This window comes from Marmota monax, unplaced genomic scaffold, assembly GCF_021218885.2.
Source record: "Marmota monax isolate L192 unplaced genomic scaffold, Marmota_monax_Labrador192_F-V1.1 WCK01_AAM20220418_F8-fsc00235, whole genome shotgun sequence".
In the NCBI taxonomy this organism is placed as follows: Eukaryota; Metazoa; Chordata; class Mammalia; order Rodentia; family Sciuridae; genus Marmota; species Marmota monax.
In genome coordinates, this window is record NW_026693185.1 from 1,760,193 (window position 1) to 2,308,129 (window position 547,937).

The window sequence follows — 547,937 nt, forward strand, 5'->3', positions numbered from 1 at the left end:
CAAATGCTAATGTCGGGAGGAATTTGGCAAATGAATCCCAAGAGGAAGATGCCATTAGCTCCAGTATCTGCAAAGTCTTCTTGACGCTGGCCTCTGTTCCCAGCCAGGAGACCGTGCCCAGTCTCACCATATGCTCCGGGGCAGCTGATTTCCCCCTTGTCAATCATTTCCCTTCAAAACTCCTCCACACAAGGGGCCCCTCCCCAGCTGCTGCTCACCTGCTGCTTCTTGGTGACACTGAACTGTCATCTGAACAGATCTGGTGGCCCTTCGGGGCCACAGGAACAACTCTCATGACCCATTTGCAAATCCAAGCACAGATAAAGAACTGAATCGCTCATCAAAAGAAAAAAAAAACTTTTATTTGTTTTTTTTTCTATTGCATAAATAATGGTAAATTAGACTCTTTTTATACAGATTATATATTTACAGACAAGTTTGGTTAGAGAAAACATCTGGTAAATATGGCAGTCAGTTTTCCTTTATACACTAATTAGATAACATATTAATAATATATACTTCATTTGATCCGTAAGTTGCATGCCAAGTTAATTTATATTAATATTTACATTTTATATAAAGATCTTCTTTTGACTAATCTGCTGACTCATCACTCGATAGCAGAAACCATCGACTAACACTGAATAAAAAAAGAAACAAAGGACTGTGGTGAGGTAATGGGGAGGCTGCGATCCCAGCGTCGGTCTCAGAGGCCCTTTGGACACGGAGCTCCGGGCTCCCGCACCTGGTCCTTCTGTGCTCCTCTTGTGCCCAGTGTGCTGGTGGCTAGGGCGCCAGCCATCTCTACTGTGCTTTGATAAAGGACTAGTGTCTCAAGTCTAATGACCTTGGGATCCTGTGGCCCCACCCCCACCCACAGAGGAGCATTTGCCTGCTCTCTGCCCCACCAGACCCTCAGGGTGGGGTCCCCTCCCAGGGCACTGTCTGTGAGTCCTTGGAGAAAGCATTTCTGCACTCAGAATCCGGGAAGGAATCCAACCCCGCCAAGAAGCCACTGCAGAACCCCTAAATCCTTATCTTCATACAAAAAAAGAGACCATTTCTGGGTTCTCCATGGAGAGCTGAGACTCTGGCTCTGCACATTTCTGCCTGCAGCTAGGAGGATCCCTCCTGGGCCAGTCTGGGCTCTCAGGGGAAGGACAGCAGGGCTTGGCATGAGGACAATGCTGGGACCTCCTCCTGCTTCTGGAAGTGGAACGTGGGATCTTGGGAGGAGACCCTTGGCCCAGGGCAGAAGGGCCAGAGACCCTCGGGTCTGCTCTCCTGGGGCCCACCACACCTCCCCGTGATGGTCACAGCCACAGCAGGCTCCCAGCTCAGTGCACGGCTACCTACCGCCACAGGACCACCGCAGGCATGGACCCCAGAACTACTTCCCAACAACCCCCAGGGCTTGTGACACTGCCTTCCACAATGCTACAGGTAACTACAAGCCACCATCACGTGCTCCAGTGGCCAGAAGGACGGGAAAGGACAATGGCTGGAGATCTTGCCCCGTGTCCACAACCTCAGTGAGGCAGCCTCCGATGCAGAGCTGAGCGCCCTTTCCTGGAATCTGGTTTTGTTCGCCCCCCCACTGCTCACGAGTCACCAGGCTCACCTGGCTGGGGTGGGGAGACGGAACCATGCTAAGGGCAGGACTAGAGCATGCCCTTAGGGGACACTCAGCACCTCTCGCCTGTGCGGCACCCACCAGGGGTGCTGCTTCCTTTACAGACAGTGGACACGGCACGGGAGGCTCTGTCACAGCGGCCTTATGGACTCGGGAAGACCCTCACAGCAGCAGCCACTCACCTGCCTTTCACATCAAGTAGAATGTCCCCAGGGAGGACTTTTCAGGGTGGCCTGTCTTCTAGCTTCAGAGATGAGGGACCTGAGGCCAAGGACAGCAGCCACTCAAATCACCTGGCTATTGGGGGAAGGGCGGTCTCCTTGGTCTCCCACCTGCCAGCACTGGCTCCGCTCCAGGGCTTCTGCTTTCCTGGCCACCGTCCAGTGGGTCCAGAGCCCAGGCAGACATGTTCTGAGCTTGGCAGGTGCCTGCGACCTCCCCGGCAAGGTGAACCACCAGCCTCCTCTTGAACGCACAGGGCATGTCATTTGGATCAGGCTGATGGGCAGCCGCACGGCACTCTATCCCCCATATGTTCTCAAAGTAGGCCAGGAACTCAGGAACAATGCTCAGAGCATCTGAGCCCTCAAAACCCTTCTCTCAGGCCCGGGGAGGGGGTGGCACCGCAACTGAATTTCACATTCCCAGAATGTTCCTTCCTCAGCCTGCTTTTCCCACCCCTGGACAATACCAGTCTCAACCCCCTTTGCACCTGAACAACTGTGGAGAGTGTCAGAAGCCTGGTTTGAAAGCCAGCCTGTCACCCAGCATAGGGGCAGGTGCAGGGGACCACACAGGTGTCCAGGAACGGAGGACGGTCTTCCTGAGACTGCATACACCTGATTCTTGGTGGCATAATGAACCACGACAATTTTGCCTCAAAGACTTTTTTCCACGTCCCTTGAGACCATGCAAAGAGGAACCTAAACCAATATCGAGGCGAAACCATCCCTGTTAAAATGACTATGTGCATCAGCAAAGAGCACAGGACATTAGGGAAAGTGCTTAGCTGGCTGGTACACTGGCCTTGCTCCTCCAAACCAACTGTCGTGGCAAGGCCATGTGGCCGAGGACAGTCCCCTGAGTGACTTGGTCAAAGTAAATATGGAGTGACGCTGAGCAGTTCTGACACCTAAATTATCCTGGGGACAGGCTGTGAAGGGCACCAGGTCCACCGCTCTTTTGCCATCACTATAAATAATTGAAATTGAAACCCCGGCTGCGGGATCATGATTCTCCTCTATTTCTGACAGACTCTTCCCTGGCGGTGAGCTGAGCCCTCGGTGGAGAGGGAGATGGCTATGGCAAGGCTCAGCCCTGTGGGCATCGCCGAAGAGGCCCATGAAACCTTCTGATCTGGGGTTGTTTCAGAAGATGTTCTCCAGGGAAGGCGGATCACGCAGCCCGAGTCTAGAAGCATAATCTCAGTTCGTCTGCCACACCTTGGCCTCGTACTAAAAGGACTCCCCTGGCAGGAGGGTCCGACCCTCTCAGGGGGCATCTCAGGGGGCAGGGCAATGGCAACACGAGTACCAGAGCCTGCACAGCAACCCTGCAGTAGGGGGACCCAGTGTGGTTGGAGGGCTGTGGTCGGGAGGAGCGGTGCTCAGCAGCCTCTGAGGTTGGTGAGCCAGACATCAGCCCAAGAGGAGCCCTCCCAGGCAAGCAGCCGCACAGTGCCAGGCCAGCCCAGCCCAGGGAGTGCCCTCAAGGGCCTCATGGCCACCCTCTGGCTGTGTCCTCATATGACCCCAGGGAGGCCTCTAGCTCAGGTTAAGAACAATGTGCAAAATTCTCCTTGACTTATGACCTGAGTCTGCCTTGTGCCCAGCAGGAGGCATTTGGAATAAGAGGACCTTCTCCTCTCCGGGCTCTCAGGGGAAGCATACCACACCGTGATCCAGGGGAGGGGCACTGGGAGGAGTGCGCCTGTCAAAATGAGCTGCCCATCTTCCATGAGGTGCTTTGGACAAGGAGATAGCATTCGCCATGGGACATTGGAGACAGGAGCAGGTAAAGAGGAAGACAACCCCTCGCACACCACTTGGTCTCTGCCATGCAATACCCAGGAACCTCTGCGGCCCCTGGGCGTGCCTGAGACCACATCTCCACCTCAGCTCACTCAAGTTCACATGTTCTGCCAGGAGAACTTCTCACCAGGCAAACAGATGCTTTTCAAGATTGGAGGCTTAAAATATTTTTTTTTTCCTTCCAGATGATATTTTTGCCTTTTTGCCTGGATTTAGGGATTCTTGCTCTGGGAGGCAGGGTGCAGGGGAGAGGTGGGGGAAGGGATGCTGCCACCAGCTTCCGGGTGGCTCCGTTTCTCCTGAGTAAATGGAAGAACAAGTCCAAACACAAGAGGAAAAGGCAGAGGAACCACCCAGATTCTTGGAGGGCAGTGTCCCCTCCCGGCAGGATAGGGGACACAAGGAGCCAGGCTGCCATCAGGTGGAACATGAGTTCTTTAAGAAAACAGTCCCTATTTTTGTGTGCCATGGCAAACTCTGGGCTGAATGCAAGGGTTGCCATGGCGACACCCCTTTCCTTCTCCTTACGGATGGTCACGTGGGACCCACACACATTCTGGAAGCCACTGCTAGCAGCTCCAATGCTGAGTCCTGTTGGGGGCTCTGTCTGCACCTGGAATGGTGAGAGATAGTTTCTTTGGGGGCTAGGGGGCCAGGTCCACTTTTCTCTCTCTCATAGGTAAAAAGCCTTCCTGATGGTCATCTGCATAGTGAGGGTGGGCGAGGACGGTCACCTGTTCTTGTAGCCAGCATGAGTCAAACTGGGTTTGCCGAGCGTTCAGCCACCCATGGCTACCAGCCCTGGTCCCTGAGTCCTACATCTCGTCTCCTACAGGATAGTGGCTCTTTCCTCTAGAGGAAGTTCCTGTAGAGGTCACCTCCAGTGGAGGCCCACAGGGCCCTCCTGGGGCATAGGGGACAGCACCTTCTGGAACCTTCAGCTGTGAACCCCATGGCCGCTGTGATGAGGAGGCTGACTAGCAGAGCCCTGGCACAGCCACTGTGTGAGCAGGGCTGGGAGTGGGGCCGCCTGGTAGCCCAGGTCTACCTAAGACAGACCGTCCAGGCAAAGCAGCGAGGGCTCAAGTCCTGGTGACAAACTCAGAGCCCCCAGAGTCTAAGGAATGCCTACTAGCTCAGGAGGCTTCCATACACAGCAGCCCTCAGCCCCGGTGCCGCGTGCTAGGGTGACCTCCAGGCGGTCAGGAGAACGCTGGCTTCCCTCCCTCCCCTCCCCATAGCAACACCCAGCAGGACACATGCTCCTGGATTCTCTCTGGCTGGATTCCAGACCCCTGAGAGTGAGCAAGGGGTCCTTTAAGGGAAAGGTTGCTCGGGCTCTGCAGGGAACAGGCGCTGGTGCCCCCCAGAGCAGCTCTAGATCCCCGTCCTGTATCGCAGCTCACCTCCTGCCAAAAAATCAAACCTGGCCTCCCTTGAGGTCGACGCTGTCCAGGGGAGTCAGGACCTGCTGCATGCCACCTAGCCACCCAGCCTCAGAGGTCGCCATGCAACCCCTTCTCACGGGGTAGGGTCCTCAGAGGACCATCCTGGGTTCCTACCTAGTCTAGCCTCTGTTCCCAGAAGGGTGTGGTTTAGGGCTTCAAGATCAGCAAAAGATAGGGAAAGGTGTCCCTACCAGACCTGCAGTGCCCTCCTGTCCATGCCCAGCTGGGGAGGGGAGTGCCCTGGGAAGGAGCTATGGAGGAAGTTGGATCAGCTTCAGCATTTGGACCTGTGGTATCCTAAGGGGACTGCAGTCCTCAGCCAAGGGGAGAGACAGAAAGGCAGGGGTGCTGTGGGCATGGGGCGGGGCTTGGCAGGGCAGTGGCAAGCAGGCTGCTGCCCTTAGCCCGGCCTGGATGTGCCAGATGCCAGGGAGTTTGACGAGGATGTCACCCCCTGGGCTCCTGGGAGCTTAGATCTGCTCCGTCTTTCTATGGCTCAAACCCTAGTGTGACTTGTGCTCATTGTGAATGTGCAGCTCTCCGCGGTGCGAGGGTTTCTACAGCCGCCCCACGGTGCAGAGCTGAGTCGGACAAAGACCCTAGTGGAGACCGTGGGTGCTCCACATCTAAGAAGGCAGCAGGGAGAAAGCAGAGGGAAGGCCCGGGGGACATGGGCGGCACCACAGCACCCACCCCTGCCTTGGGAGAGGAGACACCCCGCCCCAGTCCTGGAGGGAAGGGGACCGGAGCTGGTGCCCTGGAGCCAGACAATTGCATTACAGAAATACAGACCTGAGCCAGAAACATACACAGGGACAGCACGTCCAGGGCCACTGGCCACTCTGACTGCAAGCTGGAGCTGACAGAGGCAGCTGGGAGGGTGCCCACCTGACCATTGGGATCAGGTCCCTTCCCAGCAGAAGTGCTCTGCAGGCAGGAGTGAATGCCTGCTGCAGTGGCCAAGCGCACCGATGTGTTCGTGTGAATCAGTTGCGAGTCTGAAAGCCAGGATGTCGGTGGCTCCCTCTGCCCATCATCCTGCTTAGGATCAGATTTCTCTTCTTTAGCTGGGGAAGACTTAATGAAGCAAGTTGAAGATGAGGACGGGAAAGATGCAGGTGACCTGAACCTACAGAGGGGTCTAGCCTGGGAACCTGGAGGGGCTGCTAGGCCAGACATCGAGGGTGGGGGCTGCGAGACCTCTGCACCAGTCTCGTCTCTCCCCTCCCGCTGTTGGCCTTGCCCCTGCCAAGAAGCAGGGGTGAGTGTGGGAGGGGAGGACGCGATTACGTGGACAAGGGGCCAGGAGAGTCTTGCACGGGAAGCAGCCGTCCCTGTCCACACGTCCGGGTGTTGAGACGCCCGTGATTCGTGGTTCTTTTTCTCTAAGGACAGCACAGGCGGCAAAGCTGGGATCAGGGCTCTCTGCAGATTCCAAAATGCTGGTGCGGGGTGGGCTCTAGGAACAGAAGGCCAAGTGCCACGGAAACCGAGGAGAGCGCCCAGCTCTCCTCACGTCCTGTAGGAAAGGCAGTAGGAACGGAAGCAGGGGGTGCAGCGGCGGCAGCCAGGGCTGCACCCTGTCAATGGCTTTCCCCTCACGCCTTGGGGGGTCTCCACGGGTGGAGAGAGGAACCAGGGCAAGGTGGAAAGTCCCCTCTTCTGTAGCAACCCAGAAGGCAGCCTCCTGGGGCTGAGGGTCCACCTCAGCCCGAGGCTCTGGGCCCTGGGTTGGAAGAAGGGGGTGTGGATGGAGGTGACCGCGGCTCGCGCCTCTCTCCTCTAGCTCTCGCCGCCCCCGTTACACCTGGATGGCCACTGGAATTCCGAGATGGGGATGAAGTTTATCTCCAGAGTCACTACTGGCGGTTGAAGCAATAACTCGGAACTCCTGGCTATTTATTGCATTAGGAAACAAAACCATTAAAGCGTTGAAGACAGCCCTTGTGTGTCCCTGCCAAGGAGATGGAGTGGGTTTGCAATCCCGGTTGCCCTGCAACCTGGGGCTCTTTCCTGAAGGGTACCATCAATGCATCGGCCACAGGTCCAGATCTGCGGAGCGCAGGAAGAGTCCGCCCGCGGGCATGCACATGCGCGGTGAACTGGCGGCAGGAAGGCTGGCGGGAGGCTACTCCATGCCGCTCCGGAGAATCTGATTGGCTGCGATCAGCATGACGCTGATGATGAAGGCCATGGCGAAGGCGCAGATGAGGCTCTTCCGGACGCAGGTCTGCCGGTTCTGTTTCTGGGAGTGCACTGTTTGGGGTGGGGGTGGGGTGAAGGTAGGGGTGGGGGTGGAGGTAAAGGACGTGGAAGGAGGGGTGGGAAGAGAGAGGGACACAGTGAGATCACAGCCCAGCCTGCTGCAGGGTGAGACTGCTCAGGCCGAGTGGGCACTGCTCATGGCCCCTGTCGGGACTGCTCACCTGGCAAAGGTGGGGAAAGGTGAACCTCTCCAACAGGAGCCCTGACTGACGTTTTCGGAGCAAGGGACAAGCACAGATAAATGCAGCTGGAGTGACTTTGTAAGTGGCACTACCAGCCACCTGCATTTCTATGGCTGACAGGAGGGGTGAGGTGGCAATGCCTCACTGTACCTGTGTCCTGGCTGGGAGCAACTCACCTTCCTGGAATTGCCCCAGGGTGGTCCCTGGTCAAAATGACGCCCAGCCATTCTGAGATTACTTTAGATGTCTCTCGAACGAGGCTCCTGGGCCAGCAGCAGCCCGCCCCAGCAGAAGCTTATTTAAAAAGCAGATCCCTGGCCAGGCCCACTCCAGATCTGCTGACCCACGCTCCGGGGGTGGATCCCAGTGATCTGTATGACAAGCCTGGGTCCTGCCCAGGCCTGAGCAGTGGTGACAACACTCTCTTCTCCAGTGTGAAGACAGGGAGGCACAAGCCCTCTCAATTTTTGGAAGCAAGGAGTCCACCATAGCCTGTGGCCCCAGGTCTGACCAGGCCTGAGCTTGGCCTGAGCTTGGCCTGACCTTGATTTGCTCTCTTCTGCTTCATCTTTCTGACAGGCTGGGCCTTGTACCACCATTTATTTTTACAAGGCTCTTGTGAAATCATTTGTAGGTCTCATCAAAGCAATCATTACAGTGGGTGACTAATGTGGGCCAGAAACAGGGCCATGGAAATAACCAGGAGGCACAGTGGCTGTGGGAGGAGGAGGGCTCTGCCAGGTGCCATGCTACCCCAGAAGGGCTTCTGGTCCCTCCACGTCCCCCCACTCCTGTCCCTAGCTCTGCTCTCCAGTGGTGTCCTACGTGATTGACACCCCACGCCCCGGGGCAGGCAGGAAGCCCTCTCCACCAAGCTGCCCCTGGCCCAGCGAACAGCACCACTGGGCCCAAAGTCAGTGGGATTCTCAGTCGGTGGCAGAATGGCCTCCCCAGGTCTCAGGGACGGAGGCGGGGAGTAGGTGTTTTAAAGAGCTCTCTGGGTGATCAGGCAACTTCTGCAGTCTCGCTTCAGTGGGCCTGGGTGGACCTTGAGCTGCTGGGGAAAAGAGTGTGTGTGGGTGGGTGTCGGTGCACCCGCGTGTGTGGTTCTTAGGGAGGACGGGTCTCCCATCCAGCTGTTGAAGACTGGCAAAGAAACGCCAAGTGGCTCCACGTGCCTTTCAAGAGCACACAGAGCCTTCCATCCCAGGTCCCTCTTCTCCCTGCCCACAAGTGGCCCCTCCAAATGCTGGAAATAACATGCAGGAGGGAGGAAGATGGCCAGGCTTCTAAGGGCAGGCAGAGATTTCCCTGGGAGAAGAGGTCAGGGCTGTCAACGGGTCTCCAAACACCACCTCAGCGGAGAAGGCTCCTCCTGGCCTCACGGAGAGCCAGGCCCAGCTGAGCTCTGGCACCCCCGCCACGTCGGCTACGTCCCTGCTGGTGTCTCTAGCCCTCCTGGACCCTCTGATCCACTGGACTGTGCTTCCCTGGGTGATTTCAAGTATTTTGAGGCTCAGTGCTCGACTCGCTAATGGATCCTGGATCTTACATTCTTAGCTGAAGGAAGAACATTTCCTTGGCTTGGAGAAGGCCTCTCCCAGGATCAGGAAAGTACAAAAAAGACACCCGCTCTTAGGACGCAGAGGGGAGATGGTGTTTCAGAAGGAAAGGATGAAGCGGAAAGCGAGATGAGGGTGTGGAGGTGGCGCATCTCAACGCTTTCCAAGGACTGGCTGAGTATCCTGGGCACTCGCCTGCACGAAAACGCTTCCGTGCTACCCGGTCCGTCCCCAGGGCTGGCGGAAAGCTCTCAGAAGAGAGGACCATGTGCTGGGCTGAGGGAGAAAGTCTTTGCTGAAGGCCTTCTTTGTGAAGGACACTCAGGAAACAAGGTCACAGGCAACAGGATTAGACCCAGGAGAGTGGCTCCGACTTTGATCTGAAAATCCTTCAAAGCAGCCGGAGAGCCCAGATAAAGGAGGGAGGAGGAGCTGGAGAGTCTGCAGCAGTCCAGTGGGCAGAGGGGGCTCTGGCTCATCCCTGGCCACGGGGGCTCTGAGGCAGACCCTAGGGTGAGCCTGTAGTTCAGACACCGCCTCAAGGAGAATCCTTTTATGCTGAATTCTGGCATCTCCCAAAAGGACCTCAGAGCTGGGAGGAAACCCCATTCATGCTGCCCGCCCCAGCATGGTGCTCCCCCATGATGGTGTTCCCCCATGGTGGTGCTCCCCCTTAATGGTGCTCCCCTCATCATGATGCTCCCCTCATCATGATGCTCCCCCGTGGTGGTGCTCCCCCGTGGTGGTGCTCTCCTGTGGTGGTGCTCTCCCGTGGTGGTGCTCCCCCCGTCATGGTGCTTCCCCATCATGATGCTCCCACCCCCTGTGTGACCTCGAGCCACTCCTCTCCCTAGGTCTCGGTTTCCTCCTCCGTGACATGGGGTTCAAAAACCCACCCTGCTGTGAAGTACGCGAGGTGGCTCTGAGGCACGCCAGGCCGGATGCAGGCTCACTCCCCCCTGCAAACCCATGAGCCTCCTGTTTCCTACAGAACGCCCACCTCTGTGGGCTGGGTGCTATGTTCTCTGCTTTTTGTTTGTTTTATGTGCAGTCGTGCTTAGAGGCAGAGGTCATGTACACTGGGCGTGTTGTCCCCAGCTGACAGATGAGGAGCCTAGAGCTCCCAGAAGTGGCGGCCAAGGTCGCTCAGCAAATGATGAGGTGGTGAGAGCCCAGGTCTGCTCCTATTATTCCAATAGCCTCACGTCTTGATATGCTGCTTAGTAACAGAAAGTTCCAAGGAAGACACACTCCAGCCCCCGGTGTGGTTGGCAGTAGTAAGACCGTGGTGTCCGTGTTCCTTGGTGATAACAAAGGCCCACTGCCTGCCATCCGGTACGTGCATTGCACTGTATTGTGGCTTATTTATTTACTTTTAGTGTCTGTTCTTTATTTCCCCAAGGAAGCCACAGGTCAGCCCGGGATGAGCTGTGAGTCCAAGACCTGGCTTCTTTGGCAAGGGCCACTTGGGAGCCCTGAGCAAGAGCCCGAGCTTCTCTGAACCTCAGTCTCTCTCTCTCTCTCTGTAAAAGGAGCTAATGATAACTGTTCTGGCCATCAAAAGATTTATTTCAAATATTTAATCCACACAAAAGCTGTGTGTTACCTTAGCTTGCTGGAGAAACGCTGGGCTTGGTCTTACACCTGAGGGCTCGTGTTCTTCTCCTACTTAATCCATCCTGAGCTGCAGCTGGATGCAGCTTTCCAGAGCCCTGATCCGCACCACCCTGCGCTCTACGTGGAGGGACACAGCTCCCTCCTGCCAGGGTCTCTGCTCTACTCCCAGCCCATCCAGTGCCCTCCCCGGCCATCCCTGTGCCAGAGGAGCAGGTCTCCTCCCTGTCCCCCACAGGGGAGCCAGACACTGTTCCCAAGCTCTGTCCCCTTCCTCTCTGCTAGAGGCGCCCTTTGACCCCTTCTCTCCTCATGGTGGCACCCGGCTCTCTTAGGTCTTCTCCTTTCACTTTGTTTTACTGGGTGCTGGGAAGGGAAGCCAGGGCTTCGCGCGTGCTGGGCACTCACTCACCACTGACCTACACTGCCGGCTTCTCCGTTTATTATCTGAATGGTATAGCTCTGATTTATCCCTTAAGCTGAGACACAGCTCACATACCCTGAGTTCACCCTTCAGGTGGACATGACCCAGGGCCGCTTTACACACTGCCAAGTCTGTATGCCCACAGCAGTGCCCAACCAAGGACATCTGGTCACCCTAAAGAGAAAACCCTCCACACCAGCATCCATTCCCCTCTCCCTGCCCTGCCTCAGCAACAGGTAACCCAGGCTCTGCCTCTGTGTCCCCACTGTCCCCCTGAGCCAGGTGACATGGGAGACTGGCCTCTGTCCCTCAGCTGAGGCTGCAGGTTGTCTCTTGTCACTTTTCCCTTCCTCCTTTCCTATTTGCAGGGCTGGACCTGAACCCAGGCCTGGCGCAGGCTGGGCAGCGCTCCGCCCTGACCCATGGCCTGCCCTGGTGTTTCTGATTGCTGACAGACGATGCCCCACAGTGCCACAGACCACGTCCCATCCAGTCCTTAGCTCACTGGCATTTGGGCAGATCCATTTGTTCTATCATGAGTGAGGCTGAGGCTGCTGTGAATATTGTGTTTTCACGTGGGTACGGGCTTTGGATTCTCGGGGGGACAAGCCTGGGTCACTTGGTAACTTGAGGCCTAGGCTTTGGAGGGAGGCTCCTTTCCAGAGCCTGCTGCAGCTTCCCACTGCTGGAGACCCGCTCTGCACCTCTCCTCCCAGGAGGTACTGAGCGCTCCTTCCAGCACAGAATCGACATCGTGGAGCCTGGGAGGTATCTGGGGAGTAAATGGGAATGGGGAGGCTAAGGCAGGAGGACAGAGAGGTGGGTGTCCTGTTTTCCAACGACTCCTGAGAACTTGCTAACGAGCTCCTTGCACCTACAGTCAGGGGCTGCGTTGGCAGGACCAAGGTTGCAAGCTCACGACAGACTGTCTTTCCCCTTCGTGTTGTAACAGCAGTTCACACTGTTCCATTCGGCAAATGACAGGCAGAGGCTCTGGCTCTTCTCCTGGAGACTGTGGTCTGCACACCCTACCCCTGACCCACCAAGCCATCCCGGGTGCAATGGGGTTGTGATCCCTCCCGCCTCAGTCTCTGTGTTTGGAAACGGGGCTGCGTGTCTTCAGAGGTGCTGGCTCCCAAGTGAGGCAGATTCGAATGTCAGCAGCTGGTTCCAAGTCCTGCTGCAGATCCACCGAAGGCTCGGGAATGAAAGAACCAAACAGCAGCAGCTCGGGGGATTCTTACAGTGAGCCAGAGCCACTAGGCTGGGGACTGGGTTGCTGTCATCCCTCCAGGGCTAGCATTGGATGAGTCCAGGCAGCCGGCCGTTTCCATGGACTGAAGCAGAACTTACAAAGAAATAAGGTGGAAAAGGAATTTTTTGTATCCTGAGGATATCAGAAGTGTTCAGGTGCCAGTGTCCAGCAAAAGCCTGAGGGTGGCCATGGAGGGTGTGGCCCGGGAGGGAGCAGGTGAAGGTGCATGGAGGGTGTGGCCTGGGAGAGAGCAGTGAGAGTGGCCATGGAGGGTGTGGCCCAGGAGGGAGCAGGCAAAGGTGGCCATGGAGGGTGTGGCCCGTGAGGGAGGCCACAGGTGAGGTCCTGCGCTGTGCTGCCTCACTAAGAGGAAAGGGTCCTCGTCTGCGGGCAGGAGCGGCTCCTGCCTCCTCCCCTCCTCTCCGGCTGCACATCCACAGCTCCAAGGAGGCTGCGTCCCCACACTCCTGAACTCAGGGCAGCATTACCTGGCCTAGCTGGAGCCCTTCCCCAGCCGTGTTTTCATTCCACCAGTGACGAGAGCGAGGCTGTCAGCACTTATTCTGGTGCCTGACTCTGGGAAGGGAGGGTGCGGGGATCCGCCAGGCCAGTCCTCCATGCAGGGCCAGAGTGGGCCAGCTCTGCTTTTGCACCTTTATTAAACACACGCCCAGCCTCTCCCCAGGGTCTTGGAATTGCTTTATTCCACAGAAAATGCCTGCAAGGTGCTGGTCAGTGTCCCCCAGGGAGGAAAGTTCCCCTTTGTCTGAAGTCCCAGACCCTTCGGAAACTGTCCCCTGTCTCTGCGGCCACTGGCCTCAGCTGGGCATCAAGCTCCTCCGTCCCCCAGGGAGACGGGCCTTGTTTCAGGAACATCACAGCCTGGCAGGCTGAGGGCATACAGTGAGGGTGACACATGGTGCCCTTTTCCTTTGGCTGGACGTGAGATCCCTGCCATTCCTGGCCAGGTGACAGGAGGTCTTGCCACCCAGGAGTGTGACTGAGCTGAAGACCTTGATCCGGGAGCCTCATTCTTTCTGACCTTCCAGGGAGTCTGGATGCTTTGGTGTCTGGATCGTCACTGCTTTCCAGGCTTTGCATGAGAGGTGAAGTGACATTCCAGGGCCCCAGGGTGGTGGCGCTGAGCGGGAAGGGCCCACGGCTGGAGCTCTCCTGGGCCAGTCTTCTCATGCATCGTGGGGGTGCTGGATGGTGCGGGCAGCTCGGCCTGTCTCCCTCTCACAGAAACTATTTATTCCTGGTTGATGGCTTTGTTTTCAGAATGTCTAGAAGAATCTGACAGCTGGTATTCCATTTAGGGACGGCACCAAGAGGGCTCACATGCACACGCACGGGTGGCACTTCAGCCCAACTGCCAGACGTAACCCCATTCACTGGCTGTGAAACCCAAACTGAGCGGCATGAGGACCTGCCACCTGCATGGGGACGCCAAGGGGCTTGAGCCCCAGAAAATGACCTGTGACTATGACCGAGCCAGGGGGCTGTGCCGGGGACCTGCTTCATATCCCCGACCTGTCTGACTCTGAGGAAAGGCTCCACCCTCAGCCACCTGCTCCCTGTCTGTAGCCCTGGGGGCAGAGCCCACACCACAGCAGCTGACGGTGTGAGTGAGGGTGCGGCTGAGGTGGTGGCACAAGACTCCCAGCTGGGCAGGGGCAAGAGAGGGCGGGATGATTGACAGCCTGGGAGGTCCCAGGGGACGAGGGAAGCGCAGAACAGACCTGGATAGGAGCATGGGAGGGTGCACATGCCCAGGAGCCTGCTGTGGACACAGGCGTGGAAGCAGGATAGAGGCAGGGAGGCCCAGGCTAGCCACGAGGCCCCCCACAGCTTCCTCTGTCCTAAGGTGTGAGGGGCCACAGGACTGGGCTCATCCCTTGTAGACACCTCTGCCTAAAGGACAGATGTAAGGGCCTTGCGTGTGGAGAGGCCCTCGGGCACTAACTGGGCACCCGTGATTCCAGCCATGCCTGTGACTAGGAAATTCTGTTGTACTTGGTGGGGGGTGGGCTCTGGGCAGGGGACCCCGGGCCTCACACGCACTAGGCAAGCTCACCACTGACCCCTGCCCACTCCAGAAGGTTCCGACTCCTAAACACAAACCAGGAGGTGTGTGTTGAGGCCCGGCAGTGCTGACATCATATTTTTAAAACGTTTCTTGAATGTGAAGACACGCAACTGTGGCCCTGGAGGTCAGGTGGGAAGCTACTAGCATAATGGGGTCTTTCACTGAATGAGATGAAGGCGTTCAGCCAGTGCGTGCCTGGCACTGCATGCGCCCCTCCAAGGGTAGCTCTAGCCGGTGCCGTGTGTGCTAGACACTGACTAGACCGCAGGGCTGCCGTAGGAAGCCCCCACTGCTGGGCACTTAGTCCACATGCGTGGTAAGAAGGCACTGCTTGGAGTGTAGGTGGCTCTCCGTGTGGTCTGGCCTTCCCCAGGTCACCATGGCCGCGGCGTCTCCCAGAGCCAAACACTGACCCACAAACAAAGTTCTGTGGAAAAGAGACGCCCAGAAATGCCCCCTTCTGCCCACCTGGAGAGTGTCCCTCACAGTGGGGACTGGGGCCCCAGATGCTCCCATCCTGGGAACCCAGAGTCCGTTGGGAGCCAGGTGGACGGGGGGCCAAAGTCTAACCCTGTGCTCCCCATGGTCCCGCCCTCCGTCCTCCCTGAAGGTCTGCCCGGGTGGTGTTGGCAGTGGTAGCCCCGTGACCTACAAGGCAGTGCCCCGTAGGATATGTGTGGCCCCAACCCCAAACATCATGGCTGCTGCAGCCCAGCTGTCACAGAAGGGAAACCAAGGCAGCCGCTGGGCCTCAGCTGGACTTAGATCATAGATCTTAGGAGAGGTGTTGCTCCCCACTGGGCCGGCCCAGCCTAAACTGCCAGCCACAGTGCTTGGCCGTCTCTATGGCAGCATCAAGTCCAGATGGCCAATCTCACTCTGGTGTCCACGGGACAGCTGACCAGCTGTGAACACTGACGTGTTTAAGCGTTCAGTCGTCTGTTAAGGGATTTGAATCTAATTAATTTTTCTCCCTGTCCCTTGAGGCTGTGGCACAGGTGGGATTGTCAGAGTTGGGGAGAGAGGAAGTGCTCAGCTGATTGGAGATAAGGGAGGCTTTTTCTTTCCCCTTAAGTTTTCTTTCATGAGCCCAAGAAAAACAGCCCATGGGAGCCTGGGCCTCTTTTTGGACTTCCATAGAGGCCCATTTCTCCCGTGGTCAGTTGGCTGAGCTCATGAAACACTGTGTCCTTGGGCTCTTGTTTGGTCCGTGCTCTGGGGAAGCAGGTTTCCATCCCCAGGGATCCCATGAAGTAGCTGTCACTATCCTGAGTCACAGACTAGGACACAGAGGGGGCACGCCCCTCACCAAGGTCACACCATTAGCTAACGCCTTGGTCCTCCGTTGCCGACCTCCTTAGTGAGCTCTTGCTGCCGCCCCATGCAAAGGCCACAGAGCCACCGGGCCTTGCTGACTCGGCCGGACAAGGGCAGACAGGGTCAAGGGGACTTCTGCAAAAGCACAGAGTTTGGGGAAAACGAACAGAATGTCCTAAGGCCCCTGAATCTTTGCAAAGACCTTTAGCACAGTCCTGGGCCTCCAGCTGTAGTGCCCACTGGCCTCGGCCCCCGGAGGCTGCGGCACCGAGGAGCGCCTGCGGGCGCTGGCCCACCCAGGGGGACGGGGCAAAGGCGGGCACCTACCTCCCTCGAACTCCGTCTGGCAGTTCCCCGAGGTCTCGTTGAGGCTCTCCTCCTCGTTGATGATGATGCTCTCGATGTCCTTCATGGTCAGGTGGTCCCGGAAGGCGTGGTAGAGAATGTGCTTCAGCTCCTCCAGCGTGACCCTCTGCATGTCGAACTGCGGGAAGAGAGAGCGTGAGGTCCGGGCCGGCGGGACAGGCTGGGCACGGCGGGCGAGCCCTGGGCTCCCTGGGGAAGACCCGGCCGGCTCCTCAGGACATCAGCTGGGCAGCGTCCCATCCTGCTCGGCTCGAAGCATAAGTGACCTTACAGGGCCTTACTGAGCTGCAGGGAGTGGACACGTCCATCCTCTCAAGCTAGACTCCTGGAGTGAAGCGCCCCCTGTGGCTGGCTCCCTGCCCGCCAGCCACCTGCTGCCAGTCCCGCGTCTCTGTGCTTTAGAACTGTCACACTCCAGACAAGGCGTGTGCCTCCCAAACCTACTGTCTTCCAAGAAAGCAGCACGTCCCGCCTTGCTTGAGTCTGCTGACTGTCCCCCAGGGTCACGTGTGGCAGGGTAGAGGTGGGGGAGCCTGAGCAGAGGGTCTAGCGGGAGGTCCTTAGGTCACTGCGGTGCTGCCTTGGAAGGGCCGGTGGTGTGTGGGACCAGCCAGTTCTTACAGGGCCATGGCATGGACACAAGGTGTATCCCCAGAGAACCTGAGGTGAAATGGCTGGATAGCAAGAGCATGACCTCAGCAGTCCGTCTCAGGGTGGACTGACCACTAGTAACTGTGGGCAGGGCATGGCTGGAGAGGGGGGTCCCTGGGGGTTTGCTCTGCAAGGGTGCATTTCCCTGTGGTCCCTGCCTCTTTCCTGGCCACCACGGGCTGAGCTGTTTCCCTCCACAGTGCCCTTCCGCCATGACAAGCTACCTCCCCTGGGGCCCAGAGCAGCGGAGTCGCCCACCATGGTCTAAATCTCTGGAACTGTGACCCAAAATAGCCGTTTCCCCCTCTGAGCTGCTCCTGCCAGGTATTTTGGTTGCAGTGATGAAAACCTGATGGACACAATAAGATGTCAAAGAAGAGTCGAACTGACCCCTGTCACCCCAACTTCCTGTCTCTGCATGTGATCTCTCTGCGCACCCTGGCCATCGTGATGACATCTGCCAGGAGGCGTTTGCCATAGTGGAGTAGACACTGGCACCATCCATTCCCAGCCCCAGAACCATAAGCCAAATAAACCTCTTTTCTTTACAAATTACCCAGCCTCAGGTATTTTGTTATAGCAATGGAAAATGGACTATTATAGTACCTAAGTATGGACCTTGTTGCAACATCCTTATCAGATAAAACGCAAGTTCACAGCCGAGTTCATGAGGAAGGACCTCCCCTAAAAGGGGAGGTGTAGAATTCCCTGTCAGGTCCTGTGCCTCTCAGTGAGAGAATCATGCTTTCCCTCCCCATTGATTTCAAGTTTGTCATGTCACTTTATCAGCCAACAAAGTGTGAGTAGAAGTCCTATAAGTCACTTGTAATTAAAAGGTTTAAGGCCATTGTGTGGTTCTATTATTTGTTCTCTCTCTGATATGAGAACAACAGGCCCAGACAGGGCTGTTCCTTCTTTTGGGGTCTCAAAATGGGGCTAAAGACCTGCAGCTTTCCCATAAAGAAGTCCCAACATGAAGAAGAAGTGCCCTTGGGGGCTGTTTTCTAGTTCAGCACCCCTTGGCCCTTTGTTGATCTACATCAACCATCCAGAACCCGGCGTCCAGAAAGGACAGGTGTCCACATCAAAAACACTACACTGGTCCTGGCCGGGCAGCTGGAAGGGAGGGGACGTGCTGTCCCGGCCACCCACAGCCATAGCCACTAAACATGCATGCAGGTATGCCTGGATGACTTCAAGGGTCATGAAATGAGATGTGAAATGAGCTGTGCTCCAGATGAGCAGCTTGGGGGAACAGCATGCTTTACACGCAGTTAGACTAGCTGCAACCTGGGCTTCTGACTGCACGCACTATGAGAAAGAGTGGCTGGTGTGTGAACCAGGAGTCAGAGCCCCGGGCGTCTTGGTCTTGCAGGATTGGAAGAAGCTAGTGCTTTTCATCTTTAGCTAGTAAGAGAGAGAACTGAGAGATTCTTTAATAACAAAACAGGCTGATTTAACAAATCAAAGTGTTTTCTGTCCAAGCCTCGGAATGTGTTAAGTGGCTCCTGAGTTTGGAGAGAGGTCTTCAGATAATCGAGGATGCGGCTCTCAGCCTCAGCTGATAGGAGCTGTCAGAAACCCAGCATGGATCTCGGAACAGCTGTGGGTGGGGCACCCATGTGATCTTCGCCTTCCAAACCTGCAGCCCAGCCCCGTCATGAGCAGGCCCCAGGAGGGCACCTTCAGATGAGCACGAGGAGGTGGGCGGAAAGTTTGGCCTCACAGAGGACGAGGCGGGGACCCTGGGGCAGGACAAGGGCACCCCAGACCTCAGGGAGGCAGGGGTGGGATCTACGAGGGAAACTCCTCCCCCAGGTGCTCGGCTGCCAGTGCCCCCCACTCTGTGCTTGCTGGAGGGGAACGGGCTTGTGGTCACCTGGGCTCTGCCCCCAGCCACATGTGGACAGGGTGGGGCCACCTGTCCTTCCAGTGCACCTGTCTCCGGGTGGGGAGGAGCCACGGCTGCTCGGGTGTCCACCATGACCCTCTGGGCCCTGGTCCTGAAATCTGGGCTTGGACGGGGCTCAGTGTCATCTCCTGAGAGAGGACGGTGTGTCTGTGCCTGCAGGGGGCTGCGGGGACGTGCTATGGTTTGACTTGCTCTGTCCCCTGGAGGTTCATGTGGTGGAAGCTTGGTCCCCAGTGTGGTGACGTGGAGAGGTGGGGCCTCGTGCAGGTACCCAGGACAGGTGAGCAGAGCAGGTGGGTCTGAAGCAAGACCCCCAGTGCCCGCCCTCTACTGCGTCAGCCAAGTCCCCTTCCATCTCTCCGCCGTGTGGTGATCCAGCCAAGGGAGCCCTCACCAGAGGCTGAGCAGACAAGGCGTCCTGGTGTTGGACTTCCAGCCTACAAAACCATGAGCTGAATAGGCCTCTTTTCCTAATAAGAAGCCAGACTCAGGTATTTTGTTATAGCAATAGAAAATGGACTAACCGAGGGAACAGACATGAGCAGGAGTGTGGACTGCAGCAGGCTGTATCTCTCCAATGGCCACCTCCTGCCCTGTGAGAGGACTTGCTCTCCCTGCCCACTGTCATGAGGCTTCAGCCATGAGGTGTGACAGCAAGAGATCTGTGGACGAGGGAAGTCCCCGTGCATCCTGCCATTTCCTTTTCTTCTGCCACATAATAGTTAAACCAAACAGAGAATGTCCCTTCCTCCTAAGTCCTAGTGCGCAGGACAGGAGAGGACCACAGCCACTCCACAGGGCATTGATCTGAGTGAGAACAAGCCCTGGCTCTCAGCTGCTAAGACGGGGATGACTGAAGGGAGACGTGGCCAAGGGCGAATGCAGACTCAATGTTCCAAGTCAGTCTGGACCATGATGATGGAAGGATCTAGATGTTTTTCTTTCCTCTCTTTAAGCAATGCCTGCCTTGCTTTTCTTTTTTGTACCAGGGATTGAACTCAGGGGCACTGGACCACTGAGCCCCATCCCCAGCCCAGTTTTGTATTTTACTTAGAGACAGGGTCTCACTGAGCTGCTTAGTGCCTTGCCATTGCTGAGGCTGGCTTTGAACTCTATCCTCCTGCCTCAGCCTCCGCAGCTGCTGGGATCACAGGTGTGCGCCACCGTGCCCGGCTGGTAATGCTGTTTTAATTTGGGGGCATGAAGCCTGTTTTGTCTTTTGGGTGAAAGAGGGACCCCCACAGGATCTTCAGCAGAGAACTCACTTGGTTCAGTCTGGGAAAACTTGCCCTTGGCTGATAGAAAGATAAAGATGTCCAGAGAGGAGCGACTGAAGGGACTGGGTACAGCCCACGGTGCGCTCTGGGCTTCGAGAGCCCTGGGGAGAGGTGGCTCGCTCCGAGTGGAGGGTGAGGAGCGGGCATCCTGCATGGCCCCTGGGCTTTGGGAACAGGATTGGAAGGAAGGAGGCGGCTTGGTCTCAAGGTGCTCATGGCAGACTGCCCAGGACACAGAAGAAGGCTCTGAGTGGGCTGGTGACTTGGGCCTTCAAGCTCTCTGCATACAGATGACCATAAAGGTCACCAGGAAGGACGATGGCCCCAGATTGTGGAGCGTAAAAACCCCAAGGGAAGCTTCAGAGGACATCAAGACACGTGGGCAGCACGGACGGCGGGCAGGACTCCACCTGGGCACGGCCAGCCACTGAGGACCTGTGAATGCTTCCTTAAGGCCTGTCTTTGCACCGCGTGGCTCGTCTTTTTCTGGGGACTCTCTGCTAATGCCCGTCTCTGTGTGCGTCAGAGCTTGTCTCTTACTGAGGAAGAGTGGGGTGTCTGAAGACCTGATTTTCACGTACCATCAGACATGTGCCGGGCTGGGTTCTTGCTTTTTGTTGGGTCCGTGACGCCATCGACGTCAGGTTCCTGGGATTCTCTGGCGCGGTGTCCGCCTCCGCGTCCACCTTCGCGGCTCTCAGGCCCCGTCCTCCCCGTCCCCCTTTGTTCTGGACTTTCCAGGGTCCCCTCCTGGAAGGAAACACGTGACTCTGGCCCTCGTTGGCTTGTTTTGCTTCACGAGACGCCTCCTTCCCCCGTGTTCCTGTGGACGCTGTGACCGTTCTTGCTGGTGGGCGAATGGGCTTGTTCCTGCTGTCCGCTCTTCGAATTTCCCTGGCCTTTGTGTGATGGGAAGTTCTGCACTGTGACCCCCCACCTCTCACCCCACGCTCTTCCCTTTGCAAGTTTAGGTTGAGATTTTTCATGACACCGTTTCTGCTCCCTATATCTCTTTCTAGAACAGCACTTGGCTGCTGCATTCCGTTTGTTTTGTCCCCACTTGGCCACCACGGCGGCTGCGTCATTAGATTTCATTGATTTCTATGCTCACTTCCATTCCCCATGATGTCCCCGCGCTGTGTGCCTACCTGTCATCGGCTTCTCTGCTGGGGATCTTTAGACAGAGGAGATGGTGATGCACTCGTGAACGTGACATCTTCAGGGTTCTTGTGACCTTAATGACGCCTCTTCTGCCTTCTCCCACGGCTGACAACTCGGCTTGACACAGAATTCTAGAAATCACCCCTGGAACCTGCAGAGGGTTTCTCTGGCCCCTTCTGGGCTGGTCAGTCCCTTCTTCAGCACTCGCAGGGTGATTTCCCTACTCCTGGGGTCTTAAAGAAGTCCCCTGTGCTACGTCCCGGCTGGGGTGTAGGGTGGGCCTTCAGTTCTACGCCGCGTCCCTCTCTGCAGCCAAGGCCTCCTGGAGATGGCCATGTCTGGCTCCTTCTCTACCCTGGGACTCTCCATGTCACTGTCACAGACTGAAACATGAAGGGTGCTCGCGGCGCCCTCCCCAGCGGTCACTCTCTGGACCCCCACCTGTCCCCTGCTCCTGTCCCTCAGGCTGTGCCGGCTTCTGATGAGCCCAGTGCTGTCAGTGGGTCTCTGCTTTCTCAGACATGGAGGGGGGACAGCGAATGGAAAGGGGCCAAGGGAGGGTGGTGGCCAGCGTGGGCTCCTGGCTGTCGGCTGCTGAAGGTCACCGGCCTGTTCCTCTTCTGAGCGGCTGTGTCTGGAGAGCAGGTGGAGCCGTGGAGGGGAGCAGGAGGACACCCCGCTGTCCCGGCCCCTCTGTCCTAGTCTGACCCCGGAGGGGGAGAGCCTGTGTCCACTGCAGGCTGGTCCCTCCCGGCTCACCTCCCTCCGCCAGGTCAGGGGACTTTCTGGGGACAACATTGGTGCCCTGATCTCCTGGTGTCTGCTGCTAGGATCCTCCGCTGCTCTTCCTGCTGTGAGTGCCCCCCTACCTACTGTGTGGGTTGACCCTGCTCACAGGGGAGCAGCCCCCAGCAGGGCAGCTCTCACCTTACCCAGGCCCGGCCCCGGGGACACGGACAGTGCCTGCTGAGAGAACAGGCCCCTCTGTTCCCGGCACAGTGTCCCCCACTGCCCTGCCCCTGCCCCAGCCCTTCAGGAAGCCAGGAAGGGCCCTCTGCCAGCAGGCTCCCGAGCAGCTTCTCCAACTTGGAAGGGGGTAACTGACCTTGTTTCCCACTTTGGCAGGAACCTTGGGGACAGAGTCCCCAGGGAAGTCCTGATAGGGCTGAACACCACCCACCGAAGCAGATCTCTCCGCTGGCTTCTGGTGGCCCCGCAAGGCCACGGTCCCTCCCCTGACTCACAGGGAGACCTGCATGGCGTCAGGGCAGCAGCTCCCCTGACCAGGTTCTAGGTGGACCCAAACTCATGCCAGCCTTCCCAGAAGGTGTGCACTTAACAGCTGTCCCCGGGGGAAAGGGGGCCTAACAGCGCTGGAACCTTACGGCCCTGCTCTTCCTCTGCCCATCTACAGAAGGCACCGACCACGAGAGTGGGTACTGTCAGGGAGATCATCGGGCGGAACCTCTCACCTGGGAGCAGAAGTGGGCACAGCTCACCCCACAGCAAGCCCTGCATGGGGCGGCCAGGCAGGGTCCCTTACAGGGCCAAGTGACCCTCTGCGGGTCTTTGTAGCCTAGAAGACAGACTGTAAGTGTGTCCCCAAGGGCTGAGCCAGGTCACAGGGTCTCCTTCCAGAGCCTTCCCTCCATCCTTGGCCCCCCTCACACGCAGTGCGGCCTCTTCCATATAATAAGAAGCCCCCTCCCCAAATGGCGTGTCCAGCGTCAGCCTGCCAGGGGGTGAAGAGCAGGAAGCCCCAGTGTACCCAGAGGGACTTCCAGAGTCTTCATTTCCCCCCAAAGGGGAGGAAACGTGAGGTTGAAATGCAAGGCATTGGGAGACCCCTCCCCGCTTGGAACAGAGACAGAGGCCCCTGAGCCTATGGACACTGCTGGCCAGGTGAGTGGGACAAAGGAGTGGGAGGCTGGGGCAGAGCAGGAACAGTGGGTTAGGAGGTGGAGGGTCCACCTGGACCCACGCGTCCCTCCCCATAGGCGGGGGGTCCTGGGGACAGGCAGAGAAGGGGCGTGCACCCCTTTACCCCTGCGAGGGAGGCTCCTCGCCCCAGCCCTGGGCTGCAGCCGCTGGAGTGCAGCAGCCGCGGCCGAGAGGGAGACCTGCCGTCACTCCCAGACCAAGATTGAGCACCTGTTTACTGCCACCGTCTGGGAGAAATTTTCCACTAGCTGCAAGACCCATGGAGCACACGCGTGACTCCAGATCTGCGGCTGACGGGGAGGGCTCGGCCCTCTGGAGGGGACACGCCATCCAAGGGGAGGCACCTGCCCACCAAGGCCCCAGCAGGGAGACCCCAGGGTCTGCTCCTGGGACCTGGCCCAGCCTCTCCTGGCCAGCTGTCCTCTCCAAAGGCAGTCAGTGACAGGCCTGTGGGAGGGGACACAAGTGGCCTCACTTTACCTGGCCCCAAGGCGCAGGTGCATCCTCCACCTCTGCTCTCATTCTCTGAAGGCTTGCTGGCCTCCTGCAGCCAGGGGGAGGCAGCCAGGGTGCTTGCTCCCCCGGGTGCAGCCAGAGTCCAAGGCAGCTTGACTACAGTCCCCACAGGCCACTTCACGTAGCGTTCACACTCCGGCAGTGGAAGTAGCCTAGAAGTGACTTAAAGCACAAGGGGGAGGGGCTTACATGCCATTTTGCATGAGGGACTTGAACAGCGGCAGATTTGGGTGTCCATGAGGGATCCTGGGACCAAACCCAAGGACCCTAGGGGACAGCCGTGTGTACTGAGTGCCAGGCTCTGTTCTAGGCACTAGGGGTCCATGAGGGAATGAAACTGAAAAATCCTGTCTTCATGAGGGCCACCGTGTGGCTGGAGCAGTCAGAAGGCGCGGAGGGAGCGTCAGGCAGTGAGGCGTGGGGGTCAGGAAGCAGGAAGCGGGATGGGTGGGAGTTGTAAATGAGGGTATGTGGGGGGGGTCTAAGGGAGGTGGTGAGGAGGCACATCAGGGAGGTGGACCCGTGCGGACCCCCGGGGACAGATTCCAGGCACAGGGACTATCAAGGCCAAGGCCACGAGGCAGAGTCGGCTTGGTGCCCTGGCTGGAGGGGTCGGGGAGCCAAGCGCAGGAGGGCACAGCGGACCCGCAGCCCAGCAGGACGGAGAGGCCTCTCCTTATAGACCAGCTGGTGGCCATGCCGACATGCAGGCCTCGGTGAGGTCCCAGGTGTGGTTTGAAGTGAGGTCAAAGGAGGCACCGTTAGCAGCCTCCAGCCATGAAGGCCACAAGAACCCTTCCTCCTGTCTTGGCCTCCACCCTGGGCAAGGCTCCCGGGGCCAGGTCGGCAGGGTCACCAGAGCGCTCCTGAGAGCAATTTCCGCCCCTCTAGAGGTGGGTGTTGTGGTAGGCGGAGTTTTGGCCCCAAAGACATCTGCACCCTGATCCCGGGAGCCTGCAAACAGACCTGGCCTGGTTGGGGGGAAGGGAGCCCTGAGCCCTGGTGGGCTCACAGGGAAGGCTCACAGGGTGGGCTCACAGGGTGGGTTCACAGGGTCCTAGGTGGGCTCACAGGGTGGGCTCACAGGGTCCTTCTCCGATGGACGCCGAGGGAGATGAGATTAAAGACTAGCGGCAGAGCTGCAGGGACAGGGAGGGGCACGGCCAGGGACCTGGGCAGCCGGCAGAAGCTGTCCAAGGTCCGGGGGAGGCTTCTCCCTTGGAGCCTCCAGGAAGGACACCCAACGTCCAGCACCTACAGTGGCTTATGGGCTCTGACCTCCAGAAATCAGGAGGCCAGATTCAGGTTGCCTGGTGGCAGGCAGTGACGGCGGGTGGTGGGGCGGGCAGCAGCAGGAGCCACGGGAGGCCGCCTGTCTGTTTATCTAACAAGCACAGGCCGCTGCCACGCTGGCCGCCTGGGAAGAGCCCAGCTCCTCCTCCGGAGTCTGGACACGGGGACTCCTGGCTTTGGGGTGGATGGCATGGTCACTGGAGGCCCACTGGGAGCCTGAGCGTGGGCTGTGAACGCCTGCGGAGGAACAGGCCGTGAGCACAGGCAGAGGGTCCCACAGGAAGGCCCCCCACTCCCCGGAGTGCCTGGGAAGATGGCCTGGAGACCGGGAAGCTCCGCCCACCCAGCAACCCGCAGCCCTGAGCAGCACCAGCACTGAGGTCCCTCCTCATATCTAGAAGGACTGCAGGGGCCTCGAGTGGCCATGTGGGGTGAAAGGGTTAAGATAAGTGGCGCAATGGAGCCTAAGGAAGGTGGGGGTTAAATGGAGACTCAGGGTCCCTCTCCCTCCTTCACCCACCCTCTGAATAAACTCTTAGGCACAATTAGAGAAAAAGTGCATGACTTTAGTTCCTGTTCAGAACTATCACACGGTGGCTGTGTGACTGACTGAAAGCCATTAAACCTCTCTGTTCCTTGGTTTTCTCCTGAGAAGTTACACCTGTGCATATATCTCAAGGGGTTGCTCTACAGCAGAAACTTCTTACTCTGAAATGCAGTTTCTGGGACTCCACATGCTTTGGTCCCTGCCCGTCATTGTGTGTGGCCCACACAGAGAAGTTAAGGGCACAGACCCACTCGGTTACCACAGAGGCCAGAACCGACTGCGGTCCCCGTCTGGAGGTCCTTCACAACACCTCGTGGGCAACCGTGGCGCTTCCGGAAGTGACAAGGACCTGCAGAGAGCTGTGCAGAAGCCCCATGAGCACGGGGGCAGTGGGTGGTGGGAGTTTCCAGGCTCAGGGCTGATGGACTGGTCATCTAGGACGAGCTGTCCCTGACTGGCTGGGTGTCCTGGGGCAGGTCACTGACTTGCCTCACCCCCTACACAGCCGCCTAATGAAAGGACAGCAGGAACTGGGAGTCAGACAGCAACAACCACAACAAGAGGACTGCCTGCCCTGTCCACCCCACGGCCACTCTATGGGGGCGAATGGAACGGGCATGCGGGGTTCCCTCAATAAACATTCAAGCATCCCAGCCGCGAGGTGCCAAGGGGCTCCTTAGTGCTCGGCCAGTTTTACCTGCCTCAGGCTCGGGGGCCCTTGGCGGCTCCCAGCTGGAGGCCGAAGGTGCCCAACGAGTCATTCTGTCAGACAGCAGTGACTTCAGCTCCTCTTCTCATTTAGGGCCTGTCACTCAGACTTTCCTGCTGCCCTTGACGGCCTCCAGCTGGCCTTGACAGAGCCGCAGGATCCTGTCACTGTGCTGCCTGCTCATTCTGGAGAGTCCCTTTCCCACCCCCTTGACCTTGGAAAGGCGAATCCTGACAGTAGGGGAGGAGGCGGCCTCAGGCAGAACCCACCGCAGGGTTCCCCCAAGTGAGCCCGGTCTGTCATGTCCTGGTTCTGTCTAGAGGACCATGGACTTCCTGAGGTGAGGTCTCCAGAGCGAAGGTGACCTGCCGACTTCCCGTCCTCCCCCAGGGAGCGAGGAAACCCAGACACAGCCTCTGTGTACTTCTGTCATCCCGAGTGGCCATTTCATCCTGAGCTCACCGCCCACATTTGGGTCCTCCGTGAGCCACCCTGACTAGGTGGTGGCCACCATCCACACCGGGGCTCCCAACACCAGGCTCTGGCCTGCGTCCTCCTCGCCCTTTCCTAGGGCCTCCACTTCCCTGACTGCCCTCTGGCCAGCCCCCTGGAGTTCCCAAGGGTGGCTATGTGTCCCTGCACCTGGGAAACCCGTGACTCCACGCCTCACCCTCTCACAGACCCAGAAAGTGTGCAGAAGGAGCCTGGTGATCATCCCCTCTGCCCAGGAGACTGCAGGGGCCTTAGAACAGTGACCACGTGACAGCTCTGTCTCCACGGCGCCCAGCCAAAGTCAGCCCTCGGTCCATGGTTGTTGGCACAGAGAAGAAACACACATTGTTTTTTCTTTTAGAAATGAGTGAAGACCCAGTGTGCTGAGGAAGACCCAGTGTCCTGAGGAAGACCCCACTTAGTCCAAGAAACGAGCATCTAGTTCTGATCGCGTGGGAAGGCGGGAGCCGGAGAGCCCCTGAACACAGCTAGGAACGATCAGGAGACAACGGAAACTTCAGGAAAATGTGGTCAGCACAACAAGAACCAAAGGAGGAGGTGACCAAGGACGGGACGGAGAATCGGAAGGCCAGCATCACGGGGTCTGGGCTGAACGGAGAGAGGAAGAGGGGCCGGTGCCCAGTGGATCAGGGGGCAGGTCGCCGTCCTGCTGCGGTACTGCTCAGTATTTAGCCCACTGTTCAAACTGGAAATGAGGAACATGGCCGGGCGAATCGAACAGTGAGACCGAGTTGGCCCTTTCTACCCTAGACCCCAAATTAGAAGCCCTCCCCCCGGTTGTGGCTCCCAGGGAACCCCCACAGCTCAGTGCCCTCCTCCATCTCCCAGGACACCAGCAGACCGGGGTCCTCCATGGCCTGCTGTTTATGAACCTGTCATGCACAGACCGGCAAAGCCCTGGCCCCTCGGTGCAGTAACCGGGCGGGTGGCCCGGCTCTGTTCTAGGAGCCAGACCACAGGCTTGGCATGTGGGCAAGCCCCACTTTCTGCCTCAGGATGGTCAGAAATGCAGGGCGAGGCTGAGCCCCAGGGCTTGTGCCTCGGGATGGGTTATATGTGCAGCCCAGGCGTGTCCACCTTCTTGTTTTCCTTCCCAGATCAACAAGACGCGCCCCGGAATCAAGACCCCACTTCAGGAACCAGCTCACAAGTCCTGGGGTATGTGGCAGAACTTCCCACCTCTGGCTCAGGCTGGGGCGGGCCAGAGACGCTTCTCTTAATAAAGGATCATAAGCACTGCAGGGGCCCCCCATAGCTCAGCCTGGGGCACAGCTATGCCCTGCGGCTGAGGTTGTTGATTCAATCATCCTTTCTGGCCTCATCTTTATGAATCTTATTTATTGCCCATGAAATTTTAATTAGCTAAAGAAAACAAACACATGATCAAGGCAAAGCCAGCAGAGGCGTGAAGTCACCAGCCCTGTAAGCATTGGAAGAAGACGAGAGCGTCCAGGGGTAGGGAGGCGGGGTGAGGGGCTCTGGGGAAGCACATCGCCTCCACCCCGTGTGCCACCATGTGGGCATCAGGGCAGCCTCAGGGCAGTGGAGGACAGACCGAGGCCTTTCATCCAAAGCTCCTCCGCCACCTGCGCCATCAGACTTGGGAACCGCAGGTGCTCTGATTTGAGGTCCTGTCCCCAGTGTTGGGTGTGGCCAGTGACTTGCCTGGGCAGTGCTGGTACAGAGGCAGCATCCATGCCCTCCTATACGCAGGACATCTCCTAAGAAGCCCTTCCCAGGGTTTGTGCTGCTTGTGCCCAGAATGCAGGCACTGGCCTGACCCTGACCTGACCCTGTGGACAGAGCCCCTGGTGGAGCTCAGCCTCTTCTGACTTGCAGATCCAGGAACCTCCGCGAGATGCCTCTAGGGATGCGTCCCTGGTTTGGGGTGAGATGCTGACTGACACCCCTGGAACTTCAGGGGTGAGAGCAAGGGCACTGCGGCACCAGAAGCAGCTCACGGAGGTGGCCATGTGGCTGGAGTGGGTCTGGAGTCCAGGTGACGTCCAGCACAGGGCCAAGGAGGGACAGCAGCCCAGGCCACCGGCTCTACCTGAGAAGCAGCCGCAGACACAGCGGCCGTATTTTTGGCCCTCCCCACACTCGGGAAGCACTGGCTCCGAGATTCGTCCTATTTCACGGGAAATGCTGGTCTGTTGGTTATTTATCTCCCTTTATGCAGAGCACGGGGAAAAAAGGGACGCACAGTTTGGAATCTGTGAAAGGGATTTGAGGCAAAAAATGGCGGGAGGCCAAGCACATCAGAGGTGGAAGAAAACCTGCTGTGGAAAGAGGATTCTAAGGAGTCAAGTGGGCCTAGCCGTTGCCTGTGCTTCCCTGGGCTCACGTCTGCACCCACTGTCCATCCGCAGAACGCTTGTCAACAGGGAACAATGGTCCCAAAGTCCAATAATGACGTCCCAGACCAAGAGGAGCAGTAAGGAACCATGTTTACAGTTGGAAAAGTTACTCGGTGACGCAGATGACAAAATATACATCAGTTCTGCCACACAGAGAAAGGGTTTAGGGATAAAAGACACGAGAAGATAAATCTGAAAGACACAGGGCAGAGACGCAGGGAGAACTGCCATTTCTAAGGAAGAGCCACAACAGGTGGGCCAGAGGCAGGGACCCAAACGCAACAGAGGAAAGGAAAAGAGTCACTGAGGATGTGACCTCATTTCTTCGAGGCCACTGTGAGGCGGGCAGCGTGAGCTAGGAGACGTCCACTTGGGACCCATCCTGATGACTGCTGCATTTGCAAGGCCAGGAGAGGAAGGGCCTGGGCAGGCAGGGAGGCCGGACACCTGAGCTGACCACAGGGCGAGGAATCCCTCCTGGACCTGCTCCTGGCACCGCATTCTAGGGTCACCGTGGGGCCGACACAGGGCCTCGGGGAGGGCTTTCCCCGGGAGTGGAACCTGGTGGCAGTGGGGCAGAGCCCAGAGGGCATAAAGCCAACTCCACTTCCAGAATGAATCACTTGAGGTGAATGAGACCCCCGGGAGAGGGACCCCATCGGCAGCTCAAGGACGGGCCTGGGGAGGCAGGGCCAGCAGGCCATCTCTGAGAACTGAAGCACCCACAGCTAGAATCTGATTTGAAGGTGACGATGTCGGCACAACCAAGGCACAACTTGCAAACAGGAGGGGGAGACGGATGAAAACCCAGAGATTCACCCCATGGATCACCTACATCCTCCGCAGGGACAAAGACCAGACAGTAGGGACCAGATGATAGGCGTGACGGGGAGGATGCTGAGCAGCGTCTCTCCACTTCCTGGCCCAACGAGGGTGGTGGCAGCAAGCTCACCTGGCTTCTGGTTTTAGTGGCGGTGCCCTCGGTGGCTGTAGGCAATGGCGTTGTCTCATCCAGATTCTATTCTGTGGAAAACAGTTCCAGGAAGTAGGGTGCTCTTCACAAACAGCAGCCGTGTCCCCGAAAGATGTGTTGGTGGGAAGGTTTCGAGCCGTCTGGTGGATAGGACATCAGGTTGGGTTTAGCTGGTGTTGGCTGGTAATCAAAGCAGGGAACCTGTTTTGTGCACTGTCATGGTGGGCACTGAGGTGACCCTCACATCCATCCGGTGCCAGAGGGCCACGTGATCGACTTTGACTGCAAGCGCAGCCTCAGTGCCTGCCGAGGGTCCCAGGAAGGCTTTGTGAAGAGGGCAAGGACACCATGGCATCTCAGCTGGACCGTGGAGTTCTGATACCAAGGACGCGTCCTGCTGCCTCGCTGGGGCCACCCGGGTGCTGTGCAGGAGGGTGCCAGCGGGACCCCACACAGACACCAGCTGACTGAAATCCACGGGGTTCCCTCTCGAGTCCTGACATGGTTGCTGCCATTTTGGTGGGTTCCCAGACACCCAGAATTCATCCCTAAGGTGGGAGAGGGCCAACAGCACTTCTCACAAAATCAGGGGTGAGTCAGAGCTGCCAGGAGTGGGCCCCCCAGCTCAGCTGGTCAGGGCGTGGGCAGCAGGGTCAGCAGCACAAGGCAAGACATCCAGCTTTACCCCAATTCTGAATTAAGAGACCCTCTGAGCAGCCTGGAGCCCGGCCAGAGAAAGGCACAGCCCATTAGCTTCTGGGCTTGGGCTGGCAGGGTCGCGGGTCTGCAGGCTGCGCTCCTCGGAGAACTTGGCAGCACATCCGTGCACTTAGAGAGGAAGATAAATAATAGAGCCCTTGGAGCTCCTGGCTTTGAACCTGTAACATTCTGCGAGTACTTCTGTAAGTAATTATCCCAGAGCCTGCGGGTCCCTCCCTGCACCCCAACACTGGACCTCCCAGTTCCACCTCCTCCTCTAATTACACTTAGATGGCAACGTAATTACATGAGGTGGCAACATTGTGTTTTATCCTATGTCCTGAATGTTTCTTGGAAAATCCAGTGGGGAGAATCCTAGACACTCAGGATTCTAGGGGTGGGAGGCTACTGTTTTCTTTCTTTCTCTGTTTTGCATTAACTAATGAGGGGAGAGATGTGAGGCTGGGGTTTGGACGCCCCCAATGTAAGGAATGTGGGTAAAAACACGGCTGATTGATCCACCACGATTTCCCAGTCTTCTCCTTCACCCTTGGTGAATGAGAGACAGTTCACCTTCCCCACGTGAAGCACTTCTTTTCTGTGGTCCCCGAAGTCCTCCTAGAACTTGGGCAAGCTCACAGAGGGACTGGACCACCATCCTGACTCACAGATACAGAAGGTGGTAGCACCAACACCAGGGACACATCACAAGAAAGAGGAGTTTTTAAAATTAGTACTTTATTCACTTGAAAACTCGTGTTGTGGAAATGTGGGTATTCGCCACGTTGGTCTGCCGTGGTTGAAGCAGTATGGGCCCTCCCAGTCCTAGAACGTTGGTCCCCCGCAGGGAGGAGGGAGAAGCAGCCCAGTGGATACTCTAGGGTAGAAACAGACCTGGCAGCCCTGAGATGTTGGAGTCGATCCCCATCCTTGAGGCACTGAGACACGTTACAGAAGCTGCTTGTTACCCACTTCCCCTCCCACCTGTACTCTTGAGGATGGCTGCGTGCCCAGACGCTTTCCAAATGTATGCAAAAGTAGTGTGTAGGGTTTTAGGGGAAGCTCTTGAGCAGGAGGAGTTTGTTTATGCAGCAGGTACCATTTTTCTTCCCTCTTTTTTTTTTCTTGATGCCTACTCTTGATGGTCAGAGCTGCAGGAGCCATCTTGAGACAGTGAAGGAAAGACCAAGAGAACCAGAGACCTGACTCCAGCGCCCTCTGTGGACACCACGGGTGCTGAGGTCACTTGCGTAAAAGGGCAGGGTGTTCACCTAGAGCCACAATCTCAAATCTCCCCACCAACAGCAGAACTGGCACCTCTGTCGCGTTGTCAGGTGGGAAAAACGAACAGTGTGTGTTTAGGTCATAATTAGTCCTCGTTATAGGCGGCTGAATGCCGTTTCTCTTATCTACCATCTGCCTTCTTCTCACGGGGCACACAGTGGGCAGAAGGAGCCCAGCCCCTTCTCTGGCACCAGAGTCACGATCTGGTCATGACCCTCTCGATCCTTAGCGCTGTTTCTCAGGTGACAGTCGTGATCAGTGATGACCATTTAGTCCTGGAAAACCTGGAGTGGACAGGGGAGAGATGTGGACATGACCCCGGGAGGCTCATCCAGATGACCGGAGTGCTCTCAATCTCGGAACCACTGGGGATCTGGCATCTCCACATCCAAAGACGGGGTCCTCCTTAACCAGTCCTGTCAATCACCACTAGCTAAACCCAATGGCAGGTCTGGGAGCGGGGAGCCCTCAGCCCTGGGGCTGCCCGTGGGGAGCCCCTGTTGGAGAGGCCAGGGCTTGCTGGACGCCTGCTTTGCCAACTCTTGATTATTCTGCGTGGTAGGAAGACCCCGCTGAGATGAGTCTGGCTCTGGTGCTCACCGTTTTCTGAGCGTCATTTAACCACACTTGTAACTCAGTGTGGTGTGAGAGGTAAGAGCGCAGGTCCTTCAGCCAGATTCCCGGGCTCCACTCTTCATCTGGGGTGGGTTCCTTGGTTTCCCTTCCTCAGCGGCCCAGTGTGGACATCACGGTAAGGAAGTGAGATCCCCGGAGGACTGCGGGAACAGCGCCTGAGGCTCACAGACCCTAGGCACCTGTGGGGCTTGGTTCCCGGCCCCCTGTGCACGCGGGAGCTGCCTGTATAAAAGGACCAGTCCTTGCACACAGCCTCCTCCCGGCCGTAGGTGACCTCTCTGCCTAGGATACCAACACCAGGTCAATGCCAGGCACGTGGCTGTACCATGGGGGGTAATGGCAAGGAGAGAAGGAAGCCCGCACGTGTTCAGCAAGGACAAAACCACAGTTCCGAACGTGTCCCACGCATCTTGGGGGAGTCCTCGGTGGATGGCACAATGTGATCGGTACCTGCAGTGGGGGCTGGGCTAAGTTCCTGGCGGTGAGGCTGAGCCTCCGTATCCTTGTGGGTACAATGGGGCTCACGTGGTGCTAATGCCCTGAGCCTTCGGGTCACAGCTGTGGCCTGCTGGGACATGCCGCATGTTAAACCAGCCCAGCGCCTTGCCCGGCAGGCCCCCGAGTCATTCATGTCCTCCCCGCCGTCCCCCACCCTCTCACACAGAGACTGGGACCAGATACAGGTGGCTCCCATGACCATGTGGTGTTTCAAGGGGTGAGGAGCGGGCATCTGGAAGGCATGCTGCCCAGGGCCGGGCCTGGCCACTGACAACAGGGCCCGTGGGGAGCACAGGGGCCTCTCTGTCCTCCCTGCCCTTCTCCCTTCTCCCTTTGCAGCAGAATGGCTGTGGGGACATCGGCTGTGCTGGGGCTGTGTTCCCAAGCCTCACTCCTGGGGATCCCGGCACGACAGACCCCTCCCAGGTCACGCCACCGCCCAGCCACGCCACCGCCCCCCCCACAGCTGGCCCTTGGTCCTCCCAGGGAAGGGTTTCCAGCCAGGCCTTGTCTCCAGCTGTCACCTGTCCTGCCTTCCTCGTGATGACTCACACACGTGCTGCCCCACAGGGTTCGCCAGGCCGGAGCCCCTGCTCCACCCCCCGGGGAAGCCGGCCCAGGACGCACACCCTGCCTGGCGGGGGGGGGCGGGGGGGACTGGTGTCCGGCACTGGGACCCATAAACAGGGGGAAAACAAACGGGGGACAGTTCAGTCATTTAAATTGGAATAAACTCCCCAAATATATCTCACTTTCAGTTCGATGAACCAGACTCCAGAGTTGTTGGGAATTCAGCAAAATGGCTCCTATCAAGGCCTTTAGGACACTGGAGGGAATCATGGTTAAATGAGCTGGAGTGACGGGGCCCTCATTGGAAGGGCAGAGAGAGGGAAGGAAGCGCTGCAAGGGGGGCAGCGGGAAGAGAGCCGTGAATGCCGCAGCCGGCCGCAGCCTGAGGGTCCATCATTCCCTGGACACAGCACGTGCTGAGACCTTTACAAGATGGGGTAAAACTCACAAGAAACCATAAAACACTCTGGAAATCATAGTCTACAGCAAAGGCAGAGAGCAGACAGACTTGATGCTCAGTCATCCCTGAGTGTCTGCAGGGGCCTGACTCCAGCGCCCTCTGTGGACACCACGGGTGCTGAGGTCACTTGCGTAAAAGGGCAGGGTGTTCGCCTAGAGCCACGCACACCCCCCTGTATGCTCAAGTCAGCCCTAGGTCACTCTACCTGATGCATCATCGAGACAGTCACGTTGGTCTAGACCACACCTGTCCCTGTTCCCTGCAGATGCACCTTCACAGGGCTGAGTGCCCGGCACAAGAAGCAACGTGAACAGGACCCTCCCCGCACGCAGAGCAGCCGAACACCCTGGAGCCCTGGAGACAGCTGCTCAGCTCCAGTGCACTCGGGGTAGTTAGTGCTCAGCATCTCACAAACTCAAGTCCTGCCTTTTGGAACTTTCTAGAATTTTTTTTCCCAAAATATTTTTGTTCCAAAGTTGTTTGAAGCCACGATGTGGAACCCTAGGATAAGGAAGGCTAATTGTAAATGCATTAAAAACCAAATGAGTAATTCAATTTGAGCCTGCACAGAATCTAACAGGAGTTTTATGGAATCGCTAAATTGGTCCTAAAATTCACATTGCAAAAACTAAAATAATAAAGGGCAGGAAATCCAAGATTTAAAAAAAAAAAAAAGAAACAAGGTGCAGAGACTTGTGCTATCAGATATGGAGGCCCACGTACACCTGTGTGTCATTGTCCACAAGTAGAATAACAGAGTCTGGATCAATGCAACAGCCTGCTCCATCCATACACCCACGGGGCCCTCCAATTCAGCACACGTCTCCCACCGCTGGGGCTGAGAGCAGAGTGTTCAGTGGAGTTGGGCAACTGCCTGTTTATGGGGACTGTAAAACGTTATGTGCTTACCTGACAATTCTGACAGAAATAAGTTACAGATAATTAAACACACATTAAAACTACAAAACAGCCAGATGCAAATGGAGTAGGGTCTGTATGTATACTGTTGGGTTTAAATACCCAAAGGCAAAACAATAGAAGGGAAAAAAGAAATCGCTTTGACTAAAGGAAAACCACCATAAAAATTTAAAGCCAAGCTACAGACCAGGAGGAATGGCCACGGCATTTATGATGAATCAAAGAGCAACACTGGAACATGAAAGAGGAGTGGACACTTAAAAAGAGTGGCCAACAAAGACAGGAAAGCACCAGGCATACAAGACCATTATCCTAACGCAGCAGGAAGTGCAAGTTAAATCTTGAAGACGCTATTTTTAATCTCTCATGTTGGAAAAAAAAATCAAGCACTTGGCAGTGGCAGGAGTTGGAGAGAATGTGGTAAAAAGGCCTCTCGATTGTCACAGCAGCTCCGGATGCCGTGGCTTAAGATACGCGTGCAAAGCACACAGGCATGTCACCGAGCAGTGTGCCAGGTGCAGATGGCGTTATTATGGCAAAGGGGAAAAACACTCAACAGAACAGTATTTTTCTCTGATATTATGCACCGAAGAGATTCTGGAAGGTTCCACAGTAATGTAACGACGTGGTTAGTCATCTCGGAGAGTCCCAGGGCGGCAGGCAGGTGGCAGCCATGAGGCGGATACATGGGTAGCTCTGCTCATTGCTGAGACCGTAGGTCAGTAAATAAAGCAGACAGAATGAAATGTATTTTGTCGATTTTGTTCCCTGCTGGATTCCTGCATCTTGGAACTATGCTGGGCACAGGTGGGCGCTTGGCACATGTTTGATAAATGAATTAAATAACCTAAGACCATGTATGTACATTAAAAGCACATGCACTCAAAACACAAATGCAACCTCCCTACAAACAGACGCATATTCCAGTAGTCCTCAGGGACAGAGGTGGAACGGAGTGGGGAAGGAGGAGGGATAAGGAATAGGTTCCTAAGGGGCTTTCTCCACGGGGAGCTAAGATGGCGCCATGACAGAGGAATGGGAGTGATTCCGCCTCCTGCAGCTGACGCAGGGAGCAACCCAGCCAGGGAAGTAAGTGCTCCTCCGTGGGCAAAGGGCAGGCGAAGCCAGAGGACCCTGGGCACTCCGAGTCCTCACTCCTGGGGCATCTGCTCCAGCCTGACACCAGAAGTTGTGATTCTGGGGACCCTGCAGAACACCAGCACCTGGAGGCAAAGCGGGGGATCAAGCAAGAGGGGCGGCTCGAGGTCTGCGTGGAAGTAGACCCCCGAGGGCACGTGCTGAGGGCAGGTGGTGAGAGCCTCCTGCTCCATCCTCTAGGCACACTGTGCACACACGCTGACCACCACCGTCCTTCCCATCTCGTGAGGATGGACCCTGGGCTGTCTTCAGTTGGTAGCCATCATGATCATGACCCGTCTGGAGCACATCCTGTTTAGGACTTTTTTAATTTCTCATTTGTGCATCACAGTGACAGACATGCAGTTTTATTTCTCCTGGTAAAATACCAGGAGGGAAATGCCTGGGTGGCCAGCCAGGGCATCCTTAGCACTAGATGCTGCTGCCAGTTTTCCAAAGTGATCCTGGGTTTTCCACTCCCACCAGCATGCGTGAGAATCCTGTCACCCCTCATCCTTTGGGAGGTCAATCTTGAACTCAGGGAGTGGGTGACTCCTGGGTGGCTCTTTTGGTCTGTGATTTCTCCGAGACACGTGATGTTGGACGACTTGTATTCACTGTGTTTATGAGTCATTTGATATTTTGTGAAACACACAAACGCTGTGCACGGTCTTTATTGATTCTAATATTGAGTTGCAGGATTTTTAAAACAGACATTTCTACACACGCGTCTTTCCTGGAGAGATGAACTGAAAACAGTTTTCTGTGGCTTGCTTTTTTGTATCTTTCAGACTTCCTGTTAAAGAGCTGAAGGCTTAAATTTTTTTCTTAAGTCAAATCCCTTCTTAATCCAGTTTAATCTTATGCTTCTTAGTTTTTAAATTTATACATTCATTCGACAAGCAAAAATTACACGTTTGCGGTGTCCAACATGTTTTAATATAGGTGAGCACTGTCTGATGACTAAATTGAGCTTTTATCGTGTTCTTTGCCTCACATACTTTAACCACTTTTTTTGTGACAAGAATACTCAAAACAAAATGGTGAAATGAGATGGACATCGTCTAGGTACATGTGTGAAGACACGAATGGTGTCACTCTACTTTGCATACAACCAGAGAAATGAAAAATTGTTGCCTATATTCTTGGAAGATTCCTCAGGAAATTGGGAATGCAACCATCATTTGACCCAGCTATCCCACTCCTTGGTCTATACCCGAAGGACTTAAAATCAGTATACCATAGTGACAGAGCCACATCAATGTTTATAGCAGCTCAATTTACAATAGCTAAACTATGGAACCAGCCTAGGTGTCCCTCAATAGATGAATGGATAAAGAAAATGTGATATATATATATATACTCAATGGAATATTACTCAGCTTTAAAGAAAAATGAAATTCTGGCATTTGCCAGTATATGGTTGGAGCTGGAGAATACCATGCTAAGCCAAATAAGCCTCCATAGTCAGGGGCAGGAGCCCGAGTGTCAGGGTGTGAGTGTGGGATCTGAGTTGCTCCAGTGTTCAGTGGCCTGGTCTTCAAAAAAACCCATGAATTTGTGTGTCATCCTTGTACAAGGGCCATGCTAATCTTCTCTGTATCATTCCGATTTTAGTATGAGAAGAAGATGTACAATCAATCAACAAATATAAGGAAAAATGCTCATCATCTGTAGAAATCAGAGAAATGCAAATTAAAACCACTCTAAGATATCATCTCACTCCAGTCAGAGTGGCAGCTATCATGAAGACAAACAACAACAAGTGTTGTCGAGGATGTGGGGAAAAGGGTACACCCATACACTGCTGGTGGGACTGCAAAGTGGTGCAGCCAATATGGAAAGCAGTATGGAGATTCCTTGGAAATCTGGGAATGGAACCACCATTTGACCCAGCTGTCCGTCTCCTGGGTCTATAACCATGGACTTAAAAACAGCATACTACAGGGACACAGCCACATCAATGTTTATAGCAGCACAATTCACAGTAGCTAAACTGTGGAGCCAACCTAGATGCCCTTCAGTGGATGAATGGAAAAAAAAATGTGGCATGTATACACAATGGAATATTACTCAGCAATAAAAGAGAATAAAATCATGGCATTTGCAGGTAAATGGATGGAGTTGGAGAAGACAATGCTAACTGAAGTCAGCCAATCCCAAATAAACAAATGCCAAATGTTTTCTCTGATATGAGGATGCTGATCCATAATGGGGGGGGTAGCATGGGAGGAATGGAGGGGCTTTAGAGAGGGCAGAGGGGTGGGAGGGGAAGGAGGGAGAATGGGGGTAGGAAAGATGGTGGAATGAGATGGACATCACTACCCTAAGTACATTTACGAAGACATGAACGGTGTGACTCTATTCTGGGTACCACCAAAGACATAACAAATTGTGCTCTATACGTGTACTATGAATCAAAAATGCATCCTGCTGTCATGTACAACAAATTAGAATAAATAATAAATTTTAAAAAACATGAATTCAAGAAAGATTCAGGTCACAACTGTGTGTAGTTATTTGTAATTTGTACAAAGCAGGTTCGTGAAGTAATCTCAGGCACAGGGACAGCTAGGTGGAGGGGAGCGGCTCTGTGCCCTGGACTCTCCCACGACTACGCGGCATGAGACTCCTGAGAACGGGAGCCTTGTGCTCTCCCGTCTCTGGCAACCATCAAAGCAGATGCCATGTGCTCAGAGCTCAAGAACCTACACAGAGAACAGGGAAAATGCTTGTGAAAGGGGAGAGTTCAGCTCGGGAGGGGCCGGAAGTGCTGCTGGGGCTGTGGTCACCCTTGCTGGTGCAGAGCTGCTGCCCAGAGCATTTCAAAGCAGCGGTCTTCCTGCCAGCCATCAGGGAGGTCTGCCCGTCTGCTCTTTCCCCTCTAGCCCCCTGGTGCCTCTCCAGCTCCTTTCCCCTCCCTGGCCTGCTCTCTCACCCAGGCCAGAGGCTGAGGAAGCCACGGCTGGTGGCCTGAGGGGAGCACTGTGCAAACCTTCCTTAATGTTGCACAGTGCATTCCCCGGGAACATGTGCATTCTGTGTTCCTGTCAGGGAGGGAGCAGGCATGAGTCACAGGATCCTGGCACATGGAGATCAGGCGTGATGAAAAGACAGACAGACTTCAGATCCACGGTGAGCAAGTTCCCTGAGTTTCAGGCTATGCTCCCTCTGCCCCAGTGCCCATCTCGCCCTCTGTGGACACCCTGACCCCTCCCGGGGAGGGGCCCCCAGCCCTGCTGCTGTCCTTGAAAGGAGGGTGGGTGAGCTGTCCCTGGCAGGGGCTGCGAGGAACTCTGATCCCTCCTCCAACCTGGGGCTCCCCCTCCCTCCCTCCTGCGGCCGTCTTAATTGGAGACTCTGAGCCTGACTCCTGTTTCCAGGCCTGTACCAAATTCATCCCACCTCCCGGCCCCGCTCACTCCAAGCCTGACAGCGCCTGCGTCCGTGAAGGTCACCCACCAGGAGCCCAACAAAGCCCTCGCCTTTCCTGTGGCAGCCCCTGCCCACGGCGCCTGTGGGTGAGCGAGCCCGGGAGGAACAGCCATCGCTGACAGTTTGTCCCAACGGGGCCCATGGTGACATGGCACTGATGGTTGTGACACAGCCCACGAAAAACGGCACCACCTTGGTAAACAGCAGTGCATGGAGGCCAACCTCATGCTGGCCTCTCCCCCTGCAGGGGAGGCAGCCTAGGGGAGGCTAGGAAACAGGAGTGTGGCAGAGGCTGCAGAGCAGTTCCCGGGGGGACCCTGGGGGTGACACTGGAGCCCTCCACAGCAGGGAAGATTCCCCAGGGACCCTGCCCAGCGGTGACAAAGGAAACCTCTAGCCCAAGCAACCTCGTTGTCAGACGAACACGCGGCCCCATGTGGATCTCCAGAGAGGAACACTGGGGTCAGCCAGAGAATAGGGAAGGACGAGCAGTCAGCCCCCGCAGACGCCCCTGCCCAGTCCTCCAGGAGGGCCTCTCTAGTGCCTGTCCTATAGGTGTGCGCTTCACGCTGACCCAGAGCGCCATTGGACGTGTGTCTGTACCATGTCACGCATACACAGGGACACCATCACCACTGGACGTCCACTTGTGGGGGGCACCGATGAGAATGTAGAGGAGGAACCCCTCTCTGCCCCCAGAAGTCCATTCCTCTGCCCATGACGGGAGTTAGAGCCCACTATCCAATCTCCTCGTCTTACAACACCTCTGTTGAACCCCTTTGGTATGGTCCACTCTCTCAGAGGACAGTCAAATGTGGGTCCCTCTCAGAAAAACGACGTGGTTATCAAATCTGTGCTCAAGAATAACGTCCAATCAGGTTGACTGGGCTCCCTGCCTCCTGAACTTTGACCTGGTTTGGGGCCTTTTGGGGTCCCTACTGGCACCAATGGAAGTGTCCTTAGAGGCTTCTGGAGCTGCTGTTTGCCCTGGTAAACACCCTGACCATCCAAGATGAGCAGAATCAGGCCACGGGCAGCCTCACCCTGGCCTGTGGTGAGACAGGCGTGGCTTCTCAAGAGCCAGCACCCTGTGGCCACCTGATGTTTCCTGGCCCTTGTGGGCTGGACAGGGATCCTGAGCCTGATCTCCAAAGCAGCAAATCTACCTGGCACCCGTGGTTTGCTCCCCCCTGGAGCAGTCTAGCTGGAGGCTCTCATGCTGGAGACCCTGTTCTACCCTGTTAAGGCCCGAGCATCCTGACAAGTCTCCCTGGATTCTGCATCTGAAATTGCTAGAAAGATTCCATAATCTTGACACACTAACCTCTTTAGATACACTTTCTTGACAGAGTTACCAGATTTTGCTCAGTGTTTCTTCTAAGTGAGGCCCTGTGGGGACTCACGATCCCACTGGTTTAACACCAAGGTGAGATCTATGGGGTGGAAAGTCCAGGGGGAGCTGAGTGGCCTCCAGTTCAATCAAATGGACAGAGAAGAGAAAACCCTCTCTCATAACAAGAACTCAGAAGGTAGAACGTATTTAAAAACAAACCAACAGCTCAAGGCTCTTCAAGGCACATTTACAACCACGTAGTCACTTCTGGCAAAATCCTGGCAGGAGTCTGCCCACGCGATCTGCTGTAAGCCTGAGGAAGGCCAGGCAAGCTCGGGGCGTCTGCAGGACCCAGCACCCTGCCTAATCTGCCCAGAGGCCTCTCGCGGCCGAGGAGCCCAGGCTCAGGTCTGCATGCCCGGCTCTCCTAGCCTCCGGGCCCCAGGGCGGCCACCTCGCTCTGACTCTCCCTGATGCCTGACCAGAACAGGAGTCCAAACCTGAGCCTGTCTCGCGCGCTCTTCTCTGATCACAGCAAACGGTCCATCCTCCTCCTCCTCCTTACTGAAGCCCGTCCTCCTCCGCTTTCCACAGGACACCCAGCCTGTCTTCTTCTCCACACATCCCCCCGGTTGTTAGTTTTATTTAATGTTTAAATCAGATCCTCCCTTGGTGATTATGACCCTTCGAAGAGTTTCTCATTGCAAACAGAAAAAAAAGTAAACATTTTCCCTATGAAATAGGTGGAAATCTAAGTTCTAAGATGACCCCAAGGGCCCACACCCTCTTACAGTGCCCTCCCCACGATCAGGTTATGAATCCAGTGACTCTGGGCTAACCAAAATGGGGGGTACCGTCACCCCTGTCATCTGCGGGAGGCACATTCCAAGACCTCCCGTGGATGCCTGAGGTTGTGCACAGTACTGGGCCACGTACAGACTGGGTTTCCCTGTACACCCAGACCTGGGATCTTGTAAACTAGGAACAGTGAGATTAACAACGGCAACCAGTGATAAAATAGAACCATGGCAATGATTTGCTGTAATAAAAACCATGTGAAAACATTCTCTCCCTCAAAACACCTCACTGTACCCGAGATCTTAGCAAACTCGGCCTACGATTCTTTCCTTCCCTACTAAGTGGAAAACATTCATCTCGGTGTGTGAAGGAAACTCTTTCCAGCTCCTCTCCAGTCCAAGTGGCCAGCGTGGCTACCCTTGTGCTTTGGGGCTGCCACTGAGCAGCACGGGGGTGAGTTGAACCCAGCACTGTAACACTGTGACAGTTGATTTGATAATGCAGAACGGGCACCAAGGGACTAATGGGCAGGTGCTGCATATGGCATGGAAACGCTGGACAAAGGAATGATTTGTGCCCAGGATGGATAGTGCGAGGTTCCACCATACCACTCAGAATGCCACTTAAAACTTGTGAACCATTTATTTCTGGGATTTTCCAAAATATTGGATATCTTCATTGAAACATGGCATTGTCACAGTGACTGACCTTGGAGGGAGTCACGGACAGGCACGGAGTATTAGGAGTACTGGCATTCCTGATCTGAGTACTGCTTCAGGCAAGTGCACTGAGTTGGTGAACACTCACTGAGCTATCCCTTAGGACTCAGGCACATTTTCAAATGCAGTTTTGCATTCGAAACCTTTTGGGCAAGCGAATAATGAAATGAATAGAATCCTTCACGTGATCAAGAACGTCTTATCTGAAGCCACAGGCAGCAGCCCCTGGGGTGTTCAAGCCTAGAAATGGTCCAGTTTTTAAAAAAAGGGCGGGGGTGGGGAATGCAGGGTGTTTTTCAACTTTGAAGCATTGACTATTAATTCCTCTGGGATCTCAAACCCATACAATATAGACCTAAAGTAGGAGGAGGTTTGTTATCTGAACAAATGAGAAAGAACTATGTTATCTGCAAATAATTTGTCGGCTAGAAAATTTAAGGGCACTTGCTACTTGAACTAATAGAGTAAGATCTGAAATGAAAATAAACATGCAAAATCAATAGCTGTCTTGCACATCAGAAAGAGTCTATTAGAAAACATGGTGGGGAAGAGCTCGAGTACAACAGCAGAAAACTACAAAACACATTAAAGTATCCTTAGGAGCTCAAAGCACCTGAGCCCACTAGAACTGGGCCACGCGTGGACTTGGTCTATTTGGTGGGTTGTGGGAAGGCAGGGGTCACTGTCCAGGGCTCCTATTCTTCGTTGGTGGAGAGCTGGTTTCGTTGGTGGAGAGCCATGCCAGGGCTCTGAGAGCACACGGTCACGTCAACAGAAGGCCCACAGGTAGGGGACCTCCTCCATGAGCCAGCTCTTATTGATTCACGAGAACCATTTACATATTAAAACTAGCATACTTCTGTTTCATACGTATACTATAGACATTCTTCTTCATCATTAATTTATGGTCTTTTATGGTTAATTGTTTTATTCTTTATTTTCAAATCGAGCACTATATATGCTTTCCAAGTCTTTCTGCTGAGATCTTCATCCCAGAATCAGAATAAGTGGGAAGTTGGGGGCTGGTTGGCCCCATCAGGCCTACCCCGACTCCAGAAAGGAGGTGAGGAGGGGTCAGCTTGGCTGACCACTGGAAGACAAGCCGGAAACAGGAGCTACCTTCACTCCAGCAACCTCAGTGAGGGTCACTCCACAACAGGGCGAGGGCGTCCTCCTTTCTCCTGTAGTGGGAGGGACAGGTCTCCCCAGGGGCCTCCACATGAATCAGAGCTGACAGACTGTGCAGCAGGAGTTGATCACAACACGTCAGGACCTGGGGAAAAGGCTCTCTTACATACTGCTCATGCTCACCTTCTGGCCTTGGCTGCTCTAATATTGGTGTGTTTTTCCCTTGGGTATTTCTTCAAAATATTGTACTCCATGTTATTTTAATATAAATTAGCCAAGAGAGAGCAAATTGAATTACTCTGCCACCTTCTTAACCGGGGAGTGATTTCATTCTTGTAACCTACTGCGTATATTTGAATATTTGTAAGGAGTACTTAGTTGTGAACCCCACACTTTGGATTATCATAAGTTAATTGAAGGAGAAAGTGGAATCAGACTACATAACCAGAAGCAGCCCTGGAGGGGCCTGTGAGGCCGTGGCTATGCCGACGTGGGCTTGGGGCAGGGAGTTGGGGGCTTCATCTCCACACTGGGCCTTGTTTGCAAACCAACTCCTGAGGCTCTTCACGTTGCCACAGGCAGGTCCCCAAACCAGAGGGCAGTGTACCATAGGACATGTCCAATGGCAAGAGTCACCTTTGGGGAGAAGAGGAAGAATGAGGAGTGGGCATGAGCCTCACCTGGATCTATTATAGTCTATTTCTTTAAAAACAGGTGCCAATATCTATACACAATGGAATATTACTCAGCCTTAAAGAAGAATGAAGTTATGGCATTTGCCTGTAAATGGATGATGGAGCTAGAGGATATCATGCTAAGTGAAATAAGCCAATCCCAAAAAACCAAAGGCTGAATGTTTTCTCTGATATACAGATGCTAATTTACTATAAGGGAGTGGGGAGGCTAGGGGACAATAGAGGTACTTTGGATTAGACAGAGTGGAGTGAAGGGAGGGAAGGAGGTATGAGGGTAGGAAAGATAGTAGAATGAATCTGCATTATTGAATCTGCACCAGTGTGATTCTACATCATGTGCAACAAGAAAGAGAACTTATACTCCATGTATGTATGATGTGTCAAAATGCATTCTACTGTCATGTATAACTAATTAGAACAAATAAATAAATCTTAAAACAAAAACAGGTGCCAAAGTGCAGTTAGAGAGGAGGAATAGGTCCTAAGGGGTCTATGGCACGGCAGGGTGACGAGAGTGCACAAGAATTCGTGAGATATTTTGTAAAGAAATAGCAGGGACTTCAAAGTTGCCCCATAAAAAGACAAGATAAATGTTTAAGAAATGACAATTAGCCTGGTATTTTCATTAGATGCATATATATGTATGCTCACACTGTACCTTGTAAATACCTACAGCTGCATGGATCACAGTGAAAATTAAGGAAAATAAAGAGAACTCTAAAGGAAATATAGCAAAATGTTAACATCTATTAATCTGAGTCTTTGTTAATTTTTTAATATTTGTATGTTTGAAATGATTCATAAAGATTAATCTTTTAGAAAAAGGCCAAACAGAAAAAAATCAATAGTGGCTGTCTTTGGATAGTAGGATTTTTTTTCCCCTCCTTCCTAATTTTCGATATTTTCCAAAATTGTTATATCGAGTCTTTGTTACTCTTGTGATTAGGAAAAAAAAAAAAAAACTATGTTTCAAAAGTCACAGTCCGCACCTCCCGAGAGGAACAGGGATGTGCTGAGGAGGACGGTGATCAGGAGGTCGGGAAACGGTGAGGCCTCCTTGGTCTGCAGTGGACTCCTCCTGGTCTGCACCGGACTCCTCTCAGTTACTGAGGAGCCGAGGCCCTGGGTGGCGCTGCCCTGGGTCCAGCCCCTCCTCCCGGGGGGGCGGGCTGTCCCACACCTGCCATCCCCTGGCCTCCCACCTGGCCCGCTGACCGCACCTGCGAGGGAAGCGCATGCGCAGGGAGGTTTCCAGCCCCTTGCGGACACCCCCGGTGGCTGCCAGCTCATTACGCACGAGGTGAACACAGGAGCTAATTAAATACGGCTTTATTTATTCACTTAGCAAAACCCAGCAGAACATCAATTACGGAATAAATTGTTAATGAATAAAAGAGCTTAAACCCTCTGCGCAGCGCGCACAGACGCACGGCTCTTTCCTGCGCGCGGGAATCGCGGGGAGGCCTCGAGTCCCCGGGCACATCCAGCTGCCGCCTGCCCGGGCCCACTCCATATGGCTGGACATGACCAGAAAGAACCCCCAGCAGCTGGAGTGGGTCACTGCAAAGTTCCCGCTAGCCCCTTCCTGGGTCTCCTGCTGCCCTGGAAGATGCCTGCCCGCGGCCCCCCTGCCCAGCTGCCCTCGCAGCCCCTCTCTTGCTCTGCAAACCGGTTTCCTGCTCTACTGGGAAGCACCAGCACAGGTGGAAGAGGACCGTGCGCCCCTCGCCTGCACCCTGGCCAGCGTCCTGCTGGCTTGGAGGTGGCTTGACCCGGGTGCTCACGACGGTGGCCTGCTGGGAGGTGGTGGGGCTACTGCACCACTCTCAGCAGGGCCAAACACTGGTCTGGAGGCATGGGTGTTCATGAGGTGAGTGGACAGCAAGAGCAAGACTGGCCCCTCTCCCTGCTGAGGCTCCTGTCCCCCGTGTGACCTCTCCCCTTCACACATTCCTGCCCCCAGGCCACCTGCTGTATTGCAGTCAGCAAGGCTGGCTTCACCAGGGCCATCTTGGACTTGCAGCCTCCAACAACAGGCCAAGCGACCCTCTTCTTTGTGGACAGCCCTTGTCCTTCCTTCCCAGCCCGCAGCCCCCTTCTTCCTCCCGCAGTCCCCCTTCGCACTCCATCAATTTTCCTCTCCACTGGATCCTCCCCATCAGCCTGCAGATGAGCCGTCATTTTTCTTCCATTACAAGAACAAAAACGGAAACGCGACCCCCTCTTCACCCCATTTGTCTTCCAGCTGCCACCTCCTTCTGTCTCCCCTTCCCAGGGAGGTTGTCCCAGACGCTCCTTGTGCTCATTGTCCTTGAGGTCTCCCCACCCCCACACCCATCCCGCCGGACGCCCAGCGCTGTCACGGGTCACCATGGCCTCCCCTGCCAGGCGCTGCTGGATCCCTCCCTGGCCCTGTCAGTAGGTGACCCGTGGGCGGGGGAATGAAAGGGCAGTGCTGGTAACTGTGCAGGGATAACCCCGCATGGGAGCTGTCCTTCCCGCAGACCAGGGGTTGGTTGGGAGGACCCTCAGGAACTCCGCACCCCAAGTCCTTCCTTGTCCACTCTTGAGGACACAGCCTCCTGGGCCTCCTCCTCTGCCGCCTCCTTTGGTGGTAACTTCCGACCGTTCAGATTTCTTGATGTTAGGGTGCCCAGGTGGGTGCTTGGAAAGCTTCTGTCCTCAACCCACCTCTACTTGCGGAGCCCCCCGCCCAGCCTCAGGGCTGCAGTTGAGTTGATGGTCATGCTACATCTCCAGGATGCACATTTCCCCTCAACCCCAGACTCCATACCTCTGGGTCTCCTGGACTTGTCCACTCTCACGTCTCGCACACCCTACACTGCACTTCTGACTTTTCTCACCCGATCTTGTTTGAGTCGTGTCCATCCCAGTGCAAGGCGAGTCCATCCGTCCAGGTGCTCAGTCCCAAGTCCTTACTGAGCTTGGCTCAGCCTGGTCTCCTCTCTTATACCTGGGGTCCAGCGATTCCTCCTGTCTTTGAAACATCCCCAGGACCTGAGCCTGCCTCCTACCTCCTGCTGCCAGGACCGGTCAGACACCCTCACTGCCTACGTACTGTCCTAAAGGTCTTCTAACTGACGCCTGCTGCAGCCCTGATGCCACCCAACAGCTAGAAATCCTATCAAGGTAAGTGCCAATCACGTCACTGAGACCCGGCCCCCCCCCCCCCAGGCTTTCTGCCATCTCTGATCGGGAGTAGAAGTCCTTCCCATGGCAAGCAGGTCCTCACTGTGTACTCCCCTCCTCAGGTCTTGCTACGGTGTGGATATGAGGTGTCCCCAGTGCTCCTGTGTGAGACAACGCAGGAAGGCTCAGAGGAGAAGTGACTGGGTTGTGAGCGTCTTAGCCCAGTCAGTGATTTAATCCCTGATGGGATCATCTGAGTGGCAACTGCAGGCCGCTGGGGGAGGGGCATAGCTGTGGGGTAGATATTTTGTACCTGGACCTGGAGTTTTCTCTGTGCTCCATGACATGAGCTACTTCCCTCCGCCATGATGTCCTGCCTCCCTTCGAGCCCTCAGGAATGGAGCTGGCCTTCTGTGGACCAAGACCTCTGACGCCTTGAGCCCTCAAACAAACTCTTCCTCCTCCATAGCTGCTCTGGTCAGGTCCTTTAGTCCCAGCATCGAAATAGCTGATTAAAACGGGTCTCCTCCTGGGACGTCCTGCTGCGACTGGACCACTCCTGTCCCTGCTCAAAGCACTTGCTCTCTGTCCCCTCTCCTGGAGAGTGCCTCCTTCTGATTGCCCGTGGGCCCTCCCCTTGTTGATGTCTGCTCAGACGTTACCTGCTCAGGCAGCTCTTGGAGGTGTTTGAGTGACAGCTCTCTAGTTGGCCACACACCCTGGTGCATCCCATCTCCTTCCACCGTCCAGATGAGCCCTGCCCAATGCAGCTTCCTGTAACGAGCTGTGGGCTCTGTGCTGCCCAGCATGGCGGCCCAGCTACACGCGCTAACCCGCAGGCAAAAGTGGCTGGCCCAGAGGAAGAACTGACTTCTAGTGTCCCTCGGTCTCATTCATCTAAGTCCAGCTTAGCCACGTGGCTTGTGTTGTGGAATGCACAAGTCTGTGGCTTATTGACCCTCTACAGGTTTGCTCAGAGGTTGGCTTCCTGTGAGTCAGTATCCATGACTGACTGGTCCCCTTCACCAGAGTGGAAAGTCCAGGGCACCTGTGTCTGGCACAGAGGGAAGGAGGCACCACACTTCTCTTCACAAAGGGAACTTAGTACAATGGGTCACCAATTCTCCTGCACGTTAAAACTAAGGATTTGTGGACCCTGACCTTTAAAATTCTGACCTTGGAGGCCTGATGGGGAACCCAGGGATACTCATTTTAAACACATACTATGCATTTTTTAGGATATATTTTTTCCAGAAGAAAGATTTTTTTCTGTGCCAGACACATAATAGGTGCTCAACAAACATTGTAAGAGCCAGTTTGTTTTCAGTTTAAACATTTCCAGATCTTGTTCTAAGTTCCAAGTAACACACCCTTATCTTACTTTAGTCCCAGAATGCACTGTTTTCTTGGAACTTCAACATCACTGTTCTGTGCATAAACTGTCTTGTAGCTATAAATTGTGTCCTCAGAGACTGCGATGTCATCGCTTCATTAACTGTACAGGCTGCTGGTGTTCTGCAAGCCATGTACTAACTGCTTGTCATTAACTTATTTTCTTCCACATCTGTGTGCCTTGATTAGTCTTCAACAGAAATGACTAATGGGACAGGAGGATACTTCTGTTCCCCCAAAGAGTTAAGCAAATGAGGTCGAGACACTCATTGACAGTGTGTTCAGAGGTTGGCTGCCCATACACACAACTGTCACAAAAAGAATATCTGCAGTTGCAAAGAGGGCGGTGTTATTCCTTTATACATCAGCACGGGAAAAATCAAGTTTCAACCCTATGCCAAGGCGCTGGGATGAAAAACCAAGTGTTTCCCTCTGAACCCAGTGTTCCCACATCTAAATCGTGCTCAAAACTGTGGTTGACAAACCATCTACTAAAAATTACGTGCAGTTCTTGTCTAACGTGTGTGTCCCTGGGCCCCACCAGACCTCCTGGGTGAGAATGTGAAGCGCAGGGCCCAGGAGTCCTGAGTGGGAGACTCCCCATGCTGAGACAGCTCCATAGCGGGAAGCATGGCGCCCTCCTCCCTGTGAGCCAGGAACCCCTGCTGACACCAGAGCTGCAGATGCTTAATCAGTGCCTCACGTGAGACGGTGCGGTGTCCAAGAACACCCGTGCAGAGGCTGCCCACGCTTTAAATCCCCCTAGATGACTCACCTCGCCCAACACAAAGTAAGCTAAGCAAATAATTGTCATGCTGTGTTCTCTAGGGAAGAGTGGCAGGGAAAGGCCCGTCTGCGCTCCTACAGGCACGATCTTCTCTTCTGAGCACGTCGTCTACGGGTGGTTGGATCCGTGAGTACAGAACCCATGGTATCAAGGGCAACTGTACCCCGAGCTCTTACTCTCTAGGGGGAAGGTGACTCCTCATGAGCTCCCACCTTGTGAGCTTGTGACTGTGCAAACCAAAGAGAACGGGGAACATGATGTGGACACTCATCTGAGCTATGCTGTACGCAGAGAGGTGATGGATGGTGAAGAGTTCCAGCGGCAGATTAGAGCTCAAGAAATATCCCTAGGTTCTTCCGCTGCCTCCTGGGAGCGGAGAAATTCATCCATCAAGTCGTGAGACCTGAGAGGTCCCACTGCCATCAGGACTAACAAGAGCGAACCTGAAAGGGGATTATTCTGAGATGAACGAGGCCACCTGCTGCAGGAGCAAAGCACACCCGCACGGCCACGGTCAGCCTCCAGCATGGGCTCCGGAGGATGGGAGGCTGTGGTTCCAGTCCCAGCTGATGGCAGGCTGGGTGGCCGTGAGCGCCAGTCCTGGGTTAGCAATCGCCGTGTCATCAGCTCCAGAGCACAAGAGAACAGCGGCCTGTTCTCTGCAGCTCCCCAGGGCCAATTCTGGCAAGAGCAGGTCTTTTTGCTTCTGCTGTGACTTCTGTGACTTTCGGTGCCAACAGGCAGGTGGAGGGAAATAAGGGCACCGTGGAAAGTCCAAGGACAGAGAGGTTCAGAGTAGGGGCGCCATCAGAGCCCCACCGAGCAAGCCTCGAGTGTGGTCAGGAGACCTGTGTGCATTGGGGGAGGGTGGGAGCTGGAAATATGAGCTGCCTGAGGACCTGCAGCACCCACTGTGTCAGCAGATGGGCACATGTGGGGAACAGTGTGGGAGTCTGGACTCTAGCCCAGGCTGGGACAAACTACCCCCATGTGGGCCACCTCGCCGTCTGCCCCGGAGCCCCAGGGATCGCTTCTCCTGGAGACTTGGATTCCAGGCAGAAGGTGCCGCCAAGCAAGGGCCTGGGGTGCAGAACAGGCAGTCGTTTTGTGGCCAGGGGGATGGGGTAGGAAGCCAGCGCAAGGCGGGCTGATCTGTGGTACCCGGAGCCAGTAACTGAAGGCCTGGGTCACAAGTCACGGACTCAGACACAAGTCTGCAGTGGGAGCCCATGGAAGAGGCCAAACTCCGGGCCCTGATGCCAGAAGGAGAGCCTTGCCCGCCTCAACCCCCTGCTCAGCCCCCAGGGAGCTACCACCATCAGGCTGGTCCTATGGAGAGCAGGTCAGCAAGGAGCCAGCTCCCACCCTCTAAGCTGAGAAAGACAGGAACTAAGGGACCCCAGGTAGATCCCAATGCCACACATTCCAGCAACTCCCTGTGTCTGTCCCCGGGAGACTCCCTGGGGACAATGGGGTCTCCTGGTACTTCTGCTATTTCCTGCTCAGGCCACCCTCTCAGGGCCAAGACAGTGTCCAGGACCATGGTCAGCTGCAAAGGTGTGCCTGACCATAAGCACAGGCTCATGTTCAGAAGTCCCAGGAACGTCCTCCCCTGCCTCCACGGGAACCTACTCAGGAGATGGGGTTTGAGGCTCTTGGCTGAGAAATCACTTCTACTTCATGGTAGGTTATGTTTTGACAGTTGAGAAGAGAAAAGAAGAGTCTTTTTATGAAAAAAAGCATTCATACGTAAGATCAGAGGGCTATTTGTGTTTTAAACCCCTCCCCAGACCTATTTCAGCAGGTGAAGTGGATGCGGTTTAGTAAGGGGAGAGCGTGCGTGGTTCAGAGGGGCCGGCGGCCTGTGCAGAGAAGCCCAGCAGTCCAGTACAGGTCAGCGGGGTTTATTTCCCAAAGTCGTCCAGTTTGCAAGTGGCAGAACCGTCCCCTGGACCCGGACGGCCCTGACATGGAAACTAAGGCTGGCCTCCCACCATCGTGGTCCACATTACTTCTTATTTGTCATTTTGCTGGTCAAACATGAAACAGCTCAGGGATCAGCTGTTTGTGCATTTGTGTGTTAGCCTCTCAGACATCTCCTCCCCTATCTTCAGATAAGTCACCCAAGCAAACAGAATCCTTGTTTTTTGTTTTTTTGTTTTTTTGTTTTTTAAGTAAGACTGATGTGATGGGAAAATCGATTGAGATCGCAATTTGTTTCATTCTTGCTCTGGAATGAGAACCACAGTAAAGGGGAAAAAATATATGAACATATCAACACATGCTCAAAAGGCATCTGATAAAAACCAACATGTCATTTGTTATGGTTTAGATGTGAGGCAGCCCCCAAAAGCCATGTGTGAGACAATGCAAGAATGTCAGAGGTAAACGATTAGACGCTAAGAGCTGTGACCTAATCAATGGATTAATCCACTTGAAGGGTTTTACTGGGCAATAACTGTGGGCAGGAAGGATGTGGCTGGAGGAAATAGGTACTGGGGTGCACCTTTGGGGTTCACATTCTGTCTCTGGTGAGCAGACTTGCTCTCTGCTTCCTGGTATCATGAGCTGAAGCCTCCCTCCAGCACACCCTTCCGCCATGATGGGCGGTCTCACCTTGAGCCCAGAGCAATGGAGTCAGTAGACCTTGGACTGAACCTCTGACACCGTGAGCCAAATGAACTTCTCCTGAGTTGTTCTCGTCAGGTCTTTTGGTCCCAGTGATGAAGAGCCAACTAAGACACCAATCTCAATACGAAGTCTTAGTTAAAAGTACTGGAAGGAAACCACTTGGGTGTGAAGATCATCAAAGCACAGGAGGAAATTTTGCTCTAAATGTTACAGCTGTAAAGTCATCTCACACTGAATCAGAAGCCCGACAGGTGAATTTGCTTTTGCTATTATTTTTTTAGCATTATCTGCAGGTTCTGATAAATGCAGCAAAACAGAAGACTAGGAACACACACACAAATTGCATTTTCATTTAAACTATAAGATAAACTAAGAATTTGTTTTATTCTTTGCCACTTTACTTATTTTTTTACTCAAGTGCTTTATAATTTTTAGATCAAACCAATTGAATAAAAAAAGATAATTTAATAAAGCAGCAAAATAGAAGACAAATATCTTTTTACTCATTTAGTTGATTTTATGGTTTTCTCTCTACTGTAGAAATGAAAACCTAGAAACAGAATGGGTAAAGTACTTACTATAATGATCTCAAATTATAAATCATGAATAAATCTGACAAGAAAGCCAGGGGACCCTTACGAAAAAAAAACAATAATAAAAATCTAATTGGTGGTGAGATGAAACGACACTTCATCGCCTCAGAAAGAAACCCTTCATGTCAGAAGGCTGCCAATTATCCCAGTGTTAGTACGCAGTCCCTCGCCACTTCCCCACGGAAACACAGATTTGCTTCTTAATTGGATGTAATTTCCTTAATGTTCATTTGAAAGCAGAGATGCCCAAGAGTGGACGAGACATCACGAAACAAAGTGGTAATTAAGGCGTGGTTGTTTATGAGACGCGTCCAGCACAGCAGGCTCAAGGCAGTTCTGCAGTGGACCCATGTCACGACTCCTGCAGGGCCACTGAGTTCCCGAGGCGGGGCCCGCAGTGGGGCCTGAGTTGGCTTTTCTGACAAGTTCCCCTGGGGGCTGCTGGGTGGGGGAATCCCAAGAAACAAATCAACAAATCAACAGAATGTGGGCAAATAAATAAATAGATACCTGACGAGGGTACCCATAGGGGTGACTGAGTAAGAGAAAGGGACAGGAGGGAGACCAATGGCAGAGGAAGGAGACAGAGAGGGAGCAAGGAGGGGGGCATGGGAAGTTCTGAGGGACAGAGGGGACCAAACCGCGCTATGTCCATGTATGAGTGTACCACAGTGGCTCCCACCTTTATATGTCATTATAACAGAAGGGAGACCAGGGGAGCAGAGGAAGGGACCAGGGGAGCAGAGGAAGGGACCAGGGAGCAGAGGAGGGGACCAGGGGAGCAGAGGAGGGGACCAGGGGAGCAGAGGAGGGGACCAGGGAGCAGAGGAGGGGACCAGGGGAGCAGAGGAGGGGACCAGGGGAGCAGAGGAGGGGACCAGGGAGCAGAGGAGGGGACCAGGGAGCAGAGGAGCGGAGCAGGGAGCAGAGGAGGGGACCAGGGGAGCAGAGGAGGGGACCAGGGAGCAGAGGAGGGGACCAGGGGAGCAGAGGAGGGGACCAGGGGAGCAGAGGAGGGGACCAGGGAGCAGAGGAGGGGAGCAGGGGAGCAGGGGAGCAGAGGAGGGGAGCAGGGGAGCAGAGGAGGGACCAGGGAGCAGAGGAGGGACCAGGGAGCAGAGGAGGGGACCAGGGGAGGGAGGAAGGGACCAGGGGAGCAGAGGAGGGGAGCAGGGGAGCAGAGGAGGGGACCAGGGGAGCAGAGGAGGGGACCAGGGAGCAGAGGAGGGGAGCAGGGGAGCAGGGGAGCAGAGGAGGGGAGCAGGGGAGCAGAGGAGGGACCAGGGAGCAGAGGAGGGACCAGGGAGCAGAGGAGGGGACCAGGGGAGGGAGGAAGGGACCAGGGGAGCAGAGGAGGGGAGCAGGGGAGCAGAGGAGGGGAGCAGGGAGCAGAGGAAGGGACCAGGGGAGCAGAGGAGGGGACCAGGGGAGCAGAGGAGGGGACCAGGGAGCAGAGGAGGGGACCAGGGAGCAGAGGAGCGGAGCAGGGAGCAGAGGAGGGGACCAGGGGAGCAGAGGAGGGGACCAGGGAGCAGAGGAGGGGACCAGGGGAGCAGAGGAGGGGACCAGGGGAGCAGAGGAGGGGACCAGGGAGCAGAGGAGGGGAGCAGGGGAGCAGGGGAGCAGAGGAGGGGAGCAGGGGAGCAGAGGAGGGACCAGGGGAGCAGAGGAGGGGACCAGGGAGCAGAGGAGGGGACCAGGGGAGGGAGGAAGGGACCAGGGGAGCAGAGGAGGGGAGCAGGGGAGCAGAGGAGGGACCAGGGAGCAGAGGAGGGACCAGGGAGCAGAGGAGGGGACCAGGGGAGGGAGGAAGGGACCAGGGGAGCAGAGGAGGGGAGCAGGGGAGCAGAGGAGGGGAGCAGGGAGCAGAGGAAGGGACCAGGGGAGCAGAGGAGGGGACCAGGGGAGCAGAGGAGGGGACCAGGGAGCAGAGGAGGGGAGCAGGGGAGCAGGGGAGCAGAGGAGGGGAGCAGGGGAGCAGAGGAGGGACCAGGGAGCAGAGGAGGGACCAGGGAGCAGAGGAGGGGACCAGGGGGCAGAGGAGGGGAGCAGGGGAGCAGGGGAGCAGAGGAGGGGAGCAGGGGAGCAGAGGAGGGACCAGGGAGCAGAGGAGGGACCAGGGAGCAGAGGAGGGGACCAGGGGAGGGAGGAAGGGACCAGGGGAGCAGAGGAGGGGAGCAGGGGAGCAGAGGAGGGGACCAGGGGAGCAGAGGAGGGGACCAGGGGAGCAGAGGAGGGGACCAGGGAGCAGAGGAGGGGACCAGGGGAGCAGGGGAGCAGAGGAGGGGAGCAGGGGAGCAGAGGAGGGACCAGGGAGCAGAGGAGGGACCAGGGAGCAGAGGAGGGGACCAGGGGAGGGAGGAAGGGACCAGGGGAGCAGAGGAGGGGAGCAGGGGAGCAGAGGAGGGGAGCAGGGAGCAGAGGAAGGGACCAGGGGAGCAGAGGAAGGGACCAGGGGAGCAGAGGAGGGGACCAGGGGAGCAGAGGAGGGGACCAGGGAGCAGAGGAGGGGAGCAGGGGAGCAGGGGAGCAGAGGAGGGGAGCAGGGGAGCAGAGGAGGGACCAGGGAGCAGAGGAGGGACCAGGGAGCAGAGGAGGGGACCAGGGGAGCAGAGGAGGGACCAGGGGAGCAGAGGAGGGGACCAGGGGAGCAGAGGAGGGGACCAGGGAGCAGAGGAGGGGACCAGGGGAGCAGAGGAGGGGACCAGGGAGCAGAGGAGGGGACCAGGGGAGCAGAGGAGGGGACCAGGGGAGCAGAGGAGGGGACCAGGGAGCAGAGGAGGGGACCAGGGGAGCAGAGGAGGGGACCAGGGAGCAGAGGAGGGGACCAGGGAGCAGAGGAGCGGAGCAGGGAGCAGAGGAGGGGACCAGGGGAGCAGAGGAGGGGACCAGGGAGCAGAGGAGGGGACCAGGGGAGCAGAGGAGGGGACCAGGGGAGCAGAGGAGGGGACCAGGGAGCAGAGGAGGGGACCAGGGAGCAGAGGAGGGGAGCAGGGGAGCAGGGGAGCAGAGGAGGGGAGCAGGGGAGCAGAGGAGGGACCAGGGAGCAGAGGAGGGACCAGGGAGCAGAGGAGGGGACCAGGGGAGGGAGGAAGGGACCAGGGGAGCAGAGGAGGGGAGCAGGGGAGCAGAGGAGGGGACCAGGGGAGCAGAGGAGGGACCAGGGAGCAGAGGAGGGACCAGGGAGCAGAGGAGGGGACCAGGGAGCAGAGGAGGGGAGCAGGGGAGCAGGGGAGCAGAGGAGGGGAGCAGGGGAGCAGAGGAGGGACCAGGGAGCAGAGGAGGGACCAGGGAGCAGAGGAGGGGACCAGGGGAGGGAGGAAGGGACCAGGGGAGCAGAGGAGGGGAGCAGGGGAGCAGAGGAGGGGACCAGGGGAGCAGAGGAGGGGACCAGGGGAGCAGAGGAGGGGACCAGGGAGCAGAGGAGGGGACCAGGGGAGCAGGGGAGCAGAGGAGGGGAGCAGGGGAGCAGAGGAGGGACCAGGGAGCAGAGGAGGGACCAGGGAGCAGAGGAGGGGACCAGGGGAGGGAGGAAGGGACCAGGGGAGCAGAGGAGGGGAGCAGGGGAGCAGAGGAGGGGAGCAGGGAGCAGAGGAAGGGACCAGGGGAGCAGAGGAAGGGACCAGGGGAGCAGAGGAGGGGACCAGGGGAGCAGAGGAGGGGACCAGGGAGCAGAGGAGGGGAGCAGGGGAGCAGGGGAGCAGAGGAGGGGAGCAGGGGAGCAGAGGAGGGACCAGGGAGCAGAGGAGGGACCAGGGAGCAGAGGAGGGACCAGGGGAGCAGAGGAGGGACCAGGGAGCAGAGGAGGGGACCAGGGGAGCAGAGGAGGGGACCAGGGGAGCAGAGGAGGGGACCAGGGGAGCAGAGGAGGGGACCAGGGAGCAGAGGAGGGGACCAGGGGAGCAGGGGAGCAGAGGAGGGGAGCAGGGGAGCAGAGGAGGGACCAGGGAGCAGAGGAGGGACCAGGGAGCAGAGGAGGGGACCAGGGGAGGGAGGAAGGGACCAGGGGAGCAGAGGAGGGGAGCAGGGGAGCAGAGGAGGGGAGCAGGGAGCAGAGGAAGGGACCAGGGGAGCAGAGGAAGGGACCAGGGGAGCAGAGGAGGGGACCAGGGGAGCAGAGGAGGGGACCAGGGAGCAGAGGAGGGGACCAGGGGAGCAGAGGAGGGGACCAGGGAGCAGAGGAGGGGAGCAGGGGAGCAGAGGAGGGGAGCAGGGGAGCAGAGGAGGGGAGCAGGGGAGCAGAGGAGGGACCAGGGAGCAGAGGAGGGACCAGGGAGCAGAGGAGGGGACCAGGGGAGGGAGGAAGGGACCAGGGGAGCAGAGGAGGGGAGCAGGGGAGCAGAGGAGGGGAGCAGGGAGCAGAGGAAGGGACCAGGGGAGCAGAGGAAGGGACCAGGGGAGCAGAGGAGGGGACCAGGGAGCAGAGGAGGGGACCAGGGGAGCAGAGGAGGGGACCAGGGAGCAGAGGAGGGGAGCAGGGGAGCAGAGGAGGGGAGCAGGGGAGCAGAGGAGGGGAGCAGGGGAGCAGAGGAGGGACCAGGGAGCAGAGGAGGGACCACGGAGCAGAGGAGGGGACCAGGGGAGGGAGGAAGGGATGGGGGAGAGAGGAGGAAAGAGAGGTGCTGGGAATGAAAGTGACCAAACTATGCTGTGTGCATGTGTAAATATGTCACGATGACTCCAACCACCCACAAAAACCACGAGAAAAGAAAAGAGAAAAAAAGTTTGTATAACGTGTCTCCAGGAAAATGCAGTGCTCTCTGTGCATGAGCACCTGTGGGCGTACCCACACTCGTGTGGATTCAGGGAGAGGAAGATGGGACAGAAGCAGGAGAGCCAGAAGCTTAGCGAGAGAAAAAGGAGGATAATGGCACTGGAAAGTCCCCAGTAAGAATAATGTGACCACATCTCTGCTGTCACACAGAATTCCACGTGGTCGAGATTAATGGTACGTGGAAACAGAGTTTGCACTGGGGCCCAACCACAAGAGAAACTACATTCCAAAGTGAGATGCCGGGCACTCCCTTCTATCCCTCATTCCACAAATAAATACAGTGGTTCCCCCTCATCCTTGGTTTTGACTTCCATGGTTTTGTTTATCTGAGGTCTCAATCATGGCCCAAAAATACCAAAAGAAAAATTTCAGAAACAATTCAAAAAATTTAAAATATGTGCCCTTCTGAGTGGTGTGATGAAATCTCACTCTCTTCTGCTCTGCCCTGCCTGGGATGCGACTCATCCCTTTGTCCAGTGTATCCAGGCTGTATATGCTACCCACCTGTTAGTTACTTAGTATCCCTCTGGGTTATCAGAACAGCCGTGGCAGTGCCACAGTGCTTGTGTTCAAGGAACCCTAATTGCACTTAAGAATGGCCCCTAACCACAAGGTTAGTAATGCGGACAATTTGGATATGACAAAGAGCAGCTGTAAGTGCTTTCTTCACGTGAAAAGATGAGTTCTTGACTTAACGAGGAAGAAGCATAGTACATCCATAGGGTTCTGAACCAACACTGGACCAGGCATCCCTGAGGTGTCCTGGACGGCATCCCTGGCAGGTAAGAGGGAAGTCCTGTTTCCAATGAGGTGCTGATCTAGGCAGTAAATAAAATTAAGCACCACCACCTCCAATTTTGGCTCCCATTCTAGTGACTGTGCACTAGGAAGTATTTACAGAGAAGAACATGGTCAGGGGAGGGGGCGCTAAAAGACCCACTGCTAAGTGTTCACGAGAGAAGAAAAGAGGGGTGGTCACGTAGGTTACTCTTCACTCCCCAAAACTGTGGAAAAGAGGTAGAGTGACCTCATAGGTTTTCACCCCAAATAGGATGCTTTGGAGCATGAGGAGTTCTGCTAGGATAGAGACCCACACAGGCTGGTTCTGGGGAAACTGGACACAGGGTCCTCACAGGGACAGGAGGAGCTTCCCATGATCAACGGGCCTGACAGGGTGGCTGGGATGGGGGATCACTGAGAGGGGACAGCAGCCTCTAGTGCCCGCTGGGTGGGTTCCCTCGCTTGCAGGGGCTGAGAAGGGGAGGGCTCCAGGGTTTTCTCAGTCATTTGCTCCCTCCATAGCTATGTCCCCAGGAAGGCTGAGGGCAGGATAGCTGCTGGGTGGGCAAGTCTTCCCCATGTGCAGAGACCGGATGGAAAGGGGACTCTCCAGGGCAGCAGCTTCCTGTAACAGAGGGCAAGAGGGTGACCATGGTGACCTCCGTAGAAGAGTCAGGGGGCCGTCCTGGTTCTGGGTACCACTCTGAGGCTCACCTTCCTCTAGGGCACAGAGGAGGTCCTCCCACACCACCGAGATGGGACTTCCTGCCGCTGTGGAGAGGGAGCAACCGCTAGGTTGAATCTGAGTGAATTAAGAGCTACCCTGGAACACACGGGTTTTCTTCTGTGCTCTGGGCACAAACTGTGAGTCAGACCATGAGAAGCAGAGGTTAGAGATGTTCATTTTCCAACAATGGCTTGAGGTCGATTAGTCTGACCCTTAAATTGAGCTCATCAACTCGGTGAGGCTGGGAAAGAAATTAACCTGATGTGGTCGAAAGTCAAATTCTGCATCCAACAGCCTTCTCCAGGGACGATGGATGCTCCTTCCCCTACCAGCCTGTATTCTGGCTCCGGAGGAATGTGATTACTTCGCCGCTACCCTGGGGTGCGCGGAGCTCTGCTGGCCGTGACGCTGTCTCTGGCTGTCCTCCCAGTGCAGGATTGGCCCAGGCTGCTCTGCTAGCCCCTGCCGTGCCCCTGCCCCCTCTTTTGCTCTACGCTGAGGGCCTCCTACCTGGTTCTCTGCTTATTTCTCCAGGCCAATCTCTTCCCCGAATTCTACGCTTGAACGTAAACCTGGTGACACTTCTCCATTTGGGCACTGGATGACCACCTCAAACTCAGGTCTCCCTGATTCTTAAACCACCCCCCCAAAACTAGAAACAAAGTTAGGCTACAGGAAGGACAACCCACCCCCTCCTACCCGCCCGGCGGCCCTCCAGGTTTCAGTCACCCCACAGGTTGCTCCAGTGGCCGCTCCAGGAGCTAGCCACCCTGCCACCCTGTCCTTCTGATCACGCCAGTTGCCCCTGGAGAACCGGGCGACTGCGTCTCCAGTCCTGAACACGATCCCCTCTCACCCTGGAGAGCAACGCAGTCCCGGTTCCCGGGTTGGGATGGGAACATCTTTAGGGCCATTATTCTGCCCACCCCACCTGGCCGACTCTAGCTTCACCTCTGACTGCCTATAACCGCACTGGCCGTCTTGCCCACACTGGACACTGTAAGCTTGTTCCAGGTGAGGTCTTCCAGAGGGGCCTTCTGCTTCCCACCGGATTCCGTACTCTGTCCCTCCGTCCTGCTTTGTCCCTTCAGCCTCACTCCTGGCCTCTCTGTGTGTTCATTGGTTGTTTTCTTTCTCCCTGACTCACTAATACCCACGACCAGGGGAAGATCTGTCCTTCCATCCACACCTATTTGAGTGCTCACTGTTGAACCTTCAATGTCTCAAGTAGAAAACTGTGTGACATAAAATGGGTACTTAAGAGGACCCAACGCCGTCTGGGCCACTGAACGCAGCTCCTGAGCCGGGGAGGGGACAATGGGAATGAGAAGCTGCATAAGGGACTCAGAACAGGCGTATTAAGTGGCCATGTTGTAAAGAGCGCTCTCCCCTTCCTCCTGCTCCTGTGGGGATACAGTGAGAAAAGGAGACACCGAGCCTCTTCCCATGCAGCTGAGCCCTGGACCCTGGGTACAGCAGAATAACCGGGGGGGGGGGGGGGGGGGGGGGGTGACGAACAACTTGTGTAGATTGATACAGCAGGAGAGGGAACCGTTTATTGTAGGACAGGAGCAGTATTTATACATTCCACACAGCTTATCTAATTAGCATAAACTAGATACATCAGTCAACCAATAAGGAATCTCCACACTTAATGGCTCGCTTTTGTTACTTCTCAAACCACTCCCTCTGGCATTTTGCCAGGCACCATCCAGACTTGTTTACACTCTAACATTCCCCTGGCTAAATGCCAGGTGTTATTTTGACTTGTTTACAGACTCTAACATTTCCTTTTTTTTTTTCAAAAGAAACTAACTTTATTTTTAGAACCACACACGCCAAACAAAACAGCCTCTCAGGAAAAACCCTCAGAGCCTCAACTGCCACCACCGGCTTCCCACAAGCCTCTCTCTCCCACACAAGCTTCTCTCCACCTCCCACAATCCTCCTGCTCTTGAGGCCGATTGGCTGGGTCACGTGGGCGGAGCCAAAAAAGTCCCCCAATGAGCAGCTCCGTGGTCTGAAAGGGCAGGGAAACAGCCCAATGAGCATCACCGCAGAGGAGCCAATCAGCTAGATGTTGCTGGGGCCGCTGTGAGCCAATCATCAGCCGGCAGCTGGAAGTTTGCTGGCAGCTGGAAGTTTGCTGGGGCCCCTTCGGCTGTGGCTCTCAACATCTCCCCCTCTCTGTTTAAACAACAAGCATGTGGCTTAGGGACCGTGCCTGCCTTAGGTTGTCCAATAGTACATATGGTCCTTAGGTTGGTACCATTGCAATTGGATCTTACCCGTCACTGACTACCGGTCCAGTATACAGCCACACCTGTGGAGAGGTCTTTGTACCAGCGGGGGGGTGAGGTTCTTTGCCTCACCTCTGTTGGCCCCCAAATTTTAGCTGGACGATCATGACAAGCAGAAAGGAGGAAGATACACCTATCCTCAGGATGAATTGGAATTGAAAAAAAACAATCTTTAATATCTATAACTAAAACATACCAGGTTTTTGGCAAAGCAGACAACTGAGGAATCCCTGATTGAGCAGGTCCCATAATAACCATCTCATTATTAATGGCTCTTAAATCTTGCAATAATCTCCATTTACCAGATTTCTTTTTGATGACAAAAATGGGAGTATTATGGGGAGATACAGAAGGTTGTATATGTCCTTCTGCTAATTGTTGTTTGACCAGGTCATGGGCTGCTTGTATCTTTTCTTTAGTCAGGGGCCACTGAGGAACCCATACTGGTCTTTCTGATTTCCAAGTAATTTTTATTGTCTCAGTGGCCCTTTCTGAAAATCCAACCCATGTCTGTCTGTTCCTTGATCTATTTGTATTGGTGCTGCTATACCTTGTTCTTGTTTTTCTAATCTTTTTCCTTTCCTAAAACCTTGTCTAGTCATAATAGTGGGTGCATTTTGGTTGATGTTATTTGTTAATGTCAAACCTAATTGATCTAGGACATCTCGTCCCCATAAATTTACGGGAAGATGATCCAATACATATGGCTGTATAGTTCCTTCACATCCTTCAGGATCCTTCCAATCTAATACCATTGCACTTCTATGGGGATTAGTTGCCACTCCTAGGCCTCGAAGCGTTTGAGTGGCTTGTTGTAATGGCCAATGTTTTGGCCATTCTTGACGAGAGATGATGCTGGGCGGGGCGAGCCCCCGTTTCCTTCCCCTCACAGGCTCTGGGACCTTACACAGGGCTGAAGCAGCCCCTGGCCAAGCCCCTGAAGGCCCTGAAAATTCAAGGTGTGCAGAACTGGACCAAGGCCGCAGGCCCTGGGATGGGGGACAGTGGTCCTGGGGCCCAAGGTCGCCACACTCCCAGCGGGGGCCAGATGGGTCTCCTGCTGGTGGTGGTCATTTGCACGAGGCAAAGTCACTTTCTGAAAAGAATATTGTCCTTCCCTTAGGAAGGGAGTTCTGTTGAGATGACATGAGCGGCCCGGGGAGGCGCTGAGCCTCGCCCAGGAACCCCAGCAGGCGAGAGTGAGGAGCGCTGGCCTGCGGGGGAGATGGCCAAATGCCTCCACGGTCGCACTTCTCTGGCTCTCTGTCCCTGTGATTGATTTTCCTCCTCTCCTCTCTGGGGAGAAAGTCACAGGAGTCTTATAAATGCTGCCTACAGCCTGGGAATCAGGAGCCACCGCAACACATTTGCATCGTGACTGGCCCAGGCCCCTTCCTGGCCAGTAGTGTGAGTCAATTTGATTCATTCCCAGCAAACACGCCCACGACTTTCAAAAGTAAATGACCCAAAGGACTCAAACCAAGGGTCCAGAGAAATGGCCAGCTCTGAAAAGATCCAGGTGGGTCCCCCACTGTCACCAGCAGCCCCACACAATTTCATTGTCTGAAGGAAACCAGTGGCTCTCTGCTTTGAAGGCAGCGATCCATCATCTCACAGAGGCCTACAAAGCCCTGGCCCCTGGGGCACTGTCCCCTTTGAAACTTCATTACTAAACCCAGCTGAGTCCACATGACAACTGAAAGTCACGGTGGCCCACGAGGAGCGTGGCCTGACGTGCCCTGGAAGGGATGCTGGTGGGTTTCCTCTCCGGGGCCTGAGGTTTCGGCCTCTTCTGCTCCACCCAGTATGCCCTGTGCCCAGGTGGCAGGGGTCGGGACCTGTGCTGAGGGGTCGCTGGTTGGGAAGGAGGTTGCAAGCAGCCTCAGGGTTCTTGAGATTGTGGGCACAGCATTTGGCATGAGGACCCCAGGGCACTGAGAAAGGGCATTTGCCCTCCAGGAAACCACGTTCTACTGGGGCACAGAGACGGTAACAGGATCACAGACCAAGGACAGCACAGTACAGGATGGGGCACCAAGCTCTGGGGGAACTTAGCGGGTAGCATCCACCTCCGCGAAGTGGCTCTGAGCCACCGGTTGGAGGATGAGAGGCTTTGCCAAGGACAAGTCTTAACTGGGGATCCCTAAACAGTGTGTCTGGGTGTGGGGTGTAGAAAGGACCGTGTGTTGGGGGCATCCAGGGATTTGTGGAGGTGCAGGAGGGGAACAGGAGGCCGTAAGTTGGCATGGCTCTGCAGGACTTTGAACTTCCACCAGGTGGTGGGACCCCCTGGGCCCAGGGCAGGTTCCATCATCCAGGACCAGGCCTGAAGCACAGGAAGAGTGACCTTTAGTGCATCCAGAGGAGGAGGCCAGAACAGGGGGCAGAACCAAAGCAGCCCTGGGCAGTGAGGAGGGGAGGGAGCAGGGGAGGGGAGGAGGAGGGGAGTAGAAGAGGAGGAGGAGGAAGGGAGGGGAGCAAGAGGGGAGGAGGAGGAGAGGAGGAGGAGGAGGAGGGAAGGGGAGGGGAGAAGGGAGGGAGGGGAGTAAGCAGGGGAGGAGGAGGAGGAGGAGGGGAGGGAGCAAGGGAGAGGAGGTGGAGGAGAGTGAAGGGGAGGGGAGAGACAGGGCAGGGGAGGAGAGGAATAGGGGAGGGGAGAGGAGGAGAGGGGAGAGAAGGGGAGAGGAGGAGGAGGACGAGGAGGGGAGGGGAGTAGAAGAGGAGGAGGAGGAGGAGGGGAGGGAGCAGGGGAGGGGAAGGGAGGGGAGGAGGAGGAGAGGAGGAGGAGGAGGAGGGAAGGGGAGGAAGCAGGGAAGGGAGGTGGAGGGGAAGGGAGGGGAGTAGGCAGGGCAGGGGAGGAGCCTCGCCTCAGCTGGTGAGGACCGGGGTGGAGGGCCATGGCAGGGAGCAGCAAGATGTCCCCTGCGTGAGACCTGCATTGGGATGTGGTGTGTTGCCTGAGAGACACGTGAGTGGCAGGCAGGAGGGTGGGTGGCCCCAGGGCAAGCTCAGCTTAGGACCCAGGAGTTTGGGGAGGCCTGAGGACAACCGCATGGGGGTGTGCTTTAGGGAGGTGCGACCAGAGGGCAGCTAGGGCCGAGGTCTGGGTCTCTGAGGTCACAGGAGACCTGGTGGAAGCCACAGCCCAAGTGACACCTCCCTGAGACAGGGATGTGAGTCAAGGCCTGGGTGGGGTCTAGGGACAGAGATGGTCAAGGGAACAGAGATGGTCTAGGGACAGAGATGGTCTAGGGACTGAGATGGTCTAGGGAACAGAGATGGTCTAGGGACCGAGATGGTCAAGGGAACAGAGATGATCTAGGGACCGAGATGGTCAAGGGAACAGAGGTGGTCTAGGGACCGAGATGGCTAGGGACAGAGATGGCCTAGGGACCGAGATGGTCAAGGGAACAGAGATGGTCTAGGGACAGAGATGATCTAGGGACAGAGATGGTCAAGGGAACAGAGGTGGTCTAGGGAACAGAGATGGTCTAGGGACAGAGATGGTCAAGGGAACAGAGATGGTCTAGGGACAGAGATGATCTAGGGACAGAGATGGTCAAGGGAGATGGTCTAGAGACAGAGATGGTCTAGGGACAGAGATGGTCAAGGGAACAGACATGATCTAGGGACAGAGATGGTCTAGGGAACAGAGATGGTCTAGGGACAGAGATGGTCTAGGGAACAGAGATGGTCTAGGGGACAGAGATGGTCAAGGGAACAGACATGGTCTAGGGACAGAGGTGGTCTAGGGAACAGAGATGGTCTAGGGACAGAGATGGTCTAGGGACAGAGATGGTCAAGGGAACAGAGATGGTCTAGGGGACAGAGATGGTCAAGGGAACAGAGATGGTCTAGGGACAGAGATGGTCTAGGGACAGAGATGGTCAAGGGGACAGAGATGGTCTAGGGACAGAGATGGTCTAGGGACAGAGATGGTCCAGGGAACAGACATGGTCTAGGGACAGAGGTGGTCTAGGGAACAGAGATGGTCTAGGGACAGAGATGGTCAAGGGAACAGAGATGGTCTAGGGACAGAGATGATCTAGGGACAGAGATGGTCTAGGGACAGAGATGGTCAAGGGAACAGAGATGGTCTAGGGACAGAGATGGTCTAGGGACAGAGATGGTCAAGGGAACAGAGATGGTCAAAGGAACAGAGATGGTCTAGGGACAGAGATGGTCAAGGGAACAGAGATGGTCTAGGGACAGAGATGGTCTAGGGACAGAGATGGTCAAGGGAACAGAGATGGTCAAGGGAACAGAGATGGTCTAGGGACAGAGATGGTCTAGGGACAGAGGTGGTCAAGGGAACAGAGATGGTCAAGGGAACAGAGATGGTCTAGGGAACAGAGATGGTCTAGGGACAGAGATGGTCAAGGGACAGAGATGGTCTAGGGACAGAGATGGTCTAGGGGACAGAGATGGTCTAGGGAACAGAGATGGTCAAGGGAACAGAGATGGTCAAGGGACAGAGATGGTCAAGGGAACAGAGATGGTCTAGGGATAGAGATGGTCTAGGGACAGAGGTGGTCAAGGGAACAGAGATGGTCAAGGGAACAGAGATGGTCTAGGGAACAGAGATGGTCTAGGGACAGAGATGGTCAAGGGACAGAGATGGTCTAGGGACAGAGATGGTCTAGGGACAGAGATGGTCTAGGGAACAGAGATGGTCTAGGGATAGAGATGGTCAAGGGACAGAGATGGTCTAGGGAACAGAGATGGTCTAGGGACAGAGATGGTCTAGGGAACAGAGATGGTCTAGGGACAGAGATGGTCTAGGGAACAGAGATGATCTAGGGACAGAGATGGTCCAGGGAACAGACATGGTCTAGGGACAGAGGTGGTCTAGGGAACAGAGATGATCTAGGGACAGAGATGGTCTAGGGACAGAGTTGGTCAAGGGAACAGAGATGGTCTAGGGACTGAGATGGTCAAGGGAACAGAGGTGGTCTAGGGAACAGAGATGGTCTAGGGACAGAGATGGTCTAGGGACAGAGATGGTCAAGGGAACAGAGATGGTCTAGGGACAGAGATGGTCAAGGGAACAGAGATGGTGTAAGGACAGAGATGGTCTAGGGACAGAGATGGTCAAGGGAACAGATGTGGTCAAGGGCTGGGAGAAGAAAAGAAGACTAAGACTGAGAGTTCAGCTTAGGATGACCAGGAGTGAAGGGCATTTAGAACCCAAACCTGCCAATGAATGGGAGGTTTTATTTCGGGGGGAAGGCTGGTGAAAATATTCTAAAATCGGCTGTGGCGATGGTGGCACAGCTCTGTGAACACACTAGAAGCCACGGAGTTGTGCTCCTTAAATGGGCATCTGTATGGTCCACATATTGCACCTCAATAAAACTGGTTTTTAATTATTAGTTTTTAGGTAGGAAGGACTGAACCAGGGGCACTAACCACTGAGTCACATCCCTAGTCCTATTTATATTTTTGAGACAGGGCCTTGCTAAGCTACTTAGGGTTTTGCTAAGGTGCTGAGGCTGGCCTTGGGATCCTCCCGCCTCAGCCTCCGGAGTCGCTGGGATTACAGGTGTGTGCCACCACATCAGCTAAAACTGTTATTTTTTAAAAGTAGGCAAGAAATTCAAAAACACAGTGGCCACCTGTGTCTGATACAGTCAAAGGCGAAGGAAGGAGCTGGCTGCCGATGAGGAGGGTGGTGCTGGTTCACAGCAGAGGAGGTGCCAGGAGGAGCCATGTGGCACTGGCTTGGAGGAGTGGAGTTAACAGGATGTGACAGCCTCAGCAGGTTGACAGACAGAGCCAGGATCCTGGCAGCTCAGGGGGGTGGCAGGGGGTGGAAGGAGGGGCCAGAGCATCAGCGTCCTGAGAGGCCTGCCCTATGTGTCTCAGGGGCTGCCCAGGCATTCGCTAAACGAGACCCACTGGGTGGACGGGCATCCCGAGGGCGGGCATCCTGAGGGCCTGGTGTCCAGAGCCCTTGCTTGGTGACTGGCGAGGCTCGGTCTCTACAAGACTGCCTCCTGAGGGCACTGGGCCGTGGCCACACGGGCGCTTTCACCTTGCTATGTGGCCATTGCTGATGTGACAATGTGACTTATGTTTCTTCTATTATCAGTGAGGTTTGGCGGGGTCTTCTCAGGTGCCGACAAAACTGCTATTTTCTTGCTTTCATTCACCTTCTGTCTCTGCTCTTTGCTTTGTTCTCACTGAAGTATGGAGGTCCCAACATTGCCCTTGTGGTGACCGCGCAGATGTTTCCCCAGCATGTCTGACCCCGGTTCCACTGCGTGGCTGCCGCAGGCCTCGGGGCCCTCCTGGTGCAGAGCTGGGGAACACTTGGCCCTGTTCTTCTCACTTGGTTTCAGGGGCATAATAGTGAATTCTCTGATCCACCTGGAATCTCTTCTTCTGTGTGGAAATTAGGTCAGGACCACAATTATTTCCTGTCCCCACATTCCCAGGTCTTAGGAGGCTTAAAATGGTAATTGGGGTGTGTGGGGAGCTGGATCCTATGCATCTCAGCTTGAAGGACTGCGACACTGTCTCCTAAACCCGGGGAGCTCTGTTCACTTTCTTCTTTCTCTTCCTCGTTCATCACTTTAGAATACCATGGTTGGGGTCCACATTTTCTCCAGCAATGATTTTAACCCAGGGGTCCTCAATTCGGGGGATCTTACATCCCCCGGGGACTTAACAATGTTCAGAAACACTGTGGGCTGTGGCATCTGGAGGGAGGGGTGCTACTGGCATCGAGTGGGAGAGCCCAGGGTGCTGGTGAATACCTGACCATGGGCAGACACGCTGCACTGCCCAAGATGGCGCAGAGGCTCACCTGAGGAGCTGTGCAGCCTGGAGGAGCGGTCAGTAGGAAGCAGTGGTTTCTAGAAGTCTGGGGCTTTCAGATGCCAAAATAAAACACTGTGAGGTGAACCCTTAGGGCTCCCTCTGAGCCTCTTTTGAGGATTTGGGTCTTTGTGGGAACAGAAGGGCAGGGAAATCTGAGGAAATATTTAATTGGCTCATGCAGTGTTTTTCTGGTGAACCGAGCATGGCCGGCTTCCCTGGAGGCCCCCCAGCAAGACATCCGGAAGTCGATAAAACCTCTATGGTTTATCAAGCTTGCAAAATTGCTCTCCTGCATTGGTCAAGATGCAAATTTCCATAGTTCCTGAGACAGGGTTCTGGACAGCACTGGTCCCTGACTTCCTAACTGCTACCAAGGCCTGCTGGTAGAGTCCCTGCTGACGTGGGCGGCCTTCCTGGTGCACCTGCTGGGCTCATTCAGATGGGGCTAATTCCTGACTGCTCTGCTCTGCTGTTTTAAGTACTAGAGCTTCATGGCATGTTTCAATATCCCCTTGGCCAAGTCTTAGTTATTCTTTCCCTATAATTCTTCTCCCTCCCCACCAACATTTCTCCTCTTCTTATGCTCAATTTTCATTCTTGTATTCCAGAGGAATCGGAATACACCTGTCATTCCAATAAGTATTCCACTGGAATTTGGATTCACAACACATTGACCTATGCGTTAATTTGAAGAAAAGAGAAAAACACTGTGTCTAGATCTATCCTGCTTTCTGAGAGCATAATAGGCTTCTTCATTAACTCGGCTTTTATTTCAGTTTTCTATAGTTTAATCTGTATCAGTCTTGTGTGTGCCTATGTTTTTGTTGTTGTTGTTGTTGTTTGTGGTGCTGGGAGTCAACCCCTGGCCTTGTGCATGCCACGCACGTGCTCTACCACTGAGCTGCACCCCCAGTCTTGTATATTTTCATTAAGGGGATCCTGTGTGCTTTAAATGTCTTGCTGTTATTTCTGCCTGATGTCTGCAATATAATAAAAACTCACCGTACCATCGCATCGTGTTTGGCTACCCTGACTTCTGTTTTTCCTTCCTGTGTTGAGTGGTTCTCTTGACGATCTCATCTCACTCTAGTTGTTCCTCTTGTCTGGATCCCATTGAATCGCCTACAACTTTTAGGAAATGTTAACAAGCAGTATGTGATTTTTCCATCCATTTAACGAACGACTTGTTCTGCCTCGAGTTGGGGTTGGAACGCTTCCCGTGTTATCGGTTTGGACTTGGCTGCTTTCCCCACTTCCTGGTGAAGTTTCTAATCCTCGGTGATGGAGTCTAAGTTTTGTACTCGTGCCAGGTGGCCAACTAAAATTCCAAGAGTCATGGGGTAATGGCAAAATAACCTGAAGGAGAACCAGATGCCCTCGAAAGAAAGAGACCTGGGGAGAACAACTGGACCTTGCCCAGGTCACCGATGGGAGCCCAGTTTCCATCCAGCAGAGCAACTGCCAGAGCTCGCGCTGGACTCCAGGCGAGAAGGCAGAGTATGTACGGGCTCCCCGCACCCTCACCTCAGGGTCTAATAGCTGGGGAGATGCTACAAATTTCAGCTATTAATAAACCTGGCCCCTCACTGACCGTAAAATACCCGAAAGTGCTTATTTCCTGAAAATAATGACCTCGGTAAGCTGTCTAAAATAGGAACGGGCTGCCCTACATAGGCCTGCAGCGCCTCGGAGGCCAGCTGAGCTCTACAAAGGGCCCCAATTATTCTGAAAGTGAAGCACAATTATCTCTCAATTTCAGTCATACATACTTTAATTTCTTAGCAGTCCCTCCATCTGGACTCACTGCCCAGATGTGAGCCCAGATGTGACCTGACTGATAATGTCACTTTCCTCTGCAGGAAACCAAGCCTCGCCTGCAACACGGCTCTCTGAGAATCTGACTCCAGGAGTTCAACAACCGAGGGCTGATCTGTCACAGAAACGTCATCTTGCTTTATTAATTCAGCGTGTGCCTGGAGAACTTCTTCCTCTCTTGCAAGTTCAGCACATCCTGATGTTTAATAAAAGATTCGATTTCCAAAAAAAAAAAAAAAAACAGCTGAGCAGGTTAAAACGGAAGCACGCTTCCAAGCCCCGATGCAACAGTTCCAGAATTCTCACTAAAATACTTGGGAAAGAAGAGAAAACAAGAAACGCTGAAATCAGACTGCAGCTTAAAGGAATTTCCAACCAAAGGCTGAAGAGCTGGGTGAGTGAGCACCGTGCATCGGCTTCCTCCTCTGGAACGTGCAAGGAAGGAAGAAGGGGAGGGCTTTGGGAGACTCGGCACCTCTGCAGGCCCCAGAGCCACAGATGGAAGCTACTCCACAGCTGGGCACTCACCTCTGGAGGCAACGGCAGCTGTGAGCACCTCCTCAGCTCCGGGCAACCCAGCCCCTCTCTCCATCCCAGGAGGCTGCCACTCCCAGGTGGGTTCTGCTCCCAGGTAGAGGACTGTGGGGCCCGCTCTGTCCCCCTGCAGGCACCGCATCCCTTGTCCTGTCTGGGACAACACCAGCACTGCGGACGTCCACCCTGCACCTCGAGGCTGCTTCTCTGACCCAGGCAATGGGAACAGGACCAGGAACACTCTCAGGGAATGTCTCTGAAGTCTGTTTATTAACAGGGAAGTTGAGTGTAGGCTTCTCATCATCAGTAGGATGCAAGAAGACCCTGATCCAGGAGCCGAGGAGGGGAGCTCCAGGAGGAAGCCATCACCCAGGCCCCAAACCGCTCCTGTGAGTGGCTGCTGTGATGTGGACACAGCTGGACCCGCAGAGGTTCTGCTGGGAGCTTGGTCCACAACACAGTGTGTGTGGCAGGTGACGGCCCTTGGAGAGGCGGGGTCTAGTGGGAGGTGGTTTCACCAGGGGTCACTGTCCTTAGGAGTGGATTGGAACTGAGTCAGTTCTCAGGTCATGCAGGAGTGAGGTCAGTCTGGAGCCACCAGATCACATTCCCAGAGTGGGGTGTTCCAGTGGCCCAGCCCTGCTCTGCCTCTCTCTTGCACACATCCCTCTCTCCACATACACCTCTCCCCTGTTTTTCCACCACACAAGGAACAATGGAAAGCCCTCATCAGAAGCCGAGCAAACACTGGCACCATGCTTTTGGCCTTTCAGAACCATAAGTTAAATAAGGTTTTCTCCTTTACAAATTCCCAGCCTCTGGTATTCTGTTATAGCAACAGGAAATGAACTAAGTGTTCCATCAAAAATTAGTGTGGAACATGAAGAGAACACATACTATTAGGCAGAACCACAGGATCCAACAGGAAACCCAAACAGACCTGGAAGGACTTCTGACTGACATTGAGGCTACCACAGACTGCCAGACAAAGCAGCTAAATAGTGTTCGGGGAGTAAAAAAACCAAGCTTGAAAATTTTTACAACTGGAAATTATTTTAAAAAAATGACATTTCAAATTAAACAAAAAGAAATGATAGAACTGAAAAATAAATAACTAAAGCTAAAAAGTACAATAGGTGGATTTAACAGAAGATTAGACACAGCTAAAGGAAGGACAGAGGAACTGAAAGGCAAGTCAGGAGGAATGTTCTTGAATAAAGAGGTAGAAGTGAGAGTATGAGAGATGTCAAGTAAGGAGACCTGGAGTCCCAGGAGGAGAGGAGGGAGAGAAAGGGGCAGAGGCCAGCGGCTAAGGTGCAAAGCCCACAGTGGGAAGAAGCCCAGCGAAGCCCAAGGAAGATACGTGAAAACAAACCCAAAACTAGACACAGCACAGGGAAACAGAAACGTGGACAGAGCAAAACCCCCAAACATCCAAAAGGAAAACCAGAGGCCATCCCCAAGGAGGCAACAGATGGACAGCTGGGAGGGGACAAGGAGCCTGTGGCCTCACCGTGACTGGGGTAAGGTTTGCTGGGCAAGGCATCCCAGACACACGGCACAACTCCCAGAAACCAGAAGGCCAAACGTCATCATCAAGCTCTTCAGAGTCACAGGCCTAGGACATGACTAGGTGCAGCAGGGCTGGAGACACTAAGCCAAGCGCGGTGGCTTCTAATATGTCAAGAGAAGCTCCGCTCCACAGACGGCTCCTCCCAGCCTCCCCCACCTCTATCAGAAGGTCAAGGAATGAGGCCAACAGGAATCACAGGCCACTACGGAAACAGTGAAAGGAGCTACTGAAATTTATCAAGAGGAAAATCAATATTTAGACAGCCGCCATTCCATGTTCCTGAGTCGCAGGAGCCTATATCTTAAAGGTCCTCAAGGCAATTTAATAAACACCTCAATGATATTTATTTGGGGATTAGATAGAAATTCTGAAGGTCGTATGAATAAATAAATGGGGGAGGATAAGGCGGGGGGTCTGGATATCCAGATGGTGTGGCGTTTGATGGACAGGTGCCCACTCTGGGCAGGGATCCACTGCCCCCCCACCCCCATGGGCATCTGAAGCCACAAGGGGCACTGACCGGCACACACTATGCTTTTCCTCACACGCATGCCCCTGGCAAAATTTAATATGTAAATGAGGCAGCAACCCCTGTAACCAAAGGTAAAAGGAACAATTACCAACTTCACTGCAAGGAAAGCAAGGTGAGCCGGTCTCCCTCCCTCTTCAAAGACTTAAGGCAAGTAGCGTTTTCAGACCCCGGCTGGCCACACCGTGACCCTGTGGAGGGGGGACCCCAGGCAAGGGGCTGAATCGACGCATGTGGAATCTGCGTGTCGACTCCCAGGCTCGGGCATGTCCAGACGCACAGGAGGCACACGGAGACGCGCTTCTCTGGGGGAAAAACCAAGTGAAATTCTCATCCCATAGATAAAGATAAGTTCCGGAAGGACTGAAGAACTCAGTGTTCCTTAATCAACTCTGAACCATACAAATCAGAAGGACAAGTAACCAATCACTAGATGGGGACACACTTTATAATCATAAAAGGAATCAAGCAAATACAATTAAAAATGCTAGACTTGCCTACGTAGTTTTTTTTTTTTTAAAGCGACCACGTCAAAAGCATGAGGAATAAAGCAAAAAGACTAAGGAAAACTTGCCGAATGTTTTCCACGACTGTGACAGACCAGTGTTTAACATCCTGAGTGTCACAGCTCAGCAAGGACGCCAGTGAAGGTCACGGAAGAGGAAAATGCAAATGTCCATGGTTATTTTTTTAAATGATGATTTTAAATGAGAAAGTCTTTTAGAAAAATCGACTTGGCAAAACTTGCTGGGAGCTATGAAATGGCCACTCTCAACCCTGCAGGGCGGCAGAGTAGGTGAGCAGATTCTCCCATGGGGTCCAGCCACCCTTCAGGTCCACACTTCATGCTGTGGAATGTGGAAGCCGCTGAGCATAGCTTTGCATTTGCAGGGCAAAGTTCAGACGTGGATAAGGTTTGGGGGCCATGAGCCAGCAGGTGATGAGCAGGAGCTCAGACTGACCCAGGGACTCGGAGTGACACTTATGGGATTCAGAATGCAGGCAGGGGTGGAGGGCTCTCCAGACAGGAGCGCAGGGCAAGGTTAAGCCAGCTGGGCGCATCCACCAGGAGCCAACAGACTATGCCTGATGTAGTGGGAAGGCCAGAAGGACATGCTCTGTCACTAACAGGAGCAGGAGGGAGAGCCAGGCCTGGTGTGTGCCAGGGACCCACGGTATAGGGAACTGAAAAACCAGAAACCCAGGCACAGGAGCTGAGATCGGGAGACCCACTCACAGAGCAAGACCCCAAGCAAAGGGGCGGCGGGCAGAAGCCCAGGCCAAGGTGGGCGGGTGGTCGGCTGGCCTAAAGGTTTCCATGTTTCTTCCTGTAGGGGCAGGGCAGGGCTGGTGCGCCCTGACCTCTGCAGCCTGTGCCTCGAATCCTGGGCTGGCATTGGGGGCACCCTGGGCTGGCCGTGGCTTGTGCGCTAGCGACGACCTGGACTCCAGCTTGTCCTTCCACCGTGTGATTTGGGGGCAGTTACATAACTTCTGGGCCTCTGTCTTCTCATGCATCAGGGCCCCGACACCGACCCTTCAGGCCTTGCTGAGAGCCAAACAGCCTGGTAAGACAGCAGTGGCCACCGTGCGGAACAGGGAGGGCCAGTGCTCGGCCTGCACCTCAGGTATCAAGCATCCCTGGGTGAGGCCGTGGCTCCCGCTGGAGAGCTGGCGTGTGCAGGGTCAGAGGACACACAGCTGCCCCCTCCCAGCTCATCAGACGACCCGCTGGCTCTCGTGATGCCCGCAGCGGAGCTGGATTTGATGGGACTCTGACTCCGGAGACAAAGGATGAACAAAGCATGTGTGTGTGTGTGTGTGGGGGGGTGCTGCCTGCCTGCCACGGGGCCACCAGACACTCTGCTCTCTTGACCAGGTCACTGTGGGCTTTAGCTCTCGGCCCCAGACGTTGCGCTGGTCATGTGGTCTTGGTTCTGCTGCCCTTCAGACAGACACCTGGCTGTTTTCCGGCTGCTCACCTGGTATTTGCAGTCCCCTAGGGTCACACCCTGCTGTCTCCGACTCACGGACCCCCTCCCCCGTGCCTCCCTGGCCCCAGCCTCCACCCAAAGCTGTCCAAGTTCTGACTGCACCTCCCACACACTGAGCTTCAGGTGTTGCAAAACGTGACTTTTCTCCTATGCTTACATAATTAAAGAAAAAACAATCATGTTTTATTTGGGAATTATCTTTCTTCCCATTTAGACCCAATCACGGAGCCGAGAGTTTGGTCAAGGGTAGCTGCTTTCAATGCCAAGTGGAGACAGAACATAAATCAAAAAGTTAACATCGGAAGGCTTCTGTGGATCCTGGAGAAAGACCAAACCTAAAGGTGACCCCGCACTTTGGGCTGGAAGAGGAAGATAAAGATGGCTCTGCTTAATTTTCAGAGTTCACTGATTCAGGAGAAAAGCAGACGTGTTGAAAGGACAGCGTGAGACGCAGGGAGACATCAGCAGCAGTGCAGGACGAGGCCGCCCAGAACCTCTCCTGCTGCTGCCTCGGGGCAGGAAGGCAACACAGTCATGCCCTCCTCACTGTGAAGGACGCGGGGCAGAGGCTCTTACAAGGTCCACCCACCCGAGCTGGATAAAGGCAGGTGCGTCCCCACAGTGTGCAGAGGCATTACATGGGTTTTTGATTTGGGCCAATCAGGGAGCTTGACCTTATGTCCAGGGACATCTTTGAGGGGCCTGCTGGACCCTCTCTCCAGGGCATCCAGCTCCCCTCAGTGCCTGACCAGACAATCCCCAACAGCCTTTACTTAGCCTGTGATACAGGGGATCCAGGTTGCTATGGAGACCGCTGCCCTTGGGTGGAGTAGGGAAGAAGAGAAAGGGGCTCACTTGTCCCACAGCCTCACCCTGGGAGGCTGGGCTATTCCTGCTGCCCCCTGACCCCAAACTACCCTTCTCTTGTGCCTTTTTCTCTGGGCCTATTTCTTTAGCTTTTCATGAACCATGAGGGCTGCGCATACCCTCCTGATAGAGCCCTTTACGGCCTGGCAAGAGGCGGCTTCTGGTACCAGAAATTTCCCTAAACAGAAAACAAAGTGCATAACCAGAGGTGCAGCTGATAGGCCCTCCTGGGGCCACGAGACAGGCACAGGTGCACGCCGACAGGGGGATGGCCAAGAGACACCAAGTCCAAAGCCAGGGGCCAGGTTCCAGGCTGGCTCTGCTGTCTATCTGGGGGCATGAACTTGAACAAGCCCCAAAGCTCATTTGTAAAATGAGGGTCCCAGGTGATTTGACCGTTGAAGTCCTTGCTGGGTCAGGGGACCATGACTGGGCCATTCAGGGGTTGCTGTATTTGGACTTCATTGAAACCAAAACCAGGCCCAGACTTTGACGAAGAACCTGCCAACTGGACCTGGTAACTGGGGGCCACAAGAGCCCAGGACATCCTGGATCCCTGGCAATTTATATTCCAAATGCTCTGAGATCCCGGTGTCTGCCTGAGGACCTGCCATTGCCCAGGAACTGGTCTCAGTGGCAGGAGGGCCGTTCCATGCAAGTGGCCGTGCTGGCTGCTCACGTGGTCCCCATTTCTTGTGCAGTATATCCGTCAATTTTGGGGGACTAGATGGGGTCCTCTACTTCTAGGGCAGCTTCACACCCAGGAGGCAGAAGGACCCAACGGTCCCAGAACATTGCGGTCCACTGACACAGATGATGAAGCTCGGCCGTCTGTTGCTGGCGGGGACGGCTGCAGGAGCTGCCCAGAGAGAGTCCTACGTGTTTCCAGCAGGCGTGCTCAGGGATGAAAAATGAGATGACTTTCCCTGTGAGTAAGTCTCACCGCTGATTAAAATTCTGCCTCGGACAGAAGAATGATCTACCGCGATGGGAATGACTCAACTAAATCAGGGGGCCTTCTCCACACACGATGTCTTCCTGCCTTCAGACGCGACAGACTTGCTCTTGAATTTATGAGAACGGAATTGTAAAGGAATTTCACCTCCTGCCCTGGTGAAGGGTGGGTAAGGTCTGGGCTCTGTGTGTGTCTTGGGCACACATGAAGGGCCTCGCCCAACCTCGGGGCATGGTCAGCGGAGCCTCAGGGGCCTGGGTTCCAGGCTGCGGTCAGAGAGCAGCCTCTGGCTGTGATCCCTCTCCCATCTGCTAACTGGGTGGAAAGACTCCATCCTAAGGCTGTGGCTCCTTCACCCAGTAGTGGGCAAAAGAGGCCCGTGTTTTAACCCGAGTCTGGCACATGCCAGTCCTCCAGCTGAGCTGGGAAGGAAAGGCTCCTGTGGCCGGCATAGAGGAAAGAGGTCTGGTTTCCCAGGGGTCCTAGAGGATCCGACTCGTGAGGCCCCTCGAGGGGAATCAGGCTGTGCTGGGTGGAAGTCCTGTGCCAAGGCCTCAGCCGAAGCTCCCACCAACAGGTCCCAGCTGAGACGATGGACAGCAGGCCCCGTGAAGGAACCGAGTGCCCAGCCATCGGAGGGTGCAGCTCGGCTCTGGCCTTGGTGTTGAGTGCAAATCTAGAAATTTGGCAAAAATGGAAAAAAAATAATAATACTAATGTGTCTGCTCAGCTTAAGAAGCCGCTGGAGTTGGGATTGTCCTCTGGACCCCGGGATTGGTGATCTGTGATCCTCTTATGGCCTTGACTGTGGACCTGGCCCCTCTGAGCCTGATTTTGGTGATCAGTTCCAGGACATCAGCTGTGAAGACCATCTTAGGTCTACAGGCTCAGCCCGACTGAGTGGGCGAGCTGGGCCAAGGCTGCAGTGTGGCCAGAGACCCTCAGAGCGACAGCTGGGTGCTGAGCTGGTGGCGAGCCAGCACCCACATGGCAGGGGCCTGAGGGAGGGTCCAGTACAGACACTCACAGTGATTCCTGCTTACTGACTACCCAAACCTCCGCACAGAGGAGTTCATGAAATGTTGGAATGATAGAAATGAGAGCAGATGAGGAAGAAAACTATCCTTAATTGGGGGAGGGTTTTGGGTTCTCCCTGTGTTAGAGAGTGCACTTGCAAATATGTAAATATGAGATTACATGTGCACACACCTAACGAGTGTGTCTACCTACATTACAGGGGTGGGCATCCGGGCATTTGTGTAGATACACGTGTATACCTACATGTTCAGGGAAAGATGATCACACTCGTTATACAACAGCACCCCCAAAACACTTTGTCCACTTAATTTCCAGCCCTATGAAATGGGGGACTGTTGGTAGCCTTCCCCTTGGCCACTCCTGCCTGCTGTTTCCCAGGGGAAACAGCAAGTGGCTCTGTGGCAGGACAGAATGGGATGTTGGCAGCCTCAGAGCCGACAGGGGGGTCTGCGGGCCGACCCACAGCAGCTCTGCTGACCGGCGTGTCACACAGAGGCCTGCAGTGGCTGCAGGTGCCTGTGACAGATGACCTCGGCAGCAGAAGCAGGAGTTCAGGAGCAGGGACAGAACAGGCCCCTCTAGGCCCAGTGCAGTAGGAGTCCCCAGGCTGTGTGAGCTCCGTCCCCAGGCTGTTGACAAGCTCGTACCCATGTAAGGATGTGGAATGCACCTCCCATAGAGTCCCACCAACCCCCGGCCTCGATGTGCCCAAAACTTGCTTGTGTTTAACAGTAAAAGCCCTGCTGTGCTCCGGGCTCCAACTTTGGGGATTATCCCTCTGGGCCGTGGCGCCATTAATACAGTGTCACTCTCAGATCTCTGGGTCCTGACCCTCATTTCCTGCTACATTTCCCCAGTGGACGTCCCACCTCACCATGTAGATACGACCCCATCTACACTTGCCGGCTCTCCCTGCCGTCCACGTCTGCACCCAAGCTCAGACGGCCACTGTGATCTTCCGCAGAGGCTCAGCTTCATCTTGCTGCTGGGCCGCTCAGGCCCCTGAGCACACATGCTCAGAGGAAGGAGGCATGACGGGGAAACAGAGGCTCCCCCATGCGGTGGTGATTAGAGGAGGAAGAAAACGTTTGCGTCTCAGCCAGGTGATCTCAAGGGTCTGTCACCCAGGCATGGCAGGACAGAAGCACCATTGCATGGCTCCGCACCCACACCCTGCCAGGTCCACCTGCGGCCATATGGCACTGCCCTCCCCGGCCGCCCATCCTCACCTGGGTGGAGTCAGGAGCTCACTCAATGTTTCCCCAGGGCCAAGCAGCCCTTTGGATGCTCTGCCCCCAGGAGCACACAGCGTGAGACTGGGAAGGTTGGTATTTTTGCAGCAGCTTAACGAATCCTCCCCCCAACACCTGCTGTTACAGATGTGACTTGTATTTTTTTGGCAGAGGCATGCAATCAAATCATCTCAAAACTTTAATATTTAATTTCAATCTTAAAATTTAACAGATGCAAAGCATTTTATGTATCATCTGCAAACTATGAGGCATAATTAAGGATGCACGAACCCATTACCCATCTAACAACCAGCCCACGCACAGTTCCCTGAACTGACCTGTGAGGTCTTCCTGTCCACACCCTAATCTGGTACTCAGGTAGAGCAGGTACTTGAGGTCTGCATTTCTAATTTTTTGCTTCTAAATAGCTCTGCCTTGCTTTATGGACATTTCTTCTCCTTCCTGTCTGCATGCAGGGTTTCTCTTTCCTGTCTGCATGCAGGGTTTCTCTTACCGTTGGGCTTTTGGCAGTTTGACCAGGACATGTCTGCCATACAGCAAGAGACGGGAGGCGTCCCCTCGTCCTTTCCTCCCATCTCTTGTCCTTATCTGCACTAGATGAAGAGGCTCGTGGGGCCCAGGCCAAGGCGATGCAGGGGACTCCCCGGGGAAGGACTGGGCAGAGGGCTGTGGCAGCTGGTCCTCCGCTGGCCGGGAGTCTGCCAGGGCTTGGACTTGGCTGGTCCCCTGAGGGCTCATGTCTTGGAAGCTTGGTCCCCAGCTGTGGTGGGCCTAGTGGGAGATGACCCGGTCACTGAGGGTGCTGCCCTTGGAAGGGACTAAGCCAGGCTGGAGGAGAGTTCCCAGGAGAGCACTGTCACAAGAGCGAGCCTGACCCCGAGCTCCTTGGCTCCTGTCTCCCAGGGATGACTCTCACGTGTGCTCCCAGCTTGTGAGGGCATCCTCCAGGAGGCCCTCTGGGGCAGTCGGGGAGGTCTCACAACTGGGCACACTGAGTCGTGGCCTGCAGGACGACACAGCTGACCAGACAGCGTGGGTCACACTCCCCACAGGGAGAATCCAGGTGTCCCAGAGGTGGGTGTGCTCCTCCCTGGGGTGGGGGCTGGGTGGGTTTCCTTGGGACCCTCCACCAAGAACGCTGAGCCTTGTCTAAGTCCAGAACCCTGGGGTCCACGCCCTGCCTGGGAAGAGGGGGTACCATGTGACCGGAGGCAGGCCCAGTGAAGGGCCAAGCAGCAGAGCTTCCAGGAGGCTCTGCTAGGAGGACCAGCCAGGCCATGTGCCCCTGGGAGAAGGGGATACAGAGGCCTGAGGGGAGCACCCTGGGGAGGAGCTCTCTGAGGACAGAGGGGCAGGGGACCGCAGAAGGCGACAGGCTGCAGCAGCAAGATGCAGCCCACGTCAGCATGTAGCCATGCTTTCAGGATAAGGGGACCCGGGATGGACACATCTCATGTGGGAGGAAAGAAAGGAGTATGGCAGGCCACCTAGACCTCCCACAGAGTCCTAGTAAAAGATATAACGACAGAGTAAAGGCCGGGGTGAGAGAGCAAGGTGAAGGCCGGATGTTACCTTTCTTTCTACACAATGACAGACGATGTGAGTCAGTCAGGAGTTAATGACACTGGTGATGTCCTGTGGATACCAGATACCATGTACTCCTGGCTCCATGCATGCCAGGCGTGATCTGGATGCCCAGGATAGGTGACATCAAGAATTAGTGGATGCTCATAGATGGTCGCCACCACATCTCCTTACAGATTGGAGAAGCAGCCCAGGGGAGAATGTGGCTTGCCTGAGCCTCACGGTACAGAGTAGGGGCCTGGACGGGGCCCACGTCCAGGCGTCTGGCTCCCCTCCCACCACCTCGCCCACTAGCTACCTGCTCCAGGCCGGGTCTGGCTGCAGGAAGGCGGCCACCAGCCTGGGCTGCTGGCTCCATGCCTCCCCTGGAGCTCATCAGCCACAAGATGCACCAGAGTCCTAGGAGCAGGACTGGATTCCCAGCTACGAAGGTTCATATCCTAGGACCCGGAAATGCCCCCTAGGGGAAGCCCTCTGTCCACCAGGTGAGTGGCGACAAAGTGCTAGGCCTACTATTTCAAAGGGCTTGTGATGGAGGAAGCCTGGAGACCCCTTTAATGTCCATCAACAGAGGAAGGGTAACGAGACTAGAGAGAGCCTTCAGGAGAAGAGAAAGCGGAACATGGAGCCCACACCTCACCCTCACCCCAGCGTCTGTCCCCAGGGGAAGCTCATTCAAATGTCCAAAGGAGAACAAGCAAAGGCCCCAGGAGACCGTGGTGTGAGCAGCATCTAACCAGGGCACAGCACCCCCAACCTGCAAAGGCCCACTTACAAACTTGATGATGAGATAATTTTTAATAAATACTTTTGGCATGATTTTAAGAAGTCCTAAACCAACTGATAATAACAGAAAAAAAATTCTTTGCAACATAAATTACACCAAAAGAGCTGATTTACTTGATATCTTAAAAGCTCTTACTGATTCGTGAGAGCAACAGCCAATGGAAAGATACACGCTCTCCATAGTTTACAGGGGAAGACGTGCATGTGTCTTCTCAGCACACACATTCATGGGCTTTGATGCTCTAATTTTATTTTCCTTCAGCTCCAGATATTTTTAATGCTATCATAGCTTCTTTTTGATCCTTGGCTTATTGGGGTCTGTTGGGGGTTCATAAACTCATTCTTTGTTTTTGTCTTTTTTTCCCAGCTTGATCCATTGTGACCAGAGCACAGACTTCATCCCCTCACTTCTGAGGTCTGAAGAGCCTGGCTGCGGCATCCTGTGCGAGCTCTGTGCTGGGGAACGGTGCGTGGCCTCCAGGGCTCAGGTGCAGGGGCCTCTGTGTCAATTAAGTCAGACTTGTGTCTCAGGATGCTCAAAACCCTCATGTTCTCATTTGCCTGCTTATTCTACTTGTTACTGAAAAATGAGCTAATGTTTAGAAATGTGACTGTGGATTGGCTTATTTCTCCTTTAGACTGAATCCCGTTTTTATTTTACGCATTTTGAAACCCTGCTATTCGGTGCATGTGGGCTCAAGATTGCAACCCTTCTCCTCAGTTACCCTTCTCATCTCTAGCAGTGCCACCTGCCTTAAACGCCACTTTGATACGGTTATATTTACACCAATTTTCTTTTAGTCCATGTTTCTGCTGGATATCTAAATGTGCATTTTATAATGTTTCGGCATCTTTACATTTAATGCATATCTTTTGTAAGCAACATATTGTTGTATTTTAAATTTTTTACTTGCAAAATCTATATACTAGAACAAAATACTTAGTCCATTTAAGCTGGCATCGTCACTTGATATATCTGGGCTTAAACATGCGTCATCAATTACATCCTGAATGAGGCACCCTGCTCTCCTGAAGTACTCTGGGCCTTCATAACACTCACCCGACCAAGGGCCTTCCTTCCCTCTTCCTGTTCAGTGTTGGCACACTCAGGTTAAACCCCGCATTAGGCCATCATATGCTTCCGCCAGGGTGCCTGGCCACCGGCCCACCCCATCCGACTCTTCTTAGGTCTCTGAACGACATTTGCATCTGGGGGCATTTTTCACCTGCCCCAAAATCTCTCTCCAGTGTTTCTTTTAATTCAGGTCTGCTAGCAACCAACTCTGCTGTTGTTTGGCTGAAAATGTCTTTATTTTACCTTCATTTCTGAAGAATATTTTTTATGGGTATTGATTTTTATAATGGCACCGTTTTCCCTTGAGTGCTTTAAATAGTCCAAGAATAAGTGATGTCTACCATTCTCCACGGCAAAGTCAGCTGCTGGTCACTGTGAGTTCTTCACATCGAATGTGTCTCCTTGTCTCTGGTTTTGTCTTAAAACAATACATATATGTATATATGTATGTATATATGTATGTATGTATATGTGTGTATATATGTAGTTATGTATTGTCATACATATTCATACACTGCCTGTACATACATATTCTGGGTCTCTGGTTTTCATCCGTCTTACATGATGGACTTGGTGTGATTTTCTTGCAGGTGCTGCGATTAAGTTTCACAGAGTTTTCAGTCAATACTTCTTCAGATCCTGCTCTGCTCACTCTTGCCAAGTCTTGGTTCTCCAAGTTACAGGTCATAGACTTTTTTTTCTAACTAGGTCCTTCTGTGTTTCCCATCATTTTTCTCTTGTTTTAATCTATTTGCTGGGTTTTCTTCCAATCCATTTATCCTGTCCTCTGCGGCGTCTGACTCACTGTTAAACCTACTGCATTATTTATTTCGGTGATCCTATTTTTCATTTTCAGGACGTCAACTTGAATCTGTCTTTTAAAGGAAGATCTCAGGCCTGGAGTACATTTTTCTATTTTTTTTTCATTGATTTTCCTGGACATACTGATCGTTGTTACTTTGAAGCCCGAGTCTGATAACTCGGTCCTCGTCCACTGTGGGGTCTGCTTCCTGCTCCATCCTTGTTATTTGTTTTGGTCTCTCGACCCGGCTTTCGGCTCGGGGAGTGGGTTCCGCTTCACAGAGCTTGTCTTCTGTAGGGCTGATGGAGCGGAGCTGATGTCTTAGTCCCACCAAACGCTCATTTCATGCTTATCTGCAGCCTTTCTTTCCTTCGAATGCCCACCCCTCCTAGGGCCTCGACATTCAGGTCTGCTAGCAACAAACATTCACCAGGATCAACCTCTGCGCTTGTCCCCAGCTCCACTTCTGTCTCCCCAGAGCTGTGAGACTAACCAAAATGTCTTCTTGCTTCTTTAAATTCCCTTAGCACCTAGAAACATGGGGCCCTGAGCAGGCGTCCTGACTTACAGGTGTGGCTGACGGACGTCTGGGGTGGACGTCGAGTGCTCTCTTCCAGGAGAAAGGCCTGCAAGTGCGCACTTCCCCCCTGGCCATCGGGCCCAGTGTTAATCTCACAGCAGTGAATGCCACGGTCTCAGTGGCCGTGCTCCCTCCTCCGCCTCTGTGCGCAGACTCCCTGGAGTGAAATGTTCTGGAAGCTCTGAGGCCGCCTTCAATGCACCACTGTCCTCTCAGTGTCTGGAGCATGGCTCTGGGGTTTTTCTCGGTCACTCTCTGACATCTTCAGGCTGCTGTTCTGTTGCTGTCACTCAGCGTCACAGGGTCAGTCGCACACAAATCACACTGCATCCTACAGTGGAGGACGCTGCTTCTCACACCTCCAGAGGGCAAATGTCAAGAGCAAACCAACATCAGTGGATTTAATTATCACATGGATGTTGGGAGTTTCCATTCACGGAGGATGCCACAGGCGAAGTCGCCGAGCTTCGGAAAGCGGGAGGCAGAGCTGGACTCTCCACGACGGCACGTGATGGGTGATGTCCAGACGGTGCTGGGTTAGATGTGGTGCGTCCCACGCCCGAGGTTCGTGGGCGGGAAGTGTGCTCCCCAGGGTGGGGTGCTGGGGGGGGGCCGTGGAGGTAACCAGGTCACCTTCTCTCAGGGGTGGGTCAGGTCCTCTGGCTTGAGGCCATTTCCCATAGAGAGTGAGCTTGGCCTCCCATCACGGGCCTCCCGCCCTCCTGCCCTGTCCTTGTGGCCATTCCCTTTCTCTTCTCCGCTGTGTTGTGAAACAGCCCCATGGTGACACCAGGTGATGGACTTCCCAGGCCACTAGAGTCGTGAGCCCAACTGAGCTCTTCTCTTTATAGGTCACCCACACCAGGCCTGGCTGCAGCATCACAGAAGGGACCAAGCCAGCAGCAGCCTCAGGAGTCGAGAAGTGGGCAAGTGTCAGGGACAGACAGCAGGAGGGCAGGCCCACCGACTGCCCAAGAGGGCGGGTTTCACGAGCGAATCAAAAAATGCAGCCGAGGACAGCACTGGACACTGCAGGTGGGCGGGATCGGAACGCCAGGTGAATGCAGATTGAGTGCAGGGGAAAGACTTCCACACCGGTGCTGGAGACTGGCCTGGCCACTCCAGAAATCCACGATGGGTCATCTGTGCTGTATAACCAGCAGTCGGGCCCCCTCCCGCCAACGGCCCCAGAGAGAGTGATGGGACTGAAAGGGCTGCGAGTGAGCGTGTCCACAGGGCAAACCAAGTGGGTGTCATGGGGAAAGAAGACCTGGCCACGGTGACTAAAGACGCTCTTAGCCAAAGGTCTTAGGAGATAAAGGAGGCACAGGCCCTCCTGGCCCAAAATGCCTGGAATCAGAGGTCTGTTCTGGATTCCAGATTCTGGAATATTTGCGTATTCCTAATGCGGTATCTCAGGAATGGCCCTGGGTCTGAACATGGAGTCCGTTTATGTTTCAGGGAGACCTCAGACACACACCCTGCAGGGGAGCTGGCACCATATTGTCAGTGCACCTGTGTTTTGATGGACATGAGGTCTGGTGTGGGTCTCTGGACACATCCACAGGAGTGACTCTGACTGCAGAGTCCCAAAGATTGTCACCCAACCCGTACAGTGCTGTGGAGTGGTTCAGGTCCTCTGCAGAGGGTTCCTGAGTCCTCACTCTCAGGTACCAAATGGACATTTGATCTACCACGCCTCAGTCTCCTCACCTGTTAAATGGGAGTGACCGAAGAAGGTCACCATAGAGCTACTGGGAGGATGAAAGGAGACACCTACGCAGGACGGCTTGGAAGGGGCCCTGGAACCCTGGATCAGCGTCAGCCATAGTAGCTCTGCTCAAGCACGTGTACTAAACCTTGCTGAGTGGGCACGGGAGGATGGAAACGGACAGCGAGGATCCAGGGAAGAACAGTGCAGTCCATCGACAGGGTCCCGCGTGGCTGGCAGCCAGGGTGGGAGCTGCACAGACTGGGAGGATCTCCTCCACGTTCTGAACCCCAGATGCCCCGGGTCAAAGCCGAAGACCAAAGCCAACAGAGCAAAGTGGGGACAGGTCAGAGGGCGGACCTCTGCCATCTCCCAGCAGGCGCTCAGTGCTCCAGGGCAGAGATTGCCTTAGATGGTCCTGCTGAGTAAATTCACGCCATCATCTGCCCATTGTGTCTGATTAGGTTCTTTTAAAAACTTACTTCTGTTCAGTTAGTGAATTACTAATGATGAATTAACTACTGGGTCAGCCCCAAGTGGAGGATCTGCCGTATCCACAGACGACTGTTCCCCTCACCGATCTCTGAACAGTGCTCATGCAGAAGCCATGTGGCACCTGCCGCCCAGCATCCATGGAAGAGGTGGAGACAGGGGACCACAGGACGTCCTTCTGGAGGTGACCGCCCTGAAACCCAGCTGAGCCAACGCAGAGGACAGGAGGCAGGGGACGGTGGGGTGGAAACCAGCAGCACAGACCCAGAGTTCAGAGCGGAGGCAAGGAGCCGGGCAGCCTCCTGGGACGGGCAGGGTGGAGGCTGCCTGCCCGGGGGCCGCCCCTGGCAGAAGCCTCCTGCCAGCCCTGGAGGTGAGTTAGCAGCCCAGGCTCCATGGCCTCTTCAGAGCTAGCAGACTCCAGGGAAATGGCTCGTTGCCTTTTAATTAGCTGAGCAACCTCACAAGAAAAATCTCCTCCAAAGGCGGGAGTCAGGGTCCCTTTACATTTCTATTTCTGTTTCCAAAGACCTTGAACAATAAAATCCAACTCAAATGAAAACAGCCATGATGGTGGGGGGAGCCTGAACCCGGGGCTCCAGCCACCTTTGACACCAACACCTCTGCGCACACCTGTCTTGAGCACGTGCGTGCAGTCCAGGCCCAGGGGATCCCAACCCACACCAAACCCAGCGCACCTGGGGGCCAGGGCAGCTTGGCCTTCCCAGCTTCAGCAGGAGCGGCCCCTGCCCAGCGTCCTGGGCACCAGTTCTCTGCCGGTGGCTTTACGTACATTACCTCTGCCAACGTGACCATATCATGACTGAAAGCAAGCTTATCAGAAAGCCACCGTTAAGCCACAGGAGGAGGTTCAGTCGTGACGCTGACCTAAGAATCACACAAGGAATTTACCCCCAAGACCCTCAACACACTCTGCCTGCTGAGGTTGGCTGTGGGATTTCTGAAAATGTATTTGGACTTCAAAACGAAGAATCTTGGACCAGAGATGTTTTTTTCTTCTAAAAATTCTCCATACAGAGAGAAAAAGGGTGGGGAAAGGTGGGGAACCCCATGAACATGGAAGGGAAAGTAAAAGAGTAGAGAAAGGGGAAGGGGAGAGAAGTGGGGTTCTAAAATAGAAACCTCCATGTGAACTGGGGTGCCTGGTCCCACGGTCCTCACACTGCGGTCAGATCAGGATCACGGCCAGGTGTGAACGGCCTGCCCATCACGGTTCGCTCTGCTACAGCTCTTGGTGCCCATGACCCATGCGTCTTTAGTTCATGACCCAGTCCTGCAGAAACGTCGCTTGTTCAAGACCAGATGCAGACAGACCCAGCGGGCCTTCTCCAGGGACAGGGGCAGCCTCTAGAACCCACCTGAGCACCCCTGCGCCCACCATCCCTGGGTCTGGGGTGGGCAGCCCCCTGCCAGGGAAACACACTGGACACCCACAGAATTCTGCCCTCCTCCGCGGGCCAGTGTGCAAGGAGGAGAGAGGGGCAGGGGGCTCCTCATCAAAGCCGAGCAGAGCTAAGGGGGCTGTGTACTGATAGCTCAGCCCCCCATGGTGGAGTGGGGGCACTGGGACCTCCAGGGCCAGCCCCTGGTGCCCCTAGTGCCAGGTGAGGAGGTCGTGGGCACTGCCCTTGGGCAGGGTCAGTGCTGGTCTCGTGGACTGAGTGATTCCTCAAGAGGGCAGGTTGTCACAGAGGGAGGCCACCCACATGCTTGGCCCTTCTGCACGAGGCCAGTTCTCCGGATGCTTCCCCGCCAGGCTGTGACACAGCCTGGACCCTCACCACAGCAGCGTGCCAAGCCGCTTGGACCTCCCGCCACCATAAGTGGAGCCAAGGGAGCGTCTTTAGTTCACGGAGTCCCCAGCGCAGCCTCCTGTACGCAAGGCACATGGCTGAATCAAGTCCTCAAGCAAAAAGACCTCAGAGGATAGGCCGAGGGGGGCGGACGGAGCACAGCACCGAGGCCCTTTTGCAGCTGGCCCCTCAGGAAGGCTGGGCTGCTGGCAGAGCCAGCGGGGCTACTCCCACTGGGGAGCTGGCACCCCGGCTGTGTTCAGGTGGGGATATTCCCGACCCCTACAGGGCGGGGAATGCAGGCCAGGAAGGGGCCACTGAGCTGGCACAACACAGGGTCAGCAGCAGGTCTAGGGACACTATGAATGTCACGGTCCTCTCACAGGACTGTGCTCTGGGTGGGGGGCAGGTGCTGGGTCCCTTGCTGTTCCTTCTGCTCAGATGCCATCCTGCTTGATCAGGGGCAAGGTCTCTAGGTGGCTCTGGTGGCAAATGAAAGCCGAGTACACAGGCCTTCCAAATGCTGCGTCTCCGCATTGCTCCTGTCTGGCGGGGAGCGGCGGTAGACCGGGGAGCTGTCATGCCCACGAGTGTCATTATGACAGCGGCTTGGACTGAAGGACAGGCCATAAATACCACAGACAGTCAGAGGACAGAGGCCTCCCTGGTCACCTGGAAAGCAAGCCCCACAGGGAGATCTGCTCATCTGCCACCCCACAGGTGACCCAGGCAGGGTGGGAGGGGACTTTGGACGTGACATGCCCGACTCCATCATGTGACAGATAAAAAAACAAGGACAAGGGCCTCGTCCAGGGTCACACTGGCTATGTAGAGGGTGGAGAACAAGATCCAGGTGTCCAGGTGCCACCCCCCCCCCCAGTGATTTCCTTGATATTACAGACTAATTCCTGCTAAAAACCTAGATGTCACCTTGGATTCCTCTCCTTTCCCCAACGCCCCTCCCCCACATCCTATAGTCACCAGGGTCTCCTTAGGGACTTGCAAGCACACCCCCAACTGGGCTGCTCCTCCCCACACCCTCCTGCCTCTCAGGCCCACCTCAGCTCCCACCAGGCTGACCTCCAACCCGGAAGAGTTGAGTCCAGACCTTCACTTGCCCCCAGAACCTCCAGTCCACAGAGCCACCAAGTGAGCTCTGACTGCCCGAGCAGCAGGGGACGCCCCCATCCACAGGGACACTCATGCCCAGACTCCTAGCCCAGGCCACCCGACCGCACTGCCTGCCGTCCACCTCCCCACTGTCCACAGGCTCACAACGCTCCCGTCAGATCAGCTTTCTTGCTTCGGGGACCTGGCCTCATCCACCCGCCCGTGTACCAGACGCTGGCAGGTCCTGCATACGGATTCCATTCCGGTGGATCCCCACATAGCGCCCCCACGGCTCCTGTCCCAGCGGCACCCTCTCCCCCAAGGAGCCGGCCTGGCCTGCCATTCCCAAGCAGCCGCTGTCCCCACTTGTGGCCTTGCTAACCCCACGGTGGCAGTGCTAAGCCACGGCATGTGTCCCCTCCCTGTCCTCACAGCCTCTGCCTGGAATCCGCCTGGTGCACAGGAGCTCTCAGCAGACACCAGTTCAGTTACCTGGGGAGGACGGCGAGGGCGCTGCTCTCTGTCCCCACACACGTTCTTTTTAATTCACGTGGAATGTGACAGAGAGCCCCGCTCCATGCTCGGGAGAAGAGTTCACTTCTGATAACGAGAGAGAAGCAGGGACAAGGCCCTCAGCTCCTGCAGGATCTCGGTGAGGACTCTGATGCGGCCTCTCCAGTGTCACGGCCGCACTAACACCAAACAGATGACAACCGGGAGAGCCAGCAGCTTCCTGCTCTGTGCTCGCCCTGAGCCCGCCTGGAAACCAAAGCCCTGGGCGCAGGTGCTAAGGAAGCCTGATCATCTGCGAGGGTCTCCCCTGCTGGGAGCCACGACTCTCACATCCACAGGGAAACGAGGCGGAAGAGGAATGGGAGCCTGTGGCTCTGCACCCTGGACGCACCCCCGTCCCTCTGGGGAGACCCCATGGGACCCACAGGTCCCGTCCCAGCTTACCAGGGTGACCTGAGCAGCCCCCATCCTCTATCACCTGACATTCCTGAAGCCTTCTGACTTCTGTCAGATTGTCCTGAGACAGTTGTCAAAGGACCAAAGAATTCTGACAGACGGGGAGAAGTCTTTGTGTGAGTCAGGCTTTGATCACTAGTTAAATCCTGTTCGAATGCTCTCAGCGGGCAGCCAGGGTCAGCTCCCCATTTTCTCCCTGCTCTGCAAGGCTTGGGTTGAACAGGGCACCGTGACAATGTGACAACAACGGCCGGGTGTGCAGGGGCGGGGCTCTTGCGGGTACCAGGAGCAACGTGATGGCGATGAAGATGAGCAATATCTACTGGGATGGCCAGACGCGGCTCGGGGCTCTCTGCAGTTAATCTGCACTGCACCCTAAGAGAGGACCGTCACCCCGTGTGGCACCAGAGGAAACAGCACAGAGCAGAGGCTATGGCACACATCCCCCCTCTGTCCTGCTGCTGGATCTCATGCAGGCCCAGACCCGGCTGGTCTGCTGCTCCCATGGTGTTGCCACCTGCCCGGGCCGAGGGGTGGTGTCACTACACGATGTCCGCGTGGGAATCAAGGCTCTGAAAGCCTGTCCATGGCCCCTCCCCGGACCTTGACCTGTATGGCCCTCGGCAAGGCTGTCTGTTGGCTGCAAGGAGAGGTTTGGGCATAAGGAGGTAGGGCCTGGGACACCTGGGACCTTCCTCATTAAGATGACAAGGACAGAAATGGTGCTGGCACCTGGGGGCACTTCTCACTTCTGATAAAGTCTGTGAGGGTGGTTGGAAGATGGGCTGTGACTCCTTCCATTAGCTGAGGCGACCGCGATACAGGTGTCCTGACCCGCTGATGGGCTCCCCTTTCAGTGAGGGGACACGGCCACCTACTAATGAAAGCTACGGAAGGTGCCTGGGAGGAGAGGAGCCCGGGCTCTCGGGTTGTCGGGGCCTCAGCAGTGGAGGCAGGAGGAGCTGGCGGAGCACATGTGGCCCAGGGTAGAAAGGAGAACGTGAGGGACCCCGAGGGCCACCGAGATCTTAGGAAGACATGCGCCGCGCCTTAGTCCACGTTCTTCACTGTGGCCAAAAGACCTGAGAGGACAACTCAGAGGAGGCAGGACAGAACGCCTTTGGCGATGGGCGGGGTGGTGGGCCCTGCGTGCCTGGGCAGGGCCTGGAGCGAGGGAGAGACGGCAGGCAGGGTGGGCAGAGCGGGCAGCGTGGGCAGGGCTGCAGTCTCTGACCTGAAACGCTACCCCAGTGACACTGGGCGAGGGACACACAGCCGGCCAGGGGCGTGCCTGCATTTGTGACAGTCCCTTCATCACCCTTCACGGAGCTTTCTGAATTGGTGGAGAACAGCAGGAGCGAAATGAGACACCGAGAGAGACTCTGAAATTAATCATCTTGTTTTTATCCGGCGAAGGCCGTGGTCTGGAAACGGGGCCTGGCAGCCGCTCCTGGCTCTGACGGACGATTCTCTTTCATTTTCTGTGAAAGAATTTTGATTTACTTCTCTCTGTAAGGTTGAGAGGAGGTGGGAGGGACCGTGCCTCTTGGATTCGTGGTTAGACCTAATATTTTTCTTGACTGTAAGAATCTATCATTATTGGCTCTGGAAAGGTAAAAACATGAAGAAATATGGCACAGGAGCATCCAAAGGGAAGCGAGAAGGTTTAGAAAACAAAGCAAGGACATCCTTTTTGTACTTGGAAACAAATGCTGAAACATTTCACACTCCAAAAATTCAAACCCCAGAAAGATGGCTCCAACCTTCACGACCTCCACGGTCCATCCCTGGGCTGACCCCAGTACCCAGGAGGCCTTTCTCAGCTTCCAAGCCACAAGTCACTTCATCTCTCAGATTTATGCGTACAATTTTCAGGGTTAGAAATAAGCTATTTGATACTCTGCATTTTTGGCTGGTGGTGACTTTTCAAACAAGGAGAAAAAACACCGACGCATTCTCATTTTCAGAGCAGGAATTTTATCCAATGGGCTACACTGGAGTTTGCTAAGGTTACATCAACTTCTGTTTGTGCCACTGTACATGGGGCCCTGATGTAGTTTGCCCCTTTTCATTGCTATATAATATTTCAGAGCATGAATGCACCACGATTTATCTCTTCACTCTGTTTCTGATGGCTCTCTGGGTTGTTTCCAATTTAGGCCTCCTACCCGGCGGCTCTCCTACCTGGCTCTAGGCCAGTCTCCTCCCTTCCACCACTCTGCTATCTCTTTCCTAAAAACTCAGTTAAGAATTCATAGTCCCTGTGACCTCGAAATGGGGTTGGCTCCCTGCAGGCCACCGATGGCTTCTCCTGGAGGTGACACATCTCCCCTGACGTGGGGGGGGGCCCCTCCAGTCCCTCCCCTTGCTTCGGAGCTGCTGTTTTAGAGTCTGTGGCTTCTGAGGCTGGGATCCTGGGACTGAGGCAGACTCTTATCTGGCCATTGGTTGGGCGCAGGGCGAGACCACACACAGAGGGGCCCCACACCTCGGTGGGCGCCAGTCCAGCCCCACCACCTGTTCTGCAGGGCGCAGTGAAGGGGGCTCGCTGTCAGTGTGGCCCACACCCCACCTCGAGGGGCTCCGATGCCTTTTCCATGCCACAGAGACCTGGCAAGCAGCTCAGCGGCCTTTCGGGCAGGTGCCCTGCCTACATGTCAGTACCGGGGACACACGGGCTCTGGAGGAGGGGGCTGGACTGCCCCTCTCCCACCCTCCTGGGAAAGTCCTAACCTATGCAGATGTTCTGAGCTTCCCAAGAGTGGATGGGACACACAGCCCCCTCAACCTTGGGAGCTGACCACAGTGCAAGGTCCACCCTGGGTAAAGCCTCCCCTCGGCCTCCCGTTGCCTACCCTCCAAGCCCCACACAGAGCCCCTCCTTCCCCACCAGAAGGCCAGACCCGTCGCCTACAGCCACCGGCTGATGCCAGGACCTCACCATGGACACTACCCTGGTGCCTTCTGGTCAGGAGTACTGCAGCCTCTGATGTTCATCCATCCCCGGCCAACTCCCCAGTTGGCTCCTGGTGACGGGTGACATGCAGTATCAAGCCCTTGGGGGGCCGGTAGTTGTGGGGCCAAGCCCTGACTGGAAGCAAGCGCACACAGAGGCTGTGGCCTCATCAGTCAGAAGAGAGTAGGCGGGGCCTTGTCCCTCTTGTCTGTGAGGTCTATCGACAGCTTCAGAGTGTCCCCCTGACTGCCCAGGAGTCCCCAGAGCACATAGAACAGGAGCAGGGCTTTTTCTGGTGGGTTCAGTATCACGGATGGGCAGAGGCTTGGCACTGAGGACTCTCTGCACAACCCAGGGTGTGGCTTTTCACCTGCCCAGGCCTTTCAGAGAGCACGGGCCTGGCAGAGACCTTGGGCAAAGGAAGCAGGACTGCGTCCCCCTCCATCAGCACAAGTGTGCCAGCCAGGCCCAGGGCTCGGGGATAGCACCCATCCTGGTCCTGGTTTTTTCCACTCCTTGGTGAGCCGAAAGCTCAGCCTCTGAGTTACATTCCTCCACTGTCCCTCCTTCCAGGTGCTCGTCCCCACACCTCAACATGTCATGATATTAAGGCCTTCTGTTTTAAATGAATGTCACATTGTCATCAAGGTCACTGTCATCATCCCAAGACTGGATGTCGGCCCCTTGTGTCTGTGGCTGGACTCCTGAAGGCACCTCAAAGACAGCATCTGTCCATTACTCCCCAGGGCCAGGGACGGGCCAGAAGCTGGGTCTAGAGTGGTGAGCGGGACACCCGGCATTCGGAAACGGAGCTTGTGTTCCCTCTTGAAAGGACAGATACGCCTGCACTCCCGGGCCGCGGGAGGCTGAAGCAGGAGGACCGCGAGTTCAAAACCAGCCTCAGCAAGGCCCTAAGCAACTCAGTGAGACGCTGTCTCTAAATAAAATACAGGGCTGGGGATGTGGCTCAGTAGTCGAGTGCCCCCGAGTTCAGTCCCCAGTACCAGGAAAAAAAAAACAAGGATGGACGGATATTTAGATCTTAGTAGAAATCTGCCTCCCGAAAGCGTCTTAGATAGGACCCAGGTGTGCTCAGTGTTCGCGCCTGAGGAAACTTCGCTGTAGGAACAGCCCGGAAGCCTTGCCTGCACTCAAACGCTAATGTCAGAGAAGCAGGTGGCCCGAGGCACAGCTCAGGAGCAACACCGACTCCCCGCTGGGAACCGCGTGCAAAACCTGGGTCCTCTTGGGCCCTCTGTGCTTGCCACCAGTGTCTGGATGGGCACTCTGGGCATGCACAGAAACGATGTCCCTTTACTTCAACCTGCCGCACTGGTGAGTGAGGTTAGGGACTCGGAGACTGAGGCTGGCGGGGAGATTTCAGGTTCCACCAGAAACAGGTCATTACCCGATGACCTTTAAAATTCTACTTTGGGTGTCCTGGGGAAAAGCTTTCCTTTCCACATCTTATCTAAGATTTAAAAAATAATAAAACAAACAACAAAAGACCCCCAAACTCCGATGAGGCCAGCTAAGTGGGAAGAGTGAGCCACAAGAAGCTGTGGGCAGCTCACCCGTCGGACGCCGACTCAACCTTGGGGACAAAGTATTCTCCCCTGAGGTGCAGGTTTGGCTCTCCTCAGCTCTCAGAGGACAGATCTAAGCACAGGCATCCAGGGTTCGAAACTGGGGGGCCAGGGGTGGTGGGTTCTTCCAGGCTCCAGGTGTGCTGGAGGTGTGGGGTGTCCCCAGGCGCTTCCTGGGAGGTGTGCAGGAGGGTTCTGGGGGCAGGTGATTGGGTTAGGAGGGCCTTGAGGTCACTCCCTGGCAGGGACCAGCTGGGTGTGGCTGCAGGTGGGTGGCTGTGGCTGGAGAAGGCAGGTCCCTGGGGTCTGCCTGGAGGAGGCAGGTCCCTGGGGTCTGCCTGGAAGAGGAGGGTCCCTGGGGCGTGGCTGGGGGAGGCAGGTCCCTGGGGCCTGCCTGGAGGAGGCAGTCCCTGGGGCCTGCCTGCGGGGTGACATTTTGTCCCTGCTGAGCAGAAGCCCCTCTGCTTCCTGTGGCCCTGCACTGAGCTGCCTTCTTCCTCCACTCCTGTCCACCATGATGCTCTGCCCCACTAGCGCCAGCTGTGGCGTCGCCATCCATAGACTGAGACCTCGGAAGCCGCGAGCCCCAAACAAACTCTCCCTTCTCTGCGCTGTCCTCGTGGGGTCTTTTGGTCACAGTGGCGAAGAACTGTCTAAACCCCAGGTAAACCTGGAGAGCTAATTGTTCCAGGGTCACAGATCAGGTCTCCTGAGTCACCTCCCTCTGTCCTGTCCTCCCCATGGTCCCCCTCCTTGCCCCTCATGCCACGCCCTTGTCCCCCAGGCTCGCTGCCCACTTGAAGGAGCTCGTGGTGTCTTTCAATGTGCACTTTGTAGGAACGACACCAGATGATCCACGGAGGATGTCTGTGTCCTAACGCTTCACACGTGTCCACCCAAGTGAAAGAGATCATGTCATGCTAGGCCAGGGAGGGGGCTCAGCTGTGGGGAAATTAGGAGTCTCACCTGAAACACGAGGTCAGCACTGGAACCAGGCTGGATCCAAGAGGCAGGTTCGGATCCCCACTTGTGTGTTGTCTGGAAGTGCCTGGACCTTGCAGGGTTGTGCCAGGCCATTCAGCTCATCATTCTTCTTCTTCTGTTTTTTAAACTAAACCCCCGTATTATAAAGACTTCTCTGCGTTGCCACCTATGTACATATGGACTGCTGGGAAGTAGTCCACAGATTGCCTCCAACGCACAGGACACGGGACGGATCAGCATCTCCCTGCATGCCCTTGTTCAGTTCTGTGCAGGAAAGTCTCCAAGAATACCCACTGGCACGCAGGCTCATGCCAACCCGGGCACCATTCAGCACCGGCAGACGCCTAGGCAACTTTGTAATACTGTCTGGGAAACACACACACATTCACTCACTCACTCACTCATGCACTCACTCATATACTCACTCATACACTCACGCACTCACGCACACACTCATGCACTCACACACGCACTCACACACACACTCACTCACTTACTCTTGCACTCACTCGCACGCACTCATTGCCCACATGTGACAGGCTCGGTGTTAGGACCTGGGATGTGGATAAGAATCATGGAGATGCGGAGCCTCATCACTCACTGCTCAGCCCCTGCCGGCTTGGTAGTGCCCCATCAGCTCCGTGGGGAAGGAAGGTCCCATCTCATTTTATTTCCCCTGTGATTGTTCACCTCATTTTCAAAATCACAACCCTTTATTCTATTCTGAAATATAAACACATTTAACTGAATGAAAACGTCACTAAAATCCTGTTTTCCTCTATATAACTGTGAGCCGGGGCTTCTCAGGCAGTATTCTCAGTGAGGTAGACCACGAGCATCTTTTCAACAGTGGCCGATGAGTGTTCCATGCCCTGCAGAGGAGTCTGCAGAGACTGGTTTTGTTGAGTTGGGCTCAAAGGCAGAGGCACTGGCCTAAGTGGAAACCATGTTTGGGGATTCAGGGGAAACGGAGTGCTTTCTGACTTGCATTTTCCAAAGAGCATGCTTTTAATTGCTTGGATGCTATTTTTGAAAAAGCTCAGTCCTTTGTGTTCTTTGGGCCAACGTTCTGTAACAAAACTTCAGACTTCCTCTGGTTTGCAGATGAAAGGTTTTTGCCATCAGAGGTCAGGAGTAGCTTTAATTCATTCTAGAAAGAAGGGCTTCAGAATGCCACTATTAAAAACCAATAACCACAAACAAACATCAATGGCTTATAGTTAACTTTCTACGTAGAGGGTCCCCTCATTCACTCCCCAGAGACTGACTTTTAAACAATATCTACAACCTGAACACGCTGTTCAACCCTGGGTAGGGTAATGGCCACTTAAAATACTTCCTGATTGAAAATGAGTGCAGGGGTGTTCTGGGACATGAAGAGGCATGTCAGGATCATTCTATGGAGTGACCACTAGTTTGTGAAGATACTTTAGTATTTACAAGGCTAGACGATCTTTACTCCATAATGTACTGAGCCAACAGCTCAAAACGGACAAAAATCAAACTTAACCCTACAACTACATCAGGCATAGAAGAAAACCTAGGAGGCCTGGTGTTAGACAAAGATTTCTTAGGACCCAAACTGTGAATTGCAAAGGGGGAGAAAAAAAAACTGGACTGCATAAAAATGAAAAACATTTGCAAAAGACAATTAAAACACAAGACAGACACTAGCCCAAAACACTTGCAAATTATTATTATTAAAGAGTTTTCCCCCAGACCATACAAAGAAATCTCAAACTCAATCAGAAAGCAATCAGTACAATAAAATAGGAACACGCCTATCGCTAAAGAATACTAAGCAAATTCCAAAAACAGCAACCTCAATGGGATGCCACTGCATACCTATTAGAGTAGAAAAATTTTAAAAGAAAATGAAAAGTTGAGGATAACAAGTGCTGGCGAGGACACAGCACCTGGACGGCTCACGTGGCATGCATGGGAGTTGAGAAGGGCACAGCCACTTTGGAAAATGTCTTTGCAATCTTTTTTTTTAATAAAGTGAAACATACGGTCCAGCAATCCCGCACACCCAAGTGTTTGCTCAAGAGAAATGGAGGTTAGTGTCCATGCACACACCTGAACTGTCCACGGTGCCTTTTTGCATCACCAGTCCAACCTGGGAGTAATTGAAACACCTTCACTAGAGAGAAGCTGGGTGTAGGCTCAAGAGGCCCTGGGGAGCTCCGAGGAGGAGCAGTGCACCAGCCACCCACTGCAGGGAGGAGCCCAGACATGGCTCTGGGGGAAGCAGCCAGACCAGGGGCGCCACACGCCTGCTTCTCCTCACAGGGCACCGCGGAGAAGGCAGAGCCACAAGAAGGGACCAGCGCAGCGGTGGCTCGGGCTGGGGCTTGGGGTGTCAATTCCCGAGGGGCACGGGGAACTGGATGATGCAGGTATTTGTCTTTGTCACAGTGGAGGTTTCATGAGCAGATAAGTTATCAAAACTCACAGAACGGCACGAGTACAAAGGGCACGTTGGAAAAGCTCTAATTAACATGGCAATTGTACATTATTTATGAGAAACAGTGAATCTCAATATAGGCTCACAATGGGTGCGGATCAGATCAGGGAATTAGCATCTCCGTCTCTTATCTTTCCATTATGTTCAAAGCCCTGGAGTGCCTCTCCTTCCCCCTAGAATGTGACAGTCACAGTGAACAACTGTCCCCTGCCATGCCACACAACACTGGGACTTGTTCCTCCTCTCTGGCCATGTTTGGTGCCTGGTACCCACCTTCTGTCTCCCCTTCCCACCGGCCAGCCTTCCAGCAGGGACAATCCTACTCTCTTGCAATTTGAGATGGACCTTCTTTAGCCTCCACAGAAGAGAGAGGACCGTGTGCTGTTCTGTGACTGGCTCGTTTCACATCACACAATGTCCTCCAGCTCCATTGATGTTGCTGCAAACCACAGAATGTCATTCTTTGTAATGGCCGAAGAGCATTCGTCATGTGCACACACGTCCCATTCATCCGTCCATCTGTGATGGGCCCTGAGGTTGAGCCCGCGTCTTAGCTGCTGCGAGTGCCATGGCTATGAACTTGGTGGGAGGGATCTGAGGTGCCCATTCCACCTCCTCTGGCTGTGCAGCCACTGGTGGGATCGCGAGGTCATGGGTGGATCTAATCTCAGTTTTCTGGGGGACTGCACAGTGTTCCCTGTGAGGGCTACACTGTGGCATATGCTCCCACTCACGGTGTGCAAGAGTCCCCTTTGCTCCCCGTCCACCAGCACTTGCTATGGACTTACTCATTATTTTTCACAGCCATCTGGCTGGGCTGAGGCAGTACCTCGTTGTGGCTTAGATTGCCATTTCCCTGATGCCCCAGATTTCTTCTTCTTCTTTTAAGATGTGTCTATTCAGATCATTTGCTCATCCCAATTTTTCCATTGCAGTTGAGCTTTCTGAGTTCCTACCAGTGGACACACAGACAGAGAAAATCAGGGATCCCAGCCCTGGTCGGACAGTTTGCAGACACTTTCTCCCATTCAGAAGGAGGCTTGCCTCTCCGCTGTACTGACGGGTCCTTTTTCTGTGCAGAAGCGTCCTAGTTTGTTATGATCCTTTTATTTATTTGTGTTTCTGTTTCTTGTTTCCAAAACTCCATGGCCTCTGCCGGGTCCTGAAGCATTTCCCGGGATTTTCTTGCCGTGGTTCTTTGGCTTCAGGGTTTGCATTTGTTGGCGACCCATTTGGGGCTGATTCTTGTGCGTGGAGAGGGGGCCAAACCTCATCCTCCTGCACACAGACCCTGGTCCCCCAGCACCACTCCTGGGGAGCTGTCCTTCTGGTGCCCCTGGCAAAGTCGGGTGGCTGCAGGTGCATGGTTTGTCCCGGGTTTCTGGCCTGCCTTTGGTCTCCCTGGTCTCCAGGTCTCTACCAGGCTGCCCGGGTCACTGCCCCTGCCCTCGTCGTCACTGCTCTAGAAGGGACAGCTTTAGCGACCTCTGTTTTAGCAAGTCTGTTCTTGACATATGAAGGTGCTGCTCTGTTGGCATGTGGACTCTGCACCCATGACTTTCCTGAGGTTATTAGTCAGCTCTTAACCTCCTGGTGGGGTCGGGTAGATGGGAAGTACGCTAATCCCGCCTTCTCCCTGGGTCAGGATGGGCAGCGGGTGCAGCTGCTGTGGAATCCCTGAGTCCTGTGTGCAAGGAGCGTGTCCACGCAGCACGGCCCGGACACACAGCACCACTGCAGCCAGACGGGGCTCGGGGCAGCGGAGGTGATGATCGAGCGCATAGTGCGGAGGTCTTTGATAAGGGTCTCACATACGGATTCATTCAGACACGCGGTTGGTTTCTTCTCATCCCAAGATTCGAGGGTGCTTTACCCCTAGGAGGAGGCAGTAGGTGCCCTCCCAACAGGAGCTGGTTCGCCTGAGCCCCGCCACCATCTTCCTCTGCACCCACAGGTTTGTCCCAATCTCAGCATGTTAGGGGCAGAGGCCAGAGCTGGGAGACACTCTGACACCTACCTTAGAACCAGGCCCTTAAGAAATGAAATGGAAAACTGCAACTAGAGATTTAAGGCCTCGTGTTTGCAAAACGCACGCTGCTCTCGTGCAGCAGCTGCCCTTGGGTGCCCTCCAGGAGCGGGCAGGCGGCAGATGCTCTGAATGGAAGGTGCAGTGATCGCCCACCTTGCCCCTGGGCCTGAACACCTGGGCAGTCAGCCCGTGGCCTTCTCAACAGCCAGAGAGAAAGGGAGTGCTCCTATCTGTGAAGGGCTCCAGCCAGCACCACCCGGGCGCCCTCCTGTGTGACAAAGCCCAGTTACTACCCAGCAGCTAGACCCACGATCGGAAAACCACTTCCATCAGCGCCAGGGGCCTGCGGTTGGCTGGTCCTGCAAAACCGAAAGCCCACTTCAGGCTGCGCGGAGGCCCAGATGCCCGGGCTGAGTGGCTTGGCTCACGAGTGGCTTGGCAGACGCGAGGGAGACCCCGATGACAGCGTCGGTCAAACTAGGAGCTGAGCAGAGGAAGGGATAAAGCAACACTGATGGACGGCTGAGCACCGCCGCAGGGCACTGCCCAACAGGAAAAGACCAGCAAGCAGGATGGCAGGGCGGCCGCTCGAAGGCACCGAACAAACAGGCCGGGAAGAGGAGATAACTGAAGGCATTGGGAGGCACCTGCCTGACCCACCGACTGCTGGCACCCTCCCCGACCCCGAGGAACACCTTCTGTAGCAAAAATATTGTTTGCCTCGGTCTCAGGGACGCCCAGGGCTCCTGGGGGAGACGGGCAGGAGGGCTGGGGTGAATGATCGGTGAGGAGTGTGCGGATCCCTAGGTAGGGAGTCCCCAGGTGGTGACCGTGGGCAGGTGGCTCCCTGGGGGCGTGCCCTGTGATTCACTTTGTCCCTGTGGAGCTCGCTGACTGCTTCCTGGTGCCAGGTCCCCAGCTGCTCTCCTCCTTCACGCCCTTCGGCCATGAAGTTCTGCCAGCCCAGAGCTACGGAGTCGGCCGTCTGTGGACTGAGACCTCTGAAACTGTGAGCCCCCAAATGAAGTTTTCCTCCTTAAAACTGTTCTTGTCAGGACTTTTGGTCATAGCAGCAAAAAAATCTGACTGAAACACGTATTTACATCCGTAATTTCTAAACATTAAGTCAGGCCTAGGAATTTAGAGTGGAAATGAGGACAACTCAAAACCAATGAATATTTCCTGGGCACCTACTATGTGCTAAGTACCAAACCAGAGAGTTCACACACATTGTCTCCCTGGACCCTCTTGGCAAACCCAAGGAGCAGGGTGGTATCGTCATCTCCACGTAGAGTGCAGGATGGCGGTCCTGAGAATTCAGTCAGTCCACCTTCAACCCAAGTGAAAAGCAGGGAAACGGCTCAATGTCACAAATGGACCCAACAAAGGACACCCAAGGCCTCCAGACATCTGGACCTGGATGTGCCTGGATTTTCATATCCTTCAAAACCCGCAGCCCAGGGGTCCTCAGGCCCAGAGCTTAAAGCTGACGTTCACCGGCTCTGGACGCCCACAGGTGTTGAGTTGTTCGTTTTGATGCTTAGAGAAGAAACCGCACAGCTGACTGGAATGTTGTTCTGCCACAAAGACCTCAAGTTATCACGGGTCTGATTTATCTTTTTGTTTTAGTTTATACCCGAAAGAGAACAATTTTACCTTCTCTTCTGTTTTCATCTGTGAGGAAAGAGTCCAGCTCTTGCACACACCCAGAAGAGGAGCCGTAAAGTGTGATGATTCGGCCAAAGGTGCGTCCACTTCTCCAAGAGTATTCTGCCAGGAGTGACCATGTCAGGCAAAGCTGAGGGACCTCACCAAGAGGGTTTTCAGGACGAGAGCAGTGATTCCCACTTAGGGAGCCACTGGGTCTGAATGCTCCTCTCTGTGGACAACCATGCGGCTCTGACCTGGTGCCTCGCCTGCATGGGTGCCTGGCAGTGATCGATGGGTGTTTAGCTTCCCAGATTTGATCCCTGTCCAGCAGCCAAGCACCGGCAGGCTCAGCTGATGGGCAGACCTGTGTGCACAGAGCCATCTCTTCAGACCTCTGTTTGTTCCCCAGATTCTGCAGCTCGTAGCAGTCACATGGTAGAAAGGGGAAAAGGGGATAGAGGGTCAGGACCACCGCACTGAGCCCCAGGGGTTGTCCAGCAAGTCAGGAGAGGCTTCTGCAAATCCCCCACCCCCAGCCGGTGAGCAGAGGCTGACGTATTCCAATCGATGGTCTCTGAGCACCCAGCACAAGAAGGTGCTCGGTATACTTCACAAAAAGCGCCCGCCCCGCTTGGCCAGTGCATCTCCTAAAAACAGAGCCCTGCTTCCAGTGTTCCTGACTTTCATTGCTGACGACATAGAAACAACAGATAAGGCAGCAAAGGACCCAGGGCCGTGAGCCAATGTCCACGGCACCCACTACACAGTTACAACAGGAATAGTGTGTCCCCTGCTTGCTGGAGACGTGGGCCTTTGAAACCAGAGCTGCATTTACAAACTACACATTCTCATTAAGAATTTTGGCAAAGTTAAAATTTATGATAATTTCATGCGACGAGGGCCCAAGACTTCATCTTCATTATCACTGGGGGAAAAAAAAAGAGCTGGCTGGGTAAACAAATAGGGTAAACAGAATTACACAGCTATGTTTAAGTAACTCCAGGAAAAAGAAAACTGCAAGGGACTTTGGCAGCTTAATTGAGGGTATAAAAGGATGCTAATTACCCATGTGTCTCAGAGCTTCCATTTAAAAACACTTTGCAAAAGTAGCAGTTAGTTCCAATTACCTTAGACACGCGAGAACGGGGGACCATGTGCTCAGACCCCACTTCTTGAAAATGCCTGAATCATGCCACGTTCCTAACCAGCCCAGGCTGGCCTGGCTTACGGGGTCTGAATCCATGTGGTTCTGTGAAAGACGCAGCGAATAGGAAGCTGATCCTGGTCAACGTGGCTCAGGCTGGGGTGAGCCTTGTGGAACAGACAGAGCCACCCTGGGTCTCACTCCCCTGGGGACAGAGCATGTGGTCAGGTCTCCCTGGCTCCCACAGCCCTGGGAGCTTGTTCTGCTACAGTGCTAACTGACCCTCTGTCCCGAGCGGCTCTAGATGGAACAGTGGGTGGGACAGGTCTTTGTGGTTCTCTGTGACCTGGGGGCCTGAGAATAGAGGGGCAGGCACGTGCGGGGACAGCTGTTGAGCTGTGGACAGAGCAGATGGTCCTCCTCCCCAGCCTGCTCTCAGCTGGAAGGAGTGTCCTGGTGCTGTGGGAGAAGGGACGGTCACAACCTGGTCCAAAGCTCTGCTCGGGCTGGGCACCCGCCCCCGCTGGACGGCAGCAGTGATTGCTCAGGCCAGCACTGGGCTGGAGGCCCACAGGGCTGCACTGGGCAGCGACTCAGCAGGTGGGACGGATGTTCCTGTGCAGCCTGCTCGCTGCTCATTAACCTTCTGTCTGGGAGGAAGGCCCTGTCCTGGAGCTGGAGCCACAGCGGGCCTCCCCTGGCTGCCAAAGCCACCCCACCAGCTGTGGCTTCTACCAGATCCAACGCGCCCGGGCTCGAGTCCCCAGCAGAAAGGAAGGTGCCTGGGCACACAGGTGCCAGCCTCTGAGCAAACCCACCCCAGCTCTGTCCCCCGGGGAGTGAGACCCAGGGTGGCTCTGTCTGTTCCACAAGGCTCACCCCAGCCTGAGCCACGTTGACCAGGATCAGCTGCCCAGAGGGAGGCCGAGGACATTCGAGGAAGGATGCACACAGCTTCCTGCCTCGGCCTCCTGTGCGTCAATGGGACACTGGCTGTTCTGGTTGGTGGCATCTCTGCTCTCAGAGTTAAAAAGAATGAAGTCTAAATCCAACGCCAGCTTCGACCGGAGCGTCCCTGCTCCCATTCGCCACCCTCACCAGTTCTCCTGTCGGGATCCACAGCCAACGTCTCCCCTGGGCCTCTGAGGCACCCGTGTATTCCGAAAGGTTCCGGGCCTGGCCCTCTGCCATGCTGACTCTTACCCTCTTGCTCCGTTGCCCTCTCTGTGGCACCTGCTGCAGACACAGGAAGGGTCCCCTGCGAGTGCAGCCTAATTGCCCCGGACTCCAGGCTCATGGACATCATTCCCAACCGCACCATGGAGTCAGAGCGTCCTCAGGACAAACTCCTGCTTTTTCCTGGTAACTGGGCCTGGGTCAGCCTCTGACTTTGTTTGGTTGATGTTTTCAGTTAAGAACGAAAGTGCTTTGCAGGGTAAACCACTGAGGAATGTGAGGACAGGGTCATGGACACCACAAAGTCCCTGAGCAGGCGGACTGAGGACTAGAGGGAAGGCCACTTTTCCAGGTCAGGTAAGTTATGAGGGTGGTTTGGGCCACACTGTTCAGGGCTGGGCTCTGTAGTTCTCCCAGAGGCAGCAGAGGCCTCCATCCCTGGGTGAGGGCTGCCTCCACAGCCTCCCGCAGGAGGTTCTGTGCAGAGGAGGGAGGGCTGTGGGAAGGGCCGAGTCGATCCCCAGAGGGCAGGAGAACCGGGACTGGACGGGCACTTGACCCATCTGAACGCACGTGAGCTTGATAAGGACGACCCCCAGGGGTGGGACCCCTGCTTCCTCCCCAGACTCGACAGTCAGACGGCTGGCACATGGCATTCAGCCTGACCTGTCCGCCCCACAGGTGGTGGGACACACATTGCCACAGTGCTGCCAAAGCAAAGCAAGGAAAAGCCACACCACCGTCCTCATGTCCTCATGCCACCAGCTCCTGAGCCGGAGCCAGCAAACATCTGCGTGAGCTACTGCCAAAGAAGCGCCCAGCGATCAGCGTTCCCTCTGCACGGCTGAGACTGGCCTGAGTCTCGGGGACCTGAGCCACTAATACACCCTCATGAGGCAGTGCCTCAGCGGGGGTCACCCTCCACGGGCATCCCTGGTGCTGAGGTCACCCTCCATGGATACTCCAGGTGCTGAGGTCACCCTCCACGGGCATCCCTGGTGCTGAGGTCACCCTCCGTGGACATCCCAGGTGCTGAGGTTACCCTCCACAACCATCCCCCGGTGCTGAGATAACCATCCACAAGCATCCCTGGTGCTGAGATCACCCTTCATGGATACTCCAGGTGCTGAGGTCACCCTCCACGGGCATCCCTGGTGCTGAGGTCACCCTCCATGGACATCCCAGGTGCTGAGGTCACCCTCCCGGGCATCCCTGTGGAGCTGCCCTGGGGGAGGGCGGGCCGAACAGGCTCAGGGTCCCCACACACAGAGAAGGCCACACAGTTCTCTCCACCCCTGTGGGGGACACAGAGCCGGCAGGAGGGAGGCCAAAGGAAGCAGGCGAAGCTCCAGCAGGCCCTGGCCCAGCTGCCCGGCCATCTCACTGCACCCCTGGTCCTGTCAGGGTCACCAAGACTCTGGACACCAGTACCCAAGAACACAAGGGTGGCTGCTGGTGGTCACAGACACGCTGAAGGATTCTGAACTGCACAGAAGAGTTAAAACAAGTGTATTCAACAGAAACGTGATTTATAGCTTGCAACCCCAGAAAGAGAAAGGGTCTGGGGACAGCTCATCTGTTCAGTGGATAAGAGCATCCACCCAGTGGAAACCGGACACACAACATGAGGAGAGTACAGGTGCGTCTCCAGTGTCTGCAGCCCCCACACAGAGGGGGATGCGGGTTAAACTTCACCTCATCTATTCTAAGACAAAGCCTGTTGGGTTGGATATCTTAAAATACAGCTATAGGCTGCTTATCAAGAAAATCCAGGTGAAAATACACAGAAAGGTAGAAAATAGAAATGTGAAAGAGAAAGCATTAATAAAATGGTCTAAAAATAGTGGGATGATAACCAAACCAGAAGATTTAAAAAGCAGATTAATCTCTAGCTAACCTAAGAAAAGCCTATAAGTTATTAAGTATAAAAAATCACTCAAAGGAACCGTTTCTTGCAAAGAATTTAAAAAGCACCATGGCTGCCTCACTAGAGAAGGGAATTCAGGCAAAACGCCCCGGGAGGGCGCGGGGCTCAGCCTGGGCCGCAGGAGAGCAGAGAACCCGCAGAGTGTGACCCCAGGGGCATTTCTAGACCCTGTGAAGGAGAAGGCTGAGGAAATCCTGGGAATCCAGCCCAGAAGAGTTAAAGGCTTGGTCAGGGTCCAAGGGTGCTGTGGCTTAGGACCCACTCACCCAGGAATAAACAGTAATCCAAAGGGAGATTCAGTGAGAGCTCTGTAGGGTCCCAGTGCAAAAGAGCAGAAATCAAGTGTGAGGGTGTGTTCCTCTGCCTCTCCCCACAGAGGGCCTGAGGCAGGCCCCCCAGGAAGAAAGAAAAGGGAGCTGTTAGCTTACGGTTTGGGGGAGCCCAAGAATGGGTGGCCCAATGGTTTGGCCCCTGTGAGGGCCACAGCAGGTGGTATAGATGGGAAGCACCGGGAGAGGTGGGAGAGGGAGGGACCCCTCCCCAGAGAGGGACCCACCCAGAGAGGAAGCCAGAGAGAGGGAGGAACCCATCCCCAGGGAGGGAGCCGGGGTGGGAGGTCATTCCTTTAGGACACTGTCTGGAGAAAACTAACTCTGGGGTCCCAGAGAAATCACCTTAACTCTACCCAAGGACAGGGCCTCAGGAGTTAAGGACACCCCCCCAGGCCCCACTCATTAAGGGTCCACCACCTCCCTGCACTGCCAAGGGATGGACTTCCTGATACTTGAGCCCTCAGGGACACATTCAACCCACATCTGACCACCAGCACTGGAGAAGTATCTGGGATCTGTGTAGAGGGTTAATTTGACTCTTGTATTAGGGACATCATCAGGATGGTGCTGACCAACCCCAGGGACACTGGCTAAGCCAGTGCCGGGTATCGGCCACAGGTTTACGTGGCCACGCGGCTGCCGTCCTTGCTCTCTGGGCTTCTCTGCCCCTTCCCTCACTGCCAGGTCTTCCACTGGGGACATGCGGGAGGCCTCTCTCTCCTGGGGATGCCATGATTGGCTGTGTCTCTGGCCATCTAGGCCGACTTCGGCTGGAACCTTCTCCCTACCTTTGCTGCTGCCCAGGACACCGAGTCACCAGAGGTAGGACACTAAGTCAGAACAGATCAACAAGAGGCAGGCGCAGCACCGAGCCACAAGTTGACAAAGGTCATGGCAGGGGTCAGGAGCCAGAAAGCCCTGCCGGTCAATAAGCAGGACAGGCAGAGCGCCCTGAGACCAGCCTCAGGGCAGAGGTGCGGCCACCACAGAGGTGGGCAAATGGGAGCTCTTGGAAGGCACAGGGGAGACTGTGGTGGCAGCAAAGCTCTGGGAAATAAGTCGGCTGTCCTTTCTGGAGCTGGAGCTGGGAGGGGCCTACAGGGGTTGCCCCACCTGCCACAGGGCCTGGGAGTCACAGGGCAGCACGGTGGTCAGACCAGAGCCTGGAAACAGAACCAGATGGAGGATATGGAAACCCCAACACAGAGTGGCCTGGGAGGAGGAGGAGGGAGGAGGAAGGAGGAGGGGGGAGGAGAAGGGAGGGAGGAGGAGGAGGGAGAGAGGGAGGGAGGGAGGGAGGGAGGAGGAGGGAGAGAGGGAGGGGGTTAGGGAAGGAGGGAAGGAGGGATGGAGGGGGGAGGGAAGGAGGGAGGGATGGGTGTAGGGAGGGAGGGAGGGGGGTAAGGAGGGAGGGAGGGGGCAACACACTGGTAGCACTGGTCCTTTCCCAGCACGTCCCTCCCCAGGGCAGGACAGTCCCTGGGAAGGAGATATCCATCCAGCCTAGAATGGCAGTCTCTGGGAAGGACCCGAAACATTGATTCCCCCAAGTAAATCCTTTCCCAGGGACAGTGCAGCGGGCCCTGGAGGGAAAAAGATAAGCACTGAATGCTGAGCGCTGGACCCGCCATCCTTGCCCAGGAAAAACACATTTCAAATGCTCGCAACACTTTCCTGAGTGCCCCGACTGATGTGTTCTGTCCAGGTCTTGCATGGTCCAGTGGTCCCCCTGTGTGACCTACATAAGCACAGATTCCTCCTGTAATTGGGGCCATTTTCTACCCAGAAAGTGACCCTCTGACTGACTGAGCTGCTGAATACAAGGCAGAGCTGGTCTGCGGAGGCTGCCTCCGTCCGGGTTGCTTTCCTCCATGATGATGCTGAGAGGCTTTGGTTCTTTTTGCTTGCACAAGTGACCAGTGATGCAAGACTGGACACATCAATGAAGGTGCACTGGAGCACTGCTGGCCCTGTGGGTCTGTGGGGTCTGGCGCGAGGCCAGAGGTAGACTGCCTCTGGGCTGATGGAGACGGGACCTTGCAGAGTGGACCCTACCTCCCCAGGTCAAGAGCCTGGGCTAGAGCCTGTTTTCTGTGTCTGACTGCCTGATCGGAGGCCCACACATTCTGTGCCACCCCAGGCGTCATCAAATACCCTGACATCAGTCACCCACAGAGTTGTTCTGACCCAAGCAGTTCTTTTGTTTTAAGGACAAGTACAGGACAGACGTGGACAGTACACTAAGTCATCCCCATTCAGGAAGAATAAATTAAAATACCCTTTCAGCGGAGTCAGAGTCAGGGAGCCGTCAGGGGCGCTCCAGGGAAAGGTGGCTCTTCCCTGGAGCAGCACGGTTCCCTGGACAGAGACCCCCAGAGCTGCCCTCCTGGGGCCACGCCCTGCTGGGAAGCCGGCCTCACTGTTGGGACAACCTGCTGCTGAATTCTCACCCTCTGCACTCATTCTTGGGGTGCGTGAGACCAGAACCCTCAGCACTCACACGGCCCTGGGCCACAGTCATGGAATCAACCAACTTTTATTTTATGCAGAGAAATGTATTTATAGAAATAGATAAATACTAATAAATGGAAATTCATATTTCATAAACAAATATAAAGACGATATTTTTAATTGTGCCAATTCTCAACTCATAGATTCTCCGGCTGACGACTTCCTCTACAGAGCAGCAGAGCACATTTACTCGGCACTCGTGGTGCTCCGGCCTCTGGAGGTGACTCAGAGGACACGCAAGATGGGGCAGGGTGCACGCAGCACCACGCCACCCGAGGTGAGCCACCGTAAGTCCATGGGTTGGTGTCCTTGTGGGGTCCTGGAGCTGTGCTCTGTGGAGACCAAGTCACCAGACATATGCACGGCCACGAGGACGGGTCTTACCCATGTCTTTGGGGAAACCAAAGCAGCCAGCTGCAGTCTGCTACCACCTGAGTGGGTTTTGGTGTCAGACCCACACAGCGTGGGGATCCCCTGCGGGGAGGGAGGGCTCTCACGGGGCTGCCGGCCACCTCCAGCCGCTGCCTGCTGTGCAGTCGTGAGCCCGCTATTGTCTGCCATGCACACACCTGCAGCAGAAGCACAACCCGCGAACAACAGTCAGACCCAAGGCCGGCGCCCCCCGACGGGGCGGGAAACCTGGGCCACCGGCCTAGAAGGGCAAGGGCCGAGGCCAAGGCCGCAGCTCCAGGCCCTTGCTGCACACGGATGTGACGTCAAGCCCAGCTCCTCCGGTTTGCTCAGGACTCCTCTGTGATGAGTAAAATAGTTAATTTGTAAAATTCTTATGGACCAAAAGTTGTAGGCCTGCCAGCTCTGCCATCCAGGGGCAGAATGACGTCACTTGGCTGGACACACTTCAGAGGGATGGCCGAGGACAGAGGGGAAGCGGTGCGTCGATGACCTCTTCAGCTGCGCCTACGCAGCGTCCTGGGAGCCCACGAGGCTGCTGGCTTCAGGACGTGGCCCAGTGTTGTTACACAGGCCTGCAAGGGACCCCGGGGTCAGGAGTAGCCCAGGGGTGGCCGGGCGCCTGCTTCCCTGAGCAGCCCAGGAGCAGGGGTGGGTGCTTGCCCTGAGGGGAGGCCCTGGGAGTACAGGTGCAAGCCTGGGCAAGGCCGGGACCATGGGCACCCTGGAGATTAGTGGGGTGCCTATGAGGTGCTGCTGGGGGCAGGACAAAGCGGCAGATCATAAGGGTCTGGATCTGGACTCAGTCCTGCAGGAGTGAGGAACCCTGAAGGATGGCCAGTGGAGGCTGGAGCTGGAGGACACAGCCACTCCTTGCCTGTGGGCAGATGACTCCTGCTCTTCCCAGATGGCAGCTTGTGTTTCCCTCCCCTCCAAGGACACTGTGTCTGTCCTCTACCTCTTCAGTGCTGGGCATCTGCAGTGCAGAGTGCAGAAGGTGACTCCTCAGGGCAAGATGAAGGGAGATGAACGGGGCCTCGCCCTGGGGCCGGGCACAGGCTACAGGCTCAGGGAGGCTGGCGGGCAGACGAGGCCACGGGGAGGGCAGCCCTGACAGGCAGGCAGAACTCAGCGTCCTGCTGGGACAGCAGATGACCACCATGGTCTGCAGCAGGAGGGCTGGCGATGGTGACGGTGACGGCTGCTGTTCTCGTCACCAGGTCCTCATCCTGCAGCAGACACCAGCAGTGCTCACCGTGGGTCAGGAAGTAGTCCAACGCCTCCTGCAGGCCCCCGACCCCTGGGGCAGGTGGATCACATCCCCATCTCAGAAATGGTGGCAGAGGAGTCTGAAGGCGCCCAGGAGGCAGACCTAGAGCTAGAGGCCTGGAGCCGGTGACCCTAGCCTTGGCCCCACCTCTCAAAGAGGAGTGGGTCTGTCCTGTTTCAGGGAACATGTGGAGGAGCTCCTGGCTTCGCTGGCTCTCCACCCTGTGTCCACAATCCCAGGGTGAGGCCCCACCCTTTCCCTTTCTGCCTTCCCCAGGGAGTCCTCTGCACTCTGAGATATAGGTGCCCAGCACTGAAGAAGTGGAGGACCGACTCTGTGGCGCCTCTGCCTTTGGAGGCCATGGAAACAAGACAAGCCACCATCAGTGAAGAGTGGACCTCTATCTGCCCACAGGCAAAGAACTGCCCACGTGATCCCTCCAGCCCTGCCTCTGCTGGAACTCGGACTTGGAGTCCATGGCTGTGAAGAGGGGCTCAGACAGGGCCCCTGGTCTGGGCCAGGACATCAGCATGTGAGGAGGGGCTCAGATGCAGCCCTGGTCTGGGCCAGGACATCAGCACTGGTTAAGAAGTTCAACGTCCGCTGCTTCTGTGCAGCACATTGGGTAAAGAAGGAGGAGAAATGGGCACAGTGTGACAGTGTGCCAAGCCCCTCTCCTGGGACACCCTGTCCCTGCTCACAAGGACCCCATCATGTGGACTTCTTTATCAGACCAGGAGAATCCGAGGCTCAGAGGGGCCCAGCAGGGCTCACGGTCACACAGCCCAAAGGAGGCAGCACTGGGGTGAAGCCATCTCTCCTGAAAGCCCTGCTCTTCTCTGGAGCCCCACGCAGCCTCCCCTGGGATGGGTGCTGGCCACCGTCAGAGGAGAGTCCTTGGTTATTTCCCAGAATGCACACAGAAACAGTCTTAAGCACAGCACCATCTGTGAGCAGAAGATAAGAGGGAACCACAGGCCAAACTCTGGGAAGAGTTTCCACTGAGGGCCCCGTTCCTGGGGACGGAGATAGTTGCAGCCACCAAGTGGGACCTCTAAACCACAGGAAGGAAACCCAGCCCCTGAGAAGCAGGCCCAACGGCAGCCTCTGTGCCTTGTCGAGTCCCGGGCTGCTGGGAGAAGGGATGCGTCAGCATGGCCCTCCGACGTGATAAGGAAGAGGGTGGAGAGTCTACCTCTCCCTGATGGAGGAGGAAGGGCTCTGATAAGCCCCAGCCCAGCTGCCTGCGGTCACCACGCAGCATGTCCCCACCAGGGGACAGTGCTCTGATTAGGTCAGGGATCTCCCAATGCCCCCAGGTCATTCCAGGATGTTCTCCTACCATCGCACACACCAGCTTCTGGGGACAGTGAACACCTCAACCACAACACGCACTGAAGGCCAGGTGAGTGGAGCGCACACCCCGCGAGCCGACCATGATGCAGAGGACGTGAGCTTGGACTCCCCAGGACTGGTGGAGGGGTGTTGAAAGGAGGGAGAAAACGGGACAAGACCTGAAGGAAAAGAAAGAAGCGCAGCCTGGAAGTCGTCCCTGTCACACGGGAGGCGAACCGAGCGAAATAAGAGAAGTCTGAAGCAGGAAGACACCTGCAAAGGAAAATGACAGACAGTTCCCGAGGGCGGTGGGGACTGGAGCTGAGCAGTGAAGGGCTGCTCCAGGCAGGGCAATGGGGTGGGGTGGGGGGGATGTGTGCCCTGCGTCTGACCTAAGTGCACAGGAAGCCCCAGTGCCAGGCTCCGGGCAGGAAGTGAGTGCTCCACGCGGCAGGAAGTGAGTGCTCCACGTGGCCGGAAGTGAGTGCTCCACGCGGCAGGAAGTGAGTGCTCCACGGGAAACAGAGCAGAGCTGCGCTCCAACCTGTTCCTAGGGAGGAGGACAGGATGCCGCCACTCACCCGAAAGCCTCCCCAGGGGCATCTCTGCTCCCTCCTTCGCGGGGAGAAAGGCGGTGGCTGGGGCCATCTGTCCTGTCCGTTTAAAGAACTGGTGTGGCGGCTCCACAGAGGACCCACAGACCTGGGCCCAGCGAGCTGCTGGTTCCACTCGTCCCCTCTCCCAGCCTCCCTTGCAGCGAGGGGCAGGCGCATGGCTCTGCCCTGGCCAGTGAGAGGCTGTGGAGGCCTCTCCTGTGGTGTGAGAAGAGGAGCACCCACCATATGAACCCCACCCCTGGGTACCCACAGAGAAGGGTTCCACACTGCTGCGCCCGCCCCCCTGCTCTGGTGTCTACCCTGCAGCAGCCTTGGTGTGGCCGGCAGGTAACGGAGATGCGGAGAGCTAACCACAGACTAAGGATGGCAAGATGGGAAGTGACCGGAGGGGCCTGGGAAGATGTCTCCAAGCCTTTGTCTCTGCCCTGAGCGCCTGCTCGTGAAGTCAGATCTACAGCTTTATTACTGAAGCCACCGTTAGGCTGTCCTTTATGCGTAACTGGAAGCAGAAGGGACACAGTCACCAGCAGTCTCCCCGGGGTCAGCTCCAAGAGGCCCTGGATGCCCAGCCATGATGCTCAGGCCCCGCACACGCAGAGGACGTGGTCCCTGCATATGATGGACACAAATGCTCCTGTTGTCTGAACCCTCTCTAAATGAGGTATATGCGGTGCAGTCACCGTATGCAGGGAGCTGCTGCGGTGTGTCGTTAGGGGGTAAGGACAAGACAATCTGCACGTCTGGTTTGCTGTTGGCTGACTCCACGGATCCGAGGCTGTGGCTACAGAGGGCCAACTGCAGTAATGGGAAAAGCACAGCGAGGATGCCCGTCATCATCCCATCATCACGGGGAGAAATGGCATTCTAAACAGAACAAAGCAAGTTTTAAAGTGAAGGCTTTCACTAAAGTGCACTGTGAACATCTAGAAGATGAATTAAGATGAAGCATTTCTACCGTGGAGAACGTGGGATCCAACATGTGAATCGGCTACCCCATTCCTGGGTACCCTTCCAAAGGAAATGAAGTGGGCGTGCGAGAAGCACACACGGGCCTGGTATGCACCACTCACAAGAGCTGGGATGAAGAAGGTGGCCAACGCACAGGGAGCAGGACTCAGCCAGGAAGAAAGCATGCAATCCTGCCCTGGCAGCCCGGTGACGGAACTGGACATCAGGGTAAGTGGCCCAAGCGACGCTGAAGGAAAAGTCCATGCTCTTTTCACATGTGGAAGCTAAAAATGTTCTCCTGAAAGCAGGATAGTACTTACTAAGTAATGGAAAGGGGCTGGGGAGGGAGAGTGGAAAGAGAGTCTGGGTTTGATCAGTGCACGCTGACATATGTATGCAAACACCACACGGAGCCCCAGTAATATGCACAATTACTGTGTGTTAATAAAAATGAAAAAAGAACATTGGATCGTGCGGTACTTAAGTTAAAATTCTCTGACCCCAAAACTCTGTATTCAACCACACTTTAATGTTATTAGCAAAGTTAACAGAATCATATTTTCAAATTTGCAAAGGACTTTGTATCATTTTGTTTTCCAGCCAAATAATAGCAAAATACCTGAGGGTAGTTTCTTTGTAAAGAAAAAAAGGTTTACTTAGGTCACCATTTTGGAGGGTAGATGTCCAAGATCAAGTGTCCTCTTCAGCCTGGCCTCTGGTGAAAGCACCATTAGCTGCCCTCACAACCTGAAGGAGGATCCCACAGGGGGATGGCCAGTGCAGAAGGCGACATTGGAGGGTAGAGAGGTTCAGGGGCAGGCCTGCTCTTCCCTGACAAAGAGCACCAGGCTCCGAAAGCCCAGCGTGGATCCCTTGTGAGGGCCATGCCCTTGGTGACGTCATCACCCCCTGCTCAGTTCTGAAAGGCCCCGCCCTCTAGCAACGTCACCACACTGGGCGGAGCTTCCAGCAGGTGGTGCTTTGAGGGACAGATGTACCCAGGCCAGCTCCAGACCCGGGTGGTGTGTAAAAAGAAACCCCAATCCACCACGAAAAAGTAAAAAGCTCTGCCGCTCCCTGGGAGATGGACAGAGTTCCAGTATAAGAGTGTGCAGAAACAACAACGTGGACAAACATAGGCTGGGGACAAGCACGTGGAACTGGCTTGAGTGTGGACCTAAAACTAAACACAAAGACCAAACTATCCTGGAAACCGTGCGGTCAGCTTCGGGCCCAGGACAAGGCGGCGAGATCAACCTCCTCCGCCTGCTCCCCCTCCATCCTGAGAGCTGGAAGTGATGAAGCAACACTGGAGGATCTCAAGGGGAGCGGGGAGCAGGCTTGGGACCCAGCCCTGGGGGACACAGGGGCAGGCTGTCTTCCGCCCACCACCCAGCAAAAGGGGACAGGCACTGTCCGGCATCCCCTGTCCTCCAAAACCCTGCAACAGGAGGCTCATCTTCCCCCAGATGGGACGGGGAGCCCTCAGGAAACACCAGGCGTGCCCGCCGATGGGCCAGGGCTCCAATGCACCCCACTCTCCCTCCCTGGCAGGCCAGAAAACCTGACCCACCAGGTGAAACACAAGGACCCAGCAGGATGGACCCCCTCTGGGCACACAGCCTGGCTGGAAGCCTCCGTCCCCACTGATGGAAGGTGCTCCACCCAGAGACCACTCAGTGGTCCTCACAGTGTCTGGCCGGGAAGCTCGCTCTGGACCTGCGAGCAGAAGAGCCCTGAGCCAGGAGCCTCTTCATTTCTGCCAAGAGTCCCCTCTCAAGGGACATGCCTGGCACCTTGACCTAAGGAAACCCTTTCTGCTCCTTGAGGCAGCATCAGGAGGACCAGCAGGGCCCCAGAGGCACCAGGTAAACCAAGCTGACTCCAGTGTCACCACAGAGGCTCTGCGATGACACTGTCATTGAAACCAGGGTGCCCAAGCCCCAGCCCAGGACCAGCACTCTGAGCCTGAACAGGGCAGCTGTCTACCAGGGGAAGCACTGATGCAGAGACTCCCAGCCAGCACCACCATGGGGGAGTCACCATCAGGGGTCACCATGGGGGGATCGGGCTGCAGTCACCCAATGGGACTTGAAAGAAGCCATCGTAAAAGTGCTTCCACAGTCACCAATTCTTCTGAGCCAAATGAAAGATAAGGGACATCTCAACAAATAACATAAGCCATGAAAAAGAACCAGACGGAAGTTAGGGAGCTGAAGAATGCAACAGCAGAAATGAGAAACTGGCCGGATAGGACAGCAGAGATGACAGAGGTTGGACTCGATCACTGTGGCGATGGATCAGTTTCAACAGAATTCACTCCATACGAGTGACGAAGGAAAACAGAGAACAAGAAAATGGCACTTCAGGGGCCTATGACACACACACACACACACACACACCCACACCCACATTCACTGCAATCCCAGAAGGACAGGCAGCACAAGGCTAAGGCAGGAGGATCTCGATTTCAAGGCCAGCCTCAGCAACTTAGTGAAGCCCTAGGTAACTTAGTAAGACCCTGTCTCAAAATAAAACCAAGAGGGCTGGGGATGTGGTTCGGTGATTAAGCGCCCCTGGGTTCAATCCCCGGTACCAGAATACACAATAAGTAAAGTATATTAAAGGAGCACTCAAAGACGTAATGGCTGAAAATTTCCAAATTTGTTGAAAAGCACAAACCTGTAGATTCAAGAAAAAGCGTTGTTCCAACGCTCAAACAGGAAAAATTCAAATGAACCCATCCTAAGACACAGCATGATTAAACTTCTGAAGACTAAAAACTCAGAGAAACTCTGGAAAGCCGCCAGAGTGAAGTGATGCGTCCCTCAGAGTGGAAAGGAATTCAAATGACAGCCGAGTCCTCATTTAGAAATCACAGAGGCCAGAAGTAGTACAAAAGTTCTCAAGTTCTGGAGGATAAAAGAACTGTCAACTGTGGGTTTATATCTGGCAAAATTATCCTCTAGGAATGAGGGGAAATCAAAACGTCCTCGGAGGAGAAAAGCAAAAGGCATTTGTCACCCTCAGACTCCCCACTAAGGGCTGCCTGAAGGACACGCTTCCAACAGAAAGCAAGGCCCCAGCTCCGTGGAAATGCAGGCGCGGGCACCAACTAGCCCTTTCCTGGGCTTCATGAGTCACGGAAAGCCATCGAGGCAGAAGTTACATCCCTGCCTGAGGCTCAAGACGGTGCTGCTGAGGAGGAGGCCTCTGGGTCCATTTCCTGCTGCCATCCCTGGATGCCTGAGATGCTAATTTATAAAGAATGAAGGATTATTTCTTACAGTTCTGAGGCTACAAGTCCAAGAGCACAGCTGGAATGTGACCAAGACCTCTTGCTGCGCCGCAAGGGCAGCCACATGGTGGGGAGTGCTGGGAGTAGCGAGAAGAAGCTGGCCAACCTCGCCCTTTCACCATTAGCCCACTCCTGCCATCGACAGCCCACTCAAGATGGTGGCCTGTGTCTACCCATGACCTTGGTCTCCTAGAGGCCACCTCTAGCCCTGCTGCAATGGCAACTGAACGTCACAAGGGCCTGGGAGGGGAGGTCCAGACCACAGAGGGATGGCAAATGGACCAGGAGGATGTGTCCTGAGGTCAAGAGCTGCTGTCACAGAGCAGCCACTCCATAAACTGCCCACAGACAGACCTGTGCACCCCCGATCCTGATGCCCGCTCAGGTCACAAGGAAACAAGAGAACAGGACCCAGAGGGACCAAGCTGAAAGCCGGCAGGAAAACTGCCCCAAAGAATTAGCATAAACACAAATGAACTAAGTAGACAGGTATCGGCAGAAAGCAGCAAGTACACGCTGTTGAGAGGAGATTCACGTCAAATTCCACAGCACCGGTAGGATAGGGGATGACATGCCCTCCAGGTAGCATTTTGGTTTGGGGGTAGGGGTGCTTGGGAGGGCAGGGAGGTACCAGGGATTGAACCCAGGGACGCTTAGCCACTGAGCCACATCCCCAGCCCTTTGGGTATATGTTTTATTTTGAGACAGGGCCTCTTTCAGTGTTGAGACTGGTGTTGAACTCATGATCCTCCTGCCTCAGCCTCCTGAGCTGCTGGGATTACAGGTGTGGCCACCGCGCCCAGCACAGATATCAACTTTAAAAAGCGGCAGTGGACATATTAATAACCAATAAAGTAGACTTTGGAACAAAGAAAATTATTAGACGTGAAGAGAGAAATTATGCAATGGTAAAAAGGATCCATCCACCAGAAAGACCACCTTAAGTGTGGACTGGCCAAAAAAAATACGTGAAACCACAAAGGACAGAGTTAGCAGGACAGCAGAGGAACTCTCAGTTATGGTTGAGAACTTTAACCCCCTCCATCCAGCAAAGGACAGGACTAGCAGAGAGTCAGCGAGGCCGAGGACCCCAAAGCCCAGCCCACAGGCTCCCGACACACGCACCCCCTCCCAGCAGCCATGGAATGTGCGTGATTTAGACGCCTGTGGGAAACTCACCAAGACAGGCCACCCTGGAAAACCAGCTGCCGATGTCCTTTGAAATGGCAGAGTGTGTCCTCTGATCACAGTGGAGTCCCCTGAGAAGCCACAGCAGGAGATACCCGGGAGGTGGCTGGGTACAGGGAGACAACCTGCCCTTTGAACCCATGGTTCACAGGAAAAACCTCAGTCCACAGAGAATAGAACCAAAGTGGAAATACAGCACCAACTGATATCCAAGTCTCCACGGTGAGAACCAGGAACTAGAGGAGGGCGGGAAATGAGAAGCCCTAAGCCGGCAGGGGGAGAAACCAACAGAGAGCAGGAAACAAGGAGACAGGAGGCAGGAGATGGCAGGGAAAGGCAATGAGAGAAAACCAGCTCCTATGGAAAAAGGAAACCAACAGACATCTAATAACAGCATCAGCAGTCAGGAGAGGACAGATCTCCAAGGCCAGGAGGGGAACAGGGAGGTCCCCGTGGACTCCAGCCACCAGGAAGGTAATAAGGGGAAGCTGCAGAGGATCCTACACTCAGAAGTCCAGCGACTCGGCAGAACTCGTTCCTGGGCCATCAAAGCTAGTTCCTGGGAGGGGCTGCAGATGCCAAAACAGACAAAAGGCACAATTGGAATACTCCCATAATCTCTAAAGAATTAAATTAATCATTTAAAGGCTCCCAAAACCTAAAGGACATCTCCAGGCCCAGATAGTTGACAGGGGAATTCTACCACTTAAATATGAATTAACACCAGCTTGGTATAATTTCTCTGATGCACAATTTTAGACAATCTTTCTCATAAAATAGGAGAAATAGGAATCCCTCCTAATTTATTTTGTGAGACCCGATAACAAAAACAGACAGGTAATGTCAAAAAGAAAAGAAAAAGAAATTAGAGACCACATCTCTTATGAATTTGGATGTAAGAATCCTGACAAAATACTCACAGAATGAATCCATCAATAAACAAAAAGAATCAGACACCATGACCAAGCCATGCTCGATTCAGTAAGCAGGGCTGGTTAAGCCACAGGCAGTGAGGGGCTGGGGACAGTTCGGGGGGATGCTCACACAGCAAGACCCAGGCCCGGGTTCCACCTCCAGCACTGCACAAAAGAAACACAGGAAAGTCCAAAACAAACCCCCAAACAATCAGTCAACAGATGCAATCTACCATATCCACAAATCAAAGACAAAAAATCATATGATCCTATCAACTGGCTCAGAAAAAGCATTTGACAAGATCTAACACTCATTAGCAATTAAAAAAAAAAAAAAACTCTCAGAAAAGTAAGAAGAGAGGGAGTGGGCTGGACGTGGTGAAGAGCAACTCACATTGGCTGAGAAGAGATCCCAGAGGTGGACCCATGTAATCACAGGGGGAAACAAGAGCCCAGACCCCGACCTCACAGCTCAGCGAACTGGTAACTCCATGCCGATCACGGATTTCAACATCAAGTGTAAAACTATACAATCTTTAGAAAAGAAAAAAAGAAAGGAGAAAACCTTTGGGATCTAGGGCTTCAGACTTGACACCAAAACTACAATCCATAGTAGGAAAATTTAATAAATTGAACCCAATCAAAATGAAAAACCTTCTCTGCCAAAACCCAAGGGAAGAGGATGGGAAGGGAAGCCACCCTGGAGGTGGGCACGAGCACCTTCCAAGCAGGAGGCGGAATCCAGAGCAGGCAGGAGGCCTCCCACATCAACAGCACTCAAACACGTCTCAAGGGCATTATGATGTGGTGACCCCCGTGTGAGTTCATTTATGTGAAACGTTGGAAATGGCAAAGTTTGAGAAATGGAAGACAGACCAGTGGTTGGCAGATGTGGGGCTGGGGTGGGAGGGAGGGGATCCGTAAAGGGTGACCGGCAGAACTTGGGGTGATGGTGACAGAGGTCCACACATGGGACAAAACGTGCAGAGGAAACACACAGGTGTGTACACACAAGTCAGGGGACATCAGGAGAGGACTGGTGGCGTGCGTCAGCCAGGCGCAGTGGCGCACACCGTTGATGAGGGCCACAACTAAGTTAAGATGGCGCCTGGCAGTATGCTAGGAGGAGTGGTTTGTGAGCCAACGCCAGTGAGCCATTAAGATGATGAGGATTCGTTAATGACTGACTGCTGTGTCTAGATGATGTCCATTAAGTTAAGCTGTGTGTAATTAGTTGGGTATATGCACCTCTGCGGTCTGGCAGAGAAGCAGCTCCTGCTACCTTGGGTGCCCGCTACTTTGAGTTCTCAGTTCCTACTGAGTTCACTCACAATAAAGTAGTTCCTGCTTCAGCCTTCAAGTTGCTTATCACCTCTCAGTTATTTTGCCCAGCCGGACTACAGCTCACCGTGATCTCAGCGGTTTGGGAGGCTGAGGCAGGAGGCTCGAAAGCTCCAGGGCAGCCTGGGCAACTTGACCCCATCTCAAGATAAAATAGGAAGTGGGGCTGGGGGTGCAGATCAGTGGGACAGCCTCACACCTGTGAGGCCTGGGGTTGACACCTAGTGCCCCAAACAAAATAAAATAATCCCTGTTAAGGTTTTATACAAATCAAGTATGCTAATCTCAAGACCCAAAATCCAAAAGCCCCAACATCTGAAATTTTCAAGCTCCCTCAGGATGCCACAAGCAGGAAAGTGAACGAGGCAGGCGGTAAACGGCTGGCGGAAGGGGAATACTGCAGGAGCTCACCTTTGGCCTGATGGGGAAGGTGTGCACTTAGCACAGGTGAGCTTGGTGTGCAGAGTTGGTCTGTCCCCAAGGTATCGAGTATGTATTTGTAAATATTCTAAAATCTGGAAAAAAAAAACTCTGAAATCCAACACATGTCTGGTCCCAAGCATTTCAGAGATGGGATACCTAATCTAAACTGGGGGTTTGCAAAAGGCAAAGGAGAGGAAAGTGGGTGATGGGTATGTGGGGTCTCCCCAGATGGTTGCTTATGTCTGCAAGTGAATCTGCAGCCATTCCAATACATTCATAAAAACAAACAGAACACATGCCTGACGCTGGGAAATGAACAGAGACAGTATGGAAAAGCTAAAATTTCTTTTAGGAAGATATTGATTCCTTGGATTTGATATTTAGACAAATATAATTTTAAATACATATTTCATAAAGGTGAAGGCAATCAGTAGCAAAATGGTTTAGAATAAGAAAGGCTATCTTTCTAATAAATTTAAAGGATAAATATAAGAAACAATTAATATAGCAAAAGACAGAAAACAAAAGAAAATGGCTTTAAACCAGAAATACTAATATAGGACCCATGGAGTGTGGATAAGCAGATATAAAATGATTAGCAACAGATTAAACTACTCTATTAAAGGGCAGATTCTCTCAGAGTGGCTTATAAGATGAATCTGATGCTATGATTCTTATAAAGAGAGAGAGAGAGACCTAAAAAAGCAGACTATTATAAAGGAAAAGGATGGATAAGGACCCACTAGTAGAAACAAATGCCTTGCACAACTAGAACATTCTCATGATTTAGGGGTGTCCTGGTCTCTTTGTGATGCTATAACAAAATACTGCAGGCTGGGTAGCTTTTAAACAACAGAAACTTATTCTTACAGTCTGGGGGCCGTGAATCCATGATTAAAGTGCCAGCACAAGCCGTGGCCAGGAAGGTCTGCTTCCTAGAGGATAGTCCTTCTCGCTGTATTGTCACATGGCAGAAGGGCACTCGGTACCTCACTCTTCCACAAGAGCCCTGAGTCCCCTCAGGAGGGTCCACTCCAGGACCTAACCACCTCCTTCCATTTCTGAACTGCACGTAGCATTCAGACCACAGCCAGGGGTGGTGCCGCGTCACCTCCTCAGAGAGCCCTGCTAGTCACAGCTGTTCCAAGCTGTGTGGTTCCCATGGGGACTGCCCTCTATTGATTATCCTGCTGGATGAACTCATGGAATTCACATGATCTGAAGTTATTTATTATCTGTTAGTTTAAGGCCTCCCCTCTTTCTCCCACCCCTCACACCAGAATACAAATCCCCAAGAGCAAGGTCCCTGTCACCTGGCCACCGTGATACCACACTCCATCCAACCCAGAGACCTGAGTAGGCTTCTGCGGAAGGGGTTGGTCACTCCCTCAAAGATGGAGTGACAGTGTCGCATACACACAGACACACAAAGAGGAAGGAGGAGCAACTGAGGCCGGTTTCACACCACCTGTCTCAGAGAGTGTGAGCAGACGCAGAATAAAGAGGGACACACAGGGTTCCCACAGCATCATTCCTGAAGAGGGCACATCACTCATTCTGCTTCCTGAACTGGGAGGCCAGTCATCCAACCCCAGCATCATTCTGCTGCAGCTGAACATGAATGGACACAATCAGCACAAAGACATCACCCGCCAGCATCCTCGGATCACAACGCAAAGGCGAGAAATTAACAGCACGTTGAACAAAAATGTTCAGTGACGTTCTCCCGAGTAGCTACGAAAAAGAGAGAGACTAAGCACAATCATAGGCCATGTGACGAGTGACAACAGCAGTCACCAAGACCTCAGGACAGGGAAAGGCTGCACTGAGAAGAGGGTTCACATCCGAATCCCTTAGCTAATAAAGACCAAAGAGCCAGTGTAACAGAAATGTCCCTCATCACAAGAGGAGGGGAAGTGCAGCGCAGACCAAGGGAAAATACTAGAGCAGAGAACAGGAAATAAGAAGAACTTTTCATTCAATAGAAGAGTATATTTTCTCCAAAATGTTACTAAAATAGAGCACCATCTGGCCGGTCAGATTAATAGAAATGAGAAAAACAACAGTTACAATGGGAGACGCTATAATGAAAAGAGAATGCTTGCCAACTAGTTTCCAAGCCACATATGTGCAAGTAACTGCTAATAAAGAGGTGATTCTGAGGACCCGGGAACTTCCTGAGGGTAAGGTAAATTTTCAAAATAGACTGAAGCACAATTAACTTTTAATGTTTATCAATCAATTACCCCAAAAAACAAGAACCGCTCCACCACTGGACTGATAGGTTATGAACTGGCTCACTCAAATTCAAAGTCTCGAGTACATTCTATACTAAATAGAGATTACTGCAGGTCACAGAAGATGACAGTCAGTAAATTAATTTTCTCACACTGGTATAACGATGTTTCCAGACCTAGCAATGACACTCATAGAGTTTCTATAAACTATAGTCTCCTTTTATTTATAAATATGGATTAAAAAATCAAAATTAATCATAAATCAAATTTTTAAATTGCATTATAAATTCAAATTACATTAAGAAAATGACCTTCCACACAACAAATATTAGTCTTAGGAACAGAAGTTATTTAATATTAGGAAATTCATTAAATACCACATCGTATCAGTAATTCAAAGCAGGAATCACCATAATCCTAGTATTACAGTCAAAAGACACTTGACAGATATTCATGATGTTAAAAATCTTTGGGTTAGAGGTTAATGTCCTGAAACACCATCACCTCTAGAGGTTTTAGGATGACTCTGTTCCCAGTGAGTACAAATGGATCTGAGAGATACATTGCCACAAAGTCGCTACTATTTGTAGACAAAGTCTTGCAGACAAGATAAGGTAAGAAAATTAATGGAAAAATCTAGCACTTCTGTTCTGTTCCCCGAAATTCATATACTGAAGGGTTCAAGCACCAATGTGATTGTGCCTGGAGCAGGGAGTCTTTCAGAGGTAAAGAGGTCACAGGCTGGGCCCACAGGAATGACATTAGTGGCCCACGAGGGACCCCAGACTTCCCTCTCGCTCTTCCCACCACGCGAGGTTACACGGGGAAGCTGGTTGCCTACCACCCAGGAGGCCCTCCCCAGAACCCGGTCATGCATCCAGCTTCCGGAACCTTGAAGAAAAAATGTTTTTTGTTTCCATGACGTCTAGTCCTGGGGTTATTATAGCAGCTGAACAGACAAGACGCTGCTAATGAGAGAATTCAGTAACCGCCAGACCTGCCTTCAGCTGGACTGGCAGGAGGAGACGGAAATACACCTTGAAAAATCAAATCCTATTCACAACAGCAAAAGTAGAAAAAGTAGACCCGCATGGCCCCTAAGGACAGTGTGGGCCGCAGCCTGGCACCTTGCTGAGACAGGGCAGGGACATGGCTGTGGTACCTCCCTGTGTCTCCCTGGCTGAGCCTGGGAACCTCAGAACTGTCTTATGGCATCAAGATCCCCAGAGCCGTGGTCAAGGGTGCACCAGGAGCACCACCCTGAAGCACAGCAGGCCCCGTTTACCTGAGAAGCTGGTCAGCCTGCCCAGAGGTCCCCACCAGCGCCACGCCAGCCTCCTGCTCCTGCTGGGACCTCTAGACCCCCTCCGCCGCTTCAGGGCCAAGACGCAGGCCCTGAGGGAAGGGTTCCTTTCCCACTCTCCTCTCCACGAGTGTGTACAGTGTCCTCGTTAACCCTACACACTGGACGCCCGAGGACAAGTAGACTGAGTAAAAGAAAATAGCTTTAAATAACCCCCAGGAGGCTCCTGTTGGCCGTGAGAACTCATCTCCGCTGGGGCTGTAGGGCCACGGGAGAACCTTGGGCATCACAGGCAGGGCCCTGGTCCATTCCCCAGCACCACAAAAATAAGTGATCAAATAAATTTAATAAGAAGGATTGAGCCCCTAGTTCTGGACCCTTCTGCCAGCCCCGTGGGGATTCTTTTTGTCTCTCTGCCTGAGGCTGCTGGTCAGCTCCGCCTAGCTGTGGGTTTTGAATTTACTTCAGAGAGATTTTCAACATTACCTTTGCCTTAGTTTCTACTGTAATGTGGGTTACCTGGACGTGGGGAGGAGTGCCTGGTCTCCCCAGGAGAAGGTGACAGGAAGCCCCAGGTGCCAGCTTCCTTCTGGCTGCTGCTGGCTGCACTTGACCTTGACACCCTGCTTTCACACCCTCACATGGACTTTGTGCCTGTTTGTGGCAGTGGGTACCGGTTTTAGAGACCCTTTGGCTCCAATCACTCTTTCATTCCGCTCTTGAAAACAGATGTATTTTAATGAGATTTGTTAACTTGAGATTTTGTTGATTTTATTGAATGATAACAGGACCCACCCTACAGCCTATGTGGAGAACATTCAGAAAGTCCCAAGTATGTAAAGAAACAATGACAGTGACCTTGATTCCAGTCAATAACAGTTGCTGTCTACTCCATCTCGTTTTCCTCTTGGTGAACATAACAGGTACAGGATAGGTGAAGACAAGTGCATGTAAAGTGAAGTACAACAGATGGACACACGGGAACAGTGACAGACACGGAGCCGCAGGCCCAGAATGCCACAGCCAGGCCCCTGGCCCAGGCTTCCAGTGGGCTACGTTGTGTGTTTTAGGGTTTGTTTTTAGGGTGTAGCCAGGGCTGTGAGTCCTAGGTAGTGTGTAATCAAGGTCACACACACTGGGATTCTAGGTAGGAACCTGAGGTCCTGAATGGTGCCTGTAAACAAGCGTCCACTGATGACCCTGGGGGTAGGGTGCCTTCTGGTTCAGACTGTATGTAAAAAGAGGCTAAATGAACTTTGGAGGCTGGAGCTGAGGCTCGAGCCTCCTCAGCTTGTCTGCTACCCTAACTGCATCTTCATCTTCCTTTACCTGCGGGGACCTGAGTCTGCTTCCTGGTCCAAGTCCCCCCACCACAAATGGCCAGGCAATTACACTACAAATCCAACCTCTATTTTGGCCTCTTCCACCGACTATAACATGAGAATGTTATTTTAAATAATCATACAGTATCCCACCTTTAGAGCTGTGTTTTTCTGGATCTCTCAGATTCCTGGACACGGCATTGATTTTAACTGTAGGATTTAAACAGGCAACAGGTGTGGCTAAGTATCACCAAGTAGCTTTCAGAACATTGTATAATTTTCAGTGAAGAGTTTTATTTATGATCCTCTCTCGGCTTTCGTGCTCAGGAAGTCATCTCTGCTAGTTAATTCCTTGGATCAATCAAACGTAGCACAGTTTATTGGAGCAAAGATTTATGAACTCATGAATCAGGATCTTAAGCCTCCAGCCAATGGAGGCAGCTGCTGATCCGACGGTGCTGACAGAGGTGACCCGAAGACAGCGACACCATTGGTGGTGGCCTGGTCACCCAGCCAGCCATGGCTGTCTGGGTTAACTGGCCGCAGGGCCTCCTGCAACCACCAAAGCTTGGCTGCCATGCGTGGCCTGGAGGGCAGGGCCCAGTGAAGGGGCCAGTTCTCATCCCCATCCTAGCCCTTCCTGCTTAGAAATTAACCACCTGCTGATACAAAACCTCTTTACCTTAAAAAAACCGTTTGAAACTGCAGTGTCACATGGAGTAAAACCAGTTATACTCATGGCTATGGACAACAGAAAACCCCAAATACCAAACCCAGAGGGAAACCGACGTCTGCGTCACAGAGGGCAACTGAGGTCCCCGTCACGGCTGTGAACCTGGCTTGCTGCCCTCCCCACACCTCAGGCTCCTTCAAGTCTGGTAACTCAGGGGTTCTCACCCTAGTGTGAGTGGCAGTCACCTGGGGGTCATGGAAACCAGCTGGCAGGGCGCCTGGCGCTGTGGGTCTGAGGACAGTCCAGGAAAGCACTGGGGAGCTGCTCCTGACCGGACGCCTCCCCTTCTCCATCGCACACTCAGTACAATCACTCGGGGATTCGGAGTGTGGTCCGCCTAGCAGACCCATGACAGGCATCACCGCTGAACACGGTTTAGGTCCCCCCAGGATGGCGCCAGGGAAAGTAGCAGCTGGGATCCACTACTCCAGAGAGTGGCACACTGACAATACTGGGGGAGCCACCCTGCGGGTGCCAGGGGAGACATGTGCAGAGACCTGCCACCAGCCTGCCAGCTGTCCTGACACTGACAAAGGCATTTCCTAGGTCTGGGCCCTGGCTCCAGGGCGTCACATGAGCTAGTGATCAAACACTTCCGTTGGCTTTTCCCTGCGAGGTTTGCCAGCGTTGGGTGGTCCATCTCACAGGTGAAGGGATTCTCAGACACCTGGCTCACCAGCGACTCCCTTCTCTTCCCAATCAAGGAGGGACATATGCCCACTGTTGGTATTTAGAAAATACGGGGATCCTCTGCCCGTCTTCCTACCATGGAGTCGCCCCGCATCTCGCTGTCTTTCCTCCCAGTCTTTAAAGGCACCACAGATCTGGGATCCCCTGGGCCTGCCGCGACGTGGGTACCCTCTCCCATGTCACGACCATGGGGCACAAAGCACCGTGAGCTGCCGAGTCACAAGGCCACGATGCTCTCTGCCCACCTCAGCACAACAGCAGAGCCAGCTTGCCAGCGCCCCAGGTGGACGATGGCCCTGGGCTGGGGAGGACTCAGTCAGGACCAAACCAGAGGAGGACGGCCAGGGAGGCGGGAGGCAGGCAAGGGCGAGACTTGGGTGGGGAGGAGGCCAAGTGGGGGGATCACGGGCAGGTGTTTGCCTCACCTGTGCATCTCCCACAGAGGAGGTTGCAGAGCTTGAGGGAGGACCACCAGGGCCATAGCAAGGTGGTGGGCAAACGGCCTAGACCTGGACCAGGGCTGGGTGGTGACCGCGCACATCACTCTGTGGCAACGACCGGCTTGCATGCCGCTCCCTGACCCCGGGAGCTCTGCAGAACATCGCCTGAGCACATCAGGCACCCTGGACATCCTGTCCCCCTACAGCTAAGCAGCAGGCACCCGGGACATCCTGTCCCCCTCACGCATTCCCACCCCCTGGGCAGTACAGAGGCAGCTCTGTCTGCTGACAGACTGCATGTGTTTCATTTCTCAAAACAGAAACCCGACACCAGCAAACGCTGGTGAGGTGGCTGACTGGGGCCTTGAGAGTGGGAGCCCGGCCCACACTCCCACAGAGTCTCCCTTGCCTGGGCCTCAGGGCAGCCCCTGCCTGGGCCCCAGGGCAGCCCCAGCCAGGGCACACACACAGGCCGGCCGGGGCCCACTCCCCTGCCCCGGGAGGGAGAGGAGTTTACCAGGAGCACCAGGCCCTGTGGGCAGCACGCCTCACCTCCCAGGCTGCTCAGCTTGTCCTGGCCAAGGGAGAAGGAAGGCTCCTCGCAGGCTGTGTATGACACGGTGGGGCCTCGCTCCTGGGCCTCTCGGGCCTCCACCATCCCCTCAGACTCATTCTGGGACCTAACTGGGCTCTGGAGTGTGGCTCAGAGGGATGGCAGAGCAGCACTTAGCCACCACCGTGGACCTGCAGCACCAAGCCGAAGGCCAGACCCACCCGAGTGGGCCCCCAGCTCTTCCTTCCCTCCTCTCCGTCATTGCCACACACCAGGACCCAGCCAACTTCAAACAGTTCACACCTCCCTTCCAAGAGGACCGCTGGCAGAACCAGCAGACATGGAGACCCGACGAGAGGCTAGCGCAAACACAGAGTCACAGAGGCTCTCCAGCTGGGTGTGGGAACTCGGTGAGCCTCCCCCAGGGGGCTGCATGCCGGATGCTCAGGGCCACATCACGGGGGCCTCTTCCTTGGGAAGCAGCTGTATTTGTAGCCAGTTAAATTCCACCTTCACGGACACCAATTTCCTGCAGAGAGCCGGGAGCTCATAATTTCGGGACTAGCGCTAAGCGATAAATAGTTGTTTTAGCAGATTCCATTTGATTTGATTTTACCCCTGACAGTGAAAGCTAGAATGCTGTAAGGAAAGAGCACAGAACAGATTTGATTAGGAAGATGAGCCTCTGCCTGGGAGAGCCACTCCACAGTGACCCAGAGAACAGCCCTGACCTCAGGCTTCCTCAAAGCCTGGGGCAAACCAAGGTTCAAGGCAGCAACACCAGGTTGAAGAAGCCCAGTTACGGGAGCTGAGCCCTCTCTGGTAGAGTCTCCACAAGGCCCCAATGTTCCTGCCTCCAGGCCCTTCACCCTGGACGGGCAGGGCCTGTGTACCAAAGGACACTGCAGAAATGACGGAGTTAACTTCCAAAGTCAGGTCATAAAAGTTGCTGCAGCTTCTGCTTCGGGGGAAGCTGCCAGGTCAGGGGGATGGGCAGGCAGCACTGTGGAGGGGCCCCTGCGGGTACCGGAAGCCTCTGTCAAGAGCTGGCACCCCTTTGCCAGCCATGCCAGCGAGCCAGCTCCAAGTGCATCCTCCAGGAGCAGCCAAACCTTCCAATGGCTGCAGCACCAGCCCATACCTGGACAGCACCCTCTGAGGAGCCCCTGAGCCAGAGCCACCCAGCGACGGCGCCTTCCAGTTCCCGGCCCACAGACTCCACGTGGCACAGTAAGTCTTTACGGTTGTCTCTGTCTCTAGATTTTGGTGTGATACATTATTAACGCACCCATAAACCACAGATATTCCCTTCCAGGTAAGCAACGTGTATCTGTTTCCATGGCAACCTGTCTCTGGCGGGAAGCCTGGTGGAGCCTCCTACGCAGGATGGACCTTTTAGAGCACCAGCTCCTCCTGATCAGCATCCCTGCCTGGGCACCATGGGCACAAAGCTGACCATCTGCTCCTCTCCCTGCACCCCTTACCTTCAGCCACTGTGGCAAAGCAGGCGCACACGTGTAGGCGCACACACATGTGCAGACGCACACCCGTGCAGGTGCACACACGTGCAGACATGCACACACACACAGCTTTGGTTTAAACCAGGAAACCCCCCAAGCCCCAGGGGCGTGAGCCTCTCCCAGGAAGACTGGGGGCTCAGGATGTTCTGCAAACTGCTTCCTGCCTCTGCGTGGGCAGGCGGCAGGGGAGGCAGGGGAGGCTGAGCACTGAGGACTGAGAGCCGCTCCTGCTCCTGCTTGCTGAGCCATAAGCTCTGAGCCTGTGAGCACAGCGGGAGAGAGCAGCTCTGTGCAGCCTCTCTGGCCTCACTGTCGTGTTCAGAGTGGAATGTCTTCCTCTGCTCTTTCCTATGCCCCATCTTGCCACCCTGGGCCAGGACAAGGGTCTTTGGTAAAATGGATACACAGAGTGTCTGTGAGCACGATAATGTGTCCCAGTCATGCCAGAGGCCATCAGCACAGTGTGAGAGGGACGCTTGCCCTGGGGGCACTCTGTGGAGACCCTGGAAGAAATGAGCAAGAAGTGAGCCGTGTGAGGGAGAAGGTTAGGGCTCCTTCCTCTCAGTGTGCGGCCAGGACGAGCACTCAGGGCCTTGGAGCATTCTTGTGGATCAGAGTGGCCCTGGGGGTGGCCACGGTAGGAAGCACTGGGGGCGAACAGAGAGGGACGTCAGGAAGGGAAGGTGCCCTTGAGGAGTGGACCCGCCTGGGCTGGGAGACGGCCAGGGGAGCGAGGTCTCCATCATCTCTCTGTGCTCCCTTCCAGTACTGTCTGTCCTTCCAACTGTCACGGCATAACTGGAGGGCTATGAGAGCAGAGGAATACTCTTGTCACATGGAGTGGGGTCCCAGGGAGATTCCTGACCCCAGTGAGAACCTAACATCAGTGTGCACCAGCGCTATGCCCCTGCTGCCGCAGGACCTCCCCTGGGACCTGGCCTTGTCTCTGCTTGTCCCCTGCCACATGGCTTCCCTTGGAGAGCTCATCCAGTGGCTCTCAGGAATCCCACCTCTGGGTCTCCAGCGCAGCCTCCTGATGCTCCAGACCCTAAGGGCTGTCCACCCCTCCCACTCTGCATGTCCAATCTAAAATCCTCCTCTGCGAAGGCGTGTCTGTGGCCCTGTTTGTAAGAGTGAGTTGGGAGATTTGTGGCAGCGTCCCCCCTTGGCTCCCCTCAGGCCCCTGTCCATTCTGCCCACAGGGCCTAAATCACCCCATCCTCACTGCACCCCCCTTCTGACACTCAGGGAGCAGGCCTGCAACCGTACCTGCCGTCATCCATGCTTCTCGCCATCTGGCAAGTGGGGTTCCCGAGAGCTTCCTGGTACTTCAAGGAACAAAGCAAGTGCCGCCATTTTGCAAAGCCTCCTCTGTGCCCCCAAGACCATGCCTCCCTGCCTTCTGGAACCTCTGTTCACTCCACCACCGAGGGCCCCTGTGGGCCATGGGCCAGGCCAAGGGGTTCTGACGTGAAGTCCTGGCTTCAAGGACGGTACAGTCTGGTGACCACCACACCCATTCACTACTCCCTTGTTTTCTCTCTGAATTGCATTCCTTCCGCCAAACTCTTAAATGGCCAGGACTTGGTCTTGAATGCTTTTTGTAAAACTCACAATGACTGATGAGCCTTCAGGGTTTACAACAAGCTCTTAGTCAATACTTGTTGGTTAAATGCAAGTTGAGTGACAGAATAAGACAAGAGAGACTTGTCACCTGGAACCCTTACTAGGTCACAGAAATAGCCCTGGTGCAGAGGAAAAGTCATATCAAGAAATTAAAGAAACCGTACTGTGTTTGAACAGTGTTTTACGTGCCTAACCAGTAATTCAATTTAACTTGACAATTTATTTGACTCAAATTATTAAAATAATGATTACAAACCATTTCCCAAATTTCACACAATAATATTTACATTTCAGAATTAGAGAACTAATGTGAAAATCATTTCGTAGAACTCTAATTAGAATGTAGATATGAGGAGTCTCCTAAGCGATTTTACAAGATAGAAATAAGCAAATTGAGAAGCATCAGAGACAAAATTGTCAATGAAACTGTTCTGTCATATTAAGAGTGAGAGTGTGATAGGGTCCAGATGCACAAGGCCACCACGCCAGGCCCTCAGCAAGGACCTCCTGGAACCAGGGTCAAGGACAGAACTGGGTCAGAGATCAAGGTATCTTTTTAAATGTCTCCAGGAAAAAGAATCAGAAGTGGAGGAATCTCCTTTCTCCCCAAGGCAAAAGTCTTGCTATCAAGAGGGGAGATGTCCTACCCCTCTGAACCTCAAATGAGTGGAGTTCCCATTCCTCGATCAGAGGACGCAGCATGGACCTTAACTGAGGCACGTCGCCCGTTCTCAGAAGAGAGCTCATGTGCTGCACAGAAGCTCAAGATCTCAGACTAAGTCAGTTCCAGACACACATTCCTGTCAAATTTAACCTTTAAAAAAATGTTCTTACCTGCCAGAATATGCTATCTATTGTGTTTCCAAGAAAACCATCACGACCTTCTGAAGACACCAGTTTGGGCCCAAGAATTGTCATGAATTCATCAAAATCCACCTGGCCATCTCCTGAAAGAAAGAGACACGGCTGTAAGTGGAAAAGTGGCTGAACTTGACCTCCCGCACCCAGCAGTAAACACCTCCACCCTCTTCACTTTGGCCTGACCTCAGGAAGTGAACAAGAGCTGGGGGCACTGCTGGAAATTGTCCAACGTCCTTACAACACCCCAGTACCAGGAGAAACCAGCATTGCTGGCATATCTACTACCCACATTCCTAACCCTAGTACAGCCACATGCCCCCGAACATTGCGTTGGTCAGCGAGGCACACACAAGGGATTATCAAGGAAGTGAAAAGTTCCTATCGCCTGGTGACACAGCCATCCTTGCAGTGTCCCAGCCCAATGCACCATCAGCACATCTGTGCAGACGCTGGTGCAGACACACCGTGCACTGCGCTGCCGGTCATGCCCATGTCCAGTACAGACTGCTTGACAGCGGTAACAGGTGAGTGCTCTGGTGCGTGTGGGCTGCCCACCCCTTTCCTTTACTTGAAAGTGAAGAGCAGGGGGCCGCTTGTGCAGAAGCAGCCTCACACCTCGTGTTCACACCTCCTGCTTGCATCGTTTTTCTCTCGTGATTGGATTAATTTCAAGTTGTTTTTTTGTGTCGTGGCCTTAGAAGCAGCAGGCTGTAATTCACACATGCCCACGCATACACACACACACACACACACACACACACCCTATAGCCTATTGTACAGTAGCCGATAGTTGTTGTTTGGCTCTTTCGTGTCCTGCCAAAGCACTGCGTTAGGCAATGCAGGAATGTTCCAAGGTGAGAGGATGGGATTATGAGAGCTGTAGCCTTGCTGGTGGATAGACTGACACTTGATGGGTTAACAACTGGTACAGACAACCAGCTGGAACCTGTAGGTGGGTGGGGCGTGGCTGGAGCAGGTGAGTCTCTGGAGCAGTGTCCTCAGAGACAGCATCTCATCCCTGGCTCCTCTCTGTCACTCTGCTTCCCAGCTGCCATGAGCTGAGCTGCTTCCCTCCACCTCACCCCTCCACCATGATGTTCTGCCCACCTAAGGCCCACCTCACCCCTCCACCATGATGTTCTGCCCACCTAAGGCCCAAAGCAATGGAGTTGGAGGACCATGGACCAAACCTTTGAAACTGTGAGCCCAAAAGAAATGTTTCCTCCTCTGAGTTGGTCTTGTCAGGTCTTTTGATCACGGCCATGTGAAGCCGACTAATAAGACAGAAATAAGCAAATTGAGAAGCATTAGTGACAAATTTGTCAATGAAACTGTTCTATCGTACTAAGAGTGAGAGTTTAATCGGGTCCAGATGCACAAGGCCACCATGTCAGGCTCTCAGCTATACCTTCTAGGTTTGCATAAGTACACTCTACAGGGTACTGATATCTATCTCAGAGTGTATTCCTGGCATTAACCAATGCACAACTGTATTTCCACCAAAAAGCCCACCCAGAACCAGTACCTCCTAGTTAACATGGCCACACCTCACACATGCTCCTCCCCGGACCTCAAGTTCCACAGCTGTACCTGATAGAAGTGTCATCTTCACCTTGTCACCCAACATAAGTTTAACCACCAAGTCTCACCTCTTGACTACCTGTGGCTGCCCCATCTGCCTCATATTCCAATGGCTGGTTCCCTTTCTGACAACCATGGAGGGACAACAAGTCTAAGGGTCAATACCGCGAGTTATGAATGTCACATGACCAGTGGAATGGCCTTCTCCACACACTCTCACCTCAAGCTCTCTTCCATACAGTGCTGAGATCACCTCCCCACAAAGCAAATCCGATCATGCTCTATAAACTTCAGTGGCATCTGTTTTACTTAGTTTTTGTGTCACTGTGACTAAAATTCCCAACAAGAACAACTTAGAGGAGAGAAAGTATATTTGGGGCTCCACAGTTTCAGAGGTCTCAGGCCGACTCCATTGCCCGAGGTAAGGTAGAATATCATGGCAGAAGGGCCCAGCAGAGGACAGCTGCTCAGTTCATGGTGGGATCAGAAAGCAGAGGGGGGGCGGGGAGAAAGGGACACTGGGAAGACACACCTTCCAGGACCCACCCAGTGACCCTCTCTCCTCTGGCCTCACCCCACCTGCCTACAGTTACCACACTGTAAGTCCATTCAAACTAGGATGGATCCACACAGCCCTCATAATCCAGTCATTTCCAAGTCCTGAATTAATACAGGAGCTCCTGGGTACACCTCACATCCAAGCCATAAGAGCATGTCTGCCAATACCCAGAGGCCCCACCATGTTCCCACCTCCCTCCCTCTTCGGCACCCTTTCTTTCCCCCTGGGTGCCCTCCCCCATCTGGGGAGCACCATCTGTGCTCGAGGACAGAGATGACACGTTGTGTTCTCCTTTTTTTTATTTCTGACCTTTCCTGGTCTTTTGGCAGAGTTGGTCAAACATTCTTCTGCACCTCCTACTAACTACATGCACCTTACATCCCATCCCCTGACCTGCACACCTGTCTCCCACCTGGACTGGGAGTTCTGCAAGGTCAGGGACCGGGTCTGCAGCGTCTCTGTATAGTCCACTCTGTACCCAGCACTCGGGATGTACTTGTGCAGTGCAGAGAGGATGTGCTGTCTCTTGCTGGGTTTCCCTTTGCAATTCAGCATTTCTTGGATCCTTCATGGTATGTCTGGTACTACCCAAAAGGTGGAATTAATTGACTTCACAGACAAAACTGAGCTTTCAGGGCACTGTTGGTGCCTTGGTAAATCGTCAGGGTGGCATTCTGCACCCTTGGAACTGCTAGAGAGGGCACCTCCTCCAGGAGCCCATCACAACATTTTCTTGGCCAGCAGAGACAGCCCGGGTGTCTGCACACAGGAGTCTGCCACAATGCAGGCCCATCAGTCAATCCGCTCTCAGAGTGCGTCTGCCTCCGAGGACAGTCATTCAAACCCTATCTCCAAAATCCAGGCAGACGTCATCACCGAGATGTCAATAATTCAGAACAAATAGTCCAGAAACAGATCCCAGTGCGGATACAACTTTGGAGTGAATCAGGGAGGCGTGGCAAGTGAGTGGGTAAGGAAAGATTAAGCTACCAAATGGGGCGGGACAGTCGATGAACTACTGTGAGGAAATCAATTTCTCCCTCACACTCAGCAGGAGGCAGGGATCCAGAATTTCACCCTCCCTGGTAAGCATCAGAGCGAAGTCAAGCAGCCAAGAGCGGTCGTCTTGCCATTCAGATGAGCAAATCCTCACTAAACGGAGCCCTACTGGCCACCTGCAGAGGCAGAGAGGGCACCATGTGTCCTGGCCGCCTGTTCTGGTTAGCAACAGGCCGTCCTACCCATGGCTGTAAATCGCTGTGCCTCTGAATCTAATAACCGCCCTCCTTAAGGAGGAAGTGAAGATTACCTTGAATGCAGAACAGGATGTTTGTCCAAAGAGTCACCCGTACTTTAAAAAGGGAAGACAGGGAAGGATTGGGCCACTTTCTAGGCATTCGACATCTTCCAGGTGATCCAGGTGACTCCAAGCCTCAGACAGGCACAGTCACATATGGACACCAGCCCTCTGCTCACCCCAAGTCACCTCCATTAGGCACAGCTGGGGTTGGATGGCCAAAGGTCTCTGACCAGAGTGTGCACACTCAACAGAGAACATAGCAGCCCCGATATGGGCAAAGCGGATTCTTAAGGGGCAAATATTCTTGTATTGCAATGGCCTGTGGCTCTTCGGGGGCCACAGTACACAAGCAGAAATACAGTGTCTCTGTGCCATTACCATTCCCCGTGAGTAGGGCGCCCGGAGAGACACGAGATCTAAAAGCTCTTGTGGGTTGGCTGCTAGGAGGAGGATCAGGAGGAGAAGGGACTGAGAAGCTCTGGATTGGAAGCTGCCTCAAGCACATGCCGTGGGTCTTCTCTGGATGGCACGTTGGTCTGGGAAATTAGGGGAGAAGGCCTTCAGGAATTTTAATGCGAATGACGACTGCTAAAAGCCACACACTGCCCCAACTGCCACTTGCAGGGTCTCAGCATTCTCCACAGACGGCCCATTCCCACGGGGCCCAGTCCCCACAGAAGACCTGTCTGATAAGGGAGGCCTGCGCAAGCCCAGCGGGTCAGAGGACACCATCCTCACCAAATCCTGTGCTCCCAAAGACAACCTGAGCCTCTCCCAGATCCGCTACCTTCCATGGAAAGCAGAGGAGTCCTAAATGCAAAAAAAAAAAAAAAAAAATATTGGGTTAAATTGTTTTATGCACCTGAACAAGAAGGTCACTGCAGAAAACAGGGAACTCACTCCTACCCAGCCTCCTTCTCCCTCCCCAGCTTGCAAATGTCATGATCCACTTAGCAAGAAGTGCAGGGAGCTGCTGCTTCCCACTGCTCCCCGAGTCACAGGGACGAACTTGAACTAGGGCAGGAAGCCGCAGGAGGGCCGGGACTGCACAGCGCTCATTAAGACCAGCCAGCTGCAACGTCTTACCAGGAGGTAGAACCATCATAAAACCACTGCAAAATACAAGGAAGGAAAGAATACACGGAAAAAGGGGGGACAGAAAGGGGCAGCCAGGGCGTGTGCGGTGAGGAAAATGCATGTGAGCCTCCGTCCCAATCACCAAGCCCCAGCCACGCCTGCAAAGGGCCGCTGAGCGGGTGACTCCCTGGGGCAACAGAGGGGCAGAAGGCACAGCTCGGCCGGCCTTTACCAGGACAGAACCAGGCCGTGGCTTGATGACCTAGAGGCTCTGAGCTCAGGCAGGACGAGGCAAAGGGATGGGCTTCCAAGGTCATTCTCACAGCTCTGCAGTGAGTCTTCAAAGGAAGGAAAGACACTACCAAGCCATAAAGGGACAAGGAGAGTGGCCTGAGCAAGGACAGGACACCAAGAGGGACAGAGAGGGCCTGGGAGCAGGACCAGGAGTCCTGTGAAGAAGGGAGGAGGAGACAGGCCCAGAGTCAGGGCAGGCTGAGGGCTTGGCCCTCCACAGACAGTGCAAGCGCCCAGGCTCAGTGCCCTGTGTGCCCAAGACCTGATGACCTTGCACGGGCTGGACTGGAAGGACGGAACTGCCCCAGGAAGGGCAGAGGTAAGACAGTAGGAAGGGAAGGACAGGGCAGAGGAGGGGAGGCAGAGCTCAGCCAGGCAAGGGTGCTGCACGGACAGACCAGATGCGGGGACTGAGAGGACCAGAGGGAAGGCACGGCGTGGCTGCCATGTTGAGTCTGGGATCTTGCAAGACCGTGGGGCTGGCTGGGAACCCTGGAGAGGACGGAGGAAGACGCATTCAGGAAGGCTGGTGGTGACCTGCTGGCAGAATGGGGGGCACCGGGAGTACCCAACAGCTAACGCCAAGTAAGAGGTCTTGGGATCTACGGGAAGGTGTGGAAGGTCTTCAAGACCGACTCTCACGGTGTGCAAAAGCAAGGTACAGAGGTGCGTTACAGTGTGCCACAATCTGGCCAGAAAACAATCAAGGAGAATATCCATATCATTTCTCAAATAAATATTTTAATCAAAATATCTGGAAGTGTGTCCTCCCCCAAACAACTAATAACAGGGGTTTATTCATGGCACAGTCTGGGCAGGAGGGCAAAGGACTAGGGTGCGGAGATTCTCACAGAATTCTTTTGTTTTTTTAAAAATTGTGGTAAGACTGTATGACGTGAAATTGACCATGTGGGCCATTTCAACGTGCAACTTAACAGGGTTAGAGATACCCATAATGCTGTGCTGCACAACGGTGGCTACCTGTGATCTCCAGGACTCTCTCCTGCTACAAAACATCCAAAGTGATGGCAGAGCTCCTCCCCTCCTCCCAGCCCCAGCCACCACCTCCCCATCTGTGGGAAGCCATCCTGACACGTGACTGGGCGGCTCCCGTTAAGGGTCTGAGGCGTTCTGGCTGTGTCGGAACTTTCCCGGCCCTTTCCTGATGAGAGAACCCGTCCGTGTGGGGGTGTGACTGACCACTGACCCCGGGGGCCCAATCACTGACCCTGACCTTGGAGTGCAGTCCCCCCTCAACCTTCATTGGATGGAATTCTCCCCTGAATCTCTTGTTCTCCAATAAAAAGCTACTCCCAGGCGTGTTCACTCTCTCTCTCTCCTGCTAGTCCTGAGTAATCCTTGCTGCCCTGCTGGGCGGTTAGAGGAGAGGGGAGCCGTCTCGGACCTGGCAATAGAAATAAGGTAACTGAGTCTGTGTGTTTTATTTCAATCTCTTTTAGCTAACTTTTATGCCAAGAACCTCATTAATGAAACCATTGCGCTGGCCGCATGGTGGACCCATCGAATCCGATGCTCTCAGTGCCTCCCGGGTGGAATCCGCAACCACTGTCCTTGTGACTGGCTTGTTCACTTAGCATCACACCCACTCTCCATCCTGTTGTAGCCCCCGACAGGAAGAGCCTAGAGATCTGGAATATCACCTGGAGCTATCAATAATACAGCTGTGCTATATGTGGGACCCTCACCACACAGGGACATTTCAGCTGCTCTACAACAAAGGGTAACTGAGATGATGGGTCTGTCATTTTCCTTTCCTTATAGTAACCTTTCTATATTGCAATGGCCTGTGGCTCTTCTGGGGCCACAGTACACAAGCAGAAATACAGTGTCTCTGTGCTATTACCATTTCTACTATCTGTCTGTATCCCATATTGTCATGTTGTACAGCTTAAGTATACAAAAAAATAATTATTCTACAAATAAAATAAATACAACATGAAACAGATACTTAAAGAATGTCTTTTCTGCTGGGTGAGGTGGTGAAGCCTGTCATCCCAGCGGCTCTGGAGGCTGAGGCAGGAGGATGGCAAGTTCAAAGCCAGCTTCAAAAAGTGAAGCCCTAAGCAGCTTAGTGAGACCCTGCCTCTTAATAAAGTACAAAACAGGGCTGGGGATGTGGCTCAGTGGTCGAATGCACCTGAGTTCAATCCCCGGTACCCCTCCCTGCAAAAAAAGAATGCCCTTCCTTTCTAGGGTGAATTACAGTTCGTGGTATGTGCAGACCACAGTGGGTCACCCACGGGCACAATCGACCATCGGATCCTGCCCCAGGAAGCTGCAAGCCCCCAGTAACCTGGAGCTCTGAGATCTGATCAGACAGATTCTGCTGTCCTGCGGAGAGACAGCCCGCTGGCACTTTCCCCTCTGCCTTATTCACAGAATCTCCCCTAAATATATTTATATATGTGTGTATCTATGTATATACATATTTTTTATTATTTTGGAAGCACATCATATCACCTGTTTAAATACATTTAAAATGTGAAACAAAGAATGTGGTTGTCTGTGACCCTCTGGGTGACTCCTAGAAGGCAGAGGACAGGGGAGGGAGGGCAGGACCGGGCACAGGCTGCTGGGACACCTAGGCAGCTGGTGTCCCAGGCGAGCAGGGTTCCATGGGGCACAGCAGCTCCCTCTCACAGCTCCCTGTTCAAGGTGCCCCATCCTTGGTCTTCCCTGGGGTGAGCAGGGTGTGGTGTCCTCCCTCCACAGGTGCAATATCACCCCCTCAGTGATCCTCGAGACCGCCCAGAAACGGCTCCTGCCTTGCCCCACACGTCCCTGAGAAGGCAGCTCTCCCAGGCAGCCCTGCCATTCTGCCTGGCTGCAGCCCCCAGCCCACACCGCAGTCACCAGCCACCTCCCAGGAGCTGACAGGAGCACAGGGTTTTTACGTGTATTATAAATAAAGAACAATGAGCTTGGGAAGTGCTTGACTCTTACTCCACGTCAGAGTGGGAAACATCAGTGGCCAAAGCAGAGCAAGGAAATCAACAGGTAGTGACATCACCTCCCTGACTCGTGACTGCCCTCTGTCCCCACTCACTCCAAAGAGGAGCAGGAGCTCATCACCAGAGTTGGCTCCCAGGAAATGTGACAAGTTCATGCTCACAGGCGAAACCATTTCAGGCTGTGCTGCTCACCCCTGCAACAGGAGCATCCAGGGCCGATGTCCTCTTTCTGCGCCCAAGGCAGAAAGAGCCCTGTGTTTCTCTCAAGGCTCCACGTGGAGGAGGGCTGTCAGGGAACGCCACAACCAGGCGTCAAACCCAGCTCCTCCAACAAGGGCAAGGCACTTTCCAGCCTTTACCGAGTAGCTTTGGCTTAAGAGCCGGATCTGGAAGACATCAGGGAGCGAGCACCCTGAGGGCTCCAGTGCCATGGGCCTGGAATAATCCTGACTTCAAGGTGAAGAAGGACGAAGATAATCTCCTTTTGTTCAATTTCCCATTGAAGTATCATGAACCTAGAGACAGACCAAAGTCCACAGTCTTCTAAAGGACAAGGATGGCTATGATCCACCAGGACATACCTAGACAGCAGTGTGGTGACCACAGCCCCAGGAAGGGGGATGAAGAAGCAGAGCTGTGGCCACGCAGGCTGCACTCCTGGGGAGCTCCTGCCAGGGAAGGCAGAAGAGCTGTAGCTGCACACAACACTGCACACCGTCCACCCCAAGCCAGAGACCAGGGTCTGCACACAGCACTGTACACCGTCCACCTAGAGCCAGAGACCGGGGTCTGCACACAGCACTGCACACCATCCACCCCGAGCGAGAGGCTGCACACTAGAAACCCTTCTCATCAGATCGAGAGCTTTGGCAAAAGGAAGGAGGGGAGAAAAGCTTCGTCCCGCAGCACCCTTCTCTAACGGCTTCCTAGAAACCAGACGTGGCTGCCCCACACTTCACCCGACAACTGACCATCCTAAGACCCAGGTGGGAAGAGAAGGCCCCCGGGACACCACACCTGCTGGTGCCTGGCCAGCGCTGGGACCCGCAGTCTCCATGATAAGAAGTGAAAACTGGGGAAAGACAGGGCTTAGTACAACAGAGGATGCACCTGAACACCTGGAGGAAAACCATCCCCAGAACAGGACTGACCACCAGAGAAAAGAGCTCCAGGGGCGCCTATTGGTGCAAGATGTGGATGAACACTGCCCTCAGGGAGCTTCCACGTGCTGTGGGCAGAACGGCCACCTATTCCAATTTGTCCTTTTAATTCGTATTTTGGGGGTGGGTGCTGTGAAGCCCAAACCTACCAGCAGCATTTATAGGCTAAATAAATAGATCAAAGGAGGGAGGGTGACGTGGGACGGCAGAGCGGCATCGCTGTGTGTCAGGGAAGCTGAAATCTGCACACGGGACCTGTCACATTGTCACGTGTACACCTCTGCTGGGCATGGCGCTCCACTCTGCTGCTTAGAACGGGGTGGTGGTAAGTGACGCTGTGTGGTGAGCACAGTGACCCTGGGAACACAGGCTGCCTCAGGGAGCAGGCACTGAGGCACTGTCAAATAGCAACACATGAATGACCTGGAGCCCCAACGAGCCCCAACTGCAGAGGAAAGGAAATCAGGGACAAGGACGATGGTGACCAAGGGCACAAACTGGAAGCCTGGATTCCATAAGGAAGGAAAACACAAGCACTTGAGGACACCCACGTACAGTCACAGACACTTAGAGCCAAGAGGGACAGGGTGACGAGTGAAGCCACCACTCACTGTGACGTGCTGCAGGCCAGGCAGGGGCACCACGGCCGATCTGGACTCCGAGCCTTTGCTTTTTCCATTAGGCAGGACTGTGTTCCAAGATGAAAATTTAAACAACACAACTGCAATTACTAGATTATCAGCCCTATGCTGGGTGCTGTCTCAGACCAATATACAGCCTCGGGGTATTCACGAAGCAGTCGTAAATATAAACCACGCTAGATCTCACACACACACATGCACACACCCATTAACTGATTCACCAAAGCTGAAATTGGTAGGTCCCATGTTCCCATGCAAACTCCAAGAAAACAGTACCTAATAGCACCCTGAAGCAGAGTGCCCTAGATCACTCCTGAGCCAAAGCCACTCTCCTGGAGAATGCAAGTGTGAAATAATAAATTTAAAGAAAATGACAGTGAGAACATTGTATATCTCAATTACGTAGGAATTAATTAATCAAAGTTGTCCTCGGGGATAAATTCCAAAGCACTATAAATAATTTCATTACTTCAACAGACTGGGGAAAAAGGGAAAGGAAAAAAACTGAAAAACTTAGAAAAGTTAGGCATTAAAGTAAGAGAGATAATGGGTCAGGGTGAGGCAGGGGAAATGCACACTGGCCTGGTGACCCCCACCACAGAGGGGGGCACTCTGCAAACCATGAAATCCATGAGCGACCGGCAACTCTAGTCCAGAAAGATCCAAGTAAAATCACAGCATGAAAAGTTACACAGCAACAAATATGAGAGAGGAAAAATCATGAAATACGTGGTAAAGCCAAAAGCTAATGCAGTTTTGACACTTTTGTGAAACTAGGGGCTTACTGGGCTCATCAGTGTTGATTCAAGAACAGGTAGAAAGTGGTAGAATTACATTTGAAAACTGGAAAATTTTTTAAATATTCAAAGAGCTTCTTAAACCAGGAAAAACTGCACAAGCTCTTTCATTGAGAAATAGACGCCCCATGTTAAATCAACTGTTCCAGGAGCAAGAAGAACAGGAAAATCAATATAATTTTGATACCAAAATACACAAAAAGAAAACAGCTGACACATCTCACATGCTAAAGCTGTAGCTGGAAAATCTAATTTAAAATACACTAAAAGCAAGACCTACCCGGGCCCAGGGCAGATCAGTGTGGGGCCTGAGTCCAACTTAATATTAAAGAAATTAAGATAACAGTTATCAAATCAATAGACACAATAAAAATGCAGTGATATCTCTCTCCCCCGCCACCCCCCTCAATGTTGCAAAAGATCTGGGGAAAGTACACGATTCCTAAAGGATGCTCTTTACATTAGGAAAAGTATGATCTTTCCCTAGCAGGCGAAGAGTCACCACACGGGGAGAGCACAAGTCCAAGGAATCTGGTGGGCACTGGGCACTCGGCTGACGTCCACAGGACCATTTAGAAAATCCGACAGATGAGAGTAAGGGACTGTGAGCAACAGCAGGGGCTCCAACTGCTGTCCCTGCCAACCTGGGGAAGTCCCCTCCAGGGAGCACAGGACCCTGGCAGCCTGGAGACCTTTGCTCTGTGGCTGGTGACTTCCTGCTCCTTGGTGGGGAGCCCAGGATGAGGGAGGGGCTGCTTCGCCTTGGCAGGGAATGCACACTTACTCCAGGTACCCCCCCCCACAGGGGGACCCCAGCTGCTCTCTCCTGCTCCCCCCTGCTCCCCTGCCTTTGCCCTGAGGCCCTCTGACCTGGCAGAGGAGGAGAGAGCCCTGGGAAGGCAAGGAAAGGACAGCTCCTTAGGATGCAGACACAAGAAGGGACGACCAAACAGCCTCTGGAGCGCTTGACTCCACGGCCTGCAGCAGGAGAGGACCCAGCCAGGAACAGGGCGGGAGCAAAAGGAAAAGGGAAAAACGTGCGCTCTGTCCCGTCCCTAGCACTGTCATCAGAGTGCTCCCAAGATCTGACCAGTGCAAGGTTTTCAGACCTGCAGGAGTGGGGTCAAAGAGCTGGGGACACAGCCAGCGCAGGAGCCACCACCCAGAACAAACCAGCAGAGATGGGGGTGTGTGTATGCGGAACAAGCAGAAGGCCTGGCATCTAGAGCCCCCAGATCCAGCCTGCGAGGGACAGGGGTTCTAAAGGAAGAACCAAAGAGCAGATTTATCCTGGCAGCTTATGTTTCTCCAGCACTTTCTGCCTGCAGGCGCCACACCCAGAGTTACGCCCTGGTGAGGGAAGCCACTGGGGACCAGGAGAGACTTGGTTTCTTTGCTCTGGCCAGTGTCAGAGATCTGACTCCAGTATCCTGATTTCAGCCACGAAGCCAGTAATCATCAGCTGTGGTGACTAAACAAATAGTAGGAAAAATTTCTTAAGTAAAGAAAAAAATTCTGGGGCTGGGATTGTGGCTCAGTGGTAGAGCACTCACCTAGCACAGGCAGGACCCGGGTTCGATCCTCAGCACCACATAAAAAAAATAAAGGCATTGTGTTGTATCCATCTACACATAAAATAAAAATTAAAAAAAATTCTGATTTATAATCGCAAAGAAGCAACAAAATAAACAAGAATAAGCTAAAATTTGGTCTTTAGAACCCATATGAATAAACCTACACAACTTTAGTGAGATATAAAGAGGACTCTAAAGAAAACAACCCTTCTGTTGTAAAGATATAGATTCTTTCCCAATTAACTGCTACATCTAAAGCAATTCCAACAAAAACCATCATGGAATTTCTATTTTGAAGATTTTCCATAATTTTTAAGGTCATTTGGAAGACCAAAGAGGCAAGAAACCTTTAAAAAGTATCAAGAAGAGTGATGCTGTTTTGTAACACAATAAAATGTATCACAAAATCACCATAATGAAAGACCTATGGATGTGGGAATGGATAGGAGCTGGCACAGCCTAGAAAATAAGACCTTAGAAAATAAGGCCCAGTAGATATCGATGATAAACAGGGATCCCTGAGTAGAAGAAAAAGAAGCTCCCTTGGCAAACAATGCTAGAAAGATAGGTTAAGAATTCAGGAATAAAAAAATCAATTTCACTCCTCATTTTATATTTGACTCTAAAATATTAAAGACATAAAGTAGAGGAATATGTAGGTAAAAGAGAGAAATTTTTTTTCTGAGCTAAAAATCAATTTAAACATGCATAAGAGTTAAACTTCCTAGACTTTTGAACACGTTCTTCATGTTAAAAATGCTGGAGACGGCATTAGATATTCAGCCATAAACTAGGAAAACTACGCAATGAACACGGCAGTGGAATAACGTTCTTTAACTACAAAGAACTTCATTAAAAGATAAACACGAGAGGATATGGGCAGATAATTCACAAAGGGAAAGTATAAATGTGATCCACACGGGAAATGTTCAACTAACTTCAATAAAATGAAAATAAATGCAAATTAAGGCAATAATGAGATAGCGTTTTCCACGTTCCTGGTCTGCAAAGATTTTATTTTTATGTGAAAAGACTGGATGTGCAGTTAGCTAAGCCTCCTCCCTGGGAGTGACAGGAGCAGACCCGGCCCGGCCTTTCTGGATGTTAATTTGGCAAAGCTGCAGAGATCAAAAGTTCTCCTTTAATGTTCATTTCCTTTGATTCAGTAATTCCTTCGCTGGCGTCTGTCCCAAGGAAGTGATCAGAAATGTGGACCAAGATTCGTGCGCTGTGTTGTTTACTGTTGAATTATGTAGAATAGCGAATGATGGAAAAGCACAGAAATATTTTAAAAGAAATTAAAAATCAACCCACCACCCAGAGATGATGTTTTCCTATTTTCTTTCCACCTTCTTCTAAGCCAATAAGTTAAAAAAATCAAAACCATACTTCCCAGCCCATTTTTCCTGACACTCTATTAAAACCCTTCACAGCAACACGGGTCACATAGCTGAGCCTGACAGAGAGGCGGTTCTCATCAGTGGCCCTCTGGTTTTGGATGTCCTGGGTGCTTCTATGAAGGCAAGCGATGTGTGTGATAAACAGCAAGCTATTTCTCGTTAATGCTCTCAGTGTCCCATGAAGCAACTCACAATGGGTAATGGTTCTCCTGAGGCAGGAAGGCAGCTGAATCCTGATGGCTTCTTGTCTGGGCCACGGACCACGACGTCCCAAGTAGTCCAGAAGGAAGATGTCTCTTGGCACCAGCCCACACTGCATAGAAGGTTATGCAACCGCCAGCCAGATCATCTCATGCAAAATTAGAACTGGGTGGAAAAATGCTCTTCGGGGCTCTACCATTACTTTTTTAAAAAGTAGATATATATATTAAAGAAAAAATCACAGCCCACTAATCTATATGCCTCACAAACCCCATCCAGCTGAGACCTGGATGATAACAGGTACATCTGTGCTATCTCCAGCCATGATCAGCTTGTGGGGCTGCTGGGGCTGGAACCGCCTGGACACGTTAGAGGACACCTCTGGCCCCTCCCTAACTCTGTGTCCACACACTGGACAGACGGCCAAGGATGCAGGACTTTGGGAAATGGTAATTCTGAACTGAAATGGTGGGGGATGAGGACGTGAGGATACTCCCCAGGACAAGGGTGCTTGGCTCGGCACAGGTCCTGGGCAAGGGGCACACGGAGGCGCAGCCAGCAGAAAGGTGCAGTGTGTGCCCAGGAAGCCATGGCTTCCGCATCCGAGACCCAGAGCTGAAAATCAGCAACTCCCGAGACTGTCAGCTTTGAGACCCTGCTGTCAAGAGGGGAAGGGTAATCATTTTGACATGTTTCCATTTCACTGAAGACGCAACGTTTTAAATTTGGACTTAAATCTAAATGTTATGCTTCCCGGATTGCGAATATCCAATTTCACTTATATTTTTAAACTAAAACTTCAGAATTGGATTAAACAGTTCAAAAAGTTTAGGACACATTAAGAGATATGCAGAATGCGTTACTTTTAAATGGTCTCTTTAAAGAATTTTTGTCGAGAGAAATTAAAAAAACACCCTCTAGGAGCACAACCCAGCCTGGGGTGCCCGTCTTTCTCTGTTCATCTCTGTCCAGATCTGGACCTCCTGACCTCAGAGGTCAGAGGTCAGAGGGCAGGGGAGTGCTTCCTCTTGACGCGGGCCTGCTTCTCCTCCAGCAGTGCCATTGTGAGGATGGTGTGTAAATGCCATGCTCAAGTGACAACGTTGGGGACAAAGACTTCAATAACAAGTGCCACAGAAACATGGATGACTGAACTCTCCCGGCTGCCCCCAGTCCTTAGGGAGCCCCACCCTGATTCCTGTCTCGGCAAAAGCTTCCTGAAAGGAGAAGTCTGTGCACAGGTTCCTCAAACTAAACTTAACTGAAACTACTGGGGAATTAATTTGCTTTGAAATCTTACTGCAGACACAAGAGTTCCCCAAAGAAACTGAACCACAATAATTGTCAGAGCTTAGCGATTGAGGTTGAGAATGATTGTCAGCTGTGGGCCCAGATGTTCATAATGTACCAACCAGTGACAGCTGATGTCCCTGTCACTGGTGAGTCCTTGTGGCACTCACTCAGTGTGTCAGTGACTCCCCTGCAGCCCTCTGCAGCCCAGATACAGTGACCTCACTGGTGATATAATGGCCAATTAACCACTTAGGCTGAAGAAAACTGCTGCGAATGTTTCCAAACACTTCTGGAATCGGGTAGCTGGAGGGACAGTCCACCCTGGGTCCTCCGCTGGAAGCCACCATGAAGGCTGCCGAGTGCAGGGCAGCTGTTAAACGCGCGCAGGTAGCAGGTGGTTTGGGGGGAAAGGATTGATCGGAAGTTGAAGACACCAAACTAGCAACGAGCTGTGAGCCCCCCCCCACACCTGAAGCAAGGCACTGACCCCTGGTGGCGGGCATGTGTGGGTGGGATCTCCAGGAGGGCCTGGGGCTCAGCTGGGGAGGAGGGAGGAGGACGCTTTCCACGCCTCCACTGCTCACATTCAGCCCACAGTCACCTATGGCGCCAAAGCCCTGAGGGAGAAGGACCACCCCATCACAGAAGCTCTGTCTTCAGCAGGGACAGCACTTGGATGCCTTCTCTCTGCACAGGCAGAGAGGATCTGAACACACTGTAAGGTATTTGAAAGCTAAAAGGACATTGAAACCACAACCTACAGAAAGCTGGTCAGGATTTGCAGACTAAACCAAACCCTGCCAATGAATGACCTGCTTAAGCAAAAATATCAGCATTCACCACGGCATGCACAGAAGGCCCAGAGTCCCACAACACAATATTCCAAGGGTGTAGATTATAATAAAAAGCATGCAGTATATGAAGAACCAGAGAAATTTCAACCCGCATAGGAAAATACAATGACAGATGCCAATCACACACGTTAGGATTAACTTTCAGCAATACCATGAGAGCAATAAGGCAGTAAATGTGGGCAAATGGTCTTGAGAGGAATGGAAAGGCAGAATGTCTCAATGAAGAAATATAAAGCAATGTAAATTCAGAACTGGAAAAGAAAGTAACAAACAATGATAAAAATTCTATAAATTGGTTCAATTACAAAATAGTGATTTTAGAAGAGTCGGTGACCTTGAAGATAAATTGATGGGATCATTAGTCTTTCTCCTCTCTTTCTGTGATTCATAAACTCTAATGTTCATATCGGTAGAGTTACAAAAGGAGATAAGAAAAGAGAAGAAATTCTTTAAAGAAATAATGACCCAAAAATCTCCAATGTGCTAATAGTGAGCCCCAACAGGATAAACTTTAAGAAATACTTGCTCAGACAAAACATGATCAGGTTGCTGAAAGGCAAAGACAAAGAAAGAATTCAAACAGCAGACAGAAAATGATGTATTACCAACAGGGACGCAAAGATTCAAATGATTACAGATTTTTCATCATTAATATAGAGGACAGAAGGAAGTGGAACCACATTTTTTAAATGCCAAGAGAAAAGAACTGTCAACCCAGAATTCTATCTCCAGTGAAAATGACCTTCCAAGATAGAGACATTCTCAGCCGAAGAAAAGCACAGAAAATCATCGTGAACAGACTCACTCCAAAAGAATTTTTAAAGGATGTTTTTCAGAGAGAAAGACAATGACATCAGAAAGGAACTTAGAACATCAGGACTGGACAAGATCCAGATAAATAAATAGATGAGTCTTATCTCATTCTGTTCTTTAAAAAATATTTGACGGATGAAAACAAAAATCGTAACATTGTCTGGTGGGGTTTTTAGTGTAGATGGATAGAACGTCTACACCCCTAGCAGGAATGACGAAGCAAGTGGATTATTGACTCCTAAGGCAGCAGAGACTCACCAAGATGAAAGAACCCAGACAGCTCTCCTGGAGAAATTCAGACAAGCTTAAAACGTCCCAGAGATAAATCTTGAGTCCCAGATGGCTTCACTGGCGAATTCTACCAACCATTTCAAACAATCTTTCTGTCTTTGTTGGTAAATAACGCTAATTCTACACAATTTCATGCAGAAAACAGAAGCAGAATACCCACTTCTACACATAGCTGATAAGGCTAATATCATCCTGATACCCAAAACAAGGACATTAGGAGAAAAGAAATGTAGCTCAATATCTCTCATCAACTTAGAAACCATGGCAAAAGGGGAGGCTTTGGGGATTTTGCTGTTTGCATGGCCAAAGCGCTCTGTGTGCTGAACATGTTGCCTTTCATTGCACCATATGTTATTTTTTAAATCAAAATTTCAAGAAATCAAATCTTCTAGGTCCATGCCTTTCATACTCTCAGATGGCACGGAAGGGGCCAGGTTCGACTTTGTAAAACCACAGAAGAGCCTTTCAAAATGCCCGGGCACACCAGGCAATGCAGGAGCACGGCCTGGGGGCCCAGTAAAGAGGGACACATTTGGCTTTGGACACATCCTATAAGGACACAGTATCTGACCTCTTGACCCATGAGGCCGCCCAGGGATCGAGGAGCTGTTGACTCAGAGTCCTGATGTCTCTGAGTGGCCACAGTCTCCAGCTGGGAGCTCGCCCTCCTTCCAGACTCATAGTGAGAGTTCACGAAACCAGGTCACTTCCCAGACTGGCAGTCAAAAGTCTTACTGGCACAGTCACCTGAATGTGCCTTCCAGCTGCTTTGTAAAGCTTTTAGGGTGATTGGATATTTGTGGTCTTGTAATGGCAAAGAAGAAAAAAATGCTTTGCTCTGAGGAGTCTATGGCCCCTCCAGGTACAGCTGACCCTTTAGAGAAAATTACCCAAAATCCATTAAGGCAATACAGAACTGATGGTCCTGGCAGGCCCTCTTTGGTGGCCAGATGGACAACTCTAAACGACTCAACTGGACACTGGCAATGGGTTGGGTGGGCAGCCAGTTAATTCTGGCAAGCTATGGTTATACAATCCCATTGAAAACCGTGTCTTTGTCAATACTGTTTTGAACAGTTAGGGGAGCTTGCTAAGTCTCAGTCATCTTCCAGCCCAAGGCCATCTGTGGTGCTCCTCGGTGCCTGACTTCCAGCTTCCAGAGGGGACTTGCTCAGGCGTTAAATGGATCTCAAATTCTTCCTTGAAAAGTTAAAAACCTGGGCCCTGTTTCTTTGTGGTTCTGGGACCACTTCTGGGCAGAAGGACGGAAGCTTCTGAGTCTGGGCCCAGGTGCCAGGTGAGGAGCTGTGGTCATCTTCCTCACGGGGCCTCTGAAGTCTGACAGAACGCTGGCCACCTTTCACTCAGCATCCTTCCTGCGGATCTCAGCCACTGGTTCTGCTGCCGGTCCCCAGTGCAGTCCAGCCATGTGCTGACGGCTAGAAGCACCAGCAGAGACAGAACTCCTTCCTTCCTGTCAAACTCTGCCTTCGCAGCAGGGCGGCCACCCATGGACCTTGAGGGCCACCCCAGAAACAATGCACCCACCACAGACATGCACTTAGGGAAAAAAAAGTCATCGTATTTTTTGTACCTTTATTTTTTTATTTGTATGAGGTGCTGAGGATGGAACCCAGTGCCTCACACGTGCCAGGCAAGCGCTCTGCCCCTGAGCCCCAGCCCCAGCCCCGGAACATTCACTCTTAACACGTCAAATGTTAGGAAGCTCAACTGTTGGCTAAGAGTAGATTCCAAGAAGCTCTAGCACCTTCTCCCCACCCCTCAGTGGGTCCGTCCTGTACACAGCACTGTAGATCCCAGAGGCACAGACCATGAGGAAGCTGAAGACACCCTGGAGGGTGACATGGCTTACCGATCTGGCTGACCTGGCCTCCTTCTTGGTCCTCTCTTTACATATCTGTGTGTGAGATTATGATACTCTCCCGGCCACATCACACAAGATAGGGGGGGAAAGAGGAGGAGGAGCAAGAGGAGGAGGAGGAGGAGGAGGAACAGCTCCAAAAAGGCTGACCCATAATGTAGATGCAAAATATTTATTTATTTATTTATTTTGCAACCCTGGGATTGAACCCAGGAATGCTTTACCATTGAGCCACATATCCCCATACTTCTTTAATTTTTATTTTGAGACAGAGTTGTTCAGTTGCCCAGGCTGACCTTGAACTTGCAATCCTCCTGCTTCAGCCTCCCAAGTTGCTGGGATTACTGCTATTCTCATTCATTAAAATAATATAATTAGTGATTATTGGATTGATCTGTGGCTGTGGAAAAGCTAGAGGAAACAGCACACGGAGATTCTCACAGGTGAAGTGGCCGACTTTAGGTCGCAGTGAAGCTCAGAATCGCTCTGAACAGCATAGAAACCACTCGGCCCTCCAGGAGAGTCTGGGGAGCCACGGGAGCAGGGGGACGGGATGTGTAGGGAGGCAGGGGCCAAGCAGGGGCTGAGCCCGTGGGAATCGCAGACCCCAGACAGCCGCTCCGGCCCCGGGAGGGGCTGCCACGGGAAGCAGCAGGTTCAAGCTAGGCTCATCTGTGGGGTGGACGGCTGTGTGACTGAGACCCCTGTGGCCTTCTGGGTCAGGTGCAAAAGGTACGGAACTGCATGATGCGAAAGAGCAGCACTGACTGTCTCACTGCAGACCAAACGTGAGAAATGGGGTCGAGAGCATTGCCCCGAGGGCTCTCGGGGAAGCGGTCCTGGCCTTCCTCCTCTGGAGCTGCCGTGTTCCTGGTTGGAGCACTCCCACCTCTGCCTCCATCTCCTGTGGCTTCTCTTCTGTCCAATCATCCTCTGCCTCCTTCTCATGAGCACAGAGCCACCGTATTCGGGGGCCACCCTGATTCCCAGGATAATCTCCCGACTCAGATCCTTTTGTCTCATCTGCAAAGACTTTTTTCCAAACAAGGCCACGTGACAAGATGAGGTGGAACCCCAGGCCTCTGGGAGGCCACTGCTGAGCCCTCTGTACCCTCCCCAGTTCTCTGACCCCGAGGGCCTCTGATCCCATGGCTTATGGATGAGTGACAGCCACAGTAACAGGAATGAGAGCCCAGCCAGGACTGCCGGAGGACACCCCCGCGGGAGTCCCCGGGAGTGCTGGCACCAGAGCTAAATACACCCCCTGCTCCTCACGTTCTCGTGTGACTCATGGGTCTGCTCAGACCCCTGGGAATCTCTTCTTCTCTTCCACTTCTGCCCTCTTGGAACGGTGAAGGTCCCTGTTGTCCTTTGGACCCAAGAGCAAAGCCCCGACTCCCAACTACGGCTCCATTTTTTTTTTTTTATGCAAAACCTCTTAGTTGAGACCCGAGGGGCCATGACATATCAACGTCCAGGTCTGACATATGTCATAGGTCCTCCTCTGGTCCTAGCACCCTTGCAACTCCTGTCGAGGGGACCAAGCTCTGTTGCAAGGCCTCGTGGGCCTTCTCCCCTGCGCACGACTCTGGTATCAAAGGTTTGGCTCAGGAAACCCGTTGTGAGATCAAACAGGAGCTGCCAAGGCCCAGGATGCTCGGGCCCACCCAGAAGGTCAGGATAGAACTAGTGAGAGACCGCGGCAGAGCAGGGCACTCGGAGTCCAGCTCCCACCTGGACAGCAAGGACACCTCAGAAGCCAGCCATCTGCAACTTGTAACTCAGGCTATTGGACAGGGGAAGGACTGGGTGGTCAATTGTGGTCAATTTTATCTTAGCACAGTATCAGCTCCCTACTCCCAACCCCATGGCAGACCCTGGCCTCACATCCTGGAGCAGCATGTGGCCTGCAGGAACCAGGGTGCCTCCCGACTGTTGCCAGTTCTCTTCCTTCAGCTGACGGGACTTCCCAGGGACTTAGAGGGCCAACACCTTTTCACCCACCCCTTCCATTTTTCTCTTTTACCATTTTGGAAGCCAATCATTAAGGACCAGGACATTCAACAGCAACCGCACATACAGGAGAAATTAGGAAGTGATCACATATATAAGAAAAAAAAAAGGTGCCCTCGGAATGATCATCGGCCCAGACAACCTTCCTATGACAATATAAAGAAAACAGATAATGGCAGCAAACCCCGGGGAAGGGAGAGATCACAACTTCCACAGGGACCACTTTATTTTTTTTTAATTGTACAAATTTTTTTTAAGAGAGAGAGAGACAGAGAGAATTTTTTTAATATTTATTTTTCAGTTTTCGGTGGACACAACATCTTTATTTTATTTTTATGTGGTGCTGAGAATTGAACCAGGCGAGCCAGGCGAGCGTGTTACCGCTTGAGCCACATCCTCAGCCCCAGGGACCACATTATTAAAATCAGATTTCCAACAACAACAAGAAAAAAATCACAAGGCATATGAAGAAACAGGAAAGTCTGACCCATAAAGTGTCAGACACTGTCCTTCTAAAAGACCTGACGGCGGCTCTAAGGACAAACATTTTAAAACCACTGTCTTCCACAGGCCCAGAGAACTACGAGAAGACGGGGAGACAGTCAGGAAAACAGATCTGTGAAGAGATGGGGCAGCAGCTCACTAGAGACGTCCAGAGTCAGAGGTGGGCAGGCAGAAGACTTGGAAGAGGACAAGGAAAATCATTAGGTCTCCGTAACAGAAAGAAGAAGAGACTAAAGAGCACCTCGGAGGGACACCTGAGGGACACCACATGGTAGGCACCCTGGAGGAGAGAGACAGTGGGGGAGGACGTCGGGAGAAAGGACGGCTGGAAAGTCCCAAGTGTGATAACAGATGCTACTAATTTCCACGAAGCCGAGTGAACTGCAGCTCACACCAAGTTACATGTCAACGCCACAGACAGGAAGAGGGTCTTCAGAACATCCAGAAAAAAGGGACTGTCACATACACGGGATCCTGAGTGAGAGAATCAGCAGATTTCTCACCAGAAACTTCCCAGGCCGGAAGGCAGTGGGCCCCCACGATCAAAGAAGCACAAGAAACCCCTGTCCACTGAGAACCCAATACTCACAAACGTGTCCTTCAAGGCAGGGGAGAAACGAAACACTTCTCCCCGAAGCCTCATCACCACTCTCCCTGCCCTGTGAGAAATGCCACAGGAAATCCTTCAGGTTTGAGAGAAAGCAGTATGACAGCATTTGGAAGTCACAAAAAGAAACCTTTCAGGTAAATAAATACATGGACAATTATGAAGCCAGGATTATCGTAATGTTGGCTTGCAACTCTGCATTTTGTCTTCTCTGTGATCTGAGAGTCTGGTCATGGTTTGGATATGAGGTGGCCCTGGAAAGACCACTAGGCAATGCAGGAATATTCAGAGGTGAAATGACTGGGTCATGACAGCTGTGACCAAATCCGTGGGTTAATCCATTGATGAATTAATAATATGAATGGAGGGCTGGGTGGTGACTGACGGTGGGGGTGTGGCTGAAGTACTCACTGTGGGAGGGTCACTGATCCTTGGGGACTATATCTTGTCCCTGGCTCCTCACTCTCTGCTTCCTGGTTGCCGAGAGCTGAGCAGCTGTCCTCCACCAAGCTCTTCCACCATAATGTTCTGCCTGACCTCGGGCCCAGAGCTACGGGGTCAGCTGACCGTGGACTCAGACCTCTGAAACCATGAGCCGAAGTAAACTTCCCCCTGAGTTGTTCTTGCAGGTATTTTTGTCACGGGGAGGAAAAGCTGACTGACATAAGACAAAGAGCTTTTTAAAAATGCATGAGACTGTCCATTCCTCCTGGGCATGAAACAGAAAGCAGTGACCACACTGTCTTCCCGGATGGGACCCTCAGGACCAGGCTCCGGTTGCCTAATTGAAAAGGAAAACCAGGGAGGGAGTGGAAAAGACCAATGCTTCCGGTTCAGAGAAAGAAATTAACATTTGGACTCACGAGCAAAATGTTTTCAGAGAGAAGATGCAGTCCAAGCTAGGTCCCAGGGAGGCAGGCCCCCGTCATGGGGCCAGAACCCTGCAGGGCCACCTCAACCACCTTCCAAGGCCCACTCACCCCTGCCCAAATGGACCCGCAAAGCCACTCACTTTATAGGAATTCTGGCATCAGATCTGGTGCCAGGAAACTTACTGACCAAGTTCAGAGACACTGGTTTATTCCACCAATCAACCAACGTTTACAGGACCTCCACCATGTGTGGACACTGTCCTTGGAGCTGAGGAAGCCAAGGGCAGGTGGGAGGAGCTCGTCCCTGGAAGGAGGTTCAGAGTCCTATGAGACAAGCCCTATGAATAAACAGATGCACAACAGCTGTCCATTAAATGCCACGGACATGGAGAAGGAGGCAAGTCTTCCAGCCGTGTGAGAAAGGAGGAGGTGCCTCTGAGAGCCGGGAGAGGGAGGCGCCGCAGGTTGAGATGACAGTGTGCTGTTAGAGGGACCTCCTGAGGATCAGAACAGAGCCAAATGAGATGGACAGATGATAGAGATACGATAGAGTCACCCCATGGTGTCCATGAGACGGTGGACAGATGATAGAAGAGGGAGTCGCCCCTTGGTGACCATGAGACAGTGGACAGATGATAGATGACAAAGTCACCCCTTGGTGTCCATGAGACAGTGGACAGATGATAGATGACAGAGTCACCCCTAGGTGTCCATGAGACGGTGGACAGATGATAGATGACAGAGTCACCCCTTGGTGTCCATGAGACAGTGGACAGGTGATAGAGAGACGACAGAGTCACCCCTTGGTGTCCATGAGACGGTGGACAGATGACAGAAAACAGAGCTGTCCCTTGGTGTCCATAAGGCGTTGGTTGCAGAACCCTCCACCAACAAATGTCACATCCTTACACAGAACAACATGACATCTCAGGTAACCTACACACACCCTCCCTACACCGTGCGCCGCCTCTCGGTGACTTACAGTACCAACAGGACGTCACTGCTGTGGAAGGAGTGGCCGTACCACGTGGCTTAGGAAATCATTAAAGAAAAATGTCTGCACGTGTTCAGCTCAGATGCAATTTTTCCTGAATATTTCTATGCACAGCTGATTGAATCTTTAGATGTGCAGCTCACAGACAGGAAGGGCTGCCTGTGTCTACAGTCTGACATAGTGAAACACATCACAGATACGTATTATCTACAAATCATCAGGTAATATGTATGATCTCCTGTATTTCTTTCCACTGTCATCTTTCTTTTCCATAATATACAATAATAAGTAGATAACATATGCTTAATCCATTTATTTTTTATTTTTTTAAGAGAGAGAGAGAATTTTTTAATATTTATTTTTTAGTTTTCGGCGGACACAACATCTTTGTTTGTATGTGGTGCTGAGGATCGAACCCGGGCCGCACGCATGCCAGGCGAGCGCGCTACCGCTTGAGCCACATCCCCAGCCCCTTAATCCATTTATGTACGTAGGAAACCGCCGTCCCACGTTACAGGACCGCTTCAGAGGAAGCAGCTTGTGGCGCTCACTGTCACGTCCAAACTCAGCCTGGGCTCAGTGTCCTGCCGCAGGCCCCAGCTGTGGGAGAGGAGGCTTCAGCCGCAGGGACACGCCTCTGTGGAGGGAGCCAAGCCCAGCAGGGGGAATGAACCTGAGGGTGTGGAAGACGCCTGCTCCAGGACCAGTGTCCACACATCCCTCGGAACCCACAGAGAGAGGCGTGATGGGCAAGAGAGGTCCCCTGGGGTAGGGCGTCTGAAGAAAGAAGCAAAGGCCAGTGTGGGAAGGCCACACGTCCTCCCATAAACCCTGGCAGCCATCGGCTGCCCGTAAGTGAGCTGGTGAAAGCCCTCATGGGTGAATGGCTCAGGGTGGCTGGTGGCCTCTCCAGGAGCCAAAGCCATGGGGCACTGGTGCTGAGCCAAGCCGTGTCTGTTCTGAGCTGCCTCCGTCCAGCTGCCCAGGAGGGCAGGAGAACAGCCTCAGACAGCTGCTCCTCAGAGGCTGCTTGCAATCCTGGGAAGCCATCATCTGCAGAGCTGGGGTAACTGCCACGTGGGTGAGAGACTTGGAGGGGATCACTGGACTGGGCTGGGCAAGTTCAGGACCTACCCCAAGTTCGCCTGTCCTCTGTCTCTGTCTCACCTTCTCCCTGTGCCCAACTCCGTCCTTCCCCCAGAGGAGTCTTATCTTCCCTGAACAAACCTGTAGGGGTGTGTGTGTGTGTGTTTGCACACCAAGATCTACACAGATGTGTCGAAGGGACGTGACACTGGAGGAACACTCCCACCACCCTCTGCACTTGACTCCCTAGCTCCAGGGACAGGCAGGAGGAACTGAGCCACAGTCCTGCAGACTCTTCCTGTAAAGTGCTTCCCGTGGCCTGGCCTGGGCCTGGTAGATGTCACTCACAGGCTACGGAGAACCCTAGGGCTCCTGCCCCCTGAAACACCCCTCACCTGTCAAGCCCTGGTGGAGCAGCACGAGGCACCTAGACATTTTCCCACGTGAAGATGCTCGGCCCCCAGGTCTCTGTCTGGAAGGTGCAGTCGCCATGGCAACCCAGCTAATGAATAAGTATGTAAATGTGCCCATTGTTCTAAGTTCCCTGCCCTTTCTGAGGCTTGAACAAACGAGGGGCAGGGGACTAGGAAAGCATGCATTTGGTAAAATTTTGGTCCAATGTTTGTTTTCAGAGCTCACCATGAAAAAATGATTATTTTCACAGCATCTGCATAAAGTGGTTTCTCTGCAGTTACCCCTAGAACTGGAATTAGACAAACACACAAGGAACAAGCCGCCTGCACTTGAGGTCCCTCAGGGAAGATTGCAGCAAGCGCTCATTTTGCAAGCAATGAGCCCAAATGCTGGCTCATTGGGTAGTTAGAGCCTTAAGTGAGGCCTGAGAGACTCCCCAGCTGTTCCAGCTGAGGCCTGGAATACGGGATCGCTCTTCCCCTGATTCCTAATTAAAATGCCATGAAAACCCAGGACCAGGCAGGAAACTAGCAGCAAATGACAGCGAGGATGAGAGAGAGCCTGAGCCCAGGCTCATGATTGAGGAAGGCCCCCTGATCCTCCAGGGCTGAGGTTTCACAGAGCACCTGCACCTGTGCTTCCAGGACTAAAAAGAGGTGGCAGAAGGGACAGAGGGCTCCTAAAGGCCTGGAGGCCATGGTGGGCCCAGGGAGCAGACATCCCGCCAGGGCTGCCGTCACAGGCCCCAGAGAGCACAGTGTCCTGAAAGCACCTCGACGTCTTTCTCATGATCACTTCAATTCTCCACACATCTAGGGCACGGTATGATCGTCCACCACAGGCACATAGTATATAACCATCCAGTCGATCTTCGTCTTTCCACCTCCTGAACGGCTCTTAGAATCTTTAACTGGCATGTGGCAATCATATAATCTATGAGAGACAACATGCTACTTCAATACATATTGTGCGATGACCAAAGACAGGTAACTTCCGTGTCCCTGTCCACATGGCTACTCTGTGTTGGATACACGATGCAATACTACTCAGCCATAAAAAGAATGGTTGCCCACCATTTCCACCCAGATGGATGGAGCCAGAGGCTCTCAGGTTCAGGGAAACAGGCCAGACTTGAAAGACAAGTACCGCATGTTCTCTCTGTCACGGGGGCACTCCGAGGTCACTCTGCATGTGGGGTGGTGACTGCTGGAGCCTGGGAAGGGGAGTGGGGAGAAGGAGGATGGAAGGCAGGTACCAGAGCACAATAGAGAAGCCAATGTCCCTGTTCGACAGCACGGTGAGGTGACTGCGAGTCCCCATGACCTACCACACTTTAGGAATAAGAGGAACCTCAAGGTGAGCTCACTTTGCGGAGCCAAAGCCAACCAAAGAGTAAGAGTGGCAGCCCAGCGGCTAGAACCTGCACACGGTGGTCTCCTCAACACTCACGCTGAATTCAATCCCCGTCGTGAGCCATTAGGCTGTGGGACCTCTAGGATATGATGGGGCCCTGTCCTCACATGGGCTAATTCGCTCCCGTGATCGGTGGCAGAATGGGCCGTCACAAGAGGGACTGCCATCACGGCTGGCTGCCCATGCGCCCCTCCCTCCACCTGAGGCCCTGCAGCCCCTCAGGCTCCCACAGCAGGAAGGCCTGTCCACGTGTGGCCCCTGGACCTTGGACTGGAAGGGTAGGTCCAAATGGACCTCCTGGGCCTGTGGCATTGTGTTATTAGCAACAGGAGGTGCATTAAGACTCCAGAGCCCCAGCTGGTCAGCCTGCTGCTGGCCCTGGAGGGGGCTGCCTCTGTCCCGGGACACTCTGTGATTTCAGCAGCTTGGACTTTTATTTACATCCACGACATCTAGCGTTTGATCAGAAATTGCAAGAGGCAGAAAAAGAGTGTGGTCAACACTTTCCAGAAGCAGACTTAAGAAATGTCCCGTGTGATGTGATCATCAGACCTTAAGATGACCATAGTCAACATGCTTCCAGTCACAACGACAGGAAACGGGAAGAGATACGGAAATTACAAAGAAGGAATTAATGAAAGGCTAGGAACGAAAATACAGTGTAGAGCTGAAGAATCACTAGACGAACTAAAAACCAGAACGGGTGCAGAAAATAGAGAACCAGCCCAATAAACCCGCCCACGGACCCGGTGAGCAGGAGCCGGTGAGCAGAGGACAGAGGAAAGGAGCGACATCAAATCATGGGGCAGAAGAGCAGAGGGGGACAGGAGGGAGAAGCATGGAGGGGGACCGCCCAGGACTAGCCACCCGACCCTCCTCAGGGGGCCGACCTCACAGCCACAGGCAAGCAGAACCGCAGCAGCCCCTAAGATCCATAAAAGGAGCACCATCAGAAAGCAGCCCTCAGTACACCTGTGGTGGCCTCCAGGGACAACGGGGACCAGAGGACAAAATCACACCTCTCAGTCCCCGGGGGAAAGGCTGTGAACCCGGAACCTTCCCTCCCCACACAGCCTCCAACATGAAGGCAAAATAGAGACATTTCTCCAGTGAGGTCACCGTCCTCCCTGCAGCCACTCAGGACAGACAAGGGGGGGGAACAGCCCAAGGTCCTCAAGGGACAAACATCGGACAGAGTGTGGTGGGTCCTACCACAGAGACCCGGGGCAGCCTCGAGAACACAGACAGGGAATAAGCTGCTCACCAAGGGCAGACGCTGCGACTGCACCTCTGTTACGTGTCGGGCATGGGGGTTGGCGGGAGGGACAGGGAGTGGCACTGCTGCTCCACTGTTCTTGAGAACTGCTCAGGATAGGAAGCTGCAGAAACAGGGGCGATATCCGCCCAGTGCTGAGTGCAAGTCATGCTGCTGAACTGGGAGGGAATATAGAGTGACATGTGCTGAACCACAATTAAAAAGTGAAAAGGAAAAAAGGATATCTCCTGTGAGGGCAAGCTCTCAGCAGCCCAGCCCTCCCCAGCAGCAGTGGGATGAAAGCAAAGCCGTAAGACCTCAAGGGTGAAGGGGATAAAACCAGATGCAAGAGCCCAGTCGTGCAAAAAAGGATGAAGAAAAGGCTCAGAAAGGGCAAAACGGACAGAAATACAAAATTCCACTCTTCTTATCATCTAATAAATGACAACAAATATGTGCGTGCTTCTGAACTGTTTTAAAGGACTATCAACTGTTCAAAGCAGAGATAATCACACTAAATTGCAAGGTTTATACTACAACAGGGAGGTGAGGTTTAGTACACGGCAATGGATGTTTATTTAAAATTATTTTCATTATCACTTTTCTGGTACTGGGTATTGAACCTGGGGTTCTTCACCACTGGGTCACATCTGCAGCCATTTTCTAATATTTTTATCTTGAGACAGAGCCTCGTTAAGTGGCTGAGGCTGGCTTTGAACTGGCACTCCTCCTGCCTCAGCCTCCCGAGCCACTGGGACTACCGAGGTGAGCCACCGTGTTCAGCTCAGCATTACAAAATCAATACGAAGAGTAGCTGCCTATTCGCCATATAATCCAGTCAACATTTCTTGCATGATTCAAAAATTTTATGATATAATTCTATGGAAAAAGAATCCTTTTAACAAAGACAATTCCAGACTGGATGGCTTGAAGTAAATATAGGAACAAAGAATAAAACACACTGTGGTGAGGGAAAGTGCAGCCTGAGCTCTCCAGACCTGCAGGAGAAGCAGCACCTCTCAGCTCACTGGGTGGGGCCACCTTGAACTGGAAAGGGCACTACGAGAAAAAATTATAGACCAGCGTGCCTCCTGAACACGGGTGCCAAGTCCTTGTCAAAATATTCGCAGATCAAACCCAGCCATATCTGAAAAGGAAGCCCATCCTGACCGGGCACGGGGTGGTGGGGAGCGAAGGGCCGGCCTAACACTGAGCATCCATCAACATAAGTCACCATTTTTACAGAAAATATGGGAAAAAACATGATCACTGCAGGAAATGCAAAGCACCCGACAAATCTCAGCACCTGCTCAAGACAGATACCCTCAGGACCAGGGAGAGCGGGGACGTCCTCTGAGAGAGATAGAAGCAGAATGTGACAGCTTCATACCAAATGGTAGTTTCCCTCGACACAGAAATGAAACTGTGTCCTCTCATCAATCCAACCAACCCCGGCTGGTGTGATAATAAAACACCAAAAGATTAAAAAAAAAAAAAAAGTAGGAAGAATGTTGAATCTTATTTACAGACATCGTTGAGTGCATGGAGCACCCAGGGGAGGCTGTTAGATGCTGCTGGAACCAGCAAGGCCAGAAACACAGAAGCAATTTAAAAGGCAACTGTGTGACTACATAGCAATACAAAGAACTTGAAGGGGAAGTCTTAAAACAAAAAAAAAATTAGGATGTCACAAAAGCCATCAAGTTCCTAAGAAGTCTAGATATGCAGAGCAGCAGTGATTGAAAATCCAAGACGTGGCCGAGAGAAGATGGCTGAGAAAAGAGGAGGCCGCGCCTTTAACAGACTGGAAGGTTTACTACTGGACATGCCCATTCTGTAAAATCCACACAGACTGAATGAACCTCCAGAGGGATTCACTGATGAGATTCTCAGGCTGACTTTGAGTCTACGCGGAAACACAAAGGATCCAGAGCAACTGCAAGGATTGTTAAAAAGACACCCGGTGCTGCCTGATCTCAGGCCTTAGCCTAGAAAGCCGGTTCCCATCAGGAGACGACGGTGCTGCCTTGCAAACAGACCGTCCCCCACGGGAAAAGAGACTCAAACGGGGATCCAGAAACTCTGCGTCCCACCCAAGGTTCTGAGTCAATTTGACGAGGGAAAAAAGTCTTGCAGCAAACTGTGTTTTCCCAGGGCCACAAGCACACACGAAAGTTGGCTTCAAACGATCACTGACTACGTGCAAAAGCCAGAGCCACCAATCTCCTAGAAGAGCACCTGGCAAAATGTTCCACAGGATGGAGGTGGGTGAAGGTACATTCAGACGGGAATCCAAAAGCTCTGGATGCAGAAGGAGAAAAGCCACAGAGTGATTCCATCAAAGCTCCAATGCCTGCTGATCAGAAGATGCCCTCAAGAATCGTGCGTGTGAGCCTCGGCGTGGGGAGAATCCCTGTTGGGGAGCAGTTTCCGTGACATAAATGCTCTATGTTTTATTTTGAGGTATGAGTTACGATGCTGTAGTTAATTGTCAAACTCATCGACCAGAACATGGGAGAATTGTACATTTTAAGGTACTAGCATTACATTGCAATTAAAAATTAAAAACCAGGGATAAACAGCTGAGATAAAAAAGAATCTAGAAAGAATATTGGAAATACATGACTAATTTAAAAAACTAAAAGCAGAATAAAATCCACAAGGCAAAAATCCTTCCCTCTAAAACCTGAACTGATACAACTGAAAATCAAGACAGTTGACATAATTCTCTTAGTAAAAATATCTTTAATAAGGAAAATCAGCTAGAAATCAAATTAAGAAGAGACAAAAATATACAAAATAGGAATCCTGAAGATGATAGGTGACAGAATTAAAGGACATTAAAGTATGAAGATAAAAGGTCTGCACCTATGTGAGGACGTTGGGCACCCAGGAGCAGCGCGTGGTTCCCGGGACACAGCGACCACTGGCCTCGCGCACAGAGGTTAGCAGATGGCATGAACAAGGGTGCCCGAGGCCACCCCAGGGCCCCTTAGGTGTGCATGATTTCACAGGCATATGTGTTCAAATGTTTTTAAATGATGATTACATAACCTCTCCCAGCATGTAAAAAGGTGGAAAAGTCCAAGTGCCCCATAAACCTAGCGCACTCTGAGTAGGAGAAACCTTCAAATGGAAAGAAAAAGCCATGGATCGATTGTTTCTATGGAAATTTTTTCGAACACCCACCTACCACAATAGCCACTCAAACACAATGGCACTTCAGGGAGGCTCATCTTGACCACAGAGCAAGCAGCCCTGCCGGAGAGAGGTCTTTTCCTCTTTTTTTAAAATTTGAATAAATCCAATGAAATAATACATACCATTAAGGGGCAAAATAATAAAAACTACATGACTATCTTAGGAAGTGCTGAAAAATTACTCAATAGTCTCAACTGATTTAGAAGTTAAAAAAGTAAACCAAGAATAGAATACTACTTCACCATAATACACAATAACCTATTCAAATAATAATCGATGCTATTTGCAAGTTTAAATGCAAACTCGGGGGCCGTTTCTATTAAACTCAGAAACAAAAAGAAATGTCTGAAATGATCCTTATCATAGAATTCTTATCTAAAAGCTCTGCTCACTAAAATAGGATAGAAATTTTTTAAAAAGAGCACAGGCCCAGAGACTTCAGGGAGCACTTTGCGTGTGGCCCAGGTACACAGGGTGACAGCAGACCCCTCCCCTCCCGCCTCATGACCTCCAGGCTGCTGAACTGACCTGCTAACCTCACCCACCCACTGGCTTCTGGATGGGAGGGGCTCTGACGAGTCCTGCCTCCCTCTCTGCTGGGACCTGGTCTCACCTGACCTCGAGCCAGCCTCCAGGAGGAAATTCCCTGTGAGAAGAACTGCTGTTGCAAAGCCACTACCTGCCGTCTAAGGACTCGGGAACTGCCCGTCTCTGCACCAAGCTACCAAAGGAGTCTGCGAAGCTCCCCATCTCTGTCCAGAGCTTGAGACCACGTCACATCAACCACGAGTAGAGCACCAGGGACCAGAGACACTGCCACAGAAAGAAAACAGTGACTGCAGCCTGCTCCCTAGGAAGCCTCAAAGTGGGGAGAGAAAATACAAGTGGAGGTGGAGAAGGACGACGGAAAGAGGGAAAAGGGTAGCCGGGGGGAAAGGCAGGGCCTGGGCACAAGATCCCCACGGGTAAGAAGGAAGAGTCGTTCTCCAGGAGGCCAGCCCTGCAGAGCCGGGGAGAGGGCATCCCAGTCCAAGGAGCCCAGCACCAGCCACCGAACCAGCTCTAGCAATACACAGAACAGACCAGGGACCTCAGACCTCCTGGTGGCCATCACGCCCCCAAAGGGTCACATCATTCACGGGAATAAAAATCACACTGTCATGAGCTCCCCTGCTCGTTGACAACCAGAACAATGGGCCACCTTTAGGGACGCGGTGAAGGGGAAGAGCGCAGCCCGCCTGGCATCGAGTCGTCTATGTGGAGTGTTGAGAAGGACCTTCTCAGAGTGGCCACTGAGAAGACTGAGGCACCCGTCCCGAATGGAAAAGTAACAACGAAAGTTTAGAAAATATAAGCCAGAAACGTATATATTGATTAAAAATCTACAGAAAATGAGTTATGTAGGGCTGGGGGTAAGCATCGAAGACCCTTAAACGTACAGGCAAAATTAGTATTTTAAACATGATCACAGAACTGATAATATCCTTAAAACTGAAAATAATACAAATTGTTAAAGAGAGAGAGAGAGAGACAGACAGAGAGAGAAGGGAGCATATTTATAGTAACCACATATTAAAATCAGCAAGGAACACTGAAGCCCCTCTCTTGCGTGAAGGTCGGTATTAATTTGTAACTGAGGTTGGCTGTCAGAGGAAAGTTCATGGAAACTCCGCAGGCATCACTTTAGAGAGTGGAAGTGAGACACTTAACTTCCACACAACCGGAAGAACAAAGCAGCTCCACCGTCAAAGGAGGAGGACAATCTGAGAGGAACGGGAACCAGGGTCATGGTAGGATCTGGAAGGTCCCCAAAGGGCCACGTGTTCAAGGCCGGGTCCCCAGTGTGGCATGATTGGGAAGGAGGGACCAAGCGGGAGGCCATCAGGCTGCGGGGGCCCTGGAAGGGACTCGGGTCCCACCTCCCTCCCTCGTGCTCTGGCCACAGGGAGCAGGGCTCTGTCCTCCACGAACCTCCATGCCAAGGGGCCTAAGCAAGGAGGCCGACCACTCACCAGGGAAACCTCAGCTCTGAGCCAAAATGACCCTTCCATTTAGAACCTAGTTATCTCAAGTGCCTGGAATAGGGCAGAAAAGCCATCATACAAGCAGCGTGAAACAAAAGGGCAGCATGAAGGCGGCGTGTCCTGGAGTCTGCACCCACCCAGGGGCCAGTGAGCTTCCCTGTGAAGAGGCTCTGAACTGCTGGCTCCACCTGAAGCCCAGTGGGCTCAGGCACAAGATTTAAAATCACAGGCAAGGGCGGGTGCAGTGGGCTGTGCTCCGGGGAGGGGGAGCCCTGGAGTAGCTGCAGAGGCCCCAGGGACCACAAACATCACGCCAACGGCACCAGGGTCAGCCTCCCAACACAGGGCGCCAGAGCACCACTGTCAGGGGGCCAGGGCTCTGGAGGCTAAAACACTGAGGAAGAGCCTACAGCCCTGGGAGAGGCCAGCACAGCCTGCACCTCACCTCAGTCAACTGGGCTCACCCAGGGCCACAGGGACAAGGGACTCGCCCCTAGGACGCAGAGCCCAGAAGCAATACTTCCACAGAAATGCACCTCCCTCTCGGTTGCAAAGAAAATCTCAGCAGGTAGCATGTTGTGTTTGTTTTGAACAATGCAATGAAGACAGAAAACTAAAAGGCATAATAGGAATTGAAAAAACCTGGTATCTCAGAAATCATGCTCTCCTGAGCAGCTGGTAAAGGAGCAGAGGGCCCAACAGGACACTCAAAAGAGGACAAGCAGACAATCAGGACCATCAGAATCCGGGGGATAATCCTGAAGGTCTGCTCAGTGGCAAAGTCCAGATCTAGTTGCCTTAATTATTAGATAAGGGAGAATTAAAATTAAACAAAATAGTCTGTTGAAGTGGCTGGAGATGGCACCATGTCCACAAGACACTCAGGAAAAAAAAATGAAGCAAACACGAAAACATCAATTCCCTACGATGGAAGGAAATGAAGGAAGCAAACACACAGTAAACGATGTCCTCATCGCTGTCCACCTGAGCCAGGGCCCAGCTCCGAAGCCCTGAAGGACGGGCGGGACCAGCGCAGGGATCCGGCCAGGTGAGGTGACAGAGAGCAGAGGAGACTGCGGCGTCTGCCCTGCCACCAAGTCACCACGCAAGGAAGCCGCTCTCGTCTCGCCCAGCCTTCCAGGACTTGAGGAAGAGAGAGAAACAGATATCAATGTGCGCTGTCTTTGCGTTATGGAGCGGCCCACGGGCCAAGTAAAGCGCCCCTCAGCTGTCTGGCACGCGACTTCTGATCTTGCTGCAGCTTGAACCAATTTCAAATTTTACATTTTTTTCTAGAAAAATCCCCATTTCATGCAGAAACTCAAAGGCATTGACATGAAACTGTGTGAACTACTCTGTTTAAGAGGCTCCCACGCCCACCTTTCCTACCTAGTTCATGTGCTGCCGACGTCCGTGTTTTGCTTCTTTTCCAAAGACGTAGCATGTGGATTGTGCTGGACGCTGAAAGGCTTTAGTGTGTGTGACTTTGGAAGTTTCCGGTGGGTGAGGTTCTGGATCCGACCCTGGTTGTCAGTGTCTGGTTACTGCACTTACTGCACTAGAGTTAAACAAGGCACCCAGATGCTCTGTCCTTCATCCTTGCTGCCTAGTGTGCAGACATGTTTATGTGCTCATCCCGGAACTGCTGAAAAAGGAGGCTGTTCTCTTTTAAGGGTTCAAAATCCACATGGCACTCACACGCTCTCACACACACGTGACCAGTACCACTCAGGCCCTTTCCCTTGGCTTTGTCTACTTGGTCCGTCTGAAAGGAGGTCGTAAAATCCCCCATGATCATTGTGGCCTTGGTCCTCTTCATGAACTTTCTAAGAAGGTTTTGTGAGACAGAAATTTTTGCAATGAGTGTGATGCTCTAATTTTTTTTTAAAAAGTCTAAGATCCTTAAGTCTTCCTTGACAGTGTCATATCTGTTACCATAGGACCCTAGTTCATTCCCTTCTGGGCACGCGGTCAGATCGCACTTCCCCTTACCCTCCGGCAGCAGACACAGCCACAGAACTTGCTTTGGCTGATGAAATGGGAGAAGTAGTGACAGACCCCTCCAGGCTCACCATGTGGCTCTCCTAATCTCTCTCCCTTGCTATAGCTATCACGGAAGCACAAACAGGCAGAGACGCTTGCCCCAGGACCCCTGAGTGAGGACAAGATGGGAAAGATCCAGCCACCCACAAAGGACATAGAGAAAGTCTTGCTCATGTGAACTACTCTGTTTAAGAGGCTCTTAAACAAGACTCTGAGTTTGTGGTTCGAAGCCAATGATGTTCGAGGATGCTGTTTATTACTGCAGCATGACTTAGCCTATCCTCACTGAAACAGATCTGGGAAGAAAGCAGACAATATGCAAGGGGAAGAGAAGACAGGATTACTGACTAGTACATGAAATCTACTTCATTTCTCTTCAAAGTTAACACAAAGTGAGCCCCATTTTTCACCAATCATCTCAGTGATGATCTTTTCAATGGTGACACTCAGTAGTGGGCAGGCTATGCAAAGACAGGTATTCCCATGCATTATTTTGTTAAACTTTTCCAGAGTGAAATGTTATGATTTTTAAGAAGTGCATCAAAACCTCACCCCCAGGTGAATCCAATGTGCACTCAGAGCTGGGGCCTCTCTTCAGACCAAGGGCCACAGCCTCGCCTTAGTGGCCCTACATGGAGCCACCGTGGGCAGGAAGAGCACATCCCATCTTACAACCAGATCGTCACTGTCTGCTCTCGATCTGAACGGCACGGACTGGGTAATTCAGGAAGAAGAGGGTTTATGTGGCTCGGGGTCCAGAGGCTGGGAGCCCAGCAGCAGGTGCAGGATCTGCTCAGCATCTGGTCAAGTCTTGGTGCATTAAGCATGGAGGAGGGCGTCACACGTGGAGACAGGGGAAGCGCCTCCCCAAGAGGTCCCTGCTCCAACAGAACTGCTGCCAACTGCCCAACTACTCGCTGCATCCCCTGGAGGGCAGTGCTCTGGTGACCCAGTCATCCCAAGGGTCCCTCCTCTACAGACCATCCACACCTGGATTTGCAGATGAAGCTTCAACACGTGACCTTGGGACATGCTGGAGCCACACCACGCAGCTCCAGGGCAAGCCCAGGATACCCTTATCGACAGTTGCGACCATGACTGGGCGTCAGCACCTACCACCGTCTTCCAGGAGGTCACAAAGGAAGACAGAGGTTATGTGGACACTCATCAGTAAAGGTGAGCGGGTCACTGAAGGGCGACGGTGGGCTCCAGCCATCTTTCCCTCTGCCCAGCCCTGACTCTCACCCAACACAGCTCCGTGGTTTGTCTCAAAACGAACCCAAACTGAACCTGACAACCACAGGCAGGTTCACAGAAGGTGGACCCCGGGAAAATCCGCCTCGCCTGAACGGAACTGAGTCAGATGCACCACGAGGTGGTGGAGAACCTAAAAAAAAAAAAATCTTCAAATGTGTTGAGAGATGAGAACAAATTTCAAAATGCCACCATCGAGGGCTGAATGACATGCGGCTCCTCTGAGGAGTGGGAGGCAAGTCGGGGAGGAGGAGGGCCAGGCCTACACCTGTTCCAAGAGGCACCTGGGTCACTGGGTGCAGGAGAGAGAGAGCTGCTCGCAAGGAGAGGACTGCACCAGGGAATGCGAAGGTGATGGGTGCAAAGGCCCCGGGGGCGGGGGGAGAGGTCTCCTGGGTCACAGGCTAGCTGGACTCACCCTAGGTGACCAAGGTGGTGCTGTCATCAAAATCCCTGAGCATGCAGCAAGCAGTCAGAAGGACCAGCTCTGCTCCCCAGAGAACGATGCAGGAGGCTGGGGCCCAGCAGCAGCTTGGGGACGTGGAGCTGAGGGGAGTGGAGGGGCAGGTGCGATGCCCACAGCGCCCCCAGGCTCAGTGTTCAACCTGCTTCTACCGAAGAATTCAGAGATAATGTTCTGACCAACCATTTTCCAGTTCTGCCAAGGATGGCACTGGACGACTGTCAGGGTGCGAGGGTGAGACGCCCGGTCCTCACACGCAGAGGAAGCCCCGGTGCTTCACCGTCTCCTGCCTGGAGGAGAAGGGCTGGGGCTTCCAGAATCAGGGCTATTGGGAGACCCTGGGAAAAGCCTTCGGGAAAGGCGACTCCTGGTCCTGATGGAAGATGACCGGAGCAGGCAGCACCAGGAAGCACAGAATCCCAAGTCCCAAGAAAGAACTTCTGTAGTACTGGGCCAAGGGATGCCTGGGCACCAGGCAGGTCCAGCCATCTTTCGGGTTTGGGGTTTCTGCATATTTGACCCTGAGTGGCTCTGCCCATAACACCCACGTCATTCACGTGAGTGTGCACACACACACACACACACACTCAGGCCCACTGCTGAGGGCAACCTGGCTGCAGGCCAGGAGGAGGCAATCCCAGACCCCAGCCTCCTTCCACAGCACCCTTGGGAACCGTCTGGCCCAGCCTGTCTGGGAGACCCAGGCGAGCTCCTCGCCCAAGGAGTGGCTGTTCCGTGTGCAGCCAGCACAGCACCCGCTCCCCAGAAGCCACCTAATGAAAACCTCCTGTGTAGACCTGGCGGGCGCACGCAGACTCAGGCTGATTTCAGCTGGGCCTCGCGCCCAAGGTATGACCTCACCGTCCGCCAAGCCGTATGGACGCCAGAAAGAGAAGGCTGGTGTGTGGGCCAGACCTGCCCTAATCAGGGCCAGCTGGGATGGAGGGAGGCACGGGGCCACCTCCCCTGCTGTCCCGGATGGCGGGGTCTGTGGTTGGGGGCGGGGTCATCTCACACTAAGAATCCTGAGTCCTGCCCCCCCCAAACACGCCTTTCCTCCTTCTTCCTCTCACCCTTTCTTTTCTTCTCTTTCTTTTTTTGGCATTATTCCCATAAAAATATCTGCCATTCCATATGTTCCATCCCCGAAAGAAACTTGATAGGCAGGACTGAGGCTCTGCACAGGACCCCAGTTACAGGAGGGAGAGGGAGGATATAATTAGATTCTAATATATATATATATTTTTTAAACAGAACAGCTCAAAAGGACCCATTAAGAGAAGGACACTGTGAAACAGTCAGTCCCTTCACGCCAGTGCCAGGCTCCCAGAAGTGCCCCTTGCAGGCATCGCTCACAGAACACTCAAGCGTCACGCAGCAGCACGACGCCTCAGCCACCACGTTCAGCGGACTCTGCTTCCACATGCACCAATGAGCCGCCAGCAGCTCCTGCTTCCTAATCCTGCATGATTTTCATAATCTGGTACTAAGTCTCTTGTAGGCACCAAAACAAAATGTGGAGGAAGCTGTGCTTTAAAAATAAATAAATGAGCTTTGGGTCACTGTGAAACAGCAGAAGACTTGGGATTTTTCTCTACAAGGCTTGCAAGTTCTGCCTTCAGCATTATCGATAAATTGGTGAAACTTGAAATCTCTCAGATGGCATCCCAGACAGAGCCTGAGCCTGTGACCTGAGGAGCTCCTAAGATAGGCATCACAGGAGGTCCCATGGGACTGTAGAGGATTTGCAATGATGAAGAGATTCCCGGTGAACTCACCGGGAATCTCTGCATCATTGCAAATCCTATAAAAAACTATACTTTCTATATTTTCAGGTACCCAAGTACAATCAGGGTCAAATAATATAAATGGAAAATTAAAGAAATAAAAAATGCATAAGTTTTAAACTGTACTATTCTGAGTAGTGAGATAACACCTCACACTATCCCATCTGCCTTGCCCAGGACATGAATTGCCCTTTGGTCCAAGGTATCCACAGTGTATATGCTACCCTCCCATCACTTGGGGGACATCTTAGTTATCAGATGGACTTTCATGGCACTGCAGGGCATTAATCTCTCACTGTACCTAATTTATGAACTAAACTTTATTGTGGGTATGCATGTAGAGGGAAACTCACGGCATTCATAGGGTCAGTATCATGCACAGTCCCAGGCATCCCATATGGGTCTTGGGACATATCCCCAGAGGATGAGGGGGGACAAGTGCTGCATACAGCACAAAGAACAAGAGGGACTTGGCTGGAGACCCTTAAATCTCAGAGAACTGATTTTCCCACAGTAGCCCCGCTCATTGTTACGGAAATTGCTTATCAGTTCCATTTGCATGTAGCCCATTGGGTGAGGAAAATGAAAAGCACCCAATCTTCTTAGCTCCATAAACAGAGGCACAGGTTAAGATCTCTACTGTTTTAAGGAGGAAAGTTTTTCTGCAGACGTATCCCTGAAATGATGAAAGTCAGTGGGAGATTTCACTATAAAATATGGGCTTCTTTCCAGCCCTTCAGAGCCATCTCTAAAGCACAAAGCAAGGCCACTTCAGGCCTGCAAAGAGAGAGAGTCACAATCACTCAGAGCCGGGAGGGCCAGCTGGGAGGGCCAGCCGGGCCTGCGTATTGATGGACACCCTGACACAGCATCTCCGTGGCTTTGTCAGAGAAGGAATGGCCACAGGGCACCTGCAGGTTGGCCCTGGGCTGCACTCAGTCACCGTCCAGTAGGCCTCGTTGTCTCTTCCCCACTAGTCCAGCAAGAAACCAGGAGGAAGCCACGCTCTTCGGCTAGTCTGCAGGCCAAGCTGACGTCTCTACCTTGGCCCCGATCTGGTCCCCCAAGAGACACGCTGGCCCTCTCCTTGGGTCCCCGTCATCTGGCCCACAAGTCACACTCTGCCCCAGGGCACCGAAGGGCCACTGCTCTGGACCCTCTGTGTGGATCCAGGCTGGTCTTTGGAGGAGGAGGTTGTGTCAGCTGACTCAACAGAGGGCCCTGTCCTGGACCTTCTGCAGAGGCCGGGGTACCCGCCAGGAGGCTGGTTCAGGACCAGTCCCACAACTTCAGGGCAAGAAAGAATCTTTTTTTTTTCCTGGTGGCTTTTATTTTAATAACTTTTTCTATCATAAAATCAATAAATGTTTGTTATTAAGAAATAGGAATAGAGAAAAACAAAAACATAAGTAGGTCCACAATTTTATATGGAGACATAACTGGATACATCCAAATCATTTTTCTTGTGTATATAGTTATTTTTAAACACAGGGTATGAGCCCTGGCACACCCATATCTAACAACTTACTAATGATAAGTTTCAGTAGCATTAAATATTATAAAATAACTATAGAGAGATGTACATAAGTGACTTAATTACCAATTGTTTTCATTACCTTAAATGTAACTCATACATCACTATGAGGAACAAAGTTGCTATAAACACACACATAATCTTGATCCACATTTCTGACTACTTCTTTGATATAAATTCTCAAAATAGAAAGGCTGAGGCACAGTTTTTATATCTACATGTCTATTTTTTTTTCTCCTTTTTGCTTGTTCTTTTAGTTAGCATGACGGTGGAGTGTATCTTGCACACTGCACACACGTGGAGCAGAACGTCCCCTTTCTGTGGTCTTACGTCATGGGCAGCTACAATGGTCGTGTATGCAAGATGGATGATGCAGTCACCTCTTGGACATTTTATTCCATCACTTTATTGTTTAAATTTGTGTTGATTCTTTGATAGGGATTTGACACACCAGCCCCAGAATGTGGATGGCCAGTGGGGCTGGTTCACAAGGACACTGCCCAAGGAACCAGGCTGGGCGCACCCTGAGGAAGCTGGTGCCTGACCAAGGACAGGCTGCACAAGTCTTAGGGCCGTGTTGCCTGCCACACAGCCACACACGCTCCAACTCACAACCCTGTGAGGTGTTGAGAGGGATGGGACTCTCCCCGTTCAGCAGAAGGAAAACCGAGTCAGAGCCAAAACCCTGCAGCCTGGGTCTCAGAGGCCTCCTGCTGATTCCCCTTCCTCCAGGAAGCCTCCCTGATTCTCCCCAGATGACCACAGCATTTTGCAGCTAGACCCTTCCCCAGTGATGTCCTAAATAGAGACCCCACACATCAGACGGACATAAAAGAGGTTTCCATTACCATACGATGGACCGTGCTTTGGCTGTAAAAGGAAGCGCAGCATCTGTGCCTGGTCAGGGATGAGTCAGGAAGCCCCGGGCCAGGGGAGAGGAGCCGGGCTCAGCGGCCACGGCCGTGTTTCCCGCTCAAACGGAAGGTCTGGCCCCGGCAGACCCAGAGGCAGGACAGAGACTCGGGGCGCTGGGCTTGTGGGTGGAGGGCTTGGGAGGTCGTGGCTAGGAGAGGCGGGGTTTCTCTCAGGAGTGACAGCAAGGCCCTGAACTTGACCGAGCACCAGCTGCACAAATCCCTGAGTTGACTAAGAGCCACAGGGTCCTGTGCTTTACATGGGAAAATTTCATGGGATGCAAATCCTCTTTCCATAGAGCTGTTTTTGCAGAGAGGGAAAGGAAAGGGGGTGGAATGGCCATGGCCAGGCTCCCTCCTCCCACCTCCTGCAGCAGCCAGAACCACCTCTGCAGGTCCCAGGCCCCTGGGGTTGGTGGAAGCCATGACCTCGTCCGAGCCCCCACTCTTCGGTTAGGAGCCCAGATGGGACCCTGAGTCCCTGGCTGCAAGCTGCAAGCCCCGCGGGAGCCTTGGCCGGTTGAGGAGCAGGAGCTGCCCGTGGTCTTACCGTCCATGTCCAGGCGCTGCATGATGATGGCCAGCTCCACCTCGCTCGGCATGTACCCCAGGGAGCGCATGGCCATGCCCAGCTCCTGCTTGGAGATGAAGCCGTTGCCATCTCGGTCCAGCACTCGGAAGGCCTCTCGGATTTCTGAAAGGAAAAGCAAGAGTCCTGTGGTCACACGGCGGGGTTCACGGCAGGGGGACCAGAAATGGCTGTCCCTGGGGGTGATCCATAGCCACCCCTCAACAAATAAAGAGCACCAAGAGGAAAAGGAAACGAGGGGAAGGAGGGAGAAAGAAAAGGAAGGAAAGAGAATGGAGGGAAAAGAAGAAAGAAAGAGGGAGGCCCTGCGTTTCCTAAAACCCTGGGCGGCACAACCGGGCTGCGGTTGGCAATCAGGCCACCCGGGGTGCTTCTGAGCATGCAGAGGGTCACGTTCCAGCAGCCTGAGAAGACTTAGTCCTCAGCCCCAGGAGGAAGGAGATTGAGTTTCCCTCTGCAGACATATTTCAGGTCCCTGCTGCTTCAGGAGCCATGCAGAAGCTTTCCCACCTCCGAGGAGGGCTGGAGTTAAGAACCCTGCTGCTTTTATTTCACTCGCTAATTTACAGTTGTTTTATGGCTATAAACAACCTCAGATCAATAAGAGTGTCAGGAAAGCTCAGAAAGCATCTTTAATCACTTTCCCCTGGGGCTGGCAGAGAACTTGACTCTGCTATCAGCAAGGCCCTTGCACTCAGCCGGCGATCCCCCCGACCCTTTAACCCCAACCAGAGCTGCTCTGAATTCCACCCGCACCGTCCTCCAGCGTCCACGGCGGTGGGTTCAGGGTTGGCCGAGCATTTCCAGCACAGAGCAGCCCTGCGAGGCCGGCCTGGGGAATCTGAGATCTCAGAAGACCAGTGCGTCTTCCATTGCTGCTGGGTCCACCAGACCTAGCACAGGCTGGATGTGAACCCCCTGCCAGCCCAGGAGTGGCAGCTGCCCACATCGGTTGGGCCATGTCAAGCTGTCACATGAGGAGCATGGTTCTAAGTGCCACAGAGAAATAAAAACAATCCACGGGTCATCACGGCTCTCCCGCTCGGTCTAGCCAGGGTGGCAAGAGGCACAGGGAACTCACTGTCACACCTGAGGTCACACGGACACTCGGCCCTAAACCGCTGGCTGACTATCCAGCAGATACCCTCCCCTGGACAGCCTTCCCCAAACAGGCTCAGGCTTGTCTTTGTAACTACTATCCCGTGGCTTCAGTGACAAATTAAAACCACAGAAGTCTGTTCCCTAGCAGTCACACTAGACCACAATCAAGGTGTCGGCCAAGGTGGGCTCTGCAGAGGCTCTGGGGAGATCACTCTGTTCTCCAGCTCCAGCGACCACCAGTGGTCCTTGGCTTGCGGTCACTGCACTGTCACCTCCGTCTTCCTCTGCCTCCCTCTTATAGGAACGTGCACATCTAGGGACCGTAATGGCTTGGATCTGAGGTGTCTCCAAAAGCTCGCGTGAGACAACTCAGGAGTGTTCAGAGGTGAAATGTTTCCATCGTGAGACCTGTGACCTGGTCAGGGCATTAGTCCACCTGAATGGTGACCTGGGCAGTAACTCCAGCAGGGAGGGTGTGGCTGGGGGAAGCAGGTCTGGGGGCTGCCCTGGGTTTGCAGCTTGTCCCTGGCACCTTGCTCCCCCTCCCCCTCTCTTCTTCCCTCCACCACACGCTCCCTCCAGGAGTTTCTGCCTCACCTCGGGCCAAGAGCACTGGAGTCAGTCGACCACAGACTGAACCTCTGAAACCGCGGACCCAAACTAACTTCCTTCTGTCAGTCGTTCTGTCGGGTATTGCGGTCACAGCAATGCACAGCGGACACGGGGACCACCGGATACCCCAGGCTACTCTCCCCATCCTAGATCCTTAACTTAACCATGTCTTGAGAGACCTCTTTCCAAGAGACCATTTACAGATTCCAGGGACAGGACCTGCTGCCCTTGAGACCGCTGTGCGATCTCTCCCTGCTGTCCCACGGGATACAACTGTCCTCCCTCTTTCTTTGCCAAAATAATATCCACTCTTCAAGGCCAAGTGAAGGGCCAGGTCTCCATAGAATACCTTTGCTCAGGACAGCCACCCTCTCTCCGGCTCACTCCGTCCCCATGGTCCTTCTGAAGACACGGTGACTGTGCGATGTGTTATCAACTACCAATACTAATTCAGCTCAATGAATGCTTTCTGTGAAGACCCGGGCTCCAGGGGAGAGACCAGCCTGGAGCTGGGACCCTCGGCTTCTGGCCCGGCCCAGTGGCTAATTAAGTCTGCAGCCAAACCCGGAGGCCCCAGCTGCTCCTGTGTAAAGTGAGCCGGGCTGGCTGCAAGGATCCTTTAAGTCCTACCAGCCCTCCCTGCTGTGGATCTGTGGACACTGTTACAGTGTTCAAAAGAAGAACAGGAAACTGTTCTCCAACATATGCTGTTAATCTGCTTGTCAAAACATCACCCCTTCCTTTCATTGACAGAATAAAATTATTTCCTACAGCCCAAAGTCTGAAGGGAGAAGTCTGTCTGCACCTGTCAGCCTCCTCCATCAACCGTCCTGCTCAAGAGGACCTAGGGCAGCCTGTCTTCTCCACCCAGTCCCAGGAGTCCTCAGGAAAGCAGGCACACGCACTCAAGGACACAGGACCCCACAGTCTCATGCAGCCGGAGGCCAGAGCCAGACACCCAGGATGGCGGTGTGCAGAGGAGAGTCTCCCAAAGGGCCACAAGAATGCTGGTCCCTGCTCTGCCCAGCGACCAGGGCAGCTTCCCTCAACCTCAATCTCCCCATCTGAAGAATGGGTGAGGGTTGAGCTCCCCAAGATGGGCCATGCCACAGGCGAAAACGACAGTTATGAGTCACAGCGAGGGTCATGGGTGGCCAGCTACAGGCTGGGCCCTGCCCTTCCTTCTCTGGACAGCTCCTCCCGGGACATCATCTCCACATCCCTCCTACACTCTCTGGGCTGCTGATGTCACCATACGGGATGGTTCCCTGGTGTTGACACTGCCCCGTCTTGTTCCCAAGGTCTCCCTGCACATCCCAGACCTTCCCGTGAACTTACACTGGACACCCCAGAGGGCTGGGGGTGGGGTGAAAGCATGAATGGAAATGAGGATGCCAGCAGCTGTGCCTCCTGTCCCCCACTGAGCTGTCCTGGCTGCCACCAGACCTTCCCTTGGGCTACAGGATTGGGCCATCAAGCAAGGATGGGGTATGGGTGGGGGTCACTCTGGGACTGCCCACTGGGAAGGGCCTGTTCCCTCAGGGCCTTGAATTCCCAGTTGGCTCAGTCTGCAGGAAGTGCCCAGCCAGCCCTGCAGCCCAGCATGGCCAGAGCAGCCAGCTATCAGCCCAGGTGCTCTCCCCCGTGGTCTGCAGGTAAGTAGGTCACAGCTGTCCTCCATGTACATAGAATATCTGCTGCTGGCCCCCAGGTAGAGAGGGAGCAGGCAGAGAAGGGGGAAACAGGGTAAGAAACTGGAAATCCAGAGTGGATGCCCTGGAGATTCCATCTTTCTGGGTAAGGGAAACCCAGATCGACCAAGGGCTTTATTGGAAGGAAATGAGTCTCGCAGTCTGTGAGAGGCGTGGGATTCGTGCCTCGTTTTATTTTTAATAGCAGAACAGGGTGTGAGAACGACGCCATAAAACCAGCGGAGATGGTGGGGCAGGCGGGATGTCTGCTGGGCTGCAGGCGGGATGTCTGCTGGGCTGCAGGCGGGATGTCTGCTGGGCTGCAGGCGCGGCTGGCAGTACCGGCGGGCCCTGGCCACCTTCCATCCTTGGAAAGAGGGGCCCACAGATCCTGCGAGCAGAAATGGGCTAGCCATGCTGCGAGGTGTTCACGGGATTCATCTCCTGGGGGCTGAGGACCCTGGAGGGCAAGCCGTGCTCTGGGTCTTCAGTTCCACTTTGCTTCTCAACCTCACACAACACGAGGGGCACCAGGAGCACACTCTTGCCACCACCCCCAAGACACCCGTGAACCAGAGGAGGCCTGTCTTAGACAGCAGCCATCCCGACTGTCCCTGTACGGAGTGCGGGAGACACATGGGAAGATGCATCTCCAGAAGGAAGAATCCAGTCACTGCTTATGGAACCTTCCAGAATCAAAGTCTGCTTTCCCATGGGGACCTGGGCCTCTCCTCCTGGAGCCATGTGCACGGCCCTGAGGCCAGCAAGGCCGCAGAGAGCAAAGGTCCTGTTCCGGAGCCCAGGGGGTTTACTTCTCATTTTGCTGGTTACCCCTTTTCTCTTAAAACACATGCATGTCAGCCACGCATACTATTTGCCTTCTGAGACTCCAGCCTCGGCCGCACGAGCCTTCCTAAGGACACAGCTGATTCAGGCAGGGACAATGACAAGGACACCTGCCTTGGAGAGCAAGACCCATTTTTCAGATATCAGAGGAGGTCCAGACGCGAGCCAGTCAATGTTAGTCGACCAACGTTTTGGCTTTGAAGAACCAGCCGACATTTACAGCACTAATTCCCAGCCTCAACTCAGTAACAGCAGTTTTTCTGAGCTCTACCCCATAGATACAAACCCATTATTCTCCATGGAAGTGTGTCTGCAGGAAGAAGGGGGGCTCCGAGCATGTTAACTGATAGCTCTGTTAACAGACGCCTGGCTCTGCGGACACACATCACGGAGGACTTGTGGACGTGGACATGGCTGCAGTTTGGTGAGGCTGGGAGGGTAATTACTAAACCACAGAGTGTGGGACACCAACCCCAAGGCCTGCACTCAGGAGACAGTACATTAGGTGGGACTGAGCCAACAACAAGAGAAACGGGGAAGGTTTCCACCTCCTTTAAGAAAGGCAAAGAAAGAAGAATATTTGAAGATGATTAATACAACTGCTCATCCAGCCAACATTTACAGCACTAATTCCCAGCCTCAACTCAGTAACGAAGAACAGCAGTTTTTCTGAGCTCTACCCCGTAGATGCAAAACCCATCTAATAAGCTGCTGTTTGCTTATTATCATAGGCCAGATGCTACGCTAGAAAGCTCACAGAAGCACTTCCCAGGCTGCAAGAACCCAGTATCCTGGTTGGAGAGACGGAGAGGTGACCAGATGTTCATGAGCGAGGAAGACAGGTGCAATGATACACGTCTGTGCAAAGTGGAGAGAGACAAGGCTGCTGGAGGTCACCCTTGGACCTTCTGAATCTTAAGACCAAGGGGCGGAGTGAGCAGAGAGGGCCCAGACAAGGGCATGGCCACAAAGCTGTCCAAGGTGGGCGCAGAAACAAGAAGGCTGACCTGGGCTGGAGACAAGGGCTGCAGACATGGGATGGAGACACGGGTGAGAACGGGACTGCAGGGGGCCTCTGGGCTCCCCCCTGCATGCCCAGTGCCCCAGGTGTGTCTGTGCCCAGGTCCACCCACCACCTTCCCTTCTGAATACAACGTCACTGGAACTCGGATCCGCTCACTCACCTGCACCCCATTCTCCAAGGCTTTGTGTCACACATAGGTAGACAGGAACACAGGTGACATACGCTCTGACCCACAGAGACTGAAATATTTGCACTGTGGCCTTTCATGGTTGAGGTTCGTGACCCTTGATATAGGCCACAGGGATTCCTCAGTGATCTTAATAATAATAGGGAGAAGAAAAAGAGTAGGAGGGGGAGGGGGAGAGGCAGAGCAGAGGAGGGGGAGAGGGGATGGGAGAGAAGAGGGGGAGGGGGAGGAGGGGCAGGGGCAGGGGGATCAGATTTTTAAACCAAGAGCTCCACACCAAGAGTGCAGACTGTGGTGACAGGAGTCCCAGGGGAGGTGGCTGAGCTTGGAGCTAAGTCCTCGCCCTATGCTCTGCAGGAAGGAAGGTCTTCAAAGACTGGGTGGCTGGGGCTCAGGGCAGGCCCGGGTGTCCAGGTTTGGAAGGGAGGGGGTCTGAAGAAGACCCTGGAGTCTCTGGCTCCTGAGGTGGGTAAGCAGTGGTAACATGAACTGGGAATTCAGAAGGAAGCGCAGGCTTTGGGGAGGGAAGGGAAAGGGGTTAGGGCCACGCTGAAGACGGGCCTGCGGACACCCAGGTGGTCACTCCCCGCGAGCAGCTGGTTGGTAACACTTGGCTAGAGTCCAGAGGCAGGTGATGCTAAGATGCCATGCGAGGGTTATCCAGGATGCAATGGTGCAGGACACTCAGAGAGCAGAGGGCTCAGTGTCACTCTGCTTCAGTAGGGAAATGCAGCCAAGGGTGTAGTCACCAGGCAGCAGGGAGAGTGCAGGGCAGGGCCAGGGAGGGAAGAGTGGGAGGAAGGGGGCGGAGCTCCCGCCTGGCCCACAGTCCCACCAGCCAGGGTGGCTTTACACACCCTTCTTTGACCTTGCTCTGTTTTCCCGGGGACACTAATTCCTGGGCTCCTGTCCCCTGGGGTTGGAGGCCCCCTGTGCTGGTGCCTCTGCCAAAGGCTGCCCCCAGGCAGGAGGAACCTGTCCCCAGGCACTTCCTGCATCTGTGCTGTTTGTTTAAGAGGAATCTTGTTCCACAGAGGATCTTAGGAGGCTTAAAGGACTTAAAGTGTCCCCTGAGGGGACAAGATACACTGGAGTTGAGGGAGAGGAAAATGAGGCAGAGAACAGAGCCTGGAGAGGACAGCGACAAGGAGCAGGAGGGGACTGGGGGCGCTCTGGGGCCTTGCCGGAGGACCCTGCAGGAGACAGGCTGGCCACAGTGCTGTCCCTCCCTGGGATCCCTACTGCAGTATTAACCTGTGACCAGTCACCATGCTTAAGCTAAGGTTAAAACCAAGATGGGGCAAATCCTGTACCCAAGGCTCACCTTGGCCAACCACCCTCTTGCCAAAGGGCAAGTCAAGTTGACCTTGGGAGCAGCCAAGAGGCAGAGGCACTGGAAAGAGGCTTCCAGGCTGGGGACTTGAGGAGGGTGGGCAGTAACAGGAGGCCCCTATTGTGTACGCCAGGGGTGCCCAGGCTCCCAGCCTGTCCCATGATCTCACGGCCCAGATCACACCTCTATGTCTGAAAAACCAGGTCCCTCCCTACTAACATTCTGAAAGATGAGCACTTCCAGTAACTTATTAGGTGGTAAAACTACACCAGCAAAGAAAAATAAGCATTTCTAAAAGCTGGAGCAGCCTAGACATTGGGGGAGCTACTGGCACTCCTAAGGGTTTAGAGGTGGAGCGTCCATCTGTCCCCAGGTTCTACGCCTGACAGATAAAGCTGGATTGATTTTTGCACGCTGGGTAGGTTGAAGCTATTGGAAAATTCCCCAGCAGTAAAAGAACAAGGCAAATTAGAACAGAAACAGACAATGGCCGCCCACCCTGCCCAGAGACAGGCTGAAGGTCCCTGCAAGCTGACGGGGAGGTGTTAGGGTGGACCTGAATATGAGAGTGAGCACTGGGGAGACACACCCTCAGGGCCACCCTCTAGGTGATGCTGGAGCAGATAGAGGAGGCCTCCAGGGACATCAGGGGGCTCTAACAGGGCGGCCCTGGACCCCTCTGCCAGGACAGAGACATCTGCACCCTGCAAGGCAAGCCAGGTGTCTGCCTCCCAGACAATCTGCCCAGGGCTTCTTGGTTTTCCAAGTTATGCATTATCTGATGCTTCTTTATATATATTTATATATATATATATATATATATATATATATATGCATATGGCTGGGGATGTGGCTCTATATGTGGCTGGGGATGTGGCTACCGGAGCGGCTCTTGTCCAGCAAGCACGAGGCCCTGGGTTCAACCCCAGCACCACACACCAAAAACAAAGCCCCCAAACATACAAAGAAAATAATCACCTACAATTCACCAGTCAGCCATAACCATCATTAACATATTAGAGAGCACTGATTCTGAACTTACTGATCTACATCTTAATTAAATTAGGATTCATGCTATTGATATCACTTTATATTGTTTTCCACTTTCATTTCAATCTTCCATACAATTGATATTCCAAAGTTCCAACTGGCTATATCGAAATCTATTTCTCCAAACTCCTAGTGGGGGGCATTGGGATCGCTTCCAGTTTTTGATAATGCTGCAGTGGAGATCGCTGATGGGGAACCGCCAGTGGGCTGGGGAGGGCCCGTGGAAGAGCGCCTGCTCAGCATGTGTAAGGACTGGTTCCACCAGCACCACACTAAATACAAAGCTAAATAGCTACCCGACTATTTCGACATCCATTTCCCTGGGATGATTCCCTGATAATGGGTCACTGCATCAGGCACGTGACACACGGCGCCAGGGTTCCTCCCAAAGGCAGCATCCTTCACGCTCTCCTCCAGGTCCCATCTCTTTTCAGCATGAAGGCCCTCACACAGGAGACACACCAGTCAACCAGCTACCCCTCGAGTTTAGTGGCTGAAGTTCAAGGTCTAGAAACTACGGAAGCAACTTCAAGGAAAGATGGACAGTTCAGACTACAGCAGTGCCCCTCATCCACAGGCTCAGTTACCCACGGTCAACCAGGGTCCAAAGCATCACGGGAAAAATTCCAGAAATGAACAATTCACAAGTTTTAAATGACTTTGATCCTGGAACTCTGTTGTTACTGCTCTGCTCTGTGGTGGTTGTGGATCTCCTGCCTGTGTGTGGTTCTCCTGCTTGTGTGTCGATCTCCTGCCTGTGCTTGGATCCCCTGCCTGTGCGCGGATCCCCTGCCTGTGCGCGGATCTCCTGCCTGTGCGTGGACCTCCTGCCTGTGCGCGGATCTCCTGCCTGTGCGTGGACCTCCTGCCTATGGGCGGACCTCCTGCCTGTGCGTGGACCTCCTGCCTGTGCGTGGACCTCCTGCCTGTGTGTGGATCTCCTGCCTGTGTGTGGATCTCCTGCTGTGCCTGTGTGTGGATCTCCTGCCTGTGTGTGGATCTCCTGCTGTGCCTGTGTGTGGATCCCCTGCCTGTGTGTGGATCCCCTGCCTGTGTGTGGACCTCCTGCCTGTGCGTGGACCTCCTGCCTGTGCATGGATCTCCTGCCTGTGCGTGGATCTCCAGCCTGTGTGTGGATCCCCTGCCTGTGGGTGGATCTCCTACCTGTGTGTGGATCTTCTGCGATGCCTGTGTGTGGATTCAACTGTATCGTGTGGGTGGGAAGAAACAGTGTGCACAGGGCTTGGTACTATCCATGCTTGCAGGCGTCTGTTGGAGGTCTTGGGACATATCCCCTGAGGGTAGGGGCACTGCCCTACACCTGGGAAAGATCTGCAGAGTGGTCAAGATCTGCAGGGTGGCCCTGAGGAAGACCCAAGCCCATGGCTGCTGCTGCAAGCTGGGAACCCAGGTGAGTGTGTGGGGACACCCACCCTCCAGGCAGAACCTGTGAGCACACTACGCGGTTGGCCCTCAGAGGGGAGAGTCCAGAGTCCCCTGCAGCCGAGGGAAGCCTGGGCTCCTCACCAGAGTAGCCACTTCCCAAGCAGCTACAAGCACCTTCTGGGGGACACTGAGGCCAGCGCCCAGACAGGAAGTGAGGCCCCGAGGACTAGAATGCCTGCAAGCGGCAGGAGAGGGAGCTTCTGTGAACACCGTGGTCACAATCAATACAGCTAATTGTTCATTAAACCGCTTTGCTTCTGCACCGTGGAAGTTAACATCCAGAGATCAGAGAACGATCGGCATCTGCGAAAACAAAACTGTTCTGGATCTGCACCCATACTGAGCGGAAACAGCCCAGAGACAAAGGGACCAGAGGGGAGAGGGTGCTCGGCCCGGCCAGCTGCCGCGGGCTCCAGCCCACCCTGGGTCTTGTGGTCACACAAAGGCCAGCATCCAGTCCCTGAACCTCAGCTGGCTGACTCTCTCCCTGACTGGACCTGGTCCTCTGTCCTCTCCTCCACGGCCACTCCCAGACCAGCAACCTCTGAGCTAGCAGGAGGGTGCAGAGCCGGTCTGGAAACCCAGCCTCAGAGGTGCAGGGGCTCCTGCTCTCTGTCCCCCAGAGGACACTGGTCAGTTAGCAGGAACCCCGCGAGCCTGGAAAGACCAGTCTTTCCTCACCTGCGGCCCCCTTAGGGTTGCCACCTGCCCTTGGCTGCAGCCCCCCTGCCCACAGTGGCACCGAGCCCCTCCCCCACCACAGAACTGCAGCGTGGATGGCGGGGGCGGGGGCGGGGGGACAAACACTCCCGAAACAGCAGGCGTCCTTGTGGACAGGACACCATGGTGTCTTCTTTCTTCTATTAATTAATAGAAGGTACAGCCCAGTTCCTAAACCAATGTCCCCACCCAGGACAAGTCAGGGCCCAACACTCTGGGGAGCCTGGCTTCAGCCATTTCCTGACACACATTGGGGACACAGCTGGGTCTCGTGGGGACATGTGCTGGGGCACACATCCTTTCCTGGCCACCTGGCCTCTCCCAGCCCCCACCCCCCACACCCAGGGCTCCCCTGAAGCAGTGTGCTCCTACGTGGCTGCTCCCAGGGGCCGTCCTCTGCCTCCACGCACTGCTGTCAGAATGGCACACGCCACCCACGTCTGCAGCATGGTCTCCTGAATGGCCAGCTTGCGTCCCAGGAGGACGTCACATCCTCGAGGACAGAGAGAGTCAGCTGATTCTGCAGCCCCAGGCCTGTCCCTTTGACTGCTGGTCCCTGCAGGTCTCTGCCCTCCAGCCCACAGCTTCTGACCACTGCCCTCTGTCTGTGTCAACCTCAGCCACGGAGGAGCAAGGGGACAGGGTGGGCTGTGTCTTTTCGCCACAGTGGCTGCTGGTGTTCCATAGTGACCTCCATAGGGTGTGGGGACAGTGACGGTCACACATGTCGAGGAGTCTTTCATTTATCCACTTGGTAGCATCTGAGATGGAAGCAACTCAAGTGCCCACTACGGGCCCAGAGGACCCCTGGCTGTCCATGAAGGGCAAAGGACTGCAGGGCACCTGGGCCCTGAAGGAGCCCAGCACTCGCCTAGTCACCTGTCACTTCCTCCCGCACAGGCGGGAGGGGATGGCCAGCGTGGGGTCAGAGGAGGCGCGTTCTGATCCAGAGAAGGATCCGCACCCCACCTGAGCACCCTTCACCTTGAACACACCCAGCCTGCCCTCCTCCTCTCACATCAAGGACACGTCAACACGGCCCATTTCTAGTGCTGTCAAGCAGATGGGCGTGTAGGGTGCTGCCCATAAGGGGCGGCCACTGAAGCTTAGTGATGTGGGGGCGGGGCCTGTGAAGGAGGAGGCGCAGAGGGGACCCAGGGTAGCCTGGGCAGCCGCAGCCGCTCCCTCTGCCAGCTCACACACATGGCCTCCCTCTGCTCCCCGACTCGTAATTTCCGGTCCATTTTGCCTCCCTGATAATTGATACAGGGCTGCAGATGAAGGAGACGCTCTCAACCGCAGGCTGCAGATATATCCCATTATCCACGGGAAGCAATTTATTGGCTTCAAATTGCCAGCTCCCTCATTTTGTTTTAAAGTGCTGGTTCTCTATTGAAAATAAGTCTGCACCTTTGAAAAGAGCATTCAAAGTCTCACACTGGCTCCAGCTCAGGAAGGGAGTCTGAAATCAGCCCACGTGGGCTGACCTCAGCCCAGCCCTCTGTATCCCAGGGCAGCTCAGAGGAGGGAGATCCTGCTCAGAAACCTGATCTTAAGCAAGTCCCAGGAGCATGAGCGAGGGTTCCCGCACACACGCGGGCACACACATGCATACGCACGCACACACACAAGCACATACACATGCACGCACACACATGCACTCACACACACGCATGCACGCGCACACATGTGCACACACAAGCGCGCGCGCGCGCGCGCGCACACACACACACACACACATCGTCCCCAACCTCTCTGGCAGAGAGGCGACAGGTGGGCAGGCAGAGAGCAACCCAAGGCACCCAGTCCCTGTGGACCTGGGGTCAGAGACCAGCCACGTGAGGAAGGCCACATTGCAACCCAGTGAGTCAAAATCCCTCAGTAAGCGGCTGCACAGTCAATCAGGAACTGGGAAATATGAGGTCACAACTACACTCTAGAAAATTCAAAGGTAGATGGAATTCAAACACAAATAGACAGTAAAAGATCTTTCTAAAACAAGCATTCAAGGCAGGTGGATATCTCTAAAGTTTAAGAAAATCACTAAGATACAGACACGAGTTGGAAAAGCAGACGAGCCCACAGGACGGGGATGTGGCTTGACCTGTGGAACTGGTGTGCAATGTCCCAGCAGAGGGGCCCAAAGACAGGTGGACCTTCCCACAGGGAAGAGGGGCTTGGCCAGAAGGGAGATGCCAAGACCCTCCCTCTTGCTTCTTCTCACTCCTGGTGTTTTCTGTCAATTTCTGGTGCAAACGCAGACAGTTAGGCACTAAAGGATGCTTCGAGACTGGGTAGCCACAGTCCTGCTCCCTCCCTGGCCCTGCCTTCACCCCAGGAAAATGTCCAGGGCCCTTAGCTAACGGCCCCTCTCCAGGGACCCCACATGTGGCCCCTGGTCCTTGGCCCACCGCGCAGGTCCCACTCTGAAATCGGAAAGTTGCACCTCAGCCTCGCACTTCTCCAGCCAGCTCATGTGCTCATTGTCCTCGTCACCCCCAAGACCTGGGCTCCTCAGCGCTGATCCAGTCCATCGGCCCCCGTGACTACCCTTCTGACTCAGGTCACTGGGAGCCACCCGCCCCAAGGCCCTTGCTCCGTCCCTGCTCTCTGCCTGTGCACCGTGGGCACCCTGTGGCCAGACACAGTCCTCCTCCCGCCCCCCATGACTGCTACCCAGGTCTCCTTGGTTCTCCTGCGACCCCCAAGGACATTTCCCAAACTCCTCCCGAAACTCTCCTCCGTTAAGTGAAGGTTGGAAGAAGAACAAGCGCTCCCACTGGTGTCGGAGTTTGAAGGGATCTCAGGGAAGCAGGGAGCAGGGTGGTCTGCACTGACTGGGGAGGGCCTGGGGCAGGGGTTGCAGAGAGGGTGGCCATCAGGCTGGGAGGGCAGCTGGACAGGGGGATGGCCTCTAACACTCTGGCGCACAGCAGGGTACCCAGAGGTGAGGGCAGTCAGCCATGTCTCTAACGGCCAGTGGAGAGGGCGCCACCTGTCCCAGACAGCAGCCATCAGGGAGGAGATGGCCATGCCTGGGACCTGGACCCGCTCATCCACACTGGACACAAGCACTGGGCGTCACACGGCACTCCACAAACACACACACTACATGTCCATCAAAAAAAATGAAATGCTTGTTTTGGGAAAGGGAAGGACAGGCCTCCACTGCCCTGCAGGAAAGAAAGAGGCCACTGACCAGGGGTCCATGTCCCACCCTCTTCTCTGCACACTCACCCATGACAGAAGTCCTCTCCTCCCCCTGTTTCCACACAGAAGAGAGGACCCCCTGTTTGTGTCAGGCTCCCAGCCCACGGCCATCGGCTTTGCCATAGCCATTGTCACTGCAGGGGCTCGGATGAGACTCCTTCAGGGCCCTGGAGCTCAGGGCTTGTGGTCAGTACAGGGGCCTTGTTCTGCATGGCTCCTGAGCTGAGTGGACCGGCTGTCCTCCCCAGCGGTGGCCACGTGGGCAACATGGCACACCCCAGAAGCACAGGGCACCGAGTCCTCGAGAACGAATTCTGACCAATCGGAAAGGGAAAAAGAGACAGCCAGGAAACAAGTCCCCTCCCCATTCCTCTCCCCAGGAGTGACTCCATCTGGGGATATCCTGCCTAGGGGACATTCAGCACCTGCCCTCCACCCTTCCCTCTCGCTTTCCTTGCCCCTCCTTCTTGCCACCCTGGGTCTGTGTCTCCTCCGAGGTGGCCCTTGGTGTGACTCAGTCCGTGCCTCCCGAGTGACAAGTTGTGGGTGCATGACTCACGACTGTCCAGAGGCGAGGGTTTGCTCCTGTGCCTTTGGTAAACACAGAGGAGGCGGGATTTGTCATAAGCACACAGTGAGCCCCGTGAGCCCTCAGTCAACCATGTCAAATCTGATATTTTGTCATTTTGCTTCAATTAAAAGATGGACAGAAGTGGACATCAGAACACAGGGAAGCCCTGCACCCCGCTCCGCAGCTCCGCTCCCCTCAATACCCAGGCATAACCACCACCCTGAATTGGGATCTTTCATCCTGTCCATGCTTCTAGAAGTCTCTATTTCTGCTGGGGATGGTGGCGAGGCTGGGGCAGGGCTTCCAAGTTCAAGGCCAGCCTCAGCAGCTCAGCAAGGCCCCAAGTTGTAAGGCCCCGTCTCTCAATAAGATACTAAGAAGGGCTGGGGATGTGGCTCAGTGGCTGAGCACCCCTGGGTTCAGTCCCCAGCACACGCACGCGTGCACACACACACACACACACACACAGAACGTGGCTTCTGGGCTGGAGACACACCTCAGTGGTATATTTTGCCTGACACAGTCAACACCCTATTTCTTATCATAAAATATTTTGAACATTCAAGTTAAGAAAAATAGTAGCATAATAATGTTTATCTGACCCAGTTTTATCAAATCTATGACGGTACCATATTCCTTCAGGTCTCTTGCGATGACGTTAGGGAGGGACGATCCCAGGGTGACGCCCTGTGGGTCCTGTCACGACTACTCCTCTCCTTCCCACCTGAGTGATGACCACTACCATGGCTGCAGGCCTTGCTGCCGCCTGGGACCGCTACACCTTCACTCTGAATGCCGACGTGCTCACCCCCTGTGTGCCCCGCACGTGGCTCACGTATACCTGCACAAATGCACAGATCCGCCGCACATACAGAGAGAGTGACCCGCGGACTCCAGCCAACTACTATAGAACGATGTCCATCTCCCGCCGATGGACACAGAGGTTGCCGACAATGAAGATTACTCCCCACCCCGTGAACATCCTGGCGACCAGTGCAGACAACGTCTCTCCAGCAGCTGCACAGCAGTTACCAGACGGGACCAGGCATCGCCCTGGTTGTGGAGTCAGGAAAAAACACACCCAAGTAAGCCCCCAGGATTGTCCCGGCTTTGTGGGTTGATTCTATTCCCAGGAGCTCGCTGTGTCCCTGCCATGGACCTTTCGAGGCCTCTCCAGGCAGGCCTGCCCACCAGCAAACCCAAAGCACTAAGCCGCACAGAGAAGGCCGAGCTGCTAAAGATCATGCCGCAGCAGCTGAGTGGTGTGGACGTCGCCCACGGCGCCCTGTGAGCTGAGAAACGAACCCCACCGTCGTCATCCTGAGTGACGGGCCCAGCGAGAGGACCCAGGAACTGCGGAGGAGCTGCAGAGCGGATCCTGAGACAAGGAGATTACAGTGCATCCCAACCCCGCAACGGAGGGTCCCCACAGACGCTGAGGACCAGAGGAGGGAGTCGGAAAGGGCTCCGGCTGAGGGACCAGCCCGCAGGCCAGCAGGGAAAGCTGACCTTGGAAACTGCCCCCGGGCTGTGAAGCTGTCACAGAGGGTGACCGCGAGTCAGACAGGAATCCTGGGCACTGCAGGCCGACGCCCAGGGCGCCATGGCAATCAGATATTCACTGGTTCGCGGTACTGCAGAGCAGAGGCCAGCGCCAGGAGGAAAGGTCTCGCGCAGTGCGGAGGCTGGCAGCCTCCACCTGACTCAGTGACGGCAGCGAACAGGACCAGCAAGGGGACAAAGCACCTGACGTGTCTCTGGTCCGAGGCGACAGGACAGCTTGCCATGGTGGCTGTGACACTTCTCCAAAGCTGCATGTTTTCTCTAACCATGAGGACACAGCAGACAAACAGACCGAGGGACACGCTACAAAATAATGGCCCTGGCTCCAGGTGCTGGGTGCTCCACACAAAGCCCAAGGAACCTCAGATCCGGGAGAGACAAAGAGCATCACTGGTGAAGCCACAAGTGACACCGCAGTGGCTGAGCCGACCAGAGGGCACATCACTGTGCAGCGGGTGAAACCTGACACAGCCTGTGAGAAGACGGTGGTGACGCAGTGCCCGACCCTGGGGACTGTACTATAGCTGTACGGCAGAGCGTCCTGTGGAAAAGACGCTCTAGAGGGGACGCCACGCCCGCTGCTTACACTATAAGGGGTTGGAAGAAAACCCTCTCCCAATGTGGGAGGGAGGGAGGGAGAGAGAGAGAGAGAGAGAGAGAGAGAGAGAGAGAGAAAGGAGAAAAAAAGAGTCATGAAACAAAGGTGGGGAAATGTCAACTAACAGGAAAAATCTGGACGTTTTAAATCATTTAAAATAAAGTAGTAAAAACACAACAGAAAAAACTCTTGACGGCAACTTCACTACTCCTGTATGGTGGAGTATTAGGACAATCAAAAACTGTACTTGATAAGTGACATGAAAAATCTATTTTCTTAGGAAATCAGGACATGAAGTTTCCTATACAATATGATTTTAACCAGGACAACCCACAAAGCAGGGTCTCAGTCTGCTCTTGTGACTATGACAGAACACCTGAGGCTGGGAACTTAATGGAGAAAAGAGCTGAGTTTAGTTGATAGTTCTGGGGGCTCAAGAGCGTCTGGTCAGCTCTGCTGGGGGTCTTGTGTTGGACGGCACACCACGACTGTAGCTCATGCACATCAGGGAGCGGTGAGCGGAAGGGTCAAGGGACAAGCCAGGCCCTGCAACAACCCATTCTCACAGAACAAATCCAGTCTCAAGCAACCCACGTCCACCTCTCTGAGGATGGCACCTCCAGGACCCGTTACCTCCCAAGACCACACCTCCGGGGATCCCACCCCTCAACACTGTCACTCGCGGACACTGGGAGGACAGACCACCTCGAACCTCCAGGAGACAGAGATGGCTCTCGGAGTGGTGGGCACCTGGACTGCCAGGCGGGGAGCTGGGATGTCTCTGGGCTGGGGACGGCCAACGCATCTGACGCTCCCAAGGAGACAAAGCCATGCGCCACAGGCCTGCCCCCAGCGGCCCTTCCACCACAGGCTCCTCCTCCTGCGACCTGGGACCTCAGAGGGAAGACCTCCTGTTTGCACCGTGAGGCTTCTGTGTCCAGCGGATCCCTCCAGAAACTCTTCCCCGGGTGGGCACTGACCAGTTCCACTGGAGAAGACCCTCGCAGAGCTTGCCCTGCGGGGCCATCGGCGTGCGCTTCAGCACTGGCCAAGAAGTGAGGTGGCTCACCTCCACCGCGGGCGCTGCCCTCCCATTCAGAGACGTGAAAAGCCATTTGCTTAGGGGAGAAAAGCCATCTCACCATGGAAATTGGTTTTGTGACAATATGCTGATAAAACGCCACAAAAGGAACCGTTGGCAGGCCTGTCCCCCGGCCTCCCTCATTACCAGCTCTCAGGCGTGGCCCCTGTGGGAGATGAGGTCCTCCAGTGGACTCGTCTTTCAAGACTGGACTGTGTCACTGCTTGGATATGCACCCCGCCCCCCGTCCCTCTTCTGCAAGGACCAACATGAATCTGTTCCTTAAGAGGAGCGCGAAGCCAGGTCCCCGCCCCGCCCCATGGCCCTTGGGAAGAGACAAGAGCCCTCCCCTACTCCTGTCAGTACTCCTCCAGAATGGGGGAGAAGTCAGGGAGGCGTGGCCAGCACCGGCCCCTCCCGCCCTCTCCTGCCCACGGAACTGCCCAGGCAGTTCTGGCACCTGCGGTCCTACCAGGAGGACATCTGGGTGAGAGTGTGCCCCTCCCGTGTCGAAGGACAATGCAAAGGGAAGGACCCCTCAGGGACTGCAGCCACCCCGAGGGTGGGCCGCGGTCACTCTGGTGGAGGGTCAGGGCTGAGGGTTCCGAAGCCAACACCCCTTGCTGGGCAGCATGTGTCCCAGTGACTCACGCCCAGCCACTCACACAGCTGTCGGCCCCCTGCCCCTCCCCTGCACGGTGGCACTCGGGGGATGGCTACGGAGAGGAGGGGCAGCGCAGGAGGCCCCTGAGTGGCCGAGCCGGCCCTGCAGTGCTGCTGGGGAGGCCACAGGGTGGCATGATCGAGAGGCAGGTCTGAAGCAGAGTCAGTCACAGGTCCATGCAGAATGTGACTCTGCCTCTCTCCATGCATGGTTCTGGGGACAGGGGGAGGGTGCCAGGACCCTGCACGGTCACCCGTCCAGGGCCTTGATGGAGGCTGTGGCCTCTGGTCCTCAGCTGGGGGAAGGCAGCCTCTTTCTGAGTCTCCCCAGAAGGAAGGTCGAGAACAGGGGCTTCCCAGCGTAGACCACGGCAGACGCAGGCCACAGCAGCCCAAGGCCAGCCGTGACCCACGGCCACAACACAGTCCTGGCCCTGGCCCTGCCTCCTGGGAAGAGTGTCAGCAGTCAAGCAACGAAAGTCACCCTTCCTGGGGGGACCCCATAAAGCCTCCTCTGCCTCAGGAACTGCCTGGAGGTGGGCAGACGGACGGACGGTGGCTCCGTCTGCTCAGCAAGGCCTGAGCGACTCTCCTCCTGGGCAAGACGCGGCCCAAGCTCCAGTGAGGCCCCAAGGGCCTGAGTTGGCTGAAGGACAGGACCCTGGGGACACTGCCTGCACTCCTGGGACCCACCCCGTGGCTGGACCAGAGGGCTAAAGGAGCCACAGGGGCCCCAAGTGGGCAAGAAGAGCACCTCATGGTGACGGGCACGGCAGACATGACGGAAAACACCGCAGACGGCCTGCCCGCTGGCTGGAAGGCCGCCCGAGAGCCACCAGCAGGGCCAAGGACAGGGTAGAAAAGGAGCCGGAAACACAGAGGCAGGGCACAGTCACAGCGAGGCTCCTGGGGACAAGCCAGTGCATGCAGGAGAGGCCCAGGGGGCTGCGTTCACACCACCACCCTCCTGGCCACGTCCACAGGTCACTCCCGGGGCCTCGGTGTCCCGTCTGCAAAACGGGAACATCACCAACATCCCTGCACCGCAGGGTGGCAAGTCACACGCAGAGGGTGAGAGTCAGGCACACAGCAGAGGCTCGGTGAATGTCAGCTGTGCTGACAACGATGACACGATGACGGGGGGGAGGGTGACGACGAAGACAGCAATGACACGATAATAGTGAGGTTGATGGGGAGGGTGATGGGGAGGGTAATGACGATGACAATGACCTGATGGTGATGGTGATGGTGATGGTGATGATCATGGCAATGGCAATGGTGACAATGGCAATGATGGTGACAATGATGACATAATAATGATGGTGACAATGACAATGGTGACAATGATGATGACAGTAATGATGATAATGATGGTGACATTGACACTGACAATAACAATGACAATGACCATGATGATGACCGTGACCATGATGTCACTGTCATGGGCCTGCACAAGGCTGGCCTCCTCAGTGACAGGCTCAGGTGCTATCACCAGGCAGATGACGATCCCCTGACCCACACTGCCCTCTGTCCTTGGCCTCTTCCTGGTGACCCTGCCAGCTCCCCTCCCCTGTGATCCTGCCATCATTTGCCAGGGCAGCGTCCACTACGGAAGCCGAGCCCACGGTCCCAGGCCGGGTTCTGTGGCCAGGCGTTGGCAACCTGGTGCCCTCTGTGGCTGCTAAGGGACCCTCCCCGCCCCTGCCAGGCGCCTCTGTACTGCTGTTGGAAGAGGCACTGCAGACCCCGAGTCCCCATCACTTGGTGCTCTCAGCATGCGTGTCTTCCTCCAAATGCCCCTTTTCCCACGAGGACACACTGGACCAGTGACCTCCCACGACTCCCTCTGGAAGGACCCCACCTCCAACAAGCCACCTCCTGAAGTTCTGGGGGTGAGGACCCACATCATGGGGGCATCACTCAACCCTAAGAGACCCACACCTCGCAGGCAGGGCTCTGTCCTCAGTGCTGTGTCACAGCCACAGTCCTGTCTAGTGCCGTCCCTACTGCCGCGTCCTGTGCCCACACATGGATTTCAGAACCTCCGGGGAGCATTCCGAGCCCGAATGCAAACCAACCAGAACCCGGGACCCACGTCCGCCCAGCAGGTGTCCATCCCACCCCACAGAGCTGTGGCAGGACCCCAGGAGTCTGCCCCAGGAGCCCAGGGTCCTCTGCTCATACCGAGGTGACTGAGGCTCCAGGAAGCCACCTCACACCTGCTGCCCCCTTCAGTGGTACCCGGTGTCCCACGGGAGCCCCCGAGAGCCGGCCTCGGCTGGTCCAAGAAAGCCTTGTGGAAGGCGCCCCCCAGGGGTGTCAGCCACCAACATCCATCAGCAGGATCTGACGTGACCGGGCACCTGCCCGGAACCTAAGGAACCCGCGTCTCAGCCGTCCAGCAGCCCAGTCACTGGACAATACTGCAGAATCCACACGTGCCACCCTAGAAACAGAAACCCACGGTGCTGCCCAGCTAAGGTGAGCACGAATCACCCTCCAACAAGCAGAGACCTCGGAAAATCCCTCCAGCCTCAGCCCCCCACAACCATCTAAGGGCCAGGGAGGAACCCCGATAGCATAGGAGCCTTCGCTAGTTCTTCTTAAGGTACTAGATTGACAGGAAGCATCCCCCAGCTACAGACAGTGTCCCTGAGGCTGGATCCAGGCTGATTCAGGTCTTCCTCACCGGGGAAGGTTATATGAGGTCACCCCGTGGAGGAGAGGCACAGAAAGAATAAACAACTCCAAATAAAGCACTGTTTGTCCCCAAACTGTCCCTGGGCACTTGGACAAATAAACCCCCAAACAGCTGATTTCCTCAGTGCCTGGAGCTACGTCCCTGCGTATGGAGTACAAATCAGGACGCCCTCCGGAGCCCGAATCCCAGCGCTCACACAGGACTCAGGTCAGTGGGATCCAGTCACTGGCCCTTGGACATCAGCCTCCACCGTGAACGTGAAGACCGACCCTTCTCCTTACCGAGCCGAAGGGTACATTTAAGGGTCTGTCTCTAACACCGCTGGGCTGCAGTGGGCAGCACTGCAGGGACACCACACCTGGCGGGGGCTCCCCCACCTGGAAATACGCCCCCTGTTCCCAAAGGAGCGTCCTGTCTCACTGTGCCTCAGGCACCTCTGGGGCAGGATCTGGACGCGGTCAGGAGTGGTCTGCTGGCTACGCGGCCTGGACTTCTAAAAGTCAGACAGAGACTCTCTCTGGTGCCCAGGTCTCTGCAGTGTCCTGGCTCTGTGCCCACCATCTCGGGACAGCACTTGGCAGCCAGCACGGGAAGGAAGCCTCCCAGCGCTCTGCCTGGTGGCGGCCTGGGGGCTGGTCCTCGCTGACCCAGGCTTTGGGGTCCAGAATGCCCTTTCACAGAGTGCCCGGCTCCCTTGGGACGTGATTTCATATTTCCAAGGCAACATGAGCCATCAGCAGCCCACGTTCCTGGGCCATGGAGTGGATGGACACTAGGATGGAGGTTGCTGGGCCCATGAGGGGCTGCTCCTGATCAGGCAGGAGTGTCCTCTGCCCAGTAAACAACACGCTGCACCCCAAGACACTGGGCTCGGGCAACACACGGCCGGCTTTAGCCCCTAGGACGAAAAGCCTGTCTGGGTGCTGGACAAGCTGCCTCCTATGAAGGAGGGCATCAGGGGACAGGAGAGCCACACCACAGAGGGCATTGTGTGAAAGGCTTGGCCAACACAGCTTCACCCGTGAACGTGTGTCTCATCCCCAGTGTCCTTATTGCACACATGTGACAACAGGCCCAGAGGTCACAGTCTCCGTGCAGCATCGTCCAGGTGAGCTCCTGAGAAGTCCTCGAATGCGCCAAAGCAGCCTGGGTCACAGAGCAGGTCAAGGACACCAGGTCTCCATCGCGGAGGCCACACGCTGCTCTCATTTGCAGGGCACTGAGCATCTGGGACACACAGCACTGAGGTGACCACCGAGGGCCTCTGTCACAGACGGAAGTGGACCCTCCAACTCAGGGGTGGAGCCCCAACCCCCCAAGTGGCTGTGTCTGGCGATGAGGCCACAGGAAGTCACCAGGTTTAAATGAGGTCACAGAGTGAGGGCCTGATACAACAGCTGGCGTCCTTGCAAGAGGAGCAGGAGACACCGGAGCACCCAGGTGCAGAGGAAAAGCCCATGTGGGGAGACAGTCCGATGCTGGCATCTTGAGGAGCAGCAGAGCATCAGTCTTAAGAGATGCTGTCTACGTAATTACCAAATTGTGCATTTTACTCCAAACACGGTATCCAAACACTAAATGAACTGCTCAGGAAATCACACTGCTCAGCTCAGAAAATAGGTAGGAATCCAGCTCGAAACCTTTCAATTTCATTTTGAAGACGGTGCATGACCCCTAAAAGGGTATTTGTTATTACAACAAGTAATAGAAAATTATAATGAGCTCTTTAAAATTAAAAACAGCGGCAGCAAAAGTAGAGACAGAAGGGACCCGAGAGCCTCTCCTACTCCCCCGCACACTCAGAGGCGGGACCTCTACAGGCAGGGACGTCACCGCAAGACAGAGAGACGCTGACCCAAGACCAGGCTCCAGAATGAACCTGGACTCCAGCCTCCGCACAGTGGAGAAATAGGCGGCCACTCATCAGGCCCCGCCGTGAGCTCCATGTCACACAACCTGAGCCCACCAGGATAGCTTCACCGTGGGTCCAGCAAATGAATGTCCCTTTGTGCTGGGGACAGCTGTCCTACCTCGGGAGGTAGCTGTGGAGGACCAACACCAGCCTGGGCCTCACACGTTCAAACCCATCCTCTTACACTCTCGAAGATCAGAGGCCCTAATGAGTCTCGTGGGACACACATCAGATGCTGGCCGGGATGGTGTCTTTTGGGGTCCCCAGGAGTCACCCCGAGGCTCTCACAGACCTGGAGGCTGCCCGCGGCCCCTTCCTGGACCTTCAAAGGCAGCAGCACGGCTTCTCTCTGACTTCCTGGCTCCCTCGTGAGGGCTCCTCTGATTCCATGGGGGCCACCCAGAGAGTCCCCGAGAATCTCAAAACCACACAGGCAAAATCCCTTTTGCCGTGGAAGGTGACATATTCATGGTTTCAGGGTTAGGTCCCAATCCCACCACAGGCCTGAGGTCAGGAACCCACCCCATCCCGGAGCTGGAAGACAGAGGAGAGCCAGGACCACAGGGCTCCTGCCCTGGGGATCTACAAGGAGAGTCTAGCGGCACTCAAGGCATGAGTCTCAACACATTAAGACATGCCCACCACCATCTGGACACGGGTGCTCCACCCAGAGCGAAGCCTTCCCTTGTGTCATGATCTGGTCACTTGAGGGATAGACTCCCATGGTGGGAACCCTCTGGGCGGTGGAGGCTCAGAAGCCACCACTAGTTCTGATGTCACTTCAAGATAATCCTCTTCGGCCATTTTCTGATGCTATAACAGAATTCCTGGTGCTAGGTAATGTATAAAGAAAAGAGGTTTATTTGGCTCATGATTCAGGTGGTTAGAATGGCCAAAGAGCAAGGCACCAGCACCAGGCAAGAGTCACCACCTGGCAGACAGGTGGGAAGGGCCACAGCCACGTGCAGAAAGGCCCAGGCATAGGACAACCCTGCTTTACAGTAACCCATTCTCAGAAGAACCCCCCCAGTCCTGTAAGCTGCACGAAGCCCCTTGGAGGGCGGCGCCCTGAGGACCCAGTGGCCTTGCACTAGGCCCCACCTCTCAGACCTGCCACCTCAGCACAGCCTCCTGGGGACCGCGGCACACAACCTACAAGGATACACACGAACCCGAGCCTCGGGGAGCTCGAGGTCACGGCTCCCTGCCCCCAGCCCTGCCCCGACCTGGGGACCTGGAGCTCCGAGGCTCACACTCCAATCACAGGGCATGTAATGAGCCCCAGGTCCACGTGGAGGCCGTGCTGGGCACAGAGGGGAGACCAGGGTCAAAGCGGGTGGTGCCAACAGTGGAGCGCGGACATACAGGTGTGAGCACCCGGACGGGCGATGGCTCCCGGGTCCCAGGCTTACTGACTCAGTGAGCTGGTGACAACACATATCTGTCTCTGAGCGCCAACCGCAGGCCAGGCTCTGCAGCACCCTGGGGTACAGCGGTGACAGCATGGGTACAAGGTGGAGCCCCACTGGGTGAGATGTCCAGGTGCGTCCGCAGAGACGGGCTGACTCACAGGGCCTGCACTGGGGCTGGGGAGCCGGGAAGCAGCTGCCGAGGGGGGGCAGACGGCTTGGAGGTGGGTGGCCAAGGGTGGAGCCCTGTAAAGTATGCGGGTTCGCGATCGTACAGCTCCGTGGGTATCAGTTAGACTGCGCACCTTCGGCACTGCACCGCGTGGCGTGCGGATTATAGGTCAACGAAGTCGGGCTGTCAGAACGTCACAAGAGGACCGGTGGAAGGCCAGGATGGGACAGTCCCGGGTGCCCAGGGAGGTGCCCAGGGAGAAAGAGCTGGAAGCTCGCCCAGAGGAGGTGGTATTTCAGCTGAAATGTGCTTCCCAAAGAAGGAGTCAGTCAGAGGAAGTGAGAAGCTAAAACGGCCCTAGGAAGAGAGAGGGAAGAAAACACCCTGCATCCAAAAGACCAAGGAAAGTTCCGGAAAGCTGGGGGAGAGCAAGTGGAGATGTGGGCACCGACCCGCTGAAGGCCTCCCCTTGGGACACCTGCCTTACACCCCAGGTCATCCCAGCCCAGGAACCGTCTTCCACGGCGCCAGGTGCAGACGCCAGGAGCCCCCATCCCCAGTCTTCCTTGGCTAGAGCACCACAGAGGCGTGGAGGTTTGGACACCAGGTGTCCCTGGAAGCTGGTGCATTGGGACAGGATCCCCAGTGCAGCAGTGTTCAGAGGGGACGTGGCTGTATTATGGAGCCGTGATCTCATTCGTGGATTAATCCACTGGAAAGACTGATAACTGAATTGGGCTACTGGGTGGGGAGAGGCTGGAGGACTCAGGGCACTGGGGGCCCTTGGGGGCTAGAGTCACCCCATCCCCTTCCTGGATGCCCCGAGCTGAGCGCCCTCCTCGCGGTGCCACCTTCCGCCATGAAGTTCTGCCTCACCCAGGGCTCAGAGCAATGCAGTCCATGGGCCAGGGACTGAGACCTTGGAAACTGTGAGCCTCCTGGGGACCAGGCGCACAGCCTCTCCTCAGAGATGTCCCCGCCAGGCGTTCTGACCACTGTGATGCCAAGCCAGCTGACACATGTGACGCTAAGGCTTGGCAGCTGCACAAGGTGACCACTTCCAGATGTTTCCATGCACAGTGACCAGGAGAGCACACTTCCTGCCTCCCCTCTGCCTGAGACCGGAGGCCCGGGAGGGATGCCGACTGGGAGAGTCCCGTGGGGCTGGTCCCAACGCCACCTTCCGCAGCCCTGGCCTGGAACCCGGAGAGCATGGGAGCCCACTCTCCTGGCTCCTCGGGACCCAGGAAACCGTGAAACTCTCCACGGGTGAAACCCAAGCCGTTGGAGCAGAAGCTTCCACCAGTTAGCGTTTGCGTTTCGGCTGGGCGTCTCGATTCCCTTCTCCCTCCCTGTGCAGAGCAGGTGGTGATGTTGGAGCTTCAGTGGCCACATTGTGACCACAGGAGGAAAGAAAAAGAGGGAAAAGGTGACCTAAGAGGGAGGAGGGTGGAGAGGCACAGAGAGGCCTGAGTGGACCAGCAAGCCACTTGTGCCCCAGGTTCCCACACAAGACAGAAGCGTCCTACTTCAGGGTCCGGTCTGTGCTTGCCTCCTGCTGGCTACACGTATCACAAACTACCCAGAATTCCACACTTGAAACAGTGGCTGGAGGTGACAGATCAAAATCATGGAGCCGGGTGGACAAAGGACTCTGGGCAGGAGGATCCAACTAGGCTGAACTCTAGGCTGGTGATGTGAAGCCACAGGCCACCATGGGCCACAAACTCACACTCTGGCCAGCAATGGACCACACTGCAGTGGTCCCATAGGGAAGACAACAACGGGCTGGAAGTCTCCCATCACCTGGTGACACCAGGGCTGGGCCACTCCTGTGCTGACACGCACAATTAGGAAATGCTTGGTGTAGGCAGCCACGCTCTCGACCTGCCCCATCCACTGCTCGGGCACACCCCACCTGAAAGCCTCATGCAGTGAAACCTGCAAGACACGGGGAGAAGACAGGTTTTCGGGCGCTGAGCCGGACAGACAGGAGGGACGGCTACAGTGAGACTGTCCACGCTGCCCGACTTGACCCGGGACTCAACACAATCCCAACCAAACCTCAACAGAATGTGTACAGAAAAACAAAACCCAAAGTTTATACAGAAGCACAAAACGGCCGAGCAGCCAGGGCAGCCAGGGCACTTTCGGTCCACCAAGTAGCCGGGGCTGCTGCCCTAACCATGCAACAGAGAAGAGACCGAGGGTCTCTGCTGGACTGAGGGTCCACAGGCGGGCCTTCCCGTTCCGACACCCGTGGCCGTGGGCAGTGAACCTGGAGGACTGCTGCGCACTTCTGGGTTGTCTTTCCCTCCCTTAGAGGCAGCTGTTGGAAAACCACCCACGGGGTCCACTCCATGGCCCACCTGCAGCCTGGGTCAGGACTTCTGGCTCAGGTTGGCTGTCTTTGTGGGAATTCATGGAATATTCGTGAAACATCACGGTCAGATCAGGGAGCGGTGGCATCGACCATCCCAGGCTCCTAGACCAGGGCAGGGTCTAGGAGACGGGACTCTGCCAGCGCAGACAGGAACCGCTCAATGTTCTGCACACACCAGCACAGAGGCCAGGACTCTGAGGCAGACATCGCCCGCCAGGAGAGATGGGGGCTTGCTCTCCCGTCCACAGGACCTCTACAGCCGGATGCGCTGCTCTCCGTCCACAGGACCTACACTAACAGCCAGGGATGGCGGCTTGCTCTCCCGTCCACAGGACCTACACTAACGGTCAGGGATGGGGGCTTGCTCTCCCATCCACAGGACATACACTAGCGGCCAGGCGAGATGGGGGCTTGCTCTCCCGTCCACAGAACCTGCACTAACAGCCAGGCACCATGTCTACTTGATTTTAGAATGCAGGGGGTGGGGGGGTCTCTGTAACAGCCACATTTTCCTTCAAACTTTTTTCTCTCCTGAAGTTAGCATTAAATTTAATTCATGTTTTCTCCAGACTTTTTTTTTTTTTTTTTGCAAACAAACAGTAACTTGGATCACGAATTGAAAGGAGGGACTCGGATGAAATATTCACAAAAGAAAATCTGAAATCCACAAAGTCGATAATCTTCAGGGCAAAGAAGCAAAAGTTGATTATTTGTGAAGCCGACGGTGAATAATTTTTTAAAAAGTTATTCAAGCTGCAGAAAATTACATGGATTCATATTTATGTTTAGCACCAGTAGTAAAATTACTTTTTCTTGTGAATCCACAGCTCAGGGTTTTAAAATATACATCTTTTAAAATGCACCAAGCAACATTCCAAGGATTACAAGAAATGTTTTATTTATAATGTTTGCATGAGGCTAGACGTGGGCCCATCTGTCTTGTCCAATACGGTTTCAGAACCAAATGTGCAGATATTACTAGGAGACCCAGAGACGGCGCTCACTCTCCCCCGCCTGGTTCCGGCGGTCACCATGAGTTTGCTTGCTGGGCACCATTACACTCTGCCACACCGCCCTTCACTTGACGTCCCCACTGCCAGATCTTCTGTCCCTTTTCTGGTAAGTTCCTGTAGGGTGCACACAGCGGTGACTACTTATTCTACCGCCCTCTGCTTTACACTGGAACATGTCCCATGGGCAGGGGATGCGGAAGCCATAAAGGACAAGAAGGCGATCACAGTCATTCTGCATCTCTCCCTTAGGGAAAGGGCTCAGGGACAGGAGTGCTCCCCCAAAGCAGGCTTTCTCTGCACTGCACGGCTTCTCCCATGCCCCCGTTCACCCCTGACCTCCCCTTTCTCCTGTGGCCACTCATCTGCTCTCTGATCCACTAAAGGCCTAACGACTCAACCTGGTTGGGAAAGTGTCTCACGTTCTTTCCTCCATCGTGAAGAGCCCCACCAGAGCCGGGGAGCAGCTCCTGCAGCCGTGACCCACCTGCCCAAGGACTCCAGGTCTTAGGAGCGCTGGGCTGAACTCTGGGCCAGGGACACCGTCCTGCCGTCTCCCCAGGAACTGGAAACAGCAGGCTGAGGAAGAGCCCTCCATCCTCAAAGTGGGGCCTGGGGTGATCCCCAGTTGGCAGCAGGTCACCTGTCCATGCCACGCCCCCATCAAGGACTGAAGAGGAGAGGACGCCAGGTTCCCTGAGGGAGATCTTTCGGGGAGAGGGAGACTATTGGCTGGATTTTACCACAGATGGCGATGGCTGAGTAAGTAACCCGAGGAGAACAAATGCCGGACACTCCTGCCTCTTGGGACTTTCAGATAAACGGTGAGCAATGGGGACAGGACTTCGGAGTCAAGATGCAGTGCTGGCTGTTTAAACTTGGCGCCCAAGCCCCCCAAACACGAGCCCACCTCCAGTCAAATCCAAATGGAGAGGCGAGCCCTGGGCTCCGGCCCCCACTGGCCAGAGACCTCCAAACAGGTCAGAGTCTCCTGACGTACATTCCCTAAGTCCACGGTGATGGACATCATGTTTAGTAAGTGGCCAATAAGTGAACGAATAAATCAATGAATGAAAACCCATGAAGGCTGATATTTAACCCACAGGTTCCCAGGACCGATCATCAACCTGGAGAAGGAGGCCCACGGCCAGGCCAAGAGGTCAAGGAGGCAGCGAGGAGGAGCCTCTGCAGCTCCACTGTCACCCCTGCTACTGTCACCTTAGGCTCTGAATCCCACTGTGCGGTCACCTCATTGGACACATTCTGCTTCAGGAACCCGCTAAGGGTTGGAGAGTGGAGCGGGGACATACAGGTTATACCTTCCTGCCCAAATGCTTGGGACAAGAAATGCTTCAGGTTTTGAATGTTTTCGGATTTTGGAAAATCTGCAGACTCTTAATGAGATGCCCTGGGGAAGGGTTCCACTTCCAGAGTTGACACTCACAGATGTCTCACCTGCTCACAGAAGTCTCACCTGCTCACAGAAGTCTCACCTGAACTTGTGATTCGCAGCCTAAAGGCCATTTTATACAAAAGTTTTAATCATGTGCAGGAAACAGCGTCACAGTGTGGAACCTTACCCCAGTGACACTATGTTGCCCCTTCAGAAGATTTGGATTGTGGATCTTTTCAGATTTTGTACTTTTGGGTCACCGATGCTCAGCCCGTGGTCATGATGCTCACTATTTGCACACCAGGCGTGCACACACACACACACACACGCACACACACACATTACCTTCAATTCTTACAATCTTCCAAGGAAGGTGTCCCATTTTAAATGTAAAAAAACTGAGACCAAGAGGATCAAGAAATCCACGTGGATGAAGCAGCCCTGCCAACACCCTGGGGCCTTGCTCCTAGGCCGCCTTCTGCTACTGCCCATGGCCACTGTGCCATCACCAGCAGGGCACAACACTCTGGCAGACCCAGAGTTCAGCCAAACTGGGATCAGCAAGGGGCAAGGGACCTGGGGAAATTCCACGCTATTCCTATCAACAGTCCATCCGGCCTTCACACCGACATTAACAAGATGGAATCTAAGTTTATATGGAAACTCAAAATAAATAGGAAAAGCCAAGGTGGTTTCTCAAAAAGAACAAATTAGAGAACTCACTTTAGCTGATTTCAAGACTTATCTCAAAGACAGGGTAATCAAAAAGGAAAGACTTACCAATGAACGGAACAGAATAGAGTCAAAGACGACCCACGCGTACGGGGTCCACTGATACCGTACAGAGGTGCTAAGTGATCAGTAGAACAAGTCAAGTCTGTGTGTCTGTCCACCTGTAACAAACAGTGCCAGGACTGCTGAACATCGACCCGGGAAAGGAAGGAACATTCTACCCTCAGCTCATCCCATACATAAGAGTAGACTCCAAATCGATCACAGAACTAAATATAAAAGCTAAAAACTATGAAACGTTAGAAAAATAGAAGAAATCCTTGTGACTCTGGAACACTTCCTACTTAGACTGGACACCAACAAGCATGAATCACACAGAAAATAATGAGACATTTCTACAAAAAATAAAATCATTTGCTCTTTTGAGGGCCACGGTTAAAAAGAAAATGAAAAGAGAAGCCACAGACTCAGAAGAAATCCTTGGGATATGTTTCGCAACAGAGAACTTACATCTTGAAGGTATTTTAAAAACTCACACAGTTAAGTAGGAAATCAAGCATGAAATATCTGAACAGGGCACTTCACAAGTGAAGAAATACCATGTTAGTAAACACACGAAGGCAGGCACATCACTGGCCATCAGGAAATGGGAATAAATTGACAGTTATTTGCCCGTACACACCAGAAGCGTGGCTAAAATCCAAGGCTGGTGACAGCAGGGTTGGCAGGGACGTGAAGCAACTGGAACTCTCGCACACTGGTGGCAAGAACGGAAAATGAGACCACCACCTGGGAACACTGTTGGGCAATTTCCTTAAAAAGTTAAATACACCTACACCCAACCATACAACCCATCCACGCCATTTTTACGTGTCTACAGAAGGTGTGTTCGAGGATGTTCACAGGAATTTTATTTATAATTCGTCAAAATCTTGCCCCAAAACTCACAAATGTCCATTGACGGGTGAATGAATAAGCTGTGGTATATCCATAAAGTGGAACACTACCCAGCAATGAAAAGGAATGGACTTTGGATCATAACCACACGAGGAATCTCGCAATAGGCTGAGAAAGGAACCAGACACGCGAGTACGTGCTGCATCATTCCACGGTGTGCACGGCTGGAGGAGAACCCCACCCTGTAGCTCCAGATGCAGACTGGCTGGAGCGGGGCAGGGCCGGGAGGAAGAGGCATGTGCAGGAGGGAGGGGATGTTTGGGGCGTGAGGCGTGGTTCCACAGCACGGAACTCTGCCCTGCATTGGATCCGTGGACATGGAACCCAGACATGGAGGGCCAGCTGTATGTTCCTAACAGAAATAAGGCAGAGCACATTCAGAACAGGGGAGGAGAGAGACAGCACAGCTGTCCACGCCGCAGCGGAGACTCAGGGACTGCAGTCACTGCCCTCGGGCGTCTGGAGGGCCGACAGATGCAAGAGAAGCTTCTGGGCAGTCTCACTGCCCACACCAGGATGAGCTGGTGGAATCCAAAGACGGCCAACTTCATCTGAGAACAGAAAATCATTCCCTAACCCAGAAAAGAGCCAAAGACAAACCCAGCTGTGCTGCAGGAGGGCTCTTGGTGCCGGAGGTGGTGCTGGGGGGGGGGGGGGGCGGGCCCCATGAGAGCGTGGCAGAGGGACAGAGACCAAGGCCTGATGACACCTCTTCAAACTGCGGAGTCCAGGATTCTGCAGGACAGAGCCCTCTGTCATCCGTCGTTGGTCCAGGAAAGCCCAGAGCCAGGATCTCCTTCTTTCCCAGACCTCGATCCCTACCAAAGCCAAGGTCGCTCCCTACCAAAGCCAAGGTCACGGGCACTGAGGGGCCGTGCTGCCTCTGCCTGGAGCCCGTCCTCCTGGGTCTGGCCCAGGAGCATCTGCGCTGAAGCTGGGGGCCCTGGGGCTCTGGACCTGAGCAAGGCACAGGCTGTGGCAAGAAGCTGGTCTGCAGTCGGCAGGGACAAGAGTGGCTGGGTGGAGACACCGGTCGTGACCTGTGGGGTGCTGTCCCACAGCCTCGATGGCATCGACCCACGTCCCTCACCTCCTGTGCGAATGCTGAGGGGGGCACAGTGACCAGCACAGGGGCTCATGCCCTCATCCCTGCATCCACTCATTCAGCAACGGGAGCCACGGGGGCGCCAGGAACGCTCGTCCTGCGTTGACCCCGCTGCCCGGTGCTAGTTCACGTGCTTTCCCTGACTTAGGGGGCAGGACGCTCAGAGATGGGGACGCATTTGATGAAGGAAAACAGAAGCAAGGCCTCCGGGCCCCCGGGATTCTCACACAGGGTCAAGGTTGGACTGACAACCAGCTGCACCTTCAGTTACTAACTTCTGACTGCTCGAGGGTTCGGGTGCCAGACTTTCTACTAAAACGAGACACCGGCTGGAGATGGGCCCTGCACAGGAAGGAGCGTCCCCCCAGGGCTCCAGCAACCCTGGCGGCCAAGCAATTTGCTGCATCCTCTCTCCATCTGAGCTCTCCTCTGCGGACATCTCAGGGGTCCTTGGCACCTCCACCCCGTGCCCAGCTGAGCCAGCTGTGGCCCCTCGCCCTGCTCTCCAAGCACGCTGGCTCAGGGGGCAGAGACACAGTGCATCTCCCACTCACCGCGTCGAGGGCTCTCGCCAGCTCTGACCTCACCGGGCCTCGGTGCGAGGGGACAACAGGAGGCCATGCTGCCCTCGCTCCAGCCCCAGTGTGCAGTGGAGAGACCAAGCAGCCACCCAGGCGGGCAGGCCCCAGGCGTCCTGGATGGCAGAACAGACTCCTTGACAAGTGACATCATCAGAAACAAAGGGTCGAGCCCCTGCCCAACAAACCACGTCGGACCCCGTGCAGCACCAAGAACGACTTAGCCCCACGTCCAGGGGCGCTCTGCTCAGGGGCAGCACTGGGCAGTGGCCACTGTACAGGCCCCCGAGGTGTGACTGGAGGAGTCCAGCCGTGGTCACTGCCCCCAGTGTCCTCCTCTGGTCCTCACGCGGTTGGTCTCTGTACACATATTACAGGTGCCTGTTTCAACTAGGAATTGCAGAACTAGTCTTGTGAAGTGTTTTCTTCTTATATTTTATATCAAATTCATTTAATAAAACCTCAAGTCCAGGCTTTTCTATTTTAAATTTCTTTTAGTCTTTAGCTATTGTGCCTAACTTTAAAATATGGACCCCAAAATAACATGACTTCCTTTGCAACAAGCCAGATATTAAAAGAAGACCAATTTTTTTTTTAGATTAACAAAAGGTAAAATTTAGGTATTTTCTCAAATGCAAGTAATTTCATAGTTGAACTCATAACTCAGTTGGACCATCTGAATTAGAGTTGATCTGAATTAGATAGCATTCCTTTTAAAATAAATTCAGTATCATGACTTTCAAGGGTATTCAATAACAAAAGGAAGTAGATAAGAAAAATTCCCTATCTGTATTTCTAACCAAGACGGCTCTGAAGACTAAATAAGTTTCACGGATAATTAATATCTGCATGAAGACTAATGTGCCTGAGAGTAAAAACTCTGTTTAAAGTGGCACACAGTCTTCCTGAACGTCCCTACTTGAGCCCAGAGTAGTGGCTGGCCCAGCCAACATACCTGTCCCAGAAAACCACACAGGTGAAGGTGGCTGTTATAGGACACTCTGGCGTCTGCCCCAAGTTTCCTTCAACAAAAACCAGCCCGTTTTCTCTCATGGAGAGTCTTGTCTTTTATATGATTATTATTTACTGTCTCATGATGAAAATTATAAATAAAGTAGAAAATAAATACCATATAAATGTACGAAAGACGATTCTCAAGATGAGAAATTCTCAACTGAGAGTGGCCGTGATCCCATCTGCCTGGCTGTCCCCAAGGGTCCTTTTACGTGCCGTGTTCACATTGGGACACAAGCAACATGGGTGCTCTTCTTAACCCAGACTGGGCCGCTCTCCCCCTGGCTCGTGGCAATCAGGCTGGGGGCCGGGGTCCTGCAGGCTACCTGGGGTCCCAGGAGCCCTGGGAGGTGGCTCGGCTGGGCTCCACGCTCACGCGGGCTGTCTCCAGAGGCTCAACGAGGTTCACTTGCCTTTGGATGGAGAGCTCTCGCCTCGTGTAGTGAGCTTCCGGTTGCTTCCCGTCAGGACCCCACGACGCCTGGACGTCCCAGCCCTGGCGAGGACCAGCAGGCTCAGTAGATGGATTGGATTTCCACTCGCAGTTTCCCATCAACATCTCATCAGTACTTTCTTCCACGGAGAGCCCTGCTCCACATAAAACTCGCCTCTTAGTGGCAAAGTAGCAATTTCTCAAATTCAACGATTGCTTCTGGGTACCACCTGAATCTTCATGAAGACTTCTTCCTTATCAACTTGGCCCACTTGGCTGGCATTTACATGGTTGTAGGTAGACACGATACCTCTATTTTTTATCTTTATGGGGTGCTGAGGATCTAACTCAGTGCCTCACGTGTGCTAGGTGAGTGCTCTGCCCCTGAGCCACCGCTCTGCCCCTGAGCCACCGCTCTGCCCCTGAGCCACCGCCCATCCTGGCTTTGTGCTCCATCCGTGCCAACCTGCAGAGTCAGGACTGGTGACCTAGGAGCTCTGTCCCACCGTGTTGGAGACTGGGAAATAAGTACATCCATGTGTATGTTGGTAGAAACTCCCTGCAAATACATATGTAAACAATCACATGTTTGCAACTAGGTGCTCCACACCCCTTTCCGGCTGTTCCCAGCATCCACATCCATGCACTCTGCCCACTGCAGACCAAAAACACTCAGAGAAAACCTTGCGTCTGTTCTGAGCATGAGGACTTCTCCTCCTGTCACCTTTCCTAAATGACACAGCATAACAACCGTTTACACAGCGTGCTCATTGCCTTAGGCACAAGTCATTCAGAGATGACCAAGCACGGGGTGGGTGTGCCTAGGCTACCTACAAACAGCTCGCCTCTCACCTAAGGAACTGAGCGTGTGCAGGTCTGGCCTGGTGGGGGGCCTGCAGCCAGTCCCTCATGGACACCAAGGGAGGATGCCTATTTTCTGATATGTTTCTACCAATTGTACGTATTGGTCCTTTTGATGCTCACATTGCCCAGATTCAGGTGGCAGAGCTCCTCGTCACAGCCCCTAGTCCTTCGACTGCCCAGTCGTGTCTGCAGTCAGCAAACCGCCCAGCAGTCCCATGACTGTTGTCTGTGGCTGCACAAGAGCTCAGCTTATTCCCTCATAAAGATGATTGATAATACACAGGCATTCCAGATTTTAAACATTTCTATATCACAAAAATCGGTGAGGTCCGTGCTGTATCAGGTGGCTGGATTGCAAAGACGGTTACGGCACATCGCCTGTCCTCACAGGGCTGTGGATTAGAGCAGCCGTTTGTCAACACAGCATCAGGAGCCACCTATCACCTGCCTAGAGCAGGGAAGCTTGCAGAACACCAGGATTTTTCAAGAAGCCAATGGGAATGAGTTCAAGGTGAGCCCCACCATGCCGCCAGCATCACTGTACCCTGCGGTCAGCAGGCCCAGAGCAGCTGGAGCGCTCAGCACCGCACAGGGAGGTGTGCGCCATATGTATACATCACGGTCCAAAAGCATGCTGTCCAGAAGGGAAACGCGTCGTCAGAGAGCTGTGAGGAGATGCGTTCTCACAGCACGTCAGGACCGGAGACGAGAGTGTGGCCAAGAAGTTCTCAGCGAGGAGGGAAATGTCAGCTGGCTCCAAACAATGACGGAAATTCACCAGTGTCGCGAAGAAGGAGCGAGAGAGGAGAGAGAGAGAAAAGGAGGGAGGGAGGGAGGGAGGCCGGCTGGACAGGCATCCTAGACAGGGAGACCATCTTCAGCCAAAGCATGGAGAGGGGACCATTTCCTGAGCACAGTGACAGGTTGTGTGGTGTGCTTGGAAGTAGCCGGGAAAGCTGGACGGGGCCAGGTGCTGATGCCAGGACAAGAAGTCCAAGTCACTTGTCACTGGGCTCCAGGGAACCCCCAGGTGCCCAAGCATAGATCCAGAGAAGGAGACGGTCAGATGGCCAAAGGGGAGAGGAAGTCAGGAGGGAAAGATGGTCAACATCTACCAGGTCCAGACGAAAATCACACCCCCAGGGCGGCCCCTGAGCCTGCCAGGGAGAGGAGGCAAGCAGAAGGTGCTTCCAGAAGCTCTTCAGGTGACACTGGGGTGACTTAGTGAGTGACAAACCGTGAGAGGCAGAGAGGAGGAGGTGCCAGTCATAAACAGGAAGTGGTTGCGACGCCGTCCCATTTGCCAACCAGCCAGGTCAGAGTGCAAGATGATCGAGAATTAATACTGAGCGTATTTACAAAAAGGCCTGTTGCAAAAAACCGTCTCGGTGAAGTGAACTCCTCAGGATCCCATATTAGAAATATGCTCAGGACAGCCGACATGTGCAGCCTCCGCATTTCAGATTTTTAATGTCCCATTGATAATAAATTATGGATGTCCAGGACGCCTGCAGGCAGTCCCTAAAGACGACTCCCACGCCCTATGCACATACTGAAACCTCACCCGAACCCGCCATCATGTATAATTAATACGTGCTAATCAAAAAAATTTTAAAGTTTAAAAAAAAATAAGAGTCTCAAATCTGAGGTCTAGGTTTCCTAGCAACCAGAGTTCCCTTGAGCAGAGAAAAACTGACATTTTTTTTCCTTCAGTAAAAACACTATGGGTGGCTCTGCCGCAGGGGAAATGGCCACTACAGGCTGTACCTCAAAGACAGTGAGGGAGTCCTGCCAGCAGGGGGCGTCCCACCACCTCCTTCCACAGCCATCTCTGCGACCCTCCCAGCCCTGACCATTCATTCCTCCTTCCTCCCTCTCAGGGCACTGGGGAAACTCCAGCAGCTCCTGCAGGTGGCTTCCCCAGAGGGCCAGGGAGGAGGGCGGAGCGCTGCCAGCTGGAAGGGTCAGTGGGAAGGCGGAAGCGGGACCCCAGGGCGGCTGAGCCTGATGAGGTCGGGAAGCGTGTGGTTGCTTTGGACGGCTGGGACCTGCAGGAAGGGCATCGTCACCCCTGTTAGGACTGCCCTGCGTTTGTGGGAAACGGGGAGGTTCTGGAGGATGAGGAGCACCCTGGGGAGTCTCAGCCTGCATGACATCCGATCACCTCGGCCTTTCACGCCACTCTCCAGCCTGTACGTCATAGAACAGGGACAGCAAGGGATCCTGCCCACAGAGACGCAGGGATGACACCCAGGACGAGACCGTGGCCCGAGGCCTCCATCTGCAGGTCCAGCCTGCTTCCTGGCTGACACGGTGCTTGTTGGACTTGTCCTTGGAACAAGGCGCTGGCTGGCTCGATGGATGGCTGGCATCAAACCTCTGACAGCGCTCACTCTGCCTCTCTGTGAGAGTCCCGATAGCACATTTTATAAGTTCACCCTGTAATATTTTATTAGGATCGAGCTACAGCAGAACTAATAAACCCAGGGCCGACTCCCACGGCAGGGCCAGATGCCACCAGTATCAAGGGCACTTGCAAAGCCAGGGGCCTGGGATCCCCTCTGCTTCCCAGAGGACAGACCACCAAGGGGGCCACACAGGCGAGCAGGGAGGGCACTTGGCAGAAAGCTCGTAAAAGTTCCTCCTCCAGCCCCCCTGAGCTGACCCCACACGGGCAGGTCCTGCCCTCGTACTCGCTCTTCCTGCTGTCCGGACTGTGGAGCATGGCCCTCGGATGCTGCCCTATACGATGAGCACTGAGATAAGAAAGATTTGACCACCCAGGGTTCAAGTGCAGTACTACCCTAGCCTCCAAAGTGCATGTGCATCACCCAACACCGTGGACAAGAGCCAGCAGGCATCATCATGAAGACATCAGCGAGGGACCAGCATCCCGTCCACGGAGACAATGCTGGGGGCCAAGTGGCTGCACCATTTCTGCTGGGTTCCAGAATTTCCAAAATTATATTCATAATATAGGACGGTTTTGCTTCACTCTCAGTTTTATCAGAAAATGGTTTTGTTTCTCTGGGAGCTGAACATGTGGTCTCTGGTTTCCAAGAGGATTTGTATATTAGATTTATAAGGCTTTATTTAAGAATGAGGGCTGAACTTTACCAACCCATCACTGGGTACTGAGATTGTTCTCATTCTTCGTCTTGTTCTTACACTAATGAGACGAGCTATATTAATGAGTCACCGCGCCCACCTCCTGCCAGAGCATGGGATGCGGGACTCTGAACACACAGAGCAAATACGTCCACGAGCAAATTCTTTTGGACTTTTGTGCCTATGTCAGCATGTTTTAAACTGCTCAGAGAGATGTTATTAAATGTGCAATGATTTTTAAAAAGGGTTTATTCTCCACTTTGAGGAATAAATGGTGGGTTAAGGAAACCTCAGCAGGTCTCTGCTGCATGCACCCCCAGACGCTGCCTGTGTGTGCGCGGGGAATCTTAAGAAGCTGGAGAGCGCTGCAGTGCCCAAACTAGGCGACTGTGGAATTTTCCCCACAGCACTGCTCTGCAGAATGCCAGTCTCCAAAATGCTGCTTAGTTAAAAAGGGAGACTTGTTTATTTGTAAAACACATTCATTAATATTTGGATGGAAAATCATGTTTGCCTAATAGTGCAAATTTAAAACACTAATTTGCCCATGTTTCAGAAGTTTTTTTTAAATACAGGATTCCTCTAGACCTTAAACATCTGGAGGCTTCCTGCCACCCTGCTGTCTGTCTCGTCGGAGAAAGCTTCACTCGAGGTATAGGATAAATTCGTCCTCGGTCCTTACCTGTCCTGCTCTGTCAAGAACCTACTTCTGTAAACTCCAAGTGTGTTTAGTTAAAATATATATATATTTTCTTAATTTAAAGATTCAAGCTTGACCAGCACCCACTGCATGTTCCCTGTCTGCGTCCTTTACGGTGATCGCCATGTGCGCGTCCTCACTCCCACCGTTTTGCTTCATTCACTGAACAAAGAACTCAGTGGCTCTCACCCAGCAGGAACCAGGCCCAAGAAATGGCCAAGAAACAGCCACTGCTTTGGCCAAGGTCATGGTCCAGTGTGAGAGAAGACGCGTAAACAGATAATAAGGCCCCAGTTAAGTCCTTAGAACAGGCTGCGTAGGTTAATGGCCCAGAGGACTTGGTGCCTCACCAAAGCTCCAGGGCGTGAGAGGTGAACAGAGTCAAACAGACTCTGCAAGAGAAGAGGAAGAGTGGGGCACAGAGGACATGGGGCAGAGGAAGGCCGGGCATGAGCTTTGTTGAGTGTGAGCCACAAACTTCAGTCTGTATGAGTTTCTTGTTGCTGCTAAAAAACAAAAAACAAACAAAAATCATAAGCTCAGTGGCTTAAAATGAGCCAGAATAATTTCTGCATGGAGTTTGGACATGCGTCACGTGAACTGACCTAGCTTTGTTTCATGTACCTAATTTGTTTTCCTGTATTTGTTCTTTTCTACTTGTTTCTTTAGACTTGTGTTACATTAGATCACAGCCGGCACTGTTTCTGAGTTAAGAGGTTGGTGTCTTTTGCTTTGTGGTCTCGTGTAGAATCAAGTTTTGTGAGTGCTGAATGAACTCCTAACCCTCTTTACAGAGGAGGGGCCTAGTCCTCTCCCTGATAAAGTAAATACATTGTGTTGTTTATAGCCTTCCAAAGAGGGAAATTCCAATTTCTTCTTAAATTATTTTTCAATAGCAATGTCCTTCTCAGTAATGCATTCTTAATGCCCGCAGCCCCCACTCGGAGGCTAACAGAGGAAGAGGGAGCCTAGTGATCTGAAGGCCAGGGGAGCCCAGCCTCCGTAATCAGATCTTCCAGTGCGGCCAGCCTTTTCCTCCGGGTGATGAATGGCCGTGAGAAGATACAAACCTTCATGTAAAAGGCTTGGCTTCCTCTGCTTTTTACATAATCAATTTGACATTTGAATTTTGGCAAAGGATCGCAGGTAGCTTGCTTTATTTATTACCTGAGATTAGATAAAAACATCACTGTTATCAAACTGTACCAGGCTTTTTCCTAAAATAACATGCAATTTCTAAAGCAAGGATCACTTCGTCCCGACATCAAAGTCTCCTGAACAGGATTTCCAAGTGCACTAAACGCACAAGTCAGCTCCTCCCACCCGCGTCCCCTGCCTGCCACCAACCCTGAAATGAACCCACGGGCCACGCTTCCGGCACGCAGCCTACCCGAAAACAGACAGGATCACAGAGGAAATCATCATCGGAACCCGGCCAGAGAGAGAAGGGCTCTCAGGCACCAAGTGCCACTTTGGCCTCTGCAGGGACAACACCAGCTGGCAGAAGTGCCCTGTGGCCTCTGGCCTGCTGTGTCCAGCAGGCAGCGGGGTGTCCTGGGACAGTGTAAGAGGGCTGGAGAAGGACATCCAGGCCTCCAGCCTCCCTCAGGCCCTCGATGACCTGTGTGCCCTCCAAGGCGTCCCACAGAGGGATCTGTCCAGAGCCATCTGAAGAACAAGCAGCAGAGGCTTCAAAGGGCAGGTCCTAGCCACTGTCCATCACCCCATAAAGGGTCAAGTTCAAGGAGGGGACTTGGAAACTAAGCCAACAGTCAAACCACGCCTCAGCTAGCTAGAGCCCCGCACCCTCCAACTAGAAGGCACACACCCTGCACCCTGGCTCTGGCCAGTGGAGCTACGCTGCCAGCCAGGAAGGCTGTAGAGGCCCCTGCTGGCCTCTGCCGTCTCCACCACCGCGGGCTCCCTCCCCCAGTGGCCTCCCTGCCCGGCTCCTTGTCTTTCTGGTAATTGTGAAGGAGTGGCAGTGACTCCTGTTGGAGCGGAATGCTTGGTGACATGGTGATTAGGAGTCCGGCCCTGAGGCAGGACAGCCCCGGGTGAGCTCTGGGGTTGCCACCTTGCCCTCTGGTGCAGCCTGGGCACCACCTTGCCCTCTCAGAGCCTCGTTCCTCTCCGAGAACGTTCCTCCCTCATCTTCTAAAACACGAGAATCCCCCGGAGGAGCGCTTGGCCATGGGGGCTCTCGGGAGACGTGCTTTCTAATTCCCGACATGTCCAGGAGCAGCCCACACCATCCCCTTTAATCCTTACGAAAATGCTTTGTTCTGTGTGGACAACTGAACCCAGGCTCAGAGAAATGAGCCTCTGCCACATCCTTCGTCCAAGGTCAGGGAGCCAGCGGGGCAGAGCCCGGCCTGAGCGAGGTCCGACCTCCACACTGAGCGGGGTTCTGCCCACTCACCTCACTGAGGCCGGGTCTCCGGGAGCGAAGGAGTGCAGCTGGGGCTAGGGAACCCGCCCAGCAGCCGGGCACGGTGCCCACGACTGTCTTGAGGTGCTTCTCTGGCCTGAGACAGGAGAGGGGCAGGCCGCAGGCCAGGACGAGCGCCCAAGGAGGCAGCAGAGGCAGGAGTGGGAGCCAGTGCCACCCTGCAGACGCTGAATCTCCCTGTAGCTCCAAGGGAGACCTGCTCCAAGACACCCAAGGCACAAGGGGGGAGAGGGAGAGTCTACAGCCAGAGAACAGAGGTGACCTGAGAGGCCAGATGGGTTTGAGCGGAGGGGAGGGAAGACGGGAAGACAGCCGGAGAGACACGGTCAGTGCTGCTGTGGACACATTGAGGCGCTCCCCGGCAACGGGGGAACAGCAGAGAGGCCAGGAGCAAAGAGGCCAGGAGCAGGGGGACGTGGAAAACCAAGACTCCAACATAAAGATCATCGATTTTTCAGAAGAATTGAGCCAAACCAAAACGACAAACTAATGAAAAAAAGGAAGAGATCTTCAGAAAAGTCATGGTCAACAAAAAGACATCCTCGAGGAAAAAGTCCCAGCAAAATGTCTATGGAGATGTTGAACCTTTCAAAGAGAACACAAAGACCTATGTGCCGAGGGTAAAAAATCAGACCGACCCCGACCTGTCCTCTACCATAGAAAGTTCCAGAACACACAGAAGGCCATCCACCCAGGTGAGGGAGTTTAGGAGTCCCAAGGAGGGCCCCCGAGTTTGCCTGGGTTTGGATGTGCAGTCCGACAGCATCTCGGCTGTCCCCACCTCTAGACACACACTCCACAGAGAACTTGAGGAAGAGTCACCTCCCGTCCATGCCAAACAAGGAGGTCGTGTGACATGTGGGCTTGTGGACTTTCCTGATGACCTGGTCCCTGCACGCCAGCACCCAGGGGGCAAGGGTCGCTGTGGATCTGAGGACCCAAGCAACCTCGCCCAGGCCCCCACTTCCGCCCACTCCCAGGTCCAGGAGCTGGGCTCCTCCGAGGATGCATCCCACGCCCTGCAGGCCACACCCAGGTTTCCCAACATCCCGGAGGATCCCAGGTGTCTCTGTTCCACACCAATTGCAAGAGCCAAGTCTTCACGCGGCTGTGTGAGAATTAATACAAAGAGCTTCACTTTCCCTTCCTCAGCAGCACAAGCTGAAGGGCTCTTTAAAAGCTGCCAAGCAACCTGAAGTCTGATTTTGTTTCTTTGTTTCTTAATGACTTTTTTCTATAAAGCAGAATTCATGCATAGCACAATCCAGAAAATCCAGAAGCCAGCCCAGGGAGAAAGCCCTTGCAATCACAGAGCGGCAAGAACAGGGAGCTCCCCGTGGCTCCTGCAAGGCTCCCATCCTCGACCCGACCCCCAACCCCCGACCCCCAACCCCCAGGTGGGCTGTCTTCCTGCTGCTGGTGTTGTGCAAGCTCGGCTCCCAGGGTCCCCATAGCAGAACTCCTTCAGCGCGGTGATTCTGAATGCATTCCACCCATGAACAACCAGCTGATGATCAGCTCAATAATCCTTGATCAGGGACAGTCATTTGGGGCACTATGGGAATCATGCATTAAACACTAACACTACGAGATGTTGTGATTGAAAAGGTAGCTCGGGAAGGGAAATTTCCCAAGATCAACTCCCCGAACCACCGTGAATTTAGCCACACAGTGTTGGGCAAACTAATCACACAATCTGTGCCCGTTTCTTCAAATGCAGTGAGGGATTAAATGACCAAGTGTGTGGAATTGCTAACATGTGCAGGCACTGGAGAACGCCCCCCCCAACGTGGTGGACGGCATGTCCTTAGTCTGCTTCCGCCCTTACCCCAGCGTAAAGTGAGCATCCTTCTACACGCATCTTTTTAACTAGTATAATTCATCTTAAGATAAAATTTCTTAGAAATGGGGCTGAGATTGTGGCTCAGTGGTAGAGCGCTTGCCCCACACATATGAGGCTCTGGATTCGATCCTCAGCACCACATCAAAATAACTAAATAAAATAAAGGTTATTGTGTCCATCTACAACTAAAAAAAAATCTTAGAAATGAAATTGCTGTGTGCGGTGGTAATTCACCGTTTTAAACTGCTACATGTACCACCCAAGTTCACAACAAGTTCTACCATTTCATAATCTCACCAATTAAAACCAACCACGACTATTTGCACACACCCCGCCAACACTGGATTATCTACTTTTTTCCTCCAACTCTGCCAATGTGGTGGATGAAAACTGGCATTCTGTTGCTTTATTTTGAATTCTACTACTAACAAAGCTGGTCATTCTTTTCTGAAGCTTATTGATCACTTTGATTTTTTTTCCTCCGTTTGTACAAAACCTGTTCAGCATTCATTGTCCAGTTTATGTTAGGAGTATTTTTTTCACCAACTGTCAAAAGACATTATTGATTAGGAGGAGTAAACATGTATAATTATTGAAAATACTTTTATTTCAGTTTGTCATTAAGCTTTTGGGTTCATTGGCAATGTTTTGATTTTCAGTGCTTTAAATATTATGACATCAATCCTACCAAAATTTTCCTTTGTAAGTTATAGCTTTGGCGTTAAAGAATCCAAGTCTTTTTTTTTTAATGTATTTCAACTACATTTCAATATCTCATAGTTCTTGGTGATTTACATCTCATTTTCAACTTTTTAATTTAAATCCAATTTATTTTTTCTAGCATGAGTAAAGAAACTGAGAATGCTCTTCCTGAACATGAGCAAGTCTTCGCAGCCATAGGTACCGACTCCCTCTGACTTGAGCACCTCGCTGCTGGCCCAGGTCCACTCCTGTGTTCCACTGCTTTCCCGGTGGCAGGAGCCCTGGCCTCCCCTGCCAAGGTCCTGCAGAGCCCCGGCCTCCCCTGCCAAGGTCCTGCAGGGACTTCACATCTGAGACACAGACGGTCACTCGCCATCCTGTTCTTGCGGTAATGACTTAATTGGCTCTTCTTGGCCATTGATTCTCCAAATGAACTTCAGAACAATTTTGTCACATTCCCAAAAATACGCAGTGGGAATCCTGCTGTCATGGTGGGGTGTGAACAGCAGCCGTCTGCTCTGCTCCAGACTCTTCTTCAAAAGCGAAATTGCACGTGTGCTGGACGTTTGCTGCTGCCCTCCACGCTGACCGCCTTTCGAGCACCTGTCCTCTGTGGTCCAGGTTCCTCTCACACGGTCCCCCCTGCCGTGGAGAGACTCGCTATGGCACTGATTCTGTCTCTGGCTGTTTCCAACCCACACGTCTTCGCCGCGCGGTTTGCTTCCCGCCCTGTCCCTGTCTTCCTGGCGCACTGCCTCTGCGGAGAAGCTCCCCTCGCCCGTATTCTGCTCTCTTCTCTTGGAAGCCCCAGGTTCCTTAGGTTTCCTTAGGACCACAGCGGATGCCGACAACAACTTGTTTTTTGTTTTTGAAGAAGAATCTTTTTTTAAACATGCCCTTTCTTTACTTCTCGTGGAATGTGTCTGTCTCCCTTCCTGCTGCAGATTTGTCTTGTGTTCCAAAGGGAGGGTCTGGCTCCCCCTGCTTCTTCCACCTCCAACAGGAACCGACTTATCCCTGGGCGAGCCCTGGGCCACCTGGGCACGGGGAGGCTGGAGTCGGCATCCCTGGAACCATGTCAAGGGAACTCAGGCCCCACATTCCTGGAAAAAATGAAGACCAGCCACCAACCCAAGGCACAACCCTCTGGCCTTAGTTCGCGCTTTGTGTCACCAGTGAAAAGCTTTTGGACAGCCTTTTCAATAAGTGGTGCTTCGAAAACTCGTTACAAAACCAGATCCCCATCTCTCCCCCTGCACAAAACCCAAACTGACGTGGACTGGAGATTTAGGAATTAGACCAGAAAGCCCGAAACCGCCCGGAGAAAACCCAGGGTCACCTAGGGTCATCTAGAGACTGGGGCCGACTTCCTCAACAAGACACCAAAAGCTGGAGAAATGAAACTAAGACTCAGTAGGTGGGAGGGCATCACACCAAAGAGCTTCTGCACTGCAAAAGGACGTGCTTAAGAGAATGCGAAGAGAGCCTACGGGATGGGAGAAAATGGCCAGCTACGGGGGTTAATACCCAGAATATACAAAGAACTCAAAAAACTCAACACCAAAAAAAAAACAAAAAACAAAAAAACCCCCAAATAACCCAATCAATAAATAGGCAAAAGAACTAATCAGAAACTTCTCAAATACGTGAAAAAATGTTCATCACCTCTAGCCATCAGGGAAACGCAAATCAAAAACACACTAAGATTTCATCTCACTCCAGTTGGACTGACAATGATCACAACAGTCAACACAGGTCAGGTGGCGGGGAAAGGCACACTCGTCCCCGAGTGGTGGACAGCACATTAGCACAACCACACTGGAAAGCAGGATGGAGGCGCCTCGACAACAGGGACGGAACCACCATCTGACCCAGCTGCCCCACTCCTGGGTTTCTTCCCAAGAGATCTAGAATTGGCACCTCCGGGGACCCAGCCACATCCATGTTTACAGCAGCACAATTCACAATAGCTGAATTAGGAAACCAACCCAGGTGCCCATCAATAAATAACAGATGAGTGGATTGAGAAATTATGGTATGTATGAATATACACACGCAACGGAGTTCCACTCAGCCACGGAAAAAGAATGAAATCATGGTGTTTGCCAGTAAATGGGTGGAAATGCAGAATATCCTGCTCAGCGAAATCAGCCAAACTCAGAAACTCCAAGGTTGAGTGTTTTCTCTCATCTGCAGAAACTAGAGTAAAATACAGGAAAGGGGGAGGGAAGGATAAGATTAATAAAGAACCAATCAATGGGCAAGCAAAGGGAGATCTAACAGAGTAGAGGAGGGAGAGGGAGGATGGAGAAAGGGGGTATCATCCACAGAAACCGATTTCCATGAGCATATGATTGTCCAGGATGAACCCAACGACTGTGTGTAACTATAAAGCTCTAGTTAAAATCATAATGACCAGAACAGCTCTTGAGACGGTTCCTGCATCATCTCCATCTAACACCAACATACAGGTTAAAACATCAAAATACACAGGACAGACTCTAAGGAACCACCCAACTCGCACTCGAGCCTGAGCATGGCATCATGCCCAGCTGGCCCCTCTCCAGCTCCCTCCCCACTGCTCGGCCACGCTGGCCTCAGCCTCTCCAGTCTGGGGTTGGGGCTGCTCCCCTGACCCCTGGATGTGCGGGCAGCAGGTGACTCCTGTCCAGCCTCCCTCGGCTGTCCTCTGCTGCACCCTGACATCCAACTCCTGTCCCCCTCCTGCCTCACCAGCAGGCTCTGGGTTTTTAAAGTATTTGCAGGTAGCTCAAACAATCCAGGTTGTTTTCTCATCTTCAAGTCTCCCCCTGTCAAAAACAGAGACCTGGCCAGAGGCCCCTCCGTACTTCCAAAACCTCGAAATCCAGCATCTGCTGGGGGAAGCTCAAGGACAACAGGTGGGACCCTGGGCGATTTTCATCTCTGTCTTCTTTTCCTTCATTTTTCATATTTTATAACAAACACATATATACATATTACCTTATGGTAAAAAAAAAGTCGTTTTTCTTAAGTCCATGTGATTGTAGATGGACTATCGGTTTCAAAGATTTTAGACACAAATCTTTCTTATAAAATCTTTGTGCAACTCCAGTATTTCATTATTATCCACTTGTTTTTAAGTTCTGTTTATAAAACTTGCTTCTTGCAAAATCAATCAATAAAACAATGAGGGTTTTTAAACAGAAATTTTGATCTTAAATGGAGAAGTATAGATAAAATTTCCCATTTAATAAAAATCTCAGATGACATTCTTTTATTTCAATTTGGTGGGGGGGGGGTACTGGGGGCTGAAACCTAGAGCTCATTACCACTGTGCTACATTCCCATCCCCATCCCCTTTTCTTTTCTTTTCTTTTTTTTTTTTTTTGAGACAAAGTCTCATTATATTGCTGAGGCTGGCCTTGAATTTGTGATCCTCCTGCCCCAGCCTCCCAAGTCAGTGGGATTACAGGTGTGGGACACTGGACCTAGCCTCATTTTAATTTTTATTGAAAAAAAATTGTGACTCACCTTGATAAAAATGGTAACCAAATTTAAAAGTCACATATTCTTATAACATTCTTAAATTAATCAGAGATTATAGGAGGAAAGTTATCTTTAAGCTTATGTAATTACAAATTAACCGAGCTATGTGAATTTTTACACTGGTGGCTTCTAATAAATGTGGTTCATAATCCATCTGTGTGTTATTTTTAACCATAATTCTAAATAGATCAGAATATATTTTTAAAACTAAATATGAATAAAATAGCACTGAAGCCCGCCTGAGAGGGGACCGCAGCGCCAAGGGACCACCGCACCACAGAGACTGTGAAAACCAGAGACCCGTCTTCTACCAGCAACTGGGCACAAGTTCACACACGGAGTAAAAAGAGTGTTAAAACCACACCTGTGTTAACGGGGGCTCCACCTGGGTGGTGGAATGCTGGGTGACCTTTCTTCCTTCTTTTTACTTATCTGAACTTTATGGGTGCGAATTAATTTGAAATGGGGAAAAAAACAATTCTTAAAAAAGCCAAATGAGGCGTATAATACAGATGAAAATCGCAATTATAACTCTGAGCTAAATAAGCCAGACACAATAGGCCATTGGGCTCCTTTTACATAAAATGCAAAACCAGAAGGGAAAGCACACAGTGGGGAGGGACCAGGGACCAGGGACCGGAAGGTGTCACATCCAGGCTCTGGCCCTGTTCTCCCCTCCCTCCCTCCCTCCCTCCTAGGCTTCACGACCTTGGTCAATGTCAGAACATTCCCACCACCTTAAAAACAACAGGTAACCATCAGTCATCTGCAGCAGAAACGGGCCGAAAGGGAAATTCTGAAGCCCAAGCCCTCCCATGCTGACCCCAGAGCCCTCTTCTGAAGGGCAATTTGCTGCATTCTTCAGCAAACCTGCTACCTGTAGGAGAAATGAAGACCCAAAGGCTCTTCCAGGCCAATAAGACAGCACAAATTACCCCAAAAGGGGCTTTTGTGACCTTTACAGAGAGCAGACTGCAGGGCTCGGGGAGACAGGATGATCAAAAGCAAAGCCCCACCCCGACCCTACAGTCTGTAAGAACAAGTCTCAACTGAAAGCAGTCAGCCCCGAGCTGCTTGGATCCTGCTCTTCCTAAAAGTGAAATCTCCCCTCCAGGTGTGAGACCAGGCCAGGGGGGACTTGAACTCTGATGCAATCCTGCTGTCCGTCCAAAGTCACGAGGGGGACCTGGGTGGGACTCTCTGGGACCTTCCCCAGGATCCCATTAAGACGGAGGGGGGGACACGCCCTCCTCTGCTCTCCGAGAGGACCCACTGGCCCTCTCCCCAGAGCGTCCTCTCTACCCTTTCCCTAACTCTTCTAACAAACCCGTGCCTGCTGCTCAGTGAGACTGAAATCCTTCTGTGAGGTTCCAAGAATATCCACGCTGCTTCGCTCCAGGAACAGCCTGGCTCTACAGCAGGAAAGGCCCTACCCTGGCAATTACTCCCCCACCCCAAGAACTTGACCTCTGCGGGTTTGTCCATCTTGCCCCTGTGGCTTTTCGAAGCCTGGGTTCTCTGATCCAGCAGTGTCTCGAGGCCCAGGTTCTGATCCCAAGCCAGCTGCTGGTCGGGAGCCACTTTGTAAAAACTCTCTCTGTGCATTAATATAATTAATATTATATTAATAGCTCCAGGTACCTTTCTTCAGTAAGACATTCTAAACAACAAAATTAAAACCAAAGTCAAAGGAGGGTGTCCCCGTAGAGCCCACCTGAGCCCCTCACCTCCGAGGACACCTGCCCTCCCCAGCCACCTCCTTCCAGCCCAGCACCAGCTCCCCTTTGGCCCACTGAGAACACCGCAGGCCCGTGAGGTTCCCAGCACCTGCCCTCTCCCCACGCCCGGCAGCCAGCCCTCCCTCACCCTGAGTGCTGGGTGCACCCGCACTGCTCCTGCCGCCGTCCCCACAATAGTAAGACTCCCCTCTGTGCACCCTGTCCCCGGGGAGTCCTGCCGAATGCGAGGAATAAATCACCATGTTAAGAGGTTTTAGCTGTCCGAGTAACCTTTCTAAAATGAAAATTTAATCATGATATCTCTGATGAGATCTTCCCAAAGGCTCCTGGCCCCAGCTAGAGCTGTCCCTGGCCCTGGCTCCAGCCGTCCCTGGCCCCCTCGCCCCTCCAGACCTCGGGTGCCCACTCCCAACACGCCCTGCCCGGGACGCTCCCCAGATCCACACGCTGACGGCACACCCCTGCCTTGCTGTAGCACCTCCTTCTGCCTGAGGCGCCCCTCCAGTGGCCCTGCCAATCACAACTGCACCCAACTCCACATCACCTGCACCCTGCAGAGCCCCACGTCCCCTTCCACCTCAGCACCCAGGAGGGACTGGACAAGAGCCTCTCCTGTGTGTCCTGACCCGAGCAAGCTGACCGACCCCTGCACCTCAGTGCGCCCCAGGGTAGCACGCGGACAGCAAAGGTGAGCCCGGGAGTCCACGGCAGGGCTGGACTGAGCAGCAGAAGAACTGACACTCTAACGTTAGCACCTGTCTGAACGCTCTGCAGAGGGAGGCCCTCTGTGCCTTCGGTGGCCTACACTGCCGGGCACCCAGGGTCAGGCCTGGGCTTGAAGTAACCTTCTGCCACCCAGTTGCTGCGCCACTTTCTACATCTCAAAAACAAAGACACGATGGTGTGGTTGAGGGGCGGCCAGGAGGGGACGATGGAAAGCACCCCCGGTCGTTTTCTGGCCCCCGTCAAAGGCTCATGGGCTGCTCTACCTGTGATCTCACACCTGACCCAACAGAGGCCTGGACCAACAACTCTCTGTAATGGCTCCCAGGCGTCTGGCTGTGGACACTTCAGATGCCCTTTTCTCCTTAAAGACCACAGAGGGGCGGAGCTGCCCGACAGAAAGGGCCCAGGAGGGTGCCCACGGACTACTCCAGGATCCCTCATCTCTCCAGTCCCACGCAGGGGTCAGCACACTGAGCATGCGGCTATAAGACCCTACCAGAGAGGGTGGCATGGAGCCAGCCCGATGCAGAGCCTTCAGCCCAACTGCCCATGGGTGGCCCTGAGCATGGACAGCATCCGCAGGGGACCTTCCAACTGGGAAGCCAGGAAAATAAAACGTCATGACAGGACCCCAAGAAAGCCTTGCCCTGGGGACCTCCTTGCTGCCGGCCCTGCCTCCCGTCACCAGGCCTGTGATCAAACGTTAACAGATTTCTGCCCGGAGTGAAAACCGCTCGCAGGAAGTGGGGGTCCTTCCAGAAGAAGTCACTCAGCCAGGAGGACAGGTTCCATCCCGCCTGGTTATCACAACTGTTAATTCATGTCACTTCCTGATTAAAAATAGCCAGAAGCTGCGAACACACTGTCCTTGACCTCGGTGCCCAGCCAGCTCCTGGGACGGTGGATCTTGCCTCACAGAGAGGCCCTGTGGCAGCCCTTGGAGATCAAGGAATTTTCCAGATCATTTGCTGAGTATCTCAGCCTCCTTCCCTAAACGGCAAAGCCTGCGGCAAAAGCTTATGGGCCAGAAGAGGCAAATTCATAGAGGCAGAAAGATTAGCGCTTGCCTGGGGCTGGGAGGGCGCGGGAAGGGCTACAGATGGGCCCAAGGGGTGTTTTGGGGGTGATGGAAATGTTCTAAACTTGGGTTTGGGTGATGGTGGCACAAATGCTGCGAATTTTATGACATGAAATTACTTTAATAGGTTGCACTACAATAAAGTTGTTTGGGGAAAGAAAAAATAAAGCTTATGTGCTAAGACATTTGGAGAACAGAATCCTAGGGAAAGAGGAGGTGGGGGACAGAGACAGCCACTCAGAGAGGACGCACTGCCATGCTAGCCACAGCTCTGTGGCCGCTGAGCCTGCCTGCTCACCCGCCTCCTGCCTGGGCTTGGTCCTTCCAGACCGGGTGGCAGGACAGGAGGAGAAGAGCTAGCACACCCCAGCTCTTCCTGCACTGCTGGGTCACAGGGAGGCCAGCCTTCCTGCACCTGAGGGCCCAGTGAGGTCAGAGGCCAGGGCTCACCTGATCTCAAATCTGCCTCCAGAAAGGCCCAGCTGACAAACTCAGAGATCCCAATAGTCACCTCCCAAATCAGAACTAGCCGTGGGTCACTCCCCAGCCTCTGAGGCTCTCTTGTGTCCATGATCCCCAGGGAGACAGTCCCCCAGGGACGCAGCATGAGGGTCCAGGGCCTCTGAGGGGAAATCTTTCAGAAGGGCTCAGGGCAGATATTGATTTCCTGCTGCTGCTGCTGCTAAGAAATCCATGACAAACTGGTTCACTGAACGCTAGAAAATCACTCGTAGGTTCTGGAACTCAGGTGATGAAATGGACCTCGCTGAGCTACAGCCAAGGTGCTGGCTGGGCCGGGTCCACTGGAGGTGCCAAAGAGTCCTCCTCACCTCTCCAGCTTCCAGAAGCTGCCTGCGCCCCTCGGCTCCTGGCCCCTTCTGTCTTCAAAGCCACATGACGCTGGAGTCTTTCTCAGCCTTTGTCCCCTGGGTCCTGGTTCTCCCCACCCTCCCCGTCTTGCTTCTAAGGACACCTGTGATTATACTGAGCCCACTGGACAGTCCAGGATAACTTCCTCGTCCTGAAGCCAGGGACTTCGGCCTCAATTCCACCTGCAACCTGATGCCCCTTGCCACATAACGTAATGTGCGCACAGTGCCCGGGGACTGGGACGTGGGCATCTTCAGGGTGGTTGCCATCTTGCCCATCCCAACCCAGCACAAGTCCCAAGTGGGTAGGACCCTGGCTCGGGAGTGGTGGAGAGAGTCAGTGAGCAGGGTGGCAGGAGTCACGGGCGGTACTCTGCACCCAGCCCGGGTCTGCCCACTCTGGGCTCGGAGGGAGTGTGCCTCTGCTGAGTATGAATTCACCCCATGAGCTCCGGACCTTCCGTCTCTTGATCAACTTCAGTCATTCTACCGTCTGACCGCGAGCAGAACATGACAAACCCCTCCCAGATGACAGCCAGTGGCTACCGGCAGTTAAACCTAATGCCTTTCATTTAAGAGTCCCCTGAACGTCTGAGTCCAGTGGAATTCAGAGGGGCAATGTGTGGTACACCCTGGCCTAACTCTCCCGTAAAAGGAGACTACACATAAGAGAGGGTCTTGTGTGGGGTGGAGAAATCTCCATGGGGAACTGTCCATCAAAATCCTGGCCCTGGTGAGCCACCTTCTAAACCAGACCACACAGATGACATCCAAGAACGCAGGGAGACCCTGGACCAAACCCATAAAGAAAGAACTCATTCAGCCCCACTAGTGATAACTGTAAAGCAAAAAACCAGTGCTTTTTCCAACTAGCAGTTGGCCACCATCCCTAACACCATCCACCAGTACTGGTGAGAGAGTGTGAAATGGGGATTTTCACACGCGTTTCATTCTGTGGGTTGGTGGAGGGGAAATGAAGATGACCCCTCAGGGAAGCGGGCTGGCAATCTGTGATGAGAGCCCTAAAAGATGCTTCCACGTGTACAAGTTCTAGGTTTTAAAAAATAACCACAGACACAGGCAGAATGTTCTCCTCGGGCAGCTCACCACAGCACTGCTTAGGATCAGGGACACTGAGAAGGAAATGGGACAGCCGGCAAGAGAAGGGGACATAAATGAAACCCGACGGATGGCGGGTGCTTTCTGCTGAACCCTGATCCCTCAGACCCCCCATTAACCTGTGGGTGCAGAATGGGACCCGAGTCAGCTCCCTGCCCCCCGCTCAGCACTGTAGTGAGTCCGACCAAGACAAGGAGTTTATTTTCTGAATGTAAAATGAATTATGTAACCTGGAGCAGGACATCCAAGGGGAAGTGAGTGCAGGAAGGAGCAGGAGCATGTCGGAGGCGGAACGGGCCAGAAAATCTCATACGGCTTCTACCCTCCGGCTCCTCCCAAAGGCTTCAAAGACTTGCCTCCCCGTCAAACTAAACCCACCCAAAGGAGAATAATTAGAAATGAGAGGAGAGCAAGGGAGCAGGGGGCAGAGAAGCAGCTGCTGCCAGACTCTGGGGAGTGGTTTAATCGTGACAACTGGAACTGGATTTCACACTGGGACTCCTGATAGCTCTGGCAGGAAGGGGACACTCGGGCAGCTGAGTTCTTACCATCCGCCTCACAAACAATGAAAAGCAGCCGCAGTTCCACTGGAGAGACCAACTTCCACTAGGTATGGGAAGAGGATGGGGATTTCATGCTTCCTTGGTTGTGGGTATTTTTTGGTATGTGTGCATGTGCACGCGTGTGTGCACACGCCTGCTGGGAGGGAACCCAGGCTCTCAGGGAGAGGCGAGTTCTCCAGCCCCAATCCATCTTTTTCTCCCCTATGGGTCTTCCTCCTACTCACAGATGCTCCTAAGGTGAAATTCCCTAGGGCGTGTTAGTTTGTGCCCAGCGTGATTCTGCCACTTCCACCCTGCACTTCCTCCATCCTCCTGTCCCTCCCCCCAGCCTCCTTCACCCACCCCACTGACCTCCCTCTGTTCGATGCGACCTGACCCCACCCCTTCTCCTTTCCCTGCTCTGGCTTCCAGCTGTGAGGGGAAACCTTTGGCCTTGACCTTCTAGGACTAGTCATCTCCCTTAGCACAACGTTCCCGTTCCATCCATTCTCCAGCAAATGCCACGGCCTCATTCCTCTTCACCGCTGAGCAGAAGGCCGGTGCATGCGTATGCACCAGGTTTTCCTAATCCATTTGTCTGTCCCCAGGACACAGGGGCGGAACAGGGTGTCGCTCAGTGGGTGAGCACTCGCCTAGCACACAAGAGGCCCTGGGTTCCAGCCCCAGGACCACAAAACAATAAAACATTTTAAAAAAGAAAGACCCAGTCCTTTGTATTTTTTACCCCGAGACAAGGTCTCACTAAGTGGCCGCAGGTCTCACTACATTCCCAGGCTGGCTTTGAGCTTGCGATCCCCTGCCTCAGCCTCCCCAGCAGCTGGGATTGCAGCTGTGGCCACGGCTGGCACCCGGCTCACTCAGGGCTCGTGAGTGAGCCTGAGCAGGGCGATGGGCCACGCTGCCCACTGCCCCTGTGGACGTGGGGACTCACGCCTTCCCAGTCTTCCTGTCCTTCCCTGGACAGCAGGTCCTCAGAGGCAGCAGCTGAGGGCTCACTTCCCATTCCTGTGCCTTCTCGTTCGTACCTTCACCCCTTCCTGCAGCAGAGCTGAGGGGAGCCGGGCACGCGGTGGACACCCCATCAAAGCTGGTTCCAAGGGGAAGGGCACCGGCCACTGCTGCCTCTGGGAGGCATCTCTACTTCCCACCAGACGCCAGCAGAAAAACCAAGACCACGACTCCCAACACACAGGAATTCCTCCTCCCTGCAAGTCAGGGGCACAAGGACTAGAAAGCCCAGCTGGTGGCACATTCGTGCCGGCCCTGACAAAGGAAGCCCCAGCTAGGGCCACCCCTCCACTCTCCCCCAGTGTCCCACCCACCCCACCCTCCCACAGGACGAAGCACTAGCACTGTGGCCACCGAATGCCAAGCACGTCTTTCTGACGACTCTGCCAATGGCAAGATGCACCCACCAGGCTGCAGTTCACCCGGGCGGCAGGTCGGCCAAGGGGGAGGCATCACACCCTCTGCTGGGTCAGGCTCCATTGAGCCCTCTGAACAGGAAAGCCCAGCACGCAGCCAGCCCATGAAGGAGATGCCCCTGTGGGTCTGGGTGCCCTTCTCGGAACAGCCTCTGCTCCCCCACGTGGAGGCCCAGTCTGGAGGAGCCAGTGCTGACCTCCCACGCTCCCTCGGGACCTGGCTTGGCATGGCCACTCGCAGGCCGCAAGGCCGGGAAGCACGGGGGGAACCCAGGAGGCTCTGCTGGGGTGAGCCCCAGGCTCCCAGCAGAGAGTCAGCAGTGGACATGGGCAGGGAGGACGGGGGCAGCAAGGCACAAGGAGACGGGCGGCTTTCCAGGAAGGAGGAGTCAGGCACCCACTGGACACCATATGGTGGGCTGCGGTCAGGCCGAGGGGAGGGAGAGGGCCACCCCAGGCAGCAGAGCTGAGCTGGATCGGAAACTGGCAGAGATGTGCACGCTGACCCCAGACGAGAGCGTGGGGGATGGCCTTGCACGTCCACAGAGGAGGCAAAAAGAGGAAGGGACCTCAGCTGTGAGTCCAGAACCAGGGGCCCAGCCAGAGGAGCAGAGCTGCGGGCTCTGCGTGGTCCCGAGGGACAGTTCTCTGATGGACATGTCAGCCCACAGCCACTGCTCATGCTTAGGGTGGACCCAGAGAGCAGGAGGAAGACCTGGTTCTGCTGCTCAACAACAGGAGGACGTCCCCATCCTCATCTGAACTCGGCCTCTCCCAGGCCCCACATGGTGCCTCGCGGGAAGGGAACAAAGTTGTGACCAGAAGCAGCCGTCCACTCTGATGTGCCTGTCCTATCAGGGGACGCCTCTGTCACTTGGCCCTGGGCTCTTAGCTGAGCCGGCAGGACACACCCGAGGTCCAGGGGATGTCCAGTGGGCCTATGTCCACCCACCTGCTGCCTGGGCTGTTCCTCCGACATGACCCTCAAGTGGCACTTACTAGGCCCTGGGATGGGGGAAAGGGCACCCCAAAAAGGGCCACTTCCAAAGAAGCCAGCGGGCATTTTGGCCCTGTGGACCATGATCCCTCTGCAAAAGCAGCAGCCAGTCGGTGAAACAGGCCACTTTCCATTTTCTGTGCCAAAGACAAGCGGCTGGACAGGAAGATCACTCAGAGCTCCGTCTGGACGTCACTCGGCGTGCGTTCTATTTTAGAGCGAGGCCCTCGGTGCTGCCCCGGTGGTTTGCAGACCTACTCTGAAAGGGCGTAGAATGCCACCCACCCTGGTGCTCCCCACCTCCACGCGTCCTTTGAAGAAAACCAAGCTCAGCTGCTGTACTCGGCAAGCACCCACGGCGTCACGGGCACACTTGACACTGTGACCAGGGCTGTGCGGGAAGAAAGAGCCGCGCGGACCGTCCACGCAGCCGAGAGTCTTCACAGAGCCACAGTGTCCTCTCTGCAAAAAGAGGGCACCGCCGGCCTCCACGTGGACACATTCGGTGCCCGGAGTCCTGGGGCAGCCCCTAACACAGGCCGGGGCCCCTTCTCTTCCCTCCTCTGGCCTCAGTGTCCTCCCCTCTGAAGTGCAGAAAGGGGCAGGAGGGAGACAAGCCATATGAGGTGGCCCTGCTCAGCAGTCACCTCGCAGCTCAGGTCACCTCAACAGCAAGCTCTTTCCAGGCTTACGTGGCTGGGACAGAGGTCACATCGTCACCCACGTTTTCCCACCACATAGAGAAAAGGAAGAGGTCAACGTTCTGCACCACTAGGAAGACGTGTCAGTGGGTGTTCTGTCACTGTGACAAATGCCTGAGAAAGTCACCTGTGAGGAGGAGGCCTCGCTCTGGTCACAGCTTCAGAGGCCCATGATCAGCTGGCCCCGCTGCTCTGGCCCAAGGTGAGCAGAGCTTCCCAGTAGAAGGGTGTAGAGGAGGACACTGTTGACCTCATGGCAGCCAGGAAGCAGAGGGGGCGGAGGGGACAAGACTGAGTCCCCAGGGTCACACACCCAAGGACCCACTCCCTTTAACTAGGCCCCACGTGCCAGCGTCCACCACTCCCACTAGTCCTTGCAGCTGCAAACCCATCATGGATTGATCCACTGAGGGGGTCAGGGCCTCGTGTCCCCCTCACCTCCCCAAAGCCTCTCCTCTGGGCACTGCTGCCCTGGAGCCTGACCCTCAGACCAGGAGCCTTTGGAAGGTTCTAGATCAAAACCGTAAGAGCAGTGGCAGCATGACCACTCCCCTTGGCCAGTCCCCCAGCTAGGCCCGGGTGCCATGTTGATGGTTTTGCTCAGCCTGGCGAATGCTCTGTGCAGGGCCCGGGTCCTCTCCTGAGTGACTTCACCCTCACAGTCCCTGCTGTCATTTCCACTACGGTCCTCCCAGGACCAGTTTCAGCTCACACAGGCTGGAACAGTTCCAAACAGGTTCTGGAACACTGGACAGAGCCCATAGCCAGCATCCTCAATGCTGTGTTGCAGCCCCTCATATGGGAAGGTCCAGCACTGTGGTGACTGGTGCAGGGTGGTCCTGCCCACGAGCTGACCATGATCTCTGTGTCTGTTTTCTGCATCTAATTAGACTGGTCAAAGAGGCAAAGTGGGGCTCCCAGGGGACAAAAGACCTCCTGAGTCTTTCCTTCCCCGACATTCCTGCCCTCCTCTAATGGACATTAGTCACCACCAGAGCTTCGCACATTGTATGACGGTTTCTTTAAGGGCCTGGTTTCCCACTGGGCTGGAATTCCCTCTAGGGACCTTTTTGGGGTCACAGATAACTTCTAAAACTGAACTGTGGTGACAAGCATGCAACTTGACACTTTCAAAAAACTCCCTGAGCTGGGCACTCATGGCGTACACATTATGCCTCAATAAAACTACTTCTTAAAAACTCGAGTCTCCATGAACGCATGGCCTTAGGGAGCACCTCCCAGAACCCGCTTCCTCATCTGTGACCTGGGACTGTGATAACTGATGCCAACCGCGTGAGTGTACCGAGGTCACACGCGGCGGCCAGCAGGCCCTCATGAACGCCGGCTGCCGCTCCCACTGCCCAATGTTATTATTTGTCCAGCACAAAAGATATTATTGAGAGAAAGGGAAAAGGACCCTGGGGAGGCTGCGTGCTGTGTCCACAGAAACACAACCCCTCCAGGGTATCTGTGTCCTGTCCCCAGACCTCAAATATGTCACCTCATGTGGCCAAGGGACTCTGCAGAGACTCTCACAGGTGACAGTGCTCTGCCTGCATTATCCAGGCAGCCAGTGCAATCCCCAGGCTCTTAGAAGATGGAAGAGGAGCAGGAGGGTCAGAGGGCAAGTTGGAGGTGCCCGAGCTGGAGGAAGGGGGGCAGCCCCTCCAGGAGGTGAGGGACGGGTCCCCCCAGCACCTGCCCCTGCAGGAGGCGGCACCCGCCCATCTGGATTCACCCAGGCAGACCCTCCTCCCACCGCACCTCAGAACGTGGGCACTGCGCCTGCACCGTCTGTGGCCACTCAGTGTGCAGCATCTGGCCCAGGCAGCAATAGGGGACCAACACGGTGCCACACTGTGGGTGGCCTGGACAGGGGACCAACACTGTGGGCGGCCTGGACAGGGGACCAACATGGTGCCATGCTGTGGGTGGCCTGGATAGGGGACCAACGTAGTGACACGCTATGGGTGGCCTGGTTAGGGGACCAACACTGTGGGTGGCCTGGAGAGGGGACCAACACTGTGGGCAGCCTGGAGAGGGGACCTACACAGTGCCACGCTGTGGGTGGCCTGGACTGTGGGCTGAAGGGGTTAAGGGGAAGAGGGACAAACCAGAGTGATACTTGTGTAAACCCACGTTTTTCACACCTGTGAGATGCGCTGGGGAGGCAGGAGGGAGGAGGCGGGACAATAGCCGATTGGTGAGGGCCAGGCGGGTGAAGGGTGTGAAAGGGGACATCTGTGGGGAAGACACCACACGGGGACTTGGCGACCAGCTGCACGGCGGGTCCAGGAAGAACAGTCAAGGGGGACACAGAGGCCACCTTGGGTTACAGGGAGATCACTGATGGGGTTAGGAGACGCTGGCCACTGCAGGAGAGCAGGTACCCAGAAGCGGCAGGAACACCAAGGCTCAAGGGCTTGGTTTTGGTACGGGGGGTGGTGCAGCCATCACTGGCTACACCCCAGCCCTTTTTTATGTTGAGACAGGGTCTCCCAAGTTGCTGGGGCTGGCCTCCAGCTAGAGGTCCTCCTGCCCCAGCCTCCCAAGTGGCTAGGATCATAGGCGTGAACATCCAACCCAGCCACTAGCAAGGGGTTCCAACTTGGGGCCAAAATCTTAGGATTGAGGTCAGAGCTGAGACACCATTTGGGGACACCAGGAGTGCAGAGTCAATGCCACAGGTGACGGAGGTCTGGAAAGGGCTGGCACATGGAGAAGAGCAGAGAGGACAGAACTTGAGCAGCGAGCTCAGGGGTCAGAAGAGGGGAGGAAACAACCCTGGATGGAGCAAGGACCAGAGAAGGGGGCCCGAGGAGACCCGTGACTCCGAGGGCTGGTTCAACACCGTGTGGCAGCAACGAGGGATGGAGCAGAGGGAGGCGTGGACGGATTCTCAGAAGCACCAAGTGGGGAAGAGCCCTCAGGGGGAGCGCCAGACAGCGGGGTGGGGAGATGCCTCGTGAGTCAGGAGACCCCGGGCACCATCCCAGGTGTGAGGGGAGCCCGTGACAGCACAGGGGACAGGGAGAGGAATGGACCGCTGGGCCGGCTGGGGTGCAGAGGGAAGGTTCTGGAGGGGCGGGGACCTGTTCCCAGGGGAAGAGGAACCTCCCTGTCATGACACCGAAGTGAAGAGCAGGAGTGTGACAATGACGGGGACCAGAGAGGTTCACGGGGAAGATGGGATCAGGGACCTCACCTTGGCCAGCCTCCATCCTTAATGGAGTGGGGGGGGGGTCACTTAATGACAGCAACACAGCCAAGCCAGCATCTTGATGCTGAATGTCCTGTGAGCTTCCTCATCACTGTGACCCAAACACCCAAGAAGGATGTGGGGGAGGGAAAGTGTAGACGGCGCCCAAGGCCTCAGAGGTCTCCTGCACAGACGGCCAGCTCCATGCTCAGCCCAGGGTGAGGCCGCAGGTCCTGGGGGATGATGTGGAGGAGGAAAGCAGCTCAGGACAAAGCCACCAGGGAGCGGGTGGGGTGGGAGGGGCAGCAGGGGCGATGTCCCCCCATCCAGGAAGCCCTTGGGGCCACCCCTCCAGCCAGTCCCCTCCTGCCCGCAGTGACCACCAGTGCGTTCACACCAAGATGGATGACAGGTCACGGCTCCCTTCTTTCACCTCTGAGTACTGCTGCACTGATGAGCTTGGGGACACCTGATATCCACACTGAAGCAGACAGCAAGAGAGCCCAGCTGAGATCAGCTCAGCCCAGAGGCCTCCAGCAGCCACGGAGCTGCCTCCTGTGGCCAGCACCCAGGAAGCCAGGGGTCGGGTGGCTGTGACACCGGTCCACTTGTCTTGTCTCCCCACTTCTTGAGGACAGAGACCAGCCCTGACTTCATGTTCACTACCCCAAGTCCTGGACCTCACAGCTGCCCAGCGAGGGCCCCAGGGAGGAGAAGTGACAGCCCCGGAGGCTATGGCTCATTCCCGACACCCGGTAAGGCCAGCTCCACGGAGCACCATGGATAAGAGCTTAAAAGGTAGGAAAAGCCACGTGTGCCCACACCCTGCAGAATTTCTTTAAATACCCAGCTCTCCAAGTGCATTTTTAAAAGAATCTGCAATAAAGAAATGGCTCCGCGGTGCTGACTCAGCACCAGCACCAACAGGCTGCGGAGGAAACACTTCAGGTGCTGTGGGACGAGCCCCACATGTGCCGTGAACTGGGAAGGACTACAGAGGCCCTCATCAACTGGACCTACAGGGACCCTCATCAACTGGACCTACAGAGGCCCTCATCAACTGGACCTATAGGCCCTCATCGACATGGACCTATAGGCCCTCATCGACATGGACCTACAGAGGCCCTCATCAACTGAACCTACAGAGGCCCTCATCAACATGGACCTACAGAGGCCCTCATGGACATGGACCTACAGAGGCCCTCATCAACATGGACCTACAGAGGCCCTCATCGACATGGACCTACAGAGGCCCTCATGGACATGGACCTACAGAGGCCCTCATGGACATGGACCTACAGAGGCCCTCATCGACATGGACCTACAGAGGCCCTCATCGACATGGACCTACAGAGGCCCTCATCAACATGGACCTACAGAGGCCCTCATCGCCTCGGCCTGAAAGGCTGGAGCCCCCACGTCACTGGGCCGGCACATTTCTGGATGTGTGGAAAAGCTCTCCAGGTCCCGTTAAGTCTGGGCCCGGGACATCATCCTTTTGCCGTCTGACGCTGCCCTGCCTCCCTGACTCAGCCTCACGACCCTCGAAAGCCAAGTTACCACCATCTCCCCTTTCACTCTGGCCACCCCCTGCCCACGCTTACACACCCTCACTTGTCCCACCTGGAACATGGATGACAAGCCGGCCAGTAGGGCGGTGTCCTCATGAGGGCCAAGCCCCAGACCCACAGGACCTGCCTTTGCCTATGGTCACCCCCACACTTCCACAGCATCAAAAAACCAGCTGATGTTCACAAGGGGAAGGGGTCATCCCAACCCAAATGGTGGCCAGGCCCACAGCTTCTGCCATGTACGTAAGGCCTCAGTGCTCTCCACATGTTCTCATCACTAACGTGACCACGTGCGTGTAATTAACACAGCCAGGTATTACTGTAAGCAAGGGCGTGGCCCTGTCCCTTGGACAAAGGCTATGAGCACTGCTTACAAAGACCATGAGGCAGCTAACGTCTAATGGCCTTTCCCAGCGTAGACAGTCACAGTAGCCACCTGTGTAACACTCAAGGTGACAACCAGCGGCACCCCCACTCCCTCCTCCCCACAGCAGGTGTGTGTTTTCTCCAAACGGCAGAGGCTGTGACCCAGCCAGGCTGCTGGAACAGAGGAAGCACGTGGTCCTGAATGTCCAGGCCACGGTGATCAGGTCCACACGGTCGGGGCGTACGCCATCCTGACCAGGCTTAGGCGTGCAGCTCCAGGCGTCACTCTGGGCCCAAGGCCTCTCCGCTATCCCAAACTGACATCCAACCCATCACAGTGGCCAGGTCTCTTTCCCTTACAACCCCATTCCCACTCCCTGCACCTCCCGTGGCTGTGCTGAGTGACCCTCTGAGCCTGTAGCCCTCAGGATCCCGAGTTTGGGCAGCACACTGGACCACGGGAAAGACCTCTTCCTGTCTGTGTTGGTCAGTGTTTCACTTCTGTGACAAGAACAACCTAGAAAAGGACAGGTTTACTGGACTCTCCATTTGAGTCCACAATCAGCCAATGGCCTTGTGCAGACCATGGTGGAAGAGTGTGGCGGGGAAAGACGCCCAGCTGGGAAGCAGAGGAGAGGGGAAAGGGGCCAGGGACGGCCTCATCCCCAGGGACTGACTTCCTCCAGCCACACCCACAGCTCCCTACAGCTGCCGGCAGTGACCCATCATCAATCCATCATGTAGATTAATCCACTGACATGGTCACCCCTGGGGACCCCATCGACTCACCTCTGGACACTCCCAAAGTGACTAACAGGAGCTTTGGGGCAGATGCGCCAGGGAGAGCCAGGACACCAGCTAAGTGGGTCTTCACCCACCTAAGGACCAGACGCCATTGCTGTCCAGTACGTTTGAATGGGAATATTTCCAGACGTGTTACACACCTCCCTTCCTCCTCTTCAACCTTCATTTGCTGGCTCAAGGTCACCATGAGTGTCTGCTGCTGTCCAGACACCACGTTCTTGTCCAGAGCCACTCAAGAGCGTATCCTGAACCCCCACCTCGGTGGATTAAGAAGGCCGTTCTGAGGGTTAAACCTCCTCGCTGAAGACCACAGACAGAGAGGGCAGGAGAGACAGGCCACCCTGTACGCCAGTTCAGAAAGGAAGCTGCTACCATGACGAAACCTCTGATTCTAGTGACAGGGACCTTGACGTTTCATGGCTGCCTTCCCAGGGCCCAGCACAGAGTAGGACTTCATAAATCTTCGCTGGGTTCTAACCAGTGATAGGGTCAAGAGCTTCCAAATTCTAACTATCACAGAATTCTAAAAATTTAGTTTCAATTCTTTCAAATCAAAGCTCGTCAACTCCACGATTATTCACTCAGCCCCTAGAGTGAAGGTTCTGTCGCAAACACTACAAAGGATTCAGAAGGAAGTGGGTTCTGCCCTCCAGGACGGGACCATGTGGGAGAATCAAGATACGCAAGAGGGAGAATTACCCAACACAGGAGAAGCGTGACCGAGTCAGAGGACAGAGTGAGGCTTCCCTACCTGGGGGGGTTGCAGAAGCTTCCACAGAAGTAAAAGGGGCAGCGCAGTATCTCAGCAGATGGACACTGGGCGGAAAGGGCTAAGAGATAAAACATGGGGTTTCACCCTGTTACCAGTTAGTAAAGTGACCGTCCCTTCTCACCTCCAGATCTCACTACGACATATGACCCAGCACTCGGCTTTGCAGAGAGGAACTCAAACCCCAGCCCACTGAAGCCATCTGAGGTGCAGGGGGCACAGACTCTCTCCCATTCTGTAGGCTCTCTTCGTGGTCTGGATCACTTCCTGTGCTGTGAAGAAGCTTGTTAGTTTGATCCCATCCATTACTGACTCTTGATTTTACTTCTTGTGCTTCAGGCGTCTTGTTGAGGAAGTTGGTTCCTTAGCCAACAGGGTGGACAGCTGGGCCTACTTTTTCTTCTAGCAGGTGCAGCATCTCTGGTCTAAGGCGTGGGTCCTTGATCCACCTTGAGTGGAGTTTTGTGCAGAGTGAGAGACTCGGGTCTAATTCATGGGTTTCCAGTTTTCCAGCACCGTTTGTTGAAGAGGCCACCTTTTCTCCACTGTACCTTGATGGCACCGCTGTCTGGTATGAGATGACTGAATTCATGTGGGTCTGTCTCTGGATTCTGTTCTGTTCGGCTGGGCTTGGGTCTCTTTGGTGCCAATGCCATGCTGTTTGTCACTACAGCTCTGTGGTGTGGTTCAGGGCCTGGTGCTACGAGGCCTCCTGCTTCACTCTTCTGGCTAAGGGTCACTCTGGCTATTCTTGGCCTCTTGTTTTTTCACCCCCAAAGGCATTGCTAAGAGATCACACAGACCATCTAAGGGGTACCATAGAAGTGAAGCATTACGGAATTCCCAGGCTGGGTTCCGGGATCCCTTCCCTGCCTCCCCGACCCGAGCACCAGAGGGCAGAGAGCCGAGCTCTTATGATCTACAAAAGACACAGGGCACAGGGCCATCAGACCAAGAATTCTACCCTGGACCCTGCCTGTGGTGCTCCTAAGCTCAGAAAAGTTGAATTGTCATTGCATGGCTGAGCAGAGTGACAGCAGCAAGTGCACAGCCTGGTGCCCACCCAAGAGCCTCCTTCAAACCTGAGCAGGCAAATGGCAGCGCTGCCCAGGAGAGTGCTGCCCTGGCCTCTTTCCCTCTGCTTTCCTTGGCAATTTACACTCTTACCTCCCAAGCCACGCAGGAGAGGGGCAGGGAGATGTCCGAGCAGGGCCGGGCCGGGAGGTGTCCGCACAGGGGCGGGGAAGGGAGGTGTCCGCGCAGGCCTGGAGCTGAGACCCTGAACGTGCTGGTAAGCTCTCCACTCAGGGCCCTGACACCATGCAGGGGCCTGCCCCGAAGGGATGCTGGCCAGGGTTCCCTTGTGTCCTCTAAAGAGCTACTCACCCCAACGTGGGAGGGATAATTCCTGCCAGGTGTCCTGTCCTGAGGACGATGTAATTAACAGTCACGATGATCACAGTGGCCATTCCCGTGTGGGGTGCCAGTACGCACCAACGTCACAGCTGGAACGCACTCTGCTGCTCTAGGAGTCGGTCCCCTGCCCACGTGGCAGAGGTGAGGAAGCCAACACTCCCGAGCCCTGAAGGAGGTCGCCTGGCGCCGGGTGCCACGCACGTCAGCGGCTCTGCTGCCCACGCCCTTCCCAGAGGCATCGTTAGGGGTGACTCACCAGGAGCAGACAGCCTCACACCAGAGGGCCTGGTGTTCACCTCTCAACTGCCCTGAGCCTGGGGACAAGATGGACCATGCCCCGAGCCATGTCCTCTGGATTCCTCTGGGGACCACGCTGTCTGGCCTTCCCTGCCGCTCTGCTCCTCAGCTGTGCCAGGCTGTTTCCTCTCATAGTCAGTGGTCGAGTTCAAAACTGTGCATGCACGTGTGTGCATGTGCATGTATATGCGTGTGTGCGTGTGTGTGCATGTGTGTGCATGTGTGCGTGCGAGTGTGTGTAAAGGCAATTGGTGAAGCTTCAAAATCCTAGACCCTAAGCTCCCTCCTAGACCCTAAGCCACACTCCTTCCCCTCCAGTGCACACACAGGATGTCCCTGAAGGAAGCGTGACCTGTGAGCCACTGGAAACCAGGCTCAGAGGTGGGGAGTCACACAGCTGCCATGCCATGGCCTCCGGTCAGCTCGAGTGACAGGCAGGCTAGCAGAGGGTGTAGGGGCTCTGTGGTTGGGACTGGGGTCTCTGATAAACTTTGTGACTGTGGCATGCGTGGTGTGGGACGTTTCGGTGCAGACACAGGACGCCTGGCTGCTGTGCAGCGGTCCTCGCGAGGCAGCTCTGTGTTCGCGTCGTGTCAGCTTCGACTTTGACCTGAGGCACATCACTCCTGGGAACAGAGGGACTTGCTTACTAGATGACTACAGCGTCTCACCAGCCCCTGGGGCTGCCCACCTGACAGTGACTTCAGACAGTGGGCCCTCTTGCGAGCTGCACCAAGCTCCTGACGTTGCACACTGTGACGGTGGAATGTGACTGCAGAACAAGCCACCGACTGACACTCTGAGTGATAATGTGATTATGGTACTAACACCCGGATGGGACCTGCTGGTATAAATAAGGTGGCCGCTGGGACAAGGAGCCACTTTCCCGCCTCTGCACTTCCTCCGTGTCTCCTTTATGATTTCCTTACAGAGGGAATCTGGCTTCTCTCTGTTCCAAGCTCCACGGGTCCCCGCCATCGCCTGAGCACGGCCGTCTTCCCCAAGCTCGGGGGAGGACGGGGAGGAAGCGGTGATCAAGCGGTGATCGGCAGGGTTGTGCTTGGCCCCGACCGACAGGAGCACCACGCTCTCGAGGAAACCAAAAGCAGCCACCACGCTAGACACCGATTTGCCAAGGAGGAGAGGTTACTGGAGGGAACGCCAGCCACCTGCAACTGCCAAGAACCCAGGTGAGGGATCCAAGGTCCTTCTGTCCTTAAGATCACACAGGCTTTGACTTCAGGCTTGACAACTGGTCTTCACTAAATAAAGGAAGGCCACGTGCAATTTTAGGGTTTTTTATGCCATCAGCCTTAACTGGAGGGCTTGAAGTCATCGCCAAGCTAGTTTGCATGGTCTCTGGTGGCTTTAACACAGGCCCACTGATTCTTTGACGCTTCTGTCTTTCAAAGACACTCATTCCCAGTGTGGGCTGTGCTCAGTGACTTACTTCTAATGAAGAGACATGCAGAGGTGACAATGTGTGACATCTGAGACATGGTACTCAAGCACCGTCTTTCCTAAGGGTAAGTCAAGTCCCATGCCAGGAAGCCACCCAAGCAGCCTATGGAGAGGCCCTAGTGAGGGGACTGAGGGCGCCGGCCGACTGGGTGTGGAACCCACTGGCTCAGGCCTACAGTACGGCCTGGCGGAGACCTCTGAGAGCCTGCTCCACAGAACCTTCCCGGGGGGGGGGGAGGGGAGATGCCAGCTGCCGCCAACCAGCAAGCTTTAGAGCGATTGCTTCAGCAGCCACAGCGTCCGGCAGGTCCCGGTGTAAACCCGGGACTCTTCCTGCTTGGGAAGCACAGAAGGAGACGTGGCATCCTGACAGAGAAGGGCTGTCCTCTAGTAGTGTCCTTTAGGATCCTAATCTCTGCCTTGCTTTCAAATGAGCTGCAGCAGTAGTGTCCGGGGACCCTGGACAGCAGTGTGATGGGGCAGGACCAGCGGCCAGCCTGCAAGAACACTTTGCTGATATTGCACCCTTGAGTCATCCCAGGAACTCGCTGGGCCAGCTGCTGCCCATCACCTGCAGGAGCATCAGCTCGGCACCAGCAGAGCCAACACTGCTATGATGGGTTCTGGCAAAGCCTCCGCAGCATCCAGACGGCTAATGCCCACTGGCCACTCCAGGTGGACCCGTTCTGTCCACTGGAGAGGCACCAGGGCCTCATCACCTGCAGCCCGGGCAGGAAGCACTTTGTTTCCCAGGAACAATGTCAAGGTCATTCTGTGACAACAGCGGGTACCTCCTGCTCTCTGATGCCTCATGTCCAGGCCAAGCCTCATCTCAGGTGCCTGAGTGCTCGTACCAGATGCTGCGGTTGGACCTGGGGTGCTTGTACCAAGTGCTGCGGTTGGAGTGCTCGCACAGTCCAGGTGGGGAAGCCTGGGTTCTCAGCTTGGCGCTATGGGAAGGCGGCCGAGAGAGGAAAGAGGTGGGCCAGCAGAAGGCTGCAGGTCCTGCGGACAACACTCAGAGGGGCTTGTGGGATGTCAGCCTCTTCCTCTCTCCCTGGAGCTTCTCAGGCACCAGGAGGTGAGCTGCTCACTGCACTACACAGTCCCGCCATGATGTGCTGTCTCACTGCAAGTCCAAAGCCAGGGCCAGAGGTAGACCTCTGCAACCATGAGCCAAAACAGACCTTTTTTCTTTTAAAGTTGATTATCTCGGCTATTTCATTGCAGTAACAGAAAACTGACTAACACACCAAGATATCATCTCTGCCTGCTATCTGATGCAGGTTCTTGGAAATAAGAACCGAAAAAAAAAAAATAGGAGATACTTAGAATCATGTGACAACAAGGATCTCTATAAACTACTCTCATCTGTCTGCATCCAGATGTTCTGATATGAACATTTTTTCTCTCGTTGAGATTCACCTCTATCAAGCCACTTTTAGGAAGAAATATCTTTTTAAAAAGTCCTCAGAAATTTGAGAGTAAGATGGGGTGAATGCTAACGGTATATTTCAAGTAACAATATAAAATACTTACATAGGAGGCATTTTGATTATGGGTCAAAGGGTAAACACCTCTGAGAAAATCATTCTTCCTAGGACCCTTTAAGGCTATCTTTAGAATCAGGTAATCCCTATTTACCTTTTCACCTCAACCAAGGGGAAGCTCGGAGCTCAATTCACTGCTCATTCAGTGGCCATATCAGTGTAGGAGAATCACCCCCGTCTTCCTGGTGTGAGGATTTCTGTTTCCACCCTGACATCTCTGTTCTTTTCTTTGATCACAGGTGTCTCCGCCACTTTGGATGCAGGCAGAATATCAATCACAAAGGAACAAAGTGGGCTGGGAGGGACGACACGCAGGTTCCATTCCTGGACACAGCTCCCAAAACACATGCTCAGAACCGGACGTAGGGAAGCCCCAGAGTCTCGGCAGTGGCCCTGGGAGCAGGGGCCCTGGGAGCAGCGGCCCTGGGTGCAGGGGCCCTGGGACCAGGGGCCCTGGAAGGCAGACACCACGGGGAGATCCCTCCCATGCCTCTCCAAGGCCAGAGGGCAGGCCACAGCAGGAGGACTCCCAGACAGAGAGGCCGATGCCCAGCTCCGGGCTCTGTGGCAATGCAGAGGCTCCCGGGGGAGGTCACTGCCTCCTCTGGAAGCGAGAACTGGAGCATTGCCCTCCTCCAGAGCTGTGAGCTTCTCTCCTGGTGAAGAACGTTCTGCCTGCCTCCCTGAAACCCTCTGTTGAGGAGCCACCAGAGGAAGTGTCCCCAGAGGGGCAAGTGGGCAAGCCTCTGGGGTCCCTCTCCAACCTGCAAAGGTGGAGAGAAACAGAAAACGCTGGAGGCCCAGACGGACAGGGAAGGTGGGAGGACCCCTGGCACTGGCCAGCAGGAGCAACCCCCCAGGATGGCCCCTCAGACTGCCCCTCCAGGTTTGCCCCCCAGGCTGACCCTCCAGGATTGGCCCCCCCAGGCTGGCCCCCAGGTTGGGGCCAGGTTGGCCCCCCAGAGTACCACCATGGGCTGACCTCCTGGTGTTGGACCCCCAGGCTGACCCCTAGCTGGCCTCCAGGCTCACTCCCAGGCTGGCCCCCCCAGGCTCACCCCCAGCTGGCCCCTTAGTCTGGCCCCCAGGCTAAACCCCCACTGGCCCCCAGGCTAGCCCTCCAGACTGGCCCTTCCTCCCCTGCAGGCACCTGGGCTACAGGAGGAACAGGTCAGGCCAGTGGAGCTTTGAGAATGTCTGCCCACCCCTGAGAGCTGGCTCTGTCAGCGGTTCTCACCCATGTGTCACAGTGGCAGCATGACAGGGGCGGGACAGGTGCAAGGGCCTGTCCAGCACAAGGAGGAGCCAGATCACCAGAGAAGAAAGCCCTGGGCTCAGAAACCAGGGCAAACGTCGAGTCCCAGATCCAGAAGCTGCTGGTGACCTTGGCCAAGGTCGCTGGACCTCTCCAGGTCCCACCTTGGTGGACAAGGGCTAATAACAGTAGTACCTGCGACGGGGCTGCCAGCTCTGGGGGGCACTGTGCAGTGTGTGTGTGTGCATGCATATGTGCGCACACATGTGTGTGAACGTATGTGTGCACATGTGTGTGCACATGTGTGTGCGTGCATGTGTGTGCATGTGTATGTGTGTGTGCACGTGTGTGCATGTTCTGAGAGGACAGGAGAAGGAGAAGGCAAGGGCTGAAAAATCTAGACTGAGGAACAGGTGGTCACAGGTACGCACAGACACCACATGCTGTCCCACTCTGGCTGGGAGATACGAGAACCAGACTGTCTCAAGGTGATGGACAATGGATTTGGGCCTGGGAACAGGGGAGAAGGACAGTGGGACAACACATATAATGTCCACATAGGGTCTGTAACAGACCTTGTAGGCCCATGACCGCGGAGTGAGGGGCGTGTTTCCCAGGTACGGATAGAGAGAGGAGGGTCCTAGGCACCAGCCCTCGAGTGATGTGGGCCTCGCTTACCCAGGACCAGCTCCGAGGGACGCGGCGGCATTGGAGCAGAGGAGAGGTCGGGTGGGCAGGCACCTTCAAGGTCGCACACGGGAGTTGGGGAAAGGAAGGGCCGGTCAGGGAACTTCCCTGAGTGGCTGCAGAGGAGAGGCCCCTGCAGACAGCCAGGAAAGCCCGTCCACAGCAGCCCCTGGCGTCCCCGAGCCTGCAGTACATCACACAGGGACGCACACCAGCCCCAACCCAGGAGGGAGGATGGGAGGCCATCTGCACGCGATGCCCCTGGGGACGACGCGACAGCAGGCAGGAGCAGGCTGAGGAAGAGAGTCCACAGCGAATGTGGACGACAGGGTGGGGCCTGAGGGGCCAGTGGCTGGCACGGATGCCAGGAGGGCTGACCACACCAGGGCTCGGGAAGACGGGGGTCAATTCTGAGCAGAGCCCAGGAACAGGCGCGGGGAGGACCACGGAGGGACGGGGCCCTAGGATGGAAAGGCCACTCCCAACTCAAGCTAAAGCTCCCCACCCTGTGGGCAGGAGCCGCTTGGAAACGCTGGCCTGAGACAGGCCCCCACGTCAGAGGCGAAGGCGCGTTCCACGGGCCACTCCAGAGAAACCGGAGAAGATACCATGTCCACCCCCCGGGAATCACAGAGCCCAGACAGGGGACCGTGACTCTGCCACTGTTTGCCCACCAGGAACTGCCAGCCAGCTCATCACAGAGACTGTCCGCAGGGCAACCCACTGCCCAATTCAAGCCATCTGAGCAGCACACGGGGAAAAAGGCCCAGGCCAATGGCACCACAGTGGGCTGTCCCATCCTGGCCATCCCGGGAGGAGACAAAGACCAGATTCTGGCCTGGGAACAGGAGAGAAGGGCATAGGGAGAACAAAGGAGCTGAGGATCCCTGGCACAGGAGCCCAGGGCCCTCGAGACCCACCTCTGCCCAGCGGCCAGGCATGAGGTGGACATCTCCAGATGGTGAGATGCCACTGCACGCCAACCCCCGCAGCCCAGGGCCCAAAGGAGAGCTTCTCCCCAGGTCCGGGAGGACGCGAGGGGTAAAGGCCACCCTGTGGGGCCCACACCTGTGGGGCCACCACTCAGCTGGCTGATGGCCCAGGGGCCTCTTCTCACGCAGGGTGAAGGTGCCAACCTGGGCCGCTTGGGGGCTGAGCCACTTGTCACATACAACACACTCACGTGTGATTTGTGACAAGAGGAGGTTTTCACAGGCCCAGGTTGTCCTCAGTGTGGCAAAGGGATCAGAGACTGTCACACAGGGCCTCGGCAAAACAGCAGGAAGGGGCCAAGGGGGCTGCCTGAGACCCGGTCACACTGGGGCCCGCCCAGGCATCCACCAGAGCAAAGCAGGCACGTGGCACACAAGGGTCACCGCCCAAGGGTCACCGCCCCAGAGAGACGGACTCCAGACAGGCGCGTTCACAACACCAGTCAGTCTTTAAAACACCACAACCCACACATCATACAGAATCCCACGCGCTACACTTCCAGACGCACAGAAGCCACTGTGGCCTCGCACCATGCAGACTCCCAGGATGGATGGTGGGCTCCTGGGCACAGGCATGAGGAGCCCACTTCCTTGATGTCCCTGTAATGACTGAATGTGACCCACCTTGTGGTTCTCCCCAGCCGTCCTGCGAGGGAGGCTGGGGTCCGGCATGGGACCTGTAGGAGGCAGAGCCTAGTGATTAGGTCACTGAGGCCACCGCCCTTGGAAGGCACTGAAGTCACTCTCCAGGGACCATGGTTAGTTCTTAAGAGCACACTTACAAAACAGCAGGCACGGTGCCTTTCCCACCTGATCCCATTCCGTCTCATCATGATCTCTCCTCCTCCCACGCTCTGCCTCTGTGACACCACTCTCCATGTGACACCACTCTCCACGAGGGCCTCCCTGGGAATGAACTGTGCCCAGCACTACGTTCTGGGAACCTCCAGGACCAACAGCTAAATAAACCTCTTTTCTTTATAAAGTCCTCAGCTCGAGTATTTCATCATAGTTACAGAAAATGGACTGATAAATAGGAGTGAACGAAGGAATGTCTCCATCCATCCGTCCTTGGGGGGTTTGTTTGGATGGATGATTTCCAACTCTACTCTGACCAATTTTGCTCAGCTTTGCATGATTCTCCCCTGAGCTTTGTTTAAAGAGAAGAAACAGAAATTGGCAGGAGTGAATTGCAGCAAGAGATGCCCTGTGTGATGGTGCTATTTCCACGCCTGTATCTAGGGTCAGCACTCATCCACGGGACCTCCGTCCCTGCACCCATCCCTGATGAGGAACCAGGTGGGAAGCCGACCCTGGGCCATCTTCAAGCAGGAGGCTATAGCTGCCGCAGCATGGGAGGTGGCCAGTGTATGAGCACAGCACGGTGTCAACGACATCAGTGCCCGGGGAGCAGGCCAGAAGACCACTGCCAGGTCCACTGGCGTCCAGCTCCTCAGCTCTGAGCCACACCACCTGTCCTCTGAGGATGCACGGGTGGCCGGAATGCAGGAGACCTTGAGGCAGCTGGACTGTAACCTTGGAAACTGGCTTCCCTAGCTCCCATCACAGATGGCCGTCTGACCGCCTGGGCCAGCTGGAGTCGGACCCTGCCTGCTCTGAACTCGATCTCACTGTCCTGCCCAGAGCCCAAGATGCTTGTAAAAAAGGCAGGAGGAGCCGTGACTCAGTGTCCACCTTGCAACATGATAAACAGTGAGGGGACAGTCTCCCACAGAAAACAGACGCCCTGCTCCAGGCTGCGAGCTGGGCCGCCCTCCAGAAGGACAAGCACAGTGGCTTCACCACTGGCCTCAAGCCACAGAGCACAGGCCTCCTTCGATCAGAGACCCCGGCTGAACCTGCAGGGCTGTTAGACCCCCAGGCCCCACTGTGCACCTGATGAAAAGGTGGCACCAACTGTCCCTGCCCCTTGGAAAAGGTAAACCTGCATGCTCTGCCCACCCCAGGACCTGGGGGCACTTTGCCGAGAGTCCACACCCGTGGAGAAGGCCAAAGTCCAGCCCCAGTGTGGCCTGTCACCCCAGCAGAGCCTGGCTTTACGCTGAGGAAGTTCTGCTCCGAGAAGTCTGAGAAATCAGCTCCCGAGCACTCAGAGCAGAGTTGGGAGAGGGGAGGCCGCACGTGGACAGATGTGGGCCATCACCAAACGCAATCATCTCGACCTCTTCAAGAGTCACCCAGGGTACAGGCGGCTCTGCCCGGTTCTCACGGCCAAGGCTGCTCACCAGATCCTGCAGGGAAGGGTCGGGTCCTCCTGCTAGCAAGTGACCAGCAGGATCTACTCAAATCAAAACACATAAAAATCCCCCAGAGCCACGCGGCCCTGATGTCCATTCTCAGCTGACTCCAAGGGTGAGGAGGCCTCTCACCTCCCGCCTGCCAACACTGCGAGGGTCTGAGGGTCCACATCCCCATTCCCATGGGAAACCCAGTCACTGGTGTGATAACACTAGGGGCCTCCAGAGGTTGATCAGGAAGGTGGAGTCCCGAGGGCGGAGTCCCTGTGGGAGAGGGCGGAGCCTCCTCGGCAGAGGGCGGAGCCCTTACAGACAAGGCCCAAGAGCTCCCTGTCCTTCCACCAGTCAAAACACAGCCCCCTGTGGACCAGGAAGAGCTCTTGTCAGACATCAGATCTCTTGATCTTGAGCGTCCAGCGCCCAGAACCGTGGACAATGACTCCTGTTGTCCACAAGCCACCAGCCTCTGGCGTTTTGCCATAACTGCCCAGAGGGAGTCCGACGCCATCCAAGCACCACTCCAGCCAGCTCTGGGGTCACCGGGAGGACCCGCTCGGGAGGAGGGCAGGGCCCTGCTCTCTGCTTGTGTCCTGGATCTGCACATCCTTGGGCCAACCAAGGCCGGGCAGCCCGAGGTGACCCCACGTCAACAGACGGCCATGGACAGGGCTCAGCCTCCCCTGCGGCTGGAGTCCACAGTGATGAGGCCCGTGTGAGGCGATTCCGACAGTGATGAAGAAGCAGGCTGGACGGCACCCCTCCCCAGCAGGAGCAGGGAAACCAGAGCCTTCCCCACAGGTGTCCAGGCTCCAACGTCCCCCACACAAGGGTCATTCAGGCGAAAGCTGGCCTGAGCTCCTCCACTGCACCATGGCCGGCCTTGGCCACTATGGCCAGGGCCCAAAGCCCTCCCACTATGGCCTCCAGGTGGCCGTGGGCCTCCCTGGGCTGCCCAAGCACCCAGCAGGGCTGGCTCTTACCGTCAAGCTCCTCCACAGAGATGTTGGCCAGCTGCTCACTGTCACTGCCCGCCGAGAGGGACCGGTTGAGGTAATTGCCCTTGTACAGCAGGCCGGCCGTCACGTGGTGGAACGGCATCTTCTCCCTGCTTGCCAGAGACGGGGAGAAGAGAGGCACAGGGTCACTCACTCGGTCCTCCTGTCCTTCCCTGGAGAACCCCCCAACCCCCAGATGTCCAGCGTTGTCACTAAAATAACAATGACACCCTTAGAGGGACAGCCAGAGTGTCACAGGGTCCCCAGGCCTGAGCATCGCAGGGAGCCTGGGTTCTCTGGTTCCCTCCTCTGAGGTCTTCCCTCACCTTCCCCAGGGCTTGCAAAGGTGGGCCACAGGGTCTTTCCAAACCTCACCCCATCGTCCACCTGCCGTCCCCCCACAGGCGCCTAAGACACTAAGGAAGCTCCTGCCCTTGCCTCAGAGGCCGTGTCCACTGCTCCTGAGGAAGCACGGCTGGACCCCGGGCTGTGGTCCTGTGGGGGTCCGGAAGCCAGTTTCCCTGGGAAGACAGGTGTCCATCACACCGCACTCCCCACAGGGAGGAAATAGGGGCCGCGGTCTGCACCTCTGACGCTGCCCGCAGCCTGGCCGAGAGGCCCCTGGGCAGCTCCTGCGCACACTCTGAAGGGCCAATCACCCCGCCGCTGTGGGGGGAAGTGGGGCCACACCCCGTGAGCTTGCCACACCCACAGGAGGCCAGGCACCCTCCGGCCACTCTCAGGCCTTCCAGACACAGCTCCTGTGCCCAAGGCCACCACTGGGACCTGAAAGCTCCGGAGGGCCAGGCAGGCCTGAGGCCTCCCGCCCAGAAGAGGCCCCCAGAGGAGTGTGAGACCCCTGAGCAGGACCTGCAGGGAAGGGCCGGGAGCAGCTCTGCAGCAGAGCTCGAGGCCATCTGGGGCACCCGAGCTGGGGCACCCAGGGCTGAGCTCCCCCCGCCACACCCTGGCTCAAGCAGAGGCTCGGCTCCCTGCTGGCTCCTGAGGTGGCCCCACTGAGGCGGTCACCTGCACTGGCCCTTCTGGCACTGAAGCTTCCTCTGCAGGGAGCCACAAGCCTCTGGACCCTCCCGAGTGACTAGGTATAAACGTGACTAGGTGTAAATGCACAGGGAAAGAGAGACAAAATGCCCATCTCTGAAGGTGACCTCCAGGGCACACAGACCTTGCTGTCCCTCAACCCACACTCCTTAGAAAAATCCAGATGAGAGTCACCTTCCTCCTCAGGACGTGCTGCTGCTGGCTGATGGAGGACCGGGCTCCCGTCACCTCCTCCCTGTGCCCAGGACCCCACTTCTCCCCACTCCCTCCAGCCCTGCTAGGGCTCAGAGCTGGTCCCTGAAGGATCCCCCGTGAGAGCCCTAAACAGAAGGGCTGGACCAAGAGCACAGAGCCAGCTCCCGGGAGGACGAGTTCCAGAACCAGTGTCCCGACCATCACTGCGACCCGCGGCCTCAGCTGAGCACCCCACGCCACCCAGGTGTCCAGCCCTCGCACCAAACTCAAGGTGTCTAAAGACAAATTCAGCTTCTTCCTACAAACAGGTTGCACTTCCTGATGTCTCCACTTCCATCAAAGACACTGTTGCTCACAATGACAACTGGGACAACTGTCATACGGGCGCCAGGTTCGCTAAAGTAAAAGGCCCAGGGCTGAGGCAGGAGCCACCTGTCAGTCTCTGGGCCTTCCCCTGGCTGTCCACAGGCCAGCCATGATGCAAGATGCTGGTCACAAAGGATGAGTGGCTTTGCAGCGGTGTTGGGCAGCTCTGCGGCCCCAAACCTATCCTTGCCCGTGCACCAAGGCGCGAATCTCTTCTCTGGAAGATGCTTCACCTGCAGCTCTTCTCTCCAAGCTGACTCTCAGGCCAAACAGGACTGAAGGGAGACCTGGGTGCGTGAACTAGGGCTGTGCAGCAAGGAGGCCAATCCCTATTTCCTGGGGGTGTGAGGACGGTCGCTTGAGCAGGGGTTGATGTCCGTGGCCAGGGGTGAAGGCTACTTGGCTAATGCCTCCCCAGTGGCTTTAACTCCACCCTCATCCCTGACCCTCACCAGTTACCTGCCAGCTGTTATCCTGACCACTGTCCATCTCTTCCTGACCCCGGGCAGATGCCTGCTCTGATCTCCCATTCTACTTCTAGGCTGAGACCCTCAGGTCTGTGAGGGAGCCCACAATGTCCCTCCATCCCGCTCGGATCACAGTGTCCCTCCATCCCACATGGATCATGGTGTCCCTCTATTCCACATGAATCACAGTGTCCCTCCATCCCACACGGATCATGGTGTCCCTCCATCTGGCACGGATCACAGTGTCCCTCCATCCAGCACAGATCACGGTGTCCCTCTGTCCCGCACGGATCATGATGTCCCTCCATCCCGCACGGATCACAGTGTCCCTCCATCCCACACGGATCATGGTGTCCCTCCATCTGGCACAGATCACAGTGTCCCTGCATCCTGCACGGATCATAGTGTCCCTCCATCCCGCACGGATCATGGTGTCCCCCTATCCCGCACGGATTATGGTGTCCCTCTATTCCACATGGATCACAGTGTCCCTCCATCCCACATGGATCACGGTGTCCCTCCATCCTGCACGGATCACAGTGTCCCTCCATCCTGCACAGATCGCCCCTTCCTCCGCACGGTGACCTCCTGGAAACACCTGTTACCCACACATCTGAAGCCTCAAATCCACCAGACCCATCTTCAAAGCCAAAGTCATCAAATTTTTCTCAAGAGCACACACCCTACCCACACCCCTCGGCAGCCTCAGAAGAAAGGTCCAGCGCTTTGCTGAGGAAACTGGTCACAACTGGATCCCCACAACCAACTGCCCCACCTGCTCCTGAATCAGGTACACACTCAGCGCGAGCAGTCTCTGCACCCCAAGTGCTCGGGCCAGCGGGCAGCGCGACCAAACCACCCATGTAGATAAAGTCCTTCTCTAGAAAAGGAAGAACATCCCCACTCCAGCCACAGACTGCAGCCACAGTCAAGGACGCACCTCACCCCAAGAGCCTTGGGAAACCCAAGCTGGAAGACTCCTCCTCAGCTAAGAAAGAAAACCACAAGCCCTTGAAAAAGAACCAACCAAGTCCTGAACCAAACTCTTAAAGATGGATCCTTACGTAGAGGGCCATGAATAAAAATAACAATATTCCCAGAGCCACTATGCTCCTTGGGAAATGCTGATAGGTGCCCATCTGCCACATGAGGGACCCTCCTGAATAGTGGGCAGTGCCAAGGCTTGACTGTAACGTGCCTCCGGCCAGTTCACCTGCCAGAACCTAAGGCCAGTGTGACAGTGTTAACAGGAAGTGCATCACAGGGACAGAGCCGTCAGGAATGGGAACAGAACCCCTGTAAGAGGGTCAAGGGCACCAGCTGGGCCCTCCAGCCCTGCCCCTTCTGCCATTCGAGGTCGAAGCGGTGAGCCACCATCTTGGAAGAAGCCAACAGCCCTCACCAGACACGGACACGGCGGGCACCTTGCCTGCTGGTCAACACAGTGCCTGGTCTGAGTCCTAGCTCCACCCTGTTAGCATGAGCCTCCGTCTCTTCCTCTGTAAGACTGGGGTTCGATACATGCTGAATAGCAACAAAAAATACAGATAAGATAGAGCGTGGAATGCTCCTGAGGGCACCAGGCTCAGCCTCTTCAAATAAGTGACTGCTGAGGGTCAGACAGAGCAGGACGGGGGACAGAAGGAAGCCGCGGATGTTTTAGGTTGCAAACAAAGACACTAAGTCCTGACGATGGAGGGTCCACTGGGCCCAGCAGAGGGTGAGCCGCAGGGAGACCCGCTGGGCGCAGCAGGCTCAGGGACCAGGCCTGAGCACGGGTTCCAGGGCTGAGTGGTGTCACCCAGCACAGGCCATATGAATGGGAGGCGGCTCTGGGAATGGACAGCACCAGCCCAAGAGGAGGCCGACTCCCCGGGCACGTACAGGAAAGGGGTTGAGAGGGTCAACCAAGAGGCAGTCTCACCGTAGTGGGGGACAGACACCTGCCTTGGGAGGGCACTCACACCGACTCCCAACAGCACCCTCTTGGGTGGTGTGTTCTGGCAATTCGATCGGCCCACGGGGCGCACAAGTGTCTGGACGAGTATCACCCTGGGTATGTCCGAGCGGGTGCTTCTGGGTAGCACTGATGTCTGAATTGGCAGGCAGAGGCCCCCAGTGTGGTGGACTCCTTCCAGGCCACAGGGGCCTGAATAGGGTGGACATGCTGAGCAAAGGAGCCCATTGGTGTCTTGCCCTTTGGCATGGACTTGGGCTAGACCCTACTGTCCTGAGTCTCGGGCCTTCGGACCCAGACGGAAACTAGCCATCGGCCATCCTGCAACTTCAGCCCGCTGAGGCAGACAGCAGACGGCACTGGCTCCGTCACCACCCGCCAGCCCCTCGCGACACCCCTCACACACACTGAGAGGCAAGCCCGATGCTCCTTGGGAGGACCACACCAACAGCCGCCCGCACACTGCCCCATGGGGCCAGCGCCAAGTGGCTGAAGGGATACTGTTATTCTGTTCTGGACAGTCTGCTCTGCAAGGCCCCTAGAGCAATGCTACTCCAAGTGTGGTCCGGGGACCAGCCCAGCCGTGCCCCTTACTGAGATGAGTGAAGGAAACGTGGGGAGCCCTGGGTGCCCTGCAGCTGCCCAAAGCACCACCCAGCTTCTCACTCGTCGTCGGTGGACCTGATTTTGACATATTTCTGTTTTTAATTTTATCTTTCCCAGTGACTCTTTCTCACTGCATTTTGCCAACATATTGGTCTGCAGAGGACCGAGAGCTCAAAAAAAACCCTGGCCCAGCGAGGAAGGAAGACACCAAGAAGTGCATTCACACTTCCTCTGAGGCTTCTTCAAAGACCATGGAGTTTTCGCACAGATTAGGTGGACTTTTCAAAGGAGCATAAAGCCCTTGGGTGCCTCTTGAGCCCAGTGCAGTGCCTGGAGGCTGCGGGCATCCAGCAGACACACAGCGACCCCTGCCCCCAATTACCAGGCACACAGGGCCAAAGTCAATCTCCTACTCCAAAAGCCAAAGAGACAGCGAACCATGGCAGGGCCCTCGCCAAGTCCCCGTGACGTCCCCAGGAGCACTGTCTCAGTCAGCCTGTTGGCTGCTGGGACTCCAGGACCCGACCAGCACAACTGGATGGGGAGGAGAAGTTTATCTGGGCGCTCGTGGTTTCAGAGGTCTCAGTCCACAGGGGGCCGGCTGGAGGTGAGGCTGGACATCATGGCGGGAGAGGGTGGCAGGACTCACATGGTGATCAGGAAGCAGAGAGAGACTCGGCTCTCCAGATACAATACCTACCCCCAGCCTCGCCCCCCTTCCCACCTCCTCCAGCCACACCCCACTGCCCCCAGGTACCCCTCAGATGACCCCGGCAGGGGTGAACTCACCGACCAGGTCAAGCCTGAGACCAGTCATTTCTCCTCTGGACCTCCTTGCACTGCTCACACGTGAGCTCCGGGGACCCTCAGCTAAACCACAGAGCCAGCGTCTGGGAGGAGCTTCCACTCCGCCAGGACCATCAGCGCTAAGTCACCAACCACAGTGCTCAGCCCTGAGGTCAGACACAAGTGGCAGCCAGAGGAAAAGACCCAATTCTCCTCCGCTCAGGGACTCGGGGACCACAGCCAGGACACCAGCCAGTCGTCCTCCCAGCTCTGCCGGAGGGCCAAAGTCGCACCCCACCATCCCTCCCACCTCCGGGAAGCACACTTCCCTCCTGGGCTGCTGGAGGGACCAGCACAGGGGTGGACGGGAACGAAAGTGGGAGACAAGGCCCCTGAGGCCCGCAAGTGGCAGGCACAGGTGTCCAGGGGACGGGCCGAGAAGGGATGGCCTTGGGGACCACTGGTGCACAGACATGGCTTCTAATTCAGGGAGAGCTGAGCAGTCCTCAGATAACCCAGAATCTATGTCTTCCCCTTGGAGTCCAAGAGCCAAGTTATGGGACAAGAAGATCCCTCGTCCTCCAGCCAAGAGGCCCTCGGTGGAAGCCTGCTAGATGCTGGGCACTTGGCTCAGCACTTACAAAACAGCTTCGTCCCTTGTTAAACCCTGCAGGGGCCTGCCAACTGGCAAGCACCAGGCTGGACAGGCCTCAAGTCAGACAAGAGGGACTGAGCAGAAACCATGACCTGGGTCTGTGAGAAGCTCCACGTCAATCAGGACTCGGTTTCAAAACCCAGAGCCACAGCACACTGCCAACGGAAGCACCATGAGAGAGAGGTCATGTCTACAAAGGTTCTGTTTCATACCCTGAAAAATAAGTGCAGAAACAGGGTGTCTGTGGGAGCAGAATGCACATGCTTAGATGAACATCAGAGTCAATCAGTGCTTCAGATATAGGCTCGGCCCCATCGCATTCCCAAGAATGGCAATCGTCAAGAATATAAGCAACAATAAGTGTTGGCGAGGATGTGGGGAAAAGGCTCACTCATACACTGCTGGTGGGGCTGTAAATTGGTGCAGCCACTCTGGAAAGCAGTATGGAGATTCCTCAGAAAACTTGGAATGGAACCGATTTGACCCAGCTATCCCACTCCTCAGTTTACACCCAAGGACTGAAAATCAATACACTATAGTGATGCGGCCACATCAATGTTTATAGCAGCTCAATTCACAACAGATGAATGGATAAAGAAAATGTAGTATATATTCACAACGGAATACTACCCAGCCTTAAAGAAGAATGAAATGATGGCATTTGCCAGTAAATAGAATATCATGCTAAGTGAAATAAGCCAATCCCGAAAAACCAAAGGCTGAATGTTTTACCTGATGTGTGGGTACTAATTCACAATGGGCAGGGGGCACGGGGCGGGGGGGGGGTGGTGCTGGGGAAGCACAGAGTTACGTTACATTAGGTAGAGGGAAGGGAAGGGAGGGGAGAGGGCTGGGGGAGGAAGGACAGCAGAGTGAACCGGACATCATTACACCAGGTACGTGTGCATCTACAGGACCCGTGGGATTCCACATCATGTACAGCAGAAGAACAAGGAGTTAAACTCCATCTATGCATGATGTGTCACAGTTCACTCAGTGTCACATATAACTCATCAGAACAAACAAAACAACATCAGTGTGCGCAGAGAAGACTTCAAGACAGAGACAGGAAGGCCTGGGGTGCAGCTCGGTGGCACAGCACCTGCCTGGCACGCGGACCTGGGCACATGGACCTGGGCTCGGTCCCCAGCACCACAGAAGAAAGAAGGAAAGAAGGGAGGGAGAGAGGGAGGGAGAGAGACCAGAGGCAGAGAAGACGGACAGACAACAGACAGACAGGCAAGCTCGCCTGGGAAAGGCGGGGCCTGGGAGACTGGAGTCCAGAAGCAGCGGCAGGATGGCAGGACGAAGCTGGCCTGACGGAGAGAAAGGCTTCAGAACTAAAATCCCAGCAGCGACCACCCACTCCTGCCCCCGCAGCCTCCGCCTGCGCCTGACCGGCTTCACTGCTGATCTGAGGGAATCCCAGGTGACACTGGAGCTCTGTGCCCTCCCCACCATGCCCTCCCAGCTGTCCGCCCTTGGACGTGGCCCTGCAGGACCGCTCGGCCCTGTGGGTCTGTCTGTGACCTCAGGAGAGGACGCCACCCCTAGCTGCTCCTGCAGCCCGCAGGCCTGGCTCCGTACTGCTGGGGACCCACCCAGATCCACACAAGGACACCTAAGTGACATGCGCTCAGTGGCTCAGGTCTCCCGGGGATAAAGAGCTACCACCTGCTCATCATGCCTCCGGGGCCAGGGTGGGGCTTGTGCCCCAGAGGCTCATGTGCCAAAGCTTGGTCCCCAGTGTACTGCTAAGGGACAGTCGGGCCACAGCAGGTGTGGTCACCTGCCCTCCTGGCCAACACTGCTCTCCTCAAGGTGCTAATGCTGGCCTCCTAGTGGGTTAGTTCTTCCAGGCGACAAGTTCCTGAGATGAGCTGTTATATATGAGTCTGGCCCTTCCACTCCCCACGGAGCAGTCTTGGATGTGGCCCTGCCATATGACATCACCCACCATGTCATGACACCACCCGGGCCAAGCCTCTGAACTCGGTCCTCCAGCCTCCAAAATGACAGGCTAACTAAACTTCTTTTCTTTATGAAGTACCTAGCCTTGGGTATTTTGTTGTAGCATAAGGTATGGACAAAGACAATCACTCAACTGACACAAAGCCACGCTGCAATGAGTCACCAGACGGGCCTCCTTGTCCGCTGACAGGACCCTCTGGATGGGCACCCACGTGAAACGCCCCATGGGCTATCAAGTGTAGGACTTCCACCCTTCCTGGATTTTACCAAGTCACTCTTGCAAGTGACTGGGTGAGCCACTTCTTGCTGTGGGATGATCATCCCTGAACTTACAGCGTCTCACAGGTTTGCAGGTGGATTCAGGAGCTTTCTAGCAGGTGATTCTGGCTGAGGGAGTCTCAGATATGGCCACCGTCAAGACAGGACTATCCCCATCAGACTATGTGACCAGGGCTTCGGCCATCAGACTGTGTCACTCCAGGGCAGCTTCGGTGGCAGTGATATTCCCTGGGAGTCAACTCCAGGACGCGATCATCCAACTCTGGACCCCCTTAAATCCCCTCCATCAGCCCTTCAACAACTCTGCTCTTCAGTGGAGATCTGGGGTCTCAATCTCATCCTGGCCTTACTATGCACCATTGTCACACGGACCTGGGCTCAACTTGACGTTCTCATGGGCACAGTGAGGAGCTGGCTCTGCATTCCCACCCTCCCCCCACCTGTTCTGCCACTCACCGGCAATTCTGCGCCTGGTGCACAATGATCCACGGAGAGGTGGGTCACTGGGGGGGACATGCACACTGCGCAGGTGCCGCAGTTCTGGAGGGTCAGGGGCATGGCAACCGCACCTCCCAGCTCTGTGGGGTCTCCTGGCTGTCAGCACATGGCAGGGGGCATCACAGTGGAGGATGTGAGAGGGGAGACTGGTCACGTCGCGAGACAGGAACGAGCGGCTCTCCCGGGAAGCTGTCCCGGGAGTTCTGCAGGGACCCTGCTGATGGCTATGCCCACCAATCCAGTACCTCCATGAGGCCCAGCTCTTGAGCTCCAGGGCCCCCCACTCACCCACTGAGGACCCAGCACACGAACCCCGGAGATACCCACAAACCCGCCCACGCCACAACTCCCCAGTACCCAATTCCCCAGCGCCAGGGCGGGAACTCAACGTGGATCCCGGGACACACACACTCCGGCCTCGACCGGGCATCGAGGCCCCAGCCTCCGCCCTCCCTGCTGCCTGTGAGCTCCAGACCACACTCCTCACCCCAGGGCACTGTGCCCGCGGCTCCAGCTGCAGAGCACCCTCCCCCAGGCACTTCCCTGGGCCCAGCTCTCCTTCTCCATTTTCCAAACCACGTTTCGTTCTCCGAGTCCAGTCAGGAAACAGGGCCCACGTCAGGTGGTTTCACGGAAGGTTTAAACACTGAGCCACCCGGCAAGTTGCTGCAGTGCTGACAGCCAAATGCAGAACAGGGACAGAGGTCAGCAACGACCAGACCCTCCCGCTGTGGGTCTGAGGGCCCAGGGAGAGGGTGGTCCTCAAAGGCGGCTGCTCAGGGTGAGCTGGAGCAGGCCGGGCGCCTGGGGGCAGGCAGGAGGGCCGAGCTGCAGAGGGGCTGCCACCTTCCCCTCCCGGCTGCCGCCTCTCTTCAGCCATCAGCCAGAGGTGACGGCCAGGGAACCTGGACTTGCAATTAGCGGGGTCCCTCCCTGGGGTGCCAGCAAGCCGAGGGCGCCTGCCGAGTGTGGGGGCGAGTGGCAGATGACTGCAGAGTCACACCATGTGGCCTTACTCCACCCAGAGCCTCTACACACAGCAGGAGGAGCCTCCCCGTGAGCGTGGTGAGCACACAGGCAGAACAGGACAGACCAGGGATGCTTCTGAGGTTCAAAGATAAGGAAAGCTTCTCTGAGCATTCAGGTAGAAAACACAGGTTACCCCGAAACAAGATGAGACAGACGGCCTCCCTCAGATCACACGGCAGCCCGCCCCCCCTGCCGTCCTCCAGGGCCACCTGAACCAAAACCAGCAGAGAAGTTTATAGATAAAACAACGGGAAGAAACGTAAGGCGAACACGGAAAGAGAAAGTTAGAACTTCAAACAACTAAAAAGCTGTGAAAGTACCGCCAAGTCCACTTTATGTTTGAGAAGTGTAAAATTCAAAATAATAGCATAGAAGCCACAAACGTGTATGCATCCTATCTCATAGGATTATAGGACAAAAATACTCTGAATACAAAGAGAAAGTGATTTTTAAATTGCCGAAGAACTGACACAGACAATGTGCTACACACGTACTCACCACGGAATACTATTCAGCCATAAAAATGACGAAACCCTGTCATTTGCTATAAAGTGGAGAGAACAGAAGGTATTATGTTTAGCAATGTCAACACAGAAAAGACAAATTCTACCTGTTCTCACACACATGCAGAATCTAAAAATGTTCACCTCACTGGAGAGTGGTATGGGGGTCACCAGAGGCTAGAGAAGGGAAGGGGGTCTCAGGCAGGTGGGTCGGATCAACAGGTAAAGAGCTAGGAGCACAAAGGAAGGAGGCTGTTTTCTGCCCGATGGGGTTGAATTGCTACATTACAGCTACTATTTATTACTGTAGCAATGTGCATTCCAAGCAGCCAGAAGAGGGGCTTCTGAACACAGTGTGTTCTGGAGACGCCCATCACCCCGGCCTGTCATGACACAGCACCCACCTGTACCCAGACACCACCCAGGCCCACAGGCCAGGCGACTGCTAACTCCTTAAAGAAATGTTTAAAATGTTTCCAAAAGTTAAAAAATATATATATAAGAGAAAAATTGTTGAAGACTTTAAAGATACTCTCTAAGCCTCTGACGAAACACCTTGACAAAGGGTAAAACCCAGAGTGTATTAAAAATCAGATCTTATTCTATGGAGGCTAATTGTGTATGTGTGTGTTCTCACAGGCTGTGCGTCTATCTGTCTGTCCGTACAACCCCCACCCAGAAATCAGGGTCCAGGTGTCTACTAAACTTCTATTATAAAAGTTTCTCAAATGAAAGCCACAGAACAAACATCCATACAAGTATCTTAAAAGCAGGTTCTAACAGAGCTGAATATAAGCAGGATCGATGATGAAAGTCAATACTGTAAAAGTAAAACTGAGATTTTAATCTGCTGTTCTAGTCTTCTTCAAAGCCCAAATTAAAATCATAATCACAAGCTGTGTTTAAAGCGACAAAAAATAAAAGCATTGTTTATTTCAAAAATAGTGCAGCAAAATGGTGCTCACATAGAGCCCTGGATCACGAGGACACTGTCCCGTCCTGTAGGGGAACGAGAAAAGCAGGACAGCACAGCACCTCTCAGCGAGAGAAGGACCACAAAACACCCCAGGAACAGAGGACAGAGGGGGCACGGGGTGGAGGGGTGAGCAGAGGGCCTGGGGGCCGGGTCCCAGCCCAGAGGCGGCGGCTGACCTGTCTCTGCCCGAGCGGTGGCGTCTGAACATGGAGCCCCACCTGCGGCTCTGCGGGCTGTTCTGGACCCTGGAGCAATGAATTATTTCTCTCTCAAAATACAGAGATGGGACTTTCTATTGAGCAACGTGGGCTAATACCGCTCACACCTTCTGAGTGTCTCAACAGTACCCTGTGCAGTGACGTGGAACCGGCTGGGGTTGTCTTACCATCTGTGACAACTGAAAAGTCACCTTGGAGACAGGCCCCACCAAGGAAAGTGTCACAGTGGAGGCCCTGCAGACCTCGGCCACCTGCCTGAGCCCCAGCTGACCAGGGACCGAACACGTGGGGACATTTTCCTGTCGTTTATCCCTAAACAACACAGTGCAACAACTATTTACCTGGCATTTGCATTGAGTGGTGTTTATTAAAACCTAAAGTCGCTGGGAAGAAGTGCTTAGGTCATACGCAGCTTCTCCTCCATTTCACATAAGGATTTGAGCCCCTGCAGAACCCGGTGTCCCAAGGGGTCCTGGAACCGATCCCTGAAATCCCGGGACGACTGTCCCATTAGAATCAGCTCCACCTGACCTCTCTCTCCTGGGCAGTTTATTACTGTCTACGCCTCTCCGACCAATTTCCCAGGCTTGGTGACATATTTGTGTCTGCAGTGAACAACATTTACATAATCACAGTATTATAAACACAAATTCTTCAGTTTAGCATTTGAAATCAATAGACAAATCACAAAAATTCCAGGTCTACAGAGAGAAAAGGCTCTAAGGGTCACCCTGGGAGATGAGACTAAGGAGAAAGAAACGCAGGGCGCAGAGCCTGTCCTCTGGGGCGGAGGTCAAGGTGGGGTCACAGGAGAAGAGCAGCCAGGCCGTGCGGTGAGGGATTCGAACACATCACAGGCTGGCGGAGACTGGGAGGCAGGGTCGGCTGCAGCCACAGGCCTGGGATCAACTTCCCCACCACGGAGGCTTCGGGTCCCCTTTAACTGGAGGGTCAAAGCCGTCCGCAGCCTGCAGGTCAGCCAATCACCAGGGTTCCAGGACCAGGCGCTGGGCTGGGCGCTGGACTGGGCTTTGTACCCGTCTCCGCTGCGCAGCCTGTGCTTTCCCTCTCCCTGTGTCACTTGTACAGAGTCAGCCACAAAACTGCATGGAACATGATCATTACAATCAACCTAATCACCTGGCTATGCTGCAGACACAGATGTGTGCGCGCGCGCACACACACAGTTCCTGGAAGAAAATAAACATGCAACCCAGCAATTGCTGAGGGGGGGCGGTTACTGTCATCGTTCACCTCCCTGCTCACCTCCCTGCACTTGCAGCCATGGATCTACTTCATCTTTGCAGCTGCAGAGACATTAACATGAGCCTACCAATAACAGAGTCGACGGACCTCCCTGGGCCCAGGGAGCTGCCACCAGACCCAGCTGTCATGCGCCAGGGGCTCAGTGTGACCAGGATCAACAGCACTGGCCTGGGACAGTGCTCCTCAGTCCCAGGTCTTGAGGGTCACGCTCGGCTTTTGTCTCCTAGGCCACTTTTAAACTGTATTTTTTACTTACTTTCCTTTTTTGCCAAGCTGTGCCTCAGCACGCTGGGCTGGGTACTTGCCCACCACCAGGTCATGCCTTTAGCCTCCCCTACCCTGATTTTGATTTTGAGAGTGACCGTCTCCGGGGGAACTGCCAAGGATCGTGGGCCCACAGGTATTCAGTGAGCCACCTGCTGGAAGGAACTTGGGCCCAGGGTCTCATGTGCGGGACATCCCGCCGCAGGGATGCTTTGGACAGATGATTTGAGTTGCTCTCCCTAAAAATAATTAGACACAACGTCCGGCTGCTTTGGGAGGCGCCTCCTGAGGGCTATTTTTTTAAAATATTTTTTTTTAGGTGTAAATGGACACAACACAATGCCTTTATTTTTATGTGGTGCTGAGAATCGAACCGGGTCCCAGCCCGCGCTAGGCGAGCGCTCTACCACTGAGCCACAATCCCAGCCCTCTTAAGGCTATTTTAATCTTTTTAATTAATGAATTGAACAGAGGATTCACTTTAATTCGTTTTAAGCAACCTCCTGTAAGATCCCCACGGAAGGCTGTCCTGCTGACGCTGCCCGGCATTCCCCACTGCTTAGACATCCTGGGCCCTGTGTGGGAATGAAGAGGCCTGTCCTGCGTCGGTGGCAGGCCAGGAGTGACCAGGCCTGTGGGAAGTCGCTGTGGCCGCCCCGGCTGCTGTGGAGAGATCTCTGGTTGGCACCTCCATGTCTCCAAGGCCATCTCGCCCACTCGGGCTGCCAGGACAAAGCAGCAGGGACCTGGGGGCCTCACACCACGGGAATCTATGTTCCCACAGTTCCAGAGGTCGGTGGTCCAATACAGAGATGCCAAGTGCTGGACGGGGCTCCCTTCTGCGTCCTCAGAGGGCAGAAAGACAGAGGCAAGCTCTCGGGCGTCTTCTAAAAGGGCCCCGCCTGGGAGCCTGGCCTGGACCCCGAGACCTCCCAACAGCCTGTCTCCAGACGCTGCCCAGCCCAGGGTGAGGGCTTCTGTGTGGGAACCAGGGGAGGGGACAAGCACATCTCAGTCCCCAACCCTGAATAGGTGTAGAGCAAACACAGTTGAGAAGGCTCAGAACCAAGCAGGAGTCTAAAAACATTCCCGCTGTGTTTTGCTTTTTATAACATTTTTTAAGACCTGGATGCTCCTTATCTCACCAGAAGGAGAGTTAAAGAGATTCATGCAGAAGGTGCGCGACCCCACCAGCTTCGTTTGGGCTAATTTGCATAAAATGAACAGCATGTAAATCGGATCCCTACAGCAGCCAGGGAAAGTGGAAAGTGGCTTGAGATTCACCTATTACCGAGTGGACGGCACGAGAATGTTTGGAAGTGTGATCACAACACGGAGGAGGACCTTCCCGTCTTCTGAGGCTTCTCCTTCTGCCCAAAACCACCCGCCCAGGGAAGGCCACCGTGACCTCCACAGAGTGCTGAGGGCGCTGTCCAGTCACCAGATGGTGGGCACTTAGAACACGCCACAGCTGTGGTCCAGGAGTGTTGCAGGAGCAGCCCCTGCCTGTGTCCTCGAAAGGTCACAAAACAGCCAGAACCGGAGCCCAGAGATTGACCACCTGAGAAGGACACGCTCAGAAGAGCAGGGCACCACCTGGTTGAGCCTCCGGGGCCAGTGCCAGGGGATGGCACGCTGGGCACAGACCTCCCAACACAGCCCAGACCCAGGAGCCCTGCAGACAGCAGCCGGAATGTCACAGAGAGGGCACAAAGTCACCCCGACCGCCAGACAGAGGACAGTGGCTGCAAGCAGGCGGCCACCTCCAGACATCTGCTGCACAAGGGCAGTGCTGGCTGAAGGGGACACAGAAGCGAGAGGAAAAAGGGGCTCCGTCAGGTCCGTCCCTCAGCACCCAATCTTCACCGAGACCCGGGAATGCGGCAGAATCTGCCGGAGGGGACGCTGACCTTTCCACCCTCAGAGTACATTAAAAAACCACAAACTCACAAGACACGGCCACACTGATGGGGGTGCCACTCAGGACATCTGAGGGGTGATGGAAAGGGGATGCGTGGTCCCCAGGTGGCCTGAGACGAGATGGTGTGGAGGGGCTTGTTCCCCGAGAGCCACTGGGCAGAGCTGACCCCCACTCACTCCTCAGCAAACCTGGAACAAAACTACCCAGGGGCAGACAGACAGGGAAGTAGCCCCCGGGGCAGCACTTTCCTGGAGTCCTAAGGATAGTGACAAGTCCCCAGGGATCACACCCATCTGGCATGAAAAGACAAAGGAAATTTCCTGAGTGGTCAGGCGTGAAGGAGCGAAAACGTCCAGGAGTCTTCCTCGGAGCAGGCGACGCCAAGCACGGCCACCGTGGGCGGTGAGATCAAGACTACCCCCCATTTGCAGAAAGGGAAACAAAGCACAGGCAAATTAGATGGCTGACCACAGCCACGGTCAGCGAGAGGTGGCACAGGAGGCCCCGCCCAAGCAGTCGGTCCCAGGGCAGCCGCTCAGCAGGCCTCTGTGACCTGCCCTTCCACCTGGCCTCTGAGGGGCCTGGAGAGGCTGAGCTGGACAGGAGAGACCAGCAAAGGGGTCAATGGGCTAGATGTCCTGCCTGGCAGCCCAGACATCTCTCTGAAGTCGTAACTGAGGCAGGGCCTCTGCTCTCCAAAACACAGGCTGTCCGCAAATTAGGCCAGAAGGAATGTCCCCAGGGAATTCAAGAATGGACCTCCTCGGGGCAGGGCACAAGGCCCAGCGAAGGCACCTGGAATGGACCTGGGGGCGTGGGTGGGCAGCGGCCTCCATGACTGAGGAGGAAGCCACCTTCAGCAGCCCTTGGCTGAGGATGTCAAGGGACAGGAGGAATCAGGAGCAGCAGGAGGGAAGGGCACGGAGGAGGGAGCTGTCACCTGCTGACCAGCCGCCAGGAGAGACAGCAGGAGCCGGTCCCACTCCCTGTTTCGAGCCAAAGAGGCACAAGAGCCAAACTAATTTAGTCATCTCCCAGCTCTCTCCCGAAATGACCTTAGTGTCCAGGGCCAGGGAGATGTGATGATCTTGCATGAGAGGCTTTGCCTATGCATCCGGCTTCAGGGCCGCCCAGGGCCAGGGTATTTCAGACTGGAGGGTAAGGAAGAAGCGGAGTCCAGCCTCAGGTCTCTGACGTCCCCCAGGGCACCTGCCGGACTGTCCATTCCCGTGCTCTGCTGTCTCATGCTGGTCAGTCAGCCTCCCAGGGACACCCACACGCTCCCCTCTAAGCCATTCTGTGGCACACACGCACATGCACACACTCATGCTCGTCAATGTCCAGCTCAGACTTGCTCAGGGGGGGTTCCTCTCATCCTCGGGTCACATCTCGAACCTGCAGATTCTCAGTATGAGTTTTCCATCAAGAAAACAAGAGTTGTGAGGTGTCGAACCTCTGAGCAGCCCTGGACTTGGCGGGGATGATCCAGAAGGCGCTCAGCTCTGAGCTGGCCAGCACTCAGGGTGCTGCCCAGGACCCACCACTGTGGCCTCGGCACCGTGATAAGGTCGATGGATAAGCAAGGGGGATGGGGACAACGAAGGTGGCCTTGGTGGCCATGACATGGACACCAGCCTGCTGCCACCCTGAGCAATACCCTCGATGGTTCCAGCCTCAGCCAACCAGCTGGAATGGTGGGGGCTCCGAGGGGCTCCGTGACCAACACCAGAGGTGACACGCCGGGTAAAGGTTAGAATCAGCCAGCAAGGAGACGAGGACAGGGCACCCCAGGACTTTAAACAGTGGAGCACACACGGACATGCACACATACGGACATGCACACACACTGAGGTACATGCACACCCATGCACATGTATGCAAGTGCACACACACACATGCACACACACATGCATGCACACTTATGTACATGCACGCACATGCATACATGCACACGCACATGTATGCATGTGCACACACGCACATGCACACGTACATATGCACACACACGCACATGCACATGTGCACACACGTATTTCTTAAGAGGGGCAAGGGATTCACAAAGGATCTAGGTGTCACAGCAAGGCCCGGGCTTTGAGGAAACATCAGGACGATCCACGGACCCATGAGAGACCCAAAGACAGAGCAGAGTGGTGGGAACGGGAGCCACGAGCGAGGGGCTTTCTAGCCCAGGTGCCAGAAGTGGCCAGCCACCGGGAGCCACTATAGCCCCCAAAGCCCACCTCGTGGGGTGCGGGGGAGTCTATGGGCACCACTGGGGGCCTCGCCCAGAGGCAGGCGCACTCTGTTTCCAGTGAGCCACTTCCACATGACACTCTGGTGTTTCACCCCAGGTGGTGCCCAAAGCTGAGTCCCCACCACAGGCAGCACCGTGCCACTGTGCAGCTGAGGGATCAGGAAATGAAGGTGCAGGGCGTGCACACCAAGAAAGCCACCTGCCAGGATCCAGAGGGGGACTGGGCCTTGGGTTTCATGTGTTTTGCTTTGTTTTGTTTTGCAGATTCAAAAAAAAATACCCAGGTTTACAAAATTCACACAGGGCACGAACAAATAAAAAATTTTAAAAAAGTACAACAATGTGGAAGCTCTGGGACATCCAGAAAAATAGTGACCATAAAATAGGTAAATATCTGAGACATAACTGGTGATTTAAAAGGATAACACAAAATAGGGGGACACTTGCCTTATCACAAATTTTTAGAGTTACTGTAACTAAACTAGGTTGGCAGTGGACAGAGAGTGAACGGAAGAGCAGAACAGAAACCAGAAGTCCCCCCACACGAGCCCAGTGGACGGACAGTCAATTATCCTGGAAAACAAACCAATCAGGTCAGACCCTACATCCACATTCACATCAGAGAGACTGAAAACATAAGGGGGAGAATTCACATTCGACTCCTGTCTAAACACCGGCCCCCAGGTCTCACTGGTTTCTCTGCTCCCTCCCTGAACACTGTCATAGGAACAAGGCTGGGGCCGCTGAGATGCTCCCCACAAGCCCCAGGGACAAAGAGGAAGGAGAGGAGATTTCAAAGGAGGCTGGGAAGTCACAATTCAGAGGAGAGGGTGACCAGGGCTGGGACAAACCCTGAACTCACGCTGGGAGGGACCCGGCGATGGGCTGTGGCCCTGGCAATGGCCGTGTCATGGGACGCCTGGGCCAGGGACAGACAGACTGCCACGTCCTTCACCGGCAAAGCCAGCTCACGGCTTGTGTCCTGTGTCCCCAGGAGAGCCTGCAGGTGGGCCTCAGCAGAAATGAATGAGAGGACACAACAGGCCCAGTCCAGGGCTGGGGGAAGTGCCTGCTGGGGACAAGGACTGGGGGACAAAGACTGGGGGACAGTCTGTGCACAGGACAGTGGAACCCTTGGCCACCCTTTCCAGCCTGGTGGCAGAGTTCCACCAGCTGAGCAAATCCGCGACTTCTGCTTCCCAGCCCAGCTCCGGGAACAGCGAGGGACTGCCACTCTACGTTAGAGGTCACTTAACATTACTTGGTTTTTAAGTTATGTACAGTTATGTACTACACTAATAAGAAGTATTTACCTTTTTGATTTTAAAACAAAAGATAGATATTTACGTGATCTTGAGAGTGAGGAATTAATTTTTAAGCATGACTCCAAAATTTAAAGATTTTAAAGTCGAGGATTAAAACGTTTGATCAAATACATCTTTTAAAAAAAAAACTACATTCCAAATAATGTAAAAGAATAGACAGCAAGCTTGGAAAAAACTGCCACATGTAACAAAGACTATTGTTGTTTCCACTGGAGTTGAAGATCAATAGAAAAACAGACATAAAACATCAGTACAAAATTCACAAAAGAAAAAATCAAATGGCCAATACCTACATGGGAAAAAATGTATGTGTTCTTGCTTACAATCCTGGAAATCCAAGATAAAACAGTGCAAAACCACTTTGGCTACCCAATTTCAAAAAAAAAAAAAAACCCTAATGCTAATAATAACACGTGTCCTCGGAAGAGGGGTTGGAAAGAACCTTCAGGAAAAGTGTCCAAGCGCCTGACCTGATGACTCTGCTCCTAAGAAGGAATCCTGAGGTGCAGAAAAGTCAAACACAACACCTGGCCCCTGGGGAAGCATCAAGGGGGCCCGTGCAGCGGCACTGACCACCCCCACCACACAGTGGGTTCACCCCGCAGTCCTCCCATCACAGAGAACGGCAGAACAAAGGACACGCACACAAATCCAAGCTCCCGAGCCTTTATCCCCAGGGTGTTGTTGATGGTGACCTCTGTGTCCCTGGGACTCGGAGTAAACTGTGTTTTCTTGTATTTACTCATTTTAACCATTTTGACCAAAACTCTTGCACTCAGGCACCTAAAGGAACATGTCAACATCTGAAAGCCAAGAGCAGAGTAGCAGGGCTCTCCCAGGAAGCCCCTGGAGGGGGCCGAGTCTCAGCCACGGTCCCAGGGGTGGGCTGATCCCTGGTGTCGCCACGTCAACCACGTGCCTTCGGTAGCTTGCCCAGCAACTCCACGGCGCTGGAGAGACAGCTCTGCCCAGAACTGACAGCAGCAGGCGCCCGTGAGGACAGGCCGGTGAGTGGCAGATCCTGGGCAGAGCATGGCCACAGAGGGGGACAGCCCCACTCAAGGAGCTCTGAGCTTCGAGGACAGGAGGGGAGAGGCTGAGGGACGGCTCCTGGGATAAGGACTCAGTGCTCCTCCAAGAGATGCCAGCTCTGATGGGTACCAGGGCTGGCGGTGCCATCCCTGGCCAGCAGAGGGGATCCAGAGAACTTCTCTGAGAAGGGTAAAAAGTGAAGGCATGCGTCATCGGAGAGGCAGGGAAGGGACATTGAACTGCCACACCCTTCTGGAAAGCATCCCACCTCTGTGACAGCTAGCGCTCTCTACTCCCCGGGATCTGCATGGCCCTGTACTACCCTTTGGCTGCGGTTTCTGACACAGCTTCCGTGGCTGCTTACAGAGACCCTCTTCCCAGCCCTCGCCGGCCTCTGTTAGTGACCTGTGATCTGAAACCTCACTGGATTCATGAGGGGAGTTCCCATCTCAAAGGACCCCATAGTGACGGACTGGTGTCAATGCTAACGATCACTGCCTTACTCATGTGCTCGGAGTGTCTTAACCGGGCCCTTCAGGAAACGCGTTGACTCCATTTTGTCTTCTCTCCAGCTTCTTTTCCAGTGAATTCAAGGAACTGAAAGAAGTCGTCCACCTGACTCACTCCCAGTCCTCCCTACCACCCAGGTGCCCGGTGGGAGCAGCGCCTGACCTGTAGCCACCACCTCACACTGGAGCAGATAAACCACAGCAAGTGATGCTCCTCCAGGGTCACTTGTCCTGAGAGCCACCATGAGATCTGCCCTGTTCTTCCCACGCCAACGACCGAGTGTCACCACCCAGAGGGCCATGTGTACAGCTGGATCCCCACAGGACTGTCCTCCGACTGAATTTAAGGAACGTCTCTAAACACATCTTCCAGACAGAGCATGGACCACCAACTGCAGAGAATACACACAGCGCACACCCACACACACGCCCCTTCCCAAAGGCCAGGAGAGGAAGAAGACTCCCCGTTCAGGCTGGCCCCACTCACGGAGGGCCTGTACCCTCAACTGGAGATCAGCTCGCACTCCCAGGACTCACCTGACGCCCAGCACCAAGGTCACTGTCCTGTGAAGCTCAGTCCTGTGCAAACCCAGGGTAAGGAGATGCTGACCTGAACCGCGGGGTCCAGGACCCTTCCTGCGGAAGGTCAGATTCAGCCTGGCCTTTGAATGACAAGGGGCTTCAGTTGCACCAGCAAAGACAAAGGTCTGTCATCCTGCGGGGACCTGAAGGTGGCAGAGGCGAAAGCACACAGCCACAAAAAGGCCAGACCAAAGCCACTAAAGAGCCCAGCGCTGCTCCCCACACGTCTCGGGGAGGCCCGAGGGGCCCGTTCATCTCTGGGCAGAGGCTGCCAGCAGCGGGAGGTGGGGAGGGCCCAAGTCTGCTGAGATCCGACGGCAGGAGGGACACTCAAAGCCTGGAGGACCAGAAGAGCAGGAGCAGCAAGCAGCCAAGGCTGAACTTGAGGGACAACCGTGAGAAGCGGCGTCGGGACAACGGGACAGAGAAGTCAAGACCAACTGTGCCCCACCCCCACTCACGCACTGACGTCTCAGAGGGCACCAGAACAGGACATGCTTGGACTGCGGTCAGGAAGAGGAATCAGAGAAAACGAGGCCGTCAGGGCAGCGCTGGCCTAGCGTACCGCATCCTCACACGCAGATGGGCAGGGGAAGGGACACCCCGTGGGCACTCGGAGCACACCTGTGGCTGCCTTTGCACAAGGCAGCAGCGTCGAGCGGTCACCGCATGGACCCGATAAGCCAAAAGCCTGCGACATTTACTGCAGGTTGAGCGTCCCTGATCCAAAATGCCCAAATGCTCCAAAATCCAACACTTTCTGAGAGTAGACGTGACATCACAGGTAGAAAGTCCCACATGGGCCTCACATGATGGGCTGAGGTCAAAACACCACCCCCCCAATAATACTGTCAATGCACCTTCAAGCTCAGGGAGACACAAACTGAGATGGAGGCCACCTTGAGACTCAGGTCCCTATCCCACCTTGCATCAGTCCTTCTGCAGCCTGCCAACCTCTAAACAAACAGACCGCACCCTAAAACCCAAGGGGCAACACCAGGCAAACAGGAAGGCAGGGGACGTCACGGCCAGGCCCAGCTGGGCACCGTGGCAGTGAGCAGGAGCTGGGCCCCAGCCACAGCTGCAAAGGGCAGGGCCATCAAAGCACAGCCAAGTCCAATTGCAGCGCAGTCCAGCCCAGGAAATCCAGTCCAGGCAGCCAGGCCTGGGGCAGGATCACCCGGGGCTGGCCGGTCACCCAGGTGCAGAACATCCGGCAGTAACTCAGCTTAGAGAAACACATTCTGCAAGGATGAGGCAGGCACCCTAGGGACCAGCAGAGCCCTGGTCCTAGTTTGAGGTGCGACAGTGAAACCAGGGAACCGAGAACAACACAGGAGGATTAGTGGCCAGTGCAGGAGGAGGAGGTCCAGTGGGCAGCCAACCGGGAAGGTGCGAAAGTCTGCAGGGTGGGTGGGGCCACTGATACTGCAACCCGGTGACCCACTGAGCAGCCTCTTCCCTGCCTACAATAAACGTGTCTGCAAAGAACTAGAAGGACAAAGATTGGGGAAATAAGACAAGCCCTGCTCCCAGAATGTGCAGGCTTCCATGCAGAAGCGCATGGATGCCCAAGAAGGGGTGTTAAAATGTCCTGTGGGTGTCCTCTGCAGACCCGGGTACATCCTGACCAACCAGGATTCCAGGAGCAACCTGGACTCCCAGGTTAGGAGCCTGATTTCCAAAGTCATACGTCAAACTTCACTAGGGATGAGCTGTTTTGACTTTCAGCAAAGTGAGCAGTCTGCCCTGATCCAAGGTTTTGCCTTCTGCAGTTTCAGTCTGAAAATATTGAATGGAAAGTTCCAGAACTTGGAGTGGCATAATAAAATCGACAAATGTCCTGCCCCATCCTGCCCAGGACACGACTCATTCCTTTCTTCAGTGTGTCCACACTATATATGCTACCAACCCACCTCGTCTCTTAGAAGCCTCTGGTTATCAAATCAACTGTCAGAGTATCACAGTGCTTGTGTTCAAGTACTTAATAAGGGCCCCAAAACCCAAGAGTAGTGACTCTGGCAATTCAGAGATGCCAAAGAGAAGCCATGAAATACTTCCTTTTAATAAAAAAATAAAATAAAATAAAAGTTCCCAACACAATAAGGAAATAATAAAACAGACTCTGGTTTGGGTGCTGACACATACATGAGAATGAGTCTTCTATCCATGAAATCGTGAAGAAAGAGAAATAAATGTGTGCTCTCGAGCTGCAAAGGCCATGGCCACAGTGTGTGGTAAGTTCTTAGTTAAGATGGAAAAAGCATTAAATTTGTGGGTGGAAGATAGGAACATAAAACGTGTTCCAATCATTCTGTTTTATTATTAGTTATCTTATCGTCTTCATGTGCCTAACTTATAAATTAAACGTTCTCGTGGGTGTGTGTGAACAAGAAAAAGCATGGTACGTGTAGGGCTTGGAACTGTCCACAGTTCCGAGTGTCTGCTGAGGGCCTTGAAGTGTATCCTGGAGGGACAAGGGGGTGTCCTGCCTCACGTCTCTGCAGCTGGGCAGACTAATCTACAGCAACGGGGCAACCTCACAGGGTTGTTGAACTCGCCAACCTGCGAGTTACTTAGAAATGACTGCTTACATAACCACCAGCTCTAATCCACTCCTCACCTCCGTGCTAACCTGCAGCACCCCGACTCTGCTCTACTTAAAGACTTGCTCTTCTAGGAGAAACACACACCCTGTCCTTGCGTGTCCAAAGTTCACGCCCCACTGCCCTCGTCCCCTGACGGTTCACAAAGCGTGGAAAGAGGGCCAAGAAAAAGCCCTTGTCAACGATGACAGGCTGAGAGAGGCAGCTGAGTTTAAAAGTAGGGAGAGGCTCCAGCTCAACACAATTTATTAGTCATCGCAGGCTGAGCGCGTCAAGACTGGGTGACAAACGCCAAGAACATCAATTATGCACTATTCCTGCACCAGGTCTGACATACCCACGCCGGCACCGAGACCGATATGTCATGAATGTTTTCTGTTGGTTTTGAAGACAGGGGGAATATTTGGGGCGGGAGAGGTAGCCATGATCACGCTGCACAAAGTAGGGTGGTCAGCATCAGCATCACACCTGGAGACCGGCCCTTGAACATCTGTCAAGGTGTCAACTCCGAGCCCAGGAGCAAACATCTGTCAAGGTGTCAACTCTGAGCCCAGGAGCAAACATCTGTCATGGGACACCGAGCCCATCACCCTCTGTGGTTAACCAAGGCTGGGGGAGGGGTGGCACTCACAGGTGCCCTTCATGGGACCACACCAACGTCCTTCTGGAGGTCTGGCAGTCACTGGTTCCTCTGTACCTGGGCCTTGGCACAGCTCCACCTGCCACATTTGTCCTGGCCTCCAGGCCACAGCCACCCTGACATGGTGATCTGGACTGGGGACAAATCCCTCTGGACCCCAGTTCCATGCACCACTAAACCGAGCGGCGTCGGCCGGATGATTCCTCAGGTGCTCCTGCTTTCCAACCTCAGATCTGACTCTAAATGGCAACTGGGGACAGGGGACTGTGCTGGCTCCTGAGGGCAAACAAGTGTCATCCCGACGCAAGAGTGACTCTTTAGAGAGAACCTGGAGACCACAGTGGGCACAATCCCAGGGGCAGGAAAGGCAGGTCTGAGCTGAGACTGGGCCCCTGGGAGATGACCGTGCAGCCAAGTTGGGGACCCACTGAACAGAGTCTCCGCTTCCGATTCCTGCACTCACACCCTTGGCTGGGAGGCCCGTCCCGCCTGCACCCTGGGCATCGCCACTGCCCACCCTCCATCCAGCCTTTCCCAAGAGGGCAGCAGTGGCCTCCTCCACTCCGGGGTTCTCATTCCTGGGGGGGGGTCTCTGTCCCAATCAGTACCTGCCTCTTGAATTTGCCTTCCTGTCTGTGATTATTCCCCACTGTCCTCCACTTCTGCAAGACGTGGCCACTCCTGGGGAATGTCAACTGTCACCTCCGCATGGCCACCTCACCTCTCTGCAACCATGGTATTTCAAACCAGAGGAGGGAACTGGTCTCCAGTAGCACCTCATGCAGAGATCTCCAAGCACCAGACCCTCCAGGCCAAGACAGGAACCGTCAGGAGTCAGGCAGGTCCGTGGCAAGTGCCCCTTGGCTCTAGGCCCTTTTGGGTAGAGGACTGAGTCAGCCTGCTCAGGCCAACAGGAAGGGCTGAGTGGGGACCCCTGGTGGCACCGGGAGTACCGGGATTCTTCCCTGCAGCCTGCTACCCCTCAAGGGCCCCAAAGGGCCTTCCAAACACTGGGTTTGGAAGGCCAGAGAGAGGAGTTTCCCTTTGGGAGCTGAGACTTGGAGAAGTCATCATTTACTGAGAGTCACATGGGAACCAAGTCCAAAGCCAGCAGCCCTGGGGTCCTCCGGAGCGGGCAGCAGGGTGGTGTCCACACAGCTAACCTGAGGGTGGGGTCCTGATGGGAAAGAGAACCACTGACCTGGGCTGAGGGCAGACATCTGTCCTTGACCTGCCACCACCAGCTACTCCTGAGGGAAGGACCTGGGGGCAATGGCAGACGGGGCTTCAAGGTGCAGTGCCCGTGGGGGACCCTGCAGCTCTGCCTCCCTGAGTCTGCCAGACAAAAAGTGGCTCCTAACCCTTGACACCATTGACTGGCTCGGTCCTGACCTTTCCTGCAGAGAGGCTGCTTGTCTTGAGAGGCACAGGGAAGGGGAGGATCTGCACTAGGGAGGCCCAGTGCTCTGGGGAAGGCCAGGAGGGGCTCCACCTGCCCGGCCCTGACCTGCGGCCCTGACCTGCGGCCCTGACCTGCGGCCCTGACCTGCGGCCCTGGGTCACATGCTGCGACTGGTCTTTTCCTCTTCAGGAAAGCGGGGGAAATGCTGGGAACCAGAGAGCAGGGGACAGAGCACCAGGCCCACGTGCTCCTGCCGTCGTCCCTCTGCTGGACGTGGGGGGTGTTTGTGTGTGTGTATAGTGAATCATCGCCCATAGACCAGACTTAAAAACGGAGCAACTGGTTCTCAGAACAAGCAGAAGGAGCGCTGGAGGCTGAGGCTCCACCCGCGTGCAGTACAGATGTTGGAGACTTCCTTACCAGGCTATAAAAATGTTTACACAGTGATTAGGCCTGTTATCAGTACACAGACAGACTACGCGCAGAATGAGTGAGCAGCTCAGAAACCTCCCGTCCCCAGCATAGGCAGAGTGCTTTCCTAACTCTTGAGTTTAATAAAGTAGATTCATGTGCTGGTAACAAGGAGCCACCGCTCAGTGCAGGGGAAAGAGTGCCGGGCTGGGGCTGGACCCTGTTGGACAGAACACACACCATGTCACCTATCCCACCAATAGGGGAGCAGCCAGGTCCCTGTCCCTCTTCAGGGGGAGGAGCAGCACCCCCTCTGAGCACGCCCCCTCTCTTCCCTCCACCAAGGAGGGCACACTGATCAATGGAGGGGAGGGGCTCCAGCAGGGCCAGGTTAGTGGCAGCTACTTCCTGAAGCTGGAGCCCCCCCTCATCCAGTCCATACCAGAGGACGACAAGGTCGACTTTGCTTCATGCAAATACGGCTTCTTCTAAAGCGCACCAGGGCCTCTCAGTAACACTCAAGTCGGTACTCTTCCTGCTTGTATTATATTCTGTTATAATAAATATGTCACCAAAATAATTAGCTGAGCTGCTGAATTTACACTTCTAACTTTGGTTAATGAAAGAAAAAATGCAAGTGATTTGTGATCAGGATACAAACTTTTGGGATCCAGTACTAGAGCAATAATGTCTACTGTTGAGAGATGAGTTTTTAATGAATATTTAATTGCTCTGTTCTTTATAAGTATAAATTATGCTTCCAGTAAAACACTTTGAATATTAAAAAGGCAATATTCTGTTTCTCTTAGCTAAGTTACGCATTTATGCCTCCTAATAATTAAATCAAGGGGGAAGAAAGGTCATCTAGGTTTCAAGTTCTGTGAAGGAATGCGGAGGGTCATCTGGAGGCAGGGCAACCTGTGACAGTGACCTGGATGACAACGACATCCAGACGTGTGGACTTGAAATAAACAGGACGAAACATAACAAGGGGGACACTGGGGATGAGATTCAGGAAGGGGCTTTTGCGTTCAGGTGACATTCCTATATTGCCTTAATTTCTTTTTGAAAAAGAAAGTTTACTCTCTTAATTAAAAATATTTCTCTAGCGTAAAACAAAGAGCCGCACCAGGGCAGCTGGAGGAAAACGAGCATCTTCTCTTTTGTCCCAACCAGGACTGTGGGTTGGGACATTAAAATCTCAGAAATAAAACGGCAGGACAAAGGGGGGGGGGGAGAGGCTGGACTCTCGGAGCACCCCCACTCAGGCATTTGCAATCGTCAGATTCTGTGTTTTAAATCAAACTTTCTCCATGATAAAAGAAATGTGTGCTTATTTCAAAATTTAAAAAAAAAAAATCGTGCACAATGCCAACACCTCCGGACAAGCATCGTTAACGTTTTGGGTCTATTTCTTCCCATTTTTCTTCTGTACCATCTTTTAAAACAAAACCAACATCATGCGAGAAATGTAGTTTTGCCTGGGCTCACATTTAATTGGCACACAAGAAATCACTAAATTAAGGTCAGCAAAGCGTTTTCTCTCCATCTGTTCCTTTTAAACACTGCATTTCACTCCACACTTGAAGGGATCGACACTCGCGTGCTTGTACCAAGGTAGCACGTTCACGACCAACCACAGCCGCCGGGTGATCTTCAGAGAACCCACATTCTATCCAGTCCCAAAACTGTCTGACCGTCCAGTGGCTGCCATCTGACAGCATCCAACCGCAGCTGCACGTGTGACTCAAGGAGCAGTCCTGCCCTCTGGACTCGCCTCCGCCACGCCCCCCTCCCACTGCCCAGCTTGTTCCCACAGCAGGACCTTGGCTCCGGCTGTTCCCACTGCCTGGTGGCCCCTTCTCAGGTCCTCCCCCAACTTAGTGCTCATGCCACTCTGGGGTCAGCACAAACAGAGCTCCTACACGAGGCCTTTCTTGCCCACTGATCTGAACGCACCAGGCCACTCAGCCATGTCCTGTAGTTAGTTTTATTTCCATGTTTTTCTTTGATGTCCTTCATCTCTAGAACACATAGGAACCACCTGTCCAAGTCACCACTCCCCTGGTACAAAGGCCAGAGGTGCTCAGTACACACTAGCGGGGTCAATCAAAGTGTTCACAAAGAGTCCAGCTTTGTGGGGCCCAAGACAAAGCAACCTGCTCTAACAAGCCTCTCATGAGACGCTTTAAACAGGCCACCCCTTCCTCCCACCTGGTCACCGAGAGCTGCCACGGCACCGCCCGTGAGAAAACGAGCCCGCCACTCAGCCTTGGAGACTGATCTGCTCCTCACGGTCACCCACACCAGAGGCCTCATGGTCAGGGTGCACCTCCCTGCCTGTGGCCAGCTTCCCCTTCAGGGGAGGACAAAACCATCTGTCAGCAGGATCATTCCAGAAAATGGAATCTCATCCCAATGACCTTTTGGAAAACTACCCCTAGACCTGGGAACCCCGTGCCATACAATCGAGATTCCAAACGGAGCAGAATAATCCAATAACCATTACTGTGCAAAAGGCCGGACACATTTACCTCACAGCATCACCCTGGGGACACCACAGGCAGTCCCTGACGCCAAGAGCCCATGGGCCACCTAATTCCCATCTGCTTCCTGGTGGCTGTCCAGCCGTGCCCGCGAGCCTGGGTTCCCATCAACACATCGAGGGCGCTCTCTGCTTTAGTCGTTTACCAGGGTTAGTCTCTGTTGTTTGCGACCCGGGAAACCCCAATCGGCAGTCCCTCAGGAGTCCCCAGCTGGTGTTCAGCACGTGGCCTCACCGGCATTCAGGCCTCTGGTCTTCTGGCTGCCAGAGCCATTTAGCCACATGGTCATCAGCCACCTCGGAGCATGTCACTCATCCCCAGTGGGCCAACAGGGAGGCCTGGTCCTCACAAAGACCCTCACCTCTCCTTCCAGCCTCTTCCCCCACTGCCCCTGGCCTCGGCCTCAGCTCCAGAGCTCCAACCCACAGCTGCCTCCTCAGCCCCAGATTTTGCTGCCCTCCCTCGGCACTGCAAGGCCAGCTAAGCCTGAGCACCACCACCTCCTCTAGACCCAGCTCGACGCTCCCTCCACCTCCTCCACTCACAGACGTGCATCCCAGTGCAGTCCACCTGCCCCCAACCTGTGAATTCCTGGATGACAGCCACTGGGTCATCCTCTCTCCATCCTGACCAAATAATGGGAGCCGAAAAAAATCTTTGTTAGGTGCTAAATGATTAAAAGCACCATTCACTTTGAAAACCCTGGGTTAGATGCAACAATTGTGCTTTCATTCTCCTCCTTCCACCCACTTCAGAATTGCCCTCAAATTGAGCATTCTGAGGAAGCGGTCAGTGCTCCGCCAATCTTGAAGGATGGGCTCGCTGCTTCAGAGCTGGGACTCGCGCTGCTTTAACAAGCTCGGAGGCCACCGCCGGCTGCACTGCCTGATGGCTCTCCATCACAAGGAGCCGTCTCAGACTCTCTGGCTACCTTCCTGTAAGCCTCAAGTGAAGGGCAAAGAGGCCACCCATCTAATACCAACGTGGGCACAGACAGAGAATCTGAAAAATATTAATAGCACAGGTCTAATGAACCCAGGGTGGGCTCAAGCCCACACGGGGCTCCAGTAAGGTTGGGGAGTTCGCCTGTTCCTCAGACGGGCAGCACAAGTCACAGCTGCCCAGCACCCAAGTCTCCTCCTCAGATATGAGGAGAGTGATACAGACTCAGATCACTCAATAAACACGGGTGGGGCACCCACAGTATGACTGGTTCTCAACAAGGCATGTCGGGGAAGAGCCCCACATCCCTGTGCAAATCATAGACAGGTGATGTGCAGAGTGCTCTGGGGGAGTCCGAAGCCCCAGCCCCTGGGGTGATCACCCTGACCCTCCACGGCTATTGAACTTCCCTTAGCTTCAGTTTTCAAATACAAAAAATGAGGAGTTCATGAGCTTGAATGTGTAAATGTGCCTGAAAGAGAGTTAGAGTCTCAGAATCAGGGGGCCTTCAGGGGCTTCCACGCTCAGTTCTATCAGAGCCAGAATTTTCCCCTAGATAGACTTCATGTTCCCTTCTGCCACCCAGCACGCTCTGCACAGGCCAGCAATCCCGGAAGGGGCTGGTATGGCCATCACTGCATATGTGGCCACAGACTCCAGGGCCAGCCACAACACCCCTCCAGTGCTGGTGACCCAGGGACACACAGTTCCTCCCAAGTCCTCTTGCTATGCAAACTCAGTTTATCAATTTCTACCCTGAAACCCAACCCTGCTGAGTACTTACGCACTGACCAGAGACCTCCCACTTGGAGATAAGTGTCAACCTCACCGAGGAGCAGCTGTTACTCACACGCACAGCACCTTGTCCCAATGCCACCATCGCCTCTTTCAGAGGAGAGGGAGTCCTGTGTCTCCATCCAATCTCATCACCATTTTCTCAAAGGAACCAGCTGATTTAATTATTTTCTTTCTACAAAGCCTTTGTCCTCCACCCTGACTGAAAGTCCAGAAACTAGTAATCGTTACTTTCAGAGTTCAAGGAAAGGTGACATCTTGGTGAACAATTCTAAGAGGATTTTGCTCTCCTCCAATAAAATATTCTCGGGATTGGATTTCCGAAGAGTCCTGTTTTCATTACTCCCCTTGGATACGCCCAGTAACCAGCTTCCATGTCATGAACCAGCTTCATGGTGAAAACAGCCCCTCTTTACACAGCTACTGCTTTGGAAAACCCACACCCAGGCAGCGAGCTCAGACAGAGGGGCCCTCTGCAGGGTTCCAGCAGGCCATTCAGCTCAGGGTGGCCCCAGGGCCTCCCACCCAGTGCCTGAGGAACTAGCAAAGTTATGCAGTTCCTGGATCCTGGGAATGCACCCTTAACTGGACAAAGCAATCAAGCTTCCAGCCCAGGAGAAATCTGAATTGCCACCTAGACTTCAGTCAACAACTCCTGCACACAGGTAGAAATAAAAATGGCCTCCAGGAGCTTGGTGAGTAGCTCAGAGGCAGAAGCTTGCCTTGCCTGCAAGAGGCACTGTGGGGGATAAAGATCAACCCCGCCCTACATAAGGGGAATGGAACCCACCTGCAAGCCCAGGAGAGCTGAAGTTGCATTTCTATGAAAATCATGTCCTGCTCTGGCCTCAGGATAATTTCACACCAAATGGCCTTACAACCTCTTCCAAAGCTGTGATACAGGAATTGAGGGGAATTTTTTAAAAAAAAAACCTTTGCAGCTGAAAGTCAGTAGTTAAAGAAGCAGAACATAAGTTCTTCTATGTCCCCAAATCTGCCCATTCTTTCCAGGGAAGGTCATCTCAACTCTACTGCAGAGGCTGTGCGGGCCACTGTAGAATGTAGTTATTATCACCACTAATGAGACTAAAGCGTCGCACACAGCCTGCACCCGGCTGCCATTCTCTGAAAGTGTGTGTGTGTGTGTGTGTGTGTGTGTACACGCGTGCCTGTCTCCCCCACCTACCTCCACCCCACGCCGCCCACCCCCCAAAAAACAGGCTCAGGGCCTGGGGATGGCGCCCCAGTCCTGGCACCCAAGGAACTGCAGGCATTGCTTCACCTGGGAGCCGAGGGCTGGGGCACAAATGGAAGAGAGGTGCTTTCCTCACACACTCCCAGTCCACGCAAAATAAGCAAAGGGAAGTAACACCGGGGCTGGGGGCCCAGGGCGCACGTGGCTGCCGCCTGGAGGGCTGGCCCCTGCCCTCCGTGCACCCTGCGCACCACCTGCCGATCCAGCCCCGGCCCGGGCCGGCCCAGAACTACCTGCTGCTGCCTGGGCGCCCTCAGGCCAAGTCTGAGGAAGTTCACTCCCCGTCGCGCCGGTCCGCGGAGCCCGGGCACCCGCGGAAACCCGGACCGTCCCGGAGAGCCGGCGGCCGACCCTGCCCGGGCGCTGGACTCACCAGGCTGCCGGGAGTCCGCAGCCAGCTCCCAGAGGGGCCTCCCAAAGCCTCCGGGTGACCCCGCGGGTCCCAGGGCCCACGGACCAAGGGCCGGCCGGCGCGAAGAGCGTGCGCCGGGAGGGCCAGCAGCCCGCGCTGGGGGCTGGAGATGAGGGCACCCTGCGTCCCGCCTCCCCCATCGCCATGACTCCGGCTTCCCGGAGACCTGCATGTCGCCAGAGCTCCCACCTGGGCTGCGCTGCGGCTCCCGGCCCCCTGCCCTGCCTTCCCACCGCCGGGCGCCCGCGGTCGGGGGCGCGCAGCCGGGTGGCCGCCGGCGCCGGGGACTCGGCGAGCTGTGCCCAGCCTCCAGCCTGCACGGTGCCGGGACACCCGAGTGAGCCGCAGCCCTGCCCCAGCCTCACGCCCCCGGGCGGCAGCCGGAGGCCAGCAGGGAGGGCAAGGTGGCTGCGGCGGCCCCCAGCCCGGCCGGCGGGTGCCGCGGGTGCCGAGTGTCGGTGCCAACAGGTACGGGAGGCGCTGCCAGCAGCCCGCCCGCCCACTCTGGGACAGGGGCCCGCCGCGGCCCGGTGGGGGATCGGTGGAGAGGGGCGCCGGCGGAGGGAAGAGGCAGGGGAGCCGCGAGCGGCGGCACTTACCTCTCGCTGGGCCGGGGCCCCGCAGCCCGGCTGCCGAGGCGCCTCCGCGAGGCGCGGGGCTTCCTCCGAGGCCCGCAGGCAGGGGGCGGCGCGGAACCGAGGCGCCGAGCGCAGCGCCCGCCTCTGGCTCACACCCCCAGCCGGCGGCCGCGTGCCCGCGCCGGCATCCTTGCTGCCGCCGGCTCCCACCGCGCCCCCGGGCCGCTCCCCACGCGCGCGCCGGGCCGGCGCGAGCCCCTCGTCGGCTGGGAGCACGATCCGGGCGCGCTCCTCCTGTCCTTGTCCTCTGCTCCCGTCTGGGGACGTGCGCCCCGCACCCCCTGCACCGCGCACTCCTCTACCCCTCCCGCTCCCGCTGGCCGCGCGGGCTCAGCCCATGTGCGCGGCTGCCTCGCTGCGCCCTGGAGCCCAGTGGCCGAGGCCCCGCCGGAGTTGCGCGCCCTAGAAACTCCATGCAGCTCTGGCCTCCTCCCCGGCTCCTCCCTGGCGGCCCCGAGGCCTCGCGGCCGCCCGCACCACAACCCCCGCCCTGCTCTTGCAGGAGCTGGGTTTCTGGGCCCGCTCCGCCGCCCTCCGCCCGGCTGCTCCGAGGGTCGGGGAGCCCCCACCCCAGCCCCTAGCCTCTCCAATGGCTCCCTCGGTTTCCAGGCAGCACAACCTGAGGAACGCCTTGGCGCGCGCGCACTCACACTAGCGCACACACACACACGCACTCTGCACATACAGACAGACACACGCGGGGGGCGAGCTGGAGCTTGGCAGACGGTGCTCCTTCCTTTCCTCCCCAAAGAAGCTGCCCACGTTAACTCCGGCAAACTGCTGTTTCTGGGCATTGGACAACTCACCCGAGCACCTACGACCTTAACTACTTCATCCCCAGCGCCCACGCCCTATGGCCACAATTCACCTGAGTCCGGTGCAGGGAAAGGGCAGAACGCCAGGGTGGAAAGGCTAGCCGCACAAAGTAGAGGAGGAGGTGAATGACGGTGCCACCCCTGGCATGTTCTGGGGAGGCATGCCCAGCCAGCCAACCTCTGATCCCAGCCCCCTGGAGCCCGAGCACACATGGTGTGGCCCCCACGTCCTCCAAGGTCACAGAATGAATTTTGTGAGGGAGAGAAGGCTCTTGGGTGCAGGTGAGAGCTGGACGTCTCACAGACCACAACCTGCCCTGGCGTTGACCCCCTCAAGTCTCTTCCCAGGCAGACCATTGTCTCCCCTGCCCCATGCCTCAAGGGAAAACAGCCTACAGTCACCATTTACCTCCCCTGTTCCCATCTGTCTCCCTCCCTGTGCCCAGGAACTGACAGAATACACAATGCCACCAAGGTGTGTGTTGTCAGGAGAAAAATGGAAATCCCAGGCTGTCTCAGCTCATCCACAGACAGACCCAGACACCTGCCAGTTCCTTCCTGTTCCTTGCAGGGGTGTGCTGGAGTAGGTTAGTCTTTCCTCACACCACCCCCCTTTCCAGGGTCCCAGTTTCTTGCCCCCTCTGTGAGGTAGAACGACTGCTCACCAGCTCAGATGCCTCCACTTCCCAGAATCAAAGAAAAGACACATGCAAAGCAGGCCGCGTGGCTCTAAGCCGCTCCTCCAGGCAGCTCGGCAATCGCCTCTCCACTGCCTGCTTCAGCTGCCAAGGGAGTTCGGGCATGGGCATTGCCAACCAGTGACACAAGTTAGTCAGGGTGCCCTCCTGTCTGTGCTTCTGGCTTGCAGCATGGGCAAGTTCTGACTCCCTGTAGTGCTCTTTGCAGGCACTACATGGTTGGCATTTAGTGTTTGCTACCACATCTCTTATGGTCCAGACCCTCCTTCCAAATTATCACCTTGGGCCACTGGTTGAGTTTTATGGACCTAGTTCAGAGATGTGCATAGAAGAGGTTTCCATAAATGGTTTCAGGAAGAGGAATAGAGTTCAAGTCTCCATATGATCTTTCTCTCTGAGTCCTTAGTTTGCATAACAGCTCCATCTTCCAACCATGGGCTGCCTCTGTAAGAAAGTGTTTTGTTAGGGCTGGGGATGTGGCTCAAGTAGTAGCGCGCTCTCCTGGCATGCGTGAGGCACTGGGTTTGATCCTCAGCACCACATAAAAATAAAATAAAGATATTGTGTCCACCTAAAGCTCAAAAATAAGTATTTTTTTTAAATTATTTTGTAGCTGGATTTAGCACAAGTACTCCCTCCAACCAGAGCCCTGTGGCAAGTCCATAGATATACATGGAGGTCCTGGTAAAACGAAGAGGCCACCCATGTACCCAGGATTGGGCACATCAGGCCTGCATTCTTAGTCTTCCCTCCCTTAATGCCAGTGTGAATCTGTACATCTGATTTGCTCTCTTTAAATCTCACTGTCCTCATCTGTAAAACGGGGTCCGTTATAGGACCAGTCCTACGACGTCCTTGTAAAGACTCAATGTGCTCATGTGAAATGACAGCTCACTCAGATAGCTCAGGTTCAGGCATGAAGCAAGCCTTCAACAAAGGCCACTATCAGTCAGCAGTCGACACACATCAAAGACATTACCTTGGGAGGAAAAAATCAAGGATCTCTTGCCCCAGAACACTAGGCTCAAGGACCTCAGGACCTAGAGAGGCAGGGTGAGAGAGCCCTGGATAGGCATGGCAGGTGCCGTTTCTCTGTCCTCACCAACTAGGACCACCCTGAGGTTTCCAGGTGAGGGAGCCGCGGGTTCACAGGCCCTGACACTCTGCTCCAACTCATCTCATACATATCCTTCCAATGAAAGTGCCAAATAAAATATTTTACTAATTACAGAATGGAGGCGAAAATCAACATAGAGCAAAAAGAATAGAAGGGAGTTCCCTTTATCACGCCTTTGTAGCTGGATTTAGCACAAGTACTCCCTCCAACCTAAAATAACTCAGCCCTCCAGGAAACAGCTCAGAGTAGACTTTGTAACTTAGCCCCCCCCCCGCCTGAGCTTTGAGCCCAGCGTCACACAGTCAGACATGGGCAACTGCTACCTCCCCAGGGCGGATCATTCTCTGAAGGGGCCAAAGTCATTCCCACCTCTGGTTCTCCTCCCCTATCTACCTTTTCTTTTTTGCTTTGTCATCAATCAATACATCTACTTCAAGTGCCTGAGACAGGCAATGGGAGATGGTGATGAAGGGACCCACTGCACTCTGAATAGAAATAGAAATTTTAAAAGTCCTTGAGCTGGAGGATATGTATATGCTGGAGGGTGATGATTTTCCTACACTTCATCCAAGCATGGAATATGGACCGCTTTGGGTTCTTCATAACACACATTCCTGGCTTCATGGCCAGAGGTTTAGGAGAGGTTTGTTATACAACAGCAGGTAATCACAACAAAATTTAATATCTGGGGTTAGACTGCTGCTGTGACGAAAACTCAAAGCCCTGGCTATGAAGCTGGGTGATGAGTGAAGGCTCCAGGTGCCTGAGACCAACAGTGGAGGTTGCAAGGGCCTCCGAAGACTCTTGGAGACTCAGAGGACATGGAGAAAACCTAATGGAAGCTAGAAACAGTGCCCGAGTCATGTCCTGGCAGGACAACTGGCAGGACTGTCGTCCGTGTCAATGAAGTACATAGAAAGGGTACCTGATGAACTCCTGGATCTGGAGAGGGCAGTTTCCACGCAGGAAACAGAAGATGCTAACTGAATTTTTCTAGATGCCTGTGATAAAGGCTAAGCAGAGAGAGATTAACTGAGGAAGAGGCTATTCCGTCCTTTTGTAGGAGAATCAAGAAAAAACAAAAGGGAGCCAGAAGCCACTCCCTGGAGGAGCATCTCTTCTTCATGGTCATCTATCCCCGCAGAAACCCTCACACCCAGGGCAGTGACGTCTGGTTTCTGGATAAAGACTAGGTGGGGGACGAGGCTGTGAGATTCAAGAAGGCATCAGGCATGTTCAAGGGAGGGCTGAAGAACATCTCAGAATCTTAAAACCTGCAGCCTCCCAGGGGACTAACAGCGGAGCAGTTCCTGTTCTCACAGAGATTGGAACATGTGGCTTATACAGCAAGAGGCACGAGATCTGTCCCCAAGTAGCAGGACCAGACCCCAATTAAGGTGCCGGTGACACCATCCCAAGTGATTTCCGAATGGCTGTGAACCGGTGACTGCCGCAGGACGCCTCTGCTTTCTCCCTGTCTGACCCGAGCATCTGGGCAGGTATTGCATTTCTGCCTCACCATGTATGTTGAGTGTTCAGAGAACAAAAGGGAAGAGAGCACTTGTTTCTTCAGCTAACAGATCTTCACACAGACTCTCCCCCACCTCAGCCCGCTTGGACAATGAGACCCGGGGCCCTCAACCTGGACCTGAGGCTGCAATGAGGTGAGACTCCCTGAGGCTTGGGGACCTTCCTGGGTATGTTTCATGTCGGAAGGATGCAAATAGTTTTTGGCCCAGGCTGTTTCTGACAGTGTGAATTAAAGATAGCCATAAATTCTCTGACATTTCCCTTACGGAGCGTTGAGATCTGCATCTCCTCACCCTTAAATCTGGACAAGATCCATGACTTCTTTATGGATGAAGAGAGTCTTTGCGAGCTTCTGGTGGCCGGGACTCAGGCAGCTCTGAACTTCCTCCTCCTGTTCACAGAGCACGCTTCTTCCAGCCCCAGGCCACCCTGTGGGACGTCCACGCACCCCGAGACCACCATGCTGAAGGACAGCCCAAGCTAGCTTTGTGAGAGGTCGTCTGGAGAGAGGGAGCACCAGAGGAGGGAAGGAAAGAGAGAGAGAGAGAGGCAGGGGACACGAGAGGGGTGTGTCCAGCCTGTCCCAGCTACCTAGCCCCAGCCAGCTGGCCGGGGAACCTTCTGACCTGAGGCCTCAGGGGCTATAGGGAGGGACAAGCCATGCTGCAGTGCCCTTCAGAATTCCCAAGGCACGGAGCTGGATGAGGTAGTGAGAAGTTGCTTATTAAGCCACTTAGATTTTGTGTGATTTGTCTTTCAGCCACAGACAACGAGGCAAATTTACTGAAAAACATGTCAAAAATATACTCTGAAGTGGAAAAGCTAATTGCAAAATAATACACATGGTGTTGTTTTTAAAAAAGAGAGTTTGCTCTCTGTCAACCACGTGCACGGGACGTATTTGCCCGGAATGTAATGGGAATGGTCTCCGTGAACCAGTCGTTCTGGAGAACCAGGATCATAGGGGCCTCTGCTTTTTAGATGAGCAGATATGAAGGCTCTACAATTCTGTTCTACCATAAGAACATTTTTAATACTGGCTTTACTTTTTTAATGAGGAAAAAGTTCTTCGCTAATTTTATTTCAAGGTAATAAAAGTGCCATAGAAAAAGAATAATACAGTCACTGCCTTAAAAAAAAAGCATTTACTCTGTTATAGAATTATTAATAAGAAGAAATAATACCGATGCATGTGCCGGTAATTCTTTTAACTTCTAGAATAAAAAATTCAGGAAAAAAAACAAAAACCAAGTTACCAATAAAGAAAAAAAAATCAATGTTGGCTTTAGGAATGTGTTCAACACTAAGCCCAGAAGAAAAATGGGCTAATATACATGGAGGGTGAAATTGCCCCATCCAGGGTTCATGTGTCCAGTTAGGGTGCGATGTATGGAAGTGGGGGGGAAATATTCCCCTAAAATGAAATGGGTCAGAAAATAAATGATGTTTTTACTTTCAGGGGGAAAAAGATACCCCAAAACATACATGAGCCAAAAAACAACAACAAAACCCGGAGAACTCAAGAGAGTGGCCAAGAGCCAGCAGGAGGGAGAGGCCCTGGGGGCTGGCCTTCTCTGAGCTTCCCTTGTAAACTAATTCAGCTAATTTCTAAGTGGCCTGGCAAGAAGGGCCAAGAAAGCAGTGTCTCAGAGAGGCTGGAGTGGCACAGGGACAGAGAGGAAAGCAATCACATTTCAGTGGAGCTGGGCAGCCAGGACCCGGGGCTGGCGTCCAAGGGAGAGGCCACTCCAGCCCCCAGCGGCCTGGGCCTGCGGCGGGGCTACACAAGGTGACAGGCAAAGGCACCGAGCAGAGCCAAGGGGGCGAAATGGAGATGGGTACCCACTCGTCGGGAACCCTAGGGTGCCAACAGGACAGAACCTGCATCGGGCCTGCCACCGGACGGAGGGGAGAGGCCCAGCCCACGATCGCGGGCAGCAGGGCTCAGTCAGCTCCCTGGGCGGCACAAAGCAGGGGCAGGGCCAGGAGGAGCCGCTCCGTACCTCTTGGCTGGCCCAGCACAGGACAAAGGCCTGGAGGGACACCTGTCCATCCTCAGGACCTCATACCTGATTGGCAGCAAGTGACCCCCACGTACTGCCTGCCCGTGAAAACTCAGATCCCTCCGAGGGGAGAGAACAACAGGCAGGATCACTACAACCTTTCAGGTACGACATCTGACTTTGAATCAGAATTGCCAGGCTTGCTAGAAGACAGGCCCAACCAGCGGGGAAGAAAGAGCGGGGGAAAGACAGACACCCCGACGTGGAAGTCATCGCAACAAACACTAACTGTGAAAATCGCTGGAGAGAATGAGTGACAAGATAAACTCATCAGGGCAGGACTAGGATTTATTTTTAAAACAGAATGAAATAGTGATTCTAGAACAACCCCCCCCCCAAAAAAAAAAAATAAAAAGCACTCAACAGATGTGCTTAAAGCAGATTAGACACAGAGGAAGAGAAGATCGGTGAAGTGTTAAATAGGTCAGCAGAAAGAATCTACTAGAAGGATGGAGAACAGAGGACAGTCTCGGAGACACAGGACAGGAGAATGCCCGAAATGGAATGGAAGCCTGAAAAGGAGGGAGAACGGGCTGGACCCAATGTCGGGTGGGAATTTTCCCAAACCCATGAAGTCAGGATTCAGGAACTTCTATGAATTCCAAGCAGGATAGGTTCAGAGAAGCCACACAAAAGGCAGTCACAGTGACACTCCTGAAGCCAAAGTCGGCCGCTGAAAATCAACCCAGTCCGCGCCCTCCCCTCCCCTCCTCGCCTCTGCTTTCCTCCCTCGCCCTCTCCTCTCTCACTTTCAAAGGAAAACAGGCTGACAGATGCCTTCTCATCAGAAGTGACAATCGTTAGTGAACCCTACCCTCATTAGCATAATCTTCGGTGAGCTCAGAGAAAACAACTGTGCATCTATATCTGGATGCATGGAAAATACCCATTAGAAAGAAAGCTGAGGGGTTCGCTTCTAGGTTGGTCCTAGGCTCTCTCTCGACTGCTAGCAAACAAAATCTAAATGAATACACGAATGACAGTTTTCGTACCTGGACAACAGGCAAAGTGGGACCATCATCCTTGTGGGAAGAAGACCAGGGTGAAGTGAGCCCCACAGCCGCCTGACTGTCTGCCTGGGGACCTTGTCTGTGTCGCTCTAGAGGACAGAGAAGCCAAAGCAGCACACAGAGGCCTCGCTGAGCGGAGGCTTCAGTGGCTGCAGTGTGCTGGGCAGAGGACTGGAGAGGAGCTAGATCTCCCCTCTCTGTGGAGGCAAAGACAGGGATGCCTTCCTAGGGACTCCTGGAGGTCCCTGGTTAATAGCCCCAATGTGTGCACAAGAGCAAAATTCCATGAAGCCCGGCAAGGCACGCTTAATGGAGAGCTGTAAGCTGAACATTTGTAAGACTAAGAAATAGCTAAGGTGTAATGATGTCCAGTTTGAACACCTGGGAGTAGGGTAGAGGCCCCTCAATAGTAAGAGTGAACTAGCTCTAAAGTAAAGGCACTATCCGAAGACTTTCCCTAACAAAAACAGATCAAGGTGATTCTCAAGTAACTTACATGCCTAACAAACCAACTTCAAAACTCTTCAAAGGGCAAAACAAAACCCAGAAACACAACATCATTAACGTGGGCCGTGTCCACGGAAACAGAGGCAGGAATGACAACGGCAAGGGAGTTAGCTGACGGGGATGAGTACCTGGCAGTTGTAAGTAGGCTCAGTTATTTAAAGGAAAACGTAAACGTATAAAGAAAGGAAAAGATACCACAGGAAAGGAGCAAATGGAATTCTAGAGCAAAAATTGAAAGAAGATATTAAACATGAAGAAGTTTTTTGAGGACCTAACATAAGCTTAGATGCTATAGAAAAAAGATAAGTGAACATGAAATAAAGCAACAGAGACTGAAGCAGAGACAGAAAAGTAACTGAAAAATTAAGTTTTGATTCAGGCTGGGGTGTCACTCAGTGGAGAGCACTTGCTTCCCATGTCCAAGACCCTGGGTTCAATCCCAGCACCGCAGAAACAAAAACAGAGTGTCTTTGGAACCTGAGACAATACACAGCAATCTGACGTATGTGCAATTTTAATTTCCAAAAAGAGAGAGGATGTGTTTCAAGTGAGGCATTGGGGAAAAAAAAGTCTTTGAATAAATAGTGGCTAACATTTGCCAAATTCAATAAAAGCTAATGACACATAAATCCAAGCAATGCAGTTTACCCCAAGCAAGATAATGTAAGAAAGGCCACATGGGATGCATTCTAATCACACTGCTAAAAGCAAGGAGTAAAAAGAAAAATCTTACAGCATCAGAGGAAAAGACACATTATATTTCAGGAGGACAGTGAAAAGAATTACTACTAACTTCTTTTTAGAAATAATGTCAGCCAGAAGATGATGGAAATCAGAACTCTCTGGAACTCTCTATGCAGTAAAAACATTCTGGCTGGGCAGAGTGGCACATGCCCATAATCCCCACTACTCGGGAGGATGAGGCAGGAGGCTGAAAAGTTCAAGGTCAGCCTGGGCAACTCAGCAAGACCCTGACTCAAAATTTCTAAAAATTTTAAAGGATTGGGGGTGTTGCTAAGCAGAAGAGCACTTCCCTAACATTCACAAGGCTTGGGGTTAAATTCCTAGATAGAAAGATAGATACATAGATACATAGATAGATCCTATAAATTTGAAGGTGAAAAAAAAAAGGTTTTCAGATAAACCAAAAGTAGGTGATTTATAGTCATTAGGCTGAAGTAAAGAACAATAGAAATTCAGGAATCATAAGTCCTGAGAATTGCCAGGCACGGTGACACACACCTGTAATCTCAGTGGTTTGGGAAGCTGAGGCAGGAGGATCTTTGAATTCAAAGCCAGCCTCAGCAAAAGCAAGGCACTAAGCAACTCAGTGAGACCCTGTCTCTAAATAAAATATAAAATGGGCTGGGGAATGTGGCTCGGTGGTCAAGTGCCCGTGAGTCCAATCCCTGGTACCTCCCCACCAAAAAAATTATAAGTCCTGAGAACTGTAAATATGTTAGCAAGTATGAAAAGTTTTAACAAGTTTAACCTTCTTTGAAAATCAGTCCACTAAGATGAAAATACTACCAACAAGATTTAGGGTTCATGACATAGGAACAAGTGAGCCATGATGAGAAGAACAGGAAGGGAGGCGGGAAGTGGGGTGTGCTCCCCACAGCGGCCCCCTCCACGGATGGGTGGCATTGACGTACGGCTGTGGTGTGCTGGGTGCCTGTTGCAAACCTAAGACACAAAGAGGTACAGCCAGTGAAGCCAAAGATGGGGTTAAATACACCATTTGAAAATAATACCGAGAAAGGCGTAAAGCAGGAAAACGAACCCAGAGCAGACGGGACACACAAAGGAGAGAGAGCGAGGTGGGGACTGAAACCTACATTACTGTGAATCGCACTTAATTTAAAGAGTTTAATGCTACAATTTAATGGCAGACACCATCAGGGTGAATTAGAGCACAATCACACCCAACTATAGACTGTCCACACACACACAAAAAAAAATCTTAGATATTCTAATGTGAGTCTTAAAAGCTCAAGGATGGGAAATAGGAACCATGAGAATATTAATCCCAAGAAATCTGATATTATGGTTTGGGTTTGAGTGTCCTCCCAAGACTTGGTCCCTAGCCTGTGGTGTTGTTGGGAAATGGTGAGGCCTTCCAGAGGCAGGGCCCAGTGGGAGGTCTCTAGGTCATGGGGGGGGGGGGGGTGTTGTCCCTGAGCGAAACAGGAGCCCAGACCCATCCACTTGTTCTCTTTCCCTTCCCAGCCATTCGGTGGGTGGCTGTGGTCTGTCATGCAGTGCCACAGTGATAGGCTGCCTTGACATGGGCCCAAAGCAAGAAGACTGACTAACCATGGTCTGGAACTTCCAGAGGTGTAAGCCAAAATTAACCTTTTTCTCTTTATGAGTTGATTATCTCAGGTATCTGTTATAGTAACAGAAAGCTGACCAAAATATCTGGAACAGCTAAATTAACATCAGATACATTGCCAGAGATGAGCAGTGTTCATTCATAATGACAAAGGGTCAAGTTATTGAGAACACATAGAATCCAAAATGCAGCCTTAACCGTCAAAGCCTCAGAACACAGAAGGGACCATGCATGAAGAAAACAGCTAATGCCAACACAATGGAGACCTCAGTGTGTCTCCATCAGTAGCAGATGAAATATGTGAAGACAGAGGAGACCTGTGAACTCTCCAGAGGACTTGACCAGACTTAATTCACAGGGACTGCATTAACACAGTGTGCTCAAGTATACTCGGAATGTTCACAAAAACTAGACCTCAGTTTGGGCCACAAAACAATTCTCAGTGAAATTTGAAAATAATGGAGATCATCCAGAAAATGTTCTTGGACCACAGTGAAGTTAAGTTAAACATCAATAAGAAGAATTGGAAAGTCCCCCAATAGTTTATGACCCAAAATAGTTTTACATAATTCATATATTCAAAGAATAAATCAGATCACAAGGGAAGCTTAAAAATACTTTGAACCAAATGAAAGCATAAAGCATTGAAATTTGTGGGATCAGGTAATACAGTGCTTAATGGCAAAATTATAGCTTACACAGTTATTTTAGAAAAAGATGAAAGGTTTAATACCAGTGTTCTATGATCCCAACTTAATAAACTAGAAGGATAACAAATTAAATCAAAGGAAAATAGAAGAAAGGAAATGAAGAACAGAAATTAATGAAAGAGAAAATGGAGGGAAAAAATCAATGAAAATAACCATAAAATTAGTAAATCTCTAGCTACCCTGACTTTAACTTACAGGAAAAACACACCTTAACATAATCAGACAAGAAAGACGCATCAACACACACACAAAAAAAGATTAAAAATATAAATAAAAATAAAACAAAGAAAGAAGCATCACTACAGACCCTAGAGACATGAAAGAGGATAATAAAGGAATCTTGTCAACAACTTTATGCTGAAAAATTGATAATTCAGACAAAGTAGAAAAATTCCTGGAGAAACACAAATTAGCAAAAGGGATCCACGAAGATACAGAAAATATGAAGAGTCTTATATCTGTTAACAAAATTTAACTCATAATTAATAACTTTCTGTTCCCCTATAACATAGAAAAAAATCCTTCTATGTGCAGAGGGCTTCTTTCCTGGATTCTATCAAAAGTTAATGAAGAGCAAACACCAATCTTAAGAAATTTGTTCATGAAATTCGGGTGGAACACACACATTTCAACTCTTCCTTCAAGGGCAGCATCACCCTCTTACCAAAAATCAGATAAAAACAATACAAAAAAAGAAAGTGAACATAAATGCAAAAATCCCTGACAGTACATCAGCAAACTGAACACAGTGGTATATGCAAAGGGCAGGACACACAGACAGTTGGAGTGTGTCCAAGTCACATAGACTTGGTCTAAATTTAAATTCTGAAAAAATGGATCCATGTAATTCATCACATTCACAGAAGAGAAACCAGGATCACCCTTACTACGCATGCATAAATAGAATGTGATGAACTAGAAGGAGCTTCCTCCTCTCCGAGAGGGGTACAACTAGGACTCACAGCTACCACCACACTAAGTGGCCGAAGACCAACTGCTTTCCCTGTGAACCAGGGGGAGACCTCTGTTGAACAATGGCTGGAGGCTCCACCAGCAAAGTGAGTCAAAGAAAAGAAAGAAACAGACATTGTTGGATAGGACTCCATAGCCCTTACTGAAAGTCAACATGATTGTGCACATGGAAAATCCTAAAGAATCTATGGAAAGACGCAGACTAATACAGAACCTTAGCAAGGTCACAGAGCACAAGGTCAACACCGACAATGGACAGCAGGAAACATGAAAAGCTGAAGAATAGTACCACTTACAACAGCATCCAGAGCAGGAATGTTAGGGACAAGCTTGACAAGGTCAGCGTGCGCTCTGTGGGCTCCATACTCCATAGCACTGCTAGGGGAGCTCAATGAAGGCCAGATGGGAACAGATCCATGTGCTAATAATGGGCAAGAGTTTGAGACTCTCAAAACATCAGTTCTCCCCAAATTGATCTAGAAGTCCAACACAATACCAATCAAAATCCCAGCGAATGTTTTTGCAAAATTTGACAAGCTGGTTTAAAATGTTGCATATAAATGTAAAGGACAGAGAACAGCCAAAACAATTTTTTAAAAGAAGAATATTGGAAAGAACCATCTGATCTCAAGACTTGCAAAGCTAATCAAGAGAGTATGGTTTTGGCAATGAAGACATTCATAGCTCACAGGAACAGACCTACACCTGTAGGGTCAATCAGCTGGCTTTTCAGAGGTGCCGAGCTGATCCAGTGAGGGAACGGGGGTCTTTCCCACACTGTGCTGGATGGACTGGACGTACATGTGGCGACAGGTGAACTCTAACACCTTGTACATGAAAGGAAGTCAAGGCGGATCACAGCCTGGCAATAAAAGGCAAAGCCAATGTTTGCAACTTGACTAAGCAAAAATTTCTTAAGTAGGACACGAAAAATACAAATCAGAGGAAAAAAAATCTGATACTTTTGACGTCATCAAATTTAAACTCTTGTGCTCCTTAAAAATTACCTTAGGTGAAGAGGAAAGCCTCCGACAGGGTGATATATTCACAGTACCTCTGACAAAGAACTTGTGTTGAGAGCAGATCAAGAAGTTCACAACTCAATGCCATGAAGATAAACATTTCAGTGTTTGCAATGGTAGGAAGATGGGAACAACACCCCACCTGACTCGATGGCCAAAGGCACGTGAGAACTACTCAGTGCCGCCCCCTAGTCATCAGAGTGGAAACTGCACACCGCAGTGGGTTCCCCCCGCCCAGCCAGCAGATGGGCAAAGTTAGAAGGCCCAACAGAACCAAGGGTTCGCAAGTGTCCAGCAATGAGAATTCTTATAGGATGTGTTGGGAATGGAAATAGAGCCAGGATCTTGAAAAGGTGTTGGACAGTTTCTCATGAATTTAACCACACAACTGCTCAGTCCTCCTTCTCCTTTCAAGAAATGAAGCCCACCGTGTGATTCTACATGGATAAACAGCAGCTTTACTTAGAACCTGGGAACAAACCAAAGGCCATCAGTAGGTGAATGGATAAATAAATCATGAGGTCTCACTCATCAGTTAAAAGGGATAAACCCACAGCGACACAGTGGGGTCTCAGAAACATTGTTCAGGTGAGAGACACAGAGGTGACATGTGCAGGCTCCACTATCCCATTCTCATGAAATTCTAAAGCAGGCCAGACCGTCCACAGCCACAGAATAAATCAGGGGGTGCCTGGGGCCCAGAGTGGGAGGGGGGGCCGACACACAGGGGCCCAGGGGGATTCTCCAGGGTGACACAATGTTTCCTCTTGATTACAGTCCCCGCTAGAAAGATTTATGCGCCTGTCGAAACTCATCCAACCGTACGCTTTATATGTATGTAAATTACCCTCAATAAAATTAATTTTAAAAGAAAAAATGAAATGTTAAAAATTAGGTTGGGAATTTTTTTTCAAATATTTTTAGTGGTAGATGGACACAGTAACTGTATTTTATTTATTTTTATGTGTTGCTGAGGGTCAAATCCAGAGCCACACACATGCTAGGTGAACAACTCTGCCACTGAGCCACAGCCCCAGCCCAGGAATATTTTTTTTTTAAAAGAAGGAGAGAGAGAATTTTAATATTTATTTTTTTTTTTAGTTTTCAGCGGACACAACATCTTTGTTTGTATGTGGTGCTGAGGATCGAACCCGGGCCGCACGCATGCCAGGTGAACGCACTACCGCTTGAGCCACATCCCCAGCCCCAGGAATATTTTTTAAAGTAATGTTTTTAAAACTATATTTTTAAACTCACAGATGGAGAATTAGTTACCAGTACCCATCATGAAAGAAATGCTACGGTGAGTTCTCCAGGCAGAAAATAATCTGGCGCCACGTGGAAGAACAGAGTCAGAAAGACACAGGGCACCGGCCCTGAACACCGCGCAGGCCACAGGGGCTGGTGGCACCTGGGACCCAAACACCCAGAATGCTCCACATCCGGCTTCCTGGGGGCGATGGTGCCCCGAGGGCAAAGCTCCACACCACAGAACTTCATTTTGTGCCCAAAACTATTTAAAATATTGTGTGAAATGGCTTCCTGGCTATGTGCGCAGGGTGTCTGCAAAACATAGATGAAATTTGGGTTCATTCTGGGATCCCACCCCCCAGAGCTCGCTCTTATATGCAAATATTCCAAAATCCCCAAATCCTAAACCTGAACACCTCTGGTGCAGGATTTCTGGATGTGGGATATTCCTTTCGTGTCACCTTGAATCTAATAATGTGCCTTCTAGTGCTTCCTGTTGGTTCTGGACACGAGGAAGTGACACACGACACAGCTGCTCAGAAGGTGGGGGTTACCTGCAGCACTCCAGGCCCTGCACTGCATCCCAGTGGGGCTCAGGGAGGCGCACGGCAGCCCTACCCCCACCACTGTGATCACAAAGTGGTGAGATGATGTGTGACCACCAAGGGGACCAAGGTGATGAAAACCGTGTTTGCCTCCCTGAGAAGGGAAGAGGGGAGGGGCAACCTACAGGAGAGGGAACCAAGGGGGGACAGTGAGGCTGCTGCCCATATCAGCGTCACGCTGGTGTCACCTCCCAAACAGTCGGATCTGGGGATAGACCGCCAGATGGGACACGGACCTGAAGATGTCCAGTTAGGCTTCGCTTACAGGAGGCGTGTGCTGGACACGAGGTCACGTGATCATGGAACAGACAGGACTTATGCCAACCCCAGCTGGACCAGGGCTGGACCAGGCTGGACCAGCCATGCTGCCATAAAGCAGCCAAGTGAGGTTCTGTGATTCTGCAAGTGCCAATCAGAAAGTTTAGACAGAACATCAGTAAGACTGGATAAATAACCCGTTAACCTAACTAACCCGTTACCCTAACTACATAAAGTGAGCTTCACAGGATGAAGAGCATGGCTTGGCCCAATCTGACCGATACAGAAACTAATTGAAGGACTAAATGTAGAACATGAATCACAACATAAGAGAAAAAAATAAAAAGACTATTGAAAATCGATTAGGGAAAGGTCTGTGATTAGTGTACACATGTTGAAGCAGATCTGAGTCGACACGGTTGACTCTGGGAAGGGAAAAATCCTACCGCAAGATGTTATGATTATTATGTTTTCAACATAAACATTCCTGAGCTTCTCTTTTCTCCGTTTGTAGATTCTGAGAAAGCAGTCGCGGCTTCAGCTGGCAGTGTGAGTAAACTCTCTCAGAACCGCCCTGAAATCCACAAAAATCGGTAAAGCAACTAACAAGACCACAACCACCCTACAGCTTTGGGAGAAACTTGGTCTCGCCCTGCAGATGCCTGAGAACAGTCAGACACAGCACAACAGGATCCGCACCACAACAGGGTGCTGGGCACTACCCACACTCCCGAGCTAGAGGGCCAGTGTGGCGCTTAGGCAGTGACCCAGGCCAGCAGAATGCCACCCAGACTGGAACCAGGGGCGGAGACGCTGGGTTTCAGAACCAGGAGCTCCAATCAAGAGGAGCAGGAGGGGACGCCTCACCGGGCGCTGCCAGGTTTTTTGTTCCAGCCTTTGATGGGGAACACAGGGAGCATCGGGGGAGAGATGAAGCACATTTCTCACCAAAGCCACAAGTAGAAGACTGAGAGAAGCAGCAGCCGGCACACGGCACCACGCCACCCACCAACGCCAGGGCCCCTCCATCTCGGCCATGTGGCGCCATCTCGGCAGTGAACGCGTGCACACATGTCACGTGCCACGCCTGCTGGATCAGAACCCACACCTGCTGGATCAGAACCCACGAGGGGGGTGCCAACAACCCCAGTGGGGAAATGTCTGCATGGGGAGAATCACGAGCCCCGTCAGGACGCAAAGTTTTAAAATACGCCTGCCAACCCAATGCTGGCAGAGAGAGGGAGTGGGGTGTCCATTGTGGACGGGCAGGGCAGGAACCGCCTTCTCCTGGGTCACAGTCCCCACAGGGAGCGGTCTTGGCCCCACGCACTGGGCCACTCGGCTTCCTGGCCCACTGTTCCCGTAAAGCACTAGGTTAGCACCCCCCCCACCACCTCCGTCCATCCTGTCCCGCAGAGAGCACTATTCAGCCTTGACTCTCACTTGTCCATTGTCACCTGTGGCTGGCCAGGTGGCACATGACCTGGGTGCAATGTGAGGAAGCTGACATCCCAACCCTCTTTGGGTCTAGTCAGGAGGTGTCCCCAGAAAGCTCCTGTGTGTGATGATCAGGAAAGTCCAGAGGTGAAATGACAGAGCCGACACGACTTGATAGACCAATGATTTGAACAGACTCGTGGGCGGTAACTGTGGGCAGGGAGGGTGTGGCTGGAGGGGGGCGTCACTGGGGGCCGCCCTGGGCTCACAGCATCCCCGGCTCCTTGCCCTCGAGCTCTCCCTGCCTCTGGTTGCTTCCTGTTGCCGTGTCCTGAGCACCTTCCCTCCACCATCCCTTCGGCCAAGATGTCCTGCCTCACGGTACCACCCAGAAACATGCAGTCAGCCACCTTGGACAGAGACTCTGACCCCATGTGCCAAGGTAGAATTTCCTCCTCTGAGTTTGCTCTTATCGGATGCAGAGCTAACAAAAACAACTCCCGGATGCTTGGCCCCAGACTTTTTTTAAAAAATTGAACTGTAGACAGAAGAAAAGTGCAATTCATTGATTCCCCTCAAAGTCACCATGAAGCCAGGAGTGGTGATGGCTCATGCCTATAATCCTAGCAGCTCAGGAGGCTGAGGCAGGAGGATCATGAGTTCAAAGCCAGCCTCAGCAACAGTGAGGCTGTTGCTAAGCAACTCGGTGAGACCCTGTCTCTAAGTAAAATACAAAATAGAGCTGGGGATGTGGCTCAGTGGTCGAGTGCCCCTGAGTTCAGTCCTTGGTTACCCGCCCCCTCCAAAAAAAGCCACCATGAACCAGGCCAACAAAGATACTGTAAAAAAAATAATGTTGACGGCCGTGGACATGCAAACCTCACCTGCAGCAGGCGCACACCCTGACTTCCCTCTTCCCCTTGTAAAGCCCCACGTCCCTTCCTGCCTCTGGTTGTCCCTCTCCTGTGCCTTGGGCTGCATTCTTCCCCATTTTCAAAGGCACCTGCATTAGATGAGTGACTCATCTGTAGCCCTTACTGCAAGATCGGGCAGAGGCCTCTACTCTGGAGGCCAGGGCACATCAGAGCCACAGTGGCCTTCCTCTTCCCAGCTCCATCCTGATGCGCCTGAGGGCTTTCCCGTGGCTCAGATTTTCAGAGTAAAAGGTGACATCCAGTGAGACAGCCCCTTCCTGTTCTGCCTCCCAGACTCTTCTCCCCCCTCCCCCCCATTCCCTCCCCTACCTCCTACCCCACTCCCAGAGGAACAGTGCTGCGTCCTGTTTCCCCCATGGCTATTCCAACAAGCCTGCTGCTTCCTCTGAGGAGTGGTCCCAGCCCTACGCCCTGCTCTCTGCCTTTCTAGTTACTGGACAGGACACTATTTTCCACAAGATGTGCTCACAGCCAGGTGACCTTAGAGGTGACTATTGGTAAGTGATGGTGCCCGGCAACAACCTCCCAGTCAGGATTGAAAACACTCCCCGCCTGAGGCCCACCTAAGTCACCAGCTCTCTCCTCTGGTGGCCTGCTGAGGGTCCCCTGGCTCACACCAGGCCTTGTCCTCCCAGGCCACGAGGTCTGGTATCACCTTATCCAGGCTCCTCCGTGGACCAGGACCCTGTGCCCCAGCCCTGGGGACCTCCATTCACTAGGAACCTCCATCAGACACTGTTCAGCCACCTGCTCTCGGCCCTGCCCCCCGCTGGCCTTGGTCCAGTCCTGCCCTGGCCCAGTTCCCACCACACTCAGGGGCCGCCCTGCCTTCCTCGCTCCCAGGGCCCCGGCTTCAGCCCCTTCTTCAGGGGAGTCGCAAACGCATCTTCCGGAACTCAGCCCAGTCCACTCCATGGGAAGCAGCTCATGTCCCCAGCCTGCTAAATGCTCCTTCCTGCAGAACCACGCGCATCTGAAAGTTCCATCCACGATGGTTTGATTAGCACCGGCGTCCCCACCACGAACGCAAGCTCCGTGGGGACAAGGACGGCGTCTATTCAGGCTCAACATGGCCTCCCCTGCGACTGGCAGCCTGCTCCCTATACATTTCAGATGAATGATGAATAAACACAGTCAACATTTTGCAGTTATTAAAAAAATGGGAACAGAATTCAAAACTCCACACTGATTCCAAAAACATTTTTTAAAGGAAGGAAAAACAGGATAGTTGTTTTTTTTCCCCAAAGAAATGCCAGCTGATAAATATAGAAGGAAAAATAGAAATTCAAAGTCACCATTTACAACCGTGAAACCAGCGGCTGAAGTGGGAAGCCCCGTCAGTGCTAAAGCCACAGGCCACCTGTGTGTCCAGAGCTCTCTGGGTAAGAGTGGCTTTTAGATTTTTAAATGGTTGGAACAAAAAAGAGCATGTGACAGGGATCTTATACAGCCTCAAATCTATGCGTAGGCACCATATGGCCTTCACAGAGAAAGCTGCCTTTGTCTTCAGAGGCAGCCTGAGGAACGCAGGTGGGTAGCCCTCCATCATCACAACCAGCACCTGAGCTGAATCACTGAGGGGCGAGGGGCTCATCTGGCGCCCCATCTTGAGGCTCAGTCATGGCGGGTTGGCCCCAGGTGTTGGCCCTCCAAGGCAGCGCCCCCCGGTGGGAGCCTATGGTGGAGCACCACCCTTCACCTCCTGGTCAGCTGGAAAATCAGGAAGAGACCCAGGTCCCCTGGCCATTTCAAGGGGACAGCCCCTATCACCCAAGACCCTCCACCACCTCCAACAGCTCCAAGCTAGAGTTAAGCCTTTAACCGTGGGGGACCTTCAAGATGGAAACCAGGGCAAGGACATCAGACAGCATTGCTTTAGCCAATGGGTAAACATGACCTGCCTTGTACTAGGAAATACCGGTGTCATGTCCCTAGTAAGGTGACACGCTGAGAAGGTGACAGCACACATGTGGGGTTCGTGCTAGAGCATGTACATAACCTGATTCCACCACCAGGAGACACCAGCACACGCACGCCGAGATACCTCGAAACTGACCTACCCTCTACAAAAGCCTGTCACAAAACACATGAGAAGAAACTCAGACACGTTTCCAGATGAAAGATCTGACAGTTAAGTAGGTGACAAGTGATGTGTGATTGGATCTTTACACAAAATAAAACGTAAAAGACACCCAGAGGGGTTTGGCTGCAGTCTGTATCCAACTCAGTTTTCTGGGCCTGATGATCACATTGTGGTCGGGGTAGGGTGCAGCTGGCCTCAGCACCCATGCCAAGCACGAGGGTCCACTCCTTAGTGACTCATTCTCAATCTCATTTTCAAATGCTTCAGAGAAGAGAGAAAGATCAAACAGTGAAGGTATAGGAAAGTGTTTTTGTTCTATTTTTTGCAGTTTTCTCCAGGTTTGAAATTATTAAAATGAAAAAAATCAGATAAAGACTAAAACTGTAATTCGTGCTGATATAAAACACAGGAAAAAAATGGGTCTAAAAAAGACCAAACAGGCAGCACAGGTTGCCTGGTCTCACCTCTGAGGGGTGAGATGGAGTGACACTGGATGGAGACGTAGGTAGCATAATTCTTATATTTTCTAGTTCTACCTTCTTGGCATCTGTTCTAATAAGAATGTATTTCTTTTGATCTTTTGTACAAAAAAAAGCTTGCCTTTTATCATTAAAAATAACCTGGGTGGGGGGGGGGTAGCACACTTGTCTGGCATGTGTGAGGCACTGGATTCAATTCTCAGCACCTCATATAAATAAATAAAAATAAAGGCCCATCAACAACTAAAAAAAAAAATTTAAAAACCACCTCATGGGTTCTGTAGCACGGCCTGCAACCCCAGCATTCTGAGAGATTGAGGCAGGAAGATCTCAAGTTGGAGGCCATCTTAAGCAACTCAGGGGACCCTGTCTCAAAATTTTAAAAAGGGGAAGGGATCTGGAAATGTGACTCAAAGGTAGAGGGCCGCAGGGCTCGATCCCAGTACCACAGCAGAGAACAAACCCCATTGCTGTGGTTATGCATGCACGCTCAGGATGAACAGCTAGCTCTCCTAGGGCCCCAGGTCCGCACCCTTCTACCCCTGGGCCCCTGAATTTCCCCAAATCCAGCTATCAAGGCTCACCAGTCCCTTGGGCTGGGTGCTGAGGACTTTGAATATTATTTGCCATAAACTTCATTAGTACATACAGCAGGTGTTAAATCAAAAAAATGGTCTCGCCTCTAAATCCAGAAGTTGATTTGTACATGTAAACGTTATTTCAGATTTTATCATGTAAAATACAAGACCAAATGACACACTTCCATGTGTATGATGGTGTGAGTGACCAGAGTTCACCAGGCTACGGTGCAGTGGGCTCGGGAAGACTAACCGAGGAACCAGAGGAAGAGAAGGAGAAACAGGGTTTAGGGAAGTGATGTCTCCGTGTCTTCCAGGGGGAGGTCCAATAGGAACCAGAGGAAGGTCCAATAGAAACCACTTCAAGTTGTTTAATTTTTTAAAATGTGAGTGTAAGCATGTAAAGTTACAAATTAGTGGAACCAAATATACTCATATTACATATTACAAATCACTAGAGGAAAATGATTTGAAGATCATACAGCACCTTATTTTAAAAGAGAAATACAAATAAAACTCACTTTATAAAAGAAAAAGTACCAGGCTAAGCTTTATATGTAATAGACATGAAAAGTTAAATGTAGAAGAATTGGTAGTAGGGACTCATTGGTGGGAATATGCATTTGATTTTTAAAAAAGATTTTTGTTAATCTCTTTTTTTTGAGAGATCCAGGATAGCCAAAGCCATCCTGAGCAAGAAGAGCAATGCTGGAGGCCTCACAATACCTGCTCTCAAGTTATACTGTAGAGCTACCATAACAAAACCAGCATGGCACTGACCCCAACAGACTGGAAGACCAAGGAACAGAGACACAGAGACATAGAGACAAACCCTCATAAATAGTTACCTCATACTAGACAAAGGCACCATACACATGCATTGGAGAAAAGATGGTCTTTTAACAAATGGTGCTAGGGAAACTGGAAATCCATATGTAGAAAAATGAAACTAGACCCCTACCCCTCCCCTGCACAAAGGTCAACTCCAAGCGAATCAGAGACCTAGAAATTAGACCAGAAACCCCGGAACAGCTAGAAGAAGACACAAGATCCACACTCCAGCATATTGACCGTCACCAACTTCCTTAAGACCCCTAAAGCCCAAGAAATAAAAACAAGAATCAATAAGCAGAATGGCATCAAACTAAAAAGCTTCTGTGTAGCCAAGGTTACAAGACATGAGAAGAAAGCCCACAGAACAGGAGGAGGTCTCTGCCACTGGCTCCTTAGGTAGAGGATTAACGTTAGAACTTACAAAGAACTCAAAAAACTTAACACCCAAAAAACAACCCAATCCCAACGTGGGCAAAAGAACCAACGCTTCTCAAAATAAGAAACACGAATGACTGATAAGTATATGAAAAAATGTTCAAAATCTGCAGCAATCAGGGAAATGCAAATCCACTCAGAACGACAATTACCAATAATAATACAAATAATAATAAATGCTGGTGAGAATGCGGGGGAATGGGTACATTAGATATTATTGGTAGGACTGCAAATTAGTACAAGCACTCTGGAAAGCAGTATGGAGACTCTTCAAAATGCTAGGAACGGAACCATCATATGACGCAGCTATCTGACTCCTTGGTATTTATCCAAAAGAACTGAAATCAACACATTAGAGTGACCCAGCCACATCAATGTTTATAGCAGCCCAATTCACAATAGCCAACCTATGGAATCAACCCAGACACCTGTCAGCGGAGGAATGGATAAAGAAACTGTGCTCTATACACACAATGGAGTTTCACTCAGACATAAGAAAGAATGAAATCATGTCATTTTCTGGTAAATGGATGGAACTGGGAACATCACGCTAAGGGAAATGAGCCAGACTCAAAAAGTCAAAGGTTGCATGTTTTCTCCCACAGTGGAAGCTAAGAAGAAGAAGAGGATGGGTTGGGGCAATCCCAGGAAAACAGCAGAGATCAGTCAGCGGAGGAGAGAAAGGGGAATGAGGGGCAGGGGTCGGGGTAGGAAAGGGCAGGAAGGTGGCCAGACTTCCGATGTGCACGCTTGACTGACACAGTGCATTCCCCTGTGTATACCGCTGTGCACTAATCTAGAAAGATCAGGAGGGCAAAGGAAAGGGAACGGGGTGGAGGGAGGGAAAGGAAGAGCACTGGGGACTGAATTGGAGCTAATTATATTCCATGGTTGCATAATCATGTCACCATGAACCCAATATTATGAATAACTACAATGCACTAATACAATAAATTTTTTAAAAAAGAATTGGTGACAGGTGTTCACTGGTGGGAATATTAAATCTTTTTCAGCAATATTAGGGGTTGAACTGAGGAGTGCTTCACCACAGAGCTACATTCCCAGCCCATTAACTTTTTTATTTTTTATTTTGAGACAAGGGCTTGTTAGTTTCCAAGGCTGGTCTTGAACTTGTGATCTTCCTGCCTCAGGCTTTCCGAGTCATTGGGATTACAGGCTGTGCCACCTTACCTGCCTGGCTGGGTGTTCTAAAGGACTACCTACAATGTATGGTAATGATTTAAGAAAATGCACCCTCTCATTCACATATTTATTTTACAGCAATGCCTATCTATGTGTGTTTGGACAAGGGTATAACAGTGTTCGTGGAGACACTGTGATGATTTCCAAAATGGAAAACCTGGAATCAAACTTAATTTCTACTGAAGTTTTTTAAAAATTATTTTAAGAAATAGTTCATTTAATGAAGCAATTTAAAATAATGAGGTTGAGGTTTAAAGTAACAGCTGTAAGTGAAATGGAGAGAGATTCAAAATAAATTAACTTAAAAAAGGAAGTTGTAAATGGCGTTAAAACACAGTCTCTGCAACTCACACTGTGCTTCTATTTCCAATTATCCAACTTACGATTTAAGCTTATGATGGTGTGAAAGCACAAGGCCACTCACACAACCATCCTGCTTTTCACTTTCTGTATATTATTTTTATTTATTTATTTATTCATTTATTTTGATATTGGGGATGGAATCCAGGGGATTCCATCCCCAATATCAAAATAATCACATCCTCAACTCTTTTTATTTTTTATTTAGGTTGTTGAGGTTGGTATTGAACCTGTGATCCTCCTGCCTCAGCCTCCCGAGTCACAGGGATTACTGTGCCTGGCCATCTATACAGAATGCTTAAATCAAATCACATGAGCCATTCAACTCTTCATAGGAAAATGGGCTGTTGTGAGATGGCTTTGCCCGGCTGTAGGCTAACGTGAGTGCTCCGAGCACACTGAGGTCAGCTGGGCTTAGCTGTACTATTTGGTAAACTAGGTGTATAAAACATTTTCTCCACTTGTGGAGGGTTCAGCAGATAACTGGTTTGCTGGGATGTAGTCACCACGAGTTGAAGAGACCTCTGGTCTCATTTGTAGGAAGGCAATCATATTTATAGACTTCTGTTTATTGTACAGAACACAGCTCTGGAAGAACCCAGGCTCAGCTTCAGCCGTGGCCACCTCTGGGCTAGGGACTCGTGAGTGATGTTTGTTTTCTATATAAACATTCTCTGTGCTATTAATTTTTTGCATAAGTGTTGCATAATAAAGAATCTATCTGGTCTTTGCCCTGAGTTACTGGCACAGAAATCATGGGAATTTCCTTAGTGCCGAGAGCATCCTGGTTATTCATGAGCCAGGGCTGCACCTGTTTATGCTGATGATGTGCCTCACTCTGGCTCCTAGACAGCTTCAGCATGGTACTGGTCACTAGGAGATCAGTGTGTGAGTGGAGGGCTTGCCCCCTCTGAGCTGCCTGAGCTCAAGGGCAGGGAATGGAGACTGAGTTCAGTCATGAGACAAAGGACTGAATCAACTCCAAGAAACTACAATAAAGCTCTGGATGCCAAAGCTGAGTGGCGCTTGCTGGCTGGTAGACACAGTGACGTACCTGGGAGGTGATCTGCCCTGGTTCCATAGGGAGTGGCTCCAACCTCTCTGTGCAGAACCCTCCCAGACCTCACCCTCGGACCCCTCTTAATTCAGCTATTCCTAAATTGTACTATTCGGCTACAGGCACAGTGCTTTCTTGAGTTCTGTGAGTCATTCTGGCAAATCACAGAACCTGAGTGATCATGGAAACCCCCAAATTGTAGTGAAGAAGTGCAGGTGGTCTAGGCACCCTGCAGGGTGGAACTTTTAAATCAGCAGAAACCATGAACTCCAGTGGTTAATGGAAGAACAGAACTGCAGGTCACCAGATGGGGCTCAGAGGAACTGGCAACTTAATAGCAAGCAGGTATTCCTTTTGTAATAGAATAAGGAAATTTAAGTAAAAGGGCGGATAATGTAGATCAATTCACACAATAATAAAATGGAGCCTATAATTTAAATATCAGGCCCAGTAGAATTCAAGATAAAAAAATATTAAAAGGGATAAAGAGAGTCATTCAGTCATGATTAAAAGTACAATTCACAATGAAGATACCTGTAATGCACCATCGTGCGACAAATAACCTAACAACAAATCCGTTGAAAAACTGTTAGGGGCTGGGATGTGGCTCAGTTGGTAGAGTGCTTGCCTTACATGCACAAGGCCTTGGGCTTGATCCCCAGCACCATACACATACACACACACACACCACACACACACACATACAAAAAAAAAACTGTTAGGAACAATTCACCTAAGTGTCAGATGACAAAAATATACACCAAAACCAGAAGCTTTCTCATATAAAATAATAGCAAGCTATAAATCATCATGAAAACAAAATATTTTTTCATTCATGATAGCTATAAAAATATATGGAGAAAATATATGGAGAAAATTTTGAAATCCAGCTCAGTGACATAGAAGCACCCTCAAATACAAGGGAGTTTGAATACAGAGGAGCACCTTGATTCTAGAATTTTTTTAAAAAAAGAATATCACAAAAACAACAAATATCCCTAGATTGATTTCAAAATTCAAAGCATCACAATTAAAATCCCAGTGGGATTTCTCTTAGAATTTGATCAACTGACTCTAAAATTTACCTGCAAGATTCAACATTTACAAAACAATGAAAAATACAAAAAAAAATGTTGAAAATGGAGTACCATAGACATGAAATACACAACAAACCCACAGCAATGAAGACTACAGATTTGTGTTTAATTATCTTACTAGTTCAGAGAAGAGAATGTAATGCTCAGAACTATCACCTGTCTATTCCTTTCCTTTGAAACGTAGGCTACATGGTGAGTCTCCCCACACTCCTCTCTCTCTCTCTCCCTCTCCACCCCCTCCTTTCCAGTTACAGCTCAAGTACTTAGAAAAGCTGCTAGAATCAAGTATTGGTTGGAGGAATGTATAAAGAAACAAAGCAATAGATTGAACTCGCAACAAAAATAGACACTTAAGAATTTCAAATACTGATAAAGTGTATTTCAAATTAAAAAAAATAGTAAAAGGTAAGAGAGGTGATGAATGTGTTAATTAACTTGGTGTAATCTTTCTATATTTTGTGTATATCAAAACAGCATATCATACTCCATAAGTTATTCAATTATGATCGTCAATCAAAAGTAATATGAATAAATTTTAAAGAAAAGGAAACAATAGATTGGAATGTTAGATCAAGTGACTATACAAAAAAAATAAGTCCATAATATATATAGCTATTACAATCTTGAAGGGAAAGAAGCCTTTTCAAATATGAGAAACCGTAAAGGCAAAGATTTATGAAGTTGATGCCATTAAGCAAAAAACAAAGTAACAGGAACAGCAACAATTCTTAAAAATGTAAGCCCAAGGGACAGCAATTGCAACATATGTAACCAAATTAAAAGGTAAACAAAAAACTGGAATCAATATTTGCAACATAGATGAGTCATGAATTGTATTTTCCGTTATAAAGAGCGTCTATAAATCAATGAGAAAAAATACAATAATTAGCCAAGTACATAAAATTAATAATACATCTAAAAGTACATTTAAAATCACTAATAAACAAATATCTAACGAAAGAACATGAAGTCATTCTATCAGATTGGTTAAAAATGCAGAGAAAATCCAGTGTCAGAATATATGAATATGTAGCCAGGCATGGTGGTGCACACCTGTAATCCCAGCAATTTGCTAGGCTGAGGCAGGAGGATCACAAGTTCAAGGCCAGCTTCAGCAACTTAGCAGGTCTGTTTCAAAATAAAAAGAGTTGGGGTTGCAGCTCAGTGGTTATGTACCCCTGGGTTCAATCTTTGGTACAAATAATATTTTATATATATATATATTCCTTTGGGGGGGGGGGTACAAGGGACTGAACTCAGGGGCACTTGACCACTGAGCCACATCCCAGCCCTATTTTTTGTATTTTATTTAGAGACAAGGTCTCACTGAGTTGGTTAGTGCCTCCCTTTTTTGCTGAGGCTGGCTTTTGAATTCATGATCCTCCTGCCTCAGCGTCCTGAGCTGCTGGTGAATATGTCCCCTTTTAGTCAGTGTTGGCGAGATTGTGACTGGTACCTCATCTTTTCCAGAAGGAGGCTGGACCGGTGTGTCCCAGTGTGGATGGACATGGTACATCCCAGAATCCAACAATCCCAGTTCCAAAATGATAATCAGTCCGCTGAATCCAAACGTGTCCAAAGGACGTGGAGTGTTTCTATTGCATGTGTTGCTGGAGGACCAGAAGCAAAGGAGCTGCCCACCCATCAGCAGCACCACCCTGGAGCCCAGGGCAGCTGCAGGAAGCCACTCTTGACTGTATGACTATACGGGAGGACGCCTGACAGCTCCACACTCACAGCAGGTTTCAGAACTCCACGTGTTCAGAGTGACGACCTCTAAACTGTCGACCTAAGTATACGACCAACAACAAAAGGTATCCATGTGCCCCCAAAGACGGGCGCTAGACACGTCCAGCAGCATGACTGTCCCAAACTGGAATCTGTACATGTGCCCAGGGGCAGTAAATGGATAAGCTCATCTCGACTTGTGCGCACAGAGGGGAGGACAGGCCACTCCCACACTGGACCGCTGCCGCCTCCCGCGCCCAGTGATGGACCTCATCAGTGCCTTGCAGAGGAAGAGAGGGCAGAGGCAGCAGGGAATGCGCTTGGTGCTCGCAGCTGAGGGAACCGAAGGTCGGCTGAGGTGGAGGGCAGCTGGACCTGGGCGGGAAGAGGCTGGACCGAAGGAAACGCCAAGGGGCGTTCCGCGTGCTGGTGAGGTTCTGTCACTTCTCTGCACACCCTGCGCACAGGCGTGTGCACGCACAGGGACAGCAAGAAGGGTGCTGCAGCCAGCAAGGAGTCCCCACGCTGTGCTCTGGGATGGGCTCGGGAACAGGGAAGGGGGAGGGACAAAGACCGCAACAGAGAGCTTGAGGGGGTCTGGGCCGTCCCTGCGCCTCCTCCCAGAAGACGGTCTGCGGGCTCACGGATTCAAGCCAACACCCCAGGTGGAAGACAGCCCTTGACCACTAGCAAGGGCGCCAGGGAAGTGCTGATTGAGCCTTGCAGAGCCTGATTTGAAGGCCCATCGAAGGCAGGTTTACAGGGGCGTTGCTGACATGGGGCCAGCCGCACGCCAAGCGTGCCATTTGGGGAACTTCTACACGTGCACGCAGCTCTCGACCTGGACACAGTCGGTGACCAGCACGTCCTCTACCCAAGGCCGCATACGCCCCTTGCCTCCGCCTCTCTCCGCCAGCACCATTCTCCCCAGGAGTCTTTATGGTTTGAATTTTCTACAGTTTTATGAAGATAGAACTGTACCGTACCCACCATTGTTATCTGGCTTCTGTATCTCAGCACAACCATTCTGAAATTCATCCCCGCACCATTATTGAACACGTCACCACTCATTAATCCACAACCTACTGATGGACACCCGGGTTGCTGCCAGGTTTCGACAGTGGCTAATAAAGTTGCAATTAGCAATCGTGTCTGAGTCTTTCATGAACATGTGCATTCAATTATTTTGGCAAAATATCTAGAAACAGAATGGATGTCATACAACAGATGTATGTCTAACTGTTTGGAAAACCGCCAAATTGTTATACAAATAGAGCATTTTACATTCCCAACAGCAGCATGTGAGAGTTCCAGTGGGTCCCTCTTACACCAACACTTGGTGTTGCTGTTTTAATTATAGACGTTTTAATAGGTGTGTAATGCCATTTCATTAGAGTTTCGATTTGCATTTCCCTAATGATTGATGATGGTGAATATCTTCTCAGGTGCTTATTTACCACCTATGTATCTTCTTTGGTGAATTAATTGTTCGAATCTTTGGGTTGTATGTGTCTTCATTATTGAATTTAGAAAACTCTTTATATGTTTTGGATACAAGTCCTTTATGACATGTGATTACAGATAATTTTCTCTCTGCCTGTGGCTTGTCTTTTCATTCTCTTAACAGTACCTTTCAAAGACACAGTTCTTGACTGGGATGAAGTCCAGCATATTGACTTGCTCTCGTATTGATAGCAATGTGGTGTCATACATCAGCCTAACCCAAATGTGGAAAGGTTTTCTTCCAGAAGTCTTACATTTTTATGCTTTATAGTTAAGTCTATGATGCTTTGGTATTTAGTTTTTTTGTGGCGCCGTGTATGTGTGCACTTATGTGTGGAAAGAATGCCTTGAATTACCAGCACTCAGTAGTTTCTCCAAGTTTGGTTGACAAAGCGCTGCCTCTCTGCTGGTTGACTTTTGCACTTTTGTCCAAAAATCAACCGTGATGCTTCCTCTTCAGGATAAGATATAGTCTCCCCAGCTGAACACAGCCATGAAATCAGGGCAGAATACATGGAGAAGTTATCTGAGGACTTTGAAAATAAATGCTAACAGGAAAACTGAGGGAAAGAGGGAAATCCAAAGGACCCACCAAACTGGGGTGATCTTGCCGTGTCTCCCTCTGGTGCTTCGGGTCTGGAGTCAAGGCTGAGGGAAGTGGGCAGTAGCAGAAAAGAAACGCCAGAAGACACCCTGGTTCTGCTCAGGGAATGGAAAAGTGCTTCCCTGACACTCACTCAGGACTTGGAAATGCCCCGTGAGGCGCTGTTTTCCTTTTCTCTATTCTCTTGTACCCCAGCCCCCAAAGAACCCACAGCAGCAGAAGTGGGGTGGCTGTGAGGGCCAGCAAGAGGCTAAAACCTTGAGGAAGGAGAATCTTCCTCTTCAGTCACATAACAGCAGCCCCCAATCAGCGGGGAGAACTCCCACCATTCCTTCTTCCCTCCCTCCCTCTCTCTCTGCTACCTTTTCTTGTCCCTTCGACAACTGTGACTGCAGACAGGAAGAGGAGGTTGGGGTAACTGAACTTGCATCTTTTTTAGCCGAGGGACCAAACTAGCCATTGACATGCTAGTCTATGGGGTTGTCCACTTAAAACCCACCTACACAGCGATCGGAGGAGCGCGGCAAAGGCTTTAGAACCACAATCAACATAAAATTGGCCAAAACTTAAGTTCCGATCAGGCTGATTTCCTGATAAAACAAACAAACAAAAAGTAACATTGTCCACGGTGTGTAAAGACTCTGAGCCACATATAAAAATACTCAAAGTATAACCCTAAATTCTCATGATATGAAGAACCAAGAAAATCTGAACATGCTTGGGAGGAGATACCAAGCACAGGTCAGCGCCAAACTGACATGGATGTCAGTCACCTGACAGGCATTTTCAAGTGGCCATCATAAACTCATGCTCCAGGAATGGAGGGAGAATACTTTTTAAAAGAACAAAAGTCCCAACAATGAGACTAAAAAAAAAAAAAAACATTTGAAGACATCATGACTGAAGATGCCTCAAATTATGAGAAATAAATGAATCTACAGCCTGAGGAGACTCGTACAACCCATGAGTCTGAAGAAATTCATGCTGAGACGCATCATAAACTGATGAGGAAACTAAAACAAAGAAAAACATCTCAAAAGCAGACAGAGAAAAATGGCGCGTTGCTTGCAGGAAAGAACGGTTTGCACAACTGAAATGGCAATGGCATCCATGAAAACTGTAGAAGCTCCAAAATTCCATCTCTACATAAAAGCCACGAAAAGATGGAAGAATGGTCACACTCCATCTCCTTGAAACTCTGGAAACTGCCAGGCGCTTGCAGCAACACAGGAAGCATTTATATAAGACAAATGGCTGGATCTCGGCGAGGACAAGGCGTGTGTGCCATGTTCCTTTACCCTATTTTCTGCTCCCCAGATTAGCAACCACCTTGAAAATGCCACCCTGTTTCCAGTGCTGGTACCAGAATGGCGCCATTCCCAAAGAATTGTAATTGTTTAGTCTGTTTGATTGACCCTTGGAGAACAGCATGACCAATGGGCATGACTGATAGTCACCTAACCTGGAACTCAGCAGCACGGGAGCCATGACCCTGGAGTCACTGGCTGAGAGCCTTGACCGGCAAATGTTCCCATGAGGGCGGCTTGAGCCAAGGGTAACATCTGGGGAAACTACAGACCAATCCAAAAAAGTATCTGAGGACAGCCTCAGAAATGAAATGCTCAGGGAGGAAAAGGTTTTGAAAAACCCCAACTTGTGCCCGGGGTGTTAGAAGACAATGTGGGTTCCCAGGATGGAGACCATTTCAGGAAGGACCTGAGACAGCCCTAGGTTACCTCCAACTGATACTCAGGACCCACACAGGCAGAAACAAAGCTTAAGGCAGAGCGGTTAACTTCTTGCAAAGTTTCATAAGAGTTTAAGGAACTCTCTGTCCAAACATTAGCTGACTACTAAGATAAGAGAATAGAGTTGTCAGTATGCACACATGACCGAGAACAGACTTTAGAAATGCAATTCAGAGAAGTTACTAAATACATAACTAAATAATTAGAAATGAACCTGGGGAGGAGGATCTAATTTCCAGAGTTATCCTTTTACAATAGTCCAAACATCCATTGTTCAACAAAACATGGCAAGATATGCAAAGAAATAAGAAAGTGTGACCCACATTGTCCACAGAGAAAAAAAAAACAAGCAACAGAGACTATCTTTGAGGACGTCCCAATATTGCACTCACTGTCCAAAGACTTTAATCAGCTATTTTAAAATGTTTAAAGAGCTAAAGGAAATGTCTAAAGAACAACATTTCCCAAATGGACCTACACACTCAAAGCAATCTCTATCAGATTTCTAAAGGCTTTTGCACAGAAATGGGCAGGCCAATCCCAAAATTCATATGGAAATCCAAGAGACCCCCCCCCCAATAGCCAAACAATCTTGAAAAAAGAAAAAAATGAAGTACTCACACATCCTGACTTCAAAATTTACAATAAAACAACTGTAATCAAAACAGAATGGCACTGGAATAAGGATAGAAATTACCAGTGGAATTGAATGGAGAGTCCAGAAATAAAACCCATGCATTTTGGTCAATGATTTTTGACAAGGAGGTCAAGAACTTTCAATGGGGGAAACGATAGTTCTTTCAACAACAGGTGCTGACACTGAATATCCACACCCACAAGAACAAACTTGGGCCACCCACCTCATACCACATACAAAATCTAACTCCAAGCGGATCTGACTTACATGTGAGAGCTGAAGCTATAAAACTCTTAAAAGGAAACATAGGGGTAAGTGTTCAGGACTTGGGTGAGGTACCAATTTCCTAAATATGATACAGAAAGCACAAGAAACAAGATAATAAATAGATAAATTGGATTTCAACAAAACTTAAAAATTTGTGACTCAGATAATACTACCAAGGAAGTTAAAAAAAATACAGGATGGGAGAGAATATTTGCAAGTTATATATCTGATAATGGTCTAATAGAGAGAATATAAAGAATTCTTATAAAATAAACAACAAAAAGAGACTCCAATTAAAAATGGCAAAGGATTTGAATGGATATTTCTCCAAAGAAGGTATACAAATGGTCAGTTTGCGCATAAAAGATGTGGAATGTTATTAGTCACTGGAGAAGTACCAACCAACCACCCTGAGATGGGAGCCCCGGGATGGCAATGGCAGGAGTGTTCAGGATGCAGAAACATCATGAACCTCTGCATTGCTGATGGGAAGGCAGGCTGGAAAGTCATCTGGAGAACAGTCTGACAGCTCCTCAAAAGTTAAGTGTGGAATCACCACGGGACCCAGCAGTTCCCCTCTGGTTAGATCCACAGAACTGAAAACATACATTGACACAAAATGGTGCATGAATGTTCAGAGCAGCTGGTCCATGAATGGAAAGAACCCAAATGTTCATCAATCCACGAGTGGATAAACAAAAATGGCATGTCCATAAAACAGAATATTAATCAGCCAAATAAAGGGATGGAGAATGAATACCTGATAAAACATGGATGAACCTTGAATATATCATGTGAAGTGGAAGAACCAGACAGAAAAGACCTCATGTGGCATGATTCATTCACATCCAGGATACGTAAACCCCTAGAAATAAAATGTAAACTAGTGAGTCCCCTGGGGAAGGAGGAGAAAACGGGAGCTTTGCATTTCTGTTAGGCGGAACTCACCAGAGCAATCATCTGGCCCTGGAGTTTTTCTTTATAGAGAGGTTTTAAACTAAAAATGTATTTTTTTAATAGGGTTAGGTTATGTATTTCTTTTTGAGTGGGCCTTCCTGGTTTGTGTCTTTTAAGGAATTCATTATATCCAGATTGTCAAATTTGTTGGTATAAAGCTATTCACAATATTCTATTATCATTATTCTTAATAGTTAGAATGTGTAATATCAATACTCATGACTTTATTTTTTTATGATCAATCTAGGAAGAGGTTTATCAATTTTCTAGAACTTCTCAAAGAACTAGCTCTTAGTTTCATTAAGTTCAGTATTGTTTTTTGTTTTCTATTTGGTTGATTTTTATTCTGGCCTTTATTATTTCATTACATGGTTTGGATGTATTTTCCTTTTTTTAATGACTTAAAAGTGGGTGCTTATATTATTAATTTGAAACCTTTCCCTTTTTTTCTATTTATATTCATTGCTATTAATTTTCCTCTGAGTGCTGCATTAGCTGCAACCAACAAATATTGAAATGTTCTATTTTTAATTTTCATTCCAATCAACATACTTTCCAGTGTCTCTTTTAAGTCCTTCTTTAACTTGTAATTTACATATGAGTACATTATTTATGTCTCAAATATTCATCGGTTTTTCTAAATATGTGTCTGTCAAAGAGTATACCAGGAGTGGCTCAGAGTCTTTTGAAGTTACTTTATGTATCTATAACCATAATATTATCTGCCTTATAAATGTTCCATATTTACATACAAAGAATATGTATTCTGTATTGAGTGGAATATTACATTAGTTCTGGTCATGTCGAGTTGAATGATAGTGTTGTTCAAACCATGTTTGTGAGGCCTCCGGCTGTAATTGTAGATGTGGCTCTGTCTCCTTGGAGTTCTGCCACTTTTACTTCTTGCATTTTGAAGCTCTGCATGTCTGCGCTCCCCTCCTTGAGCTGAGGCCCACGGACCCCTCTCAGGCAGCAGGTGGGCAGCACCAAGTTCTCACCGCTCTGCTTTACCTTAGCGTAATGTCTGGAAACCCAATGTTTCATACCGTGTTTCAGTTTCTATTGCTCTTGCTTCAGGTAGGAGGGCAAATCCAATTTACGTCATTCCTTCTTATCCAGAAGCAAAAATATCTGGAAAACCTAGTTTTGAATTAAATATTCTCCCTTCTATTTGAGCAGCAGAAGCAATCCCAGCGAATGCAGGAAAGGATTTGACTCATACCATCGACTTCTGACTCAATTCTTCTTTAAAATTATTTTCTTTCAGTATTGGTTGGTGTGTACTTAGCGGGGTTGTAGGATTTTGCATTTACATTTTAGAATTAAATGCTTCTTTACTTTCATACATGCTCTCTTTTATGAAATGTACTTGGTGGAACAAAATACTGAAGCCATTTTGCTTTTGAGTCATTTTTACGTGCTATGTTCTGCCACCCCACATATTGGCCAGGATTAGTACCACTCTGAAAAATGTGGAGATAATTTAAATAAAATCGATTTTGACATGTTGTCCCAAATATGTTTAAAAATTAGAATTTCCTGTTTTGGGGCCAATGGCAGAATCTGCTAGAAGTTTGATCTAAGGGCCCTTTTTATCTCCCGGCCCTAGGTGACTGGGTTGGCCAATGGAATACTGCTGAAATGATGGACACCCTCCAGAGTAGGGCAGTTAGGGGGCAGCTCCTCCTCCTCCTGGGTGACCTGGAGGCCCTGTTCTTCTCCCTGCCCCAGGGCATGGAGCAAGGAGAGGTCTCCAGGTGTATCAGACTTCACAGGTGTAAGGACCCATTCATTTTATTCATTGTGCCACTAAAATATTTAGGTTACTATGACAACCCTGGGTCATCGTCAACCCTGATGAATAAAGTTAATTCTTATTTTCTCTGATAATCTGACAATTTTCAAAGGCTATATCAGAGGGTTAAACCTTAAACAGATACATTCAGCTAATGGCAATACAAAGAGCCAACAGTTATGGGGTGCGTACCAAACGGACAACACTGGGATACATATTGTCCCTGAGTTATCTGAGTCGATGGCACAGTTCGACCAGAAAGGTCACCTGATCTGTGCAGATAGCACCACACCATCCATTCAGTTCTTTCAAAATTCCCGCTGCCAGAGGCTGCCAAACACAGGTCACAACGTGCGGCAAACCAGGTCTCACTACCAGGGGCCTTCTCCACACCCCTTGTGCCTGCAGTACCCGGGCAACAGCTGACCCTGTACAGCAACAGGTGGACGTGCACACAACTGACCCCTCGATGCTCAGCCACCTCAGTAGCTGTTTCAGCTCTCCACCCACCTCCCTGTCTGTCGAGTGTCCAGCTTGCCTGTCTCTTCAAATGACCCTAAAGCTAGGACAGGAAGCCTGCAGGGACCTGAGATGGCAGGCCCTCCCGGATGCATGACAGCGGGCGAGGCTCCCTGACCGCCTAGCTCTTCTTCCTGCCTCACTTTGCCACGAACCTTCCTCCACCGGGAGCCCCAGGCACTGCAGGACACTCACTATGGAAGCACAACGTGATTGCTCTGTGGACGGAGAGTTGGAAACGGTGATTCTCCAGCAGAGCCAGGAAGTTCAACAGTCATGGAAAGGAAATGTCCCACACAGGTCCCAAAGCCCTGTGCTAGAGGGAGTTCAACTCCACAGCCTGGCCGACACCAGCAGACATGGCGCCCAGGGGAGGACAGCCCAGCATGTAGGAAGGGAGACATGGCCTCAGGGGCTCCAAGACACACCCCTCTCCTGGGGAGGGGGCAGAAGCAAGCTGAGAAAGGGTGTCGGTGGGTGGACGAGGAGCATGCCGGGCGTGAGGCCTTCGTGAGATGGGCCGAGGGAGGACGTGCAGCAAAGCCAGGGAGGCCCCAAGGAGAGGAAAGCCCATCGGGCAGCAGAACAGGAAGGTCCAGCCAGGTGACACAGAGTGCAGCCAGTTCTCCACAGAGTGCAGAACCCCACGGGGCCGACTGTGGAGTGACAGTTAAACACCAGCAAGGAACCAAGACGCAGCCTCAGAACTACAGGACTCTCAAGAACCACGACGGTAGGAGGGAGGTCTGGATGAAAAGCCTGAGGGAAAGTTCTAATTGATTAAAGATAAATATGAACCAGAAGGTGGATCGCGACTTCCGGTAATGCCAGTGAGGGGAGACTCACAGGGACCCATGCTGGCATGACTCTCACATGCCTTGTTGGTACTGGTGTGTGATGTCACTCCCAACAGTGGGGCTCACTGTGCCTCATTTGTACATGTTGAGGGCCACAGCCGAGTCGGGATGACGCATGGCATTTTTGCCAGAAGTAGTGGTGGAGAGGTGACGCCAGCGAGCCATTAAGATGATGACTTTTGAGTTCTCACGGAGTTCCCGTTGAGTTCTCGAGGGGATTCCTGAAGAGTTCTCATTGGTTGGGGAAGTGCCGGAGGAGGGATTTCCCGTTGGTGGTTCCCGGAGGAGCCACGTGGCCTTCGGGAGAGTTCCCAGGGAGCGTGTGTGGAGTGTGCTGGTGAGTTCAGAAATAAAGTTTGTTCCTGCTTGAGTGGCTCGTGATTTGTGCCCAGCCAGACTGCGGCATGTAGAGCCACAGAAAGTGGCAGGTCCCTCCCTCCCTCCCTCCCTCCCTGGCCCCCTCGCTCTGCTCTATGGACCATCCTGCTGTTACTGTCTTACTTGGTGCATCATCGTCATACACAGAAGAGGAGGCACGGTGGTGGGACGCGCTGTCCGTGGACATGGCACAGTGGGGCTCAGCTCCTTCCCCAGCACCACCCCCCAGGCCCTTCCTCCACTTCATTGCTCTCCCTTCTATTTCTTGAGACCTTCCTTGTTCAAATTCCCTCCTCCTTCTAGTTTCCACATATGAGAGAAAGCATTTGGCCCTCGATGTCCTCGCTCTGGCTCATTCCCCTTAGCACGACGCTCCCCAGTTCCATCCACTCATCAGCAAGTGACATGACTTCATTGTTCTTTGTGGCTCAGTGAATTCCCCTGTGTACATATGCTGCATTTCCTTATCCATTTGTAGTTCCACAACTTGGCAATTGTACGGATGTAAAAATATCAGATCCATGTATCACTGGAGTATGCCAATCTGGGTTCTTTGGGATGAAGATTGAGGAGTGGGACAGCTGGGTCATGTGGTGGTTCCATTCCTGACCTTTTGATGAATCTCCATACTGCTTTCCAGGGTGGCTATTCTAATTTGCAGTTCCACCAACAATGTGTGAATGTACCTGTCCCCCCACATTCCCACCAGCATTTGTGGTGATTTATGTTCTTGATGATTTGCATTCTAAGTGGAGTGAGATGAAATCTCGATGCAGTTTTGATTTGCATTCCCTGATTGCTAAGGATGCTGAACAGTTTTTCATACATTTCTTGGCCATTTAAATTTCTTCTTTTGAGAAACGTCTCTGTTCAGTTCTTTGGCCCATTATTGAATAGGTTTTCGCTTTGTTTGGGTGTTTTTCTCTTTTGTTTTGGTGGTATTTTTTTCATTTTTTATAAATTCTGGAAGTTAATCCCCTGTCCAAAGAGTAACTGGCCAAGATCTTCTCCCATTCTGTACCCTTTCTCTTTATGCTCTTGATTGTTTTCTTCACCATAAGAAGCTTTTGAATTAAATGCTGTTCCATTTACTGATTGGTTTTATTCCTTGAGCCTCTGGGGTCTTGTTGAGGAAGTTGGTACCTGTGCCAACATTTTGAATGTTGACCCTGTGTCATTTCTTAGTGGTTGCCAAAGTTCTGGTCTAATTCCTAGTTCTTTGATGCACTTTGAGTCAATGTTTGTGCAGGGTAAGAGATAGGGACCAAATGTCCTTCTTCTACATATGGACATCCAGTTTTCCCAGTGCTTTTTGTTGAAAAGCCTGTCTCAGGATGAAGAAAAAAGTCATTGGAACTTACACACAAACAAAACAAAGAAAAAGCACAAGTCTCTAAGATTCCAAATGAATCCTAACTGTGCTGGTGATCAAGCCCATCAGCTCAGGGGCACTGTCCATGAAAGATGTCCAGCAGTGACCAGCACTGGCCACCCCTGAGGAGATCAGCAGTGTTAGGAGACAGAATCAACCGCAGACTGGGAGAGAAATCACCAGAAAACACACACCTGTTACAGGAATCATTGTCAAAATAAGAAGAAATCTTAAAACTCGGAAATAAGAAAACAGCCCATTGGGAAAATTGGGCAAAAGGTTTGAACACACACTTCACCAAAGAAAAATACACAGATGGAAGCAACAGAGACCTAAAAACACGTCACGGGGCGCCGCACACCCCATAGTGAAGCACCACCACACACGCAGCAGGAGCGCTCGCCTGCTGACGGGCATGCACAGCGTGGGACACGTCTCACGAAGCCAGCCATTGTCCTGCAGGAGAGCAGTCCTGCCCAGGTGCGCCCTGCTCACTGGGTGTCCCCACTAGCATGCCTGCAAGTGTCCACGCTCTGACCGTGGCCTCCCATGCTGGAAAACCATGATGTCCTCCCAGAAGCCAGTGGGCGGTGAGCACGCAGTGCTACAGACATGTCTACAAACGATTGTGATTCAATGACAAAAAGAAATGAGGTCTCCCAAAGACAAGGCAGAGAATGGGGGGGGGGGGGCGGTCATCAGCAAAAAAAGCCAGTCTGAGAAGAGCCCACGGCTTGCTCCCCACATGACCCCAGGGAACCCAGAACCAGAGGCACAAGACCAGTGGTCAAGAGGGGTCCAGGGGTGGGGGGTTGGGCAGGCCAAACGCAGGGGCACTCCAAGCAGGGACGCTCTCTGTATGGTGCTGTGCCTGTGGGCACGTGACGAAAGGCATCTGTCAAAACCCACTAGACTCCGGCAAAGAGTGGACCTTTATGTATGTAAATTTAAAGAGTCATTCAGAAGGTCAGTTGGACCCCAGAAGGAATGCGGAGAGTGACACATCTATCTGCACTACGGATGTGGAGTGACCTCCCTGCAGAGGACAGGAGAAAGTGCTGACTTTGGTGCTCTAGAAGTGGGTGGAGCAAAGGCGAAGGGACTCTGCCAGGCACTTAGTCAATACCACTGTCTCCAGAGAGCCTGAGAGAGCGCTGGTGGCATAACACACACATCCTGCCCTGGAGCACATGGATGGCGGGAGGGAGCCGGGTGCTCCTTGTCAGAGAGGGAGTGGGCAGAGCAGGGGAGCCGCCCAGAGGATCCGCCGTGGTAGGTCACGCTTAGCTCAATACGCCACAGGTGACCACACACAGGCACACTCACAGACACGTGTGGGGCCGGGGAGTCTCTGGCTTGTCCCCCAGGAGGCCCAGAAGCCACAGCACACCTGGCACCAGGTCTGGCTCTCTGACACGATCTCCAGGGAAGGAACCCAGGGCAGGAAACAGGTCGGACGAGCCCAGAGCAGCTCATGGTGCCAGAAAGAGAGAAGATGCTCAATACATGGGCGCCCGCAGCTCCCAGGCCACGGGCACAGAGTTCTGAGCAAGAAAGGGAATGAAATTGTATGGGATCATGGCACAGGCACGAGTCCACGCTGATGTAGATGGAAAAAGGAAGGAGGTAGGAGGGGAGGCAAGACTCACACCTGTGTCCGGACGCCCCGTGGCACTCCGCCTTACAGAAGGGGAGCAGAGCACCCATTTTTTTTTCTTTTTTGTTTAAAGCACTAGTTGCTTTTGTTTGGGGGGCTTTTAGTTGCAGATGGACACAATACCTTTATTTGATTTATTTATTTCTGTGCGTTGGAACCCAGCGCCTCCCCCGTGCTAGGCAGGCACTCTGCCTCTGAGCCACAGCCCAGCCCCACAGCTCTGCTTCTTAAGTGTGCTGTTTTAATCACCAAAGGACCCAACCAGAACAATTGTAGGGGAGGAAAACTTTATCCGAGGGCTCAGGGTTTCAGAGGTCTGCATCCATAGAAGGGCGGCTCCATTCCTCAGGGCTCGAGGTGAGGCAGGACATCATGGCGGGAGAGGGTGGCCGAGGAAAGCAGGCCACATGGTGATCAGGAAGCATAGGGACTTCACTCGCCAGATATAAAATACATACCCCAGGCCACGCCCCAGCCCACCTCCCCAGCCACACCCACCCCTCAGGGACCGCCCAGCTAAGCCCTGTTGGGGTTAGATCACTGATGGGGTAAGATCTCAGCCCGGTCCTGTCTCCCCTGAACCTTCCTGCACCGTCTCACTGTGATCTTTGGGGGACCCCTCACATCCACACCATGACATGGTCTGTGCACAATGTCTTCCGTCAAAGACTACGGCAGGAAAAGGGGAGATGGCAGCTTCGCAGTGGAGAAACCCAATGAGCACCTCTGCCGGTGACCAAGGTCAGAATCCACCCTGATGGTCTGCACCCAGGTGACAGGTGAGATTGGCACTTCACCTCTGTGGCCTTGTCCCCCAAGCCCATGCTGCAGTCACCAGGAGACAGCCATCAGACAGGTCATAACAGAGGAACACGCTGCAGGCCCTGCAGCCCGTGCTCCTCAAAACGTCAGGCAGCAACACTAAGGAAAGTCTCCTGGGGGCCTCACCAGGAGGAGCCTAAGGAGATGCAGGTCTAGCAGAGCGCCCCCTCCTGGAGGAGGTCCTGGGGACCCGAGGAGAGCTGAGCCTTAGCTTCTGCCGCATATGGACTTGGTCCCGGACGCGCATGCGCTGATTCACTTACCCACACAGAGGATTCAAGTGTTGGGTACAGGATCCTGGTCAGCCACAATCTCTCTGCAAATCCAGAGGGATTTCATACGTTTGTAAATTTTATAACTATTTTGTAAGTTTACTTATAAAATATTTAGTCTCATCTTATGTCCCCACCTATGCCTTTCCCTAAAAGGTGGCATAAAAGTCTGTAGCAGGAGAGTGATGAGTCTTGTACGTCCATCACTCTGACCCCAGGAACCTGCCGGTGGATGCGGTTCTCTCTCCTGGTCATGGGGTCCTGCTGGCCTCCACCGCTGGGGTCCAGGGCTGGTCAATCACCCTCTTTCTCGGCCGTGAAATGCTCTCAGGAGCCCAGCATCCACCGTCACTATTCCAAAGCCCTCCTGGGCACAGATTGCTAGAGATGCCCGGGCTCTGTCCAGGCCCTGCGTTCTGTCCAGGCCCTGGGCTCTGTCCAGGCCTGGTGCCGCCCTCTATGCCCGTGCTCTGTTCCGAGGGCAGAGGAGCTGCTCTTCCTCCAGGGTCTCTGCCCCAGGGACTGAGTGAGCCCCGGGGGGCACCCTGCTCTTCCACGCATAGCTGGGCCGAGGCTACTTGTGGGGCGAGTTCCCAGGGTGAAGTCAGAGCCCTTGGTACTCACCCCAGCACCCTTGGAGGCCAGGTCAGAGGAGTGGAAGCCCAGGTCCTCTCGCCTCCTTGCCATTTTGTGCTTTTTTTGTCCAACTTTTGGCCAGAAAATGCAGGCAAGCCTCCTGCGTTTCTCCCGTGTCGTGTCCTCCTCCTTCCCGGTTCCAGCCCCAGGGTTAAGCCACAGAAGTGTCAGAGCCTTTCCTCTTCACACCCGGAAAACAGCTCGATGTGGGGTCTCCCCAAGCAGAGTCTCCCCATCAGCCTGGAGTTGGCCTGGAGTTAGTTAGTCTGGAGTTAGTTAACCTGGAGTTAGTTAACCTGGAGTTAGTTAACCTGGAGTTAGTTAACCTGGAGTTAACCTGGAGTTAGTTAGCCTGGAGCCTGGCAATTTTCCTCTGCCCACAAAGCTTGGCTCATAAGCCTCGTGTCTCTAAGCAGTGGGACAGATGTCCTGCCCTGGGGCCCAAAGTCCCTTGACTTGAGCTCAGGCTGCAATCAAATACCAGCTGGGGGGAGAATTGCCACGCACCAGTGGAGTATCTCCCAGAACACCATCTCCGTGGCCTGCTGCTGGGGTGGACAGCGTTGGATGGCTTGTCCAGGTGGGGAAGAGGCCAGAGGGAATGGTTCTGGTGGTAAGGAAATAGGTTACCAAGAGGGATGGAGCTCTGTCCTGGGACGTCCTGGGGACAAGGACACTCTGGTGGTGAGAGAAGAGGGCAGGGCTGCCCTGTGCAGGCAACATGGCCGAGAACCCTTCGGAGGGAGGACCGAGGCTGAACCCAAGGGGTCTCCAGTGGAGGTGGAATGACAACCTTCCTTTCCACTGACCTCCGGGTCCAGCTGTCCCTTCCACATGGAAGAAACCAGGCGGCTCAGGGCAGGACAGCACTGGACCTCCCAGGAGGCCTTCCCGTCACGCAGAGACGATGCACTCATTCCAGAACACTGTTTACGCACCACTGCAGAACCCAAGGTGGAGGACCGTCGCCGTGCCCTCCGCCAGGGCTCACTATTTAGTGCCTCGACAAAGAAGCACACAGGTCATTATGTCACACGTTTGTTTTGTTTGATATTTGGGGACTGTTTTTCAGTACGATTGATTTCCGTTGTTGTTGCCTTCTGTTTTATACATTTGAAAACATAATTCACAGGTCTCATGAGACTGCCAAAGGGATGCATGCATAAAAAGAAAATTCTTGAAGTATTTTTTCTGGGTCTCAGAAGATTTCTTGGTACATTACAATTTTTCCCTACATTGAAATTCCCCATTTATTCCCAAGATTTTGGTAAATCTGTGATTTATACACATCTGTCGTGTGATGATGGCGGTGTGGAGGATAGAGGGGCTGCAGTGGAGGAAACTGCACACACACATGTGCACACATGCACACACATGCACACGTATAAACGCATGCACACATATAAACACAATCCTGCATGCACATGCACACACACACATGCACACACACATGCACACATACATGCATGCACAATGCATTCACATGCACACATGCACACACAGCAACACATGCATGCACATGCATGTGTACACACACATACACATGCACACACACATGCACACACACAAGGCACACATATGCATGCACACATACACACACACCCCTACATGCCCCCAGGGATGGGACCTGGGGCTGAGACGGTGCTGGGCTGGGTTAGTTCAGGAAAATGAAGAGATAAAACATTTGGGGGGCTAGGGTTGTGGCTCAGAGGTAGAGTGCTCCCTAGCATGCTTAAGGCACTGGGTTCAATCCTCAGTACCACATAAATATAAAATAAAATAAAAAAGATATTGTGTCCACCTACAACTAGAAGATGAATACTAGAAAAATTTTTTTGAACAGCATGATGCTCAGGGGCCCTTCTCTGGGGCCTCCCGTGGTGCCCGTCTAGGATGACAAGGGTCCAGGAGGAAGAGGGGCTCCTGTGATGGCCACAGGGACATGGCTGGAGGATGAGCGTGGCTCCCAAGGGTGCCCAGGACTGAGGGGCTGCTTGCGTCCTCCTAGTTCCCTTTGGACTCCATGCTGAGGGGAAGGACGAACAGCAAGGGAAGGAGCTGCTGGCCAGAGCTTTGCCAACAGCGAGACTGTGCAGAGCCCAGCCTCCACAGGCTCCCGGACCCACTGCCCACTGTCTCAGGAAGAAAAAAAGGCTCAATTAACTGTGGTACAAGTGCCAGGGATGTGTTTCCAAGGTTCTCCATGGAGAATTAGGAGGCCACAGGACAGAAACCGCCTTCAAGTCCTGGTCCTTGCCCAGCAGCCACTGTGGGCCAGGCACTGCCTGTTGCACCTGCGGAGGCCCATTCACACTGAGCAGCCTGCTCCCCGATGGTCCCGTGAGGTTGGACACGCCACACCATGGCTGGTACCCCAGGCAAGGCCACAGGACGGCACTTTAATAGTTGAATAGCAGTAAACTATGCACAGCTGGGTGTGCGGCTGGGTGTGCACGCACTTTCTGATTTGAAGTGTACTAGGAGTGCCCGTCCCCACTGGCCCCTCCAGAGACACTGGGCGCCTGGGGCCAAGTGCTTGCTCCTAGGAAGCACCTGTAGAGGACACTCACTGGCATGGAGGATGTCAAGGGAACCACAGCGAAGGGGCTTCATCAGAAGGGCCACGCAGGAGGCAAGAGGACCTTGCGAAGGAGGATTCCCGGGGGAGTGGTCAGAGAGTCTCCTGGACGTGGAGGGTGGTTGGGACTCCTCCCTAAGATGGTGGATAGCACTGTGTGCTCCTCTGTGGAGCTCAGGGTCACACCCGCTGCACGTGCAGAATAGCTTCACTGAAGACTGTTCTTGACCCTGTGTCCTCTCTCCCCCTCGCGATGTGACTTCAAATATAAGAGAGGAGGGAGAGAGATGGAGAGGGAGGGAGGGGGAAAGGGAGTGAGGGAGAGGGAGAGGGAGGGAGGGAGGGAGGGAGAGGGGAGGGAGGGAGGAAGAAAGAGGGGATGGAGGGAGAGAGAGGGAAAGGGAAGAAGGGAGGGGGAGGGAGAGGGGAAGAGAGAGGGAGAGAGGGAGGAGGGAGAGAGAGCCGTGCAACCTAAGCCGACATCAGTAGGGGCCAGAAAAAATCAGGATGCGATGGGAAGGGTGCTAGTGATGAGCCACGGAGTGCAGCCAGGGTCAGAGGTGCAATTGCATTAACAGCAGCAAACTCCCATCTGGATGTGAAGGTGCTGATTTGAGTTGCCCTCGGCACCGTCCCATCGTTTCCTAAGTGGAGGGCTGGGTCCCCCACGGCTGCACGCCTGTCTGTGTGCACCCATGCACGCGTTCATGGGTCCCTTGGTGTGTGCTGGGTGCACCCTGAACCTGCATTGATCCTAACATGTGAACTCGAGTGGGTGCTGATCCACTGTCCTCAGAAGCCTGGGAGCTGCGTGGGGAAGGGGTTTGTCCCACAGTGGGGCATGGAGCCCACACACCAAAGAATGGTCCGAGGATGTGGACCCTCACTGGGCCGAGACACACCCGCACCTGATATCTGCCTCCACCTGAGAATGAGGGGTGTCCCTGGAAGGACCCTTGGCAGGTGGTTTCCCTGCTCTCGGGCACAGGCACTCGCACACACCTGCCCACTGGCACCCCACATCCCAGGCCCAGACCGTGTTTGAGAAAGCGGAGTTAAACAAGACCAGCCATTTCCTCGCTGTGGGGCATCTCCGAGGTTCCCCATGTGGTGTGCTCTGCTGTCCGTCTCGCACAGTGGGAGCATCATCAGAATCTTACTGGCCAGGAGGCTCTGTTGGAAAGGCTGCTCATTTGTCTTGATGTTCCAAGGATCCTCGGTGTGGCTCATGGGGCCCGAGAAGAGCCACGTGGAGTAAGTGGGTCCCAGTCGAGGGAAGATCTCCAGGGACTAGGTCGGAGGACCCCAGGAGGGGAGGAGGCTGAGGTGTCTCATTGAGAGCCCTTGAGATCCAGGGGGTGGCCCCAGCCAACAAGGGAGGGCAAGGGTGTGGCTGCCGCAGAGGAGCCAAGCCTGCCTAATGCAGGGCTGGTGGCCACAGAGGCCATGCCCATAGGGCCGCCGGGAAGCTGGCCAGGGCAGCAGGAAGGAGCCTGGGGGTGTCCAGCCCTCTCTGAAGGTCTCTGACTTAGCATATGTTGTCTGCTGTGACCGAGAGCTCCATGTTTACCACCGCTCCCTGGCCCTGCTCCTCTGTCCCTCCAGAATAGGACCACGGGACAGATGGGGACAGAAGCCACATGACAGGGAGGGGAACATGAGCCAGGGGTGAAAGCTGAGAAACAGAACAAACAGCGATTTTTTTCAAAAGCTTCAAGAACATGATGCAGGTTTCAAAAAGCAGGTGACGGCAGAAGAATGATTGTGCTGGGGAAGAAAAAGACGTTGGAGGAGAGAGCGGAAGGGACACCCTTGATGGAGCAGAGCTGTGAAGAGAGGGGGGACAGCGGCCAGGCACCCACAGGTCCTGCACTGGGAGGCCCTCCTGCACTCTGCTGGGCAGGGATGATGGCAAAGGCAGGGCAGGGAGCCCAGGGAGCCTCAGCCCCGTCCAGCTTTCCTTGTGAATGAGAAGGTTCCTGGAGCAGAACAGTCCTGCTGGGGAGGGTCGGTGACCTGGCCTCCAGGACGCTGAGCCCTGCTGGGGCCAAGGCTGCGGATGTGGGGGCTGTGGGATCCCCTCGCCGTGTGGTGCAGGAATGACAACGGGAGCTGCCGGGGAAGTGCTCAGAGAGGAACCCAGTAGTCCCTGTGCACGGAGGTGTGTGCCAAGCCCCGTGGGTACACCAAACCTCAGGGGCACGGTACCCCATCAGCCTCTTCCTGCACAGAGTATGTGACGGTGGCTTCACGTTCAGCCTGGCTGAGTGGAGAGAAGCCGGAGGCTCCAGAAGCATCATCTGTAGGTTTATCTGAGGGAGCCCGGGAAGGGCGGGCAGGGGAGTCTGTGCATGGGGACAGAAGATCTGCCCTCCCTGTGCGTGGACAGCCCAATCAACTGGACCTTGAAGGAAAACATCAAGGAGGAAGGGACTCACATGCCCCACCCCTGATCTCGTTTCTTTCTCCTAGCACGGACACCCTTCTCCCCCAGCATGGACAACCTTCTCCCCCAGCATGGACACCCTCCTCCCCCAGTGTGGACACCCCTCTCCTGCCCTGGGACCTCAGAATCAGCTTCTTCAGCCTCTGGACCCCAGGACCCGCCAGGCTCTCAGGCTGCAGCCTCCCGAGTTCTGAAGCTTCTGGACTGGGCTGGACCGTGCTGCAGCCTCTCTGGTTCTCCTCATCACAGACGGCCTTCACAGTCCTCTCTGACTCCCCTCTGATGTGCCCCACAGGTTCTGGGGACCATGACTGACATGACAAGCTGTCGGCAGTGAAACTTAACTGAGAGGTCAGCATAATGAGAGATGGAACAGGGACAAGGCAGCCGTCCTGGACCTGCGTGTGTGATCAGCGGGAAGCTCCTTCCGAATTGTGCTACGGTGATGTTTTAGATCACATGTGAAATTGGACGCTGGAACTGCAGAAGGAAAAACCGCAGGCCGGGCTGAGCACGATTGTGGGGTGGGGCCTGATCCTGGGGGCCAGCAGGCCAGCCTGAGACGCACTGTGGACGGGGACACCACTGCTGCACCCTGCCACCATGCCCCAAGGTGTGCCCCCCAGGCGTGGCTCCAGGGGCCAGGGCTCAGTGACAGGCCCTGCTGGGCTGAAGAGTTCAGCAGAGTTGAGGTCCGGCAGGGCAGAGCCCAGGAAGGGAAGAGCCCGGGTCAATGGGGCCTGGAAGTCCCTGCTCCTGCCGAGGCCTGGGAGCAATCGCACCAGGAGCAGAAATGAAGGGGCCTCGTGAGGAGGCCAGCTCCATGAACGGTAGTGAGAGCCGAGCGATCTCAGCCCCTGCTGCGCAGGACCGTAACTCCCAGGAGAGTCTGGGGTCCTGCTTATGAGGGACACTCTTTTCATAAGCTATTCTGAACGGGGGTGGGAGGGACAAGCAGAGGGAGAAGGAACTCTCTCTGGATTTCTATTGCTTCAGAGTCAGCAGTTTGTGACTCATGCAGTCTCGATCCGTGCTTTGTCTACACGTTTTCATTTCTAAATACTAAAAACACTTTGTTTGGAACACGGGTTATTTTTAGCTGCTGTATCAATAGTGTGCATCCATTTCTCCCCATAGGAGAAGAGCCTCCTCCAGACTGGGCTGGGCAGCGCCAGAGAGGCCGACTGTTTACCTAACTGTGCTACCTGTGTCTCCCTGCTCCCTAGAGACTCTTCGAGGTGGCCTCCTGTCCTTACTGACCACCCTTGAGTCATCTCCAGACCTCGTCCTAAGATCCGCAGGCCCCAGAGTCCTGGGCGTCCCTCAGGATGCCAAGCCAAGGAGCCACCTCCTCACAGCCTAGAGCAGAGCCAGTTCTTGACCGCTCTGCACCCTTGTGCGGCACTAGAGGAAGGTGAAGAAAGGAAGGCCACACCCAAGGTCACCTCCTTGACAGAGAGCAGCCCGCCACATCTTAGCCAAGACAGGAAGGCAGTCTGGGGCAGTCTGCTGTCCTTCAGCGGACAGACAGGAGAGAGGGGCTGGAGGGAGGCTGGAGGTGGGAGGGTCCCACCTCTGCAGTCTCTGCCCTCTGTGTGAGGCCTCTGTCCACCCCCCATCTGCCTGGCCACTCAATCGGCCCCTCTGCTTTGGTTCCACCAGGAATGGGTCAGTGCTTTTGGTCCAGAAGGCAGGGGGGCCCATTTGTAAAAGGCGCCGACTTTCAGCCTTAATGAAACACAGCTTGATTCTAAAACAAACACACAGCCCTTAAACGACAGCCTCGTAGCTCCCAAAGTGGAACCTAAGACCAGGGTCTCGAGGCGGAGGAGGGCCCCACTCCTCTGCTCCCCACACACACCTGTAAGGAATTTCACTCTTAGACTGGTCCGAGTGTCCCCCTGGGGTCCTCTCCTAGAAGGGTGAATTGGGACAGGCCCTCCTCTGGCCCCTGGCCAACCTTTCTGAGCCCATCCTTGGGGCATGGCATGGTGTCAGCTGCTCTTGCCTTCTTCCAGAACTTTCCCCAGAGTCCTGGCCAGCGTGCCCTCAGCCAGGGCCCTTGTCACCAGCTCCCACCCAGATTTCCCAAGCAAGGAGTGTCCTGAGCAGGCTCAGGTAGGGTCTCCCAGCCTCCTGCGCCTGAGCCCTGAGGCAGCCCCCAGCGCCTGGGAGAACATGCTAGAAATCAGTGTAGCCACCAAAAACCCTTCTACTTCCTTTTTGCTCCATAAACCTAAATGCACTGTCCCCACCGTAAGCACTGTGACCCACCACTTGGAGCTGGGGCCAAAGCGGGGAGAGATCGCCTCCAGATGGCCTCGGGAGGCAGCTGCAGGACTCACCGTGGACCACTCCTGGGGCCAGCAACACACAGACCACCGTTCCTCCTACACAAACCCCCAGGGCTGAAATTCCTCTTGAAAGTTTACAGCCCGAGTGTCTCCAAGGAGAAGGAAAAGAGCGAGATGGAAACCCAGGGCAGCCTGTGGCTTATAAGGACAGCACCCCTTGCCCTGGGCTGGCCCGCTCTGCACTGGGGGCCGCAGGGCCTGTGTCCAGGACTCCTTTGGGCTCAGACAGTTTGGCGGGAGCCTGCTCCTCCTCAGACTGCGAGGTCTGGGCCTCCCTCTCCTCCTGGAGGACAGGCTGAGCATGCACTTGGGTGACTGGGAGGTGGGCAGAAGCCATGCAGGGAGGCCCGTCCAGCACCCGCTGCTCTGTGCTCAGTCCTACCTGACAGCAACCCCTACCATGCCAGGCTGCAGACCCTCCCTCTGCCCGCTCCACCGTCAGCCCCAGGGACAGCAAACGCTCTGTGGACAGCTCGCCCTGGGGACCCCCGCCCAGGCATGCTCGGCACAGAGTCTGTCTCCTGGACCCTGCGCTCCCCCGGCCTGAAGGCTGCAAGCCAAGCCCCGTCCTGGGTGGGGGAGACTTGCCAGGTGGGGAAGTCGGGGGCCTGGCTCCGTGGCAGCTCCTCTGTCCCTTCGGGGGCTCCTTGGCCCCCCTTTTGCTCATTCTCAGGCTTCCCCTCTCCAGGTTGCTCGGGTAGCCGCATCGGGGGTCCAGGGCGGTGGTCTCAGGGAGGTTTGGGAGCACATCAAAGGCACGTCAGCGAGGACACTGGGGCTCTGCAAGGAGGTGACAGAAACTTACTGCAGGAAACAGCCTGGGTAGTTATTTACCCAGAGTCAGCCGTCTAAATAATTCAACCCGCCCTCCGCTCCCCAGGACAGCGGCACGAAGCACAGTCCTGGCACCAGGAACACGGTGGTGGCTGTGACAGATGTTTAGTTATTAATAAGACCTCAATGTCACAGCAGGCATTACAAAACAACCCCTACTGCCCTCTGGGACCGACCTTCACAAGGCAGGTACTTTTCCATTCGTACCCCCGGGCTCTGCAGAGAGTCCAGGGGCCACCAGCTGACTGCGGCCCATGGGAAAGCCCAGCACCGCCCAGCATCAGTTTTCTTGACAGTGACATCAACAGAGCCCCAGAAACCAAGTGAGTACCTTACAGAGTGAGTGACACCAAACCTCCGGGGTTAGGACACTGTCACAGTCCACGACGAGGTCATCCTACCCTCCCTAAACAAAGCAAGGGCGTCCAAGGACAGTGCCCCTCACTAGCTCCTACCCAACCAGGGTGTGGGACCTCAGGGCCCCTTCACGTCGCCAAGTGGACAGTCCTCTCTTCCTGACCTCTGGCGGACACCTACTTGCCCTCGTGACTCAGTTCAGCGGTCACCTCTTCTGCCACCACCCCTGACTGGCCCTCTCCTGTGGCTGGGCTCAGGCACCCTCAGCTCTGCCTACCTCTGCTGCTGTCCATCCTCATCTGTCCCCCTCTCCCAGGACTGCACTGAGAGATTTTCCCGCTGGGGAGTGACGCTGAGGTGCATGTGCTGTGTGGCCCGCACAGGGCCAGCCGTAGAATGATGGGTGCCCACGGACACTGATGGGAGCATCCTCTCCTTGGGACTCTTTCTGTTGGTTCCATTTTGAAGTTAAAGTAGCTCTACAATAACAAGCTGCATCTCCAGAGATGGGAGTGCAGGGAGTGTGGCCAGGACACAAACAAAGGCCCAGTCACCATGGACAGAGCCTCCTCTGAGAAAATGGGGCATGGGGACATCTGTAGGTGGCAACAGGCAGTCAGAGCCTCACGACTCACTGCTGGGCCCAGAAGGTGCCTCCCAGGCAAGATGTCAGCACTGTTCACAGCCTCTGATCTGAGAGGAGTGCCGTCCACGCCTGGGAGTGTCCTCATCTGGGAGTGTCCTCGCCTGGGGCGGTGACCTCAGACACATCGTCACCCATAGCTCTGGCCCTGGACTCCCACACATGTGCCAGCACTGGGCTCCAGACAGACACACAGACAGACATGCACCAGGTCAGATGCGTGGTCCTCCTGCCTGGACACCACACAGCTGCACAGAGCCGCACACTGCTCACACGCCCTGTGACTTGGGTCACACCTGCCTCCGCACACGTCGCAGCACACCTGTGCCCCCAGCCTTCTTGGTCGTCTTGGTGAGTTAAACGGAGAGCAAGTTTCCTGTGCCATCACAGCAGAAGATTTTGAAAAGTGACATTTTATTTTCAGATACCCTTTGAGTTACCATGGTAGTCCCCGCCGTGCGCGGTGGCTGGTGATAAACGCAGACCTCAGAGCAGAGAATCGGCTCCCTGTGCAGATGCCTCCAAATGCGCAGAGGCACCCCCAGGCAGAGAGGAGCCCGGGGCAGGACGCCAGGTGCCCTCTGAGCTGCCAAGCTGGCTGGCACTGCCCAGAGCTCTGTGAGGGTGCCCGAGCTCCTGGTCAGGGGCATTGGAACCCAATCCACTTAATTGCTTGGCACGTGCCTACAGCTCAGCAGGAGCATGGCCTGGAGCTGATGGCTCCCAGTGAGGAACAGCTGCTCCTGCTCAACTGGCCTCTGGAGCCCTTCACTGCAACACTCGTGATGTGCCTGAGGGGACAGAGCCAGGAGGACAAACTGGAGTTGGCTCCTCCAGCCTGAAGCCACCTCCCCAAACTGAACTCCCCACATCATGGCTGCCTGGCTGAGAATGGGGAAGCCAGGTCCCACCACAAGCTGGGCCTGACCACCCAGCCTGGCCTCTGGCTGTCTCCTAGAGGACAGGCCTGCAGCTCCCTGGCTCCATCCTGAGGGACAGAGCCTCCTGGGCCTCTGTCTTGTGCATCTTGGGGCCACAGTTAATTCCTGCTGAAATGGCCATTGGTCCCCAATCCTCTGCTACCTCACGTCCAGACTCCTTGGAGTGATGATTCCAGAACTTGCTTTCTCAGTCCTCTTGCCCTTCGTCTTCATTGCCATCATCTGAAGGTCGGCAGGAGCTGGCTGTTGAGCTAAATCAGGAAGCTAGAGCTTTCGGCTAACTCCAGGGCACACTCAGTGTCCTCTTCAGCTTTTGGTTCTAGCAGGTGACTGGCCCACTTCCTTCAGCACCTAAAACGTCACTTGAGCACTGGCTGGTCCCTCCCTCAGGGCCCAGGCCAGCGGAAGTCATGTTGGGACATCCAAGCAGTGACAGTGCCTTGGTTCTGCCCTCTGGGTGCTCCATCAGCCGCGTCCCTTCCACCAGCCCAGGATAAACAGGTGCAGGGGAGTGGTCAAGGAGAGGCCTCAAGGAATCAGACAGGCGATACCTACCTACGCCTCGGGCAAATATGTCACCCTCTGTGCCTCAATCACCTCATCTGCAAAATGGGCCTCCTGGATGGTGCCCACTGGGGCCCTGGAAAGTGCAAAGCACAGAGAGAGCTCGCGAGCCTTCCCTGTTCGCTCTTCCTGCTGTCCTTGGCTGGCAGAGCTGTGACCACGCCGTAGCCCAGACGTGGACACGTGGGACAGAGAAGCTGCTTGCTGCTCCCTCAGGCTGAAGGGTCGGTTTGTGCTCAGGAGTCCACAGGGAGGCTTTGGGTCCCTTCTCTGTGCCACCAGACTCATCCTTAAAGGGGCCTTGGGCCTCCTCCCAGAGGGCAGGTGCACAGGAGGACTGGTGTGGGTGGAAGGTCAGCCTTGTCTTCTCGGTACCCACCTGCTGCAGGGGATGCAGGTGACTCCCCTGGCTGAGCCCTTGCTGGACCTGATCTTTGGAAGTGTCTAGAACCACAGCCATGGGTGTGGGAACTGCTGAGAACCTAAGGCTTGTGGACGGAGCATAGGACCCAGCAGCCTTGAGGAGCATGACCAGGCCAGAGATCTGGGCTGCATGGTTTCATTGAGTTTCCGGGGTCCTGAGGCCCGTGTTTGTCTAACTGATCTTCAAAGACCTAGCTCCAGTGGTCACCAGGGAATGTTTCCTCTTCTGGCCCCACTGGGGCATCAGGTCAGAGTGCGAGTTTTCACAGCTGCTGAGGGTCAAGCTACCACCGTGTCCCCTTCGGTGCTTGACAGAGGTTCTGCCTGCAGGACTTTCCTCCACAACCCTCTGCACAGCTGGTACTGCATTCATCCCACAAGCAAAAGCCACCTTTATTACAATTCAGTTTTTATTACAAAACCAAATATAATACGGTTTTGAAGATGTCTTTGGGACATCTTCACAGGCCACCTGATGTTTAGTGGGACTGCGAAGAGCAAGGGGTCAGAGTCAGCTCCAGCCAGCCCCAGAGCTCAATGCCAGGGTCACAGGACGTGGGAGCCCTGGGGATCCTGGGTACCTCCAAGAGGTTATGTGCTGGTGAGCAGCAAAGTCTCCTCGCTGCTCCTGCACTGACCCACTCTGCAGAGCTGGGCATTCACTGTCTCAATACTAAGGAGCCTGAATTGAAGAGCACAAATCAAAGGTTACAAAACACACAGGAACTGCACAAAGGGAAGGTCCACTGGGTTCCTGGAAAATGCAAAGCCCAAGTCCCTAAACACAACCCAAACTGGAACTTGGCTTTCTCCCACCTCTGCTCAGAACCAGGGAGCTCTCGGGGAAGGGAAACCCATGTCCAGACAGAGCTAGGGTTCTAAGCCCAGGTCGGAAGAGCCCAGAGCTCCTGTGTGTAACTGTTTTGTGGTGCTGCTCCTTTGCATTGGGGCTCAGGATCACAGAAGCAAAGCACCACACCCGGGGTCCTCCAGGGGGACATCAAGAACTACAAATGGCCAGGCACTGAGGTGCTCGCCTGTAACCCCAGCGACTCAGGAGGCTAAAGCAGAAGCGTCACAGGTTCAAAGCCAGCCTCAGCCACTTAGAGAGAGCCTGAGCAACCTACCAAGTCCCTGTCTCAAAATAAAACAAAGGGCTAGGGTCTGGCTCGGTGGTAAGTACCCTGGGTCCAATCTCTGGTTGCAAAAAGAAAAAGAAAAAACTACAGTGGCCCAGAACAGTTCAAGTTAAAAATCACAATCAAATCAAATTTTTAAAAGTGGCTATTTCCTTAACATAAATACACATCTCCCCATATCAGCTCAAAGGTCAACATCCAGGGTCTCACTGCTGAGGAAACACCAGAGACATCACAGCTAACATCAGTAAAAGGAAGGAGGAAAAAGAAGAGAGAGGAGAAGGACAACAGGAGGAAAAGGACGAGAAAAACAGAAGAGGAGGAGGGGAGGAGGAGGAGGAGGAGGGGAGGGGAGGAGGGGAGGGGAGAAGGGGAGGAGGGGAGAAGGGGGAAGAGGGGAGGAGGAGGAGAGGAGGGGAGGAGGAGAGGAGGGGAGGAGGAGAGGAGGGGAGGAGGAGAGGAGGGGAGGAGGGGAGGAGGGGAGGAGGGGAGGAGGGGGAAGGGAGGACGAGGAGGGGAGGTGGAGGGGAGGAGGAGGAGGGGGGGAGGGGGGAGGAGAGGAGGAGGAGAAGGAAGAGGGGAGGGGAAGAGGAGGGGAGAAGGAGGGGAGGAGGAGGGGGAGGAGGAGGAGGGGATGAGGAGGGGGATGAGGAGGAGGGGAGGAGGAGGGGGAGGAGGGGGAGGAGGGGATGAGGAGGGGAGGAGGAGGGGAGGAGGAGGGGATGAGGAGGGGGATGAGGAGGAGGGGATGAGGAGGGGGATGAGGAGGAGGGGATGAGGAGGAGGAGGGGAGGAGGAGGGAGATGAGGAGGGGATAAGGAGGAGGAGGAGGGAAGAAGGGGAAGGGAGGAGATGGAGGGGAAGAGGAGGAGGGGAGAAGGAGGAGGGGAGGAGGAGGGGAGATGGAGGGGAGGAGGAGGAGGAGCAAAGGGAGGAGGAGCAAAGGGAGGAGGAGGGGAGGAAGAGGAGGGGAGGAGAAGGAAGGGAGGAGGAGGGGGAGGAAGAGCAAAGGGAGGAGGAGGGGAGAATGAGGAGGGGAGAATGAGGAGGGGAGGAGGAGGAGGGGAGGAGGAGGAGGGGAGGAGGAGGAGGAAGGGTAAGGGAAGAGGAGGAGGGGAGGAAGAGGAGGAGAAGGGGAGGAGGAGGAGGGTTAAGGGAGGAGGAGGAGGGGGGAGGGGAAAAGGGGAGGAGGAGGAGGGGAGGAGGAGGAGGAGGAGGGGAGGAGGAGGAGGAGGAGGGGAGGAGGAGGAGGAGGATGGGAGGAGGAAGAGGGGAGGAGGAGGAGGAGGAGGAGGAGGCCAATATGCCTGCTGCCTAACACTGTGTTACAGGCATCAGCAAATACACTTGCCCAAGCAATTAGAACCCCATGATGGGATGGGAGATGCAAAATAAAGCCTCCCTCCTTAAGGATGACAAGAATTCATGGGCAGCCCTTAGCAGACTTTGTAAAGTGGTGGGACCAGAGCCATCGTGGAGAACTCAACAGACTTCACATACAGACAGTCCTGAGCTTGAGGAAGTAACGGATGAGCCAGCTCTATTTATAATAGAAAAAAATAAATTACGAGTTTTACATATTTAAAAATCATATCGAAAGGAAAAAGTACTGTGATTCCTAAAAATAGAAAATAAACTAAAGCATGCAAACACAACTCTATTTCAGGCCAATGGCCTAACTACAGAAAGAAGGATTTTTTTTTCCAAATTACTACAAAAATAATATTTTTACTTTATTTTCAAGTGAGACATATTCTAAGGACAAAAGACCCACAAGAAGTGATAATAAGAGATTCACTGAGTGCCGTTAGGAATCAGGGTTTTCCATGTTAGAGGAAAGTGCTACAATATAAAATATTAAGGTTAAGTAAAACCCCTGTAATCTAGTTGAATATAAATATCAGAGTGAACCCTGGATTTACTCTTCTCTCTTAAAACATGTGTCCCCGTATTGTCATTTAAAAATCATCAAAGTGATCACATTCAGAATCAGTGAGGAGCGCTGGTACCCAAGTGCGGTCTCTAAATGCCTTTCCAGCTATGCAGAATCAGGTCCAGGGAGGAAGGACAGAGGTCAGCCCAGGACTTCCCACCAGGCTGAAAGCCGGTGAGCAGGTGTCCTGGGACCAACGTGGAGCCCGTCCCTGAGCACAGAGGGCCCAACTCGTGGTCATGAAAATGGTGCCAACACACCCACCAAGACACTCACGCCTCCTTCAAGATGACGTGAGAGGAAGGAACCGAACAGTGCTCCCGCCTCTCCACGGACAGCCGGCAGGGAACCACCAGGGAGGGACCCTCGGCTCCGTGGACAGGAAGCACCACTAGTAGGTCCCCAGGGGGCAGAACTCCTCCGCCCTGGTGAGCTGGACCTCCTGTGGAAACCAAGCTGGGACAGTTAAAATGTCCCACACTCCAACCCCTGTTGCTGTCCTTGGTTGAAAGTCCTCTGTTTCAAGACCCTGGAAGTTTCTAGAATCAGTCAACAACAGGGCAGAGAAATCCCCAGAGCCCCAGCTCTCCCTGGAGGATCCCTCCCCACCCTGAAAGGACGCTCCCAGATGCCCAGGGTGGCCGCAGCCCCGGGCCTGGCTTTCCTGATAGGACACCGCTTGATAGGATCACCCGTGGCCTCCTGCGCACAGTGGGGCTACTTCTGTCAGCTCTCTGAGGACGTTCTCTGGAGGCCATGCTGGCCGAGTCCCAGACCCCTGAAGAGACCAGCGCCCCCTTTAGTCCCAGGGTCCCCGAGTGCATGTTCACCAGGGGTGCCATGGCAGGATCTCTGAGGCAGCTCCTGATACAGTAACACACGTGCACACTCATAGACATGCTCACATACACTCATACACACACTCACAAATACCCACACACTGTCACACACACACACAACTCACAACCCCATCAAAACTCAGGCTGAAATCCAGTCCCCTTTGCAAGATTTTTTTTTTAATATTTATTTTTTAGTTTTTTTGGCGGACACAACATCTTTGTTTGTATGTGGTGCTGAGGATCGAACCCGGGCCGCACGCATGCCAGGCGAGCGCGCTACCGCTTGAGCCACATCCCCAGCCCGCCCTTTGCAAGATTTTAAGAGGTGGGACCAGGCGGGGCCTGTGAGAGGTTTTAGGGGTGAAGACCCTGATCCCAGGAGGGGGCGAGTCCCCTCGTGATCTGCGCACTGACAGGTGGTTGAGGGAGCTAAAGTGACCTCAGGCTGCTTGCTCTGGCTGGCCACGGGCTGCAGCGCTCTGTCTTGGGACTCTGCAGAGTCCCCAACACCAAGGGTCACCTGTAGGCAGTCCCTCAATCTTGGACTTCCCAGCTTCTGGAACTAGAAAAAATAAATTTATTTTTTCTTTGCAAATTACCCCATCAGTGCCGTTCAGTAATAGTCACAGAAAATGTACAAAGACACATGTGTGCACTCTCACACCACGTGAGCCCTCACACACGCACACTCACGCAGGCCCCCCTTCTACCTCCACACGCCTCTGCTGTCCCCGGGGGTTTCTGTTCTGGGTCCCCTAGTAGAATTAAAGTACTGCTGACAGCAATTGAGCTCTGGCAGCTAATAACTTAATTATCAGTAAATCTCTCCTCCTCACTCCCGCCAGGCAGGAGCGGGGGCGCGAGGCAGATCGACATGCTGGAGTCAGCTGAGCGAGGACCTGGGACTTGGGACCTGGAAGCCCAGAGCGTGGGAGGGCCACGGGCTGATGAGGCTCCTGAGTTCTGGGACTGGATCGTCCATTTTGTGTGCCCACTCCAGATGGGGGACCTTGGTGGGGCTCCAGCTTATGAGCTAGAAAGCAGAGTTACCTGCAGAAGAGACTGACCCGCCAGTCCCCACCAGGATCAGGGAGACGGGGACATAGAGTCAGCGACTCCCCCTGCAGAAGCAAAGCCTGGTGGTGCCACGGGCTCCTGTGCCCAGTGGAGGAGAGACCCTCACGCCAACCTGCTCCACCCCCAAGGCCCTCTCTCCCCACAGTGAGGCAGCTCAGAATTTCCCAGAGAAACTACAAAACAGCACAAGTTGGCAATGCCCAGTGCCCACCACCCATCTGCCCAGTTCAAGGAGACGTCTGAGGGGGGACGTCCTGAATCCTCCAGCACCCGGACGCTCCTGCCAGGACACCCAGGTGCAGGAGCTGTGCATGGGGGACCTGCGCTTGGGAACTGGCATTCCCTCTGTGGAGTCCACCCCTTTCCTTTGCATACTGGCCTGCAGGGCCTGGACGACCGCTGGTCATCTAACTCTCCTCCCTAACACTGCTCTCCTGCCTTCAGATACGTACCCTGAACCCTGGGACGCTGTGCCTGACCTGTGTTGTCCCCAGCACAGGTAGAAGCCCTCACCCCGCACAATCACCTGGGGAATGTGGTTCTAGGAGAAATGAGGGTGGGGTCTCCGACGGGTGCTCTTCCTACAGGACAGCGCCTCATGAGAAGGAGCCCAAGATCTCAGAGACCTCAGAGAAGGTAGCTCCCTGCCAGCACCCCAGAGCCAGGCACGTGGGCACCTTGCCCCTGGACTTCCAGCCTGCAGCACTGTACACGATGTCTCCAGACAGAGCTGCCAGCCTGCGTACCCTGTCACAGCAGCCCAAGCTGACCAGGACGAGGCTGCAGGCTCCTCTAGCCACAGTGGTGGAGTCTGACTGGCACCACGCGGGAACCCGTGCACTGCCCAGGCATGGTACCCCAGCACAGCCCCCCCGCACTGCCCGGGCATGGGACCCCCTGTACTGCCCGGGCATGGGATCCCCTGCACTGCCAGGGCACCTGCCCCTTCTCATCACAGAACCTGCTGACAGAGACGTGTGCAGGGCCCAGGGGTAACGCAGAGAGCCAGAGCTGCTAGACGCCAGGTCTTGGTGACCTGAGGCCCCTGACTGGCTGAGAGGAGCACTGCCCGCACTGCCCGCACTGCCCCACACTGCCCCACACGGCCCCGCACTGCCCCACAATGCCCCACACTGCCCCGCACTGCCCTGCACTGCCCCACACTGCTTGCACTGCCCCACATGGCCCCACACTGACCCACACTGACTCACACTGCCCGCACTACCCACAATGCCCCACACTGCCCCACACTGCCCATGCTGCCCCACATGGCCCCACACTGACTCACACTGCCCCCCACTGCCCCACACTGTCCACACTGCCCCACACTGCCCACACTGTCTGCACTGCTCGCACTGCCCCACAATGCCCACACTGTCCACACTGCCCCACACTGCTTGCACTGCCCCACATTGTCCCACACTGCCCCCCCACTGCCCCCCACTGCGTGCACTGTCCACACTGCCCCACACTGCCCCCCACTGCCCCGCACTGTCCACACTGCCCCGCACTGCCACACCCTGCCCCACAGTGCCCCACACAGCCCCACACTGAGCCAAACAGCCCGACGTGGCCCCACACGGCCCCACACTGCCCACACTTCTCACAGTGCCCCACACAGCCCCACACTGCCCCACACTGCCCGCACTGCCCCACACTGCCCCGCACTGCCTGCACTGCCCCCGCACTGCCCCCACACTGCCCCACACTGCCCCATACTGCTCCACACTGCCCCACACTGCCCACACTGCCCCACACAGCCCCACACTGCTTCATACTGCCCCACACTGCCCCATACTGCCCCGCACTACCCCATACTGCCCTGCACTGCCTCACACTGCCCCGTACAGCCCCACACTGCCCCACACTGCCCCGCACTGTCCACACTGCCCCATACTGCCCCGCACTGCCCCGCACTGCCCCACACTGCCCCGCACTGCCTCGCACTGCCCCGTACTGCCCCGCACTGCCCCACACTGCCCCACACTGCCTGCACTGCCCCACACAGCCTCACACTGCCCCACACTGCCCCACACTGCCTGCACTACCCCACACAGCCCCACACTGCCCCATACTGCCCACCGGGTGTGATGTGTACAGCAAGGCCAAAATCCAGGTTGCCAAAACCACAAATCAGCTGATAATTAAAATGGTGCCATCCTTTCATGACACTTTGTGAGGAAAAAACTACAAAGATCAGCACAACCAAACAGGAAGTTCAACACAACCAACAGGAAGATCAACACACCCAACAGGAAGATCAACACAACCCAAAAGGAAGATCAGCACAACCAACAGGAAGATCAACACAACCAACAGGAAGATCAACACACCCAACAGGAAGATCAACACAACCCAAAAGGAAGATCAGCACAACCAACAGGAAGATCAACACACCCAACAGCAAGATCAACACAACCCAGCAGGAAGATCAACACAACCCAGCAGGAAGATCAACACAACCAAACAGCAAAGATCACAGAAAGATCAACACACCCAACAGGAAGATCAACACAACCCAACAGGAAGATCAACACAACCAACAGGAAGATCAACACAACCCAACAGCAAGATCAACACAACCCAGCAGGAAGATCAACACAACCCGACAGGAAGATCACAGAAAGATCAACACACCCAACAGGAAGATCAACACAACCCAACAGGAAGATCAACACAACCAAACAGCAAAGATCAGCACAACCAAACAGGAAGATCAACACAACCCAACAGGAAGATCAACACAACCCGACAGGAAGATCAACACAACCCACAGGAAGATCAACACAACCCGACAGGAAGATCAACACAACCCAACAGGAAGATCAACACAACCCAGCAGGAAGATCAACACAACCAAACAGCAAAGATCAGCACAACCAAACAGGAAGTTCAACACAACCAACAGGAAGATCAACACAACCAAACAGGAAGATCAACACAACCAACAGGAAGATCAACACAACCAACAGCAAGATCAACACAACCCAACAGGAAGATCAACACAACCCACAGGAAGATCAACACACCCAACAGGAAGATCAACACACCCAACAGGAAGATCAACACAACCCAACAGGAAGATCAACACAACCCAACAGCAAAGATCAGCACAACCCAACAGGAAGATCAACACAACCCAACAGGAAGATCAACACAACCCAGCAGGAAGATCAACACAACCAAACAGCAAAGATCAGCACAACCAAACAGGAAGTTCAACACAACCAACAGGAAGATCAACACAACCAACAGCAAGATCAACACAACCCAAAAGCAAGATCAACACAACCCAACAGGAAGATCAACACAACTCAGCAGGAAGATCAACACAACCCGACAGGAAGATCACAGAAAGATCAACACACACAACAAGAAGATCAACACAACCCGACAGGAAGATCCACACACCCAATAGGAAGATCAACACAATCCGACAGGAAGATCCACACACCCAACAGGAAGATCAACAACCCAACCCGGCCAAACATCAACCCTAGCAACAGGCCGTTTGGGGGTGCGTCAGACCCATGAGCCTCCAGGTCTCTGTCCTAGAGGAACCTGCTGGGACATTCTGAAGCCCAGGTGTGGCTGTGGTGCTGGCATCCAGGCAGTGGGAAGAAGCCACAGGAGTGAGTGTGATCTGGGACATAGAAAGGTCCCTGCCTCCCTGGGGTGACCCTGCTGGAGTTGCGACCAGGCTCCCACAGGGGCGTCCCTCGGCCGGCAGCCACCCAGGTGCCAGAATCTGCTCTATGCTCCAGGCCAGCACTACGTCTAGAGGCACAGGCCACACGGTGGCCCTGCACTCCTCATCCTCTCATGGGGAGGGTCTGCCCCCACCCCTAGCTCGGATATGCCTCCCCAGCCCCTGCCCCAGCTCCTGCCCAGGCCTTTCCCCAGCCCCTGCCCAGCCCCTGCAGCCCCTGTCCCAGCCCTTCCTCCACCTTCCACATATCCAGTCTCCACTTGCAATGTGGGCGCCCAGCTGAGCCTGGGGCTGGGATGGCACAGAGCAGGGCAGCACCAAGAAGCCACAGGGAGCAGGGGCCAAGGCCCTGTGCAGGGCAAGCCAGCAGGAGAGGCAGGCCCAGCCAAGACATGCTTCAGGTGCCCGTCAGCTGCCAGCAGGAGGCTTGGCTTCCCAGGAACTCCTAGGAGCCCGAGCCTCATCCAGTATGGACGCCAGGATGCGTGTTCAGTGAGCAGACCTGGGGGGCCCCCTGCTGGGCTGGGGGCCATGGGTAGCAGGACAAACCCAGCAGGGGACACCACTGTTTACAGATGAGGTGGGCGAGGCAGGCCATACACAGGACTGGACAGGCCCCTGCTAGACGGACGTCAGGGCTGGTTGGACCTTGGCTGCACAGGAGGGGAGGGCTTTGGCCACCAGCACCCTGAAGGCATCCGGCATCCCCCACTCCTTTTCCCACCCCAGTGACACAAAGGTCACACACCAGGGGACACCACCAGGACACAGGAGCCATAGCCAGCTTGTGTAGGTGAGCCCGAATTAGGGTGGGAAGAAGCAAATGAGAACCTAAACCAAAAGGGACAAGGAGACCCGTCACCACCCAGTGGTGGCTTCCCACTCCCATGCTTGCCACAGGCCAGGTGCTCACAGCCCTGCTTCCAGTGACCAGCCACCATCCCCTAGCAAGTCTGGCTCCCAAGTGCCTGTCTAATCAGGCACCGTGCGTTTGCACGTGTTCTTAATTTTAACGTGAGCATGCCCAACCCAGTGGAGTGACCTAGCCTTGTCCAGGCGCATGGTCGTCTTCTAAGTGCTGATTGTCCTGGTGGAGGGTGCAGCAGGGCTCTGAGAGGGACAAAAGTCCATCAGACTGACCAGTCCACCAGTCATGTTGTGGGAGCCCTGTCGGTGGGCCTAGGGTGTTCCTTGCTGCCCTTGGACACTCACAGTGACCCTGTGCTTGGAGGCCCCACCCAGGCAATCACTGGGGCCCTTCCTTTGCCTCGCCATCCCCCTCTTCAGGCAGAGGCTCTGTGCTGGAGTGACTGTCCACCTCACTGCAGTCTCTGGAGGATAGCATCTCCGTGTTCCCCAGTGTCCCCATGCCTGTGGCCACACAGGCCCCACTGCGGCACCCTGGAAGAGATCCTCCTGGCTCCCTCCCAACTCCCACAGGGCCCCTCAGTTTCACGAGAGCCCTGCACGGGGGACAGCCCTTCCTGGCCAGCCATAGCTGGACAGGTCTTCCAGTAGTTCAAGCTCTTACGTCTCCAGGTGGTCACTTTGCTTTTTGGTTTGGCGGACCCTGACCCTGGGGAAAGCCTGTAGGTAGGTTTCCTAGAATGCACACTTTTCCCTCCTGGGTAAGTTGGGGCAGGGCACCCGCCCACCTCTTTCCTCTGGACTCTTCCCCGGGCCTGCTGTTAGTCCTCCCAGGCTCCATCTGGGCAGCACTGGTCCCCCCTTGCTCTGCCTATGTCATCCTGGAATCCCAGAAACCTGGCTCTTTCCCCCGCTGCCCTCAGAGTCACCCCAGGACCCCAGCCCAACCCTGGAGTTGTATGAAGACTTAACCAGAAAGATGCTCGGGAGGTGAGGCCAGATGTCACCAGACGCACAGGATCCGGATGCCACCCAGCCCTGCACACAGGCTTTGCTGGGTCCCAACAGGCAAGGGCCAAGCCCTGACCTGGCTCCATACCCCCAGCCACGCTGCTTCCCGCCCTGCAGAGTGACCGCTGAAGTCGGTCTTCACCATGACGCCCCTGAGCCAGGGAGCAGGGCGGGCACAGAGTCAGAGCCTCACTCACCAAGCACCTGGCCCATGGTAAAGGCACCCACGGCCCCTGAAACCCCAGAGCAGCAAGATCACCTCCTGGGGGCAGCACTGACCTGCTCCAGGGAGGGGTCACTTCCTGATCGCTGGGTATGGGCTGCAGACTCTAACGCTTCCCATCCAGACAGAGGAGCCCTGTTGGGAACCTTCCTGAGCTACCTGGGTATTTCTGCTGTGGGCCCTCGGGGTTGGGGGGACACGGCCCCTTCTGGAGGGACCTCTCCAGTCAGGACGCCCTGAGAGGAGTCTCCAGCTACCCTCGCTTATGCACGGCCATCATTTACTTATCTCCACCTCTCCACCTGCCTTCAGCCTTTGTGTTTGGATCTCCTTGTCCTGTTGGCGTCACCTCTGACCCTAACTGGGATTGCTCTTTATCTTTAGTTCCTCTTAGGAGGCCCTCTTATCTCATCTCAGATGGTCTTGATTTCTTTATCTTGATGGGCTGTCCTTATTCCAAACTTGTGCTTCTACTTTACTCCAGTTTTTTCAGTTTTAGATTTCAATTTTCCCACCTCCTGCCACTCCCACATCACTGCACACGCGTGCCCTGCTCTTCCATCCACCCCACCCTTGTCCTTTCCTGAGCAGAGAGCAGAAAGCCCAGCACCAGGCCAGGGAGCATCCTCTAGCCAGGGGGCTCCTTCCCCCCAGTCATGGCCCCCAACAGACCTCCAGTCCTGGCAGGCCTGGCTTTCTAAAGAACCTGGCCTCCCAAGCCCTCTGCCACCACCCCACCCAGATGCCAGCCCTGGGGCAGGAGAGCCACAGTTACCTCCTGCAGGGACAAGGCCTTGCATTGGATGCCACCCCCCACAAAGGAGTCCAAGGAAGCCTCATATTTTATGACCCAGATTCTCTGGGAAATACACATATCCAAATTTGTGCCCTTGTGTGAGACTTGGGAAGGGCCCTAGGCTTCCTGAAACCCCTGGTGACGTTTCTGGGACAGGTGGTGGAGTCGAGCACTGGCTCTGTCACAGATGGGCGGTACCTGTTGATTCTAGAAGACTCTCTGGCGTGCTCCAGGGCAGCTCCCCCTATAGTGAGGCAGACTGGTACCCCCAACAGGCTTCTGAAGAGGAGCCCTGTCTCCACTGTAGAACCACATTGGAAAGTATTTTAGATTTTAAACCTTCTAGAATTGGGGATTAAAGCTTTTAGTGACCCCAGTTGGCACTGTTAATGGTGAAGGCCAATTCTGGGTGAGCTAAAGCCACCTAGTCCTTCAGAACCGTCCCACCTCCAAAGGACAGCCCTGCGCGGGCTGCAGCCAGGGGGTTTCTTTCCATTGCTCTTATTTCCTCCCTTGGTAACTGGAGGCCCGTCCCAGATAAACACAGAGTTCTCAGGATTCAGGTGGGTCTGACGCGGGGCCATGTCCCAGGAGTTTGGGGGCCTGGAGACACCACCAGCCGGTAGGCCCCAGGCCTCACTGTCCGGACCCTCCTCATCGGCAACCGCCTGCCACAGGATGTCAGAGAGCAGGAGCTCGCCCCCCGCCGGGTGCAGCTGCCCACTGCCATCTCCAGCTCCGGCTGCCCAGTTTCCACGTGTCCATGCTGCTGCTGTAGCGTCAGCCAGTCAAGCTCCTCATGGGTCGGGTTCCAGCCCAGCTCACAGAGCGGGGCCTTCGATCAGCCGCCTTTGCTCAAAGCAGCCTCTTGGGCCAGCAGATGCCCCGTGGGGACTGAAGCAGGAGAGAGCCCACCCATTCCTTTATCACCTCAAACTTGGGGATCCGCTCGGCTGCACTCAGGACGCCGATCACTCAAAGAGGGTTCCTCTGAGGACTGGTGATGCAGGTCGGCCCTGGGTTTGCCACACCTCCCTCATCCCCACAGAAGACAGCTTTCAGACCCCCGAGTGCCGCCCAGAGGTCTCCATGTTCCCCCTCCAGGGTCATAGGTCGGACAGACAGGTGCCCCAAGCAGCAAGTGGAGACCGTCCCTTGAGGGGGAAGGCCCTCCCTGGAGCCCCCTGGCAGAACCAGAACGGGGGTGCTCCCCCAGGGCTCAGACCCCCGCCCCGCCCTGCCCAGCTCCTCCCCTGTGCAAACTTGAGGCGCCTCTCGGCACCTTGAGGACAGGGCTGAGAGGCTGGGTCTGGCTCCCCTCCTGCTAGGGCCACATCCGCTGACGTTTCCCTTCCTGCTATTCACCGTCACCTTCCTCAACACTTGTTTGGAAGGGTTGGTGGCTGGGCCTGGTTAGTTGGGACACCTGGGTCAGCTCTGGCCTAGGACACGGGCAACACTCAGGCCATTCATGACTCTGGGGTCCCTGCTCATTCGGGGGCTCCGCCGTCCCCACTGTGGAAGGCAGCAGGCACTGTCCCTATCAGTGCAGCTGTTGTGACAGTGCTCGGCTATGGCCGCGTCCAGCTGGCCCAGCAGACCTGGTCTCACGGGAGCCCCACCCGATTCCCATGCCTCCTGAGAAGGTGGCATGTCCACGATCCGGCCAATGGAGGAGGTGAGGGGGTCACGAGGCCGCGAATGTGCTGTGATGGACACTGTACAGCTGGCCGGGTCCGAGTGTGTCCCCAAGGGTCATGGGGTGGGCGCTTGATCCTCAGTGTGTGTGCCGAGAGGTGGCGGGACCTTCATGAGGGGCCAGCGGGAGGTCCTCTGGTCACTGGGAGCGGCCCCTCTGAAGGCATGAACCTAGTCCTGATGGGACCCAGCCCGTCCCCAGGCTGCCCCGGGCTTCCAGGCTGCTCTGCGCTCTCCTGGACAAGCTGCCCAGGATGCCCTCTGCCACGAGGTCGTCACCAGAGATGGGCAGAAGTCAGCACCAAGTCCTCGAACCTCCAAACTGTGAGCCACATAGACCTCTCCACTTCCTCCAGCCACCTGGTACCCAGTATCTCCTTATGATCATGGGAAATGACAGGGACACCCAGAGAGCGGCAGAGGCAGGTGGGGTCCAGGCCCATCTGTGTGCAGAGTCCAGAGTCTAAACTGCCACTTTGCCCCGAGGGAGGTGGCTGCCTCATGGTTGGGGGAAGAGACTCCAGTGTCATCATGGTCCTCTCCTCCATCCAGGGTGCCCCCTGAGGGAGCCAGACTCACAAAGAGCTTCAGCTACGAGGGACAAGACGCCTGGGGACGGCCAGCTGCTGCCCTGATGGGGGCTTCTCACTCTGGAACTCGGCACCAGAGGGAAGTTGGGAGGAATTTCCTGCTTCCATCCTCCAGGAAGTAAAGGACACGGGGTCCATGTGTGAGCCCACTCACCCGGAGGCGTGTGGAGGAGCCTGACCTGGCTGAAGGACTGGAGCGGTCCAGGGGCTCAGGCCTGGCGGCTGCTAACCACCCAACCCCTAGCATCCTCCATGTGCACTGTGAGCCCGCAAGGCCCAGGCCAGGCTCCATGGGGTGGGGAACGGTACCAGGCAGGGCTGGGCCACTGGTCTCTTGGAGTCCTTGTCGGAAGGTGACCAGTGATGGTCAGCACTGACCCCTGGCACTCACTGCTCCCACAGACTGCACCGAGGAGGCTCATCACCCAGCTTGGGGGATGGATGGCTCACCACACCAGCTCACTCCTCCTGGGCTTCTTGGGAGGCACTCCCGGCCACGAGCTGCGTCCCTTCCTGGCCACCAGCTGTGTCCCCTCCAACAGCGTCCACAGCTCTGAGTCATCTCACCTGTTGACCACGCGCTAAGTCCAAGCACTCTAAGGGGAACAGAGTAGCTTCGTGTCTGACCAGCTCCCTACAAATGATGACCGCTGACCTGGACAGTGCTCCAAGGCCCTGGAGTGTGGCCATAGCACTGAAGACAGGGGAGGTGACCTCCAGGACAGGAAAGGCTGCAAGGGGCCACCTCCATCTTTCACAGCCTCCCTGATGGCAGCCCGGCCAGGGCTGGGTGAGGCTGGCTCCTGAGGAATGAGAGGAGGCTGGGGAATGAGACCAGGCTGTGCCTGGTCAGAAGGCGGGTGGGACACTGGGGGCAGAGGACCGTGGAAGAGGGCCTGAGCGGTCAGTCGCTGCCATGCCTCCCGCTGACCACAGACTCTACCGCTTGGGGCACTCCCAGCAGCCAGCAAAGCCCAAGGAATCCAGACACCCCAGCTGCTGTCCAGCCCTTGAGCCCCCCACTGAAGCAAAACCAAGATGTGAACCAATACCTCGAGATGACCAGCAGAGCACGGCTTGTCCAAGGCGCCATCACTTGCCACGCCCAGGGTCCCCTGAAATCACTGGGAGTGATCACCAGGCAGGAGAAGCACCTGTCCCCCGAACCAAAGCCCAGGCACAGCTGGCAGAGGTAGCTCCAAGGACGTCACGAGGTGTCGGGAGGAGGAACCCACAAGAGGTTCCTCAAGAGGAAAGGTGACCGCAGTCACCTCGCGCCCAGGTCCCTTCCACAGCTGGAGTCTCCGCGAGTCAGCCAAGGCCTGAGCGTACTAACGGGAAAACTCCAGAAATGAACAATCACGAGTTTCAGACAACTGTATCCTGCTGTCATTATAGTCGCTGTCCATCTCCGGCTGTGCCTGGTCTCCAAGCTGACCCTCACCTTTGGTGCGGATGCACAGGGAAAGGCAAGCCCGGCCCATGCTGGGCACACCTTGGGCACCACGGGGCTCGGGGAAACTCTCGAGAGTGGCAGGTCTCCTGCAGTGTCGCCAGCTTCAGGCGACACGGATATCGGAACCGACTGGGGCCCTCAAAGAAGCTCTGCTGGCACACCAGGACGCGCCTGCAGGACCGGCCGTCTGCAACCCTCGCTCTGCCCAGCACCTCCTGGGCAAAGGTGTGCAGAAGGCCCCCAGGCAGGACGTGGTGTCCAGCAGGTCTTTCCTGTCAGGTCAGAAAACCATGGCCTTAAAAATGGCTGACGCAAAGCTGAGGCCAGTGGGGGAGCCTGCCTGGTCAGCAGGCCTCTATGACTTGAGCCCCATCCTGGATGAAGTGGACACCGACAGAGAACAGAGAGTCCTCTGCTCCTCTCCACAGAGGGTCACAGTCTCACGGTCACCAACCAGTAGTGGCTGTCGTGGGTAGTGTCTGGGGTCCAGCTGCCGCCAAGCGGAAAGCAGGAGAGCGGCTGTTCTGAAGCCGAGGGCCGTGGGTTTTCACAAACATCACTCACGTTCTTCACCATTAAGTCTCACAGGTGCTTCAGGGTAAATAACAAAGAAGAGAGATGCACTAGAACATTCGGCTGCATGGAGGGTGTCTGTGGGAGGTGAACACCGAGGTGGACGGTCAGTGCATCTGACCACAGTGTTGTGTGGATCAGAAGATTTTCTGCCGAGGTCAAGGTTTGGGGGGAGGCTCCACTCCTTGTTGAGACTCCACCTGGGACCCCGAGTTCTGCATGGGTCTCTGTGCCTGCTCACAGGCCACGAAGGGCATGCTCGGTGACAACCAAGATGGACCCTGCTGAAGCGCCAACCCGTGGGAAGAGGCGCCAGCACTCACCGTGAGGCTTGGCAGCAGCCACATCCTGAGAGCACTCTGTTCCGGGAGGTGTCCTGGTCACCTTTTCAGCTTGCTCCAGAGGGTTCCAGGCCACCTCCGGCTCTCCCAACTGTTAGGCATATGGGCCATGCCCACGCAGCAGCCCCAGGTCGGCCGGCCAGGAGCCTGTCAGGAAGAATCAGCTCAGCCCGGCGTCCTCACTCCCAGGTGCAGCTGGCCCATCCGCTTTCCCAAGCCATGGCTTTAAAGCTATCAGTTGGGGGGCCCCTTTCTTTAAGTGAAATCTTGTGAGGAACCCCAACTTTTAAAATGGCGGAGGCAAAGCCGGGGCCAGCATCTGCAGAGCCTGCCTGGTCAGCTTGCCCCGTCCTTTGCCATCCCCCAGGACATGCTCACTGCAACCTTGGCACCACCCCCTGGGTGCCCTCCATGCCGCATCCCTGGGAAGAAGGGCGTGCGGGAGAGGCGGCCTGTCGCGGGACACCTAGCTCCAATAGGACTAAAGGGGACCTCGAGGGGATGGTGTGGCCAGCCCCCTCCAGACCTCCCAACCCCTGAGAAGCCTCACAGGAGGCAGCCGGCTGTGCCCCTTGCCAGGTGGGGTGGGCCGCCCAGAACCAGGGGCTGTATCTCCCTGTGAGCTTCTTGGAGAACCTGTAGGGATATTTCTCTCTGTCTCCGGGGTCAGGAATGGCTGACCTCTCTGGAGCAGCTGTTGGCTCCTCCTTGAGGAGTGGGCTGCTCTAAGGGATATTCCCCTTTGTGGGCTGAGAGAAAGCCCAGGGCCACCCGGAGTCCACCTCCAGAAAAGGCCCAGGGTCTGGCCTCGTGCGTCCAGCGTGCTGACCTCGTCCCTGGGTCCTCCATGCTTCCCAGGTCCGTTTTCCCTTTGTCCACTTGCTCCTCCCTCACGTGGGTCTTGCCATTGGACACACATCTATGCCACCCGCCCTGCCTCTTTCTGGTATAGAGAACGCATCCGCGGGTCCAGACTGTAGCCAGCGCCAGGGCTCCCTAAGTCCCCCCCACCTCTGTGGTCACCAGCCCTCACACTCACGAGTCACTGTGGTTCAAATCTAGGATCTCGCTCTGCCTGGCCACAGAGGTGGGGCTGCTGAGCCCCGGCCATCTTGTGGGTGGCCGGTGTGACACCCCAGGTGAACTGGGAGGGAGTGAGCCACCACCATCCTCGGGCTCCAGGACAGACCCAGGAAGACTCCGCTGTGGGACAGTCTTCCCGGAGCTTGGGCGTCTTAAGTTCCTGCTGGTAAAATTTTATTTTCCTCCAAGTTAGTGACTACGAGGGAGAAAGGAACCTGTTTCACCCAGCAGTCCCCAGAGTCCCCTCCCCTGCCTCCTGGGTGGCAGCTTAGGTCCCGGGGTCAGATGCATAGATGAACTGCTGTCCCAACAAGAGTGGCCCATGGACAAGCAGCGGACTCAGCCACGGGTCCATGCCCCAGTCCAGTGTCCCAATGCTGAGTCAGGAACCCAAGCAGAACAGGCTGCAGAAAATCCTCCCCCAGAGGGACCCCAAAGCCAAGGACATCCCCCTTCAATTCATCACAGAGCACACAGGTGGTGGCAGGGTTGGGAACACTGAGACAAGGGCCAGTCCCCCAGAACCCCTGTCCTGGAACTCTGTGAAGATCCCCGGAGCCAACCACGGGGGCCTCAGGGCAGCCCCAGGACAGTAGCAGAGAACCTGTGTCACCCTGAGCCTTGGCATTTGGGAAGCATTCTTGGCTTCTCTTTCCCACTTCTCAGGCAGAAGTGCCTTAAGCTTGCGGTAAACTTGTGATCCAGCTGGTCGGGTGGGCAGCAAGGACCCAGGACCAGTAAACAAGAGCCTGCTCCTTGCGGGAGCTGTGCCAGGGCCGGGAGCCAGGGCCAGGAGCCAGGGCCAAGCTCACACCTGGGCTAATGCAAGGTGCACAGTGGGACCCCCCGTAGGGCACCTCTCTGCAGCTGAGGAGCCCGTCCTGAGCTCCCCACGGGGTGGAGGGCAGGGAAACCCTGGTTGAGCTGAGGAAATCCGGCTCCTTGGTCCAGGGAGGGACAGCAGCCTGCAGAGATGTTGGCAGTGGATGTGGTGGAGGCCTGTCTGTGGCGGCCCCCCTGAGCTGGAGCGGGGACCCTGGATGGGGCCTGGCTTCTCCACACTCCTCCTCGTCCAGTGCCTCCTTGACGTGGACAGGCGGTTTCCTCCCCAGGGGACCAGGACTTACAGCCTGGAGCCCTGGACATCCCGGGCAGCCCCGGGGAGAGGTGAGACACGCTGGGCCTCTCTGGAGGACTCTGGAGCCAGCTCTGCCACCTGCCTACGACAGGTCGCTGTCCATCTCTCCGGGCTCCAGGCGCGGGTGAATGCATGCAGGCGAAGATCAGCTCATGGCCGTGCGCATTTTATGATCAATCTTAGCAGTTCAAGAGTACGCACGGCTTCATTACAGCCTCATTCCACCACACCAACTCAGCGTGTAATAACCTGCCAGGGACACAGATTCACTTGACAGATGCTCTGCCCGCGGAGATGATGGAATACACTCAAGAGGAAATGTGGGCCACGCCCAGTCCAGTGACCCCTTCCCCAGGGGGAGGAGAGCCTGGTGTCCCCACGGCTGGGACGGACCAGAGACCTCTGGGAGGCTCCCAGCCTGGGTCTGAGCGCCGCGCCTTGCCTGTAATTCTCCCTGCAGTGGGCGGGCAGGCGGGCAGGCGGGTGGAGGGACTGCAGGCACAGACTGTGCCTGCGTGTTTAAGGACAGCAGGGCTCCCCTGAGACTTAGTCTCAGCTCTGCGGCCCACTGCATCTTTGGAAGGTGGAGCCCCCCCCCTCCCCCCCGAGCTGGCCGCCCCTGCCTCATTCATTCCTGGGATCGGGGCCCATAGAAAGTTCTCTCTCCCTGTCTGCTGCCTGTCTTAGCCCCCTGCCCGGTTCTCTCCACTGAGACTGCTCTCCACAGTGTGCGCCCAGCCGGCCCCAGCAGCCCCCAGAGAGGCCAGTTCTCAGCCCCTTCCCAGAGGAGACAGGAGCCAGGGAATCAGAAATTCAGAAGGGGTGGGGGTGGGAACGGGGGTCTCAGCAAACCCTCCAGAGACCTGGACACTCAGGCTTCAGTGGTCAGGAGGGAGTGTCTGGGAAATGTGACATTGGTGCTAAGGACAAGCCGAGGCTCTGGGAGGACCACAGCCTCTCTTCTGAATCCCAGCACCCCCGTCCCTCCACTGCTGACCTGGCTGCGTCACACCCCATTCCCAGGTGCTGCCTCTGGCTATGGCACCTGAGGATGGGAGATGACTCGGAGTCTTGGTTCCTGGGTTTATATTTTATGTTTTGATACGTGCACACATAACTTGTGTGCTATTGAAAAGACTTTGTGGGAATAGCCAAGATACCATCCACCTATTTTTTTTTCCATTTAAGGGATTAAATGAAACCCAAGAAGAAAATGTTCTTTTAGAATGAAGTACCAGAAAAATTTTGTTTTCTTTGAGAATCGAGTGCATTATCTCAGGAACAATAAACTCAAAGCAATTCCCAAAAAGTCTGAACAGGCAGATGGATGATGTCATTCCTGTGAGAGGACCTCTGGCCCAGAGGACGCAGGGGGCTGGGGCGGATCACTCCTCCCTCCGGACCTGAGAGCAGGCAGCAGGGCTGTGTGCAGAGGAGCGTTGCATATGCGAGTTATACATTAGCCCATTTCAAAGCCGTCCCCACTTTCCTTTTTCTGACCAAGAAGTTTTGACCAGGTTAGTGGCTCAGCCGTTTTCTTATAGACCCCTACGTTCAATTTCTGCATTCTATTCTTTTCTCTTCTAAATTGTAGAATTCAAATACAAAATTTTGGTACAAAATATTTTATATTTAGCTTATATATTTAATTGTATAGACACACACAAAATGAAACCAAAATCACTTCATGGAAGTAGGTAACACGTGGATCAATAGGTGGTCTTTCAAGTAAGGCAAACTCTGGGGCTTTTCTCTCTGCATCCTCCTTGCCTAGTAGTTGTTCAATTAATTCTGAAAGAAAGAGAAGTTTATTTGTAAGGAAAGAGAAGAGGAGGTCCAGAGCTATCGGAAGACTTGGAGGTCCAAGGAGGGCTCTTTCTCGAGGCCTGGGTAGGTCTGGGGAAGGTGGGGAGGGCCAGGAGAAAGGGGCAGGACAGAAGGTGGGAAGGGCAGGAAGGGCAAGTGTTAGGCAGCTTTCCGTAACTGTAACAAATACAAAGAGGATCAGCTGATAGAGAGAAGATGTTGGCTCCGCTCAGAGCTTTGGAACTTTAGTACACGACTGACTGGCCCCATGGCTCTGGGCCTGGGGAGGCAGCACATCATGGCAGGAGCATGTGACACGGCAGAACTGTTTCCCACGTGGTCAGAGGTCAAAACACAGGGCAGGGGACAGGGGACCACCATCCCCTCCACGACAGGCTGCCAAGACCCAAGACTCCATTGAGATTCCCCCTCCCGACAGGGCCAAGCCAAGGACTGTGTCTGTACCACAGCCTCGGGACACCGCTGACCGAAGTGCCGCAGCATGGACTGCCGTGGACAGGGGGACACTGCCCACCCATGTGGGCTGCCATGGACGGGGCAACACTGCCCACCTGTGGGAATACTGTGGACAGGGGGACCCTGCCCACCCACGTGGGCTGCCGTGGACAGGGGGACCCTGCCCACCCACGTGGACTGCCATGGACAGGGGAGACACTGCCCACCCACTTGTTCCACTTCTCCTTTAATTAGGAGGCTGTGGCACCTGGGAACTCAGTCCGAGTCCTCTGCAGCCACTGTCTGTCTCCTGATGATCTCATCTGCCTCTAGCCAGCTGCCTCAGGACTGCCTATTCAGCTGTCCACAGAGGCTCCACAAGGTCTCCAAGTGGACGTGAGAGCCCCCCCCCCCGCCCCCCGCTCCCCAAGCCTGCTTCGCGCTCACCCCACCCAGCCGGAGAGGCTGAAGCCACCTGAACTTGCTCCTGCTCTCACACCACGTCCACCCACCAGCAAGACCCTGCCTCCATCCTGTGACCCCAGGCGGCCACCATGGCCCCTCACTGGACTGTAGGGTGGCCTCCTAGCCAGTCTTGCCTCCAGCTCCGCCCACCCGCAATCCTCCTCCACAGGGCAGGCAGGGTGTTGAAGGTGTGCCCCCCACTCCCGGCTCCACACCAGCTCTGTCCAGTGCAAGACCAAGTTCCCACGGTGCCCCACCAGCCTTCGCTGCCTGCAACTGTCCAGGGCCACACCCCCACCCAGGCCGCCTCCTCGGGTGTCCCTCCCTCCATGCAGGCGTCCCTGTCCATACACCCGTCTGTTGGCCCCTGTGGGCTCCCAGAAGGTAGAGCTACGAGGCAGGTGTTCTGCTGGCCTTGTTCACTGCCACCTCCCAATGCTTGGACCACAGCCCAGCAAGGACGGCCGCTCAGCCTGCAGCCCACGTCCATTCCCTCTGGTACTGCGCTCCCTCTCTCCCCTTGAGATGATGACCCCCCGAAGGCACCAGGACCTTGGGAATCTGGCCAGAGCTCACAGCACACGGCCAGGTGGAACTGCCTCCTGTGCCCCAGGCCCGGCTGCGAGCACAGCCACCTTGTCCTAGAGGTGCCCTGTCCCTTCCCTGAAGGAATCTGTCCCTGAGCCCCAGCTGGGCAGCTGCCTGGCTGTGCTCCCCAGTGACTTGCTGGTGCCCTGCTTGGAAACAGGGTGCTCTTGGTCATGGTGGCCAGGCGGCCCTCAGCGAGCACCTGATGGACACCACTGAGTCAGGACTCTCCTCAAAGGAGCAGCTCGGTGCACACAGGTGAGCTCAGGGCCTCTGGTCTCCAGCAGAGCATGCAGAGGAGGAAGCGGCTGGCAAAGAGGGGAGGACCCTCCCCTCCACAGTGCACAGCAGACAGCTCTGAGGATGCCCCGGGGCCAGAGCAGCATACGCGGGCGGAGACTGCCTTTGTTGCAGTTGGAGGGTCTCCACCAGGGGATATATTTTAGCCCAAGTTTATTGCAGTGGTGCCCTGTGATCTGTCTGGCTCAGCTGAGGTTCCTAAGTAAACTGAGGGCAAATTGGTCTTGCTTAGTCATTAAGTCACCTGTGTTGAAGGTTAAATGCCCCCAGGACATCAGATATTCATTCAATTAACTTTTATGTGGCACAAATGCCATCCATCCCTCAGCTGGCCTTGGGGAGGGGGCAATGACACAGGTGAGGCTATTCCTGTTCTCAGAGAGGGCACTGTCCGTGGTCAGGGCAGGAGCTATGATAGCTGTTTAAGTGGTTCCATCCTTTGGGTCAATGTGCACTTAACTGAAGGCAGCTACGGCCACTCGTCTTTGAACCTGTGGCCTACACAGATGCCCACTAAATGACCCCATGGAACCAAGACCACTTGACCACATCACAGGTAGAGAACTGAGGCTCTATGCAAGGGAGGCTCAGGTCAGTGACGGGACTGAGTCCATGAAGGGTGTGGGTCCCAGCAGGCAGGCCCTTCTGTCCCACCATCTGCAACCTGAGAGCCCCTAAGGTCACTGGAAGAGTACCAGTGGCCCCACAGCGTGGAGAGCTGCCAGGTCTAAACGAACTCCATGGGGATCTGTACACAGGTGCCCTAAAGCCAGCGACGACAGTGAGTCACATGCACACATGCACACACGCACACACGCACGCACGCACATGCACACATGCACACGCACACATGCACACATTCTAAGTGGACAAGACAGGGGACGTGAAGGAGCAGAGGTCTGACCTCTTTCAGTGGCCGCCCAGTCCAAGGACACAGCTAGCGACTCGTCCCAGGCCTCTGTGGAGTCTGGCTCCTGGGAAGAGCAGGACGGTGGCCCTGCTATGTGGAGACCCTCCCCGGACCCCTCCTGAGCCAGGGAACACGGCCTGCTCACCACAGCCTGGCCCCACAGCCCTCAGTGACCCATTCCCACTGAGGAAAGCACTGCCTAGGGAAAGGCCACGGGACCCCCAGTGTCCCCGCCACGGCCTCCTCCCTGCCCTGTGTGACAGGCCTCGCTGACTCTGCTTGCAGGAAACAGCTCTCGCTGGGTTCCTCTCTGGCAACCTCCAAATGGCCATTCAAGTGCACCAATGGACACGGGCGTTAGGAAGTCCATCCAGAGCCCCATTGGTGGGCTCTGACGAGCCGCCACCGAGGGCTCTGCCCAGCAGAGAGTCCATTGCTCTGACAACACGACCACATTGCCCCTTGGTGACCGGGAAGCAGACTTGCCGACGTCCAGAGGCAGTGCCCCGTGCCTGGGGTCCAGCAGCACCCACAGCAGCCACCGTGCCTGTCAGAGCCCTGCTGGCAATGGCTCTGGGGAAAATCCCCACTCCAGGAGCTCAGCCTGGGCACGTCCCTCGCGAGACTTGAGAGGAGCTGTTCATCACCCTGTGCGCCTTAGACCCGGGAAAATCAGGAGAGTGCTCCCTCCCACGCTCTGCTCCCGGGCCCAGGGACGGAGCCACGGAGGCCCCTCCCCAAGCCACATGGACCCACATCCCAGGACCCATGGTCTGTCCCTCGAGTGATGGAAATGGCTCCCCCTCCCAGGGCTGGCTCCCGCGGACGTCCGTAGTCAGTCGAGCTGATTGGAAGGAGACGTTCCTCCGGGATGACTAGAGGAGGCAGCTGTGGGGGCGAAGCCAGATCAATGAGGGACTTGCAGAGAGATGTTCTCTGGGCCGAGTACGATTTACAAGATGCAATGTGCAGAGAAGATAAATCCTCCCCCTCTGCCAGGCTAGGCAGATTCCCGAGTAAAAACAACTCTGCCACAGAACCTGAGACTCAGCTGGAAGTGAGTTTCCTCAAAAGGCACAAAGAAAAGGGGTCAGGAATTCCTGAAATCATACAGCAGCCAGCCCTGGACTCCAGCAGCATCCGAGTCGGGGAGGGGAGTGGGGGGAGCACGATGCTCCTCCAGACGAGTTAGGGAGAGAAAGTTGTGGGGAAGGAGTTTGCCCACAGCCCAGGAGGGCAGCACTCTCCATCCTCAGACCCAGAGGCAGGGTGTCCATCTGAGGAGCGAGTCAAGGCAGGGTTATCCCCTGTGCCGGGGAAGGGACCGGCCGGGAAGAAGTGATGGGCAGGAGCCGGAGCTTAAAGAAACACATCCCCACTCCTCCAAGCCCCTCTGGCAGCCAGGTGAAGCCAGGGCCAAAACAAACCCGCGAGGCGCTGCCTCCAGCCCCCTCCCTCCTCCCAAGCCCATGAAAACTTGATCTGTCTCCACTCAACCCAAGCTGGGAAACTGGAGAGGGCATGGGGAGGAGGGGGCGGGCGGCGTCCATGCAGCCAGTTTCCTTATTGATTTAGAGCCACACAAGCCTCAGTGCCATCGGCAAGGATCATACCTCCTGCTGATCTCGGGGGAAATTCTCCAAGATCCATGGCTGGGAGTCAAGGAGAGTCTAAGCATCGGGAAGGAGCAGAGCACTGCAGCTCCTCGGAACGATGGACCAGGGCGAGCTTTAATTAACAGGGTCTGGTGCCTCTTCTTTTTTGGTAACTGAGCAGATTTAAAGGGCTAGAGTCCCAATTTGGAGGTGCTGGGGCTGCTCCGGCTGCTGCTGGAGCTGGAGAAGAGCTTCCTGCAGACCTCTCACTCCAGCAAGGAGCCGGCCAGGGAGGGGCAGGCGCAGGGCGCAAGGCTCTGGGGCCTCGCGGATCCCAAAGGAGCGCCCAGGTCCCGCCTGCTGTCTCCCCAGCTCTGTGGATGCGGGAGGCGTCAATGGCACTGTCCAGACGGGGACCTGGATAGCACTCCAGTAAAGGGGGAGCCGGCCTTTGCTGCAGGCTCTGCTCCTGAGAGCACTGCTGCTGACATTCGCTTTGCAAGTTGCACACACCTGCCTGAGCACATGTACACACTTGCCCAGGTACCCACACGCCTTCCCACTTGTGTTCACATGTACCTGCCCAGGTACATACATACCTGCCCAGGTACCGCACACCTTTCCACGTGTGTTCACATGTACACACCTGCCCAGGTACCTACATATCTTCCCACGTGTCCACATGTACACACCTGCCCAGGTACACACATGCCTTCCCACATGTGTTCACATATACCTGCCCAGGTACACACATGCCTTCCCACATGTGTTCACATATACCTGCCCAGGTACACACATGCCTTCCCACTTGTGTTCACATGTACCTGCCCAGGTACATACATACCTGCCCAGGTACCGCACACCTTTCCACGTGTGTTCACATGTACACACCTGCCCAGGTACCTACACATCTTCCCACGTGTCCACATGTACACACCTGCCCAGGTACACACATGCCTTCCCACATGTGTTCACATATACCTGCCCAGGTACACACATGCCTTCCCACATGTGTTCACATGTACCTGTCCAGGTACACACATAGCTGCCCAGGTACCCACACACCTTCCCACGTGTGTTCACATATACCTGCCCAGGTACCCACACGCCTTCCCACGTGTGTTCACATGTACCTGCCCAGGTACACACACGCCTTCCCATGTGTGTTCACATGTACCTGCCCAGGTACACACACGCCTTTCATGTGTGTTCACATGTACACACCTGCCCAGGTATGCACACGCCTTCCCATGTGTGTTCACATGTACCTGCCCAGGTACACACATACCTTCCCATGTGTGTTCACATGTACACACCTGCCCAGGTACACACACGCTTCCTATGTATGTTCACATGTACCTGCCCAGGTACACACATACCTTCCCATGTTTGTTCACATGTACACACCTGCCCAGGTACACATACACCTTCCCATGTGTGTTCACATGTACACACCTGCCCAGGTACACACACGTCTTCCCACATGTGTTCACATGTACCTGCCCAGGTACACACATACCTTCCCATGTGTGTTCACATATACACACCTGCCCAGGTACACACACGCTTCCCATGTATGTTCACATGTACCTGCCCAGGTACACACATACCTTCCCACGTGTGTTCACATATACCTGCCCAGGTACCCACACGCCTTCCCGTGTGTATTCACATGTACCTGCCCAGGTACCCACATGCCTTCCCACGTGTGTTCACATGTACCTGCCCAGGTACACACATAGCTGCCCAGGTACCCATATGCCTTCCCATGTGTGTTCACATGTACTCACCTGCCCAGGTACCCACATGCCTTCCAACATGTGTTCACGTGTACCTGCCCAGGTACCCACACTCCTTCCCACATATGTTCACATGTACCTACTCAAGTACCCACACGCCTTCCCATTTTTGTTTACATGTACCTGCCCAGGTATGCACATGCCTTCCAACATGTACCTTCCCAGCTACACATGTACCTGCTCCCGTACCCACTTGCCTTCACACATGATCACATGTACCTGCCCAGGGACACATATGCCTTCCCACATGTTCACATGCACCTACCCAGGTACACATGCCTTCTCATGTACACACATGCTTGCCCAGGTACAGATGCTCCTGATCCTGTACAAGTATGTGGCTTCCCATGACACACATCTTCCCGTGCACACACATGCCTGTCCATGACACCGTCTTCCCATGTACTTGGCCAAGGGGCAGCAGGCATGGGCCAGGTAGCCCTGTGCACATGGCTTCCCACATGTGCCCTCCCCATGGACACACATGGACATGTCTGCTTGTGTACACGCATGCCTACCTTGCTACTTGCTGTCGGCCTGTGTGCACACACCTACCTCCCTGCCCACCCTCAACAGCCAGACACGGGGCCCAGGGCCTGCAGCCACCCATCCCCTGCCCGAACGCTGTGGTTTACATGGGCATCCCCAAGAGAGCCATGACAGAGCATGGCCAGGAGGGAGCCTGGAGCACAGGGGCACAGATATGGAGCTGAGCAAGGCACAGGGGCAGCTCCTGGCCTTTGTGGCCTCCCTCAATGGAGCATGGTCCTGTGGGGACAGTCCTGCTTCCATACCACCAGAGCCCACATGGCCTCCTTCTGTGGCTCCTGCTGGGGCAAGCACTGGTTCTGTTGTGACCCCCCTGTGGCTGTTCCCACGGCTCCTCCTCAGGCTAGCCCACCGGCCTGGCAGCCCACTGGGCTGGGTTCCGGGGCCTTCCTCAGCAATGCAGCAGATCACGCAGGGTATTTTCAATGCCCTCCCTCCAGCCCCGAGACACACGCAGCCAACCAGGACTCAGTGTCAGAAGCCCTCAGGACCAACCCTCCCATCCGCTCCGGGTGTCCAGGAGGGAGCTGGGCTTGAGCGGGGGGGGTGGTTGCAGTCCCTCCTCAGGGTGCTAGGAGTACTGTGACCCTGCCCTCAGGCCTGGTTTCTGACCTGTGAGATGACAGGCTGGACTCAGCTAGCATTGCTCTTCAAAGAGGGAGGTATGCACACGCTCTGTCCCCAAACACGGAGTGAACACGGAGTGCCACCAGAGCTCCTCAGCCAAGGGGCAGCAGGCATGGGCCAGGTAACCCTGTGCAGGATGGTCCCGATGGCCTCAAGTTGGCGAGGGGTGGACACGGTCTCTGCGCCCAGCTTCCCTGCTGAGAAATGGACCCTGCACACAGCAGCTCAGGCTAGCCGTCCGAAAGAGCTGGCTCCTGAAACTCAAGTAGGGCCTTCCCAGGAAACTCCTCTGTGCCCCTTGACCCCTGCCTGGCCACCTTCAGGTGCCCAATGACCTCACGCCATGACAGCCCTGTCAGAGAAGAATCTGCCTCACTCGTTGACCTTGCCACTCCCTCAGGGGACCTGCATGTGGCCCTGCTCTCACTTCCCAGGAAATCAGGATAGAGAGATAGTGAGATCTGGGTGCGTCTGTGTCCCACAGATGCACGGTCCCAGAGCCCCCTTGGCCCTCACAGGCACCTCCAGGTGAGGTGGACTTTCCAGGCAAGGTCAAGTGAGGCCTGCAGAGTGGAGGGATCAGCCAGAACCTCACAACAGGGTGCCTGTTCCCACTGTATTCCTCCTATGCGTCCCCCAACCTGGGCCTTGTCCGAAGTGTCCATCAATGAAATCAAGCCCCAGAACGAGGAGGGTCCTCAAACGGGGCAGGAACGGGCCTCAGCACTGCCCTTTCTCAGGTCCTGGAGGACTCTCCTTGCCCCCAGGGCTGGCCTCATGGTGCTCTTTGCCCAGAGTGCCACAGTCCTCGTCCCCCCTCCACCACCTCCCCAGCGCCTCCAGTAGAACCGAAAGCAGGCTGGTCCGTGTGGACAGCAGTGCCATGGACTCCGAGAGTGACTGGACGCGGGTCACCTGGGCAGAGTCAGACTCTACCCCACGCAGACCCCAGCTGTCCTGCGGGCCAGGGGTTTGTCCTCAGCATCCACCTCCAAGCATGCCCTGGTGGCTGCCCTGACCCTCACGTGCTAACAGCAGGGACCAAGGCCCAGAGAGGAGGAGGACTTCTCCCCTCCCTGTCCAAGGTCCACTGTGGGCACTGCTTTGGCCCCGATGATGACCTGCCCCTTCCCTGCTGGTCGACAGAGGGGAGTGTCAGCCGCCTTCATTCCTCTCTGGAGGAACCTAGCCTATCCTATGTCCAGGAGAGACGCTCATCTCTGTTGAGGTGGGAGGGATCTGGCAGAGCCTTAAGACTGGCCAGCCCAACGTCTGCTGGCTTCTCACTATTGCCCCTCGGCTCCAGGCCACCCAGGTATATTGGGGTCTCCAGACATATTTCCCAGCACCCCTGCCTTCTGGCTCCCTGTTAGCGTCAGTTGAAGGAGAACTCAAGAGGGAACCGAGGGCCAGGGAGAGAGATGGCAGCAGAGGTTTGGCCCAGGCCCCAGCAACCTCTGGTACCGCCAGTCCAGCCTCTCTGTGTCCCCCAGAGGTCCAGCACCAGCCTTGCCCCCTCCTAGAGGTACCCGAGCAGCGAGGCCATGACCTCTGTCCAAGGGGCACCGGCCATTGCAGTCCTGCTGGGTGGACACCCCCCGGGCCTGGGCACCCCGCCCACCAGGCCAGGGGAGACCACTCTTCCTCTGTGTCCTGGTAGGCTGGTGGTGCTCTGGCAATGACTAATGTGACTTCAGCTTTCCGATTCCTGTATGATGAATCCTCTGTGTTAAATGCCATCTGTTTGAGACATCGAGGACGGTTTTGTTTTCCTAACTGGACAGGAATTTTCCTTGGAGATCCCAAATTGGAGAGTTCTAATAGTCACGATCGAGCCTCAACAGAAGGAACGTTCTGGCACAGTCCAGACCCTGGAGTGTAACTGTTGACCTTTACAGATCAAAAGGAATTTTAAGAGAGGTAAAATTTTAAGATCATCCCTCAAGTTGGAGCCTATTGGCACATCCTCACGTTATGTCTCTGTCAAATTTTTAGGCAAAAATATTCCCAGTCTAAGCTTAAATCGAGAGAATTCAAAACAAAACGTTAAGGGGCAACTAAGACATTTCACTCATGAGAACTGACCTGCACGCAAACACGCGGGGCAGGACTGTGGGGGACCCACGCGGTGGCCAGCTTCTCATTAGTTACGTCGGGCGTGCGGGTCGCCCTGCGTAGGGCACGCGGCCTGCCCCGCTGATGCTTCAGGACTCCGGCGGCCACCATCAGGGAGCGGGAGGGCTTCATTCATCCTACAGCTCACTCCTGGGGGTCAGTGCTGAGAGCCGCCTGAAGAATAGCCGCGCTAAAATGGAGGATGCTGGCGTCCCTGAGAAGGCGCCCAGGCCAGAGGGCTAGAGGGCCTCATGTCCCCCATGCCCTGGGGGAGGGGGTACAACAAGATGAAGCTGGGCAAATTCATAAAGAAAGAAAAGAAGTTTGTTTAGGTCTCAGTTTGGGGAGCTGAAGTCCAAGACGGGGCCACTGCGCGGCCTGGCCCCTATTGAGGCCCTGGTGGGCAGATCTAGGCGGCAGGTGCGTGGGACCTAGAGATCACAGCGAGCCTGGGGGGCAGAGGGGGCCAGGGCCAGATTGATCATAACAACCCCCATGGGAGTCACTTGGGGCCCCCCTCACCAGTGACCCGAGTGACCTCAGCCCCGACATTAGGACCCCACCACCTTCTAGCATCTGCTCCACGGAACGCGTCCCCGACACAGAAACCCTAGGAAGGTGCCTACTGCAGTCATGGCAGATGCAGGGCCTGAGGGCCTCCTGGGCAGACGTCCACCCCACAGGCAGAGACGCGGCAGGTGGCCACATGGAGCAGTGCCCTGCCCAGCTGGGGTTCATGATGAGACCGAAGAGCAACAGGTGACCATGCAAGTCAGCGAAGGTGTGGCCCCAGAGACCAGACCTACTGACCCAGGCCCGCGCAGGCCAGGGGCTGTGGAGGGAGGGGCTGGTGGACAGGCAAAAGCCTTGAGAGTGAGAGGAACTGTCCCCACTTCTCTGGGCAGGGTGAGGATGCGGCTGCTGGCCCCGCTGTCTTCTTCACTCCCCTCCTCCAGCGGCACCTAGAGCCACTCACTCGTGAGGACTTAGAAGCCTGGCCTCCCACTGTCCCCTCACCTCCGTGCTCTCTGCTGCCTTAGCAGAGCCCTGTGAGAAACTTCTAGTGAATCCCCTGCCGTGCACTCAGGGGTCTCTCCACGTCCTGGTTGGCACAGGAGGTAGTGACAGACAAGGGAGCCCCGCCCCAGCCCTGTGGCTGAGACCTGCACAAGGTCCCCAGAAGGGCTGTTCAAGGGCTTCAAGAAAGATGAGCATAGGCAGCTGCAAGCGGAGCTCAAGGTGAAGGTGGGAATGCTCAGGCCCCGCCATCCCCATCCTGAGGACAGACTGGCTCCGGAAGGGAGGGGACGCTCCTGAGGGGTCCCTGAGGCGGGGACCAGAAGATAGTAGGTGCTGACGCAGCGGGAGGACGTTGCTCCTTCAGATAGAACAGTGCTCTAGGGCTCCAGGCAAGGCCAGCTCTGACCGCGGGGACCGTGACAGCCTGATCCACTGGGGAGGCAGGCAGGCAGTGGACTTCACAGGGAGCGAGGAAGCTGCCAGAAGTCTAGCTAGGCGACATGGTGAGATGGCCCTTTATAAGATCCTCAGCTCTGTGGGACGGTGACGGGCCCCACTGGACACCCAAGAAAACAAGGGAGGGGACTTGACCAAGGGTTTGCCATGGGAGCACGATTCACTCTGTCCTTCTAGAAGACGAGACACTCGTTTCCAAGGTGGTTGGGATAAAAATCCAGCCCCATGATCCGCCTCAAAGGCTCCGAAAGCCCTGGCCCAGGCCACCTTCAGCACCTTCCTCTCCTCCAGTTCACGGAGGGCGGGCGAGGACGGATCCCGCCCAGGAACACACACTCGGCTCCTGGGAAAAGCTGCTCCGCACCTCTGGCCTCAGCATGTGGCCTCTCTGCAGCCTGGAAGGCACGTCCTGCTGCCCTGCACTGTCCACCTCGTCCATGGCAGCTGCCTCCAGGGACCAGCTCCCACTTCTTCCCCAGCCACAGAGATGCCCGCCTCCCCTGCAGCCATCACCACCCCAGCGACTCTTCCTCCCACGGGACTGTCCCCTGCTCTGCAAGAGACAGTGTCCTTCAGTCAGGGACACTGCCCCTCACCTCCCTCCTCCCAGTGCCTGGTACAGGGTTGTCCCACTACAAACTCTGATTTCGACGGCTGGACACATCTCCTACTAACAACGTGAACTGAGCTCCCGTGTGTAAAACACCAAGTGTCAGACTCACACCTGTGAAGTTCCAATGAGAGGCCAACACCCTACATAGCCACAAGTGGCCTGGGATGGGGACAGTCTGCTCAGTAAGTGAATACAGTCATCTTCTACGTCAGAATAATACACGTACGGACCTTGGCAAAGTCTCCAACAAGGCCACAGCTCCTGTGACCAGCCCAGGCTCCTCGCGGCCAGCCTCTGCGACACACTGACCTGTGGCTGTGACCTGCCCAGTGTCCCCAGAAGGCCTTGCTTTCCCTCCCCTGGGACAGTGCTTTCTTCCCGAATCCCCCTGAACCTGGGCTCGGCTCCCTGGCGTGAGGTGCAGGCTTTGGGGGATTTGCAAGTAGCAGGAACTGCCCCAGCTGTGGGACCACAGCACATCCTCTCTCCAGGGTCTCCCTCCGTGCCCCCCTCTGCTGCCCGCCTTGGGGGAGGTTTCACCCTGAGCTCTGCAGCACCTTTGAAAGGCCACAACCCCCCAGGGCACGACATGGGCAGACGGAGGGTGGAAACTGGTTCCCCGAGCACCACACCCTGGGCCTGAGAAGCCCCCCTGAAGCTGGACACGGTGGACTGCGTGGATGTCATGTTCCCGGGTGCTTGCTGGAGGACACAGCAGACTGGGAGGCCAGGAGCCAGCCCAGGTGAACCTCCTGGAGGTGGTGAGCAGCTCACGAACAGCTTGATGGATGGCCTGCCGCCCACCTGACCTTGGGCACTAGCATAGCTGGCCAGCCACCCCATCTGTTCGAGTGGAGATAGCCCAGCAGGTGCCCTGGACACTGCACTGACGGCAGTGCTGTCTCCCTTACAGGTTGCTGTCACTCCACAAGGCCACCTCCCATGGGTGGAGGCCTAACCTCCTTTCTGCATCTCCTAGGCCAAGAGGATGCCAAACTCAGCACGCGCATTGAAGGCTTCTAGGAAAACAAGCACCCAAGCCGTGGGCAGGGACGTGCGAGGCTGGGCAGGAGGGGAGAGGGCATGTCCTCGGCCCTGGGTCAGGGCTCCGAACACCCAAAGCCCACTGTGAAGGAAGAGCTGCAGCCAGGCTGTGAGGTCCTAGAGCCTGTGAAGGCCAGCAAAGCAGCCGGCCAGTTGTGAACACCACCAGCTGCCCTGCAGCGGCTCCCTCTGGCCCTGGGACAGGAGCCCCCCAGGGAGACTACAGCAGGGCAGGGGTGGGGCTGCCGGACACCCAAAGACCCACTTACCTCCCCCAGCCCAAAGACCCCTGCATGATTCACACGGGCCCAAATGGAGTCCCAGTCACTCGAAGGTGGGACTCAATTTCTGCCCTGGCCAGTCTTTGTTAGCTCACACACAACTTGTGTGCCCATCACAGGACGTGAGAAAGCACAAGAGGGGACCGAAAATGCCACCATCCAGGGCCACACTGTTACGTTTATTCCTATTAGTCACCAGCAAGACCCTGGCAAAAGCCCCACTCCCCCTGCCACTCCTTCCTGCCACCCGACCACGGCCACCACCCTGGTGACAGCTCAGAGCCCCTCCCGCAGGACCTCTTCTGGACAGCGCAGGAACAGAGGCTGGGCCTCCGTGTGCTGGGCACCTGCATGGACAGGCTGCCTCCGAGGCTGAGACCAAACCCTCGCCTGCTTTCCCAGGTGTAAAAGCAGAACATCTCTAGCAGGTAAAGGCCTTTGCCAGCTGACGACCATTTCTATCAGCAGCTCCAAGAATTCCCAGAAGTGGCTCAGAGGGAGGAGGGGTGTCGTGACGTCAGGGAGGAGGCCTGAGATTGCTGGATCCAGACCTGTGGGAACAGCACAGTGGCATCTCTGAGGTCCACCTTCCACATGCCCTCCGCCCAGGGAAGTTGTGCAAAAGAAGCCAATGCTCCTTGGTCCTCCTCCCGTCCTGAGAGATGGGAAGGGGGACACGGGAAGTATAACAGGACCCAGAGGACAGAAAGAGTGACATGGAAGCCCTGGGTCTTTGCGTAGCCAAGAACAGGGAGGCGCCTCTTTGCTGGGTCCCGTATGACATGGGACTGATATTACTTTGCAAATGATTAGGCAATGCCATTCCTGTTTTGTGTAGTCTATCATGATTCTTACAGAAGCTCTTGGGCAAGAAGCACTGTTCAGGACTGTACTCCCCACAGTTGTACCATATGGCGGCTCCGCACATGATCACTGGTGGGAAACCTCTGCAGGTCAAACCCGGGTCCATGTGGAAGACTGTTCCTGGGTTGTTCTTCTGGACGACAACACCTGCCCAGATGGTCCCTGGGAGCTTCCCTCTGTGCCGTCCAGAGCGAGGGATCCGGACTCTGGGAAAGGCTTCCCCGAAGGAAGGAAGGACCTGAGACAAGAGCAGCCCCAGGGTCAGGACAGATCCTGGCTTTTCATTTCCTGAAGCCAGGGCCTCGTCACGCCAGGTCAGCTTCTCCACCTCCCCTCCCAGCCCCAGGTATTGGGCGAAGATCGAGGCCGACTCCAGAGAACCCTGACCTTGGACAGCAGGGTAGTGACACAAAAAAACATCAAGTCCATAGTGGACCTTCATGGGGATTTTCATTCTTGTTCCAACCCCCACCCCGTTCCACACTTTGGTGACAGATGGAGCAAGTGGTTTATCATGATCCCCTTCTCGGTGGCTGTCCCTTTGTTTACCCCCCAATCTTCAGTCCGGCTCTGTGTGGAGGCTTTCGGAGACTGACATGGTGAGGCGGTCGAGATAAGCCCCGCAGCCCTGCTAAGGAGGCTGAGGTCCAGGTGGGCTGGACACGGGGCCAGCGGGAGAGCAAGGCTCCTCGAGGAGCAGCCCAGGAGGGAGAGCAAGCCACCCAAGATGCGGTGGTTCAGGCGCAGACATTCGGTGACTCTGGCGCACCCCAGAATGCTGCAAAATGGCGGCCCTCGAAAGGACAGACTCATGGCCACGTGCTCATGTTCAGACGTGTCCAGGACATGCTCCAGCCAGGACTTGCCACGTGGGTCCTCCCTCCATTCAGACGTGCAGCTGACAGAGAGAGCCTTGTCCCTGCCCTCTGCGGTTCAGTTTCTGCCATCACACATGTCCCGGACAGTCCCACGTCCTTATCAACCATCGTCACTACAATAACGGCACCCCGCCAGCACCCCGCCTGCGTGCATTTAGTTCCCACATCCGCAGCACGAGGTGGGTGCAGTGACATCCATTTCTTAGACGGGGACTCTGCAGGGACCCTCACAGAATGGTGGACAGTAAACAGCTGCGTCTTCCTGGGAGTCAGGCTCCAGGGGGACCAGCTTGGGGAACTCGGGGCACCCTAGATGACGGAGCCACACGGCACGCTGGCAAACGGGGGCCTCTTCCTTCCTGTGGACACAGGCGTGCGTCCCTGAGCATCAGCACTGGCCTGACCCCACTGTCACTCTTTCATCTGACGCCTCTTCATGGTAAGAAGCCCTCCCTCAGGTTCATTTTGCCATGACAGATGCGTGCACCCTGAGAGTAGTCCACGGCTGACCCCTCTCACATGCCATCTCTACATTCCGAGATTTCCCCGCGTGGGGCATGTCCCACTAAGTCCTGCAGTAACCTTCCTTGGGGTTGTTAAGCCCACTGAGACAGTTCGTGGAACTTGGAAGTGCAAAACCCACTCCAGATGCTAAGCGTAGCTGCCCAGGCAACAGTGGTCCGAGCAACTCCGGCCTTGGGAAGTTACAGCAATGCTCCAGCCTGCTCCTCAGGCACCAGGGAGTCAGGCACTGCTGGGATGGCTGATGGGTCCTTGGGTGACCCACAGCCTGGTCCTTGGGGAAGGTGCTAAAAGCAGAGACCACCTATGTCCTGTGTTCCAGGATGGGACCAACAGTCCACCTGAGAATCTCCCAACAGCAATCAGGGGCAGTTCCACCCATGTCAACCCAGAAGCCTCCAGCTCCTCTGACGTCCCCATGTGTGCCCAGGCCAGCCTCAGGACCCACAGAGACTCTCGACCCAACCATGACTTCAGACACACATCCTCGACAAACACGGAGGCTCTCGGGTGGTTCCTTCTGGTCTCTGCAAAGCGTGGGGGAGAGGGGACTCCTGGTAATCAGCTTGATCTTTGTGGCCCTGACAGACCTTGCCTCACCTCGCAGGCTCAGTGGTGTCCCTGTCCCCTGGTCTCTGCTCCCAGACACACACAGACATGCTATCGAGCTCAGGGCTGTGTCCTATGTGCCCCTGTGGCAGGCTCCAGAGGTGACCTCCTGCACTGCCTGTGCCTTGGGGCTCCCAGCCCTGAGTACCTTGTACCTTGTGGCCTGTGCCCACTGGTACCAGAACGGACACCTGCCCACCCGCCTTCACCCCTGACTACTGCGTCCAGGGGGAATGAGAAGTGGGAGTTGAAAACAGCTCCCGAGGCAAGAGCCACAGACGGGGGTTTGGTAATGTCACAGTCAAAGTCAGGAGAGAGACAGACACTCTTCCAGCATAATAAAGCCCCAAAATTATGCCAGCAGGAGGACATGGCTCTTCCTGGGGATCGCTGAGATCTGCGGGCAGGATATTAACACTTTCGACAGAAGACGCCTGATTTGTTCTTCAATGAGGTGTGAGATGGTCACAAGAAACAGAAAGAGAGCTCATGCTTCCACGGAGCCTGGGCCTTCTCTTCTCTGACTCCCAGGCCTCTCGTCCCTCCCTCCCTCTGAGCCACAGTAAAATGAAGGGGACCCTAGACTGTGAGGGTCTGGGACACCCCACCCAGGGGACAGCCTGACCCGGGAATGGAGGGAAGCCAGTGGGGTGGACAAGGATGAGAAGCGGAGGGGCCATCTGGCCAGCGAGGGACTCCGTGGGGCCCCTGGGAGCTGGCAGGAGGTAGGTTCAAACTGAAGAACCCGTCACCATCTGCTCTGGCCCACCGCTCCCTGTTGCAGGGACTCCTCCGGCTTGTCCCTGGCCCCAGCCAAACCCATGCTCACACAGGTGATGCCCCAGCCCTAGGGCTGCTCAGCCTGCCATTGCCAAAGCCACTAAGGTGCCCATCTGAACACGATTCTCCACGACTAACCCTCCCGGCAACATTTCCTACTGTCTCAAGGGTCCCTGCCCTCCTCAGCGAGGCTGCCCGAGGCTGAGGCTAAGGAAGGCTGCGGGACTCCCGTCCCCATGCTGGCTCCTTCACAGGGTCCAGCGCTGCTCCACCAGCCTCAGAGGGGCCTTCAAAGAGCTCACAGGCAGCCTCTGCAGGAACGAGCACAAGCAGAGGTGAATTAACTCAGCCATGAAAGACTCCGGGCTGGGAAAGGAGTTCCCAAGATCTGACCTGATTCCCAAAGCACTTAGGAACCAGGCGTTTGTAGGTTTATTAAAAAACTTTAGAGTAACGGTGCCAGGTCAGATGCAGGATCAAAGTTCTTACCCCGAATACAACCATAACATTCAAGTTTCCTTTTCTACCAGCCAGAAATAGCTGTGTCTTCACCAGAAAAAAAAAAAAATCATCAGGCTGACAATTAACTGCACCGCCCCTGAGCTGTTGGTCCATGACAGGTCATGAGGCCAGCAAAGACACATCCTGGCCTGCCCTCTGCCCTTCGCTCCCAGGACTCCATTCTCCTGCTTCAGCCAGTGGGCTGTGAAGCAGCTCAAGGGAGTGTCCAGGACTCACAGCAGCCAGCTGTTGAATGCCCACACTGCCTGCAGGGAGGACACCAACTCAGGGAGGATCATGGAGCCCTGGATGACCCAGGGAGGACACCGACTCAGGGAGGACCCACAGAGCCAGGGATGACCCAGGGAGGACTCTGACTTGGGGAGGACCCACGGAGCCAGGGATGATCTGACCCAGGGAGGACTCTGACTCGGGAGGACCATAGAGCTGTAGATGCCTGAGCCCGTCCCAGCCCACCTCGGCCTCACTAGTGAGGGTACCCAGCACCCCATCCTGATGCTGGGGAGGAGCTGCACTGTAGCCAGGAAGCCAGGAGCCAGGAGAGGACATAGCAACCTGCCCTGGCAGGAAGGAACTCACTCTGCAAGGCAGAGCTGACCCAGGGCAGTACCCTAGTGACCTGACCCCCTTGCACCAAGCCTCACCTCCAAAGGCTCACCACCCCTCCACGGCCCCACCAGGGTCCAAGCGTCCCATGCAGGACCCTTGGCAGATGCCTTCGGCCACGGCCACATTGTGGGGACTCCTGCAGTTCCAGCCTGCGTGTCCTGTGCCATGAGTGCATTGGTCACGCAGGTGAGCCCCTTGAAATCATGTGGGCATGGATTTTACCCATTTAGGGGGTTGTTTGTTACACTGGGTTCTGGAATTCCATTGTGTGTTCTGGATACAAGACTTGTAACATAGAATTTGCAAATATTTCCTCTCACAAATGTTTTCATGCTTTGTCTTTTCATTCATGTAACAGGATCTTATAGACGGATGAGTTTGTTCCAATGAACTCTAATTCATTCATTTGTACCTACATATATATCATACTTTTATATTTGGATAAGTTTTTGCTTAGCACAAGGTCACAAAGGTTTTTGCCTGTATTTTCTTCCAGAAATGCTATCGTTTGGGGTTGTATATTTAGGTCTTAGATACAATCTGAGTTAATTTTGCACATGATCTAAGGGACAAATTGAAGTTCCTTTTTGCATATGCATAGATTGCAATGGCCACGGCACTCTTACTGCATAGACTAGCCTCTCTCCACGGAGTTGCCAGTTTGAACACTTTCCATATGTGTGTGGGTGTGGACTTTCTAGTGTCATCTTTTATGCTGATAACATGTTATCTTAGTCACTGACGTCTAAAACAAACCCGAAATTGGTGGAATTGGTTGGTAACTTTTCTTCCTATTATGGCTGCCTTCTATTTCTTTCTACCATCTCCTTGTTCTGGCTGGAAACTCCAGGAGAGCATTGGATGGAACATGAGCACGCATTCTCTTCTTGTCCTGAGTCTCTGGAAGAAAGACAAAACTTCCTCAGGTTGAGGGCCGCACCCTGTCTTGTGTTCTGAGCAGCCTTCAGGCAGGGGCAGGAGTTGGGTGGGCCACGGTCTATCCACCAGGGTGGAACCACAGGGTTAGGCCTCATGTCAAGCCAGCCCCACCTTCTGGACAAACCCCATCTGTTCAGAATGGTCCATCTTCCTCACATGCATTGTTGGACGTCTTGGGCTGATTTCCTTGTAGAACTTCTATGTCTGTCTCTATGCACGAGGGACCTTGGGCGATCACAGCGTTTCTTCTTCGTCATCTTGTTTGGGTTTTAGGGCAGTAAACTGGAAGAGTCCCTCCTTTTCAATTTTCTGGAAGGGTTTGTGGCATTGATATTATTTCCCCTCCAAATGTTTGACAGAACCCAGCAGTGATGGTGCTGGACCTAGAACGTCTGTGTGGATGTTTTAAACCACAAACTCCATTTCCTCACTGGATACAGGGCTCTTTCTTCTGAAGGGAGCTCTGGAAATCGTGTCTCACAGAGAATTTGACTGCTGCGCTCACATCTTGGGATCCCTGGCCAGAACAGCTGTCCTCTGAGTTTCCTGCCATCCACCGAGGACAGGCAGGTCTGAGGAAAGTGGCTCTCTTGTCCCGGGTTGGCAGTAGGTGTCCCCTCTCATCCTCTCCTTGAAGTCTGCCCAAATGTCTGTCATTGATCTTATTAAAGAACAAACTTTTGAGTAACTGTTGGTCTCTGTTCTGTTTTCTGTTTCACAAACTCTTTGCCGTCAGTCCCTGTGGTGCTAGGGATTGAACCCAGGGCCTTGTGCACGTGAGGCCAGCTCTCTGCCACCCGAGCTGTGTCCCCAGCCCTGTCATATCCTTGTTCTCAACTTGCTTTGGGTGTCTTTGCCCTTCACTATCCAGTGTCTCAGGGTGGAAGTTAGGCTGTTGCTTTAATTCCTTTCTCATCTAATAAAGGATTTAAGTGCTAAATACTATTGGGTGGCATCCTGTGAACTTTGATGTGTTGTATTTTGACTTTTATTCAGTTCTAAATAATTTCTAATTTTGATTCTGATATTTTTTGTCTATGAATTATTCAAAACGATGCTATTAGGTTTTCAAATATTTGGGGACTTTTCAGGAGGTCTTTCTGTTACTTAGAATTTAGTTGAGCTCTAATTAATTCCACTGTCATCAGAGAATGTATGCCTGTGTCTTGGATTCTTTAAAATTTATTGAGACTTATATCTTATAAATGTCATTTAAATTAACTTAGTAGATAGTGTTGCTCAAATTTGATATATTTATTTTCTGTTTCCTCAAATATTGAGATGGAGTATTTAAATCCTGTTATAATTGTGGATTTGTCTATTTCTAGGTGTTGGAAGCTTTATTATTAGCTGCATCAACATGTAGAACCATTATGTCCTCATGATAAATCAATGTCTTCATTACTGTGAAATCACCTTTTTTAGGCTCTGGGCATAGTCTCTGCTCTGAAATCTACTTGTATGGTATTAACATAGACTCTCCAGTTTTGTTAGTGTCCACATCATTTACTTTTAACCTATTTGTTTTTTTATTTTTAATATAATGCATTTTTCAAAATCCAAACTGAAATTCTTTGCCTTTTGGGGGGAAGTGTTTGGGCCATTTACATTTAGTGTGATTACTGATATGATTAGTCTGAAGTCTATCATCTTAGTGTTTGTTTTCACTTTTTTCTCATCTATTTTTTGGTCTCTTTTCCCTACTTTCTTTTGCATTAACAAATTTTTCTATGACTCCATCTTTACCCCCTTTATTGGCTTTGTTTTGTCAGTGGTCATGCAGAGTTCATAGAATGCATTTACTCAAGACATCCTGCCTTCAAGTGGCACCACAATATCTGACCCACGAGGGCGTCACATCAGCAGTCTTCCACTGTCCCCCAGACAGTGGCACTGTTGTCATGGACGCTGCTTCTCCCTGTTATAACCCAATACTACATTATTGCTATTCTTGGTCGGATCATCAATATACTTTAAAGATGTTTTAAGTAACAGGAAAAATATCATATGTGCACTCGGGAATCCACCATTTCCAGTGCTTTTCATTCGCTTTCCAAATTCATATCTCCTCCAATTATCGTTTTCTTTCTGCCTGAAGGAATTCCTTGAACATGTCATGTATTGGGGATTTGCTGGTGATACTTTCAGTTTTCCACGTCCCAGGAACTGTTCTCTTCATTTTCATTTTTGGAAGATATTTTTGCTGATGACAGACATGTACTGTGAAGGACTTTGCTGTCTTAGTGTTTTAGATGCTGTTCCACTGTCTTCTTACCTGCATTGTCCCTAAAAAGGAATCTGCTGCCACCCTTCTCTTGTTCTTTTATTCGCAACATGACCTTTTCAGTCTGAACACTTTTAGGATTCTCTCCTTTGCCCTGGTTTTGAGCAGTTTGATAATGATATGCCTTGCAATAGTTCTCTTTCTTCACACCCACCCCCCATGTTTCTTGGCTTTGGGTTTATTGAGCTTCTTGGATCTATGAGTTAAAGTTTTCATCAAATTTAGATAGTCTCAATCATTATTTCTTCATTATATTTTTCCACACCCACTTCTCTCCTTCATGGACTCCAATTACATACATTTATTGCTTGAAGTTGTCCTAACATTTTATTGATAGTGTTATTTTTTTCAATCCTTTCATTGTTCCACTTTTGATACTTAACTTTGAGTTCACTAACATTTTATCATGAAATGTCTAATTTGCCATTAACCTCATCCTGTATATTCTTCAGCTCAGATACTCTGGATTTTCAATCTCCTGTGTATCTTTTTTTAAACTTTGAACCTGTGAACTACAGTTGCAGTACTTGCTTCCATGTCCTATCTGATAATTCTAAGTTACTAGTTGATTCTGGGTTGGGTTTTTTTTTATTGTTATTTTCTTCTCATGGTGGGTCTTACTTTCATGATTCTTTGCTTGCTTGGCCATTTTTTGTGGATGGCAGACATTGGTTGGGTGCTGGCTCCTTTTAAAATTTACATATTCTTGATGATCCTTCCTGGTGCACAACTAATTTATAAATTGTTTTATTGACTTGGGTCTTGATTTTAAGATTTTTTTAATGTGAGACCACAGCAACAATTACTCCAGAGTTATTATTTTCCTATTAAGGGAAGACCTGTGAACTCCTTCCCAAGAGACACTAATCCTGAGATTCCCTGTTCTGTGTGAGTGCCCAGCTCTGTTATCTCCAGTTCTTTCAGGTGTCTCTTTCCCTGGCTTCGAGTGGTTCTCTCGTATCCAGGCACTAACCCACCCGCAGCTGAACAGTTGAGGGCTGCCTATGCAGATCTCAGAATTCCTCTGTGCTCCTCCTCCTTGCTGTGCTCATTCCTTTGAATTCTAGCTGCATTCACCTTCCCCTAACTACTAGCTAGCTCTTCTCAGTTCAAGGGGCTTCCTAGCTCTCTTCCCATCCTGCAACACTCTGGATGATCCCTCAGGAGTGAGCTGGGCATCTGTGGATCACCTCATTTGCTTTTCATCTACTGGGAACAGATATCCTTTTTTTTCTCTGGTGCTCAGTGTTTTGAAACTTTTTCATATTTTCTGTTTGGGGGAGGGGGATTAAGGCTGAACTGTGAATCTGATCCTTATGTCCACCTTGGCCAGCAGTGGAAGTCCACACTTTCCTGATGGGAACAGAGCAGGCGGCCACATGCTGGGTCTGCAGGATAGGCAATAGCTTCATATCTGTGCCACCATTTTTTAATTTATCACCAACAGTTGTGACATAAGCCATCACAGAATTCATTTGGCATTTTTTCATTATTTTAATTAAAACATTTTTTAAATCGTTAAATTTCATTTAAATGTAAAAATTGAATGTGGAAAGTTTAAGTGGTGCCGTCCCCCAGCACATTGCCCAACTAGGTTGATTTGTGGTCATTTTGCTTCATTGGGATGTTAACTGTCACTGGACAGATGCAGATGTAGGAACAGCAAGAGTGGGATTCTAAGCCCGGGTGCTACAGTGATGACCTCATGTGTCTGTGGGCCATCTGCTGATGCACTTCACAGTACAACGCTGTTCCATTGTTCCATTGTTCCACTGTATGTAGGTCTATAAATGTTTTATAAATAAATTTAATGTTTTAAAATTTTCTATTATCACCACTTAACTTCCCTTAAAATTCCTTCCTTCACCATTCACTCAAGTGCTCACTGATCGCCTACTGTGCGCCATGACAGCAGCCTTCTCCATGAATCTGCCTCAGGGCCACTTTAACTCACATCGCATGATGCTCCTGGGCAACACTCACTCTGATTCCATGAAGAGACATACAGGCTCACCATCCGGGGACACCAAGGGACACTCTGCCCCCATGCATGCACATGTCAGGTACCATGCTCTTGGTCACCACAGAGAGGAGGCGCCCTGACTTGCCCTTGGTGCAGGTGAGGGATGAAGAAAGACTACAGGGTGGGCAAGCTGGAGGGATCAGTGTGAACAGAGAGGACCGGTGGGCACTAGCAGAGGCCCAAGAGGAGGCGATGAAGCTGGCAGTTGGAACAGCCTGGAGCAGGGGCTTCACATAGGCATCCAGACCAGGGCTTTGGCAGGAGAGAGGCCAGGCAGCTGAGAGCAGGCCTGAGCTCCAGGGCCAGCCCTGGGGATGGCTGCAGGCTGGGAGGCTCAGGCTGCACCCCTCTCTCAGGATCATGCTGCATGGAGAACACACAAAGGACCACGGAGGGCAGATGCTCACATCATTAAGGGCCACCTCAGGACCCCACAGCACAGGGCTCTTGCTGAACATCAGAGGGCAAGCCTGGACCAGGCAGCACCGCAGGCCTGAGCCACGTGCCCAGTTCCTTCTCAAACTGACCATTGCCCTGACCCCTGCCCTGACCACTGTGCTGGCTTCCGGGAGCCAGCAGTTGGGGCCCACCGATGAGACACTCAGCCAGGACAGATGAGGGGCGCATCTTCCCCTGAGCAGCCCCCAGCCTGGTCAAGGTTGCTGGGCCGCCAAGCTCACTGGCCACTCCACCGTGCGAAGGGGCGGGCGGGAGAGTCTGAAGGCCTCTCCATTGCTGCCCTGAGGACAGCTCAGAAGGCTTCCCCTCATTAGAAACACAGAAAAAGAACAAGAAACCATCCCCCTTGACAACAAGACCACACGGCTCTCATGCAGCTCCAGACGCTGGCCGGGCACTTGCGGCCAGCCTTCCTGGCAGGCATAGGAAGCAGAGCTCGGAGCGTTTCACTTCCACGCTCATCTCTGTCGTGGGGTTTCCCTGGAGCTGCAGTCTGCATCCTAAGCAGTGTGAGGGACTAGGCCAGGACAGTCCAGCCCTTGGAGGTACCGCTCTGCATCCTGGAGCCCATCCCAGGCCTCTGTGCTGGCAGTCTAGCCACATCCAGAGCTTCGCACACCACTCAATTCCAAGGCACCTGCAACACACACCCCAACGACCTCCTCGTAAATCTTGGGTATCAGATGCAAGAGGCCAGGCGTCCTGCCTCCAAGCCCAGGCTCTCTGGACAGGCCCGTGGCCACCATCCTGGTAAAGTTTACTCTCTTCTGGGACTTTGCTTTTTAGACAAAGAAATTGCACATAAAACTTTTAAGCCAGGCACGGTGGCACACGCCTGTAATTCCAGTGACTCGGGAGGCTGAGGCAGGAGGATCACAGGTTCAAAGCCAGACTCAACAACTTACTGAGGCCCTAACCAACTTATCAAGACCCTGTCTCAAAATAAAAAATTGACTGGGGATGTGGCTCAGTGGTTAAGTGCCCCGGGTTCAACCTCTAGGGCACACATACACACAAAAACAGTCTTTAACAGAGTGTAGGACTGAAGAAAGACTTGAACAGAGACCACACCTTCTCCTCACCAACAGAGAAACCTCCCACATGGGTGGAGGGCCACAGTCCTCCAGAAATGGCTTCGTCCACAGTGTGAATTCTGCATGGATCTAACCAAGAGCCCCGGGGGCTTGGGGCTTGGGCAGGAGAACACTGTTGTTTACAGTATCACCTCCACTGGGCCGGGTTCCAACCGAACAAAGCAACAGAACCTGGGTGGACACAGAGAGGGCGGGAAGTGCTGCCAGACCTCGGGGAAAGGCAGGCGGTACCAGGACTCAGGCGGTACGAGGTCACTCAGATTGGTTCTCATCTCACTTTGTCGCTACCAGCTGTGCTGCCCTGGGCATGGTATCCGACTTCTCTGAACCTGGGTTTCTTTCTCTACCTGGTGGGTCTTCAGGCCGACTGTGTGCAGCCACGACTGCCACTTCCAGCCACACCCTGCTCTGTGCAGGGAGCTGCCTGGGGAGGTGAGTGGGAGATGGGGAGGTGAGTGGGAGATGGGGAGGCGAGTGGGTGACGGGGAGGTGAGTGGGTGTTGGGGAGGTGAGTGGGAGATGGGGAGGCGAGTGGGTAACAGGGAGGCGAGTGGGTAACAGGGAGGCGAGTGGGTGACGGGGAGGTGAGTGGGTGTTGGGGAGGTGAGTGGGTAACAGGGAGGCGAGTGGGTGACGGGGAGATGAGTGGGTGTTGGGGAGGTGAGTGGGAGATGGGGAGGCGAGTGGGTAACAGGGAGGTGAGTGGGTAACAGGGAGGCGAGTGGGTGACGGGGAGGTGAGTGGGTGTCGGGGAGGTGAGTGGGTGATGGGGAGGCGAGTGGGAGACGGGGAGGTGAGTAGAGAGCTGCTGTGCCTACCCTGCATGGCTTCACTGTCACTAAGCCACCAGAGACCCCGGAAAGAACACGTCGTTTTCTCCACAAATAGCGAGCACTGTGATGGCATCCGGCCGCCCGCCATCTAAGACGCCCCGTGTCTTGTTCTGTTTTGCAGATATCACAGGAGGGCAGACTGCACCCTTGACTAAGATCAGAACCTGTGGCGGCCAACCAGAGGCCCCCACGTCAGCTCTCCAGGGCCGTCCCGCCCCAGCCCGTCTCCCGTCTCTCTGTTTCTCTCTCTGGTCGGGCACAGAGGCTGGGCTCTGGAAGGTGACCACAGCCTTCCAAGTCATACTCCAGCAAACAGCAGGGAGCAGGCAGGAGAGATGGCAGAGCCCAACACCTCCTCTGCTGGCCGTGGTAGATGGGCTGCCGTGGTCTCCAGGGCACAAGCCAGCGGCACCTGGGACCTTGACCACCCGCAGGTCTCCTCGGGGTCCCATGAGGCTCAGTGTGGGACACTTAGCACCAGAGGACTCAGGGGTGACCCTGGCCAAGCCTAGGAGCAGAGGTCCTAGAGCCAAGCCCTGACCACCTGCCAGGGGTCCGTCCCCAAGGATGGCCCTGTCCCCAAGGATGGCCCTGTTCTGCCCCATGGTACTGGGATCCATGCTGCTGCAGATCTCAGATGCAGGATGAGCCAGAGCTGGGAGCAAATCTGAGCCACTGTGTGACACTGGGCTCCTCACACCTGCAGCTCCTCACAGCCATGGCTGTCATTGACCCTGGTTCACACGGGAGGGCTGGGAGCCCGTGGCCCCCAGTGGGCCCAATGATTCCAGTGAGCACACTGGCTGTGTCCCCCGCTGGCTACTGTCTGTGCATGGGGACTGCAGCCCACCACAAACACGACAAGCTGGCTGAACGGTGAGATGCACTCAGCTATGTCTCCACGGCGGTTCCCCCGGCATGCACCACGCAGCACCCACGGCAGTGGTGTGGTCCCTCCGTGGAGAGCCTTCATCTCCACAGGTGACCGACGGATGCTCAGAGGCTGAACCATAGGATAACAAGGTTGATGTGAAAGTTTAGCTGACACGATTGTTCCCATTCAGCTTTGAGATGCAGTCCACGGGTCCAAGGTGTACGATCCCAGGGTTTTCAGCCATCACAGAATTCACAAGTATCACCAGAATCTATTTCAAGACATTTTTCATCACCCCAAGAGAGACTCCACAGCAGCTGTCACCCTCCCAGCCCTGGGTGACCATCATGCACTTCCTGTGTCTGATGTCACCAATTCTGGATACTTAATAGAAACGGAAGCCATGGGGCCCTGTGACCGGCTCCTCCACTCAGCCTGTGGCAAGGTCCATCCACCCAACAGCGAAGGCCCCAGCGTCCTTCCCAGATCTCAGAGTGCCTCTCTGACAGCCTCCTTTTGGTGACCACTGGAATTCAGGAAGAAAGTAGATTCCATCGTCCTGGGCTTTCGGGGCCTCATAAGTGTGCTGTTATCAAGATGAGGCGGGTCTCCCGTGTCTACACACACAAGCGCGTGGCCTCAGGAGGATGCAGCTGTGTCACATGGAGGCCCAGGGCTCCCTGTGAGCAGCCGCCATCCCCAGACAACAGAGCTCTCGGCCTCAGCTCAGGGCGTCCACGCAGCTCGGGGCGCTGCACTGCCCTCTGCTGAACAGAGCAGACAACTCCAGCAGAGGAAGGGAAAGAGATGGAAGGGCCAGGCCACCTGCCTTGGACCGATTTTTGTCACTTAGAAGTCATCGCGCTGCACCGGGCCAGCTGGCAGGAGGGCAGCGGGTGACTTGGAGGAGGTCCTCCAGGGCATGCTGGCCTCCATCCTGCTCAGCACAGCCTCCACAGCTTCAGGAACTCCCTGGACTCTGGCTGGGACACTTTATTGTTCCCAGGTGTCACATTAAGGAGGCGGGGGGATGGTCAAGTCCAAAGTCATTAGAGCCAAGAGGAAGGGAGTGAGACTCCACGGCCTCAGACCCCAAGCCTGATGTAGCAAGTCCACCAAATCCTGGCGGCTCAAAATGACCATCATAAATGGCTCCCTCCTAGTTCCCCTGGGTCAGGAATTTGGAAGCGGCATTGGGGACTCTAGCTCAGGGTATCTTGTGGTCTTCAGTCTGCTGTCGGCTGGAGCTGGAGACCCCTAAGAAGGTCAGCCACGGCTGGTGGTCAGGCTTCCCACGGGACTGCTCATGTGGCTAGTGGGGACACTGGCAAGACTGCTTCCTCCACCGGCCCTCGTCTCCCTATGACGTGACGGCTGGCCTCCCCCAGAGCCTGACCCAAGGGCCAGCCACGAGCTAACCTGTCCCCAGGTCCTTCTCCTTGACGTCTCAGCCACACTTGCTCCCTATCCCACAGCAGGCCCAGCAAGCCTCAGCTCCGTGTGGGCACCAGGGCACGAACACAGGAGGCGACAGTCCTGTGCCAGCCAAAGGCCCGGTGACCATGTTACTATCTAGTTCTCCCCCGTCTGTGCTGTGAAGGCCAAAGCCCAGCTCCTGCCTGCTCGACCCCCTCTAGAGCCCTCTGCAGGCGTTCACCCAGCCTGTACCAGAGTCCGCAGCAGGATCCCCACGTCCTGAGAGGGCCCAGCTCGTGGAGAGCTGCAGGCGGTTGAGCCGGTCTCCCCTGCGTGGGTCCTCCAGGTGTTTAAGCAGCGGCCAGGTAAGTCCGCCAGGACGTACGGGACAGACTTGCTACACACGCCCAGGTGCTCGCTGCTGCCGGGGGCACGGCAGTGAAGGTGACCACCGGGGCCCCTGTGGGCTCCCTCAGCTTCCTTCTCTCTGTCCCAGCAGGCCCAGGCCACCACGGAGCCTGTCCCTTCCCTCTGCCTGAGCCCCAAGATCGCCCTTCTCCTCCAGCCAAGGCTCTTCTGGTAGCAAAACCAGAAAACAAATGTCAAGAAACATGGACAAGAACTGGGGTGCAGGGGCTGGGCTGGGGCTCCACTGCAGAGCGCGCCTCACCTGCTGAGGCACTGGTTCGATCCTTAGCACCACAGACAAATAAACAACAACAACAAAAAGTCCATCAACAACTAAAAAATATTTAAAAACAAAACAAAAAAAAAAGGGGGATACAAATTTGCTTGGACTCTGAGAGAAATCTTTATTGTTCCCAAAATATAATTTAAGAGATCTGAAGCTAATGCACAGGAAGCAACATATTTAAGAATTGCTCTGATACCTAGCACTCTTCCTAACCTCCTTTATGCTAATTAAAATTTCTTCTATGAACCACTTGGGGTTTTCAGATTGTCTGCAGATACGTCAAGTTCTGCTTCTTCGCCCTCATCCCCCCAGCCCTTCTCTCGTCCCTTCTTCCTCACCTGCCAGGCTCTCCAGTGCATCGTGAAACCCACGTGGTGACAATGGGCACCCCTGTTTTATGTCTGAACATCCTTTTTTTCCGGCTTTGATGATGGCACAAGGTCTGTACCAGACAAAACCCACCTGCCCCTAACAATTAGAAGCTATAAACAAACCATTAGAATGACCACATCCCATCCCTAGGAGTGGCCAACCGCAGGCAGGATGGGGGACACATGCCCTGAGCATCTCAAGCTCCCCTCAACAGAGGGCAGCCCCAGGGGCAGGTGAGGCCTGCACTGGGGCAGCTGCACTTGGCTGCAGGGGCTCAGGGTGGGGGCAGGCGAGGGACTCTCCCCAGAGAGGACATCCATACTGTTCACCCTGGCACCCCCAGTGCAGCTGGTGGACGTGGCCAGGGGGGCCTGTGGCAGGGGGGGCCTGGAGTGTGGCTGCCTGCCCACTCTGCTGCCCTGAAACCAACCCCTTCACCCTGCTTCTCCATGGCTGAGCCCACCTGTTGGGAGAAGGTGAGGCATGCGTGTCACCCAGAGGTATGCACCCACGGCTGCCCACGCCATCTTCCTGGGGTGCGGCCAGAAGGACTCAGAGCCCAGCCCAACCCCTTGCGGCAGCTCAAGCAGCAGAGCCAGTGCCCAGCTCCCTGCAGCAGGGCCAGGCTCTGGGAACTTCAGCAGTGCCCATGTTGGACAGGCAGAGGAAGAGGCCCAATATCACCACAGGAAATGAGTCTCCTGAATACTCCAGTTTTAAGTGAAACCCAGGAGGCCATGACCTAAGGTTAGGAACTCAGGCAGGAATCGAGGCTGCGCCCCACAGGTGAGGGCAAGGAGACCCTAGCAGATGCCCCCGGGGAGCGCCCGGGAGCTGACCTGCTGGAACAAAGCTTAACATTCCTTAGGGAAAGCAGAGGCATGTCCCACACAGGCGTCAGGACAGCATCAACTGCTAGACGTGCGAGGCAGTGAGACTCGGGAAGGCCTGCTTAAATACCAGATAAATGTCAAAGGGTTTTATGGGGGAAATGGATATAAAGGATAAAGAGAGAATCTCAGAAAAGACACGGGAACTGGGAACAGGGATAATCTGCTCCGTGTCTGAGCCCAGGCCTCTCCCGCCCTCCCGGCCTCTCCTCCACTCTGCTCTTCCTCCTTCCGTTTCCATTAGACCCCTGCCCTGCCTTTTAAAAACTTCTTTTACACATGAGAGAAAATGTTCACTCCCTGACTTTCCGAGTCTGGCTCATTCCCTTAGCATGATGTTCCCCAGTTCCATCCATTGACCGGAAAAGGCCATATCTTCATCCCCCTTTGGGGCGGAGTAAAACTCCATTGTGTCCCTACACCACGTTTTCCTTGTCTGTTCATCTGTTGACAGGCACCAGGCTGGCCCCATAGCTGGCCGCTGTGGACGGTGCTGCTGTGGGCCTCAGAGTGCATGTGCCACCACAGCTTGCTGGTTTGGGTTCTTGTGATAAATACCAAGGAGCGGGACAGCTGGGTCATGTGGAGGCTGCGTCCCTTCTCTCTTGAGGAGTCTCCATACTTCCTTCCCGGGTGGCTGTCCCAACCTGCAGTCCAAACGACGGTGTACAAGCTCACCTTTCCTCCCACACCCTCGCCGGCCTCTATTGTTACCCATGTCCTTGAGACTTGCCATCCTGGTGGCAGTGAAGCAAGACTCAATGGAGCTTTGATGTGCCTTTCCCTGATTGCCCAGGATGTGAACGCTGATTCATGTACTTTTTGACCTTCTTTTGAGAGAGGTCTGCGTAGTTTGAGCAACAGGAGATGAAAGGCCCGCCATGTTCTTGGACAGGCAGAGTCAGCGTTGTTAAAAATGGCCTTCTACCAAAGCACTGCGCAGATTCTACGCAATCCTCATTGAAACGGCGATGACAAAATTCCCAGAACTAGAAAAAACAGTCCCAAAATTCATTTGGAAGAACTGCCAAAGAAGTTCTGAGTAAAAAGGGGCTGGCGGCATCGAGATACCTGTTCTCAAAACACACCACAGAGCTCCCGTCACAAAACAGCATGGCACTGACACCAGAACCAAGACCCAGGAATGGGAGACACGGGACCAGCCCACGAGACCCAGTCTCCTGGCCCTTGGTGAAAGGGCCAAAAACCTGTTGGAGAAAACACAGCTTTTGTAACAAATGGAGCCTGGACAACTGGTTATCCACACGTAGCAGAATGGAACTAGTTCCCTTTCATCCTGCACAAAAGCCAACTTAAAGTGGACCAAAGACCTAGGAATTAGGCCAGAAACTTGAAAGTGCTACAAGCAAACAGGGTCAACCCTCGGACACAGAGACGCAGGCACCAACTTCCTTAACGAGACCCCAAAAGCTCAAGAAATAAAACCGAGAATCAATAAGTGAGCTGCACAAAACTAAAAGCTTCTAGCCAGGCACACGCCTGTAATCCCAGCAGCTCAGGAGGCTGAGGCAGGAGGATTGCAAGTTCAAAGCCAGCCTCAGCAAGGGCGAGGCCCTAAGCAACTCAGTGAGACCCTGTCTCTAGGTAAAATACAAAATAGGGATAGGATATGGTTCAGTGGCTGAGTGCCCCTGAGTTCAATCCCTGGTACCAAAAGGAAAAAAAAAAGAAAAAAGAAAAATTTAAAAGCTTCTGCACAGGAACACACAACAATTAGGAGTATAACGAGAGCCCACAGGGTGGGAGAAGATCTCTACCATCACTCTTCTGACCGGAGGCTAATATCCAAATATATAAAGAACCCAAACCTTCTCACCAAACACCAGACAAGGCCTTGGAGCAGGTGCTGTCACATGGGGGCCTCGGACACCTGTCCTCTTGATAGCCCCCTCCCCTGCTCAGACTCCACCTCTAGACCTGGTGTCACTCGTCCTACTTAACAAGCAACCGTTTCTTAACTGTTTTAGGTTTTCCTTTTTTAAAGAGCTCTACATTCTCTTTTTATTATTTGTGTTGCTGTTTTCCTACCAAAGGCCTGAAGCAACCCTGAAGGACATCAGCCTGCATCACTTCAGGTGTCTTTGTCCTCTGTGCACGACATTCCAAGCTTTGCTAAGAACCTCCAGCTGTTTCAATTTCAGATTCGTTGTGCATGAATTCATTTGTCTTAAAATGATTTTTTTGAAAAATAGGAATAATTCGTATGAATAATTTGCAAAAATGTTTATACGAAAAGAACAGCATCTAAATTATCCGTTTGTTTACGATAATGAGAAATTAGTTAATAATAAAATGCTGCTATTTAAATGAGAAAATATGTTTCAATAAACATCCCAGATGCCTCCCATTTCTAACCTGCTGAAGGCGTCTGTATCTCCCTGGCCACGTCCTCCAAGAAGAGCCGCAGCCACTCGGGATGCAGGACAGCGGGTGGAGAGACACGGGATGGGGGTAAAATGCTCAGAGAAAGTTTGGGTGGGGAGCAGAGGACAGGCGCCTCCAGGAGCAGGGGCTCGGGGCAGTGAGAGGAGAGGCAGAGCCAGAGCAAGAGAAGCTTCCAGAACTGGGCCTGAGGCAGGGAGCCTCGCGGCACTCTGAGCTCAGCGGGGCTTCGAATTGCGCCCTGGATCCCCAACGGAGGTCTCCGCCAGACCCGGCAGCAGGGTCGCTGCAGTTCTGTGTTCAGAGATGAACTTTATTTCCAGTTGTTCTGGGGGAAGGAACTTCATGGCTTTAGCTTAGGTCAGAACATGGCCCGTCCTTGCTGGGCAGGTTCCTCTAAATACAAAGGTAGACTATGTGACTGGCTTTACGTCTGCAGGATTTTATAGCCTCAGAGTCTGGAGTCTCACACCTGAGCCTCTGCAGCTCCGCGTGTATGTGCACATGTGCATGTGTGTGTGTGAGTGAGTAAGAGAGAGAGAGAGAGAGAGAGAGAGACTTCGCCATCCCCACACATCGACCGCCTCTGCCCACCCCTATCTTGGGCATCCCTCTTGTTCCCACTCATCTCCGGTTGGTCATCTCGGCCTGTGGGTCCGCATTCACCTTCGTGCTACAAAATTTCATATTTCTTGTGCTTTTCCTTGGTTTTCCCCACTTTGACTCTTGACGTCCCCATTTGGGAAGTGAGGATTTATTTCTTGAACCCCTTTCCTCATCCTCCTAAATAATATGATTTTCACCGTGGCCCAGGGCTGTGGGACTGTCCTCAGGGAGGCCGAAGTCCTGCAGCGTCTCCCCCAATCATCCCTCGCCTCACCTCGGGGTTCACAATGAGCTCATCGTTCCCTTCGCCTGCTCCTCTACTTGCTGGCCACTGAGTGTACCTGTAAAACCTGTGGAGCTGTCCTCATCACAGCGGGCCGGGGGGAAGCCCTTCAGCTACCCCTCCTGGCTGACCCGTCCTCCTGCAGTGCCCTGGCCTGAGACCGGGTTCCCTCAAGTCCGGCTCCCTCCAGCACCCTCCAGGGTTCTTCCCCAGGGGCCGTCAGGAGGGTGGAGGGCGAGGCTCGGCCTCTCCTGTCCTGAAGCCACACCATGCTCCCACTTTCTGAATACCCACAGCCTTCGGGGTCCCAGGCGCTCAGCTCCCCCCACCCCCGCAAGCCTGGGCCTCCATTTTCTCCTCATCCCATTAACGTTCTTATTTCAACTTCTGAGGTTTTCCCTCCACATGGTGCTGCTGCCTGCAGTACCCGGGACCTCCCCACGTCCACCATGATGCGCCCTCAGTACCCGGGATCTCCCCACTTCCACCTCCCGCCCTCCAGCCCCTGCTGCACCTCGTTCCCACACCTCGCCTTCCCTGGGGACCGGAGGGAGAGTGGCTGATGCTGGCCCCAGGCTGACATACTCACAGGTAGTCTCACAAGGAGCCTGACAGACTCTGTGTCACTGTCCCGATTTCCAAGATCAGCAGGGACGCTCCGGTCACCCCCAGCGGCCCCCAGAGGGTGTGGAGCTGAGAAGACAGAGGAAGGAGGGCAAAGGGCAGGAAAATGGAAGAGGGGACAGGAGACCAACTGCCTGGAGCCCTGCTGCCTCTGGCCCTCACACACATGTCCACTCCCGAGTGGCAAAGCCCGCGTCTCAGAGACCCTGGGGGGTCACAGTCGAGGCTCCGGCTGAAGATCCTGTAACACAAAGGTCGGGGTCGCCCAGGCCAGAAGATGGCTGTGCAGCCTGGCAGGCAGGTCCCAAGAGCCTGGGAGCCTCTCACCCTCCTGGTGACTATGCGGCCATGAGGAACCCTCCCCATGCGCCCTGCGGGCTGAGGGACTGCAGAGGCCACAGTCTAACTCCAGGGGGGGTGTGACGAGGACAGGAATATAGGTCCTGTAACATGGATGTCATCCAGTCCATTTCGAGGCCAGCAGCTGACTCCTTCCTGGTCCTCCCACACGTAGAGGGCGGGGCAGGCCCTAGGGCTCTCAGGTCAGGGAAGGGGAATGACAGGTCAGGCTGTCACCCAGGCCCCCAAGTATGCACATTCAGGTCACAGTCCACAAAGGAACCCGAAGAAGGAGGAGGTGACAAGGAGCCAGCAGCTGGGGGCCAAGTGGGGTAGGGGACCAGTGGCCCCAGGTCTTTGGAATCCTGGGGCATCAAAGTCACTCTTCCTTTTCACCCATCACCAGTCTCTGCTGACTGCTGCGTGAGGGCCCCTCGGGGGCTGCTGGTAGCCGTCTATGCAGTGACCACTCCGGCTGGCCTCCTAGGAGCCTTCGCGGGAGCAGAAGTGCCAAAGGCAAGCCCAGAGCTCCAGGAAGAGGCCAGCAGGACCCCAAGTCAGGCTCAAGGTGCCCCAGCCCCACTCAGCACTCGCAGGCTGCCGTAACCCCCCGGGACCTCCCTGTGGGCTGACTGCCCCCACCAAGGGACTGACTCGTGATCTCCACTGTGAGGTGTCAAGAGGTGGGATGGGTGAGATCTCGAGAGGTGACTGGATCATGGGGCCCATGGATGGGGTAATGGTTCATACTGAGAGTGGGTCTGCTGTCCCAGCCATTCTGGCTCTTAGACTTGCCGTCCTTGCCTGGGATGCCAGTAACACCTAGGACCCTGCAGAGTCCCCATCAGCAAGAAGGCCCTCACCAGATGCAGCCCCTTGACTTGGGGCCTGGCAGCTTCCAGAACTGTAAGCCAAATAAACCTTTCTTCTTTATCAACTACCCAGCCTGTGGTATTTAGCAATAGCAACAGAAAACCCACTAAGATAGGAATCAGGATCCAGGAAAGGCAAATGTGGGTTCCGTCTCATACCTTTAACAAGAATGTCTGCTCTTCTCAAAACTTATTGACAAATAAGACTAAAAAACATTGGCAAATCAAATCTGACCATGTGATCAAAGAGTTTTGGCCACTTCCAGTTTATTCCAAGAATGCAAGAGAGTTGACTATTTTTTTTTAAAGAGAGAGAGAGAGAGAGAGAGAGAGAGAATTTTTTAATATTTATTTTTTAATTTTTGGTGGACACAACATCTTTGTTTGTATGTGGTGCTGAGGATAGAACCCGGGCCGCATGCATGCCAGGAGAGCACACTACCACTTGAGCCACATCCCCAGCCCCAAGATAGTTGACTATTAAAATATCGAACATCATGCAATGTATGTGACAAAATCCAGGACCAATAAGAAAATTCATATCACAATTTCAAAAGAAGCTTCCAAAGATCCATGCTGATTAATAGTTACTCTTGATAAAATATAATAACTTGAACTAAAGGGATTTTTCTCTAGCATAATGAAGAGTTTATATTTTAATTCCACAGCCAACAGTAACATTATAGCAAAGAACATTTTGACTGGGGCATTTCTGTAAAATGAAGAATAATGCAAAAATACCAGCAAGCACTATGACTTTTTTACCATGTTGTAGAAATCCTGATTGACTGAAAAAAATGTGAAATAGACACAAAATGTATAACAATTAGAGTAAGACAATACACATTCACATCGAACACAATACTAAAACATCCACGTGTGTTAAGGAAAAACCCTGAAAATTAACAAGAAAATTCGGTAAAGGGAGATGAACTTTTAAAATTTATAATTTTTTCATTTACATAGAAACAGGGTGGGAGAGAGTCTTTCCAAAATGACAACAGAAAGCTAAGCCCAAAACGAAATATTTTCTGAGATCCTGAACAGCATTGAGCTCAGGTATATTTTTTTAATGTGGAATTGCTTTTAAAGGTTTTAGTTTTGCTAAACAGAGTCAGGCGAGCTGTTCGGAAGTCAGATGTGTTATCAGGCCTCTGCGGCCTCACTCCCCTCACGTGCTGCCCTTGGCTTCTTCCCCTGGACACCTGCCTGGACTCTGGGCATGGCAGTAGCATCCACTCCCTGCCCTGTGTCCACAGCCTGGCTTCCCTTACACCCTTAAGACCTCTGGGCCAGAGTCTGCTTTTGCCATTTTGTCCCTGCATGTGATACCGGCCTTCTCCTTCTGCAGAGAGGCAAGATCCCTTCCCGTCTCTCACAGAGGCACCCTGCCAGAGACCTCACCCTCCGCTTGTCCAGACCCCAGGGTCCCCACCACTGAGACTGTAGCAGGGGATGCCCGCTCATTCTCTGGTAGAAATGGCCCGGTGACAGTAGACAACAAGGACGCTTTGCTCTCAATGGCCACCCCAGTCAAACCTCCCCAACATGGGAGCTCCCGTCCCCAGGATGCCCCGTAGGTAGTCTCATAAATAATTTTAAGAACCTCCGCCTCTTTAGGCTTAGTACACAGATCTGGCTGCAATATAAATTAGATGGCCTAAGTCAATAGGCCAAATCTGGAATTTGGGACCTTTGATCCCAAGATTCTCCAGGATTTAGACAATTTCCTCCAACACAATGGCAAACGGCCTGAGGTCCTGACCTCCCAGCATCCTGTGGCCTTTGCTCAAAGCCTCCCGTTAAGCCCTGCTCTGCTCTCCAGTTAATTCTCGTGGCTGCTTCTGCACAAGCCCCCAGATCAAGTCCTGACCCCAGCCCTCTTCTTCATTTAAAATCAAGAGGTGGGTTGGTCCCCCTCACCCAGGCGTGGGGTGTCGGTCCTGACCTGCTGCCATTTCTTCTCTGTGTGGCAGATTCGGTGCGTGGGACAGAGGAAGGCTGAAGACAGCTGAAGGCAGCTGGCCAGGGCCACTCCTGGCAGCATGAAGGTCTCGAGTGCCAAGTCTGACCCCGACAGCCCTCGGAATACCACATACTGACCATATCTGCCTCCATTCCTGGTGGTTTCTACCCCAATTCTGTCCACATTGTCTGCCTCTTAAACAGGGACCCATTATGGAAGATTCCCAAGGTAGAGCTCCCCTTGCTTTAAAATCAGACTCCCCTCCTCTGGCGAGAATCAGTCCTAGTTCAGGGATCCAGATCATCCATTTTCTCTATGGTGACATCACCCAGGGCACTAGCAGGCTTGCCTCCCCCTTCAAATTGAGGAGCAGAATATGAATCATGGTCCTGTGAGTGTGAGGACCCAAAGGACAAAGGGAACATGCAAGAAGTTTTAAGGACACGACTAGCTGGCAAACGTCCTCCCTTGTGTTAAAATAGTTGGCCACAGTGGAGAATCGTTTTCTGCACCCAAACCTGGCCTGATTACCAACTGGGAAACTGGCTTGAAATCAAAAGGAAGAAAAGTGCCACTTTTAAACTCAAGCAGCTTGTGGGACCTAAATGATGGCTCTCTTATCTCCTCTCGGCCATCTACCACCCTGCCTTCTCACCAAGGGCCTCCTAAACACTACTGCCCAGGGAGAAAGGATGGAATGATCTTCTACAGACAAGTCTTCTCCACTCTGAGACTCTCTCCTAAGGATTCCAGAGCTCTCTCATTCTCTCACTAACTGCACTTTGGTGCACTTGGGTCCGAGACGTTCTGCTTGCTCTTCCACTAGAGTGATTATGGCTCACTTTACACCTGGCGTTTCCAACTGCACAGGCCTCCGTAAGTTTCTAATAGAGGCTTTAGTAAGCATGTGCAGCGTTGCCTCCTACCTGTGGAGATATACCTCCAAAGAGCCACAAGACCTCTGTTTCCTGTCTGTGTTATGGACGTGGCGCTGCTGTGTGTTGTGTCTACATGTGCTTGTGTCCATATGTCATGTGCCTGGCATCAGAATTGGCATATAGATAAAAGAGCATTCTTAAAGTAAAGATTGAAAGAGATATGGATCCAAATTGACTTAAAGAGTTCATTTAAATTAGGTAATGGATGAGAATAAGGAGGTCTTTAAAATTACTAACTCTGGTACAGAATAGAGGACACAGAAACCAATCCACAAAACTACAACTATCTTATATTTGATAAAGGGGCTAAAAGCATGCAATGGAGGAAGGATAGCATCTTCAACAAATGGTGCTGGGAAAACTGGAAATCCATATGCAACAAAATGAAACTGAATCCCTTTCTCTCGCCATGCACAAAAGTGAATTCAAAATGGATCAAGGAGCTTGATATCAAATCAGAGACACGCCGTCTGATAGAAGAAAAAGTTGGCTACGATCTACATTCGGTGGGGTCGGGCTCCCAATTCCTCAATAGGACACCCATAGCACAAAAGTTAATAACTAGAATCAACAAATGGGACTTACTCAAACTAAAAAGTTTTTTCTCAGCAAAAGAAACAATAAGAGAGGTAAATAGGGAGCCTACACCCTGGGAACAAATCTTTACTCCTCACACTTCAGATAGAACCCTAATATCCAGAGTATACAAAGAACTCAAAAAATTAGACAATAAGAGAACAAACAACCCAATCAACAAATGGGCCAAGGACCTGAACAGACACTTCTCAGAGGAGGACATACAGTCAATCAACAAGTACATGAAAAAATGCTCACCATCTCTAGCTGTCAGAGAAATGCAAATCAAAACCACCCTAAGATACCATCTCACTCCAGTAAGATTGGCAGCCATTATGAAGTCAAACAACAACAAGTGCTGGCGAGGATGTGGGGAAAAGGGTACACTTGTACATTGCTGGTGGGACTGCAGATTGGTGCAGCCAATTTGGAAAGCAGTATGGAGATTTCTTGGAAAGCTGGGAATGGAGCCACCATTTGACCCAGCTATTCCCCTTCTTGGTCTATTCCCTAAAGACCTAAAAAGAGCATGCTACAGGGACACTGCTACATCGATGTTCATAGTAGCACAATTCACAATAGCAAGACTGTGGAACCAACCTAGATGCCCTTCAATAGACGAATGGATAAAAACAAATGTGGCATTTATACACAATGGAGTATTACTCTGCATTAAAAAATGACAAAATCATAGAATTTGCAGGGAAATGGATGGCATTAGAGCAGATTATGCTAAGTGAAGCTAGCCAATCCCTAAAAAACAAATGCCAAATGTCTTCTTTGATATAAGGAGAGTAACTAAGATCAGAGTAGGGACGAAGAGCAGGAGAAGAAGATTAACATTTAACAGGGATGAGAGGTGGGAGGGAAAGGGAGAGAGAAGGGAAATTGCATGGAAATGGAAGGAGACCCTCAGGGTTATACAGTGGAGGGGGTAGAGAGAGAGGAGGGGAGGGGAGGGGAGAGGTGGGGAGGGGGGAGGGGGGAGGATGGGAAAGGCAGCAGAGCACAACAGATACTAGTATGGCAATATGTAAATCAATGGATGTGTAACTGATGTGATTCTGCAATCTGTGTATGGGGTGAAGGTGGGAGTTCATAACCCACTTGAATCAAAGTGTGGAATATGATATGTCAAGAAATTTGTAATGTTTTGAACAACCAACAATAAAAAATTAAAATTACTAACTCACAAGTTTTTCTAGGTGATCGGACAATTAACAGAGTCTGGGTTTCTATAAAATGTCCAGAATGTAATATCTATTGTTTCTAGGATTTTTCTTCAACAAGGAATAGATAGCTAGTACTATTAACTACACTTGTCTGATGTCTTGGTTTTTACAGTTAAAAATGAATAAATTAGATTTCATATTAATATCAATGGGATTAATCATAAATGTCTTTGTTAGAGGAAATATCTGATTAATTTACAAAGTTAAAGTGTTAAAACATCAATTGCTAAATATAAAATCAAGTACTCTTCTTAAATTCTACAAGGTAATGTATTTAAACATTAAATGTGTTTTATAAATTGGTAAATGAAAAAAAAGAGTTTAAGATTTCATTGTTTCTGGGTCTCCACTACAGCAAGGTTACTAAGAGTTCAAGAAGTTCTAACAGGTGCAATTCTATATGCAAAGAGTTCAAAAAGTTTCAGCTGTGTTTCCAATTAAAATACCCAAAATAGCATGAAGTATTTCATCTTACTAAGAGAATTAAGTGGAAAAATTCAAAAATTTCATAAGAAAGGCTTTTTTTCCCTAAGGTCAAATATTAATGTACAACTCTGGTTAAACAACAACTGTTATTTTAGAGTTTTATACTACACTACAGATTCTGGATTTTCCTAAATGTATTCATATCTTCCAAGTATACAAGTCTTTAAAGTATAAAGTTTAAAAGAACATTTTACCAAGCTGGTGCTCTTCAAACTAAAGTTTAAAGTAATGTTTTGGGATTATAAATATAATCCCATATGCCATTAAAAAACATAAATACTATGTTTTTTAGTTCATGGCCTTTATACAAACTAAATGTTTTTACTCTTGTTAATTTCATTTTGTATTTTTCTTCTAAATTCTAACTATTATCTGTTAGTGCCTACAAAAGTACAACTTTTAATATAACAACCTGAATTAATTTGAGATTAAATAGGCCATCATCTACATTAATGGTAAAACCCAGTACTCTTACTTTAAAACTAATAAAACTTCCTTGCTGGATGTTTAAGACCAAAACTTGGAGTCAAAACTTAAGGAATAAAAAGGCCAAGAAAAAAATTGCCAATATTTGGTTCTTGCCCTCTGAGTCAGCTTGAACTCAGGGAACTTCTCTAAGGGATTGGCAACTTAGAGAAGGGCCACATGACCTCCCCATCAGAGGGATCCATGAGACCCTGGAGAACAGAAAGCCAACCAATGCACATGCTGCAAAGAGAAGGGTCACTGGAGAAGGAGACACCCCGATGAGGGAAGCCACATGGTCAAGGAGACCCTGGTCCATCCTGGCAGATGAAACTAAAGGAACTAAGAGGCTCTCAAGTTCCCAAGAGTGACCCCTGAGGGAACTCAGCTGACTCTTAACAATAGATAGGAACAAGGTCAATTTGACCAGCTTGGTCTTAGAAACCTAGCAAAAACAGTCATAACCAAAGTACAGCCAGTCTTGGGCATTTAAAAGAACAGACAACAGTTCTTTTAATGGAACGTAAGACATAGACTTGTGTCAGCCCCACAGCCCTGGTACCCCACCCCACCCCCAAATTCTGAGGCATGTTTTCCTTTGCAAGGCTCATATTGACCCCTGCCTACAAAAAGTTGGGCTGGCCTCTGTATCTTGGTCTTCCTCACTTCTCAAATTAATCATGTTGATCGTGCTTGCTATGCATCAAAGGACTGAGCTCCTGAGATCATGGCATGTGTCCTGAATCTGAGTGGGGCACAATGGCCTTGATTAAGGAGAAAAATAAGGCCCTAACTGTACTACCTGCTACGTACCTTAGATGTATGTTTCCTGGCACTTTAGAAGAACATATCCTGTTTTATTGCTGGAAAAAATGTTTTCCTAGCACTAACAAGTCAGCTAATCTTCATCTTTCTCATAATAACCTTTCTTCTCTGAATTCTTAATTTTGTATAGAAACAGCTTTTAGTAAGTGACCTGCTCCATTCAAACTGCCTCTTGAAAGCATGTCAAAGCCTCCTCCTGTGCTCAGAATTCAACTCTCTGAAACCACAAAAAGGGGCCTTTGCCTGCAATGACCTTGAGGCTCCTTCTGTATACACCCCTCTCAGCCCCAGAGGTGCACACTGGGAAATCACGGTACCCTGAGGTTTGGCCTGGCCTGGGGTCCGGCCAGGGTCGGCATCTGCTGGGGTGTGGAATGCGTGCCCTGGCCCAGTGCAGACGACTCTCCTCCCCAGGGTGGATGCCACACCTCACCTCCTGTCCCTGTCCTTCTCGGGCCCTTCTCCTCCCTCTGCTCTTGTCCTGCTGTCAGGAGGACAGTGGGGAGCAGGACCACAGTGGCCTGCCCCAGGGGACGCGGAAGCTGCTCCCACACAGGGCCTGGGGACCTGCCTGTGGCACCCACCAGCACTGTCCCTTCAGTCCTGCCAGCTGCTAGAAGGACCCACCGTGCTGTGCTCACCACCAGAGGGCGTCCTTCCCTCCCCGTGAGCTGCCTCCTGAGGTCCTGTCTGTGTCTGTGGGCAGGATAGTAGTTCACATATTGATTTTGCTATTGATTCTAAGGCTATCGATCCTTCATTTCCTTGGAATTTTTTTGCCATTTTCTATTTTTTTTCATTTTAAAATAAATAATTGAGTGATTTTTACAGTAAAAATATGGGTCTCCTGGTGCCTCTGTCCTTGGATGCATCGATCGGGTACTGAGTGGAAAAGGACCAAGCACTCGTCTTTGGGACTGGCATGCGGCTGACAGCAGCCACGTGCACTGGTGCCTCTCAGCCTCCAAAGCCACTGCAGTCAGGTGACATGGTCTCAGCAGGGCATGACTGGGTAAGGGGCCCGTGGGGACTCTCTGTAATACCCTTCCAAATTTACTACAAATCTGAAGTTATTCCAAAATAAAACATTCATTGAAAACAACAAAAATCAATCTGGGAATCGTTTCACTCCTATTGACATTCATGAACTTCCAATCAGGAGGTTTTGCCTCCTTCACACAATTCCCTCTGGTTTTTAAGGTCTTGCATTTTACTCTTTGTCCACCTGGGTTCATTCTGGTGTCTGGCAGAGAATCAGACCCGATGCTCTTTTCTCAGAGGTCCCATCACTGTCTCTTAGATCCCTCGAGCCGCCTTACGCCTGGCCGTGACTTTGAAATGCTTCCTTCACCATATTTTGAATTTGGATGTTGGACTTCCAGGCTTTTGCTTCAGTCAAAAGGGAAAAACAGAGACTGAATTTAGGCACTTTCATGAAATAGTCAAAATTGGGCAAAATATCTCATAAAATATATGAAATAATGGCTCTCAAGATAGTGGACACAGGTGTCAAAGACCCCGAGAGCCCCCTGGGATGGGAAACAAGGTGCCGCGGAGGCATGCCCAGCTCAGGGCCAGGATGAGTGTCCAGGCCACGGTGCTTGGGGGAGAAGCCCAGCGGCTCCCTGAGTCGAGGGTCCGGGGCTAGAGGCCAGGGAAGCCAAGGCCGTGGAGCTCCTGGGACCAGCTCTGGGGAGCGGGGGCGGCACGGGGGAGTCCAGAGGCCTGCGGAGGGCTTTCAGCTGAGTGCCCACCCCTGTGCGCTCGAGGAACAGCCTCGAGGAACAGGTCAGGGGGCAGTCTTGGGGGTCACAGCCCTGGTAGTCTTCCCCACTGGCCAGGCAGCCCCAATGGACCACAGTAAGCATCCACCTCAGTGGAGGGGAGGTGGCCCAGAGGGCATCGGGAATGAACAGAGCCAAGCGCCAGGTGTGGAGCCAGAGGCGCCTGCTCCTGATCACCCGGGATGCGCACAGCACGTGGACCCGAGTCTGTGCCCATGGCTGTGATGGCAGGCGCCTCTGCTCACACCCCAGAGGTCGAGACCCAGGGATACGGGCCCAGCCCACAGGCGCCCCTCTGGCTGCAAAAGGGGTCTTCACCGCAGCCTTGCTCAGTGTGGGTGGGCTGGGAGAGAACTCAAGGGCACAGTCCACTGCATGAGGATTCCCCACGGCCCCAGTACCTCCAGAGGCCACCACACACCATCACGTGGGGTGGAAGCCAAGGTGCGGAGTTTAGGGACACAATGCTAAGACCAGGCAGCCTGCTTAGACCTGCTTGGACTAAAGGACAGCTGACCAGGTGAGACCACCCAACTTCATGCTGCCGGCAGGAAACTGACTCTAAATATAAGACAAAATAGGTCAAAAAAATTTTTTTATTTTTAAAGTAAAGAAACATAACATGTCAACCCTGTTTTTAAAGTAAGAGCAGGTGCAACTGTATTAATATCAAATAAACAGACTCCAGAGCAGAGCCCATTCCCAGAGATCAGAAGGTCATTTCACAGTGATGGAGTACCACCAGTCAGGGCAGTGACACAGAATCCTAGCATCTGTACCTCCGCAAAGAAAGCTCCCCAGCAGACGAAGACACCAAGAGCAACTCAGCAGGAGGGACCACAATGCAGTGGGGCCGAAGACAAGGGTCCGCAGTGACAGGGAAAAGCCAGCAGACAGGAGGCCAGGGGGACAAGGACCCAGCGTGTCCATAGGCCTGGTCTTCTTTCCAGTTCAGAGGGCAGAGCATTCCTGCAGGACGAGACACCCCGGCCAGAAGTCCTGATCAGCTGAAAAGATGCAAGTCCTGCGAAGAGCAGCCTCTGATCAAATGGAATCCAACTAGAACTCATCACAGCAGGACATCTGGAAAGCCTAACTATTTGGAAACTAAATGGTACTTTTTTTAACTTTTTAAAACCTGGTCTCATCAAGCTGCCCTGGCTGGTTCTGAACTCCTCAGATCAGGGTTTCTCCCACCTCGGCCTCCTGCGTGGCGGGGACTCCGGGTACCCACAATTACCCAGGGTCAAAGAGGAAATCAAGGGAAGTCAGAAAGCATCTCAAATAGGACTTAAAAAGGAGGCACAGCACATTGTCCCTCGTGAGACCACTCACTGAGGACCGCCGCAGGCGCTGACCCTTGTGAGATGGGCTTCAGCAAGGACCATTGCTGACATGGCCTGGCTGTTGACCTCGTCACCGCAGTGTCCTTGGGCACTTCTGAATGGCCAGAACCACCACTGTGTGCTCTGGGCTGTTGTGAGTAACAACGGTTACCTGAACGCCAGCACTGCCACCCCAGGACAGCCACCTGACACCCGGAAAGCAACGTGACAGGCGGGGGCATGGCACGCACAGCACGGACCCTGGGCCAAGGACGGTGCAGCCCCTATGGGGTGGAGCTTGGAGGCCCCCGATTTCCTTGTCCTGCTCAGAATGTGCGTGAGTGGAACCCATGAGCTGTGTTTCCGGGGTTTTCCACTTAGTGTCTTTAGACTGTGCCTGACCAGGGTTAACAGAGGGCACGAAAGGAAGAGGGGATGACTGTCTGCCGTGTGTCACCGTGGACATAGAGCCACCTGAACATACACACCTATATATACACATGTGTGCGTGTGTGTGTGCACGCGCATGTGAGCGAGCTGCCGGGGCAGTGGCACAGGCCTATAATCCCATGACTCAGGAGGCTAAGGCAGGAGGGTCACAAGTTGCAAGCCAAGCTAGGCAACTTCGTGAGACCCTCTCAATTTAAACATAATTTTTTTAAAAGGGCTAGAAGTATCAGCGTAGAGGGCCTCTGGGTTCAATCCCCAGCACTACCAAGAAAGGAAAGCAAAGAAAGAAAGAAAGAAGCAACAGAAGACTTTGATGGTTAGAAGGGAGGCCAAGGGAGTGCAGGGGAAGAGGTAGGAGGGCTTGGGAAGTGCTGGGGCTGCGTCCCCGTCTACTGAACCACAATGAATCCCACTTATGTAGGTCATGATGATGCATTGATTAAAACAATATAATAACAGAAAGAGGTCAGCAGAGGGGAGCAGGTGGGCAGGGAGGGGGAGGGCAACTACTGGGGAAGGAGACTGGGCAGATCACGCACGTAAGATGTGACATAAGGAGATGCCCGCGTGTGTGACTATAACACACCAACAGAAGGGTAATCTGGTGACCAGGAAAGTGTCCACAGTTCTTTTAAGTGGGAAACATGGGCTAAACATGACCTTCAAATTCCTAAGAGGTGAGCAGCCTTTATTCGTGTAAGCCTGGAAGCGATGAGCATGGTTGTCCTTAGGTGACTGGATTTAGTGACTTTTTTGTTTTGTTCTTCTATGTTACCTAACTATTCTACAGTAGATATGATTTCTTAAAACATGCAATATTTCCAATTAAGAAGTTCTGATTGTCACAACTTTCACGTGGCTTAGGGGACTAAGAATGTGCTTTTCTTGTTTCAGTGTTTGGTCCCAGTGCTCTTGACTGTTGGGAAGCTTCAGCTGTCAAATGATGAAGTCCTGGATTTTACTCTGAAACAAAAGGAAATGGTTGTACAAGATCTCAGGAGATCAATCCGGAAGACTAAGCTAATTCTCTGGAGGAGAAGGAGCCCTCCTGGACCTTCGTGCCTGCATCTCTCTGGTCTCTGTCCGTCCCTTGCTCCCTCCCCAGTCTCTCCTGTGCTCCAGGCTTGGAGCCAAGCTCAAGGCCACACCCCAAAAACCAGCTGTGCCCCTGTCTTGTGGGAGGAGAGTATGTGACATCAAGTTGATTCAGGAAGGATGTTTTCAGAGCTGAGAAAAAGAACACACACCAGCAAGACCTCAGAAAGCCATCTGAGGACAACAGATGTCCTGAGAACAGGGCTGGGCTGGGCTGTCCTCATTCCTGATGACATTCTGGAAGAGCTTTTGCTCTATGTCACTTAAAGACACATGAGGGGCCTCAAGGACATAAAGACTCTGTACAGAATATTCAGACAGTGACTGCAAACCCCACCTCCATATTTGGAGATGATGGATAATAGGTGATAGATAATAGGTAGAGATAGATAACAGGTGAGAGATGATACAACAAAGAGAAGATAGATAGTAGGTAAAGATAGATAATAGGTGATAGACAGATGATACAACAGAGAGACAATGGATAATAGTAAAGATAGATAACAGGTGATAGATGATACAACAAAGAGATGATGGATAATAGGTAAACATAGATAACAGATGAGAGACAGATAATATAATAGGTGATAGATAATAGGTAGACATAATAGATGACCAATAATAGATAGATGATAGACAGACAGACAGATAGGTAGATGGAGACAGATAGCCCTCAGCAGTCTAGGGCTCTGTTTCTCAGAGTGGCCTGTTGACCACCATATTGCAGTTTTCTGGGCTGCTTCAAAATGCCAGCTCCAGAGCCTCATCTCGACCTACCAATGTGGATCTGGATCTTAACACGCACCAGGGAGCCTGAGACACACTGGACTCACATTTACCCTACTTGGCTATCATCCCACAGTGGAGAATGAGCAACTGGAGCAGGGCTGTAGAGGATTTCATTTTCATGCACCACCCATCATGAATGTAGTATCAGGCACTGTGCCAGGCAGTGGCCTAGGTCTAGTGGGCGGCAGCCTAGGATGGAAAGGTGCGTGTGCTCGCAGAGGGGGGATAATCTTGGCTCAGGAAGGCCATGTCGGTGAAGAGGTACTCAGCTGCAACTTACCAAATGTGCAGCCAACAGCAGCTTTAAGTTATAGATACTTAATTATCTATTATATTGAAAAGCATGGAGGGAAAGCAGTCTGGATTGGGTGGGGTCAAGAGCAAGCTCCTGCCCCCTTGCCACTGTCCTGCTTGGCATTCTTGGCAGGCTCCCAGAGTGGGGTGAATGTCTCTTCCTTTGTCCTCATGTTGTATTTCTTTTAATTCAGCCTGAGGTCACATTGGCAGCACATCAACCTTAGCTCATTTGGCAACAGGTAACTAAAACAGGCCCAAAGGAGGGTCCCCTAAATGGAGCCTCTTCAAGACATGACAAGCTATGTCAAGCTCACCTCCTCTGTTAGAGATGAACAGAACATTCAATGTATGCTTGAGGGATCAGACACACTGCCGATTAAAATGCCACCCCCCTGAGGAACTTCACAACTTCACAGGGATCCGACGGCTGGACTGTGGAGCCCATCAGGAACATTCTAACCGCCCAGTGCAAGGTGGCGCCCTAGGGCATGGTCGCCATGAGACAGCAGGCGCCAGAGGCACCATGTGACTGACCTCCGGGGAAGTTCGTAAACATTTTCAAAATCTAACAATGGCTCACTAGCTTCCCCCACTGTTCCAGAGAGCACAAACCAGGGGCTTCTCTCCTCTCCTCTCCTCTCTGGGATGCCAGGGTCCCCTCTCTGAGCGTGAAGTCCTTTCCTGTCCTTGGGAAAGCTGCACCCTTGCCGTGCTCACTGCCTTGTCATGTGACGCCTTCTGCAGAGAATGCCGAGAGCCAGGTGGCTCCAGTCGAGGGCTCTCTCAGCATCTCAGGGACACCCTGGGGACAGTCTGAGGCAAGCACTTGTGTGCACTTTGCACAGACGCTGTCATGTCATCCAGAGACATGACACTTGGTGTAGTGGCTTATATGGGACCAGCTGCTCTCTCTGAAGCTGCACAGAAACAACCCCCAGCCCAGAACTCAGAGCGAGTGACCCCATCTGAACATGAGGCCCAGGCCACTAGATGCAGGAGGACCTTCCCACCCCGGCTCCTGTGTGAACCTGTGCTGGCGACAGCAGAGGCTGGCACAGCCATCCTGGCCGGCAGGAGGTGACGCCCACTGCCTCACATGCCCCTGGACGGTACAAGAGTCTGACCCCAGAGTCTGTTGTGGCAGACAACTATTTTACTCTAGTCCCTGATGCCACAAAGTGTGTGCTATGCCCATCTCCTTGCCAATCACCCAGCTCAAAGATCCCTCAGCCTGGGAGTGTGGAGAGGAGGGGAATTGGAGTGTGGGGAGGTGGGGAGTTGGAGTGTGGAGAGGTGGGGAGTGGGAGTGTGAGGAGGTGGGGAGTTGGATTGTGCAGAACAGGGAACAGAAAGGGAGAGAACCACGGGGAGCCAGGCCCAGGGTCTGCACAGGTCCCCCTGGAGCACCCACCAGACACTGATCAGCACCTCAGTGTGAGGACAGCTACCTGGGCCAGACACAGATCACCCGAGAGGACTAGATGGAGCTGTGCCCGGCACCCACACAGAGCAAGAAGAGCAACGTAGTTGGACAGGAAAAGCCTCCCAACACCTGGGGCATTGGGTTGAGTGGTCAAGAGGGCCTTGCCCTACACTGGACCTTGCTCTGGTCCACCTAACAAACCTCTCAGGCGGGACCCTGAAGAACCAAACTGTTTCCAAGTTCCCTAACTACACCAACTACAGAGGACGACATGGGAAGAGACAAGCACCCAGCAGCGTAGAAGGTAAGACTCATCCCGTCGGCACTCAGAGAGCTACTGAGCGCGCAGATGTAGGAAGGCCCGAGGCCTCAGGAGAAGGAAGACCAGGCTCGGAGGACACCAGGATCTCTTACTAGAACAGACAAAGACGTTGAAATCAGCAAGTAGGGGTATGAAGACAGGTATTGGACTGCGTTCGGTAAGTTCAAAAGTTAATTAGAGACATACAGAAAGTCCCAGAGGTGAAAACTGAAATGTCTCAGATGAAAAACTCAAAGGGGGGACTAAGGTCTGATCTCAGAGAGGTCAGGAAAAAAGGATGTGAAACCCAAAGGTTTAGCAAGAAAAATTATCCAAATGAAACACACAGAGGGAGAGAAGTTGGCAAGAAGAACCCCATGATCTGTGGGCCTCCAAGTGCCTGAGCTCATGGCATCGCAGCTCCCAGAGGAGAACAGAGACCGAGAGATATCTGAAGAAGTAAAAGCTAAGCATTTTCCAACTGTGACAGAATTGTAAACAGGAAACTTGGAGAAAATTATATCAAAGCACATCATTATCAAGTGTTCGAAGCCAGGGGTTAAAAAATAAAGACTTAAAAGCAGCAGTCAGGAAAATAAGACATGCTCCACACCCAGGATCAAAGACAAGAACGGCAATAGGCTTCTTGTCAGAACAAAGCAAGGGAGCAGACAGCGAGTAAAACAGCATCTTGAAAATAAGGAAAGAAGCTGTGTACGGTGGCGCACACCTGTAATCCCAGTCACCTGGGAGGCTGAGGCAGGAGGACCTCAGGTTCAAGGCCAGCCTTAACAACTTAGCAAGACCTGTCTCACATTTAAAATGAAAAGAAACAACAATAAAATAATCAAAGCAAAAAAAAAACTCTGAATATCTGGAATTTTATATCTAGCAAAAATATCTTTCAAAAATGAAGGTGAAATACAGAGACACAGAAAAGCTAAAATAATTTTTATTGGACCTGGATACAAGAAATGTTAAAGGCATCCCTTTAGACCAAAGGAAGCAGACGCCAAATGAATGGTTCACATAAAGGAATGGAGGGTACCAGTAGTGATGCTCACATGTGTGTGCACATGTTGCATGTGGAGGCTGTGTATGTGTTTACAAGTGTGCATGTGTGTGTGTGCGTGTGTCTGCATACATGGGTGCAGGTGTGTGTGACTGTGTGTGTGCATATGTCTGCATACATGGGTGCAGATGTGTGTGACTGTGTGTGTGTGCACGTGCAGCATGTGTGGGTGTGGGTGTGTGTGACTGTGTGCAGATGTGTGACTGTTCATGTGCCTGCATCCATGGGTGTGGGTGTGGGTGTGACTGTGTGTGCGCGTGTGTCTGCATGTGTGGGTGCGGGCGTGTGACTGCGTGTGTACAGGTGTGTGTGTGCCTATATTTGTGGGTGCGGGTGTGTGTGTGTGTGCATGTGCCTGCATGCGTGGATGTGACTGTGTGTGTTCATGTGTGTGTGCAGGTGTGTGTGTGTGCCTGCATGTGTGGGTGTGGATGTGTGTGACTGTGTATGTGCAGGTGTGTGTCTGCATGTGTGGGTGCGGGTGTGTGTGACTGTGTGTGTGCATGCATGTGCATGTGCGTGTGCCTGTATGTGTGTGTGCAGATGTGTGTGTGTGCATGCATGTGCATGTGCGTGTGCCTGTATGTGTGGGTGCAGATGTGTGTGTGTGCTTGCATGTGTGGGTGCAGATGTGTGTGTGTGCTTGCATGTGTGGGTGCAGGTGTGTGTGACTGAGTGTATGCAGGTGTTTGTATGCCTGCATGCGCGGGTGCGGGTGTGACTGTGTGTGTGCAGGTGTGTGTCATGTGCCTGCATGCGTGGGTGCGGGTGTGTGTGACTGTGTGTGTGCAGGCATGTATGTGTGCGTGTGCCTGCATGTGTGGGTGTGTGTGACTCTGTGCAGGTGTGTGATTGTGCATGTGCCTGCATGCGTGGGTGTGGGGGTGTGTGACTGTGTGCTGGTGTGTGAGTGTGTCTGCATATGTGGGTGCGGGTGTGTGTGACTGTGTGCAGGTGTGTGTGCATGTGCCTACATGCATAGGTGTGGGTGTGTATGACTGTGTGTGCAGGTGTGTGTGTGCATCTGCATGTGTGGGTGCGGGTGTGTGTGACTGTGTACAGGTGTGTGTGTGTCACTGTGTGCAGGTGTGTGACTGCATGTGCCTGCATGCGTGGGTGTGGGGGTGTGTGACTGTGTGTGTGCAGGCTTGTGTGTGCGTGTGTCTGCATGTGTGGGTGCAGGTGTGTGTGACTGTGTGTGTGTGTAGGTGTGTGTGTGTGTGTGGGTATGTGTGACTGTGTATGTGCAGGTATGTGTGTGTGCATGTGCCTGTATGTGTGAGTCCAGGTGTGTGTATGTGTGCGTGTGCCTGCATGTGTAGGTACAGGTGTGTGTGACTGTGTGCAGGTGTGTGTCGTGTGCCTGCATGCATGGGTGTGAGTGTGTGTGACTGTGTGTGTGCAGGTGTGTGCATGTGCCTGCATGTGTGGGTGTGTGCAGGTGTGTAGTCACTGACAGTGTGCATGCAGATGCACAGGGGCACACGCACTGTGGACAGCAGCGTGGAGGTTTCCCATCTCACCTTCCTGGTTACTGTATTTTCCCAAGAGAAAGGCCTGGCAGTGGGGGCTCGCACTTGATGTTCACCACAGCTTCACTGCCACACCCCCAAGTGGGACGGTCCCAACACCTGTTCACAGGCGACGACTGTGGTATGACAGTCCAGTAGAGCGACTCCTGGCAGCAAAATCCAAGGCCTCGGCGGGCGCAGCAGCGTGCGTGAGTCTGCGTGTGCCGAGCGGAGGGAGCCAGGGAATGAAAATCACAGACCACACGAGCCCGTCACATCCACCACGAGAAGACGGAGACTGGGCAGATGGGTGGCTGGAGGAAGGGGTGTGAGGGATTTGGGGGAGGGATCTCCTAATGGGGGTGGAGTCATGGGGGTAGATGTGTGTCGAATGTGTCACACTGAACACTTGAAGCGTGTGCCATGGATTTTAAGTCAATTCACCTTGACACCTTCACTCAGCAACACAAAGACTAGGTTCGAGGGTGGGGTGTCCATGTTTGGGGTCTGCGGGGCGTCCAGATCTGGGGTCTCCAGGCCTGGTGCGCAACCCCCGCCCCTGAGTGGGCTTCTCAGGCTGGAAGAGCAGAACTGCCCGCAGGCACAGCTGCTGCGCTCCAAGGGTGGTCCCTGGAGCAGACACACAGGAGCCGGGGCTCTGTATGGCCTCAGAGCCAGAGCCCCAGGGCTGAGCCTTGTCACGGGGTGGCGGGAAAGCCACCGGGTAGGGTGGGAAAAGCCAGGGAGGGGTCACTGGTTGTTTCCCAGAGGTCAGACCAGTGTCTGGCAGGAGAGTCGACTCGATGGGGAAAGGCCCTCTGTGCAGGGAGCTGGCCTGGGTGCCCAGGGCCTCCGTGGGGGTCCCCATCCCCGCTCAGCGCCTGCTAGATGCTGTGGAGCTGGAGCCCGGCTCCCTGCCAGGCCCTGCACGTGCCTCATTTTGTACTTACCTGCTCCACGTTGGGTGGCCTGTGGCCGCTCAGAGTGAGGGGCACCTGCCTCGGAATGAACCTGCCGAGTCCAGCCACATCTGGTTTAGGTGACATTTAGAGGGGACTCTGGACCTTGATGCGGGAGTTCCTCAGGAAGGGGCCTGTGGGTGGGTCCATGGTGGGGAAGTGAGGCCTGGGGGCTGGGTTGTGAGGCAGGGTCCTCGTGCCTGGTCAAACCCTTCTGAAGAGGCTGCTTCCCTCCCAGCAGGACTAGCTGGGGGTCTCCTGGGGTGTCTGGCACCTGGCCCTGGGTTTCCAGCCCAGCGCTGAGAGACAAGTGCTGCCATCCTTGAGGCCCCATGGTGGCCTGGGCAGCTGAGCACAGGGTCGGGACGCGATCACACGGAGAGGCCACGGGAAGGCCTGAGGGACAGACACCTCACTTCCGAGCCACATTGGAAAACAGGAACATCACCAACCCTCACCACACAATGGCTTCTCTGGAGACCCGGAAAGTTCTGAGAAGACATACCTGCCACTCACCCAGACTGACAGCCAGACTCACCTGTCACAGGCTGCCACCTGGGACAGAAGTGGTAATCAGAAGCCAAGGGCAGCGTACCAAAGCCGGGCCAGGCCACACTGCATGGAAGAGGGACAGAATCTACCCGAACTCCAGAAATGGAGTCCCATTGTCCATCCCAGAGTAGGAAAGGCACCCTGGACATCTAGAAAGGGTCAAAGCCCCAAGACAGCGTCTCTCGATGAGCCCCTGCAGACGTCCCCCCAGGAAGACAGAGGAAGGAAATCGTAGGTGCCCATGAGAGACAGGAGGGGACTCCCATTTCCCTCGAGCAAGGCCTGGCTCTGGATTCACTTATGCAATCCAGCCATCTGTGCAGGAGACGAGGCACAGAGCCATCCCCACCGCACTTCAGCATGTGGTTTGTGCAACGGCGGATGGCCAGCCAGGGGCCCCTGGGAGACAACTGGAAAAGGCCAATGAGGCCGGGCATCTCATCCCAGTTGTCCCTGGTCACACTGGAGAGGAAATGAAGGTCTCCACAGCCCAGGAGAGTGAGGCTGCAGGGGAAGTTTCCAGAGCCAGGGAGGAGAGCGGCCACAGGACTGGGGGCCAGCCCCACACAGGCCACGTGAGACAGCCTGGCAGAAAGGGTGGCCTCCGGGAGGCTGGCGAAGACTGCTCCACCAGAGCCTCCGCACCTGGGCTTCCTGGGCAGCCCTGGGCCCTGGGAGGCTCGCAATCAGCAGGCTCTGCCCCCGGCTCCATCCTCCCGTTGTGAGGCCAGCACAGTCAGATCTCAACACTGCCCCTCTACATAGCACCACAGGCAGACCCTGGAGCAGCTCACACTGCCCGCTGCCCACCTTCTGCCCCCATCTCCTGGGGCCTTTCCCCAGCCCTCTCTTCCTGCCCCAGCTGCTGGGGAGAGTCCTGCTGTGAGGATGGCCAGCAGCCAGGCCTCGCACTCTAAAGCTCTGGGCTCTCCCTGGTCCACTGAAGGCCCCGCTGCCCTGCGCCCTGGGTCTGTGTCCCCTGCTAACTGCTCCCAGCTCCCCCCACCCTTCAGGCTGAGGGTGCAGAGCAGGACGCGTCCACACATCCTGGTCTCCTCAGAGTTGCTGTGGGTCTGGAGGACAGAGGCCATTTGCTCCCCAAGCACAGCATGGGATTCTCTCGGGGTAACACAGTTCTTTGGTCAAATGACATCGACAACCAAAACCAAGATTTCCATGTAGGAAGAACAGAAAGCGGATCCTGGCAGAGATGTAGACGGCCACACTGGCTGAGACTCAGCAGCCTCAGGTCCACGAGATTCCTCGGGTGAGATTCCTCAGGTGCTGGGGCTGTGAGTTCAGACAGGGTCCTGGCAACTCGCAGGACGACCCCGGGAAGTCACATGCCCAGAAGGCACGGGGGCAGGCCGCATGCTGGGGTGTGCTCGGCTGGAGCTGGGCCCCCTGGTGCTCCCAGACCACACTGTCCCCTGAATCCAAACCTGGAACCCCCTCTGCCTTCTCTGGCAGCCAGTGAGGCAAGGGGGACGTCCTGTTCTTCACCTCTGTTCCACCGCCTGGTCTTTTAGAAGACCCCGCCCCTTCGTCTCCACCACCCACTGGAAAGCTCCAGAAGGTCAGAGGAGGAAGTGGAAGTGTGTTCTCCATCCCTTTAGGAGAGTCCAGCTTCTGTCCCAGAAAGTAGGGTTGCTATGGGAACAGGAGGAAATGCTGCTAAAACTGGAAGACTGTGACATTTTGTAATGGGAAAGTGGGTTTTGGAGGCCAAACAAGTCTTCATAATGCTGCCCTTTTTAGCCACCTGGCTGAATGCCAGGGACACAGGAGGCAGAAGACATGCAACGTGGCGTCTTCACGACCCACAGATCTGCCTCCTGCCTGACCAGGAATCTGTGTCAGTCAGCCTGTGCCAGGCTGTGCTGCAGCAACAAGCAGCCCCAAAACCTCAGGAGTTCAGAACCTGTTTATTCCTCATTCAGGCACATGTGGGCTTGGTGATGGCTCTGGCCCAAGTGCTGGAGCAACAATCTCCCTCTGAGATGAGCCATTTTCTTGGCAAAGAGGGTGTTGTGTCCCCCTAAAGCTCACGTGTGAGACACTACAAGAGGGTTCAGGGGTGAACGAACGGGGTTAGGAAAGTCTTGATCTGACCCAAGCATTGATCCCCCAATAGGGACTAACTGGGTTATGACTGCAGGTAGGCGGGGTGTGGTCGGGGGAGGTGGGTGCTGGGGTGACCCTCTGGGCTTGTCCTGGTGAGTGGAGCCCTCTCTGCTTGCTGGAGCCCTGTCCTGAGCTGCTGTCCTCCTCCACTCCCAGCCCACTGTGAAGTCCTACCTCACTGGGCCCCAGAGCAGCGAAGTCGGCCTTCTGTGGACTGAGCCCTGAAACTGAGAGCTCCAAATACACTTGTCCTCAACTGCTCTCGTCACTTGTCGCTCCCCACCTGGGCTGACTCACGGCTCAGGACCTCCCCTCAGGAGAGAGGAGCTGGCGGAGCCATCGGACCTGTTGTGTGACAGATGGATTCACGTGGACCCACCCCGGGGCCTCCGGTGTTTGTGTGATTCAATGACCCCGTGTTCTCTTCTAAGCTCCGCGCCCATCACATACTGCTCCTGTCACTGCCACCAGTACCTTGCTGCAGGTGTTAGTGGGCCTCCGACACCTCCCATCAACATCTTCCGGGGGTCCTCCTGGAGTCACCTGCCCTCCCTGCTGGGTCTGTGTGTCTCCCTCTCCCCTGCTGTGACCAGGGCTGGGCCTTCCTGTTCTCACCCCTGCCCTCTCCTGGGCCTTCAATTAGTCATAGTTCTGTCCTCCGCAGGCCTGTCGGACCTTCTCCTGGGGAGTCCAGAAGGGCTGTGAGCCTGCATGTCCACAGTGCACTCAAGCTCCTGGACCCAGGGAGAATGGCAGCACCATCCACCCTATCCCGAGGCCAGCCTGCGTGGCTGGTGCTGTACCAACACCAAGCCCGTCGGCCACAGCTCTCCAGGTCTGTGAACGTCCTTGGCAACTCGTCTCTCAGCCTCTGGCCTCTGCATCTGATGAACAAGCAAACCAGGCTCTCGCAGGGCTTAGCCAGCCGTCTCCTCCCTGCTCTCCTCCCTGCTCCAGGCTCCTGCCTGGCCCTTTCCCACCTACCATTCTTCTCAGGCCCGGAGGCCCTCCAGAGCCCTGCCAGGTGCGCTCTCCTGGGGACCACCTTCCTGTGGCTCTGGCCACAGGTCACAGTCACATGTTGGACACTCACGTCTCTGATGAGTGTCCGTCAGCATCGTGTATTTGCCAAGGAATCCCCAGTGATGACCAGAGCCACGTCAGCGTTCCACAGACGCCTCCTGAATGTCACCCGCACAGCGAGGCGTCACACTATGCCACTCTTTTGAGATAATCGATGCCCTTCCCAGTGGACATTCAGGTTTCTGAGGGGTTTTTTTTGCTGTTATAAGATGCTTTAATAAGTACTTGTAAATGTGATTTTCCCCTTTAAATCCTTTAATCCAAGGTTAAAGATAGAGGTTCTTGGTATGAACTGCCAAAGTGCTTTTGAAATACTGTTACATAATCTTTATGATGATGTAAAAAACCTTACAATTTGATGGGAGAATATTGTCTTCATTTTCATTTCCTTGGTGAAAATGAAGTTTTTCTATCTTGTAGCCCACTCTCTATCTGTTCCACATCCTTTGTTCCTTTAACCAGTTTTTAAAAAAATATTTACTTTTTAGTTGTATGTGGACACATACCTTTATTTTATTTATTTTCATCGGGTACTGAGGCTCGAGCCCAGGGCCCTGCACATGCTAGGTGAGCGCTCACAACCAGTCCCCTATCCAGTTGAGTTTTTAGCATTTTTTTAACTAAACCACATGATCTTTTCAAGTAAGGTCAGTCCATCGCACCCTGGGCAGCAGTCCCCCAGGTTTGCCTTCGTGTTCCCGTGTGTAGGACGCTCCAGGAAGACTCTCTGACCGTTCCTTTACCAGCTGGTTCTTACGTTGCTTCTGGACCCACAGTGGTTCTAGAAGAGCGGTCTCTAGGCCAGGGCATCATGTCAGCTAGGGCCTGTGAGAGGCAACCTGTCCCAGAAGGCCTCCCAGCAGGGCCTCTGCCCACGAGGGCAGCTGGGAGCTGGGCAGTCTTGCTCGGGAGCCGGAGCTGTCCTTGCGGGACCCTCCTGGTGCACGGCAGGAAGGACTGGACTCCTTTATTGTGCTTCCTTTGAGTCCTGTGAGCAGGGAGGCTGGCCTCTGTGCGCCTCACCCAGCTTTATGGAGACGCACTTCACATACCATAAAATCCACTCGTCTGAAGTGGGCGGCTCAGTGGTTTGTCCCATGTCCCCGCTGAGCCAGCACCGCTGTCCTCAGAGTCAGGTTCCATTTCAGTGACCTGCCTCTAAGCCCTGGGTGCCCCTGGCTCATGCCGCCGCTCTACTGGCGGTTCCAGAATGCTGCCTCTGGCTTCCACGACCTCTCTGCTGTTTCACTTGTGTCCACTGCTGATGCCCCTCTGGGAGAGGCTGCCCTTCAGGTGGACGTCACACGTGTTGGACGTCCAGCACTGGCCACACACACCGTCCATCCCCAGGCAGTGCCACAGCCACATCACCCGCAGCTGCGGCTCCCCAGGTGAGCACTTGGGTCCCCACCCATCTGCAAGGACCTCCCAGGGGACTGTGGCTTCCTCTCTGACCTGGGGATTCTTGCATTTTCTTGTCATTTCTAATTGCAGCCCATTGTTTGCAGAACAGATTGTGTGTGATTTCAATCCCCTTTAATTCATGGGTGCTAATATTGGTGGAAAACTCGATCTTTGCCAGAGTGGCCCAGGTGCACTTGATAAGGACCTGTCGTCCACACCTCCCCGTTCCAGCCACTGGCCATCACTGTGAACTGGCCTCCTCCACAGGTCTGCAAGTTTTTTTTGGGGGGGAGTGGATCCCAGGGGTGCTCTACCACTGAGCCACATCCTCAGCCCCTTTATTTATTTATTTACTTTTTTTTTAACCTTTGATAATAGAGATTGAACCCAAGGGCACTTAACCACTGAGCCACCTCCCCAGACCTTTTTTATTTTTTATTTTGAGACAGGGTCTCACACTAAGTTGCTTAGGGCTTTGGCTAAGTTGCTGAGGCTAGCCTCGACCTTGTGATCCTCCTGCCTCAGCCTCCTGTGTGCCATGGTGCCCAATTTTAGAAGTCTGAAAATCAACCAAACCTACACACACACACACACACACACACACACACACACACAAATCTTCTCAAGAGAAACTAATGAGCCTCAATAAAATTAGCAGTTGACTTCATCAGAAAATGAGATGAAATTGACTCTCAGCCCAAATTCTCTATCTATCTAGTGGAAGTCTTCAAAAATAGCAAAGTTGGGGCTGGGGTTGTGGCTCAGTGTCAGAGCACCCACCTAGCCAGTGCAGGAGCACTGGGACGATCAGGAGCACCACATAAAAATAAAGGTATTGTGTCCATCTACAACTAACACAAAATATTAAAAAATAGCAAAGTTCAGACACTGCCAGATGAACAAGAAGTAGAACAATTCACCATCAGCAGAATCGCCCAAGAGTTGAGTTTTCACAAAGGACGCAGTTGACTTGGTCCACTGAGGATAGGACCCTGTGAGGACTACAGCACGGCCGTCCTCAGAGACTATGGCCCCTTTGCCTTAAATACAATTGCCTACAGCTGAGCACATGCAATCGTGCTGCTGGATCTGCAATGTGCAGAGACCACTGTGTGATTCTCACGAGAGGGAGGGAAGTGAGGAAGGAGCGGCCATCTCACTGTGTAGGAACCACTGAGGGCCACCCTCGTGGGGTGACACCAACAGGAAAAATACATATAGTAAAATCTGCAGCAAGGGACTTAAACAGGGTCTCCTCACCAAAGGAGGCAGCGGGAGGGAGGATCGGCCACAAGCCTGGAGACTTTAAAGAGCAACCACCTCAGAGCACCTCATCAAGAGACAGATGGCAGATGCTCCAGAGAGCAATGGTCCTCCAGCCACAGGCCCTGGCCAGGGGCCGCACCATAGATTCAGAGACAGTGAGGTGGGAAGGGAAGGGACGGGAAGGACCAGGAAAGCAGTAGCCCACAGAGAAGTAGCCCAGCGAGAAGGGGAAGTCTCCCAGCAGACAAGAGCCACTGCCTGTGCTTGACAACAGGTGTCCAGCAACAGCAAGTCCGGCTGAAGCAAAGCACACTCTACGATCTACTACAAAGACACATGGCTACAGATTGGTGGCACCTGACAACAGAGCCCCACAATACTTGAAGCAAAGCCTTGCGGCCAGGTGTAATGGTGCACACTTGTAATCCCAGGGACTCCGGAGGCTGAGGAAGGAGGATGCAACTTCAGGGCCAGCCTCAGCAATTTAGCAAAATCGTGTCCCAAAATAAAATAGGGCTGGGGATGTGGCTCAGTGATAAGGTGCCCCTGGGTTCAATTCCTGGTACCAAGAAAAAAAAAATGAAATTGGTTGATTTAGTTATTTTGCTCATTGTTACACTGTTCCAAAGGAAGAGTGTCACTAAGCCCCCACTCATTTTGGAAACTGGTTTTGTTTCATTTTAATTATTATCATGTTTTGGTATCTTACAAGGCAACTTTGTTATTTTTTCTAAAATTTCTTAACTATTCCCACTTGGTGGCTAATTTTTCAGCTAATGTTAGAACCATTTGCCAGGAAAGATTCCAATGGGAATCAGAGGCTTTGTTTGCAAGCAGACCATGGTGGTGGACCCGGGTCCCTCCCCTCCCACTCTCTGTTCGGGTAGATTCCAGATTCCCTTGAAGGTGCCCTGGGCACTCCAGAATCTCCTTGTGACTGTGAACTGGGATCAATGTGCCATGTTATTATTCCTCCTTTTTTTTTTTTTTTTTTTTTTTAAATAGAAAGAAGAACCTTCTGGGCCATTTAGTTTGTCCTTCAGCATTCTGAAGTCAGATAAGCTCAAGGCCAGAAATATCCTTTGATCTGTTCTCAAATGTTTTCAGGCATACAAGAACAATTCCTTACCTGTCACGGAGGCAGAGTCCAGAGGTTTGCTTTCTCTAAGGGAGGGGTCTGTTGGTTGGGGTAAACATAGGGCCCCCTCAGCCTCCGGCACCTGGATGCCTGGCGAGCCATCCCACACCCAGCTGGGCTCTGGCTCCATAGCACATGCTTCTCCATGAAGGTGCTTCCGTTTGCTAGCACAGGGCCACTGCCCTGCGGGGCTGCCTCTGTGTGCTGAAGCCTGGGGGTGGGGGACAGGTGCTGTGATGCCTGTCTCCCCCACCTGTGACCCTGCTACGCAGCTTCAGCTTCCCTGTGACCAAAATATCCACAAGAACATCTGAGAGAAGGTTCACTTGGGGCTCAGGTTGCAGGTCTCAGTGCACAGATGGATGGATGGATGGCAGGTGAGACAGGGGGAAGGGGCTGCTCACAAACGGTGGGGTCGGGGAGCAGGGAGGCAGGGTAGGGTGTGCAGGGAGGGCGCACCTTCCAGGGAAGGCCCATGAGCCAACCCTCCAGCTAGGTGCCACCTGCCCACTGCCACCCCCAGGGCATCCACCCCAGGATGAGCCCCTTCATTTCACCCTGGGACATTCCTGCTGTAACAAGGCTTCGGTATCACCTCACATCCCAGCCATAACAATGACACACATATCTGTCCTCTCTCCCCCTGCATCCTGACACAAAGGTCCTAGAACCCTTTTATCTCCGGGGTGGCAGGGGTGCTAGCTATCTATGCCCTTTGTCCTAACATCTGGCCTTTGGCGGCTCCATGTGGACAGCTCATACTCTCTGGGATGTTCTCAGGTGCCCTGGCTGGGCTTCTGGACTTGGGCTGGTCCTTGAAGCTCTCAGCCCATTCCCAACCCTCCAGCAGGGGCAAGGAGCTGGAGACGCATGGTGTCTAGTGACAGAGCTGCTTAAGACTGCCAACTATGGGGTCTGTGGGGCTTCCAGATTGGTGGGAGAGGAGAGGGTAGTGCCCCCTCCACCTTCCCTGCAAATCACAGTCTGCACATGGTCGTCCCGGGTTCTGAGAGCCTGTTAAGCAACTTACCAGGCCCAGGAGGGGAACTGAGGGGACCCCCCACTTGCAGCCTCAGTGACTCAGGGATCCACTAACCAACTGCTGTCGGGACCAAGCCCCTAACCCGGGGGCTGTGTGCCACCTCTAGTCAGTGTCAGAACTGAGCCAACCCCAGGTCACAGCCACGCCGTCGGTCATTGGGGAAAGCCCCCACACGTCTGGCCTCAGAAGTGAAGCAGACAGTGGAAGAACGAGAGAGAGAGAGAGGGGAGGGGGGTTCTCCCATATTCACCGTCCCACGTCACAAGGGAGAGGTGTTTGACTCTTGCCACTTAGAAATAAACACGGTATCGTTTTTCAACTAAGCAGGCAGGAGGGTTGCGTCACCTATGAATCTAACTTCAGCCTCACAGAACAGCTGCCGCGTGAGGAGGTGGGTCTGGCAGGGCTCAGATCCCGGAGGACCAGAAGGACCTTACGCTGGGCACATGAGAATATTTGTGCTCCAAGTCTTCAGAAAAGATCGTTTCATTTATTTTTAGATAAAAGAATTTTAAAATAACTTTGACAACTTGAAAAAAAAAATATTGAGTGTGTTGTTTTCCATTAGAGAAAGCCTGAGCCTTCAAGAACAGACTGTGTGACTCAGTGAGAGCCACAGAGTACAGGGGGGACCCCAGTGGCAAGAGGAGGCCCAGGCAGCGGCCTTGCCAACCAGAAGCCCAGGGCGCAGGGGAGGCAGATGGCCCAGGGCCCTTGGGAGGCACCCCTCTGGCAAGAGGACGCCTCTGCTCCATGTGGCCATGTACCGTGTCCCATGGTGACGGTGGGGACCTGGGGACTGGCAGAGTGCGGTCCAGAAGAGCTTCCTAAAGCTCCAGTGGTGCATAGTGATGTAATCAATGCAGTACTTAGAGATTTGCAAACTGACAGCTGACAGGCTTTGCAGGCTGTGAGAAGGGCTGGAGCCAATCTCTGTAACCAGGGGCACAAGAAGCCCAGGGCCCAAGGTGGGGCCTGTGTCCACGCTGCACAAGGCTCCCATGAGTGACACTCCGGATGTCTCGCAAAGACTGATTCAAAACCACTAGTTAAATCCTAGTCATGGCTCTTCCCTGCCCAAACAACCTCCTCTCAGAAATACAGCGGGGAGGCACAGAGTCCAGGCAAGAAGTGGGGAGCTGCTCCAAGGCACCAAGTGTGTGGCCGTCTCCAGTCCCACAGGACAGGCATGGGGGAGACAAGATCTGCAGGGTCGAGGACATGGGGGCTGCCTCGCTTCTGTCCTCCCGCATCCGGAATTCAGATAAGCTCAACATCCAGAAACGTCCTTGGATTTGTTCTTTCTCTGATGTCTTGTGTCCTTGGGATCAAAGCCTCTTTCCCTGGCACCGAATAAAGCCCAGGGAGGGGTTTTGGCCATGTAGTCCTCTGCACTGAAGGACTTTGACCCACCGCTATCTTCGTACTCCTGGACGAGCTCCTGGAAGCGGCCATAGTCGATCCACGTCCACCATTCTCCCTCGATCTTAAACTGGGAAGAAATCAGCCTCAGGTCAGAAGGGGAACCATCCACGGGGAAGGCACTAATGCACCTGGTTTTTCTCCCTGTCAGGCAACACTTCCACATTCCACACCTGGTTTCCTGACGGAGCAGCCTGCAGCATGGGCAGGCGCTTCCCCTGGGCAATGCAACCCACGGGCCGAGGACCAGCTGTGGGATGGGAGATGTCCTGGCCCGGGTGGGGCTGTGGGAGCAGTATTGCTGACGGGCATCAAATTGCCCAGTGCTGCCAGCGCTCAGGGCCCAGTTACCTCAGTCCTGCAGCCGCCTTCTGTCTGGCTGGATTTTTGTGGCTATTAGCTGCATCTGGTAGAAGCCTTTTTATTACCAAACTCCGCTTGAGTTATTAGCAAAGCCCTAATCAATGCCTTCCAACTCTGAAATGCTAAATGACTCCAACCAGCCTTTCCAGTCCAACATGCATACAATACCTCATTAGCAGAAAGCCAATTCAATAAAGAGGAATAATCCAATTTGTACTCTTAAGGAAATTGCTTCTCAAAAGTCAACGAGGAATGAAGGCAAAGCTGAGGCAGTTCTCGGGGAAACCAGCTGAGCTGTAAGGGCTCTCCCCCAGCGCCTGCCTGGCAGCACCGTGGAGAGTGTACCCGCTGTGCTGAAACGCACCGTTGACAGTTAACTGTCAGAAACGAAAACAGAGCCTGATTAACTCCATGAACCAAGTCAAGCAAGAGCTTCCTGGTCCAGCTGAAAAGGAATTATTGAAAATAAGCAGGCTCCTGGGTTTGGAATTTACTGTGGCATCTAATTTCTTACCCAACAGCTCTGAGAAATCTCCTTGGAAGACCATTCTTTGAAATAGTGCCCCCAGGGCTCTCTTCCTTCATCTCTCCCAGACTGGAGGCCCAGACTGTTCTCCACCCACTACTGTGGAAGGAGCTGACCCTTTCCCCTGGTGCTCACACCCACGCCCCACCATCTTCCTGAGAAGCTCTGCTCATAGGCCACCGTCTTCCACTGACTGAGCCAATTCCAGCTGTGGCCTCCCCCAGCTGCTGCTGTCTGCCCAAGTCTCGGCCCAGGGTGGTAGAGATGGCCACCCATTTGAACACAGGCACCCGCGGACTCCAGAGAGCAGGCCCCACCTTCCAGGCTCCCATGCTGCCTGTCTGGTTTGCACCAGCTTGCACGTCAGGTCCCTGTCTTTTCTCTGGGACAGCTCCTGTGCCACAGGTCCCTGCTCCTTAGCTGCCCAACGGTAGCACCTCACAGCCCGTCTGCAGTGACCTCCCGCACTGCCCACCAGCCAAGATTAGGCCGAGAGGAGGCCCTGACCCACCCTGTAGCCATCACTCAGGACACTGAGGCCAGCCCCATCCTCCTGACCTCTAAGCGAAGCTAGAAGACCAGGGTGAAAAAACCCCACCTGCTCACTGACGTCCTGGGAGACAGGAAGGGACTCTGCTGCTACGGGCTGCACAATACAGAAAGGACCGTCTCAGTGTGTCCATGCAGAAGGCCCCCGCACTCCTGTGGAGACAGGGCTCCCTGACTAGCACAGGAGGAGACTCGTCAGCGTACCTCAGCAGTGAGGCCCCCAAGGCTGCCCTTTGCCACTCCTTCCCCTTCATGCCTGTGCACCTGGCCCAGGCCCTTTACAGGTGACCACAAAGCACCTGGCATGTGCCCTGGGCAGAGGAGGGGACAACGATCACCCAGAATGTGGCCCCACGGGGGGCCTCTGGGGCTCCAAGCTGTGTCTGTGAGAACAGGCCACACAGCCCTCCTTGCTATTCCTGTCCCTCTGGGGTCCAGCTCCAGGTCTAGAGTCTGGCCCCTCAGCCTTCATGACCCCAGGCCTCCTCCTCCTCAGACTCATCAGTGATCACTGGCCACAGACAGCCTGAGGACTAAAGGGTCTGTCTGGACTAGAGCAATAGACCTGACTCTCCTTTTTATTCCAGCCTATGGTAAAAAACATATTTTATAGTTCAATCTAGGAGGTACACGTGTGTGTGCACACACAGACACATGCAAACACATACACAGACACACACACACAGACACGCACAGACATACACACACATACAGACATACACATGCAAAGACACATACACACACAGACACATTGAGACACACACACAGGCAGGCAAAACCCATAAACTATTCTACATGTATCACAAAACTGCTGGCTGCACCTCAGGAGACTGGCGGACTCCGGGTGCTGGGAGAAGTCCAGCCCTGGGGAAACCCATTCTTACTGGTTCTGGGCCTCCAGCTGGTTCGGAATGCAGAAACCAGGTACACAGACTTGTCAACTAGAAGCTGACACCTGGCACGTGCCACTGAGAACACAAACCAGAAGGCCCTGAGGCTCTGGCTGCCGCGGCCTGGCCAGGAGGACTGTCTACAGGGTGGGCCTTCCCAGCCTGCAGTGGCTGCCTTCTGGCTGTGTCCCACGCAGCCTCTCCTCGGTTTGGGCTCGGAGAGGGTGAACCCTGTCTCAAGGACGCGGGTCTACGGACGCGGGTCTACCAGACCAGGCCCACTCCCAGATCCCATCCAGCCCCGTCTCCATGCAGCCACACAAGGGGTCAGGGATGGGGGTGGCACAAATAGTCCATAATAGGTTGATCTGAAATGAACCCCGAGTCATCAGACCCCAAAGACCTCTCATGACGATTTGAGGACAGAAGTACCTGATACAAAGAGCTCAGAGAAAGTCGTACTGTTCGTGTAAAAGGTCAAGTTAAGTATGACTGACGCAGACACTGCTAATGACAGCGGTGTAAACAGGGACATTAAATCCAAATCATAAAACTGGAGGCTAAGTGTCCTGAGACATGAGGTCATCCCGCCTCAAGAACTCTTCCAAGCCAAGCACGGGGAGGTGGTCTATGCAGAGTTACAAACTCAGAAGGTCACGGATGGTCTCAAGGCACGGGGCAAGGCAGTGAGGCATGGCCCTGACTGATGGAGCCAGGCTGTGCAGGGCAGTGCGCCCTGGCCCTGCCTCCCTGGAGCCACCATGCTGCTGACCGAGGGCCCATGCTCACTGCTTCCTCTCCTTCTCACACAGCAGGGACAGCACAGGGTCTCTGATACCAGAGTGTTTAAAAGATTGTGTTCACTGTGGTCCCACAGGAAACCCCACTAAGTGATGGAAAGGTCCACCATGGAGCCTGGTGGCAGCGGAGGAGACCCAGCAGGACCCAGGCTGGGCACCACAGGGAGGACGGGGCCCCCAGTCTTCCCACTGCACTGACCTGCATGCAGCAGAGCACCGTCCAGCCCACAGAAGCGGGCCCTCCACAGGGTGGAGGAGGGTGACGTCTGCAGACACCCAGGATCTCACCTGTCGCACACTCAGTAGTTCCCGGGAGGACGTTTCCCATGAAGTAGGGACAAGTCAAACAGAAACACAGGACCCAGGAAACCAGAGAGCTCTCAAGGGGAGAAGCCAAGGAGACCTGGATAGAGAGGGACCTGCCCACCACAGGGGGATCAGAAAGTGTCCCTGGAAAGACAGCTCCGAGAGAGGGACCTCATGGGAAACCCAAGATGCTGAGAGTCCAGTGCAGACTGCCCTGGCAGAGAGCCTGAGGGCTGAATCCACTAAAGAATGCAGAAACCTAGACATCATCCTCGTTGCCATCTTCATCATCATCACCATCACATATTGATTAGCTCCAAGGAAACTGAAGGTGTCATGGTCTGGATCTGAGGGTGTTCCTCAAACCTCCTGTCAGTGTAGGGACATTCAGAGGTGAAATGCCCAGATGTGACAGCTGTGACCAATCAGTCCGTCCTGGTGTGGGCCGGTGGGCTGTGGCTGGAAGGGCTAGTCGTGGGGCTGCCCTGCCTCTTTCCTGGCCCCTGACACCCACATGAGCTGAGCGCCCTGCCTCCCAGGATATGCAGCCTCACCTGGGCCCAGAGCAATGGAGTTGACCTACGATGGACTGAGCCTCTGAAACTGTGACCCCAAAATAGATACCCCTCCTCTGAGCTGCTCTCGCTAGGCATTTTGGTCCCAGCAATGAAACACTGCTGGGCTATGCTGGAAACAGAGCAGCCACCAGGGCCGTGGCTCCATGGTGAACAGGGCTGTGGCAACAGGGACGCAGGAAGCTGCCTCTGTGCAAAGCCGCGGCCCAGGCCCCACAAATAAGCAGAAGCAGAAAGGAGCCTGCCTTAGTTCCGCACCGTCCCCTCCACTACTTTAACCGTGTGACCCACTCAACGGTGCACAGGGCAAGTTAATCATTTAAAATAAGTGTCTGTCTAGAAACCAGTAGTGCAGGGTCTCTCAGCCCCCCACACCCCCACCCCCTTCAAGACCGAGACAAGACTGCAGGGACACGGGCTGTCAGCACTTGTAGCCTTCAGTGTCTTGCATCCTCAGGAGAGAGGCAGGCACAGCACCCACCCTGAGGCCATCCACGCACCTCAAGGGAACTGAACTGCCCCCTCCAGGGTCACAGGTCTGACAGACAGACGCCCTGAGCAGCAAGTGGTGACTGTCCTTGCAGTGGGAAGGCCCCCCTGGATCCCTCTGCAGAACCAGAACAGGGTGCTCCCCCAGAGCTCAGCTCCACCAGCCCGCGACGGCGCAGCCCCTGGCCCAGTTCCTCCTCTGTGCAAACACAAGGTACCTGTTGGCCATGAGGACAGACATGGGGCGGGATCTGGCTCTGCCTCCTCAGCATGACCTGCAGATCCAAAGTACCTCTCCTGCCTGTCATGCTTCTCAGACTGGGGTTGGAAGGGTCCCCTCCTTTCCCGTGTCATGTCACAGACTGGGGTTGAAAGGGTCCCCTCCTTTCCTGTATCGCGGGGTACCTGGAGAAGCATTGGTGGAGTTCTTCTATGAGGGTCTGGTGGAACCTGGCTGAAAGCCCATCTGGTCCTGGGCTTTTCTTTGGTTGGCTTCTGACTGTCACGAGCCACCTGTGGGCTGTGTGTGCGAGCTATGCGCCCTGGAGCCATATGAGGGGACAGGCCTGGTGTTGCACGCTGACTGGGCTGTGCGACACAAGTGTGCTCTCCTCTCCCTCTCCCTGTGATCCCACACAACACCTGAGATGGGTGTCACGTGCCGCGATGTCAATCAATCTGCTGACCACAAGACGCCACAAAGCAAGGCTCCACCTTTGAAACCTACCCCCTGCCTTATTTGGTGAAGAACATTCTGTCAAGCTCCTCTGTGTGTCCCCGTACAAAATAAAGAGATTCTAGGTGTGCGCTCTCTCTTGCCTTCCAGTGTGGAAGAGGACCCTGAAGGTCACAGAGCAGTCCCACCCGCGACCTGGGAAACTCATGTACACGTTTTTGCATGATTTCTCGCTGTTTTCTTCACTCCTCTGAACCCAGCTCATCTCCTCAACAGGGGCATCTGGCGAGATCTGATGGCATCAGCAATTCTACTGCTTGAAACTGATCTGTTTAAATTTTTCTGTTTTCCTGATGCAACTTGGGCAGGTCATATGTCTCTAGAAATGTCATGTCTTCATATTTCCTATTTTATTAAAATGTAAATTTTTAAAAATAGTTTTTCATTATCATCCGTATTTCAGTAGTGTCCGGTGGGATATTTAGTTTTTCATAGAGCATTTTAGTGATTTGAGTTTTCTCTTTTCTTCATTAGTTTGGCTAAGGGTTTATCAATTTTATTTATTTTTTTCAAATAACCAACTTTTTGTTTTGTCATTTTTTTTTGTTTTAATTTTATTGATTTCAGCTGATCTTAATTTTTTCCGTTTTCTACTGCTTTGGGTGTTAATTTTGCTTTTTCTAGGTCTCTGAGATGCAATGTTAGGGTATTTATTTGTTGACTTCCTACTCCTTTCAATGAACGAGCTCAGTGCAGTGAGATCTCCTCTTCCCACGGGGCCTGCAGAGACTCTGAAATGTTGGATCTCTGGTGGTTCCTCCCTTTGCTGGTTTTCACTTTTATTTTTCATTTTTTCTTCACGAAATATTTTATTGAGTATGTTTTGGGAGTTCAGTTTTATCAGAGATTTTCCATCATCTTTTGAGACTGTCATGGGATTGTCACTCCTGATTCTGTGTCACACTTACTGATTTGCTGAACCTTCCTGGCATCTCTGGAGTAGGCCCTATTGACCATGGTGTGGCCTTTTGAGGTGCTGTTGAATTCTGTCTGCAAGTCCTTCATCAAGAACTTCTGGCCTGTTTCGTCAAGGACATTGGTCCGGTTTTCTTTTTGTTGTGTCCCCATCAGTCTGTAGTGGCAGGATAACCCTGGCTTTTGGGGATGCGTCCCTTCTGCTTGGGGGCTTGGGCCTCGGGCCTGACCTGGGAGCTCCTTGCTGGGAGGCCGTCACTGCCCTGTGCTCACTGCGTCCATCTACCTGTCTGTTGTCTGTATCCTCCAGGTTTGCCTTTGGTGGGCCACGCGTCCAGCAGTCTGCCCACTCCTCAGCCCTGCACTCTGTTTTCCACACTGCTGTCCACCTCCAGCACAGGGCAAGGGCCTGCCTGGGCTTTGCTGCGGCCCCCAGGCCTGGTGTGTCTCTGGGCAGACGCCGTCTTTGTCCCCACCGTGCGAGTCTGCTTTTCCTTCACGCCCAGGTGAGCAGGACCAACCCCACCCACTACCTTCACCTCACTCTTCACTCAGTGGCAGATGGAGACTGGGTAGTGGGCTTCCCTCCAGGCGCTCAGAGGCCTCTTCTGCCATCGTCCTGCATGGTCTCTTCTTGTCTCCTGCCATGTCTCATTATCATGGTCTGGTTTTAAGGTCTGCTGATGAACTTAACAACCAGCAGCATTTATTACGGTCACCGCAACAAGCATCATACACGTGTTAATTCACTGAATCTTGACAGAGGCTCCTGACTCTTAAATACTGTTTTTTCTCATATTCCAAAGGAGGAAACTCAAGCTAGAAAAATTCAAGCCTTGCCAAGGACGAGAGAGGCCCAGCTAGAGTTCAGTCCCAGATTCTGGAGGTGGAAGGCTGCTTTCGCCAGCTCTCTCCACCTCTCAGGAGCAGTACAGTGGTCGGCCGCCATGGGGAAGCCGGCCATGTCCTGAAAACGGGCAAGTGCTCTGTGCCAGCTCACCCAGCAGCACTGCCTTTGAGTTCTAGGAGAGTCTGCCAAGCTTGAGGCCCAGCAGGCAAGTGAGCACTGGTCAGAGACGGGTCTCTGGGAGCCAGAGAGTGGCTTACACCAGGGGAGGGAAGGCGGAGCCAGGCCTCTGTCTTGGGGTAAGAGGGACTGACCGAGGGATCTAAAAGCGAGCCCAGCAGGTGAGGCTAAGACAAAAGGAACCACCCTGAGCGCTGCAGTCCAGGGATCCCACATCACTGTACCTGGGTCCTGAGTGGAACAGTTAAGAGGGTGCACGCCTGCCAGTAGGAGCCGGCTTCACACTGCTAGAGAGGCACTTACACATGAGCACGGGGGAGGCCAGAGTGGTGTGTGCAGCCAGAGTCTAGCATGCCCCATCAGCACGTCCAGGGGACACCTCAGAGGCCATGCACAGACATCCTTACAGACCTGAGGTCAGAACACACACATGCTTCCCCACTGCCAGCTGGGAGAACCCAAAAGACACCAGCAGCAATGGGTACCCCTGCACACGAATCTTGGTCCCTAATACCATTCAACAATGAAAGGAGCCAGGTTCCCAAGAGAAATGGCCGACTCTGGGGCTGGGTAGGAATATACACAAATCAGCCTAGAGAATCCTATAGTGCCAGAAGTAAGAAGGGCTGGCGAAAATCAAAACAAATCAGGAAACCCCACGCTGCTGTCAGTGTGGCAGGTGGGCCCAGGAGCCACTGAAGAGCTGACGCCAGGACAGCACCTGGGGACAGCCCGCAGGGGAGGAGGGGACAGCCCTCCTGACATGTGGGCTGCCCACCACGGCTTCCTCCTGGAGAAAGCAGCAAGGGGCGGGGAGAGCTGTCCCACAGGAGAGGCCTACACTCTGCTGTGGCCCCTGACAGAGGCAGCAACAGCGTCACCCACCATGCTGGTGGTGTGCATGTGCCCTGGAGTGCCGCCACGGAAAGAGCTCAAGGTATTGGGATCTTTCTCTTAAAAACACACAGCCAAGCCTCATGAGGAACACAGATTCCAACAATGGGCGTCCCACAGGCAACTCACTGAGTAGCCCTCAAAACTGACAGGCCATCAAGTAAGGAAAGTGAAACACTGCTGTCCCCTAGAGGAACCTAAAGAAACGTGACAGCTGGGTGTGATGTGAAGCTGAGGACAGCAAGGACAGGAAAGGAGGCCTGAGGAACTCCAGACGCCCTAGGGACTTCAGCGCACCACTTTGGTCGAGGACTCCAACACACCCCTAGCACCAGCACAAGACGCTGACCACAGGACAAGTCCAGGCCGTGCTCTTCTTTTTCACTTCTGTATGCCTTGACTGTGATGGGCGGTGCTGCCACAAATACTGAAGTGGCTGGGTCCCTCCAGCACGCTGTAGTCGTCTGGATGAACACTGAGTGGTGGGACGCTGGCCCTAGGTGGTTGCATCCCTAGCTTTTTGAGGACTCCCTTAGTGCTTTCCAGGGTGACTGTGTGGACTTGCAGGTCCACCTAGGATGTGGGTGTGAACCTCTGCCCACATCCTCACTAGCACTTCTTATTGTGGTATTTCTGACCACTGCCATCTATCTGACGGGTGTGAGAGGAGATCCCAGTGTGGTTTTGATATGTGGTCCCCCGAGTGCTAGAGATGCTTAACATTTCTTCATATCCGTTGGCCATTTGCTTTCCTTTTTTCAAGAAGTTTCTATTTAGCTATTTTGCCTATATGCTGATTGGGTTATTTGGGGTTTTCTGAGTTCTTCATGTAGTCTGGGTATTAATCCCCTATAGCTGGCAAGGATTGTTCCCATTACAGGCTCTCTCTCTCTGTATGCTTGTTTCCTCTGCTGTGCAGGATGCCGACCCACTAATGATTCTTGGTTTATCTCCCGAGCTAGAAGGGTCTGGTAAGGAAGCTGGTCATACACCTATGATGGACTGTTGGTCCCCCTATGTTTCCTTCCCGCAGTTGCAAGGCTCCTCATCTAATTCCGAGGTACTTGATCCACAGTGATTTGACTTTTGTGCAGGTGAGAGGCAGGGATCAGGTTTCATTCTTCCTCATGTGGATTTCCAGTTGTCCCAACGTTGATTTGTTAAAAGGGTGTTTTTTCCTCCCACCTATATTTCTTTCCAGCGCCAGATGGCGGCAGGTGTGTGGACTGTGCCTGTCCTCTGCTCTGTTCCATGGGTCTTCATGTTATGTTACCATGATGCCAACACCATGCTGTTTTGTTACCACAGCTCTGGGGCATAATTTAATATCAAGTGTTGTGAGTCCCCTACTCAGGACTGCTTTGGCTATTCTGGGTCTTTTATTCTCCAAAATTAATTTTAGGACTATTTTTTCCTAGTTCTGTGAAGAATGTCCTTTGCATTCTCATGGGGATTGCACTGAAACTGAATACTGCTTTTGGTAATGTGGCCATCAGTCTATATGCTTAATCTCCCTATAAATAAAAAGCTGCTCTAAAACGTAATGTCTGTTTTTTAAAATAAGCAATCAAGTCTTCAAAAACCAACACGAGACTTCTGCACGTGTGCCCCTCACCAGGGTCTTGTCTTCCGTGGCAGAGAGCCACTAAAACAGGCTGTGGTCACCAACGTGTGGAGAGGACTGCAGTGTTTCTGAACTGAAACTACCAGGGTTTATTGGATTCATCGTGGTCTGATGACCATGAACCAAACTCTGCAGGTTTCCCTACCTGAACTCCAAGCTGCCTGCCTTTCTGCTGTGAGGCCAGACGCACTCACTGAGTGCCACACGGGTTCTGCTCTGGATCCCCGATGAGCCTGCCTCTTGCCAGCAGCAACACTCCCACAGGTCTGCAGTGTGAGCGAGGGGCAGGACGGCTGCTCTGGAGACCAGCTACTGAAGGGCACTCACTGCAGCCAGGGAGACTGGCCTGTGGTACAGCAAGCGGCTCTCCTCGCCACCAGGGGGCGATCTGGGTACTGACGAGCTGCACAGATCCTAACAAGGCTCTCTGGAGGCTACTCCATGCTACTCCTGCAAACTTCACACAGGATCTCTGAAGGTCATCTAAACGTAAATATTAACCAAGGCCTGGGATCCCTGTAGAATTCTTTTTCTTTAAAAACTCACCTTACATTTTGGACTGCATGCTCTCCTGGATCAGAAAGTGTTTTAATTTTTGAAATGAATAAAGAAGGAAATGCCACAACTGGAGAATTTTCAAAGTTCCGTTTTATGGCAATATCCTTATTTCTGCTAGTCAGCTTTTCCAGAATCAGAAAAATACGGCATATTAAATAGGAGAGTGTTCACTGGGGAGATGGAAACCCAGACCGCAGGGGAAGGCAGCTGAGTCCGCCCAGGGGCAGCAGAGCCCTTCCCCTGGGTCTTCCTGGGAGCTCCGCCGACTCCACACAGTGGAGGCAGAGGTGGAGGCGGCAGGTCAGGGAGCTGGGCTGCGGAACAGCAGGAGGAGGAGCCCCTCAGCCCTTGCTTTGGGCTCCTGTATCCCAGAGTGGGCCTTGGAGACGGTGCAGAAGCACAGTGGACATGATTGAAACACAACAGCCCCACAGACGTTTCTCTCTCTGGCCAAAGAGAAAAAGAGGGCAGCCCAGCAACAGAGAACACTTCACCCGGGCCAAGAGGACAGCTGGCCTCTGCCCACCCCCCTGCTGGGAGGTGTAGAGATAGTGCAGGGGACCCTGCCCTTCTCCCACCCGCAGCATGGTGGAACCCACTCGGGGCAGGAGCTGGACCTCCACCCCTCCTCTGCAGCACCAGGAGCCCCCCACATACCAGAGGCCAAGGAGCTGAGTGGAGAGTCCGGCATCATGAGGCCTCCACCCTGCCCCGTGGTATCAGAGGACGCCATGTGGGCAGCAGAACGAGGTGGCCCACCCTCCCCAGCAAGCTATCAGAGGGGGCTGGGCGGGGGGGTTCGGGCTGCCACCCTGGCAGGAACAAGGCAGCTCCCACAGTCCAGTTCCAGGGACAGAGCCCCGTTAGGTCCCCAAGCCCTGGGAACTCTCTTCCCGGGACCTAAGTAAGTCTTCTGTTTCTTTGTTGAGAGCCACAGCCGGTCAACAAATTGCATATGATCCTGCTATATACTCACAAATTGCTGCAGATGCAGTTAGGGCATGGAAGACTTTACAAGGACATGGAGATTTACAAGGTCAATTATCTAAGGTAATACAAGGAGCTAATGAACCTTACACTGAATTTGTAGATAGGCTTATTCAAACAGCTACCAGAGTTTTTGGGGTAGAGAGCAAGCAATGCCATTAATTAAACAGCTAGCCTTTGAACAAGCAAACAGATGGTGTAAAGAGGCCATTAGACCATGGAAACATGGAGATTTAAACACATATATCAAATTATGTAGAGACATTAATGAACAAGGGCAAGTCCTGGCAGCTACAGTACAACAGGCTTTAGATGCCAGGCCAAAAACATGCTACAATTGTGAACAAACAGGAGGAGGGTTTAACAAAGCTAGGTATCAAAGGAGTAGAATACCGGGTATTTGCCCACGATGCCGTAAAGGGAGACATTGCGCTAATGAATGCCATTCTCAAACCACCATAGAGGGTACTCCGTTATCAAAAAACAGACAAGGACCAGGTGTTTACCCACGATATCATGGAGAAAAGCATTGGGCTCCATTGCCAAAAAACGGACAGGGGGGCCCAATGCTGCGGGGCCCACAACCACAAATATACCGGGCAATGGAGGAACCCAGCAACACCATCAGGGTAGTGCCCAGGACACATTATCCATTAGATCCCTCATCAGACAAACCAGAGGGAGCGCAGGGTTGGACATCTGCGCCTCCGCCAGAGCAGTACTAACTCCAGAGATGGGAGTTCAAATCATTCCCACAGGAGTAAAAGGATCTCTTCCCCAAGGAACAGTAGGCTTATTATTGGGACGCAGTTCTTCTACACTAAAAGGACTTACTTATGATAAGTCCTGGGGTAATTGATCCCGATTATGAAGGTGAAATAAAAATTATAGCTAGTTCTCCAAGAGGTATATCAGTAATTTCACCAGGAGATAGAATAGCACAGTTATTAATAATACCCAGCCTGTATGATAAATTTTCCAGTTGTACTGTAGAAAGAGGTTCCAGGGGATTAGGCTCCACAGGTGTAGATTGGGCTATGCTGTCTTTAAATTTAGATTCTCGCCCAATGCTAAAACTAAATATTCAAGGACATGAATTTAATGGGCTACTGGATACAGGTGCAGACCTTAGCATCATATCTCCTCAAGAATGGCCAAAACATTGGCAGTTGAGCCACTCAAACACTTCGAGGCCTAGAGTGGCGACGAATCCCCATAGAAGTGCAATGGTATTAGATTGGAAGGATCCTGAAGGATGTGAAGGAACTATACAGCCATATGTATTGGATCATCTTCCTATAAATTTATGGGGACGAGATGTCCTAGATCAATTAGGTTTGACATTAACAAATAACATCAATCCAAATGCCCACTATTAGGGCTAGACAAGGTTTTAGGAAAGAAAAAAGATAAGGAGAACCAGAACAAAGTACAGCAGCACCAATTCAAATAGATCAAGGAATAAATAGACATGGATTAGGTTTTCAGAAGGGGTCACTGAGACAATAAAAATTACTTGGAAATCAGAAAGAACAGTATGGGTTCCTCAGTGGCCCCTGACTAAAGAAAAGATACAAGTAGCCCATGACCTGGTCAAACAACAATTAGCGGAGGGACATATACAACCTTCCGTATCTCCCCATAATACTCCCATTTTTGTCATCAAAAAGAAATCTGGTAAATGGAGACTACTGCAAGATTTAAGAGCCATTAATAATGAGATGGTTATTATGGGACCTGCTTAATCGGGGATTCCCCAATTGTCTGCTTTGCCAAAAACCTGGTATGTTTTAGCTACAGATATTAAAGATTGTTTTTTTTCAATTCCAATTCATCCTGAGGATAGTCCACGTTTTGCATTTACTATCCCTGCACTGAATCATGAAGGTCCTGATCAGAGATATGAATGGAAAGTACTCCCTCAAAGGATGGCTAACAGCCCAACTATGTGTCAAATTTATGTTAACAAAGCAATCCAGCCACTTAGAAATCAAAATCCTGAACTACAAATATTTCACTATATGGATGATGTATTATTAGCACATAAAGATAAAAACATATTGCTAGAATGTTATGCCACACTTATAAATTTATTAAAAATTATAATCTATAGAGATAGCAATAGATAAAGTACAATTAAATCTTCCAATTAATTATTTAGGAGTTCTATTATCCTCAACCATGGTCCGTCCACCAAAAATTCAAATACGAATAGATCAACTCAAATCACTTAACGACTTTCAAATGACTGCAGCATTTCTTGTCAGTTAACCTTCAACAAAGCTCCTTCTTTCTGAAAACCAGGGCCACAGAACTGGCTTCTGTGCATGCACCAAGCTCTGGCTCAGAGTCAGACCAGTAGAGGGAAAGCACAGAGCAGACTACAAACCTTCCTAACAGGGCTCGAAGCTGCCTCCACCTGAAAATGAACGTGCGCAAACACCTGAGGGAACAATGAGAACGCTCCCCCAAGACCAGGAGAAGGTCAGCAGTGTACCACTGACTGTGCTAGGCAGTGTGCTTAAGTGGAGAAGGAAGGAAGAGGCAAACCAACTGGGAAGGAGAAACAAAACCGTCTCCATCTGCAGGTGACACTACAGTCTCCACAGAACACCCCAAGAAACCTACCAACAACAACCAAAAGAATACGGAAAACTAACAGGTGAGCGCAGCAAGGTTGCAAGATGCAAGACCAACACCAGAACGAGTTCTGCACACCAGCAAGGAATGCCTGCAGGGCGAAACGGGAGAGCGCGCTGCTCTGGGATAAGGCCAGATCTGACAGAGCACATTAGGACTCATACACCGAAAACTGAAAACTACAAAATGCTCGTTAAAGAAACCAAAAGTCTGCATGAATGGAGCCAAAGAGCAAGTGCTTAGGATGCAAATTAAAATACAATAAGATCTTGTGGGGGGGACTCTTGGTTTGGGCCTGCAGGTGTTGGGAACAGGAAGCAGGATGAGGCTGGGCTGCGCGGCCTTCCTTCTGTGCCTCCAACTGTGAGCCAGCCTCCTGATCACTCTGCACGAAGACCTGCTGAGCCTGCGAGGAACCTTCATCTGAAAGCTGGCAACACGAGGTCAACGAGCCCCAAGGTCACCAACCTCGTCAAGATGGAAGGCACCAGGATAAGAATGAGATTTCTGAGATTCCAGGAACAGCGAGCCATGTGGGCCAATCACCCCATGATGGTGTTCTCCCCTCAAACACACATGCCAAGCAGGCAAATAAGCGGCCACTCGCCCTAGCAAGTTGCTCCTGGGCCTTCATTCCCAGGAGAGCGAAATTGCGTCCACATGAAACCTGGCACAGAGGGAGGGGTCCCAGATGGCTGGCGGAGAGACGCAGCGCTCTTGTCGCTCTATAACCCAGGTCTCTACTAGTGGGAATACTGCTTCTCTGAGGGTAACAGAGGACCCTACACAGCTGCTCTTGCATAGAAATCAACAGCGCTGTGCCTGCGCCCAGGGCTCCAGGCCTCAGTGTTAGAGCAGGCCTCCTGACCCCCAGCCCACACAGGGCACAAGGGCCTTGGCAGAATCACCGCATCAGCACCCTGAACTCCCAGACGCCACTCACTCCAATCAGCTGCTACCCACCCATAGGAACTCCGGTGCCACTCCCCTGTGGACCCCCAACGACCAACATGGGGTTCCCCAGTGGCCTCCATCTTGCGAGACGGCAGCTCCAGCCACAGTCCCCACTGCACAGGAGTCTGACTGCACCCGGGGACATCCCACAGCTCTGGAGACGACCAGGAGCCCCAACATTGCACGTCACAGAGCTAGTCTCTGAAAACACGGCGCAGTGCCATGGCCCGGCTCCCCCACTCGGCCCTCCACCCTGGAAGCAGCCCAGCTCCATCTTGGGTCATCTTCCTCACAGTCTTTGGTGGGGGCAGCTCCCAGATTAGAACTCCAGCTGGCCAGGTACCTGGTTTCCAACTCCCTGTCTTCCCAGTTGCCAGTAAGTGCCAACATCAAACAGCTTTCAGTGGGACAGGTAAACAGTGTGACCCAGTGCCGCCCACGGGAGCCCTGGTGAGAGAGGTCCCTAGGAGGAGAGGCTGCAGAGGGACCAGGATCTGGGGAGACTTCCAGGTGCCCTGCACCAGGACTGGCCCTCCCACTGTGGTCACCTTCACCGTCCAGAGGGCAGAGACACCAGGCAACAGCAGACATTCCCACCTGTTGGATGAGAAGGGAAGCAGGAGAGATGCTGATCTCCAACCAAAGCCATCAACAATGCTGGTTCTTCCTTGAGATTCCTTTTCCTCTTTCCCTCTGCCCTCTCCCCTCCCACCCTCCACCCTCCCCCTCTCCCCTCCCACCTTCCACTCTCTCCCCTCTCCCCTCCTGCCCTCTCCCCTCTCCCCTCCTGCCCTCTATCCTCTGCCCTCACATCCCCAACGTGTGGGAAACCAAGTACTTTGCATGAATTAGAATCTTGAGGATGGGATGTCTGAAGAGCATATTACAGTTGTGTTGTATATGCCTTTTTTTCCCCCTTTTTCGTCCAATTTAACATCTTTTATTTTCCTTAATACATACGTGGGTTTTATTTATTCTACTGTCTTCCCACGTACCTGCCTGCCCCAAATTACTTCCTGTCTGTTCTCCTGCTACTGACCCTCTCCATAAGATTCCTCTTTCATGCTTCCTAAGATCTACTAACTCCACATCCTCACATCCTGCCTCCTCAGCAGATCATCCCACACCTCACCCTAGTTCACTGTCCTCCATCAGAAACTGTAAAGCCTTTTACAAACCTACTGATTGTGACAATCAAGTCCAACATTTCTATACATTGTGACCAAACTATAAATGTCTTAATAGCAACTAACTGCTCATAGGTGGTACACTGTTTACACTGGGATCTGTTAACACTGTCCTTCCCCACAAGGGAGGGGTCCTAGAACCCCACAGGTGCACTATAAGCCTATGGGTGAAGACGGTAACACCTCGGACCCACAGAGCTAAAAGGATCATGAAAAGACAAGGGAAGAAACTGCCCCAACAAACCAAGATACCACATTATTAGACTCCATGGCCAGCACAGCGCAAGAAATGCCAGAGAGGTGACCAGGAAGTACGTCGTGATTAAGATAAGAGCAAATACAGGCAGCAAAAGACCATTTCGACACAGAGCTACCTAAACAAACACAGGAAGCACAAGATGACCTCAACAGGGAGACAGAGGATCTAAAGGAAAACAAAAACAAAAACACAAAAACCTGGACAGAAGTGCAGTGGGCAGCTGGGTTTGCCATACCCCAAAACAGGGAGACACCAGGGCGTCCTTCAAAGGTGAACAGACTAACCGTTAAGTCCCAGAGAAGCCCATGAGCCTTAGGGTCACACACTGAAACTGACCATCTGCCGTTCTCAAGAGGAAAAACTGCAGACAGGAAAGACAGGTCAGTGGCAGTTAGGGGCAAGGGAGGGCCAGGCATGGAAGGTGGATGGGACTGCAGAAGGGCAGCACGAGGAAGACCTTCATGGTGACAGGACAGATCTGCTGTCCATTTGGGTGCTGAGTCAAACCCAGGGCTTCACGCATGGCAAGCACCCCTCTACCACTGAGCCATGCTCCCCGCCCGCTCATCTCTCTATTGTGACAAAATGACCTCAATCTATGCAAACGTAAGCTTTACGCTCACACACATACAAGAAGTAAAGCTGACGGAATCTGAACAGACCCAGGGCTGTGCCTCTGTCACCCCCTGGAGGTGATCTGCTCCAGTCCATGTCAGAGCCAGTCATCTGGGACAACCAGGAGAGGGTCCAGGAGGCCTGGCTGCACCTCCTCATGGTTTGGTATCAACCTGTAATGCTTTTACAAAGAAAGAGCTTCATACTGAGCTTTCTTTCCTAAAAAATCTTTTTGGTTGTAGGTGGACACAGCACCTTTACTTCATTGGTTTCTGTGGTGCTGAAGATGGAACCCAGGGCCTCCCCTGCGCTAGGCAAGCACTCTGCCACTGAGCCCCAGCCCTATTTCACAGCTTTCTCTGGTGGTCAACCTGGGTAACAGGAAGCGGAGCTTCAGTGTGACCATGACTTGCGCTACCTGTCGGAAGCCCTGGCACTTCCAGAAGAACCAGCAGTCTCCTGAGAAGTCAGAGGTGGTCAGCGGCTGTCTGGCCATCCTGACGTCTCTGGTTCAAGGCCAGCCATGGGCCTGCAGGAAAAGCCAGGCAGGAAATGCAATTGCTGGGTCACAGGCATGGTGTCAACACAGAAGGCAGGACATGATGGGCAAGCAGCCACTGGAGGGGAACAGGCTAGAAGACACCTAATGGGAAACGAGCCACTGGGATGGGTCTCTGAGGGTTCCCAAGCCACGAGAGCAGAGCACTCACTGGGCCACAGCTGGACAGTGAATTCCAGAGGGAAGCAGTGGAGCCGGACACCGTGGGCAGCATGGATGACCAGTTAGAGAGCAGTTCTGGCTTCAGTGTCAGGCTGTGCCACGTCGCTCTCAACAGGGCCAAGAAACGGAACTGCCAGCCCTTTCTCTGGACGGTGCTTGTGAAGAAGTTCCCAGGGCCCAGGTGAACCTCAAGTGAGAAGGCGTGGGAATCTCTGCGCCAGGCTGTGCCTGGCCCTGCAGGTACCTCAAGCCCTCTGGGGCACCCTCCTCACAGCCTCCCACCATCTGCTACCTCGTTCCCAGCTGGTATCCGAGCTGACATTGCAGCCCACGTGCAGCCTCTCTGTCCTCATGTTCCCAAACAAATAAGACACAAACACGCAGACAATGCCATGACCCCCACCACCCTGGCTGGCGCCCCTGCACCCAGGCTGTACCCTCACCCGCACCCTTACAACCCCTCCCACCCAGCCCTGCATTCCACCCGCAGCCCACCTGGCGCTGGGAGGCTCCACAGCCTCAGCCCACTCAAGTGCGCCCACCCCTCCCGCCACCTGCTATGGACCTCCAGCATCTCCATGGTTCCCGCCGCACAGGTTCCTGGTAAACAGCTACCTTCCTTGGCCATCCCCAGGCCCAGCTCAAGCAGCCCCCCTCGGCTCTGCCACAGCTCTGGTACCACCAGCAGGCACTCTTTTGCTGGCACGCTGTCTCTCTGTTAGACCATCTTGAAGCGGGATGTTTTGGGCTTGACTCTGTATTCCTGGTGACTGAGCAACGCCTCACCCACGGATACTGGAGAATATAGATAACGCAGGCCTGCCCCGGCTCCTCTGCCTCTCCTCTTTATGAGCTACCTGGTGCGCCAGTTCTCTCCACAGCTATGTCAACATTCCAATACTTGAAGCTCCTGGACCTGCTCGTTCTGAGCGGTCATGCCTTTGACGGGCCACAGCTCAGACACACAAATCAGCCCTCGAGGGCTTTCAGCCTCAGACTGAGCTGAGACTACAGTGTGTGGAGTCTCAACGGATGACTCTCACGTCGCTAAACCCATTAACCTGGGAAACCTTGCGGGGACCCGAGGGGGCAGCCGACGCCAGCTCCTTGCCTTTCTTGGTACCAGGCTGCTCTTGCCATGGAGCCATGGAGCACGCGCCCGCAGCGCCAGCCCTTCCCACGCAGCCCTCAGTGATCCCTCACACCCGCAATGCTGTGCAGCACCATGAGATTTCAGAGCAGCTCATCACCCAGGACCCCAGCTGCCTGGTCTGGCTGCTTCCTACACATGGCCTTCCGTACCTGCCATTTTTCAGCTAAAAATCATGTTTTCAAGGTTTATCCATGACCTTTTTAAAAACAGCATTTCTTCAGTGGAGAATTTGAACAGAAAACTGAGCCGAACACCATGGAACCTCCAGGTATCCGCCACCCAGCCTCGGCGCACTCTCCAGCCCCTACCCGCAACTGCTGACCCTGAGCTTGCTGGACCCATGGGCAGACACCCCACTGCTGCCTGCAACCTCGGCAAGGACACAAGGTGGGGCAGCTGCACGGATGCTGGTCTTCCAACAGGTGTCTTCTCCTAGTGGCCACCTCCACCCACGCTGACTTTTCCTTTTCACTTAAAAAAAAGGTACTAGATGAGGCACTGGTCCTAATAAAAGTGCTCAAGAGGAAAAACACAAGTAGTGTCATGAACTAAACCTCAGACAGAATTCTCCAGATGCCAAAATCCTAAGCAATCTGAAACTTGATGAACACCCTGGAGCCTTCTGACAGCCGAATGCACACGGGGGGCTGCTCACTACTGTTGCTTTCCCTGTCGCCCGAGAAGGGACGGGAGGTCAAGACAGGGAAGGGACGGGAGGTTACAACAAGGGTGTTTTGCTTCTGTTTTTTTCAGCATGCACCTTTCTAAAAATTACAAACCAGGGAGCACTTCAAGATGTCTAGACGAGGGCTAAAAACAGAAGCCATCTCACACTGAGAAGAGCCTAAGAACCTGAGAAGCAGAATGCAGGGCTTCACACAGGCAGCTCATCACCCAGGACGTGTCAGGCTTAGGAGGGCCACAGACAGGCAGCCCCCCCACACACCTACACACACACACACACACACACACACACAGCAGGGAAGCGGGGCAGGGAGGGGAGGGAGACGGGAGGAGGTGGGGCTGAGCAGGCGGGGTAAGCTTACCCGTCTGTGCGCTACCAGGAGGCAGTTGGAGTGCTCGTGCTCACAGGCAATCTCGTAGTCGGGGATCAGACCCACCAACTCGCGGACGAAGCGTACCACCTCCTCGTGCCAGGGCACGTTGGCCATGGTGAGACTGCTGGCCGCGCTCTCTCCACAGTAGGTGACACCCTGCAGGTCACAACAGAGGCAGTCACACATCCACCTGAGCTGGCCAGCCCATCCCAGCAAACATTTTAAAGAGAAGAAAGTGACAAAGGTCGCACAAGGGGGGACGAAGACAGCAGCTGATGTCCCCAGCCACCGTCCCACATCTGCTTCCGTGGAGCCCTCCTACCACATGCACCTGAGCACCACCCCAGGCTGGAGCTATGGCCCCAGTGCCGGAGCACAAGGGCTCAGGAGACCAGCGGGCTCCCGGGTATCGCCATCTTGCCAAGCTGGCAACCCTGCTGGGTTCACAAAATCTGACCACTTCAGCGACTGAAGACAATGGCAAAGAACTCATGAAGCACACAGCAGTGTCTTTTCAACATCTGGGGATGGCGCTCGGCCTTAGAGGCCTGTTGGAAAGAGAGAGCACCACCTGAGTTTTTTTATCCTTATGTAGGGGACACAGAAAGGGAGGTTCCATGGAATGTTCTTTCCAAAAAAGGTCAGGGACAGTATTACAAAGGACCAAAAGGCAGCCCACTCCACTGGGTAAGGCCCACTACCACAGCCGGGCTCCTTTGCTGAGCGGAACCTCCCTTTCTGTGTCCCCCTGGATTCAGTAAGCATTGAGATCTTTTTCTCTTAGACACATTTACTAAACTAAATCAAAAGATGCTATTTCTTTATTACATTGATTTCTTCTTTTCTTTCATTGCCATAAAATATTTTATCTTCTCTGTATGTTATCTTCTCTGTAAATTAGCATTTATTTTAGCTTCATGTGCATTACATACGCCTTCACTTGCTGGCCTGAGGATCTTAACTACCACTTTTTGCCTACTTGTTTGTGAGACAAGCTCACCTGCCCGTTAGGTACCCGTGAGCAAGGCACAGCCGTCTCTGCCCTTGCTCAGCGCTGGTTGGCGGCGGGCGGTTTCCAACTCCTGCCATTGGCACTGTTGTAGCCAGGCCTTGCAGAACGGCCGTCTTGGCACAGCCCCAGCGGAGATGGGGAGGCCAGTCTCCACAGTCCCATCGCTCGAAGCTAGGCCCTCAGCTTCTGCGGCAGCTCCAGACACCCGGGAACGGGGTGAGAGTCCCATTTCCAGGATGACCCAGCTGCACGCTTCCTGCATTCCCAACAGGGAAGTGCCACTCCTTAGGAATCATCCTCTAAGGAGAGCACACTGTGTCGCATTTTGACGTGAGCATACGAAGAGAAGCACGTGGGACCACCCGTCCCTGACACACACCACGCCTGTGTTCACCACCTTGCCAGCAGATGCTCCTGACAGGTGCAACTGCAGCACCGGGAACTGGCTTCCAACTCTCCTGAACTCTGCCAAGCAGCCAGGCACACGGACTCCAAGGCTTCATAACCACGCCCTCTGTTGGGGAGGTTCCACGACAACTCACAACTAACTTTCTCATAATAAGAGACATCTTGCTGGGAGTGGTGGTGCACACTTATAATCCCAGTGGCTCAGGAGGCTGAGGCAGGAGGATCACAAGTTCAAAGCCAGCCTCAGCAATGGTGAGGCACTGAGCAACTCAGTGAGACCCTGTCTCTAAATAAAATACAAAATAGGGCTGGGGATGAGGCTCAGTGGTCGAGGGCCCCTGAGTTCAATCTCTGGTACCACCTCCCCCTCAAAAAAAGAGACAGCTTAATTGTGCAGGCTCTTCAAATATCCCCAAATCAAATTTTCTTGCCAACTGGTCTGAACGTTCTCTAGACAGGCCTGCACCAGGTGGTTCTCAACAATGAAAGCAGATGTGTGTGGCACTCGAAGTCTGTCTCCCACACACACCGTGAACAGACATCAGATACAGGCAGCCACAAGTAGGCAGCAGGAGACAGCCTAATGTCAGAGGACTCCAGAGTGACCCACCCCCTGACAGCAGAGTGGGCATAAGTCACTGGGCAGCCAGGTGACCCTGGCCGGCACACTCCAGTGAGAGGGCCCCTAGCACGCAGAAGCCAACACATGGCCAGAGCTCAGGTGAGGGGGCCCCTACCATGCAGAAGCCACCACGAGGCCAGAGCTCAGGTGAGAGGGCCCCTAGCACGCAGAAGCCAACACAACCCAGCTTCCACACTGCACACAGGAAAGCCCTGGCCGCCGTGAGTCAGAGTGCCTAAATGTGTCTAAGAGAAAAAGATCTCAATGCTTACTGAATCCAGGTGGGGTTACTTTTGAATTCTCAATGGAGCCCCTTGGATAGGGACTGCCATTCTCTCTGTAGTACTGAAGAAGCACAGGTGGGGACAGGAGGCTGCCTGAGGCTACCCTGGTGCACCCCCTTCCCCAGGGCAGCTGCCTGGGCAGACCACACACCCTAGGAGGCCCACCGAGACCTCCTCCACCCAGGGTTACTGCTGTGGCTACACAACCACAGCAGGACGGTCTGCTGTCCTCGGGGTGACAAGTTGAGAAGAGAGCATAAGGTCCTTGTTAGCATCTGGATGGCCATCTTAAGTGACAGCTGCCATTTTAAGGAAAAAATATTGCTTTCCAGTCCAAGGGCCTTTCTGAGAAAGGCTCACCACCCTCTCATACCAACCCCACCCTTAACAGCGGGCACTAAGACCCACCCGGCTCTAATCCCTGAGCCTCCCCCATAAAAGCCCCAAACCCCAAGCCTGTGTTGCCCCTCTCAGTCTATGGAGAGAGGGCCTCTATTGGTCAGTTCTGGCTATAAACTCTCGTGTCTATCTCTGCCTGGTCTCTGTCTTTCATTTCTTGCTCTCCCATCTCCCGGTCCTCACTTTCCTTTGAGAGAGAGAGAGAGAGAGAGAGAGAGAAAACAACCAGGGAGCAGGAAGACAGCAACAGGGTCCACCACACAGGTCGGCGCCCAGGGTGAAAACTTGAAGATGGAGTGCCCGTGTGACTGGGCTCACTGGTCAGCGATCTCTAGGTGGCTCAATTCAGTATTCTGAATATGTACACGTGTAGGCCTCTACTTCTAAGTCACAGAAATTTAGACTAAGATACGGGTGAGGGGTACCAACAGCTCTGCTGGCTCCTGCCACGACTAACCTCTGGGACCCTGAGGTGACCTGGAGGTAGCACTAAATTTGAATTCCAAACCCCCTGGGGCTCAGCGAGGGACTAGAGAGGCCCCTCTAGCAGGAACCTCCACGTTCTTGCCCAGCCTGGCATGTCACTGAGGGAGAAGTCTCCTCTGTCCTTCAGACCCAGTGCTGCCCATGGGAACTTGGGAGGTCCCCAGCACTCACGCCTACCCTCGGCTTCCTACAGACCTGAAGAACAGCTGTGCTCTCCAAAGTCACTTTTCCTGACACTTTTACTTCCAAGCGCTCATCTCTGATGAGGGAGAGGGTCTCTTAGTCCAGGTCTCATCAAATGCTTCCTGGAGAGAACTTATTATTTAAAAAACTTACACTTTGAAAATTTAAATGTCAACAGAAAACGAGAGAAAAGATGCCTTCTTAGCATCTCAGATCTGAAGTGCTTCGTCGTCCTCAACAGGAAAGCATGCCTTCTCCACTCACTAACTTACTAATTTCATCTCAGTATTTCTCCCCCCAGTTTGGCAGTGCTGGTGATCAAGCCCAGGGCCTCAAGAATTCACTACTGAACTACATCCCAGCTACATTTCCTTTGCTTTCTTTTCCTTTTTGGCATGTGGTACTGCAGGTAGAACCCAGGGCTTTGGGCATGCTTGGGCATGCTGGCGAGCTACAAGCTACCAGAGAGCTACACCCCACCCAGTCTTTTTTACTTTTATTTTGAGACAGGGTCTGGCTCCATCATCTAGTTGGCCTCCCATTTGTAATTCTCCTAACTTGGCCTCCAGGGTGACTGGGGTTGCAGGCACGCACCACTGAACCGCTCCACTTCAGACATTTGAATTATAAAAGCAATGCATGCCTGTTTCGACCCCAGGGAACAGGCACCTGACAACCAGGACACTGGTGCCTGAGGCCCAAGGCCTGATAGGCTAGTCAGGGACACCCTCTCTACATATGACCCAAAATGTTCCTACATTGTATTTCAGTATTAACAACATTTAAACTGTGGCTGGATCACACATTTCTCTACGAGTTTTACTTCTGTGAACTTTGACTGTTCCTAAGATATTCATTTGGCAAGCAACACAGGGTGCTGACTTTTTAGATCCCCGGTGGCAGTTGAGAAGAGCCCTCAGACCAGCCACCTACTTCTGCAACACGTCTGGAGTGCTTCATAATAAAGCTCATTACCAAGTTACTGCGTGAGCTCACCAGGCTGCCACTTCATTCCTCAGCTTAATGTCACTCTGCATTAGGTGCATTAGGTCATCCCCTCCCTTGCAGTGCAGGCTCACTAAGAGCAGGAGAGGGTCTTCCTGAGCGCTCTCATCCCTGCACAGGGCTGGGCTCTCCCACTCGCTGCATGAGCACCGCTATTGGAGCTTCGGGTCCCCGACTGTCCCCTACCAGGAGCATGGTGAGACGAGTTATGCTTAGCAGGCAGGCCTACCTTCACTTCAATGAAGTCAGGGCTCCCCAGGGACACGAGCTCGGCATAGGCCTGGAGTTCATCCACATTCCAAGACTTCACAAGCGTCAGCCTGTAGACAGTGCGCTGCTGCTGAAATAGAAGAGCCAACTCTACTTTAATTATGGTGGCGGTCACCTGGTGATCCAAGAGGAGTCTCCAGCTTCCCAGCCCCTGGACAAACCCAGATGGGAGAGGCTCAGCATAGGCTCATGTACCATAAGCTATATTTTGGGTACAAATGGGAAAAAAAATCCCCAATGAAGTAAGATCCTCGTGGGCCTAAGAAAAGGCACTGCTACTCAAGAGTGTCTGTTCTCTCTTCATAACACCTAACACTATGTGAGGTACCCCAAGGTTCCTGGGCACACACAGCATATTAGATTCAGTAAGAAATATCAAGCTGCCAAAACCTTTATGCTGTGGGAAATTAATGCAAATAACCTGTGGGCTTTCAGACAATGATCACACTCAAATTGTTAATGACAAGAATGGTCACTCTCCTCCTTTCTCCTGCTCTCTCATCTTTCAATAACCTCTTGGCATTACTTGTTGGAAGAAGAGGCACACCTACAGATGTCAATGTCGTCGTTTGTTTACAGTATGTCCCAAAGAGACATGGTTCTCCAAAAGCAACCAGACAAGAGCCATTAGGCCTCAAGAAGCTTAGACACTGCAAGGTGTGGTGAGGCGTACCCCTGATCTGGGGAGTGGGTGGGGGTGGGGAGCAGCGCCCTGAGGCAAGAGGACCACAAGTCTGAGGCCAGCCTGGACAACTTAGGGAGATCCCACCTCAAAATACAGTAAAAAGGGCTGGAGAAGTAGCAGAGTGGCACAGTGCCTGCCTCGCGTGCAGGAGGCCCTGAGTCTGTCTCTCTCTCTCTCTCTCTCTCTCTCTCTCTCTCTCTCTCTTTCTCTCTCTCTTTCTCTCTCTCTCTCACACACACACACATACACACACACACACCAAGGTTTATACCCTTTAACTCTGCAGCTCCCCTTCCAGGACTTGAAACAATTAAAGATGCAAAGATTTATTGAAAAAATCTCAAAATGACATTACTGATAACTTAAAATCTATAAAGTGCACTCTTCTCTTGAGTGGACCTGCGACTTGAGGAAACAGTGAGCCACAAGCAGGACACCAACCTCTTCCCCGTCCCTGCTAAACACTCTGTGACTAGGAGGAAACGCATGAGCCCTTCACAGGAGATCTCGGCAGGCACATCCCATCCACCACGCAATGCACGCGAGAGAAGGCGGCACTCTCCCAGATTCCTTCCACAGAACTGTGGTTCTTCCAATGCTAAGCTTCAAGGAGAAAACGGCAAACCAATCTTGACTGCACTTCCATATGCAAAGATCTTAGTGACAGCTTAGCAAATAAAACTTAGCACTGTGTTAAAACTTCTCAGAATGCAGATGACTCAACGTTAGGCTAAATGGGAATACAATTCATCACACTAACAGTTAAGCACAGAAAAAAACTCACAGATACCCAAGGCATGGAGTAGAGTTTAAAGGCTCAGCCCTGATTAAAAAAAAACAGAATACACAAATAAAAACCCATTAAAAAACACCCTTAACATAGGAAAAGTACTTTGTAATCAATGGTCCAAGTAATTCTTGGTGGTTAAAAAAAGGACACTCCCATTTAGTCGGACTAAAAGAAGAATGTCCACTCTTACTTATGTATCAGCGTGTCCCTGCAAGTTATAATCCAAGCAAGATAGCCAGACAGGACTTACTGGAGAGCACATAAAAATAATTAACCGTAAATAATGTAATTGGCTTCTGGGAACCCCAAGACCATCAAGTGAAAAATCAGATTAGAACTGAGACAGCAGTCGATTATAAAATGAAAATCAACAGCTTTCCCAGCAGAGCCACAGGCCAGATAAACGTGGATTCTGGAACCAGGGAGAACCTCACCACAGCCGCAAATGTGGTGTGTCTTTATTATTCTCTTTGTTCTCAGCTCCTACCTGTGCACAATGGAAGGTTTGAGACAAAATTAAAAGTGTTAATGCACACAGCACTTAAAACCAAGTGGCAGCAGCAGTAATAGCTATCACATGCCAGCAACGACCAACCAGGAAACAGAAGGCAAAGAAGAACCTACCTACACTGGACACTTGTTGAAAGCCTGGAGATCATTTAGTGAGATAACATGTAGAAAAGGAAACAAACTATCTGACCCCTACCAGAGGCCCCGCTGGGCTGGCGAATGTGAGGGGACTCTGAAGGGGGTCCTCAATTTCCTGGAGCAGGCACCTGGCCCAGCAGGCCCACAACCAGGGCAGAGCCAGACACCAGCAAGCTCACCTCCTGAGTCGGCTGTGCTTGGCCAGAAACAGGTGGGTCGGTGTCCTATTCACTCTTTAGATGTGCAACGAGGCAGAGAGCTGGATGCGACACCTACACCAGGTATCAACAGCAGGCTCATCTCACTGTGCCAGGCCCGGACATCAAACACGAACGTACGGTTGAGGGGCTGTCATGAAACACCATCCCCAGATGGCCTCTTCTTCCCCTGGTCACTATTCTGCTACCCAAAGACATCCCATGTCCTGACTTTTACACTGCAGTTCAGTATTTTTGCCTGTTTAAAATTGACATGAATGGAACCGCAGATTCTTTCGTCTGGGACCCTCCGTGTTGCTGCATGGTGAGGCTCATTCTCTTTGTTATCAGTATTCCACTGCATGAATACACAAAAATGCCTCCAACCACTGCCTGCTGGGAGACACCTGGATTATTTCCAGGTTTCAGCTATTATAAAAATGGCTGTTATCTCTTATCATATTAGAGTTTAGTTTTACCTGTTAAAGGAAATTAGGTAAAATGTTACTGTGACACCTATTCTTTTGTCTGTCCCCCCACACACACACAGAATCCGAGAGAGTCGCTGTGCTACTGGACATAGTCGTGAATGGTTTCAGTGCTGCCTGCTTCTCCCCTTGGGAATGCATTACTCGGGAAGCCCCTCCCTGGCCTCTGATGGAATACACTACTGCAAGGTTCCTGGTGGAACACCCTCTAGGACACACCACCTCCTGTAGCCGGGCAGGTCATGGCAGGTAAAGCAGGCCCGCCCCCGCAGCCCGACACTGCCCTGGCCGTCTGGTCTTACTGCCAAGGCTAGCCGCTCCCGCTCTGCCCTGCGCCTGCCTGGAGGCTAGAGACACCCGTGAGCGCTGTAGCTCCCCTGCCACGTGCACCGCCATGCCTGGAGCTCTGGATTCTGAACCAGGGAGAACCTGGTGTTGTAGGCCTGAGATTCTCCTCTGGGACCTGCCTTTTTCCTACTGATCTGTTTTAATGCAAGCTTCACATATTCTGGGTCGACGAGCTCTGTGGCAGACATGTCAGGAACATGTCCAGCTGCTCAACGGCCTCTGGTCCACCTTCCTGCAGCATCTCCTCACCAACAGGATCCTGCCTTGGGTGCAGCCCACTCTAAGCACCCTTCTCCTTCATGATCAGCACTGCTGCTGACTTTTAGAGAACCTTTCCACACATCGAGACCATGAAGAGAATCTCTTACATTCTTTTCTAAAAGCTTTATCATCTCGTCTCTTACGTTGCATCCAAAATCCCCCAAAGTCGGTTTCTGTGTGTGTGGTGCCAAGAGGTCAAACTTCTTTCCTAACAGCTGTGCCACTGAGATGGACCTACTGCACCCGTGCCTCCACACCTGTGCGGGCCTTGCTCTGTTCCTCCACCTTCCACTCCACTGACCAACTGTTTACCTTGGTCCTCAGCTGCACTGACTTGCTGGATAGATTTCACACCCAGTAAAGACCATCCTTCTCAGGGACAATTCTGTAACACAGGAGCAATTTTGTGACAATGTAAGTTTTTCCCCATTGATTTATTCATATAGCAACATCTTGATTTTCACAAATGGGGGTGCTATTGACATCTAGTGGGTAGAGGCCAGGGAGGCTAAGGAACACGGCACAATCACAAGACAGCCCCCTACCCTCTTCCTACCAAGAATAATCAGGCTACCTGCTGAAATTGAGAAACCCTATGATGGAGACCTTTACCAAGAGAGCCTTCACTATTCTTGCCCCTCTATTACCCATAAACCTTAGAACTACCTATCAACTTTCAAAAACTATATATAATCTCTTCTGATTCTGACAGAGGTGACATCAAATCTAAAATCTAGTCTTGTCCAATAGAAACATAATGTGAACCAAAAATGAAAACTACACATTTTAATTTTGCTAAGTCAAATTGAAAAAGTAAAGAGTTATCAGGTGAAATCAATTTTAATGTGTTATAACAATATATACAAATGTTACAACCTAAAACAGTAATCAATATTTAAAAACAATTGAGATATTTGACACTTGATTTTCCATACTGAGTCTTTGATTCCAATGAGCATTTTATACTAAGTGCACAGCCCAATTCAGAGTAGTCTCGTTTCAAGTGCTCAAATGCCACGTGTAGCTAGTGGCTCCTGGAGACATACTACTTTCCTAATGCCGAATCTTCCCAATCAATGCCACTTGTTTAGGTCCTTTAAATTTTCTCTCAAGAACATTATATTGTTTTCATTATCTTTTTATATTCTAGTTAATATATTTTTGATGCTTTGTTATAGTGGTATCTTTTAATTTTTCCTTTTTTAACTAATATTTAAGACATTTTTAATATTGGCATACAAAAATATCATTGAATTCTACAAACTAATTCTGTATCAAATGAGTTTGTAAAATGTACTTATTAATTATAGTCACTAAAATAATTTATAGATTTATGGGAAAATTTCCCACACAGGTTATATTAAAATTTCATATGCAGGCTGAACATAATAATCTGAAAATCCCAAATCCTCCAAGACGCAGAACACTTTGAGCGCTGATAATAGCACAAGTGGAAAATTCCACACCTCAGGGTCAAAATACAAGTGTAATAAAGGTACTGTACACAGAAGCCTTTAGGATATTTAGGTGCTAGTAAAACACAAATGGACCTCGTGCTCAGACGGGGGCCCCATCCTCAAGGATGCTCTGTCCATCCACATAAATATTCTCAAATCTGAAAAGCCCACAACACTGTGGAGAAGAGCAAGCAAGACAAATGCTGCAAATGGAATGCAATTCAAGGCTGCACACCAGAAACACACCAGAAACGTAGACGCATTTTGGCTGAGGGATCCTAGACCTGCCCGCAGGATGGTGGCTTCCTTTCCAATCCCACTGTCTATCCCCTGTGCTCAACACGCCAGGTGGAGCAGAAGAGTTGATGCTGGGCATCCTGTGTCCCTGGATGCTCAAGTTTTAGGTGCTTATTGACAGTGACGTTCTTCTGTAGCCATATTTTGTTAGATTCTCCCCATGAACAGGTGCTGAATTCTACTGAATCACTCTTCTGTATCTATTCGATTTATCCTGCTATCTTTCTTTTTTATTGTAAGTCAAGTTGATTTCTAAATATAAAACAAAATTAACATTCTTAAAACACAGCCATTTTGTCATGGTTTTCTGTGTTGATGTATTTAGCCTGTGTTTACAGGTAAAGCCCCTTTTTTCTTATTCATGTTATGATTCAGTGTTGCGGTTATTCTGGGTTGCAGAAGTGAGCTGGCCTTGGAACGGCTTAGACCTGCGTTCCATGTGGTTCATCAGGGAGAAAACGTGTTGTTCCAAGAAGTGGCTGCGAATGGAATGTCAATTCCAGGCTGCACTCGCGGTGGAGCTAGAGGAAGCACGCCTTATGGCCAAAGAGTGTGAGTGAGAAGCTGCTGATTCCCCTCAAATCAGCCAAAGGGGCCCTTTAGACCTCCATCAATAACTACAAATGCAGATCAGAGAACAGGACCTGAGCGCACAGGCCCAGGAGAGTGAGCTGGCCCCAGGAGGAGGCCGTAGCAGGAGGCAACCCCATGTCTCTGCCCAGAGAGGACTGTTTCTGTGTCTTGGATTTTCTGAAGTCTCCACAGTGTGGCCAGGGTTAGCGTCTACGTTTCTGGTGTGTTTCTGGTGTGCAGCCTTGAATTGCATTCCATTTGCAGCATTTGTCTTGCTTGCTCTTCTCCGCGCTCCCTGGACCTGCGGGCATCAGGCACTAACTAGGGAAGCTCTGCGGCTGCTCTCCAAGTACTGGTCCTGCTCCTCTCTCCCCTGAGGCTCACCTTCACAGTGTCCCGCAGTCTAGACATTCTGCTCTGTGTTTTCTGCCCCATCCCCTCTGCTTCTCGGTTTGGGGTATTTCTGTCGGTAAACCTGCAAACCCGAAGCCTGTCCCTAGAGAGGCTACTCACCAGCCTGCCAAAGGCATTCAAGTGTCTGTCACACTGTTTTGGTGTTGAGCATTTCCTTCTTACTCTTCCTCAGAATTTCGACCTCTGCTTCTCATCAGCCTGCATTCTTGCAGGCCTTCTGTTTTCCTCCAAAGCTCACGGCATGCTGACCACAGCTGTCTTTCACCAGCTCCTGATTAGGGGTGGGGGGGTGTGAGTCCAGTACTTCTGCAAACCTGACCTTGGCTCTGATGCACTTCTGGCCACCCACACTGTCCCTGCCTTTCACTGTGCCCTGGAAAGAGGGCCTACCATGCTGAGGGGAAGGAGCAGCAGGGAGCGGGCCGTCAGCCAGTGCTGACCCAGCTCTCGTGCTGCAGGTCAGGGCCTGGGAGGCGGGAACATTCCATGGCCGTGATCGGAAGTAAGAAGGTCATGGGACATTATGTGTGAACTGCTGAAAGAAAACGCTGTCAATTGAGGATTCTGTGTCTGGCAAACTGTCCTTCAAAAATAAGATGAGGGCTGGGGCTGGGGCTCAGTGGTAGAGCACTCGCCTAGCAAGTGCAAGGTGCTGGGTTTGATCCTCAGCACCGGATAAAAATAAATAAATAAAATAAAGGTATTGTGTCCAACTACATAAAGAAAAATATGTAAAGACAAAAAAATTTTTAAAAAGAAACAACTTTCAATAAATCAAACAATATTAAAATCATTTTTTTAAAAACTTTCGAACTACACTGATAGGAAGCTAAAAATCGGTAACAGAAGGAAAAGCAGAAAATTCATAAATATGTGGCAATTAAACTAAAATTACTTCACTACCAAGAGAAAGACTGACAAACTAGTAGCAGCTAGGATGCAAATAATTGGAACACACATACACATACACACACACACTGCTGCTGGGAACACGAATTCAGGTGCCACCTTAGGAATTAGTGATCTGTGAAGGGGGGCAAACACACAGCAGTCTTACTCCTAGATGGGCAGCCAATATAAATTACTCCCAACAGCCAACACTGTAGAGAAAGCCAAGCTTGTCAGTCATTCCATGGATAAACTGAGGACATACATACACTGGAACACAGCCGCACAATACCATGGGCGAAACTTAACAGATGTGCACAGGGAAAACGTGTAAATATTCAAGGAAGCAAACGCTATGATTCCGTTTGACAAGCTCCCAAGCAGGCAAAGCTACCTTATGGTGTGAGGAAAGCCGTGACTGTCACTAGAGAGGAGGCGGGGCCGATGACCAGGACTTTGGAGGTACTATTGCTATCCTACGAGCGTTTTGCTGGCTGTGTTCACTCTATGACGATCCACCAAGCCATTCACGTAAGATCTGTGCACTGTCCTGTGTCTGAATGCTCTGATAACAAAGCCCACTCGGAATAAGGACAAGACAAGAAAGGTACCCTGCGGGTTTCCAGCTGTCCCTGGTGTAGCCCGCAGAGATCTTTGTGGTGAGGAAGCATGTCTGCTCCCTGACTTAGAAGACCCAGCACCACCTTACCAACAGATTCTCCAGCAGTGAGGGAGCCCCACCCCCACCTGTGGCAAGCCGCAGCTGCTCCCCCTCCCTGGTGCCTGCACATCCTAACAAGAGGTCCAAGCGCACACTGTTCCCATTAGGGTTCTGAGGCTCCGCATTAGGCCGCGTTCCTGCTGCACATCCTGCGTGAGGCTGTTTATTCCAGGTCTACCTCTCTTAATTTCAATGATTTATCTTGACAGTTGCAATTCAAGACAAACTAGTTGAGGCTGTGTCAAAACAAGATAAAATGGTCTCCTAAAATATAGTACTGGCTTACTAGTAATCACAGAAATTGAAGCACTAATGAGGTGCCGTTTTGGCTTATCAGATGGCAAAGATTTTTTTAAATAGCAGTATTTGAAACTGCCTTGAGTTTAGCACGACAGGCACACTCATGCACTGAGGATGGGAGTACAAGTTAGCACAAACATTTTGGAAATTAATATGGCAACAAGATTAAAGAATCTGAAAAAAAATATTCAAATCTGTTGACCCAGTAACTGCATTCCTAAAATTCAGCCTATAGAGATCATAAAAATTGTAGGCTGACAGTGGTAAGCAAGAATGTCATTCCAGCTCTATTTATAATTCTGAGCACAAAAAACCCTCGGGGTTCTCAGTCCCAGGAGAGGACCACACTGAAGACATTCCCAGCAGAGCTCTGGAGCCAGCGTGTGGGGAGCGCACAGAAACAGCAGCAGAGCCCAGCACAGTGGCTCCAGGGCAGGGAGCAGGTGCCATGGGAGCTGGCCTCTGGCCATGGTCCTCTAACCACACCCGAATGTTGACAGCAGAGACTTTTATGTTGAAATTTTTAAGAGCTAAAAACAAAACTTACGCGCAGCATAGCACTGAAGACATAAATACACACAGAAAGGGGGCTTAGGGAGAAACACGGCAAGTGTGGCTCAGAACACACAGACACACCTTTTAACACTCCTGACTCCTGAGAGGAGATCCCAGCAGCCTGACCTCAGCTGTCCATCCAAAAGGTACCAACCGGCTCAAAGGCCAGGAATGTAGTAAAGGAGCAGAAAGACCTCCACGGATTCAGCAGAGCCTGGGAAGATAGGCACGCAGTGTGGCCATCGGCACCTGCGAGCTGCTCTCACAGCAGCCACACCAGCAACGCGACCTGTTCGAGGAGGCAGGAACAGGTACAGGGGGCTGGGGTCAAGATGCAGAAAGAGGCCAGCAGCTCCAGCAACAGGATGACCAAGAAAGAGACTAGGCCAGGGCAGCAACAGAATCCCACTGCGGGCGGGCGCACAGGAGCATCAGGTGAGGGGCTTGGCAGGGCTACCAGCTCTGGCAAATAATCTCGAAGTTCATCAAAAAAGGAATATTACAAAAAACACTGTGCTCACAAACTGGACAACACCAATAAAAGACAAAAACCAACACACTCCTTGCAGACAAACCACCAAATGAACATAAGAGGAAACACATAATCTGAACAGGCATGCGTTTGTCATGAACACTGAATCAATAGTTGGTAACCTCCCACAGCAGGGAGCAGCAGGCTCTGGTGGGTTGACTGCTAAGCTCTACCAACTACTGAAGGACGATGCCAACCCACCACCATCTCGTCCACAAAGTGAAAGCAGAAGGAGGACTACTCAACATAGTCTTCAGACAACATCACCCTAATACCAAAGCCAGATAAAGGCATTTCAAAAAAGAAAATCAGAGATCAAACTCTTTCATAACATAGATTTTAAAACCCTTAACAAAATATTACCAAATAAAATCCAACAACATATGAAAACAATTATAAGCCTGCTGACCAGCTGGGGACTACTTCAGGTGTGCAAGGCTAGTTCAACGAAAAACACATTTGAGGGCTGAGGCTGCAGCTCAGTGGCAGACCGTTTGCCTAGCATGTGTGAGGCACTGGGTTCAAACCTTGGGACACCATAAAAATAAACAAAACAAAGGCATTCTGTCTATCTACAACTACAAAAAAAATTTTTAATACATTTGACATCATGTAGCAACAGGTTAGTGTGGAAAAATAATGAGCATATCAATTAATGCAGAAAAGCATTTGATAAAAGACAATACCTATTCAGGACAAAATTCTTAGCACACATGGAAAATCTATAGAAAACCTACAACTAGTACCAAACTTAATGGAGTGAAAAACCGAATACTTCCTCCCTAAGACTAGGAATAAGCAAGGATGTGCCTTCTTTTCTCTTCTACTGAACATGCAGTAAGACAAGAAAAGGAAATCAAAGATATAATGACTGTACAAAAAGAAAACTGTCTTTTATGTTGTCTATATAGGAAATTCCCCAAAATGGACAAATCAACTCCCAGAACTAATGAGCAAGTATGATAATGTTGAGATGCAAGGTTGATACATAAGGCGATTTGCTTTCCAATACACCACCAGTGAACACTTATAACTTGAAACAAATAAAAGAAATCCAAGAAGAGCTAAATAAATGGAGAGAAGATGGATGGGAAGACTCAATACTGTTAAGATGTCATTTTCCCCCCACTTGATCTATAAATTCAGCTCAATCTCAACCAAAATCCCCGGAAGCTATTTTATAGATGATGGGAAACTGATTCTAACGTTCATATTGAAATGAAAAAGACAAATGCCAACACGAGGTTAAAGAAGAGCCACGTTGGAAGACTCACAGTGCCGACCTTAAGACTTACTGTAAAGCCACAGTAACTAGGACTGTAAGCTCCTGGAGGCAACAGACAACCGAGTAATGGAGATTGGGCTCACAGGAGAGTACAGCCAACTGACCTTTCACAAAGAAGCAAAGACACTCAATATAGACAGGAGAGCCTTTTTTTTTTTAAATGGTGCTAGGAAAATAAGATGTCATGTTAAAAAGATAAGAACTTCCACAGAACCTATACTCTCACAAAAGTCAACTGAAAAAGGATTACAGACCTAAATACAAAATGCAAACCTATAAAACTTCTGGAAGAAAACAAAAGAAAATCCGTGTGACCTTGAGTTTGGTTGTGAGCTTATAATGGCAGACTTAAAGCACAATCCAACTTGTGTTCTGAAGGAGGAGAACACTGGTAGGGAATGAAAGGCAAGCCAGACTCAGGGAAGACACTTGGAAAACACCTACTTAAGAAAGCTCTTCTTGAAACTCAGCCCAACGAAGAAATGGACAAACGATCTAAGCAGGCAGCATCAGAAAAATGATATGAGTGACAATTGAGTGTGTGAAAAGATGCACTGACACTTGCCATCAGAGAACTGCAACTTAAAACAACGAGACACCACTGAGGCCCAGACAGCCAACGCCAGCCAGCGGGTGCCCTGCCCTGCTAGGGAACGTGAGGCACGGAGCTGGCCACACCACTCCTGGGCTTCCCTCAAAGGACTGAAGACGTGTGACCAGAGATATGGCTGCTCCCTTGGTATTCACCCAACTAAATTTGAAAATTTATAGTCACCCAAAAATCTGCATTCAGACAGAAGCTTTCTTCATAATCACCATCATCTGTCAACAGCCAGCATAACCTCCAATGGACAGTGAAATATTCATACAATAAGGCATTACTTAGCAATAAAATTTTAAAATGGAGGAAACTTAGATGAATATATTCACATTAAAAAGCCAGTCTGAAAAGGCCACAAACCGTGTCATCCAATTACACAACATTCTGGGAAACACAAAACTATAGAGATGGTCAGAGCAGTGGTGGCTGCCAGGAACTGGGGGAGGTGGGGAGGCTGTGCAGGAGGAGCACAGGAGAGTCTTACATGGTAAAACTACTGTGTGACGCTGTCAGGAGGGACATGCAACACAGTGAAAACCAGAACACAGAACCCACAGTATGAGACAGAGCGCAGGGTAGACGGGCTTGGCTCTGCCCCCCCCACTGCCAACAACTACACAAAACCCATCAAATCAGAAGACAGCAGCAAACCCCAAGAGCCTCACCACTGCTCAGAACTGTCCTGGTATCAAGCACAGAAGTCTGAGGAGCTGCCCAGCCAGGAGATGCCTGGGGAGTCCAGCCTACAAAAAGAGCTGGCTTCCTGGGTGGAAACTGTAGGACCCTGGCCCACAAACAGGCCACCGGCAGACCTAAGGGAAGACCTAAAGAGAAGGACAGGTGACAGGCCTGACGCATAAGGAGGCTCCAATGGCCCGGGGTGCCGAGGCACTGGGAAGGGTGTGCCTGGGAACTCCGTACCATCTAATTTTTCTGCAAATCAAAAACTGCTCTAAAATAGAAGTTTATTAAAAATAAAAGTGTGCCCAACTGTTTTTATCAACAGACAGAAGTCAATCAGGAAATGGCTAAATAAATGACAGATCTCTAGGAAAGGGGTAAAGAATGAGGTCAAATTATTTGCATGCAAATGCATTGTTAAAAGCGACTTGGGGCTGGGGTTGTGGCTCAGAGATAAAGCACATGCCTAGCAGTGTGAGGCACTGGGTTCAACCCTCAAAACCACATAATAATATTGTGTCCATCCACAACTAAAAAAATATTTAAAAAAAAAAAACCTGTAGGAAGTTTGAATCTGACCTGCATTTCTCTGAATTCAGTACATTTTGTATAAACCCAACTGTTAAAAAAAATTCTAAAGAGAAGCCAGGTGGGGGTTTTGATCACCAGGAGGAAAAGAACTCCACATCTCTAGCAGAGTTCAATCTCTAGTCCTTCAATCACTATCCTCAGTCCCACGACCTTCAAAAACCAGCAGGATCACCTCTGCCTTCACCCTGGGAAAGACAGGAAAGATGCGCTGCAGCTGTGACGGGGTACAGAGGCAGGAGGGGACCTGCCACCTCAGGGTGCTCAGCAGTCTCAGCATCCACCAGATAATCTCCAAGTACGTAAGACGGGAAGATGCAGTAGTGCGTCACAGGCCAGAAAAGTGGAGAAAGAAACAGGCCTCCAAGTCACCGCCAGGGTGAGGCCTCCTGCGCCTATCACGTGGTCCATGCTGGGGTTCAACACAGGCCAAATGACAGCGGGGAGAAAACAACTTCAGATAGAGAAAAACACCTCACCGGAAAGAAAGACTGATATTGGTAGAGAGAAAGCTAGTGAACTCCAAAACTTGCGCTATCTGTGTGACTTAACATTTCTAACTGTCGCAGGCAAAGCACCCCCACAACTACCACCTCCCACACCTGGCTGGATAAAGGAGAGGTGCAAATGGCTGGACACAGGCAGCACTAACTTCAATCCAGGGCCTCCCATGGAAGGACCGATGACATTGTCTTCATTCCTGTGAGGACAAGGTTTCTGCCACATCCACGGCTTCTTACGGCCCACCAATGTCAGGAAACGTCCTCTCCACACTGTCACAAGTCACCCAGAGCCCAGACGGCTTCTACCACCTTCACTTCCCAAATGCTCTCATAGAGCAGAAGAAATAAGTTTCTGATCATTCTCTTTAATTTCCCTTTCCTCTCAAACTGTTTTCAGAAATCAAACACAATGGTTCTTTTATAAGAATTCAGTTCTAGTCTCCAAATTGGCAACAGCTACACAAATTTCTAAAATAAGGCTTGAGACGAATGACCTTGAATTTAGAAGAAATTAAAGAGGAAGATCTACTACATGTCAAGAAAATAAACATCCACTGTCTCTCAGGGTGGGGGCTAAGACTTCTTTGACATCCACTCACAGCAATGCGTCTCAATTAGTTTAATCCCAGATCACTATTTGTAAGTACGAAAACCTTCCTTCAATGCTACAGTAGCCCCCTTATCTGCAGGGGATACAACCCAAGATGCCCAGCAGGTGTCTGAACCCTGAAGAGTTATGGAAAATAATAATCCTACAAAACAGCCCCCAAGAAAAGCAGAGACCCAATGCAGCTGGAAGGAGGGAGAGAAACTAGCCCAATATTAAGCTTCCAGTAGATCCTCTGCTGAAGGAAGGAGGGGAATACTGAAAGTTAAGCTCTGGCCTCTGACCTCCCCACTGCAAATTAGTCCTAAAAGGACACACAGTAGATACTCAACAATGGGCCCAGAAGTCAGGAGGCAAATATTCAAATACCCGTCCCTCAGAACCTCTCTGTCAATGACTTCAACTTTCCACAGCTGCCCTCCAGAGGTAAAAGGCTTGACATACATAGCTAGCCCCTGACTATCCAAACAGCATACCCACAGTTCCAATGTGATGAAACCATCCTAACTGTACCCTAAAAACAAAACCTCCTCTATAACTGATGGCCATTTCTTGCATCCAGGAAATGAGCCCAACAGCGCCCAAGTCTGCACAGAATAAATGGTTTCCCTGAACCTGTTGAGGGCTGCACCCATCATCTTGGCTTACAAACCACAAACATGCTGTTTACTCCTATGCCCACATACACAAATATAGTGGGGCCTTTCCCGCCTTCATGAAGCACTTAATAAGCACTGATAATAACTTTTGCAGCATGAGATCCAACAGCCCTTCTTGAGCGTTTCACAGATAAAAGATCCATTCTTACCACAGATCTCAGCAACCTCAGCACATGATTCTTTTTCTGTCCTTAACAAGAGTTTTTCCTTTTCACCTAAAAAACGTACTCTGTGGCCCGTTTGGCATATCTGAACTGCTAGAATCAGAACTCTTGTGCTGTGTGACCATTATTTTAACACACACTCTGTAACACTATAGCGGTCAACTAGATAACTAAGACAGCCACCAACGAGGTGACTCGGGGGCAGGTAGTGTATATAGGGCAGATACTCTGGACAAAGGGACAATTCAGGTGAGATGGTGCCAGACCTCGCTGTGCTACTCAGAAGAGCTTGCGGTCTGACTTCTTACTTGTTTGTTTCTGGGATCTCCCATTCACTGGTTTTGGAAAGTAGTGGTCCATGGTGAAAGCCTACAGCCACAAACGCCAGAGGCAGCAGGCAGGAGGCAGACCTCGGGTCAGCAAGCTCTTCTTCACTCAGCAGCGGAGTCAATCGGTCAGACACCTCATGTGGCTCATTTCTGTGGGGAAAATGGCTGCTGGCCACCACGAGGGTGTGGGCTTTAGACACAGCCTAGCAGAGGCAGGCCACAGCGGGTTGGTCACTTTGGCAGGCCCTTTGGGTGGGCGGGTGCAGGGCCAGGTCACAGGAGGTGTTTTGGTGGAGGATTATTTAGGTGGGGCAGGAGGACGGGTAGTGACCACACCCTTCACATGGCAAATGAAACTACAGAAAGCAGGGAACCTCTCTCTGTATTTAGAATTCCAACATAAGTTTCACTAACAGCAAATGGAAAACAACCTGGGCACGCTTGGAGTGCCACCTCCCAGCTCTCAGCCAGGTGAAACCCATGGATATGCAAACTAGGATGATTCAAAAGAGACTTAGTTCCAACACCATTTCTTGAAACCTTATGCCACTGCTGAATGTTTCAGGGACACATAGATACATCACAACAACTCAGGCACTGGTAAAGCCACTGTTCTAGAAAACAAAAGTAAACACACACCCACTGAGATCGACAAAGACCAGCTGTCCCTTGCCTCCTCCTCTCCACCTACCAGTCCACGTTCAAGTCCTCCACACTTCAAACCAACCAGCACCCCCACCTAACAAACTCCAAACCTCTGCCCCCGTCCCAGGATCCCATCTGTTGTCTGTCAAACACCACTGCCATCTGCCTTCCACCTCCACCAGACCTCTAAGACTACTTTGGGAACAGATATCAATAACCTCTACGTCAAACATGTCAGTTACTTTTTGCCTCCTTAATTAACCGATTCCTTCGTTTACCTTGTTTTCTTCTTCCTGATTTCCTGTTGTTGCTGTCACTGGTTATTTTGCTGCTCCTTTCCCAATTCTGAGTTGGTACTACACAACTCACTCCCAAGTCAAGGGAAACAACCCTGGAAGCAACCCAGAGCATCTCCTGCAAGGGACTGGCCAGACCTGAGTTTCACCGGCCAATTGGGGTGGCTCCTCTGCTTGGTGCTCAGGAGGGTCACTCAACAAGTAGTGCTGGAGAAGCAAGCCCACCCCTGATGTGCACCCCACCGGACACACTTCAAGGCACTGAGATCCAAACACTCGGCAGGAAAGAACAGGAAAACACACTCAAGTGTTCCACAAGCTAAGGGTCCAAGCAGGGCACTGAAAGCAGAATCCAAACAAAGATCATGAGATCTTCGAGGAAGCTGGAAGACGGACACCTGACTGTCACCAGCTGCTGACACTATGATGGCATCCTCCTCCTGCTGCAGAGGGCGGTACCACAGATGGACCTGCCCACCAGCAATTACAACAGCAGAAACTCTGGTTTCATCTCTAAATTAGGTTTTACTGTATAGCAATAAAAATAATTGAACCACTATTACTTGTAACATCACCCAGAAATCTCAAAACAAAGCATTCAGTAAAAGAAATCAGGACAAGAGCACACATGGTGGTTCCCTTTACATAAAGTTCAAAGGTAGGCAAAAAAAAAATAAAAGATTCAACAGGCAAAGCGAAACCATGGTGGCAGAAGAACAACAGCACAGTTGTTCCTGTTACATTAGAAAACTACACTCGCAAAAATAAGTATGATAGGATCTTCTAAGTGAAGCACATACACATACATGAACATGCACAAAGACTGCAGAGGCCCTGCCGTCAGAGACCATGTTCACACCTCCGAGTTCCGGAGCAGCACGAGTCCTCTCATGGTCTTTATTATGACGATATCTGTCTGACAGGTAGTTTTTAGCAGATATGCTTAGGCAATCTTTAAGCTGATAAGAAATGCTTTCAATTTCTTCGTTAAATAACATCAGCACTCTTGGATCCTTCCCATTCCTCCCACTACAAACCACTTTCTACACAAAACACTGCCCTAGACTTATTTTGTCGTGTCATTAAAGACCAACTGATAAGCAGAGCTTCTTTTTCTCCTACCTTGATCTTTACCTACTTCTCTTCCTAACAACTCCTTTCCTTGAATTGCATGTGACATATGACACCTGCATCAAATTGAACCAATTCTTCCTAAACTCTCTCTCTCCATGCTCCTGTCTTGAAAACCTAAGCATCTCTGTTCCTCTGGGCACCTCTTGTAATTCTACCTGCATCTTGCCTTCAACTACAACCCACTGCTGAAGACAGGACTTTAAAGTCGACCTATCTGTCCTCCAACATGCCTCTGAGTCTGCCCCGATACAAGCAATGATCACTAGACATCATCTGACCCCTCAACATGGACGTAACAGGCAACACCTTCAAACCGTCCTAAATGAGCTTAGGTGAAAGTCAGATCTGGAGGAAACCTAGATCACTAGAGAACTTACTGTAAGTGGAGGGAAGAACCCAGCTTGCAGGCACTGGCTTTGGATCACACAGAGCATTCTTGCTCTGATTTCAGCAGTGGCCAAAATCTGAATGCCACTTAGCCAAGCAGAACAGGGTTAACGGCACTAAAGCCAAGGAGGTGAAACCAACAGTCCTGGGAGACCTCTGCCCATGGAGAGGGCTGCCAAAGGTATATTCAGGTAAAGGGACAGGAGAAAGAGTGGTGAGAGACAGACATTCAGACCAGAGGAGCTCAAGCCTAGATTGTGACATTAACGAAGAAACAAACCAAAACATGTCAATAAGAACCCTGGGGAAGAGAATGGTTCATCCTCAGAGGGAGGGAAGGAAGGAAGGAAGGACAGATGGAGGCAGGCAGGGAGGGAATGAGGGAAGGAAGGAAGGACAGACGGAGGCAGGCAGGGAGGGAATGAGGGAAGGAAGGAGAGAAGACATTTCATAGATTCCCAAATACAACGTCATTTTTACACCTCTCCTATGAAAGCAATGATGCTTTAGGGTTAGGGTTAGAGTTAAACATACCATGCTATCCCTGGTCACAAACAATTTTTTTTTTTAAGAGAGAGAGAGAAATTTTTTTTTAATATTTATTTTTCAGTTTTTCGGTAGACACAACATCTTTATTTTATGTGGTGCTGAGGATCGAACCCAGCACCCCACGCATGCCAGGGAAGCGTATTACCGCTTGAGCCACATCCCCAGCCCACAAACAATTTTATGATGTTAGTGACACAATGTACACACTGCAACTCAGAGACAGCAGAGGCACTGAACAGGAACCCTACTTTCTGTAGGCCCCGGGGGAGACATGCGCAAACAGCACACACTGTTGCTACTCCCTGCTGCTGGCCAACTATCCAGGAACTGAGCAGATTGAAAGACAAGGTGGCCTCACAAGGCATATCAAAGAATTCAATGTCATGGGGACACACTCATGCATCATGCTGACCACCAAAGTCACAGCAGTACACAGAGCTCAATCAGGCAGGCACAAAGCAGCAGCTCTCCCCAAATGAGGGCTGAACAGATGTCACTGTGAATAGTTCTCATCTCAAGAACCTGCACTTACAGCTAACTTCTTGCCTTGACTCTTTATTTTTAATGAATTATTTCTGTTAATCTGCATTTTTTATTTTTGTGGTACTAGGGATCAAACTAAGGACCGAGAGCATGCTTTACTTCCCCCCCAAATGTCCCTAATTGGCACCTAATGCTTCTATAAGCAGAGATGAGGTCAAATAGTCGATGTCTTTTAAGTTGCACTTGTGGGCCACATGATGTGAGGCCAGAGCACCAGCATCCACAAAGAGGGGCTGGTGTTCACTTCTGATGGCCAAGAACATGTAATGAAGGATGATGTCCGCCTTTTTCTCTTTAAAATAGGAGTTTTTAAGAAAGTTGATGTTATTGCTTCAACACAAAGAGGACTAATCATTCTCACCTCCTGCTGGATCGTGACCTTGGCATCATTGCGTGCCAGCAGAACACACTGGTAAGGTAGGCTGTGTTGTCTTGAACAAGAGGGTCTCTCTTCTGAAAACAGGACTGTGTGGCATGCAGCTCTAACAGGCCAAAGTCGAAGCTAACCCAATTTGCCCTGTTATCTTGACAGAATGGCTTTTTGGCCCCACATACTAGAGTACCAATGTATTTCTCCCCTCATATTGAAAAAGGAACATTTTGACAAGGATAAAGATCTGGAAATGTGAACACCATACTTACCAGGAGGAAAAACAAACTACTCCACCTCCTACTTTGGGCAGCATCAGCTTCTAAGGAGGCTAGAAATTCAGTAAAGCGAATTTCCTTGTTCATGAAGTTCAACAAATTCCCATTCTTTAACGCTTTTTCTTGTTCAGGCACACTAAAAAGCCCAAACAAGTAATAGGCAAAAACATTAGGGTCATTCTAATTAAGATACCTGAAATAGCACTTCTATTGAAAAACTCAAATGATAGCAGAGTTACTGATGTTTAACCACAGCTAATAAATATAGTTATGCCATGTTCATTTTGTGTGTCAGCAGTAAAGCAACCCTTTCTTGATAGCATCCACTATACCTCATATCAGATAGTCCAAAAGAAATACAAGCTGGAGTTAAAAGAAAATCTTTAAAGAGCAGTTTCCAGCCACAGATCTTCTTTCTTAAATGGCTACGTAAACAATTCAAGAATGAGAAACATTAACTGTAATTGCTACAAAATGCTTAGAAAGCACCTGCCTTAATAGTTTAAATAGCCCAAGGAAACCTTCCCAGCTGGAATTATGAGGAGACCAGAGTGAAGCCCAGTTGAAGGTGTCCTTGGGTCAGACAGTACCATAAAACTCTAAGCAACCTCATCACTAATAATTAGTAAGCCCAAAGTCACTGTAATTGAACTGGACATCCAAAAGCTGGTATGTCAAGATGAGGAATCATTCTGCAGAACATGCTGGCCAAAGTAAGACAGGAAGCTCTTAAGCTATTCTGCTAATGCCTCTGTCGTCTTGCTACTCTGACCCAAGACACAGTCTGGTCACAGCCTGGGGGTGCCAGCTCCTGGTGTTCACGCTCCTCTAAACACATCCCAGCTTTCCAGCTACGCATCTCCTGTCTCAGCCACAGGTGGTGATGATGTGGCTGAAGGCAAAGTCCAGAGATGAGTCCATTTTAGGAGCCTGAAGAGCACTTGGCCTTCTGGCTGTGTGAGTCCAAGACAGCTGCAAAGTCAAAGTAGTACCTTAGTGTGTTTCTTAAATATGTGTGTTAATAACCGAAAAAGGCACTGATTTAACTTCTCAAACAAACAAACAAAAAGAACACATGGGGGCTGAGGCTGGGGCTGAGCAGTAGAGCGCTCACCTAATATGTGCGAGGCCCTGGGTTTGAACCTCAGCACCACATAAAAATAATAAAATAAAATAAACATTTAAAAAAAAGGAAGAAGAAAACAGAATTAAGCAATTCGAGGGTTGGGAAAATGCACATAGCACTCTACAAAGCTCTGCTGTTTCCACTCAAATCATTCTTTCTACAAACCACTTACCAATGCCATAAAATGTGTTGTGCTGGCCACGTGAGGAACCCAGGCCTGAGGCCGCAGTCCAGTCCAGGAGAGTGGCTTGGGCAAAGGCAGGCCAGTGTTTTTACAGGTGGAACTTAGGAGGGCAGGAAGGGGAGATACTGCACTGGAAAAGGTGTCTCAGCAGAGGCAGGGACAGAGCTAAGCTCTCAGTGGGAAGAAAGGACACCGTGGTCTCGAGAGTGCCGAGGAAGCGCTGGGTGCCTGTGCAGGGAGGTATCCTTGCAGGGAGGTGCACATTCCCAGCACCCACGAGGAGCAAGACTGGAAATATACATGGGTCTGCGTGGGTGAAGTCAGCGGCATCTAAGAGCAGGGAGGAGGAGCACAGCGAGTTTCCTGGGACAGTGACTTTCCCATCTGGCTGCACGCCCAGTGTCACCTGTGACACACACACCAGGATGATACCAGCAACAGTGTGCAGTCAGCTTTTCATCACTGTGACCAAACTGCCAGACGTAACAGTTTAGAGGAGAAAAAGTTCGTTCTGAACCCGAGGGGAGGTGGCACATCCTGGCACAGGAAAGTCCTCAGCTCCCAGAAGCCAGGAAGCAGAGCCAGAGGGCAAGGGCGGCCGGGAAGGTGCACCCTCCAGGCAGGCCCAGGATCCCACACCCTCTAGCCACGCCCCACTGCCCACAGCTGCCACTCAGTGGGCCACCCACATTATTAATCCACCACACGGCTTCAGCCACAGATGAGGCCACCACTCCTAATCTAACCAATCCCCCCTCAGTATTCTTGCATCACCCCACGAGCTTTTGGGGGGACACATCACACTCAAGTCATAATACAGAGGAAATTTTAATGTTCAGCTCCTGTGGTACTTCTCACCAGGCAGATGTGGAGTACGGCACTCACAATGGCTCAAAAGGCAGCAGCAAGAAAGGAGATCAATTCGGAGGCTACTAAAACAGAGGGCCAGTGACAACAGCAAAGGCAGAGAGAAAAGCAAAAGCAAAGGGCTGTGAGGGAAGCCCAGAGGCAGAACCAACACAAAGTGCCAGCCCCACAGACAGGGCTAATGGAAAAGAAGAACCAAGCCAGGCACGGTGGGGCACCCCTGTGATCCCCACAACCCGGAAGGCTGAGGCAGGAGGCCTGCAAGTTCCAGGCCAGCCCCAAAAACTCAGCAAGACCCTGGAGCTCAGTGGTAAAGCACCCCTAGGTTCAGTCCCCAGTTCCATTAAAAAAACAAATAACCAGAAGGAAGGAAAGGAAAGGAAAGGGCATCAAGGGAGTACACGCAGAAGGGCCAACTGTCGCAGGAGAAATAACTACAGTGGCCACCTGAGGCCAAGTCACTACGAGACAGGAAGCCTGGTCCCTGAAGTGCAGTCAAGTCAACACTGATTCTGAACTGACGCCATTTGCCGACACCTCCCCTGGGTTTGCTGTGCTCGGCTACCTAACCACGTGCCATTACCAACCCCTGCAGTGCACGCACCTCTCCCTACACACACACAGGGCGAAGGACTCTCCCAGCACAGCGCCAGCACAGGGGAGCCAACACTCACTGTCCCCCCATGGGGGGGACAACTGGGCAACTTAGTGAGGCCCTAAGTAATCTAGTAAGACTACATCCGCTCAGTTGGTTTCAGAGGAAACAGTACTCTGGGTTCTCTTTCCTCCTCTGCTCATTTGCAGGGAGTCAGAGTCTTACCTTCTCTGCTAAGGCTTTTAAACTGTCCAGGAACCTGGTCCAGAAGTCCTTGAAGAGCGGGCGGTCGATTTTCCTCAGGCTGTCTTTGGTGCTGGCGTCCACGCTGACATACAGCTGAGTGACCGGCTTGAGCTTTCTTCAATTAAAAGGAAAAAAAAATTAGATCATGCCTCCATCAGGCAGCAACACAGGCTGTCAGCTGCAGTGACCACACCGACCAGCACCACCCCTGGTAAATACAAACCATTAATCACTCATTCAAATATGGGGTTTTAGTGGAAAACAGAACAGAACCCAACTTCAGGCCTGGCAGCACCAGCCCAGCACAATCAGGGGGCCCTGGGACCTCCCTTCCCACAACCACCGCCCTCAGACCTGCACAGCTGTCGCTTCCTAACTGCACAGGGTCTGTGCCGATGGCCACCTGAGACCTTTAACTCACAGAAGGAAGTCTTCCAAGGAACCAGGGACAACCCAAAGCTCCCGCTCTAATCCTGAGCTTCCAACGTGTGGGGGGGGCAGGGGTTAAGTCAAGCCGGGGAGGTGCACGCAAGGGGAGCCAGGATAGCAGGGCTATGACCCAGCACTTGCGCCACCCAGAGGAGAAACACTAGGTGCAGATTTCTACCTCTCATGAGCTCATCTCTCAAATTCACTGGCTCACTTCACTTCTAGCTGCTGGATTTTTTGCAAGTTATGTTTTATATCTAAATTGCAAATATCCCAAAATCTCTCCCCTTCTCCTTTCAAATGGGTCTCATAACTTATTCTCTTTGGTGAATTTAAAACTAACGAGCAAAGAAGACAAGATTTCCCCCTTAATAAGTCTCTGACAAAATTCTCCCACTATTGATTTTTTATAACTGTTCCACACATATTCCACATTTACCCCTACAATGTTATTTACACATGCTTTTTGTTTCAAAGTCCATGCACACTTAAAATAGAGATATGTGTAATCCCAGCAGCTAAGGAAGCTGAGGCAGGAGGATCACAAGTTCAAGGCCAGCCTGGGCAACTTAGTGAGGCCCTAACCAACTCAGTGAGAACCTGTCTCTAAACAAAATCTTAAAAGGGGGCTGGGGATGTGGTTTAAGTGCCCCTGGATTCAATCACCAGTACCCACTCTCACAAAAAAAAGAAGCTAACTGCAGTGGTACAGGAGTCTCCTGAGACTCAGGAGAATCCCAAGTTCAAGGCCAGCCTTAGCAACTTACTAAGACCCTGTCTCAAAATTAAAAGGACTAGGGATATTCAGTGCCCTGGGTTCAATCCCTAGTACCCCTCCCCCCAAAAAATACTATGTATTTTAAGCCTTCTGCAATACTGATATGCAAGGGGAAGCCTTAGAGTTTCAGGACATGTCACTGTGAGCAAAGGCCATCACTTACTAAAGTGCAGAAGAGCAGCATGGCCATGGAGGCCCGCTCCTGTCTCCTCAGCCCATCCCCGCAGGCCTCTCTAACAGACACAGCTGTGCTGCCTGACCAGTAGAGAATAGGACCTGACCGTCTTAATGGTCCTGCTGGCTGTCCGCACCCAATACTCACAGGACTTGCCACGACACTTCCTGGCCTTCTCCCCACCCTTGATAACTACTCCAAAGGTCAAGCTCAGTGTGCAAACATCGATCATTTACACGAGAGCGAGCCCTGGACACCCACAGTACAGGAAGGAACATGGATCCACGCCGCTGTCGAGACACTTGTCAAAGAACTGTGCAGACCTTATGCCAGAGAGCAAAGACAGATAGAGGGGAGCAGAGGCCCCTGGGACTTCACAGCTCATTTCTGAGGTGCTCAGCAGCAGCAAAGGGACCAGGGAGACACCTTCTCAGTCCCAGGGATCTTATTTCTGCCTCGTACTGGCCTCTATCCTCCAGGACGTCAACGAGGCTCCTGACACGTCACCCATCTCTACAGAGACAACAGCATTTAAGTTTCCAAAAAGCAGAGTGTGATATCACTACGTCATCATAACAACTCCTGTGTTTGAAAACCTCACCATCAATGCTGAGAACAAAAAAGGGTGATATTTAGGATATTCAACCTTAAACCAACAACCAGTCCAAATGTGCAGCGACTCCTCAAGTGCTGACCATGGTGACCCTCGTCCTGATTTTAAGACTGAGTTAAGAATAAGAAAATAAAGGAATGTACCAACAAATAAAAAGTCCCTCTCCCTTTTCTTTTTTCAGTAGACATTAGTGACTCATTCTATCTTCCGAGCTATATTCTTTGGAAGGCAGAATGAGGCCTATCAGTATCTGTAGAAAAAAAAAAAGCAGGGAGAGATTTATGTTTATTAGAAATCCAAGTAAGCAGTAAGTTTCATTTTCCTCTCAAGACAAAAAAACAGCCACAGTGGCCCCAACATCAAACGCAGTGACAACTCAACACTAAGGCACCTGCGGCCATCAGATCAGGCCAATAATCTAGGTGAGGACAGAGAGTAGTAAGAGGAGAGACCCCTCTGCCACTTGCTAGGTGCGCAGGCTGGGGGGCACTGTGCCCCCATCACCCCTCCCTCAGGTAGCTGAGTCCCCGCAACCAAGCAGGGAGGTTCCAAGGAGGCCAAGTGGCCCACACAAAGACCACAGAGCACAGTTGTCAGCCAGAGACTGGAGCATCCCAGAGGCCCTGTGCAGGTCCTGGCCCCACCCAAGGCCAGCATTCTCCCACAGCGGGGCACCCACAGGGCTGCGGCGTTGGGCGGCACACGGCACTGTAAACCCAGAAGGCCAAGAAGCCCACAGACTGTGAGAGGTGGACCGTCACGCCAAGTACCAGAAAAGCCCACACCCACTCTTCAGAGAGAAACGCTAGTGCTCGGTCTTCTTCCCCTCTGCAGGTTCTCTCTTCACTTTATTTGCTTTCATGGATAATTAATTAGAACAAATAAAAAGTTTCACTAGAAAACATAAATAAATAAATTATAATTGTGAATTGTATGAAACTTCAAAAAAAAAATTTAAACTCAACTTCTTTCCATATGCTCATGTACTGAGCATTCACTCGGAGGTGGCTTGAACTGGACACTGGACACAGTGCTCAGCCTTAAACATTCACCTTGTGGGGAGCAAGAGATGAATGAGTGGGTACCCCAAAACCACGACCAAAGTAGTCGAGCAGAATGGGAAAGAATGACGGAGTTGACTGGGGAATTAAGAACGGCGTAACAAATAAGTTGAAAGGCAAGCCGGCCCGTGAAGGACACCAGGTTCCTGGGGAAGACAGCACAGATCATGCCAAGGGTGGCCTCAGGAGAATGGCAGGCAAATGCTCAGAGCTGGGAGCGACAGGACAAAGAGCCTGCAGCATCCCCAGAAGCTGGACACACGGCATGGCCAGGCGATTCCAGCTCACGTCCTGCTAAGAAAGGCGCTCTCTCTTGCTGGCGCCCTGCCCAGGAGTCCAGAGAAGCCTGCCAGAACTCATGAATGTGGACCCCAGTGGTCTCAAGGCCATCCTAACCCGGCCAGCCCAGTGGATCCACCGACTGACACAGGAGCACACCGAGACCAGCAGAGCTGGCCAGGACCACACAACTGCACAGCTCATACTTAGGAGCAGAAAGAAAGGTCTTATCACGTAGCTAGAGACAGCATTAGTGACGATACCCACTAAAGCAGATCAGTGACTCTCCCAAGAAAGACCCCCATGGAAACTCGTGTTCTGTGAGCCTGAGAAGACACTGCTCAGGAGTGGTTCCCTCCTGTCCAGCCACCCCTGCTCTTTCACTAGCACCAAGCACATGCTTTTGTTAGCCTCAGCTGTGACAGAAGGACAAAGCTACTGGGCAGTGCGGCTCGTCCTTTCCCTCCTATCTGCCTCCACACTGTGACCACAGCTAGTGGGGGCGGCATGGAGCTCTTGCCCATAAGCCCTGCAGGACTGTCACTGGACAACGCCCCTGGGAGGGTCATTGTCAGCGAGGAGCCCACTACGTTGCACCTGGAGTACTGAAACCCTCCTGGGAAAGTTGAAGACCTCAAGAAGGCCACCAGGACGAATGCAACGCTTCCAAGGTAGGGCGGGGAAGCCACCAACACAGCCAGGCTCTTCTAGAGAGACACAAATATCCAGCCTGTAAGGCACCCAGTTACCCAGGCAGCATGACCACGTCCTCCTGTGAGCTCAGACCAGAAAAGGCTGCATGACGCTCGCCTAGAGCTGCCTGCCTGGGCTGACCGCTGAGCAACTGCCTGGGCTGACCATTGACCGCTGACCCGCTGAGTGCAGCTGCACCATGAACACATGGAGCTTCCAAGATTCAGTCTGGAGCCTCGTTTCCCTGAAAGAAATGAAGACCCCAGAGACAACTGGCATCTCAATACCTCCCAGTTCTCAGAAATGAGCACCGAGAACCACTTTCTTCCTGGTCTCTTAGGCACAGCATGGTGGGGGCCTTGGCTCACATCGGAGGAGCACTGATGATGGAAACAGAAGTGGAGGCCATCTCAGGACTAGCTGGCTCCAGAGTGGTTTCAGAAACTTGTGGTTCATGATCCAGTATCTTGTAGGGAACACTCACTGCCCTACTTTTAAGCTTTACTCAAACTACATCTGACCTTCAGTATCCTTGGGGGACTGGTCGCCCACAAGGACCCAAATCTCTGGAAGCCAAAGCCTGCAATGCTCGGATCCCTAGTATGAGAGATCTCTGTACCTGTTTATGACCCACGCACACCACCTGCACACCTAAGTCCTCTTGCTGTGCCGCTCTCGGAAAAGCAAGAAGAAACATCTGCACACGTCCCTGCAACTGTGATTTTCTTTCCAGTGTTTCCCTCTGCAGTGGGGCATCCACAGAAGCACAGGAGCAGAGTATTCACATCTTCTGTTACGGAGACCAGAGGCAGGAGGTTGCCACGGTTCAGGAACCCTCAACACCTGGGCGTACACATTCTTCCCAAGCTGGCAGGATGCTCTGCTTCAGAGGAAGGTATGCCAATAGGTCTCTGCCAGGCTTGGCAGTTGCAGGAATTCTCCCAGGATTTCAGCAACCACCTTCATAGCTCACATGTCCACTGACTTATACCATCTTTTCTGGAATGGGTTCTGACAAGCAGGACCAGGTCCACCTTCTTGAGTTGGGTATGTAGTAAGCAAATCAATCCCTTCCAATGTCTAGGAGCCTATGGGTTTCACTCTACAGTCACACAGATCCAAGCAGCTTTCACAACAGGCTGCACTACTCACCTGATTTCTTCAGGGAACTGTGCGTTTGTGACAAGGAAACTGGAGATTTTGCGCTGGTGGAGTAGCTGCAAGAACCTATTGATCTCAGGGTACATTATCGGTTCTCCCACGAGGGACAGTGCACAGTGCTTAACCTTCATTCCTTCTTCAAACCGCTCTGCTTTGACACCTGGTACTCCTGCAGGACAGACACAGAGGAGAGGAACAAGTCAAGGAAGGCACTGACCGAGGACACTGCCTTTCCTTAATGATTCTTTGGTTTCAGAGAATAAATTCATTTTTTGATACTAATCAAAAAATATACAGCAAGAGTTGGGTGGGATCTTGAGAGCCCGGCACACAAGAAGCACTCATGAGGGACTTGCTGCTGCCACTTTCCTCCAATTCGTGACGTCAATGACTGGCATCCACAACAATCATGACCAGAGTACCGCACTCCCATCCCGCATTGCCAAGAACGTGAAGAAGAGGTACTTTCACTGACCAGCTGTGCCTCAGCTTTCAGGAGGTAATTCTATTTTACACACAAATAAAACCCACCTTAAGTGAGCAAGTGTAAGTCCAGCACAGGAGGTGCAGGCTGCCCTCAGCAGAACCCAGGTGACAGGTGGTGTCCTCTCGGACACCCATCCCTCTAAGCACACGTCACAGCAGTATTTCTGGATGAATCATTTCTTAGGCTATGAGGATCTAAGATCTTTTTGTTTAATACCAGGAATTGAGCTCCGGGGTGCTTACCCACTGAGCAACATCCCTGGCCCTTTCTTATATTTTATTTAGAGACAGGGTCTTGCTAAGTTGCTGAGGCTGGCTTTGAACTTGCAATCTTCCTGCCTCAGCCTCCAAGCTGCAGGGGTTACATGCATGCACCACCGAGTCCAGTGAGATCTAAGATCATAACTCAAGTGAACCACGGTTTTAAACACAGCCTGATCCGAGACAACGCAGCACCACCCATAATACTTCCTTTTGGTGGTAAGAAATACCACCAACTTTAACATCCCTCCAGACAGAAGAGTGAAAGGGCAGATTCAACCTGAACTCCAAAGCTGCCCCAAAGCTCAGAACATGGAAGAACTGAGCCCTGGTGAGACCCTGGCCAACAAAGCTTGGATGCCCAGGCCCAAAGTCTGATTCTACACAATATTTGAGTCTCTTACTTCTCTTTCCCTAACATGTAAGATGGTGATTTCACACATGCATGCAGACATAATTATGAGAATTAAATAAGCAACAGAAATGCTCAGCACAATGTCAGACTCAGCACATAAGCATTCAAAAAAGTGTTTACTGCAAATATTTTAATTTTGTGATTAAAAAAGAAAATCAAATGTTTTAATTACTTCAAATGAAATGGTAATTCCATTCAATTAAATGAATGAGCTAATCACCTACTATGTGCCAAGCACTGTTCAGGGGACTTTTCTTTCAGTAAATAAAGAGGCGAAAGCGTGTGCCTTTAGAGTTTAGAGTAACACTGGACACAGCAAGTCCATCCAGAGCACAGTGCACCCCTCAGTGCAGCAGCCACCAACACCTGGGACCTCTGAGTACCTGGCAGAGCCCGTGTGGACTAGAGGCAGCCTTCCATGGGTCTTCTTTCCATAAATGTAAATCAAGGGCCAGGCTTAAACTGATGGCTAGCACACTGGCAAGGACTGTGATAATACTAATAGTCAGAAGGTGATAAACATTGGGAAAGAAAAGGTAGAGCAGACAAAGGTGTGGGAGGAGGCAAGTAGTCCTGCTTCTGGCCTGCACCCTAGGTGGTCCCAGTGGGAGGTGAGGTGTGTTCACCTGAGGAATCTGAATAACATGGTGGCTTTTAAGTGTCACTCTGGGTGCTATAGGGAAGACAGAGGGACAAAGAAGATTATCTGCCATGAGGCCATAATACAACCTAAGCAAGAAATTCACTCGACTTGGAGGCTTGGATTAAGATGGCGACAGCGGAGGTGGAATTGCCAAGGGGATCTGCATTAAAGACAAGTCAACAGGACTTTCTACTGGATTGGACTTACAGCTCCAAACATCACTAAATCACTAAAAAGTTAACAGCCTGAGCAAAAGAGCTGCCATCAACAGAGACAAAGCAAGTCCAGCAGGTGGCAGATAATGGGGAGAGGGAGTGGTTATGATCAGTGCTCAATCTTAGACGTGCCAAGTCTGATGCGTCCACTGGACATCTGAATGTACACACGACATTCAAACCTGGATTCTGGGTGGAAGTAAACATTTTGACAAAACGATGGCATTTCCATCCAGGGACTGGATAAGATCACTAAGACAGGAAGTGCAGACAGGAGAGGATCAAGGACCCTGACCCAGGACACTCACAATTCTAGGAAGAGAGGAGAGGTCAGCAAAGGACACTGGCAAGGAGCCGCCAGAGAGGAAGGAGGACAGCCCAGAGCAAAGAGACAAGTGCCACCTTTTGGAGAGCTATCACTGAACCATTACCACCACACCTGCCCGTCAGACAGCCACAAGAGCAAACAAGGACCAACCTTTACAACCACAGGCTCTGGGATTTAAAAACCATCCTGACAGAAAAGGCTGGCCCTGCAAAGCCTCTTCCTGTAAAAGCACATTCCACTCCAAACTGGCAGCTTGAGGCTCCCGCAGAGTCCTCCCTGGAACCAGGTGCTCACTGTCCTCCAGCAGCTGCCCATAGCCTCTGGTCTCATGGGAGGACATCTTGGAGAAGGGCAGTGCCAGCAGCGGCAGCACCCCACTGCATCTCCCCAATGCCGTTCCCACGACGCACACAGCCCTCTGTCCTCAGGGACCAAGCCCTGACCTTCCACAATTGAACTCTGCTTTGCTGTTGGAATCTTCTGGTTTTACTGGTGGTTTTAAGCAACTTTTTTTTTTTTTACTTCTGGTTTTAAGCAACTTTCCTGCTGTTTCTCTGACCAGGGTCATTGCCGCAGTCTGGCTGGGCACAAAATAACCGAGCCGCCACAAGGCACTTGTAGGTTCAAAACAGGAACTCCCCAAACGCCACTCACGTGGCCCTTCTAGGAACACCACCAACCGGAATCCCTCCTCCGGAACTTCCCCAACCAACACAAGAACTCCAAAGTAGTGGGCAACAGGGGTCTAATATACAATTGAATACACAGCTTAACATAACCATCATCATCTCAATGGCTCGGTGGCATCACCTCTCAACCACTCCCTTCTGGCAAAAATGCCATGCATCATTCCAACTCAGCTGTGGCTCTCAGCAGGTCATCAGGTCACACCTCTCAAGGAAGAGGCCAGAGCAAGAGCTCAGGGCTCCTGGCTCCTCTTAACAAACCACACAACCCACAGACCAACATACGAGCAAGCCAGTGGTTGAGCTTCCCGCATTCAAACCTGGCTAATCAGAAATAAAATGTCCTCTTCAACCCTTCCTGAGCCTTGGGGCTGGACGTCACAGATACATCTGACACAGACACCCGCACTGAGGCTCTGCACAGGCATGCTCAGGGGCACCAGCAGGTGGTGCACTCCTCCCCCTTCCCGTCTGTGTACCAGGCTTGTCAAAGCCAGAGAGCAGACCCTTCCTCCGAGGTCACTCTAGATGAGCATCTGGCACAAAATGCATCCTTTCAACTCTGCATCTTCAGGACCCAGGTCGCTGTGGACAGCAGTTTTACTCCATGAGTACTGAGCTGCTGCTCTCCGCAAGGGCAGTCAGAAGGGGCAGCAGCATTTTGGAAAAATGCTGACTCACAGTGAAGTTCTGACCCACTTTTAATCAATACAGAGCTAATTGTGCATGTGTATAAATGGAAAGCTAACACAGTCATGAGAAGAAAGATGATTGCCTTCAGAACTGAGAACAGCAGCACAGAAGGGGAGCATGAAAAAAAATCAAGAGAATGTTTTCAAAATGTGCTCAAGGCTGGCCACTTGGCTCAAGTAGGAAACTCCAACACAATGGGCAGCAACAGTCATTGTCCTGTCCTCCAAAATAAAACCACAAATGAACCAGACCCACGACAAAATGCAGGTATTCCCCCCCTCTAGAAAACAAAGGACTCCATGCCAGGGCAAAGAACGTTCTTAGCAAGCTAAAAAGTGGACCTCTACAGAGAAGCCAAAGTGGACATACCTGGAACATAACAAGCCAAAGGGAAAGGCTTCAAGCCTTTAAAATAGTGTACTTTCCAATTTACAAAAGACATCTGTTTCTAAGCATTTTTAAGACTAAAATCTGTATTCCCACAGATACAATGCTACTATATGTAAATTAATGAACATAACAAATCCCTGTTGGGAAAACATAACGGAGGCAGCACCCCAGAAAAAAACCCCAACATGGCGTCTAACGACCCTCTTTCTCCTCTTTGTTTCTTTCACTGGCACGAAACATTCCCACCAGCGCCAATGTTCAAACCCTGGGAAGCCTTAGCCCCAATTAGAATTAACTTCTTGGGCTCCGGAACTGACATATGGAAGAGCTTGCCAATAAATGGGCAACCTGTTATCTACCTCAGCCCTGCTACCTCTCTTTAGATCTATATAAACCCACAGCCTTTTGTAATAAAGTGGAAAACCTCTTTGGTGATCTGTGTCATGTGGTGTGGCATCTTCCAGTCTTACAATCCCCAAACACCAAACTAATCTGTAATGTACCTAAACCATAATACTGATAAACCGCTTCAATATGATCTAATAATTTCCAATACTATTTACTATGGGAAAATGTGCTCTAAATTCCAACTAAGGAAGCCAGAAACACACGTTTCTTCTGGGTTATTTGCTCTGTTTTTTGTTTTGTTTTGCTTTGTTTTTGTTTTTTCCTTTTAAGCCACGAAGGGCACAGGGCAGCAAGCATGGGGGCTTCAACAGGGGAAATTCAAGCATGTGTTGGAAGAGAGACAGAAGCGGGTCCTGCAGGGCACCTGGAAGAGGGCAGGGCACCTGGAAGAGGGCAGCTCCTTGTCACAGGGCCGGGCCTCTTCCCCAGGCCAATCTCCACAAGGAGCTCAGGGCCAGGAAGCCAGAAGAGCCTCCACCAGGACATGAACAGAGGCCAGATTTCAACCTGCAGCCAGGGGAGGGTGTGGGGCTCAGAAGAGGCAGTGTGTCCCTCGACCCTCGCCTGAAGCTGAGCAGCCAGAAAGGAGGTGGCCTGTTTTACCTGCACCTGGTCCCCTGAGGCTGAAGAAAGGGGAGAGCTCACTGCAGGGCCCAGACTGGTGGGAAAGAGGACAACCACTGGTGAAGGCCAGAGTGGGCAGTGACGCATCACAGCAGCTACACTGGTGGCTCTGCTGTTAGCTCTAGCAAGTACCTCACCCTCCCATAGCCCCGCACCCTGCTCTCCCCTCCCGCTGCCCCATCCACTCCTCAACAATCAGGTCTTTGCCTCTTCTAATACTGTAGTTTCACGGCAAGATTCACTGCAGCAATTAGAAAAGGAAGCCAGATTTTCAAAAACCAATGTGGCTTATTTTGACTCAGAATGAGGTAAGAAGCAGTAAACAGCCTCCAGGGCCCCAAACTGGAGGGGAAGGGAGCTGGCATTCATTATGAAAACACAGGCGGAAGGAGCTAGCCATGCCTGGTTCCCCACATCCACCACACCTTCACCGGCACCACCTTCTGCTGGTGGATAGAGAAACTGCTGTGGTAAGATGAAGAGCTGAGGTCTCCCAGGCCCGTGTGGAAAACCTCTCCATCAAACTTACTGTTGAGTCAATGTTTTGCTGATGTGGTAACATTTTCCAAAGTCAATCAATTAAGGAATAAAAGAAAGCACCTGCTGTGAGATTTTCCCAGGTGACACCCTATCAAGCCATTCTTAGGAGAAAATCTGGTGACAGCGGGACTCCACCTCGTGCATTCTTAAGCCAGCTAAGCAGTCCCTCAGCTCTGCCCCTGCTCTCTGCAAGCCACAGCCGGTTATCCCCTTGGAAGGCAGCACTCACTGAAAAACCGCCTTGGCTTCCTACACCTCTGGAACCTTCTGCGCAGTTCAAACCCCCCAAGCCGGTCTGACAGACGACCCAGAACCCGCGTTCTTGTGAACTCACCCAACATGCCTCACTAACTTGACAAAGTCAACTCCATGACTTATTCATTACTGATTTCCATTTAAAGTGCATTTGCAAAAATGTTCCTGTCAGAAAAATTACTACCAGAACTCAGAATGCCATTCTGTACCAAGGGCATCTCAGCAAGGAGACACCCTGAGAAAACTCTACCCAAGTGAACATCTTTCCCCAGGGCTGCTTCCTCCTACAGCAACTGCCTGGGACACAACTGCCCAGGAGATTCAGGGCTTCCAGCAATAAGCCCCCACCAGGGTTTAGCTAGCTCCTCAAGAACACACCAAAAGTACACTCAGTAGAGCAAAAAAAGGAAAAAATCCTGGTATTTCCTGCTTCTGACATTACTATTTGTAACAATTAATTTTATGTGTCAAATTGGGTGGGCCATAGTGCCCAATGCTGAGTCAAACATTATTCTGGATGTTTCTGCAAAGATGTTTTTTAGATAGGATTAAAACTGGTGGATTTTGAGTAAAGCAAATTATACTCCATAAAGTGGAGAGACCTGATCTAATCAGGTGAAGATGGACCTCCCTGAGCAAGAATTCTGTCAGCAGACTGCCTTGGGACTCTTGCCTATCCCCTTCCCAGGTCCCGAACCTGCCAGCCAAGCCCATCACATTCAGGGCTCGCCAAACTCCCACAGTTGCAGGAGCCAATTTCTTACAATAAACAAGTCAATCTCTTTCTCAGTCTATTCTTTGAAACACACTCTTCTGTTTCTCCAGAGAACCCTGAATATACTATCCAGAAAAAAACAAGATGCTACCTTTAAACATACTGTGTATGTGATTTGAGGATCAACAATCACTATTAACTAAAGTAACAAAAAGGCTAAGAAAAGGTAGTCAAATTCCAGTTGAGACTTATTGTTCTTTACCAACACTTTCATTTAATTTCCCAAAAGTCTGGTAAGAGACCCTGTTTTATCCAAATAACAGAAAGCAATCTATCCCCACCCCACCATAAAAAATGATTCAGATTAAAAGTCAAGGCGAAAAATTACAATACTTATGAGCATCTCTGCAAATGTAAATGAAAAAAACCTACCCATAAACAAACATGTACAGGTCTATTCTCCCTAGTTCATAAAGAACAAGGCAAAACTTTATTGACTGCTTTTTGTGAACTATTATTGATGTGGAATCATTTTGTTAACAACACAGGAGGAAATCAGAGCAACCTCTGTTGGAATCTTTTTACTGTCAAATGTGGAAGGAAATGGAATAGAGGCGATAAGACACGTGGTGGGGAGCACGGGAGCACACTCAGCTCATCACTCACAGTCACTGCTTGATGAAGCCACCTATTTGCAACCCCAGCTCTGCAGAGCGGTGCTCAGGAGGGCTCCGGCTCCGGCTCCGACTCACAGAATTCACCCTGTATTTACAAGCCCTCCGGGTGATTCTAATACACAATAGATTTTGAGAACAAGACTCTCTAGTAGATTCAAATATCTTTTAAATATAATTAAAAAAAGAATTGAATCAGAAAATTCTAGAAACTGAGTGGCAGATTTTTTGCTGTATTACTATAGATTACGTGAAAAAAACTTTCGATATAATCCGTCCTTTTTTATAAGGCATTCAACCACAAAAGCTTTTCCAGTACTGTCTGATATTACTTAAGAACTTTCCTATGACCTAAAATCCCCAGGCCATTCATAAGGCTGTGCCCACCAGGACAGAGAAATGGCAAAGCATCTCAGGAAGGATGATATGCTCCCAGGCAAAACTTACAGATCGAGCTGCTAGCCTTTAGGTTGAATTTTCAGTTTTTCCATCAAGCGGAATATAAAATTTAAAATTTTTAAAGGTTAAGATACATAGAATATTTCTACAATGTTTTTGCTTCCCTATGGGAAGTTTCCAGCAGAGCAAAACACCCCAAAGAGGCAATCCCCCCACCACACTGCTTCAGGCTCCAAGTGGTGCTGCTGTCCCTCTGCAGAATACCTCTGAACTGCTTCATCATGTCCAGGTGGTTTTCCACAGCGCCCTCCAAGATCATTTCAGGCTGGTCCATCTTCCATCGCCACTCGGTGCCCACAGGGTTGGTGTGGTGCCTAGGAACAAGATCAAAGGTTCCAGTGACAATGTCTTGGCCAGGAATCTACTGAGATAGCCCCCAAACCAGGGATGGCTTCCTCCTAAGAGCCCAGCTGTTCATGACAGCACCTACCAGTCATGACATCTGGCAGCAGGGTGGACAGAGAAGCCATTCCCATCTCTGCCCAGCTCCTGCTGCTGAGTCAACTGCAGGTACAAATAAACTGCTTTGAACCACGCTAACCGTGCCCAGCACAAACACAGGTAACCTGCCACCACCACATTCTCATATCTAAGTCGATCTTCATAAAATGAGTGCAGGAAGCTGGACACATGCTTGAAAATCACAGAGAGGGCCTGAGACGGTGCTTCTGGGTGCAGGCCTGGGGAAGGAACCAAGAGCTCCTACTGGAACTGTCTCCTGGGCTCCCTGTGGAGCAAAAGTGGGTAGAGATGGACTTCCTACGAGATCAGGAGAGTTCTGCTCCACTCTAATCAGTGAGAGAAAACCACAGCGACAGCCCCAGCCCCACACTTTGGACAATCAACAGAATGAACAGGTCACATCCCACATCAGTTTGCTCAGATGAGAACCACGTACTTCTACAGTTCTCCTTTTCTCACATTTATGTGGTAAAGCCAGCTCTGCTCACAAGGATCTGTTCTCTTACGTTACTCTGTCTCATCAGGCAAGTCTGGGAGTGTCTGGCCAAATCACCAATCTCCTTGAGGCCATGCTGTGTGTCCATTCCATTTCCCAGAGTGTGGTCTGAAAGATGCTCACCAAAGTGGAGGGATGCTGAAGTTCTGGGAACAGCTGCCTTCATATTATCCTCCTGGAGAATTACTAAACACCAAACCCGGTCAAGGTGCTGGCTGTTCTGCACCCACTCTGTGCACATTGTAGGAAGAGAACTGGCACACTGGGTGCCAACTAGACAGGCCCATCAGCTCAACACCGAGACCACCACCCATATCCAGCCCCTCTCAGCACACACACTGCTACTGCAGGGAAAGAAAACTGCAAACCAACACCTCCACAAACAGTGACAGAAATCCACCATCCACTGGCCATCAGAATCCAGCCACATATAAAAATTAAAACACACTAAAACCACAGTGCTTATGCAAGAACACAAGGCTGGTTCAACATTTAAAACCCAATCACCATATCTCACCATATTAACACAATTAAAAGAGAAAGAACATGCATCTCAAGGTGGGAAGTATTTAACAACCTCAATACCCCTTCTTGACCCAAAACCCTAAGCAATCTAGGAATAAAGGGAGATTTCCCACACAGGGGATCAACCAAAAATCTACAGCTAACATCAGACTTAATGTAAAAGAATTAAAGTTTACTCATTAGATCAGAGAACAGCAGAGTGTCCTCTCTCGCCCCTCCTACTCAGCATGTAGGTCTGGTCAGTGAAACTGGGCAAGAAAAAAGGGAGAAATAGAATGTCTCTCTTCACAGATGACTGTCTACACAGAAAATTTTAAAAAAAAAATCTATTAAAAAAAAGAGAGAATTTAAAAGGGAGCCTAAAATACACAAAATCAATTATAGTTATATATCAACAACGAAAAACTATAATTTGAAACTAAAAGTACAATTTAAAATAGCAGTAAAATTTATAAGTAGGTATGAATCCAAAAGAACGTCTGTGGCTTATATGCTGGAAACTGTGGACCGCCAAAGCCCCAGATGAAGGCAGAGACTCGCCACACTCGCGGGAAACCCGATGCTGGGCAGACGCACAGACCTGCGGAACCCACTGCAAGTCCGAGGAGCCATGACAAGTAAGGTGATCTAAGAGTCCCTATTAAGCCAGAATGGCTACAAGAGTGGTGGAAATGGAAAAGCAAGATGGGATTCACAGTGCGCAATGTCAAGACAACTTCTGAATCTGCAGTGCTCTCCTCAGCGTGGTGTTGGCCAAAGGAGAGACACAGACCCACAGAGCAGAGTGAGAAGCCAGATGCAGATTTACTGCCACGAGGCTCCGACAAGGTGCAAAGGAAATTCCACGGAAAAAGGATAGTCTATGCGATAAACTGTGGTGAAACAACTAGATACTCACAGGCAAAACAACAACAAAACAATACTCCCATCTATTTCTTATACATTAACAGTAATAAACAACAAATTGATAACATGTCCCTTCTGGTATCGGCCAAGGAGGAATAGAGCACACCCATAAGACCCATGATGCCAGTCTAATCATGACAAACACCAGACACAAAACACCAGGTCTCCAAAAGACCTCACAGGTTCTTCTCAAAAGTGTCAAGAACAATGCTGAGCCACCCAGGTACTCAAGAGGCTGCTGCAGTTGTGGTCCCTGGAGGTTTGGCTACTGCTAGAAATGGTGGAAGAATCTAGCATCAAGCATATTGTGCTGATTCTACAGGAATACAGGATGCTGGAGTTGGGGGGTCATGGAAGCTACCAGTGAGATTTCAAAGGAAGGCCTGGGAAGCCAGGCAAAGTGCAGCAGGATCAGTCTCTGTGGGCTGCCCCTGACAGGGTGATGCGTGGAGATGTGAGGACAAAGTTAAAGTTGCAGTGGAGACCCTCAAGATTAAGAGATGCCAGTACCATGAATGCTGTTGAGGAAAGCTGGAGAAATTGAGCCAAGACAGAGGCCATGTGGGTTTCAACCAGCAATGCCATAGGGGCAGACCTACACAGCTCTTTTTTTTTTTTTTTTAAAGAGACAGAGAGACAGAATTATAATATTTATTTTTTAGTTATCAGCGGACACAGTATCTTTGTTTGTATGTGGTGCTGAGGATCAAACCCGGGCCGCACGCATGCCAGGAGAGAGCACCACCGCTTGAGCCACATCCCCAGCCCCCTACACAGCTCTTTGGGGAGAACATCGTACGTAATTCCAAGTGTTCCAGATATTGGACATGGAACTACAGGACTTGTTTGCTCAGTTGGATTTTAGTCTTACTTTGGTCCCATTCCTTCTTCCTATGCCCCTATTTCTTCACATGGAAACATTTCTTTGTGCCTTTATATATGGGATATATGTAACTAGATTTGATTTTTACAGGGGCTCATGCTGAGAGTTTGCCTTGAGTTTCAGAGGAGACTTCAGATTTGGACTTTTGGTCAATCCTGGAACTGTTGAGACTATGGGGACTCTTGTAAATGAACTAAATATATTTTGCATTGTGAGATGAGTATGAGTTTTTGGAGGCCAGTGGGTAGAATGTTATGCTAGGTATTAGGTGTCCCCCAAAGGCTCAGTGCAAGAAAGTTCAGAGACAAATGATTGAGTTATAAGAAATTTAATCTAATCAGAGCATTAATCCCCTGAAAGGGATTAATTTGGTTGTAACTGTTAGGCAACTTGGGTGCAGCTGGGGGAGTTGGATGCCTGGGGATGTGCCTTTGGGATGTATATTTTGTCCTTACTGAGCTGAGAGCTCTCTCTTTCTCTACTTCCTGGTGTCATGTCCCAACCTGCTTTCTTCCACCACACACTTGGGACTCCTCTAGGGCTCAGAGCAATGGAGCTGGCTGCCTATGGACTGAGACTTCTGAAACCATAAGCACCAAATAAAGTTTTCCTCCTCCCAAAAAAAAAAAAAAAAATGTCAAGAACAACCAGGAGAGACGAAAGACACTGGGCAACCACACAAAGTGGGGCCCTGCATGCAGCCCAGAAGAGAAGGGCAGTGTCGGGAGCCTGGTGACATCTCAGGGGCCTCCAGATGAGCTGACGGGGCGTATCAGCATTCCTTCTGGTACCTTCTGGACCTGGATAACTGTTCTGGGGCAATGTTAGATGCTAACGGGAGCAGAAGATGGGAAAGGTGTACAGGAAACCACTGTGCTAGCTATTCAACCTGACATGGGAGACTTTTCTTTCTATGTAAGGAAACAGACACTAGTACTAAATGTAGCTCTGTGGTAGGACACTTGCCTAGCATATGTGAGACCCTGGGTTCCCAGCCACAGCACCACTAAACAAAAACAAAAAACAATGTTGCAAACATTAGGGAGAAAAGTTTTTACATTCACATACTGAAGTATAAATTGACAGAATCTATGTCCAAATATTTTAATCAAAAAAGGCAAACACTGAGGCTGGATCTGTAGCTCAGTGGTAGAGCACTTGCCAGGCATGTGTGAGGCACTGGGTTCAATTCTCAGCACCACATATAAATAAATAAATAAAGGTCCATCAACAACTAAAAAAAGAAGACTTTAAAAAAAAATGCAAACACATGGGCTGGGGTTGTGGCTCAGTGGCAGAGCGTTTGCCTCGCACATGTGTGGTCTGAAAGATGCTCACCAAAGCGGAGGGATGCTGAAGTTCTGGGAACAGCTGCCTTCATATTATCCTCCTGGAGAATTACTAAACACCAAACTTGGTCAAGGTGCTGGCTGTTCTGCACCCACTCTGTGCACAGCACGTTGTAGGAAGAGAACTGGCACACTGGGTGCCAACTGGGTTCAATCCTCAGCACCATATTAAAAAAAAAAAAAAAAAAAAAAAAAAGGGTATTGTGTTCATCTACAACTAAAAGAAAATTTTAATGCAAATTGATCAGAATGGATTACACAGCCAGCTACAATGGCAATTCAAAACTGTATTTGCATAAATAACCCTATTTTGGTCCTGGTTTTCTGATGTTCCTCCTCAGTGCTGAGCTCCGCATCTTGGTCTGTTCTTCAGGACTTTCCCCCAACAGTTATGATCACATTGCCCTGCAAACCTTATTTCTCATACTGTTCCTCTCTGGATTAGAACAGGTTAGGTGTCCCTTATTTGAAAATATGAAATTCAAAATACTCCAAAATCCAAAACTGTGAGCATCACTGTGACCTCAACAAGTACAATTTCTTTCCAGTACTGAGGACTGAACCCAGGTCCTTATGCATGGAAAACAAGCTCTCTATCACTGAAGTGCATCCCCACCGTCAAGTGGAGACTTTCAAAACACAGCCTTGGTTTACAAAGTTATTACAAATACTGCATAAGGGTACACTCAGTCTGTGTGTGTAAGGTGTATGTGAAACACAGATGAATTCTGTGTTTAGACTTGGGAACCATCCCCAAGATATCTCATTGTGCGTACAAAAATTTTCTAAAATCCAAAGAAACCCAAAACCTGAATAACTCTGACTACAAACATTGCAGGGGAGGCTGAACCCATATCAAGGTTACATTAGCTTCCTAAAATTAGCTCAGAAGGGCTCCCTCTTTCTGCACTCACTGGAGAGCTACTTTCCTTTGAATGTTAGCTGGAACTTATTATAAAACCATGTAGACCTGGTCGGGCGTGGTGGCATACACCTGTAATCCCAGCCGCTCGGGAGGCTGAGACTGGAGGATCACAAGTTCAAAGCCAGCCTCAGCAAACGCGAGGTGCTAATAAGCAACTCAGAGAGACCCTGTCTCTAAATAAAATACAAAATAGGGCTGGGTATGTGGCTCAGCAGTTGAGTGCCCCTGAGTTCATCCCCACCCCCAACACACCAAATAAATAAATACGCAGGCCTGGTTTCTTTCAGGTGAGATTTGTATGTACTGACTTTATTACTGTGATAATCACTGGATACTCAGTCTGACTCTCTTCTTGAATCACTTTGACAATCAAAACTGACTAAAGATTTGCCTGCTTTCCCAAAATTTCCCAATAATCATAACAGTCCTTTCTATCTTTGATCTTTGTAGCATCAATATTCACCTCCCCTCCTCTGCCATTTCAATTTTAAAAACCTGATTTTTAAGTAAAGCGCCCACCATTCCCGGTTGCACTTGGCTGCCTTTCCACATCAGCTGCTGGGCCTGGGCCTGTGGCTTGGGCTTGTTACTTGGTTGTCACCAAGCCTCCACAGAACAGAGAGCTCATCACTAAGCTGTGAAGGAAGGTAACTTAAGTTCACTCACCTTGAAGCAAACTACAAACTGCACTCAGGCAACCTGCTTGGGAAGGGCCTGTGTCATCTGCATACTGTGGCAGCACAGGGTTCAGTAAGGCTGAAGCACTACTCCACAGCAGACTACATTCTCAGCAAGGGGAAAAACTATCAGACAGATGTCAGAGAAAACTTAGTTTAAGTAAGAATTTTTATCAAAATTATAGCACTACTTTGAAGCAAAATTACATTGTGATCCTACTAAATATAAAGAATAGGGAAACATTTGTGGACGGAATGAATGCACCTTATTAACCACCTTAAAAACAAAAAACCAACTGCACATCTTTCTCTGCTCCTGCTTTTTTTTTTTTTTTTTTTTTTTTTTTGGTGGTGGTGCTGGGGATTGAACCCAGGCCTTGTGCATGCAAGGCAGGCACCTACCAACTGAGCTGTGTCCCCAGCTCCTCCTGCTTTCTAAACAGTGATTTAGTTTAGAGGGTTAAAAGTCCCACTCTCAGTAGATCTTGAGGCACTTTGATATGAGAAGATCAATATCAAGAATGGGCAAGAAAAGCCGACTGGGAGGCCCAGAGGGTGCTCGTGCACATATTGACGAGGGCACACGCCACAGTGTCTGCGCACAGCACCAGCGCCTCTGAGTGCCTGGGAGCGGCAGCACAGAGCTGGAAGGGAGATTCCTTCTCACCGTGTAACTTCTTGTCTGCTTTGAATTTTTTATCATATGCATGGTGACCTTTCAAAATACATTTTAAAACTGGTTCTACTCCCACTGAAGACAAACGTCACTCACTTGAACAGTGTCACTGAGAGACTCACACCACAGAACCCCCACCTGGACACAGCGCATGGCTTTCCGAGTATTTGAAGAGTTGTGCATCCATCGCCAGATCACCCTCAAACTCCTCATCCCTAGGCAGCCCCCACCCAGCCTGCGCCCAGGCAACTGTGGGACCCCATCCTGGGCCCGCAGACCCGCCCACCTGCCCATTTTGGGCTCTGGCACCTGCGCCTGCACCTGAACACACAGCGCACATCACTCCTCAGTTTCCTTTTGCTGCCAACAGTATCCCTTCATATGATTTTTCCACCTTTAATTTATCCATTCCTCAGTTAATGGACACTTGGGCTATTTCTTTTAGATAGTATGAATTTCTTTTCATGTTCTCCCAGCGCAGTTTATACCACTTTTGAAAAATTATTCAAATCCTTTGCCCATTTTTTTTAAATGGGTTATTTGTTTAAGACAAATACAGCTCTTAATTTGAAATTTCAAAGAATAAAATTTTCACTTAAACAGAAATAAGATAAAACACAACGGAGAATTTGGGGTATGTTTGTATTTCAAGAAATAAATCCCTCTGAATAATATTTTACCTATCCATGGCCACTTCACACATTATCAGAATAAAATTAGAAATTCATTTTTAAAAACTCATATCTGTGTACATCCCTATAGTTTAAAAACACTTTCACATATGTAATCTCCCTTAAAGCAATTAAGATTTGTAGCAAACCTATAATAAAGGTAGTGTTGTTTTATTGTACAGTTACGGAACTGAGGCTCTGAGGCTATTTTAAGAATGGGCTAAAAGAAAAACAAAACAGTTATGTAAGCATTTAAATCAACTTTTACTGAGCCTTTTCTTATATTTTTGTTAATTTTTTTTAATTGAAAAAAGTCTTTTTTTGCAGGAAGTGGAGTATTTGCTGGGATTTAAGCCAGTGGCGCTCTACCACTGAGCTACACACCCAGCCCTTTTTAATTTTTACTTTGAAGACACTGTCTTGCTGAGAGCCTCACTAAGTTGCTGGGGCCGGCCTCAAACCTGCAATTCTCCTGCCTCAGCTCCCACGTCACTAAGGTTACAAGCGTGCACCTACACCAGGCTATATTCTTCAGTGAAACAGGGTGAATTCTAATTTGAAAAGTTAATATATTAGCATTTCTTTACCAGAAGTCATCATAAATAAAATATCTCCATTTACTCAAATCTTTCTAAAATATCATTGATACATAACACTGTTAAGCATATTGTGTGCTTTTCAAAAATCTGAGTAAATTTATTGTTCAGGAAACCAAAGGACTGCATTATTTACTAGCTATAAACAGGCAACAAAGGTAAGAGGTATAATCCTTGTGCTCCTTCTTTTTTTTGATTTTTTTTTAAATATTTTTTAGTTGTTGATGTATTTATTTATTTATTTATTTATTATTTGAGGTGCTGAGGATCAAACCCAGTGCCTCACGCTTGGTAGGCAAGTGCTCTGCCATTGAGCCACAACCCCAGCCCTCTTTTTTTGAATTCTGACCTAAAAAAACACTATGTCAACAATCTTAAAGAGATCAGGAAGTACATGTACTGTAAAATGTGAAACAGTGAGAACTAGAGCACAAAGCATTTGATCATTTCTCTCAACATCTAAGAATAATACAATCCAAATATTACAGCCCAGTGATCCAGAGCCAGCAGGCTTTTGTCTTGAAAGTCCCCACCCCACATTTATAAGCACACACTCTGCCCCTAAAAGAAGCATGTCGTATCTCCATTTATTTCAGTGCTGCACTGTCCCAGGTGTGGACCACTGTGCCCAGGATGGTCTCAGCAGCAGCCCAGCGGGCGTCATGCAGGCCATTTCCTGCTATGGGGAGCTGACCTGTGTGTTACAGGTGTTTAGCAGCACTCCTGGCCACCACCCACTGATGTCAAGAGCACCCTCATCAGTTTCAACAATCAAAATGTCTCAGGTGTTGTTAAATGTCCCAAGTCTCCCTTTGTGATGAAATACAGCAATTCTGTCCCCAGTGGAGAAACCACCGATTTAACAGGATGCCCAACAAAACACTTTTGCTTTTCAACATATCCCTAGACAAACAGAAAAGGAAAAACATGCAAAAGAACTTAATATGAGATGATAGCTTTGCTGCCATATTCTTTTTCAAAGGCCTTATTTTTACGTTTTACTTCATCTGTCAACTGAAGTATATATAGATAAGCAATATGGTGGCCAACATTTGTATCAAAACAGGATTAAAGGAGGTAAATGGAACATGATTGTCTATGATAAGTGTGCGAGGAAATGCATTATACAATTCCCTCTTTCTACCTGCCTCTCCAAGGGTTGTGACAGGTACATGCACAACCGGGTGCTGACCAGGTCAGAGGGTCATAGCTGAGGAAGGCAACAGACAGTCCAATGGCTGGAGAGGAAACAAGGAGAGAGATAGGACACTGAAGAGTGCTCACTGAAGCCCAGAAACTTAAAAGGTCTCACGCATCATGGGATACACGCTAAGAAAAGAACTAAGACCTAAACTGTCACCTGTGCTTGACCTTTTGACTCAGCATAAACAGGAAGTGAAGACTGAAGCCCAGCTCTAAGTGGACTGTCCAACCTTGAAAAGAGTGTCCCAACAGGGTCAATCTACAAGAGGACATGGAGAGGTTGTTTTCCCCCAGGCCCTTTAGCCCCACAAGTTTAAGAAAATCTCTGTCAAAATATTAGCTGACCATTAAGCTTAACAGACAGGCTTCAGAGACAATACATAACAAGGAAGAGACTCTTTTATATAGGAAATGCTTATTTAATTTTTCATTAAACACAAGAGTTTTCCAGAGTAAGTGAATCAAGCATAGATTCTTTTGTTTAGACAACTCACTAAACAAGAAAGAACTAAAATCCAGAGGAAGCAATAAACTAATCCTGAGGGGTAGGAAGAATCCAATTTCTAGGGGCTGGGTTGTGGCTCAGCAATAGAGCGCTCGACTAGCATGTGCAAAGCGCTGGATTAGATCCTCAGCACCACATAAGAATAAATAAATACAATAAAAATATTGTGTCCAAGTGTAACTGAAAAAAATATTTTAATAAAAAGCAAGAATCCTACAACTAAAAAACATTTTCATTAAAAAAAAAAGAATCTTATTTCCAGAGTTAACACATTATACTAACCAAACTCTGCAGCTTTCAAAGCATGAAGAGAAACGCAGGCAGGCTCACAGAGACGCGGACCAGGCTTTCCCTGAGGACGATGGCAGGTCCACCAGAGCAGGCCTCATCCCACTACCTCCAACACACACAGGGAGCTGGTGGAGCCCATGGGGCGAGCGGGAGAAACGGGAGAGCAACGCCTCGACAAAGGCAGGGCATCGGTGAAAGATACACAGACAAAATGGAGGCCAGCAGAGGTGCGGAGCCAGGAAGACCAAACTGCAATAACTGAAACAGAAACTCACTAGAGGGTTTGAAAGCCAAGGGTTTTATTATTTTTTTTTTAATGTTAGCATTTATTTGTATTTTCATGGCCTTTTCCCTAAAGTTGAATGCAGATTTTACCTTTGGTTACACATGTTACATATTTGGTTCCAGTTAAAACAGATTGATATGGTAGTATTACTATAGTAGTTGAGGCAAAGGAAATTTCATAAAGCACAGGGAACATCTAATATGATCTATAGAAAGACATTTTTTAAAAGGTCATTAAAATGCTCATCTTGGAGTTCAGAACTTTTAAAAAGCTTTCTTACATCTAAGGAGCTTGTCTAGCATGCACAAGGTCTGGGGATTGAACCAGGGTTGCCCTACTACTGAGCTACATCCCCAGCCCTTTTTATTTTTTTTGAAACAGGGTCTCACTAATTCTCCATACTGCCTTTGTACTTGTCATCCTCCTGCCTCATTGTTTTAGAGTTTCGGGATTACAGTGTATGCTGTGGTGCCCAGCACACAAAAAAAATTTGTGAAAGAGATTATATATGAATAATTTGCATTCCCTGGCTCATGATCTTTCTAAAATTTCAGTTTGAAGATAAACTTAAAACAAATTTGTCTTGGAATAAGTTTGCTATGACAAATTCTCCTTTGCAAGGTCTAATTAGAATTTGGAAAATTAATATAGCAGTTAGTAATCTAAATTTCAGTGAGAAATTGCTCGTTTTAGTCCCCATTCTAAAAGTGAGAAAAGGCAATAACAATAACAAAATTTTTGTCTTCATGATCCCCAGGTAAATGATAAAGGAGTTAATGTTTCACATCATTTTGCCTTAGTAAAACCATAAGCCCTTTTCCTAATTGAACCTATTCAGAAGATCTATTCAAAGATTGTATTTCTAAAGGCAGATTATTGGTTATCTCTAACAATTTTCATTTTCCTTTAGGCAAGGGGAAAAAAGACTCCTAACATGAAAGAAATTATTTCATGGCCATTCATTTTCTTACTCATAGATGCATAGACCTGGCCACACAAAGACCACTGCTGTTTCTGGCTATAACATAAATATTTAATTAAAGGAAAACCTACTTTGAACCATTCTTCCATAAGGCATAAAGTGTACTATCCTTGGGCCTACACTAATGTCATTTCCCAAAAACATCTGTTACTTATCCCAGGGTTTTTGCCAGTTTTGCAAACTCAGAAAGAAAGCCAAGGGTTTTAAATCAGGCCACATTATTCTTCAATAAGGAAGCAGGGCTGGGGCTGTGAGTCAGCAGTACAGTGCTCACTTAGCACATGCGAGGCCCTGGGTTCAATCCTCAGCGCCACATAAAAATAAATAAAAATAGGTATTGTGTCCAACTACAACTAAAAACTAAATATCAAAAAAAAAAAAAAAAAAAGAGGGGCTGGGGCTGAGGCTCTGTGGTAGCACACTTGCCTGGCACAGGTGAGGCACTGGGTTTGATTCTCAGCACCACATACAAATAAATAAGTAAAATAAAGATCTATCAACAATTAAAAAAAAAAAAAGGAAACAGTATGAAGTGATCAGCAAGCTGAACCAACTTGCACCCCTCATACGAAGCCCACTTGATCATGGTGCACATCAGATTAACATATTTTTAATACATTTTCCTAATATTTTTTCAAGGGACTTCTACTCCCTGTTCATTAGGGGTATTGGCCTGTGCTTTTCTTTCCCTGATGTGTCAAGAAATCAACCAGAATGTTCACCTAGAGATGAGCAGATTAGAAACTGCAGCATGACCATGCAGCAGACTATCTGGCAACAAAAGGGACGAGCTATCGACACTCAACGTGGACGGTGCTCAGACCATTTTACTGAGCAAAGGAAACTACACACATAAACGCAGACAATTCCGTTTTTATGCAAGAAAAATAATACGTATTGTCAGGAAGTAAATCAGTTTGACTGGGGCTCAGGTAAGGTGAGAGAAGCTGCTTTAGGGTGAAGAACACATTCCATGGAACATGGCTGCAGTCCCACAGGCGCACACTGACCAAAACTCGCCAAACTAGGTTTAAGTAAATAGGAACATTTTGTCATCTGTCAATCAGACCTCAATAAGGTTGAGTTTAAGAAAATCGAACAACATGCCTGAAATATTAAGGTTGAAGTTATACAAAGGAAGCAAAAAGAAAGACCTAGCAAGTACCAAAAACCAAAAGAACTCCATGTAGTTAATCAGACACACAGGTTTTAGACTTTTCATGTACAGTTATAGTTTTAAAAATCAACCACATAACGAGGCACACAGCACTTCTCAATAAATTTCAAGTAATTCTGTATTACAGAGAACACGTTCCGCAACGATGAAACAATTGGGTGTACAGTGAATAACAAAAACATAACCTCCTAAAACCTAATTACAGGTAACACTTATTTAATAATAACTTATTTTGACCCACTGAGTTACACAGAATTCACGTGGAAATGAGTAAATATTCTAACTGAATAAAAATTAACATATTACCAATAGAAATCTATGAAATGTAGGTAAAGAATTATAATTAAAGACATATAAGGCACTGAATATTGATGAGCTCATTAGTATTAATGAGTATTAGTTGATTAGTATTAACAAAGCTGTAGTGCAGCAGATCTGTATGCTAAAACCTACTTCTGCTTCAACAAGCAGCTGACGACCTCCCACTACCCTGCTCAAGAGAAGAGCAGCCCACACGCAGGCCCTCGATTCTGGGCAGGAAGGCCGCCAGGGGCGGCGCGGCCCCCAGCTGCACATCCACTTACCGCCAACAGAAGACACACTTGTTTGCACACGCCAGACTCGGGGTGGCCTCCATGCAGCGGTGGCTCTCAATGCCATAGAAAGTGTGTTTGTAGCAGCCTCCTCTCCCCCGGAGCATTGACTGTGACAAGCAAAAGCCAGAGGTCACTAGAGCAAAAACCATGGAGAAAGAGAAGAGAAAGAGAACACCAAGGCACCGTCCTCTCTTTAAGGGAAAGCCGCAAGTTCCATGACCACAGTACCCCTGCTGGTCTCTGCATGGTGTAACACTCTACAGTCTGCACACTGTGATGTTCGGGTCCTGCCTGGGCTCTTTAAACCCCCTCAAGTACGCCTCTGATCCATTACCTCTGAGTAATGGGTAACACCAAAGGAGGGCCACTGGCACCCCCACATACAAAGCCACAGAATCGCCCCAGATAACATAAGCAGAAAGCCACACAGCATTGGGGACAGCGAGACAGCTCCTGAGCAATGGGAGCTGCACTCAGATGCCAGAGGGTCCCACTGGGAACAAGGGAGGATGGGAAAGGGGATGCACTCGGAGATCATTTCCTGTGGACTGAAGGGACAGAATCTGAACACGTTCTAAAGAGTTTACAGGGAAGAAGCATGCTCGTGGGACACAGAAGACCCCAAGAGGAGCGCTGTTTAATGGGAGGGACAAAAGCATACAGCACAGAGCGGTAAGACCACACAAACCCCTCAGTGCAGGGAGCGGGCCACCTGAAAAGTCAGCTCAGGCCTGGAATCAAGAGATCAAGCTATCCAGGCATCGGCAGAAAGATGCACCCAGAAGCTCCGCACAGGACAGTCTTGATTTCAGCAAAAGTAAAAGTGGTGGAGCCCCAGAAGGCTGTGGAAGAGAGGCCATCGCAGCCAGACTCCAAGGCCAGGGAGGAGAAGGGAAGGCCGAGAGTGTCGTTGGTGTCACTCCCTGGGCAGGAGGGGACAAAGGAAGCACCCCAGACAGCCAAGGATTTGAGGCCCAGTGACTGTGATAATATGGACCTCAGAGGAACTGCACCGGGCGGCAGGGTGGGTACAGCCTCACATACGCAGCTGTCCTGCACTGTGGGCTCTACAGTCAAGGACACGACCACCAAGGTGCTGGGGAACTGTGCTCAGCACCTCTGCTCCTTGTCATCATTTCCTAAGCGACACAGAATAAGAATGACTAAGATGACACCCACGCTATACTAGGTATCACAAGTAGAGGTGATTGAAGTGACCACTGCACATAAGACTTGAGTGCCCGTGGTGTCCACATAGGGGGAGTTGATGGAACCCACCCTGTGGACGCTGAGGGACAACATCCACAGCGTGCTAGTATGACAATGCTGTGCACAAACGGAAGACGATGGCACGAAGCCACACCAACATGATCATCAGGTCAGGTGGGTATTCTTAGGGTTTGGATACGAGATGTCCCCAACACGCTCCTGTTAATGCAGGAGTGTTCAGAGTGGAAGGGTGGCGCTGTGAGAGCTGTGACCAGGTCGGTCACCCTGGTGTGGACAGATGGACTGGGAGGTGACTGCAGAGTCACTGGGGGCTGCCCTGGACAGGGCCATCTTCCTGCACACCTCACCCTGCCTCTCAGCTCCCTGGCTGCTGACCCCACCATGAGTTGAACTGTTGTCCCCCACCATGTCTTTCTGCCAAGTGCCACCTCACCTTGGGCCTAGAGCAATGGAGTTGGCCCTCCATGGACTAAGTCTCTGAAACCATGAGCCAAAACAAACTTTTTATCCTCTAAGTTGTTCTTGTCAGGTATTCGGTCACAGCAAGAAAAGCAGACTAATGCAAGCATGAAGTCTTAATTTTCTCCTTCTGATAAAAGAAGTTCCCTGTCCATCTCACTTAGCACCTGCATTTGCGGGGGAAAGGAATGAAGGAAGAATATTGTTCAGGACAGCTTTGTCTAATACTATCTTTTAAGTTTCTAATATAACAAAGTGAAAAAATTTATCTTGCAAACAGCGTTGAAAACTCAAAGTCCACTCACACCACAGTCACAAAGTTAGCCCCACAAGCACCTTGTTGACTGAGAAGCAAGTCTGGAGAGCTGTGCATTTCATTCATTATTCATTGAGAACCTGACACACAATCGTACACCCAACTGTCTACCCAGCCCACCAGCACCCTGTGGTGGACTCCTGACCCAGGACACAGTCCGCTGGAGACTGGACCTGTAAGGAGGCCACTAAGGCCAACTGAGGTCACAAGGGTGGGTCCTGATCTGACAGGCACGGTGCTCGTAGAAAGAGGCAGACACAATAGGTAAAACTGACGTGACCTCTTCATTCCACATCTCCGGGGAAACACCTGGGCCTGGGGATTTCACTTTGGGGAACTTTTTAATTACAAAGTCAGGTTTTCAATATTATAAGTCTATGCAAATTATCTATGTCATTCTGATGGAGTTTGGACAATCTGTGGTTTGAGGAATGGACTTACTTCAGCTATGCTGCCAAGTTTATCAGCATAAACTTGTGTGTAGCACTCCCTCGTGATTCTCCCTATGTGGGACCTGCAGTCTAACTGGTCTCCTTCCTGATGCTGGTGATCTGCTCTTCTTAATCTGCCAGTCTTGCTAGAAGTCTACCAACTTTACTCATATTTTCCAAGAACCAGTCCTTCCTTGCATAGGTTTCCTTCCTTCCATCTGGTATGCGCACACATGCATGGTTACTTTGCCTTTTGTTTTTCTTGACTTTCTTGAGGTAAAATCTTAGATTACTGACTTGAAACCTTCCTCACTTCTTATTTGATACTGGATTTGAACCCAGGGATGTTTGATGCACACATATTTAAAATCTACTTTGTATCTTTCCATTACTGATGCCTTGCTTCCATTCTGATCAAAGAATACACTCCACATGACTTCAATTCTTGAAAGTTTTTGAGGTTCTTTCCATGACTAGGACACCGTCTATCTTGGTGAACCATCCCAGAGGCACTTGAAAAAAACACGCATTGGGCTGCTTTTAGGTGGCAGGCTCCAGACATGTCAGTATGATCCTTTTTCCTGTGCAGGGGTTTCCACATCCTGGCTCTTTCAGTCAGTAGAACTAGCAGTTGCTAAGAGGGGGTTTCAAAGTCCCAAACCGCGACCTTGGATTTTCTCTCTCTGTCCAACTCTTGCAGTTCTCACTGGACACACTGTGACGCTCTCCTGCAGGATGGGACACCTTTAGAGTAAACAGATACTCTCCCCACCCAGTGGCCTTCCTGCACGTGGGAAGGCCACCTGCACGACATGCCTTTCCTTGCTTCTCTCCATTCACCCACGCAGCTACAGCTGGAGAGGTTGAGTGCACAGTGCCACATTCTGGGGTCAAGTGCCATCATATACCTCCATCTCTAAGATTTCATTGGTGAGCTTGGAATACTTACATCTGAAATCAATACCCAAGTACCAGCACTTGTTCTAACATTTTATTATTTGTTTTCCTTTCTTTCCTCTGGTTCTCATTCCTGATTTCTTGATTTACTGCATTTAAGCATTTTTCAGAATCCATCTTATTGTGTGCTTGGAATCAGGGATTGAACCAGGGGTGCTTAACCAGTAAGCCACATCCCCAGCCCTTGTTTCTATTTTATTTAGAGACAGGGTCTTGCTGATTTGCTTAGGGCCTCACTAAATTGCTGAGGCTGGCTTTGAACCCACGATCCTCCTGCCTCAGTCTCCTGAACCCTGGGGATTACAGGCGTGCGCCACCATACCCAGCTTACCTTGTGCTTTTGAATTTGTCTCTGTGTAGCTGGGTAGTGCTCGTTCTCAGTATCACAAACTGAGACATGACTTCTCACAGTCTACCTCTGTCAACATTAGCTCTTGGGATTTATAAATCTCCAGAGGAAAACGATCATGGGGACTGGGGCCATAGCTCAGTGGCAGAGTGCTAGCCTAGCATGTGTGAGGCACTGGGTTCAATCCTTAGCACCACATAAAAATAAACAAAGGAATTCTGTCCATCTACAACTATAAAAATTTTTTTTTGTTAAAATGATCATGGATTACACATATGTCAATCTCTGCTCTTCCCACTGCTCTTGCTTCCTCCTGGATGCTCCAAGAATCTTTCTTTTATCATTTATTCAGTTTGAAGAAACTTCTTTGGCCAATCTTTAAAGACAGGTGTGCTAGCAGAAAATTCTCTCACTTTTCCTTTATCTACTTCATCTCACTTTTCCTTTACCCTTCCTTCTTGAAGGTTTGCTTTGCCAGGTATGGAATTCAGGGTTAAGAGATCTTTGCTGTCAACCCCAGAAAATCGTGGTGCCACTTCCTTCCTGTCCTCAGGTTTCAGATAAGAAACCTGCTCGCACAAGTGGCACCACTCTATGTGATATATATTCCTCTCTAGCAGTTTTCCAGAATTTATTTTTCAGTTTCCAGATCATTAATTATAAGGTGTCTTGGTGTGGACTTCTTTCATTTTATTCCATTTGGGGTTTACTTTGCTTCTTGAATGTCTGAGTTGAAGTCTTTTATCAAATTTCGGCCATTTTTAGGCATTATTTCTTCATATACAGTCAAACCACATTCGTAACAGTGGTCCCACTAGATCATGATGAGGCCAAAAAATGCCTATCATCTAGCCATGGCATAGCCAGCACAACATGCCCACACAGCACACCACTTGCATGCTTGTGGGGACGCAGGCACACACAGACCTACTGTGCAGCAAGTTACATGACAGCACAGCCCAATACTGACCACGTTTACTAAGCTACTTCATCGTTACCTTAGAGTGGGGGCCCTAGTTTCAAAGGAAACTAAGCATTCACTGTAAAAGGGCACCTGTTACGCTGGCGGCTGCCTGGCACACCCCCTTCACGGCAGCTCTCCCCTGCAGAGAGCCACACACTAGGTCTGAGGAGGTACGCTGAGATGTTTGCCGTGACGAGATCATCTGATCACGCCATTCCTCAGGACATGTGCCCACTGCTGAGCAACGCACCATGACGCTTTTGCGTGTCCTTCTGCTACTCCAAGACGTAACTGTTGGATGTCCTATTCCTGCCCACAGATCCCTACAGCCCGACTCATGCTTCTTCTGTTCCTGTTGTTCAGAGCAGGCAAATTCTATTGATTTTTCCTGATCACAGCGCATTCTATTGATCTGTTAAGGTCACTGCTTCTACCCGTTATTTCTGTTTGACTACTGAACCTGCCAGCAAGTTTTTTTGCTATTATGCTTTGCAATCTTATAATTCCCTCTTCGTTCTTTAACTTTTTCTTTGCGAGTTATCTAATTTTTTTCATTTGTGTGAAGACAATTCATAATTGAGTGCTGAAGCATTTTTATGACAGCTACTCTGCAATCCCTGCCAGCCGAGTCCCTCAGCTGGTCCATCTGGTGGTGCTACCAGTGGGTCATCTTTTCTCATTCAAGCTGTGATTTTCTCGGTGCTTGGTGTGACAGGTGGCTTTTCAGTTGCACCTTAGACATCTTCTCTGTTATGTTAGGACATTCTAGACCCTGTTTCTTTCTGACTTCAGCAGTGGTCACTCTGTTTCAGTGTAGCACATGGATGCTGGCCTACTTTCGTGTACGCTGACCCTGGCAATTTAACTTTCAGAGCCTCTGTGATGAACGTTATCCTAGGCTCCCCCTGGTCCCTGCTGGTGCTGCTGAGGGTGGAAAGGATCTCCCAGGCTGACCGCTGGAGCTCTCAGTGAAGGAGGGGTGTCAGGCCAGCAGGCTTCTGTGGCAGAGCTTCTCAGGCTGGACCCTCCAGTAGCCCGAGTATCTCTGAGTGAAGAGGACAGCTGCAGATGCACAAGGATGAAGACGCCCTCCTGGTTGGGCCATCTGATTGGTGAGGTCCCTCTTGTGGAAGCCATCCAGCCACCACAGTATCCCCTGGTGGGAGAAGGGAATGTCCAGCCCAGGAATGATGGAGAGTATGTCACAGGACAGGCCACTCTGGTGGGCATGCAGGCTGGGGGTGGGGTAGGGAGGGCCTGTGGGACACACTCTCTCCACTGCCCCTCAACCAACTTGGTATCTCTTCCCAAGGGAGAGAAATTCCAGCCTCGCAAGGAAGGAGAGCACTTGCCATAGCTGTTTGTCTTTGTGTCCCTGTAGATCCTCTTTGTAACAATGGGTCTGCCTGATTCTCCCATTCCAGCCGGGAAAAGATTGAGCCTTGTGAGGCCTCCATTGCTAGGTCGGGGATGCCACCTTCTTGTTGGTGGGGGATGTAAGACACCCTGCTGCTGCACTGTCCCTCCAGTCCTAGGGCCCAACGCAAAGAGCCCTCCTCTTTCCACTGTTCAGAGCTCAATAGGGCTGCATCCTGTGTTCTGCTCCAGGGCTGCCAAGCACTGAGCAGGAGGCAGCAGGGAGCACAGTGCTACAGCACCCAGCGCACCAGTGGGAGGCAGCAGGGAGCCCGGTGCTACAGCACCTTGCACACTAGCAGTCCCCAGACACTACATTGAAGGTGCCTCTCCATTCAAAACTCCACATGCAGGCTGCACTGAAAAGGAAAAGACCTATGAACAACATACATGCTCAGAATCAAAAGCGTTTATTATAAATGGAGAAAAAATATAGAGATAGCTTTGGATTCACTGATGCATGAATTCTAATCCTCAAGGAAAATAAGAACCCGAGAAAACAAAACCACAACTGGGCACAGCGGCACGTGCTTGTAATCCCAGGGACTCAGGAGGTTGAGGCAGAAGGATCCCAAGTTTGAGGCAAGTCTAAGCAACTTAATGAAGCTCTAAGAATCTTATTGAGACCCTGTCTCAAAATAAAAACTAAGAAGAACTGGGGATGTAGCTCAGTGGCAAAGCATCCTTAGGTTCAATCCCCATGATCCTAGCCCAGCAGAGTCACACTGAATGAATCAAGGACTTTACTCCCGCCAGGCTCTGTGGCATGGGCTTGGGGAGAAGCTGTCTTCATGGAATGCTGGGAGCGGATTCTCCACTGGTCTTCTTCTAAGTGGACTACGGACAGCGACACCTATTGCCTTCATTCTACACTCTCTGCTTGGCAAATGGCCCCTTTGGGAGACAGACACAGTAGTATCTCCCTCTGGAGCAAATGGCAGGCGAATCTCCTGCCTTTTACCATTAAAGGAAATAGCCCCAGTGGGCACATGTCAGCCAGGACTGTTGGCAGTTATCAAAGGTTCCTGTTTGCTCTGTCTAGGTTCCCCTTCCAGAAGGCCTGGGCAGAGTGACCTGGCCCTCCTGGGGCCACTTTGTGGGGACTACAACTCAAGAGTGAGAAACGGCCCTATGTCTGACCAGAGGCTTAGTCTTCTGCCTGCACCCGTGAAACTGTGCCAGATGATTCGTTATCTTGCAAGTAGGGTGAAATTTCCAACTCTGATTTTTGAGAAGAAGCTGAAGACCTCAGTCCAGAGACTAATGAACTACTGCCCACAGACCACACCTAGTCGACCATCCGGGGGTAAGTGAAGCGGAGTTGGAGCAGGCCGCGTCTGCTCACCTGCTCTGGGGGCTGCTCTGGGTCTGTGCTACAATGGCAGAGGTGACAGAGATCACATGACCCACAAGAGAACAGGGAGTGCTTCAGAACAGTCACTGTCCGACTCTTCAAGAACACCTCAGGACTGCTGATTTAGATATTTATTTTATGCTCCAGAGCAAAATAAATTGCAAACTGACTAAAGAACCCATTTTAAAAATCTAAATGAAGACAGAAATTACTGCTTTCCAAATCCATGGGTTTAAAAAAAAAGGCAAAAATCACAAAGGTGAACAAATTAAAATTTTTTTTAAAAATTAAGTACACCAAAAATCAAACAGGGGCTGGATATGATGGTCCTTGTTATCCCAGTGGCTCAGGACAAGAGGATTGCAGGTTTGAAGTCAGGCTAAGCAATTTAGCAAGGCTGTGAGCAACCTATTGAGACCTTATCTCAAAATAAAAAACAAAAAGGGTTAGGAATGTGACTCAGTGTTAAATGCTCTTGGATTCAATCCCTGGTACAAAAAAAAAGAAAAGAAAAGAAAATAGCAAACAGGCCTGGAAGGGTGTAGCTCAGCAGTAGAGCCCTTACCTAACATGTACAAAGCCTTGGGGCAGATTCCCAGCAACAGAAAAAATAAATAACAAAGGGCAATTTCCAAAGTAGAAAAAATACATTCAATTAATGAGAGATCTAGACATCACGAAAGTTTAAAGAAACAGTTCACAGAAAGTTATAATAAATGGCCAAATAAACACTTTGAATTGGTTAATATCATTTCTAGGACTTCTTTCTAAAGAAATAATCTAAATGCAAATAAAACTTCATTCTTCATATAGTGACAAAAACTCATTTTCCACAGTTAATCTATAGTAGGGAAAACTGGAAATGTCATCAGCATCAGGTGACTAATGAATTAAACTACGGCACAGTCATCAAAAATTATAGTCATTAAGAATTACACAAATAGGAAAATGCTTATCTTGGATGAAAACAACTGATACAAAATTGCATATACAGCTTGATTGCAATGTACTAAAAAATCAAAAATATATACCCAAATTTCTATGTTATAAAAATAATTATTACATTGTTTATATTAATTGTTATATATTTTTTTCTTATATAAGAATATGTTGTTCTAATGACAAACAAAGGTAAATGAAGTTCTGAGGACAAGGGATCTGAACCGTAAGCCCTGCCGTGGCCTCTTCACCAGGCACCAGGCACGCTCTGGCACTGCTGGGCTGCTTCCCAGAAGGCAACTGTTCCCAGCTGCCGGCACCACGCACCAGCCCCTCACACTGTCAGCAGACGGTGGACTGGTACCCTCTCCTCTGGCCTGGCACTTCTACAGAAGCTGGAGACCACCGGCCCCAACCTATACGTTATCTGGGAAGAACCTCTTCCAAACAAATGAATAAAGCGATTATTTTCAAGAGTTCAAAAAAGCTTAGCAATTTTCTTTGGTTTTACTACACATTTCCACTGAAACCTCACTGAAGTCCTGGACATACAAGGATTGGGACAATGGAACTGAGACTCAAGGAGAAAGCCATAAATGTCTGCATACCTGAAATGACCCAAACGTTGAGAGAACCAGACAAAAATTCAAAGCAGCTATTACTAGAGGAGGAGGAAGATAAGAAGAAAGGCAGTGCCCTTCTGAAGACCAGAAGAGGTCTGGATAAGCATGGCCAGCACCTCTAGGACATGTGAAGAATGTCAAAACAGCTACTGCCTGTGTTCCTGGAGCTCAGTAGGAAGAGGAATGTAGCAAAATCATCAAAAGAAACAATGATCAATCAATTCTCACATTTTATGAGAGTCCTAAATTTGCAGATTAAACTCAGGGAAACAAATAAGATAAACCAAATGCAAACCACATCCAGACATATCATAAGCAACCTGCTGAGGACCCCTTTCAGTCAACCATGGTGTCCAGTACGAGGAGCCTCTTGGTGGGGTATCTGAAGTGGGCAGTCCTGCAGGGCTAAGCCTTCAACTCATGGGGCCAACTGCTAACTCTGGACAGAGGTGCCGTCTCAGCTGGATCACTAGACACTCAGCTGGCATCCAGAGCACTGACACAAGCTGTCACATATACATTACTCGTTACAAAAGAGTCCTTCCCGCCTCTGTCACTCAGGAAGCACAAAGGACTCTGGAAGCTCTTGTGTCAGGAACACAAAACAAAGATCAAGGATGTGTTTCTTCTCGTATCACAATAGCACAATGATACACACTGCATGTCCCATCCCCAGGCTAGGGTGCTGCAAGGATAAGGAGAGACTGTCAAATGAAATCGTGGTTTCATCAAATTAAGTCCTCCTCCACCAGGACCCCTGGAGCCACACTTTCCTGGCTGAACAGGTCCATTCCTCACTCACGGCAGCCACATTCCAGTGTCTGACAGCAGCACCTGGTTACTGGCTGCATCACTCAGGGCTAGTTCAGGTCAGGCAGAGAGCACATGGTGAGCATGCTGTGAGGACAGTACTGACCACCCCTGCAGGGCAGTAATCCTACTGGACAGAGCTGGAGACAGGCGTTGGGCAGCAACACATCACCACTGCACTGCCACCTCCCAGCCTCAGGGACTGACTCTGGTTTACACAGGTTCTCAGGAGAAGAGCGCTTCCCTGGACTCCAGGGCAAGGCATGTGGACAGATCTTCTCCATCCACCAGTTTTACTTCCAGACACCTTTGAAGGAAGAGATGCCTTCCTCCACATAGAAGGCAGATTCATTTCCTGATTAGAAAAGTGGACCTTCCAGGCAGAGGCTAGCGGATTTGCAAGCAGCCCTCCTACAAGACTGGGGGTTGCCCAATGTGCCATCCTTGCAGAAAAGGGGGACTGACAAAAAGCACTATGTCTTTGAAACGTCCCTCTCAGTCCCCAAGAACCCAGCCAGATTAAGGAAACAACAAGAGAGAGCCCAGGCGGATGTCCAGATAATACTTTCTGAAGGGATGCCAGCTCTCTCATTTGCTGGGTACAAGGGCAGGAAGCCAGGTTCCTTGGGATGCTAGTCATACAACAGGACAAAGAAGCTACGCTAACAATGTTGCCACTTCTAAAATCTAACCACAAATTCTCTTCCTGTAGCGACAGGCATGGGGCGGGCCCTCCAGAGAGGACAGTGCATGTCCAGCCAGCAGCCGCTGAGCAGAGTCCTGAGAGACAGAGGCGCACTGCTGGTGATGAGCACCTGAGAAGCGGAGGTCTCCCTGGGCAGCCCCAGGAGCATGGTTCAGCCTCAGATCTCTTGGCAGCCCATCCGGGGCCCTGGTACTATTGGCCAACTTGGGGCTCCTCAGCTGCCACATGCACCTGCTGTGCACCCAGCACTGCCCACGTCACCTCCAGAGGAGGCAGCATGAGGACGCTGCCTGGCTGCCTGCCGGGCTCTCTGACCTGGGTCCTGTGCCCTCTGCCAGGTGGCTCCTCAGCTCTCAAGTGAGGAAAATCATGGACTCTCCAGACAGAAGCACCATCGCCTGGCTCTGTGCAGTGCCAAATGCCACAGACCAAGAGTCCAAAGAGCTGGTGTGCCGACTGCAGGGATCCTGTGGAAAATAAAGTCAACAGAAAACAAAGCCACTGCAGCACCTCAGTACTCCTAGAACAGGAGCTATCGTGGAGAGGGATGGGAGCAGGGGCCCCTGGCAGCTCACCTCCCCTGGCAGACAGAGCACCGCCTGACCAGCAGGGAAGGATACCACAAGGGCCAGTGATGACCAAGCGACGGTGTGGCGTGAGGGGATGACAGTGGCACCCTGGCAGGCCTTCCCCAGCCTTCAGTGCTCCCTCCTCTCTGCCCTGCCTTATTTCAGGTGTGTCCATGGCAGTCAGCTAAAGCGCAGGCTATTAAGACACTTCAGGAGGAGCCTGAACACCTTCTTCCTTACAAAGACACCTGCACCAGAGAGGGCAGAGGCCCACATACTGTCTAGACTACTGTACAGGTGAGGCTGAAGGGCAGGCGTGGGTACTGAGGTCCAGAGCAGACTATACTGGCTACTGTCTGCTGAAGCCCAGCCTCCACCTCCCTCAGGCAGGAATGGGAAGACCCAAACCCTTGCAGACTCCCTCGCCCAAAGCCTGCTCATGTAGACTCTACCAATAAACAAGGGGCACCTACGGCAGATGCTACGGCTGGAGGACTCCCCAAGGCAGACACCAGGCAGCTGATGGGCACAGCTTGGATCCCTCGAAGCAGCATCCTGGAGTCAGAAGCAGTTCGCCCTGACCTCCACTCCTCCCGGCCTGTCAGGCGTTTTGCAAGCATTTACTTAATTCACCTCATTGTTCTTACTAAAATACACCCAGGGAGTTTCTGTTTTCCTCACTGATACAGATGAGGATTTGGTCGGGTGGAGACTGGAATGGGGAGGAGAAAATTAAGATGAAGGAATGGGCCAGCATGAGCAGCAGAAGGAACCCCCCCAAGAAAAGCTACAGCACATGAGGTGTGGATGTAAGAGCAGGGAAAAGACCTCAAAAGTGCGTAGAACCATACTAAACAGGATATTCCTTGGGTTCAGGGCTTCCTTCTATCATTTGTCCCCCAAGGAACTTCACTGGGCAACTGTTACATGCCAGGACTCTGAGTGTGCGACATAAAACAAAACCCTTACGCTGAGAAGAGGAAGTGAGAGAGATGGGGACAGGCAATGAACGAGGAGGAGAGCAGCTCTAAGTGCTGCAAGGTCTAAAGGCCAAGTGCTGGGACCAAGGACAAAGGGGTGGCTCCTGGTGGGTGGGGAGGCTGCTGCCTGGCCGAGGCCAGGGCAGGGCTCTCTGATGGGGTCACCCCTGGTATGCCCCAGGAGCAACGGGAGACCACAGCACACAGGGCCTGGCAGGAACCCTATGGCTCTGAGTGATCACGCGACATGGCCTCCATCTGGCTGCTGTGCAGTGGTCAGACTGCGCAGGAGCCTAGGAGTAGAGCAGAGAGACTGAGTAGAGCGAGGTGGTGTGGGGATGTACGCAGGTGATCCAAACCAAGGTGCAGCAGCGTCAGTGGAGAAAAGCAGTCAGACTCTGTGTGTGGGAGGAGATACCTGCTCATGGAACAGACGGGGAGATGAGAGAAAAGCAAGGTTTTGCCCAAGCAACACTTCTAAACTAACAAGCAAAGACCAAGGGTGGAGTGCGGACAGCAAGGAGCCCTACAGATCCCAGGTGCTGAGCAGGAGGGGTGGGAGCCACCGCAGGCCTCCGAGAAGAGGCCTAGACATACTGCGCTTCCAAGGCTGACCTGAGCACTGCCTAAACACGTGGGCACAGGGTTCTCCCTGATGAACCTGTTCCAAGGATAGTCACTGCCACTGTGTAGACTGTAAACGACTTGACAGCCCAAGGATGAAAAGCCTACCTTGTGATGGCTATGTGTTCAAGCTGTCTTAGAGCTGCCTGTCATTTTAAGATTTTACAGGGAGACAGACTGTCACCAGAGGTTGGCCACAGAATTTCCCTTGACCACTCCCTTTACCCCATTTGCTGCTTGAAGGATGGGATCTCCAAGCCTTGCTAGAAACTGAGGCTGAATGCAGGTCTCAACAGGACGTGGGGTTTGGAGACAGACCTCTTTTCTGTGACATCTCATCACTAACCCCCAGTGGCACTGCGGGAAAAATGTCTGTTCCAGTTTAAAGTGAGACCTGGTTTGTCTGCCAGGACAACCCATTCCCCATTTTCTCGTGATACACTCTGTCAGCTTACCCTCGTGCCTCGGCTGGGGTCATCCCTGCTTCTCCCCCCACACACCCACAAGCTGCTGTCCTTCTCCCTCTCATGTAAAACGGCACCTGTCTCCTCACACCTCCCGGGCCCAGACTTCTCTGTTAGGAGCCCAGGCAAGCAGCTGGCGCTCCACTGCGCCCCCTGGTGCAGTGGTACAGGCATGTTCTGCAAGAGGCCCCAGGCACTAAGCAGAAGACGGCCTCCTCCTCTACATTTATCTTGAGCAAAACTCCATTTTTTTAAGTTATGTATGTGATATTGTATTACCTGTAAACTTGAACTAGCAGTAGTAAAAAGAACGTTACAAAATACTGGCTATGAACAGAAAGCATTTGAATCTGATATTACTAAAAATCACTGGAATGCAAAAAACGAATTTGGGATATGAGAAGTATGTAATTAATTAACAAGCTTTAGTATACTGTCACAAAAGTGGAAGGGATAACAGAAGGTGACAGAGGTGTCATCTGCTGGAACATTCGTGTACCTTAGGATAAAGGTAGAGGATTAGAAAGTTAAAAAAAAAAAAAAAAACACAATGGGAAGAGTTTCTTGGACGTCCACGAGTCACAGCAACAGGCTATGGAGCAGAGAGCACACAAAGGACGCAAGAGAGCACATGGACGACATGCGACGCCCTGGAAACGACAGGGACCAACGGAGGTGCTCCGTTGGAGGAGCATAAAGGTTGTGGGTTCTGGCAAAGCTCAACTGCAGCCTGGGGCAACCAGGAGACAGGCCAGAGGAGAAGACAAGGGGTGTCTCCTGTCAGGCACAAGAGGGCCACCAAAAGACTGCCAGGGAGCCGGGGACCCTGACCCGCAGGCACAGAGAAGGAGGGTAGAGGCAGTGCCCATCCAGAACGGCAGGACCACATCTTCTGTTTCTTGACATGGGTCCCACTGCATTGCCCAGCTGGACCTGAACTCATAGGCTCAAGCAACCCTCCACCCGGCCTCTCCGTAGTAGTGTTAACTTTTCCTAACAAATCATGTTTTTCACCAAGGTTTCAAAAGAACAAGGAATGTTCACAATCATTTTATTTGTGATAGCCAAAAACCGGAAAGAGACCAAATATCCGTCAATAGATAAAAAACTGTGGAAAGAGACCAAATATCTGTCAATAGATAAAATACAGTGGCTACGACCGAGCAGCAGAAGTGAGTGTACCAGGGGTTCTATACTACAGACGTCCCTTGGGAACAGCCACTGGCCTTAAAGCCACTCATGGGAGACAACACAGGACCTGGTGCCACAGCCACAGGAACGTGAGCAAGGCAAACCTAACAGCAGCAAAAGCACAGCCCCCGGTGACGGAGGGGAGGCAGCAGCACGGAGCAGAAACGGGCACAAAGAAATCCACTGGGGTGAGCAGAATAACTTCTATCTTCACTGGGATGGTGGACATGGGTCCTACGTCTACCAACATTTGCAAAATTTATTTTAAAACTTTCATCCAAAAGTCTGTTCGTCTTATTAACTATAAACTATACTTATAAATAGTACACTCACTGCATATAACATACATATAAAAGCTGCATATGATAGAAATAATATTTGAACTAAAACAAATACAATACCTTTGTCCACCTGCAAAGTTTCACCCCAGAATGGCTCCCAATCAACTGATAACCTGAATGGAAAAGCAAGAAACACAGATTGAGCTCATCCAAAGTCAAAGGTGATATTCAAATTTAGCAAACAGAAAATATTAAAGGTTTAATTTGCCAAATTGAGAAGATAAATAAATAATTTTAAATGTATATGCATTTAATGACACACTCAAAGAAACAACAAACTAATCCAAATTCACAAAGGTTTTAAACTCTCAGTACCTAACAGATCTCACAGGCCAAACTCAGTACAGCTCTAAAATCTCTGACCACACAATAAACAAACTTGACCCACAACACACATGGAGACTGCTCCCAACAACTACAGAACACACTCCCTGAGGACCTGGGAAGCAGAGACTCCCTGAGGACCCAGGGAGCAAGGCGGAAAGGACCACCCACCACGGCCTAAAGCCAAAGGAAGATTATGCTTCCCATGAACGACCCAGGAGGCGATCATCCGCAATCTGAGGGAAAAATGAAGAACCAGATTGTCAATGGAGATTGAAACAAAGAAACACTGCCCCAAATTCTAGGAACTGCAACCAAGTGTGCATTCTCAGTACCTCCGCAAACTTACATTTAAAACTGCTGAGCAAGCCAGGTGCAGCAGTGCACGCCTGTAATACCAGCGGCTCGAGAGGCTGAGGCAGGAGGATACTGAGTTCAAAGCCAGCCTCAGCAACTTAGCAAGGCCCTAAGCAACTCAGTGAGACCCTGTCTCTAAATAAAATGCAAAATAGGACTGGGCCTTCAGTACATGAATAGATTAAAAATGTGGCATACATACACAATGAAATATTACTCAGCAATAAAAGAGAGCAAAATCATGACATCTGCAGGTAAATGGATGGTGTTGGAGAAGAAATGCTAAGTGAAGTTAGCCAATCCCACAAAAACAAATGGCAAATGTTTTCTCCAATATAAGGTGACTGACCCATAGTGGGGTAGGGAGCGGCAGCATGGGAGGAATTGGCAAATTCTAGATAGGGCAGAGGGGTGGGAGGGGAAGGGAGGGAGCAGGGGGGTAGCAATGATGGAGGAATGTGATGGACATCGTTATGTAAAGTACATATATGAAGACATGAATTGGTGTGAACATACTTTATATACAGAGATATGAAAAACTGTATTCTATATGTGTAATAAGAATTGTGATGCATTCCACTGTCATGTATTTAAAAAATAAAAGCAGTTACAAAAAAATAGGGCTGGGGATGTGGCTCAGTGGTAGAGTACCCCTGGGTTCAATCCCCAGCTCCCCCCCAAAAAAGGTATAGAACTGCTGAGCCACATAAGACATGGAAAGCATGGATTTCTTTCCTTTTTAAACAGCTAGAAGGGCAAACAGCAGAACACTCTGATTTCAGAATTCATTCAGCAGTTTCTCAGACGCTTTGAGAGCAAGCCTCAGTCGCCTTGAATCTCTGGCACAGAGAGACTTGCAGACAAATAAGGCCAATGGAGAGAGAGTGTCTGGGTGAAGCAGAAGCCATCAGGGCTGGTTACTCGTGGCACCCACAGTCTCTAGGGGCCATGTTCACAGGGCTTGATCATAAACCTTGCACATAAGCCAAGCACTGCTGTTGACTTGAGGACTGGAACTAAGTCCAACTGAATAAGTAATCTCTGGTGTAGAATTAGCATTTAAAAGACTACCAAGGAAAACTTTAGGTCCGCTCTTCGATTCCTACACTATGTTGTTAATGCTACTAGCATAAAAATCATGCTCTAATTTATTAGTTATTTAACTCTCTCATTCCCGAGATACACAATATTCTATACAATTCTACTTTTAGGTTTAAAAATGTGCAAATTACAGGACAAAGAAATCTCATAAACCACAATGCCAAGATGAGCCAACTGTACATAGATGCTAAAACTCAAAGTACAGAATTCTGGTCCCAGCCAGGACTGAACAACAGAGGATTTACTATTCCACTGGAAACACCAAAAAGTGGGCAAAATATAAGAACCACAGTTTTTAGGATATGAAACATTAGGCAACAAAAGTCAGTGACTCCAGAGACAAGCACAGTTGCTCTCAGGAGCCAGCCTGAGTGAGGCGGGTACAATCCCCAGCACTAACGGAAAAGAAGGAAATCAAGGAAACAGGCAGCAGATTTAGGATACCCTCTCTCTGGGTTGGGGTGCAGCCCGGGACAGAGCCCACACTTAGCATGCATGAAGCCCGGGAGTGATCCTCCACCATTAAAAAAGAAAAGAATTTCTTCAGGAAGAATGGAAAAGATATCAGACAGATCACAGACCTAAAGAGTATGGTATCTATATGAGTAAAATTAAAAAATTCTTTTTTCAGAATATTTAATTCAGGGCTGGGGATGTGGCTCAAGCGGTAGCGCGCTCGCCTGGCATGCGTGCGGCCCGGGTTCGATCCTCAGCACCACATACAAACAAAGATGTTGTGTCCGCCGAAAACTAAAAAATAAATATTAAAAATTCTCTCTCTCTCTCTCTCCCTCCCTCCCTCTCTCACTCTATCTTAAAAAAAAAAAAAAAAAAAAGAATATTTAATTCAGTCTTTTTTCTTTCTCTCTCTTTTTTTCAAATACTTTGTTAGGTGCTAGTGGACCTTTATTTATTTATATGTGGTGCTGAGAATCGAACCCAGTGCCTCACACATGCTAGGCAAGCACTCTACCCATGAGCCACACCCCAGCCCCTCTTTATTTTTCTTGATGGGTGATACTGGGGATCAAGCCCAAGGACTCACACGCAATGGGCAAATGCTCTGCCACTGAGCCACACTCCCAACTCAAGAGTCTTTCAAATTATGTAAATCCTTCATAGATAAGCAACAGCTTGAATGCAATACGATGTCGTGTGAAATGGAGAGCACAATGACCACTGCACAGAGGTCCGGAAGGGAGACAGAGCTCACTGTGGTAAGGGCACCCCACACACCAAATGGGTGACACAGCGAAATATTCTTTAACCACAATACTTGGACCAGAAATGTTCTGGATTTCATATTTTTTTAGATTCTGGAATATTTTCATGTACATTGATACGTCAGGGATGAGATCCAAGTGTAAAAATGAAACTCGTGCATGTTTGGTAAACACCTTGCACACACAGCCTGAGGGTAATCTACACAGCACTGTAAGTGCCCCTGCCTTTGGACAGAGACCCATCACTGGTCAGGTGTGGTTTCCCATTTGTGGCACCACACAGGTGGCTCAAAATGTTTCAGACTTTGCATTTCAAACTTTCAGATTATGGTGCTCAACCTTTACCGTCAAGGATACACCAATGTGATAAAAAGGTATGGTGTCCAACCCTGAGCAACCACCAAATGACAAAGTGCTAAAGCTGACAAGCCAACAGGCGCGAGACACACAGGTCACAAGGAAACAATCTAAAAAAAATTGGAAAACAGAAAAAGGAAGTTCAAGAACAGGAAAGCAGAACACAAAAAGCACAACAGCAGTTGTAATCTACCACAAAACGCCTAAGTGGAAATAGTCTAGTGCAATAAAATTATTTAAATCATATAAATATTGGCCTGCACCCTCTCCCAGACTGATGGTCCCCTGAAGGAGATGCTGTCTCCTGTTTCTCTGCGTTACCAGAACTGCCACATCAAAGGCCCTTCATAGATATGAGGGATGCAAAGGACAGGGAGGAAGGTCAATCTCTAGACTCCCAATTCACTACTCTTCTTCTACAAGAAACCATGGTTATAAGTCAACAAGGTATGAACGCAAAACCCCAACTGTGACCCTTTTACCAAAAACACTTCTCACTAGCTCAATGCCGTACCACATGACCCTCCCTTAACACCAGTGGCTGGTGAGGAAGTCCATGTGCACACGTGAGCCACTGACAGCGCGAACGCTGCCCAGAGAAGTGCCGCTCCCCGCCACCAGCACAATAGTGAGCCCTAGAAATAAGGGCTGCCCCGGCAGCTCCTCACGACCAGCTGCTGAGCTGACCAGAAGGAGGCTGTGTCCTCCCGCTTGGTGAGCCCTGCTTTGTGCCCCCTCCCCTGGGCATCAAGCTGGGTGCTTGAGCATAGCCTGTGACAGCCCCGGGGTTCCACCTTGCTTGGTAAGGGCCTCACGGAGAACAGGCGTGAGCATGGCTCTCCCTTCACCGCCTTCCTTCTTCCCTCTGCTCCCGAACAGACCTTTCTCTTCCTGCTGCTCCTCTTCTCTCTGTTGAAAGTAAAAAGAATGAAATCCAGTGCAGTGGACAGACCATCGCAGACCAGGAGGGCTCAGTCAGCAGAAGGCCCCCGCGGCCTGGCCGGACCTGCGCCACTAGGAGGCCACATCCAGTCAGAGGAGCATCCACACACCAGGTCCTGGCTCCAGAAATATGCGCTCCCACCACACAAGCCACCAGGGCACCTGACACACTCTGCCTGAGTCTGGCAAGCTGCTTGCTGACTCTGAAAGTCAACTTCCTCACATGAAATATGAAAAAGTAAGTACCCCTAAAGCAGGGACGCACAGGAAAGTGAGGGGAACACCACGGGGCTCACTGGGCTTAGTAAAGGACAGCGCCAGTGACCCACTTCCTCCAGCCATGCCCCACCTGCCCAGTTACCACCCAGTCATTGCAAGGTAGGATGCACAGACTGGTTAGAGTCTGGCAAGCCAGGTGTGTCACACTCCGGCAGTCCTGCAAGAATCCTAGGGAGACAGCTCACACCTAAACCACAACAGGACATAGGTCAGATTGTTCCATTAAGGAGGAGGATAAATTTGATTGCTAGATATATGTGGGAATCACCTGATCTGTCCATTAATAAGGTACACTTTCCCTTTCTAATTAGAAAATAATCTGAGAGGGATTCTACTCATCCAGTTACTTCTATCATTTCCAGGAGGTTACTCTTTGGGATGACATTTGGAAATATATATTTATGGGTCTGGGGCTGTGGCTCAGCGGTAGAGCACTCGCCCAGCATGCGCGAGGCCCTGGGTTCGATCCTCAACACCACATAAAAATAAATAAACAAACAAAGGTATTGTGTAAAAAAAACTTGCTTTAAAAAAAAAAAAAAGAAATATATGTTTATATCTGTTCTGCAAAGACCTTTTGCCCAAATCCTTGCTTAAATCAATTATTTACTGGAGACTGAAAACAGGTAATTTTTCAACTCCATCATGCATTCTGTATCATCTAGAAACCTCCACACCTCTCCTGTGAGTCGCACAAGGATTGATATTTTAGACTGGATGTAACACAACCCTTAGTTCATTGATCTTTTTGAATCTCAAATTTCTCAAACTTGGCCTAAGGGGAACCCTCAAGTTGTTTCCCATATCCCTCTGGCAGTGTCCACCAGTGTTTGGTGATTAGTTGTTCAACGAGCTGTTTCAGGGTTCATCTACTGCGCCCTGAAGTGGGGACAGTCTAGGCAGGACACTGCCCTAAGCATGGGCGTGTAACACCAACCCAGGTAGTTTGTGTAGAACTGAACTGAGCTGCAAGAGTTGATTGTGAACATAAAAATCTTTTCCGAGAACACAGCTAGAAAATACTATTTATATGCACACATACACACACACCCACCTGAACACGTTCAAACCATGTTTCCAGATATACAATAAATAGCTGTTGTTAAAATCCCAAGTCCATCTCAGCCTCCACTGCAAACCCTACATGGCCTGGAAATCACACTGATTCACATGGACCCATCCCATCACCTCCCCAGGTGCTCAGCAGTGTCCCAGGGGTGGGCAGAGCGGTTTGTTTGGAACAGTGCCTGATAGGCTATTTGCCAACAGGCTGCACTGCACCACCTGGTCAGATGCGGTCTGTACTGGTGACACTGCGTCTTCACAGCAAAGCACAAGCCTGAATCAACAGATCCTGGGTTGGTACCCCTGTGACTCTGAAGCAATGCCCTAGCCATTCTGGACTCGCGTCTGCAAGGTACAAGTACTGGACAGGTGGGGGTGCTGTCCCACTCTGGAACTGTGCTACTTGGTAGATGATAAACACAGGCCAGTGTGGTTTTCACCTGCCCTTCCCTTGCCGTGGGTGCACTTGAGCATCTCTTCCTACCTTCGAATCTGCTGGCAGAACTTCTGAGAATTGCCTACTTATTTCTGGTAAGGTCAGTCCTTCTTATTACTACTTCTGCCAAGGTTTTCCTAACAATTCTTGCATGTTCGTTGGTGCACTGAATTTATGTGTAATTTAAAAGAAACAACATCTTTACCCTACCTAAAACAAGGTATGTCTTTCTCTTTATCAAGTCCACTTTGATACTTTCATGAATATATTAAGCTTTAAAATACAGGCTTAGGGTGTTTCTTTCTAAATCAAGTCCTAGGTGATTATATTTTTATGTGGCTATTTTATATGCAGCATTTCTTTCACAACAGGTTCTCATGGGCTATAACATAGAAATACAAAGCTTATTAACTCTTTCACGTTACATCCTGCTGCCTTACTGAACTGTCACTTGATTTTGTATAGGTTTTTCCCTGGTTTTCTCAGATTTTAAAAGCTTTCCATCTTCTTTGTTCCAAGGCTTACAGATCTGATGTATTTGCAGTTTACTCTCATTTTTCAAAACTTACACTAGTCTTTAGGTTTGTATATATTATTTAAATTGCAGATGATTAGAATCCACATAAACCCTAATAGATTACACACTCTCACCCACCCCTAAGCACTCCCAGCCCATTCCAGCACTTTCCGTCTTCCTAGAGCCCCCCCCATGCTGATATCAAGGCTGCAGCCCAGGCTGCCAGACGAGAGCCCCGCACCTCTTGGCCTGTACAGAACATAGCAGACTTGAGCAGAGTCCACACAAACCCTCAGACAGCGAGGCCCACCCAATCCACCGTCCACCTTCTCCTCTGTCCTCCTCCCACCCCCCGCTTATCCTCCTAGGAGTCTATTTTTACAGGGCCGGGAAGAAACAAGTTCCACAAAACTCCTGCATGCGACAAAAAAAAAAATTGTCAAACTATCAAGACAGAAACCAGAGAACGAAGACTCTCACTGTGAGCTCTGATGGACCACGTGAAAAACAGAACACTGGAGATCAGCTGCCGGCAGGATCAGTGAGCACTTCCCAAAAGAACAATACCTTTTCTTTATTCACGAGATCCATCACTTTTCCAAGATCCTCAACATCAACAACAGAATTCCGGCCCTGATGTTCGCCAGCACCATACTCTTCCTCACTGCTGCTCTCACAAGGCTCTTCCTCCTGGAAGAGAAATACTTTGTTTAAGAAGAGGTAAGGGGGACTGGGGCTGGGGCTCAACGGCAGAGCGCTTGCCTGGCACATGGGAGGCCCTGGGTTCAATCCTCAGCACCACATATAAATAAATAAAATGAAGGTAATGTGTCCAACTACTCTTTTTTTTAAAAAATAAATATTTTTTAAAAAAAAGAGGTAAGGGATACACTGTTCAAAATAACAGGCAATTTCTCTCACACTCCCTCCAATGATAATATCACCATCTTTAAATTATTATTTTTAAAAAAAATCCTGTCTTTGGCATCAGACTGAGTCCTGTAAAGGACACCACACAAGAACAACTGATGGCCCACCTGCCCTCCCACACGACCAGGGTGAGCAGCAGCGGGTGAGACGGCAGCTGGACGTGGGCTGGCTGGTGCTGGGGAGCTGGCCAGCAACACATAAGCCCCGGATTCCATCCCCGGCACCACCAATGCAAGCCAAAGAAAGTAGAGGGAACGTGGCACCCCTACAAGGAAACCTTTGTTGATAGGATTCGAATCCCCAGTAGCCCCAAAAAGAAAAAAGAAACACGCTGAGCACCTACTGTGCGCCCAGCACACAGTGCTCTCCACATGCTCTGAACAGATGCATGGAATTCACACCGACTCAGGCCTCCTACCAGTGAGGAGAGGGAGGCTGAAGAGGCTCGTGAGGGGCAAGCACAGGCACAGCCTCACCCCTTTCTCCAGGGAGATGTGAAGGCAGAATGCAGGATGAACAGGTGCTAGGAAATGAAGTAAACAGCAGGTACTCTATAACTCAAGGACCATTTTAAAGCTGGAAGAAACGAGGCTGCCAACCTTTGTGTGCTGGTCAGAATGCTCCAGACCACAGCAGAGACACCACAGTCACGTGGCACAAAACAGCTCTTCTGCCAAGTGGCTCCACATTCAGTCCCAGGTGATGCTGCCATGGGCACCCTCAATGCCTCCCATTTAAAACCAAGCCTGATACTGCAGAAGCAGCATGTGGCCGGCTCACTGGTCTGCCTTCTGTGTTGTCAATAAAGGGACAGGCAGTCATCTTTGCCTTTCTTCCATGTGACAAAACACAGCCAGGCACCACAAAATGACAGCCAATAGCAGACCATACACAATGGTGTCCCAGGAGATCATCACTCCTACTGAGGTCACAGCCTTCTTAGTTTACGTGTTCTATGGTGCCTATACGACAAGGAACCACGTTCCTCAGATCCTGTGCTCTGGCAGAGCAGCACTGGGCTAGGGGCTGTACCTGAAGGGAGGGTCAGGAACTGAGTCGAGTGCCTGCCTATAACATGAGCAGCTCAGTGGTCCAGTGCCCGCCTATAACACGAGCAGCTCAGTGGTCCAGTACCCGCCTATAACACGAGCAGCTCAGTGGTCCAGTGCCCGCCTATAACACGAGCAGCTCAGTGGTCCAGTGCCCGCCTATAACACGAGCAGCTCAGTGGTACAGTGCCTGCCTATAACTTGAGCAGCTCAGTGGTCAGTGCCTGCCTATAACTTGAGCATGTCAGTGGTCCAGTGCCTGCCTATAACACGCGCAGCTCAGTGGTCAAGTGCCTACCTATAACATGAGCTGCTCAGTGGTCCAGTGCCTGCCTATAACACAAACAGCTCAGTAGTGGAGTGCCCACCTATAACACGAGCAGTTCAGTGGTCGAGTGCCTATAAGTTGAGCTCCCTGAGTTCCAGCTCCAGCACCCACAGGGGGAAAAGACATCTTCAACTCACCTCTCCCCAACTTCAACAGAAAAACTTCTTCAGGTGAAGGCCACCTCATCTCCCAGTTCATGCACAAACTCTCAAGAATGCAGACAAGAGTGGCATCTGTGACACACTTGCTAACAACTCATCATTCTGCCAGCTCTGGTACAGTGCTTCCCAGCCACCATTGGAACACACAGACCCACATGCACGCTGTCCCGCTGCAGTTATCCGGGGTGATGAAGATCAGTACTGCCCATGACCCCACGTTCCTCTCTCTCTCCTGTCCAGTGGATTTCAGAATCTTAGACACAAGCAAGACACCGGGGATCTCCTCATCCATCCCTTATCTTATCCTAAACCATAGGTCAGTGAACACTTTCTGTAAAGGTCCAACAGAAACACTTCTGGACTTCAGGATGTGCACGCTCCATCCAAGCCAGCAGCTGTGCCACTCTTTTAACACTAAAGCTGCTACACAAAAATGTAGGAATCACCGTGAGGCTGGGATTGTGGCTCAGTGGTGGAGCGCTTGCCTAGCATGCACAGGGCACTGGGTTCCACCCTCAGCACCACATAAATGTAAAATAAAGATATTGTGTCCACCTAAAACTTAAGAATAAATTAAAAAAAAAAAAAGGAACCACCATGGCTATGTTACCCGAGGCTTTTAAAAAAATAAAAATAAAAAAATCTGGCAGTAGACACTCCTCTATATATTCTTAAAAGCCTCAGAGTTTCAAGCAGAAATTATTAGGCCAAGAATTTACTACCTCCCAAGGGAACCCAGGTCATTGCCACGTAAAAATTGAATCACACCCACCATTAACTTGGCTCTGCGACCTTGGGAAAGCTTAAAAGTTCTCTTCCATGAACAGTAAACACAGTTCATGTGAGGCATGAGAGCTAGAAAACATATTAACACATTCCCCTCCTCTTCAAAGGCTCTGATCCAGTTAAAGCACCACAAGGACACACACTATGAAGTGGTAAAGCTTTAAGGAAAGAACCCGGGAATACAGAACCACACAGTTTGGCTCGGAATCCATGAGCGGCGGCCTGAACAAGATGGCGCCTGGGCCAGATGTTAGGGATGATAAACTGGCCTGGCCAGGGAAGACAAGTGAAAAGCTGTTAGAGGTGAACAGGGGGAGTGCTGTGGTAGATATGAGATGTCCCCCAAAAGCTCATGTGTAAGACAAGCAGGAATGTTCGGGGTGAGAGCTGTAACCTAGTCTAGTCAGTGGATTAATACATACACTGACATGAATTAACTGGGTGGTGACTGTGGGCAGGCCGGGTCACTGGGGGTGCCTCTGGGTCCCTGGCAAGTGGAGCTCTCTCTGCTCCCTTGGCCACAGCCTGACTCTTCCCCCTTCCATGCCCTTCCACCTGGTGTCCTGCCTCACCTCAGGCTCAGAGCTGCAAGGCTGGCCAACTATGGACCGAAACTCTGACACTGACCAAATGAATTTTTCCTCCTCTCCGTTATTCTTGTCACATCTTCTGGACATAGAAACAAAAAACTTAACTAAAAGAGGGAGGAAGGTGTGCTCAGACCACATGGATCTTACACATCCTGGAAGAAGAGGAAGCTTCTAAAATGATTTAAACAGAGAAATAACAGATTTGCACTGCAGTCTGGGAACACAGAAGATAATCTAAAGGAGACAGGACCGTGGACAGGAATAACCAGGAAGAAAGCACTGCAGTACTCTAGGAAGAGAAGATGCTGGCCTGAGTCAGAGAGGAACAGGAGAACAGAAGACTGGGTATTCAAACTCACCTGGGGTGCAGCACAGACTCAGACCACCAAGGAGACCAGTGTGACTGGACTGGTCAGGAAGGCACAGAACAGCAGGATGAGAGTGAGGCAACTCCCAAGTCAGAACAGGTGCTGCGGTCAGGCAAGGAATGGCGGCTCTGATTAACACAGCACTAGGAGATCAGGTAAAGCTTCTGAGTTCTACTTTTAAGACAACCCTAAGTGTTGGTAAAGAACAAATGGGAAGAAGACAGGAAGGAGAGAAGACCTCTGACAGTCTAGTCAAGAAATGTGGCTTGCACTTGCAGGTGAGCAGTAGCGATGGAGGGAAATGGATGGATGTGAGCAAGAGTGGGTCAGAAGTCACTACGACCACAGGCCAACTGAGCCAGCACCCAGCCCAGCCTCAACACGATCACTTTCACATCATCTACGGCTGCTTTTCTGATCAACGGCAGAGTGACAGTGCACACCACATGGCACACTAAGCTGAGAACACCAGTTGGTCCTCTACAAAGGTTTGCTGACCCTTGTTTTACACAGAGACAACCCGACTCTCTCAGAAATTAAATACAGAATGAAGGAAAGGCAGGAGTCGAGCAGGGCTCTTAGGCTTCCTTTTAAAGCAACTGAGAGAGTGTTTTGTCTGCTGAGAGAGCAAACACTAGGACGGAACAGACAGGAAGCATGGAAATGAAAGCTCCGTGCTGGACCTGTGCAGTGTGAGTGTCTTAGACAGGTGAGCACAACTTCTAGTGAGGAACAGCACATGCAAGAACAGCATTCAGGACAGCCCTAAGAGATGACACAGATGTGGGATGACAGGTCTGCAGACTGCGTCTGAGCCCTAACACTGTACGACACCACCTGGGAGAGACTGTCTGCAAACTGTGTCTACAGACTGTGTCTGAGCCCTGAGACTGCACGACACCACCTGGGACAGACTGTCTGCAGACTGTGTCTCAGCCCTGACACTGCACGACACCACCTGGGACAGACTGTCTACAGACTGTGTCTGAGCCCTGACACTGCACAACACCACCTGGGAGAGACTGTCTACAGACTGTGTCTGAGCCCTGACACTGCACAACACCACCTGGGAGAGACTGTCGAGGAGGACACCCAGCACCCAGCCCCGGGTCATTCCCACACTCAGAGAATGGATGGAGGAAGACGGCCTCCAGTAAAACGGGAAGAAAACCCTGAGGACCACACAATGAAAATCGAGAAGAGAGGGATTCCAAGGAGGGCCTCTGCCAAATGCTGCCGGACTCCAGTAAAATGACGAAGGATGATTACCAAGAGGGCGAGAAGGCCGCGTCAATGGGTGAGAGCCAGCCACAGGGCAGATCACACACCTCAAACCAGTGTCCATAGAAAACACTCACTCTGAATAACATGGTATTTTTTAGACACAATTTCAAACGCACCACTGAGTTGACAAAAATATGAGAAATCCAGATACCACACATGAACCACACAGGGAATCCCAGAAGGTAAGGGAGGAGCTGAGACTGGGCTGAACTTTGGAGACGCTGACAGCTACTCAGGACGCAGACAGAGAAGAGTCAGGACTCACTGCAGGGAGGCCAGTGAAGACCAGAGCCAAAATCCACAATTGAGAGGCCAAACCCTTCACACCAATTAGAAATAAATTACGAAACCAAATCCTTAACAGAGAAAGAATCTGATTTCCACAGTTAATACATCAGAATGTCCAAAAGTTCTACTTTTAAACAACAAAAAAATTATAAATGCAAAAAAAAAAAAAAAAACCAAGGCCCCTTTACAGGGGACATTAACAGAAACTCTCTGCTATGTTTGAATGTGTTTTCTCAAAAACGTCTGTGCTGAAAACTTGATTCAGATGCAACCCTGTTGGGAGGCGGGACCTTTGGGGTATTCAGATCAATGCCACTACAAAAAGACTGTGAGAATGGACTCACTCTGTCCCCTTCCACCTTCTACCACTACGGGTCAGCAAGAAGGCCTTCACTAGACCCCACATACCAGCTTGATTTTGGACCTTCCAGTCTCCAGAACTGTTGGAGAACTTCTGTTTCTAATAAATTACCCAGTCTCAAGTACTCTGTTACAGTACCAAAAAACAGACAGACATTGTCCCTGAGGAAGCACAGATTGAATTTTATTAAGACTTAAAGTCAACTTGTCTTAATATACTCAAAGAGATAAAAGACGTAGAACAATGTTTTAACAAATAGAGAATAGTAACGCAAACATAGAAACTATTCAAACAAAACAAATTCCTGAGCTGAAAAGTACAAAACTTGAACTGAAAAATTCACTGGAATGTTTCAGTAAGAGATGTGAACAAACAAAAGAATCCGCAAATGTGAGGACAGATCAGCTGAAACAGAGCCTAAGACACCTGTAGGGTGCCATCAAGAGAACAAACACACATGTCAGGGAGTCCCAGAAGAAAGGGAATAGAAAGACAAAGAATATATAGAGAAATAAACATTGAAAACTTACCAAATTTGAAAAAAGACAGGAGTCTAGACATCCAAAAAGCTCAACAATTGCCAAGAAAGGAATCAAAATAACATGCCAGAAAAAAAATTAAATAAACACAAATGAAGGGGTTGGGGATAGAGCTGAGTTGGCAGAATGCTTGCCTAGCATGTACAAGGCCCTGGGTTCAATCCGCAGCACCACAAAAAAATTTTTTTAATTAAAAAAAAAAAACACTACAAAAGAAGGCAATAATGGAAAAGAATGAGAAACAAAAATATGTAACACACAGAAAACGTGAAAAATGACAGAAGTGTTTCCTTACAAGTAATTACTTAAAATGAAAATGAATTAAACCCTCCAGTTAAAAAGCAAAAATACCCAGAATGGAAGGAGAAAAAAGGAAAACAAAAAAGGCATGAACCAACTCTATGTTATGTGCAAGAGACCAGCTTCAGTTCCACAGACACAAAAGGTTAAGAGTGAAAAAAACGGAAAAAATACAATCTATGCAAATATTGACCAAAAGAGATGGGAGGTGACTATCAGACAAAGTCAAATACAAGAAACGAAGGCCACTGTATATTAACAAGAGTTGATAACTAATTCCATCAGGAACACCTAACAATCATTCACACAGATGCTTCATCTCATAAGAAGACCCAAAACAGATGAAGCAAAACTTGGCAGAACTGACAAGAGAAACACACAGCTTTACCACAGCTGGAAACATTAACACCGCACTTTCAATAGTAGCCAGAAGAACCAGCAGGTTAATAAGATGCAGCGCTGGGAGGCACTCGATGCCCGAGAGCACCCAGTCCTGAGTTCCTTCCTTCTCAGCACTGCAGACCACCAGGGACAGTGACACAGGAAAAAGGGCATAGGCTGTGCAGCACTGTGCGGCAGGGAACCACACACACAGAACTGCCACCCACAGAGAGCAGGCCACACACTCCCAGTTCACATGGGACTCTCCAGGCAGATCTCGTATCAGACCAAAACACAAGTCTCGATAAAATTCTGAATTCGGAAGTATTCTGTGTATCTTCTCTGATCACTAGAGATAGAATTCAAGGGCATTTCAAGAGATAAAATACCTAGGGGAAAAAATTAACCAAGGAGGTGAAAGGCTTATACACTGAAAATTCAAAACACTGTTGAAAGAAGTTAAAGGCTCCCTAAATAAATGGAAAATACCCTGTGTTCATGGACTGAAACACAAATTACTCAGATGACAGCCTGCCCAACATAAATTACAAATTCAACTCAATCTCTTTCAAAATCCTAACAACCTGTTTTTCAGAACTGGATAAAGTTGATCTCTGAATTCATATGCAATTGCAAGCAGCTCCAAACAGCCTCCAAAAACAATGCTGCCTGCCTAGCAGTTCCCAGTTTCCAATCACACTGCAGCTCAGTCATCGATACAGTGTGGCCAAGTTTCCCTTGTGACTGAGAAGAGTGAAAAGAAAACCTAGCAAGATCAGCAGAGTAGAGCAAGTGGACCAGGAGAGGGAGGAGGGAAGAGAAGGGAAGGCCTGGTGAAGGAGACTGAGCAGAAGTCATGTGCAGGTGCCAACACGGCATGACAGACCTCACAAAGCATGACCATAAGGCACCAGCAAGGAAATAAACAGCAAGAACCTCAAGAAAGGAAGTCTATCAAATGGAGAATTTGCAAATTGCAATTCTGATAGGTGTGTCTTCCCAGGATAAAATCAAAACTCTTACACACTCAACAACAAAAAGACAAATGACCCAATTAAAAAGTGGGTAAAGAGTTGAATGCACATTTCTCAAAGGAAGTCACAGAAGTCACATAAGTGACGATAAGCACATGAAAAAAGCTCAACATCCACAGTCACAAGGGAAACGCAAGCCCAAACCACAGCAGGCGTCCCTGCACACCAACTTGGAGGGCAGGTGAAAAGTGGGAAGGTGGAAAACAAGTGTCGGGAGACGTGAGAACTCACTCTCCCACGCTGCCAGGGGACATGTGGAATGGGCACCAGCTCTGTAGGTCACGCGGCAGCACTGCCAGCCGGGCGCCTCCTGTGGACACACCAACGGAACTGAAGGCGTGTGGACGAAGGCTGGCGGCAGCAAGGTTCACCACACTCAAAGGCAGGAACAGGCCCAAGGCCAGCACACAGAGGCCGAGGAGGTATGGCACAGGCCAGGCACACGCTCACTGAGTACTGACCATAAGAACGGAGACAGTCCACACAGGTGATCCTGGGGAAGGCAAGTGGAGGAGCCAGGACACAAAGGTCCCACACTGCACGACCACACTTACATGACTCTCCAGGTCACACGGTCCACAGACAGAAAGCAGACAGGGCAAACTGGGGGAAGCAGGGGGGACTACCTGAGGGCAAAGGGTTTTCTTTAAGATGACAAAAAAGTTCTGGAACCAGATGTAAGTGGCAGTCATCCACAACTGTGAATATGCCTAACACTTTTCAACTGTTTACTTTAAAAAGGTTATTTTTATGTTACATGAATTCTACTTCAATAAAAAGATTTAGAGTGAATTTGCGGTGGCGCACACCTGTAATCCCCACAACTGGGGAGGCTGAGGCAGGAGGATTGCGAGTTCAAAGCCAGCCTCAGCAACAACAAGGTGCTAACAAGCAGCTCAGTGAGACCCTGTCTCTAAATAAAATATAAATAGGGCTGGGGGTGTGGCTCAGAGGTCGAGTACCCCTGAGTTCAATCCCTGGTACCAAAAAAAAAAACATGAACTGAAGGAAGGATAAGCAAATTCAAGCAAAAAGACTAGCTGGAAAAAAAGGCAGATAAATGGGAGGTGGAGCGGAGGCTCAGCGGAAGCGCTTGCCTGGCATGTGCAAGGCACTGGGTTCGATTCTCAGCACCACATGTAAATAAATATACACAATAAAGGCCCTTAAAAAAAAAAAGAAGCTCTTTTTCAAAAAAAAGGCAGATAAATGGATCAGTGACTGAAGATGGGCAATAAGGGAAAATTTGCTTTTTTATGTTGCTTAAACACTAATGCTTCCAGAGTATGTTTGCTTATTTACAGGCACAACCTAGGAGAGAGAGAGAGAGAGAGAGGAAGATGCAGGAAGAAGAGATGCAATATGCAAAGGAACCAAGTCCCTGACCCCACAGCACAGACCAGACACTTGTCTTCTGAACCAGGAAAGAGGGCAAAGGTGGCACAGGGTAGGAAGACCTCACCGGGTTCCTTCCCCTCTGGTGGTTCCACAAGAGACATGGAAGAAGTGGTGGGGGAAAGGAGCTGTGCGATGACTTCTAGGAGGGTGAGGAGAACTCGCAGGGGAAGGGAGGGAGCCTGGTGGGTGCGTGGCTGAGCCTGTGGCCATGATATGCAGGGCATGGGAAAGGCACAAGCTGGCTTGCAGTGCGGCCAACAGTGAGGCAAGTGAGGGTGCTCACCAGAGCATGAAGTCCAAAGGAGGCCCACAGAGAGAAGCAAGCCGTTTCCACTCTCCAACAAAAATGGCTGAGAGCAAATGGGGTCAAGAGACTTTAACGTAGGAGCCCTGGCATGAGGCACAAGTACGGGTCACAGGAACCTGGATTACAGAGCTGACTACAGAAGGGAGAAACCAAGGCTGTGGAGGTATGAAGGCTGCCACTGCTGAGCCAGGGAGCTGGGCCCACTCACACCACAACTTGGCCAAGAAGAGCGAAGGCAAGCAGGGTCAGGGTCTTGAGTAGCTTCTGAACGTCACAAGTGACCAGGTGGCCAAAAGAAACAGCTGTGGAGAGGACAGCACGGACACAGCCTGTAGACATGAGTGTCAAAGAGACACTCAGAAACGTTCAGAAAGTGAGGGAAGAAACAGGTGAATCCAGCGGGACTTGCAACCTCTGCTTAGGTGACAATGGAATCATTTATGTCGCAAGGAACATGATCTGAGGAATAAGACGGGTGGGACAATCTGACTTCTCTGAGACTCCGTTTGCTAACCTGCAAGATGTGTTAAGACTCTACCTATCTCAAGCAATGTGGCGATGGAAGGGGAGATACAGGAAAGATCCAGAACTACAGGCTAAATACAGCATGAGTGGGAGACTTTCCTTCCAGCCAGAAGCCCATGAACTGGTTCCAGGGGCAGAGGTGACGTTCGCATTTCCAGACGTGGAGGGAAGCAGTGAGCGATGGCTGGCCACATACCTCAGTGTCCCTGGGCTGCTGGGCAGCCAGGGCGAGAGGCTCTGGCTCCTCATCCTCTGTGCCATGCTGCTTGGATTCGCACTTGCCTCTCCTGCAGTTGCCCCCACAGGACGTCTCTCCTTTCTGAAGAGCCTGCAACCGGGAAATGAACCTGGTTTTCCAGGCTCTGAAGTCGGCCTCGATGCTGCCATGTTTGCTTCTAACTGCATCACAGTCCCCATCTCCTCGGGCCAGCACACGACGAGCACCAAGCATCCAGAGCCACTTATCAACATTCTTGCCAACCTGCAAGAACAGAGAGATAAGCCAGACGGCATGTGGGAGTCTAAAGGCCCTCAGACTGCTCTCCAGAGCCCAGGGCTGCACGGGGCTCTCGCCAGGGGCTGCTGAGGCACAGGGAACTGCAAGCCCTCAAAGGCTACTCTCAACCCAGCCAGGCTGCACTTTAGGTAATATTCTAATTCTCTGCGAGAAATTTTTTTTTTGACAAAGAAACAAACAAACCCTGTCAGTGGACAAAGTGTTAATAACAAAAATGAAATTAAAACTGCTGCTCTAAATCATGGTCAGAACAAAACACTCATTAGCAAAGCAAATGAGTTCCCAAAATGTAACAAAGCCTGTGGGGCCAAAGCCCAGTTAGTAATAAAGTACAAAGAGAATCAATTTGGCAAGACTCATATCTCACAAACTCCCTATGATCTGAAACAGTTAAGCTGAGGCACAGAGGTCAGCTTAGGTTGCCAAGGGGCAAGGCTACATGAATATTTACATACACGAACTTTCTCATTCTTAGTCTAATGCCTTTGAAAATACAAGGGAAAATCTACACTGTGATACAATGAAGGAAAACCAGGACTAAAGCAAGCTGAGTGCCCAGCACCACACACTCCACCCACCACAGACCAGCCAAGGGCCCTGAGGGACAGATACCCAGGAGCTCTGGTGACCCTGCAGAACATGAAAAGCCAGAGGCTCTGTGGCTTGATTTCTTTAAGTACAATGAGCAGGATACAAATAAAAAGGAACCAAGTTAACTTCATTTCAAAAAAGACCCAAGAAAATAAAACAAAAAAAACTTAATATTTTACTACAAAAAAGATAGTGAATGTTTATTCTCTATTTTCCTTTAACAATTAATGAGTTCACCTGTTTTAAGAGTTAGCTTGGGCAACAAACATCATTCAACAACAGAACAGGGAGCTGAGAAAGTCCAAAGACTCAACAATCTTCACCTACATGGCCTCCAGGGAGCCGGCAGCTCGGCTTGACGGCCCTCAGTCTACCCCAGACACCAGACGGTGTGAGATACACTGTATTCAACAAAAATTTATTGACAGCCTTCTACACATCAAGGTGTGGTCAGGGGACAAGCGCCACCACAAAGAATAACTCAAGAAATTTACTGTAAATACCAAAGTTTGTAGATTATGTCACGTACACATACACATGTATGAGTTATTGCTGTCCCTGTTTAAAATGAAAAAATAATTTATACCCGTAATTTAACACAGACCCACCTTGTTGAAGTGGCTTGCGTAGGCAGAATTCCCCAGGCCAAACACAGCGTATCTCATACCCTTCAGGTAAGTTCTGCCAAATCGAAAATCACTGGACGCCTCTTGTAACCATTTGCAGAACCACTCTGCACTCTCCGTGGGTCTGCCATCAGTATACGTCGCAACCAGGAAGGCACAGACGCTCTTACTAGCAATCTAACCAAGATAGAGAACTTAGAAGGACACTGAAGGTAAAACTTATCTAAGAATATTCAAGATACAAACAATCTCAGTGAAGAAGACCCTTTGCTAAAAGGCTGTTACTCCTGTCACCTAACCTCTAAGGATAAGGGGCACGTTCATAGACACTACTTATTTTCCAAAGGACCCCTTGCCAGGAACAACACCCCGCCTGGCTCCAACCCGTCTCCTGGCTGCTTCTCCACGCTCTATCCTACTTCTAGACTATAAGTTCCTATCATCTTTTTTTGTCATATTGGAAACAAAATCCCAGGCAGTCAGGAAAAAAATACAGAAAGGTCTCCTAAAACTACTTGAAAAAGTCATACAACATAACTCCTCACAACCTGGGTTCCATAACCCAGCACCTGAAACACAACTTTTTTTTTTTTTTTGTACTGAGCATTGAACCCAGAGGCATTTAACCACTGAGCTATATCCCCAGTCGATTTTTCGTCTCAATTTTGAAACAGTCTCACTAAGTTGCTTAGGGCTTCGCTAATTGCTAAGGCTGGCCTTGAACTTGCAGACCTCCTGCCTCAGCCTCCTGAGTCACTGGGATTACAGGCCTGCACCACTTCATCTGGCAAAAAACAACTTTTAAATGTAAAGTAACTCCACACTTGGTTCCATCACCTACCTGGGAAAGAAGCCTCAGCCCTTCTAGCCCAGAACCTCATCTGCCTGTCTCTTCAGAGTTCCAAGTCATGAGGTTAGACTTTGGTCACATGTTCTTACTTACAATTAAGGATCAAAGTTGGCTAATAAGTTTTCACAAATAATTTATAGCATATCCAAGCTCATCTGCACCCCAATATTTTCTTGTGGAGACGGATGGACAGAGTAACAACTAGACATTTATCCAGCAAAGGGCTGGCCAACTGTGAGACAAGGTCTCATGGCATTGCCCAGTCCTGCCAGGACTCCTGGGCTCAAGTGATCATCCCACCCGGGCCTAAGGAAGCTGAACCAGTAACTCCATGCCTGGTTTTTGCTGCTGATTTTTAATAAACTCTCATTGGAACTGCACTCACTTGTTACATACTGTCTACGGCTGTTCTGTGCCTTGACCATAGCTACGTGGGACACTAAAGATACTTCCTTTGAGACCAGTGCCATGGCACACACCTGTAATCCCAGCTACTCAAGAGGCTGAGGCAGGATTGCAAGTTCAAAGCTAGCCTCAGCAACAGCAAGGCGCTAAGCAACTCAGTGAGATTCTCTCTCTAAATAAAATACAAAATAGGGCTGGGCACGTGGCTCAGTGGTCGAGTGCCCCTGAGTTCAATCCTCAGTACTAAAAAAAAAATATAAGGGAAGGAGGAAATTTCAAGCTATCCCACCCCTACCTCAGCCCAGAAGTATCCACCCCAACAAAGAACAGGCTACACCCCACGGCAGGATCAGCACACTACACTACACATTCAGCGCTTCTGATTCATGCTGAAAATTAAACTGGCTGAAATTCCTTAACATGAAAAATCAGATTTACTCTGAAGACTGTAATTGTCCCACATATCAAGAGGTCAATTAAATTTGAGTTTTTGTTCAAGAAAAAAAATAAGATGATTACCAACCTCTTCTACCAGATGATCATCCGGATCATATTCTTTCAGATTAATAACTGCCACTGGCAGATCTAGGGAGGTCACTGCTTTGGCGAGAATTGTCGCAAATCCCTAGTAAGGAAAAAAATAAAATCATCAGTAAGCCAAACAAGCACAGCACAGCCCTCGTACCTCTGCTGGCAGGAGAGCTCGGCACTCCCTGGGAAGGCTTCACTGGCAACTAGTATCTGCCGTGGCAAGCACACGGCACCCTCGCGCTCACAGTGTCCTCGTCACCCTCCCAGAGGCCACCACTGATCCTGTTCTCACTCTGAGGGTGGCAAAGACCAGACCCACGCTGGCTGGACATTCCAGCAGCTCTGCCCACTAGAATGAACACATAAAAAGCACAGAAAGAAATGTGGGGTATGACGAGAAGGGGAGATACAAACAGAAGCAGGCTGACAGGTGACAGCCCTAAAGGGACTCCAGGTCCGACAGAACCACGGACCACTACAACACAAGATGGGAGAGATCTGGGCAGGAGGGAGCCAGGCAGTGAAAGTCCAGGTGAGGGAGGAAGGCACTCGGGTCGAAGAGTGGAGGCGACACCAACCCCTTACCCCTGGCAAAACCCTTGCCAGCTCTTCCTCAAGGAAATGAACCAAACCTGGGAAAGATAAACTGCTAGCCAGATTTTGGCACCCAGGAAAACACCCTCCTCTTTTCTCTACGGTGGTCCAACACCTGACTCCTTGCCTTCCAGGACTGTTAGCTGAAACTGGTCATCCACTGGCACTACCATGCCAGTTTGGGTTCTGGGCAATATTAGAAAACAGTGATCATGACAAACATGGCCCTTGACCTCAAGCAACTCGGGGTCTAATGGAGACAGAATATACTAGGAATGAGAAAGGAGTACACCAGAGGGTGACTAGCAGCACTACGGAGGAAAAAATCCCCAGATGAGGGCAGAAAGCGCAGGACTGGAACCAGTGAGAGTTGGTATCACACATGAAAGGGTAAGGACAAAGAGCATACTGAAAAACAAATATTTAGTCTTTGTCACCCAGCACAAAGCTCTAAATCCCTTGGAATTCACTGTCTTGCCTCAGGTTCAATCCCCAGCACCGCAAAAAAAAAAAAAAGCTCAGCAGGCACAGCTATAGACAGGCACCTACCCCAGCTCAGCTAGTGAAGGCAGCAGTGTCAAGCCAGGGACAGCTGAGGACTGTGTGAGTAGCTAGTATGAGAGTTCAAAATGTTTTCCCATTATTGATAAAGACATACTCCAGGAGCAGATGATAATTTAAACAATCATCAAGAATTAAAAACAGGAACAGCAAAAAGGGATTCAGAGGTAGTGAGGTGGGTGCTTTCTGGAAAGCACTTTTCATTCTGAAACTTCTTTGTGCCTGGATTTGTTACCATCTGCAAGGATTCATTTGTTCTTTTAAAAAATTTAAACACACACATAAAGAGGCTCTGAACAAAATATTTTATGCATAACATGAAAGGACTTTGATTCAGCTTCTCATGCATTTCTCCCTTTCCTCAGGTTTCCCACCTGCGCTGCTGGAGGCTGACCTTGGTGAGAGGCTGCACTAGAGTCAAAGACGACTGAAGTGCTGATCACCTAAGAAGCATGCTTCTGAGTGAATCCTCAAGAGGGAAGTGGATCCTTCTTCAGTAGCAGACAGAAATAAGTCCTTGATTTTTTATTTATTTTTTTTTTAAAGAGAGAGAGAGAATTTTTTAATATTTATTTTTCAGTTTTCGGTGGACACAACATCTTTATTTTTATTTTATGTGGTGCTGAGGATCAAACCCAGCGCCCCGCGCATGCCGGGCGAGCACACTACCGCTTGAGCCAAATCCCCAGTCCAGTCCTTGATTTTTTAATAATTCGTTCTCATCCTAGCCCTACAGAAAATCTTTTTTGGGGGGTGGGTTGCAGTACTGGGGATTGAACCCAGGGGCACATTTTTTTTAGAGACAGGGTCTTGCTCAGTTGCTTAGGGCTTCCCTAAGTTGCTGAGGCTGGCTTTGAACTCATGATCCTCCAACCTCAACCTCCCAAGCAGCTGGGATTACAGGTATGAGCCACCACACTCAGCTAGAATCTTTTCCTAGAAAGCACTAAATAGCTCTGACCACCATAATGAAGAAGAAAGTGTCATCTAGACACAATTAAGAGAATATGAAGCAGCTCTCAGCTCTATGCATGTAGTACACATCTATTTTAATGTCCATCTTAAACACTTGATATTATTAGACATCAAAGCACAATTAAACAGGTGTGTGAACTGTGAAAGAAGGGGCCTGCACGGGTCACTACTGCAGTCATCCTGCTTTGACTACCCCCTAGTCCTGGAGCCACAAGCATCAGTCATGAACTCAGAAGTCTCTCCATCCTGCTGAAGCAGAAGCAAACTTCAGAATAAAGACCCTTCGTGACAATGACCACCAGACACCATCCATCAGCTTTAACTGAATGCAAGAGATGAGACCCATCCATTCACCCAATCAGAAAGGAAAAATGTATGATGAAAAAACAGGGGAAGTAACTAAAGATAAGAAGACTAACTCAATCCAATGCCAAAAAATATATTTCAGGAATTTTCTTAAAGCGTCAAGAAATCAAAGGAAAAAAACACCATATAAAGTTCTCACCTTTGCTGTACCAGTCTGGGAACCATAGAAAATCTTCACTCCAGATACAAAGATGTGCTTCTTTGGAAGGGAGGCATAATCATTTGTCATCAGATCCTGAGCTGCTTCTGGAATAGATCTCTCCTGTGAATTTTTGCCCTTGAAAATAAACAAATGCACAAAATCCATTAGGCTTCAATCTCTTCCCAACTTCAGTATGGATCAAGATTAACACAGCACAGCTATTAACCCTCTTCATTATTTTCTTAATCTTTCTGGTTGTACTCCTCAAGTATTAACCTCTTGGTATATCTAGGTCCTTTAAAGACAACATCTTTTTTTTTTTTTTTTTGGTACTGGGGATTGAACTCAAGGGCACTCAACCACTGAGCCACATCCCCAGCCCTATTTTGTATTTTACTTAGAGATAAGGTCTCACTGAGTTGCTTAGCACCTCACTTTTGCTGAGGCTAGTTTTGAACTCACGATTCTCCTGCCTCAGCCTCTCAAGCTGCAGGGATTACAGGCATGCACCACTGTGTCTGGCAAGACCTTTATTTTTTAAGACTATAATGATTCCCATTCCCTCAAGGGTAAAGCAGGTATGAAAGGGTAAAACTGTGAAAGAAGGGGCCTGCACGGGTCACTACTACAGTCATCCTGATATCTTGAGGGGACCTGGTTGCGGGAGCCCTTGTCAATACCACAATCCAAGGATGCTCAAAACTCTTACGCAAAATGGGTTAGTACTTGCATATAACAAAGCACATCCTCCCATATGCTCTAAACCATCTTTAGATTACTTATAATACCCAATACAACATAAATATTGTATAAGTAGCAGTTACACTGTTTTGTTTAGGGAACAAGACAAGGAACAATGTCTGTATAAGTTCAGGAGACAAGTTGGGAGTTCCCCAAGTATTTTCAATCTGTAATTGGGTTAATCCTATAGAACCCAGAAGGCCAACCATGCATACTTTCCTCTGCAATGTGTTTTATTGGAATAACAGTGGAAACATTTTTTTGATCCTTCATTAGTGGAATGCAAAAAGAGGACTACTGCTGCTTAAAAGTACAAAACATTTTTGTTTTTCTTATAAAAGATTTTTTATAACAAATTTTTCATTACTAACATCTTCCTGTAGCTGGGTTTGATGGCACAGTCCTATAATTCCAGGGACTGGGGACAGAAGGTAGTTGGGGCAAGAGGATCACAAGTTAGAGGCCAGCTTCAGCCATTTAGTGAGATCTGCCTCAAAATTAAAGTACAAAGTACTGGGGATGCAGCTCAGTGGTAAAGTGTCTCTTGGTTCAATCCCCAGTACCCCAAAAAATAAGCAAACAAATAAAGATCTGCTGTATCTAACTCAGATAATAGAATAATAACTTATTCTCTAAAAACTTCAAGAAAAAGATTATGAAGCTATTAGAAAATAATAATGAGACCGGAAGCTCTTTGGCTGGCATGCACTACTAGGCCCAGGATGCAGTCTCCAGCAAACACACACACAACACACTAGAGATCAAACATGAAAATGATTCAAAATTACTTTTAGATTTTCTGCATTTCTTCTGAAAGGCTTGGAAAATCTGCACTCTAAATTCTCTGTAAAATCTGATACCTAAATACTATATTAAAAGGGAAAAGAAAACCTGCTCGACTCACCTGTTTCTTTTTTTTTTTTAGATATTTATTTATTTTAGTTGTAGTCTGACACAATACCTTGACTTTATTTATTTTTATGTATTGCTGAGGATCGAACCCGGGGCCCTGTGCTAGGCGAGCGCTCCACCGCTGAGCCCCAGCTCCGGCCCCTTACCTGCTTCTTGATGAGAATCTGGACACAGATCCAAAGGCTGATGCCGAAAGCAAAGCCCAAATAAAGGTAAAACCTGTGCATCCACAAGGACAGCAGAGGCGAGGAGAGGTCCCAGGCGGCCAGAGGGCGATCTAAATTCAGAACGACACCTTAGCCACGCTACTTAAAGCTGCAAGAGAAACACCCCCAAAGCCAGCCCCCAGGTTCACGTAGGGGACCTGCTGGAACAGCCCCGCAGACAGCGCCCACCGCGGCAGGCAAGACCACCGAGAGCCAGATCCGGCGCCAGGAGGCGACCCGGCGGCGAGGCCCGCGAACCGTGCGCAGCCAGTCCCCGCCTCGGGCCCCAGGCGCGCGCCGCCGCCGAGGGCTCGCGTCAGGCCTCGCCGCGCGCGGAGGGGACGCGAGGAGCGCCCCGAGCTTCGGCCGGGCACGACCCCCAAGGACCCCTCCTCCGGGTCCTGAACGTGGGGCGGCGAGGCCGTGCCTTTCCGCCTCGGAAGCGGATGCCGGGACCTCGCCCCCAGCCTCCAAGGGCAGAAGCGGGTCGAGCGTCGCGGCCACCGGGATCGCCTTCGGGGGCAAGGCCAGGAGATCCGCCCGCCTCCTCACGCCTCGCCGCGCCGGGCCTCACCCATGCTCCTCGGAGCCCAGGCCCTCAGGCCCGGAAACAGCTGTTCCTCAGCGGCCGCGAAGGCCAGAACTTGCAGCCCGGGGACAGGCCATGCCGCTCGCAGCCGCGCGGGACCTCTCCAGAGCGAAAGAGGCGGGCCGAGAGGGGACGCCAGACGCGCCGGACCCTGCCTGGATTGGCTCAGAAAGGAAAGGGGCGGGCCCAGCGGAAGCACCGCCCAGCGCTCTGAGCCGGCGCGCTTTCCTGATCTTGCTCGTATTGGCTCAGAGGGGAAGGGCTCGAGGGGGGAGCACCGCCCAGCGCGCTAGGCAAAAGGGCCCTGGCCAGCGCTGCCAGTGGTGCTCGGATTGGCTGAGGAAGAAGAGGAGAGCCCAGAAAGAAGCACCAATCAAAACACTAGGCAGCTAAGTTCGGCTGGGAACGCGGCGGGGGGAGAACTAGGGGAGGAGTATTAAAAGACCGGCGTGTGTTGATGTTTGGGTCTCAGTTCCGTGACTGTTACAAGGTGCTGAGCAATCGTGGTTAATGTCGTTGGACGTACTGTTAAAGTACCTGCTTCACTATTTAAGGCTAAAATCATGGGATGATTTGTCTTAAAATACTTGACCAAAAAATGAAGAATAGGAAATAAAAGAAGGAAAAGTGTTGCCAAAAATGAAATAGGGACGATAGGAGTTCATTGCTTTTTTTTTAGTCTCTATTGTTTGGTAATTTTTCCCTTTAGGCTAGGAGTGTAGAACGCTTGCCTAGCGTGCGCAAGGACCTGGGTTCGATGTCCAGCATGGAAAAGAAAACAACCTGAATAAGGTAAAGTGGGCGTGACCCCGGAACTCTGCGGTACTCTGCAACAATGGTGCTGCATTTCCATCCGGTCTCTAAACTTCAGCCACAGACCTAACAGCTCTTCTCACTCGCTGACGTAAACCGCGTCGTAAAAAGCCGCAAAGCGCAGGTGTGGTAGCTCGCGTCCCGGCCGGAAGCGCCGGGCCGGACGCCTGCGCAGTGCATCTGCAAGGTGCGCAGTGCGTCTGCGAGGTGCGCAGTGGCAGTCGCTTGCGGGCCTAACCCGGTGGCTGTCTTTAGGGTTACGCGCGCCTGGGGTCGTTGGAGTTGGGCTCCAGTGGCCGCGAGGCGCAGAGCCCTGGTTCCCCGGCCGCGATCTGTGAGCGGCCACCATGTCTATCTTCACCCCCACCAACCAGATCCGCCTGACCAACGTGGCGGTAGTTCGCATGAAGCGCGCAGGCAAGCGCTTCGAGATCGCCTGCTACAAGAACAAGGTGGTGGGCTGGCGCAGCGGCGTGTGAGTGAGCCCGGCTCCCCGGCGGGTCGCGGGGTGGGTGGGCCGGGGCCGCGTCCTCCAGGGCGTGCCCATGCGGCACTGCGGGCGAGTCCAGGCTGTGAGCGGCCTCTCCCGCCCTCCCTAGGGAGAAAGACCTGGACGAGGTCCTGCAGACGCACTCCGTGTTCGTGAACGTCTCCAAAGGCCAGGTCGCTAAGAAGGAAGACCTCATCAGTGCCTTCGGCACCGACGATCAAACGGAAATCTGCAAGCAGGTGGGTCCCGGGGCCAGACTCCCGCGGCAGTCCCTAGGCAAGGTACTCGGAGGGGTGCCCAGCGTTAGCGTTGCTGTCTTTAAAGGGAAAGGTTGCGCACAAGAACGTGGGTCGCAGGCCGTCGCTGTGTTCAGTGCTGGGCATTGAACCCTGGGGCGCTCTCCTACCCAGCTGCATCCACAGCACTTTTTGTTTTTGAGATAGGGTCTTGCTGAGTTGCTGAGGTTGGCCTGAAAATGCGGTCCTCCTCCCTCGGCCTCCCAAGCCCCCGGGTTACAGGTGTGCACCACCACATTCACTGCCTTTTTGTTGAGACAGGATCTCACTTGCTCAGGTTGGCCTTAAGATCCTTCTGCCTCAGTTTCCCACGTTCCTGGGATTACAGGTGTGCCCCGCTGCACCTGGAACTCGTTTTTAGTAATACAGAATGGGAATGCTTTTTGCCAGAAGTTCCAAAAATTAGGTATTGTGATAATTCCCTCATTTTGCCCAGTTATTTATTTTTTTCAAATGTGGCAGGCCTGAAATATCGAATTTTTTCTACGAGATTGCCCTTTTCTATTTCTCTACCCTGTCCTAAATAAGTGAGCACACCTTGAAATCCAGTGTATGGTTAGGCAAAGCTCAAATCAATTCCTGAATATCAGCTGGAGAAGATGAAATTCAATGTTATTAATTCTTTTTTTAAGAGGGTTTTTTTAAATATGGTTTTTTTTTTTGTTTTTTTTTTTTTTTGGTTTTAGGTGGACACAATATCTTTATTTTTATTTTTATGTGGTGCTGAGAATTCAACCCAGTGCCTCATGCATGCTAGGCAAGCGCCGCTACCATTTGAGCCACATCTCCAGCCCCAATGTTATTAATTCTTGTGGTCAGTTAACAAAGAGTGTGCAGTAAAGAAAGATATCCCTTTTCTCCCCTCTTCCCAGTACTCAGGACCTGGTACGTGCCACTGAGCAGTCCCTGCTCACGACCCCTACCCCTGTTTTTTTGAGTTAGAGTCCCACTAAGTGCCCTGACAGACCTCAAGCTTGGACTCTTGTGGCCTCAGCTTCCTAGTAGCTGGGATTACATGTGTGCACCATCATGCCTAGCTTGCTTTCTTAAACTTGTTTTATTTTTAGATTTTGACTAAAGGAGAGGTTCAGGTATCTGATAAAGAAAGGCACACACAGCTGGAGCAGATGTTTAGGGACATTGCAACCATCGTGGCAGACAAGTGTGTCAACCCGGAAACAAAGAGACCTTACACTGTTATCCTTATTGAGAGAGCCATGAAGGACATCCACTATTCAGTCAAGCCCAATAAGAGTACAAAACAGCAGGTAAGGAGGGGCTTGGTTTGGTTTTGCAGTGCTGGGGTGGAACCCAGGACCTGTGTGTGGTAAGCAAGTGCTCTACTACTGAGCCACATCCTAATTCTCAAGTGAGTGGTTTTTAAAGTCAAGACTTGTATCCATGGATGTTATTTTCCCTAAAGAGATCATTAAAACACTGGGGCTGCGTGGAAGTCGCTGAATAGGAGGTTAAATGGGGTGGAGGGGAACAGGGATTGGGGTTACACAAGAGGTAATTTGTTTAAACAAACACACAGGACTCTTCTCTTCCTGTCCAAATCACACCTTTAAAGACAAAACTTGGATTTTTAAAGGGTTGTTTTTTAACTCTTCTTTTTTAGATTTTATGTTTATATGTAATTTGTACACCATAAAAGTCATCCTTTTTAGATTGTGCAATTCAGCTTTACAGAACTTTAGTACCTTTCTTGATGCTCTATTTGAGAACATTTTCATCACACCCTTAAGAAAAATTTTGTGTTAGACAGCAGTCATTCCCTATCTCCCATGCCCCACAAGCCACTGGCCACCACTGTCAACTTTGTCTCCCTGGACTTAGCTGTTCTGAACATTTCAAAATAAATGGAATCATGCACTGTGTGGCCTTCCCAAGGTTCTTCTATGTTGTTGTATGGATCAGAACTTCATGGGAATTGTACAGGAATATCACATTTTATCTATCAGGTGGCAGACGTTGGGTTCACTCTACCGCTGAGCCGTTTCTTTATGGATTCTTTTATTGACAAAAGAGTTCTTTAGTGATCCTGGATACTGGTCCTTTTAACACATGTAGGTTTGGAAATATTTTCTCCCACTTTTTTCAATTTCTAGGTATTGTTTTTTGAAACAGAATTTTTATTTTGATAATGTGCAGTTTTTCTCTTCTGTAGTCATATTCTTCCTGTCATAGCCAAGAAACCTTTGCCTATGCGGTCAATGAAAGCTTCCTTGTTTTTGAATACTGGTGGGTGGTGCCACAGCAAAAGTAAAGAAATGAAATTTGTCCTGACAGGCTTTAGAAGTGATAAAGCAGCTGAAGGAAAAGATGAAGATTGAACGTGCTCACATGAGGCTCCGGTTCATTCTTCCAGTGAATGAAGGGAAGAAGCTCAAGGACAAGCTTAAGCCGTTGATCAAGGTTATAGAAAGCGAAGACTATAGCCAGCAGCTAGAAATTGTGAGATTTGGGTATTCTTGTTTCCTTGCTTTATGATACCAACATAGTGTATTTTCTAGCATAAATGTGTAGTAAATACACATTTCCAGAAGTATCATAATCTTAGAATTAACATATGAAGGTTTAAGTAGAAATTTATATGGATAAGCAGTTATAATTTTATGTATATATGTGTGTGTGTGTGTGTGTGTGTGTTTAAGTTGTAGTTGGACACAATACCTTTATTTTTATTTATTTATTTATTCATTTATTTATTTATGGTACTGAGGATCAAATCCAGTGCCTCACATGTGCCAGGCAAATGTTGTACCACTAAGCAACAACCACAGCCCACAATTTTTGTTTTTAAATTGTTCAAGATAATATCCATCATGTTCAACTTTAATGAGAAAACGTGTTTTACAGTGAATCTTCTCTTATGGGCCAAAGAGAAATTAGACTAAAAGTTGGTCCGCCTTGTGCACCACAGAACATTTTAGGGTTGTGGGGTTGCCTTGCACATCAGAAGGCAAGTGCTCGCTCTGCTGCTGACTGTATCCCCCTCCACCACAGGACAGGTGGAGACTGAGCAGGCCCGCTGCTGCCTACCTGCTGCTTGTCTGTGGCACACAGAACTGTAGTGCCTCCTTGTCCTGAGAGTGAGTGACTCTGTTGGGTTGGTTGTCTTCATGTGCTAAACAGCTGTGTTGACCGTTTCAGGTGTGTCTGATTGACCCAGGCTGCTTCCGGGAAATTGATGAGCTAATAAAAAAGGAAACAAAGGGCAAAGGTTCTTTGGAAGTTCTCAATTTGAAAGACGTGGAAGAAGGAGATGAGAAGTTTGAATGACATTCCTCAGTCTCTTCAGCTATAAAACACTAAAAGGAGATGTTTCTGTTTCTGGTAGCACTGTTCAATTTCTGTGATTTGCCAAAAAAAGTGATCAATTTGACATTTCTGTCTTGTGTTCATGTGTGCATAAAAAGACTTCCTACATGAGGATAATGTGGGAATGACTTTGTTTTAATTTTAAACAGGTGTTCTAAACACAAATGAAAACTCAAAAGTACCAAGTCCAGAGGGTCATTTTGCTGCTGTCTCAGGCCTTTATGGCACTCCAAAATGAAAGCTTCCTGAGACAACTCTTGTGGCTAAAAAGTTAAGTTTTGTATATTATATAAGTAAGATTATTGGAAAGTATGTCTGTATGTTAAAAAGGAGTATTTACTGGAAAAGAAAACGTGTAATACAGCCTGTAGGGGTAACTATCGTGTCAGTCAAGCTTGGATGACGATGTCCTGATTATCTGAAATGGGCATGTGGTGGCTGTAGGACTGAATGATGGTCATTGAATATGCTGCCAAAACTCAGATTGTCCTTGGTAAAATATAAAGTCATTCGTTGCTAATTCTTAAAGCTATATAATATATATTAATACAGCTAAAATTATATGTGATCAATAAACTACTACTATTTTTATTAAACTGGCTTGTGTTTGTAGACAGCTTGCTAACTCCTTTTCTCCACCTACAGTAGGGTTGGAAGTTGTCAGGAGAATTAAATAAGCTGGTGTTAATGAACATGCCTATCTGAAAAACACCAAATAAATCTTAATTTGGGAGATGTAATTGTTTTATTTTGTTGATAGCAGTGTTTATTTACACGCTTAAATCTGCTTATCAAAAAAGATGCATGAGGAGGGTGGGCTTGGTAATAGGGATTGAACCCAGGGGTGTTTAACCACTGAAGAACATCCACAGAACTTTTCATTTTTTATTTTTGAGTTGCTTAGGTCTCAATTACTGAGGCTGGCCTGGAACTTGGGATCTCCTGAGTGGCTGAGATTACAAATGTGTGCCACCATGTCCAAGTCTTCTGTTACTGGCAATGATTTATGTATTAAAACTTTAAGCTTTTGAAAGTCTGATGATTGTGTAATTATTATTACCTTTTAAAATTTTTGTTTCCCCAAGTGTCCCATTTAGCCAAAACAGTGTTAAACACCTCTAATCCAGTATCTGGGAGGCTGAAGCAGGAGGATCACAAGTATGAGACCAGTCACAACAACTTTGCTAGAGATGTAGCTCAATGGTAAAAATGGTGGAGTTCAATCCCCAGTACCAAAAACAAAATACTGTTTATTTTAAAATGAAGTCAATTTTTTTCTAGTAGTACTAAAGGAAATACGGCATAGGAATGAACAATTTTGTGTCAACACTGAAATTGGACTGCTGCTTGACACTGCCCCAGGAAGTGCCCTTCACTGCCTCAGTTTTGCCTATTTGTTGGGATCTGTTCTGCTTGGTACTGGGGACCAAACTCAGGGCTTCATGCGTGCTAAGCATATGTCTGCCACTGACCTCCGCCCCAGTGTAATGTAAGCTCCAGGTCCCAGCGGGGTGTGCTGGCATGTACCCGTAGTCCCAGCTGCTCTGGAGGATGAGGTGGGAGGACCACTTGAGTCCATAAGCTTTAAGGCCTGACTGGGCAATATATCAAGACCCCATCTCAAAAAAAGCTGAAGTCCGGGGAGACAATTTTACAATGAAGTTCACACTCCTTCCAGCTAATTATACTGTTATTAACATGATGTTGCAGGTTAATAGTTAACTTAAAATGTTCAGTAGCCACATACTAGCATAGAAAAAATTAAAACAACATTGCCTTTAAGTTTTTTGATTATTCCTCTCTTAGAAAACAAACTTCAAGAAATGTTCAAATGTGGGCTGGGGTTGTGGCTCAGCGGTAAAGCGCTTGTCTAGCACATGCAAGGCCCTGGGTTTGATCCTCAACACCACATAAAAATAAATAAATGTATTGTGTCCAACTACAAATAAAAAATAAAAAGAAATGTCTAATGTGTATCACATCTGAGTCACGTTCCTGAACCTTTAAAATTCTTTTCACTTTATACTGATCTCATTATTCAAAGTAGTTAACCATTTTGGCTCATAATCATCTTCCCAGTACCATCATTAAAATGCACTGCCCTAAGGATTAACCATTGTATACCTTTGGTCTGAAGAATGCTTCAAAGTTAAGCATCTTCTATTAGAACAGCTCTCTGTGCTTCCCCTTATGCCTCATGCACAATTATTTGCTGTAGCATCTGGAACCCCTACCACATGAAAATCCCCTTGATTCCATTCATATCAAAGACACTGCTTAAGTATCTTCTGTTTTGAACTGTGAGCCCCTTTAAGGGCAAAGGACAGACGTTATGTGTGCACTGCACCATGCTTGGGACATAGTTGATGTGGAACAAATGAATGTGTAGCTCAGGGAGGGGCCATGATACCAGGAGATGGATGCATGGTGAAAATTTTGCTGATAACTTTATTTCCAACTCCCCATTAGGGCTGGGATAGAGCTTTTGTGAGCTAAGCTAGAGCTTCCCATCTTCATGCCGAAAACCTCAAACATGATTTCAACCTGTACACTGCCCTCAAGCCTGCGTCATGAGATCCCTTGTAATTCTGGTAGTAATATTCTTCCTTACACTTTCTTGTATGCCTCCCTTACACTACTAGATTTCCAGGTCCTGTGGTGGCTCCTGCTGAGTGAACAGTGGGACTGGGTATGGACAAGTTGCTACTTGCAGCACTTAATGGTGAGCTGATGACAATCACTGATTCTCATCCTGATTTCTATTTCCAAATGTGTTTATCCATGACAGCACCTTTCAAATTAAGAGAATCTAAATATCACTTTATAGCATCAAAATTCTGAGATAAAATTATAATTCTGAGCCAAATCTTGATAAAACTGGATATCCAGCTCCTACCTGGGAATGACTTCACAACACTGAGCACACATAGCTGATTTGCCCAGGCACCCTCCCAAAAACCTCAGGAAAAATCAGTTTCACTGAATTCCAAACTGAATCTACAAATACTCCATTCCTCCCTGGCAGAGTGTGGAGGTGAAAGGCTGTGGAGGAAGGAGGAGAATCATGCTCACTGTAGAGGAGCAGGTTCCACCTCTTGTTATCTGCCAGGCCGTGGAATCTCAGGCTCCACTTAGCAGGCCACCGGGTGGCTCTCTGCTCCTGCGCAGAGATGCGTGTCAGGCTGATGCTGCTGGGCTGACCAAGAGCTAGTTCCTTCCCATCAATGCAGACCCTCTGGGATCCAGAGTAGGAATATCTTACAAGCTGTCCAGGTAAAAGCAGTTTGTGTACTTATAGTTAAAACTGCAGATAGAAAGATTTGAGGCATATATTGACCTGAGTTAACATCAATAAAGTATTTCTTAATGAAATTTGTCTGCTTGTGTAAAACTTGAGTGATGACTGCCTCAGTTTCTCAGAGACAATGTGATTTTAAGGACCTAAGTGATTTTACTACACACATTGCCATAATTAACATTTCCAAAGAGCATGATTTTTGTTCTTTGCAGTGCTGATGACAGAACCCAGGAACTTGCACATGCTGGGCAAGCACTCTACCAGTGAAAGACATCCCTAGCCCTAAAATATTATTTTAAAAGGAATTATCACTGCAATTGTGATTTTTGCTTTGAAATACAAATAGTTAAAGGACATTATAGCTAGGAAAATAAATTGTTACGAAATCAAGTAAAAACAGGTCAATAGATTTTCTCCCTATGTTTCAGGGTGCAGCTTGAAATATCCATTCTTCCTCCTTCCCCATGATCATGCAAATGGCTTTATAAATAAGATAAATATAGATATAAATATATATTTATAAAATACCACCAGAAGGCTATGTTTTTCTAGAGTAAAGAAATGCTCTGCCTTGACCTTTGGACACTGAGGAAGGCAGCTGACCAGAGCCATCCCCAAAGGACTCCAGCACCCAGGAGGCCCTACAGCCAGAAACAGCCAAGAAGAAAACTACACTGTCACCTGCGGGGACTTGCACAAGAGAACCATGCATAAAATGTCCCCGGGGAGAAACCCTGAGTAAACCTTCTAGCTTCACTTGCTCTTAGCTGACTTAAAAATCACTAACTTTTGCCAGGTGTGGTGATGCACACCTGTAATCCTAGAAGCTCAGGAGGCTGAGGCAAGAAGAACACAAGTTCAAAGTTTAGGTTGAAATCATGTTTGAGGTTTACGGCATGAAGATGGGAAGCTCTAGCTTAGCTCACAAAAGCTCTATCCCAGCCCTAATGGGGAGTTGGAAATAAAGTTATCAGACTCAACAACTTAGCAAGAGCCTGTCTCAAACAAAAAAAGGCTGGAAACGTAGCTCAGTGTTAAGCGCCCCTGGGTTCAATCCTAGTACCAAAAGACAGCCTGAACCCTGGAGGTGCACGCTGGCCCCCCTCAGCCCTGCCACAGGCAGCACCGCTGGTGGCTAGGCAGGGATAATCATCTCCTGAAGAGTGCTGTGGATGGACACCAACTCTTCCCTTGGGCCTGCAGGTGTCCAGCAAGGGGCTAGATAAGATGAAATACATGACCTCTCTGTCTTCACATCATGTCTGTCTCCTCTGCTGCCCTGACCTTTGGTCAGTATCTGCTCGGCTTTGTGTGCTGCCATGCTGCCCACCTGGGAGAGGCTTGGTCCAGACCACTTGGGTAGGCCCTGGGGTCACATCTCTTGTCCCTGTTCCTCATGCCCGCTCTGGTTGGCTCTGCCAAGCCTTCTGTCACAATGCACGGACTTACCTCAAGCCTAGAGCAATGGAGTTTTCTGACTGTACTGAGAATTTTCTTACTCTTAAGTTGTTTTCGTCAGGTATTCTGGTCACAGCAATGAAAAACTAGCACGCATACTGAGCTTGGAAGTTGATACTCACCCCATCCTCTAGATAAGAGACTAGCTCAGCTGATATCAGCCTTATGAGCTCCTGAGCAGAGAAACTCGGTCAAGCCCTTCTGGACTCTGGCCTACAGAACTGTGAGATAATAAATGGGTCTGGTTTCAAGCTGCTACAAAAAAAAATAAAAAATAAAAAGCTTTGTCCGACACTGTAATACAGGATTACCTCGACCCAGACTTACCCACTGTCATGCCCGGGAACACCAAAGCATGAAAGAAGTAAAAAGAGTTGGCACCCAATAGATGGTACCATCCACCCTTCCTGGAAGATCTCTGCCTATTCCCAGAAAACACATGAATGGGGATGGGGTGTGGCTCAGTGGTAGAGCGCTTGCCTAGCACACATGAGGCACTGGGTTCCATCCTCAGCACCACATAAAATAAATAAAATAAAGGTATTGTGTCCATCTACAAAAAAAAAAAAAAAAAAAAAAAAAACCACACCTAAGTGTTCTTCCCCTTTATTAGCCGCTCTCCATCTCCCATGATGTTCCTGTCCCTTATCTGTGGCCCCTCAACCCCTGAGCTGAGCAGCCGACTTTCCAGCAGAGCTCCCTTCTTTTCTCAGTTCTCTGGCCTCAGATGAAGCCTCTTTCTCCCACTCTCACCCTAGACACTGGTTTCTTCGGGGGACAGGCTCCTGTCTGGGACCTGGGATGCCCCTCAGAGGTTCCGTGTTTAAAGCTGGATCCCCAGAGGATGGCTGCTGGGAGATGGTGGGAATATCAGAAGGTGGGGTCTACTGGGAGGAAGTTGTCCCCAGGGGCATGACCAAGAGCCTGTTGAGACCCAGCCCTTGCTCTCTCTGCTCTCTGCTGCTGGCTGGCATGAGGAGAGCAGCTCAGCTTTGCCATGCCCTCCACCATAATGTTCTGCCTTGCCACAGGCCCAGCAATAACCATGGAGCCAGCTGACCATGGTCGGAAACCTCAGAAACTATGAGCCAAATCTTTCCTCCTTTTATTCATTTATGTCAGGTGTTTTGTCACAGTACCTCCGGCCTTAGTCTTCCGAGTTGCTGGGATTACAGCATGCACCACTTTTCCCAGCCAAAAGAGGAAACATTTATTAGGCACATAAAACTGAACAGGAAGGTGACAAAGATGACTAAGCAGGATTTTGGCAATTCCTCTTTAAAAGACAGAAGCAGCAGGGGCTCTGAGTCTGCAGTGTTGCCTCCCAACGAGGCAGGAGAGAGGAGAAGCAGGGCTGGAGATGGTGCCAAGAACACCAGGCCACACATCCAGCCAGCAAAACCCAGGGGCTTTTATAGGCACAGGCAAAATACACATAAGATTTACCATTTTAAGCACTGGAACTCCCCCCACCCCCGTACAATAGGCTAGTGGCAAGTGCTCTCCCACTGAGCTATACCCAGCCTACCCAAACCACTGTAAAGTGTGCACGTCACTAGCATTAAGCCATTCATGGTTCCCTAGTTCCAGAGGTTTTCAGCATCCCAAAGGAAATCCCATCCATACCCACTAGCAGTCACACTCTTGCCCCTGGAAACGGCTGAGCTACACTCTCTCTCTATGCATTTGCCTATTATGAATATTTCATATAAACAGAATCATACAATACATGACCTTTTGTACCTGGCTTATTGTTTAAGTCAGTTTTTTCACTGCTGTGAACCAAAGACCTGAGGAGAACCATTTCAGAGGAGGAGAAGTCTATTTAGCACTCATAGTTTCAGAAGTCTCAGTCCACAGACCGCCAACTCAAAGGCTCTGGGACCAAAGTGAGGCAGAACATCATGGTGGAAAGGTATGGAGGAGAGGAGAGAAGAGAGGGGGGAGGAGAGAGGAGGGGGGGGGGAGAGAGGGCGAGGGGGGGGGAGAGAGAGGGAGAGAGAGAGAGCGCGCGCAGGCGCACATGTGCTAGCTCTGCTCCTCAGGACAAAACATAAATCCCAAATCATATGCCCAGTGACCCACCTCCTCCAGCCACACCCTACCTGCCTGCAGCTACTGCCCAGTTAACCCACATCAGCAGCCTGACGCATTGAGTAGGTGAAGGTGCTCACAACTCAATCACTTCACCTCTAAGCTTTCTTGCACTGTCTCTCACATGAGCTTTTGAGGGACACTTCACATCTAAACCATAACAATTATCCAACTTCGCATAATGTTTTCAAGGTTCATCCACGTTGTAGCATATATCAGTTCTTCATTCTTTTTTTTGGTACCTGGAGTTGAACTCAGGGGCAGCTGACCACTGAGCCATGTCCTCAGCCCTATTTTGTAGTTTATTTAGAGACAGGGTTCTCACTGACTTGCTTAGCGACTCACAGTTGCTGAGGCTGGCTTTGACCTTGTGATTCTCCTGCCTCAGCCTCTCAAACCCCTGGAATTACAGGCATGTGCCACCACACCGGTCTACTTCATTCTTTTTCATAGCTGAACCATAACTCCATTGTATGATATACCCCTTTTGTTTATCCATTCATCCATTGATGGATGTTGGGCTATTTTTTGGCTACTGTGGATCATACTGCCATGAAGATTAGTGTACAAGTTTTGGCTTGCCCACTTGTTTTCAATTCTTTGGGGTATTTACCTAGGATTTGAATTGATACACTATGGGCTGAGAGCTGTGTCCCCCATAAAACATGTATGTTGACATCCTAATCCCCCATATCTCAGAATGTGAATGCACTTTAAGATAGGACCTTTAAACAAGGAAATAAGTTAAAATGAGGTCATTGTGGGGGCCTTAATCCAATATGACTGACGTCTTTACAAGAAGAGGAAATCTGGAGTCAGACAGGTACAGGGAAGACCATGTGCAGACATGGTCTTCAGAAAATAGCCCTTTACAAGCCAAAGAAAAAGGCTTCAGAAGGGACACAACACACCGTGTCAATCCCAATAGACTTCCAGGCTTCATTCCTATTGTTCAAACCACCCAGTCTGTGGCACTTTGTTACAACTGCCAAAAAAATAGGGCTGGGATTGTGGCTCAGCCGTAGAGCGCTCGCCTAGCACAGGTGGGACCCGGGTTTGATCCTCAGCACCACATAAAAATAAAGGCATTGTGTTGTGTCCATCTACACCTAAAAAGTAAATTTAAAAAAAAATGTAACAACAACAACAAAACCTCAACACAGTAAGACACCTGGTCATACTGAAGTGCCAGCAGACTGTTCTCAGTGGCCACATCTCACAGCTTTTTGACCTGTGCTCAATGCTACCTGACTGTGAAATCCTCTGTGCTGCTGAAGAAGCTGGAGAAGGGTCCCTGGTGGAATCGGGGACTCCTCCTCACCAAGTGGACCCGCAGAGCTATCCCCAGAAGCTCTCAGGCAGCAGCTGCCCCTCACAGGCCCTGCTGGCTTCGTCTCTCCAGCAGCTCGGTCTTCTCACCTCCTCCAGGAGCTGCTTTTCATGGCAGAGCCCTGACTCCATCTGCCCACACACTGAGAAGACAGCAGTGTGGAGCCCGTACCCAGTCACACCAGACCCGCCCAGCCAGGCTGGCCTGTCAAGCCGGTCCACTCCCACAGAGCAAGAAGGGTGGCCTCTTGTAGAGATCCCTGCAGACAGGCCCTTGTCATGAACCCCACGATGGCCATGTTCTGTGCTGTTCTGGAAACCAGGACAAGGTTCCCTCTCCTTCAGACAAATGTGATGGATTGTGGCCAGAGGGAGCTTCAGCCCTCTCACTGACGAGGGCAGATGTGAGGATTACGTGTGACCAAGCATGTGGACACACCCATATTACACCAGGAGGCCTTGTCTCAGTTTTAGAACAGGTTGAACGTCCCTAGCCTAAAAATCCAAATCCTGAAATGCTCCAAGATCTGAATCTTTTTGACCTTGATGTGAGGTGGGAAATTCCACACCTGTCCTCAGAGTCACTAAAGCTCTGAATGAAATCACCTCAGGCCATGTGCACAGGTGTGGACAAAACATACACACAACCCATCCCTGAGATATTCCACCATATATACACAAATACTCCAAAATTCAAAAACAAACAAGAAGCTATGAAATCTGAAACACCTCTGGACCTCAGCATTTCAGATAAGGGACACTCAACCTGTGAGCGGCCTGGGCTCGTCTGCCCTCTGTCACCCGTCTCCTCTGCCGTCGGAGGGTTGCCACTCAGCCTTGGATGAGCCCACGCATAACTCGGCAACTACCCACTTGGCCCACGTGTCCATCTCCTATTTCCTCCCGGGGTGCCGGATTCTGAACCGTTCTGAAGCCCTGTGATTCATCTTAGCCTGCAGACATCTGTAGAGAGGAGGCTGCCAATTATAACAGTCACAGGGAACTAAACTGCTCTGGCAGCCTCGTAGGTGTTCACAGACGAAAATTTCAGAAGCAAGAAAAAATGTTCAAGTTTAGAATCTTCATTTAACATCCATCAGCAAGAAGCCATTTGTTTTAGTTACGTTTTTCACTCTGTGGCAAAAGACCTGACAAGTCTTAGAGGAGAAAGAGCGCATATGATTCACAGTTTCAGAGATCTCAGACCACGGTCAGCTGACTGCACTCCTCAGGGCCCAAGGTGAGGAAGACATAATGGAGGAAGGGCAGAGAGGATGAAAGCTGCTCACGGACGGGGGCACCAGGAAGCAGAAAGAACTCTCAGCTCATCAGGGACAAAATATAAACCACAAAGGCCAGGACAACCTCCTGCAGCCACAGCCCACCTGCCTCAGTCACCACACAGTTAATCCCTATCAGGGGATTAATGCACTAATTAGGTTAAGGCTCTCGGAACCAGATCATTTACCTCTGAACTTTCTTCCACTGTCTCCCACATGAGCTTTTGGGGGACACCTCAAGTCTAACCCATAACACCATTATTATCTGTTATCTTAGCCAAGTCCGTGTCCTTCCACAATCACCTGAAGTGCTTTTTACAAACTTTGGCATTCACAGGACTAAAGAGTGAAACAGCTCATATCAAACTTCCTCATACCAAGAATAAAATCTACCTCATGCCGAGGACAGACGCCAAAGAAATTAAGATTAACCTACTCCCTGGTAAGCACAGCCTAAGTCTATGTCGCACACCACCTGGCTTTGTCTCCATGGACTGGAACCACTTCTGTGGGACCACAGTAAAAGCATTCCAACTGTGTCTCCCCTGCTGGACCAAACTACACAAAGTCCACTTCTCCTTTTTCCATCTTTTGCCAATTTCTTATGTTGGTAGGCAACAGAATCCAGCCAGCTCAGACCAAGACAGGCTCCCTGAGCTAGGCTGCCTGTAACAAAGTTTAAAATCCCATAAAGCTCACACTGACACAGTTAACAGTAGGAGTTGCCATCTCTGCACACCACATAAAAGGAAGCAATCAGAGGACACTTGTTCTGAGACTCTCTTGAGGTTGAATCGCTTCCCGGCTCAAGCATTTTTTTTTTTTTAATATTTATTTTTTTAGTTGTAGTTAGACACAATAACTTTAATTATTTATTATTATGTGGTGCTGAGGATTGAACCCAGGGCCTCACCCGTGCTAGGCGAGCACTCTACTGCTGAGCCACAACCCTAGCCCAAGGCCCAAGCTCTTTGTAGAGTTCAGAAGCTTGTAAATTTCATTTTCTTTTCACTACAAACTAAATATTTTATAGCACAGCAACTGTGTTAAAAAAAAAAAAGGCAAACAAAAAAACTCTAGGTACTAGCAATTTTGTTCCCAGCTTCTAATTGTCATCATCCCTTTCTTCAAGGAAAACCCACATTTCTAATCTCGTATTTCCTTCGGAACAGGGAGCTGAGCTCTTTCCATTTCCACACGGTCGCCAGGCAGTGGAACTAGGGAAGCATCTTCAAGGAAAGCAGCTGTGTTAGCCTCAGTCTTTGGGCAGCAAAATATCCCACAGTTCAGAAGAAATGATCTTCAAGGTTTGGTCTTTTTTTAACAGCAGTACTTCTTTGGGAATAGCAAATGGTGTAAAATCAAAACTGGAAAAGGAATTTCCACAGAGAACAGACTCACTTTTTTCCCTAAGCCTTCATTTCTTTGGCCTCTTGGGGGTTTTGTTTGCTTTTGTTGTGTTTTATTGTTACTGTTTTGTTATGGGGATGGAACCCGGGGGCACTCTACCACTGAGCCACTCCCCAGCCCTTTTCACTTTGAGATAAGGCCTCACTAAATTGCTTAGGACCCTGGATGGTTTGACTAGGATGGCCTTGAACTTGTAATCCTCCTGCCCCAACCTCTCAAGGAGCTGGGATTACAGGCCTGTGCATCACTATGCCCAGCTGGGATTAATGCCTTTCTCCAGGGACTTGATAAATTCAGTTCTTCCTCTTGTGAGACTGGTTGTTTTAAACTGAGTCTGCCCTTGTGTTCTGCCCACTTCCCTAACATGAATCAGCACATGGCCTGATCTTGGACACTGCAGCTTCCAAGATGGAAATCCCTTTTCTTTATCTATCTCTTTTCACTACCCTCAGGTATTCTGTTATAGCAACAGAAAACAGGCTAAGAGACAAGCACAGTGGTGCACACCTGTAATTCCAGCGGCTTGGGACACTTAGGCAGAAGGATCACAAGTTCAAAGCCAGCTTTAGCAACTTAGCACTGAAATTGAAACAATAATTAAAAGCCTTCCAACAATGAAAAGCCCAGGACCACATGGATTCTCAGCTTAGTTCTACCAAACATTTAAAGGAGAACTAATGTCAGTCCTTCTCAAAGTATTCCATAAAATAGAAAGGGAGAGAGCATTCCCAAATTCATTCTATGAAGCCAGTATAATTCTCACATCAAAATCAACAAAGATACATCAAGGAAACAAAACTTTACACCAATCTCTCTAATGAATACAGACACAAAAATCCTTAATAAAATATTATCAGCCAGGAATAGTGGCACACACCTGTAATCCCAGTGACTTGGGAGGCTGAAGCAGGAGGATCGTGAGTTCAAAACCAGCCTCAGCAACTGGTGAGGCCCTAAGCAACTTAGTGAAACCCTGTCTCAAAATTAAAAAAAAAAAAAGAGAGCTGAGGTGTGGCTCAGTGGTTAAGCACAGTAGGGTTCAATCCCTGGTACCAAAATATAAAATAAATATATATATGATGTATATTTTGTGTGAGAGTGTGTGTGTGTGTGTGTGTATAAATCGATCTGCATTAAAAAGATTTTATATCATGATCAAGTAGGTTTCGTCACAGGGATGCAAGACTGGCTCAAATCAATCAATGTGGTTCACCACCTAACTAACACTAAGGATAAGAATAGCATGATCATTCCAATAGATACAGGAAAAAGTCTGAAAAATCCAGAATCCAGGGATGGGGTTATGGCTCAGCGGTAGAGCACTTGCCTAACATGTGCGAGGCCCTGGGTTCAATTCCCTGCATCACATAAAAACAGATAAATAAAGTATGGTATTGTGTTCGACTACAACTAAAAAATAAATTTAAAAAAAAAGAAAAATCCAGCACCATTCATATTAAAAATGCTCAAGAAACTACAGCTAGAAGGAACTCACCTCAATATAATAAAGGCTGTGTGTAACAAACCCAAAGCTGTCATCATACTAAATGGTGAAAAAGAAAACATTTCCTCTAAAATCAGGAAGTTCACTCTCACCACTCCTATTTAACTCTAGCCAGAGCAATCAGGCAAGAGGAGAAAATTAAAAGGTCACAAATAGTAAAAAAAATTATCTTTGTTTGCTGATAACATGATCCTATGTCAAGAAGACAAATAACAAAACAAAAACAAAAAAACTCTATTAAAAAAAAAAAAAACCCTGCACCAGAAGATTTCCAGAATTGATGAGCACGTTCCGCAAAGCAGGACACACCAGCACTCCTGCATCAGCTCTTTTACCCTTTAATGATGAATCTGCTGAGAAAGAAATCAGAGAAACAATTCCATTCACAATAACATTTAAAAAAATGGAAATAAATCAACCAAGAAGTGAGAAACCTGTACAATGAAAACTGCAGAATGCTGGAGAGAGAAAGTGAAGACCATGGGGACCCACCACCCACTGAACTTTCTCCTACCACCAGGTCTTCCTCAGTCTTTAGAAAATTTGGAATGAAACCACCACTTGACCCAGTTATCCCACTCCAAGATTTATACCCAAAGGACTTAAAACCAGTCTACTACAGTGACACAGCCACATCAATGTTATAGCAGCTTAATTCATAATAGCTAAATTATGGAACAAACCTAGATGCCCTTCAACAGTTTAATGGATAAAGAAACTATGGTAATATATACACAATGGAATATTACTTAGACTTAAAGAAGAATGAAATTATGGCAGTTGCCAGTAAATGGATGGAACTGGAGAATATTCTGCTAAGCAAAATAAGCCAATCCCAAAGAACCAAAGGCCAATTGTTTTCTGATATGCAGCTGCTAATTTACAATGGGTGGGAGAACAGAGGTAGTTTGAACAAGACAGAGGAGAGTGAAGGAAGTGGAAGGGGTCAGGGGGTAGGAATGACAGTAGAATGAATAGGACATCATTACCCTATGTGTACATATGATTACATGACCTGTGTGACTATACATCATGGACTATCAGGCAATTAGAAGTTATATCCAAGTATGTATGATGTAGCAAAATGCATTATACTATCATGTATAAGTAATTAGAACAAATAAAAAATATCTTTTTTTTAAAAAAAGAGGAATAACAGCACTGTCTCCCAGCTTCAGTGCCTACCTGGGTGGAAGCTGACCTACCTGAATGCCAGACAGACCTGGGCAGGGCTTCCTCCTGCAGCAGGGTCAGTGCAGGACCTCCTTAAACCCCAGCACTGTCTTGAGGTCCAGGCTGAAGTCAGGCTAACCAAGGAGGAACAACTACCGACCACAGGCAGGTGGCCCATGAGGGCCAGGGAGTGACAGCAGTTTTAAAATTAAAAGCTGAGGCCACAGGGAACCTTTTCATCTTCAGCAGAATTCTGAAGTCTTGATTCTAAGTGATGCCACCCCCAGGGGACACACTGGAAATTTGAGGCATTCCTGCTCATGGTGATTAGTGGCCTGCTCCTAGACAGTAAACTCTGACAATGCCAAGATATGTCATCTATTACACCTTCTAGTCTTTCCCAACATTCATGTAAAGATGAAAAAAATCTTAAGTCATTTGAGCCTGCGAGCTAACTCTATTTTGCACAAACTATTTGCTCACTTTAAAAAAAATTTATTTTCCAGGAATGCAAGTAAATTGGGAAAGAGTATATATGTTTTACTGGGAAGCTTACCAAAACAACTCCAGCAGTGCCATCACAGGAGTGGCCTGCATGTATTGCTCGCTGCCTGACCTGCGTGTACCGCTGACCTTTATGCACCTGACCTGCACGTATCGCTGCCCCAGTCACAGTGACTTACAGGCACAAGCATCTAATCCCTTCGTCATCTCTTGGTGATGACCTTCTTTAAGATAAAAGAAGTCTTAAAAAGAGGAGTCTGGGAATAATTCAGTTACATTTCAGGGAAAGCCAAGAGATCCCTGATGTCCCAAGTGTGTCCAAGGTTGACAGTGGCCAGGCAAGAGGCAAGGCCTGTCTACCAATGGTAAGGGTCCCCCATGCAGAGAACAGTGTCCGTGGGGTGCTGAGCTGGTCATCCAGTTTCTGCAGAGATGAGGCCTGTGATCCAGTCCTATGGTCACCAACATGTTTCAATGCAGTCACCAAGATCCAGGTGGAGAACAAGGACAGAATGAAGAGCCAAGTGGCTTTGGAAAGGTCTTCCAGATCCAGGATGTAAGCTGGGAGTTGGACTGCAGATGAAGGGGCTGGTAGTGACAAGCAGTTTGGTGGAGAAAACATTTAAAGGCACAGAAATTTTAACTGGGAGCGTCGGGGCCAGTCTCTTTTCTTTGGATTAATGGCTTCTTCATCTTTAAAATGAGGTCTGACCAAGTCTCCAAGGCTTAGAAATACTGCAACTTTGTACAAATGATAAAACTAATTCTTGACAGCTAGAATGTAGGCTTTGACTCAGAACTCTCTCAGCTAGTTTAAGGGGTCTCAGAGATCATCTAAATAAATTTCTGAAACCACGACTGCCTTCCATTTGTGAACCATACAATCAATTTAATAGTCAACCCACATTTAATAAAACAAAGTTTTAAAACTATCAGTGCATGCCATATGCAGTGAGGGAAATTACCTGACCTGCATGTACCGCTGACCTGCACATCCCTGCATGACATTTGTTTTGGTGATAAATATCCTTCCAGAGGCTGGTTCCCATGAACCCAATGGGGGTTAAGAAGCCACGGCTCAGGCATCACCACTGTTACGAAGAATAAAGCTTGAGGGAGCCTCCCTTTGCTTTGTTAGTCCCCATGCCCCAAAAGATAACCAAAAGCAACCAAGGCCACTGTCGGACACCTCCTACCACTTCCTTATTCTAGACATTGTGTGTCCAACAATGTTCTTGGTGCCTGGTACTAGCTATGTTGAACCCTTTCTGCATTGAACTGGGTATTTTTACAGAAGAGGAAAGGGACACAGAAAGGTTAACCCTTGGTGGCTGTCCAGCCTCTGGAAGGATGGCATAAAGGAGGTTGAGAAGGGGCCTGGGTTCATGACGCCCATGCTGTGCCTCAGTTCTGAAAACGTCCTCCTGGACAGCCAGGGAAGAATCCTCTTGCACACCACACCTCTAGGGGCCACTCAAGTGGCAACCAGGATGATCCTGTCCTCAGGTGGAAAACATGTCCCTGCAGGTCTCTACCATTCTCCATCCAGCAACAAACCAGGGCCTCTAATCTCCACATGGAATGCTTCCATCCTGAACACTCACATTTATCTTCAAATTGTTCGTCTCCCAAGATGCCCTGTGACCACCCCAACCGAAGTGCCATGTCCATCTGCTCTACCCAGGTAATCTTTATCTCATCACTACCTGACATTGGATTATTATTTCTATGTTGAAGAACTGTCTCCCCAGCTAGAAGATGTAAGGGCTCAGAAGGGGAGCCTTGTGTCTACGAAGTATCGTACTGCCAACTGTCAGTGACTGGCACGCAAGAGGAAGGAACCCAAGAAATATTTGTTATTGAATGAACAAAGGAGGCTCTTCAAAGAACCTGAATATCAAAACAAAACTCCACCCCTTCCCTCCCTTTCAACATAGCAATTAACTGCCATCTATTTTTCCATTTCAAACCACTCATGTACACCCTCAAATTGCAACTAGAATGGTATAAGTTTTTCAGATCTTCAGTGGTGAAAAGAAGAGGGGTTCTCACAAATGAGCAGAGAAATTTCTCTGAGACAGCAACAAAGCTCACAAGAAGCTCAGCTAG

The 547,937-nt window shown here is 52.1% G+C and overlaps 3 protein-coding genes, 2 long non-coding RNA genes and 1 pseudogene across 14 annotated transcripts; 3 read left to right on the forward strand and 3 right to left on the reverse strand.

Moving 5' to 3' along the window:
• Positions 1-373: 373 nt before the first annotated feature.
• Positions 374-279,166, reverse strand: Caln1 (calneuron 1). The gene is made up of 6 exons (XM_046456015.2): positions 279,091-279,166; positions 246,747-246,871; positions 173,195-173,338; positions 131,551-131,663; positions 16,147-16,303; positions 374-7,367 (listed from the first exon to the last, which is right to left on the reverse strand). The coding sequence occupies exons 2-6, from the start codon at positions 246,862-246,864 to the stop codon at positions 7,240-7,242; spliced, it is 660 nt and encodes a 219-aa protein (XP_046311971.1). The 5' UTR covers positions 246,865-246,871; positions 279,091-279,166; the 3' UTR covers positions 374-7,239.
• On the reverse strand, positions 37,783-37,879 carry LOC124100494 (U6 spliceosomal RNA; annotated as a pseudogene).
• Positions 103,107-119,418, forward strand: LOC124100486 (uncharacterized). 4 transcript variants are annotated; one of them, XR_006854314.2, is made up of 7 exons: positions 103,107-104,134; positions 104,459-105,416; positions 106,796-106,858; positions 107,823-107,984; positions 108,691-109,438; positions 109,765-109,955; positions 110,179-119,418. It is a non-coding gene; the product is annotated as an uncharacterized LOC124100486 (long non-coding RNA). The 4 variants fall into 4 exon arrangements; XR_006854315.2 differs by having other exon boundaries at positions 103,109-103,963; positions 104,036-104,134; positions 108,691-109,955; XR_006854313.2 differs by having other exon boundaries at positions 103,113-104,134; positions 108,691-108,824; positions 109,347-109,955.
• Positions 119,455-138,333, forward strand: LOC124100487 (uncharacterized). The gene is made up of 3 exons (XR_006854322.2): positions 119,455-128,800; positions 128,886-132,101; positions 137,849-138,333. It is a non-coding gene; the product is annotated as an uncharacterized LOC124100487 (long non-coding RNA).
• Positions 279,167-351,587: 72,421 nt separating the features above from the next.
• Positions 351,588-526,988, reverse strand: Tyw1b (tRNA-yW synthesizing protein 1 homolog B). Of its 6 annotated transcripts, none has more exons than XM_046456021.2 (16): positions 526,841-526,988; positions 526,207-526,337; positions 524,405-524,542; positions 521,762-521,863; positions 519,966-520,160; positions 518,446-518,730; positions 508,188-508,310; positions 505,176-505,290; positions 501,080-501,132; positions 486,285-486,403; positions 473,295-473,404; positions 465,290-465,467; positions 460,089-460,224; positions 438,278-438,388; positions 433,638-433,805; positions 351,588-351,676 (listed from the first exon to the last, which is right to left on the reverse strand). In XM_046456021.2, the coding sequence occupies exons 1-16, from the start codon at positions 526,842-526,844 to the stop codon at positions 351,671-351,673; spliced, it is 1,974 nt and encodes a 657-aa protein (XP_046311977.1). In that variant the 5' UTR covers positions 526,845-526,988; the 3' UTR covers positions 351,588-351,670. The 6 variants fall into 6 exon arrangements, with proteins under 6 accessions (XP_046311977.1, XP_046311975.1, XP_058439023.1 ...); XM_046456019.2 differs by lacking the exon at positions 351,588-351,676 and adding an exon at positions 395,271-395,594; XM_058583040.1 differs by lacking the exon at positions 351,588-351,676 and adding an exon at positions 412,872-413,893 and having other exon boundaries at positions 505,197-505,290.
• A 588-nt stretch (positions 526,989-527,576) lies between these two features.
• Sbds (SBDS ribosome maturation factor) lies at positions 527,577-532,811 on the forward strand. Of its 2 annotated transcripts, XM_058583042.1 has the most exons (6): positions 527,577-527,647; positions 528,043-528,143; positions 528,268-528,397; positions 529,522-529,722; positions 530,747-530,911; positions 531,611-532,811. In XM_058583042.1, the coding sequence occupies exons 2-6, from the start codon at positions 528,073-528,075 to the stop codon at positions 531,737-531,739; spliced, it is 696 nt and encodes a 231-aa protein (XP_058439025.1). In that variant the 5' UTR covers positions 527,577-527,647; positions 528,043-528,072; the 3' UTR covers positions 531,740-532,811. The 2 variants fall into 2 exon arrangements, with proteins under 2 accessions (XP_058439025.1, XP_046311978.1); XM_046456022.2 differs by lacking the exon at positions 527,577-527,647 and having other exon boundaries at positions 527,834-528,143.
• Positions 532,812-547,937: the final 15,126 nt, after the last annotated feature.

What these genes read in the sequence shown, in the direction of transcription:
- Caln1 (XM_046456015.2), bottom strand. Translation starts at nt 246,864, where the DNA reads ATGCCGTTCCACCACGTGACGGCCGGCCTGCTGTACAAGGGCAATTAC. An exon ending in CTCTGTGGAGGAGCTTGACG is followed by an intron (nt 173,339 to 246,746) that starts GTAAGAGCCAGC and finishes TTTTCCTTTCAG; the next exon opens with AAATCCGAGAGGCCTTCCGA. An exon ending in GCAGCGCCTGGACATGGACG is followed by an intron (nt 131,664 to 173,194) that starts GTAAGACCACGG and finishes TCTTTCTTTCAG; the next exon opens with GAGATGGCCAGGTGGATTTT.
- Tyw1b (XM_046456017.2), bottom strand. An exon ending in CATGATGAAGCAGTTCAGAG is followed by an intron (nt 465,468 to 473,294) that starts GTATTCTGCAGA and finishes TCTGTCCTGCAG; the next exon opens with GAGTACCAGGTGTCAAAGCA. An exon ending in CAGTTCCCTGAAGAAATCAG is followed by an intron (nt 460,225 to 465,289) that starts GTGAGTAGTGCA and finishes TTTTAATTGAAG; the next exon opens with AAAGCTCAAGCCGGTCACTC.
- Sbds (XM_046456022.2), top strand. Translation starts at nt 528,016, where the DNA reads ATGTCTATCTTCACCCCCACCAACCAGATCCGCCTGACCAACGTGGCG. An exon ending in AAACGGAAATCTGCAAGCAG is followed by an intron (nt 528,398 to 529,521) that starts GTGGGTCCCGGG and finishes TTTTATTTTTAG; the next exon opens with ATTTTGACTAAAGGAGAGGT. An exon ending in ATAAGAGTACAAAACAGCAG is followed by an intron (nt 529,723 to 530,746) that starts GTAAGGAGGGGC and finishes TTGTCCTGACAG; the next exon opens with GCTTTAGAAGTGATAAAGCA.